Source organism: Homo sapiens, chromosome 6 (assembly GCF_000001405.40).
Source record: "Homo sapiens chromosome 6, GRCh38.p14 Primary Assembly".
Taxonomy (NCBI): Eukaryota; Metazoa; Chordata; class Mammalia; order Primates; family Hominidae; genus Homo; species Homo sapiens.
Window position 1 is genome coordinate 169,344,714 of NC_000006.12, and position 522,286 is coordinate 169,866,999.

Here is a 522,286-nt window from a genome sequence, read left to right on the forward strand (position 1 = left end):
GGCAGTAGATGCATGATGCGAGGTGTCCCCAGGTGGCAGGGCAGGGAGGTCCCTCAGAGACAACCCACTCCCTGACCCTGATCCCATTCCTGACACCCGGGCAGCGGCACCAGGCTGTGGCTGCAGCAGCACGATCTCACCAAGGGAGGATCTGTTTGTTTTCCAGGTCTGGACTTCATTCTTCGCTCAGCTGGTTGTTATTACGGCCTTTGCAGTAGCAGCGAGAGATTAACCACAGCCAAGTCTCTAAATTTTGACACAGATTCAACCCAAATTCAATCTTCCACGTTCATAAGGAGGTGAGAAGAATGGAAGGAGAAGATGCAATTTCCATATTGCTCATAATTTTATGACTTTATGCTATCATTTCGGGATAGGCAGCACTTTTTTAAAAGTCCACAGGGTAAAGCGTGCTTAATTAAAGTAATGTCAGTGAATCTTAGAGGTGACATTTGTTTTTCCTGTTCATTTTCATGATGCAAAAGAAATGAAAGGGAGTTGGTGCTTAGCAAGTTAACAAAGAATTACAGAAAGTAGAGCCCCCAGGGTGAAAATAACTGGAGGTTGTCTCAGACAGCTGTGTTAAAGCCAGTCCCAGGTCCAGTGTGGGAGTCACGACCGGGTCACTTCATACTTCAGGTTTAAAATATATGAGGCAGTGAAAAAGAAAGGCTGCACTTTTGTACCCACTGCAAGTCAGGAAGGCTTGGCAGTTTTCCAAAGGAACGTCGGGTAGTGGTTCCTGGAAACTGGAGTGACTTCTGCAAATGATGAACACTTAAATAACTGCTGGAAACATACAGGGAGGTGCAGGCTCCTTCTCAGAAGCTGCTGGTTATATCAATGTTTATGCCCCTTCCCTCTGCATGCTCTGTGTATCTATAACACTCAATAACATGAATGCACCACATCATATTTAACTGTTCCATTTTCTTAGCCACTGTAGGCTATGCCACTTTCTGTTGTCATAAGCAACTCTGTAATGATCAATACTGTATAAATGTTTGCCAACTTTACCATATGTCTCAAAAATAGCTTCCATTCCTGCCCTGGTAGCCGACTGTTTCATGAACCACCCTCTCACTGAAAATAGCTAAAATCGTGAGTGCAATTTGACAATTTTCTTTAAATGCATTGCTGAGCTAGCAAGTAAGTAAGAAGTCCTCGGTGGTAAAGAAATAGGGGGTACACAAGAATCTAGTGAGGCAAAAGGAACCTGAGACTGGGCTTGGCCTGGGGAACCTGATAAGCCCCAACCTCTTGTAACGGCCGCTCAGGTGAGGGGGTCTCTGAGGACAAGAGACCACTGCATAAGTTAGGAGCCTCAAGGACCACAATCTCCTCAAAGTGAGCCTCAGAACCCTGTAGGGAGCATTCATCAATGGCCTGACTTGCTGGTTGCTGAGTGGAGAAGAAAAAATCATCCCCCACAAAGAATCTATAATCATCAGCAAGCTCATCCACTGTGTATTGGGCCGGTCAGATCCTCTCGAGTCAGGAACTCATTTCCAGTGATATCAGGTTGTTGATCACTCTGTCCTTCTTGAGACACTTTTTGCTCATTTCCAGTGTGTAGGGGTGGGTTGCCCCTCCACACCTGTGGGTGTTTCTCATAAGGTGGAACGAGAGACTTAGGAAAGAAAAAGACACAGAGACAAAGTATAGAGAAAGAAATAAGGGGACCCGGGGAACCAGCGTTCGGCATATGGAGGACCCCACCAGCCTCTGAGTTCCCTTAGTATTTATTGATCATTCGTGGGTGTTTCTCGAAGAGGGGCATGTGTCAGGGTCACAAGACAATTGTGGGGAGAGGGTCAGCAGACAAACACGTGAACAAAGGTCTTTGCATCATAGACAAGATAAAGGATTAAGTGCTGTGCTTTTAGATATGCATACACATAAACATCTCAATGCTTTACAAAGCAGTATTGCTGCCCGCAGGTCCCACCTCCAGCCCTAAGGTGGTTTTTCCCTATCTCAGTAGATGGAACATACAATCGAGTTTTATACCGAGACATTCCATTGCCCAGGGACGGGCAGGAGACAGATGCCTTCCTCTTGTCTCAACTGCAAGAGGCATGCCTTCCTCTTATACTAATCCTCCTCAGCACAGACCCTTTACGGGTGTCGGGCTGGGGGACGGTCAGGTCTTTCCCTTCCCACGAGGCCATATTTCAGACTATCACATGGGGAGAAACCTTGGACAATACCTGGCTTTCCTAGGCAGAGGTCCCTGTGGCCTTCCGCAGTTTTTGTGTCCCTGGGTACTTGAGATTAGGGAGTGGTGATGACTCTCAAGGAGCATGCTGCCTTCAAGCATCTGTTTAACAAAGCACATCTTGCACTGCCCTTAATCCATTTAACCCTGAGTTTGACATAGCACATGTTTCAGAGAGCACGGGGTTGGGGGGTAAGGTCACAGAATCTCAAGGCAGAAGAATTTTTCTTAGTACATAACAAAATGGAGTCTCCCATGTCTACTTCTTTCTACACAGACACAGTGACAATCTGATCTCTCTTGCTTTTCCTCACACCAGTGATATCAGGTTGTTGATCACTCTGTCCTTCTTGAGACACTTTTTGCATATGTGCTCCATCAATTTCTGAGAGAAGAGTATTAAAATCTTTCTTTGATTATAAAATAGTCTATTTCTATTTTTTGTTCTGTCAGTTTTGCTTCGTGTTTTGAGGACTCTTTTATTAGGCACATGCACCTTTATAAATTATTCTAATTTCCTGATAAAGTGTCATTTACCATTATGCAAACTCCCTCTTTGTATCTGGTGATCCTCATTGTGTAGAAGTTTGTTTCATCTGATATTAATAGTTATTCCAATGATCTTCCTCTTACCATCTGCATGGCTCATCTTTTTGCATCCATTTATTATCAACCTATCTGTATATTCTTATTAAGGTTTATCTCTTGTTGGCAGCATATAGTTTGGTCTTGCTTTTTTACCCATCCTGATAATTTCTGCCCTTTGATTGGAGTGTGTATACCATTAATATTTAATTTAATTACTGATCAAGTTCAATTTACCTCTACCATTTTATCATTTGCTTCTGTTTTTCCTCCATGTTTGTTTTTGATTCTATATCTATCTTTTTTGATCTATGTATTAATACATATATGTATGTGTGTGTATATATATGTATATATACTTAGAGACAGATGTTAAAAAGACTCAATTTTTATAGTTTTTTAAAATTATACTTTAAGTTCTGGGCTACATGTGCAGAACGTGCAGATTTGTTACATAGGTATACACATGCCATGGTGGTTTGCTGCACCCATAACCTGTCATCTACATTAGGTATTTATCCTAATGCTACCCCTCCCCTAGCACCTCACCCCCATGACAGGCTCCGGTGTGTGATGTTCCCCTCCCTGTGTCCATGTGTTCTCATTGTCCAACTCCCACTTATGAGTGAGAACATGCAGTGTTTGGTTTTCTGTTCCTGTGTTAGTTTGCTGAGAATGATAGTTTTCACCTTCATCCATGTCCCTGCAAAGGACAAGAACTCATCCTTTGTTATGGGCTGCATAGTATCCCATGGTGTGTATATGCCACATTTTCTTAGTCCAGTCTATCATTTATGGGCACTTGGGTTGATTCCCTGTCTTTGCTATTGTGAATAGTGCTGCAATAAACATAAGTGTGCATGTGTCTTTATAGTAGAATGATTTATAATCCTTTGGGTATATACCCAGTAATGGGACTGCTGGGTCAAACAGTATTTCTGGTTTTAGATCCCTGAGGAATTGCCACACTGTATTCCACAATGATTGAACTAATTTACACTCCCACCAACAGGGAAAAGTGTTCCTATTTCTCCACATCCTCTCCAGCATCTGTTGTTCCCTGACTTTTTAATGATCGCCATTCTAACTGGCATAAGATAATATCTCATTATGGTTTTGATTTGCATTTCTCTAATGACCAGTGATGATGAGCTTTTGTTCATATGTTTGTTGGCCACATAAATGTCTTCTTTTGAGAATTGTCTGTTCATATCCTTTGCCCACTCTTTGATGGGGTTGTTTTTTTCTTAGATTCTGGATATTAGCTCTTTGTCAGATGGATAGATTGCAAAAATTTTCTCCCATCCTGTAGGTTGTCTGTTCACTCGGATGATAGTTTATTTTGCTGTGCAGAAGCTCTTTAGTTTAATTAGATTACATTTGTCAATTTTAGCTTTTGTTGCCATTGCTTTTTGTGTTTTAGTCATGAAGTCTTTGCCCATGCCTATGTCCTGAATGGTATTGCCTCAGTTTTCTTCTAGGTTTTTCTTTTAGGTCTTACATTTAAGTCTTTAATCCATCTTGAGTTAATTTTTGTATAAGGCATAAGAAAGGGGTCCAGTTTCAGTTTTCTGCATATGGCTAGCCAGTTTTCCCAACACCACTTATTACATAGGGAGTCGTTTCCCCATTGCTTGTTTTTATCAGGTTTATCAAAGATCAGATGGTTGTAGACAACTGGCGTTATTTCTGAGGCCTCTGTTCTGTTCCATTGGTCTATATATCTGTTTTGGTACCAGTACCATGCTGTTTTGGTTACTGTAGACTTGTAGTATAGTTTGAAGTCAGGTAGCATAATGCCTTCAGCTTTGTTCTTTTTGCATAGGATTGTCTTGGCTGTATAGGCTCTTTTTTGGTTCCATATGAAATTTAAAGTCGTTTTTTCTAATTCTGTGAAGAAAGTAAATGGTAGCTTGACAGGGATAGCATTAAATCCATAAATTACTTTGGGAAGTATGGCCATTTTCACGATATTGATTCTTCCTGTCCATGAGCATGGAATGTTTTTCCATTTGTTTGTGTCCTCTCTTATTTCCTTGAGCAGTGGTTTGTAGTTCTCCTTGAAGAGGTCCTTCGCATCCCTTGTAAGTTGTATTCCTAGATATTTTATTCTCTTTGTAGCAGTCGTGAATAGGAGTTCACTCATGATCTGGCTCTCTATTTGTCTATTATTGGTGTACAGGAATGCTTGTGATTTTGCATGTTGATTTTGTATCCTGAGACTTTACTGAAGTTGCTTATCAGCTTAAGGAGATTTGGGGCTGAGACGATGGTGTTTTCTATAGACAATCATGTCATCTGCAAACAGAGACAATTTGACTTCCTGTCTTCCTATTTGAGTGTGCTTTATTTCTGTCTCTTGCCTAATTGCCCTGGCCAGAACTTCCAATACTATGTTGAATAAGAGTGGTGAGAGAGGGCATCCTTGTCTTGTGCCAGTTTTCAAAGGGAAAGTTTCCAGCTTTTGTGCCTTCAGTATGATATTGGCTGTGGGTTTGTCATAAATAGCTCTTATTATTTTGAGATGTGTTCCATCAATACCTAGTTTATTAAGAGTTTTTAGCATGAAGGGATGTTGAATTTTATTGAAGCCCTTTTCTACATCTATTGAGATAATCATATGGTTTTTGTCGTTGGTTCAGTTTATATGATGGATTATGTTTATTGATTTGCGTATGTTGAACCAGCCTTGCATCCCAGGGATGAAGCCAACTTGATCATGGTGGATAAGCTTTTTGATGTGCTGCTGGATTTGGTTTGCCAGTATTTTATCAGGGATTTTTACGTCAATGTTCATCAGGGATATTGGCCTGAAATTTTCTTTTTTTGTTGTGTCTTTGCCAGGTTTTTGGTATCAGGATGATGCTGGCCTCATAAAATGCGTTAGCTATGGTTCCCTCTTTTTCTATTTTTTGGAATAGTTTTGGAAGGAATGGTACCAGCTCCTCTTTGTACCTCTGGTAGAATTCAGCTGTGAATCCATCTGGTCCTGGGCTTTTTTGGGTTGGTAGGCTATTAATTACTGCCTCAATTTCAGAACTTGTTATTCATCTATTCAGGGATTCGACTTCTTCCTGGTTTAGTCTTGGGAGGGTGTATGTATCCAGGAATTTATCCATTTCTTCTAGATTTTCCAGTTTATTTGCATAGAGGTGTTTATAGTATTCTCTGATGGTAGTTTGTATTTCTGTGGGATCAGTGGTGATCTCCCCTTTATCATTTTTTATTGTGTCAATTTGAGTCTTCTCTCCCTTCTTCCTTATTAGTCTGGCTAGCGTTCTATCTATTTTGTTAATCTTTTCAAAAAACCAGCTCCTCGATTCATTGATTTTTTTGAAGGGTTTTTCATGTCTCTATCTCCTTCAGTTCTGCTCTGATCTTAGTTATTTCTTGTCTTCTGCTAGCTTTTGAATTTGTTTGCTCTAACTTCTATAGTTGTTTTAATTGTGATGTTAGGGTGTCGATTTTATATCTTTCTCACTTTCCCTTGTGGGCATTTAGTGCTATAAATTTCCCTCTAAACACTGCTTTAACTGTGTCCCACAGATTCTGGTACATTGTGTCTTTGTTTCAAAGATCTTCTTTATTTCTGCCCTTATTTCGTTATTTACCCAGTAGTCATTCATGAGCAAGTTGTTTAGTTTCCATGTAGTTGTGTGGTTTTGAGTGAGTTTCTTAATCCTGAGTTCTAATTTGATTGCACTGTGGTCTGAGGCAATGTTTGTTATGATTTCCATTATTTTGCATTTGCTGAGGAGTGTTTTACTTCCAATTATGTGGTCAATTTTAGAATAAGTGAAATGTGGTGCTCAGAAGAATGTATATCTGTTGATTTGGGGTGGAGAGTTATGTAGATGTCTATTAGGTCCACTTGGTCCAGAGCTGAGTTCACTTCCTAAATATCTTTGTTAATTTTCTGTCTTGTTGATCTGTCTAATATTGACAGTAGGGTGTTAAAGTCTCCCAGTATTATTGTGTGGGAATCTAAGTCTCTTTGTAGGTCTCTAAGAACTTGCTTTATGAATCTGGGTGCTCATGTATTGGATGCATATATATTTATTATAGTTAGCTCTTCATGTTGCATTGATCCCTTTACCAATATATAATGCCCTTCTTTGTCTTTTTTGATCTTTGTTGGTTTAAAGTCTGTTTTATCAGAGACTAGGATTACAACCCCTGCTTTTTTTGCTTTCCATTTGCTTGGTAAATATTCCTCCACACCTTCATTTTGAGCCTATGTGTGTCTTTGCCCATGAGATGGGTCTCCTGAATCCAGCACACTGATGGGTCTTGACTCTTTATCCAATTTGCCAGTCTGTGTCTTTTAATTGGGGCATTCAGCCCATTTACATTTAAGGTTAATATTGTTATGTGTGAATTTGATCCTGTCATTATGATGCTAGCTGGTTATTTTGCCCATTAGTTGATGCAGTTTCTTCATAGTGTTGATGGTCTTTACAATTTGGTATATTTTTGCAGTGCCTGGTACTGTTTTTTCCTTTCCATATTTAGTGCTTTCTTCAGGAGCTCTTGTAAGGCAGGCCTGGTGGGGACAAAATCTCTCAGGAATTGCTTGTATATAAAGGATTTCATTTCTCCTTCACTTATGAAGCTTAGTTTGGCTGGATATGAAATTCTGGGTTGAAAATTCTTTTCTTTAAGAATGTTGAATATTGGCCCCCACTCTCTTCTGGATTGTAGGGTTTCTGCAGAGAGATCTGCTGTTAGTCTGATGGGCTTCCCTTTGTGGGTAACCTGATCTTTCTCTCTGGCTGCCCTTAACATTTTTCTCCTTCATTTCAACCTTGGTGAATCAGACGATTATGTGTCTTGGGGTTGCTCTTCTCAAGGAGTATCTTTGTGGTGTTCTCTGTATTTCCTGAACTTGAATGTGGGCCTGTCTTGCTAGGCTGGGGAAGTTCTCCTAGATAATATCCTGAAGAGTGTTTTCCAACTTGGTTCCATTCTCCCCATCACTTTCTGGTATACCAATCAAACGTAGGTTTGGTCTTTTCACATAGTCCCATATTTCTTAGAGGCTTTGTTCATTCCTTTTTATTCTTTTTTCTCTAATCTTGTCTTCACACCTTATTTCATTAAGTTGATCTTCAATCTCTGATATCCTTTCTTTTGCTAGATCGATTCAGCTATTGATACTTGTGTATGCTTCATGAAGTTCTTGGGCTGTGTTTTTCAGCTCCATCAGGTCATTTATGTTCTTCTCTAAACTGGTTATTCTAGTTAGCAATTCCTCTTTTTTCAAGGTTTTTGGCTTCCTTTCATTGGGTTAGAACATGCTCCTTTAGCTCAGAGGAGTTTGTTATTACCCACCTTCTGAAGCCTACTTCTATCAGTTTGTCAAACTCATTCTCTGTCCAGTTTTGTTCCTTTGCCGACAAGGAGGTGTGATCCTTTGGAGGAGAAGAGGTGTCCTGGTTTTTGGAATTTTCAGCCTTTTTGCACTGGCTTTTCCTCATCTTTGTGTATTTATCTACCTTTGGTCTTTGATGTTGGTTACCTTCAGATGGGGTTTTTGTGTGGACGCCCTTTTTGTTGATGTCAATGCAATTCTTTTCTGTTTATTAGTTTTCCTTCTCACAGTCAGGCCCCTCTACTGCAGGTCTGCTGGAGTTTGATGGAGGTCCACTCCAGACCCTGTTTTTTGCCTGGGTATCACCAGCGGAGGTTGCAGAAGAGCAAAGATTGCTGCCTGTTCCTTCCTCTGGAAGCTTTGTCCCAGCAGGACACCCACCAAATGCCAGCTGGAGCTCTCCTGTATGAGGTGTCTGTTGAGCCCTGCTGGGAGGTGTCTCCCAGTCAGGAGGCACAGGGGTCAGGGACTCACCTAAGGAGGCAGCCTGTCCCTTAGCAGAGCTCGAGCGCTGTGCTTAGAGATCCGCTGCTGTCTTCAGAGCTGGCAGACAGGAATGGTTAAGTCTGCTGAAGCTGTGCCCAGAGCTGCCCCTTCCCCCAGGTGCTCTGTCCCAGATAAGCCCCTGACTGGGGCTGCTGCCTTTCTTTCAGAGATGCCCTGCCCAGAGAGGAGGAATCTAGAGAGGCAGTCTGGCTACAGCGGCTTTCCTGAGCTGCAGTGGGCTCTGCCCAACTCAAACTTCTTAGCAGCGTTGTTTACACCATGAGGGAAAAACTGCCTCCTCAAGCCTCAGTAATGGCAGACGCCGCTCCCCCCAAGAAGCTCAAGAGTCCCAGGTCAACTTCAGACAGCTGTGTTGGCAGGGAGAATTTCAAGCTAGTAGATCTTAGCTTGCTGGGCTCTGTGGGGGTGGGATCTGCTGAGCTAGACCACTTGGCTCCGTGGCTTCAGCGCCCATTCCAGGGGAGCAAATGGTTCTGTCTTGCTGGCTTTCCAGGAGCCACTGGGGTATGAAAAAAAATTCTTGCAGCTAGCTCAGTGTCTCCCCAAACAGCCGCTCAGTTTTGTGCTTGAAACCCAGGACGTTGGTGGTGTAGACACATGAGGGAGTCTCCTAGTCTGCAGATTGTGAAGACCGTGGGAAAAGCATAGTATCTGGGCTGGAATGCACCATTCCTCATGGCACAGTCCCTTACCGCTTCCCTTGGCTAAGGGAGGGAGTTCCCCGACTCCTTGCATTTCCCGGGTGAAGCGACACCCCACCCTCCTTCAGCTCACCCTCCGTGGGCTGTACCCACTGTCTAACTAGCCCCAGTGAGATAAGCCAGGTACCTCAGTTGGAAATGCAGAAATTGCCTGCCTTCTGCATTGATGTTACTGGGAGCTGCAGACTGGAGCTCTTCCTATACAGCCATCTTGCCAGCCACCTCAATTTTTATAATTTTTAACAGAAGTGAGATCCCAGGTTTTGCGGGCTTAAATGTTGTACAACTTGGAGAACTCTCTATGAAAATTGCATGCATAAAATTATAAAGAGTTGAGAACATTTATTTAGAGTAAGAAAATAATTTATGATAAATTAAATATTTTAAATATGATAGTTACCACAGGCATCACAAAATTCAAGAAAATAGCATTTTTAAAAATTGTTAAAGTGCACAGCACACCTTTATAATACTTTAACTTCAGTTTTTGGCTACATTTTGTTTTCTTATTTCTTCATAAATGACCATAAGGTCATGCAACTTTGTACCATGATATTGGGGGAACCCAGCCCCCAATATTTCAACATAGGTTCTTTCTATTTTCCATAAGTGTTAGTGGGCTGAGAAATAAAGACAGACCGTACAAAGAGAGGAATTTTACAGCTGGGCTGCCGGGGGTGACATCACATATCGGTAGGACCATGATGCCCACCTGAGCCTCAAACCAGCAAGTTTTTATGAAGGGTTTCAAAAGGGGAGGGGTGTAAGAACAGGGAGTAGGTACAAAGATCACATGCTTCAAAGGGCAAAAAGCAGAACTACTAATAAGGGTCTAACGAAGATCACATGCTTCTGAGGGAACAGGACAAAGGGCAAAAGCAGAATTACTGATAAGGATCCAACAAAGATCGTAAGGCAAAGGGCAAAAGCAGAACTACTGATAAGGGTCCAACAAAGATCACAAGGGAAAGGGCAAAAGCAGAACCACTGATAAGGGTCTATGTTCAGCGGTGCACATATTGTCTTGATAAACATCTTAAACAACAGAAAACAGGTTTCGAGAGCAGAGAACCAGTCTGACCACAAATTTACTAGGGCTGAGTTTTTCCCCACCCTAGTAAGCCTGAGGGTTCTGCAGGAGACCAGGGCATATCTCAGTCCTTATCTCAACTGCACAAGACAGATATTTCCCAGAGCAGCCATTTATAGACCTCCCCACAGGAATGCATTCCTTTCCCAGGGTATTAATATTAATATTCCTTGTTAGGAAAAGAATTTAGCAATATCTCTCCTGCTTGCACATCCATTTATGGGCTCTCTGCAAGGAGAAAAATATGGCTATTTTTGCCCAACCCCGCAGGCAGTCAGACCTTATGGTTGTCTTCCTCTGTTCCCTAAAAATCGCTGTTATTCTGTTCTTTTTCAAGGTGCACTGATTTCATATTGTTCAAACACACATGTTTTATAATCAATTTGTACAGGTAACACAATTATCACAGTGGTCCTGAGGTGACCTACATCCTCAGCTTACAAAGATAACAGGATTAATAGACTGAAGTAAAGACAGGCATAAGAAATTATAAAAGTATTATTTGGGAACTGATAAATGTCCATATTAAAATGAAATCTTCACAATTTATGTTCCTCTGCCGCGGCTCCAGCCAGTCCCTCCATTCGGGGTCCCTGATTTCCTGCAACACCAAGATGCTGGGTAAGTCAGCAGAGTGGGTTATTGGAGTAGTTTTCAAAACCATTTCACTATCAGAACACAGAAGTGACTATGACCATATACACGTACTCCACTAACTCTGAACCAAATGCACCCATGGCTCTACTTCCCCTTAGACAGACTCAAAAGATGCTGTAGCAATTCTGACATCATTTGCCACTGTGGGAAATTTGACTGCTGGGAAGTTGGACTGAGAGAGACAATCGTTTTTGCTGATTGCAGTTAAAAATCTTTTGAAAATTTCACAAAAACCTATGCATCATGCTGCTGGAGGCCCAGCAGTTCTGGGGAAGGTCCTCAAGTTTCAGCATTGTTAGTTTTATGGTTAATCTACTCTGATAATCAATGATAAGAATAGAGAACTAACATTTCTTATGTGTCATGCTTCTTTTCCAACCCCCAGTCATCAGGATTTCTCCCAGGCTTGGGCATCCTGGAGGGTCTCCTTGGCTTCACATTTGCAGCAACATCAGATGCCAGAAAACGTGGGGGTAACATTTCCAGATGTAAAGAAGTGTTTTCATAAAAGTCCTCCCTTCATTTATTCACTCATTCATGCAACAGATATTTAATGAGCTCTTGTTATTCCTCAGGCTCCACTTGAGTTGTGAGAGAGACAACTGTGAATAAAATAGATGGAATTATTTCCCTGATAGAGTTTAAGATGTTATGGGGTGAGGCAGACAAGAGATGATTATTCAAATCTAAGTAATAGAAAGACATTCCTTATTATGCAGATGAGATTAATTTAACTCAGAAAGCCTTCTTTAAAATTTACCTCAAGCGATATGAAAGACAACTAAGATATCTACATGGCAACCCATGAAATAATTTGGAGGTACTATAGGAGAGTGTTAGAGAGCATGTGGTTTGGAGTGAAGCACCTCGGATTTCAATCCTGACTAATGCTGACTCTTAGATTTTAATCCTGATTTGCCATATCTCTACTACTTATACAGAAGTAAAATATAAAAATAGTCATATGCAGAACAGTGAGTAAATGGAATTAAAATATTTTAAGGTTATTACACATTACAAAAAGTATTACAATACTAACTTTAATTAGAATGGGATCAACTAAAGATCTACTTTGCAATCTGTAGGGTGACTGCTAAAATAATTAAATGCAATCAGGTAGATCCAAAAATCTCATGGGGAAACCAAACTGTATACCTAGAATATACAGTTAACTAAAAGACGGCAGAAAAAATGATCATATTAAAAGTAGCTGGGACACATAAAACATAAATAATATGATGGTAGACTCAAATTCAACCACATCAGCAGTTAAATATAAATATAATAAGCACTGCAATAAAAGACAGAGATTTTCAGACTTTTTAAAATCACAAGCCAACAAAAGATAAACGGTAGGAAAAGATGTGGCATACCCGGTAATATCAGACAAGCAGGATATTAAGCGGTGCTGCTCCAAGACAATAAAGATTATCAGGAATAAGAAGCAGAACTCCAAAATAACAAAATGATCAATTTATTAGGAAGATACAGAGCTTCAAAATGCATGAAGCAAAATAATGATTGAATTAAAGGGAGAATTAGACAATTTCACAAGAATAATTTAAGCTCTTAATAATAAAGCAAATAGAAAAAAAATAGTGAGAATATGAACAATTTGAACAGCAGTATAAATACATTTTACTTAATTAACATTATAGAAGACATCACTCAACAAATATGAAACACACATTCTTTTCAAGTATTTGTGAAAAAAACCTTGAAAAAAAATTAGACGAATGGCTAACTGGAATAACCATGCAGAGAAGTCCTTAAAGGACCTGATGGAGCTGAAAACCAAGGCACGAGAACTACGTGATGAATGCACAAGCCTCAGTAGCCGATTCGATCAACTGGAAGAAAGGGGATCAGTGATGGAAGATCAAATGAATGAAATGCAGTGAAAAGAGAAGTTTAGAGAAAAAAGAATAAAAAGAAATGAACAAAGCCTCCAAGAAATATGGGACTACATGAAAAGACCAAATCTACGTCTGATTGGTGTACCTGAAAGTGACAGGGAGAATGGAACCAAGCTGGAAAACACTCTTCAGGATATCATACAGGAGAACTTCCCCCATCTAGCAAGGCAGGCCAACATTCAAATTCAGGAAATACAGAGAATGCCACAAAGATACTCCTCGAGAAGAGCAACTCCAAGACACATAATTGTCAGATTCACCAAAGTTGAAATGAAGGAAAAAATGTTAAGGGCAGCCAGAGAGAAAGGTCGGGTTACCCACAAAGGGAAGCCCAACAGACTAACAGCTGATCTCTCGGCAGAAACTCTACAAGCCAGAAGAGAGCGGGGGCCAATATTCAACATTCTTAAAGAAAAGAATTTTCAACCCAGAATTTCATATCCAGCCAAACTAAGCTTCATAAGTGAAGGAGAAATAAAATCCTTTACAGACAAGCAAATGCTGAGAGATTTTGTCACCACCAGGCCTGCCCTAAAAGAGCTCCTGAAGGAAGCACTAAATATGGAAAGGAACAACTGATACCAGCCACTGCAAAAACATGCCAAATTGTAAAGACCATTGAGGCTAGGAAGAAACTGCATCAACTAATGAGCAGAATAACCAGCTAACATCATAATGACAGGATCAAATTCACACATAACAATATTAACCTTAAATGTAAATGGGCTAAATGCTCCAATTAAAAGACACAGACTGGCAAATTGGATAAAGAGTCAAGACCCATCAGTGTGCTGTATTCAGGAAACCCATCTCACGTGCACAGACACACATAGGCTCAAAATAAAGGGATGGAGGAAGATCTACCAAGCAAATGGAAAACAAAAAAAGGCAGGGGTTGCAATCCTAGTCTCTGATAAAACAGACTTTAAACCAACAAAGATCAAAAGAGACAAAGAAGGCCATTACATAATGGTAAAGGGATCAATTCAACAAGAAAAGCTAACTATCCTAAATATATATGCACCCAGTACATGAGCACCCAGATTCATAAAGCAAGTTCTTAGAGACCTACAAAGAGACTTAGACTCCCACACAATAATAATGGGAGACTTTAACACCCCACTGTAAACATTAGATAGATCAACGAGACAGAAAGTTAACAAGGATATCCAGGAATTGAACTCAGCTCTGCACCAAGCAGACCTAATAGACATCTACAGAACTCTCCACCCCAAATCAACAGAATGTACATTCTTCTCAGAACCACACCACACTTATTCCAAAATTGACCACATAGCTGGATGTAAAGCACTCCTCAGCAAATGTAAAAGAACAGAAATTAAAACAAACTGCCTCTCAGACCACAGTGCAATCAAACTAGAACTCAGGATTAAGAAACTCACTCAAAACCACTCAACTACATGGAAACTGAACAACTGCTCCTGAATGACTACTGACTACATAACGAAATGAAGGCAGAAATAAAGATGTTCTTTGAAACCAAAGAGAACAAAGACACAACATACCAGAATCTCTGGGACACATTCAAAGCAGTGTGTAGAGGGAAATTTATAGCACTAAATGCCCACAAGAGAAAGCAGGAAAGATCTAAAATTGACACCCTAACATCACAATTAAAAGAACTAGAGAAGCAAGAGCAAACACATTCAAAAGCTACCAGAAGGCAAGAAATAACTAAGATCAGAGCAGAACTGAAGGAAATAGAGACACCAAAAAACCCTTCAAAAAAATCAGTGAATCCAGGAGCTGGTTTTTTGAAAAGATCAACAAAATTGATAGACCACTAGCAAGACTAATAAAGAAGAAAAGAGAGAAGAATCAAATAGACGCAATAAAAAATGATAAAGGGGAGATCACCACTGATCCCACAGAAATACAAACTACCATCAGAGAATACTATAAACACCTCTATGCAAATAAACTGGAAAATCTAGAAGAAATGGATAAATTCCTAGACACATACACCCTCCCAAGACTAAACCAGGAAGAAGTTGAATCTCTGAATAGACCAATAACAGGCTCTGAAACTGAGGCAATAATTAATAGCTTACCAACCAAAAAAAGTCCAGGACCAGATGGATTCACAGCCAAATTCTACCAGAGGTACAAGGAGGAGCTGGTACCATTCCTTCTGAAACTACTCCAGTCAATAGAAAAAGAGGGAATCCTCCCTAACTCATTTTATGAGGCCAGCATCATCCTGATCCCAAAGCCTGGCAGAGACACAACCAAAAAAGAGAATTTTAGACCAATATCCCTGATGAACATCGATGCAAAAATCCTCAATAAAATACTGGCAAACTGAATCCAGCAGCACATCAAAAAGCTTATCCACCATGATCAAGTCGGCTTAATCCCTGGGATGCAAGGCTGGTTCAATATACGCAAATCAATAAATGTAATCCAGCATATAAACAGAACCAAAGACAAAAACCACATGATTATCTCAATAGATGCAGAAAAGGCCTTTGACAAAATTCAACAACCCTTCATGCTAAAAACTCTCAATAAATTAGGTATTGATGGGATGTATCTCAAAATAATAAGAGCTATCCATGACAAACCCACAGCCAATATCATACTGAATGGGCAAAAACTGGAAGCATTCCCTTTGAAAACTGGCACAAGACAGGGATGCCCTCTTTCACCACTCCTATTCAACATAGTGTTGGAAGTTCTGGCCAGGGCAATCAGGCAGGAGAAGGAAATAAAGGGTATTCAAGTAGGAAAAGAGGAAGTCAAATTGTCCCTGTTTGCAGATGACATGATTGTATATCTAGAAAACCCCATCGTCTCAGCACAAAATCTCCTTAAGCTGATAGGCAACTTCAGCAAAGTCTCAGGATACAAAATCAATGTGCAAAAATCACAAGCATTCTTATACACCAATAACAGAGAAACAGAGAGCCAAATCATGAGTGAACTCCCATTCACAATTGCTTCAAAGAGAATAAAATACCTAGGAATCCAACTTACAAGGGACGTGAAGGACCTCTTCAAGGAGAATTACAAACCACTGCTCAATGAAATAAAAGAGGATACAAACAAATGGAAGAACATTCCATGCTCATGGGTAGGAAGAATCAATATCATGAAAATGGCCATACTGCCCAATGTAATTTATAGATTCAATGCCATCCCCATCAAGCTACCAATGACTTTCTTCACAGAATTGGAAAAAACTACTTTAAAGTTCATATGGAACCAAAAAGGAGCCCACATTGCCAAGTCAATCCTAAGCCAAAAGAACAAAGCTGGAGGCATCATGCTACCTGACTTCAAAGTATACTACAAGGCTACAGTAACCAAAATAGCATGGTACTGGTACCAGAACAGAGGTATAGATCAAGGGAACAGAACAGAGCCCTCAGAAATAATGCCACATATCTACAACCATGTGATCTTTGACAAACCTGACAAAAACAAGCAATGGGGAAACGATTCCCTAGTTAATAAATGGTGCTGGGAAAACTGGCTAGCCATGTGTAGAAAGCTGAAACTGGATCCCTTCCTTACACCTTATACAAAAATTAATTCAAGATGGATTAAAGACTTACATGTTAGACCTAAAACCATAAAAACCCTAGAAGAAAACCTAGGCAATATCATTCAGGACATAGGCATGGGCAAGGACTTCATATCTAAAGCACCAAAAGCAACAGCAACAAAAGCCAATATTGACAAATGGGATCTAATTAAACTAAAGAGCTTCTGCACAGCAAAAGCAACTACCATCAGAGTGAACAGGCAACCTACAGAATGGGAGAAAATTTTTGCAATCTACTCATCTGACAAAGGGCTAATATCCAGAATCTACAATGAACTCAAACAAATTTACAAGAAAAAAACAAACAACCCCATCAAAAAGTGGGCAAAGGATATGAACAGACACTTCTCAAAAGAAGATATTTATGCAGCCAAAAGACACATGAAAAAATGCTCATCATCACTGGCCATCAGAGAAATGCAAATTGAAACCACAATGAGATACCATCTCACACCAGTTAGAATGGCGATCATTAAAAAGTCAGGAAACAACAGGTGCTGGAGAGGATGTGGAGAAATAGGAACACTTTTACACTGTTGGTGGGACTGTAAACTAGTTCAACCATTGTGGATGTCAGTGTGGCGATTCCTCAGGGATCTAGAATGGGAAATACCATTTGACCCAGCCATCCCGTTACTGGGTATATACCCAAAGGATTCTAAATCATGCTGCTCTAAAGACACATGCACACGTATGTTTATCGCGGCACTATTCACAATAGCAAAGACTTGGAACCAACCCAAATGTCCAACAATGATAGACTGGATTAAGAAAATGTGGCATATATACACCATGGAATACTATGCAGCCATAAAAAAGGATGAGTTCACGTCCTTTGTAGGGACATGGATGAAGCTGGAAACCATCATTCTCAGCAAACTATCGCAAGGACAAAAAACCAAACACCACATGTTCTCACTCATAGGTGGGAACTGAACAATCAGAACACATGGACACAGGAAGGGGAACATCACACACAGGAGCCTGTTGTGGGGTGGGGGGAGGGGGGAGGGATAGCATTAGGAGATATACCTAATGTTAAATGACGAGTTAATGGGTGCAGACACCAACATGGCACATGTATACATATGTAACAAACCTGCATGTTGTGCACACATACCCTAAAACTTAAAGTATAATTTAAAAAAAATAAAAAATAAAAAAAACAAAAAAAGTATACATGAAATATTTGCCAAGATATCCCATATGCTGGGCCATAAAATATGTCTCAATAAACTTAAAAATATGTCTCAATAAATTTTGTACTACCCAGTATGATCTCTGACCACGATGGAATTTATCTAGTAATCATAAATAGTAAATTATCCAAAAATGCCCTTGTATATTTCACAATAATTTATAAATAATCCATGACTCAAAAGGCTAACTGTGGTTTGAAGGTCTTAGGGTGTTGTCACCCTTAGTTACTTAGCTCTTATTTTGCTCCTTTTTCAGGTAACTATCAAACTAACTTTTTCTTACTTGTCAGCATTTGCCTTTGATTTTAACAGTCCCCCAGTGTAACTTCCCTAGACTTTACGAATCTCTCCATCTCATGAAGAGATTTCCCTTCCCTGCTATTTATGTCTTATTCGAATTGGATCAGTAAGTGGGGCAAAGGTAATGTTCAATGAAAAAGAACATTTAGGAGAGGCCTTGATTTTCCAAGTGATGAGTTTATTATTGAATGTTTTTGAGTTATTACTTTATTTGCTTCATTATGCAACCTTGTAACTTTGGAGATTTTTTATAAACACTCAGATAAATTCTAAGGACAATTGTGTCTATATTACACAACATGAATTGGAGGAAACCAGTTATAAAAGTTTAAGGGAACAGCTAACACAGATGTATCCCCCATACTGCAATTTTGTGTGTGTGTGTGTGTGTGTAATATATAATGGATGGAATATATAAAAAGAAAACAGTAGTTGGTTTTATCAAATATATTTTATAATTCTACATCTTTAGCTTGCGTCTTACTTTCTTATTTCTATCATAAATTTCCTGAGTCTTTTTATATAGCATTCTCAATCTGATTGACTGTTATGATAATGATTCCTGCTAATTTATTCTTGATGCAAAAACAACAGCAGTGCCATGTGCTGATGGTACCACGCTGAGCTCATGTGTGAGTGTACCTGTGGGCTTCACAACTGCCTTAGGAGTGTATTCCTATTACGTTTATTTTACAGATGAGGAGAGTGAGGCTAAGAAAGGTTAATGAGCTTGAAGCCTGCCCAATTCATAAGAGGCAAGCAAAAGATGTCGAATTTTGCCATTGGGTGTCACTCTCTCAATCACTGTTTCTGTGTAACATCTCCAAAAGTTACTGTCCCTAAGTTAACTTATACACTCAACTACAAAACCCTTTAAGTGAGGGCGACCGTGACCCAGTCGCCTCTAGAGCTCTGTCTCACGTGGGGCTTGGCCCGGGGCAGGCGTCCAAGTACCATTTGTGGGTGGAACCAGGGCCCAGAGGAGCCCACATGTGTCACTGTCTTGTGCAGGGTGCTCAGTAATGGCTTTGGTATTCGTGAACAGACTCTTTGTATCTCTTCTGTCTCTCTTCGCATTTGCAGAGAATAAACCTATTTCACAAATATTGTGTCAGAATTTGATAATTTGGTTATTGGCATGGAGTTTGGAATACTTAATTCACAGCAAGGATAGGAAATTGCACTACCTGTGAGAAGTTGGAGGCCTGTGTCCTTGGTCATGGTCAGGCTAAACCCCTGGAAAAGCTGGAGCTCCGACCCTGACCCACCTTCAAACCTGTTTTTGTCTCTCATATCTCCAGAGACTTCCAGAAGGAATCCCTGTGCTAATGTTCTGTTACACTAATGTAATAGATCACCTATTCAATATAAGGCATTATGAAGACATAGCATCTTTGAGACCCCTGAAGAATAAACTATTACTGTTGCTGGTACTGGTGTTAAATGATCGTTTATTTCATGTTACTTAAAAACAATTTCCCTACCTATCTACAATTTGATTGTAGCTAGAGTCAGGAGAAGAAATAAATAGATCAGGACCTTTCTCTGGTAAAGTACTTGGATTTCAAAGTATTTGTTTTCAATCAAATACAACTAGGGAACATCATAGCAAACAAAGACAATTCTGAGGAGTTATTAGAATGATATCAGGGATAATTGTTTAAAAAGTATTGTGAACCAGAGGCATAACACTTGAAAATTTAAAACACCACGATTACATGGCATGATACATTATAAAACACAAAATGAAATCTCAAAAATTGGTTATAAGGTTATAATAAGATAACTTTTTCCTTGTTGGTTATTACTTCCACAGCGAAAAGTAAAAATACAACTTGGCTAATGACATGCCTGCCATGTGTTATGCTCACAAGCGTCCGTCCCTCAAGCCAAGGGTGTAATGAGCTCTGGGACTCGGTTTATTAAAAGTAAACCATGGATGCGATTATTCAGTTCTCTGAGGAGAAAACTGGGGGCTGAAATATTACATCCCCAGTGACGGAATAACAATGGCTGTATTTGGGTGAGCAAATTTTAATTCTCAAGTCATTATGGTCTGTAAAAAATAAAATTTTGGACAAATAGGTAACTTTATGCACCAACTGGAATGAAATAAGAGGGCTGAGTAGCATAGGGACAAGAAAATTGGAGGCAATTTCTCCAGGATTGGCTAAAAAAGGCCTGGTTGGATGATGGATGATGCTAGCAATACAGTGTTTCACAACCATAAACACACTCAAGGATACATGTGATTGGCAAATACTAAGAAGTTTGACAACACAAAGGACGGAATCAATGGAGCAGTTGTGGAAGTCGGACTCAGCACCGCACAGCCACACCTGCATTGAAGATCACCTGTGAGCATTTTCCTTCAGGACATCTCTGGACGTGCGTGCATTTCCAACATCTCTGGACGTGTGTGCATTTCCAGCGGCTTGGCCAACGGCACCACAGGTTTCAGAAGCTCGATGGAGCAAGACCAAAAACACCAGCGAACGCCAGCATGAGTGTAAATGGATCCTTTCAAAAGAAAACTACATTTGCTGTAGGAAAATTGTCTTTGGTGGATTCCAAATCATTACACTTTCAATGGTGCATTTGCAGAGCTCTGACCTGGAAGTCAAACTCAGAGGCGCCAGAAAGGTCACGTTTTATTTAGCCCAAGCATCTTGTCCTCTCGCCTCTTGGTTGATTTCTTTACTGGGATTTGAAAATGTTGAGTTCATTTCACGATTTTACCTCCTAGGAAAATGAATCCAATAATCAGGAAGAAGAGGGGCAGGGAAGGAATTTCTGTGGGGGGTGGGGTAGTGGGGGAGTGGAAGTGCTGTGGCCAAGTCAACAAGAATTTTCCCCAGAACAAATGTCTTTTCAAGTTCATGCTGAATAGTCTCTATCCATCAGGCAGCTGCGAGGATGTCAACGCGTAGCTGCGAACACAGCCTGGAGGCCCAACATCCCAGCGGGTGGAAATGAACGCTGTCTGGAAACACAGGTGCATAAACAGCCACGCCCTGCCAAGCCCTTCACAACAGAAAAACACCACCACCCTACTCCACTTCTAGCAGGTTTCAGTCATTAGCAAGATGGATTTTCCTCAGTAAAACAGTGTGTTATTTTGCCTTTGAGGAAATATAACAAATGGGGAAATCTTTTGGGAAGTAACACACATACCCACAGTCATCACAGCCGTGGGTCTCGATCAGTCCCACAGGTGTGGGCATCGCCCCCGCCATGGGGTCAGGCACACCCAGCCTCCTGTTCAGGGAAGCTGCCTGCTGACCAGCTGGTGGTCATACAGTGACGGGGACAGGAGGTTTCCCAGGTCCCCACTCCAGCAGGCACCTTCCAGTTTGGAAACCTGGACATGTTACCAAACCTGCATGAGCCTCCATTTCCTGAAATGCAATGGAGGTAACGTGGATGGCTGTGGCACAGGGAGGCTGTGGGGGCTCAGCGGGACCAACACCAACGGGAACATCACCAGGAGGCCAGGCACAGGAGGCACATGTGGGAATATCCCCAGGACGCCAGGCACAGGAGGCACGCTCAGGAGCCTCAGCCATTGCTGGTGACGTCTGCACTGCCCTGTGCAGTCCTGGATCTCTTACATGTCGCTGGTTGGAGCCACTTAAACAAATTACAACGGAGCGAGACCACACAGAGCTTGGAAAGTGTGTGTCGGCGTGTGCATGTGAGAGACAGACAGAGAGAGAGAGAGACAGAGACAGAGAGAGAAAGAGGCTCCTTCCTTCCTTCAACAAGCATGTGCCAAGCACAAGATGGCCCAGGCCCTGCGGTGAAGCCCAGTCCCTTTGCTGTCTCCCATTGTCTTTCAGGAGGATAAACACATCAGCCTACAAACAGCCCAGCAGGGAGAATGTGGCAGCCTCTGACTGTTGGGATCTGCTCTTCTGTCAACTCCCATGGGCGGAGACCCCCTGGTGTTTTCAGTGTGGAGGCCAGTTCCCGGCAGGCAGTAGGTGCTCAGTAAAGTCTTCCTGGTGAGCTGGGAAAGGCCCTGAGGGAAGACACAGCTGTGGGCTTCACAGTGCAGGGAAGAGCAGCAGCCCCAGCCCGGGCGTCAGGAGCTGTGAAGGGCTGAACTGTGTCCCTGTAATTTTCATGCTCAAGTCCTGAACCCCCATCCCTCAGTGTGACTGAGTTTGGAGACGGGGTCTTTATTTTTTCTCTCTTTTTAATTTTAGATGCAGGGTGTGCAGGTGCAGGTTTGTGACCTGGGTATACTGCATCACCCTGAGGTTTCGGCTGCTATGGATCCCATCACCCAGGCACTGAGCACGGCACCCAGCAGGAAGTTTTTCAGCCATTGCCCCCTCCCACCCTCTCCTCTACAGCGGTCCCCAGTGTCTGCTGCTCCCACCTTTGTGCCTCTGCGTACCCAGCTATTAGCTCCCACTGATGCACGAGGACATGCTATATCTGGTTTTCTGTTCCTGCCTTACCTCTCTTAGAATAATGGCCTCCAGCTGCATCCATGTGACTGCAAAGAACACGAACTGATTCTTTTTTATGGCTGCGTAGTATTCCATGGTGTCTATGTACCACATTTTCTTTATGCAGTCCACTGTTGATGGGCACCTAGGTTGATTCCATGTCTTTGCTGTTGTGAATAGTGCCATGATAAACATGTGAGTGTATGTGTCTTTTTGATAGAAGTATTTATTTTCCTTTGAGTCATGGGATTCCTGAGTGAAATGGTATTTCCACTTTTAGCTCTTTGAAAAATTGGAGACAGGGTCGTTGCAGAGTTGATTAAGTTAAAACAAGGCCATGAGGGTGCCGAATCCATGTCAGGGGCGTCCTTAGAAGAAGAGGATATATTAGGACGCACAGAGACACCCTGTGTCCATGTGCACAGAGGGGCACCCACATGGACACCACGAGGAGGTACTGTCTGCAAGCCAAGGAGAGAGGCCCCAGAGAAGCCAACCTGCCCAAGCCTTGACCTTGGACCTCCAGCCTCCAGCACTGTGAGGAAAACACATGTGTGGTTAAACCTGGTCCACGGTGTTAGGAAGCCTAACTTCTGGGCCTGAGAGGACACCTCAGCACCCCGTGTCTCCTTATTCCTTACGCATCAAAAGGAGACCCCTGCACACCTGTGTCCACGTTTGAAGACACACTCTGCACCCCGTGGAACACTCCAGAAAGCTAAAGTTGCATGGAAGCATGAGGAGCCACTCTCAACACCATCATGACTCGCACCCCCAACGGACCATTCCGGAAAGCTAAAGGTGCATGGAAGCACGAGGAGCCACTCTCAACACCATCATGGCTCACACCCCATGTGGAACATTCCAGAAAGCTAAAGGTGCTCAAAAGCACGAGGAGCCACTCTCAACACCATCACAGCTCTCACCTCCAGTTTTGTTCTTGTTGTTGCTTGTGTTTCTTTGTCCTGGCAACATCCGCCCTGAGAATGTCTCTTCACTCCTGCAGGAATATCCAGACTGTGCTCCTACTCAGGATCCCATTCCAGGGCCTGGTTCCTTCCCCCAGCGGGCAGACACATCCAGTAGGCGACCAGCCAGCAGCGCATGTAGACAGCATCGACGCCGATACCAGGCTCAGAGGACAGAACCATATTCCAGAGGAGCTGGGGAGAGGCGTTGTCTCCAATCCAGTTGAGGTCACCACGTCTTGGTGGAAATGGTGGCTTTTGAACTGAGCCTTGAGAAATAAAAAGCAAAGCAGCAAACAGTGGGGGACCGGGAGAAGGGAACAGAATGAGCGAAGACACAGCAGGAGGGCGGCTTCTAAAGCGCTGGAGAGACAGACCCAGCTAGCACTGATCCAGCAAAGCGATTGTGCAGGGGAAGCAGGATGCCCGGGTGGGGTATGCAGAGCCTTAAACTCCAGGCCAATGTGCCAGGGACTTGTACTGGGGCACTGCACTATCAGGGCTGAGTTCAGGAAGAATAACCGTGATGTCCAACAGTCAAAATAAAAGCTCTTTAAAAAATGAAGTAGGTACAAAGCACAGTGTTTAACAAGTTGATTATCTTTTGAGACTTCAGGGTGATAAGCAGGACATGTGGCATATCAGAATCTAAGACACTACGGCACCAGGCCTTCCCATTCTTCACAGGCACCTTCGTCCTGGAGAAGTATCATCATTCAGTAGAGTCTTACCAAGCGTTTATTCTGTGCATGACTAAGTTAGAAACGGGGAAAATAAAGAAGGAAAAGTCTGTTTCATTCTGAAGAGTCCCACAGTCTGGTCAGGGAGTCAGACACCTCAGTGAGCTATACAACCATCTACCCTTCAGTAAGTGTTAAATGAAGGTCTGTGAAGATGGGAGGGGCTTCAGGGAGACGCAGCATTTGAGTGGAATCTTGGCAGGTGGAGAGAAGCCCCTGTCTGCACCCCACTCACTGAGGCCCCAGCCCACCCCACCACCCTGTGCAGGCTGCCGATGCTGACTCATCTCAGTGGTCTATCAAGAGGTTCCTATGCTCTGCTATTGCCGGAAAACACCTCTCTTCTGAGTCTCTCCCGAGTCTCTCCCTAAAGGAAGGATATGAAAGAGGACTCTGTAGCCACAGAACGTTTCAGACACCACCTATGTCTTCCCTCGTCAGCCCCTGCGGTGCAGCAGAGGGTGTTTAATCTAGTTCCTTGTTCTTTCAAACACATCCAAATTTCACCACTTCTCTTAATGAATTATGACATCTATGGAAAACTATGTTTGCAATCTTACAGAATGATAAATGCCACGACAGCTCATAAAACTTAAATTTGTTTTATTGCTAATTAATGATGTTTTAGCATCCCTAAGGAAAGTTTTCTGATTGTTATTCATCTATATGGACAACATTTTAAATTACTATTTTCGAGAAAAATTAAGTTACTTAGAAATAGATTAGGAATACTAACACAGTATGAATCGCTGAACCATGCAAGCCACAGAGGTGAGGTTGCCTTTCATATGTGCGTGCAGAGGCCCGGGGTAAGGAGAGCCGTATTGAGGCTGGCAGGGTGTGACAGGCTGCGTACAAGCTCCACAGTCCACATTAAGCGCGCGGCCCTGGGATATAACACACGATTTACACTTGAGTTTCTATGGCTTTTCCTAATTCATGAAGCAACCCCATAGAATTTGCCAGAAATTATTAGATCAGCTCAGGGCTTCATTTCCAAAGTCTCCAGGTGACAATGCCTGGCCTCTCTGGTCGCTTCTGGGCAGGAAAGAGATGCAAAAGTGCTTCTCAGCCCCAAATGATCTACCTCCCTCCCATGCCCTGAAACCTTCCAGTCACCTTAATTCAGCGGCGGCTCTCACACCTGCAGGTGCAGCGGGCCCCCTGCAGGGCTGGATCATCAGACAGTGAGGCCCTGCCTCTGTCCCCCTGAGGCAGCAGCAGAACTTGGCTGGGGCCCGGGTCAGCGTCCTGACAAGTCCCAGGAGGTGCTGATGGAGGTACAGCGACCACACTTGGAAGATCGCTGCCTTGACTCAGCACACCAGAGAATCCACGTGGTAGCCACAGATGACGCATCCTGGCCGGGCCTCCAGGGCTCCTTCTGTCCACCCACAGGAACCCCCAGAGCTGTGAGGAGGAAGAGAAGCCAGGTGTTTTTTCACACTAATGGATATACTGTGTATTTTTTTCAGTGCAGAACCATCCTGATGGCAGTCGTGAGCTCACAGGAAAGCACAGTGGCTCACGGAGGGCACATGGGGTGGTGTTTCAGGCCCATCCACTGGAGCTCACTCTTCCTCATGGGCCCCGACGGTGGGCAGCCCCAGCCTCTGCTTCCCACCCTGCATCCCACCCCCACCCACCGCCTTAATTCACCATTCTTTACTGCTGTTTTTGATGGCAAAGAAAGTGACTCAGAAACTTCAGCAAACACAAACAACAGAGGATGTTTTGGAAAGCCATGAGGTGATGGTTCACAGAATTGAAACGAAAGCCACGGCTCCCTGCAATGGACACGGCAGTTTATCCCTCCTGTCCAGCTAAACGTCATACCTTTTCACCAACCTCCCCTCCTGCCCCTCCACAGCCTCCCTTAGACATCACACATTGCATATTTCAGATTTCTTGAAAGAGTCGTTTTAAATGTTTTCACCACAAAAAAAGATAAGTGTGTGAGGGGATGGACAGACTCATTAGCTTGACTCAACCATTCCACAATGTATACATGTATCAAAACATCCTACTGAACCCCACAAATATATAATAATATACAATTTTTAACATTTATAAAGGAAAAAAAGAAAAAATTCAATACAGAAAGAAAAAAAAAGCAAAACAACCAGACCTCCAGAGGGCAGACGTGGGGGAGGCCCTGGGAACCAGTGACCATCCCTCTGGCCCTCCAAGGTGCTGCCTTGGGTACCTGCCCCACAAGGTGAGTGAAAAAGCTCCTGTGACTCATGAAGACTTGAAGTCCTGGGAGAGAGAGGCTGGTAGGATTTGATCAACGTCTTGCAGTGGGTGGTGGCAGGACGAGTGGCTGGCAGGTGAAGGTCCCAGGGTCTGATGTAACCACTCAGTTCACCCCATGTCCTGCCCCAAGGACTGTCCTGGAACCCTGTGGCCACTCTGGGCAGGTGCCCTGCTGGGCTGACCCTCGCCGTCCTTCTCCAGGACACTGAGTCTAGGCCACCTGTTGATATTTTTATTGACAACGATGTTCTCCACCCAAATAGAGTCCCTTGCTGGAATCTGCGTCACACATCTGGTTCCCAGGGATGCACCCGGTGCTCCAGCAGCGCATTCCAGTGACAGCCTGGTAATGGAAAAGGAGCAGAGCGAGCAGCACCAGGAAGGGCCCTGAGGGGGCTCTGTCAGTGAAGGAGAGAAAGAGCTAGGGAAGCAGACAAACAACGGCAGCTTCCGATGCTCAGGCTGAAGAGCTGGGCAAGGCTCTCCCTCTCTCTCAGACACACACATCACACACCACACACACCACACCACACACCACAAACACAAGACACCACACACCACACACACGACACTCACACCACACACACCACACAGCACACACACGCTACACACACCACACAAAACACACACCACACACACACCACACAACACACCACACACACCACACACACCACACACTACACACACCACACAAAACACATCACACACACACCAAACACCACACACACAACACTCACACCACACACACCACACAACACTCACACCACACACTACACACGCCACACCACACACACACCAAACACCACACAAACACCACACATGACACACACCACACCACACACACCACTCTTATACCACACACCACACACACACAACACACACACCATACACCACACACACCACACACACCACACACGGCACACACCACAAACCACACACCACAAACACAACACACCACACACCACACACACAAGCCACACACACATACCACACACACACACCACACACACACCAACCACACACACCACACCACAAACACAACACACCACACACCACACACACACAACACACACACCATACACCACACACACCACACACACCACACACGGCACACACCACAAACCACACACCACAAACACAACACACCACACACCACACACACCACAAACCACACACACTCCACACACATCACACACCACACACACACCACACACACCACACATACACACCACACACACCACAAACGCAACACACCACACACCACACACACCACAGCACACCACACACACAACATACACACCATACACCACACACACACACCACATACCACACACACACCACACACCACACAAAACACACCACACACACCAAACACAGCACACACACACCACACACCACGAACACACCACACACCACACACCACGAACACACCACACACACACCATACACACACAAAACACCCACAACACACACACCACACACCACAGATACCACACACACCACATACCACACACACACCACACACCACACACACACACACACCCCACACACCACATATCTCACACACACCACACACATCACACACCACACACCATACACACCACACATGCCACACAACACACACACCACATACCACACACAGCACACACACACACTGGCGTTACCATGCACTACTCAAATCCAGACTCTTCTACTACATACGCCACTCCCCAGGATTAAGATCTTAATTCAACGGAATTCAAGGAGCTCTAAATGAGCGTGGGTGCCCCAGGTCCCGTCTCACTCTGTGCTTTTGTGTTCAAAGGCTTCTTTCGCTTGAGGATGTATTTGGTGCACACCTCGAAGGTGACTGGTCCCGGTTCTTGCAGCCAGACACCTGCCGGGCATCTCTGACTGAAGAGTGCCATGCAGTCCACACAGCTCTGAGAACTGAGCATCTCAAAGCAGGAAACCCTGCTTTTGGGAATTGCCCAAGATCCTACAGGGAGTCTTTGCGAAAACAGGATTCAGGACTCACAACCCCAAAGCTAAACAATCTGGTTCAACCTAATAATGGATTAGCAGCAACCAGGATGGAACGAGCTGGAGGCCATTATTCTAAGTGAAGTAACTCACGAATGGAAAACCAAACCTCCTATGTTCTCACTGTTAAGTGTGAGCTAAGCTAGGAGGATGCAAAGGCATAAGAATGATACAATGGACTCTGGGGACCCAGGGGGAGCGTGGGAGCGGGGCAAGGGATAAAAGACTACATATTGGTTACAGTGAACACTGCTGGAGTGATGGGTGCACCAAAACCTCAGAGATCACCACTAAAGAACTTTTCCATGCAACCAAATACCACCTGTTCCCTCAAAACTAGTAAAATAAAAATAAAATAATAAAATATGCATGCAAGGTAAAATAAATAAATAAATAAATACACAATCTGGTTCAAAACTAATTATTTTATCTGATGAGGTTGAGTTTAGCTTAGTGAGCCACACCTCCCCGGCACTTTTAAATTACCACAATGCCAGGGAGAATGGTGTTCTTTGGTTGCAAAGTGAAAGTCAACGTAGAAAAACCAATGCAAATTTAATTAAATCTCATGCCATTGATCCTAATGCTCCTTTCTTGTTTCATGGAACTGCTTGCAAAGGTCTGCGATGGTATCCAGAAATGCAGCACACCCTTGTGTTTCAGGATCCAGTCTCTCCATGTGATCTCACAGGTGGAGCCAGTCTCTCCATGTGATCTCACAGGTGGAGCCAGTCTCTCCATGTGATCTCACAGGTGGAGCCAGTCTCTCCATGTGATCTCACAGGTGGAGCCAGTCTCTCCATGTGATCTCATAGGTGGGTTCAGAATAAACCCAGGGTTTTTGTATGAACTAAATAACATATGTGCGGCTCTCAGAATTTTATTACTTGATCTATTGTATGCACATGAAAATAATGTATTTATTCACTCTGTATCTACTCTGCCTCTTTGTGTGTGAAACCTTTGAGTGGGGTTCATATTCCCCTTATTTTCCCTTGGCCCCTTTTAAGTCTATACCTCCGTCTGGAGATCACCAGTCTTCTGATTTTTGTCATTATCAGTTAGTTGTGTCTGTTTTGGACTTTGTGGAAATGGAACCAGACAGTGGGAACTCTTCTGTGTCTGGCTTCTTTCACGCACATGTTTGTTGTGAAACAAACATCAATATTCTTGGTACACTCGTGGTTTATTGTTTTATCACACTATAGTTTTCCATTGCAAGGCTATAAAAATGTATTTATTTCTTCTCTTGTTCTGAGCATTTGGGTTGTGTCCAGTTTGGATTTACTGTGCATAAAGCTGCTATGGATGTTCTTGCACATGTCCTTTTGTGGACTGCGCCACTCATTTCCCATAGTTAGAGCTAGGAGCAGGATTTCGGGTCATAGGATAGGCATATCTTTAAATTTAGTAAATATTGCTGAAGAATTTTTCCAGAATGGTGGAACCACTTTATATTCCCAGAGCAATAGGTGAGTTCTCATCACCAAGTCCTCCCCAGAAGTTGGCATTTTCAGTCTCTTTAGCCTTACGCATCCTGGTGAGTGTGCAATTCTCCCTCACTGTGGATTTAATTTTCATTTTCTTGAAAACAAATGATCTTGATCACCTCCTCATAGCTCCCTGGCCATTGGGATATCCCGTTTTGTGAAGTGCCCACACAGGCTATTGCTCAGCTTTTAAATTGGATTGTGTTTTTCTGATTGATTTTCTAGGGCTTCCTCCTGTGTTGTGGGAACTAATGAAAGCACTTATCTTTTCACTTTCTTAAGGTTGTCATCTGATGAACAGAAGTTCTAAATTCTGCTGAAGTCCAATTGATCTTTTAATCAGTATTTTTAGTGCTTTGTACACCTTAAAATATATTAGCTTCCTGAAGGTCATGAAGATAATTTATAAGACAAATTTCTAGAAGGAGGTAGTTTGGTTTGACTTGGCAAAGATATGAGGAAGCGGTAGGAAGAAAATCGAGCTTACTGTATATGACTATTTTCTTTTCATTCTATTGACTTTATTTCTCAGTCTCTCAGTTGACTGATAACTGAGAGGAATGTTGGTCTGAATGATACGCAGAAACTGGTTAAAGCCAGAGTGTTTAAGGAGACACAGTGAGCTTACCCAAGGGCAGAAGGCAGAGGGAATTAAAGCAGAATCATTCTCATCTGAAGAGACTTTGCCCATAAGAATTCTTGCAAAAAGCAGACTGCCTCCATGCCCAGGATGCCATTTTTAAAGAAATGATTTATGCAGGTCTCATAAAAAATGTTCAGTCAAAGGACATGAGTTCAAGTGACTTCTTCAGCCTGGCATAAACACTCATGCCTCCAGCCAAGAGGACGTGGCCAGGCAAGGCCCGCGACGTTCCTGCTGCGCGGAGTCATCACTGTCATCCAGGCTTCAGAATTTCTACCAAGTTTTGCCTCTGAACTTTATTTTTCTTTTCTCTCCAAAAACTCAGGGAACGCACTCCACTGTTATTGTTTTGTTGCAAAAGGAATGATTTAGATTTCTGGTGAGGAAAATTTGAACAGACAGTTAATTTTACTAAAAAGTTTTGGTTCTGATCACAGCCCACATTCCAGAGCAAATAGAGCAAAGGGATTGTCTTTTTTGTAAAATCTGAAGTCAAATTGTCCCAGCTGTCAGATCCTTCTACACACAAAAACTAGAGATAAATATGTGATGAGATCTTAGAGCATTCCAATATCAAGTTTTTGGGAATTATGAAGGCACTTTACATGAAATTCATGTCCTATCATTTTTCTTATTTTTCACAATGACTTCTCACATTGACATTAAAATGAATTCTCACAATGACATTAAAACATCTTTTAAAATATTCAAAACATAAATGATCAATTTATTCCCATCTTTTTATTTCATGTAGATTTTTTCATAGCCTGTTAAAATTACAACAAAATATAAGATGTGTTAAATCCATCTCTCCCCTTCTACCACTTCTTACTGATGTTGCCATTTCTGAGGATTCTAATTTTCTTCTCCTTTTCTTCCATTGAATGAAAATGGTTTTAATTTTAACAGTTCTGTCAATATTGCCTGTCTTTTTTCAAAAACATTTGTTCTTGTAGCATGGACTGGAGACCCATGGTGCAGCACATCCCGAATATTTGCTCTCTGGGTCTGCACAAGATTCAATGCCCTTGACTATGACACCCGTGCACCAAGTCACTGGCCTTGTCATGAGCCCTTGTGTTACTCCTCTTCCAAAATAGTGTCCTCTTTTCCCCACCGATGCCCTCACTGCATGGCGGTAGAAATGAAGCCCCGTGGCTGCTGCCTCCTCACCGCCGCCTTCTGTCAACCTCCTGGTTTTACTCACGTTGCATCTGATTCCCTGGTTTCTAGCTCCATCTTCCTCTCCACTGTGGCCCCTGCCACCCTCCTATGTGACTTCAGTGTCCACACAGACAGCACCCCAACCCTGACCTCCGAGGTAACCTCAGTGTCCACACAGACAGCACCCCAACCCTGACCTCCGAGGTAACCTTGGTGTCCACAGACAGCACCCCAACCCTGACCTCCTAGGTAACTTCATTGTCCACATGGACTGCACCCCGACCCTGACGTCCTAGGTAACCTCAGTGTCCACATGGACTGCACCCCGACCCTGACCTCCTAGGTAACCTCAGTGTCCACATGGACTGCACCCTGACCCTGACCTCCTATGTGACTTCAGTGTCCACACAGACAGCACCCCGACCCTGACCTCTGAGGTAACCTCAGTGTCCACACAGACAGCACCCCGACCCTGACCTCTGAGGTAACCTCAGTGTCCACACAGACAGCACCCCGACCCTGACCTCCTATGTGACTTCAGTGTCCACACAGACAGCACCCCAACCCTGACCTCTGAGGTAACCTCGGTGTCCACAGACAGCACCCCAACCCTGACCTCCTAGGTAACTTCATTGTCCACATGGACTGCACCCCGACCCTGACCTCCTAGGTAACCTCAGTGTCCACATGGACTGCACCCTGACCCTGACCTCCTATGTGACTTCAGTGTCCACACAGACAGCACCCCGACCCTGACCTCTGAGGTAACCTCAGTGTCCACACAGACAGCACCCCGACCCTGACCTCTGAGGTAACCTCAGTGTCCACACAGACAGCACCCCGACCCTGACCTCCTATGTGACTTCAGTGTCCACACAGACAGCACCCCAACCCTGACCTCTGAGGTAACCTCGGTGTCCACAGACAGCACCCCAACCCTGACCTCCTAGGTAACTTCATTGTCCACATGGACTGCACCCCGACCCTGACCTCCTAGGTAACCTCAGTGTCCACATGGACTGCACCCTGACCCTGACCTCCTATGTGACTTCAGTGTCCACATGGACAGCACCCTGACCCTGACCTCCTAGGTAACCTCAGTGTCCACATGAACTGCACCCCAACCCTGACCTGAAGGCTCATGCTGCTCTACTGACCCCCAGCCACCCCCCAGCCGCCCACGGCCTTCCCCTCTCCTGGGAACACCCTGATCTACGGGAACACATGAGCGCGGCAGTGAGCTGAGGAACCCGGCACCTGGCCACGGCCTCCTCTCCTTCCTGCCAACCTGTCCAACAGCTCCTCCACCACCAAATCCCCGACATAATCATTATCAGGGCATCAGCCAGCAGTCTCCAGGCAAGCAGCACCAACCGGACACACATACACAGATTCATCGTAAGGAATTGGCTCATGCAATTGTGGGGCTGGCAAGCGTGGCATCCGCAGGGCAGGCTGGCACACCGGAGACCCAGGGGAGAGCGGATGGTGTAGCCTTGAGTCTGGAGACTCAGGCAGAATTTCTATGCTGCAGTCTGGAGCCAGAATTCCTTCTTCCTTAAGGGACCTCCGTTTTTTTCTCTTAATCTCTTTAACTGATTGGATGAGGTTCACCCAAATTATAAACGGTAACTGACTTTATTCAAAGTCTGCTAGTTTAGATGTTAATCACATCTACAAAATATCTTCACAGCAATATCCAGCTGGTGTTTGAGCAAACGAAGGGGGCCATGGCCCAGCCGTGTGCACTTAGAAAAGCCACTCTTGGCTCCATCACTCAGCCCTGGTTATGGTCTAACCAACCATCATCCAGCTTAAAATTAAAATTTTAATTTAATTTTCCAATGCCGTCGTCAGGTTTTTGCTAAATTTTCACCTCATCCATTTGGAAAAAACTCAACTCCACATGAACTCTAAACAAAGTGAACTACTCAGCCTGTCTCTGCCTGCCCACAGCAACTCACCACTTCTAGAGAAAAATCCCCACACTGAGAACAGGTCCTCTACGGATGGTGACCACTAACTCCAGTGAGCTCCGGAATCTTCCTGACAAGATATCACTCCCCCAGGCCCCATACAGTCCTCCCAGATGTGCCAAGAAACTATAGCAGCCTCCTCTCCTCTCCTGCTGGTGTAGGAGGGAGGCAGGGGCATCACGCTCCTCTCTCGTGTCTGTGCCGAGGCCCCATCCCTTCTGGCCTCCCAGGAACTGTACGAGCAAATGTTCCATCTCAGAATCCATCTGTACCAGCACATGTCCTGACCCGGAATCTGTCCTATTGACGTGTGTACATGTTCCAGCCTCTCCTGCCAACGACGTCCCTCCAAACCCTGAATTGCTTTCTGATGGCCAGCCTGGTTCTCTCTTCTGCACACAGACACTGTCAAAAATGTGACTTGCACCACTTTCCCTCTCTCTGCCTCTTACATACTCACCAGTCCCCTGTCTGCCTTCTCTCCATAACAACCTGATGAAAAAACTTTGGTTAATACCAACCGTGTTCCATATTTTCACACGCACAAGAGGCCCAGCAGGCCCAGGTCCCCGCGGGTTTCCACACGTGGCCTCTCCTGATGTGCGGGATTCTCCCAGCAGGCCCAGGTCCCCGTGGGCTTCCACGCGCGGCCTCTGCTGGTGTCCAGAACTCGCCGTCCCTTTGGCTTTGCCACGCCATCATGGCTTCCCTTCTCCTCCTTCTTCTTTGGCTTTTCCAAGACCTTCAAGTGTCTGCATTCCCTGGAGCAGGACCATGAGCCTCCACCCGTGTCTCTCTGCATCCCTGCAGGTGACCTTATTTGGTTCTATGAGTCCAACCCCCATCCACATGCTAATGAGTAAATATATTCCCTCCCAAATCTTCCCCCAGCACCAGAGCTGCCTGGATTTTCCTCTAAGTTAGGAGGAAGCATTGGCAAGAGCTCTGCTGAACAGATCAGTCTCTGGGCTGTCATGGAAAAAAGACTCAGGATTATACAATGATGTTTTCAGGGAGAAGCTCCCTTTCAGTGCAAAGCAGCGAGCAGCGCCCTCAATGCTGTGGAAAGGAGCCACGCCAGGGGACTGGCCATGGGGCTGCCAGGAAATCCAGCAGCATCCCGGGGACAGGACCTCGGGGAGCCCACATGGCCTCATCCCACAGGCAACAGCCCATGTGCTCCTGAGCCCAGCTGCCTCTCTCCATCACCGTAGGTTCTGGGATCTCACACACGGCCAAAGCCATCGGGCTTCACGCAGGTCTCACTGACTTGAACTTGAGGAAGCGCTGTTCACTCAGCGGTGCCCTGTCTGGAGGAAATTCCCGGGTCTTTCTGCACTTCTTACGATTGCAAATGACCAGGAAAAGAACTTGGAGGTCAGAAGAGTGGGGCTGCCCAGCCCTCAAAGCCCTGGCACTGTGCAGTTTCAAGCTGCAGTTACCTCGGAAAGAGGAGGCTGCATTTGCACTGCAGGTGCAGGAACGTTCACCCACACGGCTCAGAAACGTTCTCACACATGCGGAGCTGTGTCCAGTTGGCACCGGCCGCAAAGCTGCACCTACCACCTGTGGAAGTGCGAGGCAACACAAACATCCTGACTCATGTCCCCATCGTGACTTGGTGCATTTCATTGGGTGTGTGTGTGGGGGTGTGTATGTGTGTATGCGTATGTATGTAGGTGTATGTGTGCATGTGTATGTATGTGTGTATGGGTATGCATGTGTGTGTATGTGTGTGTGTGTACATATAGATTTTTTCCCAGCATGTGATTCCAGAACCTTGTACACCTAATGGTGACACATAGCCCCTAGGTCAGATCTAATGAGGACCCTGAGGCAGTGTGGTTTATGACTGTGAACCTGCCTGGCCTAAAAGCCTGGGGTCTGTGCAGCATCCTCACTGCAAAAAGCCAGGAACGCTTCATGATAAACATTTCATCAGCAAGGGAAGGGATGTCCCTAAATCACGTTGTAACTGAGCAGACATTCACAGGGAAAACTTTCTGCCAGAGACACTCTCTGAAGGAAGAGAAGAGTCAGGCCTTAGCCCAGCAGTGGGGCCCCAGGCCAGCCTGGCCCGAGAAGAGTGAGAGAAACCTGGAGCCTTCGTCTGCACTGTTTTAACAACCAAAAGTGGCCACAAAGCTTGGGACCTTCTTGAAATGACACAGAGGGGCTGAGAAGGGAGGCCCAGGAGCAGAGGCTGGGCAGCACGGAAACACCACGGCCGGGTCATGATGGACCCCAGCTGGTGGGGACGTCCCAGGACCACAGTCACATGGCCCACCCAAAGCCTCCTGCCCACGTGGAGAAATTGCACACAATGAGGGGAGCTCCAGGCTGGAAATGGGGTCTCCGGCCAGGCCACTGCCATAGTCTTGTACAACAACAGAGACGAGAATTTCAGGTACACAGATTCACATGGCAAGTGTGCAGACGGCAGCAGTGTGACTGCTTGTTTTTAGGCACTAAAGCCACTTACTCATTAAATCATGTTTAAAATCATCGTCAGTGCCTCCAATTTAAATTAACCACGCACATGGATGAAATTTTCCTTAAAATTTCCATGCTTTGAAAACTAAGCAGAAAAATGCCTGGCAATACTACTAAAATTATTTTTTTCAAATGATTTGTGTTTAATTAGAAAAGTTTACTGAATCCAAAAACATTGCTGCTCACCCGTCTCCACTAAAGAGAAATGGAAATTAGCCATATGCAAACCTGAGTGCTGGTTAGTGACCAGAATTCTACGGAGTTTAAGAATTTCACATGTGCCTTTGTCGATCTTTTTCCTTTTCCGTCACATTTTCTTTTGCAATTAACTCCAGAGACAACACCTGTCAGGGTGTAGGGGGTGAGGGGAGGACGAGCATTAGGATAAATACCTAACGCATGCGGGGCTTAAAACCTAGATGACGGGTTGATAGGTGCAACAAGCCACCATGGCACATGTATATGGAGCAAACCCGCATGGTCTGCGCAGGTATCCCAGAACTTAAAGTAATTTAAAAAAAAAAAAGAGTCAAAACTAGCTTTCTAATTTTTCCATCCAGTTAATTATATACTTATGGTCAGAATGATGATGAATAGTTATATGGCAGATATAACTATTAATACCACCAGCATTAATTCACCATAATGCAGAATTTTAACCCCTATGCAAGATCTCAGTGAGGGTTGGCTGCCAGTGCATTCACCTCACAGGCTACTCCTTTCTGGGAAATAAACTTGTATTTTAAATTTTGAGGACAGTCAGCTTATAACAAAGAAATCAGCCTTACTCCACAGTCATTTTATTTTTGATCAAACTAATGCCCAAATATGTGTGTGTGCATGTGTGTGTGAGCGTGTGTATGTGTATGTGTGCATGTGTGTATATGTGTGTGTGTGCATTGTGTGTGTATGTGTGTAGTGTGTATGTGTATGTGTGTGTTCGTGTGTGTGTAGTATGTGTATGTGTATGTATGTGTGTGTGCATGTGTGTATGTGTGTATATCTGTGTGTGCATGTGTATGTGTGGTGTGTGTGTGTGTGTGTACATCTTATTCGGCTCAGACTATTGTAACAAAACACCCCAGACTCACTGACTTTAACAGCAGGCAGTTAACTTCTCACAGTTCTGGAGGCTGCAAGTCCAAGGTTAGTTAAGGTGCCAGCCATTTTGGATCTTGGCAATGGCCGTTCTTTCTGGTCTGTAGACAGCGCCTCCTCCCTGTGTCCTCACTTAGTGGAAAGAGGAAGCTCCAGCGTGTCTTTTTATGCAGCCACTGATCCCATCGTAAGCTCCCAAGGCCCCACCTCCCAACATCAACACCGTGGGGTTCAGGGCCTCAGCATCAGAATGAGGGGAGGGAGGGACGCAAACGTTCACTCCGTATCAATGTGCTTTAGAAATGGACTTGAGAAAAACAGACCAGATGTGGTGGGAGTGAGGGGGGGTAGAGTAGGAATCTGTCATTGGGATTTATTTGCAGGGTTCTAATTTTTAAGGAGGATTTTCAAATATTATTTTATAATTAGTCATAAATTTAAAATTACTCAAATTGATAGGAAAAAGGTCTTCCTGAAATCAAACTTTCTACCTCATTCCCAGAGATCATTGCTATCTACTCACCTGTCTTAATCATTACTCTTCTTTATGAATTGACCAGTGTGTATGTATGTATGTATACATCTATATATTAGTATGCAATATGAAACAGGTGTGTATGTAACCTAAAATATACATACATATCCTAAAGTTTACATGCACACCTAAATTACATACATGTACTCAGGCACACAGTAGCTGTATGCTGCTGGGACCACAGAACCCCTCCCCAGGAAGGCTCCGGGAAAGACAAGGGTCTCTGGGCTGTGATGGCCTTGGCTTCCTGAGACAGACAGGGGCCTTCTGGAGGAAGAGGGTGTCCAAGGCCTCACAGCTGTGCAGCATGTGGAGGCTGATCTCAGGGAGTGGGCAGAAAAAATGGGCTGAGCTTCCCCCCACTCAAGGTCAAGGTCCTTCCTCCAGCCAGAGGTCAAGGCAGAGTCCTTTCCAGATGCACTGCTGTCCTGTTGGGGTGCATTGTCCACTGGCTTCCTGAGAAATGGTGCCTGGGCAGTAAAGCCTGTAAGAGCTTGTATATCAACAGACATCTTTATTCTCTCCTGACACTTGATTGACAGTTTTCCCAGGTGTAGAATTTCACGTCAGAAATTAATTTCCTTCAGAACCACAAAGGCATTTCTCCACGTCGTCCTACGTCCAAGTGTTTCTTTGAGAAGCACAAAGTCTTCCTGTGTGCCGGTCTTTTGCTTTGACAGCTTCAGGCCTCTTCCTGTTGCTCCCAAGAGTTCTGAATGCCACGGTGCACGCCTTCATGCTAGTGTTTCCATTCATGTGTGAGATCTTTTGATCTGGCAACTCATGTCTCACCAGCCTGGGGAATATTCTTGAATGACTGTACTTTGTTGATATGGTTTTGCTCTGTGTCTCCACCCAAATCTTATGTCCAGTTGTAATCCCTACATGTCAAGGGAGGGAAGTGATTGGATCTTGGAGGTGTTTTCCCCATGCTGTTCTCTTCATAGTGAGTGAGTTCTCAAGATCTGATGGTTTTGTAAATGACAGTTTTTCCTGCACTCTCACTTCTCTCTCCTGCTGCCATGTGAAGAAGGACGTGTTTGCTTCCCCTTCTGCCATGATTGTAAGTTTCCTGAGGCCTCTCCAGGCATGCATAACTGTGAGTGAATTAAACCTCATTCCTTTATAAATTTCCCAGTCTCGGACAGTCTTTACAGCAGTGTGAGAACAGACTAATACATTTTTTGTTAATTTTTCAATTTTCTTGATTTTCTTCTTCTACAAATCCTTTTATTTTGGTTATTAAAACTTCTGGACTGATCTTGCAATATTTTAATATTTTATTTCCCACATTCGATCTTTTTGTGATTTTTTTTAATCTTTCACAACTTCCAGTGAGTTTTTATATAATGATGGCAATAAAAAATATCTACTGTGTATATACACATTATTTTCTCTGATCGATTATTTCTTCCGAATGCTCCTTTGCTGTGCTGCCCTGTTCACAGCTCATGAGTGTGGCATCTTCTCATCTCTCCAGGGATGTCATGGCAGTTCTCCTTCTGTTCCACCAGCACAGCTTCTGCTCCTTCCAAGCTGTTTTTCTCTACTTGTGTTTTCAGTTTTTGTCTCGATTCTCCTAGGTGCTCATTCTGTCCTGGCTGTCTGGTCATGATTAACACCCAGGGACCAAAAAGCTGGTTGACGACTCCAAGGAGATGAACAGTGCTTGTACTATCTGAACGTGACCACAGGGGTCTGGTCGGGCACGTGCTGGGACACGGGTGCCTGTGTCTTCACCTCCCTAGAGTCTCTTCAGCAGAAGGCCTGATCCCTTCTGCTGACCCTGGGCAGCACCTTGGGAGGGAGGAAGAATCTGTGGCGAAAGATGCAATGTGCACATGAGCACACAAGGGACAGTGTGGGAGTAGCTGCTGCACCCTCAATAAAACCAGGTGCTGCTCAAATGCCCCAGGCTTCTGTCAAGAAGAGGGCAGGTGTGTGCCAGAGGCCTGGGCTGTAGAAACGGACCTAGAGATCTTTTTGAATGTCTTTTCAAACAGCCTTCCCCAAATTTCTCTTTCAGTTCCACCCTTCATCCCCAGTTCTAGAGACGGATGCTGGCAATGCCTGAGGTTTTTGAAGACTTTGTGGCACCGTTTCTGCTGGACTCAGCTTTTCCTGCTGCTGCCTCAGGACTCTGCTGCATCCACTAAATCAGTTACCACCAGTCCAGCTGCTCACCCTCTCCCAGAATTTCATTACCACACATACCCTCCAGGGCATACCATCCCTGTGGCTTTTTTCAAACAAAATGCCTTTATGTTAGATTAGGTGCGTTTTCAAAATAGAAAGATATGCGAGATATCTGTTTTCAGCCTATCATCTTTGATTTATAGTTGTCTTTCCAATTCAGTTTTACATATAATTCAATATATTTGAAATTACCTTGGCGTAGGGTAGAGATAATAGTCTAAATTTATTCAAACAAAACTTTTTTAAACACTATTTTTTGAATAATCCTTTGCTACACTAGAACACGATGCTGCTGTTATTATAAATTAAGTCCTTAAATCTGTTCACCTGTTTTAAGATCATCTGTGTCCTCCCATTGATCTGTAAGTCAGTTTCCATCCCAGTACTGCCCAGTGCACCTCACCCTCACTCATGTTCTGTCACACACTTTCTCACACACATGCACTCTCACACACACGGCAGGCACATACTCTCACATATACAACATGGACACACACATGCCATACACATGCACACATGCACTTGCACACGTGGCATGCACACACTCACACACTCACACACACAGCATACACATGCACACATGCACTCACACATGGCATGCACACACACTCTCACATACACATACAAATGGCATACACATGCACAAATGCACTCACACATGGTATGCACATGCACATGCTCTCACACAACATGCACACACAAGGCATATACATGCACATATGCACCCACACACATGGTGTGCACATGTATACACTCACATGCACAACATGCACACACACACGGCAACACGCGCACTCACACACGACATGCACACACTCACATACACACACTCACACAAAACATGCACATGTGCACATGCGCTTACACACAGCAGATGTACGCATTCTAACATTCACACATGCACACACATCGTCTGCCCATGCACACATTCTCACATGCACACTTGCACTCACACACACAGTGTGCACACACACACACTCTCATACACATCTCCTGGTTTCATCTTCCTGGCATAGCTGTCTCTGAGTGGATGACAGAAGACTCTCAAAAGCAGCACTGGCGTGTGCATGGCTGCCAGTCCATCCTCTGGAGGCTCCTCCAAGCCCCTGAGAGCAGGTTACTTCTTTCAGGTTGGTAAGTTGCTGCGTTTTTAGGAAGCGAAGTCTGAGTAGACCACCAAGCGGTTGTTCTCACATTTGGCTCATTTGGCTCCATTATTTGTGGAAATTCTCTCAGTCTTTTGGAGGTCGGAAACATTTGAAACAGCATGGCTTATTTGAACAAACACCTCAAGCCCAAATTTAGTACTTTCTCAATTGTCATAACAAGCACAAGCTTTGCCAAACAAAAACAAGCAAATGAATAATAAATCAATAATACAGATTAAGCAATTTCTTCTGATTGAACAAATTTGGGGACTCAGGTTGCTAACACAGCCATGTCCTGGCTTTGAGTCATGGTTAGACGTAACATCTTGTGTGTTTTTCTTTAAATCAGAGAGGAGAAAGAAAGGACACAAAAAATAGAGCAACTGTAATTATTTTCTACAGTCCAGAAGAAAGAAATGGCCTGTGGCTGAGTTAGAGAAAAACTTGCAGAAACTGCTGACTGACTTCCATCGCCAGAAAAGGCATGGATCCCCTGCTGTCCTAACGATGCCGAGCAGCTCGGGACAGACTCCAAGCAAAGGCTCAGGATGAGTGAGAAGCAGCATCCGTGAAGCCCAGGACAGGACGTACATTCCAAACGCGGCTGAAGATAGTGAAGACCGCGAAGGGCCCTGGGGCTAGGACTCAGGCAAACTGAGTTTTAGTCCCAGAATCTGTTCTTAATTAGTTCTGTAACTCAGGGAATTAACGTATCCTCTCAAAGCTTTGGTTTGCTCACCAAAAATGCAGAAGCCATAGAATTCTAGGACCTCTCGCAGCTCTAAACCCCCATAGCAAAGACACGTGGCTCATCCGGGTTAAGAGTCGCAGTGAGAGCTGGTGCAGAGGGTGCTGAGTGAGCTGAGCCCTGCTCCCTTCTAGAAACTCCCTGTGCGGCCTCTCCGCCCAAATCCTGTGGCGTTCTGAAGTGCAGAGAGAGATGATCCCAGCTTTTTAATCTCTGAGAGACAGAAAGTTAGACAAGGAGAGACAACAGGAACCTCAACACCCCAGAATGCGGGATCAAGCAGTTCGAGCCCCCTGTGTTAGCCTGCGAGGCTAGAAACCCGTTCAGCCCCAGCACAGAACAGAGACAGGCACAGGAAGGAGCCAGGGGCTGAGAACGGACCTGGAAAGAGGACTCCGGGTTTTCCAACCATGAGCCCAAATTCCAGTCCAAGGGAAATTACCTGTGAATTTCTAACATCTAATATTTATGATGTAGGCATATAAGGAAGTTTATTTGGTTGTAAGAAATAGAGTAAAGAAAAATAAAAAATCACAGGACCCCTGAACTCCTTATGAGAAACGGAAAGTTAAGCCTGGCGGCCGAGGCACACAACTCCGGCCTCCAAAGGAACAGCTGTCACCAGGCTCATGCAGCAGCCAGACCCCACGAATGGGGGAAAGGCCTCAGTTGTCTCCAAATCACTGCCCTCACAGGCCATCCCTGAGCAAATGCTCTGCTGGCCCCCCATGAACACGGACAGACCAATTGTGACTTCAGGACTGTAATCTCAGTCCAGTTCCTGAAACTCAAGTTTGTTCAATTCCACACCAGCCGTGTCAATTTTAAGCCCACCTACCCAGGTGCAGAACAAAGTCAAGGTGAGATCAGTCACTCCCCCACCTACCCAGACACATCTTCCTGGAGTCCTCCTTCCTCATCACCTTCTCTTATGTAAAACATGGATTTGCTGGGCATGAACTAAGGTCTCACAGGAATGCAACCCTTCCCCTCACCACCTACCTGCCTCTCTGCCTACAGGGCTCCTCTCATTAGGAAATAGATCGGCACTAACCCCCCGAAAACCCCTCAAAAAACGCACAGATGTGTGTGTGGCTCCTGTCCTGGAAGTGCCCTAAAGCTGGCATAACAAACCTCGGTGATGAGACCTGCCTCAGTCACGCATTTCAGTTTTTAATGTCAGCAACCCACTTACACTGGAATTAAAAAATGGGACATTTATTCTAAGGATGTGAGGGCAACTGATGCCACCCAAATGAGGAGCACACCTGGGCCCTTTCATCTCTATGTTGTCTTTGCCTCTCCACGCTGCGTGCTTTGCTGCTGCTGTTCCCTCCTCTTGTCCCTGTGGCACCCTGTAGCCGGTTCCCCACTCCCACGACAGCTTCTCAGTCCTTGGTCTCAGCTCCAAGTTCTCAGGGGGAATAACCTGACCACTTACCTGAGGTCAGGCAGATGTCACACCTCTCCTCGTACCATCAGCTGTGGCCCATGGAAGGTGCAGACTGGGTTGTGTCTGCCAGGTACCATTCCTGTGATCCTGATGGGAATTCCCTGAGAAGGCCTGGGAAGATCCTCCTGTAGCAGCCACCACATTGAGTGAGACACAGACAGCATTTTGCTCTTCAGGGGAAATTTAGAGTCACTGCTTTTAAAGAATGTTTTCCCTTTTTAAAATATTGTTTTTCTTTCTTCCAGCAAATCAGTATGGTAAATAGAAGAAATAATTCATCTAAAAATAGTCTCTGTGAATCTGTATCCACAATGTTTAAAGTAGCCATTCCAAAAATGTGTTATCTGCTCATAAAATGCATTTTCCATTTTAGCTCTGAGGCTCAGCCAGTGCTGAATGATCAGACATCAAACTTCTGTGAGGGGGATGGTGCCTGTGGTGAGGGCGGCTGAGGCATGTTCGATTCAGTTATCCAGGTGGGCTGTGGGCCAGTTTTGCAGCCCCAAACCACAGCAGCTTTGTTCACGGCCGTCTGGATTCTGGGATGCTTAAGTGGGCTTCCTGAGGGTCAGAGCACTGAAAACGAACAAAAATGGAAAAAGAGCAGACGCTGTCTCCCCTGTGTCACGGCATGGCCCGAGAGTCTCAGCGTGTTCCTCAGAAACCCACGTGTGCTGGGGGCCACCAGCCTCGGATCAGCAGTGGGCAGCCTATGGAGACCACAGTGTGTGGCAAGAGGAGGTCATCAAAGAGCGCCGAGGCCAGGCAGGAAGCAAAACATCGGGACGCTGGGCAAGGCCACACCTGAAAACCGCCGTGGAGCCTGCTTCTAAAAAGAAGTAGCTCCCACCTGGGGAAGACAGACGGCCCCCACCTGCAGAGTCTCGGAAGCCTCAGCCAGAGCCACGTGGGAGCAGCTTTTCCTCCCTTTCAACCATAACCAGCTTTGGGGACTGACCTTCAGCTGTGGTGTGTTTCAAAAACTAACATGGAGCTTCCTTTCTCTCCACCTTTGCTCTCCCTTCCACCAGGACAGGCTTTCTCACATTGTCCTCAGCGTCAGTGGCCCAACTGCTCAGACAGCCAGACACCCCACACTCTGGGTCCTCTTGTACTTATTTGCGGGAAGGTCTTGTAAAGGAAACTAAAAATCTCAGTACCCCCAAAACTTCTTATGCAAAAGGGAAAGTCATTGCACTCCCTCTTCCAAATGAATTGACTGTCACTAACATCATGTATCAGCCAGACCCAAAGAGAATGGGAAAGGCCTCAGGCATCTGGAAAAGCTGCCCACACAGATGATCCCTGCGTGAATTCTCTGCTGGCCTCTCATGAATGAGGACAGGCCAATTGAAACTTTAGGACTGCAGTCTAAGTCCAGCTCCTAAAACTAAAGTCTGTTCAGTTGCACACTGGTCGTGTCAATTACAAACCCACCTGCCCAGGTGCAGAATAAAGTCAAGGTGAGACCAGTCACTCCCCCACATACCCAGAGACATCTGCATGGTTGACTTTTCCTTTTGTCACCCTTTCTTATCAGATGTTCACCTTCTGTTACGTAAAACCAATGTAGGATTTTTATTCTCAGTCACGTTGCAGAGCAGGGAGCCCCAGCTGGCAGTGCTCCACCTGGGTCCCACTCGGCCATGCTGGCATGCCCCAACTGGCCTGTGTTATAGCTTGTATCATGTTTGGTGGTTCCTGAGTTCTTGTACCATGCCCAAGAAGAATGAGGATACTCTGCACATTGAAGGATGAGAAGGGCAGAAAAGAATATTATTGAGTGCTGAAAATAACTCTCAGTAGAGGGGGGATGTGGGGTTGGTCTTCCTACCCAAGGTGGGTAAGTTCCTCCATATGGCTGGGTCCGGGGCCTTTTATGGACTCAGAATGGGGAGTGAATGCTGATTGGTTTGTGAGAATCCAAAAAAGGTTAAAGGAAGACACCACTCAAAGGTGGGCATGACAGCATAGAAAAACCAATTAGGAAAGGGTAGGTAAATGTAAAATAGGTGAAGGGTGGGGACCAATCAGAGGAAAGCGTGCCAAACAGGAAGACAAGTTCTCAATCTGATCCAAAGATTTAACCTGTAGCTTGGCTTTCAGGCTTTAAACTGTCTTTTGCTTGGAGGTGGGGTTTCACTGGGGACCCACCCCATCTGCCTGGGCATTGGCTGCCTCCTGCTGCTGTCATGCCCAATTTCTAAAGAAGTACATCTAAGTGCCATTCGGATAAGGATGAGGATAAGGACAAAGACCAGTCTTCACTGCTTCCTGCTGACAGGAGGGTGCTGTTTTGGGAAACAGTAGTCAGAGCTTCCTCCGAGGCCTATCTAAGGGTCCCCGGAAGAAGGGACCATTGTCCGAGGTTCCGGTTATATGAGCATTTGGAGTTTGATGGCTTGAAGGTGAAAAGAGACAAACTGAGTTATTAGAGGACATGAATCAAAATGAAACAAGGGGTAAAGGACAGCTCAAAAATACCAAGGCTGCTGGCATGCATGGATAACTAGTGGTTATAGTTAAGCCTGCTAAGATATAAGTGCATGGGACTCAGCTTTGGTTAGCTCCCTTGGTCTTATCTTCCCAAAAAAGGAAACCTCTGGGTTATAGGCACCCTATTTACTCCCATCACCTGGCAGGATTTGCACAATAATTAGAACTAGAATATTGGTCCAGATTTTTGCATTACCCATCCCTTCTCTTTCTTCTGAACTGCAGCCAGAGATCACTGTTTGCTTCACAGGAATAAGCAGGGTTAGTCTAAAATGTAAGCAAAAACTTAAAAACAACTGATGACATTGGAATTTAATGACTACTATATGGTGAGTTTTGAAACATAATTTCTCTCTCTTTAGTCTTATTTTTGTCAAAAACAAATCATGATAGGACTGAGTTGTTTGCAAAATAAACTTTAGTCTTCCACTTGGACTGATCATTTGCATAAAGTGCAGCAAGAATAATTATTTTTCACATAAGCTTTTAAAATTGGCTTTGATGGAGCTCTGTTCCACAAAGAATCTCAGATAGGACTTTTTAAAGTCGAGCCCAGCCATGGGTTTTTACCCTCAAATACCTATGAGTTGGGTAACTTCCTCTTACGGAGGTTTCAAGATAACATGGGGCTCCTGGGCCTATTAGAAAGTGACATTCTTTACTCACCACAGGTTAAGAACCCTATACAGGACTGTGTTGACAAGGTATGAAGGCCAGTTTTCTCAAGGGGCTTTTATTGGGTCTGCATATCAAGCTTGATTCTTTAAAGGGAAGCACAACTTTCCAGTCAAAGCCTTGGTAAAACAACCAACCAGTTTCTACAATTGCATCCTGTTACAAAAGAAAATGGATTGTTATTGCACTGATGCAAAACAAGTATATTGCCATAAGTTAAGATTACTCACAAATAGTTTCCAAATTCTAGAGAAACCAGGCGAAGAGAAACAAACATGCTCCAAATTTTGTTCATAGGAGTATAACTTACTCAATTATTAAAGGCTGTAAATAGCTCAAAATAAGTTTCCTTGACTCTGAAAAACAAAACAAGAATCACCAACATTTTAAGCAAAAAGTTAGAAACATTACTTCAGTTTTCTATTAGTTCAGTCCATTCCATTAATTCTTGTTCTGCTTGATATTCATGAACATTTCAGCTCTTTACGAGTTATGTGTGTTTTCTTCTATTCCAATGTCACAATCTCCAATGTTATCAGAAACCTGCATTTGGGAGCACCTGTCAAAGTCCTATAACTGATTATAAACCATCTTTAGAAAAAATCTCTTGTTACCCAACTTTAGTCTTGCCAAGTGGCCAATATTTCTGGCTTTTGAACTTTACCAGAAGTAACCTCACAGGTGAAACCAACAAGCCTCAACTACGGTTATGAGTTAACCACAAGTGTATGAGGTATTTTCAAAGAGGTGGTAAGCAGTTTTCACAAAATCTAGCATCTTTGAAGGTAGCTCAGAGAAAGGAAGATTTAAGAGAGGAAGCTAGAAGTTGTTCATGGAGGGGAAGAGAATCAGCAAATGGTAAAAATCACACATATATTAACCAGAAAGTACTCATTCCCTAAGTCAGGATTGAACCTGGGCCACCATTGTAAAATGGCAGAGAGCAAAAGAAAGTACTGCCACGTGGTTATGAGGTCAAGCTCCCAAGGATGTAAAACAAGATGGAGAACTACAGCAAAGTTTGTTACTGACCAGTTTGCTGGGCTGGCCTGAACAGCAGGATTATATGGTTGTAGGCCCCCATTCTATCCTGAAGTACCCTTCTTTATGACAGAACCACACAGAAAGAGACACAAAGCACACCAGATTGGCTACAGCTTAAGACTAGCCTCACAAATCCTTTTTTCCATTTACAGAGAATATAAACAGTGATTTTTATCATTCATTTAACTGGTTTGCACAGGGAGAGAGAGTCCAGAAGTCTGACTAGTCAAAAAAAAACTTTTAACCCTTTGCTGGCATGTCAGGCTTCTGGGTTCCCTTCCCCCAACCTCTATTTTAAGCTAAGCAGTTTAAGGTTTGGGGATGGATCCGTGGGGAGTGTCCTATGGTACGGGAACAAAATCACCCACCCACAAAGGGAGGACAGAGGAGGAAAAAAGAAAAATAAGGCGTTTTTTCAAAGGAATCCCAGTGATTCAGGAGGCATTTGAGAGAAGTAAAGACTGAAGATGATTAGTGATCCAACCAGAAAGAGGGGAACAAGGTGTCCCTAGTTCTTTTCACTTCCCAGTGAATGCCCAGGGCACATGAGAGACAGAAAAAAGAGGCATCCCCCTTCCTTCTTCCATCCTTATATCCCTGAGTCCCAGCGACCTTGGCAGGATGCTGCCCATGGGTGCCAATGCAGCTTTCATCCATGTTAACAGGGGGCCTATGGGGTGGGAATTATCTATGCTCACCCACACACTGCCTGTCCCCGCTGCTGTAGGTAACCTTTGAGTTCCCCAGACCTCATATGTGCCATGGATACTAATATGACCTCTATCCATGAAATGGGGGGGCCTAATTGGCAGGAATTAGTCATGCTTACCTGTGCTGTGCCCCTTGGCTTCCTTTGTGATCTGCCTCTGGATTCCTTAGATCCAGTTTTCCTTACTAGGACTTCAACCAGAGGCATGGAATTGAGTTTGGGGCAAAAATGTGTCTTGGGAGGGCTCGTGGACTCACTAAGACCCAGGCGGTCCTCACCAGGCTGCAGCCAGCAGCCGGTGGGGTCGCTCCTCTGCTGCTGCCTCCCCACAAGTCGAAGCCTAAGGCGAAGCTGTGGAGCTGGGTGTCCTCCTCAAACAAGGGAGAGAAAAGGGGGTCCCATGAATTGGGGTCCTGGCCTAGTAGGACACCTTTCCAAAAACACCTCTCACATGGGAAATCTCCCTGTATTCGCAGGGTTGTGTTAACTCCTGACATGGTGGAGAAAAGAAAAAAGAGCTTAAATAAAGGGGCAGGAAGGTGCCTGGAGGAAAAAAAAAAAACCCTTGCTCTATGCAAATGGGTTCCTTCAACACAGTAAAACGTTAAGTTGTTGTTTGCTCCTTCTGGTTCAGACTAAGCTGGACCGCTCTGCCAGGCAAGGAAAAGACTCTGTGGGCACATGCTGGGAGGGTGTAGAGGGTGGGAAACACTGGCCAGTTGGCCCCACAGGGCTCCTAGCCCTTAAGATCACCCTCGGGCCTGGGCGGCAGCTGCGGCTCACTCCCATCCTGAGGCCATTGGACGCAGCATGTGCATGCGGTGGACATGGGCACGCACCGCAGCTGGGAAGGGAGGGAGGCAGGGAGCCACTGTGTACCTGTCCATCCATCATGCATGCCTGCGGCCATTAGGACGGGGGTGGAGAACGTGCCACTAAGAAGAGACAGAAATCACATTGTTCTGAATTGCGTATCTGATGGCTGGGCCAAACGCTCATTCTACCTGGTAATAACTCTGCAGTTTGCAGCAATACCCTTAACAGTTTAAACAAAGAGACAGGAGCCATTTCAAACCATGAAAGAAGGAAGGAAAAATACCATAGAAAAGTCTGGGGGTCTTGGCCAACACACTGATGGGCAGTCAGGGACAGAGGTACTCTAGGGGCCTTCCAGCAACACCAGGAGTGGCCTTGGCCAGATGCCTTCAGTTGCCCCAGGACCTTATTCCAATCCCCTGTGACAGCTAGAACTCTGTGAAGGGAAACAAAGCCAACACTCCTTTCACCCAAAAGGGAGAGAGAGGCGGGAGGGCTGCATCCTGTCCTCTCTAAGGCACCATTCCTTCCTAATTGACTCACCAGAGCTTCGGTGCCTCATCTGCCTTCAGAAAAAAGTTTGATGACAAGAGGTCTCAGAAAAAGGTGAAGAGTTTAAGTCTTCATTTACTTACCCTTCAGGGAGAGCCTCCAAAATGATGCAGGATTTTTGTTCTCAGTCACTTTGCAAGCCAGGAACCCCCAGGCAGCAACTCCACACACAGGCCTTGCTCAGCCACACTAGTGTGTCCCAGCTCACCTGTCTTACAGTTTATACCCACATTGGCAGTTCCCGAACTCTTGCATTGCACCCAGGAAGAATGGGAATATGCTGAACATTGAAGGATGATAAGGACAGAGAATAATTTTATTGAGCATTGAAAATTGTCTTCAGCAGAGAGGGAACATGGGGTTGGTCCCCTACCCGAAAACAGAAAGTACCCCCGTGTGGCTGGTCTGGGGTCTTTTATGGACTCAGAATGGGGAGTGTGTGCTGACTGGTTTGTGAGTATGCAGAAAAGTTTAAAGTGAAGACGCCACTCAATGGTGGGCACGATAGTGTAGAGAAACCAATTAGGAAAGGGTGGGTATGTATAAAATAGGTGAAGGGTGGGGACCAATCAGGGGAAAGCTGAACGGCAAGACAAGTCCTCAATCTGGTCCAAGGATTTAACTTGTAGCTTGGTTTCCAGGCTTTAAACTGTCTTTGGCTTGGATGTGGGATTTCACCAGGGACCTGCCCCACCTGCGTGGGCCTTTGGCTGCCTCCTGCTGCTCTCAAAACATAGATTTGCTAGGTACCAAGGTCTCAGGGAAGTGTAGTCATGCCCCTGCCACCTGCCTGCCCTTCTCTCTACAGGCCCCCTCATCATAAGGGAACATCAATACTAACCCTCCTGAAAACCTCTTCGGAACAGCAGTTGTAGATGTGTTGTGGGGGGGTCAGGTTTTTCCAGGACATGTCCAAAAGCTGGCATCACACCTCTCAGTGATTGAGACACCTGCCTCAGTCTCTCGCTTCTGTTGTCAGCCTTCACCAGCTTGTGTCTCAGCCACTGAACCACCGTTTCCACCAGCCCAAGGGCTTCTTGGTAGCAGGGCCTGGATGTTGTCACGATTTGCTCCTGCATTTCCTAGCATGCAGTGGCTACTTCATAAACAGCTGGGTAGGCATTTGAAGGGACAAATGAAACTAATGACTCAGTGTCCTGTAATCCAGGTGAAACCAGCCTCATCTAACCAAGCAAGACCAGCCTTCTCTGCATGAGGCATCTGCCCACTGCATTTAACTCTAGCAGAGGGTCCACCTTTTGTAAGCTTGGCCGATGAAAGAAAAAATTTAAAATATGACATTTTACTGTGGTCAAGTGTCCTGAGGAATAAACAATTTATTCAACAAACATGATGTGCAAAGATTTTGTTCTTCCGTGTTCTCTGACAGGGCTGCATTGAGGGCTTCACTATTTCCTCACAAAAGTCCAGTTTTGTGAGAGCTTGGGAGGCATGAGTGACAGGGAGTGAAGATAACCAGACCCTGTAGGTAAGTGACAGGGACCAAAAATGACCACACCCTGCAGACAACCAACGTCACAGGGACCGAAAATGACCTCACTCTGCAGACAACCAAAGCAACAGGGACCAAAAATGACCTCACTCTGCAGGTAACCAAAGTCACAGGGACCAAAAATGACCTCACTCTGAAGACAACCAAAGCCACAGGGAACGAAAATGACCTCACTCTGCAGGTAACCAAAGTCACAGGGACCGAAAATGACCTCACTCTGCAGACAACCAAAGCGACAGGGACCAAAAATGACCTCACTCTGAAGACAACCAAAGCCACAGGGAATGAAAATGACCTCACCCTGCAGGTAACCAAAGTCACAGGGACCGAAAATGACCTCACTCTGCAGGTAACCAAAGTCACAGGGACCAAAAATGACCTCACCCTGCAGACAACCAAAGTCACAGGGACCAAAAATGATCTCACACTGCAGACAACCAAAGTCACAGGGACTGAAAATGACCTCACTCTGCAGGTAACCAAAGTCACAGGGACCGAAAATGACCTCACCCTGCAGACAACCAAAGTCACAGGGAGTGAAGACTCCACAGGAGACTGGAGGAGGGGAGCCACAGCTCTTGCCACCCAGCGAGTCTAATGAACATGCACTTCATAAATCGAACCTCTCCCCAGGTTTCTTCTTCTGGGCCCTCTGGCTCATCCTCCTCTCCGCCCACACCCCCTCAGCTTCCCCTTTCGGCTGCCCAGCAGGCCAGCTGCCATGCCATGCTCTGCAGAACCCAGATTAGCCGCATGAGCAGCCCTGCTTTTCTCCAGCGAGCCCGCGGTTTGGATGCCATCCTGGTGCAGATGTGCATTGAGCACCTACAGAGAACCAGGCTCACTTCTGTGCTGGAAGAAAGAAGTCATCCCCCCACTCAGGGAGCTCTCGCGAAATAACACTGCTCCTCCACAGGACAGCACCTTCTTAAATATGCGGTTCCGAGAGTGCAAAATCAGCACTCACAGGAGGACGCTAAGGCTCAGAAGATGCAGGGCACTTGCCCGAGTATAACAGGTGGGTACTAATCCGAGGGACTCATGCCCAGCACCGTAGGAAACCCATGCGATACACCACAAACAGCCAATGCTCTGTCCATTGTTCTTCTCCCCGTCGGGTTCTGCCTTCTGATGGGAGAGACATGTTCATCCTAAAAACCTTTCCTAATTTCTCTACGACCCAGTGAAGTTCCTGAAAGTCTACATCAGACGCCCGGTCTGGATGCTGGATATTGTGAGTGTGTTACATGCTGCCTTTCTATGTGGCAAATAAATTTTGTTTAGATTATCATATCATACAATTATAAGCCCTACCTTGTCTCTGCAATTATATTGCTCACATAGTCCTGGAGATCAGACACCAAACTGCCTCAGACAATCTGACATGCCTCCATATTCTCCTTTTTTCCTGTCCCTTTTTCCAATGCCATTCCAAAAGACTGACAAAATCTTGTCGGCAAGGGTGTTTTTTCTCTTTGATAATGATTTTTTAAGTCACATTATCTTTTTCTTTTGTGGGGGTGGTGGGAGGAGGAATGGGGAAAGCCCCAATCTTTCCTTTGGGGAAAGGATGACTAACATTTAATGGAAAATCGTGACAGATTCCAGTTCAACTTTTGCCTGATGCCTAGACGTAGAAAATACCATCATGATAATTTATATAAGAAAATGCCATCATGATAATTTATATAGGCAAAGAGGTAGTGCCAGCATTTAAATAACGCCATTGCAAATCAGGTGGGTTCCCTTCCTTTAGTGTCTGATGAGCACATAAACGGGCGGCCAGATGAAAACAGCATCAATTGCTCACTGACTGCATGGCCGCTGGACCACATCTGCTGAGTCGTGCCTGAGGCCAGTGATCAGCAGAACCTGCAATGCAGAAAACAGAGCCTGCACTCAGGCAGACCGGCCATGGGCTGGGTGGGCACGCATTCTCCCTCAGCCTGTGACCCTGAGCACAACACGCGTGCCCTGGAACCTGAGTCTTCTTCCCGTACAAGGTTGTTACCGGGAATTCCATGAAACAGCCCCTTGAAACAATCTCGTAAAGGACATACCCTTGTGAGCCAGGGCTGTGGTAGAGCCTTGTTGAAGGTACTTTTCAGTGTGTGGTAGAGCCTCGTTGAAGGCACTTTCCAGTGTATTTTATTTTACCTTGGCTGGATGTCTTGTGAATTTTCTCTCCATGCTAAACACTACAGGATTAAAAACTTCCAGGTGAGTACGAGAGGAGAAAGAATCCTGTTTTATGTGGAGACACCGTCCCCTGCTTGGGGAGGGTTGTGTGTCTCTGTTTTGGTAATTAAATGGTGAATAACAGGCAGTAAATGAAAAGAGACAAGAGAATCACTCGATTTGGAGTGAAAGGCGCTGATTAAAGCATGCCATCCGGACAGGAGGAATGGTTCTGCAAGACAGAATGTGGGGAGACTCGCAGCCCAGGGACCCTGCAGGAGGCGGCCCAGGATGGCCACACTGACAGTGCACGTGGGGTCAGATGACACGCCTGCTTCTGTATCCAGGGACAGAGGCAAGCCTTGTCTTGGCCCAGAGTCTAAGCAAACCGCAAGGAAACTGGATGAGAAACAGATTTATCATGAGGTCAAGGAGAAAATGACCACACCCTGCAGGCAATCAAAGTTGGGCTCCTGAAGAAAACACTCCAGTAAGAAGCCAGGGTCATTTGTTTCCTGATCCAGAGACAGCCAGGCTCAGGACCCCATGAAGCTGGACCAGCCAATGGCTGCAGCTCTGACTCAAGGCAGGCACGCTACCCAGGCCACTTTGCTTCCAAATCCCAAACTCAGAACCTCAGCTTCTGTCTGGTTATAACAGTCCGGGTTCCCCACTCCCAAATCCTGAACTCAGAACCTCAGCTTGTCTCTGGTTATAACAGTCCACGTTCCCACTCACGTCACATGCCAGGTCTCATCTCCATGCTCTCTTGGAATCTCTCTTTCCTCTCCCAGAACCTCACTGCTTCCTGGCCTCACGTCTTCATTCCCGTCTTTTGAGCTCTTGACTCTCATCTTATTCTGATTCCTGCAACAACTTCTCTCTGGCTTCACCCCCTTTGAAACTTTCAATCTAGAAATAACTCAACTCTTTATTTCCTCGACTAAGACACTGCCCAGACCAGCCACTGCAAAATATCAGCCTTGAGGCAGTCAGGGTGGGCTTTCCACAAGTCAAAAGAGATTCACTGTAAATGACCTTTGTTCTCAGATTAAATGTTAGTGTTAAAATAAATGTTGCTATATGATGTCACGTTAATAGTCTGGGAGATTTCTAAAGATTTTTTTGCAGTGGTTGTTATTATTTCCCCAGAAAGTTTCTCTCTCACAAATGCAGATGTACAAAAAGGGCATCTCCTCATTTACAGAGGAAGTTTCAATGTTTTTATGTATCTGCACAGTGCTTACACTCCAAGTCAGCATTGTGATAATATACTTTCATGGAATGAAATCTGCAAAAAAAAAAAAAAATGCATAAAACAAATTGGAACTCTCTTGAAGTCTTTACACAACGTATACATCCAGGACTGGAAATGATGTGAAGACGAAATACATAGTGAATTCTAATAAGTAATGCTGACAACTTAAGATAGTGGGGGGGGAAAAAAACTAGAAAAAAAGCAGAAAAACTAAAAGTAAATTGACATATGAAGAAGCATATTACAGGAATGGGCAATGGGCAATTGCATGGAGACAGCCCATTCGATCTGCCTGACTTTCACAGTCATGAACTGTATTTTGAAGTCTTGCATTGTGATGAGCGGTGGCTTTTTGCTTTTAGGACATGGCTCTCCTTGGAGAATATGTTCACATTCACTTTCTATGTGGCACTGCTCTTTTTGAAATCCTATGATTTGACGTGTGCTGACATATACATTTCCTATTAAATTTTCCCATCTTCTGTCCCATATGCTTTTACGTTGCTTTGGATACCTGGACATCCATGATGCCTGCACTCTCATCTACAGGCCGCACATTTGCTGGAAACAATGCTGGTGACAGAACAGCAGCACCGTTGTGTAAGCATCTTCTTATCCTACCCTGAACATGATTATTTTTGAGCCAGTTGGTAACTTCACTGGCTTCTGCAGGTAAATGTGGCTTTAATTCATGAAGAGTTCTTGGAGTGTCGCTGGCTGGAAGGAACACCAATGCAGGCAAATGACGCATTTTTAAAGTGAAGCTTCATCGTTGCCGTATCACGTGGCCAATCTACTCAGCTGAATTTTCCACCAAATGCAAATTAAGACAATAACAAGGTAATAGCTCTTCCTAGCATGATGCAACTAACATCACGCAACTAACAGGACACAACTGTCCTGACTACAGCCAAAGCACACTAACCCCTTCCCCAGAATTCAGCTTTCAGGATTTCAGCATTTGGGATTTTGATCTTTCAGGATTTATTTTTGGGACTCTAGACTTTAGGAATTTTGATCTTTCAGGATTTCAACATTTGGGATTAGGGTGTTTATTTGTCTTTCAGGATTACAATCAGTACCACATTTGGGCTATGCATTGTTTTTAATGGTAAAGTTAAACCTGTTTTCATATGTTATTTCATATGCATTTATTCTATAGTAAATTACCTCATTCTGTGCCACGTTTTAAGTTTTTATCATGATGTCCATTGCTTTCTTCCTTCTTTGTTAGTTTCTCTTACAAATACTTTTACCAGGCTGCTCTTGATTTTTCACTTTTTTTCACATGAAAACTTTAGAATTGTACATATTCAAGCCTAAATCTTTCCCTTTGTCACGTAATTAGTTGAGTCAGACATAGAAAAAGCCTTTCCCACTTAAGATTATATAAAAATTAATCCATATTTTCTTCTACCACTTTTATATTTTATTTTCTAACATTTACATTTTTAGTCCCCATGGAATTTAGTTTGGATATAAGGTATGTAGCAGATTCTAATTTCATTTTATTAATTATTATTATTATTAACTATAGTCATTTTATGCAATACTGTTTATAAAATAAGACCTCCTTTTCACATTGGTGTGAGATACCATCTTAATTTCACACTGTTTCCATTTATTCTTGAATATATTTCTAGATATTTCTAGAAATAGGAATATTTCTATTGCTGTGGCTTTTAAAAATTTTTTAATTTTTATTTTACTTTACTTTTAGAGATGAGATCTCTCTGTGTCACCCAGGCTGGAGTACAGTGGAGCCATCATAGCTTACTGCAGCCTCAAACTACCGGGCTCAAGTGATCCTCCCACCTCATCCTCCTGAGTAGCTGGGACTATAGACATGAGCCATCTCACCCAGCCCTCTGTGGCATTCTTTAATGTATTAATTAGACACTTTAAAAATTGTTTGATAGTATGAATATTATTTTATTTTTCCAGAAGAACTGCAGATTATTTTTGTCATTATCTCCTAAAAATTTATTTGAATCATAAAAATGCTTACAGGTTAACTTAAAGAGAATGAAAATCCTTATGATATGTCTTCTACATTTATTTTAACATTTTTCACTCAATTTTTATATGTTCATGATAAAATATTTTTAACTTTCTTGTTATGGTTATTCCTAATACTTTTAAATTGTTATCGTGAATAGTTTTATTAGAGTTTATGCTTATTACAAGTATGTAAAGATTTTTATTTAGCTCACTTATTTGCGCTAATAACTTTTCATTTAGCTCTCTTCAGCTTTCCACGTAGCTTGCTGTACCATTTTCAAATGCCAAAAGCCTGTTTTCTTAGTTCTTGTGGTACATGCGACTTGCTTCTCTTCGCTTACTTATCGAATTCTGTAAAACACATCAAGCTGCTCTGGCCTTTGCTCTAAGTTTAGTGCCAGTGCCTCTAGAGTCTCAATGGTGACTATGATATTGTCTGATAGATTCAGATAATTATTGCCTATTAAGATGGAAAAGTACTCCGTAATATTCATGAAGTAAGATTTTGAATCTTTCTAAATGCTTTCTTGGAAACTGTCAAGATGATCATAAGTTGTGAGTTATATTAATATACTTCCTAATACTGGACACCTTTTGTTCCTGGAATAAAAACAGATTTGTCATAATATATGCATATTTTTTAAATGAGCTGATTTATTAATATTCCATTGCAAATATATTGTCTTTGTAGTCTTAAATGCAGTTGCTATTGCCAGGGTATTCAGTTGTTATATTTTTAAATTATTATTATTTTTAATTGACATAAAAATTATACATATTTATGTGGTAGAGAGTGATATTTTGATAGATGTATACAATGTATAATGACCAAATCGAGGTAATTCATCACGTCAAGCATTTATTGTTTTTGATATCCCTAAGGCTGTAGGTGTTTTCAAACAGAATGGATGTTTACCAGCTTCTAAAAGCATTATAGGCTCTACCACAAAGCCACCTACAAGACTAAGGTTGTTTTGTGGAGAACTTTATCATGATAATTGTGGGTTTTTTTCTTGCTGTTATTGTTTTGTTTTTGCCAACTCTTTCAAATTCTTCAAGGTTCTTGGTTTACCTATGTAGGATTTTTATATTCAATGTTAACTCACGCATTGATCTAGTTTTACCATTGTTTAAAACAGGAGGGTAAAACTGCTAGTTACCCCATCACGGCCATGAACAAAAATCTCTTATACATATTTTTAGGCGACCAAATGGATGGGTTGCTACTGAGTGAATGTTGGGAGTGCAACTGTTAGAAGGTAGGCATGTGTTCATCCTCTGTAGATTCTGTCAAATAATTTTCTAAAATTATTACTGGTTCAAATACCTTCACTTTCAGTTCTATCACTGACATTGTCAAATTATCTCTACAAGGAACTCTTACTCAAGGAGAGTATTTTATCAATTTGTTTTCTGAGTCAACATGACTTATGAGAACTTCCTCTCATCTTTGCACCTGAACATCTTGGCTAGTAGGCAGTTCTACAGAGTATTTTTCTCTCATTATCTGATCATCTTTCTCCTTATCTCCTGGAATTTATTGTTGCAGAGATGCCTGCTAGGTAATCTGTTATTATCTGTTTTTAATTATTTTGTTTTTTATCAGAATGTTGAATACAACTTCTGCTGGAATATGTTTTTCTGTAACTATTCTATTAATTTGGCCCATGAAGTTCTTTCTCTGTCCAGAAATGTGCACACGCGTACACACACACACACACACAGAACACATCTCCTACATGACACCTCTCGCCATGCCTGGCTCTGCGAGTCTTGGCCCCCACACATTTTCATTTGAGTTTCCTATCTCCTCAGGCACAACCCTCACTGCCGTGTCCTTCTTTTAGTCTGTCACAGTGACTGACGAGCTGGGCTTGCAGCATTGTTAATCATGCTCACACTGCCTCCAATAGATAATATCTTTCAGATAGCCAGTATCAGTTTTATTAGAGAGCTTCCTTTCTTTAATAATTTCCACTTTTATTTTAAATTCAAGGGGTGCATGTGCAGGTTTGTTACATGGGTATACTGAAAGACGCGGTTCAGGGTGTGAATGATCTCATCACCCAAGTAATGAGCATAGTACCCAGCAGAGGTTCTTTCAACCCTTGTCTCTCTCCCTCCTGCCAGTGGTCCCCAGCGTCTGTTGTTCCCATCCTCATATCCACATGTACTCAGTGTTCAGCTCCCACTTGAGGGTGAGCACATGCAGTATTTGGTTTTCTGTTCCTGCCTTAATTTGCTCAGGATCATGGCCTCCAGCTGTGTCTATGTTGTTGCAAAGGACATGATCTCCTTCTTCTTTATGGCTGCATAGTGTTCCATGGTGTCTATGTACCACATTTTCTTTATCCAGTTCATTGCTGACAGGCATCTCGGTTGATTCCATGTTTTTGCTATTGTGAATAGTGCAGCAGTGAACACATGGGTGCATATGTCTTCTTGGTAAAACAACTTATTTTCCTTTGGGTATAATACCAAATAATGAGATTGTTGAGTGGAATGGTAGCTCTGTCCAAAACTTCCTGTTGTCATTTCACTCCGTTTCCACTTCAGTAGGTTTCTATTTTTAGCTGACATGTCTTCTTATATTTTATTAGCAATTTTTTTTTTCCTGAGACAGAGTCTTGATCTGTCTTCCAGGCTGGGGTGCAATGGTGTGATCTCGGCTCACTGCAACCTCAGCCTTCTGAGTTCAAGCAATTCTCCTGCCTCAACCTACCAAGTAGCTGGGATTACAGGCATAAGCCACCACGCCTGGCTAATTTTTGTATTTTTAGTAGAAATGGGGTTTCACTATGTTGACCAGGCTGGTCTTGAACTCCTGATCTCAAGTGATCTGCCCACTTCAGCCTCCCAAAGTGCTAGGATTACATGCATTAGCCATCATGCCTGGCCAATGGTTTCTGGAAATAATTTTCTGCATTTTAGAGAATATCTAACACATTCTTTCCCTTTGCACCTAAATATTTTAGCTGTAAAAATTTTTACATTTCTACATTTTTATTTAGATATCTTTGTAACAGGCTCAAATAATACTGTTTTCCCTTTTTATTTATTCATAAACAAGGTCATTTTGTGTACACTTCATGTGGTTATAGCAAGAATAAGTGCATTTTCCTTAGTCTCATTCTCTGTCCATTAGTAAAATGGTTAAAATCTTTTCTCAAACATAACTGGAGAGAAAGTGAGGAAGGCAGGTTTAATGGTTGATTATAATTTTCAGCTTACCTTGTACATAGAAAATGATATTATCCAGATTAAATACTTAGATGTCTTCCAAAAATTCACTCCTATAACTTCACCACTTAGAATATACTGGGTCACAGTTGGTTTTCCTGTAATTCGCGTCAACACATTTTCTAATGTTTGCAGTACTGTGTGACCTTCAGAAAATTACAGGAAAAAGAGAAGTTGGAAAGTCATCTGTCCTTCAGAATTCTACCTCGCACAGTTTCAAAGGAGTTTCGAGTGTGCATTATTATGGATTGTTGCATGACGGAGTACCTGAAACTTTGTGGCTTAGAGCAACCAACAGGTGTCATCTCATAGTTCATGTAGGCCAAGAAACCATAAGGCTTCTCCACCAGTCTTCTCCGCTGGAACTGTGGTCAGGCCCCTCCTCAGATTGCAGCTGCTGCCAGCAAGGGCCCTGTTCTCTTTTGAGGATTGAGCAGGGAAAAGGTCTCGTGTAGAGTTCACAAAGAAGATGGCTGATGGGATGAACCTCAGCTCCTTCGTGGCTACTGGAAGGAGGCCTTCAGTCCTTGCCCACGCTGCAAGGAGGTCTTCAGAGTGCTGCTCACAACAGGTACATGTGCTTCCCCAGCATAAGATCTGAGAGCGCAAAAGAGAGCGGTAGCAATGGAAGGCCTCAGATGGTAGTCACATGCATTTTAAAATCTAATGTGCAAAGTTATGTCCCTGTTTTTCTTACTTTGGCCATACTCTCTTCATTAGAAGTAGTGGGTGAAACCATCGGTCAGGGGTGAATATTACCTAGAGTTGAGCACCCCTGAGATGGAGAGGGCCATCTTCAAAGCTGTCAAGCCTGGACAGTGATCTGCGCCTCTTTCTGGTTGCTTCTGTGCTCTGGCCAGGAACGTATCGGAGAAGAGCTATGAAGCTATGAAGCAACTTCCCAGTGCTTTTTTCAGGTACAACTGCCAAGAACTAAAACTGGGGCCTTCCATGAAGAAGACTGAAGCCTTGGTTGGCTCTTCTTAATTTATCTTCATCACCACTAGTATTTATAACTGCAAAGTTTTGGTATTAGATCGTCTGTTGGTCTGAATTTTTAATGTCAAGAATTTCTGTCTTTAATTATATTTGCTGTAATGTTGGATGTAAAGCATTGCATGGATCTTGCTAGCCAGACATTACTTTAAGCATCTTGCATTCTTATTTTTTTCTCTAGTTCACTTTTGAACTAAATGTGCTTTCTAATGAATAACTAGAATTAGGATTAGATATGTAAATCATGGTATGTGTATGGTCTAGGAAGGACTCAAAGCAATGCTAAAAAGTATGCACATAATTTTAGGGGTAAGTTTGACTTTTATTTGTTTGTATGTAATCACATAATGTGATCCCAAATCCCAAATAGGATAAAGTCATATTTGACTTAGGTATGAGGGCAAATGTGGCAACTTAAGTATCCCCAGATGTTTTGCTAAATTAAAAACATAAGGCACATATGTTTAGAGTCTTATTTAGCCAGAATATATGCTACAGTTGTTATGAATATCATAAAATTACACTAATATTATGAAACAGAGAGAGAAGAAAATTGTTTGACGCAGTGGTGACTCCACTGGATCTGACCCATTAGCACGTAGTTAGGGTGTAACTGCTGACAAAGGCACAAAAGGCAGCAACAAGTGTGGTTGTTGACAGGCAGAAATGTTTATCCCTGTGTTTCCTACCTAACAGTGCAGGAAACAACAAATTCACAACATGATCACCAGTAGCATTCTTTCCGCACAGATGAAGAGACGGAATGCTGGAGCTCAGATTTGAACCCGGAAGCCTGACCCTCCCGCTCGCTCTTAATCCACTCTGACCCCAGACTCTCGCTCCTAATCCGCTCTGACCCTGGACTCGCGCTCCTAATCCGCGCTGACGTGCCCCCTCCATCCAAAGCTGGGGAGAGGGGCCTGATCAGAATTTGCTGACTTCATTAACAGATCACGAATGTTTGAATGAGTGGATAAACCAGATATTGTTTTAAACAAAATCTGAATCAACTTAGAAATACTATCTTTTCTTTGGAAGATTCTTATCCACATAAATGTTGCCTGCAGAAAAAAACCTTCTTTGTATTATTTTTCACACACGCAAAATCATGGTAGTGCCATTTTAAGGGTAAAAGTTGAGAAAAGGCATCATCACTACTGCAAATGACTTTTATGTGTGCAGAGTATTTCTCTTTACCCTCATCCTTTATCCAAGTCCAAAACCTCAGCTGTGTGTAGTGTTCCCAGTCACCTCCTAAGACTTCTGGTGCTGGGAGCAAGGCCCGAGCTCCTGCTGAATTACGGCCGGAAAAATCCACTCTCCTCAAGTTTTTGCCATGTTGTGGGCTGAAGGCTTCTCTGCTCCAGCATCGAGAAGGCCAGCACATCTCCCCTGGCGGCTTTAAAGCTTTTATAAAGTGGAAAATATTTTGCTTCCTTGGACTGTGCAAGCTATAGAGAGTGAAAGATGTTGCTCTTACATTTGGGTGCAGCATATTTATTTTTCTGCAAATGGTAATCTCTTAAATCAGTGTGAATTTAAAGAGTTTCAGTTTCTCCATTTAACAATGTCATAATAAAAATGTGTGTGTTTTTTAATTAATATTTTGAGTAAAGGGTCGTTCAACTTTATTATAATCATACACATTTCTCTGCATTTCATTATCTTTCCCAAAATGTTACACGTTTTTAGTTTCAAATAAGAGGTAGAAAAAAATTAAGTTAATTTTTCTCCCTCCTGAGAAAGGAGAACTGAAAATAGCTAAGGAACTAAAACAAGGAATAGCTGCCACTTCCAGGTTTTCAGTTGCAGCCAGGGCTCACTTCTGCACACTCCCTTACAGCACACGAAAAAATAAAAAACCTCTTACAGCCAGGACTGTCTGAACGTTGATGCTTTTAATTGCTATCTCAAGTAGTTCCATAACACGCCCAAAAATTGTTAATAAGATGTTGGATTAGATGATTCTGACTAATGGCCTATTGAAATTCGGGCTTGAAAGGAGATTTTCATCATTTTTCATTGCTTTCCAAACAAAATAAAACTTGGTAGAATGGCTAAAACTGTCCTAAAAGTCTTTATTTCAGCATGTTAGGTTTTGTTTTCTTTAATTTTCCCTTTGGCCATTAAAAGAATCATTTTGTTTTTTCAGGGGCTACTCCCATATTGGCTGAGCCCATCCAACATGAACGTTTGCAATGATAAAACTGGAAATGAAAGAGAATAAAGGCTAGGCACAGTAATTCAGGTTTCGATTTTTTTTTTACTAATATTATTTTACTTTGAGGAGTACATTATTTTTTCAAGAGGTTTTATTTGATGAATGGTTCTTTGCAATTGCTTTGCCAGATGACAGCAAACTGATGTAGGGCTGGGATGGATTAAGGTGGGCGAGAAGGAAAATTCTGCTAAATATAGTTTTGCAAGAGACAAGCTTCAAAACCAGAATATATTTTCTAAGAAACTTTTGAACTAGGTTGAAATAATGAGTAGTAAAGAACTTAAAAATTTATATTTCCATCCAACCAATTTTATGACATTTTGCTCTAGGAGTATTTATTTTTATATCCCCAAATACTCTCTGGTAGGTGCATTAGGTCCAGGTCTATACATCCAAGGTGCACGAGCAATTTGCTAAGAAGAGCAGGCAGACAACATGGGTGATAACTCGGGCCCTAACGTGAGCGTTCTGACCTGAAGTAGCAAGTCTAGAGCCTCCTGCCGCTCACACCCCACACTGTTTAAGCTCCAGGTGACTCTGGCTTTCGCAAGGAGCTGGGATTTTATTCAAGGACTCTGAGCAGGGCTTGTCTTTCTTCTCCCACATGGAGAAATGGGCTTTTAATAATTCACCTCTAAGCGTAACAATGTAGTTGGTTTTTATTCTTCTATTCTTTTAATTTTTTTTTTAGATTTTGTAAATTGAGGTTAAATATACATAACTTAAAATTCACCACGATAATCATTTAAAGTACACAACTAAGCGCATTTAGGACACTCACAGTGTAGTGCGGCCTCAACACTCACTTGTTCTCAAACATTTCTGTCACCCTGAAGGAAACTCCACGGTCATTAAGTACTAACTCCTCCTTCCTCGCCTGTGGCAGACGCAAACCTGCTTCCTGTCTCTATGGATTTGCCTGTATGGGATATTTCATAGAAATGTGGTCAGATCAGATGTGTTTCTGTGTGTCTGGCTTCTTTCACTTCCCACATCGCTTCTGAGGTGCTTCCATGTTGTGTCATGTATCAGTACTTCACCTCTCTATTGTTTTCCAATTATTGATTATGGTAAAATACACATAAAGTAAAACCTACCATCTTAACCATTTTTGAGTGCCCAGTTCAGTGGCATTAAGTACATTCATACTGCTGTGCAACCATCACCACCATTTATATCCAGAACTCTTTTCATCTTGTAAAACTGATACCCTGTCCCCATTAAATGCTAACTCCCTAACCCCCAGACCCAGCCCCTGGCACCCACCATTACACTCTCTGTCTCTATCATTTTCACTACTCTAGGGACCTCATAAAAGTGGAATTACATAGTATTTGTCCTTTAATACAAACTAATAACCTGGTAAAATAATGGGCTGAAGACTTTAATAGCTGTTGTCTTCTACTCTTACTTTGCTAAGTGTTTGTATCAGAATGATTGCAGTTCACTGTATATCACTTTTATGTAAATAAAGTTGTTGAAAAAAATAATCGAAACTTGTGGGTTGTAGCTCAACAGTGCCAAGACAGAAATTTATATGTTTTTTACAATACCTATAGATGTATACACACACACACAGGAGGTAGAAAAAGTTGAAAAATAATTATCTACCCTTCTACATCAAGAAGCTAAAAAAGAAACAACAAATTAAACTGGGAAAAAAGAGACAATCATAAAATAAAGAGCAGAAGTCAATATGTTATCAGCAGCGAGCCCAGGTGGGGTCCATGGTCCTCGATTCTTGTCTTCTTGGAAGAAAGAATTCAGCCAAGAGACAGAAGTAGATTTAAGGCGGAAGTGAAGGTTTATGGAAGTAAAGGAAGTACACTCGGCAGAACCAAGCAGGCACTCGAAAGATTGAGGGTCCCACAGGACCTTTGGCTTGGGGCTCTCATAGATTTGCTATTTCCTGTTTTTTTCTGGTCTCTTCCCCTTGTCTTTTCCCTTGGGTGGGCTGTTGGCTAATCCCCACATGCGCAGTGACTTGCCAGCATTTGGGAGGGGCCACATGTGTCCTTTGGTGGTTGAAGTTATGTGCATGTTGTCTTAGGGAAATTTTCCCTTCCTGGTCTAGCTCCCCCAGAGGAAGGTCATATACTGTTCAGACTTCGCCATTTCACCCCTTTCTGCGCATGCCTGGACATATTTTAAGTTCTCAGTGGGAAGCTGTTGCCCACAAGCTCAAGATGTTTCCTGTTTGTTGGGAAATATTTCATTCCCTGGCACCAGCCATGACCACCTATCATTCCTGAAGAAGCTGCCTGACAATTGCTATGACAGTTGCCTGGCTAGACATTCCCTGGGGCCCTGGTCCTGCCCTTCCCTCTCTGCCTGTCCACCCTCTCTAGCAAATGCACTATGAAAGGTATTTAGTGTCTGCACTGGCCTGCTATCTATTAACTACATGAGGGTCTGTCTGACCTGAGAGGCCTCCTGGGCCTGCATGTCCCATGGATAGAGGCTGGCACTGCTTCTTTTCAGACTGAGGATGCTTTTACCACCCCAGCAAGGAACATTATCTGGACTCACAGACTTAGCCACTAGTTTCCGGATGTTTAAGCTGAAGTCCAATAAAGAAAATAAATGCAGGATTCTAGAGATTGGGCAAACTTATAATTAAATCAAATGTTTTAATGACCTGGTAAGTCATGGTACATCAAAGTCAGTAAACAGAATGTGGTAGCTCAAAATCAAGAAGAGGAAAGATTGGATTAGTAAACCCTGTCTTTAGAACAGGGTAAATGTATCTTAAGTAAAATCACAAATGTTGACCAAAAAAGTATGACTCTTTAAAAAAGGGAGGTTTTCTGCTTTTTCTGGAAGTGTCCGTAAATGTCTCAATTGCTCCGCTCATCTTCATTACATGCTGTGCCTCCCCAGTGCCCAGGATTCAGTCTCCCCAGTTATTCTCAAATTATCAAAAAGGGCCCCTTGAAAAGGGGCTGATTCTAAGTTTTGTGCAAGAGAATGCAAGATGATCATGAAAGCTCTGTTGTTGTTTTCTTTTTTTCAGTTAGGGTTGTGGGACACATTCAAAGAAGTCTGGAGATGCTGATGAAAGGATTATCTCGTAGAAGCCCCAAATGACTTGAGAGAAACAAATGATTACCCCTAATTAAAAGCAGTTTGTGAAAAGGCCTGAATTCCTGGGCTTAAGAGGGGCAAGCAGTAGAAAGTGTGCTGGAGAAATACTCCATGGTCAAATAAATCAAAGGATGAATGCTCAGTTACAGAAAACATAATAAATGACAAATTGCTGGATACATGACCAAGCTTCGGATGTGGATCTCCAAGAACGAGACTTGTTATTATGATCCTTGGACCTAACAGACCCAGATAAGAGAAGTCTGAAAAGTGCCTTTCTGAACTACTGGGAACCTGGAAGCAGATGTCTACTCAGCTGCCCTGTGGCTCTGGCTCTGATTCCTGGTCCCAGTGAAGACCCAGCTTTGCGAATGCTGGTTGGGCTCAGGAGCAGAAAAGCTGGTGCCAGCAATGTTCCCATGCATGGAAGCCCCTGAAGGCTGTGGCGGGTTCATCAGAGTGGGGAGGTGACCCTCACGGAACACAGAAATGCATTCTCCCGGGGCTTGAGGACCCCACCTCGTGTGGCCTGTCCATACCAGCGGTGCTGCCCTGCCAGCCATGGCAGAGCCGAGGGGAGCTTTGCTGATCCTCCCTGCCCCAGTCCCTGCCTTATGTGGTGATCCCACTTCCCAAGAGCCTCCGCATTGTTAGATACAACAGGGAAGTTAGTCTTATGTTGGAAGGTTGTTCTGGCGTGAGCTCTTCCCATAGATGAGGAGCTGCTTGAAGTCCCCACTGTGTGCTCTTCTATAGAGAAGGAACCACCTGAAGTCTCTAGCACGTGCCCTTCCCACAGAGGAGGAACCCCCAGGAGTCCCCAGTGTGAGCTCTTCCCACAGAGGAACCACCTGGAGTCCTTGACATATGTTCTTCCCATAGATGAGGAACTGCCTGGAGTCCCCAGTGTGAGCTCTTCCTATAGATGAGGAATCGCCTGGAGTCCCTGGTGTGAGCTCTTCCCAGAGATGAGGAACCCCCGGAGTCCCCGGTGTGAGCTCATGGCCAGTTGCCACACAGCATCCATGAGGACTGTTGTGCAGTCGGATGGGGAGTCTCAGAACCTAAAAGGACAGGGGAACCCTTACATGATTATATAAGACAGGCTTTCTACACAAGTTGGGAAAATAGAACTTTTTCTGTATGACAGGGTCTGAAACAACAGCCAGCCTTAGGATAAATGGGCACAGACTAGGTTGTCAAAGGCTTAACATTTGGATCAGAACCAGGGCTTAGGTAGGGGTAGCGACTGTCCAATCATGTTTCACGTAGGCTGGTTCTGAGTGTTATTAAGACATTCCATGAAAACAACTGACCCATGGCCAACATGTGCAGAAGATGCTGGTTCAGTAACCACCATAAAAATGTATGAGTCTGTTTGCTCTGAGATTTCTCAGTGTTTTACCATGATACTCTGCACTGAACATGCTCCTTCTATTGGCACCTCTTAAGGGACTGGTGTCCTGGGGCACACAGAGCCCCAGTCCCCCATACATTCGGTCTCCTCTTCCCCCCACCTGGGGCAAGAGGGCTTCTCTGCAATGGCCTTGTCTTGTCCCTTTGGGGTTGCCGGGTTACTCTCCATCAGGTGCACGGAGGCCGTGCTGTGGGAGAGGAGTGTCCACGATGCAGAACCCCTGATGATGAGATTTCTTCTCACTCGCTGTCAGATGTGGATCTCACCTCCAATCAGATCATAACCTAGGACTGATTTTATGAGACTCCCACAAAGATGTCTCTAGGAACACATTGGCCTAACCTAAAATGCAAAGCACACTGCCATTGCTGGGGCTCATCTCCTGTTACACAGATGACCAGGGAGAGCCTCTCAAAGGTGAGAGCCGACACATGCAGCACCCACCAGCCTATTCAGAAAGGTAAGTACAAAGTCTTTTGGCAAATGTTGAATGTCAATGTTCCTAAGGAGAGTAAAGCTGGGACCAGGCAAACAGCACAGGCTGCATGGTCCTGGGTCTGGGGGAGCAGAAGCTGTGAGATGGAGTCAAATGGGGCAAAGAGCCAGATGCAAAGGTGAGTGATGCAAGCAGGGTTAGCCATCACCCGAGTGTGGAATGCAGCCTGGGGGCAAATTTTCACAGGGTCTCTGCTGGCTCACATGATTTCCTGGGCTTGCATTTCTCACGCTGAGCAGCTGAGCAGGTGCACTGGCCGACCATGGAGAGAAGCACTGCAATCACACTTCAGACAAGGGAGAAAGTGGCAAAGCTCCACCCCACTAACAACCGTAAGAATCTTCCTTTTAGGAATTTTGAATTCTCCAAATGTGGGCCAGGCTGCTAACTAAACGTAAATGGTACTGGACAAGGTTAAATCATGAAGTCAAAAATAGACACACAACATTATGCACTTGAGTTCTACGTTTTAAGATGGGCTTTGGCGTTTCATAATCCAAGGTGATTTCCAGCCCCAGGTTATGTATTAAACATATGGCATATTGTGGTTTACAAAGCACTTTCCTATGATTATCTATTTAGAGCTTCACAACAACCATGTAAAGAAAGGAAATAAGTATTCCAGAGTCCTATAGGAGACCACTGTGCCAAATAAACCATGGCTCATGCCTTTAATTCCAACACTTTCAGAGGCCAAGGTGGGAGGATGGCTTGAGCCCAGGGGTTCATGACCAGCCTGGGCAACATAGTAAGAACCTGTTTCTACAAAAGAATTTTTTTTAATTAGCCAAACATGGTGGTGTGTAACTGTAGTCCCAGCTACTCAGGGTGGCTGAGATGGGAAGGCCACTTGAGCCTGGGAGGTAGAGGTTGCAGTGAGCCCTGATTGCACGAACACATTCCAGCCTGGGTAACAGAGCAAGACCCTGTATTTTCTACAGCATAATTAGAGCATGTTAACAAATGTCAATTAGGACACTTCTACTTTTGGCCACAAAGTAACAGCTTTTATCGAAACATCAGCTTAATTCTCCAACCCTACTGCCATGAACAACTCTAAAAGCCAAAGAGGATGCATACACAGAAACAATGACAACATAAAGCAAGCTTTTGAAGGCACCCAAGGGCAGCTGAGTTAGGTAGGAACTGAGGGACCAAAAGCCACAAAAGAAGAGAAGTAGACTCAGGTGAGCATCACTTTTGCTTTTGCTTTTTCCCTCAGGACGTTTATAAATTGAAACCTAGAGAAAAGAGGCCAAACAGAAAGTAGTGGCCAGACGCTTTGGTACTCTGGCTGGTTTGGGAGGATCCAAGTTAAAGTTTAAGGATAAAAAGGAGGTCAGGACTTGAGTGGGAAAAGAGAAATGCAGAGGTTTATGCTCAAAATTCTGGGTCTACCTTTTCCCTGGGGCATTTCTTGGGTTCTAAGCTGTGCATGAAAGACTTCTAGAAACCAGCATGGAACAGGAACTGGAAGGATAAAGTAGAAGCTGCTGTGCAGTGCTAGGGAAACAGAAGTTAGAGTTCAAGGCTTGACAAAGAGGAGAGGACTTGCCAAACACCTTGGGGTTTCAGTTGAGTTTCCAAAAGAACTATGCCCCAGAAATAAGGACAATTTGGAAATAGCCCAGTGTTTGCAAAACCTAAAACTGGATAAAACTGGATCAAAATGATTTGCCAATATTCTATCTATTTGCAAGAAGAAAATTAAATCTTTCATAGATAAAGATGAAAAATGCCAGGATGTCTATACTAGTCACACTAATGTCAAGCATTCAATTAAAAACTACCATCCATGCCAAAAAGCAGGACTGAAACAACTGAAAACCAAGAAGAAAAGCCAGATAATACAAATAGACCTACAAGTGACCTTAGCTGGGGACTTTAATAAAAGTTTAATTAGTATATCCAAGAAAATATAGAGAATTTGATTAAAGAACTGCAATCGATAATTATTCTAATTAAAAATTGAGTAGCTAAAATTTAACGTCAGTAGGGGGGTTTAATAGCAGTCAGACATAGTTAAAAAAGTGGAGTACTGGAAGATCAATCATTGGAAAATATTCTATCTAGCATCAAGAAAAAAATATAAAATTTTTAAAAGGCAAAAGGACATTTGCAGCAGTATGAAAAATTAAACATTTGTATAAATTGATTCCAGAAACAGAGGAGGAAGGGAGGGAGGGTGAAATAGGGGAGTGGGAAGAGAGAGAGAAAATATGAATATGAATGCATTAGAAGCAGAATTAGACAAGAGACACTGACTGAGATTTTCCCTAAAACAATAACAACAAAAGGCATGAAACCACAGATTAAGGCTCAAACGATCTCAAGCAGGGCAGGTAGGAAGAAAGCCTCACCAAGTTACATCATAGGAAAGCCACTGAAACCCAAAGATGAAGAGAAAATCTTAAAAGCAGGCAGCCAGAAAAAAAGATATATTCTCTTCAAAGCAACTATAATAAGACCGACAGCTGATGTTTCCGAGGGAAACCATGGCAGACAGAAGAAAATGGAAAGAATGTTGAAAGAGCGAAATGAAAACAACTGCCAATCTAGAATTCCATGTCCCATAAAAATGTCCTTAAAAAATGCTTTAGGAAAAATAAAAGCTGATAGAATTTATCACCAACAGATCTACATTAAGAGAAATACACAAAGGGATTTCCTAGCATGAAAGAAAATCATCTGAAAAGGAGGAAAAAAATTAAAGAGAAATAAAAAGCACTAGAAGAGTTAAACATGTTGGTAATTCTAAATTAATATTCAAAACAAAAATAATATTATTATTCAGAGTTTGAAATATATGTAGAATTAAAATATATGTAAACAATTGCACAAAAGATGGTGGGAGTAGTGAATGAAGTTAATTTGCTAAGATTTTGCATAGTCCTGGGCATGGTAACAGTACTTAAGGATGCATATTGCAATGTCTAGAGTAACTAACTAAAGAATAACAAAAATATATATAATCATCCAGTTAATACAGGGTAAGTTGAATAATTAAAGATACTTGATTAATTTGAAAGAAAGAGAGAAAGGAGGAATAATTAAAACAAATTGTTTTATATGCAATTAGAACTAGTCATCTGATTACAAGGTGAAAATTTTCAGATTTATAAGAAAGAAAAACTTAATATATGCTGTTTACAAAAGATGCAGCTTACAATCAGAACAAAGAATATTTGAAAATGAAGAGATGGATAAAAGATATTCCATGCAGATACTAGCTAAAAAAAAGCTTAGGCACCTATATTAACATTTGATAAAATAAACTTTAAGGCAAACGTATCATTAGAGATAAAGATGTTTCATAAATATTAAAAAGGTTCAATTCAGTACAAAGATATATCAATCCTAAATTTTTATGCACCCAATAACTCAAAGTACTTGAAGCAAGAATTATCAGAAACAAACAAAGTAAAAAACAATCCTTAAACCGCAGTAGATTTTAAGATACCTCTGTCAGTAACCATTTGAACAATTTGCATAACAAACTTGACCTACTTGGCATGTGTAGAGACCTATCCCTAAACACTTCAGAGCACACATTCCTTTCACATGCACATGGAGTACAGAATGTTCTCCGAACGCAGTGGAATTAAACTCAAAATTGAAAACAGAAAGAAAACTGAAAAATTATCAGATATTTTATAATAAAGTAATAATAGTAGATTCTTATAACCCAAATAAAAATTAGAATAGCTAAGGAAAACAGGACATCTCAACACAGGTGGTGCGCAGTTAGAACTGCACTTAGAGGAAAATTTCTAACCTTAAATGAATGCATTAAAAAAGTGGAAAGCTAAAAAATCAAGGATCTAAGCTTATATCTTAAGAAATTAAACCAAGACAAAATTAAACCAATATAAAATTAAACTAAAACAAAATAGAAGCAACAAAATCATCAATATATGTGCAGGTAATAGAGATGAATTAACAACACCAAAGTATACAAATCATGTATTTCGATATTCTAGGGCACAAAAGTGTATGTTTCTACATACTAGCAACAACCAATTAGGCCCCATAATGTGATGCTGCTGTAAACCAATTCCAGGTGGCTAAAATTTCTTTTAAAATACCTGAAAACTAACAATATCAGTTGTTCATAAGGATGTGAGACAGCTGAAACTTGCATACTCTACTCCTGGGAATGTAAGTTGATCCTAGGAAAATGTTTTGCAGTATCTACTAAAACTATACAGATCATAACCCATGACTTAGAAATTTCACTTCTAGATATGTGCCCCAAATAATATAAATACATGTTCATCAACACACATGCAAGCATGTTCATAGAAACTATTCATGACAGTCTATGACTGGAAACCACTCAAATATCCAACATACTTAGACAAATCAGTTCGATGTGTAAATAGAATGTATTGCACAATAAAAAAGAAGAAAGACCTGCTTCATGTAACAACATAGAAGACTCTCACAGACATAATGGTGAATAAAATAAGTCACAAGATACTAACTATGGTATTGTTACATTTATAATAAGCAAAAGTGGGCAAAACAAATCTATTATCATAAGGATCAGAATAATGGTTTCTCTCATAGGGAATAAGTAGATTATTACTAAGACAGGGCAGGAAGCAGGCTTCTGGGGAATTGGTAATGTTTTGTACCTTGAACCGCTGGATCTATGGTAACCATATTTGCAAAACTTTATCAAGCCACAGAATGTGCACTAAATATTAGTATATTTTACTATTTAATTAAAAAAGCAAAATGAAACAAATATCTGATCATTTCACTCCCCCATTTAAAACTATTTAACAGCTTCTGTTTTAAAAATTTACGGTAAAATTCAGATTGTTTGTGTCAGCTGACAAGGCCCTAGGTCGCCTGGTCCACGAGTCATTCTCCAAGCTCATCTCACACCACACTCCCTCTTCCCTCACCATACTCCCTCTTCCCTCACCACACCCCAGCCTGAGGTCTGCTCCACCACAAACCCTGGATTCCCACTTTTCCTTTTTTCTGAAATGTTCTTCTCAGCTTGTCTCACGTGCCCAACTCTGCTCTCTGGGTCTCAGCTCAAGTGGTATCTCACCACAAAGACCTTCCCTGGCCACTGTGTCTAAATGGCCTTCTGCTGTGTTCCTCACTGGTCAGGGCCCCAGGGCAGCAGGGCCTCTGGCACCTTCACTGTTGGGTGCCCAACATCTGCTAGTGCCTGCCACATGGAAGGAACACGTGGGTATTTGCTGAAGGCATGAACCATTCTGATTCACTCTCATATGTCCTTTAGTCCAATTTCCAGTGATCTTTGTTTGCAACAGAGACTTTCGTCTCTCTTCTCCCTCTAGGATGAAGGCTCTGTTGGTGCAGGAATCGTGTTTGTTTTCCCAATTTCTGTGTCTCGTTAGGGAGAGCAATGCACATTCTGCTGAATAAATATTTTGAATGAAAGAACGAATGCATGAGTGAATAATTTGGTGGCCATGGTAAGGAAGTAAAAATTAAATGTTTTAACCAAGACTATATTAATCTGAGTTTTCCCCCTAAACTTGAGACTTATAGCTGCCTCTCTGTGCTACGATAAATGCTAAGAGCATGCAAAGACCGAAGTCACAGGGCCTGCCCTGCACAAGCGTGAGGTTCAGAGACAGACAGAAGTGGGGAGGCCTGACTACAGTTTAGCTGCCTCACCAGACACCATGGGAACATGGCGTGGGGTGGAAAGGTTTCTTGAGAAAGTCTTGAGTCCTCAGAATATCCCATCATGAACAAAATGAGCCAAGATGCTTCACACAGGAATTTCCATGGTGGTGGGGACAAACCCAGTACTGACGTCCCAAGTCCCTAACTTTTACTTTCCGAATATAGTGTATAAGATAAAATCCAAGAGGACAAACTAGCCCAATTTATACAGAAAGGCTTTGTGAAGTGAAAGATGTAAGTAAAGCTAAGAGAATAAGTAAATAACCACCAGGTGTATTTTATGCCTTTGCTGATAATTAATAATTAGCTGACTTAAATGTGAACCTGATCTTCTTCAAACACTGAAAAACAACTTGAGTTATACCCCATGAAAAGGTTCTGAGTAGTATTTATTTAATTAAAAATTGTAAAATCAGCCTTTAGAAAGTTTGTATGTTTATTTTATTACATCCCTGAGGCACAGCTCTTGGGATAGAAAAAGGATGGGGAGTAGCTGTGGGTTTTGAAACACTCTATTTCATCCTGGGCCTTTTCATTTTAGTTTTTTTTTGAGAGAGGGTCTCACTCTTTTACCCAGGCAGGAATGCAGTGGCATATTCAAGACTGTTGGAAGAAAACATGGCACATACAATTTCCTATCAGTAGTTTGCTAGGAGAAAATGTCAGTTGTTTAGAAAATACAAAATAATTTAACATTGAACAAACGGCTGATGCTACCATCAGCTGTATAATTAGTAGGGTCCTCAAAAACAGCTACTGGACACAGTTTCATGCTTAGAATGCACATAAGACAGTGATAACACGAAATCACACAGTAATATCACAGACGTGTTAAACCTTCAAGGATTGTTGAAATAGCACCAAGAATGTTCACTGAACTGACCTTAGTTTCTAAGGTTTATGCAATCATTTGAATTTTACTAGCCCTATCAATAGTTAAGAAACAAATTCAAAAATGGATTCTACCACTTCACAAGCAAACTTGCAATTTATAAATCCTGGAAATACAAGAAACTAACCAGTTGTAAAACCAGAGGATAATTTGGGATGAAACGAGGTCATTGGCCCATAGGGATTGTTTCCTCCAATGGAGCCCCATAATTCGTAAATCTGAAGAGGATTTCACTTCCAGCAACATGGTTTTGCTTTAAAATTCCAAGTAGGGACCCCAGTGAGCTCCCCAAGGTTCGTCTTCACGGGGCCTTACTCTCACACCCGGTCAGTATCTGTCCCTGTGCGGGGAGGAGGAGGTGGGAGACGAATCAGCGAGCCAAGAGTCTTTTGTGCTCAGGTTATGGGATTTGAAGACCGTGTTTTCTTTTTCTTTCTCTTCTTTTTTTTTTTTTTTTTTTTTTTTTGAGACAGGATCTCACGCTGTTGCCCAGGCTGGAGTGCACAGGCACAACCTTGGCTCACTGCAACCTCTGCCTCCCGGGCTCAAGCGATTCTCCTGCCTCAGACTCCCGAGTAAGTGGGACCACAGGTGCCGCCAGGCCCAGCTAATTTTCATATTTTTTAGTAGAGACGGGGTTTCACCATGTTATCCAGGCTGGTCTCAAACTCCTGGCCTCAGGTGATCTGCCCACCTCGACCTCCCAAAGTGCCAGGACTACAGGCGTGAGCCACCGCACCCAGCTGAGATTGTGTTTTCTTACGAAAACAAGGATCTTTCCCAAGTCTCCCACCTGCTGTGGAATTCCATCCAGTGCGTGTCTAGTCATCTCTTGCATTTCATGTGCATAACATTTCACTTTAGTCAACAGTCATTTGTCTGGAGGCTGCTGGAGTCGTTCTCACAAGACCTCCACCTGTGGGATGGGTGCGGCAAGCCAGAATCCACCTACCATTTGCCACTTCACCATTCAACAACTAGTCAAAGTTGCATTCCAAACACAATAACCAAGGAAACCAGGCAGGAAAAGGCACCCGAGGGAGAGAAAGGAAAGGGCTGGGAAGAGGACATCCCACCGAGGGCCTCCGAAGGTGAGTGCAGGCTGCTTTTTAACGCCTGCTCCACATTCCTCCTTCTCTGGGGGAAGTATATTTTGTGAATTTCCTCAGCAGAAGTCAACACAGCACCTATGCACAACCTGTGGTGGCTCCTGGAGGCTGAACATGGCAGCGTCTCCTCCCTCTGAACCTCCCACTCCATCAGGGCCCCTTTGATCTTTCGCCATCCTCCAAACCCTCCCTCATTGTCTACCTGAACTCATTGACCAGTTATGAGTTCTCAGTGATTTTTCTACTTAGCTTTTTTTAATATGTGCCCACCGGGGACTCTCATAAACGCCTCCCCTCCTGCCATGGGTACCCATCTGATCTCGGATCTCTCTGTAAGCTTTGTTCACTCACAGTTGCTTCTCAGTAACAATGAGAAACGGCTTGTCCCACCTTTGTGTCCGGTCATACTCTCTGGTCACCTGGACTTTGGCAGTGTGTGAAGCCTGCTTGGCCTTTAGTGCCCCGATCGCCCCGGTGGCCTGCGGAGCGTCTGCTGACGGCTTCCCAGCGGTGTTCAGGACACACAGGGTGTGGAGACACGGCGGCAGTTTGTTCTCCTGACCACCAGGTGGCTGTCACTTATATCTCCCTAGGAACAAAGAAGTGACCAAGCATTAGAGAAAGCTTTTCTTTTCTAAAGATGATATTGCCAAGGTCTGAGCTAAAATCAATTATCCAGGACATGACCCGTGAATGTTTCGCTTAGTGTTTCTCTAACTAGAACAGGCAGCTCAGACACATCATCAATTCAGAGGAATTCATCCTCCTCCAAGAGAGGCTGAAATATTAGTTGTGTTTGCAGTTCCTTCCCTGGATAAGAAAATAAATTTAGATAGAAGATGACAGCATTTCCTGAGACTCAATGGTTTCTCATTCACACAGAAGCCAGGTGTGTAGTAAAAATCTACCCGTGCCCCCAAAATGTCTGCTTTTGTCCTCAGGTCCTGGGAGCGATCTTTATCCTTCTGGGTGCCTTGGGCTTGCTGGATGGTGATGGTGTGACTGAGTGGGGTCTCCAGGCCAGGCAGCAGCAGAAGCCCTGCGGGTTGTCACACACGGAGGCCAAGGAAGCAGCTCATCCTGGGCCGAGTGTGATGGAAGTGCTGCCTCAGGGCTTCTCCTGGATGCCGCCCCGTGTGCTCTGGCCCCAGCTTATTTTATCTGTACCCTTGCCCTGTGATAAACTGTCAGCATGTGCACAGCAGCTCTCAGGGAATTCCACAAGTCCATCCAGTGAATCATTGAAGCTGAGGGTTGTTTCGGAAGCCTGGAACCTGCATTTGGGGTAGACGTGAGTGTAATGTTGGCAATATGCCCCCCAACTTCGTTGTCTAAACTCTTTGCACCAGGGTCATGTTTTGGAAAAATGAAATCTAATCATTTTTCTGCTCAAAACCCTCCAGTGGCTTCCAGTGTCAAAGTCCTTCCAGCAGCCCACCATGGCCTCGTTACAAGCCTGTGCCACGCCCTACCTGACAGTTCACGTCTGAGCTTATCTCCTGCCGCCCCATTCCCTGACTCGGCCCCAGGGTCCTCCTGCCAATCCCTGGCCATGCTGAGCATGTGCCTCCCACAGGGCCTCCTACCTATTCCTCTGCATGGATGCCCTTCCCCTCGTCATCCAAACTGCCTGCCCCTCATATCCTTATATGTCCCCTAAAATGTCATCCTGTCCTTGACTCCATGTCCAATAATTCTACATAGATGCCCCCGGTGGGTGCTCCATACCTTTCCTGTTTGCTTTTCTCCAAACGCTCCTGACTCCACACTCTACGCTGTTGTGCCTGGTGTCCTCCCTTCGCTTGGAGGAGGCAGCTCCTTGAGCTTTGTTCACCACTCAGCCAGCAGGTGGAATGGGGCCCACAGCAAGCACTCGGGAGCTACGTTCTGAAGGCCTGAGTGCGTGAACGGACGGTGCCTCCACTCCACAACACATTGCAGATGGAGAGAAATAAAACATGAAGAAAAGGCACTGCCTTTAATGAACCTAAAGCCAACCTGGCCAAACACACATGTGCATGCAATAACTGGGAGACGAGAGCTGCCATGTGCGATCAGGCCCGCTTGTGATGGAACCCATGCGTTTGGAGATGAGGAGGCTGTGCCCTGGTACCAAGTGGTCTCAAAGTGCTCAGTAAACTCAGAGGGGGGTCTACTGAAACAGGAAAACAAAGTGGATGCATGACTTGAAACGTGAAGGCTGAGGTTGAAAGAGTCACCATGGAAAATGTGACTGGGGGCCAAGAGGCAGGAGAAAAGCGTCACCAGAATGTGGGGACTGGCCAACGAGGGCAAAGAGCCTGCCACTCAAACAGGCTGCAGCAAACAGAAGCAAAGGCGGCATCCACTGCCCTAAGACCTTTGAGATGGGAATAAACCAGAGTGTTTTGAGTCTAATTATTCAGAAAAATCAGAGTAATGCCGAATGGCAGAATTTTAAAATAATAGTTTTCTACGTCAAAGGAAGGGCACATTGGCTCCCTTTGGAGTAAAGTTTTTAAAAAGTTGCTGAGGTAAACTCAGTGAAAATCCAGACAATGCTTACTCCCTGCAAATATGCAAAAGAGCCAGTCTCATCACTCACTTCGTTAGGGAAAGAAAGGAAAAGAATTCCTCACTAGCAATTGAGATTTTCTGGCAAAGTGCAAGGAGGAGAAAACTTTGACTCAAAAGCCCCTCTGTCCAGCTCGGCTCACTCAGAGCAGAGTCTCCGTGGACTTTCCAGGCTGTACTTCCACTCAGAACACAGAGAACGCCTTTCAGCATCTCAAGGCGCCTTGGGTCTGTCCCCAGGGGGATGTGCACAGCTGCAGTTAGAGGAAGGGGCATTTCCACCATTTTTTTTTTTTTTTGAGACGGAGTCTCGCTCTGTCGTCCAGGCTGGAGTGCAGTGGCGCGATCTCAGCTCACTGCAAGCTCCGCCTCCCGGGCTCACGCCATTCTCCTGCCTCAGCCTCCAGAGTAGCTGGGACTATAGGCACCCGCCACCACGCCCGGCTAATTTTTTGTATGTTTAGTAGAGACGGGGTTTCACCGTGTTAGCCAGGATGGTCTCGATCTCCTGACCTCGTGATCCACCCGCCTCGGCCTCCCAAAGTGCTGGAATTACAGGCGTGAGCCACCGCGCCCGGCCACCTCCATTCTGTGGAGAAAGCGGCTCACGGGAGGTTTTGACGCAGTGATTAGCATCCAGGCGATTATGAGAAACACGCATTTCTGTGCTCTTCTCACGACCTCTGATGACCACATTACGCCGAGGCACGAGGGGTTCACCTCGTCATTTTTCATCAGAAGAAAAGGAACATTCCTCCAGGAGCTCAGAGCTTCTCTGGCAGGTAGAAGGCAATGTGAACTCAGTCCCGAGTGCAAGCACGATAACGACCTTCTATGAATGGAAAGGGGCATTGTTGCTGCAGAGCAGCTGGAGGGGTGACCAACATGAGAGACGCCAAGAGCCAATGTCTGTCCAGCCGTGAGCCAAGGGCAGACTCCGCAGGAGGCCACGGTCACATAGAGCACTCGAAGGGTGACTCCAGGAAAGACAGAATGGTGCAGACTTGGGTCAAAAAGGCCGTGCGGTGACGCCATTGATCAACAGGACTTGGGTCAGAACGTTTACGGATGTTGAATCCCACTGAATACCCATCAATCAAAAATAGCTATTGAAGGTCCACATGATGAAAACCATATGCAGAGGGGAATGGGAGTGCCTTCGGCGGGGTGCTGAGTCCATCCTGCATCAGGTCAAAGCAGGAGGAGGAGGCGGGGGGGCTGCCACTGACTCACTCACAACCCCATGCAACGCACATCCTGAGTCCTTTCCCTCCTAACAGGCGCGACACCTTCCTGGGCGGCATGGGGGTGTCACTCCTGCTGGAGGCGCTTCCTCCTACACCTGCTCCAGCATCTGTGAGACCCACCAGAGACCGGCAGCTACTGGCTTTCTCCTCTCAACTCTAGAAGCGATGCCACGGGAGGATCACTGGCTGCAGGTCCCTCCCATCGCGCCGGACGCTCCCCGCCAGGACCAGATTCACGCGTGGCCATCCCCACAGGCCCTGTCGTCTACACGAGGCTGAGACCCAGCAGCTCCTTGTTCTCCAATCTCTCCCATCCCTGGGTTCTCCTCCCCCATCCCGTCCTGTGTGAACTGCTGAGCTCACAGCTCATCTCTGCTCCACTCCCTCCACGTCTCCAGCTGGAGGAGAAAACCCCACGGCCGGGGATGCTTCTGCGGTTCCGCCCGGGGCTCCCACCCGCGCTGCAAGGCTGCGAGTTCCCCTCATCAAGCCAGGGCCTTTTCCCGCTGCTGGCGCCAGCGAACTTCCTTAGATTCTCCACGACACGTGGCTCTGCGTGTCTCCATCTCTGACGCAGCTGCATTCTCTGAAAGCTGATGCCTGACCTTGGCATCTCCTCAGCACTGCTCAGGCGCAGGCAGCCGCTGTGCCCTGAGAATATCCTCCAGGCGATCCGGCTTGAGTCCAGCTCAACAAGTGGAAGTCCAGGGACCTCCCGATCTGTGCGCAGGAGGAGGCTGGCAGCGCCTGGGAAGGTGTCTGGGAACGTGCAGGGAGGCGCCTGGGAATCTGTGGGGAGGTAGCTGGGACCATGGGGAGGTACCTGGGAGCGTGTGGGGAGGCGCCTGGGAGCGTGTGGGGAGGCGCCTGGGAGTCTGTGGGGAGGCGCCTGGCAGCGTGTGGGGAGGCGCCTGGGAGTCTGTGGGGAGGCGCCTGGCAGCGTGTGGGGAGGCGCCTGGGAGTCTGTGGGGAGGCGCCTGGCAGCGTGTGGGGAGGCGCCTGGGAGTCTGTGGGGAGGCGCCTGGCAGCGTGTGGGGAGGCGCCTGGGAGTCTGTGGGGAGGCGCCTGGGAGTCTGTGGGGAGGCGCCTGGCAGCGTGTGGGGAGGCGCCTGGGAGTCTGTGGGGAGGCGCCTGGGAGTCTGTGGGGAGGCGCCTGGGAGCGTGTGGGGAGGCGCCTGGGAGTCTGTGGGGAGGCGCCTGGGAGTCTGTGGGGAGGCGCCTGGCAGCGTGTGGGGAGGCGCCTGGCAGCGTGTGGGGAGGCGCCTGGGAGCGTGTGGGGAGGCGCCTGGGAGTCTGTGGGGAGGCGCCTGGGAGCGTGTGGGGAGGCGCCTGGGAGCGTGTGGGGAGGCGCCTGGGAGCGTGGGGGGAGGCGCCTGGGAGTCTGTGGGGAGGCGCCTGGCAGCGTGTGGGGAGGCGCCTGGCAGCGTGTGGGGAGGCGCCTGGCAGCGTGTGGGGAGGCGCCCGGAGTGCCTGGGGAAGTGTTTAGGAGTATGTCGGGAGGTGCCTGGAAGTGTTTGTCTGGGGTGGTGATTTGTTGTGCATTCTTGCAGAGCCCAGCCCAGGCATGGACACAGCCCTTTTTCTTTGGGCTCCATACTTGAGGATTCCTCTCGAAAGAGCTCAGAGTGAGGGGTTCATTTTCATAATATCTGGGACAGTGGATGTGTCCATTTCCACAGCTCAGCCACACTGCTCCTGAAGACCCAGTCCGTGCTCCCTGCGCCCCTCAGTTTTTCCAGAAACTTTGCTTCCTGCTCTCGGCTTAAAGACACCTCGTGCCTCCGCAGGCCCGCCAGCGTGCGCTGATGAGCAAGGGACACACACCCAGGTGCAGCTGATCTGAGCCATTAGAGGAATTAAAACGCCAGCCTCCCCATCACCTTCACCTGGCAGTTCTTCCAGGACGATGGAAAAACTACTTTTCCTGCCCATCCCCTCTCTTTCCTCACCTTTAAATGGCCAAAATAGCTGCAGTTTAGGTTAAAATCACTTCGTTGTTATTATGTAACGAGCAAGCAAAGTTCAGCTCAGGAGTTTTGACAAGCCCCTTATTAACTTTATTAAAGGTTAACCGTCTCAAATTTACAGTAAGATATAGACTTATTTTATAAATTATGTCCATCAGAGCTATAAAATTGATATCTGAGCTATTAAAAGAAAAAAGCTGGAAACTTCATTTGTCCCTTTACCGTGCCAATTGAGTTCTGCGAGAGCCACTGGAAGCTCGCCGTGACACAGCCACAGTCCACCAGCCTGTGCTTCCTGCAGGCCATGCTCTGCTCCAGGATCTGGGTGGGCCCCAGCAGCGAGGAAAATTGGAAACTGTCTTTTTACTGGGTTCCATTGGTGTCACTGTGCTGCACAGTATCTGCTGAGGCCTCGCCATGCCCAAGCACAGCGCTGAGCATAGGACACAGAGGTGTGAGGGGCCACACCTTCCACACCCACTCAGCACCTGCCTGCTGCCTGCTGCTTGCCTGCTACATGCTGGGCCTCCTGACGAGGGCAGGGGGCCGACAGAGGAAGTGCAGCCCCACATCATCCGTCCCAGACAAGGGTCGTGGCAGTGCTGTGGTGGTGGGGGCAGTGGGGGGGGGGTGGCGGTTGCATACCATCCTGACCTTGTTGGATCAGAGGAATAAACAGATGAGGAAGAAATCAGCAGGTGAATGGCAGGAGGTACAGCCGCCGGGAAGAGCCCCTGTGGTCTCAGGCCTGAGGCCCTGAGGCTGGAAAGCAGGTGTTGGGTCCCAAAGGCCTTGGAGCAGAGTCCAGGCTTTGCAGGACTGAGCAGGTGGGGAGGGGGGAAACCGATCATCACCGCTGCAGCACTCTCTGGGAGAGCAAGTGGCTACCTGCGCTCTGAAAGAAGGGAGCAAAGTAGGTGGATCTGAGAACTATTGGAAGGCAGAGTCAAGTCCCTGGGATTTAGAGTGTGATGACTGGGCTGAGAGACAGGGAGGACCCAGGAAGACTGAGAATCTCCCTCTGTCCTTAAACCTGTGCACTCTGGGGACATCTAAAAAGTTTCTGACTCAGCGCCTAGGACCGTGGGCCCCCCATCTTAGAAACTGAAAGGAATGTTCATCTACCTTTAAGCAAAGGCTTGTGTTTTTAAGTGAAATCATCTCAGATCCAGGAGAGAGGGCTGGGAAGACAGTGTGCAGAGGACTTGGGTGAACTCCTGGGTCTCTGGTGTCTTTCCCAGTAATGTCTGCTGTGTCTGCAGAGCAGGAGTTTCTGCTGCTTCTTCTGATCCCAACTCCTTGCGTCCCTCGAGTCATTTCTATTCTGAATCCCACCTGTGCCCTTCACCCCAGGGCCTGTGTGGAGAAACAAGGGTGTCAAAAATGAATGAGACAGGACAAGGGGCAGCCCCTGTCTTATTTTGCTTCTTTGGAACAAGTGAAGACAAACAACAACCAAAAAAAAAAAAAAAAACCATTTCCAGGCGAATTCCCTGGATTATTTTAGCAAACTCCACAGCTTTTGATAAACTTGGGCCGAGCATAAGGAAGCAAAGAGTCGTACATCTTTTTCACATCCTTGCTCCTTTCACAGCAGGCTTTCAGCGGGAGGGGAGGAGGCGAGGCCCCAGAGGGGTCCCGGAGAAAGCAGAAGAAAGCGGCGTCGACATTTTCTGAAATGCCAAAGGTCCCGTCTCCACTTTCAATCTCCGCAGTTACAAAACAGAGGGCTGAGTCATCACTCCCATGAAGTCAGGGGAGGGGAGCCATTCAGAAGGCAGTTGTAATTTTTACTTTATCTTTTACTAAATATTGAGGATGGAAACCCCCAGCCTTTCCCACATGCATTTTCTCCAGTGGAGAGCTAGAAGACTGGGCCGTCTCTCTTGCCCTGCTTTTTGTCTTCTCTGAGGTCTTTTGAACTTTCCCCTAAGTGGGCTCAAAAGGGATGATTCAGTCTCCAAGAAGCCCAGCAAGTACTTTCAGAAAAGTTAGGGAAACGTTTTCAGCCATTTCAGAAAGTTTAGAGTGGTTTTAGTTATGGAATCTTAACACAGTTCTAAATTTGTTATGTATTCATTATCTGTTCTTAAACAGATATATTTTCCAAAGTGAATGCCACAATTTTCTGTGAACATATTAACGAATGTTTCAGAAAACAAAATTAATTAGTGGTCTAAAGTATTTGGGAAACCACGGGTTAAATCAAACAGCTTTCTTAGCTGCTCTGTGGGGGTGGGACGGTGGCGGGGGGGAGGGGGGGGTTCTACTCCTTTGATAGCCGAATCTGCACCACAGAGCTCTACAAGGGAGGCACATTTCCCAAAGGCAGCAGAGCCTGCAGTGAAGTGCCTGCTGTGCGGGGAGGGCCCGCCCTCCTATTAAGAGGGGCAGGTGGCTGGCGTCAGGGTGAGGGTGAGCCCTTGCCTTCACAGAAGATGTCCACGTGGTGGTTCTGGACTAGCCTCTTCCTTTCTCTGAGCCGCTCCTCTTCCCGTGAAGGAAGTCTTCGTCCCACTTCTCAAGGCTGCCTTGAGCTCAGAGGAGGATGCCTGGCTTGTAAGGTGCTCTCGGCAGCCACGGTTGTCCTCACTGGAAATGGAGCTTGCACCACACAGTGAGTGGGGCAGACACAGGCGTCCCAGACAAAACTCCCAGGCAGAAAGCAGAGAGTAGGAAGCAGCATCATTGGTCCCAAGAAATGATGGATCTTGCCCTCAGCAGCCCCTCTCCTGCAGCCAGAGGGGAGCGTCCTTCACCCTTGTTTTCCAGCCCCAGGCTCCTCTCTCCCGAGGCTCGTGTTCTCTGTGGCCGCATCACACGGCGCTGGGCGGCTTTGGCTTTGTCCTGTCCACAGGCCTGAGGACCCAGGGGCACTTTTACACTTCACAGTCACAAGCAGTCTAGGCTTTACTTGCTGACACAAGCCCTTGACAGCTGCGTGGGCTCCTGGTTGGTTTGCTTCAGCCGCCCCCGTGCCAAGGAGCCCACCGGATGGCTTCTGTCCTTGACTCCCTTGCACAGGCATTTGTGAAAAGACCACACTCTTCATCTCATGTCTGCAACAAGACTGAGTCCTTTTTTTTTTTTTTTCCCAACTGAGAAGTCTTAGTTTGTCATTGAAAGACTTTTAAAATTTTATTTCTGATTGTCTGGAATCTAGAAGTGATGAATGAATTCTCCCAACACTTCAAGACCTCACATTACTGGACTCTTTCTATTTTCTGTCACTTCTAGTTGGAAACCAGCGAATTCCATCCTGGCCTCCTTTCTTTCTTATCCCGCTTTGCTAAAGCACAAACTAAACCCAGCACACATGGGAGCAGGCATTTCAACTTTGTCGGGCACCACAGTCATCTGAAGGGTTATTAAAACACAGATTTCTGCAACCCACAATTTCTGACCTGGGGTCTGAAGTGGGCCCAAAACTTTGCATTTTTAATTTTCCAGGTAACACCGATGCTGCTGGTCTGGGGACTACAGTTGAGGTGCCCTGGCCTACGAGCTGTGGGTTTAGGTGGTAGTGTCCTATTTCCAAGCAATTTCAGATGACAGTTTTACCAGGTATTTGCCACGGTGTGGTATGGGTCCAAACACGTTTTCCAGATGAGTGATTTCCCTTCGAGTTGTGTTTCCAGGCCAAGGCCCCTCATGTCTCCTGGTTCCACCATCTTCAAGGGCCTCAAGGTCACTGGGCTCATCTGCTCTGAGCTGCAGAAGGGCACAGGGCATGGGGCTGTGTCTTGGAGGCTTTAGAAGTTGGCCCTAAGAGTGGCACACGTCAAACCCACCATATGTCACGGCCCAAACTCCATCATGCAGCCACACCAGGTTGCAAGGGAAACTTTGGTTCAGACACAGAGCCTGTTACCTGAAGAAAGAAGGGAGAGCTTGGTGAGCACCCGCCTACCTGCTACAGGGCAAGGGAAGGCCAGGCAGCCTTTGAACAGGCCCCACAGTGTAGTAGGAGCTTGCAGCTAGGCTAGGGGTATGCTTTGACACAGGACCAGACGGTCTGGTAGAGAATCAGATGTGTGGTGTGAAAGAAAGGAAGGAGTCAGAAATGAATCCAGCATGTTGGGCTGAACAACAGGAAAGATGCAAGCTCTGCACAAGTGGCTTCTGTGGCTGTTTTGTCCCTCCTACATCTCCAGCCCCAAGTGCCGGAAACCTAGTAGGCCTCATTATATGTCCTGAATGAGGACGAGGGAAGTTCAAATGGAAAGCTGTAGCTTCCACAAGGATGAAGAAGGAAAACAGGAACATCATAACTTGGAAGAAACTTTACCGACACTTTCAAACGAGGCTCCACTTGTCAGGGCAGATCCCAGCTCATTCTCTGGCACAGAGCTGTCCTCATCTGTAATAGTAATTATAAAGAACCTTGTAAGCTGAAAGTCATTCAAAGAAACGTAAATGAATCTTTTCTTGTTAGAATTGTGAACCCCATGATTAGCTGGAACAGTTTTTCCCGGTGGGGAGGAAGTTGACTGGAGTTTCTTTAACCATGGCATCATACATAGGCGGCCCCTCTCAAGTGCCTACTATGAAGAAATGGATGATATGAATCAGAGTTATCTTGTCCTGCCCATATAAACTATAGTCAAGAGACCGGGGGTGGGAGCACTCAGGGCACACACTGCTTGCCCAGGGATTCTGTCTGCTGAATGACTTGCTGTCACCTAAGATCAGTTTTACCTGGTAGCTGCCCAAGTGAACTGCCATGGCTCTAAGGCCAGTGTTACCTGCAACTGTCACTCACCAGTTAGGGCTTGCCAGCTCCCAAAGCCTCACTAGCGCCAATAATTTGTTTTTCAAGATAATATATTTATCTTTCTAATAAAACCCTCAAACTTCTCTTTGTGCATTGGATATATCAAAGACTGCCCCAGTCTGTATGTGTGTCCTAAATTGCAATTCTGATTTTCCAAATAAAACATTTTATTTAGAGGGGTCTCTCTAAATTTTCATTTGACTTTGACATTCTTGGTGTCAGAAGTGGGATCCAAAGCACTCACTTGACACATCAACAGCTGCTGAAACTACAACACGCAGCCCCCACACTTAGGGCTCTTTAGCCCTCTGCTTTCCCAGGTCACCTTTCTCCTATGTGAGTCTTTCTTGGATGGAGCTCCCATTTTTATATTGATTATTTGGTTTTCTTTGGGATTTAAGATGTGTCTTTTCCCCTCCTGATTATAAGCCTCCTGTTTATGAGGGATTTTTTTCCCTGTTAAAGGTGGCTTGCCATCCTTCCTGATGAGTATGTACTTTATCTTTAGGTTCATTTGCCCACTTGGATTTTATTTCAGTTTTTGTGCATTTGATATTAAACTAAATCACCTATATAAATTTGCTTACAATATGGACTGTCAAAGTTTAAATACTTGCCAAGATAGTACCTCCGTCCTGGGACTCCAGCATGTTCAAACAGTATGAGGATCATTCAAACAATTTATTTTTCTTAGAATTAAAGTAAAAGATTGTGGCTTTATATAAAATATACAATCTAAATAGAACACATTTCTCAACTGGTATCTTAAGGTTCCAAAATGCTTTCAGAACCCAAAGATTGCCTCACTGCAAACTACGGTCTCCGAGTAAGCTCAGAGTCTTTTCTCTTCAGGGCATTTTCCTCCACTTCCTACACGTCCTCTTTTTTATCCTCCTGTAATCTAAACTTTCTTTTTTTCAAAATTCCTCAGCTATTCTGGCATATTGACTATTTAAGTGAAGACACTTGAAAAACAGCAGTCACACACACAAACATTTTTAGCATTGCAGTGTTTCTCAAAAGCAAAAGAGAAAATTGCCATGTAGAAGTAGCCTTCCCTACACTAGAAAGACAATCGTTTTATTTTCAAGGATGAGGAACTGAGACCAAAAACATACTGTAAAACTTTATTAGAATAACTCTTATCTTTTAAATCTCCTCACCTAATTCAGACACATTTTCACAGTTAACTATGCTTTGTCCAATCCAGTATACTGGTAACTGACTCAAACAGCTTTACCAAAAATTTTGTTCACAGCTGATAGGGTTTGGCTGTGTCCCCACCCAAATCTCATCTTGTAGCTCCCATAATTCCCATATGTTGTAGGTGGGACCTAGTGGGAGGTAATTAAATCATGGGGGCAGTTTTCTCCATACTGTTCTTGTGGTAATGAATAAGTCCTACAAGATCTGATGGTTTTACAAGGGGTTTCCCTTTTTGCTTGGCTTTCATTTCCTCATGACTACCACCATGTAAGACGTGCCTTTCACCTTTCACCATGAGCATGAGGCCTCCCCAGTCACGTGAAACTGTGAGTCAATTAAACCTCTTTTTCTTTATAAATTACCCTGTCTCAGGTATGCCTTTATCATCAGTGTGAAAATCGACTAATACAGTAAACTGGTACCAGGTAGTGGGGCACTGCTGTAAAGATACCGGAAAATGTGGAAGTGACTTTGGAACTGGGTAACAGGCAGAGGTTGGAACAGTTTGGAGGGCTCAGAAGAAGACAGGAAAATGTGGGAAAGTTTGGAACTTCCTAGAGACTTGGAGGGCTAGAAGACAGGAAAATGAGGGAAAATTTGGAACTTCCTAGAGGCTTGTAGAATCACTTTGAGTAAAATGCTGATAATGACATGGATAATAAAATCCAGGCTGAGGTAGTCTCAGATGGAGATGAGGAACTTGTTGAGAACTGGAGTAAAGGTGACTGTTGCTATGTTTTTTGTTTTTTTGTTGTTTGTCTGTTTTTTACTTTAAGTTCTGGGATACATGTGTAGAGCATGCAGGTTTGTTACATAGATATACATGTGCCATGGTGGTTTGCTGCACCTATCAATCCATCATCTAGGTTTTAAGCCCCACATGCATTAGCAGGGGTCTCCCTCCCCTTGCCTCCCACCCCAAAAGAGGCTCCAGTTTGTGATGTTCTCCTCCCTGTTTCCATGTGTTCTCATTGTCCAACTCCCACTTACAAGTGAGAACATGCGGTGTTTGGTTTTCTGTTCCTGTGTTAGTTTGCTGAGAATGATGGTTTCCAGCTTCATCCATGTCCCTGCAAAAGATCAGAAATCATTCTTTTTTATGGCTGCATAGTATTCCATGGTGTATATGTGCCACAGTTTCTTTATCCAGTCTATCATTGATGGGCATTTGGGTTAGTTCCATGTCTTTGCTATTGTGAATAGTGCTGCAATAAACATATGTGTGCATGTGTCTTTATAGTAGAATGATTTATAATCCTTTGGGTATATACCCAGTAATGGCATTGCTGGGTCAAATGGTATTCCTGGTTCTAGATCCTTGAGGAATTGTCACACTGTCTTCCACAATGGTTGAACTAATTTACACTCCCACCAACTGTGTAAAAGTGTTCCTGTTTCTCCACATCTTCTCCAGCATCTGTTGTTCCCCGACTTTTTAATGATCGCCATTCTAACTGGCATGAGATGGTATCTCATTGTGGTTTTGATTTGCATTTGTCTAATGACCAGTGATGATGAGCTTTTGTTCATATGTTTGTTGGCCACATAAATGTCTTCTTTTGAGAAGTGTCTGTTCATATCCTTCCCCCACTTTTGTATGGGGTTGTTTTTCTCTTGTAAATTTGCTTAAGTTCCTTGTAGATTCTGGATATTAGCCCTTTGTCAGATGGATAGATTGCAAAAATTTTCTCCTATCCTGTAGGTTGCCTATTTACTATGATGATAGTTTCTTTTGCTGTGCAGAAGCTCTTTAGTTTAATTAGATCCCATTTGTCAATTTCGGCTTTTGTTGCCATTGCTTTTGGTGTTTTAGTCATGAAGTCTTTGTCCATGCCTATGTCCTCGATGGTATTGCCTAGGTTTTCTTCTAGGGTTTTTTATGGTTTTAGGTTTTACATTTAAGTCCTTAATCCATCTTGAGTTAATTTTGTGTAAGGTGTAAGGAAGGGGTTCAGTTTCTGTTTTCTGCATATGGCTAGCCAGTTTTCCCAGCTTTTATTAAATAGGAAATCCTTTCCCCATCGCTTTTGTCAGGTTTGTTGAAGATTAGAGGGTTTAGATGTGTGGTTTTATTTCTGAGGTCTCTGTTCTGCTCCATTGGTCTATATATCTGTTTTAGTACCAGTACCATGCTGTTTTGGTTACTGTAGCCTTGTAGTATAGTTTGAAGTCAGGTAGCTTGATGCCTCCAGCTTTTTACAATTGTCTTGGTTCCATATGAAATTTAAAGTACTTTTTTTTTCTGACTCTTGCTATGTTTTAGCAAAGAGACCTGTGGCATTTTGCCCCTGCCCTAGAGATCTGTGGAACTTTGAAGTTGAGAGTCATGCCCTTAGGTTATCTGCTGGAAGAAATTTCTAAGCAGCAAAGCATTCAAGATGTGACTTGTGTGCTGTTAAAGGCATTCAGCTTTACAAGGGAAATGGAGCATAAAAGTTCAAAAAATTTGCAGACTGATGATGCAATAGGAAAAAAAGAAAACACACTTTCTGGGAGAAATTCAAGCCAGTTGCAGAAATTTGCATAAGTGACAAGGAGCCAAATGTTAATCACCAAGACAATGGGAAAAATGTCTCCAGGACATGTCAGAGGTCTTCACAGCAGCCCCTTCTATCACAAGCCCAGAGGTCTAGGAGTAAAAAATGGTTTCATGGGCTGGGCCCAGGGCACCCCTGCTGTGTGCAGCTTATGGACTTGGTGCCCTGTGTCCCAGCTGCTCTAGCCATGGCTAAAAGGGTCCAAGGCATAGCTTAGGCCATGACTTCAGAGGGTGCAAGCCCCAAGCCTTGGCAGTTTCCACATGGTGTTGAACCTGAGGGTGCACAGAAGTCAAGAATTGAGGTTTGGGAACCTCCACCTCAATTTCAGAGGATGTATGGAAACACCTGGATGTCTAGGCAGAAGTTTGCTGCAGGGGTGGGAGCCCCACGGAGAACCTCTGCTAGGGCAGTGCAGAAGGGAAATGTTGGGTGAGTCCCCACTGGGGCATTGCCTAGTGGAGCTGTGAGAAAAGGGACCATCCTCCAGACCCCGGAATGGTAGATCCACCAACACTACCAACAACTTGCACCGTGCTCCTGGAAAAGCCACAAACACTCAATGCCAGCCCATGAAAGCAGCTGGGAGGAAGCCTGTACCCTGCAAAGCCACAGGGGTGGAGCTGCTCAAGGCTGTGGGAGTCCACCTCCTGTATGAGTGTGACCTGGACGTGAGACATGGAGTCAAAGGAGATTATTTTGTAGCTTTAAGATTTGACTGCCCCACTGGATTTCAGACTTGCATGGGGCCTTTAGCCCCTTTGTTTTACCGGTTTCTTCCATTTGGAATGAATGTGTTTATCCAATGCCTGTACTCCTATTGTATCTTGGAAGTAACTAACTTGCTTTTGATTTTACAGGCTCATAGGCAGAAGGGACTTGCCTTGTCTCAGATGAGACTTTGGACTGTGGTCTTTTGAGTTAATACTGAAATGAGTTAAGATTTTGAGGGACTGTTGGGAAGGCATGATTGGTTTTGAAATGTGAGGACATGAGATTTGGGAGGGCCCAGGGGCAGAATGATATGGTTTGGCTGCGTCTATCTCATGTTGTCACAAATATAATTTGAATCCAACTGTTTTCTCATACACCAGTGAATTTATATTATTATGTTTTACTCATAATTAATTTTTAAATAAAAGCTGAAAGTTTCTTGTTTTTTGGTCATCTGTATTTTTTATGCTTTTTAAATCTCTGTATGTTATGTTATATGTATACATTTTTTCAACCAGAATATATAAAAGAGCTCTATCGGGTTAAGGAGAAAATAACCATTTAATTAATTCATCACAAATATAGAAATCAACCCAAATATCTCTTAGTTCTTATGACTTAAGTAAATCTTTGAAAAATAAGCTGATTTTAAATTTATTCATAAAGCAAAAATAGAGCTGTTTTCAGAATTGTCAGCATACATTTTTTCCTGAGTTTATTGGTCAGACAGGATTATATTTTTCTCTACCAGATGTTTTAAGGTCATAAAACTATAAATCCAGCTTAAAAGCAAAATAATTTTTGTTGATGTAACTTATTGACAAATAAGACTAGTTTAATATTATTGGTTTAATGAAAACAACTGTATCTTCTGAGTTATCAGCTAAGTATCCATATATTTAACTTTAAGAGTCTTACTTAGATGAACACCTGATATTCACATGCTGTTAAAAAAATGATTAGAAGATAATGTGAAATAATTACTAGCTCTGTCTAATGTCTCAGTTTTCATAAAGTATGTGTAATTGTTAAAAATAAATAAATTAGGTAAATGTAAATGAGATTTATAAACTTTTCATGTAATTTGAAATCTTACCATTATATTGAATTAAATCATAGACATTGATAAAACATGAGTCATTTCTAAATAAGCTAAAATACAGAAACATTAATTGCTAAATATAAATTAATGTTTCTTTATTTTTGCCTTCTTAAATTTTATAAAAAGACAAAAGGCATGTTGGTCAATTAATATCATGTCCTGTTCCACATTAAAAGTTGTTCCATAAAAATCATTTTTAGACATTATAAAATACATATTGGTCCCGAGATAAAAATACATTATAATTCAAAATTTCTTCCTGGGTATTTACTAAAAATTAAAGTTACTAAACATTAAGACTTCTAATTAATATATGTAGTTCCATATACAAAGAAAATGTATATGCAAAAGTAATGTGTATGAGTAAGAATTTTGTGTGGTCTCAAAGATAGGGGGAAGAAAAAGTAAAATTTTGTCCTAAGGTAAAATGAGTGATTGTTCCAATATTTTAAAAAGGGAAATTATAGAACAAAAACTGGCAGGTCTAAGCAAATCATGGAGAGTTTATGAAGGATGGATCTTATAAAGTGAGTTTTGTATGTGATTGAGTTGGCTAGGACTGGAAGGAAATTGTTTGTTTTTCTAATAATTAAGTATTGGTGTCAGGGGTGCACTGATTAAGGACCAAAGTCTGGTACTCTATGTTTGAAATAGCAAGGTTTTCTCAGAATGTTGATCTGCTGTGGGTTTTAAAAAAGTTGCAAGGGGTTTTTATCTTAATTCTGAAATCTGTTTTTTTACATTTTCAACCATTTTCTGAAGTAGAGCTTTTTCTTATTTTACAGTTTCTACCTATTTTCAAATTAGAAGTGTTATCTTCTTCATGTAGGAAAAAAATTCATTTCTCAAGGTAGAATTTTCCTTTTGAAGCTTTTCAGACCCATATCTCAGTGGCTAGGCTTTATATGCAACCCACTCCATGTGATTTACCTTCTGTTCTTTCTTCGTTCCTTAAAAAGGTACATATTGTTGCTTAACTATAGTTCCTCAACTATAGCTAACTATAATTATATAGAAATTTTGAATTGTAATGTATTTTTATGTCATTAATATAATCTCTAAAAACAATTTTTATAGAACAACACTCTCCAACTTTTTTGTTAGTTGTTGCAATTTTTTTTTAAGTTATACTACTATTGTGGCCCGATGCTGGCCAACGTTTGTCTTAAAGTTTTCTCTGGTAACATGAGACTGTATTCTTGGCTCTTCTTTTTTTTATAATTTAAACTTTTATGTTAGATTCAGCGGGTATATGTTCAGGTTTGTTATATGGGTATACTGTGTGATGATGAGGTTTGGGTTTGGATCCCATCACCTGGGTAGTGAGCATAGTACCCAATAGGTAGTTTTTCAACCCATGCCCTCCTTCTTCACCCCCAAGTAGTCTGCAGTGTCCATTGTTTCCAACTTCTTTTCCATTGTTCTCATTTTTATATCTATGTGTACTCAATGTTTAGCTCCCACTTATAAGTGAGATCGTGGCTTTTCTTGATGTGTCTAAGTTGTTCTACGCAACCAGGCAATTTCACGTGTTTTTACTTTTACTTTTTCTTTTTTTTTTTTTTTTTTTGAGACGGAGTCTGGCTCTGTCACCCAGGCTGGAGTGCAGTGGCGCGATCTCAGCTCACTGCAAGCTCCGCCTCCCAGGTTCATGCCATTCTCCTGCCTCAGCCTCCCAAGTAGCTGGGACTACAGGCACCCACCACCACACCCGGCTAATTTTTTGTATTTTTAGTAGAGATGGGGTTTCACCATATTAGCCAGGATGGTCTTGATCTCCTGACCTCGTGATCTGCCCACCTCGGCCTCCCAAAGTGCTGGGATTACAGGCGTGAGCCACCGCACCCAGCCATGCTTTTACTTTTTCTAAAAGCCATGCATTCCCCTGATCAAGGTACTGGTTTTCTTGTTTACTTTATTCCTTTTTAATAAAGTGTACACTCATAATCTTGGACACATACTCTCGCAGTATCTAATTGGATTCAAGTACCTTTCCATGAGGTTCAACTTCTAGGTTATCCAAATGGGCTTCCCATAGGAAAGGCAGTCATACTGTAGGAGGCTTTTCACTTACCTTTCAAGTAATCAGCCTAAGAAACAGATATTTTATATTTTAAGATAAGTTCTTGTGCTTGGTGCTGTCTTTATTAGTTTTTTACTACTTAGAAAAACTAGGTCATCTCTAGTACAGGTCTAAGTTTTTTCCCTCTGAACTATGTAACTTTTTATATTTGCTTTTGAAGTCTTTTAATAATCACTCTGATTAAATAATTATCTCACAATGACATCTGATTATATTTTAATTAAATGTTTTAAGTTTTTTTAACATCTTTAACAAACTTCCCCAAAATCAAATTCTAATTTAAGTACTTTTAAGCTTAAATTGACTTTGGGATTTTTCAGTTGGGCCCCAAAAAAACATCAAACGATGCATCTCCCATGATGCTTATTCGATGGGTTGTATAAAGGCACTGTCAAATAATAAAGTGACACTAGCTCTTACTAAAATTATATTTAGATGGATGCATTATTGATGTGAATGCTTTAACATTTATAAAATTTATAAAGGTCTGATGGTTCTTACTGTGATGCTATCAGTAATGATTTTGGTTGTTATCTTAAAATGCCATACACAATAGAAATAACTAAATTTCTTAATCAATTGCTGAACTTTTATCACATTATAACTGTGACTGTTCTAATTTTTTGGTCATCTACAGTGCTGATTCTTATCTAGTGGCATCTGCAACAAGATTCATAAAAAAGATTCTAGCAAGTACTCCTCAGTACAGATGTCTAGTAACTTTAAGATCAATGGACTAAATAAAAATTTCTAAAATGCTAACAGGTTCATAAAACTGCTAACCAAGATAATGAAGAACAAAATTTAATTGCCTGAGATTGAATAACTGATAAAAATTATGATTTTTATGACTTTTATTTGAAACATTATTGGTTATTCATTTAAATATTTTGTTTTCCATATTTAAGAAAACTTTCTTTCTTGAGCTGCCTATAGCTTACAGCAATTTGGTAAAGTGCACTTTAATAAACAAAGGTGAAAACATTTACTTTTCTACTTGATCCCTTCAAAACTTGAAAACTATTCATGAGTTTTTTATGTTATGACAGTATGGTTTTTAATAGGATGCAATTATAATCGTTAATTATATTACCAATATTATATTGGTAGTTATATTACCAATATTATTATATTGGTAGTTATATTACCAATATTATTATATTGGTAATATAATTATTTAATATATCACATTTAAAATTAATATATCATATTTTACATTGTTTATACTCATACATACTGAAGATAAAATCTGAAGCCTGCCTTGATTTGGCTTCCTAGCTTCAAAATATTTTTAACAAAGGTCCAATCTGAGATTCAATCATTATGCTTGCTATACTAATATAAACAATCAGGCCAAATCTAATAAATCTGAATTTATGTTACAAACAAATTAGTGTTACTCTAATGATCTTTTGTAAAAATTGGGCTGTCTATAGTATATTGTTTTTAGACTGTAACCCTATGCATTGTTTTTGAGTTTTTATTATCTACCTGTAGGCTGGACAGGATACTAAACTCTCCTAAGTTCCTGTAATTCAATTTTTCTCTCACAGAATTACTAAGAAGAGAAATAGTTATTTCCTAACGCCCTATAAACAAATTACAGTTTAAATTTAGTTTTTAGTTTTAGTTTAAATAAATTTCAGGGGACAAGCCTCACGCCTAGTGTGTGGGCTACACAGAGTTCACCAAACCACCCAGTGACATAATGGGAGACATTCAAACTGTGAAACTGCCAACTTCATGCTGTAGGCAACTTTTCCCAAGAGCACTAAACCAAGACTCCATGTTCTAATAAGACCGTTGCCCCTCTTAATGCCTATCTTTTTCACTTAAATAATAGATTACTTAAGTGAAAATCTATTTATTATTGTAATAATAATTACAATGAGCTCATAATTAAAAGTTTAGAATCATACCCGATATGAATAACATAACAAAACCTGACTTAAGCAATTCTTAAGTCCACCTGTTGGGTAATTTTGGCAATACCCCCAAGACAACTTTTTGTTCTAATTGTACTAATGGTCCTTTCTACAGAGCTGGCACTCTGCTTTAATTCATCTTAATCATGAAATGCTAGTCCATGGCTACAACAAGTCTTCCCACTTCCTCTATGGCTTTTTCATCTGCTGAGTTGGTTGCCCTTAGGCATGAGCTCTTGGTTAAAAACCTTTGTACAAATTAAATTTATTATATTGTTGCTGGGTTTTTTTTTCTTGTATTTTGCTCTTGATATTTAAGCTCTGTTCTTGTGTTTTGTCTAATCTTTGTAAAAATCAGTTATCTCAACAGGATGATGTTAGCCAAATACTTTGAGATTATTGACAATGCCTAAGAGACTAATAAGGTAGAACTTGATGCTAAACTCCAGGCAAACCTGCCCTAAGAAAGGTTTTGGTTGTTTCATTCTGTTTTTCTTTCTGGCACCTTTGTTACTCAAATGCGGTCTGGGTCCCTGATGTTGACTACCTTACTTCCCCCGATGGGGGACCAGAGACCACCAAGACAGGTCCACTAAGCACCAAAAGACAATTAAACCTAATTTCAAGACAGTTGATCAGTAACATTTTCAGAAAAAGATCTTGATCAAAAGGGGGAAATGTGAGAATTAATGATGTGAACTGAAGTTAACTTGTCCACCTAAGTAGATTAGAGTCAGACCAGCGGCAGGTGGGAAGCACCGAGGCACAGGTCACTTGCCCAGGGACAATCTCACCAGCCAGCTGCCAAGTCACTTGCCCAGGGACACTATCAACCAGCTGCCATGTCAGTTACCCAGCGACAATCTCACCAGCCAGCTGCCAGGTCACTTGCTGCAACCTTAAGGCCATTTTTACGCAGGAGATGCTGAAACAAACTCCTGTGACTCCAAGACTAGTGTTACCCACTCTTGTCACTCACCAATCCGAGCTTGCCAGCTCCCTAAAACCTTGCTAGTGCCAATGAATTTTCTTTCACAACAATGCATAACATTTTTCTTTCTAAGAAGACCCTTAATCTTCTTTCTTCTTTGGACATACTGAAGACCACCTAGTCTGTGTGTATGCTTCAAGCTGAAGTCTGTTCTCTAAAATAAAACACTTTATTTAGAGATTCATGTATATATTTTTATTTGACTTTGACAATACTCATATGCCACCTCAGAAGCAAAATGTTTTTAAAAAAGAGGACGGCTTTGGGAAAACCATCACATAGGTTCTATTTTTATGTTTATCTATATACATAACTGGGATATTCAGCCAAAAAAATAAAATATTTCCCCTGACTTGTGATGGCCATTGGCAATTATAAGAAAAGTCATCCCAGAATTGAAAAGTTCAGCCATGCCCTGCCCCATGGGCCAGGTTCGTCTGCTATAAACACTCAGACAGCAAGAATTAAATGGATCCTCATCTCTGTTTTCTCAGTGTTGTGTTTGGAACTGAAAGTCTTTTCCTCCCTTCTTAATGGTGTTAATCACATCTTTATCAATAGAATTCAAAAGGCTCCCTTTATTGCCCTCACAATATGCTCTCCTGAGGCAAATAATTTAGACTCAAGTAACTGCCAAGATTACTGGAAACAATAAACCATATTTACACATGCCTGTTAATGTTTTATGTCTGAAAGAATTCTTATAAAATAGACACCCAGCATCTAGAATCAGGAGAGATATGGAACCTCCCTTTTCATGTTTGTTTTGTATTTTCTTTTACAGGTGAAAGGTAAAAGGTAAAACTTTATATTTTTATCTCCTTATTTCCTTAAGATCTTCTAATTTTAGGAAAATATTGTATCATGTTTTCACCCTCCACAAACAATCATTCTTTTTTCCAGAAATATCTTGACTCCCCTTCAAGAATTTGTCTTCTCATGAGGTAGTAGTGGTGGCTCTGGCTGTGTCCCCTGTGGTCTCCTGCCTTTCCCTGGCCCAGGAGTGGGCACATAACCGAGTGGGACCACAGCTTGGAGTCTGGAGTGAGAATAGGTGGGAAGCTCAGTGGAGAGCATATCTGGCCACCTGGCCTTGGAGTTGTCCTGTCCTGACGGATGCAGGACGACTGAGCCTGTACCTGAGCCCACACCTCCTCCTGCTGCCTGGGGATTCTGCAGGCCACCACCACCCCCACACATTCCCAATGCTATTAAGCATGCCACAGTTATTTTCTGTGGCTTGCAACCAAAAAACTCTAATAACTGATACAATTCTGCAAAGCCAACAGTCACAGACTACCAATGGCAATGAGAGGAGACCACATTCCAAAAGACAATGTGATGAGCATTTAAAGAAAGAATTACCTATGTCTGAGTGAAGACCTATGACACAAAACATGCAAGGAAAGTGGGCTGAGGTTGGGAACACAGGACATATTTTCATGAGGTTTAAATGGTTCATGCAGATTGAAGCCAGATCTGGCCTCCATGTCCTCTGGTCTCCCCTGCCACGTCAGCCACAGAATGGATGCGTGGACAGCAACACGTGCCGTCACCCAAGCTCAGCAGGACCCTCGCCTCCCAGGCTGGGTACTTGGAACTAAGAGATTGTTTAACTCTCCTGTTATTCATTTGAAACACAAACTTTGATAGCCATGATTCATCTTAATATTTAAGAGAATGGTTCCATTCGCTTTGATAGGCATGTTTTCTAATCTATTTTAAAATACTACTTTACAGTAACATATGGAAATTTGCACCTGGGGTACACATTAGTGGTGCTGTGTGTACATTTTATTTTTGGATAACTGTAAGATGGAAAGATTTAGAGATGTCTGGAAGGCTGGGTGCTCTGGCCCTGCTGACCAACAGGAAGTCCATGCCAGAGGTCGTGTCCATAGCAGTAAGAATGGAAATACTAGAGCTAAGCCAGCAATCCTGCAAGGGACCTGGATGACACACATAGGCTGAGGAGGAGCCACAGAACTCAGGACAGACCCTTCAGAGGCAGGGAGCTCAGGCCTGATGTCATCGCTCAGCCACCAAGGACATGCACATGAAGGTGGTTCCTAGCAGCTCTTGGGTCCTCATAGCAGGGGCAGCTGCCTCCAATAGAAGACTTCATGTATACTAAGAACCTTGTCCTTCTTTGAGTCCACAAAGCCTCCCAAGAGGTCCAAAACAGAGTCATTCAGGCCTGGGTTTCCAACCTGGCATTGCCACCTCCAGCAAGGCACGTAGGGATGTCGATTTCATTATTTATAAAAGGAAGATGGCGGCATAGACATGAGCTCCTTGCCATAGCCCCTCCTTCAGCTGAGCAGGTTGCAGTCAACGTGCTCAGATGCTGGATGCCAACGCTGGCTCTATTCCCAGGGTCTGGGGCTGAAGTGCATGAGACTCCCAGTCACGTGTCCAGATGGCTTTGCAAATGGCCATGATTCCATCCCCACAAGCACAGGTGCTCTGCCAGATCCCTATTTGCCCATATCCTTTATCTAACTCCCGCAAAAACTTACGCGCTCCTGGCCTGGTAGTGAGTCTGCTACCCACTCCATCACCTGCCCACCCTCTACTTCCCAGGAGCCAAATAACTGCCCTATATATGCATCATCAAATGATGGTCTCCTCTAAAAAGAATGTGTTTGGCTCTAGACTGTGCAGTGTGTTTGTCCCTCATTAGCCTGTGTCTGCTGCCAAGGGCATTCATCATACAGCCCCGTGTCGGATGATTTCAGCAGCACTCAACTGTGAGATGGGTCTCTTTGGGATCCTTTGATGCAACTCAAGAAGCATTTCTGAGAGTCCCTGCTGTCCCAGCTCCACCAGGGCTGGCCAGAGCCGGCAGGGGCCACACGTCTGAGGCCAACCACCGCTGCCTCCTTTACAAGCAACATCTCCAGAGACCCAAGCCAGTGATTGGTGCCTTCACTTTAGAGGTTGACTTATGAGCCAGTCCTCAAGAGATGGTGGACTGTTTTTTTGTTTTTTTTTTTTTCGTCTTTTGTTGTTTTGCAACGGTTTAGATTTTGCAGCTTCAGAAACAACCAGATCCTGCTAGAGGCAAAATCCAAGTAAATCCAAGTGAAGAAAGTGTATATACAGGGGCCTCTGTCATTCCCAGGGTCTGAGGCAAACAGTGTCACTGTTCTTATGTCAAGTAGCCCAATCCTGGGCTGCCCTTTTGCCAGAGGCTGCACAGCCCTCTGTGCATGCAGGAATCAAGCATGTTCTCTTGTGTCCTCCTCTGCAGAATGAGGACAATACTATCCCTTACCTGTAAGCTCAGGGTGAGGATCAAGTGTGTTCAAACAGGTAAAGAGCTTAGAAGAGTGTCTGGCACACAGGATGGGATTCGTGTGTCCAGTCCTTATCAACTTCAAATACAAACAATAACGATGGCTGGCTTGCCGTGGTCCCAGCCCACTGAGCTAAGTAAAAATACCAAACTCACTGTAGGAAAAGCAAAAGCGTGATGCTATCATAAGAATTGTCACACGTGCAGATGATGGCTTGGGTTCTAGTTCTTAAGTCTTCTAATTTGCTGGTTTTGTGTTGATCCTGAATAAATTTAGAGCCCTGCCTACTTTCACTGAGACTACGGGGAGTCCTCTGTGCTGCTGGAAAATCCCTAATAAATACACAGAGGAGACTTCCTGGGGTCTCCACCGCAGGTCATGATCATGAGCCTGGACCGCGAAGGTGTAGGGTCTCCGGTGTAATTCCCACTTCCACCACTAGCAACCAGGCTGTAAATGCCACCCTCTGCCCCTGTTTCCCCAGCTGTAAAACAGAATTAATTGTAGGTCCTACATTATGGTGGTGTTGGGAGAACTGAATGAGTTAATGTGTAGATAGTGGCCGTCACCCAGCAAGCATTCTGTGAACATTAGCTATTATTACAAACGAAAATCTAAAAACAAGATTAGTTATTGCCATGGAGCTTTCCTGTCAGTCCCTTCTGAAAGTCCAGGGATGAAAGGAACTATGAAATGCACCTGAGAGCTCCTCTGGGCCCGCCCTGCTTCAGCCGCCAGCACTGCACCTGCGCTCTGCAGTCCCTCCCATCACAGCGGAGGTCTGGCAGCACATCCCTGCCTGCAGCTGCAGACCGAGGCGGTGCTCCCAGCTCTCGAAGCTTCTCAAGGAATCCGGCAATAGCCGGTGACGCCTGGACCCCCGAGCCCTGACTGAGTCTTTGCAGGCTGGGCTGGGTGGGGTGGGGGGAGGCAGGCCCCTGCAGGCCCCCCTCCCTCTGCAACAGAGCTGGCTGCCCCAGCCTGTGATTTGTGTTTACACAGGCTCCACAATGAGGTGTGGCACTTAATGAAAGGGCTCTGTCACTTACCCAGTGAAACAGGGAGTCTGAAGGCCAAAGAACTGGTTACTTCTTGTACGTGAGGCAGGACGATCTGAGCTCCGGCCCGGACGGAGGGCGAGCACTCGGCTCCCTTCAGTTCAGCACAGAGGAGCAGACCTGCTGCTGAGCTGCCGTGCAGCACGAGCTGGGGGAGCGGGAAATCATGACCCACAGGCTTGTCTTCAGAGAGCCTGTTGAGGGTGGCATGTGATGGGCACCTGAGCACCCAGGTCAGAGGCAGGGTGGGGGGACTTCTGGGAAGCCAGTCCTGAGTTAAAGGACTCTGGAAGCCCACGGCAGGACCAGGGTGCAGGGAAGGTGGGCAGGGGCCGGGCACAAGGCGGGACCAGGGTGCAGGGAAGGTGGGCAGGGGCCGGGCACAAGGCGAGGTCTGGCTTCTGTGGTGTGGTCCAGGACTTCTTAACATTTCCTTACCATGGCACACACAGAAACAGAAAAGTCTGTGGCACACCGGGGCAAACCACAGGATTTGGGAGCATCTGCAGGGGGCAGGAGGGAGAAAATGCCTTTTTTATGTTATGTAATCGTGAAAGAAAAGTAAAACACAAAGCAGGAGGAAAGATCTTAAAAGGTTGAGTTTGAACAATACTTCCAGCAAAGGTCTACTCAAACTTTAAATGAAAATTTTAGCTTGTTCTTACAAACATAACTCTTTTACACCAAGCTTTATGAGTAAATTGGCTACAAGAATTTCCTGACTCAGAATTTAAGGAGTCACTGTGATAACCACTTGGTTATTAACATTATTAATAGTACAACAAAATAGCATTCTTGTATTGAGAGACAACAGTCCTGCTCTCACGCTTAAGTGATTAAAAGCGGCCACTTCTCCTGGTTGACTGAATGTCCTGTCTGGCCATTACACAAAAATTGGAAAAGTTGGTCTTTCTAAAATGGGCTGAGAAGCATGTGATCATTCTATACATCTTTTTTTATTTTCTCTCATTGAAAAACGTAGTTGAAATTTCTTATGATAATGCAAAAAGATTTCCAATCTAATGGCACTTTTAAAAATCAAGTATTTCAAAGTCACAATAAAATTTTTCCATAAGAAGATGCAGGTATTTCTGTACTAATTTTTTTCTTTAGGATTCATATTATAGCACTAACTACACATGACTGGAAAACCAAATTTAACAACATTTTTCCAAAGTTGAATTTTTGCTTCACACTTATGAGCTGTGTTTTTATGTTAGTATATTTCAATTATACGCAATTTAAATATGTCAGGGAAGAAAGCCAGTTTTTGAAGAAAATACTATCCTCAACAAATCTTTTATAAAAAGTTTTTCTTCAATTTTTTTAAATGTTTGATAAAACTTCCTGGGGTCATCAGGCATTTTAGTGGGAAATCTCTGGGTGGTCTTCAGATTCCATTTCTTCTCTTGAAGCTAAAACTGGACAAAGCAATAACGACTTGGATTTCAACAACCCATCATTGAGCATGGAAGTCCAATTTACAAGTAATTCTGTGTTGTTTTGTTTTTACATAAGGAGACTCTGTGATTACTACTGTGCAATATTGGAGTCTAGGGATTTTCAGAACAAACTCTCAAGTGGAGGCCATCACACCTCCTCTGACTTCATCCACAGGGTGGGTGGACCGACACAGGTGGGGTTTCCATCAATCTCATTTGTCTCAAGTATTCAAGTACTACTTTGGATATTTACTTGTTTGTTTTGGTACTTCCTTCAGGACAAATTATTTTCTTCCAAGAATGTCTCTTCAGGGATTCTAACTGGGGCTATTAACAATCACTAATGTCTATATACAGAATAATTCATCTGCAATAAAAACTTTTTAAATCAATTTCTGGGTCAGAGTTGGGAAGTCAATGAGTTGGATTTTATACTTACTTCCCTCACCAAAAATGATACAACAGTAAGGGGTTCCTAACTAAAACTCTATTAGTACTTTAGAATTTATACTAAATCTACTCTTGAATATTTCCCTAGGTCAAACATCTCTCAATACAAGAATGCTATTTTGTTATACTATTAATAATGTTGAAGTGCATAAGATTTTATAATATACTAATATTTTACATGTATGTTTTCAAACTCCTGACCTCAGGTGATCTGCCTGCCTCAGCCTCCCGAAGTGCTGAGATTACAGGCGTGAGCCACCGTGCCTGGCCATATTTTACATGTGTTTTCTATCGGGCAATTGGTGGGATCATTTCTTTTATCATTCATAGTAGCGTTTAGGCCATTTTTTTCCTTTTTTCTTATCACCACCATTTGGGACAGGGAGTATGGTTGCTGTGCTGTTTTTGCTGTTGTTGATTTTCTCTCTCTCTCTCTCTCTCCCTCTGTCTCTGTCTCTATGTGTGTGTGTGTGTGTGTGTGTGTGTATGTATATATATATATTTTTTTACTATTGTGCAGATACAGTTGAGGTGCATAAAGAGAAGGAGTATGATGTGCAAGGCACACACCTGTACTCAGCTGAGTGCCACAATACACAGAAGCCCGAAATAGCTGTCGGAAGCCGGTGGCGGCTGCACTGCTGCTCCTAATATACACTTCCTTGCACCTGTGTCCTGAGCCCTTTGCCGAGTGACTTGGCTGTGCCCCTGGTGAGAAGAGGTGAACATTCCCCTTCATCCCATTCACCGACCTGCACGTGGCCGTGTGGCCTACTCTGGACTACAGCAGACACTGGGAGAGCCTACAGATGGGCTTGCAGTTTGCTGGCATCCTGCACTTTTGTCCTCTGCCATAAGCAGAACCGATCCAGGTGGGCACTTGTCCCACAGTGAGGAGACACCTGCAGGGCTCTAACCCATGTCCAGAGCAGAGCCCGGCCCACCCTTGTGCAAAGCCACCAACATTATCACGGCAAGAGTGCATGCAGCCTCTAACTCCCCCTCCAAAATCTCTTCCACCCTTTCTGTTTCCTTATCATATCACAGCCCACACCAAAAATTATCACTAGCTGGCATATAAGAACTAAAACATAGGTCATATTTTCTACGTTTAGTCAAAAAACTTGCCTACGACGTGTATTGTTTCAAAGGCTGACAGTTTCTCTCCAGTCATGGTTTTTTGGCAATATGAGCAATGGATGTCTGGGATGAAAACTCTGCCATATAGAATGTAGCCTACAGAGCACGTATTCAGATTTATGCCCTCTAAATGGATTACTACATTCTGAATGGCATTAACTTTCCAATGAGTAAGAGCCACTCATTCACCTCTCTCCTCTATTCCCAGTCCTTGAAATAGTTGATTTCAAATGTTTTCACCTAAGGTAAATGATAATATATGCAAAGATTTTGTACAAACTCCAGGGGAATTCCTGAGATATCTCACAAAGTTTGAATCTATGGAGACAAAGGAAAATTGTGCAACGAGTGGTGTTTTCTTTCACATAGTGCAGCAGACAGGATCACATGCCTCCAACGTGGGAAGGGGAACACGTCGACCCTAGGCAAGCAGAGGGCCTTAGCATGCTGACTCTGCAGGCTCATCCTGGGGCCTGCCTGAGCAGCCGTGTGGGCACCGGGACTGCAGTCCTTTCCCCTGCCTGCCCCAGCCCCACCATCTCTTGCCTGGAGGTCATTTGGCCACCCTCTTAGTGTCAAAGGCAGAAGCTATGAGAAAGAAGGATAGGAGAGGGATGCGGACCAGTTTTCAAATCCGGCAGGAGGAGCAAGGTCCTGGGGAGCATGTGGTGGAAGGTGAGCATCCCGACCTAGGAAGGCATTTCCGAATGCAGGGAACACAGTCACACCAAAGCGTATGTCCATAACCATCGTGGAAACTAACTAGGCCTTCTGACGAGAAATACAGAAGGGAGAGCCCATGCACACTAAACTACCACAATATTTGAGCAACAGAGCGAGAAAGAAGCCAGCACCATAATTTAAGAAGCTTAATATGGTGCTTGACTATTTGGGGTGAATAATTACTCAATATTTTAAAATTTTCTTTGTATATTTTAATTTATTACCTTTCTTCCAGAAGTCACACTCACCAAAATCTATTCTTTTGCAATTATACCAATGAAATTAGAGATATGGCCTCTGACCCTTTCCCACTTTTGAGTCTAGGACTTTAAGGAAACTACATCATCATTACGAAGACTGGGGAGCAACAGCGTCATGGGCACCGCTCTGCTCTGCATGAAGGAGTCCGACAGCTGCCAGCGGGGAGCTTTGGTGGTGCCAAATCCCCTGGAGAGAGGAGGCTGCAGCCCCAGGCAGCAGGGAGCCCTGGAGGAAGCTGCCTCTGCAGACTCGCGGGAATGCCAGCTCCGGGTTTCATTCCTTTGTTCACTGCTGCTTCCCAAGTGCCAGACGGAGCCTGGAACTCAGTGGCTGCTCTAAAGATACTGTTGAATGAGTAAATGAACGGAATTGCACAGGAGCGAGGCCACAGTTCTACAGCTGAGCTGCCTGTCACGGCCCTCACCCAACCACCACTGCTGGAAATGTGCAGACAGGGTGTGCCTCTCCCGTTTAAGGGAAATGTATTGAGATATCATTCACATACATGGCACGTGCTCAGGGAGCCCCCCAGGATGACAGAGCTCACCCATCACCCCACAGAACGTCTCTGCCCCATCCAGGCAGGCCCCAGAGTACACTGGGTCTGGCTTCTTTAGTCAGAGGTGGTTTGAGTGAGTCTAGAGACTTCATAGAATCTGGGTCACAGAGCAGGCACCCTTTTCCATCTGGTGTCTTCCACTCAGCGTAGCGGTCCCGAGATCCAGCGTGTCTCTGCTAGGATCAGCGGTTTGCTCCTTGGTGTTGCTGAGGAAAATTCTACTGCATGGAACACCACCATCTATCCACACTGGATAGACACCAGATGAGTGCTTCCGCCTGCTGTGAATGAAGCTCCTATGAACAGTCTCATATTAGGTATGAAAGGAAAATAAATCAATCACTAAACAAAGGGGAAAGTCAAGCTGGGAGCTGCCTCCCATCCTATTCCTAAATAAGATAGCTACAAAGATAAAAACGCTGTTCCTCCCTCACAATTTGCTCACAAGGAACTTCCTTGTGGAACAAGGACAGACAGAACTCAATCATCCCTCCGCTCACATGAGACAAACACAGATCGGAATGCTTCCTCCGCCCTGTTGTTTCACCCAGCCAGACTAAGGCATACGTAACTATTCCAGTAAATTGTGCATTCGGTGAAAGGCTAATCAGAAACTTAAAAGAATGCAGCCATTTGTCTCTTATCTACCTACAACCTGGAAGCCCCCTGCGCGCTTTGACTTGTCCTGTCTTTCCAGATAGAACCAATGTACATCATACATATAATGATTGATGTCTCATGTCTCCCTAAAATGTATAAAACCAAGCTGTTCCCCGACCACCATCACCAGGACCTCCTGAGGCTGTGTCACGGCACGTCCTCAACCTTGGCAAAATAACTTTCTAAATTTATTGAGACTTGTCTCAGATACTTTTTGGTTTACAAAGGTGTTTGTGGACATGTATATTCATTTCTCATAGATAAGTACCTAGAAGTTGAATTGCTTAGACATGAGTAAATGTATGTTTAACTTTTTCAGAAACTCCCGAACATATTTCCAAACTATACCGTTTTACACTCTGTCAGCAGAATTTAAAAGTTTCCACTGAACCACATCCTTGTCAACGTTTGGTATTGTCAATATGTTTAAGTTATTGATATTGTTCTAGTGAATGTGTAGAGACATCTCGTTTTGGTTTTAATTTGCATTTTCCTAATGAGGAATAATACTGAGAAATTTTTTCTTTCATATTGTCATATATGTGTCTTCTTTCTTAAAGTGCCTAGTCAAATATTTTGCTCATTTTTTATTGCTTTTTATTATAAACTGTGTTTTTTTAAATATTATCTTAACACACGTCTTTTGGCTGATATAATATTGTAAATATTTTCTCCCATTCTGTGGTCTACTTATTGTTTCCTAATGCTGTCTTTTGAAGAGCAAAATATTTTTCTCCATTTATGGAGACAAGATGGTCAACTTAGCTATTCCAAAATGTTTTTAAAATTCTAGTTTGTTTTAAAACAACCACAGCAAACTGCATGGATTTGTTCCACATCTTTGAAAGAAAAACATTATTTTATTTATTTCACAGTGGAAGATAAGTCAGTAAGGCCCCACTTCGGCAGGTTTTGTTTTCGTTTCCTCATGCCTCTGCAATGCTCGGAGTCACCCACGCCTTACTCACTGCGGCTGGAACGAACCCAGACTCCTCACTCCTCCCACAGCCTCTGGCGCAGGGCGCTCCTTGCTTGAAAGAAACGTTTGCGATTTTTAGTGGAAACGTCCGTGTTTTCTTGGTAACTGGTAAATGGCTGTAGATTACTGACACGCGGTCCTTTGTACGTAACAGAAGGCTTTGAGTGTTTCTGTGAGGATCACCCTGTGAAGAAACGGCTGCAGTGAGAGCAGCCGAGGCGGGACGCAGCCCCGGACGTGGGGTCAGAGAGGAGCCGTGCGTGGGGTCAGAGAGGAGCCGTGCGTGGGGTCAGAGAGGAGCCGTGCGTGGGGTCAGAGAGGAGCCGTGCGTGGGGTCAGAGAGGAGCTGAGTTCAGGACGGGCATGGCAGCCGCAGGAGGAGGGCAAGGCGGAGCCCAGGAGGGGCAAAGTGGACAAAGCCAGGGCTGGAGAGGGGAGACCCAGGATCAGCACCACGTTCCACGGGGATGGCACAGAAGCCTGAGAGGCCACGGCCAAATGTGGAAATTGGCTTTGCCAAATCTTGCATTTCAGAGAGAAAAGGCAATATGGCATTAATGCTTGCCTTGTTTAATTTTCGTAATTTTCCCTTTCTTCCTGCCAATAGCTTGCTTTGTTATCCGGAGGGTAGCCACGGTTTTAGCTCACAGTGATGTCAACTTGAAGCTTCTCTCCACAAGCAGCTGTGACCTCAGCTGCCGTGCAGTCAGCTTCCCCGGCCTCCCTCCCCAGCCTCCCTGGTCTCCCAGGCACAAGGCTGGGCACTGGCTTCAGAGTGGCTGCAAGGGCACGGCCCCCAGGCCTAGGGCTGATCAGCGTGAACAGTACCCAGCACACTTGCTTCAAAAAGTAAGAAGATATAGAACACAAGCTGCTTGTTCTCATGACTATAGCACAAACTATAAAACAAAACATCTTCCTCCAGAACACGGCAAGCTGGATGGACAGTGATCTGGACAAAAATTTGCTGTAGGTTTTGTAACTGGGGTTCAGTGAGGACCAGGCTCCCCAGAGCATACATGTGGAGACAATTAAGTTGATCCCATTTTCCAAGACTCAGAGGAGATGTATTTATATTAGGAATATAAACTTGCTATTAATGCAACTTCAGAATGTCCAGGTCATCCGTTGGGAAAAAAAAAAGAGTAAGTCTAGGGCTGGTTCGTGCTGTTGCTACATGGAGGGAATCCACATCCAAGCCTGCCGCTCACATGCTGGGACACATTGCCTCAGCCTCCATCTCTGGGAGTCCCACGCTTTCTCTCCTGGGTTGTCCCACTATTCCTTTTGAAGTCCTCATGTTAGTGACAGTTCAATTTTCTCTTCACCTTCAAAATTGCAGAGAACCTAATTTCTACTGACCAGTCAAGCTTGTTTCATTTATCTTCCATGTTAACTTCAATTAAAATGTTAACCATCTGGAATCTTTGGCCTCTTATGTGACAAAAATAGGCATTAAATTGTATCATTTCTTAAATTCTCTGTTGAAAAGTCCAAATACGTTACTGAATATGATACAGATTAGTAAGAATTTGGGCTCATTAAATGTAAGATAATTTCATAGCTTAAGGTAATTTCACACCCCAAGGGACTTATAACCTAAACACAAAGCAGATCACCAACATTAACTGTCAGCTGTCCACTGGAGAACTATCTCAGACAAAAAAATAAAATTTGGATTAGCTCTCCATGGTGCACAATACTTTCATGAACCATCTCTTTTGGGTTGGCAGCTGCAGTGTGTTCTGAGAGTATGTTAATGCTACAATAACAGTAAAAATAAAATTAAGTTGGGAACATACAGAAAAAAAGAAATTGATTACATTATTCCTAATGACGACCTGAATCAAAGTTGGCACTAAATAAATTTTTGTCAGAAAGGAGAAAAGAAATGAGAGAAATAAAAGAGAGGAGGCAGGATTTTATATTCTGCTCCCTTTTTGGAAAAACATATTTGTGTGAGCTATATGAAATTGCTATTCAAAACCATTTGCATGTTGGTCATTGGGTATGGCTCAGTCTAGTCTTATCACCACGGAGATATCTGCTAGGTATCTGAGAAAGATTTCTTGGTGGTCCTGTCAAACGGTGAGTTGGTGCTGCCACCTGGTTCCTCCAGGCTGCTTGACCTGCATGTGGGTACATGACTCACACAGGTTATCTTTTTCTCCATTAAGTAGCCAATCATTTGCCAAACAGTGATAACAGCACCTTTACTCTGAAAACACCCAGGCGTCCTCCTTCAATAAGTCTGAAATACACACAGTTTTCTTTAAGCTAAGGAAAAAGAATGAGCTCCCACATCTGCAAAGAATGCCTTAAACAGAATGTCAAAAACGAACAGATATTGTTTATTCCAGCATGTTCAGACCACCCCCCTTGGTGGCCAGACTTGGGACCACGATCACATTCTTGCTTTGTTGTCTAAAGAACATGGACTTGCCAAAGTTGTGCAAGCCCCATGACATGTGCCACATGATATGAATCATCTTATCACGCAAGCACCAGAAGGAATCTTCACAGCCTGTAATCACGGAGACAGCAGGCTAGACAGAGCCGGGGCTCATCCTTCCTCCCCTGCACATCCATGGCTGGGCTGCCAGGGCTGCAGGTGGACAGCACTTGTCCACAGGTGTGTGCCCAGCCGTGGGCTCCTCACCAGCCTGTGTCCACTCGGTTGGTGAAGCAGGACCACCACAGATCAAGAAAGCTGTCCTGGGGCATGGGTGAGCAAAGACTGCGGGCTCTGGTACCAGGCGACCCGGCCTAGTGTCTGAACCTGGACTTTCCTTGAGACCTGAGCGCCCTGGCCTGCAGCTGAGCCCTCCCGGACACCCTGGCTGCTCTGTCCTGCGTGAGGTGCAGCTGGAAAGCCTGGCTCAGTCCTCGTCACACAGACCTTGGAAAAGGCCAGGGCCTCTCAGCCTGATCAAGTCGACAGACTTTGCACGGGAGCAGTATGCCTTTAAATGGATTTTCCAAGACAGAATGTCATGGCTTCTCTCTGTGGCACAGCTCTTGATAAGTATTTGGAAAGTGAGGCTAAGAATAACAACAATGCCTATCAAACACACAGGTCTATTAGAACAATGAGACGATGAATTGGAATCAAGTGAAAACTAAAAAGCTCTACATAAACATGTTATTTTTATTACTACCTTTTGATGAAGGCAGAGCAACCAACCAGTTTTACGTTACAACACACTGTTCACTACTTCAGAACATTTCATTATGGATAGAATAGTACAGATAAAAAATAAACATGATACATCCCACCATTAGAAAGGCAGATCTCTAAGGCATCCACTCACAGCACCACCTACTCCTCCTCTGAGTGGTGTGGGGAGCACTGCTGATCGGAACCAGGCAGGGAAGCCTCTTGAGTCTACAGTGGCCAAGTCCTTCACCCCAGGCCAGAGGCCACACCAGAGCCCTGCCCTCCATGCCCCCTGGCTTTGTTCTCTGCTTTCCTGGCTGCTGTCTTCCTAGAAAGTCTTCATGGGCAGAGGACTTATACTGCTATTCTTATGCTGCAACCTGACACAGCTCTCTTCCTAGCAGTGGCTTTGCCAAGTTTGTTTTGTCCTAAGTCTTCCCCTGATAGAGGTCTCTAATAGATTTGGTATTTTACATATTAGAGTTTTCTTCTTTGACATTTATTCAGCAATTATTATTTAGATTAAATAATTTTATATTTCTTTTTCTTAAAGTCACATTTGACATTGGAAAAATTTATATAAAAACCATAGCAATATGTGTCAGAAACAGTATGTCAAAATTTTAAATGATTTACTGAAATTAAGAATATTAAATAAGACTCTGGGCTTTCTACATCTGCTTTATTTATCTATTTTTAGCTAGTTTTAAATAAATTTCATTTTAACCAAGGGGAAACAATATATTTTAAAATGTTTAGGTAACTCTAAGTATTGGAAAAATAAAAATGAGTTATTCTAAACTTTTGCTTCTCAAAAATATTACGAGAAAAATGCAGGCACATTTATGGTCGATGTGTGAAAGTTCCAGTAAGGATCCCAGGAAGTCAACCCTGTGACATTTCTTAGAAGGTGAGGTCACAGCACACTGCGTCTCTTGTGAAAATAGAGACAAGTGGTGGCTGGTGAAGCTCTGGGTGGGATGAAAGCCCCCAGCTCCCTGGTTTCACGGATAAAAGAGACCACTCTAGATCAGGGCATTCCGGCTGGTCCCAGGAGTCCTCACATGGGGCATCACAGGCTGCTGAGGTTATCTGGAATCTTGAATTGCCTTGGAAGCATCCTCATTCTTCTAGGATCTTATAACCGTGGGGTCCTGGGATCTTAGGAGTCTGATACATGCAGAGTCAATTCCCAGGACAGGCAGCCTCTGGAGCCCTGCCTCAGTTGTTCAATCATCAACTGTGGGAGGAGGGCCCAGAAGCCATGCTGTGCACAGAGACAAAGGTCCTGGGACAGAGGCCATGCTCACCATGCAGAACCCATGGGCAGAGGCCACGGTCACCACACAGAACCCACGGGCAGAGACCACGGTCACCACACAGAACCCATGTGCAGAGCCCATACTCACCACACAGAACCCACGGACACAGCCCATGCTCACGACACAGAACCCACAGGCAGAGGTCACGCTTACCACACAGAACTCATGGTCAGAGGCCACGCTCACCACGCAGAACCCACAGGCAGAGGCCACACTCACCAAGCAGAACCCACAGTCAGAGACCATGCTCGGCACGTGGAACCCATGGGCAGAGGCCTCACCATGCAGAACCCACGAGCAGAGGCCACACTAACCATGCAGAACCTAGGGAAGAGGCCAGGCTCACCACGCAGAACCCACGGGAAGAGGCCACACTCACCATGCAGAGCCATGTGCAGAGGCCACGCTCACCACACAGAACCCACGCTCACCATGCAGAGCCATGGGCCGACTAATCAGAAGACCAGAGCCAGTTAGGACTGTTAACTGCTTTATTTTCACTGCCCAAAAGAAATTCTCTCTTTTTTCTTCCAACTCTAATTATCAAACAAATACTATATTATGTTTTATTGAAAGATATTTTGTTTTAACTTTACCAAATTCTGTGCAGAAGTACTGGACGCCATTTCCATTTTCCCAATGAAGGGGATCCCTTTTGAGGAGCAGAAAGACATAAAACTCTGACATGGCACACACAGAGGGGAGGAGCTTGCAAACGGGGGAAATCTGAGGCAAGTCTCAAAATATGAAAAACAGTTGCTGCTTCTGGCCCCCTGATGGATGAACCACTACTTCTTACTTTTAAGTTGTTCCTCACAGCATTCCTGGACCCAGCTCACAGGTCAGTGGTTACTCAGCTAGAAAGAGCTGGAGTTTACCATCCAAGGTAGCTGTGGCAAGCTGTAATTGAAAATAAAATACCATGTAATTCCAATCGCCTTTTATTAATTGATAACTCTATAAGAAAATAAGCCCAAAGTGTGTTATTTTCCTTATTTTTAATGTTCTGGAACATCGAGTAAAATACATTAACATAGTAGAATCTATATATACAACAGATATTATGCTGATGATTAATTAATTCAAACTACATTTCACTGCTGTTTTAATAATTTTAGGTGCCCTGGTCAGAGCCGATCCCTCTATGGTGCACAAAAGGGCATGGAACATCCTGGTTAGCGCCTACACACCTCCTTCCAGGCAGAGCTGAGGAGCTGGCCGCAGGAGAGCACTCCTGACGGAGGAGGAGGAGGAGGAGGAGGAGGAGGAGGAGGTGGTGGTGGTGCCAGGAATCCACCCCACCCAGATAGCAACTGTACTGGCAAACTCTGATGTACGTACTTCCAGTACTTTCAATTTATGGAGTCTGTTGAAGGCTTGCAACTTCCAGAGGAAGACTTGAACTATAAACTGTGGTTAATTTTTGTCAACTTCAGATTCTGGCACATTAGCAGCTCCACCTCCCTGACCCCACCCTCATGCACACCTTTCAAAAGTGGTCTCCATAGGGCCTGCAGAACCCAGGATGGGCAGAAAGCACCCATCCTCCAAATGTCAGGGACCTGTTCTCTGATCAGCGATGGATGCTTCTTCTTACAGAGGGTGCAAATAGGCGAGCAGCCATTGTTACTGTTCCCACATGGCTACAAGCCCCTTTCCTCCAGGAGAAGCAACTTCCAGGGCATTGAAGGAGTCAGCGCCCTTGACCCTCCTTCAATTTTCTCTTCCCCCTATAGGAGCCAGACAGTAAAAAATGTATAGGAGCCAGACATTCAAAAACAACTATGTACTTGGGAAAAATTAGAAAGTGACTGTGGAGTCCAAGGTGGGTGGATCACTTGAGGTCAGGAGTTCAAGGCCAGCCTGACCAATGTGGTGAAACCCTATCTCTACTAAACACAAAAATGAGCTGTGTTGTGGCAGGCACCTGTAATCCCAGCTGCTCAGGAGGCTGAGGCATGAGACTTTCTTGAACCCAGGAGGGGGAGATTCCAGTGAGCCAAGATCATGCCACTGCCCTCCAGCCTGGGTGACAGAGCAAGACCCTGTCTCAAAAAAAAAAAAAAGAAACAAAGGAAAAGAAAACAAAAGAAAGTGACTGTGCATACCACAGGAAAGGCTCAAAAAAAGAACTAAGAAGATTTGAAGTTTATATCTGAGGCTGGTCCTTGGCACAGAGTCAAGCTACAACAATCAAAATAAACAAAAATAAACAAAACAATGACAAAAAAAATCAAACCCAGGAGAAGGGGGAGAACTTTACTTCAGAATTATCACAATACTAGATTCAACTGTCAAGTTTTCAATTAAAAGATCACAAGGCATTCAAAGAAATAGGAAAGTATGGCCTATTCAGAGGAAAAAGATAAACAAATTAATAGAAATTGCCTCTGAAAGCAATCTGATGGCACTTCTACAGCACAACGACTTTAAAACAATTGTTTTCAATTACTGAAACAATTAAGAGAGATGTGGATAAAGTGAGGAAAATTATGTATGAACAAAATGGAAATATCAATAAAAAGAGAACCTAAAACGAAACAAAAAAATTTTCAAGCTAAAAATATAAAATAATTGAAATAAAGTATTTACTAGAGGAATTCAAAGGCAGGTTTGAGCAGGTGAAGAAAAAATAGAAACTATCAAGTCTGAGGCACAGAAAGAAAAAAAGCACTGAAAAAAGTGAACAGAGCCTAAAGGGAATGTGGGACACCATCAAAGGGACCAACTTATGCATTGCAGGAGAAGAAATAACAGTTGAAAACTCCCAAATTTGATTTTATGAAATGGCTATAAATGTATATATATACATTTATATATGTATATAAATGTATACATATAAATGTATATCCAAGAAGTTCAATAAATTCCAACTAAGAGGAACTCAAAAAGTCCCACACTGAGACACATCATCATCAAACTTTCAAAGGCCAAAGGCAAAGAGAGAATTCTGGAAGGAACAAGAGAAAAGTCTTATCACACACAAAGGATTCTCTGAGATTATCAGCAGATTTCTCATAATAAACTTTGCAGACCACAAGGCAATGGTCTTTTTCCCTGGGCTAAAATAAAACTCAAACAAAAAAACCCCCAAAAAACTCTCAACCAAGAATCTTATACCAGCAAAGTTGCCCTTCAAAAGTAAGGGAAAAATTAAGACATTCCCAGATAAATGAAGCTGAGGAAGTTTGTTACCACTAGACCTGCCCTGCCAGAAATGTGTACGGGAGCCCCACAAGGTGAAATAAAAGGACCCTAGACAGGAATTTGAAGGTGTATGAAAAAATAAAGACCTTAATAAAGGTAAGTACATGGGCAGTTATAAAAGCTAGTATTATTATAGCAACACTGTATAACTCCACTTTTTGTTTTCCACATGATTTAAGAGACTAAAACATTAAAAAAACTATTAGTCTAAAAGCTAGTATTATCATAACTTTGGTTTGTAACCCCACATTTTATTTTCTAAATAATTGAAGACACTAATGCATTTAAAAGAATCACTACTTTATGTTTTGGAGAACAAAATATGTAAAAATGTAATTTTGTGATATCAACAACTGATGGGTGGGGACAGAGATGTAAAGAAACATAATTTTTTGTGTTACTGAAATTCACTGGTATAAATTCAAACTAGAGTGTTATAACTTTAGAATACTACATGTAATTCCCATGGTAGCCACAAAGAAAACAGCTATAAAATATACATAAAAGAAATTGAGAAAGAAACTGAAGCATTTACCTAAAAAATTTACTTAACAGAAGAGAAGGCAGTAATGCAGAAAATAAGGGACAAAAAACTATCAGGTATATTGAAAACAAACAGAAACATGACAGTAGTTAAGTCCCTCGTCATCAGTAATTAGTTTAAATGTAAATGGATTAAATTCTCCAATGAGAAGGCAGATTGACAGAATGGATTAAAAACACATAATTCAACTATAGTTGCCTCTCAATATACTTGGGGTATTAGTTCCAGGAACTCCCATATAAAATAAAATTTGCACATACTCAAGTCCCATAGTTGGCCCTGTAAAGCCTGCATATACAAAAACTTGGCCTTCCATATATGCGAGTTTTACATCCCATAAATACTGCAATTTTTATTTGCATTGGTTAAAGAAATCCACATACAAGCAGACCTGCACAGTTTGAACCCATGTTGTTCAAGTGTCAGTTGCATAAGCTGTCGTATGCATTCCTTTTGAATGGAATGGTGATCAAAAGAAAGCAGGGGTAGATACACCAATAACAGAAAAAAAAAAGCTTTAAGTCAAAAAGGCTAAAAGAAACAAAATAGGACATTACAGATTAATAAAAGCTATAATACAAAGAAATATAAATATTATAAACATTTACATACCTAATAACAGACCATCAAAATATATGAAGCAAAAACTAGTAGAATTTAAGGAAGAAATAAACAGTTTTACAATAATAGCTGGAGGTCTCAATACTCCTCTTCTAATAATGGATAGGACAACCAGACAGAACATAGGTAAGGACATAGAGAATTTACACAACATGATAAACCAAGTAGATCTGCTAAACACTTTACCAAACAAGAACAGCATACATCTTCTTCTCAAGTGCACATGGGACATTTTCCCAAAATAGATCATATGTTAAGCCACAAATTAAATCTCAATAGATTTAAAAAGATAAACATCATACACAGTATCTTCTCTGACCATATAGGATGAATTTAGAAATTGATAATATAAGTTAAACCTGAAAAGTCAAAAACTGTGGAAATTAAATGACACACTCAAACTACCAAGGGATCAAAGAAGAAATAATAAGAAAATCAGAAAATACTTAGAGATGAATAAAAATAACACACCATGCAAAAAATCTGTGACACAGCAAGAGCAATGTTAAGGGGGGAATTTATAGCTATAAATGCTTGTATTAAAAAAAAAACAAAACAAGAAGAGCCAAATCAGCAACCTAACTTTACAACTTTGCAAAGTAGAGAAAGAACAACAAGTGTTATCACAAAGCTAGCAGAGGAAGTAAATAAGAAAGATCAGAGCAAAAATAAACAAAATGGAGAAAAGAAAAACAGAGAAAAACAAGGAAACAAAAAAATGATTCAATGAAAAGAAAAACGAAATTAAGAAACCTCTAACTATATGGACTAAGAAAAATAAATAAGTGAGTCTTATTTATAAGTGAGTAATTTGAGTAATTACTCAAATCAGAAATGAAAGTTATGGACATTACTACTAATTCTTCAGAAATAAAATCATTGTAAGAAAGTACTATTAACAATTGTATGCCAACATATTGGATACCCTAGATAAAATGTACACATTCCCAGAATCACAAAACTTACCAAGACTGAATCACAAAATTTGAATAGACCTATAACTGGTGAGGAAATTGAATCAGTAACCAAAAAAAAAAAACTCCTGATAAAGAAAAATCTTAGGCTGGGCACGATGGCTCACACCTGTAATCTCAGCACTTTGGGAGGCCGAGGTGGTCACCTGAGGTCAGGAGTTTGAGACCAACCTGGCCAACATGGTGAACCCCCATCTTTACTAAAAATTAGCCAGGTGTAGTGGCACGTGCCTGTAATCCCAGCTACTCGAGAGGCTGAGGAAGGAGAATCGCTTGAACCTGGGAGGTGGAGGCTGCAGTAAGCTGAGATTGTGCCACTGCACTCCAGCCTGGGCAACAGAGAGAGACTGTCTCAAGGAAGGAAGGAAGGAGACAGAGAGAGGGAGGGAGGAGAGGGGGGAGAGAGAGAGAGAAAGAAAGAAAGAAAGAAAGAGTAGATCCTAGACTCGATGGCTTTGCCAGTGAATTCTACCAAATATCTGAAGAAGAATTAACACCATTTTTTCTGAAACTTTTACAAAAAACTGAGGAGAAAGAAACATTTCCTATCTCATTCCCCCAATACCAAGGCCAAATAAGATTCCACAAGAAAACAGACCCATATTCCTTATGAACACTGATGTATAAATCCTCAACAAAATACTAGCAAATGGAATTCAGCAGCATATTAAAATGATTATGCATCAAGACAAATTGGAATTTATTCCTGGAATCCAAAGATGGTTCAACAAAAATTGATCAATGCAATAAATGTCATTAATAAAATTAATGATACAAAACCCACATGATCATCTCAATTTATGCAGAAAAAGCATTTGACAAATTCAACACATTTTCATAATTTAAAAAACCCCCAACAAACTAAGAATAGAAGGAAGTTACATCAACACAATAAAAGCTGTATATATTACTTCATTTTGTGCTGCTATAAAAGACTACCAGACTGGGTAACTTATAAACAAGCAAACAACCAACAACAAAAAAAGTATGTCTCATCGTTCTGGAGATAGGAATTCCAAGATCAAGCTGTTAGCAAGTTGGTACCCACTAAGAGCCTGGTTTCCATTTCTAAGATGGCATCTTGAAAACTACAACTTCCAAAGGGGAGGAATACTATTCCTTACATGGAAGAAGAAGAGTGGAATAGCCAAAAGGGCAGAGGGGGGTGTCAAACTTGCCCTTTGATATCAGCCACCAATCTCACCCATACGGATGAAGCTCTCATAAGCTAGGCACTTCTTAAAGGTCCCACCTCTTAATACTGTCAAAATCACAATTATATTTTAATGTAAGTTTTGGAGGAGACAGACATTCAAACCATAGCATCACATATGAAAAACCAACCACAGGTCATTATACTCGATGGTGAAAGACTAAAAGCTTTTCCTTTAAGATCAGGCACAAGGCAAGGATGCCCGCTTTCATCATTTATATTTAGAATGGTATCAAAGTTCAAGCCAGAGCATTTGGGCATGCAAAATAAATTAAAAGTACCCAAATTGAAAAGGAAATAAAATTATTTCTGTTCACAGATTATATGATCTTACAGATAGAAAACCCTACACATTCCACTCACAAAAAGCCTGTTAGAATTAATAAAATCAGCAAAATAGCATGATATAAAGTCAACATGCAAAATCCAGTTGCATTTCTATAAACTAACAATGAGCAATCTGAAACTCTAAAAAGGAAATTATTAAAACAATTCCATTTAAAATAGCATCAAAATAATAAAATACTTAGGAATTAACCAAGGTGATGAAATTAAATTGTACAATGAAAACTACAAAACATTGCTGAAGGAAACGAAAGACATTCATTAAAACACTTCCCATGTTCATAAATTGGAATACTTAATATCACTAAAAAGTCTATATTACCCACAGTGATCTACAGATTCAATATGATCCCTATCAAAATCCCAATGACATTTTTTACAGAAGTAGAACAACCCATTTTGAAATTCATATGAAACTCTGAATAGTAAAAACAATCTTGAAAAGGAAGAACAAAACTGGAGGATTCACACTTTCTGATTTCAAAACTTACTATTAATACATATCTTCAATAATCAAAACAAGATGTCACTGGCATAAAGATCGACCTATAGACAAATGGGATAGAATAGAAGGCCCAAAGGTAAACTTTCACATATATGGGTCAAATTATTTTTGAGAAGGGCTCCAAGACCATTCAATGGAGAAAAGACAACCTTTACAACAAATGGTGCTTGGAAAAATAGACATCCACACGCAAAAGAATGAAGCTGGATCCTTTCCTTACAGCACAGAGAAAAACTACCTCAAAATGCATCAAAGACGTAAATGTGAGATCCAAAATAATAAAATTTTAGAATAAAATATAGACAAACAGCTTCCAGAATTAGGGTTGGCAATGATCTATTGGATATGACAACAAAGGCCCAGGCAATCAGAGAAAAAATAGACAAGTGGAAAAATTTTTTAAGTTTGTGCATAAAAAGGTACTATTAAAAGAGTGAAATAGCATCCACAGAATTTAAGAAAATATTTGCAAATCATCTACCTGACAAGAAGCAAATTTGGTGTCTGGTAACAGCCTACTCTCCACTTCTAACAAGGGATGTCTGACAAAGAATTAATATCCAGGATATATAGAGGAGCCCTAAAACTAAACAACATAATCAAACAGCCCAATTTAAACAATGGACAAGAGACTTGAATAGACATTCCTCCAAAGAAGATATACAAATGCGCAAGAAGCACATGAAAAGATGCTCGGCCAGGCACGGTGGCCCATGCCTGTAATCCCAGCACACTTTGGGAGGCCAAGGTGGGCAGATCACCTGAGGTCAGGAGTTCAAGACCAGCCTGACCAACATGGTGAAACCCCATCTCTACTAAAAATACAAAATTAGCTGGGTGTGGGGGCGCATGCCTGTAATCCCAGCACACTTTGGGAGGCCAAGGTGGGCAGATCACCTGAGGTCAGGAGTTCAAGAGCAGCCTGACCAACATGGTGAAACCCCATCTCTACTAAAAATACAAAATTAGCTGGGTGTGGGGGCGCATGCCTGTAATCCCAGCTACTTGGGAGGCTGAGGCAGGAGAATCACTTGAACCTGGGAGGTGGAGATTGTGGTGAGCCGAGATTGCACCATTGCACTCCAGCCTGGGCAACAAGAGCAAAACTCCATCTCAAAAAAAAAAAAAAAAAAAAAAAGAAATAAAGAAAAGATGCTCAACATCACTCATCATTTGTAAAATGCAAATCAAAACTACAAGGAGATGCCATCTCACACTCATTAGGACATGACTATTAAAAAAACAAAATAAAAAGTGTCAGTGAGGCTGTGGAGAAAGTTAAACTTTTGTTCATTGTTGGTGGGAATGTAAAATGGTGCAGCTGCTATGAAAACAGTATGAATTTTTTTCAAAAAATTAAAAACAAAATTATCATATTATCCAGCAATTTCACCTCTGGGTATATATGCAAAAGAACTGAACGTAGGGTCTCTAGGAGATATTTCTACACTTATGTTTATAGCAGCATTCTTAACAACAGCTAAAACATGGAGGCAATCCAAGCATCCATCAATGGATAAATGGATAAGCAAAGTGTGGACCACACAATGGCAAATTATTCAGTCTTAAAAATGAAGGAAAGTCTGGCACAGGCTAAAACATAAATGAACCTTGAGGACATTATGCAAAGTGAAATAAAGCAGTCACAAAAAGATAAATGTGAGGTACCTAAATAGTCAAAATCAGAGATACAGGAAGTAGAATGGTTGTTGCCAGGGACTGAGGAAGGGGATGGGGAATTATTACTTAATGGGCATGAAGTTTCAGGCTTACAAGATAGAATTGTGGAGAGGGATAGTGGTGGTGACTGTAGAATGTGATGAATATATTTAACACCACTCACTATAGACTTAAGAATGGTTAAGATGATGAATTTTATGTGTATTTTACCACAATAGAAAATTGGGAAAAGAAATACATTTCTATAACTTCTTACTATTATTTGTAATGGGGTTTCAGGTCGAGAGGAGCCCAGAACATGGGTCTCTTGCCCCGTTTCTGTCCAGAAAAGCAGAGACGGCTCACCCAATATATTGGTTAGGATAAAAAATGAGTCATGCCCATCCTCACACTTTTTTTGGAGGGAGTCAGCTTAATAAGGCCAGCTCTCTTATATGCCGTAGTATTAGTCTGTTTTCACACTGCTATAAAGAACTGCCTGAGACTGGGTAATTTATAAAGGAAAGAAGTTTAATTGACTCAGATTTCCACATGGCTGGGGAGACCACAGGAAACTTACAATCATGGTGGAAGGGGAAGCAAACACGTCCTTCTTCACATGTCAGCAAAAAGGAGAAGTACTGAGCAAAGGGGGAAAAACCCCTTATAAAACCATCAGATCTCATGAGAATTCACTCATCATCATGAGAACAAATGAGGGTAACTGCTCCCACAATTCAATTACCTCCCACTGGGTCTCTCCCACAACATGTGGGGATTATGGAAACTACAATTCAAGATGAGATTTGGGTGGGGACACAGCCAAACCAATCAAACAGCATGGGGGCAACCACCCCCATGATCCAATCACCTCCCACCAGGTCTCTCCCTAGACACATGGGGATTATGAGGATTACAATTTAAGATGAGATTTGGGTGGAGACATAGCCAAACCAAATTATTCTGCCCCGGCTCCTCCCAAATCTCATGTCTTCACATTTCAAAACACAATCATGCTTTTCCAACAGTCCCCCAAAGTCTTAACTCATTCCAGCATTAACCCAAAAGTTCAAGTCCAAAGTCTCATCTGAGACAAGCCAAGTCCCTTTGACCTATGAGACTGTAAAATCAAAAGCAAGTTAGTTACTTCCCAGACCCAATGGGAGTATAGACATTGGGTAAATACCCATTTCAAATGGAAGAAATTGGCCAAAACAAAGGGGCTACAGGTCCCAGAAGAGTCCAAAATCCAGTGGGGCAGCCAAATCTTAAAGCTCCAAAAATCATCTCCTTTGACTCCATGTCTCACATCCCAGTCATGCTCATTAGAGGCAGGTTCCCATGAACTTGCATAGCTCCACCCCTGTGGCTTTGCAGGGTACAGCCTCCCACCCAGCTGTTTTCACGGGCTAGAACAGAGTGTCTGCAGCTTTTCCAGAAGCATGGTGCAAGCTGTTGGTGGGTCTACCATTCTGGGGTCTGGAGGATGGTGGCCCTCTTCTCACAGCTCCACTAGGCAGTGCCCCAGTGGGGACTCTGTAGGGGCTCCAAACCCACATTTTCCTTCTGCACTGTCCTAGTAGGGGTTCTTCATGAGGGCCCCACTCCTGCAGCAAACTTCTGCCTGGACATTCAGGTGTTTCCATACATCCTTGAAATAAAGGTGGAGGCTCCCAAACCTCAATTCTTGACTTCTGTGCATCTGCAGGCCCAACACCATGTGTAAGCTGCCAAGGCTTGGGGTTTCCACCCTCTGAAGCAATGGCCTGAGCTGTATGTTGGCCCCTTTTAGCCACGGCTGTGATGCAGGGCACCAAGTCCTGAGACTGCACAAAGCAGCAAAGCCCTGGGACCAGCCCATAAAGCCATGTTTTCCTCCTAGGCCCTTGGGCCTGTGATGGGAGGCACTGCCATGAAGAGCTCTGACATGCCCTGAAGACATTTTCCCCATTGTCTTGGTGATTAACATTTAGCTCCTCATTACTTATGCAAATTTCTGCAGCCAGTTTGAATTTCTCCTCAGAAAATACGTTTTTGTTTTCTGTCACATTGTTAGGCTGCAAATTTTCTGAACTTTTATGCTCTGCTTTCCTTTTAAACGTAAGTTCCAATTCCAAACCATATCTTTGTGAATACATAAAACTTGATGCTTTTAAGAGCATCCAAGTCGCATCTTGAACACTTTGCAGCTTAGAAACTTCTTCCGCCAGATACCCTAAATCATCTGTCTCAAGTTTAAAGTTCCATAGATCTCTAGGGCATAGGCAAAATGCTGCCCATCTCTTTGCTACAGTGTAACAAGAGGGACCTTTACTCCAGTTCCCAAAAAGTTTCTCATCTCCATCTGAGACCACATCACCCTGAACTTCATTGTCCATCATTGTCCATATCACTATCAGCATTTTGGTCAAGGCCATTCAACAAGTCTTTAGGAAATTCCAAACGTTCTCACATCTTCCTGTCTTCTTCTGAGCCCTCCAAACTCTTTCAACCTCTGCCTGTTACACAGTTTCAAAGTTGCTGTAAAGATACCCAAAGAGGTTTACCTGACTCACAGTTCTGCAGTGCTGGGGAGGCCTCAGGAAACTTTCTGTCATGGCACAAGGGAAAGCAAACATGTCCTTCTTCACATGATGGTAGGAGGAGAATTGCTGAGAAAAAGGGGGAAATCCCCTTACAAAACCATCAGCTCTTGTGAAAACTTACTTGCTATCATGAGAATAGCATGGAGGTAACCACCACCATGATTCAATTACCTCCCACCAGGTCCCTCCCATGACACATGGGGATTGTGGGAACTACAGTTCAAGATGAGATTTGGGCAGGGACACAGCAAAATCATATCAGCTGTCCACCAAATATTAACTTGGCGGGGCAGGATCTGCATTTTGAGGGTAAATTCAGGAGAGTATTAACAAGCTCTTTTGCCAGATGTCTCAGTCTGCTTAGGCTGCCATAACAAAATAACATAGATGGGGGGCCTAAACACAGATATGTAATTCTCACAGTTCTGTAGGCTTGGAAATCCAAGACCAACTTGCCAACTTGGTTGAGTTCTGGTGATGGCTCTCTTCCTGGCTTGCGGAAGGATACCTTCTGACTTTGTGTTCACATGGCCTTCCCTTGGCACATGTGGAGAGAAACATCTCTCTTTCTTCTTCTTTTATAATGTCTCCAATCTTATAGAATTAGGACTCCACTCTTATGACCTCATGTAACCCTAATTTCCTCCTAAAAGGCCTATATCCAAACACAGTCATACTGGGGGTTGGGCCTTCCACATATAAATTTTGAGGAAATACAAGTGCTTCAGAATATTCTGCCCTTGGCCCCTGTACACTCATGTTCTTCTTACATGTAAAATATATTCATTCCATCCAAACAGACACAAAAGTCTTAACTCATTCCAGCATCAACTCTAAAGTCTAAAAGTCCAAAGTCTCATCTAAATCTCTATCTGTTAACCTTTGAAAACGAAAGTTATATTTTTCCAAATTACAATGGTAGGACAGGCATAACATAGACATTCCCATCCCAAAAGGGAGAAACAGGAAAGAAGGAAGGGGTGACAGGTCCCAAGGAAGCCCAAAGCCTAGCAAGGCAAACTCCATTTAATTTTAAGGTTTGAGAAAAACCCTCTCAGCTTCATGCCCTGCCCTCAGGCCCACTGGGGTGGCAGCAGCATCTCCATGACTTGGAGAGTGGTCCCTCCCAAGGCACTGAGCAGGGACATTCCTGACCCACTAAAGCCAGACAAGCTGTACCCTGTGAAACCAAATGGGAATTAGCGCTGCCTGATGGGGCCTGTGGTGGGAGTGGCAGCCCTGCTCACCACTGAATCATCTTCAGGATCATTCCCTTTTCTTGAGAAATAGTGCACATTTACAGCCAAAGAGCCCTACAGTTCTGTTTTATAGACTCCAAAGCACCTGACAGGCTTCCTTCATTCTGTTCCTCCTCTTTCTCTGTTCCCATTAGTTTACACTGGCAATGTTTCCACTGGTATAATCCCATCTCTATTCCCAGCATCTGCTGAGATAGCTGATTAAGTCCATGAGTTACACCCATAATCTCTTTAACAAATGTTTTTTAGCCACACCCTTAGTGGTCTTTTTAGAACAAGCTTTCCTATTTTTTGCCATACTGATAGGCTAATAATTTTCCAAATCTTCATTTTACTGTAAGCAATCAGGAGGAACCATGCCATTCCTTCAATTGTTTGCTCAGAAACCTCCTCAGCTAAATATCCAATTCCATTGCTCACAAGTTCTACTTTGCACAAAATACTAGAATACAATTCAGCCAATTTCTTTGTTCCTTTATAACACAGATGATCTTTCCTCCAATTTTCAGTAACGTGATTTTCACTTCCATTTGAGACCCCACCAGATGGCCTCTAACATTCCTGTTTTTACCCATATTCTGTTCATAATTATTTACATTCCCTCTCAGAAGATAGAAGCTTTCTCTCCAGCTCTCCTGTTTCCTTTCAGAACCCTCACCAGAGTCACCACTATTGTCTGCATCTGCAGCATGCACATCACAACTCCCCCAGACTCTATCCATCACCTTTCAATGGCACTTCCACATTCGTAAGTATTTGTTACAGCAGCAGCACTCTACTTCCTGCTACTAAAATCTGTCTTAGTTCAAGCTGCTGTAACAAAATACCATATACTACATGGCTTGAAAAATAGAAATTATCATTTGCAGTTCTGGAGCTAGAAGTCTGAGACCTAGATGCCAGGATGGTCACATTCTGGTGAGGACTTGCGCGGTTGCCTTCTCACTGTGTCCTCACGTGACATTCCATCAGTTTACACATGAGTGGGAAGAGAGGGAGACAGACAGAAGAGAGATCTTTCTTCCTCTTCTTACAAAGCCAACAATTCTATCAGATTAGGATCTCACCTCTATGAACTCTTTTAACCTTAATCACCTCCTAAAAGCCCTATCTCCAAGTATAGTGATGTCAGGGGCTAGAACTTCAACATAAAAATTTTGGGGTAAAGGAGCATGCAATTTGGTCCATAGCACAAGATGTGGCTTTATAAGCTTTTTAAATAACAAAAGTGGCATTCTGCTCTCATTCTGTCTGACTCCTATATCTAACCCTAATCAGCCTCTGAACTCAGACAAGGGCAATGAGTGCTATTTATACCTATGCCAGCACCCTCAGACCCACTAAGTGCAGCCACATGGGGCTTTCGCTCTTGCAGGTGGTTGATAGTAGCTTTTCCATTTACTATGTTTCTCAGCAACATCTAAATTTAGAGGCTAGCTAGTTGAGTCCTAGGCTGACTACAGAGTCTTGGTGCAGTTCTAGTCATATTAAGTTGGTGCAAAAGTAATTGCGGTTTTTGTCACTGCAGTGGCAAAACCTGCAATTACTTTTGCACCAAACTAAGAAATCAGCGTCAGGTCTAAGAATACAGAGCTAGAGCCATAGCTGCAAATCTCAGTCTTCATCCTGACCCATGAGTTTGCATGGTTGTTCACAGCCAATCATCATCTCCCACAAGGCCTCAGGTTGGTTCCAAACTTCTTAATTACAAAAGAATTGGGAAAGCTTCGTTTCAGAGATCCCAGGTGTCTTTCTGCCCTCAAAGAGTAGTAGATTTTATTTTTTTAAATTAAAATGAGGTAGGAGTCATTTTCATGAGTTTGATTTAAAAACCATCAAGAAAAAGGAAAAGCGAATAAAGTTATTTCCATTCTAAAGGCTAAGGAGGCAAGTTTTAAAATGTCCATGGCTTGAATACTATGTCATCTGAAAACAGGTGTCCATAGAAAAGAACCACAGTGGTATGACAAATGTTCTAGCCTCTTAACTTATTAGAGTAAGTATTCCCTGACCACCTTGGCTTTTCCAAAATTGTCACATTTCTTCTTTCGTAAGACATTGTTAGTTTTAAGGTGTCCCAATAATATCTTAGGTGATCTGTTAGTCCATCTGGGCTGCTATAAAAAATACCTTAGACTGGGTAATTTATAAACAACAGAAATGTATTGCTCAGCTCTGGAGGTTGGGAAGTCCAAGATCATGGTACCAGCAGATTTGGTGTCTGGTGAGGGCTGCTCGCTGCTTCCAAGATGGTGCATCTTGCTGCTTCCTCACATGGCGGGAGGGGCAGGAGCATGCCCTCCAACCTCACTTAGAAGGTGTTATTCCCACTCATGAGGGTGGAGCCCTCATGACTTAATCATCTTTTAATACTATCACATTGGGTATTAGGTTCTAACACATGAAATTTGAGGGGACACCATCATTCAGCCCATAGCAGGTCATGTGTTACCAATCCATCAGTAGCTTCCTAGGCTGATCATTTTTAGATTGACATTGATAGATGTTTGCTTTCATAATTGATTAAGGGAATCAAACATAAAAAAAGAGAAATAACAATAACAGGGCTTTTTTAGAGCTTATTTCACACAGGCAATGCCCTGAGTCTGCTAGATACATACATACATAAAATGTCCTGCATTAGAGAAGACTTGCAGAGCCATTAGAAGAAGCACAGAGAAGCATCTAAGACCTTTTATTACTTGGTTAACATTTTAAAATATTTTCTATAGTTTCTGTGCAGTGATTACAAACACAGGCTCTAGAGTCAAACTTTGGTTCTCCCATGCATTTGCTACATGATTTGAGGGAAGTTACTTAAATTCTCTTTACCTCAGTTTAGGACAATTATTGGGGTAATAATATTACTTATCTAAAAGTTGTAAGGATTGAATTAGTTAATATATATAAAGCATTTATCATAATACCAGACACACAGAAAGCATTACATAAATGTTATGAATTAAACAAATGATAGATATAGATAAGAAAGAAAAAATGTGAAAATTTCAGACTGAGTATATAACTTACTCTTATTCCTATAAGTAATAAACTAATATTTATAGAGCAGGTTTTGGCCTGTGTGAGCATTATTATTCTGGAGGGAGAAATTAATTATTTCAAGGCTAAAAAACATATCTGATTTCATGTTGGAGTGAAACTGCATTTATTTAAAAGTCCCAAAATAAATTTACCCTCATAGACATGTCAAATTTAAAATTTCTCCTTAACTGGATTATATCAGAGACAGCAATGTTAAGCCACACACATTCTAGATTTTTTTAAGTGAGGCTTATCTGTTTTAAATAACTCAGTCTGCAAAACACTGCTACAAATTTTATACTAATGACATATTGGAACATTAATAACTTGCCTAGGACAGCTCTTGAAACAACATAAAAATACTTTTCAGATAGCTGTTGGCACTTCTATTTCCAAACTCTTGAACCATTAAGAAAAAGAAAATGGCAACAAAGAAAAAGCAACAAAGTCCAGCAGATAAACATATTAGGACTTATTCACATGAATACACTTTGAATTTGGCTAGGAACCAGATCTCTTAATGTCCGGTCTCTGTCCATGTAAACAGAAGATGTGCCACTTGACCCAGCTCTCTGTCCACATCAGCTCATCCCCAGAGGCAAGTGCGCTTGGAGACTGAAGAGTGACAAAAGGGAAGGAGGCTCAGTTTCGGTTTCCTGTGGAACTCAATGAACTAGTGTTGAGCTTTATTTTATGGAAAATGGGGCAACAGAAAACAGGGAATGAGTTATTTTTAAAGAGATTTTTAAAGACACATAGGGATGTTAGGAGTCTCTTGGGCAAGGTGACAAAGTACAACCTAGAATGAGAAAAAAGGAAAACTCTCCCAATGTCTCTTCAGTGAGAAAGAAAAGGTGCTGTAATAATTTAAAATGAATGACTAACTCAATGGCAAGGGACAGAAACCCAACTTGCACTAGTTTAGCAGAAAGGCATTTTATTATATGGTTATTAGAATGTCTAAAGGAGCTAAAGAAAAAAAAAACAGATTTGGGGGTTTGGGGAAAACCAGAGCCATAGATGCAAGAATCACCAGTACTTCCTTTCAGTTTCATCACCTGGGTCTATTCACTGATAGGTGTTCTCCTTACACTTCTTTCTCTTTGGAAACCATGTGTCTCCAGTCCTGTAATCCACATGGGCAGAGAAAACAAAATGAGCAAGCAAAACAAACAGCAACAAAAAGCTGGGATCTCTTCAGCTATCAGGTTTCACCTTTGGCCTCTGCTTCTCTGTTTCAGTTTCAAAATTTGGCCCAACTGGGGCCAGGTGTCAGTGATAGCTGCCCCCATGGTTAACTGTGTGTGGCGAATGGAAGTTTCCCAGAAAAGCAGTAGGCTGAAAGGCAAGCTATGAAGGACAGGAACAAATCCTTTCCTAAAATAAATTAGGATGTCCCCCATAGAGTAAATCTGTAACCACAGGGCTTCCCTTATGCAAGTTTTCAGTTTTAATTTATGCTGTCTATGTGATTTAAATATAACCAACTAGAGAAACTAACAAAGAAATATGGTGTTGCCTAGTAATATTCCTGGAGCACCTACAGAAGCAAACCTAGAGCTCCTTGGATGGCCACATTCTCAGGTAAAGTCACATGCAATCCTTAAGGATAAATAAACTCTGCTGAAGATCATCTCTCCATGAATTAGAATTAGTTGACAATAAACAGCAGAAACAAAGTACTAAGAACTTTAGACAATATAACTGTAATATGCAGTCTTTAACTAAATTTTGTTTTATTATTAGAAACATGGTAAAAGAAAAAGACATTAGTTATAATAGAAATACAAGTGAAGTCATTGATGATAAACATTTAATTCATGGGTGAAGACCTGCTAAGAAATAGCTGAAGAGAGAATTAGTGAATTGGAAAACTGATATAAAGAAATCATCCAGAGTGTAACTCATAGAGTTGAGAGGATGGAAAATGTGCAAGAGAGTTCAGATGACAGACTAATCCCGATATTCATTTAGTAAGAGTTCTACAATTAAAAAAAAACAGTGAGAAAAGATAAAGGGGAATAATAATGAGAATTACCCATAATTAAGAAAAAATAAATCATTATTAAGGAAGAGCAAAATGAGTTCCAGGAATGATAAAAATAAATCCAGACCTAAATTATTAGCAAATCTCTCATATAGGACATGCAATAATCTTTCTAAATCAATGGGGCTTCATTCTGAATCTATACCACATGGCAGTCAGCTCTTGATAAAGTGCCCATCCCATTCACAGAAATTCGGTTTCAGTTAGTGTTCAGTGAGGTACAACAAGTGTAGAGAAGAGCCCCCAGTGACTCTGAGGTCTAGCAAGAATCAAGGCACACTTTTTAATATATTACTCCTTTCTCCACTTTAAACCTTACTGTCAGTTGTTGGCCATTAACTTTGTCATGGTGTCCTTCATTGAAAATAATTCTGTAACTACATTACATTTTTTTGTCACATTTTATGCTTTTCAAGTTTTATTTAAAAAGTTTTTCCCAAGCACAGGGTTTACAAAAATATTATCCTATATTTTCTTCTACTTATTTATTGATTGATTCATTTTGAAACGCAGTTTTGCTCTTTCACCCAGGTGGAGTGCAGTGGCGCAATCCTGGCTCACTGCAACCTCCACCCTCCCTGGATTCAAGCAATTCTCCTGCCTCAGCCTCCCAAGTAGTGGGGATTACAGGCACCTCCCACCATACCTGGCTAATTTTTGTATTTTTAGTAGAGACGGGTTTTTGCCATGTTGGCCAGGCTGATCTCAAACTCCTGACCTCAGGTGATCCACCCGCCTCAGCCTCCCAACGTGCCAGGATTATAGGTATGAGCCACTGCATCTGGCCTCTTCTACTTACTTATAGTTTTACCTTTCAATTGAGATATTTAAATCATATATTTAAATAGAAATCGTTTTATTTTTCACAATGGAGAGAGCCAGTTTTTCTCTAAACATTGTACCAAATAACCCATCTTTTCCCCATTATTTTGTGCTTCCATATTTAATATGTATCAAGCCTGAAAATATACATGGGTCTCCCTCTGAATTCTCTGGCTTAATTGCACTTCCCTCTCTACATTCTTCTGGCTTAATTGCAGTTCTTGAGCCACTGCTCCATTTTTTTTATTTCTGTGTCTTTGAAAGCATTTTTTTAATTCTCTAATAGGGAAAATATAAAGTTGACTTTATCTTTTATGGACCATTCTTCTCCTACATATTTTTTTGGAATAACTTTACTGAGTTCTACTGGAATTTTGATAGAGATTGCAGTGCATTTATACATTAATGGAGAATTGACATTTTTATAACATTAAGTTGTAACTTAAGCTATGGAATTATATGGAATGTTACTTAGATCTTCTATGCAGCTGTTGGGAGAAAAGCTGAGTGTTGGGAGAGAAGCTGAGGCAGGGCTTGCATGTCTGACATAATGTAAAAGAGTCTTGGAACATGTCCAGGGTCCAGGGTCTCAAACCCCTTGTGGCCTTTGGAACACCAAGCTCTGTGCTAAAGGGTGGAAGGCTACCCTGATGCACCATAATCTAAGCCCAGGGCATAAAACCCCTCGTGGCTTGGATAGAATCCAGGGCTTGTGGCTCTTGAATGTGTCTAGACTTGCTGGCTCCTTGCTCCTTGCTCTCCCAGGGTCGATTGTGTCTTGAGTTAAAAGAACCTGCTCTCCATTATCTCAAGTAGCAGAGCATATGCTAAACCATCACAGCTGTAAATCATGTGCTTAATGCAATGCTCCCTTTCAACCCCACATTCTCACCACCTGTTTCTTTGTTTGATCACCAATAAATAGTCTGGGCTTCCAGAGCTCAGGGCCTTTGCAGCCTTCATACTCGTGTTGGCCCCCTGGACCCACTTTCTCTCTTAAACTGTCTTTTCTCATTCCTTTGACTCCACCATGCTTCGTCACCCCCATGACCTGGTGTTGGGTCTGATCACCCCAACAGCAGTTTATTAGAGATTTAAAATTTTCCCCATGGCTATTTTTTTTTAGTTAAGTTCCTAGACACTTTCAAGTATGAGTTGCCATTATAAAGGAAATCTTATTTTTAAGTTTACTTAGTTATTGTTAGTGTAATTATTGTTGTAACTAGATACTGCATGCAGTGACCTTGTTGAATTATGTTAGTTATAATAGCATAATAATTCTGTTGGTCTTTCAAGCTAAATTAATCAAATCATCTGCAAATAATGAGAGTTTTATCTCTACCAGTCATCACTCTTGTTTGTCTTTGTTATACTGGATAGGATCTCCAGTATTGTGTCAAAAGGAGTTGTAAAAGTGACATTTGTGTCTTTAACTAAACAGATTCAGATCAAGAATCTCCTTTTTATTCCTACTTTGCTAGATTTCATTTTAAATCCTAAATAGTAACAAAACCAAATGCTTCTTCAGGATCTACTGAGATAAGAAAGTATCTTCTCCTTACTGTATCAAAGTAGTGAATCAAGTCATTAGATTTTCTGATGCTTAGCTGACCTTGAGTTTGGAGTAAACCCTACTTAGTCAAGATGCATTTTAAGAGCACAGTTGAATTCAGTTGGCTCTTCTTTTATTAGGATTTACATAATTTTGTTCATAACTGAAATGGGCCCATAATTGCCTTTTTGCATTATATTAGCTGGTGTTCAAATAAAACGTACCCCATTCTCACTGTTAAAACAAGTGTAATTCTTATATATCCCTCTGGCGGGAAGGTATAATTGCACAGCTGCTTGGAAAACAGTTTGGCAGTTTCTTAATTTTTTTTAATTTGTCTTTTCTTTGAGACAGAGTCTGGCTCTGTTGACCAGGCTGGAGTGCAGTGGTGCAATCTCAGCTCGCTGAAACCTCCGCCTCCCAGGTTCAAACAATTCTTGTGCCCCAGCCTCCCAAGTAGTTGGGACAACAGGCATGCACTACCATGACCAGCTAATTTCTGTATTTTTAGTACAGACATGGTTTCTCCATGTTAGCTAGGCTGGTCTTGAAGCCCAAGCCTCAAGTGATCCACCCACCTTGGCCTCACTATGGGATTAAAGGCGTGATCCACTGTGCCTGGACTTTTTGGCAGTTTCTTATAAAGTAAAACATACAAATAATACATGACCTAGAAATCCCATATGTATTTATTCAAGAAAAATAAAAATATGCATTCATTCAAAGAGCTGTTCATGAATGTTTCTAGCAGCTTCATTCATAATAGATAAAAATTAGAGCCAATCAAAACATCCACACACTGGCAAATACACAAAATGTGACATATCTATGCAATGGAACTTGACTTGGCAATAAAAAAAACTATTGATACATAAACAAATCTTAAAAGTACTATGTTCATGAAGGAACACACACACTAAATGCACACTGTACTTTCCAACTTACATGACTTCCTGAAAAAACAAGATTGGAGGGACAGAAGTCAAGCCAGGGTCAGCCAGTGACTGGGGGTTGGAGATGCCTACAAGGGGGGCCAAGAGATCTCTCTGGGTGGGGGCGTTCTTCATCCTGACTGTGGTGGAGGTCACATGATGATGCAACTATAAATTCTCATTTACTTGTGCAACACAAGAATGAATCTTGCCATATATAAATTATATATCAATAAGCCTTCATTTAAAACAAATAAATGCTACCACATGTTGGACAAAGTAATGCAGATAATGGAAGTTGGCAAAAGATTATTCAAAAGAAATTATGTCAAAAATTCTTATTGAGTAATAAAATACGATTTTTGCATTTTAAGCCATGTAAAAGATGGCACTAATAAAATAATGTTGCTTGTACCTCAGGTTAAGTCGGGTGTACATGTACAGTAATACTTTATTATGAAGAATTATAAGCCTATATCATAAACTAATTTTTAAAACTCTAGATGTTTAAATGCCCAAAGAAAAAAAAAAGATGGCTTTTCTTTATAACATCACACACCTTATGTGCCACAACAAAGCAATCTTAAAAAGCAATGATTAAAAATCAGATGGAGCTACAGTAACTAAAACAACATGGTACTGGTAAAATCAACAACAACAACAATAAAACAGACACATAGACCAATACAACTCAATGGAAAACTCAGAAAGAAAGCCACACATCAAAAACCATCTGATTTTCGACAAGGCTGACAAAAACAAGCAATGAGGAAAGGACTCCCTATTCAATAAATGGTGTTGGAATAACTGGCTAGCCATATGCAGAATATGGAAGCTGGACTCCTTTCACCATATATGTAAATTAATTCAAAATGGACTAAAGATTTAAACGTAAGACTGTAAACTATTAAAATCCTGAAAGACAACCTAGGAAATACTCTTCTTAACTTTGTCCTTGGCAAATAATTTTTGGCTAAGTCCCCTAAAGCAATTGCAACAAAAGCAAAAATTGACAAATGGGACCTAATGAAATGAAATAGCTTCTGTACAGCAAAAGAAACTCTCAACAAAGCAAAAAGACAATCTTTTGCCAGATGAAAACTATGCATCTGACAGAGCCTAATACCCAGAATCTATAGGAAACTTCAAGAAGCAAAAACAACCTCATTGAAAAATGGGCAAAGGGCATGAATAGACACATCTCAAAAGAAGACATACAAGTGGCCAACAAACAAATGAAAGAAATGTTCATTATCAGAAATCATCAGGGAAATGTAAATCAAAACTACAATGAGATACCATCTCATACCAATCAGAATGGCTATTAAAAAGCCAAAAAACAGAAAACTGACTTTAAACCAATAAAAATCACAAAAGACAAAGAAGGACATTAAATTATGGTAAAGGGTTCAATTTAACAAGAAAAACTTAACTGTCCTAAACATATATGCACTCCAGACAGGAGCATCCAGATTCTAATGATTTAGGCATCTAGATTTTATATGGTGACAGTCAAACAAAATGTGTTTATGATATAAAAATGAATGAAACAAACAAAATCCAATTTAATGAGTTATTATTTCTCATTTTGAACCATGTATCTAAAATGATATGTGCACATTAGCTGCTTTATAACTACTTATCAGCATTCTGTCAATCATGAAGTCATTTCTTTTAACTTTTATTTTAACTTCAGGTTACAAGTGCAGGTTTGTTACATAGGTTAACTTGTGTTATGGGAGTTTGTTGTAGAGATTATTTCATCACCCAGGTATTAACCCTAGTACCCATTAGTTATTTTTCCTGATTCTCTCCCTCCTTCTGAGAGGTGACAATGTGCTAGCAGCCCTCGCTTGCTCTCGGCACCTCCTCGGCTTCGGCATCCACTCTGGCCACACTTGAGGAGCCCTTCAGCCAGCCACTGCACTGTGGGAGCCCCTCTCTGGGCTGGCCAAGGCCAGAGCCGGCTCCCTCTGCTTGCGGGGAGGTGTGGAGGGAGAGGCGTGGGCAGGAACCAGGGCTGTGCATGGCGCTCGCGGGCCAGCGTGAGTTCCAGGTGGATGCGGGCTCAGCGGGTCCCACACTTGGAGCAGCCAGCCGGTGCCACCGGCCCCAGGCAGTGAGGGGCTTAGCACCTGGGCCAGCACCTGTGGAAGGTGCGCCAGGTCCCCTAGCACTGCCAGCCTGCCCGTGCCATGCTCGAATTCTCGCCAGGCTTCAGCCGCCTCCCCGCGGGGCAGGGCTCGGGACCTGCAGCCTGACATGCCCGAGCCCCACCCCTGCCACTCCCGTGAGCTCCCACGTGGCCCGAGCCTCCCTGACGGGCACCACCCCCTGCTCTGCAGCACCCGGTCCTGTCGACTGCCCAAGGGGTTAGGTATGCAGGCGTGCAGCGTGGGACTGGTGGTCAGCTCTGCCTAAGGCCCCAGAGCGGGATCCACTAGGCGAAGCCAGCTGGGCTCCTGAGTCGGGTGGGGTCTTGGAGAACTTTTATGTCTAGCTGGAGGATTTTATATGCACCAATCAGCACTCTGTGTCTAGCTTGGGTTTGTGGATGCACCAATCAGCACTCTGTGTCTAGCTGATCTGGTGGGGACTTGGAGAACTTTTATGTCTAGCTAGAGGATTGTAAATGCACCAATCAGCACCCTGTGTCTAACTCAAGGTTTGTAAACACACCAATCAGTGCTCTGTGTCTAGCTAATCTAATGGGGACTTGGAGAACTTTTGTGTCTAGCTAAAGGATTGTAAATGCACCAATCAGCACTTTGTGTCTAGCTCAAGGTTTGTAAATGCACCAATCAGCACTCTGTGTCTAGCTAAAAGTTTGTAAACGCACCAATCAGTGCTCTGTGTCTAGCTAATCTGGTGGGGACTTGGAGAACTTTTATGTCTAGCTAGAGGATTGTAAATGCACCAATCAGCACTCTGTGTCTAGCTCACAGATTGCAAATGCACCAATCAGCACTCTGTCTAGCTAAATGTTTATGGATGCATCAATCAGCACTCTGTATCTAGCTAATCTGGTAGTGACTTGGAGAACTTTTATGTCTAGCTAGAGGATTGTAAATGTACCAATCAGCACTCTGTGTCTAGCTAAAGGTTTGTAAACGCACCAATCAGTGCTCTGTGTCTAGCTAATCTAGTGGGGACTTGGAAAACTTTTATGTCTAGCCAGAGGATTGTAAATGCACCAATCAGCACTCTGTGTCTAGCTCAGGGATTGTAAATGCACCAATCAGCACCCTGTCAAAATGGACCAATCAGCTCTCTGTAAAACAGACCAATCAGCGCTCTGTAAAATGGACCAATCAGCTCTCTGTAAAATGGACCAATCGGCAGGATGTGGGTGGGGTCAGCTAAGAGAATAAAAGCAGGCTGCCCAAGCCAACAGCAGCAACCTGCTCGGGTTCCCTTCCACGCTGTGGAAACCTTGTTCTTTCACTCTTCGCAATAAATCTTGCTGCTGCTCACTCTTCGGGTTCGTGGCGCCTTTATGAGCTGTAGCACTCACCGCAAAAGTCTGCAGCTTCACTCCTGAGGCCAGTGAGACCATGAACCAACTAGAAGGAACGAACAACTCCAGACGCACTGCCTTTATGAGCTGTAACACTCACCGCAAAGGTCTGCAGCTTCACTTCTGAAGCCAGTGAAACCACGAACCCACTGGGAGAGATGAACAACTCCAGACGGGAGGAATGAACAACTCCAGACGTGCCTCCTTAAAGAACTGTAACACTCACCGCAAAGGTCTGCACCTTCACTCCTGAAGCCAGTGAGACCACGAACCCACCAGAAGGAAGAAACTCCAGACACACCATCTTTAAAAACTGTAACACTCACTGTGAGGGTCCGCGGCTTCATTCTTGAAGTCAGGCAGACCAAGAACACACCAATTCCGGACACATTTTCACCCCCTACTGTTGAGTACATCCCAGTGTCTGTTGTTTCCCTCTATGTGCCATGAGTTCTCATCATTTAGCTCCCACTAATAAGAATATGCAGTGTTCGGTTTTCTGTTCCTGCATCAGTTTGCTAAGGATAGTGGCCTCCAGCTTGACCCATGTCCCTGCAAAGGACATGATCTTATCTTTTTTTATGGTTACATAGTATTCTATGGTGTATATGTACCACATTTTCTTTACCCAGTCTATTGCCGGTATGCATTTATGTTGATTCCATGTCTTTGCTATTGTGAGTAGTGCTGCAATGAACATACATGTGCATGAGTCTCTATAATAGAATAATTTATATTCCTTTGGGTATATACCAAGTAATGGGATTGCTAGGTTGAATGGTAATTCCCTCTTTAGGTCTTTGAGGAATCACCACACTGTCTTCCACAATGGTTGAACTAATTTTATGCTCCACAACTTCAACAACATCTGTATTTTTTGACTTTTAATAATTGCCATTCTGACTGGTATGAGATGGTATCTCATTATGGCTTTGATTTGCATTTCTCTTATAATCAGTGATGCTGAGCACAAAGCAAGTTCTTAGAGACCTTCAAAGAGATTTAGTCTTTTGTGCAATAACAGTGGGAGACTTCAACACCCCCACTGACAGTATTAGACAGGTCATCAAGGCAGAAAATTAACAAAGATATTCAGGACTTGAACTCAACACTAGACCAAACGGACCTGATAAGATATCTACAGAACTCACCATCCTAAAAAGACAGAATATACATCCTTTTCATCACCACATGTCACATACTCTGAAATCAATCACACAATCAGACATAAAATAATTCTCAACAAATGCAAAATATTGAAATCATACCAACTACTCTCTCTGACCATGGCTCAATAAAAATAGGAATCAAGACTAAGAAAATTGCTCCAAACCATACAATTACATGGAAATTAATCAACCTGCTCCTGAATGACTTTTGGGTAAATAATAGAATGAAGGCAGATATCAAGGAGTTCTTCAAAACTAATGAGAACAAAGATACAACATACCAGAATCTCTGGGACAAGCTAAAGCAGTATTAAGAGGGAAATTTATAGCACTAAACACCCACATCAAAAAGGTAGAAATATCTCAAATTAACAAAGTAACATGACGACTAAAAGAACTAAAGAAGCAAGAGCAAACCAACCCTAAAGCTAGCAGAAGACAAGAAATAACCAAAATCAGAGCTGAACTGAAGGAGATTGAGACACAAAACAATTCAAAAGATTAACAAATCCAGAAGTTGGTTTTTTGAAAAAATTAGTAAGAGACTGCTAGCTAGACTAATAAGAACAGAGAAGATCCAAATAAACACAATTAGAAATGATAAGTTGGATGTTACCACTAACACCACAGACATACAACCATCAGAGACTACTATGAATACCTCTATGCATACGAACTAGAAAATCTAGAAGAAATGGATAAATTAAATCCCTGGGCACATACATCCTCCCAAGACTAAACCAGAAAGAATCTGAACCAATAACAAGTTCTGAAATTGAATTGGTAATAAATAGCCAGCCAACCAAAGCTCAGGATCAAATGTTTTCAAAGCTGAGTTGTACCAGACGTATAAAGAAGAGCTGGTACCATTCCTACTAAAACTATTCAAAAAATTTAGGAGAAGGGACTCCTCCCCAACTCATTCTATGATGCCAGCATCATCCAGATACCAAAACATGGCAAACACAAACACACACACACAGACACACACACACACACAGAAAACTTCAGGCCAATATCGTTGATGAGCATTGATGCAACAATCCTGAAGAAAATACTAGCAAACCAAACCCAACAGCACATCCAAAAGCTAATCCACCACAATCTAGTAGGCTTCATCCCCAGATGCAAAGTTGGTTCAACATACACAAATCAATAAATGTGATTCATCACATTAAGAGAACTAAAGACAAAAATGCATGATTATCTCAATAGATGCCAAAAAGACTTTAAATAAAATTCAACATCCTTTTATATTTAAAAATCTCAATAAACTAGGTACTGAAGGAACATACCTCAAAATAATGAGAGCCATCTATGACAAACCCACAGCCAATGTTGTACTGAATTGACAAAAGCTGGAAGCATTCCCCTTGAAAACTGACACAAGACAAGGATGCCCTCTCTCACCACTCCCATTCAACATAGTATTGGAAGTCCTGGCCAGAGCAATCAGGCAAGAGAAAGAAATAAAAGCCATCTAAATAGGAAGACAGGAAATAAAACTATCTTTGTTTGCAGATGACATGATTCTATATCTACAAAACCCTATCGTCTCAGCCCAAAAGCTCCTTGATCTGATAAACAACGTCAGCAAAGTTTCAGAATACAAAATCAACACACAAATATCACTAGCATTCTTACACACCAACAGCCAAACCAAGAGCCAAATCATGAGTGAACTCCCATTCACAATGGCCTCAAAAAGAATAAAATACCTAGAAATACAACTAACCAGGGAGGTGAAAGACATCTACAATGAGAATTACAACTACTGCTAAAAGAAACCAGAGAGGAAACAAACGAATGAAAAAACATTCCATGCTCATGGATAGGAAGAATCAATATCATTAAAATGGCCATACTGCCTAAAGCAATTTACAAATTCAATGCTATTCCTAACAAACTATCAATGACATTCTTCACACAACTGGAAAAAAACTATTTTAAAATTCATATGGAACCAAAAAAGAGCCTGAATAGCCAAGGCAATCCTAAGCAAAATGAACAAAGCTGGAGGCATCTTATTACCTAACTTCAAACTATACTACAGGGCTACAGTAGCCCTATACCTATACTGGTATAAAAAGAGGCACAGAGACCAATTGAACAGAATGGAGAGGCCAGAAATAAGGCCACACACCTATGACCATCTGATCTTTGACAAACCTGACAAAAGCAAGCAATGGGGGAAAGGACTCCCTATTCAATAAATGGTGCTGGGATAAGTGGCTAGCTATATGCAGAAGATTGAAGCCGGACCCCTTCCTTTAGCCATATACAAACATAAACTCAAGATGGATTAAAAACTTAAATGTAAAACCCAAAACTATAAAAACCCTGGAATATAACCTAGGCAACACTATTCTGGACATAAGAACAGGCAAAGATTTCATGACAAAGACACCAAAAGCAATTGCAAAAAAGGAAATGTTGGCAAATGGGACCTAATTAAACTAAGGAGCTTCTGCACAGCAAAACAAACAACAGAGTAAACAGATAACCTACAGGATAAGATAAAGTATTTGCAAACTATGCATCTGACGAAGGTCTAATAAAATCCAGCATCCGTAAGGAACTGAAACAACTTTACAGAAAAAACAACCCCATTAAAAAGTGGGCAAAGGACATGAACAGACACTTTTCAAAAGACATACATATGGCCAATGAGCATATGAGAAAAAGCTCAGCATCACTTATCATGAGAGAAATGCAAATCAAGATCACAATGAGATACCATCTCAAGCCAGTCAGAATGGCTATTAAGAAGTCGAAAAATAACAGATGCTGGTGAGATTGTAGAGAAAAGGGAACGCTTATACACTGTTGGTGGAAGTATAAGTTAGTTCAACCATTGTGGAAATCAGTGTGGTGATTGCTCAAAGATCTAAAGACAGAACTACCATTCAACCCAGTAATCCCATTGTTGGGTATATACCCAAAGGAATATAAATTATTCTATCCTAAAGACACATGTACGTGTACGTTCACTGCAGCACTATTCACAATAGCAAAGATATGGAATCAACTTAAATGCTTATCAATGGTAGAATGGAGAAAGAAAACGTGGGACATATACGCCACAGAACACTATGCAGCCATAAAAAAGAATGAGATCATGTCCTTTGCAGGGATGCAAGGGAAGCTAGAGGCCATTATCCTTAGCAAACTAACTCAGGAATAGAAAACCAAATACTGCACGTTTTCACAAGTGGGAGCCAGATGAACACATGGACACATGGAGGGAAACAAGAGACACTGGGGCGTATTGAGGGTGGAGGTGGAGAGCAAGGAGAGGATCAGAAAAAAGTAGCTATTGGGTGACAGGCCTAGTACCTGGATGACAAAATAACCTGCACAACAAATCCCCTTGATATGATATACCTATATAATAAATCTGCACATGTACCCCTGAACTTAAAAAGGTTTTTTTTTTTTGTAAGAAAAATACCAAAACACAACAGATACTGGTGAGGCTATGGAGAAAGGGAACACTCATACATTCTTGGTGGGAATATAAATTAGTTTAGCCACTGTGGAAAGCAGTCTGGAGATTTCTCAAAGGACTTAAAAGAGAGCTACCATTTGACCCAGCAAAGCCATTATTAAGTATATACCCAGTGTACTATCATGTGGGTCCCACCCTAACTGCAGCACAGGCTGTGAATGTCCCTGTCCACCACCCTCCTGTGGTTACCCAGCCTTGCAGGCTCCGGCAGCCTTTGTTTCCTCCACCAGGAGGCAGGGTTATTTATATTTCATTTCATTTCATTTCATTTTTTGAGACAGAGTCTCACTCTGTCACCCAGGCTGGAGTGCAGTGGCGCGATCTCGGCTCACTGCAACCTCCACCTCCCGGGTCCAAGCAATTCTCCTGCCTCAGCCTCCTGAGTAGCTGGGATTATGGGCAAATGCCACCACGCCCAGCTAATTTTCATATTTTTAGTAGAGACGGGATTTCGCCATGTTAGTTAGGCTGGTCTCGAACTCCTGACCTCATGATCCACCCGCCTCAGCCCCCCAAAGTGCTGGGATTACAGGCATAAGCCACTGCTCCTGGCCAGAAGGCAAGTTTTTAAAGCTGTCCTTTTCCTCGATGTTTTCACAGGCACTGAGACCAGTTTCTTTATTCATTGACAGCCATCTTCCAAGTTTGCAAAAGGAGGAGTAAATCACATCTAACTCTAAAAATAGTGACTTTTCTCTACAATCCAAATTCTTGAGAACCTTCATGCTTTCATTATTCCCTAAGCAAGTCCTGGTGCCCATGGGTACTGGAGGGCAGCACAGCAATTCTGAGCAGACCGGACTGGGTCCAGCAGCCTGGATTTGAATCCTGGCAGTGCCATTCACCAGCCATGTCATCTAAGGAAAGTTACGGAGTCTCACCCACCTCAGCTCCTTTATCTATGAAATGGGGCCAATAACAGCATCCTCTTCGGAGGGTTCATGTGAGGACTGAATCAGTTAATATAAATAATTGTAGCAATACTTGACATACAGCGAATACCATTATTTTTTATAATGTGAACATCGACCTCTTCTGTGACAACTAGGAACATGCCAGAAATATGTCTCCTCCACTTTGATCTGAATGTAGAACAATGTCATTAATAGCACCAGAATCTACCTGCTAGCTCCATGTGCCTCCTCAAAGAAGCTGGGGAGAAGGCCGTTTGCAAAGAGGAGGAGTGTCAGGAAACAGAAGGTGCGTGCTCACCCTGGCTTCACACGTGAGGGCTATTCAGACACTGTGGGCCTCGCTGCTCCCTGGATTACAGAGTCGAGGCGCTTGAAAGGGGTCGCAAACCTCATGCTTGAGGTTACAGTGGGGAAGATATTGGCATATAACCCAAAGTGAGCCATGAGCCTCCCTCTAATAAAAATCCAAAACTTTCCAATGTATTATTTTGCCTGCACGAATATGGCCAAGATAAGACTTTTTAAAAATATGGCACTGTAGTCATCTACAAGCCATCCTTTGACTTGTATTTTCTAAATGTAAATGAATCACCAAACTCAGAACATCCTTGCAGAAAATTAGCAAAATCATCACATTTACTCTGATCAATGAGTATGAGAAAATCTCTACTTCAGTCATGGTTAATAGTTTGGAGTTTTAAGGACAGTTGATGAAAAATGCCATAAAAGAAGCATGTTTAGTCTAATTTGCTTGAAACTCTGATTGAAAATTATCCTAACAGCTGAGCCCTTTTACTCCCACAGACACAGCACTCTCTCTATTCCCCTCTGAAAATTCCAGTCTCTGACTCCCCCAGCTGGGGGTCATGAGAAAATCACAGAAACCTGGCATATGAAATGATGGACAATGGGGAAGTGCACTTTCCATAATTCCTTAGAGATTTCCCCATTTATTAACATGGCATAAAGGCACAGAAACCAACATGTAGTTGCAATAAAGAGAGAAATCCACAGCATTTACTTGATGGGCCTGGAAGCCTGCCTAATTGAAACACTCATGCATTGGGGCTGCACCACCAGCTTAGAGCAGCGTCTCTAGCGTGGTTGCCGCTGTTGCTGGAGAGGCAGCCAGGATCTGCCTGTTTGTGTGCTTTGCAGATCTCCATGGTGGAAGAGGCAAAAGGTCTGAAATCGTCTCACAAAGGAAATTACTATTCAGCCTCATCCATCAAAAGCAGAAATCTAGAAATGAGAAGACTTTCAAATGTTGCCTCAAGTAGAATTTTAAGATCATGTCTTATCCAAGTTCTTCTAGCATGATAATGAGCAGCAAAGAAAGGAGAAAATGAGCAGTGTCAGAAGCACCTGGCTACAGCCAACTCCAGTTACGTGTCTTCATATGCACAGTGGATGCTGGTTTTGACCTTTGCAATCCATTACTGAAACCCCCTTGTCCTGTAATACTTCTGCATTCTGTTTGTTTTGCAGATAAAGGAGAACTCCCCAACCATTTTCCCTTTTCCTAACTTTGTGAAAAACAAACTTAAAGGCTAGCAGGGAGCAAATGTAACAAGGGGACACAGACAGCACTGTGACTGAGGTGGGAGCAACACAGACTCGCAAGCCAGAGCTCCCAGTCACGGAGCTCAAGTGAACTGCCTGCACCCTCTGTACCTCGGTGGGGATGGCAGCATAATCGTCTTTTGGAGTGTGAACTGATGCACACCACGTATAGGTCACATTAATGTAAACTCACTCCAGTGTGGGTGGGCGTCAAATGGCACATTTGATGCCCCCTTTTTTTTTTTTTTTTGCATTTCTCTTAATCAAATCCTTTGTAAATTCCAATGTTGATTTCTGTTGATACATAATCATTTAGTTAGGCCACATGATTTCAGAGATGAGGGTGATCTCAGAGACATCTAGTTTGGTGCTTTTACTTCCCGACCCTGGTGCAGATGCAGAGATGTTCCGTTCATTCGTGCAAAGTCAAGGAGCAGCCAGGAGCAGAGGCAGATGAGAACCCAGGTGCTCCAACTTCCCGCTGAGCACCTCCTGTGCATGGCACCTGCACAGATGCCTCAACGTGCACACAGGCTGTAAGACGAGACTCTTAACAGTGTCTCAAGCAAGTACTTTTCTTTGACAGAGGCAGTGATTGCCAAGATTTAGTGTGGATTAAAAGCCTAAGACAGTTTGTATTAGAAAATGCCAGCTCTGTGAGACTATGGCAGACAGCAGTGGAAGGGCACATGACCGTCTCCTACTTCTGCACTGGGCAGCCACGCCCATCGCCCGCTGTGATCTACAGATTTCGGAGAACGAAGGTCACACTTCTGCACTGGGCAGTCAAGGCCGTCGCCCGCTGTGATCTACAGATTTCGGAGAAAGAAAGTCCCATGACATAGCATTGCACGTCTCTGTGAAAAGGCACTTCTACCACCTGATCAGGACATTGCATGCCTCAGTTTAAGGAGTTGTCTTGATTTACTCAGACCTCGTGAGGAATGACTGGCTATTGGTCAGATCCCGCTCCAGATCAATTCACTCAGCGTTTCCAGGATGGGCCTGGGCACCGTATTTCTGAAATCCCTCCAGATGGTTGCAATGTGTGGCCAAGGCTCAGCTCTCCAAAGACTTCAATTCTATAATTTCATGATTTCTCAAATGTCTCTAATCCAGGATAAATATTTCCACTGTGTTTAAAGTTCCTGAGTCCCAACATGTGGAAGTGCTTTGTGGTAGTCTTTCTGGCTTCCTCCCTGTGAGCTGTTCCAGTAACTCAACTTCACAAACTACATTCTAAGCAACTTCTCTGCCCTGGGTGTGCAGGGCATTCACACTGGGTTGGAGACAAAGAAGTTGGCCTGGGGAAAGGCCCTCCCACAGGGGTCGCTCCTGAACAGGACATGGACCCGTAGGCTTTCAGGATGCCCTAAACAGGTCAGAAAACACTTGTCACCACTAAAGGGTCCACGGCATATTTCTTCAGCACAAAGGTTTAAGCCAGGTGTCCTGGCAAGAACTAGATTCAAGTAATCATGTTCTGCCCCCTGCACTTTTTACTAGAATAGGTTTAACCTCTGTGCTGAGCCTGTGTAGACAGCAAAGCCGTCACTGCAGTCAGCCAGCAGGACTTGGCTGCTTCTCACGTGTGGAGGAGACAGACCCCATGTGGAATTTGAACACTGTGCCAGTGTGTTTCTAAGAAGGTTTGGGATTGTACATGACAAACTATTCTTGTAACAATGCAAGTACAACATCAAATCATCAGGGAGCCAGGTGTGTGCGCAGAAGGAGTGCACGTGCTGCTTCTGTGGACTTTCCACTGCAGCTGGCTGCAGAGCCTGCATGTACTTATCTGTCTGAAAGGGAAGGACCCACAAACCTGCCAAGGTCCGATATCAGTTGCGGGTGGGGGCTAAATGCTTTGCCAGTGAAGCAAGGTTGCTGGACTCTACTACTCTCTCAATATCTGTTCTATCAGCACAAGAGAAATGAACAATTCACATTCTTTAAAGATGTGGGGCTGAAAACAAGACAAGCTACTGGCTGGGGTTTCCTTAGTATCTCAGCCTCCAGTTCAAACAGGCAGAGAATGAAAGACAGTGTACTTCACATAATTATAATTATCTGTGGTCTCTGTGTCTCAGCCTGCATCTCTGAAGAGTCATGGAGTGCTTTCATGGCCTAGAAATCTCCAGATTGCAGCATCGTAACTTTGAACTGCCCAAAACATCCCCTGCAGGATAACAGGCCCAAAGCTGGACTCCTGAACTTCCAAGTGACCCCCAATGCCACACCCTACTTTCAGCCATCCGTACACCACTCATCATCCACAAAAAACAAAGGCAATGCTGCACAGAAAAACGTGGACTTACGTACTTTCCAAGTAGCAAATCCACTCACTGAGACAGAACCCAATCATTTTCTTAAAAGGAGAGAAAAGATACTAAAGAGTTAGTGACTAAGGGTTACTAAAGAACACGGGCATTTAAGAGCTTCCTGGAAAATGAATGAGATCAGCTCCAGCCATTATCCAAGAAGGAGCTGACCAAAAAGAAAATATGGCTATTTCCTTAAAGATAATGCATCAAATTTCTCTCTAGGTTTTATTAGACTAAGTGAAATAAACTTTAGAGCAATAACTCTGGAGGTTATTGCCGGGAGTAGGGTGTAGGGTGGGGTTACTTAGTAATTATTTTTTGTTAACTATATCTGAAATGTGAAATTCCAAAATTTTAACCTCTTTTACAGTTATATTATTCAATATCTAAATGAAACTAGTCAAGATGAAGTTTTTAATTCATGCTCTGAAGCATCTCTTTATTTCATATATATAGAAATTATATATAAAATATAAGAGAAGAAATAAATTGACATAGCCAGGCTTAAAAGCAAAACAAAACAAAATTCTCCATAAACAGAAAAGGAGCAGAAACACAAACTTAAGTCTTGGACATCCTGGCTTTGGGTGCAGAATTAAGCAGGAAGGGCAGGGAGCTCACATTCCACGAAAGACCAGAACCCAGGGCTGGCAGGGCTCCACTGCTTCTAAAAGAGGCTAATGATGTGTGCTGGGACCTGGAATCACAGTTTAAGCTCAACAGCAGGTCCAAGGAGACACTGAGGTAGTTACATGGCTAGATGTCTAGAACTGGGTATCCTAACATCCTGAGATGAGAAATACTGCTGCAAATTCCTCACATGAGGTCCCAAAGACTTTGGAAAGAAGCAACTGCAAAATCAAGTAGGAAGAGATAAGCTGAGAAAGAGAAAAAAAATGAGAATATTCTTCAACTAAAAATAAATCTATAAATTAAAATTGTAAAACACATATTGATATTGAATGCTAAGAGGACAGACAACCAAATAACAATTAGAAGATAATTGCATTCCAGATGAATTTTAAATAAGAAAATAGTCTGAATAATACTTTAAAAGAAATATGCTTATAGTCTGCAAAGAGATGAATGGGCAAAGATCAAATAAAAATAAGAAATTACTTTACAAATTGTAATAAAATATAGGAAGGTGGGTATGTTAGAGAACACATTAGAAATAAGAATTTTGAAAAAAAAAAGCAGCAGATCATTGCTCGCCTAGACAAAACACATTTGAAGAAGTAACTCAATGAAATATAATATTAAAGAATTACCTCAAATTCAGCTTACAGAGACAAATTTGCTTAAAAATATAAAAAATCAGTTAAGAGCCACAGATAATACTTTGAGAGTTTCAAAAATGTGTCTCATCAAATCCAGAAAAACAAAGGCAATTTTGAAGAAACAATATTTGAAGAAGTAAAGGACAGCAAATTGCTTATCAGCAACATTAGACACCCGAAGGCAGGAGAAAAATGTTTTTAAAGTGTTTATAATAACTCTTAATATATATCAATCTTCAAGTTTATACCAAGCTAAATTATCATTTAGGTGTGAGGGCAAAATGAAGACATTTTCAGATATACAACAACTAAGAGAAATTACGACTTACTTTCCATACCTCACTGGAAAAAAAAAATTATGAAATGATGAATTTCAGTGAAAGAATGGAACCTAGAAGGAAGAAATGAGATACAAGAGAAAAACCAAAGAAATTGATAAAAATGTGCTAGTAACAAAACTCTAATTGACAACAGCAATAACAAACCTCTAGACAACAATAACAGTAATATCTACTACATAAGCCACTTAAGAACTTTTCCTTGTCTAGGAGAAAACTGATATCCAGGATAATTTAGACATTTTTCATTAAAATTTGTCATTAAGTATATAAATTAAAATATTAAAGGTAAAAATTAAGTCAACATGCAGAGACATAAAAGGAGATAAAAGAATCAAAGAACAAGGGAAATAGCAGAATTCATATGTAGAAATAAGTCGGAAATTCCTTGGTCCAAAAAAATGTGAATGTGCTAACTTTTCCAGTTAAAAGATAATCTTTTCTATTAAAAAGGTTATAAAATTGGATTAAAATTATAAAATTGGATTAATAAATTCAGCCAGAAAGATTGAAAGTAAAGGGTTGGAAAAAGTCTGCCACATAAACATTAACCAATAAAAAGTTAGCAATACCACTGTTAATATAAAAGAAATTAAGTCCAAAAACATAAGTAGGGAAGAAGATAAATGCAAAATAATAATAAAAATTAAAATCTCTGGGAAGATAAACAATCACAATCTTTATGCACCTAAAAATATAGCATCAAAATACCTAAAGCTAGGCCAGAAGGATATTTGCCAACGAAAAAAGTTTAAGAAATCCACTTCAGAAGCATATATACTACTGTCTCACTGACAGCTCAATCAACTGTCTAACAGAAGTATCAAACTTAAGATGTTCAAATTTTTTTTTATTTCTTCTTTGACCCCAGAACTACTTTTCTCCAAACCTGTTTTTCTCCATTTCCACTAATGTAACCACCAGTAACCAATTGCTTTTATTTTTGTCTTTGGTTTGTTATGAAATAGTAATTGAATATAAAGGAAAATATTACTTAAAATATCTTAAAGGTATTACATATTTGGCGATACTGAACCCACATTTTTCTGCACATCAAGAAGACATTTTATAAGAGCAATATTTTACATATATGATGCTATTAAATAAGTCATATTTTTGTATGATTTTCAGGTAGTATATGTAATATATATGACATACATATGTAAGTTTTGCATAGGCTTTTGAGAAATAATACCATATCTAACAACGTTGTTAAAGAAAGAAAAATAACTCAATCTCTTACCTCAGTTGATAATAAGAAGCATTTTTCCTATGAGATAAAAATATAATTCCAGCAAGATGAGGGCCAAATGCAAGTGTGAGTTTCTCTTTTCTGACTCTGATACTTTCGACTGTCAATTACAGTTAGATACAATATAGATTTATTTAATTGTTGTGTTTGTATATATGGCACAATGAGTAGTGGCATTATAATGGTTAATATTCTATGTCAACTTGACTGTGTGATGGGGTGCCCAAATATCTTCTCAAACACCATTGTGGATACGGCTATGAGGGTGTTTTTGATGAGATTATTTGGAACTGTGGATTGAGTAAAGCAGATGCCGTCCCTAATGGGGGTGGGCCTCATCCAATCAGCTGAAGGCCTGAATAGAACAAAAAGGCCGACTCTCCCTTAGGTAAAAGGAACCTCCTCCTGCTTGACTACCTTGAGCTAGGACATTGGTGTTTTTCTTCCTTTGTACTTAAAGTGAAACATCAGTTCTTCTTGGGTCTTGAACCTATTGCCTTCAGACTATAATCCACACCACTATAAGACTGGCAGTGCAATGGATTTGTTTACACCAGCATCACCACAATCACTTGAGCAATGCATTGCACTATGATGTTAAAATGGCTGTGACATTACTAGACAATAGAAATTTTCCAGCTCCATTATAATCTTAACAGGTCACCATTGTATATCCAGTCCATCATTGACTGAAATGTTGTTATGGGGTGCAAAACTGCATTTACAGCATTTCCTCTCTAAGCAGAAAGGTTTACCCACAAAGGTTGCAGCCTGCTGGCCACTGCAAAACTCTTCTATTTTGAGCACCACCAAGTCAGGCCCAAAGTAAGCTCAGCATCAGATTGGAAAACTGGCATTAATGAATTTTTTATTAGTATCTACCTATTAACCAGAGGTAAATTTTCCTGTGGAATATTTTGTCTCAAGCTCCAGTAATCAATATGCTTGCTCAAACACATGTGAAAGCATTTACTAAAGTGCTCCAGTCAACACTGTTTTTCAGGCAATTATTTACTCCTTTAAGTACTTACATGCTGTGATATAATGCTGAAAGAGAAATTGCACAAACATTAAAAACCACATACACATTACCGTAAGTCAATGTTTAAAATACATAATGTAATTTAATAAGTGAATCTTGTAAATTATAAGTTCATGAAAACATTAGAAAATAAATATAAACATACATAAATTAAAAGAGAAATAGATGGTAGGTGATAGATGGTAGACAGATGGTAAAGACAGATGATACATAGAAAGATAGCAACATAATACATGATAGATGGATACATAGATAAATGGATGGATGGGTAGATAGATAAATAAACAGATAAAGCTATAAGGTTAGTATTTCTTGTAGCGTTTCCTAATATATGAGACACAGTAAAAGCAGTGCTAAGGGGGAAATTTAGAGCTATACATGCTTACATTTATAAACAAGAAGATTCTTAGATCAACAACCTAACTTTACAACTTAAGGAACTAAAAAACTAAAAGTAAACTAAATCCAGGGCTAGCAGAGGAATGAAATAAGAAATATTAGAGGAAATATAAAATAAAGAAGATATAAACCATTGGAAAAATCAATGAAACAAAAAGTTGATTCTTTGAAAAGATAAAAAAAAACCTGACAAAGCTTTAGCCAGGTGGATTAAGGAAAGAAGATTCAAATTACTAAAATCAGAAATAACAACTGATGCTACAAAAATAAAAAGCATTATAAGAGAGCAGCACTATGAACAACTGTATACCAAACAATTTGATAACCTAGATGAACAAATTCCTATAAACATAAAATCTACCAAGACTAAATCACACTAAAATAGCACATCTGAATACACTTATCAGTAGTAAGAATAATGAATCAGTAACCAAAAATTTCCACAAAGAAAAGCCCTGAATCTGATGACTTCATTGGTGAGTTCTGCCAAAAATTTAAAATGGAATTATTCCAATTCTGCTCCAACTTTTCCAAAAACTGGGGGAAAAAAAAACACTTCTTACCTCATTCTGTGAGGACAGCATTACCCTGATATCAAAACCAAAGATTCCAAAAGAAAGGAAAACTACAGACCAATATCCCTTATGAACATTAATGCAAAAATTCTCAACAAAATACTAGCAAACAGAACTTAACAGCATATTAAAAGGATTACAAACCATGATCAACTGGGATTTACTCCTAAAATGCAAGGATGGTTCAAAATACAAAAATCAATTAACATAGTATACCACATTAACAGAATGAATGGAAAAAATGCATGATTATCTCAATTGGTGCAGGAAAAAACACACGATTATCTCAATTGATGCAGAAAAAAGCATTTCACAAAATTCAACACGCTTTTATGATAAAAACACTCAACAAAGCAGAAATAGAAGGAAACTACCTCAACACAAGAAAAGCCATATATGAAAAACACAGAGCAAACATCTTATTCAATGATGAAAGACTGAGAGCTTTTCCTCTAAAATCAAGAACAAGTCAAGAATGTTCAATTTTCCCACTTCTATTCAACACAGTCTAAAAGTTCTAGCCAGAAATTAATTAAGCAAGAAAAAGAAATAACAGTCATCTAAATAGGAAGGGGAAAAGTACAATTATCTTTGTTTGCAGATATGTTTTATATATAGGAAGCCCTACAGATTCCACAAAAGTGTGTTAGAACAAATGAATATAGCAAAGTAGCAGGATAAAAAATCAGCAGGCAAAACTCAATTGCGTTTGAATATACCAACCATCACCACTATGACAAGGAAGTTACAAAAACAATTCCATTCACAATAGCATCAAAAAGAATAAAATACTTGGCAACTAACTTAACCAAAGAAGTGAAGGACTTGTACAATGAAAACTACAAAACATTGCTGCAACAAAATTAAAGAAGACGTAAATTAATGGAAACATATTCCATGTTCATGGATTGGAACACAATATTGTTAAAATATCTATATTACCCAAAGTGCTCTACAGATGCAATGCAATCCCTGTACTGATCCCAATGATGTTTTCTGAAGATATGGAAAAATCCATCCTAAAATTCAAATGGAGTCTCAAGAGACTGTGAATAGCCAAAGCAATCTTGAAAAAGAACAAAACTGGAGGACCTACACTTTCTAATTTCACACATTAATACAGAGCTACAGTAATCAAAACAGAATAACACTGCCATAAAGACAGACATATAGACCAATAGAATTAAATAGAGAGCCCAGAAATAAACCCTCACATATATGGTCAAGGGTGCCAAGACCATTAAATGGGGAAAAAGTCTTTTCAACAAATGGTGCTGGCAAAGCTGTGTATTAATGTGCAAATGAATGAAGTTGGAACTTTACCTAAAACCATGTACAAAAACTAACAAAGTGCGCCAAAGGCCTGAATGGAAGACTGAAAACAATAAAACTCTTAGAAGAAAACACAGGAAAAAAGCTTTCCAGCATTGAATTTCTTGGGTATAACACTCAAAGGCAAAAAGCAACAAAAGAAAAAAATAGGCAAGTTGGACTTCGTGAAAATTTTTTAAATTTGTGCATAAGAAGACATTATCAACACAATAAAAAAGCAATCCATAGGATCAGAGAAAATATTTCCAAATCATGTATATAATAAGTGATATCCAGAATATCTAGGGAACTCCTAAAACTACAAAAAAAAAAAAATCCAGTTAAAACATGGATTAAGAACTTGAATAGACATTTCTCCAAAGAAGATACACAAATGTCCAAGAAGTGCATGAAAAGATGTTCAACATCACTAATCATTTGGGAAACGCAAAACAAAACTACAATGAGATTGTACCTCACACCCATTAGAATGCAACTATCAAAAGAATAAAAATAACAAATATTGATGAGGAGGTGGAGAAATTTGGACCCTGTACACTGTTGGTGGGAATGTAAAATGGTACAGCTGCTGTGGAAAACAGCATGGCATTTTTTTCCAAAAAATTAAAAATAGAATTATCCTATTATTCAGCAATTCCACTTCTGGATATATATATATGCAAAAAAACTGAAAGCAGGGTCTTGAAGAGATATTTGTTCAAACATGTTCATAACAGCATCATTCACAATAGCTAAAACATGGAAGCAACACAATTGTCCATGAATGGATGAGTATATAAGCAAAACATGGTATATCCATACACAAGAATATTATTCAGCTTTAAAAAGGGAAATTCTAATATATGCTTCAATACAGACAAACCTTGAAGACATTATGTTAAATGAAATAAGCCAGTTACAACAGGGCAAATGCTATATGATTCTATTTATATGAGGTACCTAGAGTGAAAATCACAGAGACAGATTCAAATCTCTCATCTATTCAGAAACAGATCTGTATTCTATTCTGGAGTGGTGGTTTACAGGGGCTGTGGGGAGCGAGGAATGGGGAGTTAGTGTTAATGGGTACAGAGATTCAATTTTACAAGATTAAAAGTTATGGAGATAGGTGGTGGTGATACACTAACATGATGAATGCACTCAATATTGCTAAACTATGCACTTAAAAATGGTTAGGTTGGCAAATTTTATGTTATGTGTATTTTACCATAATAAAAAAATGGAAGAAAAAATAGATCAGGGACTTAAATGTAAAACTATAGGAATTTTAGAAAGCAAAATAGGAGAAAATCTTCAGGATCTAGGGCTGACACCAAAAGGAGGTTGCATAAACGGGAAAATAAATAAATTGGTCTCCATCAGAATCAAAAGCTTTGCTTGATTTCTCATCAGCAGAACCAGGAGCACATTGTGATGGATGTGACTGTCTAAATGAAACTTCAGAGAAGACGTGAAGTGAAAATAGCCCATATTAAAAGGTTACATAGTGTATGATTCCATTTACATGACATTCTTAACAAAATTATAAAAATAGAGAACAGATAGCAGTTGCCAGGGGTTATGGATGCGGGTGGGGGAGCGTGCGTGGTTTAAAAGAACAACAGGAGGGACCTGTGTGAGGATTGTCTGTATCTTGACTGGTGGCAGACACACAAATCTAGACACATGTAATAATACTGCACGGAACTGCATACCTGCGCAGAACTGCAAACATGCACCCACACGAGTACGAGTCAAAAGGAAAATGTGAACAAGAGCATCAGATTATGTCAACAGCAATACCCCATTACTCAGAAATATGAGCAGTGTCTTAAGCTACAGCACTGACATGGAAACGTCCTCATGTTGCTAAGCGGAAACAGACGCTGTATTTACAGCTCAGCAGGCTGCACATCTCAAAAGCAAGAACTTCACTGGGACTCAGTAATTTAAACTTCAAATCCAGCCAAGCCTCCTTTGCAAGGTGAAGTATGTTCTCCCGGAGCCCAGCGTCAGCACCGAGGGTGCACAGCAGAAGGCTACACACGCGGAGCTGCGCTGTTCCCAATGCACACTGCAGGGATGTGTGAGGCAGGGCTCTGAATAGCTGGGACAAAGACAGTGTGATGACAGCATCTGGATGGCAGCTTCAGCACTCCATGCACTTGCCCCAGCAGCCTCACACAGTTCCAGGTGTTCATCTGACTGGCAGAATTAAACCTGCGCTAAATGTGAGGAGATGCCAGGAACATCCTGGAATACGATCAGAAAAGAAATCCAAAACGTCGTGATATTAGAGTGTGAAGTCACTATCACCTGCACCATCAAATAATGATGCCTCCCCACCTAAGACAGCCAGAAGACAGTCGCTTCCCGCAGTGTTGAGAAGGAAATACATTTGTGAGCACAGAACTGACATTTCTGATAAAGCCCTGGAGCTGCAAGCCTGCATAGGCCAGAACACAGGAGAAGGCACTGCCACAGACAGGCTCCTGTTTTCACTGCTGATGCTGGGACCCTGCCAAGTGGGCCACCTGAGCTCCTCTTCTAGATTAGAGAGATGGGCCCGTCACAGGCAGCAGGAGGGTCCTGGCCCAAAGCAGTGGCTGGGAGCAGCCCACTGACCATGGAAGCTGCAGAACCCATGCATGTTCAATCGTGCAGTCCCTGTGCACAGCCATAGGAGATTGGTAAAGGGCTGAAGTCTGTCCGGGGGACCTGAGGGCTCTGTGAATGCCCACGGTTCCTTCCCCCAGCTGCTGGGTGCATACTTAGATGGCCGTACTCAGCAACTGGCAGGCTCCCACACTGGCTCCCTGCTCTGCAAAATGCGGGCTATTGTCCTAGGAAAGGAAACGTGGAGCGCTACTCAGTATAAAACTTTAAGCCAAAAGCAATATCACATCCATGAGGGAATTGCAGAGATTAGCACCACAATCAAAGACTTGGAAAATATTGAGTTTTTATTTCCTTTTATCCTGATTTAGCTCACCAGTTTGGCCTATGTGGAATACAGGCCGCTTGGAAAATGATGGTGCGTTTTATAGCAACATGTTGACTAAAATTGAGCTTGCTATTCCAAATGAGGTCTGTACTAACAAGCCAGGGCAGCCCCTGGCCTCAGGTTATCCATTACTGTCTCACAAATGCTTAGCTGCTGCTGAACTAATGCTTAGTAGCTGCTGAAAATCCAGGAGCTATCTGTTTTCTCTTATCAAGGAGAGTCACCCATCTTCATCTTCTCACCTCAGGGCCACACTAACTTCTGAGCTGGGACCTAAGAAACCTCCCGCTGGTCTACGACCGAGAAGGCATCACGCAGAGAGGGCCTGCGGAGCAGAAGTGGCAGGTAGTGCGCGTGAGTGCTGCAGGGTGGAGGAGGGGCAATGAGTACCCAGGACCTGCCCTCCGGGAGGTATGGCTGCCCAGTGCTAGGGATCTCTCCTTCAAAGTGGAAGCAGTCGCTGCACATCACTGTTCTCACCTCAAGGAGAAGGCACACGACATGGTGGAGACCGCAGTGACACAGTTAGTGCTATTCTTCTACTCACTGAGGGGCTCGGAAATCTGCTGACTTTGACTGGAAACCTAAGCAGCCTCTGCACAGCTCCAAACAGCCACGCGAGCTGCGCTAGCCCAGGGCCCCGTGCAGGGCAGGACACTTGCACGACCAGGCATGCTTATGCTCCCTAGATGTGGACACCAGAAATGCCCCGTTGTCCTCTCTGCTCTCCCCCGTCACAGGTCAGAGGCCGGGATTCTCTACGTTTTCGAACTCCTTGCCACCAAGGCTCCAGTACAGGAACCAGCAGGAGAAGCCTCCGTGTGAGATCTGAAGGCAGTAGAGAGGGAGAAGACACTGTCACTCCTGCCATTTGGCAAACAGGTGTGTGGGATTTGGCGGCTGGGCATTCTTTTCACCCACTTTGATCCAGCAGGAGCTGAAATCACTGCAAGTTTCCCAAGTGGGCTGGAGATGAGACGAACCCGATCCACCTGCGGATTGAAGCAGAGTGGCCCGGCAGGGAGCCCAGACCAGCCAGTGTCCAGACGGCCTGCAGGTCCAGCAGGAGAAGCTGGGCCAGAGCCAGACACACTCACCCATGTGTCTGTGAGGACAGAGGGTGGCTGTTCTAAGCCACCGAGGGAGTCACGCGGCTTTAAGGCAGTAGCCCGCAGATGTGCCTGCTCCCAACCTCACAGAGAGAACTAGGCTCCTTCTATGTGCCTGGTGTTGTACGAAGATGAATAAAATAATTTATCCCACAAAGCCAGAAACAAAAGATATTTAACAAAAATGAATCTATCTAGCCCGCAGGAAAAGATGCAGTGAACTTTTGAACCAGCAGTAGCTAAAATGCATAAAGATGTATGAGGAAGCAGCACTTTCCCACGAACTGTAGGACTCGCCTGCATGTTCTCATTCGGTGAATCTGTTGTGACTGGGGTCTTGGTTGACTCCTTATCTTCCCGACCCTTTTCTTTAATACCGAGGATGCACATGGTCTGGTTAAAGCAGGAGTTTGCGGTTGTCTGCTCAGTAACCTAGCGAAGCCCGCGACTGCCCTGCCTGGTGGAGACGGGCGCGCCCCTCCCTCAAGCTGGTCGAGGAGGTGCTAACACAGGACTTCGTCAATGAAGCAAGACCTCCCTACATGCTTAGGTCTGAATCCAGCTATTCCAGATCTTTCCACTCACACTAAGTAGGCTGAACAGCTTCAGACTCTCCCCTAAGATCACAGCCAAGGACTGGGCCGGATCGCTCCAGTGTGACACGGAGCCGGTGGCCATGCCTGGGGCATCCAATGCCCTGAACGGAGCCGCACGCACCACCTCCCCCCAGGCTAGGGCAGCCGCCCCGGGGCTGCGGGATGCTGGGAAGCCATTAATGAGGGAGTAGATCTGGTGAGGAGATGAGGGAGGGCAGGAGAGCAGCAGGCCCCCATGCAGGGAGAGGAAGCCGCACGCCTGACGCTCTGGCGGGACGACCGCGGCCTCTGAAGAGCGCGGCCGCGGGAGACACCCAGGCACCTGGACAGGCCGGACTCACGTGCTGGGGATGTGCGTCCCTCTGAAAGATTCCCCCGGAAGCTGAAGGGCGATGTGGCGTTCCGTACACGGACGGTCCCTGTCGCAGGCCTCCTACTTGAGGGTCCAGGGCTTACACTGTAGTTTTTTTGTTGCTGCCATAAAAATTTCCTTAAACTTAGTGGCTTAAAACAACACCAGTTTATTCTTCCGGGTCTGTAGGTCGTAAGTCCCGAATGGGCCGCACTGGGCTAAGATCAAGTAGCAAAGGGCTGGTTCCCTCTGGAGGCTTCAGGAGAAAATCCATTTCCGTGTCTTTCCCAGCTTCCCGGCCGACCCCGATCCGGGGCTGTGGCCCCTTCTCATCCTTCGGAGGCGGAAGCGTCTCGTCTCACTCCCCGGCGCTCCCTCTGCCTCCCTCTTAAGCTCCCTCGTGATCGCACTGGGGCCCTGGGTCACCCGGGGTGCTCTCCTCATCTCCAGGTCAGCCGATCGCAGCCTCAGTGCCATCTTCAACCTTGCATTTCCCACGTTCCAGGGGTTAGGACTTGGCCATTTCCAGGACCACGGTTTTCCTCACCACAGACACTGACCCATTCTTGAGGGGAAGCCAAGATTCGAGTAGATGGATTTGCTGAGGAGGGTCTTGAACCACTTCTTCTATAGGCTTCCCCCAAACACTTTTGACAGGTCCATGAAAGTACTGGCAGCTAATTCCATGAAATGTCTACCTAGTCAAAATAGAGGAAGATGAGGTGACCATCACATTTCATGAGACTCTGCGGAGTACATGGACCACAAGACATCTGGGAGGTTTGTCTCTGGCTGTGTCCTCAAGCAAGACACCCTCTGCCATGCTGTGAGCAGAGTGACGAGAAAGAGGCAGGGCCTGGGGTGAAAACATCAGGAGGCCCAGCTGAGAATGCTCAGGCCTTCAGAGGACAAGCCTGAGTTCAAGCAACCTGTAACAGCTTCTGACGCTAATTAACATGACAGGGTCACAGACAACTGGGAGGAAAACTTTGGAGACTGTGCAGCCATGATGGAACTTCATACAACATAAGAGAATGTTGTATCAAGGGTATGTAATCGTAGGTCCAAAGTTGAAGACAATTATAAATGTATTGATACTCCAGTCAGTGAGATGGCCTTTGCTAATTTAACAACAGATGACCTATCCCTCACCCGTACAATGTGTAAACATTTCTGGGAAGAAATAAGAGTGAAGGAGTTCAGGGAACAGGATTCTCTTTCTAGGCTTCCAAGAGCCGTCCCCAGACACTACAGCCTGTCATCTACTGGTTCATTAGATGCTCCTTTTTTTGGAAAGAAGATGAGAGAGTTTGACAAAACATATAAAAACTTAAATGTGTTAGCTACATGTTTTGGGAACTTTTCAGTACATGTGGCTTCCTGGCATTTCTGATTTCTGCTGTAATTTCCTGGGCCTGCCCGGTATTCCCACAGCCACAGAAAGTAGAAGAATGCATTTTCAATTTCTAGTCATTAATACATCCTTTTCTCATTATTTTGAACCTATATCAATCTAGCATGCCACTTCCATAAGATTTCAGCCAAAAAACACAGGAGTAAAAGCTAAGCAGTCCATTCTTCATTATGTCCCTGGTGTGGTGTGCTGAACTTCCATCCCTGAAAAGGAAGTCATGCTAATAAGTGAGACAACATTCTGGTTTAAATTAGGAGCAAAAGGCCAAGCTAAAAGTATGCTACATATCAAAGTATGGGAGGAGTGTACTGATGTGTAAAATTTACTTTACAATTCATAAAAAATCGGACATTAATGAGTGGATAGATAAAAAGATAGATGAACAGTGTGTAGTTATGTGATAAAACAAATGTGGTAAAATATTATCAGTAGAATATACTAGTAGGAATTCAACTGTTCACTACAAACTGTTTCAATTTCTCTGTATATCAGAATATTTTCATAATAAAATGTTAAGATACATAGTAGACTTCTGTGTTAGATGAATGTATCATGTTACTCACTGATATGGTTTGGATCTGTGTCCCCACCCAAATCTCACCTTGAATTGTAAGAGTCCATGTGTCAAGGGTAGGACCAGGTGGAGATAACTGAATCATGGGGGCGGTTTCCTTCATACTTTTCTTGTGATAGTGATTAAGTCTCTCAAGATCTGATGGTTTTATAAATGGCTGCCACCATGTAAGATGTGACTTTGCCCTTCATTCACCTTCCACCATGATTGTGAGGCTCCCCAGCCATGTGGAACTGTGAGTCAATTAAACCTCTTTCCTTTATAAATTACCCAGTCTCAGGTATGTCTTTATTAGCAGCATGAGAACAGACTAATATACTCACTTTAAAAAAAGATTTTTTTTTGAGACAGGGTCTCACTCTGTTGCCCAGGCTGGAGTGCAGTGGCGTGAGCTTGGCTCACTGCAGCTTCAATCTCCCAGGCTCAAGCGATCCTGCCTCGCTTGGGAAAAAGCCTCCTGAGTAGCTGGGACAACAGGCATGCACCACCACATGTGGCTAATTTTTAGGTCTTGCTATGTTGCCCAGGCTGGTCTCGAACTCCTGGCCTCAAGCAATTCTGCCACCTCAGCCTCCCAAGGTGCTGTGATTACAGGTATGATCTACTACACCTGGCCTGTTACCTACTTTATATTCTTTGAAGACTTTTGTGGAAAATCTATTGTAGACAATAGGGCTTCTAAAAAACAAGTGAAAACTGTATGTTTTACTTCATCTTGCATACTTTGCCAGAGATCCTTACATGAAATCTAGCAAGAAAGACAATATTATTACTTGGCTACAATTATATCTGTGAATTAATAAGTGATATGCAGTATTCTATATGAAAAATGCTACACCTAAGTAAATTTTCCTTTGGAGATGAATGTAGATCATATAAAATCCTATCAACTTGAATACTGCTCATTAAGTTATTGTAAATATTCTTAAGAACTTAGTAAGCTCCAATCAGAAATCACTTGCTAATTATCAAGATCTAGTTCTATTCATGGGGCAGCAGGGGGAGTTAATGTTATGAGTGATTTTTCTAATGCATCAGTTAACACTTACATTAAGCCATCAATCTTAACCTATGAGGGCAATAATAATAAAAGCTCATATTCATTTATCTCTTATCACAGATAGGCACATGCACCATTTCATTTAAGCCTCAAAGCACCATCATAAGGTACATTTGTTATTCCTTCTCTATACTTAGGGAAACAGGGACTCATAATTTGAGAAATTTGTCCTAGGTTATCTAACTTACTGGTAGAATGGAGAACCAAGCCCAAGCAGACTGATAGCATTCCTATACTCCAAGAATAGTCCTCAGACCAGAAACAATTGCCATCACATGTGAGTCTCCAGCTCACCCCAGACCTAATGGATTAGAATCTGCAGCAGCAAACAATCCTCAACTGCGTAGAAGGCACACTGAAGTTTAAGAAGTGCTGGCAGATCCAGTTCCCTTCACCATCATGCCATGCCAGTGTCTCACAAATTTTGTGTGATCACAGTCATCTGGAAGGCTTATTAAAATGCTGAGTGCTGGACCCTCCCAGATTTTTGATTCATTAGGACTGGGCAGGGGACCTGAGAATCTGCTTGTCTAACACATCACAGTGATGCTGAAGCTGCTAGCCAGGGGGCCACACTTCGGACACACTGCACGCTGCCCACATGCACCACTTCAGTCAGTGTCATCATCAGAAACACATATACCACCTAAACCCCCTAAACTTTTAAACTCATAAACAAAGCTCCCAGAAGTTAACTCTACAGCAGACATTTGCTTTTGTACATTTTCCTTTGTTTTCAATGGAATTGTAATTTATTTACAATTGTGCAGTATTTCATCTGAGCTAAAAATTAAACACTGCAACTTTAGAAGCTCTGAAGAATTTCCAAGCACTAATTTTCCCTATTTTTCATTTTACTTTTGTTTTCCTTTTGATGGGAGAAAATTGGCATAAACATCACATTCATTTGAGATTTCCAGGGAGACACTGGTCAGGATACATTATAATCCGTATGCCATTAAGATACTCTGTCTTACCTAACAAATGTTGAGCAACTGTAAATTTTAATCTGTTACATGCTGACAGAACTTGAGGTAAGTGATTAAAAAAATCAAGGGTGTTGTTGGTGCTAATCTTAATGGAGTAACTTTCTCAAATGTCTGGATTTATAATTTCTAAATTTTGCCTCCTTAGTAATGACTGTCTGGAAGTCCAGTGAAACAAAAACATTGTGCCCAATTAAGAGCAAGTTTGATTGAGTAAGGAGAGAAACATGGTGATTCCAAGAATGAAAGAAAGCCATAGACGGCAACAAATTCACAGAAGCACATGAGTAGGGTAAAAACATGGTCATTACAGATTAGCTGTACACCTACATTTATATCCTCAAAAACTGTGTGTCCTTTGCAGTAAATATATAGTACTTTGGAAAAATAGATTGTACTGCAATCAAAGGTGAACAAGAATAACATGGACCAGAGATGTGTTAGTTATAACTTGGGACACATCAACAGAGAAACAGATATTTCCACATGTGGCTTGGTTGTTGGACAACTTCCATATGTGTTCTTCTGCTTTGATTAGGAATCCATTCATTAATTTGGTATAACTGAATGTGTACCTTTATTAAATGCTAAATGATATGGACTTTAAACTACCTTATTATGTAGCATATTAACTGCATTTAGATGCATCTATATAAGGATTAGAATTTAATCCAAACAACACTTGACATTCTAATGGCATAAAATGAAATCTGATTAAACATTACTTTCAATTGTGTAATGTTTTAGAAATAAAATATTTTGAGTCCTAAAAAACACTATTCTTTCCATTTCAGATTTGATTTTCCAAATTCTACTTTGTGTTTCCAACTTTGTTTCCTAACAAGTTTGGTTGAGAATAAGGTAAGCACAAATGTGGACATGTGGCATCTATAAGCTGCCTTTTTTCCCCCTTTCCTGTCCTTTTTGACCTGACTTATTGAAAGGAGTTTGAGGTGGGGAAAGAAAGAAGCAGCACGTGTGTAAGATTGTTTTGACTGGGGAAGGAACATCAATTCACTTGCAGGTACACACCCACAGTGGTTCTGGGCACACGGCTGGGCACGCTCTGCTTCATAGATGTTCTCAGTGTAACTACCCATGACACTACTCCATCTTGACGGGGCTCACTGAGAGCTTTCATCCTTTCAACTGAGTGAAGACATATTGTAACCTGGAGCATATCAGCCAGAAGCATGGTTGACAGGTTGGAGCTCCTAGATCCCTCACCCAGGACAGAAATTCTACGCTTCTTGTCTGCTAATAGCAAACCCCACCAGCCTTCCCTGTAACTTTCAGGAAAGTTTTCAGCAAACTATGGCTCATGAAACAGACCTGCTCATTGCCTGTTTCTGCATATCCAGTAGATAAGAATAATGTTTATATTTTGAAATGGTTGAAAACACTAAAGAATATTTTTCAATGTTCATAAATAAAGTTTTATTGGTACACAGACACATCCTCTTGAGTACATATTGTCTGTGGCTTTCTTGACACATGGTGAAGTGGAGTGGCTGTGATGGAGACCACATGTGGCACTCTCACAGCTTCACAACTGTGCTAGCCACTCTACAGGTCACAGCAATGCCCTTATAAACTGACCTTCCAACTGCTGCATGTACTTCTGTACTATGAATGGTTTATTTTAAATCTTCATAGTATACCCATCATGTCAAAACACGAAGAGAAAAGTGGACCTCAACTGCCATGCTTTTAGGGCACAGCAGAGTGTGGATTATTTTTATACAGATGAATGGCAGAGCATTGTGTTTCATATGCTGTGCACTCCAGTGGAGCTGAAAGGACTCCAGAAGCATCTATATGACCAGACCAGGCTCACATAAAATCGGCCCAACTCACAGGACAGCAGTGATCAGAAAAACAAAAAAACTTAAAACAGAACATCTCAACACAGAGAATTTATTCAAAAAATAAAAATACATTAAAATCAAGCTACAAGCAAAGTAACTTTCTGAATGGCTTGTTAGCCAAATGAGGAAAGCCATACACCAATTATTAGTTGATTAAATCATGGTTGATTGCAGCAGCCAGAGAAATGCATCAGAGCAAATAAGCTCATCTGAGACTGTTAGGTTTTTGGCTAGAAGAGATGTTCAAGAGTTGAGGGCAAATTATTTTTAATTTCTTTTTTTTTCACTCAATGACTCAACAAATGTTACTGTACTACTTAGTTGTTGTTTAAGAGTGAATAGTCTAAAGTGACTGAAAATTAGTCTCTATGAATTGTCTGCATGGAACAATTGCACACAAGAATATTCTGAAAGGATTTGGGAAGACAAAGATTCAGTACAATCTGAAGTGGAATCTGCTAAGATGTGTTACAACTGCAGGTGGTAAAACACATCAAGAAATATGAGGAGAAAAGGCTTAAACAACTTTACAACACTTGTGGAAATGTAAAGTGTTTAAAACTTATAATTATGTATTATATTATCAGTAGATACTTTGTAGAAAATATTTGAATCTATCACGTTATTAAACCAGTAGCATAAATGATGGACTTTATTCACTCTGGTATATTTAACTTTCATCCTTAAAGTTTTGTCAGAAACGGAAGCTACATGTCCTGAGCTGCCCTCCACACAGCAGCCACATGGCTCCATAGCAGTCAGGTTTTATCGTTGTTGTTGAGCTCAGGATGAAGACAAAATTTTCCAAATCATGAGTGAACTCCCATTCACAATTGCTTCAATGAGAATAAAATACCTAGGAATCCAACTTATAAGGGATGTGAAGGACTTCTTCAAGGAGAACTACAAACCACTGCTCAATGAAATAAAAGAGGATACAAACAAATGGAAGAACATTCCATGCTCACGGGTAGGAAGAACCAATATCGTGAAAATGGCCACACTGCCCAACGTAATTTATAGATTCAATGCCATCCCCATCAAGCTACCAATGACTTTCTTCACAGAATTGGAAAAAACTATTTTAAAGTTCATATGGAACCAAAAAAGAGCCCGCATTGCCAAGTCAATCCTAAGCCAAAAGAACAAAGCTGAAGGCATCACGCTACCTGACTTCAAACTATACTACAAGGCTACAGTAACCAAAACAGCATGGTACTGGTACGAAAACAGAGATATAGACCAATGGAACAGAACAGAGCCCTCAGAAATAATGCCGCATATCTACAACTATCTGATCTTTGACAAACCTGACAAAAACAAGCAATGGGGAAAGGATTCCCTATTTAATAAATGGTGCTGGGAAAACTGGCTAGCCATATGTAGAAAGCTGAAACTGGATCCCTTCCTTACACCTTATACAAAAATTAATTCAAGATGGATTAAAGACTTACATGTTAGACCTAAAACCATAAAAACCCTAGAAGAAAACCTAGGCAATACCATTCAGGACATAGGCATGGGCAAGGACTTCATGTCTAAAACACCAAAAGCAGTGGCAACAAAAGCCAAAATTGACAAATGGGATCTAATTAAACTAAAGAGCTTCTGCACAGCAAAAGAAACCACCATCACAGTGAACAGGCAACCTACAGAATGGGAGAAAATTTTTGCAACCTACTCATCTGACAAAGAGCTTATATCCAGAATCTACAATGAACTCAAACAAATTTACAAGAAAGAAACAAACAACCCCATCAAAAAGTGGGCAAAGGATATGAACAGATACTTTTCAAAAGAAGACATTTATGCAGCCAAAAAACACATGAAAAAATGCTCATCATCACTGGCCATCAGAGAAATGCAAATCGAAACCACAATGAGATACCACCTCACACCAGTTAGAATGGCGATCATTAAAAAGTCAGGAAACAACAGGTGCTGGAGAGGATGTGGAGAAATAGGAACACTTTTACACTGTTGGTGGGACTGTAAACTAGTTCAACCATTGTGGAAGTTGGCGTGGCAATTCCTCAGGGATCTAGAACTAGAAATACCATTTGACTCAGCCATCCCATTACTGGGTATATACCCAAAGGATTCTAAATCATGCTGCTCTAAAGACACATGCACACGTATGTTTATTGTGGCACTATTCACAATAGCAAAGACTTGGAACCAACCCAAATATCCAACAATGATAGACTGGATTAAGAAAATGTGGCACATATACACCATGGAATACTATGCAGCCATAAAAAATGATGAGTTCATGTCCTTTGTAGGGACATGGATGAAGCTGGGAACCATCATTCTCAGCAAACTATCGCAAGGACAAAAAACCAAACACCGCATGTTCTCACCCATAGGTGGGAATTGAACAATGAGAACACATGGACACAGGAAGGGGAATATCACACACTGGGGACTGTTGTGGGGTGGGGGGAGGGGGGAAGGATAGCATTAGGAGATATACCTAATGCTAAATGACGAGTTAATGGGTGCAGCACACCAACATGGCACATGTATACATATGTAACAAACCTGCACGTTGTGCACATGTATCCTAAAACTTAAAGTATAATAATAATAAAAAAAGACAAAAAAAAGACAAAGTTTTCTGAATGAGAACAATTTCTTCCTCCATTTTTATCAAACTCTAAATGACAATGGAATTGCTTGATACTATTTCTTAGTGAATTCAACCTAAGATTACAAGGCAAAAAAAATATATATGCAAAACTTTTCCTGAGGTAAACTAATTTTGGTGACAACTAACGTTTGAATCACAAGCAACATCAGCAGCTTTATACATTGCTCATCCTGTCAAAAGTTACAAGAAGCAGCAAGGTAGCCATTCCCACACACAATTAAAGCAGAAACATTTCTCAATCTCAAGCCACAGTTCCAGTTCCAGTAGTGTGTTTCAGACTTTGATACAAAAACAAAGGCAATTTCCACATTTCAAAATCCATTTAGCTGCCTTTGAGGAGCCTTTGTGTAACCTTCCATTGAAAGTGATTATTCTGCAATGTAATAAGATCTTAACAGGCAAATATCAAGTGTAAAATCTAATACCATTCTCTGAATGTTTATCAAACAATAAATATGTTCCATTAAAATCAAATACTTATGGATTTGTATGTTTGGCAGTACCTATTTGTGTGAAGAGACGTTTTCAAACATGAAATATGTGAAATTTCATTACAGATCAGCACTAACAGATTAATATTTGCAATTAATTTTGATGTTAGGGAATGCTAACTTTGAACCCCAAATAAAGTGTTGCCTTCCCCCCAAAATATAATTTCATTCTCTTAATCATAGATCTGTATTATAAGAAAATTACACTCAGTTTTTATTAGTATATTTTCAATGTTGCCTATGAAAAGACTGCATAAACTTGTGTTCTTTCTTATTCTCTAAGTACATACATAATATCCTCAGTTTTCCTTCCTGATCCACAAAGCCTAAAATATTTACTATTTGGCCTTTTACAAAAAAAAAATATTTGCCAACTCTTGCTCTAGATAATATCTGAGTACCCAAATTATACTTAATATCTTCAGCTACTATTCATATCTGCCATCATTTTATATGGTTTTATCATTCATAAAAAATTGATGGATAGATGGGTGAATGGATAATTTACTGTTTTATAATCTTTAAACAATAAAATCCATGGCCATTGGTTTACTGCTTTCCTAAAAGGAAAGTGGAGTCTTTATAAAATGTAATGATTGGGGAAGCAAGGGTCTCAGTAAGGACTTTCATCCAAATACAGGCTGTCACACTCATGTATCTGCAGATGGCAGTGTACATCTTTTTTCAAACAAAGGATTTTAGTTCAAATAATAGAACAAATAGCTATAACCAGTATACATAAATTATTATAAATTATTTCCTTTCAAATAGAAAAGAGAAGTCAAACTGACAAAATATATTTTTTAGATTGCCCTACAAATTGTAATAGCTTGTAATTTGCAAAATTATAATTTTATAGTGTTTTCTTACCAAGTCTAGAAATTTTATACCTAGATGTCTTGGAAATGTAATAAACTATTGTTAATATACCAAAGAAGAGCTTTTTTACTTTTCAAAAATCCAATACTTTGATTTGAAATAATGAAATGTCATTTCAACTTTATGTCTAAGTGTAATTTAAGTTGATTCCTAAATAAAATTTAACTTACAATTTTTAAAGGGTTCTTTATCCTAGAATGACCAAAAATTAAATTAAATTTTAAATCAAGCCTACAAAATAGAAATACAACGATAAGCCCAATGGGAACTTTAATTTGTAATGTTAATTCATTTAGCTACTTTACTCTAGAGGAGTCTAAGATTAGCAAAGCAAGAAAATGTTTAGTAAGAGCTACTGAGAGATCATAAGTCAATCCTACTGGCTTTCTAAACCACACATAAGCTAGATTTTAATGATGTTATTTAAAGGCTGTTTAAATGCTGCAAATGTGAACATTTTAACATTAGAATGCAATAGAAACTTTGTCTAGTTTTACCTCTTTAGATAGTAGAGGTAATGGCTTGAATCACCTTTGATTTTGTATTAAAAGAAAGTCATGTTTGACGTTTCAAGAAAGAATGTGAAAAAATAGTTCATGGCTAGTAGTTCTGAAGCAGTGTTTTCATGTTAAAAGAAAATCTGTGAAGATAGAAAACACATAGAAAACTAAGGCTAATAGAACAGTGATGCCAAAACATGTATGAGATCACCACCAACTCTAAAGGAGACGGACACTGCTTAAGAAAATATACTTTCACGAAATAAAGAATACATTAAAAAATTTTTTTCTAAACGTTCCAGTTACTTATTGTTGCACCATAAACTACTCTCAAACTTAGTGGTTTAAAATAATAACCATTTTCTGATATTTCACTGTTTTGTGGGTGAGTCTTCTGTTTCGTGTTGTGCTGACAGCAGTCACCCTGTGGTGCTTGGTTGGGGGCGGGCTCAGCAGGAATTTCTGGGGGCACCTAGACAGTCTCCAGCATGGTGGCCTCAGTGAGGTGGGCCCCTCACAGTGCAGCTCAGTTTCCAAGAGAGAATGTTCTGGCAAACAAAGTATTACTAGAAGCTGTATCTGTTTCTATGGCTTGGCCCTGGAAATTGTACAGCCTCCTTCCTGCCATGCACAATTGGTCAGAGTGGTCCCGGGACGCCCAGGCTTAAGGGGAGGGAACACAGATGCCCACCTCTCGAGGAAAGAAGTGTTGAAGGATTTGCAGCCATGTTTCAAAATTCTAGATTCAGAGCCCCAGTGTTCATTCCCTAATTCAAAATTTTGGGGAGTTGTATAAACTGAAGTAGGTCTCATTTATCCATGTTGACACATTTACATGGATTCAAAGGCAGTAACTTCCAGAAAACAACCAGGCACTAAGTAGGAGAGTCTCGGAACAGAACATTCTATGCAGTAATTACTTATAAACAATGTGTTTATTTATAAGTAATTACTTATAAACAATGTGTTTATTTATAAGTAATTACTTATAAACAATGTGTTTATTTATAAGTAATTACTTATAAACAGCAACATGTGCTGGAAACTGTGGTCAGTCATTCACTTGTTTAACATAGACTGTCTACCTCTGCCAATCCCTGTGCCAATAGACATGGGCACAGCCCTAAAGAGAAAATGTCTCTGCTGTCATTACTCACAGCATTAAAGCTCTAGACAGTACAGGAGGAAAAAGCAGCACTTCTGTAGAACAGAGCCACTGAAAGACATGGCATTGCACAGTGGGCTTTAGCTCTTATCTCAGAACTGCGGGACATACAATTAGAGCAAAAGGGAATAGCAGCTGGCAATCTACATTGATTGCTGACTGATTCCAAGTCTGGATAAGGTTCACGTTATTTCAGGATGGATGAAGAGAGGAAACAATAAAAACCACACCTCCACAACAAAAAACTAACAAGACTATTGTAAGAATATATATATTATTCTTATATACATACACATATACATATATAGATATGGTAGTTTACATCTTTTTTCAAACAAAGGATTTTAGTTCAAATAATAGAACAAATAGCTATAACCAGTATACATAAATTATTATAAATTATTTCCTTTCAAATAGAAAAGAGAAGTCAAACTGACAAAATATATTTTTTAGATTGCCCTTCAAATTATAATAGCTTATAATTTGCAAAATTATAGTGTTTTCTTATCAAATGTAGAAATTTTATACCCAGATGTCTTGGAAATGTAATAAACTATTGTTAATATACCAAAAAAATGTGTATATACACATACAAATATATATGTATATATATAATATGTATTTTTTCCCCAACTATATATATATTTATATATTTGGGGGAAAAATATATATATAAAATATAGATATTAAAATATATGTCTAGGTCAATAATAAACATTAATTTTTTAATAAAAAATGATCAAACAAATCCCTCAATATTTTAAAAGGTTAATACACTAAGAGCAAGTTGGATTTATTCTAGGAATAAAAGGTTGGCTTAACATTGTTAAAGACATCATTCTAATCGTTCTTACTATAACAGAAAAAAAGAGAATATATATATATATATATATGATCATTTCAATAGCTTCAGAAATAGCATGTGTTAAAATTTAGCATACATTCTTAGCAAACAAGGAATAAAAGGAAATTTTTTATTTGACAAATAGTAATTACAAAAATAATAATTACTTTTTATTTTATTTTAAAAATAAATCTACAGCAAACATCAAACTTAGTGGTGAAATGTTGAGAGCTTTCCCTACGAGATTGGAAACAAGATCTCACCACTTGCATTTAATACTAATATATGCACATAAGAAAGACTAAAATTAAATTTAAAAGACTGATAACACTAATTGTTGGTAAGTATGTGGAGAAACAAACTCTCATTCATGGGTCGTGGGTCTTTAAATTAGTACAACTTCTTTGGAAAACTCCCTTAATTTACTAAAGCTGAAAATACACATAGCTATGACCCACCGAGTCCTGTCCTAACTGTGTATCAACAGAAATGTGTGCGTGTGTGCAGCAAAAGAAATGGAGAAGGAGACCCGGGGCAGTCTTACAATGACCAAAGCATAAAACTCTACTGTGTGCTATTCGTAGCAAGTTCAAAACAGGAATACATAGGCTTTAGGAATGTGTGCCTTTAAAATTAAAAATAAAATGAAAGCGGTAATGATCATAAAAGCTAGAATAATGAATACTGAATAGCTTTTAGGGAAATGGATACAGATCTTATTGGGACAAAGCTCAATTATAAGTTATTGGGTTATGCATGTCTGTTTTGTATGAATTTCATAAATGTCAGAATTAGATGTCAAAGTTACCATTATTTACACATGAGTACTTATTTTAAAAACTTAAGAGTGGTATATGAATAAAAGTGTTCAGTAAAATCATAATTTGGTAATTGAAAGCCTTTCTTTGTGCCAACAAAATATTCTTAGAAAAGGTAATGGATAAAGGTAATGATTAAAATAGACTTTATGGATAACTTCAGCCAAATATAATAAATATAAATAAGCATATATTTTATTATATACTTAACTATTATAAACATTTAAAATATAAGTAAAGTAACAGTAAAATAAAAGGGATAAATTTAAAATTTGTGAAGGATATATATTATATATATTTAATAATTTTAAAAGATACATAAGAAAACACAAATAAGCAGAAAAGTGTATTATGCCCCCAGTTGACATATTCAAATTATAAAGATCTTAATTCACTGCAAATTGATCTATGAGTTGAATGTAATCAATCATTCAATAACTTCAATGTGAATAAGTAACTCCAGCATTCATCTGGAAATATAAATACAAAAATAGCTAAGAGGAGAACGGTAGAAAAATAAGAAATTCCAACTTTCACCATTCCATAAAAGCAATAAGAAAACTGTCAAAAACTGTCAGAATCAACTTTCTTCAGAACTCTGAAAATTCACCAAAGGGCTGCAACAACTGGAAGAGCCCTTACTCAACATAACAGCTGAATCCTGAATCTGCTGTAGTAAGAAATAAGGATCACAAGATTTGCTGCATTTTGACTTTCTCCAGCTCCATTTTCAACTCCCTAGCTCAACGGTAAGGAGCCATGAAAATAAGTACCTGCATTCCATGTACTGGATGGAGCAGAACAGATCTCATTCACAAAGACTTTAATAATTTACTGTGACCTATCTGATGCCTCCCTGGAAGACTGGCTTAAAAGGCTTGTCTTTCTCTCACCTGACTCAGAACTCCTCCAGAACTCCTCCAGGGGGGCTAATTCTGCTGCGGTGGGGAATGGGCGGTGGGGACATTTGTCTAAAACATTTACAGATGAATGTTTTAGTTGCTGCTTCCTGTTGGGGAAGACGATGTACAAACCAAAAACCTTGAGAGGGAAGACTGCTGACGGGAGATGTCCATAGGGCTTAAAAGTTCTATTACATCCTGGAAATCTAGAAGGTCATGTGTGTCCCCAAGAGCTGGGCATGCTAACAAAGAACCTGAGACGGCTCTGAAGGCTCTCTGAATAAATGATGGGTAAGACAGAACTGCAAACTGCCTGGCTGAGAGTTAAAGGCATGCTCCAACACACACACACACACACACACACACACACACACACACACACACACACCCCTCCCTTAGCAAAGACTGAAAGATGTGTTGGTTCCAGGCATTTAGGAAAACATCTGTCCTGAGTGAATGCTGAAATGAGGTAAGACTTTGGGGGACTATTGAGAAGTCATGACTGTATTTTGCAATGTGAGAAGGACCTGAGATTTGAGGCTGGGCAGAAGGAGGGGTAGAATGATGTAGTTTGGATTTCATGTTGAAATGTAATCTCCAATGTTGGAGATGGGGCCTGGTGGGAGGTGTTTGGGTCATGGGGGTGGATCCTTCATGGCTTGATGCTGTCTTTGCAATGGTGAGTGAGTGCTCTTGAGATCTGGTTAAGTGTGTGGCACTTCCCCACCACCAACTCTCTTTCTCTTGCTCCAACTCTGCCATGTGACACATCTGCTCCTACTTCACCTTCATCCCTGAGTTAAAGCTCCCTGAGGCCTCCCCAGAAGCTGAGCAGATACCAGCACCATGCTTCCTGTAAAGCCTGCGGAACCATGAGCCAATTAAACCTCTTTTCTTTATAAATTACCCAGCCTCAGGTATTTCTTTATAGCAACACAAGAACAGCCTACCACTGGGGGAACAGAGTGAAGCCAGCCTGCTTCCACATCATCATTTTGGAACTGAGAGTCTATAACTATTGTTTATAGTTATTGCTTTTTGCACCTGTATAATAAAAGATTAAAAAACTAAAAGAAGTTACAACAAAAATACATTTATGCTATCTTTTATATTTACCTATTTAGTTACCTTTCTTCATGTGGGTTTGAGTTATTTTCTATTCAACTCAAAAGACTCCCTATGGCATTGGTTATAGGGAAGTTCTGGCAACAATGGACCCTCTTAATTTTTGTTTATATTGGAATGCCTTAATTTCTTCTACATTTTTGAAGGATCATTTTGCTGGATATAGAATGATTGGTTGAACTTTTTATTTTTCAGTATTGGACCTCATTGCCTTTTAGACACCATGGTTTCTAATGAGAAATCAACTGATAATCTTGTTCAAGATTGCTTGCATGTGATAAACCACTTATGTCTTGCTGCTTTCAAAAATTGTCTCTCTGTCTTTTGGCACATTGCTTATGATGTGTCTAGGTACAGATAACAGAGTTTATCCTACTTGAAGTTTGTTGCAACTTTGAAACCCAGCAAGGCAGTCATTAAATCTTAAAGTTCCAAAATAATCATCTTTTCCTTTATGTCCCACATGCTGGGAACACTACTGCAAGAAGTGGGTGACCAAGGCCTTGGGAAGTTCTGCCCCTATGGGTTTGCAGGCTTCAGACCCAATGGCTGCTCTCACAGGTTAGAACTGAGTACCTGCAGCTTTTCTAGGCACAGGGTGCAAGCTGCCAGTGATCTACCATTCTGGGGTCTAGAGGGCAGCACCCCATTCCCACAGCTCCACTAAGCAGAGCCCTCTTGGGGACTCTGTGTGGGTCTAGCAACCCTGAATTTCCCCTCTGAACTGCCCTAGTAGAGGTTCTACATGGGGACTCTGCCCCTGCAGCAGGCTTCTGCCTGGCATCCAGCCTTTTTCATATATCTTCTGAAATCTAGGCCAAGCCTCCTTCACTCTTGCACTCTGCATTCCTACAGGCTTAATGCCACATGGAAGCCACCAAGGCTTATGGCTTGTGCCCTCTTAAGTGACAGCACAAACTGTACCTGGGGTCCTTTGAGCTGTGGCTGGAGCTAGAATGGCCTAGATGCAGGCAGCACTGTTCCAAGACTGCACAGGGCAGTGGGGCTCTGGGCCTAGCCCATGGAATCATTCTTCTCTCCTAGGCTTCTGGGGCTATGACAGGAGGGGCTGCCTCTTAGATCTCTGAAATGCCTTTGAGGCCTTTTTCCCATTGTCTTGGCTGTCTTTTAGTTATGCAAGTTTCTCTAGGAAGTGGTTGCTCAGCAACCTGCTTGAATTCCTCCCCTGAAAATGCTTTTTCTTTCTCTGCCACATGGCCAGGCTGCAAATTTTCCAAACTTATATGCTCTGTTTCTTGTTCCAATACAAATTCCAACTTTAAGTCATTTCTCTGCTCCCGCATCTGACCAAAGCCTGTTAGAAGCAGCCAGGCCACATCTTGAACACTTTGTTGCTTAGAAATTTCCTTTACCAGATACCCTAGGTTGTCACTCTGAAGTTCAAATTTCCACAAGTCCCTAGGGCACAAACAGAATGCAGCCAACTTCTTTGCTAGGGCATAACAAGGGTGACCTTTGCTCCAGTTCTCCATAAGTTCCTCATTTCCATCTGAGACTTCATCAGCCTTCACTGTCCATAGCACTATCAACATTTTGGTCATAACCATTTAACCAGTCTCTAAGAAGTTCCAGATTTTCCCTTATCTTTCTGTTTTCTTCTGAGCTCTCCAAACTCTTCCAAGCTCTGCCTGTTACCCAGTTCCAAAGTCCCTTCCACATTTTCAGATATCTTCACAGCAATATCCCACTCTTCAGTACCAATTTTCTGTGTTAGTTCATTCTTGTATTGCTAAAAAGAAATACATGAGACTTGGCAATTTATTAAGAAAAGAGGTTTAATTGGCTCACAATTCTGCAGGATATACAGGAAGCATGGCACTATCATTTTCTTGGCTCCTGAGGAGGACTCAGGGAGCTTTAATTCATGGCAGAAGGCAAAGCAGGAGCTGGCACATTATGTGGCAGAACAGGTACAAGAGAGAATGGGGGGTGGGAAGGTGCCATATACTTAAACAACCAGATCTCATAAGAACTCACCCACTATTGTAAGGAGAGCACCAAGCCATGAGAGATCTGCCCTCATGACCCACACACCTCCCACCAGGCCCTCCCTCCAATGTGGGGGATTACATTTCAACATGAGATTTGGGTGGTGGGAATATCCAAACTATATCACCCCCCAACCAACAAAAACAAAAATAAATATACACACCAATATTATCCCCATCAACATCTCAGAACTCAAATATGAAGATGAGATAGTTCTTGGGGCCACAGAGAAGTGAAAAAACTCTGAGACAACAGTGAGAGAACTGGACTTCCTCATCTGTGATGGTTTTCCCCCATCTTCTTGACATGAAGTACATGGAAAATCTCCCCCCAACTCATGGTTTCTACACACACAAAAAAGTGAGATTGAGGTGGACGACCAGCTTCCCCACCATCTTGAACTACTTGACAGGAGACCTCTCCCTCCCTAAACCCCTGGGAAGCATCAGGAGTGCCCGAAAAGAAAAATATCCCTATGAAGAGCCAGAGACAAAAGGGGGAAGTGGGACTACCATCCCACCCTAGAAATTTTTCTCTGTAGCTTGACAAAAAGAGATACCAAATCGGAGTGGCTGCTCAGCATCACCACACTGTAGGAGGTTTATTCCATTACTCCCCAGGGCATGAACCCATAGCCAGCTTCCCACACTGCTGGAATATCCCTTTGGCATTTCTCCTGTTCAGGATAAGTGGTACTCTGATTATTTACTAGAACTGAGGCAAACCTGAGCTTAAGGCACCATCTAGTGCCAAAAAGGAGGCAGCAACATAGCAGATTGTTTTTAACAAAAAGAAAATTGAAAAGTAAATTACAAAGAATTTTTTAGTAAACATATCTGATAAAAAATCAAAACAAACCAGATAGAGAATACTGGAATAAATAATACTTCAATACAAAGACACAGATGTACATGCACACGAAACAACAGCAAACAGGGAACCATGACTACCTCAAACATACAAAGCTGGGAACCAGTGACTGACTCTCACAAGATGATGATAATGTGAACTCTCTCACCAAGAATGCAAAGTAGCAGTTTTAAGGAAACTTGGTGATCTTCAAGGTAACACAGAAAAGCAATTCAGAAATTTATCAGAAAAAATTAACAAAGCGATTAAAGAGAAAATCTTGGAACTGAGAAATACATTTGCTGAACTGAAAAAAATCATGAGAGGCTCTCAACAGTAGAATGGATCAAGCAGAGGAAAGAATCAGTGAGTTCAAAGACAGGTTACCTGAAATACAGAAAGAGAAAAAAAGGAAAAAAATGAAAAGCAATGAAGAATGCCTATAAGACATGGAAAACTACCTCAAAAGATAAAATCTAAGAATTATTAGTGTTCAAGTTGAACAAGTTGAACAAGAACAAGGAGGTAGAAAGCTTATTCAAAGACATATTAACAGAAAACTTGCCAAACTTTGAGAAAGAGATAAATATCCAGGTAAGGGAAGGTCAGAGAACATCAAACCGATTTCACTCAAATAAAGCTACCAAAAGGCACATAATAATCAAACTCTTAAACCTCAAGGAAAGAGAGATAATCCTAAAAGCAGCAAGAGAAAAGTAAATAAAATGTAAAGGAGATCCGATTCATCTGGCAACAGACTTCTCAGTGGAAACTGTACATGCCAGGAGTGAGTAGGATGACATTTTCAAAGTGCTGAAAGAAAAAAAAAATAACTTATATCCAAGAATATTGTCTCCATAAAGCTATCTTTCGAATATGAAGAAGAGACAAGGTCTTTCCCAGATAAACAAAAGCTGAGATAATTCACCACCAGGAGACCTGTCTATAAGAAATGCTAAAGAAAGGTCTTCAATCTAAAGAAAAAAATAAAAAACACTTAACATGCAAGAAGAAAGCATTTCAAGGTATTAAACCCACTGATACAATTTAGTGCATTAGACAAACCCAAAATGCTCTACTACTATAATTGTGGTGTTCAGTCCACTCATAACAATAGTATGAAGCCCAAAAGACAAATATTTCAAAAACAATAATAGCTACAGCGGCCTTTTAAGAAACAGGTAACGTAAAAAATATGTAAATTGAGACTACTAAAAGTCAAAATAGATGGAGCTTAAAATGTAGAGTATTTTTTTCTTTGTTTCTATTTTTTCTTTGTGATCTAAGTTGTCATTTATTTAAAATAACTTATTATATCTATGTGTTTTGTAAGCCTCATAGTAACCACAATGCAAAAACCTATAAAAGAGTGACAAAAAATTAAAAGCAACAAATTAAAACATACTACCAGAGGAAATCACTTAAACACAAAGGAAGACAGAAAGAAAAAAAGAAGAGAGGGGTTACAAAACAACCAGAAAACAAGCAAAGAGAGGGGTTACAAAACAACCAGAAAACAAGCAAAAAATGGCCATTGTAAGTCTTCACTTATCAACAATAACACTGAATGTAAATGGACTAAATTCTCCAATTAAAAGGCATAGAGTGGCTGAATGAATAAAGAAACATGACCCAACTATATGCTGCCCACAGGAAATTCACTTCCTCTATAAAGACACACAGACTGAAAGTGAAGGGGTGGAAAAAGATATTCCATATAACTAGCAACCAAAAAAGGTCAAGAGTAGCTATACTTATATCAGATAATAGACTACAAATCAAAGACTGTAAAAAGAGACAAAAACACTATATAATGATAAAGGGGTCAATTCAGCAAGAAGATATAAAATCATAAATATCTACGCACCCAACACCATAGCTCCCAAGTATATAAACATTAATAAATCTAAAGGGAGAGATAGATTGTAATGTAATAATAACAGGGAACTTCAATACCCCATTTTCAGTAATGAACAGATCATCCATACAGAAAATCAACAAATATTGGAGTTAAGCTACACCCTTGACCAAATAGGCCTAAATGTCATTTACAGAACATTTCACGCAGTTGCTGCAGAATACATACTCCTTTCATCAGCACATGGAACATTCTACAGAACAGATCATATCATAGAACACAAAACAAGTATCAACAAATTCAAAAATTAGAAATCATATCAAGTATCTTTTTTGACCACAATGAAATAAAACTAGATATCAATAACAAGAGAAACCTTGGAAAATACACAAACACATGAAAATCAAACAACATGCCTCTAAATGACCAATGGATCAATGAATAAATTAAGAAGAAAATTTAAAAATATCTTAAAAAAATAAAATGTAATATACCAAAATCTATGGATATAGCAAAAATAGTACTAAGAGGGAAGTTTATAGGAATAAACTTTCTTCATAATTCAAAAAAGTAGAAAGGCTTCAAATAAACCACCTAACAATGTTCCTCAAAGAAAGAGGAAAGAAAGAATAAACCAAACCCAAAATTAGTAGAAGGAAAATAATAAAGATCAGAGGAAAAATAAATGAATGAGATTTAAAAAGCAATAAAGAAAATCAACAAAATGAAAAGTTGGTTTTACTGACAAACATTTGGCTAGACTAAGAAAAATAGAGAGAGAATCCAAATAAACAGTATCAGAAACACAAAAGAAAACATAACAACTGGGACCACAGAAATACAAAGACTCATTAGAGACTATTATGAACAATGATATGCCAACAAATTGAAAAATCTAGAAGAAACGGATAAATTTCTGGACACATGCAATTTATCAAGACTGAACCATGAAGAAATAGAAAACTTCAATAAACCAGTAATGAGTAATGAGATCAAAGCTGTAATAAAAAGTATTCCATTAAAGAAAAGCCCACAATCTGTTGACTTCACTGCTGAATTCTATCAAACACTAAATTAAGAACTTATACCAATTTCACTCAAACTTTTAAATAAAATTGAAGAGGAGATAATACTTCTAAACTCATCCTATGAGGCCAGCATTACTCTGATATCAAAACCAGACAAGGACACAACAAAAAAGAAAACTACAGGCTAATATCCACGATGAATATAGATGTGAAAATCCTCAGCAACACACTAGCAAACCAAATTCAACAACCCATTAAAAAGATCATTCACTGTGGTCAGGTGGGATTCATGGGATTCATCCTGGGGATGCCAACATATACAAATTAATAAACAGGATACATCACATCAACAGAATTAAGGATAAAAACTATGTCATCATTTCAATAGATGTTGGAAAATCATTTGATAATACTAAACATCCTTTTATGATTAAAAAAACCCTCAACAAACTAGGTATAGAAGGAACATACGTCAAAATAATAAAGGCTATATATGACAAAACCACAGCTAACACTGTACTGAATAAGTAAAAATTGAAACCCTTTCCTCTAAGATTTGGAACAAAACAAGAATCTCTACTTTTACCATGTTTTTTCCACATAGTCCTGGAAGCCCTGGCCAGAGCAATTAGGTAAGAGAAAGAATTAATAGACATAATAGGTAGGGAAGAAGTCTAATTAGCTTCATTCACAAATGACATGATCTTGTACTTAGAAAAACCTAAAAACTCAACCAAAAAACTCTTAGAACTGATAAAGTCAGTAAAGTTGCAGGATACACAATCAACTTTAAAAAATCAGTAGTATTTATATACACCAACAGCAAACAATCTTAAAAAGAAATCAAGAAAGCAATCCCATTACAATAGCTACAAAGAATATAAAATGCCTAGGAATCAATTTATCCAATGTGGTGAAAGATCTAATAAGGAAAAATATAAAACAATGATGAAAGAAACCGAAGAGGACATTTTAAAATGGAAAGATATTCCATGCTCATGGATTGGGAGAATTAATATTGTTAAAATAATTCTACCCAAAGTAACTTACAGATTCAATGCAATTCCTATTAAAATTCCAGTGAAATTCTTCACAGAAATAAGAAAAAATTTTCTAATATTTATATAGACCCACAAAAGACTCCAAATAGCCAATGTAATCCTGAGCAAAAAGAACAAAGCTGAAGGTGTCACACTCACCTGACTTCAAAATATCCTCCAAATTTATAGTAACCAAATCAGCATTGAACTGGCATAACAACAGGCACATAGAGCAATGAAACAGAATAGAGACCCAGATATAAATCCAAACATTCACAGCCAACTCATTTTTGACAAAGGCAGCAAAAAGTTGCAATGGAGAAAGGACAGTCTCTTCAATAAATGGTGCTGGGAAAACTGAATAACCATATGCAGAAGAATGAAACTGAACCCCTATCCCTCCTCATATACAAAAATCAAATAAAAATGGATTAAAGACTTAAATCCAAGACCTGAATCTATGAAACTACTGGAAGAAAATATTGGGCAAATGCTCAAGGATTGTGGTCTGGGCAAAGATTTTTTTGTGTAAAATCGCAAAAGCACAGGCAACCAAAGCAAAAATAGACAAATGGAAAGACATCAAGGTAGAAAGCTTTTGTACAGTAAGTGAAACATTAAGTGAAGAGACAACCCAGAGGATGGGAGAAAATACTTGCACATTATCTATCTGACAAGGAATTAATAACCAGAATATATAAGCAGCTGAAGCAGCATGATAGTAAAAATAAAAAATTAAATCCAATTAAAAAAAATCTGAATAGACGTTTCTCAAAAGAAGACATACAAGTAGCTAATAGGTATATGAAAAAATGCTCAATATCACTTATCATCAGATAAATGTACATTAAAACCACAATGAGATATCATTTCACCCCGGTTAAAATGCTTTTATCGGCCAGGCGTGGTGGTTTACGCCTGTAATCCCAGCACTTTGGGAGGCCAAGACAGGCGGATTGTGAGGTCAGGAGATCGAGACCATCCTGGCTAACACGGTGAAACCCCGTCTCTACTAAAAATACAAAAAATTAGCCGGGCGTGGTGGTGGGCGCCTGTAGTCCCAGCTACTCGGGAGGCTGAGGCAGGAGAATGGCATGAACCCGGGAGGTGGAGCTTGCAGTGAGCCGAGCTTGGGCCACTGTACTCCAGCCTGGGTGACAGAGCAAGACTCCATCTCAAAAAAAAAAAAAAGAAAAAAGAAAAAAAAAGCTTTTCTCAAAAAGACAGGGAATGACATATGCGGGCAAGGATGTAGAAAAAGAGGAACCCTAATACACTGTTGTTAAGAATATAAATTGGCACAGCCACTAAGGAAAACTGTATGGAGGCTCCTCAAAAAAATTATAAATAGAATTACCATATATATGATCCAGCCATCCACTACTGGGTATGTATCTAAATCAATATATCAAAGAGATACACGCACTCTCATGTTTATTACAGAACTATTCGCAACAGCCAAAATATAGAATCAATGTAAATGTCCATCAGTGGACAAATGGATAAAGAAAATGTGGTATATATACACAATGGAATATTGTTCAGCCATAAACAATGCAATCCTGTCACCTGCAGCAACATAGATGGAACTGGAAGTCACTCAGTGAAACAAGCCAGACACAAAAAGATAAATATTGCACATTCCCCCTCATATGTGGAGGACAGAAAAAAAGTGGATCTCATGAAGATAGATAGAGAATAGAGTGGTGGTTACCAGAGGCTGAGAAGGGCAGGGGAATGATGAGAAATCAATTAACGGGCACAAATGTACCACTGGATAGAAGAACTAAGACCTAGTGCTGGACAGGGCAGTAAGGTGGCTATAGTTTACAATAATACATTATGTGCAAATGGATCAGAGGCTTAAATGTCACAGCTAAAGCTATAAAACTCTTGGAACATAGGAGTAAATTTTCATGTTCTTGGCTTTAGCAGATGATTCTTTGATGTGACATCTAAAATAAGCATCCAAGGCCAGGCGCGGTGGCTCGCACCTGTAATCTCAGCAGTTTGGGAGGCCGAGGTAGGTGGATCATTTGAGGTCAGGAGTTCAAGACCAGCCTGGCCAACATGGTGAAACCCCACCTCTACTAAAAATACAAAAATCAGCCAGGCATGGTGGTGGGCGCCCATAGTCCCAGCTACTCGGGAGGCTGAGGCAGGAGAATCGCTTAAACCTGGGAGGCAGAGGTTGCAGTGAGCAGAGACTGCGCCACTGTACTCCAGCCTGGGTGACAGAGCAAGACTCTGTCTCAGAACAATAAATAAAAATAAAATAAGATAAAATAAGCATCCAAAAAAATAAATGAAATTAAAATTTTGCTTACTAAAAGATACTATAAGGAAAATGAAAAATCCACAGAATGAAAGAAAATAGTTGCCAGTTATATATTTGATATGAGTTGAATATATATTATTCAGAATAAATAAAGAATGATTAAAGCTCAAAAATAAATGTCAAATAACCCAATTTTAAAATGGGCAAATAATTTGAATAGACATTTCTCCAAAGAAGATATGCAGATAGCCAAGAAACACATGAAAAGATATTCAACATCATTAATTATTATGGAAATGCAAATCAAACCCTGAGGTACCACTCCGCATGAATAGTTATACTTTTTTAAAATGGAAAATAAGTGTTGGCAAAGATGTAGAGCAACTGGAATCCTTATACACGGCTAGTGGGAATGTAAAATAATGTAGCCACTGGTATAAAGGTTTAGCAATTCTTCCAACAGTTAAACGTAGAATTGCCATATGACCCAGAAATTCCACTCCTACATATACACAAATAATTGAAAAGATATGTTAACACAAAAAATTGTAAATAAATCTTCACAACAGCATTATTCACTATAGCCAAAAAGTGGAAACAACTCCAAAATACTACAACAGATAAATGGATAAACTGTGGTATATCCATACTTTGGAATTTTTTCAGCCACAAAAATTAAGTACTAATACATGATATAACACAAACCTTGAGAACATTAAGCTGCATAAAAGAGGTCAGACACAAAAGGCCACATATTGTAACATGTCACTTAATTGAAATATTTAGAAATCCATAGAAACAGAAATTAGACCAGTGGTTGCTAGATGATTCGGGAGTGGGGAATTGGGACTGACTGCTAATAGTTACAGGGTTTCTTTTCAGGGTGATTCAAGTGTCCCAGAATTAAACAGTGGTAATGGTTGCACAATATATGAATACACTCAAACCAAGTAAACTGCACAGTTAAAAATGATGAATTTTAAGTCATGTAAATTATATCTTAATAAAAATATCTAATAGAAATATACAATAAAATATTTACAGATGAAATGCTATTTGAGATTTACTTCAAAATAATTTTGTAATGGGGCTGGAGCAGATGAAAAGGGATTAGCTGGGTGTTACTGGTTTAAGCTGGTGATAGGAGCATATATTAAAATTTGTACAATAAATTTTGTAAAACGTCAGCTAAGTAAAAGATTTTTAAAAGGACATTGAGAAATATTTATTGTAAAGCTACATAATCAAAATTGATAGACTGGCTTTGAAATGAAAAACAACGTTAAGAAATAGACCAAATAATACCTAAAATTTGTCATATGACAAATTTGGCATTTCTAATTAATAAGGAAGAAATGATTCCTAACTGGGTACCTCACTAATCTTTAGAGAGAAAAATAAATGGGTAACAGCCTTACACAATACCATACATGCAAATATAATCCACAAGGATTAAGTTCCAAATAAAATTTAAAATATGTAAGAACAAATTACATAAATGTGCAATGTAAAGTTAGAAACATATTAATAAAGTTCTTCTACATCTAATAATAAAAATAGATCTAAGGACTTTTTACAATATCACGAACTGAAAAATTATTCTCATATGGAAAGGCATTACTGAAAAAAGAGTATTTCAATGAAAAAAGTTACTTAAACAGTGGATAAACAAAAACTGAAATACAAATGCCCAGTATACTAAATATGGTTCCATTTTTTGCGGTCTAACAACTGAAACCCTTTCTGATCCAGAGAAGTCCCTACTTTGGGTTTTTCAGGCAGGAAGTGAGTGGCTCCATCCATAAGAAGGGGAAGTATAAGTCACTTTCCCTCCTAGGCCCATCCAGCCTGGGCAAACAACTGTGATTTGTGTTAACAAACATCTTTAAAATAATATATACATTCTTTGAGACAGAGTTTTGCTCTGTCACCCAGGCTGGAGTGCAGTGGCACAATCTTGGCTCACTGCAACCTCTGCCTCTCAGGTTCAAGAGATTCTTGTGCCTTGACCTCCCAAATAGCTGGGATTACAGGCATGGGCCAACAGGCCTGGCTAATTTTTATATTTTTAGTAGAGACGGGGTTTCACCATGTTGGCCAGGCAGGTCTCGAACTCCCGGCCTCAAGTGATCCGCCCGCTTCAGCCTCCCAAAGTGTTAGGATTGCAGGTATGAGCCATCACACCTGGCCTAAAATAATTTTTATTGTTTGATGTAGACAAATAGTTTGCTCACAGTCTATTAGAAGATACACATGTTGGCCCAAACTTTTTGGAGAAAATTTGGCAATATGTATCAACAGCTATTAAACAGTGAAGACACTGACTCAGCAGTTACACTCCTAAAAAGTATTAAGAGAAAATACTCACCCTAGTATGAAAATGTGTTCACAGAGATGCTTATCATAGCGTTGTTTATATTTACAACACAAATTGGAAGCTACCTGAATGTACAATAGAACATGAATCAGATAAATTATGGTGCACCCACATAAAAGAATTATATGCAACCATCATAACTAAGGAGGTGAAAAATCAGGCTAAAAAACAGTATTTGCACTAGAATCTCATTTCACTATGTGCGTGTGCATATATGTGTGAATAGACGCATACACACCCACACATTCAGGGAGAGAATGAAGTTTACACGCTAGCACGTTAACGGTGGTGACCTCTGCGGGGGGGGGGGGCAGCTAATGCTAATAAGCTATTGTGTTTTTTCCCTTCGTTTGTTTCCTTTGTTTTGTCTATTTATAGTTTCTATTTTCCAAAATATGTTGTTTCTTTAAAAAGTAAGAAAACGTTTAGAAATAATATTTCTGAAGTTAAAAAATAATTACACCAACATACTATTTTTCTGTATCTGCATCTTACATTTCCCATAAAATAAATGCATATTCTACAAAGACTCTACTAAGAATAGAGGGTTTTTTAAATGGCCAAACTGCACTCATTAAATCAGAGTTATGCTTCACTTTTTAATTCAACTCTAGCTTGTCTTTCAGTAAATAACTGAAATAAACATATTTTGGACAGGCTCATTCAAATGGACCACCATTTAAAATATCTATTAGAATACTATAAGCACAAATCCTTCAAAATTTGCATAAGCTTTTAAATTGTGGGGTTTTATATGTAGAAAATTACATTGTATCTTTTCCCTTGGTATTATTTAGTTGTTTACTTTAAGGCTATTTATCCTTGAATGAAAAAAAAAATAGTTGCCATGTTTTTGTAATTCACAAACTTCAATAGCACTGTGCCATAACTAGAAATAATAGAATTAGATGTGTAATAGGAATCCTATGTGTTGAGTATAACTAAAATGCTGCAACCTATTTAAAGATTAATTTTTCAAGTTGGGTTTATAAATCATTTACAAAGAAATTGAGCAGAACTAAAATTACAGTCCAACTGTCACATTCCTGCGATGTGACCGCAGTGTGCTCGGGCTGGAAGCCACAGCAATGAGTGTTTGCAGAGCCGAAAGCTCTGCCAGACCATCAGGAACAAATATCTTCCACTGGCCAGATACTGGATCAACAACCATTAAATATAATACGAACCATCTTCCATGGCCATAGCTCAAAAGCTATGAACACAAACAGTTGCAAATATGTCACTGGAAACTCAGGCACCCTCACACTGATTGGTCCATGCACTGCACAAATTGCCTCCATTCTAGCTCAAGAGAAACCCCCATGACCTTTCAAAACAGAGATGAAAACAAGTCCTCAGTGACTAATTTTAGAGACCTGCCTTTTCTCTTGTCCCTCCTTTGATAAGTTTCTTGTTCTACGTATCAACATTTACAAATGCTGCTCTGTTTTCCACAAGCTGCACACACTAGGGCCTCCCCACCTCTGCTCCTCAGTATGCATGACTGTGTACATTTTAGGAGGGGATGTAAATGGCCTCAACTGTATGAAAGCATGACACAACCTTTGGGATGATTCTGTGGTTTCACTGGCTCACCCACGTTACATAGGAGACTGCAACGCATGGAGGTGGCCGATGTTTATGGCTGGTATAACGCAGCACCGCCCAGCAGCAGCTCAGCCTTCTTGAGGCCGGTGCCTCTCCACCCTCCCTCACTCACAGAACATCGAACCTCTCCATTCTGTAAACTCAATGAAAATAATGCATCCATAACAAAGGCTCAATTCTAAATTTACCAGGAGGCATAGGTCTAAATTCTGTGATTAGAGGTTACATTTCTAAGAATCACTGTAAACCTTCCTAACATTCATGCATGCACGTCTCATGTCTGAGATGCAGCCACATCCTTCCTCATGTTAAAAAGCTGATGTCTGGTCTGATCTCAGCCTCCCACACATAGCAGTGGCTTTGTATCAAATTCTACCCTTTCTGCCACAGCACCTAGCACTGCCTGACATGTTGTCTGTGTTTTTCACTAGATTAAGGTCCATGAAAACAGAATCTTGGCCAGCCCTGTTCACCTGTTTTCATGGCACTCATTAAATATGTGTTGAATGAATGGATATATGGATTACATTTTGTACATAAAAATGTACCTTCTTGACATTAGCATTTCAATAAGTGAATTGATGCTGGTTTTCTTTTCTTAGGTCCAGAGTTAGGAAGCAAGGAAGTTTTCTAGAATTAAGAATGACATTGAATCTTCATTTTTTTTCTACTGGAGTTCATTCGTGTTGATTCCTTCCTTAAACCAGTAAAGATTACTGCCTTTCAAAACCAAAGACAATTATATCTTAATCCCGTGGACATTGGGGAGCAAACACTGCTTCCAATCCATCTGAGGAACAGAAACATTTGGATAAGAGAAAGACAATTCAGTAGTAACTTGTCAAATACTTCCTGGCAGAGAGCAGATGGGCAGCAGACTCCTGCAGAATAGAGCTTGTTTCCCAGAAGCACCCCAGCATCCAGCTCGCTGAGTGTTACCTGCTCTACTCATGGTCTCATGGTCTGCAATCGACATGAAATCACAGCAGGTGCACAGGGCAGGTGAGGAGAATTCTGCAACATTAAACAGTTTGTTTTTTTTTTTTTTTTGAAATGGAGTGTCACTTTTTTGCCCAGGCTGGAGTGCAGTGGTGCGATCTCAGCTCACTGCAACCTCCACCTTCTGGTTTCAAGCGATTTTCCTGCCTCAGCCTCCCAAGTAGCTGGGATTACAGGCACCCACCACCATGCCTGGCTAATTTTTGTATTTTTAGTAGAGATGGGGTTTCACCATGTTGGCGACGATGGTCTCAAACTCCTCGTGATCCGCCTGTCTCGGCCTTTATTCTCCATGTAGCTTTGTCTTTGGATGTAACCAGTGTGATGTGTTAATTACTACTCTTTACAGTGGCAAAGGCAGATCTTGAAGGTTCTATTGTAATTTTCTTTTTTCCCAATAAAAGTATCTTTAAAGTCTTAAATAAACTAAAACATTTCAGCTGTATTTAAAGTTTAGATACAACAAATTATATACTTATCATTGTACATTTTTAATTTTAATACAAGTGAAAATTTTTGAATAATTATTTGAAGACATATAACCTTCAATTTTTTAAATTTCTTAACTTTTTCAAACTTATATTTTTTCAGGGAAAAACATTTAACATTTTTATACTTCACATAATTCCCTTATTTTTTAATACTTGGAGTCACTGAGAATGAGTACAAGATGAGACATTAATAGAAATAGAAAATACTAAAAATGGGAATCAAAAAGCAATCAAAATAGAAAATCTTCTCAAATAAGTTTACTTCATTTATTTCTAATTGCAAAAAAGAAAGCAGACATGGATTTTACCAAAGTCTATAACAAATTATTGAATAAAGATCTAATATTGAGTAGAAAATTTTTTTTTATCAAATCCATAACTTGAACAGAGCAGAGGGAACTGCCTCAACTTCCTATTTTTTATTATTAATAAATGAGAAATACATTGCCAGTCTTTTAGCAGAATACCCACAAATGCACAATGAAAATTACATTCAATTGTATTTGAAGTTTTGTTTACTTTAGTCATATAAATGAAATTTTATTTAGTTTCAATTTTTATGTGACATAGGTGTATTTGTCAATGGGTAGATGTGTATATTTGTTGTTGGGTAAAACATGTTCTTTTCATAGTTGGTTAACTGAAATAACAATTGCAACCTCTGGCTTCTGGCAGTCCCTTAATCTAGACCCCAAAAACAGGAAAACTTAAAATTAAAAAAAAAAAAAAGATGCTTCAGATGAAGTTACACCTAGAAGGGGAATTATCCCTGGGCCTGTATCACTGGGAGGTCTCCTGACTATTGATAGCAATCCAGCACCTATTTTTGAGCACCTACAGTTTATGGCAAAAACAAAAACAAAAACATATATATGTGTGTGTCAGACTCCCGAGATGTAGAGGTCTCAAGAGATCAAAGTCTGTAGGGGAAACAGAAAAGTGAATTACAGGTCTGTGAAAGAGCTGAGCAGAAAAGCCTGAGACCTGCTCAGAGGAAGACAGGCTCCCAGGGAAGAACACATGTGTTAGACAGAGCTTCAAGGGAAGATGAGGATTAGCAAGGGAGGTAGTGGAGCTCAGGGTTTCCAAAGAAAGCACAGGACACAGGCATGGCCATGTGAGACAGCGTGGCATGGAAGGAGGGAGACAGCCCACATGGGTTGGAGTAAATGGCTTTGCAGGAAAATTGGGGGGGGCGGGGGCGGTGGTGAGGTGAGAACGATTGGGTGCTAGACAGAAATGAGTCTTATATCCTATGCCCAGGAGTGACTGGGGACTCCTGAAACTTTTTTGCATGGAAATAACAAAAGTGACTAAATAGAAAACAATGGAGAATGTATTTCCTGAGAAAGATCCATCAGAAAGCAATGCCTAGTTGGAATCTCAGAAGTTCCCTAAAGACAGCAGGAGTAAGGTTTTAGTCACCCTCCTTTAATGGGTCATCTATTCCCTGTGCTCAGAAACAGAAAAGGCAGAGAGGCAAGAGGGAATGAGCAGAGATCCCACATTGGGCACCACCAGCAATGGAGCTGCAAACACAGGCAGAGCCCCCAAGGAAGGAGCTGTGTTCACAGAACCATGCAGGCACCGGCCTGTGATCCCATCTGCTGCAGTGATGAGCATGTGCTTCACCCCAAAACTCTCAAGGAAGGTGACAATCTCACAAGCAACCATGCATCACCAACTGGTAATGGTTCTCAAGAAGGTAAGCCTGTGTGTGTGTGTGTGTGTGTGTGTGCACATGTGCACGTGTATGCATACATGTGCCTGTGTGCATGTGTATTCTGCCTAACTGCCCTAACTAGAACATCCAATACAATGATGAACAGAAGTGGTGAGAATGAACATCCTTGTTTTTCCTCATCTTGGGGAAAGCACCCAGCCGAAAACCATTAAGACTGCTGCTAGTCACAGGGTTCACAGGTGGCTTTATTAGGTTAAGGAAGCCCCCTTCCATTTGCTGCTGTTGCTGTTGCTAAGTGTTTGTATCACGGATGGTTGTTACATTTTGTCAAATCATTTTCCTGTGTATGTGATATGATTGTGTGGTTTTGTTTTGCTGATGTGATGCATTACATGTGCTAATTTGCATTTGTTAAACCAACCTTGCATTCCGGGGACGAATCCCACTTGCTGATGGTGTGTAATCCTTTTCATAGATTGCTAGATTTTATTTGCTAGTAATTTGTTGGAGATTTTTGTATTTCTATTCACAGAAAACATTGGTCTTGGTTTTCTAATTTTTTTGATGTTTTTAATCTGGTTTTGGACTCAGGGTAATACTCATCTCACAGAGTGATGTATTCTCTCCTCTTCTATCTATTGGAAGAGTTTGTGAAGAATTCATATTAATTCCCTTTTAAGAGTCTGGTAGGAATAACCAGTGAAGCCATCTTATCCTTGGCTTTTCTTTGTGGGAAGTTTTTTTTATTATTATTACTAAGTTAATCTCTTTACTTGTTATAGATCTAGTTCAATGTTCTACTTATTCTTGAATCAATTTCAGTAACTCATGTCTTTCTAGGAATTTGTCCATTTAATCTAAATTATCTAATTTATTGTAATATAGTAGTTAAAATATTCATTTATAATTTTTAAAATCTCTATAAAGTTGGTGGTAATGGTCTCTCTTTTGTTCCTGATTTTAGTAATTTGAGTCTTCTCTTTTTTTTTCTTGGTCAGCTCTAGCTCTTATTCTTTGCTTCCCTGCTTTAGGAATTTCATATATTCAACATCTGGATATACTAATTTGTTAGCTAGGTAAAACATGAACTTATTTATACTTAAGAACATGTTAGTATGAAAAATACCTATGGATATCTATTAAATTCTTCTGTGAATTATTTAAGGTATAATTTTACAAAAAAAAAAACTTGTCTAGAAAATAAAATACCAAATCATTCAAAGGCAAACTTCTAATACTACAAGGCTACCATGGCATAGTGCAAAAACAGCACCAATCCAGGATTCAAGAAGACCTCTATGATGCTAGCTCTGCTATGAACAAGCACGTAATTTTCAATTAGTCACTTATTTTCTTTTGGCTAAAAATGGAATCAGGTGGTCTTTAGGGCCCATCTGGTATGAAGATCCTTTCATTGTTTGATACCTAACAGTAGAGTAAACAACTACATTTAGATCACCTAAGAAGCATCAGAGCACCTAAGGAACATCAGATAAAAATCTATTCAGATCCAAATAATAAATACAGCTTGCTTGACATGTCAGGGCCGATTTTCCCTTTCCACAGTTTTACGACTCAAAACTGTATTAGATTTTCTTGGATCTGACAATCAAAAGGTATTGGAGCCACACAGGAATACCATGAAGGATTTCAAACTCAAATTCAGCAACGAGGAAAAAATAGGTTAACCTATTATAAGTCCTTTTTTCTTTCTTTCTTTTATAATCTAACATAAATCATGAAAATCCAAAGGCAAAATTAAAAGGCAATAAAATATGTTCCAGTAGTTCACCTTATCCTGGGAAGGGCTTACTAACTGTTGCCCAGATGTACTTAATGCAGCTTAAAACGACCATGTCGTTTAACTTAACCATGTGCATCTGCCTGTCCAAGACCACCCCAGCTTAGGAAAGCTCCACTTTCATAAAGTATGTGGACCACAGAACTTGGTAAGTCAGACAAGAGCAACAAAGGAGGTTCAAGATGAAGGTTAGAGAGTACAGGTTTCTCACCAGATCTGTACACACTGTAAATGATAAACAAGAGCAATTATTGTTTAGCTCTGACACCCAGTGTATTCACTTCAGAGTAATGTTTCCAGCAGAAAATACCAGGGCCAATCCACTGTTCCAGACTTTGTCTCCATTAAATCCAATACTGTTCCCACATACTTTAATTTAAAGGAATTAAAACCAATAACTACACACAAGGCTGAGAGATCACTTTACAGAAGCAAATCCAGAAGTTGCCAGCATGCCTGTAAGATTTCATTTCTGGAAAGCATTAAATTATCCTCTGTGCCAACAGAAAAAAATAGGCTCAAAAGGAATAAAAATGAAGTACTGGGCTAATAGTTCAAAAAAGCATAAGGTTTTCTGCGGTTTATAACTTGAGGACTTTTTCCTTTTAAGATTCCCTTCAGGTAGAGCTTTCAAAAATACAATCATAAGCCTTATATAAGGACCACATCTGATATGAGCCTTGCATAACAGCAAGGACACCCCACTTTCCTCAAGTTCAGTCCATGTGCATCACCAGAGCTACACTTTCACTCCACCAGCTACAGTGAAGTCATTAAATATTTGCAAGGCCACATTTTCCAAATTAGGTCCATTATTTTTATGAACCTCAATTCTAACAAATGCTGTAATAATCCTAAGTTTATTTCTAGATGTCTGAATCTCCCACTTAAAGTGCAGAACTAATGAAACTGGTCTTATTCTGACACGGATTGCTTATAAATGAAACAAAAAAACTACAAAAGAAAACCATGGCTCTGCCAACCCTTGCACAAATGTGTGATCATGCTCACTCACACAACAAATATTCACCAAATGCTCTTTAAGCCAAGAAGTTTTCTAGGCTCTGGGATTAGGCAGCTGGGCTCACAAAAGTGATCAGATGTTAAGTCAGACACAAACCAGAAATCTCACCTAGGACCCAGCTTTTCCAATCATTAGAGGGATACAGCCACCAAGAGGCACAAGAAAAGCAGGAAGAGGTTAAGACATCGTGTGTGGGTCTCCAGGTCTTCCCTTCCCTCTTAGTCTCTGGGTAAGGTACGTGGTTTAGTTCACATAGGGACAGGGATGTAGGTTATGAAACATCTCCATTTAATACTTCAAATAGCTGTCTGGTTCTCTACAGAGCCATGACTCATGGATCCATAGACCACAAATTTATTTACCATGCAATCCTAACCCAGAGAAATCCTGCTAAAACCAGAACATAGATAAGGGCTCTTTTCATAGCAAACATCATGACTCTATTTACCAGGAGGCCTATTATCCTCATATAACAGAGACGCGTGTAGGTCACCTGTCTTCTTTCTTTTTCTTCAAGTGCCCCTTGGTATTCCTAGTGGTTGAGAGGGAGGAATCGCAGGCCAGCTGCCTCCCAGACATTATACAATACAGGCAAGATCTCTCTTCTTACGTAGCTTATGCTCTTCAGGGAGGAGCATCCAATAAGGAAATATATGAATAGACAAGACAATTTTAGAGATTTGTGTGCTGTGATGAACATAGAATAGGGTGATGTGATAGGGAATGAGTAAGAGGGCTGCTTTAAATTGGGTGGTCAGAGAAGGACTCTCTGAAGGTATGATTTAGGACCTGAGATCTGAAAGACAAGAAGTCATTCATAAGAAAATCTCTGCAAAACCATCCTAGTCAGGAAGAATAGCACATGCCAAACTCCCAAAGTGGAAGAGCTTGGTGTAAAATAGAAATGATTGAGAAGCAGAAAAATTGCCTACAATGTTGGAGAGTATCAGATGGGGGAGAGTGGATGGAGGGTGGAATGTGAGCAAGGACCAGATGATGGGAGGTCACTGATGTGATGGGCGTGGGCTTCGATCTTATTCTGGGTAGAATGAACCACCATGGGGGTAGTGCCAGAAGAATCACTTGATCTGACCTGTGTCTTAGGCCATCTGGCTGTGGGTGTAGAAGAGGCAGTAATGGACATGGGGGGAAGCCAGAGTATTCTGAAGCAGCCCAGCTGTTAAGAGACGGTGGTCTGGACAAAAGCCGGGGGAAATGGCAAGAAATAGAAGGGTTTGGGTTATGTATTAAAGTAATGACCAGGAGTGTGAAAATCATATCTCAATAAAGTTGTTTAAAAATATATGGCCAAGAGTCCCTGATTTTTGTAGATATCACTATATATTGAAGCATTTACAGACAAAATGATGGGATGCCAAAGATTTTCTTCAAAATAAATTGGGTGTGTATGTGTGGTGGGGGTGGGGAGAGATGGAGCAAGATAAGCCGTGAGCTGACAACTGGGGCAGCTAGGCTAGCCACAGTTGGGTGTGTGGAAATTATATTAACATTGAATATATGTTTAAAATTTCCATAATAAAGTGTTCAAATTTGAACATTAAGTCTGGCAGGATCCTGATGGTCACAGGGTGGTGAAACACCTTGTGTGTAGTTTAGTCAATCACTAACCTTACACACATTCTCTGTAACATCTCCAGATGATCCTTCAGTCTGCTTAGAGTAGCATGAAACTTCTTTTCAACAGCCTGTACTCTTATGTCATTTAATCTGAAGAAAGTGCTTTGTCACACTGAGCGAAAATCAATCTCTCTGAAACTTCCAACCGTGCGACATAGTTCAATAACATGGAAGCAAAGCAAATGGTTGGACTCCTCCCATAAGGTCACTCTTAAGAACGGATATCCCACCTTTCACAAGCTAAAATGAAATTCTTTAAGTCACTCCTGAAACCAGAAATAGATATTTTCCTTCGAAATAGTTATTTTCCTACTCTTCCTCTCCTTTTTTTCATTCCAGGAAAACTCATCTCCCTCTAGGACCTTGCAATTTCAGTTAAGGTCTCCCTTTTCACTGGTTTATTTATATAGGCCTGCAACATAGTCAAGCCTCCACATACTGGAATACACACACACACACACACACACACACACACACAAACACACTTATATATATATATGTGCATGTATATATACAAACACTAACCATATGCAGTAATATGAAGATTTTTTGTTCTTCAGTACACATAGTAAATGACATTTTGTAATCATGACATTACTCCTATGATACAATCCCATGAAATACACACATTACAGACTACCAAATAAATGTGTAGGCCATATAGTTTCTCGCACTTACCCTGTTCTATCTTAATTAAGGAAACATAGCTCAGCATAAGAAAGATTTTATTTTGAAGACAAATTTGAATCTCCTCTAATTTATTAGAATGAGTTGACATTCTAGTCCCTTATCATTAATAAGCAATAGCTTAGGGTGTAATTCACAACTGGGTGGATGCACACTGTCCTTTCATGGTTTACATGCCTTCCATTTTGTACTAACAGTGTACAAAGCTTTGGAGTTGTTTCCGTCGCACAGCCCCCTGGTCTTCTGACAGCCTCACCACAGTGTCCCAGTCCCTTCTGTCCACTGCCTATAAGAACTGGACCTCCACATCCTTCATTGAGGGATCTCCCCCATCGCCCCAACCCGCTGGGAAGCAACTTGGCCATCACTTGTCCACAGTTAATTGGACAAAGGATAAGCAACTGACCCAGCCAAAATATTCCATTTCATGTTGACAGGAAATAGTGATTCCAGATAAAGCTCTGGCAGTCAGCCGTCTCTGTCAGTGTTTCATTTTGCCTACTGCCCCAAATGCCTCACTTCCTTCTTGCTCCGTGTATCATGTTAGACATCCACCACCATCCCTTACTTAAAAAAAACAAAACAAAACTTATCAAATAACATGATTCACATCTGAATCTAAGCAGTTCAGAGAACTTATACCCCAAATCAACAGTCTTTCATCCCAGCCCTCCCCACTCACAAGCCTGTTCCAAGGAGGCAATGTCAGTGCTAAGACTGACGATGCTGGGTGCTGTTCCTGATCAAAACCAGTTTGTGTCCTGTCCACAGGTGGGGGTGAAGGAATTTAAAACCCCCAGCTTGTGTCTGCTGGCTCCCTCCTGTGAAAGAAGAGAGGTTACCTCAGCCACAGTAAGCCCTGGGAAACACAATAACCCCTGTGGACTTCACATTCCCAGGGCTATACAATGATATTATGATTCTTACTATTTTCTTCTGTTAACCTACATAGACTCCTCTCTCTGAAAAATGAGTCCATCAGCAATGCTACCTCCCGACATCAGGCCTACCCACCTTCACTTCTCACATTTTAACCAAATTTTAACCAAATTTTGAATGGCCATAGCCGTTAACATTTAGGTGGTTTTCTATAGCTACAACCAGGTTTTCTATCCTTTCCTATGGATGGTATAAAGAAATTCAAAATCATTAATCATAATTTTCTTTCTTTTGCTTGTGTAAAATTATTCATCATGCAGTCAAGAACATACTAGGATTGCTGTTCCTTCTCTATGGCCCCTAGAATGACTATTTAGGTAACAAAAGCAAAACATTCCTCACACCCAACTGAAATGCACTCTTGCCCCACACCACATAACTTGCTTATGATCACGATGCTTAAAATTATATTGACTTCTTTCACATTGAAATCATATATTCTTTTGTTTTCTTAAACTTATTTTTCTTTCATTTATTAATGAAAAATACTTCTGTCATATCTGGAAGATTTTCTATCTTCTCAGTATTGCTCTTATTGAATAGAATCTTTTTTTTTTTTTCTTTAGAGGGAGTCTGGCTCTGTCACCCAGGCTGGAGTGCAGTGGCGAGATCTCGGCTCACTGCAAACTCTGCCTCCCGAGTTCAAGCAATTCTCCTGCCTCAGCCTCCTGAGTAGCTGGGATTACAGGCAGACGCCACCATGCCCAGCTAATTTTTGTATTTTTAGTAGAGACAGGGTTTCACCATTTTTTGGTCAGGCTAGTCTCAAACTCCTGACCTCATGATCCTCCCACCTTGGCCTCCCAAAGTGCTGGTATTACAGGCATGAGACACCGCGCCTGGCCTGAATAGAATCTCTTTTTACCCCGAGATCTTCTCAAAATTTTCTGTCCACCTGCATGAACCTGGACCTGGTATTTTCTAACCCTGAGACATAGCTGAGGCCTGAGATTTCCCTCCATCACTCTCCTGGGTTAGATTAGTTATTTCCTGGATTCTGTGCCTTCTCTGTTCTCAGAACCCTCATTTTATTGGTGTATCTGCTCAAGTAAACTCTCCAGGGGGAGTGCCTTGGACATGAACACCATTTCTCTGCATCACTGAAGAAATCTTTATTCTAGCCTTCAATTTAATTGGTTGTTTTCTATCTGAAATAAGCCTCCCTCGGAATTTACAATAAATTGCAAGGTGAACAAGGAAAAGCAGACTCAAATAAAAATGTAATAAGGACCATTAAGGAAAGGCAAGAAAAAAAAAAACCCTAAAATAGAAATGAGGTTAAAAAGACATAAAAAGGACAAGGAAAACAGTAAAATGAATGACAGGCCAAGAAGAAATAACATACACAAAACCAGAGTCTCTGAAGAAAGTAAAAATAAACAGTAGAACAAACCAATATTTAAAACTATAAGAAAAACTTCCAGATTCATAAAAAAGGACACAAATCTATATCCTGACCCACAACGATCTACTCTGAGCTGTGTATCAGTGAAACAATCAGACTTCATTGATAATTCTCTATGGGGATCAATGAGCTGCAGAGGAATCTGACTGCATCAAGCACAGCACACAGCACAGGGCAGCACCGCTGTCAGACATGTCAATAAGAAAACGTGTGCTGAGAATTGCAGAACCAGCCAGCCTGGCCTTCAGGCACGAGGCCATAGAAAAGTAGCTTTAACCTGCAGGAACTTGGGTGTTCTCTAACCACGAACTCTTTTTGAGAGATCTAATAGAAGAAAAGCTTGGTCTAACTGACAGATGACTAGAAAATTTTCAGCAAAAGGACTGATGGTCCCGGTAACCCCTACAAGTTGCAACCATAAGCAAATCTGGTAAACGGAAAAGAAAAAAGTACTTAATGAATTTTATACTCTATCCAAGAAGTAGGCATAAGTTAAGCAAAATATCTTGAGACTTAAAAAATTCTAATGTAATAAATAATGATGATAAATCTTAACATGGTCACTTAATAAAGATTAATTATTTTCTTAATGAATGACTATTTCTAGGTGTTCTCCTCCTCTAGACAAATAGGGAACAAAATTTTATATTAAGGGAACAATTTCATGATTTCTGAAGACAAACTGTTGTTACATAGGTCCACTGCTCCTGCTTCAAACTCTTCATAGGAAAGGGGTATAGATTTTAGACATTTGCAGAAATCCTGAGGATGACACTTTCATACTATACTGTCTAGCTCATAATTTATTTTTAAAGGTGAGTTTAAGGAGGTAAAAATGTATATGCAAAAATGCCGAATTTTATCAACGAATCATCAGATTGGTAGTTAAAAGTTTAATGATAAATAGGATATTTATATCAAAGTATGTAGCCAAAAACCACTTATTAATTTTATAAAGAAAAATATTGACTTTATAATAGGGAAATCTGATAAGCAGTATCTTAGCCAGTTATTAAATTAAACAAAGTAATTGCAACAAACCAACATCATTTAACTACTGATAAAAGTACAACTTTGTTTCTGTGGCATTCCTGACCAAAAAAATATCTAATTATAAGAAAATATCAAAAAAGTCAAATGAGGAAATTTTACAAAGGAATTGACTTGTACTTTTTTAAAATGTCAAGGTCAAGAAAGACAGAAAGGCTTAGAATTTATTCCAAGAGACTAAGACAAAATAACTAAATGAAATGCATCATCCTGAAGAGGAAAATGGTGACAAAGCATTTTTAAATGTTAAAATTGGAAGTGAACTGTAGAGTAGATAAATAGATAATAGTCTTGTATTAATGTTACATTTCCTGACTTCGGTAATTGTCCTCTATTTATGTAAGGGGATGTCCCAGGTCTTAGGGAATGCATACTAAAGTGTTTAGGCATAAAGGGAATCATATTTCAACTAACTCTCAAGCAGTTTGGAAACTAAATTTATAATATATACACAATCTAATAAAAATATTATGCAAGCCATATGTATAATCTTAAATTTTCCAGTAGCCATATTTTAAATAAAGTAATTTAATTTTGATATTTGAGTTAATTCATTACATGAAAATATTTCAATACATAATCAAGATAAAAGTTATTATTGAGAAAACGTATCTTTTGTACTATGGCTTCAAAATCTCAAATGTATTTTAGACTTACAGAGCATCTCAGCATGGACTAACCAGAGTGAAGGTGCTAATCAGCTACATGTAAGAAGAATGAGAAGGAAGGAATATGAATAAATAATAAATCAATAAAGAAAATGGGAAATGTGTAAATAAAACAATTATTTAATCTGGGTAAAATATATAGTATTTTACATATTCGTTTTATATCTTTTCTATAAGTTTCAAATAATATCAAAAACTTTTAAAAAGTTAAGCAAAAAATAAGAAAATGCAATGAACAACTTTACACCAATAAATCTGAACACTCAGCACATAGGCAAAGTTCTAGAGAAATGTCATACCAAAGTGAGTACAAGGAACTATTTAAAGCCAGAATAATCCCATCATAGGACAACAGTTCTTAAACATTTTGGTCTTAATACCCCCTTCATACTCTTAAAAGTTATTGAGGATTCCAAAGGGCTTTTACTCATGTGGGTCTTTTCTACCAATATTTAGCAAATTAGAAATTGAAAATGAAAAGTTTTAAAAATATGTATTTATTTAAATTCATAATAATAAATCCATTACCTTTTAACATAACTTATTTTATAAGGTAATTATATTTTCCTAAACAAAAACAAATTTGGTGAGATGAATGGCATGATTTTATATTTTTTCAGCATTTAGTCTGTTGCAATCTGTTGTTTGGGTTGAAGATATGAGGTTGGGAAAGGAAGAAGTATTTTTAATAGTCATTTCAGATAATTTGAATATTCTTTTTTAATACTACTTCAAAACATGATGAGTATATATTTCCTAAAGGTTATGTGAGTTGTGAAACTTGAAACCTTGTCAATAAATTGCATTTTGAAGCATTAAAATCTACTGGTGTATCTTCCACTTTGAACAGATTTTTACCAATGCATGATTTTGTAACAACATGCATTAATCATATAGAAAACATCAGTTCACTGAGTCATGCAGATTTCAAATATTGACATATTACATTATACAATATCAAAACATCACAGTTGACCACATCAACAAGCTAAAGAAGAAAAATTATATATAACAATTGTTGCAGAAAAGTATTTGGAAAAGGCAACACATATTTATGATAAACTCAGCAATTCAGGAAGAGAGGAACATTGCCTTGATAAACAGCATCAAGAAAACACAACTAACATCACACTTAATGGTGATGATTGGATGCTCTCCCCCTAAGTCTGGGGATAATGAAAAGATGTCTACTCTCACACTCTCAGTCCACATAGTGCTCTAAGGTATAGCGACTGAGATAGGCAAGAGTAGGACAGATTTGGGGAAGGAAATAAACTGTCCCTATTTGCAGATGACATGCTTATTTACAGAGAAAATCCCAAGAAATTTATTAAAAAAAAACTCTTAGAACTAATAAGTAAATTCATCAAAGTTGCAAGATATAATATCATCACATAAAATCAGTCTCATTTCTTTTCCTTTTTTTTTTTTTTGTTTGTTTGTTTGTTTGAGATGGAGTCTCGCTCTGTCACCCAGGCTGGAGTGTAGTGGCGCCATCTTGGCTCACTGCAACCTCCACCTCCCAGGTTCAAGCAATCCTCTTACCTCAGCCTTCCAAGTAGCTGGGACCACAGGCACCACCACGCCCAGCTAATTTTTGTATTTTTATTAGAGTTGGGGTTTCCCCATGTTGGCCGAGCTGGTCTCAAACACCTGGCCTCAAGTGAGCCACCTGCTTTGGCCTCCCAAAGTGCTGGGATTACAGGTGTGAGCCACTGCACTCAGCCCAAATCAGTCTCATTTCTATATACTAAAAATGATCATGTGGAAACCAACTTTTAAAACACAGTATTATTTACATTCATTCTAAAGAAAATTATATACCTAGGTATAACTTTTTTGAAAAGTCTATAGTATATGCATGCTGACCATTACAAAATGTTGACAAAAGAAATCAAATATCAAAATAAATGGAAATACAAACCATGTTCCATGTACTGGAAGACTCAACATAGTAAAAATGTAAATTCTCCCCTAGATTTATCTATAGGGTTAATGCAATTTTTATCAAAATTCCAAAAAGAATTTTTGTAGACACAGACAAGCTTATTCTAATATTTATCTGGAATGGCATAAGCCCTACAATAGCTAAAACTTGACAAACAAGAATAAAATGAGAGGAATTACTCTATCTCACAGTATAGCTTACTTTACAGCCACACTAATCAAGACAGTATGGTATTGGTGAAGAGACAAAGACAGAGCAATGAAACAGGATAGAGAATGAAGAAACAGACCTACACAAATATGCCCAACCAATATTTGATAAAGGTGTAAAACAAATTATAAAACTTTTAGAAAAACACATAAGAAAACATCCATGGGATCAAGGGTTAGGCAGAGTTTTTATACTTTGCACCAAAGAAGAATCTATAAAAGGAAAAGTTGATAAATTATACCTCATCCAGCCAAGCCTGGTGGCTCACACCTGTAATCCTAGCACTTTGGGAGGCCAAAGCGGGTGGATCACTTGAGCCCAGGAGTTTGAGGTGGTGAGACCCCATCTCTACGTAAAAATACAAAAATTAGTGCAGCGTGGTGGTGCCTATAGTCCCAGCTACTCAGGAGGCTAAGGTCAGAGGATCACTTGAGTCTGGGAGGCAGAGACTGCAGTGAGCTGAGATTGTGCCACTGCGCTCCAGCCTTGGTGACAGAGTGAGACCCTGTCTCCAAAAAATAAAAAACTTCTGCTCTGTGAAAGACCCTGTCAAGAGGATAAAAAGGTGAAAAGGCAAGTTACAGAATTGGAGAAAATATTTTCAAGATAGATATCTGACAAAACACTAGTATCTAGACTACATACTTTCTATATATGCACACATACATATAAATTTTATGATACATAGTAATTATATATACATACATATAACGTGACTCTCAAAACTCAACAGGAAAACAACAAAGAGTACAATTAGAAAAAGAGAAGAAAAAAAGAAAAAGGGTAAGCGATATGAACAGATATTCTATAAGCCACCAAGAGGCTTACACAGATGACAAATAAGCACATTAAAGATGCTCAGCCTCGCCGGCCATTAAGGAAAACACAGATCAAAGCCGCAATGCAGTATCTATCAGACACACTTATCTCTGTGGCTCAAATAGAAAACAGTGACAACATCAAATGCTGGCAAGGACACGAAGAAATGAATCACTCACACACACTGCTGGTGGGAATGTAAGAGGGTATGGTCACTCTGAACACAACTCAGTGTTTCCAATAAAAGGAAACAAGCAACTGCCCAGCAACCCAGCAACTGCATACCTAATTTGCCCCAGAGGAAAGACAACTTCTTTTCACACAAAACCTGTGTACAGCAGCGTTCACGGCAGCTCTGTGACAGCCACTCTGCTGGGCTGCAGGGACCTGGGCTCCAGCTCCCACAGGAAGCTGGTACACTGTCAGCCTCCACGTGCACTCCCTTCTGCTTCCCTTTTGAGTCTTCCTGGGCCCTCAGGAGCTCAGGGAGAGCCGTGGGGACACTGAGGATAGGGCAGATGTGTATCCACAGTCTCCTCAGACTTGCCTGGCCGCAGATTCTAAACCACTGAAGCCACCCTCTTCGTGCCACTGAGCACACCTGAGGCCGTCTCTTCTCCAGTTTCCAGATGAGAAATAGGGCACAAATCCCTTCTATCCCCAGACCCTCAAACCCATCATGGAAGGGTTCCACAGCTCAAGCAAAGCTTAGCATGGATGCAATGGTCAAGGAGCTACCACAAAATGAGAATAATTTTATGAAAGAACTTTCTATGTAAAATCTCCAGCTGTCTGGCCATGTTTCTAATCAACAATAACTGTACTAGGGGCGCTGGCTTACGTAAAACTCAAACTACTGGCGAGATCTCACAGGGCCTCCTTAGTTTGTTAGAGACAGTTTTTACTTACAATCGAGCTCTTGACTATGTTCTCACAAGTGAAAGTGGGGAGATAGCCAAGAAAAAAAGGGACAGGACACAAATTACTAATATGAGAAATGAAAGAGGGGACACCACAAGTACAGATCTTATAATATAAAAAAGATAAAAAAAGAATTCTATAAACAACTTTATGCCCATAAATATGATAACCTAAACAAAATGGACCAATTCTTTGAAAGACACAATATGCCAAAACTCACACAAGAAGAAACAATCTAAATAAGACTATATCCAAAATTGAATCAATAATTAATAACTTCTCAAACCAGAAATCACTAGGCCCAGATGGGTTCACTGGTGAATTATACCAGATATTTAAATAAGAAATGAATCCAATTCTCTATAATCTCCTTTAAAGGATAGAAACAGAAAGAATGCTTCCAAACTCATTCTATGAGGCCAGCATTACTCTAACAAAAAAACCAAGGACAGTAAAAAACAACAAAAAAAAGACAACTAGAGACTAATATTTCTCATGTAGACAGATGCAAAAATCCTCAATAAAATATTAATAAGTTGAATCCAACAATGTACGAAAGAAATTATACACCTTGACCAGGTGGGATTTATCCCAGGTATGCAAGGCTGATTCAACATTTAAAAATCAATTAATGTAATCTATCCCATCAATAGGCTAAAAAATATCAATAGATACTGAAAATCATTTGACAAAATACCACATCCATTCATAATAAAAATTCTCAGTAAACTAAGAACAGAGAACTTCTTCAACTTCATAAAGAATATCTACCAAAAACCTACATCTAACATCACACTTAATGGTGAGAAATTTAAAGCTTTCCCACTAAGATCAGGAACAAAGCAAGGATATCCCCTTTCACTGCTGCTTTTCAACATTATACTGGAATTCCTAGCTAATGCAATAAGACAAGAAAAGGAAATAAAAGGTATACAGATTGGTAAAGAAGAAACAAAACTGACTTTGTAGATGACATGATTGTCTACATAGAACATTTGAAAGAATTTACCAAAAAAAAAAAACCTTCTGGAACAAACAGTGATTTTAGCAGGATTGCAGAATTCAAGGTCAATATACAAAAGTTAATCACTTTCAAGGTTAATACATAAAAGTTAATCACTTTCCTATATACCAACAATGAACAAGTGGAATTTGAAATTAAAAACACAATATCATTTACATTAGCAACCCAAAAATGAAACAGGTATAAATCTATCAAAATAAGTACAAGGTCTATATGAGGAAAATGACAAAACTCTAATGAAGGATATCAAAGAAGAACTAAATAAATGGAGAGCTATTCCATGTCCATGGATAGGAAGACAATACTGTCCAGGTGTCGGTTCTTCCCAATTCGATCTACACATTCAGTGCAACCCCAATCAAAAGTGCAGCTAATTATTTTGTGTATATCAACAAAATGATTCTGAAATTTACATAGAAAGGCAAAAAAACTATAATAAACAATAATTTATTGTATTTTTTAAACAGCTAGAAGAGAGGATTCTGAATTTTACCAACACCAAGAAATAATAAAGGTTTGAAGTGACTGATATGTGAATTACCCTGATTTGATCATTATAAAGTGTATACATGTATTGAAACATCACACTGTATGTATGAAAAGCAAAAGACCTTTCATATATACATAGAAATATTTCATATTTCATATACTGAGAAGAGCCAACTCAGTATTGAAAGAGAAGAACAAAGTTGAAGGGGTAACAGTTCCCTACTTCAAGACTTACTATGAATCTATAGTAATCAAGACAGTGCTGTGTTGGAAAAAGAAGAGACAAACAGAACAATGGAACAGAATAGAGAGCCCAGAAATAGACCCACATAAATACAGCCAACAGATCTTTGACAGAGGAGCAAAGACAATACAATGAAGAAAATAGTCTTTAACAAATGGTGCTATAGAACAACTGGACATTCACATGCAAAAAAACAAATGAATCTGGACATAGACCTTACACCCTTCACACAAAAGTTAACTCATAACTGATCACAAACCTAACTGCAAAATGCAAAGCTATATAATTCCTAGAAGATAACATAGAAGAAAACCTAGATGACCTTGGGTATGGCAATGAATTTTTAGATACAACAAAAAAAGCATGATCTATGAAAGAATAACTGAAAATCAGGACTTCACTGGAATTAAAAACTTCTCTGAAATGGATAATGTCAAGTGAATGAGAAGATAAGCCACAAACCGGGAGAAAATAAACGCAAAAGACAAATCCGATAAAGAACTGCTATCTAATATATACAAAAGAAAATAACCCGATAAAAAATTGGGCCAAAGATGTCAACAGATGCCTCACCAAAGAGGGACATACCGATGGCAAATAAGCATATAAAAATACTCCACATCACATCATCAGGAAAATGCACATTTAAACAACAATGAGATTATTTGCACACCTATGAGAATGGCTAAAGTCCAGAACATGGAAAACACCAAATGCTGGTGAGGATGTGGAGCAACAGGAACTCCCATTCATTGCTGGTGGGAGTGCAAAATGGTGCAGCCTTTTTGGAAGACAATTTGGCAGTTTCCCACAGAACTAAACATACACTTACCATATGATTCAGAAACTGTACTCCTTGGTATTTACCAAAATAAGCTGAAAATTGTTCATCACACAAAAATTGCACATGGATGTTTACAGCAGCTTTATTCATAATTGCAAAATATGAAAGCTACAAAGACGTGCTTCAGTAGGTGAACTGATAAATAAAACTGTGGTGCATCCAGATGACAGAGTGTGATCCAGCACTAAAAAGAAGTGAGCAAGCAAGCCATGAAAAGACACAGAGGAAGCTTAAACACATGCTATGCAGAGAAAGATGCCAATCTGAATAGGCTGCATGCTGTGTGATTCCAACTCTATGATCTCCTGGAAAAGGCAACACTATGGAGACAGTAAAGAAACCAGTGGTTGACAGGAGTTAGGAAGGAGAGAGGGATGAATAGGCAGATTCTTAAGGCAGTGGAACTACAGTATGTAGAGAACATACACTATGATGCTGTCATGGTGGATGATGCCATTATAGGCCTGTCAGAACCCATAGAAGGCACACCACCAAGAGTGAATGCTGATAAACTGTGGACTTTGGTGATGATGATGTGTCAATGTAGGTTCATCAACAATGGTAACAGTAACAAACGTACCACTCTGGTGGAAGATAGGGACAGGGGGCCAGGAGGCACAAGGGAAATCTCCATACTTTCCTCACAATTTTGCTGTGAACCTAAAACTGCTCTTTAAAAAGAATTTGTTTAAGTAAACTTTCAGAAAAGCTGCACATATCGTTATAAGAGTGTTCAGTTACTTTGTATGTTTCTAAAATAACACATCTAGCATCAACAAGAAGGTTAATGAGGCCAGGAACTGCTGTCCACTGAGTACATGAAATGGTAGTCTAGGCTACTGGGCCCACAGATCCAGTTAATGCTTGTGTGTCATTCTGAGTTATTTTTATTGTTATTGTATTTTATATTATTTATTTATTTATTTATTTTGAGATAGGGTATCACTCTGTCACCCAGGCTGGAGTGCAGTGGCACAATCTCGGCTCATTGCAACCTCCACCTCCTGGGTTCAAGCAATTCTCCTGCCTCAGCCACCTGAGTAGCTAGGACTACAGGCATGTGCCACCATACTCAGGCTAGTTTTTGTATTTTTAGTAGAGATGAGGTTTCACCATGATTTCCAGGCTGGTCTTGAACTGCTAACCTCAAGTGATCCACTCGCCTCAGCCTCCCAAAGTGCTGGGATTACAGGTGTGAGCCACCACACCTGGCCTTATTTTATTTTTGAGACAGGGTCTTTCTCTGTTGCCCAGGCTGGAGTGCAGTGACTCAATCACAGCTCACTGCAGCCTTGACCTCCTGGGCTCAAGCAATCCTCCCACCTCAGCATCCCAAGTAGCTGAGACCACAGGCATGCGCCACCACGCCTGGTTAACTTTTGTATGTTTTGTAGAGACGGGGTCTCACTATGTTGCCCAAGCTGGTCTTGAACTCCTGGACTGAAGCAATCTGCCTACCTCGGCCTCTCAAAGTGGAGGGTTTACAGGTGTCAGCCACCGCACCTGGACATTTTGAGTTATTTTTATGTGGGCATAGATTAAAATAAATAAAGAACATAAACTCTTCTAAGGAAAAATAAATGAGGAAAAATACTATAAAATTCCAAAGGCGTTTGAGCTGGCATGTCCATTCATGCTATTTTGGAAAGGTGAATGAGTCCCCACTTTATAAATACAAATCATACTTCAGTTGGATGAAACTACTACAGTAAACAAACTGATTTCTACCACCCCTACAGCTAATGAACTGGGACTCATAAGGCTCCAATCACTTCGCTAAGTAATTTAGACACAGAGAGACCCCACGCTCACCCTCACTGGGCCCCCTTATCTGGGTTACGTTTTTCACAGAACTTACCACTATCTCTCCTGATTTACTCCAGGCACCTCCTAGTTGGTCTCCTGTGTCCAACCTCTTCCTCTAGTTTTTTCTCAACATAACAACCTGAGTGACTCTGTTAAAACAAGAGGAGGATCCAGTACTTTAGGAGGCCAAGGTGGATGGATTACCTGAGGTCACGAGTTCGAGACCAGCCTGGCCAACATGGTGAAACCCTGTCTCTACTAAAAATACAAAAAAATTAGCTGGGCATGGTGGTGGGTGCCTGTAATCCCAGCTACTCAGGAGGCTGAGGCAGGAGAATCACTTGAACCCAGGAGGTGGAGGTTGGAGTGAGCTGAGATTGCGCCATTGCACTCCAGCCTGGGCAATAAGAGCGAGACTCCATCTCAAAAAAAAAAAAAAAAAAGAAAAAGAAAAGAAAAGAAAAAACGTGTCTTATTAGCAGCCAGAGAGTAAAGACGATTCTGGCTTTGAAGGCCAGGTCGCTTGCGTCATAACCACGCAACTCCGCTGCTGCTATTCTGAACGCAGTCACAGTCGACACTTACATGAATGCCTGCGTACTGATAAAACTTTATTTACAAAAACAGGGTCATCTGCAAACCCCTGTCTTAGAAGTCAGATTTTTCTCAGTGATCTACTCAATACCCTCCCGTGGGTTCCGTCCCACGCAGAGAAGCCGCATACAAAGAAAGGCAACAGGGGTCTGGGCCCCACTGCCCCCAGTCACTCAGGAGGTCTCCCTCTCACTTGCTGCTCCAGTGTCCGTCCTGCTGACCCAAGCATCCAGGCTCCATCCTGCTCGGGCCTGTGTTCTCATCGTCCCACCACCCGGCAGTCATGCAGCCCACCCCGACCACACATGCAGAGTCGCTGTCCCCACCTGCACAAGCTGCCCCCCACTTCCTTCCGTTTAGCCATAGAACCCGTGGCCTTTTAATAAGCACGTAGATGACCACTCATGTTATTATTGTTCGTCTCCCCCACTGCACAAACACAAACACGCTGAAACGCCAGCTCCACGAGGACTTTCAGCCTGTTCCCGCTGCAGCCCTCACTCCCAGAGCAACAGCTGAACGCAGAGGGCATGGAATACAGCTGTGTTGGACAAATGATATATATTTAACAGCCGTACACCCTGCAGTAGCTCCCTCATAAACTTTCTTGAATTAATTTAATAATATTTCACTGATGAAACTAGCAATAAAAGAGGTGAAATCACTTGTTCAAGGTCATATAGCCAGAAAGAGGTAAAGGCAAGATTCATGCCAGGTTCCACTGAAGAAAGTGCTTGCTCTAAATTGATCAACTGCCTCCCTGGAACCTAATTTATTGTGATGTAATTATCCCTCACTATCTTCTAATATCTAATGTTTAAACATTGTTAGTGGAATTTTGTATTACCATATATGTAAAAATGAATTGTATTTTCATGCATGTTGTCTGTAACTGAGGATTTTTAACTGTTTTAAAAGACTCTCTCTCAGTTGAGGCTAAAATAATCATCCTTCATGACGTCCTCATTGCATGAACTTGAGAGTTCCGCAGCAGCAGATGTCATTTTAAAAGGCAGCTAAGCGCGGCTCGCACGCGCTCTGTGTGCTGTTTGGGGAGGGCCTGCCCGGTGTGTGTGTGTGTGTGTGTGTGTGTGTGTGTGTGTGTGTGTGTGTGTGTGTGTATGCAGGGAGGTGGGGAGGGCCTGGAGGGCCTGTGTGTGTGTGTGTGTGTGTGTGTGTGTGTGTGTGTATGCAGGGAGGTGGGGAGGGCCTGGGCGGGGACGCCATCAGAGAGACCAGAGCACTGTGGGACAGCAGCATCCACAGGGACTGCGGGTGCTCAGGGAATGTTTTCAGGCAGCACCAGAGTCCTGGCTGTCCCGATGTGGCCCCTGCTCTAGGGAGCCGCCGACCTCTCACTCCCAGCCCGGCCCAGCAACGTCTCCCTGCCCATCCGCAAGCCATTCTTTCCGGTTTAGTACACAGGTCAGGAGGAAGACATGGTACCATTTTTATCTTTAGAAAAGAAGAGCAATATAAAATATTCTCTGCCAAATTTTCATTGAATCTTTATGACACATCTTAGAATATAAATTAGAAATGGAGTGCCACAAAAGTGTCATAAAATGGAAAGGCCAAAACACACAGATCAGCTGTTCTATAGTAGGAGGATTTCTGGTCTTGGATGCAGGATTTCTGCTTCAGAACCTTCTCTGTCATTTAGTAACTTAGTGGCCAGGGGTCAACCTCAAGCGCTTTAAATCTCAGGCTCCTTTCTATATAAGGGAATGATAACACCTTCTTTTAAGGCCTGCTTTGAAGGCTAAATTGATATTTTTATGTGAACATTACGACCTGCTAGAAGAGCATAACATGCTTAAGGAGATACTTAAGGTTCTCTTCTCCCAGAACAAACTGAAAATACTCCCACAAATGGGGACGTTACCGTTCACATGTTCATAATATATTGTGTTCCAAAGCCCTGGAACCCTCCAGATGTTCTGAAGAGGCAGAATGGAGTGAGAGAAAGAATGCTGGCTGAGAGCAGAAGACCTGATTTTACTCTAAAGTTTGCCACAAATTAGGTCTATGACATCTTACAATTCCTAAATTCTCTAAATGGCAGATTTTTGATCTTTAAAATGAAATTATTCTTTGTAATCTTTTAAGTCACTTTTTTTAGTGTGCTATTGTTCTAGTTCTGCTACAATTTCGCATGGACAGACAAGCTGACAAAGTCCTGATTACCTGAGGAAACGAAGTAATAACCAAGTGGAATAAGGCAACTCAAGAAACCCAACAGCAAAGGGCAGAGCTGAGGCTAGAAGCGGGTGGTCATGCCCGGGTTCTAGTTCATGCCCAGTTCATGCCCAGCCCATGCTCCCTTCAGCCTCAGGGGCTGGAAGGACTCAGCGGCTGGGTGGGACGGGGCTGCAGTCGGGCACAAGTGCCTACCACGCTCTAAGGGAAAGGTTGATGGTGAATGCAGGAAGACGGGACCCATCAGCAGAGGCAAGTCCTCTGACCAAGAAAATACGAGCAAAGCTGCCCCTGTCGGTGCTTTGCAAGCAAATCACAGATGTGCTACGATTCATGGCCCTGCTTGTCAACTCCAGTACTCTTTATATAAATCATTGCTGGCGAAATACAATTTTAGATATTAAAATAGCCTGAAGTATAACCAAATCAAAATATTGAAGTAGGGTGCATCCTTAAAAATATAAGCATTTCTGCATTCCAGATCCCAAACTTTCGGAGCTGCAAAGCAAACACTGTTCCCGTGTGGCTTCTGTGCCACCCGGTTCTTCTGCGTTTCAGCTCAAGCAATGACTGCACCACCACCCTCTGTGCTGGTCAACCACCACCATGTGCAACCGTAAAAGGGGATTCGCTGTACTTTCCCCACGAGTGCATTAGTAACCTCCTAGGTTACATTACAGCCTACTTTTATGCATAAAACTCGCTTGGCTTCTGGTGATTTATCATTTTAAATGTTTTAAAAGTAAATTGACTACATACATTTTGTTTTCTAGAATTCTGTGTGGTAGATGTATATTTTTGCCTCCACGATGACATAAATACTCTTGGATGAAAAATACTGTACTTTCTAGGCAATATTAACATAAGTAAAGTTGTTAGAAATAACTAGTTATAACATAAGAACATGGATTGATTTATTTCACCAGCATTCACTGAGCATCTGATCTATACTGATGATTAGGCTGACTAACAAGAATAAAAATGAAAAACTATTCTTCCCTTGAATAACTAAAATTCCAGTGGCACACAGGATATATAAGTTGACGGTTTACAATGTGATGCCCGGGTCCTCTTCACATCAGCATCTAAAGCCTGCGATGGAGACACCAAGGTCTGACGTTAACTTCATTTCAGGGGATGTCTCAGAGAGGACAACATTTGAAGGAGGACGAAGGGCTAAGGAGGAGTCTGAAAAGAGCAAGTGGGAAAAACACATTCCAAGCAAAGAAGAGCAGACTGCTCCAGGCTGAGCTCATCCCCAGAGGAGGAGAGGGCTCTGGGGACCAGTGCACCAGAGAAGGATGGAAGGGAGACCAGGCGGAAAGGTAGACTTGGCAGCACGAGCTCAGCCTTGTTAGGACTCAATCCTACAGGCAGTGAAGAGGATGAAAAAACAATCATCATTTATATTTCTCACAAAAATTCTTAGGGGAAAAATAAAAATTGTAAATTAACACACCAAAACTATGGCCATATGACACATGAGGTCAATTACAATATAATTAACCAATCTTAAGTGAGTAATTTTCCAGAATAATATTAGTGAGCCTTCACTTTTGTAATGGAGCCCGTAAGATTACCAAACATTAGGAGAGACAATAATTTTCTTCACTAGGCAACTATATAACTAATAACAACCATACCACTGGAAGAATAAACCAAATTCACTTGAAATATCTTCTGAAATTACAATAAGATTATTAAGCAAGAGATTTAACTTGCAGAGATAATGAAGTTCCACCAAGAACACCAGTGAAATTTAGCGGGAAAAGGAAATTGTTTTTAACACGTGTTGCTGGAGCAAACCGATACTCATATAGGGAAAAATGACTCTTTACCTTACCTTTCTCCCCACCCAAAATCAGTTTGTGATGGAGGTAGAGGAGGGACCCATGCCCTCATGTGACCCCTGTCTGTGAGCATGGGAGGCGCCTGTGGCATATAACACAGCATGTGTGATGAACCAAGGCATGCCTGTGCACACAGTTGCATCCTGCTGGAGTCTCTCTCGCTTGCTGGCTGTGAGGAGGCATGTGGTTGTGCTGGGCTCCTACCTGTGAGGTAGGAGCCTTGGGGGCCTCAGGGAGCTGATGATGGCTTCCACCCTGTAGCCAGCAAGGAACTGAAGCCCTCAGTCCTGCAGTCACAAGGAATTAAAATCTGCCAAGTCCTTGGTGAGCTTGCAAGCAGATCTGTCCCCAGGGAAGCCTCAGAAGGTAACCAAGGCCCTGCCAACAGCTTGGTCTCAGCCTAGTGAGACCCTGGGCAGAGGACCCAGCTCCCCCGAACCCTGACTCGTGACCCACAGGAGCTGTGAGATAAAGAGGGTGTGGTTTCAAGCCACAGCAGTTTTGCTAATACTGTCATGTAGCAACGGGTTATAGATCCAAATGGAATAAAAAACCACAAACATCCTAGAAGGAAACACAGAAGAATATCTTCTCAGTCTCTGGGTTAGCAAAGGTTTCTTAGGCCACAGAAAGCATTAAGCAAATCTAATTTTAATTAAAAACTAGATTTCATAAAAATGTAAAATTTCTGTTCATTAAAGGATGCCATGATGACACCAATAAGCAACCCATAGATTAGGGGAAATACTGCAATACCTGTCTAGAGCTGAGAATACATTAAAAAAGAAAAGTTCTATAATTCAATAATTTAGAAAAGAACCCAATTAAAAATGGGCATATAAGTATATGGTAAAGTGCTCAACATCATTCATTACAAAAGAAATGCAAATTAAAACCACAATGAAAATACTACTCCGCAACCACCTCAAGGCTAAAATTAAAAAGACTAAAGAAACCACATGTAACTGAGATGATGGCACTGAGACTCTCATACCTTGCTGGGGAGTGTCAAGATGTACAACCCCATGCAAAACTGAGAGGCAGTTACGTTGCGGTTAAGCACACATCGCCCTCAGCAACTGCACTCGTGTCTCTCGCAAGAGAAACGAGAACATGTGTTCACACAAACAGCTGTACAAGAATTTTTATGGCAGCATTATTTGTAATCACCAAAAACTGGAAACATCAAAAGATCCCCAACTGAGGGCTGGGTAAACTGTGTTTCTCCCACACAGGGGAAAATGCCTCGGTGATATAAAGGAAGGAACCAGAATGCGTGCAACATTGTGGAGGATTTTCAAAATCATTACACAGAGGCCAAGCAGAGAAGAAAACTTGCCAAATGGCATTCATGTGACAACCCGGAACAGACAAAGCCAGTCTGTGATGGACACAAGAGCAGTTTCCACCTTGGAGAGTGGAAATGAGGACTGACTGGGGACGTGGGGAAGACCCTGAGGTGGGGGGTGCGGTGCAGGTGCACCTGTGATGCGGGACTGGGGCCTCTGGCTGTTCATTTGTTCATTGTAACCCCAGACAAAGAAAGGAGCCCTCACCCTACATGATTTAGAACATGTGCTTATTCAGTGCCTCTGCAGATGAACTGCCAATACTTTTATTTCTTTATCTTCAATCTTTCCTTTTCAATTCTTCTTCCAAAATTCTTTTATTTTGATTAAAAACATCAAAGTATAAGCTGGGCATGGTGGCCCACACCTGTGGTCCCAGACACTCAGGAGGCTGGGGTGGGAAGATTGCAGGAGCCCAAGAGTTGAGCTTGGGCAAGAGGGAGATGCTGTCTCTAACATTTTTTTCAATAAAAATAAAAACATCAAAGTATTTTTTAAAAACTTGCATTCCCCTCCACTTAATAAGTTATCAGGACAGAAGATTATCACTAAAATAAGAGACTGTCTTCATTGCCCTTTTCTATACTGTACACTGTTTTAGACTTGAAAAAACATATTGACTTGAATATAAAAATGGGATAATTTTTTATAGCAGCCTAAGTGTCTATAAAGCCCTCTTAACTTTATAGTGTTTCTATGATGGCTAAGAACTATGAGAGCATAAATCAGGTCACTATATTTCCCAACACTATCCACAAATTTCTGGGTTCAAACAAAAAGGTGTGCCCTGCATTTCATCAGAAATTGGTCTAAGTCCAATACTCCCTTTGACATTTCTATTTCCCACAAGCAGCGATGGCTTCTGCACATAAAAACTCCTCACTGAAGTGATCTTGTGTCAGAGTATGTTAATTACTGATTTTGATCATATTTGAATTTAGCCTCTTCTGATTGCTATTCTAACAGATCAGTTGATATTCTGGCCTCAGGAAGCATCAATTGAACAGGGCATGCTCAAGATATTACATTTAATTTTTAATAATTAGTAATATGTAATAATTCATGCTTAGAATATCATTGGCCAGGCTGGAAACAGAGCCAGGTGCACTGCTGGATTGCTGAGTTCGAGAATAAGCACCAGGCTCCCATCCCGGTGGAGTCCTTGCTGCTGGATGTGGGTCTTGCTGGTCAAATGAATGGAGACCCGGAGCACAGGCAGCCGAGGATTGGGCAGTCATCGGGATGGCGGCTCATCTGCAAATAGCCAGTGCACACCTCCAGGCAACAGGATGACGAGTCTCTGCAGTGTGCCCTGAGACCCTGCAGCTAAGTCCTGAGATGGAAAAGCCAAGCTTGCAGGCTCTTCCATGGACCACTGAAATAGAAAGTCTGGGATAAGGGCCCAGAGGTCTTCATTTTTTCGGAAACACTCCAGCAGATTTTTATGCAGTTCCATTCTGGATGCCATGATTTTCCAATTCAATTATTCGTCACTCCACGAAGATAAATGCAGAACTCATCCAGAGTCCATGAGCCATAAATCCACAGCATAGCAGGCTTCTCATTTTGACTACTGTTGGTGAGAGTAAGTTACTTACATTTGAATCCTGGAATAAACCAGCTATTACTGACTCAAATTCAGAATCTTTTGTTTTACACTGTAGATCATAATACATTGCACTTGGAAGTTACAGGCCTGACAGGCTTGGATCGTTTACAGTAAAAATAATAATATCCTACCAGTTCCGTAGTTCAGTTTCCTTCTCTTTCTGCTGAAGAAATTCCGTCGGCAACCACAAATCTTGAAGCCAATCCCTTATGTTCTCATTGTCTTAATTTATCATCTGGACAGCTCATCCCTGCATGGCAGTGAAAGATCAATACTATGTGGAGCACATTTTTTTGGCTCTTATATAAATCACTTGAATGTAAAGTAGGTAGCGTGGCAATGGCAAGCTGCCTACTTCTGTAGTCTGTACGGCAGCCTTTACATTCACGGTTTGGCTGTTGACTTTGCTAGAATCTGCAGAACATTTTCCAAATGGAAGGTAGTGTAGATTCCTTAGGCATGAAATTAACTTTAATGATGTGGGCATTGATGAGACAGTCAGGAAATATCTGGAAATGACACACTCTTCAGAACTATAAATTGTACATGAAAACACACATTTGAAACCACTCAGGGACTAAAAAAGAAAAAAACAAGCATTAATGCCACATTAGTAGAAATATAATATATGTTGCCTCTCACAGAAATAAGAAACTTTTTTGAAATGTTGATTTGGAACTGAGTTCTAGTCAATAAATTTGAGAAGGAAACCTTTCTCCAGTTCCCGAGTGTCCATAGTAAGAAAGACACGGCTTTCTGCTCTTGAATCTGCCCCGAAAGGCTCCGTACAGCTCACCCCGCTTTTCTTCAAGATGATTCCCAGTGCTTGCTGGTGGCAGCAGAACACACTCCTCTCTTCTGCCCTTATACAGCTCTGTGGTGCGTAGGTGGGCACCATGCCAAGAAGATGGAATCTGAAGTCAGATCAATGAGGTGCGAAGCCTTGCGTGTCCACTTACCCACTGTGTGCTTTTGTTCAGGCATTTTAACTTCTTTATGCCTCAGTTTCCTTACCTGCGATAGGAAGGTAATGAGGTATCCGCTTGTTAAGGCTGTGATGATTACATAAAGCACTTAAGGATGGTGACTGTGACACAGTAAGCACCTAATCAGTGCAAGTAAATGTTTAAATTGACCTCTGATATGGTTTGGCTGTGTCCCCACCCAAATCTCCACTTGAATCGTATCTCCCAGAATTCCCACAAGTTGTGGGAGGGACCCAGGGGAAGGTAACTGAATCACGGGAGCCTGTCTTTCCCGTGCTGTTCTCGTGATAGTGACTAAGTCTCACGAGATCTGATGGTTTTAGCAGGGATTTCTGCTTTTGCTTCTCTCTCATTCTCTCTTCCCTGCCACCATGTAAAAAGTGCCTTTTACCCTCCGCCATGTCTGGGAGGCCTCCCCAGCCATATGGAACCGCAAGTCAAATTAAACCTACTTTTCTCCCCAGTCTCAGGTATGTCTTTATCAGCAGCATAAAATGGACCAATACAACCTCAAACCATTTTGTCTTTGGCTACAAATAAGAAGTAAGGTGTGTGCACATGGCCCAGACAAGAAACTCCAAGTGAGAGCCAGGCAAGGCCAGTGTGCAGGGAGGCTGCCCAAGCCTGACGGGAAGGCACCAAGGTGTCGGGCACAGCCAGGTCCAAGGGCCAGGGCCTTGTGGCTCTGAATTTGAAGATGGGCTTGATGCTGGCCCTCTTGTTGATGGGACACTAACTTTGGTCACTTTACCCCATCATCCTCAGCTACATATCCAGTACATACAATCATTATCAGATTGCTTTATTATTAATGTTTTTATATATTACATATTTATAAAACATAAACTATTGTAAAAATGTAAACTACACATTTTATACTACCCCATGCAGATACACACACGCCCCTCACAGAGTGTCACACCATATCAATCCACTCTGTGGAGGCGAGACCTACTTAAGGGACAGAAAGATCGTATAATCCAACACCTAATTTTAGAGATAAGAAAATCAAAGTTCAAAAGGTTTGCTGAGGAACTACATAGACAAATATATAGAATTTTTGTTCTTATTATTTAAATATTTTTAAGAGGTAACTGTTTAAACAAAATTGATAATGATCTAGTGTGGAATTTAGAACAAATGTGGTCTTAGTCCATTCAGGCTGCTGTCACAAAAATGCCATAAACTGGGTGGTTTGTAAACAACAGACAGTTATCTCTCACCGTCCTGGAGGCTGGAGGTCCAGGATGAAGGTGCTGGCAGTGCCTGGTGAGGGGCCTCCTCCTCATAGACAGTGCCTTCTCACTGCCCCTCACATGGTAGAAAGCGCCAACAAAGTGCCCTCAAGCCTCTTTTATGGGGGCATTAATTCCTGTCAGGAGGCTCTTCCCTCATGACCTCATCACCTCCTGATGGTCCCACCTCTGAACACCATCATCTTAAGAGAGAGGCTTTCAACATATGAATTTGGGGGGCAGAAAACAAACATTTAGATCATAACATTGTAAAAGTAAAATGCATGACAATAATAGCACCCAGCCTGGAGAGGAGAAATGGAAGTTTGCTATTGTGAGATGAAGTGGTTTCATATCACTTAACAATAGAATACCACAGCTAAAGATTTATACTTTAAATTAAAGAAACCTCAAATTAACTAAACAAAGAGTTACACCTAAGAAGCCAAAAAAAAAGATGATAAATGGAAATACAAAAAATATCTAATGGGGCCAAAAGAAAGCACAAAAATAAAAAAACAAAGATCAGAAGGAGCAAATAGAAAATGAATAAGCAAGACAGAGTTTGAAACATAATCACATTAATAATCACATTAAATATGAATGGTCTAAACCCACACATTAAAAGGCAGAAATAGTCAAATTGCATAAAAGATCAAGATGTAATTAAATACAGCCTATAAGAAATGCACTTCAAACAAAGAGACCCAAATAGGTTTAAACAAATAATTTTAAAAGATATACCATCCTAACACTAACAAAAGAAAGCTAGAGTGGCTATATTAATATCGGACAAAGTATATTTCAAAGCAAAAAATATTCCCAGGAATAAAGACCACCATGTCATCACAATGAAGGTGTCTACTCATTAAGAGGACATAATAACCCAAACCTAATAAAGTAGCTTTGAAATAAACAAAACAAAAAACTGATAGAATTACAAGGAAAAGAGAAAACCTAGAGGTATAGTCAGAGATTTCAGTGCCGCTGTCAATCCTGGAAAGGACAAACACATACCACATAAGGACGCGGAAGACTTGAGGAACACACCTAACCAACACGACACGTTTCTCGGGTACTGCGCCGCCAACAGCAGAGTCTACATTCTTTCCAGGTGTACACAGAACACAAAGCAAAAGCAATCCATTCAAGCCATGCAAAGTATTTCCTCTATCCATGTGGTATTAAATTGGAAATCAATAAGAGTTGAAGAAAGACCTCAAACATTTGAAAACAAAACAGCACACTAATTTTAGATAACCCATGAATCAATGACAAAAATCAAAAGAGAATTTCAAAAGTATTTTGAACTAAATGAGTACATAAACATTTTCACAATTTGGGGGATCCCCTAAGGCAGCATATGGGGGAGTGTAGAGCACCTACAGCTGTGTCAGGGGCTTCTGAGAACAGAAGGGGGGCCCAAGGGAGGCACAGAGGTGACTCCAACTCTGCAGGATGACAAGCTCCAGCCTCTCCACTCTGTGCCAGGCTGCGTGAGTGCCCCGGGCACAGGATAGGGGAGATTGGAGGGGACATGGGGAGGGCACATGGGCATCACAGTGAGACCAGTGGGAGCTGGACGGAAGGTTAGGCTCAGGGACATTTGAGACATAGAAACTGGTTAAAAAAGAAAAAATCTGTACAATCTGCAGAAGTGAAATAAGGAACAGCGAGGGGTGAGGAGGCCGATGAGATAGAGGATGAGCTTGCAGGAGGGCTCCACGGCTCCTGCTCAGGCTCTGGGAGTTGCAGGTGACAAGTCAGGAGGAGAGGAGGCCACAGCCCGGGAAGGAAATGCCTGGCCTGGCTCAGAGTCCGGACTGTGAGCACAGCAGCGCTGCCGGGGGAATGCCCGGAGCAAATGGGTCTAAAGGAGACACGCTGGGGCTTTTGGAAAATAATCAGAGATCACAGTTTAAGATGAGGAAAAGTATGATAAAGTCAGAGGCAGCATCGAGTGAGGAGACAATAAAGCTGACAGCGGACCCCAGAGAAACCCGCACATGGAGAAAGGTTTCCTGCTCAGTCCGCCCTGGACGCCTCCCTGCACTGTGGCCTCCGAGGCTGCTCTGCCAGCCGCAGTTGAACCCAGCCTCCTCCACCTCTTTCCTGCAACTCCGCTGCAGCCAGGGTCGGGGACAGAAGAAATGGAGTCGGTGAAAAAGACAAAACAAAGCCAAAAAAGTAGCAGCTGAACCACGCGTGAGTCCTGACGGGAGCCCACAACCCCAACAGGGTCTCTACCAAGCCAGACCCTGAACACTGAAGTGTTCAGCTCACACCAGTCAGACCCAACTTGGCTTCAACTCCAAACATGTGCCTGAACTAACATCCGTGAGTCTCTAACAAACCAAAGGTTATTTTCAGTTTAAAATTCAAGTGTACCTTAAAAGAAAAGCTGTATTCGAGAGCAGAGGGGATGTCTGTGAAGGAGGCTGCGTGGAACTGTGCTCACGAGAGACAAGAGGAAGGCCCTGGCCACAGGGATGCAGCCACAGCCGTCTCTTCTGCTTCAACATCATTAAGATATAAGTTTAATCAAAACAGATTTTCTTTCTTATTTTACAATTTAAAAATCTAACCCATGAGGATAAGAAAGTTTACTTTCCAAATTCAGAGTCTGCCTTAATTTTGTGATTTCTGAGCCCACACCTGAAGGGGGACACGGGTGGGTGGAGGTTTAAAAGGAAGAGTCTGCAATTCTCGAGCAGCTCAGAGGCGCTAAAAACATCACATCCGTGACATGATCCAGCCTTCACAAGACAGTGGCTGTATCAGTCAGGGATCCCTAAAGGGACAGGACTCATAGGATAGATGATGAGTATATGGAGGGGAGTTTATTAGGAGAATTCACTCACACCATCACCAGGCGAAGTCCCACAATGCTCTGTCTACAAGCTGAGGAGCAAGGAAGCCAGACCAAGTCCCAAAACCTCAAAAGTAGGGAAGCAAACAATGTAGCCTTCAGTCTGTGGCCGAAGGCCCAAGAGCCCCTGGCAAACCACTAGTGTAAGTCCAAGGTCCAAGAGTCCAAAAGCTGAAGAACCTGGAGTCTGATGTTCGAGGGCAGGAAGCATCCAGCATGGGAGAAAGATGGAGGCCAGGAGACTCAGCAAGTCTAGTCCTTCCACGTTCCTCTGCCTGCTTTTATCCTAGCCAAGCCGGCAGCTGATTAGATGGTGGCCACCCACATTGAGGGTGGGCCTGCCTTTCCCAGCTCACAGACTCCAATGGTAATCTCCTCTGGCAACACCCTCACAGACACAGCCAGGACAATACTTTGCGTCCTTCAATCCAGTCAAGTTGGCACGTGGTATTCACCATCACGGTGGCACAGGGCAGCGGCAGGCAACACGAGGCTGTGAGAGCCTGCACTGCTTTGTGGTTCCTGGATCCGTGTCCCTCCCTCACCACCTCCTGACCTCTCCGTGGCTGACCACCCTCCACATTTGGGGAGAGTGTGCTGGGCTGCGAGTAAGGTGTGAGGCTCCCTGGAGGACAGCGCCAGCTGGAGGCAGCTCTACCACTCAGCACCTGGACAGAGCCCGGTGCTCACACTGGCTCCCACGAGACTCTCAGGCTCACCCATCTGCCCTGGGAGTGGCCCTGACTTCTCTTCTAGCACTGGAACGCTCCATGGCTCCCATCTCCCAGCCCAGTTTTCTGGCCCTGCCCCCATTCCGTCAGCTAGCCCTTGATGTGCCTCAGGTAACCAAACGCGTGAGTGAGTGAAGTAATGAACGCCCGCGTCCTCATGCCAACACCCATGTGGACCCCACACGCAACCACAGGTGCAGAACGGGTCGGGAGTTAAGTGACCATGCCAGGGACCAGCACACGAGAGCCGGGGAGACCCCCACCAGGTACGCTGTCAGCGAGCACTCCCTTCCACCAGCCTGAAGCCTCGCCGAGCTGAGCCCAGTCTAGCCAAGCCTCAGAAGCCTCCCGGCCTGGGAGTGCAGTCCCGCCACCTTGCTTACACGGCGGGAGATGTGTTCTGACCAGCACGGGATAGAAACTGCGAATCAAGAGATACCTAGTACTCCCTTCCCAGTGAACAAACTGCTAACGTTGTTGTGTGTGCTTCTGCCGAGACTGAAGGCCAGTTTCCAAATGCAAAGCCTAATTTTTGGGGGGCAAAATTTTATACCAAGATTAAACTTTAGTCACTCACCAGAAGACTAAATTTTAATATGCAGTTCTACATAATATTCTAAATTAGAAACATCTAAGGAAATCCAGACTGTATTTCAGATAAGGCGGAACACTGCCCCGCATCTGGGATCCATTTAATATTTCAAAGGGACCCTGAAGTCTCATCCCCTAAAAACACCCCCACCAGGTATTGGAAATCTGTATTTCCCCGCTTGTCTTACGCAGTGGAGAAACTGAGTGTCCCGTTCACAATGTGTGTTCATAATCACACAGATGCTGGAAGGGTTCGAGCATGCACACAAGCCACTTCATTTCCTTTACTTAATCTGTTCCTAAAGAGTCAATGTTAAAGAACAAGTTTTGTAAACCAAGTAACATTTTTAAAATTATTCTGTTTTTAGGGATAGGGTCTCGCTCTGTTGCCCAGGCTGGAGTGCAGTGGTCCAATCCTGGCTCACTTGCAGCATCGACCTCCCAGGCTCCCGCGTAGCTGGGACTACAGGCATGAGCCACCACACGCAGCTGATTTTTCATTTTTGTAGAAATCAGGTCTCACGATGTTGCCCAGACTGCTCTCCTGGGCTCAAACGATCCTCCTGCCTCAGCTTCCCAAAGTGTTGGGATTACAGGCGTGAGCCACTGCACCTATAGCCCCATTTTTTAATTAACTGATAATTATGAGCTCAGCTTTGACTTTTATGATCAATGTGTCTTCAATAGCTCAGTTTTGTCTGTTGTTATTCATTAGAAGAAACCAGATCAATTATGTAAGAAATAAAACATTTTGTAATGTATTGTTACTCGTTAGAAGGAACCAGATCAATTATGTAAGAAATAAAACATTTTGTAATGTATTGTTACTCGTTAGAAGAAACCAGATCAATTATGTAAGAAATAAAACATTTTGTAGCGTAAACAATAGCACCACTAGACAAAGCTCTGATTCTGATTTCTAAAATTCCTCAAGTCAATTCTGAGAGTGACAGCAGGGAAGAAAGCTTGTGGCTAGACAGCAGCCCTGCTCACCTGGGCAGTGGTGAGGGCAAGGTGGTCTGACAGCCCTTGCTCCTGGCAGGGAGCCCCCAACCCACAGAGGGGCCGGCCCTCCAGCACCTGCCACAGACCCTGAGAGTGGCCACTGTCCCGGGGGCCTCGAAGAGACTCTCAAACCACGTCACGGGATGAGAAACAAAATGACAACTCAAACTATGTCACGTGATGAGAAATGACATAAATATTTTGACGATGACCATTAATTGGTTCTCACTGTTCTGTCATTTATTAAGATGGGCATGTACTGAGTATTTTTGTATTGTTTAAAACAAATAGCCAAGGAACCTGAATTTCGGGGCCTGTTGGAGTTGAGGCAACGTTAGAGACTACTGGAGCACTCACTCTCACCCTGGGTGTTGCGAGGCTGCCACGCATACATCCTGTAGAAACGCTTTCTAAAAAGGATAATCAGATTCCAGTGTGGGGGATTCGGACAGTATCAGGACTGAATTTGGTAACAAAATCAGCCATAGTCTGTGCTTGACTAAGAACATGCACAGATGTGCATTTGAGACAGTGGATAACAAGTGTGGACACTGAAACTGGGAACTCAACTGTAAAAACAAAATTAATATTTACTCTACTTGGCTCCATTTATTAAAAATGCATAATAGGCCAGGGCAGAGGGGAGGCATCCCACATAGAGACACCTCAAGTGCTGGGCAATGCCTGAGAGCCTCAGGCACCAAGCAGGCCAACAACGATGTCTGCGTGCCCCAGAGTCTGATAGGCAGCAGCCCGAGCCAGGTGGGGCTGTCTGGGGGACCTTTGGAAATGAGTCAGGCACTTTGGGCTGTGACAGTGACACCTGGGGTGATCGGTGCTGCTGGGGAGGACCCGGGATGCCACACATCTGGCATCATGTAGGTCAGTCACGCACACTTTGGCTTTGTCCGTGATAAACACCATTTGAACGGGGCCCTTCCCTGCAGGTGTGAGGAGTCCAGGTTGGCGCAGTTACAGAGAAGGGCACCCTCACAGACGGTCTGCGTGGCAGAACAGTGCATGTGCCTGTTGTGGAACTGACTAGTTTAGGAGTATCACTTTCTGGCCAGTGTGAAATTCCCAGTAAGATGTCCTCAAGTTCTAAGTAGCTTGGCTTCTTATAGAGACTTCCTGGCTAAATGAAGCCAGGGCAGGAACTCCTGGGGGGCTCCCTGACGCTCCCCAACAGCAAAAGATGAGAACTTCACACACAGCACCAGGCGCAGACGCTCTAGTGCAAGAGCCTAGGAGGTGCTTCCAATAACCACAAGCAAGACTGAAGGCGGCGTGCTGAGAAACACAGTGTGGCCCACACCTGTGCCACGCTCTGAAACAATAAAACTGTACTGCCGGGAAGAAATTTTGGAAGCTCTCTCCAACCCCTTCAGCCCCACAGCGGATTCCTGTCTTAGAAGAGGCAAAACCCAGGGCTGCGAGTCCTGCTTTTTAGGATGCTCCCAGGACCTGCACCTCTCTTTCCACACCAACTTGGAAGCTGCAACTCTGAGAATAAAGTCGGAATCCCACAGAAGAGGAGTGAGAGCGGCGGTCCACTGTGTTCCTAGAGAGGCTGGCCCTTGTACCCCAGCCACTCTGCAGACGTAAAGCTGGGAGGAAGGGCCGCCAGCTCCAGTGCTGAGAACACAGCGCAGAAAAGCAGCATCTGTGTTCCAGGATGAGTAAACAGAGACCCAAGGGAGCTGCCGAAACCGCACTGTAAAGGAGAGGGAGCGTCAGCTCCACCAGGAAGAGCGTCTCCCTCAGCAGGGCTTGGGGAGACCAGTGGTTCTCAAACAGGTCCGTGGAAGCCTGAGTCTGACAGCAATCACTCAGGAACCACACTCAGGAACCACAGACTGAAGGAGAAAGAGGCAGAAGGTGAGTCCCAGGCTCTGCCACCACCCAGCCAGAAAGCCCCCATGATTGTGCAAGGTTCCATTTGGACAAAGGGTTTCAAAGTAAAAAAACACTGAAAACCACTTCTGAAGGAAAAAAAACATTTCTTATAACATACTTGCTCCACATCTAGTACATGTCTTCCATGAAAAATAAGCAAGAATCTGTAGGAGCCAACAGGAAAGGCACAGCTGAAATGAGACAGCCATGCCCAGGGAGTAAGGACACAAGCTCACTCTTCAAGTCACTGCACTCACTACTTCAAGTCACTAAGCTCAGTAGGGACCTGCAGCTGTGGGAAATAAAGTGGATGATGTAGAAGACCCAGTTGAAAACAAATTCTCAAAATGCTGAAGAAGAGAACATAAACCCTAAAATGCTCACTTTCTCTTTTCAAAGAAAATAAAATTAAGCTAATTGGTTGACAAACAGGGAAGACCCAACTTTCCAATCCTACATATTCTTGAAGGACAGATGGAAACGGATGGATTGATGACCTCACAGTCTCATGGATTAAGGGGCCATGCAACACCTGATAGAGGCTCCACTGTTTTCCAGTATGCTTAGCTGTTTTATTTAAAGATTTCAAATCTTAGAAGAAAACAGAACTGAGAGGAAATGGGTTGTTCTTTCATTTCATGCCCCTCACCCCTGTGCAACTTCTCTGTGGGATGTGGTACCGTGTCTCAGTATCAATCGTAGGGCTGTGGTGCCATATGGTTTTAGAAGGAAGCCGCATGCCCCTGGTTTGCTGTCCCTGCTCGCTCCCAAGAGGAAGAGACGCCGCCCACCCAAAAGCTTTGAAGCCCCTCTTCCATCAACAGAGAACGCAGCAAACAATTCCACAAAGACAGCAGGAATGCACAGAGGTTGGAGTGGCAAGCAAACAGCCAACACACAACCGTGGGACCGTGATGCTACTGCAGCATGAGTTTCTGATGCACCAAGATGGTTTTGTACACAGGAAAATTATTTATGGTTTATTTTGATGTTTATAAATTTAAAATTCAATTCATTAAACACTTAACGTTTTAAAACCCTAGTCTCTAAGCCTTTAATCCTATTTAATATTTTTTATTACATTTAGAAATCTAGTATATTTTAACAATCACATGCAAAGTAGCCTTTGATTCATGTTCAGTTAACTCACAATGAACAGATTAAATCCCTCAGGCAATGAGTTAAAGTTACAACTTTGTTAAAGTATTTTAAAATTGTTAAGCTTCATTTTAAATGTACTATATAAGATTTTCTTGAATACTTAAATGACAAAAATAAAATGTAAGATGGTCCTGAGTTCTTAATCAATTATTAAAAATCTAACAAAGCAAACATAAATATGGTGAATTTTAAGTTCTCTTAAAAATTTAAATACTTATAAACTTAGTAATATTTTCCTTTTTTTCTCAACTAAGAAGTCACAAGTCCAAGGTCAATACAGATGTCAAATTAGAATCAGATCTTTTAAAATATCAACATCCTTAAAGCATTGCAAATGCCTTAAATATTAATTATTCCAGGTTATTCCTAAATTCATGCAAGTCTATTAATGCTGTGGCTTTGGTGTATTTTGCCATCTCTACATTTAATTCTAGCCACTAAAATCTTTTCCAGTCTGAAGTGACTTGGGGTTACCATTCTAGGGCAGCTAGAATTGTTTAACGACCAAAGATTTCACCCTCTCACAAAACCCAGAGCCATCTACACTCAGAATGAGTCTTCCTGCCCAACTATCTCCTGTTGGTTGGGTTTTACTGGACTTAGCCCTCTTGAGGGCAGGAGTGTCTTCCATGCTGCTAGGAAGAACCCTGATGCCATCACATTGGGCACCACGGAATGCCATTACCTCCTCATCTACCTTCATGGTCTGCGGGGTCATAGTGTATCCACGTGGACTCGGCAGATCTCTTGCGCTTGATGCTGGTCCCACCACAACACTCATGGCCACAAGGAAACCACAGGTGCTCTTCATGGAGCATGGGGTTGGGGGGTGGTTTAGTCAACGAGAAAGACCTGGGTAGCTGACAACTTAACTTTCAACAAGGACAAACACAAGGACTAAAACAGAAATGAAAAACAAATTTCAACACAGATGAAAATGCTAGACCAGGTGGGACCCAGAGGGAAGACAGGAGAGAAAAAGAACCTTCTCCAACCACTGTGAAGTGTGAGGGGCTATCTTCAGGAGGACACGAGACCAGCAGTGTGTACGTGATGCTTCACTCCCAGGAATACTTGCAGTAAATCATGCAATTCTCTTTACGGACATAGGTTTACTCATTCTCAGCAGTCCTTTCTGTTATCTTTAAAAAGCTCAACTGGCCAGGTGCAGTGGCTCACGCCTGTAATCCCAACACTTTGGGAGGCCTAGGCGGGCGGATCACCTGAGGTCAGGAGTTGGAGACTATCCTGGCCAACATAGTGAAACCTCGTCTCTACTAAAAATACAAAAATTAGCCAGGCGTGGTGGCGGGCACCTGTAATCCCAACTACTCGGGAGGCTGCGGCAGGAGAATTGCTTAAACCTGGGAGGCGGAGGTCACAGTGAGCTGCGATTGTGCCATTGCACTCCAGCCTGGGCCACAAGAGCGAAATTCCGTTTCAAAAAAAAAGAAAAAAGCTCTATTTAGGAAATCTCTCCTCATAAGACAGGACGCAGGCCAGGAGTCTCCCGTGGCGGCCAGGAAGGAGGGGACAGCAGGAGCTGCACCTCAGCCTTGCCCTCTCGGCCAGGCCCACTCCCTGCCCGGTATTCTCTGTATACAAGCATCACCACAGAGCAGACTGTTTCAATTATGAGTTCTTAGAAAGAAATAGTGCAATCTTGCTCCTGAATTTATAAATTAGCGGATACAGTGATCACAAATATCACAGGTTTTTATCCCATGTAAAAACCAAGGAATGTAACCTTTCCTCCAGGTATATGCTTATGTCATTTTTCCCTGGCAAAGCTAAACCACAACTCTCAAAGTAATACAGCCTAAATAAAACAGATTTAAATTTCACACCCACATACCTTAGTCAGAAAAAAATTAAAAAAAAAATAAATAAAAAGATGACTCAATGAAGAATACTGGAGATTTAAAGTTTCCCAGAAGTTAACAATGCTGTCTTTGCATTTCTATTTGTACAATGACTCACACAGATTACTTCTGATAACCCCACTCTCATCAAAGTCTTAATAAAGTGAACGACATGCAGCTGAATTCCCAACTTTTCGGACTCAAACCAGCAATTAGCAGGAAAAGAGCCATGCTATCCTGGCATAAACATTTACGTTCCACATTCAACACCCAGCAACCACTCAAAAACTGCATTGGGCCACGTGCGGCAGCTCGCACCTGCAATCCCAGCACTTTGGGAAGCCGAGGCAGGAGGATCGCTTGAGCCCAGGAGTTCAAGGCCAGCCTAGGCAAACTGGTGAGACTCCATCTTAATACAAACAATAAATAAATAAATAATTAGTCGGGGGTGGTGGCTTGAGACTGCCAGTCCGAGCAACTCAGGAAGCTGAGGTGGGAGCATCACTGGAGCCAGGGGGTTTGAGGCTGTAGTCAGCCGTGATCACACCACTGGACTCCAGCCTGGGTGACAGAGCAAGACCCTGTCTAAAACAAACAAACAAAAAACTACAACACACACCAAAGAGCAGGGGAGGTTTGGAGGGAGATCAACTGTCTCTCGACAGAGCAATTAACAGAACTATATTCAGAAATAACCCAGATATTGGCACTGTCAGTCAGGAATTAAAAATTATTATAATATGTTAAAAGTTCTGTAATTTCAGCAGAGACACAGATCTCTGGAGGAAAAATTTTCTAGGCCTAAGGTAATCAGAATAAATCAAACTGGAAAAAGAAAACAAAACACAAAAAGCCAAACCAAATCTAGAGGAAACATATAGTGTAAATACAAAGATGAAAATTTTAGTTTTAAATTAAAAGCTACAGCAATCATTAGGTAAAACATTGAGTCTGAAGTATAAAGAGATGAAGGATATAAACATGCAATTTAAAAATTAAAAGAATTCTGGGCCGGGCGTGGTGGCTCACGCCGGTAATCCCAGCATTTTGGGAGGCCGAGGTGGGCAGATCACGAGATCAAGAGATCGAGACCATCCCATCCTGGCCAACATGGTGAAACCCCGTCTCTACTAAAAATACAAAAATTAGCTGGGTGTGGTGGTGGGTACCTGTAATCCCAGCTACTCGGGAGGCTGAGGCAGAAGAATTGCTTGAACCTGGAAGGCGGAGGTTGCAGTGAACCGAGATCGTGCCACTGCACTCCAGCGTGGGCGACAGAGCGAGACTCCATCTCAAAAAAAAAAAAAAAAAAAAAAAAAATTAGAAGAATTCCAATACCTAGTAGCCTGTGGGACAATGTGCAATCTCATTAGTATTCAAAGAGCAGTAAATTAAAATCGGGAGTTACTGTTTCTTGATAATTAACAAACGTAATGCAAGTGTGAACAACCAAAGCTGGTGAGGAAGCAAACAAGAGGAAACACTTTGAGAAGCATTTGTCTATAGCAGAACCCTTTAAAAGTTTATTTTTCTCAGTAATACTACTTGTTGAGAAAGTAATCTATCTTGAGAAAATAAACCCAGATACAAAAAACATTTTATGCCCAAAGACATACATCAAAACACTACTTATAGTACCAAAATATTGAAAACCATGTCAATGTCCACTCTACATGATATAACTACTTATAGATAAATCAGTTTGCAAATGTCTGTTTCTGCCTTTCCTGCATGTGTCAATGCGCCGCATACCAGCCCCCAAAACAGAGCCGTCCCCACGCCACCCTGCAGACCTTCCCTCCGCACTCCTGCTTTCTTCCCTTCCCAGGAGGTTGTGTTGCAGCCCGAGCCTCCCGGGGTGCACCTGGGCTCTGCACGCAGACCTCCGCCTTCGTCTGTGTCTTGTCTTTCACTGAAACTCTCCGAGAACCCCCCAAGTTTCTACATTGTGTTCTAGGGTAACAGTACTGACATGGTTTAGATGTAACTCAGTATAGCTGGAAAGACCAAAGCAAGTCTTATGATAAATCCTGCACAACTGAGAAATGCAAAATTGAAAATAAAGCCCAACTACCCAATACAATATGAAAAGTTTTTATATCATCTTACATTAATCCTCTTTTATTTCATTACAGTTGACCCCTGAACAAGGGTTTGAACTGTGCAAGTCCACTTATAGATGGATTATTTTTCAACCAAACTCGGATCAAAAATACAGCCCCCCAGGATGTGAAACCCAGGCAAATGGAGGGCAGACTATGTGGGTTCTGTAGGACTTGAGTGTGTGAGGATTTGGGAGCACACGGGGGACCTGGAACCAATCCCCCATGTAGACCGAGGGATGACTGTAACTATTTTACAACTGACAATAGAAAATTGATGATTGCGATAGTAATATAAAATCAATTTGATAATATAAGGTAATGTGATATTTGTGACTCTGCTATCCATTCCAATAAATTATATCTCTGTGTATCCGCGTGTGAAGCAGCTTTCTCCATACTTAACCTGCACGCTTCCTGTTCTTCCTGAACTCCCTGTGTGAACAGTAGGCTCCCTCTGCAGCCCACACTTTCACACTCAGGGACCCATCAGTTACATCACAGCTTTCTTTCGTCTTTTGCATCTGTGGTTTGAGATACTTCTGCCTTGCTAGTTTTTTGCTGGAAATAAGTCTTGCTTGGCTACCATCTCAGCCAGGATAATTTAACTATGGAGCTTCTTGAATTTGTGTTCCCATCCTAAGCAGTTAAACAGCTACACTGATATCTTATGGCAAATATACCACTGTCCTCAGATGTCCAACAAACTGAAGCTGACAACGCATCCCTAAGTCACATCTGACAGGGCGCATGTGGCGCGCAGCTGCAGTTCCTGGCAGGACACCCAGGTGTGCTTCAGAGTCTTGGATTCCGAAGCCACTCTGCAGAGCCTGTGGTCCCTTGTGAGCTGTTACAGTTCCTTACTCATTTTGAGGGTCCTCTTAGCCACAGGCATTGTTAGAATAATTTTGTAAGTACAAGTATAATCCTCTTCTTCCCAAAGACTCACAAGTCTTATTTTGACAACTGAGCAGTAACAGTGATGAAAAACATTACTTTTTTTTAAGCGTATCTAGAAATTTACTCTGAGAGGCTCAAAACTTTAGTTTTGGAAAGGGGATAATCGTTCTCACAATTAAAATGTATTAAAACAAAACAAAAACAAGTCATGGAATCTGTCTCCCGCTTTTCAAAAGTGATGTGAGTTCCCTGAAACAAGATCGGTGAGTGCCACATCCGCCCCAGGTGACACACTCGAAAGCAGGGTTCCCAGAACGTGCCAGCCTCGGTCCCAGCGAGAGGTGGGAAGCTCATCCTGCAGTGCCAGATCTTTCACGAAGTGCGTTCATGAGCCTGAAGTCATGGAGAGGGTGCCAGCTTCCAGGACTCGGTGAGTGTGTGGTGGGGGCCGGCGCCCTGTCCCCAACCCTTTCTCACAGCCCAGTGCTCTCACCCTCAGTCCCGACACCACAGAAGCCACTGTGGAGGGGCCAGGCCAGCCACACATCCAGGAAAGGAGAGCTAGAAGGCCAATAGCTTATCTCTGCAGGCACGTATTCAGATCAGGGAAGTCACTCAAAGGCATGAGATGAAAGGGAGGAAGCAGGGAGCATGGGTGGGCATCATGCAATCCATCGAATCCTGCCTGAACAGGACAGAAAGGCAGAGGAGGGGACTTCACCCTGGTATTTGTCTATCTGCCTCTTTGAGCTGGGACACTAGTGTTCTCCTGCCCTTGGGCTGGGACTTAAACCAGTACCCCCCAATTCTTCCCCCATTCTCAGGCCTTTGGACTCAGGCGGGAACACCACCACCAGCTATCCTGGGGCTCCAGCTTGCAGACAGCAGATCTTGGGACTTCTCGGCCTCCACAACTGCATGAGCCAATTCACATAAAAAATTTCATCCATCCATCCACCCATCCATCCATCCATCTCTCTCCCTCTCTATCCATCCATCCATCCCTCCTTCCCTCTCTCTCCATCCATCCCTCCCTCCCTCCCTCTCTCCATCCATCCATCCCTCCCTCCCTCTCTCTCTCTCCATCCATCCATCCCTCCCTCCCTCTCTCTCTCTCCATCCATCCATCCCTCCCTCTCTCCATCCATCCATCCATCCATCCATCCATCCATCCACCCACCATCACCTACTGATTCCGTTTCTCTGCAAACGTGTTTCTGTAACATGTGTTTTATCCTCCTACTGGGAGGTTGGTCTTATCGCTCCCAACACTGATCCTGAGCTGTTGAAGGCAGGCAGCCTGAGTTTCCTGTCTGGTGGGAGGGGCTGCCCTGTGTGAGCTAACATCCTACTCTCCTCAATAACGCAGCCCGCTCTCTAGGCCAACACATGCACTTTACATGTTAATATGCCTGGGCTGGAACTTAGAAGGGTCTTTTCCTAAAATAAAAATTTCAAATCATTATTTTGATGCACCATCTAATAGATTTTCTTAAAACAAAAGCTTGAGTCACATGTTTCATTTTATGGGCATGATTTTAAACAACATTATGTGTAGGGTGCACCAGAGATTTAACAGAACAGAGAAAGAACATGCTACTTTAAAAAGGAAGGATGAATATTTTAAGGTTCAACAATTTCACAAATGTTAGTGAAGGGATAACGTGTATCTTAAAATCAAATAAATGTTTTCCTGCAAAATGAAGGCTTCTAAGCCCATCTGCCATGCGTTCCTGAAGAAGCGTTGCTATTTCAGAGACGTGTCTGATAACCATGACTGGAAAAACTGCATACTGCAAAGCTTTTGGAGTAACGGGCCTGCTTTAGATACTTCTATAGACAGAGACAGCACCAGATGAACACCACTCCTAAAATTCAATAACATTACAACATGAAATGTGGTAGAGTGTGTTCATGTTTGGAAATATTCCTTCTCTGTGTCCACCCACCCTCAGGGGACTCACTATCCACTCTGCTGGGCTGGGCTGGGCCTCATGGTGGGCATGACCATGGGGTATGGGATGGTGGCCAGCCTCCACCTTGCCCCATGGCAGCCAGCAGGTCTGGTGGGACTTCACCAGTCGGCCATGCTCCGAGATGAAGGGGATGCCAGACAGAATTGGATGACCTTCCATGAGTGTCAGGGAAAGCCTCTGGTATTCGGGAAATTCTGTCATATAACAAAACTCAAAGATGAAGATTACCATAAAATAAATTATTTTTCAGACCAGGCATGGTGGCATATAGACCTGTAGTCCCAGCACTTTGGGAGGCTGAGGTGGGAGGATTGCTTGAGGGCAGGAGTTTGAGACCAGCCTGGGCAAAATAGTGAGACCCCATCTCTATTAAAAATAAAAATTAAAACATGAGCCAGGTGGGGTGGTGCATGCCTGTAGTATCAGCTACTTAGGAGGTTGAGGCAGGAGGATTGCTTGAACCCAGGAGTTCGAGGCTGCACTGAGCTGTGATTGCATCACTGTACTCTAGCCTGGGCAAGAGTGAGACCCTTTCTCACAAAAAAAAAAAAGACAAGAAAAGAAAAAAAAGGAAAAGGAAAAGGAAAGAAATTATTTTTCAAGACTGGAACTCACGGATCTTTCAAAATGTACCAAGTACTTTACAGGGTACTTTCTTAATAGAGGAAACGAAGAAAGAAAGATGGTAACTTTCCTCAAGAGTGTGTTTATAATTAGCACAGACAGAATTATGAAAATCACAGTTAAGTAATTATACATTCGTGAATCATACAGCGATTATGTATTTTATGTGAATGTAAACTGGCTTAATTGGTAGCAAGGAAGAAGGATCCTCTCAAATATGCTCAAAAAGAAAAGGAAAAAAAAAAAAGAGTTACGTGGGCCACAAGAGGGACGCCAGCGGTGATGGGGAGACGAGACCCCTGCGCCCACGGAAAGACGCACCAACTCGCCGGCTCAGTCCACAGGTGATTTTCTGCCGGGTGGGTGCTGCGAGGGCACCAGGGGCAACCTGGGAAAGTGGGAATGGGACGCGGAGGTGGTGGCTGAGGGCGGGGTCCGGGCAGGCCCGCGCCGAGGAGGGGGCGTCCGCGCCGAGCCAGGAATGGCGCCCCCCGATGTCCACACCACGGTCCGGGCATCTGCGAACGGGCGGCCACAGATTCGCCCACAGGGAAAGGGGACTTGGCGGGTATGGCTGCGTCGGGGGCCTGGAGACGGGGAGATGGTTCTGGATGTCCCAGGTGTAACCACAGCGGGCAGGATAAGGACAAAGGGTCCACACGTGGAGGACGGGCGGGGAGATGGTCGGAGTGAGCAACGGGAGACGAACTCGGCCCCGAAGCAGGACGACGGCGCCTCCGGAAGCCAGAAAAGGCCAAGAACCGGCCCTGCGTGGGGAGCTTAGCCCGTGAGCCCCGCAGCCTCCCCACCACGGAACTGCAGTCGGGAAACCGGCCTTTTCCTCCGCGGCCCATGGGAGTGGTTCGTTACAGCGGCGACGGGAAGCGTCCAAGCGTCCCTCCAAGACATTCGCCGCAGCAGCTTTTAAACCATTTGCGTTTCTGCCGGTTTGCGCTGGGACACTGGTCTCCTCCCCTTGGGCTAGGACTTAGACCTGTACCCTCCAACTCTTACCCCATTCTCAGGCCTTTGGACTCAGGCTGGCACAAGCCACCAGCTTTCCTGGGCTCCAGCTTGCAGACAGCAGATCTTGAGACTTCTCAGCCTCCACAACTGAGTGAGCCAATTCACATAAAAAAATTCCATCCGTCTCTCTCTCTCCCCAACCATCTTCACCCATTGATTCCCCTATTCTGGAAACGCGTTTCTCTAATGTGTGTTTTATCCTCCTACTGGGAGGTTGGTGTCATCGCTCCGCAGTGCTGACCCTGGAGCATGCTTAGTGGGGAAACGCAGGTCCTTCTGAGATTTCAAGCTGTAAGGCGCTCTCCAACTGTGAAAGTGTGACATGGTCCTGGAATAACGGCGCCCACACGGTGCGTTAGGTGAGAGGTCAGCATAAAGTTTACTTTCTTATCCATAGCGACCATGTGGGCTGCCGTTTGGGATATAAAAACAATGGCACGGGCTTATCTTCCAGAAAGTCCTCTTATGAATGTGAGAGGCCAGAAAGTTGTTTCAGCGTGGAAGCACTTGCAAACACGGCCTAGGTTTTGGATGAATGGCAAGTCTATCTAGATTGGGTTTTTTTTCCAATTTCAAAAAGAACTTTAAAATAAATATTTAAATACGAATGGCAGGAACAAGGTATTTTATCTTATTACAATTGTGTGCAGCACTTAATAGATTTCCTACATAGAAGCTCCCAGGGGGGCGAAAGTGCATGGGCTTGGAAGCCGTGGGGATGCTGGTGCAAACTCTGAACTGCATATAAATTGATCTGTCTGGATCACTCATCTGAGACACAGCTGCACTAACATCTGCAAACAAAGCTGCGGACAAGAACTCGATAACGAGGAAAGACCCTCAAACAGCTCCTCGCTCTTGGGGGACGCTCAACAGTAGCTTTGGTTATTATTTTATACGGCATCATTTGTTCCCAAGCAACCTTGTAAAATACACAGGACTAATGCTATTAATGACCATTCTGTATCTGAGAGACTCAGGGAGATCAAGATGTCTACAGCCTGATAGACACCTGTGTTATGAAGGAGTAAGAAGTGTGGGAGCTGCCGTAGACGTCATCACACTCCAGGTTCCTTATGTAAGGTCTCTCACCAGCACCCTAGGTACACGGCAGCAGCCAGAGTCTGCCTCCTGGCTGAGCCGATTTCCATGAGTTTCTCCTCCTGATTGCAAAGACCGTCGCAGGCTTGGTGTCAGTGGCACCAGACATGCTTCTGTGACATTTCTCCACCAGGTTAACAACAGTCAATAGTGAACTGGCCATTCCCAAAACCCGCTTACTCCTGGTGTCATCCTGCAATGACCAGCTTTGCATTTTATCAAGAAAAACTTGCTTAAGTCATAGATGAAAGGTCTGATCATTTGATGAGGCTGTAATGTGGAGGTAGAAGAGAGAGCCTTAAGCCATTTGTCAAAACAGCCCACTTCAAAGTAGCAGTAATGACTGTGGAGCTAAAAATGTATTTATCATAAGATATATGTTTTAAGTTAAATTTATAGAGAGTGAGAAAGAACTACCAAGTACCCATCAGAAATGAGAAATTAGGGGGTCTGAGGCAGGGGTCAGCAAGGCTTGTTTCCAGAGCCTGGGTCATGACCCTGCTGATCAAAACAGGATGTAGCACAGGAACTGGCCCAAACCAGCTGGGGCCAAGATGGTGCTGAAGCCATCTCTGGTTGCCCTCATTACTCATTATGCACTAATTATAATTCATCTGCATAAGACACTCCCACTGGTACCATGACAGATTACAAATGCATGGAAACAACCCAGAAGTGACCTTATGTGGTTCCGGAACTCCCACCCCTTTTCCAGAAAGCTCATGAATAGCCCACCCCTTATGTAGCATATAATTAAGAGTGGGTATAACTATGCTCACCAGCAACCAATGCGTGCTGTTCGGGGCCACTCTGCCTGTGCAGCTACCGTTCTGCTACACACTTTGCTCGAAAAAACCTGCTCTTTCACTGCCACCTCACTCTTGAATTCTTTCCTGAGCAAAGCCAAGAACCCTGCTGGGCTAAGCCCCAATTTTGGGATTTCCTGCATCAGGTCTGGACTTGTCCTGTAAAATTCTGAACAGTTGATCATAGTCAATAAAGAAAGTAGCAATCCCCCAAGTGTGAGCTATGCTCTCACCGTTTCACTCCCCGATTTTCACAGCTCCAGCATTCTCTCATTACCAGATCCAGTCATTAGGGGAAATGCTGTTGGTGTTTGTGGCACAGACTTCCAATATTTGACCACACTTGTTCCCATGTTTTCCTTGTGTGTATGTTTTTATATCATAAACAAAATAAACCATGCTTAGGAGCATACTATCTTTCCTTCAAAACAGCAGCACCCTCATATACCGCTAAATGGAATCACGTATTAAATAAACACCACCTCCAAGTTTACCTGTGCTTCACACAAGAACTTCATTTGCTAACCAAGGGTATTCATTTTAAAGTGAAGCTCTCCTTTCTTATTAAATTATGCAGGATAGCCTTCAAAGGTTGCTGTCTTACTGAGACTTGGCCATTTTTCTTGCATACATGCTCTTTGGATTGTTGCAAGCCTCTGGTTAATTTTCAGAGTTCTAAGAAAGCTGGTTTTGACAATTTCTGTGACTGTTTTCATTGCCTTTGTGAAGGAGAAGATTTTCGGTGTCCTGTCCCACCATCCCACGTGCTTCTTTATCATGTTTACTTTTAACAAAAACTTGTCCTGCCTGTGGTTATTTCCAAATCTTAATTTTACACAGTTTTATGTGGTTAACTGTCTCTTCAATAATTACCAACATTGTCCAATCCTGAGAAAATTTAAGTGATCAGAAAACATATTTTAAGAGTTACTGTAGTCATGGTAAGTAATTATTTTAATACTATGTATGAAAATAAAAACTACTTCCAGTTGTTTGATTTATAATGCTGGGAAACAGAACGGTAGTGAGGTGATATATGTGGAAGAAAGTGGACTAATATCAGTAAAGAAAGGAAATTTTTAAAAATAAGGAACCAGCCAAATTTTTAAAAATAAGGAAATTTTTAAAAATAAGGAACTTAGTGAATTTTATATATATATATATATATACATATATATATATATAAATTCGGTATATGATATCATTATCCTTAATGAATCAGTGTGATGTATACGTATACATAACTGGTTTCTCGCTGCCTGTTCTTTAGCGGCCCTTCGTCAGGAAGCAAGGTTCATGACAACTACAACTTGTTGCTTTTTCCTCTTTATTTTGTATAACTATATTTACGCCATATTTGCTTCTTTTATTCATTAATCTCAAGGGCAAGAGAGACCTACCCAACCTTTTTCTCACTGAAAAGTTTCAAGTATTCAAAAACATTCTGTCAGTCAGGCTGAAAGACATTTTGATGCCAAATACTGAAGTGTCAGGACAGCTAACATCTGACTCCCCCCATAAATCACTACACCTCTCCCCACCGCCCACCCTGCTGGGTCTAGCTTTGCACTTTTCATTTTTCTTTCTTTCTGACCACCCCTCCATCTCACTGCCCAAATGCTATTCAAAGGATTATAAAAGATTACAACAACTCAAAACAATACGTTTTACAAATGTGGAATAGGTGATGGCACAAATATTATCAAGAAAAGCAGGTCCGTTACAGTGTATATGGCAGTCTCATCATGGAAAGAGTGAAGCATCATCAGGACGTATGTCGCAGTATTATTTATAATAGGGAAGGAAAACATAAATTCAAATTCCCATCTGGAGCAGACTGAAAAGATGAATTAGGGCCAAGGATGGAATTCAGCGGTGATGCTGATGGAAGCTCTGGTCCATGACAGCACAAGATGCACTTACTCATTTCCAATATTCAATATTATTCAATATACAGCGGTAGTACCGCGTGTGCCAGGCACGGCAACATGCCCTGAACCACGGCGATACGTCCTATAGCAGAGAAGAGCGGGTCACAAGACACGTGTGGAGTGCCGTTCCACCTGGTCACACGCGCTAGGCCAGAGCACACAGTCACACAGTGACGCTATTCTCTGAATCAAAGTCTCAATCTTAAAGAGACAAAATGAAATTATTCCCAAACACTGGAGATAACTAATACCTGATATTTATTTTTTATTTTTTTTGAGACAGAGTCTCATTTTGTTGCCCAGGCTGGAGTGTAGTGGCATGGTCTCGACTCACTGCAACCGCCGCCTCCCAGGTTCAAGCGATTCTCCTGCCTCAGCCTCCCAAGTAGCTGGGATTATACGCGCCCACCACCATGGTCGGCTCATTTTTGTATTTTTTAGTAGAGATGGCGTTTCGCCATGTTGGCCAGGCTGGTCTTGGACTCCTGACCTCAGGTGATTCACCCGCCTCGGCCTCCCAAAGTGCTGGGATTACAGGTGTGAGCCACTGCGCCTGGCCAATACCTAATATTTTTAATCCTTTGCAAAAAATCTCCCTCTACATTTTAATAGAAGACCATTCATTTTTATATACAATTGATTTGCAACGGTTATTTTCATGTTTTCTTCTAATTAAGAAAGTTTCTGGAAATGCTGCAGACTTTTTTCCATAAGAATTTTCAAAATCCCGTTCTTACTTGCTCTGCTGCTTGCTTTCTTGCTGGCACTGGTGTTCATGTTAGTGCCCCATGTAACCGTATTTGTCTACATGTAACCGTATTTGTCCACAGGTCTTCCCATACGTTCCTGTTTCATTCAATCAAACATGCATGACTGCTGAGTGGCAAACACCTTCATTATAAAAGAAACTTTTCCAGATTCATTTCTCCACAATAAAGGTTTATTTCTCTCTCTCTCGCCAATAAAAATATATTTCCTAAGTTCTCCTTGCACTCAGTGAACACTGGCATGTAACCTTAAGTATTATAAGATTTCACCAAAATAAAGTCATAAAGATACAAAAATATAATGTAAGACTTGTATGCAGCAGAGGCGCCCCACCCACTCAGCAAGACTGTACCTGGGGCGCTGATGGGTTGAAGGCCACTCCAGTGACAGTGTCTGTGTGCCCAGCCAGCCGGTGAGAAAACGTGCTTGAGCCCATTTCATACACGTAAGCCTACAAGACAAGATGAGCAGGTGTGCCATGTTAACTCAGAGTCAGGAATCACCTGTAAGCTAGGCAGAGCAGAGGGACCATCTATAGATTAGTGTAGTTGATCAGATACAACAGCAACAACCAAGATGCCTGACAAAACATCATCCAAGCTGGGGAACTAACTTTATAAAATAGGCATCTTTTCCCCTTCTCTCTTGTAGATTTTTAACATCTTAGTGAACTTATGTCATACTTTCTATTTACTATCAAAAACCTCTATAGTACCCTGTGAACAGTTTTAAATATGTGCTCATGATTGATGACTAATTTTAAGGAAGGAGTATAGATTCTGTAATTCAACCTTACCTTGAAGTTCCAAATTGAATGGAAAAAAAAAAAAAAAAAAGATGCTCTATTGTCCTCCCCCATAAACTTGAGGTAGGAGATAGGTACATACACTATGCTTTGCTTCCTACTCATCAGCTTAGAATTTGAGCAATTCAAATACTTAGATTTTTTATAGCTGTTGATAAATAAGTTCCTCTTTAATTGTGTGTGTGTGTGTGTATATATACATATATATATATATATGTATATATACACACACACACACACACACACACACACATAAAATTCTGGATATATATCCAGAATTGCCATCAAATAGTTTATTTTGGAGACAAAATCTGTTATCAGATACCATTCTGATGGAATTGAGAGATGAGATAATCATTAAGTAACAAAGTGTATCAACAAATATTTTCTGAAAGCCTACTAGTAATAAAGAGCAACGTCACATTGCAGCAGGAGGAAGGTGTCAAAGACAATTCCTTTTTCCCGCAAAAACCTACTATTTTTAAAAAATGAAGCGTATTGTGTATATTTGAAGTTTGCAATATGATTTTATGGGATCCATGCCTACAGATATGAAGATAATAGTACTAGTTACTGTGGAGAGGTGGACTCTCATATCTATCATCTCACATCGCTACTTGTATTTGTGACAAGAACAGCTAAAATCTATGTAGTTCAGGAAAATCCCTAATACACCATGGTTTTACTAACTTGAGCACTCATGTTGCACGTTAGATACCTGGACTTCTCCATCCTCGCAGCTGCTGTTTCGTATCCTTTGACCCACATCTCCCCCTCCCCGCCTATGTCTACCCTGTTAACCACACTTCCTTCCATCATCTATCTTGTGTCTTTGAGCTCTTGTTAAGATACAGATTTCACACAGAAGTGAGATCCTGCAGTCTTTTTCTTTTTGTGTCTGGTTTATTTCACTTAACATAATGTCCTCCAGGTCCATCCACACTGTGGCAAATGGCAGGCTATACCGTTGTGTGTACATGTGTGTACAGACATAGGCACACACACTCCTATATCATATTTTTTATTAATTTGTTCATTGATGAGCTTTTAGGTTGTTTCTATAGCTTGGCTGTTGTGACTAATGCTAATGAACATGGGAGGGCAGGTGACTTTAAGTGGTGCTGATTGCCTCTCCTTTGAGCATATACCAGAAGGACTGCTGGGTCATACTATAGTTCTACTGTCACTGTTCTCTATACTGTTTTCCAGATGGCTGCACCAACCTACATTCCCACCAACAGTGCACAGGGTTCCCTTGTTTCACACCCTCACAACATTTGCTATCTCTTGTCTTTTTGATAACAGCCATCCTTACAGGTATGAGGTGCTAGCTCAGTGGTTTCAATTTGCATTTCCCTTATGATTAGTGATGTGGAGCACCTTTTCGTATAGCTTTTTGGCCATTTTTATATTGTCTTTGGAGAAATGTCTATCCAGGTCCTTTACTCATTTTTTAATCAGGTCATTTGTTTTTCTGCTATTGAGTTGCAAGAGTTCTTTATAAATTTTGGATATTAAACCCTTATCAGGTATGTGGTTTGCAAATAATTTTTCCCAGTCCATAGGTTGCTTTTTCACTTAAGAAAAATAAAGTTGGAGGCATCACACTTGATTTAAGATTATATTACAAAGCTATAATAACTAAAACAATGTGGTACTGCCAAAAAACACAAACACAGACCAATTAGACAGAGTATAGAGCTCAGAAATAAATCTAAATGTATATGGACAACTAATTTTCAATAAGGCCATCAAGAGGACACAATGAGGAAAGGATAATCTCTTTAATAAATGGTGTTAGGAAAACTGGATTTCTGCACACAAAAGAATGAAATTGGACCTTTATTTTACCATACATAAAAATCAACTCAAAATGGATGAAAGGCCTAAAATCATAAAACTCCTAGAAGAGAACATAGTGGAAAAGCACCTCAATATTGACCTTGGCAATAATATTTTGAACGTCAGAAGAAAAGCTCAGGCTACAAAAGTAAATAAATGGGACTGCATCAAACTAAAGAGCTTCGGCTCAGCAAATAAAATAATCACCTAAAAGAACTATTTTAATGTAAGAATGAGTCCTTCAGATGTAGGCCTTCCCAATGATTCTGTCAATGACTAAGCAGGTTTTGAAGTAAAGTCTACAAATAAATGTCTGATATACAGTCGACCCTTGAGCAACATGGTGGCTAGAGGTGCTGGCCCTCCAAGCAGTCAAAAATCCACATGAAGCTTTTGACTCTCCAAAAACTTTACTCATAACCTACTGTTGACCAGAATCCTTACCAATAACATAAACAATCAATTACCATATATTTCATATGCTATATGTATTAATACTTTATTCTTACAATACAGTAAGCTAAAGAAAAGAAAATGATATTTAAAAAATTATAAGGAAGAGAAAATATATTCACTATTCACTGAGTGGCATCATAGAGGACTTCATCCTCATTGACTTCATGTTGAGTGGGCTGGGGAGGAGGAGTAGCAGGGGTTGGTTTTGCCGTCTCAGCGGTGGCCGAGGCAGAAGAGGTGGAGGAGGTGGAAGGGGAGGCAGCAGAGGCAGGCTCACTCGGTGTAACTTTACAGAAATACGTCGTATTTTCTGCCTGACATTTTTGCTTTTTCATTTCTCTAAACATTTTTCCATATGGTACCAATCCTTCTCCTACCATTTGCTTTCGTTTCAGTGCCTATATCATAGAAGGATCCGTGTCGTGAAAGACATCAAAAGCATTGAGTCATCAGAACCCTTCTTCCAGATTGTTTAATGTCAATTTGTTTCCTGGCACTGCTTCTTCCATGTCTTCTTCCTCACTGTCTGGCATTGGTTTGAAGCACTCCTCTGGTGTGGTGTCTGTTAGCTCTTGAATTTCTCCAAGATCCATAGCTTGAAACCATTTTTGCCATATCCACGATCTCTTTCATGATTTCCTTGATTGGCCCTGTCATAAATCCCGTGAGGTCATGCACAACTCTGGACAGTTCTCTCCAGTGGGAATTGTTTCAGGGTTGATGGCCCGCATGGCTTTTCCTATAACAGTAATGGCCTCTTCAATGGTGCAATCTTTCCAGATTTTCATGATGCTCTCTCTATCAAAGTTATCTTCCATAGCATTGACAACCCTTTCCATAGGGTTCCATGTGTAATGACCCTCTGATCTAGAGGCTGGATGACAGATGTTTGGGGGCAAGACCACTTTGACGCCTTTGGTGTTAAACTCATTGGGTTCTGGGTGGCCAGGGGCATTGTCCAATATCAAAAGAACTTTAAAAGGCAGTCATGGCCGGGCACGGTGGCTCACGCCTGTAATCCCAGCACTTTGGGAGGCCAAGGTGGGCGGATCATGAGATCGAGGCCATCCTTGCCAACATGGTGAAACCCCGTCTCTACTAAAAATTCAAAAATTAGCTGGGCGTGGTGGCACGTGCCTGTAATCACAGCTACTCAGGAGGCTGAGGCAGGAGAATTGCTTGAACCCAGGAGGCAGTGGTTGCAGTGGGCTGAGATTGCACTACTGCACTCCAGCCTGGCGACACAGCTAGACTCTGTCTCAAAAAAAAAAAAAAAAAAAAAAAAAAAGGCAGTCGCTTCCTGACTTCAGGGACAAAGTATCAATGGAACCAATCCAGGAAAACGTTCTCACTGTCCTGCTTTCTTGGTGAACAATGAAAAGATTGGCAGGTGGTGTTTTTTTCCCTCCAAGGCTCAGTTTTATGGATAAGGACAGCCCCGATCACAAGCTCAGCTGCATTTGCACAAACCAGTAGAGTTGACCTATCCCTTCCTGCCTTAAGTCTGGTGTTCCTTCTCTTCCTTACCAATAAATGTCCTTTGTGGCATGTTTTTCCCTAAGAATTGGGCACTTACATCTGCACTAAAAACCTGTTCAGGAAGATATCCTTTCTCCTCAAGGATTTTCTTTTTTTTTTTTTTTTTTTTTAAAGACAGCATCTTGCTCTGTCGCCCAGGCTGGAGTGCAGTGGTGCAATCTCAGCTCACTACAACCTCCACCTCCTGGGCTCAAGCGATTCTCCTGCCTCAGTCTCTCAAGTAGTTTGGATTACAGGTGCCTAGCACCACACGCGGCTAGTTTTTGTATTTTTAATAGAGACGGGGTTTCACCATGTTAGCCAGGCTGGTCTCGAACTCTTGACCTCAGGTGATCCACCCGCCTTGGCCTCCCAAAGTGCTGGGATTACAGGTGTGAGCCACTGCGCCCGGCCCTCAATGATTTCCTTAATGATGTCTGGGAACTCAGCTGCTGCCTCTTGGTCAGCAGAAGCTGCTTCTCCTGTTATCTTGAACTTTTTAAGCCAAACCTCTTCTAAAATTATCAAGCCATCCTTCACCTTCCCTTTGCTTTGTCAGATAATGACTTCACTTTTTCTTGAATCATATTAGAATCTACAGTATGCCTTTCTCATAACAATCCTGTACCCACATAAAAGCTGCATTTGCAATGAGATTAAAAAGGATTTAACAAAACGTGCAAGGTTTTCGTGCCTGCTGGCATAGCTGCAGCCATGTCTCCATGAGTTTCCTTTTCTTTTTTTACACTATTTCTTACACTGGATTCATTTATCCTGAAATGGCAGCGACTGCCAGTCTATGGTACATACCAAGCAATTCAGCTTTTTCTGTAAAGCCGTGGCTTTCCCTGCTTCTTGGGAGAAGGTTCAGCATCTCCAGGGGCACTTCCTATGGGCCCCATGGTGTAATTCAAGGTTTACAGTATTGCATTAAACACAATGAAAAATACACGAGAGCTATAAGAGACCGCCTTTTACGGTAACACACAATTTACTGGAGAGACGAACAGCTCATGCAGAGGCGATGAGCATCACACAGCATTTTAAGGGATACTTGTAACTCCTGAGCTCACCACAACAGCAAGAGCAGGGGTGATGAAATGAGGACAGGAGTGCTGGAGGGACTACAGTTGAGTTTATGAAGTGATGATTTCATACAGCATTTCTGCATTTGTTTATATTTCTCTTGACTGAGAATGTGCATACATTCTAATAAATTTTAACTTTTTAAAAAGATGTGTGTATATTTTATGATAGTCAAGGATAAAACAGACTAGTATCTACATATAGTTTATGCATTCATGACATATGTTTTTAATTTTCTTATACTTTTAGGCTATGTGGTTCATCTGTGAGTTTTTTCAAGTTGTTGAAAATCTCCAAAAATGTTAATATATTTGTTGAAAAAAAATCATGTATAAGTGGACCCGTGCATTTCAAACCCATGTTGTTCAAGGGTCAGCTGAATTTTTAAGGAAAGTGGAGAAATCAAATGTCTACATTTTATTTTCTTCTGCCACAAGCACATGCTTATTTGAAAAGTATTCCCGTGCAGTTGCTGCTGTAAGGGGTGGCGTGGGGCCTGGGAATGTGCACTCCTAACAGGTTCCCAGGTCAGGCTGCTGCTGCTGGTCCAGGGCACCCCACTTTGGGAACCACTGGGTGAGGGTAACCCTAACATTTACACAGTGTGTCACTATTTACAAAACACAACTGTTACATAAACCATTTACAATAACGGACCAAGGTGCATCCATATTTTATTGAAATCTCCATTTTTTTATTGAGGAAACCATGACAGGTAGAGAGCACTTTGCCAGGACAGCCACGGAGCCTCAGTGCTGAGATTCCAAACTGATTTTTCTGACTAAGGTTTTGCTATTTATTTCACTAGGCTGCCAAAGACAACTCCCATTCACACATGGTTTAGGGCATCCTCAAATTCCCTCTAATCTCACAGGTGTTTCCAAAACCATCTTTGCTTATTTTGCTATTTTTAATTCAGGACTGATTTAATATCAAAGGGTTTCTGAGGATCCACTCTTCAGAACTCCTGTCTGCCTGCTGTTTAGATTAAATGGATAAGGGAAATTATAATGACTGAGTCTCTTTTCCATCCATTATTTCCAATGATAAAATACAGAGGTTAACAGCAGCAAGTACTTTCTGGACACTGACCTTTTGCCAGGCACTGATAAGAATTTTACATAAATTTTCTCGTGTAACCCTCTCAACAGCACTATGAAGAAAACACTTATTGCCCCAATTCTATAGACAAGGAAGCCAGGCTGAGGGCAGGCAGCCTTCCAAGGCCACTCACCTCTTGAAAAGCGCTTCCTGAGATCAGCTGGCTCCCATTTGCATGAAACCTCAAAACACACACTGAATGACATAATACAGTGGCAGGAGGTGAGGTAAAACGTATCCAGGAAAGGCCTTTTGTTTCCTCAGTGAGAATGAAATTAAATGAAACATCTTTTGGTCCAGGGGATTCTTGGGGTACATGAATTTTCTGATCATGACAACTTTACATGTGACACAGCAATTGGAAGCCCAAATATCAATATTTTAGTAGATAGGCAGGTTTCTTATGCTGTGATCCTACACAGTGTCATAAATACAGAAGGACAATAAGCCTCTTGTATGACACAGAGCGATGGTAATGAACAGCTCTGCAAATGATTCAATGTAACCACAATCCATGTGTGAAAGAAACATTTTAATTAGAGGTACTCACTGGATTCATGAAGCACTTCACCCACCACAGAGAAACGAGCTGTGGCTAAGACATACTCAGAAAACAAACAGAGTTGGAAATAAAACCTATGCGGGTAAATCTTATGCCAGAACCAAATCAAGGGAAGCAATATTTTTCAGGCAAAAGATGAGGATGTGGCATAAATCTGTGGGTGCTGGAATAACGCTTGACTGCTCAAAAATGTTTTTACAAAAATTGTAAGGGACTGAATGTACTACTGAAGAAGAGAAGTGTTTTGGAAACAGGACTACACCGATTCATTACAACTATTTTGTAACTCTGTTGAGCCACATCTGTGAGAATGAAGTTTCTTTCATTTTTCCTTTCACAGAGTACCTAACGTGACCTTCATTTCCCTTTACCCAAATTAACCCCACAGCAGAAAGGAGACAAAGAATTACAAACAGAAGTGAGTGTTGCACTCCTGAAACTTGACAATGGTAGTGATATTTTCCACAGGGGAATCAACTATCATATTATGCTCACTTATTTTGCTTTTGAAAATAATTCCAGAAATGATATTTTCTGAATATTCTGCACATTTCTTCAGATACTGAATTTTTAGTTTATAAAAAAGTAAACTATTCTCAGAAGACCAAAACGTGCAAGATTTAAAACAAAGTCACACTAAGACAGAAGCCTTGCCTCCTTACAGCAAGAGGCAGAGGCTCTGTTAGAGAATTCCTGATGGTGGCACGCAGGGCCACCTGGCCGCCCGCCACACCAGCCATGGGAGGCGAATGGCACCATCTCATCAGGCTGCAAGGCTGACGCACAATCTCCAACTCTTGTCAACCTCCATCAAGGTCTGGCAAAATAAATATGGCACACACAGTAATAAACCCCACCCTTTTCTCTGGCACTTCCTCTTGTAAAGACGTAGCAGAACAGGGCACTGGTGTGGTACCACCCACCGGTCTAACCAGTGGACAGTGGTAAATACCTGAGGCAGCAGTAACTTTTTAAGGCCTGGGATAATATGCCATTCTGTGTCTACGCTCCATGTTCCTTATCCATTCCCCTGAGACGGACATTTAGGGTACTTCCACACTGTGGATACTGTGAAGAGTGCTGCAATGGCCATGGAAGCGCAGGTATCTCTTCCATATACGGATTTCAATTCTTTTGGACAAATACCCAGGAGTGAGATTGCTGGATCATGTGGATTCTACTTTTTGCTCTTTGAGGAAACAACACACATTTTCCGCAGTGGCTACCTCATTTTGCATTCCCACCGACTGTGCGGGAGCTCCCCTTTCTCCACATCCTCATCATCACCTGTCTTTCTGATATTCTAACAGGTGTGAGGTGGTGTCTCAATATGGTTTTGACTTGCATTTCCCTGATGATTGGTGATGTGAGCCCTTTTTTCCTGTACCCATTGGCCATCTGTATGTGTTCTTAAGCAAAATGTCTATTATTCAAGCTTCCTTTGGGCCATGATCTTCATCTGATAATTTCACCTACTGATGACATTTGCCTAAGTCAATTACTCCATCTGAGATTGAAGAGGGTGATTTTCTAATTCTGCCATTCATCCATTCTACTTGTCTGCAATTCTCTAAGAAATAACTTTCCCTTACCAAGTAGGGTATTTGGTTTACTTAAAATACAGTCCGAACAGGAAAGGCAGACAAATGTTTAATTATTTTCCTTTATAAGACACACTTCTGACTAAGGGACAGGTGCCCTAGTTACCTCCAAATGGGGACCAATGACATTTTATGTTTTTGTTTTTAGCTATAGCTTTTTGGGGGGAGCATTATCAAAAATGATGAGGGTTTAGATATACAATGTTGAAGTCAATCACAGTCATTACTCTTTGGATGGTCAGCTAGCCCTCCGCTGGCCAACAGAATACGGCACAGGTGTGGTGCTGCCCGCTGGTCTAACCAGCAGACAGTAGTGCATGCCTAAGGCAGCAGCAGCTTTAAGGCCTTGGGAATTGGCTGTTGCCTGTGGCCTTGTTATATGACTCCATTACCCTTTGATTTCTTTTCTCTTTGGCACAAGATGTCCCTGGCTCATCTTGTAAGTCTTCTGCCACAGACCTGGAACCAGCTCTCCACCCAGGGAGTTCTGGCTTCTATTAGTGGGGAACGGCATTTAGAGGTTGCAAAGAGGGTACTAAGGGTGATGGCTGGAATGTCACTGCTTCCAAGCACCTTCCGTGGCAGGAGCTAAGAAATACTGGTATTCGTGCACCAGTTGCACATGGTTTTAATTCGAAAGGCTTTCCAACAGAGGTTAACGGCTGACAGGGCAAGTTCTCCTCATCATCATGTTCTTTTTTCCGGGGGTATTTGGACCATTGTTACTTGTTTATTCTCCCAAGTAACTTTCAGTCTAACAGTACAGCTACAGAAAAACCTACTGGCATTTTGTTGTTGTTGTTGTTGGGGGAGTGTTAAATCTACACATTACCTACAGAGAACTGCCTTCTTTAGGAAACTAAATCTTCCTATCCAAGAACAAGTTAGGATTTTGCGTTTGTCCAGGTCTACACTTCTGGGGGAAAAAAATGTTCTTAATGCAGGTTTTGCAGAAATCTTGTTAATACCGGAATGGTTTATCCTTTTTGAGGCTATTCTCAATGAGTTCTCCTCTTCCACTATAACTTTTCAGAGGTTATTTTTTATATCTATAAAGACCATTGAATTCCATATATTAGTTTAAATACTACTACTAATCTTTCACTTAATTATTTTATTGTTCATATTGGCCACTAATTATCTTGGGTTTTCCAGATATGCAATCTTGTCACCTATGAATAATTTTAGCTGTTCTTTTCAGTGGTAATATCTGTTAAGTTGTCCTGTCTAATTTCAAGAGAAATACCTCCAATACCCTGTAAAATAGTCATGGAATTAATGAACATTCTGGCTCTGTTCCCAACCACAGAATGCCTCTAAAGTTTTCTCAGTAAGATGTCAGCTTTTGGGCTGAGATAAGCATTTTATCATTTGAAAGAGGCATTCATGGATTCCTCTTTTACCGGGTGTTTTAGCAGAAATGAATCCAGAATTTTATTGAAGCATCCAGGAACATGGTTATAAGAGTCCTCTTTTTGTATCAGTTAATATTATGAGGGAATTATTAGTGGATTTATTGATAGTGAATCATGCTTGCATTCTACGCATAAACCCCACTTGGACATGATAAATTATTGTTAATGCACTAATTCTATGTTCCTATTTAAGCTTTTCAATTGATATTCATAAATGAAATATAACTCCTTTCTGAAATTTCATCAAGTTTTCTATCAGTTATGGTTACTTCAAAAAGCAGTCTGATGTCTTCCTTATTTCTCTATGCTTTAAAACAGTTAAGTATCTTTGGGACTATTTGATGTTTAAGAGGTTGGTAAAATCCCCTGAGAAAGCACATGGGCCTGGTACTATTTCACAAGGAGTTCTTAGGAAACGTTCTCTATTTCTTCTACGAAAAGTGGCCTGTTAAATTTGTTTCTACTTTGGGGGCCAGTTTGATAAACTAAATTTCTGTGACTCAACCATTTGTATAGAGGCTTTCATATTAATTTGCACAAATTATGAGAAGCAGTCTCATGATTTTCAAAATCCTTCTGCTCCATGCTTCTGCCTCCTCCTCATTTCTTATTATAGATTAAGCTTTCTCTCTTTATAAAAAAAATTGCACTATTAAGTTTATTTTGTTGCTTGTGTTTTTAAAAAGCTAGTGTTTTGGCCAGGTATGGTGGCTCATGCCTGTAATCCCTGCACTTTGGGAGGCCAAGGTAGGTGGATCACTTGAGGTCAGGAGTTTGAGACCAGCCTGGCCAACATAGTGAAACCCCATCTCTACCAAAAATACAAAAACATAGCTGGGCGTGGTGGCGGGCGCCTGTAATCCCAGCTACTCAGGAGGCTGAGGCAGGAGAACCTCTTGAACCCGGGAGGCGGAGGTTACAGTGAGCTGAGATCGCGGCACTGAACTCCAACCTGGGCAACAGAGCAAGACTCTGTCTCAAAAAAACAAACAAACAAACAAACAAACAAAAAACAAAAAACACAACTAGTGTTTTAATTTATTTATTAATTCTACTGATTCTCTGTTTTCTAACTTATCACCTGCTTTTATCTCTATCCATTTATTTCTTCTGATTTACTTTGTTGTTCCCTGTCTGGCTTTTTAGGTAGATATTCATTTATTTTTTCCCTTTTAAAAACGTCTGTGATATAGGTATTTGGTGCTATAAATTTCCCTTCAAAAACTGGTTTATGGGTATTCCAGAGACACTGATATATCATGTTAGAAACAACATTATTTTCAAGAAATTCTACAATTTCCTATTTTGTTTGACACCTTTAAACCAAGAGTTGCTTAACAGATGGAATTTTAATATTTAGAAGCAAGAAATTTTTTGGTTTTTAAATTTGTACTTTGATTGCATTATAGTGAGAAAATGTTGATTTTTTGTTCTTATTTTAATGTATTGAGCTTTTCTCTGGATTCATTTATGGTCATTGTTCATAGATGTTTGATGTGCACTTGAAAATAAGACACTTTCCTTGCTGGCAGACAAACATTACTATGAATATCTACAAGATAATGCATTATCAATTATGATATAGAGGTTTCCTATAACCTTATAATTTCTGTGCACTTGACCTGCCAAGGACTGAGACAGATACGTTAGTCTCCATTATTAATGTGTGGCTACTTATTATTTGGTTCTTATTGTTTCCACCTTGTGAAATTTGTTTATTTTCTTCAAAATTAGATACTAACATATACTGTATTTTCATTGTGAATTTTAGTCTTTGGCATTATAAGTATCTTTGCCTCATAATTTTTTGGTTGAATTGTGTTTTGTGCGATACTAAAATCATATAATCTGCTTTATTTTTATTTTCATTTGCCTGGTATACATTTCACATCTCTTCTCTTTATCCTTTCTGGATCACTTCGGATTAAAGCATCTCCTGTATTCAGCATGGACTCAGATTTTTTTCCTCATCTGTAAAATCCAATCTGAAAGTTTTTTTCTTTTTTTCCTTAAACATTGATATGAGCCAGGCATGGTGGCTCAGGCCTATAATCCCAGCACTTTGGGAGGCTGAGGCTGCAGGCCTGAAGCCAATTGTTTGAGAGCAGCCTGGACCACATAGTGAAACCTCATCTCTAAAAAACTAATGAGCCAGGCTGGGTGGCATGTGCCTGTAGTTCCAGCTATGTGGAAGGCTGGGGCAAGAGGATGGATTGAGACCAGAAGTTCAAGCTCATAGTAAGCCATGATCGTGCCACTGCACTTCAGCCTGGGCTAACAGAGCAAGACTCAAAAATAAACAAAAACAACAACCACAAAGACATCAATATGACTGACATTTTCATCTCAGTTTCATCATAGTATTTTATTTTTAATTCTATTTAATGTATGGCAGTTTACGGTTTATTTTATTTGTCCTATCTAGATAGTTCTTTGGGCACTTAAAAATGGTAGAATTCTTCTTCCAGCAGTTATCTTTTATTAAAAGCTTTATGCAAAACTCTTGGTCCACTCCTCTCTAAGACAATGCATGTTAGTTCCCTACTATGCCCAATAGTGAGGTTGTCTAGCAACCATTTTTCCATCTCTCTTCCTCTACATCCAATTTTAATCATAATTATCTTAATATTTATACTCTTAATTACATTTAAGAGTTTACAATTCTATTGTCAGCTTCAACTGATCTCTTCTTATTCAATTAACATCTACAAGGAGAATCAAGAGAGGTATTCTACTTTCTAGTTATATTCTCACATCTCCCAGTTTTGTACTATTAAACTATAACAGATAGAATATTTACAAAGTATTCTGGTACCTTCATTCCCATTTTTTATCTTACATAGTTAAACATATTCAGTGCTCACCTTGAGGCTTTTGCTGAAACTTCTTCAATCTTACCTTGGTTTTATACAGCTTTATTTTTTTTTTTTTCAATATAACTCAAGGGAACACCATTCAGTTCTGGCATATTCATAACTGTGTGTCTGGTTTTATACTCAAAAAAAAATTTAGCTGGATATTAAAATTCTTGACTCAGATTCTCTTTTTGAGTAAGTAAAATACATTCTTCCCAATGTTTTTTTAACAAAAAAAGATGATTTACAAAAATCCAATCCAAGCTGATACTCTTTCCCTTATAAGCATTTGAACATTTTACATGGATCCACAAAGGTGTTTTTTTGTTAATGTTTATAGTCAAATAGATTTGTTAAGCTATATTTCTGTGCAAACTAGTCTGAGTCAATTTTCCCAGGTATTCGTTCAATATCTAGATTTAACTAAATTTTTTTAATTTTAGAAAATATATTTTTGAACTATCATAGTATTTGTTCTGTTTAATTGACTTTTTAAAAAAATGTCCAGGGACTCCTTTTACATGTAGGTTGAATCTCTTTTACCGAACTTCTATATTTACCTTTCATCTTGAATGTCTTTTATCATTTTCTTTATTTACTTCTCTCATTTGTATCCTTTTTCCCTATTGTGCTCTCTGTATTTGCTTTCTATTATATTCCTTTGTATTTGGTCTTTATTTCTGAATTTTTTTCTAATGCTTTCCTAATTTTCATCAGTTCTCATTTCATATATTCCTGTTGTCTAGCAATTTCTGATGTTTTATGTGTTTTCTTAACTTTCTTAAGCTAATTTGCAAATATATCATTAGTTTTCACCTGTTTAGCAGACACATTTTTATGGTGTACTCTTGTTGTCTGTGAGAATATTTTTTGGTTCATCCTTATTTTTTTTTGTATTATTAAAAAAAACTGTGATATCTAGAAGTTGTATGACACAGAAATCAGGAGATATAGAAAAAAATAGAGAGAGAAGATAGGTAATTTGGAGGCATGTTGTGAAAGTCCTTTTAAGACACACATAAGATCTTGGTTCTACATAGAGAGCTTGCAGAATATTTTAAACACATAGTATTTACAAAGAAAAGTGTAATCATATTTACATTAAAAAGTGTCATGATCATCAATAATCTGTTTTCTAGTCATTTCTAGTCATTAAGAGAAGTTTGTTAAAGTCTTCCATTATGATTGAAGATACTTCTTTTTCTTCTTAGAGTTATATCATTTTTGATTTATATATTTTGAAACTACGTTATTGGGTGCATACAGGTTTATGACATTTTCTACATAAATTGGCATCTTTGTCATATTAAATGTTGTTCATTATTTTTAGTAATGCATTAAGACCCAAAGTCTACTTTACACTAAAGTATTATCATATCAGCTTCATTTCCCATCCTGCTACTTTCAACACTTCTGTCTCTACACTCTTAATTTCCAATGATATATCTTTCAGTTCTAGGAAAGTCCAACAATGCAGTAAAATTCTCCATCCTTATATCTGTGGTCTCTGACTTGTACTCTATTTCCCTGAATATATTAATCATGGTTATTTTTAAAACCTTGTCTGCTAAGTCCAATACCTGGGTCACCCATAGTATTGTTTCTATTATGTTTTTTTTTCTTGATTTTTTGCCTCTTGACATACTTGTAATTTTTGACTGAAAGCTAAATGCTATGTATATTACAAAAAAAACTCCCAAGGCTCAAAATTACATTATTGTACTCCAGAAAGGTGGGCAGATGAAGCAAGAAAAGACTTCCTTACTATAAACAGAGTTGAGCAGACTCAAGGCTGGATTGCAGCTTGGGTGAGATTCCATCAACTCCTGGTTTATCCAGGGGTAAGCTAAGGTGTCCATTGGGAATTCCCACCCTACTAGCAGGTACTGACCTCTAATATTCATAGCCTCAGCCCTGAAATATTGTTAAAAACCCTACTCTGCTTCTAAAGGTCTTCTGCTGAGCCTACCTGTTTCTTGCCCTCCTTAGCTCCAGAATTGAATAAAATATGTTGACAGGAATACTGGTAGTGTCAGGCATGGCACTTGACCCTCCATGGCCCTAAAGTTTTCAAGTTTTTATCTCTACATCCCTGCAATATCAAAAAAAAGTTCTGCCAATTTTTATGCACAACTTCACCTCTTACCATTCATACACACACACACACACACACACACACACACACACACACACAGATGCATCCCTCTGTATGGCCTTTGCCTGAAACATAGGTCTCTTTTTTTTTTTGTTTAGAAATGGCAAACTCCTTCAGAGAAAAAGTACCTACAGAATGTGAGCTGCCCCTTTGCATCTCATAACCTAGTTAAACCAGGGTTTGTGTAGTAGTTCTGATAGGCACCCTAGTTAGTTTCACGCTATTCCATCATAGCTAGTGCTGAACCTGAATATGAAGAATGTGATCTTATTTGGAAAAAGGATTTTCTGCAGAAGAAATTAACTGAAGGGTATTGAGATCAGCTTGGATTTAGGGTGGGCTGTAAATCCATTATCAGTGTTGTCTTAGTCTGTTTTGTGATGCTATAACACAATACCTGAAACTGCGTAATATACAAAGAATGGAAATGTATATTCTTACAGTCCTGGAGGCTGGAAAGCCCAAGGTCAAAGAGCCAGAATCTGGCAAGGCTTCCCTTCTGCATAATCACACAGCACAAGGTGAAAGGGCCTAGAGGCAAGAGAGGGACAAACTCACCCTTTGTAAGGACCCCACTCCCATGGTAATGGCATTAATCCTTGCAGGAGGGCCAGCTCTCATGGCCTAATCCACCTCTTAAAGTTCCCACCTCTGAATACTGCTAGAATGGCAAGTAAATTTCAACATGAGTTCTGGAGGAGACATTCAAACCTAGCTAGTGTCCCCAAGAGAAAGAACGGGGAAACGAGAGATGTGCAGAGGAGGAAAGGCCACTTGGAGATGGACGCAGAGGCCAGCATGACGCAGCCACACACCAAGGAACCCCAGGGACTGTAGCAGCCACAGAGGCCAGGGAAGCGTGAGGGGTTCCTCCCTTGGACCCTGCAGAAGGGGCCAGCCCTGCTGATGCTTTCATCTCAGACTTCTGGCCTCCAGAGCCGACAGAAAATAAGTGTCTATTTTTTTAACCCTTTTCCTGTTTAGAATTTAAAAATGCAGGTTACTGCCAGCGCTCATTTAACTTTACATAAACGTGCTATTTGAGGCTGAAGCAAATTTGAATGATTTTCAACGTGAAAATAAAATATAAAAACTGTTCTTGAAGTTATTTCTTTTTTTTTATTATACTTTAAGTTTTAGGGTACATGTGCACAACGTGCAGGTTTGTTACATATGTATACATGTGCCATGTTGGTGTGCTGCACCCATTAACTCGTCATTTAACATTAGGTATATCTCCTAATGCTATCCCTCCCCCCTCCCCCCACACCACAACAGGCCCTGGTGTGTGATGTTCCCCTTCCTGTGTCCATGTGTTCTCAAAAACAATAAAGCTTTTCAAAAGAGCACAGAGGACAATACCATCATGATTTGGAAGTGAACAAAGATTATTTAAACAGGACAGGAGAAGCACTAGACAAAAAGAAGAGATTGGTATTTGACATAGAGCTATTCAGTAACATCTATAATTTAGCTGAATTGTTCACATTAGTTATGGTTTATTTATTTATGGACTTTTTTTGGTTGGTAAGCTATTAATTATTGCCTCAATTTCAGAGCCTGTTATTGGTCTATTCAGAGATTCAACTTCTTCCTGGTTTAGTCTTGGGAGAGTGTACGTGTCGAGGAATTTATCCATTTCTTCTAGATTTTCTAGTTTATTTGCGTAGAGGTGTTTATAGTATTCTCTGATGGTAGTTTGTATTTCTGTGGGATTGGTGGTGATATCCCCTTTATTGTTTTTTATTGCATCTATTTGATTCTTCTCTCTTTTCTTCTTTATTAGTCCTGCTAGCGGTCTATCAATTTTGTTGATCTTTTCAAAAAACCGGCTCCTGGATTCACTGATTTTTTGAAGGGTTTTTTGTGTCTCTATTTCCTTCAGTTCTGCTCTGATCTTAGTTATTTCTTGCCCTCTGTTAGCTTTTGAATGTGTTTGCTCTTGCTTCTCTAGTTCTTTTAATTGTGATGTTAGGGTGTCAATTTTTAGATCTTTCCTGCTTTCTCTTGTGGGCATTTAGTGCTATAAATTTCCCTCTACACACTGCTTTGAATGTGTCCCAGAGATTCTGGTATGTTGTGTCTTTGTTCTCGTTGGTTTCAAAGAACATCTTTATTTCTGCCTTCATTTCGTTATGTACCCAGTAGTCATTCCGGAGCAGGTTGTTCAGTTTCCATGTAGTTGAGCGGTTTTGAGTGCGTTTCTTAATCCTGAGTTCCAGTTTGTTCGCACTGTGGTCTGAGAGACAGTTTGTTATAATTTCTGCTCTTTTACATTTGCTGAGGAGTGCTTTACTTCCAACTATGTGGTCAATTTTGGAATAGGCATGGTGTGGACCTCCAGCAAACTCCAACAGACCTGCAGCTGAGGGTCCTGACTGTTAGAAGGAAAACTAACAAACAGATATGACATCCACACCAAAACCCCATCTATACATCACCATCATCAAAGACCAAAGGTAGATAAAACCACAAAGATGGGGAAAAAACAGAGCAGAAAACCTGGAAACTCTAAAAATCAGAGCACCACTCCTCCTCCAAAGGAATGCAGCTCCTCACCAGCAACAGAACAAAGCTGGACGGAGAATGACTTTGACAAGTTGAGAGAAGAAGGCTTCGGACGATCAAACTACTCCGAGCTAAAGGAGGAAGTTCGAACCCATGGCAAAGAAGTTAAAAACCTTGAAAAAAAATTAGACGAATGGCTAACTAGAATTACCAATGCAGAGAAGTCCTTAAAGGACCTAATGGAGCTGAAAACCACGGCACGAGAACTACGTGACGAATGCACAAGCCTCAGTAGCTGATTCGATCAACTGGAAGAAAGGGTATCAGTGATGGAAGATCAAATGAATGAAATGCAGTGAAAAGAGAAGTTTAGAGAAAAAAGAATAAAAAGAAACAAACAAAGCCTCCAAGAAATATGGGACTATGTGAAAAGAACAATTCTACGTCTGATTGGTGTACCTGAAAGTGACAGGGAGAATGGAACCAAGTTGGAAAATACTTTGCCCGATGTTATCCAGGAGAACTTCCCCCATCTAGCAAGGCAGGCCAACATTCAAATTCAGGAAATACAGAGAACGCCAAAAAGATACTCCTTGAGAAGAGCAACTCCAAGACACATTATTGTCAGATTCACCAAAGTTGAAATGAAGGAAAAAATGTTAAGGGCAGCCAGAGAAAGGTCGGGTTACCCACAAAGGGAAGCCCATCAGACTAACAGCTGATCTCTCGGGAGAAACTCTACAAGCCAGAAGAGAGTGGGGGCCAATATTCAACATTCTTAAAGAAAAGAATTTTCAACCCAGAATTTCATATCCAGCCAAACTAAGCTTCGTAAGTGAAGGAGAAATAAAATCCTTTACAGACAAGCAAATGCTGAGAGATTCTGTCACCACCAGGTCTTGAAGTTATTTCTAAACAGAACATCAGAATCATCTGAATCAGCAGAATCATTTATTTCAGAAAAATCAGATTCATCAAATGAATCTTCAGCCAATAACTATTCAGGAATGATGTTATCATCATGACTAGAAATGCAACATTTTCTAGAATTTGGCATTTTCAGCAATCAATAATTACTACATTTTGTAAATGAAAATACCACTACTAAAAACAGAATGCTACAGATAGAATGATGTTTTTTGTTTCCAAAGTCAGGATACTAGAGCGATGAGAAAATAATAATCAAAGCAGGATATTCTGAGGCAACATGACCATGAGGTGAACGCTGCAGCTGCAAGGCCACCCATGAGTATTCTTGGGGCGAATGGGAAAAGGGTTAAGCCTCCAAGTTTGTGGTAGTTTGTGGCATCCCTAGGAAATTAATACAAGCCTTTTAAAATAGATTATGGACAAGTGGATGTGTATTAGTACCTGCCCCAAATCCACCATGAGGCGCATGCGCATAATGTGGAGGGGGCAGTTCCATTAATATAAGCACATTGTTTCCTAAGGATCTAACTTAGGAAAGGATCACACCATTAAACACATTAAATACACAGGATCTGGTGTTTCACTAATTAATATTATCATCTTGTAATAAACAAGAAAATATAACGTGTAGCACAGTGTCTTTCAAATAGTAGGCACTCAACAAGTATCTGTGAAATGATTAATAATTAATTCATGAGTGATTAGTTTATCATGCTTCAGTAAAAACATCTTTCATACCTCACACATTATTAAAATGCTATTACTGTGTAAGAGTCTTAAAATATTGACCAACAGTCAAGCTGAAAGTAGGTTTCTATCCTAATATGCAACAATATTAAACAGTCTACACATTACCAAAGTCTAGACTCTCTACATTTATAGACAGTCAAACAGTACATACGTGTCTGTCCTCGGCCCCACAAGCCGCGAATCGTCCACAAGGACTGAAAGCGATTCCACATGGATAGCCGCGGGTTGGATGCCCTTCAAAGTGGCGCTCACACCTACAGGGAGGAAAGAAACACCAGGAGAAAAATCATTTTAAAATTTGAATGCAAATTAGAGGAAAGAAAACAACTTGTTGCTTTTCTTCACAAAAAGGAACAAAAGAATAATGAAAGAATATTTTATATGTGAGAATTATTAAATGGTTAATGGGTCTCTCTAGAGATATTTAAAAATAATTCAAACACTATTCAAAATCTTAAATTCCCAAAGATGACAAAACTAATAGTAAATAAGCTTTTATATGTGATAAATATTAAATGTAAACATATTCTGGAAATTTTTTAAATATCAAAACAAACTTAACAAATCTTCTAAAATAATAAATTATTTAGTTAAATTATTCAGAGACTTTTTGGAGGCAAAACATTCTATCGAGGGTGGTTAAGTTTCACAACTATTTAAAAAGTGCCATATAAAATTTGTTTATTGTAAAAAAATGCCAAGAAATTCTTGTTATTTCTTGTTAATCATGTCCTATGTAGTATAAATTCTACAAAGATAATTCTTTTTTTTTTTTCTTTTTTTTTTTTGAGATTGAATCTCACTCTGTCTGTCACCCAGGCTGGAGTGCAGTGGCATGATCTAGGCTCACTGCAACCTCTGCCTCCCGGGTTCAAGCAATTCTCCAGCCTCAGCCTCCCAAGTAGCTGGGATTACAGGCATTCACCACCACACCCAGCTAATTTTTGTATTTTTAGGAGAGACGTGGTTTCACCATGTTGGCCAAGCTGGTCTCGAACTCCTGACCTCAGGTAATCCACCTGCCTTGGCCTCCCAAAGTGCTGGGATTACAGGTTTGAGCCACCACACCTAGCCAAGATAATTCTTTTTTTTTTTTTTTTGAGACAGAGTCTCGCTCTGTCACCCAGGCTAGAGTGCACTGTTGCAATGGCCAAGATAATTCTGTCTAGAAAAATTCTGTAGATGGTAATATAGGCTGTAGAAAATAACCTGAACTGTAGTGTACTACTGAGAAAAGATTAAATCTTTATAAAAATGTCATAAACATTTGTCACAATATTTGTCATAAATTTAATTCCTTTTTTCTTTTACATTGATTTTTAAATTTTTACATTCTTTACTATTAAAAAAAAAGAAACACAAAGAGAAAAATCATCAAAGTACTCATAATCCTTCCATTAAATGACAACTCCAGAAAGTACTGTGGCACATATACTGCACATTTTCTCTGCATATGCAAAGGTCTTTGTTTTCCTTTAACAAAGTAGAGATGCATATTATGCAGCTTTATATCCTGCTATGTCTACCCCAGAATACACCATGAACATTTCCCTCACGATCATGTGTTTCTTGTCTAATGAGCTCAGTGAAGAGGCCATAGAGAGCAGTGGCCAAGAGCAGGTGATCCAGGGCCAGGCTCAACCCTGACCCCAGCTAAGCCCCTTCTCATCAAATGAGCAACTTTGGTGAGTTGCTCACCTCTGTGCTGCATTTTCCCCATTCATGAAATGGGCTTAAATGAGTTCATAAAGAAATTTCTTCTTACAGCACGTGGCACATTAATAAGTGCTCTAGAAGTGTAATTGGACTGGGTTCAGGAGAAATTTTAAAATTTTTGAAATGAATGAAGGTGATAACACAACGTAGTAAAGCCTGTATGATACAGTAAAAGTAGTGTCAAGAGGAAAGTTTATACCATCAAATGCCTATACCAAAAAAACTAGAAAGATCAAATTAACAACCTAATGTTGCACCTCAAGGAACAAGAAAAGCATGACCAAACCAAATCCACAGTTAGCAACAGAAAAGAAATTTAAAAGACCAGAGCAGAATTAAATGAAATAGAGACCAACAAAACAATTTAAAAGATCAACAAAATGAAAAGTCAGTTATTTGAGAAGATAAACAAAATTGATAAACCACTTGTAGACTAACCAAGAAAAAATGAAATCTAAGTAAACAAAATTAGAAATGAAAAACAGACATTACAACCAATACCACAGGAATGCAAAATATCATCAGAGACTATAATGAAAAACTACACACTCACAAAATAGAAAACCTAGAGGAAATGGATACGTTCCTGGAAATACACAACTTCCCAAGCTTGAAGCAGGAAGAAATAGAAAACCTGAACAGATCAATAATGAATAGAAAGACTGAATCAAGAAAAAAAGTCTCCCAACAAAGAAAAGCCCAGGACCAGAAGAATTCATAGGCAAATTCCACCAAACATATAAAGAAGAACTACTATCAATCCTGAAACTGTTCCAAAATGTCAAGAAGAAGGGAATGCTCCCTAATTCATTCTATGTGGCCAGTATCACTCTGATACCAAAACCAGACAAGGACAAAACAAAGAAAGAAAACTGCAGTCCAAGATCCCTGATGAACATAAAAACAATTTTCAACAAAATACTACCAAACAGAATCCAATAGCACATCAAGAAGATAATACACCATGACCAAGTGGGTTTTATACCAGGGATGCCAGGATGGTTCAACATACAATAATCAATAAATGTGATACATAACATAAACAGAATCATGGACAAAAAAATATATGATCATCTCAATAAATGCAAAAAAAAGCACTTAATAAAATTCAGCATCTCTTCATAAAAATCCTCAATGAAAACTAAGCATTGAAGGAACATACATAAAAATAATAAAGGCCATATACAACAGTCCAATAGCCAAGGTCATACTGAATGGGGGAAAATTGAAAGTCTTTCCTCTAAGAACTGGAACAAGACAAGGATGCCCACTACCACCATTTCTGTTCAATATAGTCCTAGAAGTCCTAGCCAGAGCAATTAGGCAAAAAAAAAAAAAAAAGTTTTTTTTTTTTAAAGAAGCATCCAAATTGGTAAAGAGGACATCAAATTATCCCTGCTCACTGATAATATAATCTTACATCTAGAAAAACCTAAAGACTCCATCAAAAACACTCTTAGATTTGATAAATAAATTCAGTAAAATTTCAGGATACAAAATCAATGTGTAAAAATCAGTAGCATTTCTATACATCAATAATGATTTAGCTGAGAACCAGACATCAGTCCTATTTACAATAGCTATAAAAACAATGAAATACCTAGGAATATAATTAACCAAGGAGGTAAAAGGTCTCAATACGGAAAACTATAAAACATCAATGAAAGAAACTACAGATAATACAAACAAATAGGAAAACGTCCTATGCTCATGGATCAGAAGAATTAATATCATTAAAATTAACATACTGCCCAAAGCAATCCATAGGTACAATGCAATGCCTTTCAAAATACCAATGTCATTTTTTACATTAAAAAAAAAAACACCCTAAACTTCATAAGGAACCAAAAAAGAGCCCAAATGGCCAAAGTAATCCTAAATAAAAAGAACAAAGCTGGAGGCATCACCTTCCCTGACTTCAAATTATACTACAAGGTTATAGTAACCAAAACAACATGGTACTGGTATAAAAATAGACATATAGACCAATGGAACAGAATCTAGAACTCAGAAATAAAACTACATATTTACAGTCAACTGATCTTTGAAAGCTGACAAAATCAACAATGGGGAAAGGACACCCTTTGTAATAAATAGTGCTTGAAAAATTGGATAGCTATAGGCAAAAGAATGAAATTGGACCCTTATCTCTCCCCATACACAAAAATAAACTCAAGATGGATTAAAGACTTAAGTGTAAAACCTGAAACTATAAAAATACTAGAAGAAATTCTAGAAAAAACACTTCCAGACATTGGTCTAGGCAAAGAATTCATGACTAAGAACTCAAAACCAGAGGTAACAAAAATAAAAATAGACAAATATGACTTAATTAAACAAAAATACTCTGCACAGCAAAAGAAATAATCAACAGAGTGAATGGAAAACCTGCAGAATGGGGGAAAACTTGCAAACTATGCATTTTACAGGGGACTAACATCCAAAATTTACAAGGAACTCAAACGACTCAACAAAAAATACCACAAATAAATCCATTAAAAAGTGGGCAAAGGACATGAATAGACATTTTTACTTTATTTAAAGTTCCAGGATACATATGCAGGATGTGCAGGTTTGTTAACATAGGTAACATGTGCTATGGTGGTTTGCTGCACAGATCAACCCATCACCTAGGTATTAAGCGTCACAAGCATCAGGTATTTATCCTGATCCTCTTCCTCTCCTTACTCCGCTGACAGGCCCCAGTGTGTGTTGTTCCATTCCTTGTGTCCATGTGTTCTCATTGTTCAGCTCCCACTTATAAGTGAGAACATGCAGTGTTTGGTTTTATGTTCCTGTGTTAGTTTGCTGAGGATAATGGCTTCCAGCTCCATCCATGTCCCTGCAAAAAACATGATCTTATTCCTTTTTATGGTTGCCTAGTATTCCATGGTGTATATGTACCACGTTTTCTTTATCCAGTCTATCACTGATGGGCATCTGGGTTGATTCCATGTGTTTGCTATTGTGAATAGTGCTGCAATGAACATATGCATGCATGTATCTTTATAATAGAATGATTTATATTCCTTTGGGTATATACCCAGTAATGGGATTGCTGGGTCAAATGATATTTCTGGTTCTAGGCCTTTGAGTAAATGCCACATTGTCTTCCACAATGGTTGAACTAATGTACGTTCCCACCAACAGTATAAAAGCCTTTTAAAAGAGGATATACAAATGGCCAGCAAGCATATGAAAAATGCTCAACATCACTAATCATCAGAGAAATGCAAATTAAAACCACAATGAGATTTCATCTTACACCAGTCAGAATGGCTATTACTAAAAAAGCAAAAAGTAACAGATACTGTCAAGGATGCAGGGAAAAGGGAAAGTTTATACAATGCTGATGGGAATGTAAATTAGTACAACCTCTACGCAAAACAATGTGAAGATCTCTCAAAGAACTAAAAATATAACTACCGTTCATTTCAGAAACCCCACTGCTGGGTATCTACCAAAAGAAAAAGAAGTCATGATTTCAAAAAGACACATGCACTCATATGTTTATTGCAACACTGTTTATAATACCAAAGACATGGAATCAATCTAAGTGCCCATTAACAGGCGACTGAATAAAGAAAATGTAGTATACTTGTGTGTGTATACACACACACACACACACACACACACACACATATAATATAATATTATTCAGCCATGAAAAAAATGAAATCATGTCTTTTGCAGCACATGGATGGAAGTAGAGGGCATTATCTTAAGTGAAACAACTCAGAAACAGAACGACAAATACCACATGTTCCCACCTATGTGTGGCAGATAAATAATGTGTACACATGGACATAGAGTATGAAACCATAGACACTGGAGACTCAGAAGGGTAGAGGGTGGGAAGGGGATGCAGGAAGAAAAATTATTTAATGGGCAGAATGCACATTATTTGAGTGATGGATACCTTAAAAGCCCGGACTTCACCACTACAAATCTAACCATGTAACAAAATTACACTTGCACCTCCTAAATATATACAAATAAAAAATAAATAAGCAATAATCACTAGAAAATGGATGTTGTTGGCTGTTTGCTGAGTACTAAGAAGATGCCAGGAGTTAACTACACAGTCATGCATCACTTAATGCCGGGGATACATTCCAAGAAATATGTCGTTAAGCAATTTTGTCCCTGTGTGAATGTCACAGAGTGTACTTACACATACCTAGATGGTGTAGCCTACTACACACCTAAGCTGTGTGGTGTAGCCTATTGCTCCTAGGCTACAAACATGTATAGCATGCAACTGTACTAAGCAACTGTAACACAATGGTAATTATTAATATACCTAAACAAAGAAAAGGCACAGTAAATATATGGTATAAAAGGAAAATGAAATCTCCATACTGTTTTCCATGGAACTAAAAGTAGATTTCTTACAGCACTAAAAGCAGATCTGGCATACAATCCAGCAGTCTCACTACTTGGTATCTACCCAAAGGAAAATAAGTCATTATATCACGAAGACACTGTGTGTGTATGTTTATTGCAGTACAATTCACAATTGTAAAGATATGGAACCAATCTAAGTGCCCATCGACCAATGTATTAGTCCATTTTAATGCTGCTGATAAAGACATACCCTAGACTGGGCAATTTACAAAAGAAAGAGGTTTAATTAAACTTACAGTTGCACATGCCTGGGAAAGCCTCACAATCATGGTGGAAGGCAAGGAGGGGCAAGTCCCATCTTACATGAATGGCAACAAGCAAAGACAGAATGAGGAAGAAACCTCTGATAAAACCATCGGATCTCATGAGACTTATTCACTACCACAAGAACAGTATGGGGGAAACTGCCCACATGATTCAATTATTTCCAACCAGGTCCCTCCCACAACACATGGGAATTATGGGAGTACAATTCAAGATGAGATTTGGGTGGGGACACAGAGCCAAACCATATCATTCCACCCCGGCCTTCCAAATCTCATGTCCTCACATTTCAAAACCAACCATGCCTTCCCAACAGTCCTTCAAAGTCTTAACTCATTTCAGCATTAACCCAAAAGTCCACAGTCCAAAGTCTCATCTGGGACAAGCCAAGTCCCTTCTGCCTATGAGCCTGTAATATCAAAAGCAAGCTAGTTACTTCCTAGATACAATGGGGGTACAGGCATTGGGTAAATACAGTCATTCCAAATGGGAGAAACTGGCCAAAACAAAGGGGCTAGAGGCCCCATTCAAGTATGAAATCCAGTGCGGCAGTCAAATCTTAAAGCTCCAAAATGATCTCCTTTGACATCAAGTCTCACATCCAGGTCACACTGATGCAAGAGGTGGGTTCCCATGGTCGTGGGCAGCTCTGTCCCTGTGGCTTTGCGGAGCATAACCTCCCTCCCAGCTGCTTTCACAGCCTGGTGTTGAGTGTCTGCAGCTTTTCCGTGCTCATGGTGCAAGCTGTAGATGGATCTATCATTCTGGGGTCTGGAGGATGGTGGCCCTCTTCTCACAGCTCCACTAGGCAGTGCCCCATTAGGGACTCTGTGTGGAGGCTCTGACCCCACAATTCCCCTTTGCACTGCCCTAGCAGAGGTTCTCCAAGGGAGCCCCACCCCTACAGAAAACATCTGCGTGGGCATCCAGGTGCTTCCATACATCTCCTGAAATCTAGGCAGAGGATCCCAAACTTCAGTGCTTGACTTCTGTGCACCCGTAGGCCCAACATGATGTAGAAGCTGCCAAGGACTGGGGCTTGCACCCTCTGAAGCCATGGCATGAGCTCTATGTTGGCCCCTTTCAGCCATGGCTGGAGCGGCTGGGACACAGGGCACCAAGTCCCAGGCTGCACACAGCTCAGGGACCCTGGGCCAACCCATGAAACCACTTTTTCCTCCCAGACCTCTGGGTCTGTGATGGGAGGGGCTGCCATGAGGACCTCTGACGTGTCCTGAAGACATTTTCCCATTGTCTTGGGGATTAACATTTGGCTCCTCAGTATGTATGCAAATTTCTGCAGCCAGCTTGAATTTCTCCTCAGAAAATGGGATTTTTCTTTTCTATTGCATTGTCAGGCTGCAAATTTTTCAAACTTTTATGCCGTTTCCCTTTTAAAACTGAATGTCTTTCACAGCACCCAAGTTACCTCTTAAACACTTTGCTGCTTAGAAATTTCTTCCACCAGATACCCTAAAACATCTCTCTCAAGTTCAAAGTCCACAAATCTCTAGGGCAGGGGCAAAATGCCATCAGTCTCTTTGCTAAAACATAACAAAAGTCACCTTTGCTCCAGTTCTTAACAAGTCCCTCATCTCCATCTGAGACCACCTCAGCCTGAACCTTATTGTCCCCATATCACTATCAGCATTTTGGGCAAAGCCATTCAACAAGTCTCTAAGAACTTGCAAACTTTCCCACATTTTCCTATCCTCTGAGCCCTCCAAACTGTTCCAACCTCTGCCTGTTACCCAGTTCCAAAGTCGCTTCCACATTTTTGGATATCTTCTCAGCAGCACCCCACTCTACTGGTACCGATTTACTGTATTAGTCTGTTTTTGCACTGCTGATAAAGACATACCCGAGACTGGGCAATTTACAGAAGAAAGTGGTTTAATTGGACTTACAGTTCCATAAGGCTGGGGCAGCCTCACAATCATGGTGGAAGGCAAGGAGGAGCAAGCCCCGTCTTACATGGTTGGCAGCAGGGTAAAGACAAAATGAGGAAGACACAAAAGCAGAAACCCCTGACAAAACCATCAGATCTCATGAGACTTATTCACTACCACAAGAACAGTATGGGGGAAAATGCCCCCATTATTTAATCATCTCCCACTGGGTCCCTCCCACAACACATGGGAATTACGGGAGTACAAGTCAAGATGAGATTTGGGTGGGGACACAGCCAAACCATATCAACTAATGAGTGAAAAAAGAAAATGTGGTATATAGACACCATGAAATACTACTACTCAGCCATAAAAAAGAACAAAAGAATGTCTTTTGCAGCAGCTTGGGTGGAGCTGGAGGCCATTATTTTAAGTGAAGTAACTCAGAAATGAAAAACCTAATACCTTATATTCTTACTTGTAAGTGGGAGCTAAGCTGTGAGTACACAAAGGCATACAGAGTGGTATGATTGAATTTGGAGACTCACAAGGGGGCAGGTGGCAGGTGGGTGAGGAATAAAAAATGACATATTGGGTACAATGTATAGACTCAGGTGGCAGGTGCACTAAAACCTTAGACTTCACTACTATACAATTCATTCATGTAACCAAAAGCCACTTGTACCCCAAAAACTATTGAAATAAAAACAATTAAATAAAATAAAAGATTAAAAAGGGTGCACCTGTATAGGGTCCTTGCCATGAATGGAGCTTGCAGGACTGGCAGTTGCTCTGAGTAAGTCACTGAGCAAGAAGTGAGTGAATGTGAAGGTCAAGGGCATGACCACAACTGCTATAGGTGTTATAAACACTGGACACTTAGGCTACACTAAATTTATTTTAAAATATTTTTATTTCCTCAGTAATAAATTAATATTAGTTTACTGTAACTTTTTTACTTACTTTTTTTTTTTTTTTTTGAGACAGAGTCTCACTCTGTCACCCAGGCTGGAGTGCAGTGGTGTGATTTTGGCTCACTGCAAACTCTGCCTCCTGAGTTCAAGTGATTCTCCTGACTCATCCTCCCAAGTAGGTGGGATTACAGGTGCCCACCACCACACCTGGATAATTATCGTATTTTTAGTAGAGATGCGGTTTCACCATGTTGGCCAGGCTGGTCTCAAACTCCTGACCTCAGGTGATCCGCCCACCTCGGCCTCCCAAAGCTAATATCACTTAGCTTAAAACACAAATGCATAGTGCAGCTGTACAAAAATATTTTATTTCTTTATATTCTTACTCTACATGCTTTTTTCTATTTTGAGCTTTTTCTTACTTTTAAAACATTTTTGTTAAAAACTAAGGCATAAACACAAACATTAGCCTAGGCCTGCATGGAGTCGGGATCATCAATATCACTGTCTTCCCCTCCACATCTGGTCCCACTGGAAGGTCTTCAGGGGCAGTGAAATGCATGGAGCTGTCATCTCCCTCTGATAACAATGTCTTGGCCAGGTACAGTGGCTCACACCTGTAATCCCAGCAATTTGGGAGGCTGAGGCGGGTGGATCACTTGAGGTCAGGAGTTCGAGACCAACCTAGCCAACATGGTGAAAATGCGTTCTCTACTAAAAATACAAAAATTAGCTGGGCGTGGTGGCGCATGCCTACAGTCCCAGCTACTTAGGAGGCTGAGGCAGGAGAATGGCTTGAACCTGGGAGGCAGAGGTTGCAGTGAGCTGAGATTACACCATTGCACTCCAGCCTCGGTGACAGAGCAAGACTCCATCTCAAAAAAACCAAACAGGCTGGGCACGGTGGCTCATGCTTGTAATCCCAGCACTTTGGGAGGCCAAGGCGGGCAGATCATGAGGTCAGGAGATCGAGACCACGGTGAGACCCCATCTCTACTAAAAATATAAAAAATTAGCTGGGCGTGGTGGCGGGCACCTGTAATCCCAGCTACTCGGAGAGGCTGAGGCAGGAGAATGGCGTGAAGCCAGGAGGCGGAGCTTGCAGTGAGCTGAGATCGCGCCACTGCACTCCAGCACTCCAGCCTGGGTGACAGAGCGAGACTCCGTCTCAAAACAAACAAACGAACAAACAAACAAACAAAAAATTAGGTGGGCATGGTGGCACTTGCCTGTAAACCCAGCTGCTCACGAGGCTGAGGCAAGACAATCCCTTGAGCTCAGGGGTGGGGTGGTGGGGCAGGGAGGTTGCAGTGAGCTGAGATCATGTAACACTGCACTCCAGCCTGGGTGACAGAGCGAGACTCTGTCTAACATAAAAAAAAAAAAAAAAAAAAAAGCAATGTCTTCTTCTGGACACTTCCTGCAGGACCTGCCTGAGGCTGCTTTATAGTTAATTTTTTTTATAAGTAGAAGGAATGCACTCTAAAATCATGATAAAAAGTAGTAAAGGAAATAATAAACAAAAAGAATTTTTCAGCTCCATCATAATCTTATGCCACCAGCAATGTGATATGGTCAGTCACTGGTTAAGACATCCTCATGTGCAACATGATTGCTCATACAGATTCTCATCACTAATTTGAAATAATAATAGTAAACAAACCTGCCTGTAAGTTTTATTATTGCATTCAACAGTAAACAACAATTATTGTTATATCAAGAATTCCTGTCCTAAAAGATCTGTAAATATTTTGCTGATAAAACTAAGGTGCTTTCTAACTTTTATAAAATGTATTTTCAAAGTCTACAAAGCATCTAAAATATACTTGATGTGAAATGAGAAGTAATTTACTTAATGATAGTATATCTAAGGAAATGCCCTCCCAACTGTGACCTGAGGAGGTAGGAAAAGGAGAGTCAGGCGCCGCTGGCCCTGCGTTACGGGGGTGCTCGGTGCCTAGTGGATGGCACCCAGTGGAGATGGGAACACACTTGGGAGAGAGAGCAGTAATCACACCATAGGGTAACTGTGGTTTAGGAGATTCCAAAGTCTCCCTCAACATCGCTGACCCACAGGAAGGGCCTGGGGTTACTCTCCTAAGCCACATATAGCAGAGAGACCAGTACCTAGTGCTTCACCCTTCCAAAGTTAGAGCTAACTTTTCTGTGCATAAATCAGTCTTAGATTAGTCAGTGTGCACAGATTAACCACAACCTCATCACATTCGGAAAAGAGATCAGATTGAGCTTATATCTCTTGAGCTCCCCACCCCTGCAGTGCAGGGCGCAGGACAGCCTTACCTCAGGGTTCTCAGGTCCCACAGTCTCATCCCATCGCCAATGGCCGTGGTCAGGAAAAGGTTATAAGCCTGAGGCTGTTGGGTTGTAAATGATGAACCCTATAATTTTAAGGGGGAAATCAAGATGTACTTTCAAAGGTTGAGTTAATAAGCGTTATGCTAATGATATCTCATAATAGCTGATTCTCAAGTAAGATATTAACACAAAGTTTTTTTCTTACTTGTAACAATTTCAGAATTGGACTCCAAAAACTTCTACATAAAGTAGTTAATGAGGGTATATTTTGACCTAGAGAAGTATTGATGTATGTTCTCTTTATGTGTAATGCCACTGAGAGTTACAGAAGTACAAAATGGTCAAAAAAGACCAAGATAGTAATACACCAAAATTCATGTTTACAGTATAGACCATAAGCCACATTCAATAAATCATCTGAAAGATGCCCCTCAACAAGGCACTTAAAGTTAAGGTGAGTTATTAATCTGCCAATTATCAACCCCTAAATGACACTCAGCAGGCTCCTGCGATGACTATGTGGGTGAACTCCCACGGGGCCTCGAGTCCCGGCCCTGACTCTGACTTGCTCCCCTTTCCCTGTGCTGCTATCAGAAGCAATTCTCACTAAGTGGAACTGAACTCAGCTCCATCTACAGAACCATTTGACACAAAACATCACCTAAACATTTGTGATAAATAATGATTTCCATCCTCCTTCTAGGTCAAGAATATTAAAAATATTAAGACAAATTTCATGAAGGATAGATGTGCCTACAAGTCATCCTTCATTTGCAAACAGAAAATAAAGGCTTACTAAGTTCAATAATAACAAACTAATAATAATTCAAGGCCAGGTACAGTGGCTTACACCTGTAATCCCAGCACTTTGGGAGGCCAAGGCGGGCAGATCACCTGAGGTCAGGAAAATGTGAGACCAACCTGGCCAACATGGTGAAATCCCGTCTCTATAAAAATACAAAAAATTAGCCAGGTGTGGTGGTGTGTGCCTGTAATCCCAGCTACTGGGGAGACTGAGGCAGGAGAATCGCTTCAACCCAGGAGGTGAAAGTTGCAGTGAGCCAAGATCACACCACTGCACTCCAGCCTGGGCAACAGAGTGAGACTCCATCTCAAAAAAAAAAAAGAAAAGAAAAAGAAAAGAAAAGAAACAAAGCTGTAATACATGTTTTAAAATAATAATAATTCACACTAATAATTGAGCAGGTATTCAACAAATATTTACAGATCATCTACTGAATGCTGGTGTTACATGAGGTACTCAGCATAAAAAGAAGAAAATGTAGGCTTAGTTTAACAAAAAGACAGAGAAGATAATGGCACTAACAACACCTGACAGACAGCAATTGCTAGTATATGTAGGCTAAAGAGTAAAAAACTGAACAGAACAGAAATACTATGTAATGACCAAACCTTTCAAGAGAAAAGGTAAACTTTTAAAAAATGTGTTCAATCCAATAGAGGGTGAGGAAGAAGAAATAAAAAAACAAAGAAAATTCAGGATAAGTAGAAAGCGAAGAAATAAAAAATGTGGAAGAGAAAGCACAAAATGATATCAAATATATGAATAATCATAATTGCAAACAGACTAAACTCAACAAGGAAAAGAGAGATAATATTAGGCTGGATTTCATTATTATCATTATTGTCATTATTTCACTTTTGTTTTAGGTTCAGGGGTACACGTGTGGGTTTGTTATATAAGTAAACTTGTGGCACAGGGGTTTGTTGTACAGATTATGTCATCACCCCGATACTTAGCCTGCTACCAATAGCTGTGTTTTCTGCTCCTCTCCCTCCTCCCACCCTCCACCCTCAAGCAGACCCCAGTGTCTGTGGTTCTCTTCTTTGTGTTCATGAGTTCTCATCATGTAGCTCAAAATAGCACAGTATTGATAATAAAGCCACATACCTACGACCGACTGATATTCAACAAAGCCGACAAAAACAAGCAATGGGGAAAGGGCTCCCTATTCAATAAATGGTGCTGGGATAACTGGCTAAATGTGCAGAAGGTTGAAACTGGACCCCTTCCTTACACCATACACAAAAATCAACTCAAGATGGATTAGACTTAAATGCAAAACCCAAAACTATAAAAACCGTGGAAGATAACCTAGGCAATACCGTCCTAGACACAAGAACTGGCAAAGATTTCATGACAAAGACACCAAAAGCAATTGCAACAAAAGCAAAAATTGACAAGTGGGATCTAATTAAACTTTAGAGCTTCTGCACAGCAAAATAAAGTATCAACAGAGTAAACAGACAACCTACAGAATGGGAGAAAATATTTGCAAACTATGCATCTAACAAAGGTCTAATATCCAGCATCTATAAGGAACTTACGCTGGATTTTAAGAAAAGTTCTGAAAACCTAATAAAAAAAAAAAAGTCAAAACTGAAAGCTGAGGCGCAAACAGCACACGCGAACTCTGAGGAGGCAAGATTATATAAGCACTAGAAAAAAAAACAGATATAAGGTAAAGAAAGCCTCATTAGAAACAGTTTCTTCAAAAAAATGATAAAAGAAATAACTGCACGTGAAAATATAAGAAGACTGAACTTAAATATCCCTAATAACATGCCCTTCAAATACATAAAGCAAAACTCAATAGAATTACAAGAAGAAACTAGCTGGGTGCAGTGGCTCACACCTGTAATCCCAAGTGTTGGGAGGCCAAGGCGGGCGGATCACGAGGTCAAGAGATCGAGACCAGCCTGGCCAACATGGTGAAACCCTGTCTCTACTAAAAATACAAAAATTAGCTGGGTGTGGTGGCGGGCACCTGTAGTCCCAGCTACTCAGGAGGCTGAGGCAGGAGAATCGCTTGAACCCAGGAGGTGGAGGTTGCAGTGAGCCAAGACTGCGCCACTGCCCTCCAGCCTGGCGATAGAGCAAGACTCCGTCTCCAAAAAAATAAGAAGAAGAAGAAGAAGAAACTGACAAGATTACAATCATAATGGTAGATTTTTAACACATCTCTCAGTAATTAAAAAAATCAAGCAACAAGAAATTAGGAAGACCTGAACAATTTAAACACAATTAACAAGGGTGAGTCAATGAATATCTGGGCAAACATGTACCAAATAGTCAGCAAAACCACATTTTTCTCACACACCTATGTAATATTAAAAACAAACCATAGTGTCCAGTTTTCAATAGATAAAAAATCTCAAAGATACCAAGAAAATCAATACTATATATGGAGAGTGCATGCTCTGAACACAATGCCATAAAATTAGAAACCAACAACAAAAAAGATGACCAAAAATTAACTCATGTGGAAATCTAAAAGCATACATCTGAAGCTTGGGTTGAAAAACATCATAATAAACATGAGAAAATATTTAGTGCTGGAAGATAATAAAAATAGTGCATGCCCAAACTGGTAAAGTGCAATTTCAGCATGAAAAATCAAGCAACAGGGAGATATGGGGTTTGACACCATGTGTAAGAGGCTAACGCTAGGCTCAACAATGCACAATGTTGCTGAAGCAGCATCCTTGTGGGGGATCAATACCTAGGGTTCGTTGCCTAGCACCAAGATTAAAGACACAGTCACAAATGAGCAGCAAGTTTAGGAGCGAAGATTTCATAGGCAAAATAAAAAGAAAGGAGAGCAGCCCTCTCTCTCTTTCAAGAGAGAGGGGTGTCCCAAAGGGAAAAGCCGGCATGTGGTGGACTGTGCCAGATTTTATAGGCAAGCTTGAGGAGGCGGTGCCTGATGTATGTAGAGCCCACAGATTGGTTCAATCAAGTGTGACTTTTACATGGTAGGCAGGGAAGGCTGGTTGCCCCACCCTAATCTTTTTTTTGAGACCGAGTTTCACTCTTGTTGTTCAGGGTGGAGTGCAATGGCACGATCTCAGCTCACTGCAACCTTCTCCTCCCTGGTTCAAGTGACTCTCCTGCCTCAGCCTCCCAAGTGGTTAGGATTACAAGGTCATGCCACCACACCCGGCTAATTTTTGTATTTTTAGTAAAGACCGGGTTTCACCATGTTGGCCAGTCTGGTTTTGAACTCCTGACCTCAGGTGATCCACCCACCTCTGCCTCCCAAAGTGCTGGGATTACAGGCCTGAGCCACTGTGCCCAGCCGCCCAACCCTAATCTTATTATGCAAATGGACTTTCTACTTGGCCAGCGCCATCTTGCCTGCTCCTTACTGTACACATGGCTGGCAGAAAAGAAAAGATGGAGCCACCATTTTGAACATGCCTATTCCCAGGTAGCCTTTCCTATTGGCACAACTGCCAGTATTCGCGTTTACAAGCTTCCAACTTGTTTGTCTAACTCTGCAGCTCGATTTTACAGCCTGCTCTTCGTTAGAAAAGAAAATGATTTGGGGGCTGTTCTTCATTAAAAGGAAAACCTTAGGGAGGATTCCCATACCTTCATTATCTGCCTAAGTAATTTCTTCTTAACTCCTGTATCATTGCTTCTGAATGGGTACTAGGGAAAGACCCATACCAAATTCAGCAGTGGTTATCAGAGAAGAAGAAAAGGGAGGGATGTGGGTAGGGTTTTCTCTGCATCAATAATCATTTCATTTCCTTTTTAAAAATACAGCAAGATCTAAAACTAATAAAGCAAAATAACATAAGTGACTATTCCTGAAATCTAGAATCATATGTAATAAAATTATTTCATTAAAAAAGCTGTTTAAACTTTTACACATTGTTTTTAATTAAAATTAGCTGTCTAGTATTATGTATTTATATCACAAAATAGTACATATTTTATTCAGAGGCAGGCAAAGAGTAGTATCCTATCAAGTTTTAAAAATATATAAAGTATCTACACCTGCTAGGACTTTAAGGATATCAATAAATCATAAAACACGTATGCATTTTCATTTTTTAAATGAGCCATTTAATAATATAACACATAAAATAGGAAAATATGACCATCACTTTTTGATGCATCTGGCACTCTTGTTAATACAATACTAAAATGAATTTAAAATTCCATTTGTCCAACAGAATTAAGATAACTATAGGAGTAATTCTCAGAAGAGATCATGTTAATGGTGGTGCACTTGGATGACTGCAAAAAAAAAAAAAAAAAAAAAACATTATTGATGCATGACTAATGTGGCTGAGGTGGTTACTAAGCTTAGAAGAAATTAGAAATGCCCTGTTTTATATGTTACTGGAAATACAGCATTTGGGCCAATGATAATTTCTGCTTCTCCTGTATTTGGACTTGTAGGATGACAGTTTGTGAGTAGCAGCCCCCACATGGCTATGGTTAGTTTGATGTACATTGTGCAACTGAACAAAAATGTAAGATAAGTTTTTTTAAAAAAGCTATTAAAAAATAGTGTAAACCTCTGTAACCTTACACTCTTTCCCTTTCATTCCATCAAATACCATTCAGATGTTTATTTTCAGGAAGTAAAACCCGTAATTTTCCCATAAAAAACCTCAGAACTATTTTTCTTAATATAACACCTCTCATCCAAGAGTACACCACAATGATTCACAAAATATTACAATCCCTACTGAAAGACCACATAGATTTGACAGGATTCAGGCTACTGTATAGTCATTGCTCAAGCTGTTGAAAAATGTAGACATTTTAAGCAGTTTCCTAAAGCAAAGACACTAAACCTCTTAACAAAAAGCTAAGATTTTAAAAGAGAGGAACTCTCCTTGAATTGGGAAATTAGACGGTCACCATGTCATTCCAGGAACAAAGCGAGGCACATCTACACAACAATGGCTCTTCACAAGGCCAACTTGTAAAAACAGTCTTCACCACAGCACTTGGAATGAAATATCCTATGCGCCTCTTGTCGACAGAAAGAGTAAAACTCTGTAAAATATTGGAAGAAATTTATTCTGGGCCAAATATGAGTGACCACGGCCCGTGACACAGCCCTCAGGAGGTCCTCAGAACATGTGCCCAAAGTGGTCAGGTGCAGCTTGGTTTTATACATTTTAGGGACGCATGAGACATCAATCAAAGACATTTCAGAAATACACTGGTTTCCCACCTGGGAAAGGCAGGAAAACTCAAAGTGGGGGCTTCCAGGCTCTAGGTAAAAGTAAACATTTTCTGGTTGACAATTGGTTGAGTTTCTCTGAAGACCTGGGATCAATAGAAAGGAAATGTTCAGTTTAAGATAAAAGACTGTGGAGACCAAGGTTCTTTTGAAGCCTCATTAGTGGCTGCCCTTGGAGACAACAGGTGACAAATGTTTCCTGTTCAGATCTTTAAAAGGTGCTAGACTCTTAATCTGTTTAGGATTGGGAGGGCCTGGAAGAAAGAGATCTAGCCATGTTAATAGAGATTCTTCACAGATGCATGACTAATGTGACTGAACTGGTTTTCCCACACAAAGGACAGCTTTGCAGGGCCATTTCGACATATGGCAAAGACACATGTTTTGGAGTGAAATATTTTTATTTTCTTCCTTGTCTTGTAATGTTATGCCAGAGCCAGGTTGGAAAATAAGTCATGATACATAAGGTTAAATAAAACCCATCTGACGAGAATTGATGGTTTTTAAAGCATGACTCCTCAGACCCCTTAATCAGAGCCTAGTCCTCACCCCTTTAGGACACACCTTACCTGCAGGGATGCTGTCTCAGGGAGCCAGCTTGTCCAGATGTCCATCAGGAATGTGACAAGAAAATGAATCTTGGGACCCCCAAATCACTAAGCCAAGGGTAAAGTCAAGCTGGGAACTGCCTCAGGCAAAACCTGCCTCCCATTCTATTCCTAAGTAAGATAGCTACAAAGATAAGAAGCTACAGACCTCCCTCACAATTTGCCCACAAGGAAATTCCTTGTGGACAAAGGACAGTCAGAACTCAAAGACATCCCTCCGAGGCTTCCCTGAAACAAATGCGTATCTCATTGCTTCCTCTCCCCTATTGTTTATGTAAAAATGATGATTCACTGAGCTAGACTAAATTGTGTATTCAGTGGAAAGCTGATCAAGGACTCAAAAGAATGTAACCTTTTGCCTCTTATCTACTCATGACCTGGAAGCCCTCGCCTCAAATCCCACTTTACCTGACTGAACCAAAGTACATGGTACACATATTGATTGATATCTCATGTCTCCCTAAAATGTATAAAACCAAGCGGTGCCCCGACCACCATCGTCAGGAACTCCTGATGCTATGTCATGGGTGCATCCTTAACCTTGGTGAAATAAACTTTCTAAACTGACCGAGACCTGTCTTAGATATTTTGATTTAACAAGGGGCTCGAGGTCCACCCCTCCACCGGCTTCACCACACAGTCCACCTCCTGTACTCTGCTCCTCCAGACATAGACATAGACCTGCTCCTCCTGCACTCTGCTCCTCCAGACATAGACCTGGCACCCTTCCCTGTGTCATGAACCTGCTGCTCTAGTTACCTGGTCAGCACAGAGCACCTGACCTTGTGTAATACACGTGTTCCTATGTAAGAAAATACAATTCTTGAGCACAAGGACTTTGCCCTCACTTCATCTAACTCTTCATTCACAGAACACTGCCAAGTGCACAGCAGCAGCTAATAGATATTTTAAATGAATTAATTAATAGGCACTTTAATGAATACTATAATTAAAAGCACATATACATATGCATACACATGCATGCACATATACATACATACACCCATGCACGCTCGCATATGCATATACACACACATGCACACAGGCATATACATACCCACACATACATTCATGCATACACACACACACACACATGCACGCACGCATATACATACCCACACACGCATTCACACATATACATACGCACACACATGCATGTAGACATACGCACACATGCATGCATGTAGACATACGCACACACATGCACACATGCCTATACATACACACACGCGCATTCACACATATACATATGCACACATGCACACACACATATACATATGCACATGTGCATGCACACATATACATACCCACACATGCATTCACACATATACATACACACACACGCACGCATATACATACACACACGCATTCATGCATATACATACACATGCACGCACGCATATACATACCCACACATGCATTCACGCATATACATACCCACACATGCATATACATACCCACACATTCATTCACGCATATACATACCCACACATGCATATACATACCCACACATGCATTCACGCATATACACATTCACACATATACATACACACACACACGCACACATATATACAGACGCACACACATGCATGCATGCATATACATACCCACACATGCATTCATACATATACACACGTATTCACGCATATACACACATATTCACGCATATACATATGAACACACTCAGGCATTCACACACAGGCACATATACTTGCACACATATACACACTGTGAAAGGAAAATAAATCTCTGGGCCCCCAAATCACCAAGCTAAAGGGAAAAAGTCAAGCTAGGAACTGCTTAGGGCCAACCTGCCTCCCATTCTATTCAAAGTCACCCCTCTGCTCACTGAGATAAATGCAGATCTGACTGCCCCCTTTGGAAAGACTCATCAGAAACTCAAAAGAATGCAACCATTTGTCCCTTATGTACCCAGGACCTGAAGGTCCCCTCCCTGATTTGTGTCTTCCTGCCTTTGCTTCGAGTTGTCCCACCTTTCCAGACCGAAGCAATGTTCATCTTATGTATGTTGACTGATGTCTCATGTCTCCCTAGAACGTGTGAAATCAAACTGTGTTCTGACCACCTCGGGCAAATGTCGTCAGGACCTCCTGAGGCTGTGTCACGGCACCCATCCCCAACCTGGGCAAAATAAACTTTCCAGTTTCACTGAAACCTGCCTCAGATGTTCAGGGTTCACACACACGCACATACAAACCAAATTTAAGGTGGGAGGAAATGAGCAGTGGTATATTTAACTGCTATTAGGAACAGGTATTGAATTAAGAGTTCAGCCCAAAGTCAGACTGTTAACACTTTACTCTCCATGGCCATTTCACTGAATGTTTATAGAAAAAAACAGAACCACTTGGAAAACAATATGAATAAAACAATCTCCACAAAGAGATGAAGAAATGACTGAAAACGAAGTTTAACATAAAATCTATTATTCATTATTTTTACCAGAGCTATAAAAACAGGAAACTTTTCAAAGAAGTGATATTTTTACTGTGTCCCTCCTCAGGAGAGCACTGCAGTGTTTCGACACGGGAGAAGCGTCCCGGTGAAACAGCCATTGCAAAATTACAACTGAGACAGTGAAAGAAACCTGACCTAACCAGCTCTATCTTGCTTCTAACCTCCAAGCCGTCCTTTTCATTCCTGGGCTGAGGCCAAACTAACTTGGGGAGGAACTTATAGTTTAGCTTTGAAACAAAGATGGTAACAACCCTTTCCCAAAACAAATCCCCTTCTTGCCTGGGGACCAGACTGCCTTTGTAGGACCTACAAATTAGCTCAAAGATTAGAAATTATGGTTTAGGAGTAATGTAGCTGGAGGCTACAAGATTCTGACCACCTCCCCCACCCCTACCCAAAATTGCTCCTGGGGATAACATCACTATTGTAAAACCTAAGATCAGTGCTTGAGATATTTTGCATACCCTGCACTGAATGGATCAGCTGGTACCCCACCCGATCAATAAACTGGTTCAGCTGGTCGTGCGGCCCCCACCCAGGAACTCACTCAGCACAAGAGGACAGCTTTGACTCCTGATGATTTCACCTCTGACCTGACCAATCAGAACTCGTGATTCACTGACTCCACCCACCCACCAAATTATCCTTAAAAACTCCCACCCCCAGATTCCTGGGGAGACTGATTGGAGTCATAATAAAACTCCAGTCTCCCATACAGCCGTCTCTGTGTGAATTACCCTTTCTCTATTGCAATTCCCCTGTCTTGATCAACTGGCTCTATCTAGGCAGCAGACAAGGTGAACCATTGGGCGGTTACCCCAGTGGCTCAGCTGTGGCCCTCAGCCAGTGACGGCACCACTCACCGGGCCCGCAGGCTTCACACAGAAGTCACAGCCTGCGTACCCACTCACATGCAGAGACAGTGAGGGTCCAGCCAGGGTGCCCAAGAGAGCCATGGTGGGGGAGCATCAACAACCCACATTTGGGATGAATTATTCTGAACCGTTTAGAAGAAAAACTGGTCATTTACTTATTTATTTTGTTTTTAATTGACCCATAAGAACTGCACATATTTTGGGGTACAGCATGGTGTTTTGACACACACGTGAGGCCCCAATCATGGGATTTAGCACATTGAAAACTCCTCCCAACGGCTACTCAGTGCCAGCCTGGGCCTGTTTTCCTCACACTGGCTGAGGGCACACTTCTCTAGGTCCTAGTAAATGAGCCTAGGAGTGACACAGCCTGAGCAAAAAGAAGGTAGACACAAACACAAACAGCAAAACCAGCTAACAGGCAGCCACCCACGAGGCGAGGTGAACACCAGACACAGGATTGGGGACATGGGGCCCTGGAGACACCACATGCCGCGTGTGGGGTCAGGTGTGCCGTGTGTGGGGTCAGGTGTGCCGTGTGCAGCATGTGGCATCAGGTGTGCCGTGTGTGGGGTCAGGTGTGTGGTGTCAGGTGTGCCGTGTGGGGCGTCAGGTGTGTGGCGTCAGGTGTGCAGCGTGTGGCATCAGGTGTGCGGCATGTGGCAGGTGTTCCGTGTGCGCATCAGGTGTGCCATGTGGGGCGTCAGGTGCGCAGTGTGTGGCGTGTGGTGTCAGGTGTGTGGCGTCAGGTGTGTGGCATCAGGTGTGCGGCGTGTGGCATCAGATACACTCTGGATCCGAGGACAAAGAACACCCACGAGAACCTTCCAGGTGTGCAAAAGGAGATTCGAAGCTCACCAGAGTGCAGCCCCTCATGCGTCTCTCTCAAGCTCGAGTGACTTAGTGAATGAAACGCTCGTGTCCACTCGGAACTGCTTAGGGAGCCGGAGGGAGGCTGGGCTGTGCCCTGGTGCCATCCCCGATCCCCCTCAGCCCAGCCAGGGACATGCAGGACCTAAATCGAAAACAGCCATCGACCGTTTCCAGGGAGTCAGGTGACCTCCCAAGTTCTCTAATAACTAAAGAAAACTTCATTAATTTTCATAAATAAAAAGGATAAAGTAACCAATTTAATTAAATAATTTTCCCATGAGAGTTTGACAACCACTGAGAAGAGAGCTCACCTGACCGTCAACTAGAGCCCTTGCTGTGGCCTGTGACTGATGCCTGGCCCATGAGACACGTGAGCCGCAGCCATGCAACCCCATGGGATGAAAAATTCGAGATGTGTGTTCACTGCAGCTCCAGGTAGATGGCACGAGACCAGGAACACAGGTTCCCTTGAGTCAGAGCATGGAGAGTACAAGAGCAGCCGTCCCACAGCCTGGCTGGGCAGTCAACTGTGGCAGCCCTCACCCTCGGGGCCCGGCCCATCCACTGAGGGGACCTGCAAGATGCAACTCCTGTTCTAGGCTTCACTTGGCATCTGGAATAAACACACACGTAGCTGCTTCTCTTATGTCACCACTATGGAAAGCCAAAGGCTGAGTCCTGGAGTGTCCGCGCCAGCAGCAGGTCATGGAGTTCTTCTGGGTCCACGATGGCCCTGCTGAAATACTGAAAAAGGAAGGCAGATCCAACGGTTGTAACTCAAACAGGCCCCTTAAAACTGCCAGGACTGGGCTTGGACTAAGCAAGCAATTTTTGAGCACCGACTGTATGCTAGTAACGGATGGCTCTGTCCTCAAGATGAGACTCTCACAGGAGAGAGGATTAATTCCACGTCATTCCGACTGCACTGATGAGCCCTGGAACAGCAGTGTAGACACAAGACCAAGTAAGGGGCCGAGTCCAACTACTGAGAGGCCAGGGAGGCCTCCTGGGGTGGTGGTGGAGACTGAGCCTGGACAGTCGGAAGGGTCTGCCCGTGACCCGGGCCACAGAGCAAGAGCACAGACAGAGTGCAGCTGGCGGACGCTCAGCTCCATCTTCTGAGAGCCCTGGGCTGAAGTGCCGGGGACCAGGCCCGACGGGGTCAGTCCTGTGTCTCAGAGTCAGCCCCGTTCACTGGGCTCACTGTCAGGTGGGTGCAGTCAGGAAACCGGCAGGCAGGTGCAGTCGGGAAACCAGTGTGGAGCCTTAGCTGCTCCATGGGGTCAGAGCTTAGGTGCCAGTGGTGCCTGCTCAGATCTCACGCCGGCACCCCTACTCCGTCTGGGGCTCTGGGGGGGATGAGGATGCCCCGTGCTCCACGTTCATGATGCTGTGACTCTGAGACCAGAGCCCGCCTCTTCTCAGCAGATAGAGCATGTGTGTCACATGGGAGCTGGCCCTGATGCCCTCCTGTGACTGTCCAGGCCACCACAGAAGCCAACCAGGGTGTGAGAGAATGGCCCAGCCCAGCAGCCCGGGCTTCATGTGGGCGCCAAGCTTGAGACTGGGTCTGAGGCGTCACCAAGGACACTGACAGGGTAAGAACGAGAAAGTGGTACAGGGTCTGCATGCAGCCTCGGGCTTTTATCCTAAAAGCTGCTGGGGCCTCTGAAGAATTGACAGTGAAGATTAAAATAACCCGAATGGGGTTCTGAAGGCACAGGTCCACAGTGGGTGATGATAGGCGGAGACAAGCCCGCGGGGACAGCTGCTGGGGAGCAACTGCAGGCCATAGGTGGGACAGAAGACGGCAGCGCTAGGCCTCCCACACCTGCACCTATGCGGGTGTGGGTGTCGCCTTCCTGAGGCTTTGCACACCCACAGAGGGTGACAGAGGGGGGCTGTGCTGTAGTGAGCAGGGTGGCTGCAGAGGCACCAGCCAAGGGGGGTTGCATTGCCTGTGGGGCTAGGTGCAGAACACAGCAGGCTGTGCCAGGCTCCTGCTGCCTTCTCTGGGCCACACAGTGGGCGGTGGGGGGTCAGGTCCAGGCCCCTCCTGCTGGTGCAGCTGTCCCCTCCTCCTTCAAGGCTCAGCCCCAGGACCACCTCCTGGGGAACACCTTCCCTGACCCCGCCTTGTTCAGAGGCCCCACAGACTACTTCATAAACTGAATACACCTCCTGCCTCTGACCTGGAAGGTGATCCTGAGGATGACATCACGCCGCTTTCCACATGAGTCCGCACCGTGCAGCTCAGAATACACTCACACCACGTCCGTGAGTAAGTAGATGAGGCCATTGTTCCACAACAGAGCACTTCCTTGCCGAAATGGTCACCCTTCACAGCAGTGGTTTTTAGACACACAGAACCAGCCCTTCGAGAGGCCATGCGTTCATCCAGTGTGTAAAACAGATAAAGGCAGAAGTCTCCCGGCGGACTGGGCATGAGGATGCCCCGCTGTGGACGCCAACAGCACCACTGGGCAGTGCCTGTGTCTCCGAGGAGCTGAAAACCTGGACTCTAAAGAGTCCTCACTGTAACAGATCAGCAGCTGCCCTTCTCCTGACAGCACATTTCTCATTTCCTGGTAAGGAGAGCAGAGTTCTGATGTGAAAGGCCACAGCGGCTGTAACTCAGGACTGGTCCTCCAGCGCCGCTGTAATTTGTCAGGGTCCTCCTCCATGATTTCCTCGATAACTCCTCACCACCATCATCTAATTGCTGATTTCTAACATATATTTAGAAACAATGTTCATTACAGTAAATTAAATGGGACAAGAATGAAATTTGATGCTTTAAGTCTTGAAAATAAATGTATTACAATCAAACTAACAAAATATAAACATCTTTTTAAAAACAAATCTTAATTATGCTACAAATTCACTTCCTATATCTTCGTTCTCCAAGTCAATGCCTTTTTACGGCTTGAAGTGTTCTAAAAAATCTATGATGATGCTTCCAACACAACATATTTTAAAAGCCAGAATAAAGCTAAATGTAAACACAGCTCATCTGGCTCAAGTCTCCTCAATTATTGAAATAAAAGATAAAAGAAGCCAAAATGACATCAGCACTAGAGGAAGAGAGGAAAAACACGTATCAGAATGTGGAGATCGTCTACGTACTGGAGCGCCATTCACCATGCCTGCTGTCCTGAGGCTCCCGAGGCGAGCCAGGCCCAGCGTCTCCATCCTCCTCCCTTGGTGCTGTGCACGGGGAGCCTCCACATTGCTCAGGCAGGTGCAGCCACAGCATGGGGTGTGATGTGAAGTGTCAGGAGCTGGTTGACCTGGTCAAGATACTGGGTTCAGTTGAGATAACCTGACATTTAGATGGTAAGGAGGGAAGAAAAACAGCATCCAGGCAGAGGAACTAGGCAGGCCTGGAGTCCAACTCCCAGCTCACAGCCCATGCAGAGGGAGGAGGGAGGCCCTGCACTCTGAGTCCTCATCCATCGAATGTCCTCGCTGAGCCTGTGAGAACACACAGGGAAAGGCCACGGCGTTCCAGAGACTTGGTGAACATTAGTTCCTAGCTGTGACACTCAAAAAATTCCACACACAGACTCTGGCAAGCACCTAGGGGTGACTCGGCGCCATGGTCTGGAAGTTGCTCTCCCCCCAGAATTCATCAGTTGAAACCCCCACTGCAATGGTATTAAGAGGTGGGGCCCTTGAGAAGTGATTAGGTCATGAGAGTGGAGTCTGCATGAATGGGCTGAATGCCCTTATGAGGGAGGTTTCAAGGAGTTTGTATTTCCATCCACCACTTGAGGATACAGCAGGAAGGCCCCGCCACTCAAGCAGAAAGCCCTCATGAGACGCTGATCTGCCAGTGCCTTGATCTCACACTTGCCAGCCTCCAGAACTGTGAGCAAATACATTTCTGTTGCTTGTAAATATCCCAGTCTAGGGCATTTTGTTAAAGCAGCCCCAACAGACTGAGACTCCACATTTGGAGCCTCATGCGCATCAGCCCGCCTGCAGGATTTAAAATATGAGTCGCTCTACCAGCAGGAACACAGCGTGTCACAGGGAGACCAGGACACCACACGGCTTTCAGTGCAAACTTGCTGACCACACAGGAGGTAAAACAAGTTTATTCAATCTTTCTATTTCTCCATTTTATGTGCCTTTAAACTCCTCGTAAAACCAAAAGTTTTATCTAACAGTATGTGAGAATGGGTAATGCCAGTTCAGATGCAGCCTTCTCTCATCCTCCCAGGACAGGATGGCTGTTCCCATCCCTACTCTCTGGCAGCGATTCCACATCATTTTATAGTGCTTAGAACAGTCAGCCTTGTGCGAATGTTATTCCACCCGTGACTACCACCTTCTGCCTTGTATTTCTTTGAACACTGAAACCATATCTAACTCAGCTTCTGATCTGCTGCTGCAGGTGGAGAAATTCTTGTGCATTTATCCCTAAAACTCACAGGAACAAAAGAACTGTGTGAGAGTAGTTGCATGTGGAACGTAAGAGTTTTCTAAAGCAGTACCCATCTGCCTCCACAAATTCATATTTTAAAAATTAGAAAAATAGCTTTCACTTAATGGACTTAGCACATACTAAGAGATTTACATACATTTAACCCTTTAACAGAGAAAAGCTTTATATATGCAAAAGGTTAGAAACTCTTCTATTATGAAGTGGGAACAGAGAGGAAAGGAAATAAAATTACAAAATCACACCAAATAGCATCATATCATTTTCCAAAATAATTCTCTTGAAAATATTAGAAAATTGGTTAGCTAAAGTTAAAAGAATTATCTTTACCATTATCTTAAACCTTGCATGTTATTTTTTAAGTTATAAATTAGAAAGCATTAAAAACTCCGAAATTATATTTTGCATTTGCAACCTAAACATCTGAAACAATTTTTAAAAATTTGGGAACTAAATTGAAAAAAAATCTCAGCCTAAGCTCTAACAGGCCAAGTTTTAATCTAGACCAAGTTTTATGGCTCTGTCATAAACCCCAGAAAGAAAAGAACAAAAAGAGAAAGAAAATAGGGATTTATAATGGAAATGCTGACAGACCATTTTCCAAACACCAAAAATAAATTATAATTGGCTTTGCAATGACCACCTTTAATAAGAGTCATGCACAACCAATACAAAATTAAATGAACTAAGAAATATTTTTCTAATAATTGACAATGTTTGAGACAAGCAGCAGCAAGTGTCAGAAAGCATGGTAAGCAATATGTTTTAAATGTAAAATTGGCCGGGCGCGGTGGCTCAGGCTTGTAATCCCAGCACTTTGGGAGGCCGAGACAGGCAGATCACCTGAGGTGAGGAGTTTGAGACCAGCCTGGCCAACATGGTGAAATCCCCTCTCTACTAAAAACACAAAAATTAGCCAGGCGTGGTGGCCCACGACTCTAATCCCAGCTACTCGGGAGGCTGAGGCAGGAGTATCGCTTGAACCCAGGAGGCGGAGCTTGCAGTGAGCCGAGATCACGCAACTGCACTCCAGCCTGGGCGACAAGAGCGAAACTTCATCTCAAAAAAAAAAAAAAAAAAAAAAGTAAAATTTACAACATGAAAGAAACTTCACGTATAAGATTCATTTATCTTCACGACTGAAATTTTTAAACTCAAGAATGACAATGTTTAAGAAATTTGGTCAATTCTCACTTAACTGTATTATCTAAAGACTCACAGACTTTTAGAAAAACTGACCAGATAGACAACTACATAACATCTCAGGAGAGACTTTTCTTGTTAGCAATCTTTATCTTTAGATACATTTTTAGACATTGCATTTTGAGAATAATATATCAACAAATTTTAAATACTACTTGTCAAACTTTAACCTCTGAAATCTACATGCTGACGAGTCTTTTTAAGAAACCATTTTTTTCTCTAGATTTACATCTACTTTCTTATACAAAGAATCGAATCCTTTGCTTTCTGTTGGTAACAGCGAGTCACAGTTCAAATCGGCGCATGTCAAGTGAACAGATTCCAGGTTCCAGGTACGACCAAGATCAGACACAAAGATGGTGCAAACCCTAGTCTGCACTCAGGTATCTTAAAGTCAAATGTCTTTGCGTGGAAGTTTCACTAAATAAATTTAGTAGGTCAGATTTATACTTTAACATTCTACATCCAAATATTAGCTATCAATATCTCATTAAGCTGCACTTGAATTTAAAAGGAATCATAACACCTAAAAAATAAGACAGGTTGGTCGGGCGCAGTGGCTCACGCCTGTAATCCCAGCACTTTGGGAGGCCGAGGCGGGCGGATCACAAGGTCAGGAGTTCGAGACTAGCCCGGCCAACATGGTGAAACTCCATCTCTACTAAAAATACAAAAATTAGCCAGGCGTGGTGGCACGCGCCTGTAATCCCAGCTACTCGGGAGCCTGAGGCAGGAGAGTCATTGGAACCTAGGAGGTGGAGGTTGCAGTGAGCCGAGATCATGGCACTGCACTCCAACCTGGGAGACAGAGGAAGATTCCATCTCAAATCAATCAATCAATCAATAAGGTGGGTATTAGGCTAACAATCATTTTAAAAGTTAGTAACTCAATTATTAAATTCATTTAAAAGATCTTACTGCGAAATTAGTAGTATCAGATCATGGCTCTCAAATACCAACAGTGCTGCCTAGTCTCATCATAAATCACCAAACTGACTTCTTTTTCCTTCACAGCTTTCCCAGAAAACACAGAAACATGGAGTATTACACACAGCACTGATTCAACTAATTCACACTTCGTTTGTGAAGTATGCCGTTTTCATAGCCTTGTAAAGAAGTTACAGGATTCTTCAAAGGGATCCCTTCACTCATCTGAGACACCCACTGCACAGTGTTTAAAAACATGTTTGCTCTGGTTTATACGCAGGAAGAGTCTAAACAAAAAGAAAAAATGCAGAAAAATAATCTTTTCTCCAACAACTCTCCCCAAGCTGATATTTCCATGGTGTTATTCAAACCAGAAAAGCCTTCTCCTATTGAAACTTGAAATGTCCTATTAATGAACTGGGTGGTGGGGTGGGGGGGTGGAAGATTAAAAGGAAGGCAAGATAAAGACGCCTGTCGGAGCCTTTAAACCCTCCCTTCTCCGACCAAGGCTGCCCACAGGGAGGGCACGGAGGTGGAATTCGCTTCCGCAGGCAGTCTCCCCAGGCGTCCTCCTGGACTCCGAAGCTCTGACTACCCCACACTGCCAAGTCCCTGGATCTGCCTCTCTGAAGAGCCATCCAGACCGACATGCAGGGAGACCATCTTCCTGGACACGGAGCCTCTGAATCCCGGGGTCTCTCATGCTGCACCCGTTAAAGTCTTCCTGTGGCCCTGACACCTCCATCTCCCCTTTATCCAGAAAAGATGCAGGAACAAATCTGCTTCAATGTAATTTAACTTAGCAGCCCAGAATCTTTGCTCTTTCTGATTTGAACTGATTAAAAAACTTTATAGATAATCAGACCATACCTGTCCTATTAAACAGAAATTTAAAAGACTCAAAATGTGGGCCAGGCACGGTGGCTCACACCTGTAATCTCTGCACTTTGGGAGGCCGAGGCAGGCTGATCACAAGGTCAGGAGTTCGAGACCAGCCTGACCAACATGGTGAAACTCCATCTCTACTAAAAATACAAAACAAATTAGCCAGGTGTGGTGGCTCATGCCTGTAATCCCAGCTACTCAGGAGGCTGAGGCAGGAGAATCGCTTGAACCCAGGAAGCAGAGGTTGCAGTGAGCCGAGATAGTGCCACTGCACTCCCGCCTGGGTGACAGAGCGAGAGACTCTGTCTCAAAAAAAAAAAAAAAAAAAAGAAGACGCAAAATGTGTTAACCTGTGGATAACAAAGTCTGTTTAACCAACATTGCAATACTTCACTTGGCAAAATGATACCCTGAATCATGATATAAATGCCAGATGCATCGTAAGTTAAATCCTCAACTTGGAAAACCTTTCCAGGCATATCAACAACCAAAATTGCAGTTTTAGTCCTAAGAAATACAGTTTTGTTCCCAAGACTTAGAGGCCCTCTTGGGTACCAAGTGTCTTTTGAACCGTGCAGCTATCAGACAATGAACTCATCAAATGTTTCTCCTGTAATGCCACCCTTTAACCTACCGCTGTGGATATTTGTAAACTTTGTCTCTGTCAAAACAGACTGGCTGTATCCAACAGCCTCCACCTTCAAAAAAAAGCTACTGATTTAGCAAGGCTGCCCCAGTTCATAGAACCTATGTGTCTACCATGCAATCCATTATTGCTTAACATATACAACCTTATCAAGTTTTATGTAAGAATGTTTTACTAGTAAAATCTTAATATGGGCCCATAAAATAATCAAACACAAACGTAGAAAACTTAACATTCAACATGATATTAAAATATCTCCTAGGGTCAAACATCAAGGCTTCGAATAATTTAATGATCAATAAAAATTAACATTGAATTTGGTAGCAAACACTTATAAAATGGCATCATACATTTGTATCTGTTAAATGCTTTAAGCACATAGTTTTACAGATGATACATGTTATCCAAAAACTTACTCACTTTATTTTGGCAGATTTGATGGACAGGCCGTGAGTGGGCTTCCGCTATCACCGCTGCACTGCAGCCGGCGTTGAGGTCAAACACTTCCACGGTCCTGTTCCGGCCAGCTGCGAGTACGATGTCTGCGATAATCCAGTTAGGGAGCTCTTCTCAACACTCTTACCCATGGGGAAGGGACAGTTCCCTCTCTTTTACTAATAAAAACTTTGGAATATTAGAAGACTCATGAATGGATGACTAGTTAAGAATTTCTGAAATGCCGCAGGAAAAGTCCTGAGTCCAGTCCAGCCCCACCCCATCTGACTCCAGGTGTTGGCAAGAGCAGGTGGACGGGGGTGGGGGAGGGCTGCTTAGGAAAAGTGAGACCACCACAGTAGCTATTTTGAGGTGTGAGTTCCAGCTTTAGATACGTGGTGTTTGAGATGTCCATGAAACACCCAAATCAGATGTCAAATAATTGAATATGTAGATACTGCACTCAGCAGAAAGGGCTGGACTAAGATTAGACAGATCCACAGAATGGGTGACAGCACCTGGGGCAGGCTTCACGATGGGAGACACAACCCAGACAGTGCCATGTCGGCAGGTGACCGTGACGTGCTTCATAAACTTGACCTATGAGGAGCAATGTGTACATTTAGGGCGCGTGTGACCACCAGCACTCCCCAAGCCTCAATGCTCAGCCCTGAATGCTGTAGTAATGTGTATAGGTGGTGGGAACCCAGGTGCACTGGAGTCAAGAGACCCGTAATGCTGGTGTTAGCGTTGGATTACTCTTGACTCTAGTACTCTCGTATTCCAGAAACCATCATTTAAGCTAGAATAATCCTAATGACATATTTCTTATTTCTGCTAGGTATTTTAACACCTATTCTAGCATGAAATTACCACGTTTCTAAAGAAAACATACTGCAACCTCCTAACACTTTTAGTTCAACTACAAAACCCTCCAATAGAGTTCAACGTAGATTGAACTTTGAGTAAATTAAAACTTTATACAATGAATTCCTAAAGATCTGGAGCTTTTCCCCTAAATAAATTAAAATCAACTTTGAAAATTAAAAGCAATGGTGTTAGCCATAAAAATCTCAAAAATTAAAGTTCTGGGATTCCATTTCATATTATTTTGAACAGCAACCGCTATGATTTTTGCCAGCTATGCAGATGAGATACAATGACTAAATTAGTAGACATTAGTCAACAAAGTCCAGAGCAGAAGGGCCAGGTCAGCCCACCCACCTGCTGGATGGCATGAGCTGTACGGCACTCAGGTTTCTTCTTCCTCTGAGGCCCTTTCTCAATGTTGAGATGAATTATTACACGTACAATTAACACAAGGATGGCGAGCTCCATGAGAAGGGTCCCTGCATTCCCGGAGCCCCACACAATGCCTGACACTCACGAGATGCTCAGCACATGCCTCTGCCAGAGGAACAACACTCAGGGCGTAAAACCCTACCAGGATCCGGGAGAAAGGATACGGGAATAAAAGTCGTTGACTGCCGATAAACTGGTCATGTCTACTGCACCCGTCGTGGAGAGCCTGCAAATCAGCTTGGACTTGCTCTTCTGTTTATATCTGGAAGAGAAAATCAAGATGATCAATATTTTTGCTTTCCTTCTGCTACAACTAAACACCTTATCTTTAAAAACATTAAACATGAAAAGAAAGTTTTCATATCACTTTAAAAATCATATTTTATGATACTGAGGGGAAAAGTGAATTAGCTACCTTAATTTTTCTTTAGGAAAAAAAACCTGTTTTTCTATTAACATCTAATTATTTGTGGTGATTTTTGACATACAAAAGATCCCCCACGCCGTCCTCCTTCTTCAGCCTGTAATCAAATGCACCAGCCTTTTTCTATAGGGTATTTCCATGTATGCTTAGAAAATCCTGCCCATCTCCCGCTACATATAACTGAAGACATGCCTCAGCTTCACTGCCTCCCGAAACCCAACTGAAGTGCCTGCAAAGTGATCTCTAAGAGAAAGTCCCACAAGATCAGAAAGAGGAGGCAGGAACAAGAAGAGGATCCACCAACTCTCAGGGGCAAAGGGCTGTGCCAGCCGAGATGGGAACGCTGTGACATGAGCTGACTTGTGAAGCTCCCTCCCAGTAAGTAAAAATAAACTTTAGGCCAGGTGTGGTGGCTCATGCCTGTAATCCCAGCACTTTGGGAGGCCGAGGCGGGCAGATCACGAGGTCAGGAGTTCGAGACCAGCCTGGCCAACATAGTGCAACCCCGTCTCTACTAAAAATACAAAAATTAGCCAGGTGTGGTTGGGGGGCAGGTGGGGGAAGGGGGGCGCCTGTAATCCCAGCCACTTGGGAGGCTGATGCAGGAGAATCCCATGAACTCGGGAGGCGGAGGTTGCGGTGAGCCAAGATCTCATCACTGCACTCCAGCCTAGCGACAGAGTGAGACTCCGTCTCAAAAACAAACTTTAGGACTGAAAGTCCCAGGCACCTCTGAAGACAAGGCTGAGGGAGGGGCCGCAGGAGGGGGCCGCTGGGTCCTGGAGCCCTTCCTCTGCATGCAACCCGCCCCAGCACAGGCCAGAAGTCACTCCTGGGATGCTGTGCCACAGGATAGATGAGAGTGGGGATGCTCTCATTGAGATCGGGGTGAGATCGGGGATTCCTTGCAAGCCCATCTATCAGATGCGATCGGATGGAAGCCCAACCCTTGGCAGGTCCCAACCCGATGTCCCTCCATGAGAGAAGCAGGCAGATGCAGTGCCCATTCCGAGCGCAGGGCACCTGCCCCAATTAACAAACTGAAGGCACACATCTCAGAAACGTAACTTTGATTAAGAAAGGTGTGCTCATGTTACACTCAAAAAAATAAAATGACATGAATACACAGAGATACAGCAAAAATACAAAACTATGACCAAGAAGCAAATATATCAATCTCAAAAGGAGGAAAAAGGGAAGAGGACAGGACTGGGAGATAGGTTCCTAATTCCCTCTGTAATATTTTATTTCTTTAAAAATTCTGGAAAACAAAGATAGTGAAATGTTAATACTTGTCCAAGCTAGGTGTAGCTAAGAAGATATTTATTATTCCCCATATATATGTATATATTTGAAACAGTTCATAATTTAACTTTATGTTATCAATAGTATTTGTCCCACATAACATCACTTCAATATGCTGCAGAGCCGAGATGATAATTGAGGATTCTCAAATCCCCCAAATTCTCTGATTCCGTCATGCCAAAGGCCCCGCGCATAGTAATACAAAGGAAGGTTTAAAATGAGTAGGATCTGGATAATTCCCTCTCATCAAGAGTTTGGTGATATGAGGTCATTATTAAATTTGGGGCAACATTTTAAAATGTAAATACCTTTCAACATCACATTATTGAAACAGCTTCCTGTGATCTAAAAATAATGCACAGGGCGGGGGGTGCCTACCTCTTAATCTCATCTTTGCAAGTGTCAATGTGATACCTCAGTAGCTGAAATTCAGGGCCAGAAGATAACAATATAAAGGCATCTATATAATAGAACTGTGCAGACTGTATAGGTTTAGAAAACATGTCTTTGCCCTGTAATGCAAATCAGTAATTACTGTCAATATAATAAATGTTAACAAAAACACTATTGCTCTAAACATAAAATTATTTCTTCTTAAAACCCAACATCTATTTGTTCTAAATGTGTACATAAACTTTGTTAGACCCAATCTACAATTTTTGTTTCTGCCTACTACTTCTGAAAGGTATTATATGATTAAAATGTTACTGTAATGAATGCTTTGAATTCCAGCCATTTAACAACTTTAAAAGAAAATCGAAACTTAGCAGTAAACATACTAAGTACCAAAGATTTTATTAAAGCTGAAATTCAAAATGTTTTAAAATACAGTTCTGAGGTGTCTGCTCTCAAATTTAGACCTCACAACCAAACGTTATGACACAGAGCAAGCTGACGGCATCCACAGCTCTCAGCAAACTCCTTCCTGAAGCTGCTGCCAAACGCTTCACCTTTAGAGGCCCTAGGTCTTCTTTAATTGACACTTCCTTTCTTGTCTTTCTCGTATTCAATCCCCTTTCTATAAAAGACGCAAAGAAAATAAATCCCAACATCTTTGAAAATTGGACTGCTTTTTATGTTATGTTCTTTGCAAGTCGCCTGCTCATAATTTCATGATTTGAAGGTGAGTTTCCTACCATTGCCTTTTCTTTCCCTGTCCTAGTCATAAGGTTATCTATCATCTTCCTGTCTCTCCTTTCCTGTTCTGCTCCCAAATGATCTCCCGTAAGTTCATCAAAACAAGTCACTCCTCTCCCTAAAATATACTTCCCCCACGTAATAGCCCCTTGGCCATTACTGCTATCTGGACTATGAAATCACACTGAATCAATATTTAAAATTCTTCAAATGTTTCAGTATTAATCATGTGGCATTCGCAGACCATAACAAACATAAGGATAGATTTAACCATATGAATGTATGCATGCATGTGGCAAGTGTGTAAGTGTGCGCATGTGTATGCATCTATCTGCGTGTGTGCCTATTGCATGTGTATTAATACGTGGCAAATATGTAAGTGTATGTGTATGCATCTACATGTGTGTGTGCCTATTGCATGTGTGTGAATATGTGGCAAGTATGTAAGCGTGCATATGTGTATGCATCTATATGCGTGTGAATATGTGGCAAGTATGTAAGCATGCGTATGTGTATGCATCTCCATGTGTGTGAATATGTGGCAAGTATGTAAGTGTGTGTATGCGTATGCATCCATATGCGTGTGTGCCTATTGCATGTGTGTGAATACGTGGTAAGTATAAGTGTGCGTATGTGTATGCATCTATATGCGTGTGCCTACTGCGTGTGTCTGAGTATGTGGCAAGTATGTAAGTGTGCGTATGTGTATGCATCTACACGTGTGTGAATATGTGGCAAGTATGTAAGTGTGCGTATGTGTATGCATCTATATGCGTGTGCCTCTTACATGCATGTGAATATGTGGCAAGTATGTAAGTGTGCGTATGTGTATGCATGTATATGCGTCTGTGCCTATTGCATGTGTGTGAACATATACATGTAGACACACATTTAAGAAACTAATTGGCCGGGCGCGGTGGCTCACGCCTGTAATCCCAGCACTTTGGGAGGCCGAGGCGGGTGGATCATGAGGTCAGGAGATCGAGACCATCCTGGCTAACAAGGTGAAACCCCGTCTCTACTAAAAATACAAAAAATTAGCCGGGCGCGGTGGCGGGCGCCTGTAGTCCCAGCTACTCGGGAGGCTGAGGCAGGAGAATGGCGTGAACCCGGGAAGCGGAGCTTGCAGTGAGCCGAGATTGCGCCACTGCAGTCCGCAGTCCGACCTGGGCGACAGAGCGAGACTCCGTCTCAAAAAAAAAAAAAAAAAAAAAAAAAAAAAGAAACTAATCAATAACTGTTATTGCATTGAAGCAATAACTTTTAATCAGTAACTTTTATTGCATTAAAGCAAACTCTTGGCTTACGTCCCTTTCCTCATCTCCTGTTAAGGTAAAAGAATGAGACTTTTGAGAAGCTCTCAGCTCCTTTGGAAATGACTGCCCATGGCAGAGATGACTGTCCATTACCAGAAGCAGTGCGAGCTCTGCCCCACGAGCCGACCACATTCGCAGGGTCCCGTCCCGGGCCGCAGAGAGCAGCCACCTCCGGTCCTGGCTCCAGCACACGGCATTCACTGCCCCGTCGTGACCTAACAGGAATGACCACAGAAGGTTACTATTTCTACTATTAATATCAGTTTTGACTGAGTGCTACTTATCTGGTACTTTCATACAACACAACTGGAACAGCATTTTTCAAGTAATTAGGGGCGCGCCAGGAGGCTTCTCCTCGCCACAGTGAGGCTGCAGAGCCTGAGGCAGGGTGCACCATCTCCCTTCAGTAGAGACTCAGTGTGGCTTCTGAAGGCAGTTGCTCTAAAGCCTCACGTTCCATTTTTTCAACTTTTATTTTAGATTCAGGAGGTGCAGGTGTGGGTTTGTTAGGAGCGTGTACTGCATGGTGCTGGGTACTGTGCAGTGCTGGGTACTGCGTGGTGCTGGATACTGCGTGGTGCTGGGTACTGCGTGGTGCTGGGTACTGTGTGGTGCTAGGGTTTGGGGTGTGAGTGAACGCCTCGGCCAGGCAGTGTGGAGCGTGTACCATGTGGTGCTCGGTACTGTGTGGTGCTGGGTACTGTGTGGGGCGTGTACTGCGTGGTGCTGGGTACTGTGTGGAGCGTGTACTGCGTGGTGCTGGGTACTGCGTGGTGCCGGGTACTGCGTGGTGCTGGGTACTGTGTGGTGCTGGGGTTTGGGGTGTGAGTGAACGCCTCGGCCCGGCAGTGTAAAACCTCGCATTTCTTAAACTAAGAAGTTCAACATTATGTGTGCATCTGTGAGTGTATGTTTTCAGAAAAGAACATGATAACATTTAGTATTATGAACTACAGTATAGAAATCTGTGGACTCCATGATAATGTATCAGTATTTTAAAGAACTGCTGTCAACGTTGAAGAAAAAAGTGAAAAAAAAAAATCCCTGAGCACACACATATAAGTTGATCATTTGTTGTGACAGATTTGAAAAGTTTTGTCTAAACTCACAATGGCTGCTTGGATGCTGATTTCTGAGAGCGCCAATGCTGGTCTTCAGGTGTCTGAATATCAGCAGTGTGTGCTGCTCTGATATTAAACTAAGGTAGGCGATGAGGCACAGTGTTTATTTCGTACACCTGTAGGAGCTTTTCTGTCCACTCCCCACCTCATCCTACTCCCAGCCTAACCCTGGGGCCCAGACCCTGAGCACGTGCTGGTTTCTGGACCTGTCTTGCCTCATAACCCCTAGAACGGCTGTCAGGGCAGGAGGCATCTTCAAACAGTCTCTCAGCTGCCACCACCTGACGGTTCTAAGAAGCGGCGGACACAAAGGAAAGGAGAAAGCAAAGACGACCAGGGATGCGCTTCTTCTCAGAGGTCGGCCCTGGAGCCAAAGCCAGCTGTGTGGCATGGTGAGGAGGGCGAGAGGGGACGAGCTGGGGAGGTGAGGGCAAGGAGAGGCCGCACCCAGCCCTGCAGCCTCTGACCCCTGAGCACCCGGGCTGGGATGGCAAGAAGAAGACTGACGGGCAGCCTCACTCATGCTTCCTGACGACAAATGACCCTAGACCTGCTCGACGACCCCATTTTGCCTCCATAGCTCACAGGGAATGGGTAACCACAACTCCCGAGAAAATTCCTGCCATAGCCGGGATCTCCCCACGGAGCAGAAGACCCCTTCCTGTGGGCCTCAGCATGTGAATCACACATCACAATTTATAGACTAGACAATGAACTGCAATCTCACTACATCACATCTGTCAGGGTATCAACATAAAAAAGGCAAAACCAGGAAAGATATAAGAATATGAACATAACTCAGTTCTGCAACAGGACGCCAGGAAACGCAGAGCTGAAATTCACAGCGCAGAAAAACGTGAAATAGCTTTGCTGCCCTCACGTGTAGAGTTCTGGCAGTTTTAGCAAAAGTACAGAGGCTGGTTAAGGAAAGCTCCAAACATTCCTCACTGCTGCCCAGCTAACAGCAGCTGCAAGACTCAAAGGAAAGTCACGTTTGTGACTGCCATTAATAGACACCACCCATGCCGCTTGTACCGAACACCAGCGGTGTCCGCAGCTCTGCACCATCCAAGAATATCGCAGGTTCACAGACACCTGCTGCAGGGCCTGGTCCAGGCAGCCTGGGCCATAAGGGCGTCCTCCCAGTGGGAAGGGCCTGACGTATCTGCCCGGTGACTGACCTCAGAAGTCACTCCATTACCAGCCATGTGGCGCACTGTCTTCCAATATCAAGCTCAGACCAGCCTCCACTGCCTGGCTGCAAGAGGCCGCGAGAGGTCGCACAGGAGGGAGGGTGAAGTCACTGCTACCCATGCTCTTCCTTCTTAGTGAGACTGAGGATGTGTTTTCTACGTGAGGCCACACAGGAGGGAGGGTCAAGTCACTGCTACTCATGCCCTTCCTTCTTAGTGAGACTGAGAAATGTGTTTTTCTCGTCCTTCCCACCTCCTCCTACCAGCACAGCGTTTGCTGCACGTCCAGTGGCCACTAAGCCACCAAGGCCAGCAGAGGCACCGGCAATGCAGGGGTTGCGAAGTGCCACCTTCTGCTCAGCCCCGACAAGTCAGCTTGGTCCTTCATCTCAAGTGTCAGGGACGGACCTCCCACTCCCAGGATGAAAACAATGGAGATTCCTTAGAACTTGCCAAAGGTGGGATCCCCCTCCTCTCCCGAGCTCCAGCCCCAAACACATGCGTGAAGCGCTGCGGGCCGCAGGGTGCATCGAAGACGAATCACCGCAGGCAAGGCCGGGCCCTCGGGAGCCAATCCCCACGAAGCAAGGTGCCCATGGGGGACCACATGGGTGCCTCTTCCTCTCTCTCCCCACGATCTCCTCACGGTACGGAAGGCCTCCCTCCTCTTTTCAGTTGGCCAGTTTCCCCTGTGGTGAGTGTGATGAGATGAGAAGCTTCAGAAACAGAGTGAAAAGGATTCTAAAACCCTACCTAGGTCAGGGTTTTAGACCTCTGGACCTAGACTTCCCCTGGACATGGACCCCGCGCTGGGGAAGCAGTCAAGGGTGTGGGGACATAAGCAGCATGGAGGCCGGCGTGGGCAGTCCCCGCTCCGAGAAGGAGCAGAGCAGAAGCCACTCGGCGCAGCTCGAGCCAACCAAGAGCTCGGGACCAGGAGAGATGCGCATCTTCACTTCATACTTGGACAAAGATTTCTCGTTTTTATACAGTTCCACTATCTGTAATGGAATTTTAGATTTAATCTTCCGAAATGCCTGACCCCAGAACTTCACAACGATCACCGCTAGCTCCAGGGCGCGTCACAGATGACGCAGCTCTCCCGCGCAGCGCGCTCAGAAGCCGCCATCCCGTATCGCTGAGAATCTACTCTGTGCCAGGCACATGCTCGGCGGAAGGCCTGGGACTCAAGTACCTGTCTTTGGACTAGACACAATTTTTGATAGGAAAAATTCTGAAATCTAAAGCAGAAACACATAACTCCTTTATTAAATTAAATACGGTTGCTCTCAGTGGTTTTCAAGCTGGGATGTGCTACCTGACTGTATGCTCAGAGGCCCCTGAACTCTCCAGGAGAGAATTTGAATTTATACTTATTTGTCACAGATCATAATGGAAATAAAGACACTCATTTTTCTGTGTTCTGGGCAGGTGCTGAGAGACCAGTCATATTTTCAACGTTGAGCGATGCCACTATTAAACGTTACACACCCAAAGTGAAACGATGTGGCTTGTGCAGTTGAGATGGTTAAATGTGGCCCTTCCCCCCCGCCCACAGAAACAGAGCAAGTTTTTGTAAAGATGAATTTGAAAACCCACTACATTTTTTCAGTTTAGTGAGAAGCCCTTTTTCCAACAATAAAATACACAGGGAAACACCCACAGTCAACAGAACAACCACTCATATCAACTATTCAGCCACGAAAGAGGCCGGCTCAGGGCTCCCAGGTGCACTGTGAAGATTCTGAGGCTGCAGGATAGATATGAGGTGGGACCAGGAGCAAGGCGCTCGAAGGGCAAGGGTGGCATCCAGGCCAAGCCCGGAGAACCGTTCTCCACCCAGACCATGCAGGGGGCGGCAGCTTTGCTCATGCAGGAGCCGAGCCCGGCTCTGCCTGCCCTTGGGGGCCTGCTAGACCTGGCCCTGGGTGTTAGCAAGCAGAGGGTGTGAGGCGGGAGTCACTGGGGGCGCTCATCTGCTCCCAGGTGTGGCCTTGCCTAGGCCTGCTTCCCACTGTCTCTGTCCCCAACTCAGCCCCACCAGGCCCCACCTCCGCGTTTCCTAATGACTGCCCTTGGGGTGGTCACGCGACAGGCTGTGTGTCCCATATTCGCAATGCTTGGGATTAGAGGTGTTTTGGAGTTCCCATTTTTTCAGATTTTGGAGTATTTGCATTATGGCAGGTAAGCAACCCTAATCCAAAAATCTGAAATCTGAGATGCTTCAACGAGCATCTCCTTGATGTTATGTCAGCACTCAAAGTGTTCTGGATTTGGGGGTATTTGGATTTCAGAATTTTGGATTACGGATGCTCAACCTGTATAAAAACAGAAGGACTAGTGAGATATTTTGTGTTGTTTCTGTGCTTCTGTTAAAATATCTACCAAGTGTAAGTTCTAAAGCAAGCCATATCAGGATCCTAATGAAGAGCTGGCAGGTTTTATGGGATTAGAATTAGGAATCAAATATATGTCCCAGTTATGAGTTGAAATGGTCATAATTTTAACACTGTTGCTCTCAGATCTACTTTTTTTAAAAAAAAATTGTTTGCTTTGTTACATTTATAAAAATGTCTATGTACAAACCCCACTAAATTTCAAAATATATTTCAACTGTATGCCTTTTGATTACATTAATTAAATATATTTCAATTATTTAGGATTTGACTTCATTCACTCCCCTAAAACTCTACAAATGAATGGCTCTTGGCCTCCAGGGCAACAGCCACGAAAGTGCTGCCACGCTGTTCTCATGAGTTATGTTTGCCCTGTTTGGTTGAAGATCTCAGTAAATCTAGTTTAGACTCCAATTCAAGCCATGGCTTTGGTTTGCTGATGTCCTGAAGGAAACAAAAGTGTCCTTTAGCAACTGATAACCAGGACCTAAGTGAGACCCATCCTTAAGTTCATACTGACTGAAATTAAGACATGTTTTACCTGAAAACACAGCAGGTGTCCCAGTCAGGCTGGCATCAAAAACGAGTAACAGATGGTTGGCCAACCCACAGGCCAGCCACTGCCCATCTCCTGTTAAAAGAATTTTAAAAAAAGACTTCTTAGAAAAGCCTAATTCATAGGAGTCACACTGTAGAAAAGCCTAGTTCACAGGAGTCACACTGTAGAAAATCCCAGTTCATACAAGTCACACTGTAGAAAAGCCTAGTTCACAAGAGTCACACTGTAGAAAAGCCTAGTTCACAGGAGTCACACTGTAGAAAACCCTAGTTCACAGGAGTCACACTGTTGAAAAGCCTAGTTCACAGGAGTCACACTGTAGAAAAGCCTAGTTCATACGAGTCACACTGTCGAAAATCCTAGTTCACAGGAGTCACACTGTCGAAAAGCCTAGTTCACAGGAGTCACACTGTTGAAAAGCCTAGTTCACAGGAGTCACACTGTAGAAAAGCCTAGTTCACAGGAGTCACACTGTAGAAAAGCCTAGTTCACAGGAGTCACACTGTTGAAAACCCTAGTTCACAGGAGTCACACTGTAGAAAAGCCTAGTTCACAGGAGTCACACTGTAGAAAAGCCTAGTTCACAGGAGTCACACTGTAGAAAAGCCTAGTTCACACGAGTCACACTGTAGAAAAGCCTAGTTCATACGAGTCACACTGTAGAAAATCCTAGTTCACAGGAGTCACACTGTCGAAAATCCTAGTTCACAGGAGTCACACTGTAGAAAAGCCTAGTTCACAGGAGTCACACTGTAGAAAAGCCTAGTTCACAGGAGTCACACTGTAGAAAAGCCTAGTTCACAGGAGTCACACTGTGGAAAACCCTAGTTCACAGGAGTCACACTGTCGAAAAGCCTAGTTCACAGGAGTCACACTGTGGAAAACCCTAGTTCACAGGAGTCACACTGTCGAAAAGCCTAGTTCACAGGAGTCACACTGTGGAAAAGCCTAGTTCATATGAGTCACACTGTAGAAAATCCTAGTTCATACGAGTCACACTGTAGAAAATCCTAGGCCGGGCGCGGTGGCTCACGCCTGTAATCCCAGCACTTTGGGAGGCCGAGGCGGGCGGATCACGAGGTCAGGAGATCGAGACCATCCCGGCTAAAACGGTGAAACCCCGTCTCTACTAAAAATACAAAAAATTAGCCGGGCGTAGTGGCGGGCGCCTGTAGTCCCAGCTACTTGGGAGGCTGAGGCAGGAGAATGGCGTGAACCCGGGAGGCGGAGCTTGCAGTGAGCCGAGATCCCGCCACTGCACTCCAGCCTGAGTGACAGAGCGAGACTCCGTCTCAAAAAAAAAAAAAATAAAAAAAAAAAATAAAAAAAAAAAAAAAAAAAAAAGAAAATCCTAGTTCACACGAGTCACGCTGTAGAAAAGCCTAGTTCGCAGGAGTCCCACTGTAGGAAATCCTAGTTCATAGGACTCACACTGTAGAAAAGCCTAATTCGTAGGAGTCACACTGTAGAAAAGCCTAGTTCACAGGAGTCACACTATAGAAAAGCCTAGTTCACAGGAGTCACACTGTAGAAAATCCTAGTTCGTATGAGTCTCACTGTAGAAAAGCCTAGTTCACCGGGTCATACTGTAGAAAATCCTAGTTCATACGAGTCACACTGTAGAAATTCCTAGTTCACACGAGTTACGCTGTAGAAAAGCCTAGTTCGCAGGAGTCCCACTGTAGAAAAGCCTAGTTCACAGGAGTCACACTACAGAAAAGCCTAGTTCACAGGAGTCACGCTGTAGAAAATCCTAGTTCGTATGAGTCTCACTGTAGAAAAGCCTAGTTCACAGGGTCACACTGTAGAAAATCCTAGTTCATACGAGTCACACTGTAGAAATTCCTAGTTCACACGAGTCACGCTGTAGAAGACCCTAGTTCGCAGGAGTCCCACTGTAGAAAAGCCTAGTTCACAGGGTCACACTGTAGAAAAGCCTAGTTCATATGAGTCACACTGTAGAAAATCCTAGTTCACAGGGTCACACTGTAGAAAATCCTAGTTCATATGAGTCACACTGTAGAAAAGCCTAGTTCACAGGGTCACACTGTAGAAAAGCCTAGTTCACAGAAGTCACACTGTAGAAAAGCCTAGTTCACAGGAGTCACACTGTAGAAAAGCCTAGTTCACAGGGTCACACTGTAGAAAAGCCTAGTTCACAGAAGTCACACTGTAGAAAAGCCTAGTTCACAGGGTCACACTGTAGAAAATCCTAGTTCACAGGAGTCACACTGTAGGAAATCCTAGTTCATACGACTCACACTGTAGAAAAGCCTAGTTCACAGGAGTCACAGTATAGAAAAGCCTAGTTCACAGGGTCACACTGTAGAAAAGCCTAGTTCACAGAAGTCACATTGACCACAGGCAAGAGTAGAACTTCTAGTTAACCTGGTTCTAAAACACAAACACTAACATCGGCATGGGGGTCTGCAGGTGCCAGACCGTGTTAATCCTTTCTCACATCCTCTACCCAACACCTTGTAAGGCGCTGCCTTTGTCATCCTCGCCATCCTCCCTTAACAGAAGAGGAACAGCAGGATGAGCAGCAGGATGAGAGAGTGAGGCTGCTGTTCAAGGTTGTGAACAGGAAAAGCTGCACCCAAAAGGCCCCTGCACCCAGGACAGGATGCCAATGGCCCCTGAAACAAGGTCCTGGAGCCTGCCTCAAATCAGCAGATTGCCCAGAGGCATATTTGGCTAAGCAGTTATGTTGAAACATTTTCCAAAAACAGGGTAGAAATAAATGATAGAGCTGGGCGCAGCGGCTCACACCTGTAATCCCAGCACTTTGGGAGGCTGAGGCAGGTGGATCACCGGACGTCAGGAGTTTTGAGGCCAGCGTGGCCAACATGGTGAAACCCCATCTCTACTAAAAATACAAAAATTAGCCAGGCATGGTGGTGCACACCTGTAATCCTAGCTACGCGTGACGCTGAGGCAGGAGAATCACTTGAACCCAGGAGGCGGAGATTGCAGTGAGCCGAGATTGTGCCACTGCACTCCAGCCTGGGCAACAGAGTGAGTCTCTGTCTCAAAAAAAAAAAAAAAAGAAAAGAAAGAAATGATAGATGTCACCCACAATATTCAAACTTGAGGGCAGATAACACTGAAGGAATGTTCAGTCTATCAAAGATCAGAAGGACATTTACTGATAATACTACACATCTAATTTCCGAAAATGACTTTAAAACTTCTTTGGCTACAATTATATAATAAAATAAAGGGAATTTAGCGGAGTGGTACATGGTAACCCTTAGGCGACTCAACCCTCTGGACAGATGGCATGAGGGTAGGGCAGGGTACCGGCCCAGATAGGACTTTGTGTCCAGCCCCAGGCAGGGGCACAGCTTGCCTGCAAGGAAATCTCACTTCTGAGAGGCGTTCAGGTGGTGGAACTACCCAGCTGAGGTCAAGAGGTCAAGAGCACTCTCACAAGCTGCTCCTCCCTTCTTTCAAGCACTATTTAGAAAAAAGTGCTGAGGTCCCAGAGAAGCCTGGTGAAGGCATTATCAGGACACACGTGAGAATCGGGCGACTGTCACGGAAGCCGAGACACACTCAGCCCTGCAGGAAAAGGTCCCGGCTGAGGGTCCGGTAAGGAAGGAATCCTGTGCGCAGCCTGCATGATGCCATCCCCAGCCTGGCGCCTCCAGCCCATCCATGAGCAGAGGCCGCGTCTCCAGAGGGAAGCAGTGACTGTTCCATTAGCTTCTTTGCCTGCCGAAGCCCTCCCACCTTAACATGTCTGTAGGAGGGGTCAGACAAACAGAGCAAACCCCGGAGGAGCTGGACACAGAACAGCAAATTCGCTGCTAGTGAGTGAGTGCCAGTGTCTGTGCCCACGCAGGGGTGAGATGCCTGGAGATCACCCTCACTACAGTCGAGTGAAACGCAGTCTCGGTTTTCATCCAGACACAAACCATGCCATGCAACTTCAAGTAACCAAGGTTTTTAAAAATATATTTACAATTATGATACAATAGAAAAATGTTTACAGTGGGCAGAATCAAAGACTCTTACAATGAAATGCTACCCAGCTCCCGCAGGACGTGGCGCACCTGAGTACTGGATGCAGCATACACGTGTGCAGGTGGGGGCGGCAGCGACCTGGGGGCCGGGCTTGGTGGGCACAGCGCACTCCACGGGGTATGCCTCCCTGAGGGAAGGCCACAGGTAACGGTGATCGGGAGACATTCACAGTGAGATTAGAAGTAAAACATAAGCAAGAAACGAAGTGGGCTTCCCCCCATCTACATGTATAATCGTATTCCAGTAAACTTGAATATTTATCTATATGTCTATATTTAGACTCTTATATTCAAAATCAGGAAATAACTCTTTTAAATAGACTTACATTCCACATTGCCAAAAAAGACACATATTTTACATATAAAACAGCAAGGATTTGCTGTGTTTCATATAAACTCATGTGAGTACTGTGACGATTTGGGGGTGAGGGTTCTCACTAAGAGAAAATGAATTTCACTTTCCAGTCTCATGCCGCTGTGGGTGGCGTTGTAATGCTAATCACTCAAATCATCTACAGATGCCTTCCGTGCACATGCCAATGCCTTCCGTGCACACGCCCGAGCCCTGGGTGGCATTTGGGGCCTCGCCACCACTGCTACCCAGCAGCTCCCAGCAGAAGGCCCAAGAGAGCCAAATGCAGAAGAGCCAGCGTGCTCTGTCTGGACAGTGGGGCCCTCACAGAAAAAATTACCAAAAAAATCAGAGCTGAACGGAACTCTGATGCCACATTTCACCTGCATAAGGCCTGAATGCATTTTGCTGCAAGCACGTGCGTAATATCAGGCAGAACGTGGCAGGACAGCAGCAAGGCTGCAGAAAAATGCAGTGAATGCGGGCAAAATCAATATTGGCGCTCTGTAATGCAGTGATTGCAAAGTAGACCCATGTACGTTAAAATGAGTTTTAAGTGCAGTAGCCCATATCTCTCCTCGGACAATGTAATCTTAAATCTAGGACTGGGAGGGACCCTAGATGTCCCCCAAGCTCTTCCCTGTCCAGTCACAAGGGGCCCAGGTGTATGCAGGACATGCCCACAGTCAGAGCCGCAGCCAGTGTGGAGCCAGTCCCGTGGACAGGTGCCCTCCCCAATGGCGTGGGCCACGCCCACTCAGAATGAGCACCTGGCACTACAACGGCCCCAACATTTTCACCCAATCCACCTGCATGACAGGGAGGAGCATCGGCTACGGCATTTTCTAAACTAAATTTTAACAAAAATTTATTATTTCAAAATTGTTAAGGTGGTAAGAACAGACCATGTCTGAAAAATTAACAGGAAAGAAATTTGGCTAAAAAGATATATAAATAATATAGATATACATATCTGTGTACATATGTGTGTAAACACATGTACACATATAAGGTTTTATATCTGTTTGGAAAAGAACCAGTTAAAGTGTTGGAAAGGTCTAGGTTATTTCAAATGTACTTGGAATGCACGCTACATCACACACCGTGCGCAGCTGCTCCTGCTCCTTGAAGATCCTTTCCCCTCACTCTTGATGTTGGTCTTTGGTGAAAACATAGTTACACTGTGGAAAGAAAACTCTAATATCACTCTCAAATATTAAGAGGTCTAAGTTTCTTAAGAGATTTATATTTTACAGTGAAAAAAATTATATACATAGATATAGACGTCTGCATAAATGCTTTCGGGCCCCTCCCACCTGTCCTCCAGCCCTTAAGTCACCTCCTCCCCTCCTGTGTCTCTCATGCTACCTCAGAGATGTCGCCCTGCTACACATTGTCCTGTGACTCCTTTAAAATCCTGGAATAGGACCCTGATGCTTGGCTTTTCCTTTAAGTCCAAAGCCCCAGGTTGGCACTCAGGGCCACCAATGTCTATCAACCCCTCATCCCCCGGGGCTCCCACACAAAGCCTGACACTGATGACATGCCTTAATATGGCAGAACTGGGGAATCCATACAAAGCTGCAGATGCCATTGGAGCAGAATTCATCCATCCAACCATCACCCATCCATTCACTCATCCCTCCACCCCTCCCTCCATTCCTCCATCCCCTCCATCCATCCACGCACACATCCATCTCTCATCTCTCGCCATCCATCCCTCACACATCCATCTCTCATCTCTCTCCATCCATCCCCCCCATCAATTGAGCCACTCATCCATATCTCATCTCTCCATCCCTCCATCCCCTTCATCCAGCCACCCATGCAGCCATCCCTCACCTCCGCATCCCTCCATCCCCCACCATCCATGCACCCATGCATTCATCTCTCATCCCTCCATCCCTCTATTCCCCCTCCATCCATCCACCCACACATCCATCCCTCATCTCCCCATCCCTCCATCACCTCCATCTACTCATCCATCTCTCATCTCTGCATCCCTCCTTCCCCTCCATCCATCCACTCACTCATCCATCTCTCAACTCCGCCCCTCTCCATCCCTCCATCCATCCCTCTACTTATCCATCTCTCATCTCTCCATCCCTCCATCTCCCACCATCCATGCACCTACTCATCCATCCCTCATCTCTGCATCCCCCCATCCCCTCCATCTACCCACCCACTCATCCATCCCTCATCTCTGCATCCCTCCATCCCCTCCATCCACCCACCCACTCATCCATCCCTCATCTCTGCATCCCTCCATCCCCTCCATCTGTCCACCCACTCATCCGTCATCCCTCCATCCCCTCATCTATCCACCCACTCATCCACCTCTCATCTCTCCATCCCTCTTTCCCCTCATCTATCCACCCACTCATCCATCCGTCTCTCCATCCCTCCATCCCCCTCCATCTACCTACTCATCCATCTCTCATCCCTCCATTCCTTCATCCCCTCCATCCATGCACCCATTCATCCATTGCTCATCTCCCCATCCCTCCATCCCCTCCATCCATGCTCCCACTCATCCATCTCTTATCCCTCCATCCCCACCATCCATCCACCAACTCATCCATCTCTCATCTCTGCACTGCTCCATCCCCTCCATCCACCCACCCACTCATCCATCTCTCATCCCTCCATCCCTCCATCCCCACCATCTATCCACTTATTCATCTCTCATCTCTCCATCCCTCCACCCCACCATCCATGCACACACGCATCCATCTCTCATCCCTCCATCCCCTTCTGTCCATCTCTCCATCCATCCATCCCTCCAAAAGTGCCTTATGAGAGGGTCCAGGGTGCTGAGTGCTGTCCCAGGCACAGGGGTTTAAAGAACAGATAATAAGACACAGTCACCATTGTTCAAGCCAGAGAACAAGCAGAGCAGGGAAGGGCTTAGAGGGTTGGAAGATGTGTTTACACAGAGTGGCCTGGGATTTCTGCCTGGAGCACAGCAGTACCACTGGGAGGGGTGGGAGTTGGGGAGTGGCCAGGGGCACAGAAGAGCTTGGAGGGTTGGAGGCTGTCTTTACACAGAGTGGCCTGGGATTTCTGCCTGGAGCACAGCAGTGCGGGGCGGGGGGGGGGAGTGGGGGAGTGGGGGAGTGGCCAGGGGCACATGAAGACGGGAGCTTGGTAGAGGTGAGTGCCAACCAGGGAGACAAGCGTGTGCGCTGCGGTCAGGGACTCCAGGTAACAGAGCCATTTTGGCCGCTATGTTAAGAGACATAAAAAGTCAAGAGGTGAGGTAGGAGGCGGGGGATATGTCTGCATTTTCTTCAGAAAAGTCACATTTGCCTTTGAGGAGTGGGCTCCTGAAGGTTTAGGGAATCTCAAGGCCTCCTCATGGTTTCTCAGCTGCTTTGTATCTCCTTGCCTTTGAGCAGTCTTGCTAACTCAGGGACTCAGGGCCTAAATGCACTCTGTTATCGTGCTCTGATGTTACGGCAGAGCTGTGTTCTAAGAAGAGCACCGTGTCCGGCCTTGATGGGCCACGTTTGTTTACAGCATCGTCATGCTCTCCCAGCCCCACACCCCACCAGCTTCCCCTCACCTCCCGGGACCACCACGTTATCAGAAAAGGACTCGGAGGACTGCTCTGAGGCCCAGCACATGGTGAATGCTCAGGAAACGTTTGCTGCTGCAGCTGCTGCTAACTGGCATGCTGGGGTCCAACCCACCACATTTTAACTTCTGTTTCTATTGCTATGTCCTCTCTCCATACTGTGGCCCTCGGGGATGTATGTGTGTCCCTATTTGTGTTAAAATCCTGCATCTGTGACGCAGGTGCATTTCTGTCTCTCATTGACATGAGTTCACTCACTGTGGTGCTGACGCATAACCAGATGACCTAACTTTACTATGGAAAACCAGGCGTTGGTCCTTCATGACGTTCCGTGCAGCTGTGGAAAGGCAATTTTAAAGAAGAAACAAACACTTAAAATTAGCATCTCATGATGGACATGAGAAGAACAGAGTCTCTTCAAAACAGAAACATTCACACAAACAGAATGAATTCCTGACCATAAATTTAAGAGGTTTCATATCTGAAGTCACACCAACCATCATCAGCAAAAGATTAAATCAAGGGATTAAAAGGATAAGAAAATAGCCCAAGTTGGTTGTTTTGTTGTTGTTGTTTTGTTGTTGTTGTTGTTGTTGAGACGGAGTCTCGCTCTATCGCTAAGGCTGGACTGCAGTGGTGCAAGCTCGGCTCACTGCAACCTCCACCTCCCATGTTCAAGTAATTCTCCTGCCTCAGCCTCCTAAGTAGCTGGGATTACAGGCACACGCCACCACGCCTGGCTAATTTTTGTATTTTTAATAGAGAGGGGGTTTCACCATGTTGGTCAGGATGGTCTTGAACGCCTGACCTCGTGATCCACCTGCCGCAGCCTCCCAAAATGCTGGGATTACAGGCGTGAGCCACTATGCCCGGCCTAGCCTATTTTACATTTTGCATAGCACTACCAGTTGACAAAAACTCTGACATCACGTGAACTTACCACAAGGGTAAGTGTTGTAAGTAGAGGGAGGCAAATTTGGGGATTATAGCATTACTGTAAATGAAACATATCCATTAATTTTCCATGGGAATATTTTCTAAACTACACCCAAAACATCAACATGTTAAAATTTAATCACTTTCTTGCTACAGAAAAGTTATCTCTGTATTAAAACTATTTATATAATTGTTCTTACTGAAGGTTTTGTTCTAAACTCTAAATGCTATCGTTAGTTGCGAACCACAGTACATCACATATGCTAGTCTGAAACGAGATGACCCTTGTTGACAAAAAGTTTAAAAATTCCACTTTTAAGGAGTGATCTAAATGAAGCGTATGTAAGAAGAAAAGCTAAAGAAACAAACATGTTAAGTTTTAAAGGTGAAATCAGGAGACTCGTGTCTCCTTCACGACAGGTTGTGTGCACAGATCTCACTTCCCAAATGCGCAGCCGTCCATGGCGGCAGACAAGACGAGCGGACCCCGTGGGTTGGACACGCAGGAGGCACTGCTCGCCACTCAGCATGGAGCCCACTCTCACAGGGGAGTTTCTTTCCATGGAAACAGTCAGAACCTTGGAAAACCATCTGAACAGTCTAGTATGATTCCAACTATTAGCCATTTTAATTAATATTGGTTAGTCAAGGTTTCCAAAAATTTTTTACTAGAAATGTATATATACATATAAATTCCTTTGTTATTAATTAAGCAAATGGTTCAAAAAGGCTTTTTTACATTGCACAACAATGTGAGGGTATGGAATCCCACTGAACCATACACCTAAAAATGGTTAAAATGGCAAGTTTTATTTTATACATATCTTATAATGAAAAAAGTAAATGAACAGAAAATGTCTTTTACAAGACTACAAAAATCAGTCTTTACCACATAAACAATGTGCAAGACCATATTATTTACCTAATAAACACTTTCAATTCTTCATTAGCATCATTACTACATAGGACTTTTTCAATTTTTTGAGGGTACTGCTATTTAAAAAGTGAATGCTAACTTTCATTATCTGGGTAACACACTGGTTAGGTATTCAGATGGCCTCTCCCACAGAGAAACGCCACAAAAGCCAGAAGAAATATGTGCTTCATTTTGTAAAAAGGGAAAAGAAAATGAGGACAAGATATTGAAACTGAGGTGAGCTGTGGATGGCGGCACCTCCAGCCACACAGGCTGAGGATTTGTGTGGCCTCAGGGAGGTGAGGGCAGAAAGGCCAAGTCCCTGGCCACTATGCGAGCTTCACCTTCTCCGACTAGCCCAGGAAGCCTGTGCCGTGATGGTCTGTACTGGTCCCAGGCTGCTGGCCCTGCAGTCAGAGTGACCTTGACAAGTGGCTTAAAAGGCCGGAAGCTGTGGATTTGTGCACCCAAACCCCTAGAAAGCAACGCAAATCTCCTTTGAGAGAACACAGTGCACTTCATTCAGTTCCAAAAAACAAATACAAAAACAAACAAAACAGAAACAAACAAAAAACTAAAGGCCCACTTCTCTAATGAAAATTGATGCAAAACTCCTCAATAAAATATTAGCAAACCAAATTCAACAACACAACAAAAAGAGTATACATCATGGGATTTATCCCTGACATACAAGGCTGGTTTTATACTCAAAATCAATCATATACCTAATTTAAAATATTACACCAAGCATTCAGGTATAGAAACAGAGAAAGCTCTCCCTAGCTCATTCTGTGGAGCTGGCACACCAAAACCAAACTCAGAAAGTTCCTGAGAAATCAATCACGCAAGAACATGAATCCAAAAGATCCTGTACAAAATAATAGCGAAGAGATAATAAATGCAAATTAGGCTTATGACAGTAAAGCGTATCTGATTAAACACAAGCAATAACCACCTCATGTTTAACCAGGAAAACGCAAACGAAATCATAAGACACCTCTGTATCGTCACTGGTTGCCAGACGGCTCAGGAGGGTCTCCAAAGGCTGGTGAGACCCCACTCCCAGCCGGTTTCCAGGTTCTTGGCACCTTCAGAGCAAGAATTTAGATGCGAAAAGCAGCAGCTTTTGCTGCAAAGCGAAAGCACACGCCTAAGTGAGAAGCCAGGCGAGCTGAGGAGGAGGCGCGCACAGGAGAAGGAGGCGCGCACAGGAGGAGGCGCGCACAGGGTTAGGCGGCGCGCACAGCAGAAGGAGGCGCGTTCAGGAGACGGAGGCGCGCTCAGGAGGAGGAGGGGCGCTCAGAAGGAGGCGGCTCGCTCAGGAGGAGGAGCCCCGTTCAGAAGGAAGCGCGCACAGAGGAGTTTGTGTTCTTTTGCGGGTGTTTCTTTAGTGACAGTGCGGGATCATCATCAGGTATTCTGGGAAAGGAGGGGATTTTTAGGTAACCCCCAACACAGCCTCGTTGTCTCTTACTCGGGTTTTCCCGGGAGAACAGAGGACACATCACGCTGGTGGGTTCGCCTTCTCTCTCCCTCGCTTTGGGTTTTCTGCCGCCCTGTGGTTACTTTGCCACGTTCCTGTCTTCGCTGTTGCCTGGGTTTTCCGTCCTCCTGTGACCACCCAGTGCTATTCTTGTCTCACACTGGGTAAGCAGAAATTCCAGCGTCCAGCGACATGCAGCCATGGCAAGAGCTCCGGGCAGGAGAGGCGGCGTGTGCTGCTGGAGTAACCTCTGGCCAGCCACCTGGGAAGACCCTTGCCATCGTCTGCCATCGACCTGCCATGTGGGGAACCCCGAGCCCAGCAGCTGCCCGCACAGAAGATCAGGGCAGCCCTCCCGGCTCCAGGGTACAGCAGGGTGCTGCAAAGACTGCTCACAACAGCAGCCTGGGACAAGCCAAACGTCTGTTAATACTGAATAAATCGTGGGTACATAAACCGCAGTATATCCAGACAACAGAACGCTGTATAGCAACTGAAGCAAATCTCACAGACACGAAGTGAAAAAGACAAATCAGAAAAGAACGCACTTAAGAAAGAATATTACTCTACATATAAACAGCCCCCAGATTAGACATATGAGAAGATTCATTGTGATGAAAGACTTCTCGGTGCCTCTTTGCCAGCTGGAGACCCCCGAGGCTGGCGATGCCCCTGCCTGGCCTGACAACTGAAGGGTGAGCAGGGCAGAGTTTTTTTTGTTTTTATTTTTTGAGACGGAGTCTCGCCCTGTTGCCCAGGCTAGAGTGCAATGGCACGATCTCAGCTCACTGCAACCTCCACCTCCTGGGTTCAAGCGATTCTCCTGCCTCAGCCTCCTGAGTAGCTGGGACTACAGGCGCCCGCCAACCACGCCCAGCTAATTTTTCTTGTATTTTTAGTAGAGACGGGGTTTCAGCGTGTTAGCCATGATGGTCTCAATCTCCTGACCTCGTGATCCGCCTGCCTCGGCCTCCCAAAGTGCTGCGATTACAGGCGTGAGCCACTGCACCCAGCTGGAGAGTTTTATTGAGTGACAGCTCTCAGCAGAGAGGGGACCCGGAGAGGGCAGCCCCCTACCCTCAGTCAGGTGGTCCCCCAGTGTGGCTGAGTTTGGGGCTTTTATGGACTCAGAATGGGGGAGTGCATGTTGATTGGTTTGTGACTATGCAAAAAAGGTTAAAAAAAAAAGGTACAACTCAAAGATGGGCACAGCAGTGTCAAAAACCAATTAGGGAGGAGTGGGAATATGTAAAATAGGTGAAGGGTGGGGGCCAATCAGAGGAAAGCATGCCAAACAGGAAAAGAGGTTCTCAATCCCGTCTGTGGATTCATCCGAGACATGTGGTTTGGCTTTCAGACGTGAAGCTGTCTTTGGTTTGGAGGTTGGGTTTCCCTGGGGACCTGCCTGTGTCCACCTGGAGGTTTATCTGACTTCTGCTGCTGTCAATTGTTAAGGATGAATGGTAGGAGGTGAGACTGACAGGGCCAAGAGAGACCAGGCGGGGTGGGGGGAAAGCATGTGAGGCGGCTTGTGGGGTCCAGGAAGACGAAGAGGTTCGGGGGGCTGAGAACGAGGAGGCCGGGAGGGATCACGTGAGGAGGCCTGGAGGGCCCAGGAGGAAGGAGCCAAGAAGGCCCAGGAGGGCCCAGGAGGAGGAGGCTGGGATGGCCCAGGAGGAGGCGACAGCTCCCAGCTCCGACAGCTCCCAGCTCCGCATTAGGCCGCAGCAGCCCAGGGGCATTCTCTTCTCAGCCATCTTCACACCCACTTGCTGTTGTCTTCTCTGCTATAGTGTCTTTTGCAATTTAAGATGCCTTTTCAATGGTGAATAATTAGCACCTCCTTACAAGGCAGAAGTTCCATGACTTAATGAGGAGGAAGGAGGTCAGAGGCCACTCCCAGCCGAGGAGTCAGCTTGGCCCAGAGGCTGCAATGCTGGCTGAGCCTGGCCGCCTCCCCCCGGCCTTCATTCTCACAATTTCTCAGAACTGTCCCCATGGTGATGGGACGGCAGCAGAGCATAAACCGGCAGGAGACGGGCAGTTCACACCGACAGTGGGTCTTTCATGGAAACAGGGCGGAGGAATGGGGGACCTGCTGGAAACCCCCAGCAGCAGGGACCGCCATGGCAGGACGAACAAGCAAACAGCTCCAGCCCCAGGCTCAGCTCTGAGTCCCCGCCTTCCACCTGAAAGCTCTCCCCGATCTGCAAGGCGGGTCAGAACCACACAGTCAGTGAGACCCAGGAATGGCACAGAAGGTGTTCGAGGCCTGATTTCAAAAAGTCTGGTAGGGAAGGGAGAGGCCAGAAGTCCCCGAAGTCAAGCTCAAGGGCTGCGTGGGAGCATGAAGGACACAGCCCATGTCTGAGGACGGACTGACGCAGGAACCCTAGCCCAGCCTAGCCGAGCCCGGCCCGGGGAGAGGCCCAAGGGTGGGGTCGCCAGGTCGCTGGCCGGGGAGATGGCCCTTCTGGGAGGTGAGGCCCAGCAGTCAGGCAGCTACCAGGCAGAAGGTGAAAGGCGGCTGCGGAAATGCCTCCGTTTTTCAAATGAGGTCCAGTAGGTTTCACAAGACCAATTAAAGGGTTAGACTGGTCACTGAAGGGAAAAAAGAATTATCAGTGAGCCTTGAAAGAAAGGGAACATAATGACGTTTACCATCTTAAAGTGAAAGTTAATTTATACATATTTGAAAGATGCAACATGTGGATTTGTTTGGCTGCTGCTCAGAACAAACCAATAGGAAATATTGTCAAGGCAATCAAGAATAATTTATTATGGCCTTGCTAATACAAGGTTCCAAAAAATGACTGGTTTTGATATAACGTCATGGTGGCTAGGTAAAAACATACATGTTCCAGAAATGCACACTCAAGTGTGCAGGAGTACAATCACACGCTCGGGATCTGCTTTCAAATTCCTCAGCAGAGAAAAAAGGGGAAAAAAATGTTCTCACAATCAGTAATTGCTGAAGGTCCACTCTGCACCCCCACTGCAACAGGCACCAGAGGAACAGCGGTCAGTCTTGGGCACGTTGCTGAATCCCATGAGTGATGGCCAATTCAGGAGGCGAAGCACCCAGCAAGTTCCCCACCACAGCGGACATGGAACACGCACGAGAGGCAGAGACATGAAGGACAGAAGGATGGAAGGAAGTACGGAATGCATATTTTAACATAAGAATTCGCAAAGCAATGCAGCAGCCCTAACCACAATGAGAACGCATCAGCCTTGTATTCTTAGATCTCACAGCACCCTGTACTGACCACGTCGCTGTTCACTAGCAGCCTTGGTACTCTTCTCCTTGGCAATTCCCAGATACAGTGGAGAGGTCGGTAGGACACAGGAGCTGAAACAGAAACAAGCCCCATGAAACTAGGAGCGCAAACGACGATACGATGGAAATGCCTCAGTGACACACACTTTAAAGACAGTTCCAAATGACTGATTCCTGCAGCTGTGGACATAACAGTATCTGAAAATGAAAACTGTCAAGTGTATTCTTATCCTTGTAGGAAAAAAATATTCTTAATAAAAGCGCTGTTTTATAATGTACATTCTATTATGAAATAGTGTTTCAATTAAAATAAACTATCAACTATTTCGTTTTCAACAAGATAGAAGCAACAGCACGAAAAACCTTCTTCCAAATAGCATTGGCAGAGCTCCGAGTTTTCTTTTTTTTTTTTTTTGAGATGGAGTCTCGCTCTGTCACCCAGGCTGCAGTGCAGTGGCGCGATCTCAGCTCACTGCAAGCTCCGCCTCCCGGGTTCCCACCATTCTTCTGCCTCAGCCTCCCGACTAGCTGGGACTACAGGCGCCTGCCACCATGCCTGGCTAATTGTTTTTTGTATTTTTTAGTAGAGATGGGGTTTCACCATGTTAGCCAGGATGGTCTCGATCTCCTGACCTCGTGATCCACCCGCCTCGGCCTCCCAAAGTGCTGGGATTATAGGCGTGAGCCACCGCGCCCGGCCAGAGCTCAGAGTTTTCTAATCTTTATTTCTGAACATAGAAATCCAGATGGCACTTATTGGTGAACACACACACACACTCCACACTTGAAGACACTCTACCTGGCTGGCACCGAGAGGCTCTGCCCCATGCTGGGGCACTGCTGAGCCCTGACTAGCGCGGCCGGGTTGATCTCCAACACGGCAATCTTCCCGCCAAAGAGGGAGGCCAGCAAGCACAGCACCTGCAGGGACGCGGTTTCAACATCGTTAGCGACACCACCCAGTAAAAGCAGACGAAACGTGCATCCGCACACGTATCCTAACAGCTGCTTCATTCTCATAGCAGCGACATCGCCCTGTCACTCCTAAAACGTTTTTACACACAAAATCCCGTTTACTCAGCCAGTCGTTACAGGATCACTCTGAAGAAAGAAGAAATCAGAGGCACGTCTCATAGACAGGGAGGGCCGCGTCTCAGGACTGACCTTTTGATCCGCAGTGCGGTTCCTCAGGGCACACGATCCGGCCAGCAGGATGCTGAGGCTCTGGAAATCTTCAGTTGAGCGAAGACCAGGAAGAACATGATGGGGAGGGAGGTAGCACATACACACGGAGTCACTGCCCAGAGCCCACCACACACAGCCCAGAGCCCACCACACACAGTCCAGGCCCCACCACACACTTTGCAGGCTGTGCACCACATCCTCACACATACAAGGCCCCAGGCCACACACACACCAGCGCACACACCACACACACACCAGGCCCTGAGCGTCACACATGCCAGGCTCCGCTCTGAGGCTGGGATGTGACTCGGACTGAGACCTGCAGCTCAGCCTCCTGGAGAAGCCACATGTCCAGCACCAGATCAGAAAGGAAATGTGTAATTAGAGCTGTGACCATTTGGGGGAAGGAAAGGCTGAGTTTTCAAGGAGAAGCTGCGCCTGGCTGAGCTGGGGAGGGGCAGGGATGGGCGGCTGAAGGGAAGGGCGTGTGTGAAGACACAGATGCATCCCACAGCCCCACAGAGGTCTGAGCGTTCAGGGCTAGAAAGGAGGCACCGAGAGGAGCAGTGCCCGGGAGGCCGCCGAGGAGGCCCTGCTGCAGTGGAGGAGAGGGACGGAATCCAGCCTGCTTTTCAGAAGTCGCCTGGGCTCCTGGGCAGAAAGAGTGCGGCTGGTGGCATCCATGGAGTTAGGAGGGGTGGGGGGATGAGATGGGGGTCTTGGGGGAGGGGGTGGGGGTGGAGGTGACTATTCCTACATTTCTGGAGCTGGCAGAAACTGGGGAAGGGAGCCAGGGTTGGAGAGGAGTGCGCCTCGGCCGGGTTTACGCTGTGCGAGCCTGGGGCTCTGGGAGGCTCTCTAAGGATGGTGGAGAATCCAGGGGCTTCCCAAGGGTGTTCCTGCAGGTGTTCCACGCTGCTGGGGCCCGGGCGGCCTGGAGTGCCAGGCGAGGGCCTGGCAGATGTAGGCAAGGAGTGGCTCCAGGGCTGAGTGCCCGAGGGTCCGGGAAGGGCCCTCGTCCTTCGGATCCAGCAGCACAGAGGTGCTCACGTGCTCAATGCTGAGTTGTGACTGAAGCATCTCATCCTCAGATTCACACGGCAAGGCCTTCTCCACAAACACTTACACTACCCCACATACCAGTCAAAGGAAAACATTACAGTTACATGGCGTTGAAATCAAAGATCTTACCCTTGTAATACAAAGCAGCTTCCACTTCCAGGTTTGCCAGGTTAAATACGAATAAGCCCACTGAGCTTCCGATCCACACACATCGGGTGTTCTCAGAAGAAAGACTGATTTAAGGAAAAAAAGAAAAGAATACACAATAATCTTATTCCTGAAGGTTGGGCCCCACGTGCGCCCCCTGGCCTGGCTGTGAGCTCTCCGCAGGAGTGGGGAGTGTGGGCGTTGGGCCCCACGTGCGCCCCCTGGCCTGGCTGTGAGCTCTCCGCAGGAGTGGGGAGCGTGGGCGTTGGGCCCCACGTGCGCCCCTTGGCCTGGCTGTGAGCTCTCCGCAGGAGTGGGGAGCGTGGGCGTTGGGCCCCACGTGCGCCCCCTGGCCTGGCTGTGAGCTCTCCGCAGGAGTGGAGAGCGTGGGCCGGGGCAGGTTCTTGCCAGTGAGAACCACATCTGTGCCAGGCTGGCCACATCTGTGCCACCAACGCATTTGTGGTGATCCCCTGGGCACCTGCTAATGTCTGTGAAGACGCTCGCTCTGACCTCTGTGGTTTCTATTTTCTTCTAAGGTTACAGAAAAGGTCAGTGCCAGTGCCTGGGCCAAGGCCACTGCTCAGGTAGCCTCCGAGTGACTAGACTTGAAGGCCACACAAGCTGCCCACCTCTGTGAATAAGGAACCAACTCCAGGAGGAAAGTAGCTGGCCCGAGGCGGCAGAGTTAATACCAATGCCAACGGGGTCTGTTAATACACTGAGAAGCCATCTCCAGGGAGGCTGGACATGGACTTGGCAGAGGCCCCCAGCTGGAACCTGCTTTCCAGACCTCCCCTCTCCAGCTCCGCCCCAGGCAGCACCCTGGGCTCCTCCTGGGCATCCACCAGCACCAGTCCACGGTTCACCCAACGACCATCGTCAACAGAATGGGTCATGTGGCTCTGGCTTAGCTCTGAGGGCTCCCTCTGCTCGAGGTAAGCCAGGGAAGCCTCAAAATGCCTCAGGTCCATGCACCCACCGGGAGCACCGTGTCCAGCCTCCATGCCCACCCTGCTTACTCTCTGTGGTTTGGACCAAGCAGGGAATATTCTGCTCCAGGGGCAGCTCTGCACAGAGACAAAGACAAGCAACGGCCAAGGCCATTCAAAGCAAGGTTGCCCCCTAATCTCAAGCATTTTGGGGAGGAGAAGTAAACATAATTGTAATATATTCTTGAATCACAGTTAAACAGTACTTCCTTATGTTGCCAAATATGTAATAATATTTCTACTGAGCACAGAAATAAATAAAATTAGTCTGGGGTTAACTTTAAATGTGTAATGTATAGCACAGCGGTAGATGGGAAAGTCTAGGCCATTCCAATCACCATTTCCTCTTTCTAAAGAAAAAGTTGTATCACAGAGGCAAAGATCTGCCTAGACTTTGGTAATAAACTTAAAAATCATCCAATTCCTTTTATTAAAGACACTTACGTATCATTGCCCAAGTTTACCAACTTTAAGATTTAAAACATGCAATCCCAAGAATGAAGTTACTAATAATCAGAGACCAAAATAATTTGGTTTTATCTCAGTCATTCTTAGAAAATGAACCTAATGTTCATCTAAGGAATTTAAGAGGTTTCCTTTATGTGGCATAGGCAAAGTTTTTGATACTTACCATCCACATGCAGAATTTGGGATGAGTGAGAGATCACAGGGTGCAAGTCTCAGTACAGGAAATGTTACTTCAACCTGCTCTCCTTTTCCCAGAGCACTTGTAGAGGGAAGCTGGCTTTCTTCTAGGGACAGAATTATTGAGAATCTAAGAAGTGAACTTAAATGCATCCGTCAAGTTTAAAGGCTGAGGACTGCCACACAGAGATGCTGCAGTGAATGTGCACCGTGGAGTCACTCGGATCACGCGTCGAGGAAAGCACTAAGGTAACACCCAGCATGACGCGTGTGCACCACGGAGTCACTCGGATCACGCGTCGAGGAAAGCACTAAGGTAACACCCAGCATGACGCGCATGCACCGCGGAGCATTCGGATCACGTGTCGAGGAAAGCACTAGGGTAACACCCAGCATGACGCGTGTGCACCGCGGAGTACTCAGATCACGTGTCAAGGAAAGCACTAAGGTAACACCCAGCATGACGCGCGTGCACCGCGGAGCATTCGGATCACGTGTCGAGGAAAGCACTAGGGTAACACCCAGCATGACGCGTGTGCACCGCGGAGTACTCAGATCACGTGTCAAGGAAAGCACTAAGGTAACACCCAGCATGATGCGTGTGCACCGCGGAGCATTCAGATCACGCGTCAAGGAAAGCACTAAGGTAACACCCAGCATGACGCGTGTGCACCACGGAGTCACTCGGATCACGCGTCGAGGAAAGCACAAAGGTAACACCCAGGATGATGTGTATGCACCATGGAGTCACTCAGATCACGCATCGAGGAAAGCACTAAGGTAACACCCAGCATGACGCTACCTGGGAGCAATGCAACTTCAAGTGCAGAACCAGAGCAAGGGAGTGGGAAAGAGGAGATAATCAATTGAAAGAACTTAACTTCATATTTCCTAAAACTAAGTTTAAGATTTCCTTCAGCAGTAGATATTATCAAATAAATAACAAAAACCAAGGTTTAAAACATCAGGAAAAAATTGGTATACTGGATAAAAGTAATTTCAGACCTAATATGAAAAGAAATAGTTTAAAGTCATCTACAAAAAAACACAACCTAAAAGAAAGAATGAGTAACCAGAATGAGGAAGAGAGTGTAGGCTGTGAGCCCAGAGATGATTTCTGTAATATGAAACGTCAGCTGCACACACCAATGAAAGAGGTGGCCCCTGGATTGAAAAGTAAAATCAACATTTTCTTCCAGGAGAGGGTCAGCTCCTTTGTGACAGTACAGGAGATAAAAAGCGCACCTGAGGAGAGCTGTCGTCAACAGGAAGCAACTCTGGACAGCCAGAGACCAGGTGAGGACAAGGTTGCTGGGTGGGTGCATGTGGCATCTGCAATGCGCAGGAGACCAGGTGAGTACGAGGGTGCTGGGCGGGTGCAGGTGGCATCTGTGATGCGCAGGAGACCAGGTGAGGATGTGAGGGTGCTGGGCAGGTGTAGGTGGCGTCTAAGATTCACAGGCCAGGTGGGGACGTGGAGGGTGCTGGGTAGGTGCAGGTGGCATCTGAGTCATGCAGTGTACCTTTCTGATCAGCATGACCTGCCCTCCTTGGTCACCCACTGCAGGAAAGCAACCCATAGCTGCAAAGCTGCTGCCTTGGTGCCTCTGCTCTTCTGTTCACCAAAGCCTCTCACCCCCGTCCCCACCCACACCAGGTGCCTCCATCTGCTGATGGCCCACCCCTCACATGACCTGCAGGGCCTCAGTGGTTTTCTGAGGTTGCAGCCCTTGGCTTCTCCTACATTGGGATCTCTCTCTCCCCTGTGTGACCTAGGGCCCTTGACATGGCGCCTGGTGAAAGATCTGGGCCAAGTGGGAGGCCTGAGGGAGGGTCTGAGCAACCCACCTGGCTGGCTGCACAGCCCAGACTTAACCCTTCTTGTGGAGAAAGTCTCTGTCTTCTTCCTTAGGTCAACCCGTGCCACACGACGATAATGGTGTCCATCCATCAAACTGAAGATCCAAAGCTACAAAAGCAAAGAAGATGCAGACATGGCGCTGCAGCAAGGGTCCTGACGCAGAAGCAGCAACACCAGAGGTGGAGCAGGGAGGGCAGACACGTCACAGGACGGGCCCTCCACGGCCTGCAGAGGCTCCCGGCACAGCTGTCTCCTGCCTTCAACATCCCCTCTGGAGGCCCTCCGTACGGCCCACGGTGTCAGAGCACTTTCACACGGCTGGCACATCAGCTCAGGGCACATGGGCAGGATCCTACTGTGCAGGCCTCCCCAAGATGCTCCTCTGGGAACCCCAGGCCCCAGGCTCTCTGCACACACCCCACAGCTTCACAGCCAAGAGCACGTCCCACATGCCCTGGGTGAGAAGACAAGGCAACAGCGGTCAACTTTGTCAAAAGGAAAAAAAAAATCTAAGTTTTCAAAATTATCTTTTTCAAATTATAAAAACAGCAACTTTATCCAGGCTTTGTGAAATGAACTTAAAAGGCTCACCTAAAAAATGTTTTGAAAAAGGCCAACATCTTCAGGTTTTTCAACAGTGTGTAAAGATGACAGGAAAGGGGAGCACAAGAAGCACGGGGGATGCCACACAGGAGCCGTCCAGGGCGCCTCTCCGGGGCGCGGGCAGCGTGCGGGCACGGGGGATGCCACACAGGAGCCGTCCAGGGCGCCTCTCCGGGGCGCGGGCAGCGTGCGGGCACGGGGGATGCCACACAGGAGCCGTCCAGGGCGCCTCTCCGGGGCGCGGGCAGCGTGCGGGCACGGGGGATGCCACACAGGAGCCGTCCAGGGCGCCTCTCCGGGGCGCGGGCAGCGTGCGGGCACGGGGGATGCCACACAGGAGCCGTCCAGGGCGCCTCTCCGGGGCGCGGGCAGCACCCGTGGGAGCGGGGGACGTCTGCTCACAGCCCTCTTCTCAGCAGGTTTTCAGGGTCACGTGAGTGGCCCTCACTTTTGCTGCACTCCAGAACCACGCATGGAGCTCTGGGACATGCAGACCCAGCTCCTCCGCAGACCAGGGGGCCCAGGACCATATTGAACCCACAGTGACGCTGAGACCCACAGAAGGTCACGTTCTCAGCACTGAGGTGGACAGGTTTTTTCAAATCGCAGGAAAATACAAAGTAGCATGAAGACAAAGACCTTTGTGTACAAGCTCACGTTCAGGCATGTCTGGGAACTGGAACTTAACTCTGTGGCTGTCTCACCTGGCCGTCAGCACACCCGGTGACCAGCTGCCTGCTTTCTGCATCAATGAATAAACTGAGAAGAGGATATGCTGGTGAAAGGAACATCGGAAAATTTAGCTTTGTAAGTGCCTGGTACCAATTAACCCGAGAACTGTCAGTTTTACTTATCTCTTTACACGTAATATTTACTTACAGTATTTCTGTTAGTCAAGTTTGAACTATTCCAAAATAATTTCTTCACCAAAAAGTAAAACTTGCACATGAATACAAATGTTGAAAACCCCATAAACACAATGAAGGCTGGGGACATCACCCCAAAAGGCTGCCCGGTGAGTCCACCACAGATGGGTCCCGAGGAATCCCATCCCACCTCCCGACAGAAGGCCTGGTGGGCTTAAACCACGGCCCAGCTCCGGCTGCTTTATAGCCTAGAGGGAGGGCAGCACTGCCGTTTAATCGACGTTGCACTTGGAGCAGAAGGATTCCTGAGTCAGCCAGAAATAATAAAATTATGGACTTAGTGATGAAAACAGCAAGTAAATGGATGTCTTGTTTCCTTAAAAAAAAATTGTTGCCTAGGATGTCATTTCATTTAAAACTTACTCTAAACTGTCAGTAATTTAGGAGCATTAGATAAATGAATATTGAAAAATACTACATATCCTAATTAAACTATAAATGAAATCAAAGATCAAGTGTATCATTGTTCTTGGCAACCGAACAGTAATTCCATATAATTAATTTCAGAAAAAAGATTCCAACGTACTTCCAAGAAATGTGCTTCACCCTGATAGAAAGCAATGTTTTTAAGTCATTACAGCACCATAGTCCACACATGGATACATTAACCTCAGAAAGAATGTTAAATCTTTGAGAAGATATAACAATAACTCTACCAGGTCACCAAAGTATCTGTATATGCTTTAAGTGGCATTTTCATGTCACTTACCGCATGGAAGAACGCTCTCCTTTTAATTCCCTAACTCTCTTCTTCTGGGAAGACAGAACGTGCACAAGGGGAGCAAAGCGAATGCAGGAAACCAGTGCCCTAAGATGCCAGGAGGACAAGCACAGGGGCTGCACGGGAGAGGTGCTGGGGCGTCACAGACCGCTCCTTATGCCGTGCTCCGCGGACGGACGCCTGCACCATCAATGCTGTAGCTGTGTGGCCGTGTGCCAGCTTCATTTACCAACAGAAAGCCATCTGAGGGAAGAACGCAAGGACCCTGGCATTCACGAGCTGCACACGTGCTCAGGACCTGACCATGAGGCCAGGTGTGGCGCACGCCCAAGCTCACGCTGGATGGACAGGGCAGTCCTGGCCCTACCAACACCGCTGGTTCTGGGATGTGTTTCTACAGAGAGCAGAAGGCTCAACTTCCCTGGGTACTCAGGCATTTTATCTGACAGCAAACGTGCTTTACTCCTCCAAAACAGAAAGGCCCAGACTCCAAGCATCCATTTAATTTTAAGTGAAAAACATCAAGGACATTCACTGTTAAGTGAATCCTCTCCCTGTGTGGACGGGAGTGAAGGGCTGTAAGTCTGAGATTGCCTCATTCAGATCCACTCGAATGTCCCAGCTCCATCTTATGCCCTGTAATATGCTCTAGAAAAAGTGGGTTACACACAACCTATTTACAGAAAACATGAAAGTTTTAAATTTACCTGATAACACAGATGAACTGTATATTAATGATCCTGTACAATGGTCCCAGACCTTTGGATAAACACAGGATTCTTTAGAAGAGGTAACAACGTTGCCATTATTGCAACAGGTGAAGCTAACAGTACTATTCACTATCAGATTAGTCAACACAAATGGTTATCTAAAACAGAAAACAATAAAATGAGCACAAAAATAATAAAAATGTAGTAACACCATAAAATATGTCAGAATCAAAAAGAAAAAAATAACATCACTTCCATAAATAAAACCCTGGTGGATTTGAAGAATTGGAAACAAAAATGAAACAAGGTGAAAAACAGTTCCCAGGCACTTGGTCAACGCTGCCAAGATAGAGGCACCAAGCGGAAACTGTAGCAGTCTACACCCTGTCAGGTCAGGTGCACACTCGCTGGTCAGGTCTACACTGTCAGGCGCACACTGATGTCAGCTGGATAAAAACTGAATTCGCATTCCATTTTCTTCTAGAGCCTCATTTTGTGCCGACTGAACCCTCCACACCCTGGGACTGGCTCTTCTGCTCTGGGCCTGGGAATGCCGTGGAGAAGAATTCGTGCCTGGGCGCTCCCAGGCCCTGAATGCAGTTGTGGGAAATCCGGGGCCGCAGAACCGTCCTGTCAGGAATCCAAGCCCAGCCAGCGGCCCCGGCAAAACATCCGGGCTTGGCGTTTCTGTGGAAATCAGGATAGCGGGCGCCTTGCAGAAGTGAGGTAGAAACAACATCACTCAGGCGGCCGTGGCCGTGAAGCAACCGCACAGCTCCCGTCACCACAGTTCTTTCCACAGCACGTGCCACGCGGGAACGCCATCCAGCGTCCATCCCTCACCTTAAAGCCTCTGTCCTCAGACGCCGAGATGAGGGTGCCTGCTCGCCAGGGACAGAACTCCACCGCAGTCACCGGGCCCAGGTGGCCCTGCAGCTCGGCCCGAACAGCCTGAGTCTGAGAGAATGTGTGCAGGAAGGTCGGTGGTGGGACTTTGTGGCGGTTATTAACATCAGGACGTTCTATGTATGTCACAGAAAATCGCTGCTATTAAAATAAAGCCCAAATTATTCCTCTGTTCAAGCTGGAATTCTCTGTATATAAACCAAGGGTGAAAAGTCAGGTGTCTGAGCTAAGAGGAAAGCTCAGGCGACAGGCACAGTCTCAGCAGTGTTAAAAGCCGACACTGACTGGAGCTAACCCTGAGCGAATTAGGAAGCTGGCGTCTCCTCAGGAATCCTGTCTCCCCACCGGCTGCCCCATGCATCTGCCCTGAGGCTCCCCGCCTGTAACTCAGAATGTACTGCTCTGCCTTCCCAATCCCTCAGCATCTGTTCTCCACCTAGGGCTTCCTACAAGACAAGACGGTGCGGCAATAGGCGCTCATGAGTTACCCTTTCCTCCTCAAGTCCCTAAAACCTCCGACAGCCAAGACAGCACCCCAGAAGTCAGCGTCACAAGCTGGAGACACACAGGGCTTCCCGTTTATATGGAAATCAGGCTTGAACAGCATGACTGAGGAATGGAGTAGTGAGAGCATCGGGGGTTCCTAATGGTCAGTCATCGCCCTGAGAATATCCCCAGGGAACTCCAGGCACGAAGTGCTGGGCACTGTTCTTGAATTTTACAGCACTCCATCTAAATAAGACAAATATCCCTTAATATACATGCAGAAAAAATAAACATGTATATATATGGTGACTTAACTTACAAACAGACATTTAACTCTGGAAGACTTTCTTTAGTAATACGACATATCGCCATCAACAAATACAACTTAGAATACTGAGTACATTATGCCAGTTACCATCAGATTGTTAAAAATAAAAGGCAAGACTATAACCTGTGTAGGAATAGGGAGAGTTATGACACTGAGTGTTATGAAATATACATTTCCATTTTCTCCAGTTTCTATAAAATAAAGCTAGTCCATTGTCTATGATATGAATAACATCATATCCTGAAAAATATTTAAGTTATTTCCTTTTGACATTTTATGTTGATTAAAAAGTGCCTTTTACCAGGAAATGCTCAGTATTCATTTGAAATCTTTAAAATCAAATGGTATAAACTGTTGACTTGTTGAGTATGCTGTTAAAAGAATGTGAGCACTTCACGGACTCACGTGACAACCATTCCTCATGTCTGAAAGTCATTCTCCCCGAGTGAAGTGTCTTTCAGTTGACACGCCTGCTGCTAAGGAAGCGTGGGGAGGATCTCACGGGCTGCACACACATCTGCAGCAGGCACCTGCTTACTCACCTGCTATGTGCCTGACTCAGGGGTGTGGCTCCAACCTGACCCCAGGCTGATGGTTCTCTCCATCTGGGACCCAGTATCTTCCTTCAAACACTAACAGTTTTCTGCTTCTTCCTAATTCACTTTGGTTTTCCTTTTCCTGACACAACAATGTTAATTCTTTGCACATTAATGGTAGTTTTGTTATAAATGGTGGGGTGGCCTAATGTTAATCTATCACAGGATGTTTACAACAAAACATGAAATACAGCTCAAACACCAACATATCCAGAAAGCTTTCACAGACAGACTAGAAATAGTGTGAAGCCCTTTACCTAACTCCTAGATACTTCCCATCATCTCTCTGTGGCTTAACTCATGATGTGAACTTTTTAAATTTATGAGCCTTAATTTCATAATTAGTCCAAAAATAGTCTGAAGACATAAATGTCTTCTCTCCCAAAACGCCTATTACACATGAGGCCCATGAGAACCAATTCACATTCCATGCCGAACATCCTTCCTCGCCTACGTTTATTAAGTGGCTATCAAAAGAAAAGCTATTCAGGCCAACAGCTTTGTGAGCCATGTTGACAAAACGACCCCAGGCCTGGGGTCACCTACAAAATCAGGCTTGGGCAGAGCAACAATTCAGAGGAAACAAAAGTCCTCCTTCGTGTTCCCTTAGATTCCCACTTCCTGATTTCTAACACTGCTTTCTAACATTGCAATGGGGCAGCTGACTGTTCTAGTCACACACGAGGTCGAAATCACACAGGCAGGAAGAGGTGACACATTTCCTTTAACTAACCCTGGTGGGAAAAGTCTGATTCTTGATGAAAAGAACATTTTGATAAAAGATATAAACAAAAGCGCTATGCTAGGAAGGATGCCTACAATCAGGGAATATCTGAGAAATAATAGTTTTGCAGAACATGTTTCTCTAAAGTCATACCTGACACCCAGATTCCATAAAGAGTTTTAATATTTATATAAATATTGCTATCTGATACCAGTGGTTTTCCAATTGCAAGATAAAGATATGATTTTATAAAAGTAAACTAAATTGAAGATATAGCTTAAAAAAAAAGGAGTACAGGAAAAAAGAAAAGACCGCTGGGCAAGGTCCCAGAACCTGGGAGGCCCCATCAGCTAAACCCTTCCGTGAAATCCACGTGAATTTCAATCTTACCTCAATATCCAGCATGAATATTTTGTTTCCAGCACACACGGCAACAACATGATCATCCAGGCTCAACTGTAAACACAGCACCTTTCCCAAAAGCGAGCCCATGACAGTCCCTCGAGGGACCAGCCCTAGAGTGAGTTTCACCATTAGTGCCAGTTTACCAAATGCATTCAGCATTACATTAATCTGAGAAAAGTACTGAGAATGTAACCCTCTATTCTAAAATTACTGAGAGAATGACAATGAGCTTTGATGTGATTTTGATTCTTTAAGAATATCAAAAATACTGGATATACAGAAGTCTTCTGAAAACCTGGGGAATGCAGCACTTCCCTGCAGAGACTCTCTCAGCATCGAAACACGAAGATGCCTTTCTCTGGAGGCTGCAGTACCTGTGCAGTGAGAATCATGCACATCAAACTGCATGTTTCGATGCTTCTCACCCACATCCAACCCCATGTCCACCCTCATGTATAGGTTCAGCTAACATTGATTGGAAGGAAAGGAGTAGGAGCCTATCCAACCCAGGCCTCCAGGGACTAAGCAATGACAGGACACCCACAAGCAGCCAGGAGGTTCCCAAGACCCGGACATGTGCAGCAGCTGCAGCCTGATGCAGAGCCCGTCATGCAAATCCACACAGGTGAAAGAAAAAATGGCAGGCAAGGTCATCTGGTCCTAGTGTGTACCATGGACCTATCACCAGCAAAATGCAGATATACTCCACCCAGAGCCTGTGAGAGACACATGTGCTCATGTCCCACAGCCACCAAGTCTAGACAGAGACACGTGCTCATGTCCCACAGGCACCCGGAGCCTAGAGAGACACACATGTTCATGTCCCACAGCCACCCAGTCTAGAGAGGGACACGTACTCATGTCCCTACATAGAATACATAGATTTATAGTCTCTTTGCATTTATGTTTTAATGTAATCCTCTAACTTCTCTATATAATTGCACAAAACTCAAATTCCTTAACGTGGTCCCCACCTAACTTTTCGACTTCCTCAGATGAGACTCTCCTAACATCAGCATGCTCCAAGCACACAGGCAGGTTCTCACTCTTCCCAGGGCCTTGGCACCTTCATCCCTTCTCACCCTCACCCTCAGCGCACATGCCCCTCCGAGATCCTGCTTCTCAAAGGCTCCCATGCATGTGCACGCTGCCCTGGCCTCATCTGCCTTCTCCTCTGCACACTCACAATTCACAGCCACTCAGTCGCTGGCTTACACAGTGTCTCTCTCAAACTCTGAGCTGTGACTTCCACAGGATTTGGGACCAAGCCCTTCCTATTCACCACTGTGTCTCCAGCCTGAAATATTACAGGTGCTCAAGACCCCTTGCTGTGCAAGGAAAGAATATTTCAACTTTCCTACATGTTTTCAGGTTGATACAAAATGGACAGTTCTTAAAATAAAAAGGGACATAAGATCAAAACCAATGAGCCTATAAGATCAGCATAACAGACAGCAAAGGTCCGTAAGTCTGAATGGCCTGGGGCCCTTCCCATATAAAGCGCCTGCTTGCATGCCTGGGTTCAAGGTAAAGAGAGTACAAAATTATCCCAAACCCCCCGAGGGACTGCTGTTACCCAAGGGAAACACCCCTTGGGTGGTACCAAGTATACTGAAGGATGAGTTATTCCTTTTGCAGGTTTTTAAAAACATGTTTTAGATTTTCATTTACCTTGAAGTACTTTCTCTCTACATTCATCCAGGTTCCACATTATAACATAATCCAGTGATGCTGAGCAGATTAGAAGTGGGTTCACTTTATTTCCAAAAGCCATAGCAGTAATTGGCTGATGGTGTCCTCGTAGGATTAGAAGCTGGGAAAATTAACAAAAATAAAACACAGATCACAGACATTTAAAAATAAGAGTATAACAACATAACTTCAAACCTAAGAAATTAAAAGATTGAGTTTTTCAAATACATTTATCTTACATATTCATTGTTAATTCATTTGTTAAAATCCCTGCTATGTACTACTAAATTATTCTCTCAAGTTAACCATTTCACTGCTATTCACTGTCACACACACTAATAAAAAGATACAGGCTACCTCGTTCTTCCATTTATCACTTATTAGTTAATCAAATATAGAACATGTCTCCACCACATGCCAGAAGAGGTAACAGCTGAGCTGAAAACTGAAGAATAAGGAGAGGAATGAGGGGAGCAATGAGGTCCCTGGGAAAACAAGGCATGGGTAAGAAACGGCTGGGACAAGCAAAGGAGTGAGAGGAGGCTGGAGAAAGGTGAGGCCCAGGTGTGGCGACCTTGGCAACTACACAAGGAATGTTGATAGCACTCTAGGAAATTAAAATCCAACAAAAAATGCACAGTCAGAATAATACAGTGACTAGATTTGTTTTCCAGGAACAAAACATTGCTACAAGTATGGAGCAGACGAGTGTTGGGGGTATACTGGGCTGGAGAGACAGAAGGGAATGCATGAAACACTCAAGGGAAATCCAATAAAGACCTGGACTAAGAAAGACAGTGATGATGGAGATGGAGAGGAGATGGTGACTGAAGATTCCGTGACCAATGGATATGGAGGGATGGAGGGAAAAACAAAAGCAAAGGGATAGGGTTTGAGGTTAAAAACCTAGGCGAACAATGTCTCAAGAACAAAATACAGAGGGAAAATGGGATGGGACTGGGGGTCCATAGTAAGCTGAGATGCTTATAAGGCGATGTTAAATAGACAACAGGCAGTTTAATATGAGAGATATCACTGGAGAATTCCACTTCTAGTAAAGGCAGGATACGTCACCTCATTAGTACCAATCCTACTGATGAGAATTACAAGAAAAACTGGACAAAATTAAATATATATATACACACACACACACTATATATATATACAAACACACACACATATACATATACACACAGAGAGACACACATTTTGAAGGCATCAGAAAGCAACTAGGTCGTTGAAGAATTATGGTAACAAGATTATATATAGGGCAGAAAAAAACTGAGGGAAGTGACCCCAGATGCTGGGGTCACTTGTCCCATAAAGATATCTACTATAAAGACAATTTTCTGACAATTCCACTAAAGGCAGCTGAGGAGCTGAGATTCAAGGGGCTACGGGCACAAAAATGGTGTAATTAAATGAGTCATCCTCAGGGACACAAACAGAACTATCATATTGGGAGAAGGGAAAAGATTTCTGTCATATTACAAAGTAATTTTGTGATACAGCTGATTGCCTTAATGTTGATAACTCTACAATTTTTTTCCGTAAAGAAATATGAATGGATTTTAAGTAAATGTCTGCCTAGAATACAATCTACTAAGGTGAGAGGGATGAGCATGCTGCTAAACCCCCTAGGCTTAGAATGGGAACCCCAAAAAAGACAAAACCCAAGGAGTAAAGATGAACTGGAAATAAAACAACCCTCATAAGAACTGACACCCAGTTATGAATTGACTTAACACCTGACTGGCTTAGGGTAATCTAGGACTGCCAGTGCCCTGAGCATGACTGGCTACCAGAAGCTAACATAAATCTGATTTGGAAGAATGTAAGAATCCAGAGTATCAAATCAGCTATACTTTTTTTTCATATACAAAATCCAGCAATCTAAAAAACAACCAGGTATTCAAGGAGACAAGACCATTTAGTCAAAAACAAAGAAAAATAAAGAATAGAGAAATGCGATGCCTACAAGTCATCCAGATAAGACTTGAAACCAAACTAAAACTGATCCAAATGTTAGAATTACTAGACAAGAACATTCAAACCATTATTAAAACATTTTCCATATGTTCAAAAGTTAAGTAGAGGCATAGAAGATATTTAAAAGTCCCAAACCTAACTTCTGGAGATGAAAACTAGAATAAGATAAAATTTTAAAAAACACTTAGTGGGATTAACTGCATATTAGATGTTGCTGAGGAAAAGATTGGTAAATTTAAAGACAAAGCAATAGAAGCTATATAAAAATGAAAGAGAGAAAAAATACATTCATAACCATGAAAGAGTATCAGTGAGCTGTGGGAAACTTCACGTGACCTGACATACATGTAAGCAGGGTCCACAACGTTTGGGAGGAGGGGAATATTTGAAGAAATAATGGCTGAAAATTTTCCAAATTTTGATGAAAACCATAAACCCGTAGAACCCCAATGATAAAGTTTGGATGTCCCCTCTTTCATGCGCGTCCATGTGAAGAGACCACCAAACAGGCTTTGTGTGAGCAATAAAGCTTTTAATCACCTGGGTGCAGGCGGGCTGAGTCCGAAAAGAGAGTTAGCAAAGGGCAATGGGGTGGGGTTTTATAGGATTTGGGTAGGTAAAGGAAAAAGGGGAGTTGTTCTCTGGCGGGCAGGAGTAGGGGTCACAAAGTACTCAGTGGGGGAGCTTTTGAGCCAGGATGAGCCAGGAGAAGGAATTTCACAAGACAATGTCATCAGTTAAGGCGGGAACAGGCCATTTTCACTTCTTTTGTGGTGGAATGTCATCAGTTAAGGCAGGAACCAGCCATCTGGATGTGTACATGCAGGTCACAGGGGATATGATGGCCGAGCTTGGGCTCAGAGGCCTGACACCCTCCAAATCCCACGTTGAGATGTAATCCCCAGTGTTGGCGGTAGGGCCTGCTGGGAGGTGTATGGGTCATGGGGGCAGATCCCTCATGGCATGGTGCCATCCTCACCATGGTGAGTTCTCATGAGATCTGATCATTTAAAAGTGTGTGGTACCTCCCCCCATGCCTTGCTCCTGTTTTTGCCATATGACATGCCTGTTTTCCCTTTGCCTTCCACCATGATTGTAAGGTTCCTGAGGCCCTCACCAGAAGCCAAGCATTTGTTGGTGCCATGCTTGTGTCGACAAAAGAGTCGAACTTTGTAAAATATTTTAAGAGATTTATTCTGAACCAAATATGAGTGACCATGGTCCATGACACAGCCCTCAGGAGGTCCTGAGAACATGTACCCAAGGTGGTTGGGGTACAGCTTGGTTTTATGTACTTTAGGGAGGCATGAGACATCAATCAAATACACTTAAGAAATACATTGGTTTCGTTCAGAAAGGCGGGACAACTCAAAGCGGGGGCTTCCAGGCTATAGGTAAATTTAAACATTTTCTGGTTGACAATTGGTTGTTTATCTAAAGATCTGAGATCGATAGGAATATTCAGGTTAAGATAAAGGATTGTGGATACCATGTTTTATTGTGCAGAGGAAGCTCTCAGATAGACTTCAGAGACTGCAGGCTGTAAAATTTTTCTTATCGGACTTAAAAGGGTACTTGGCTCTTACTCAATTATCTCCTGGATCTGGGAAGGAATGAAGGAAAACAAAGGGAAAAGGGGATTCTCTATAGAATATGGATTTTTCCACAAGAGACTTTGCAAGGCAATTTCAAGGTATGGCAAGGAAATATATTTTGGGGTTGAATATTTTTTCCTTATCTCATAATGTTATGCCAGAGTCAGACTGAAAAGTAAGTCATGATATACGGGGTCAAATAAAACCCATCTAATCAGAATTTATGGTTTGTAGGGCATGACTCCCTAGGCCCCTTAGGTAGGAATTTGGGCAAGATAAAAAATCAGAGTTTAGTCCTCACTTGTGCAGCCTGCAGAACCATGAGCCAATTAAATCTCTTTTCTTTATAAATTACCCAGTCTCAGGTATTTTGTTATACTCAGGACTAAACTCTGACCTTTTTCTTCTCCTGTCCAAATTCCTATCTAAGGGGCTTAAGGATTCACACACTAAAAACCATAAAGTCTCATCAGAGGATTTTATTTAACCCTATATAACGTGGCTTACTTTCCAACCTAACTCTGGCATAACATCACATGACAGATAAAGAAGGGAATTAAAATATGTTAACTCCAATTATGTTTCTTTACCATATCTTGACATAGGCCTGCGAAGCTGTCTCTTGTGGGGAAAATCTACATTCTGCAGAAGATCCCCTTTCCTTTGTAGGCCTTTTTCCTGATCCAGAAGAGTAACCACTAAGACTCTGGCACTTTTTAAGTCTAATAAATATTTACAATCTATTCTCTCTGAAGCCTGCCACCTGGAGGCTTCTTATGTATATTGGGGACCTTGGTCTCCACGATCCGTTATCTTAACCCAGACATTCCTTCTATTGAGTCTAGGTCTTTAGACAATAACTTAACACTTTCAACCAATTGCAATTTAGAAAATTATCGAATCCACCTATGACCTGGAAGCCCCCACTTTGAACTGTCCCACCTTTCTGGACCTAAGCAATGTACATATTACATGTATTGATTGATGTCTTATGTCTCCCTAAATTGTATAAATCCAAGCTGTAGCCTGACCATCACGCACATGTTCTCAGGACCTCAAGACTGTGCCTTGGGCCTCTGGTCGCTCGTAGTTGACTCAGAATAAATCTCTTCAAATATTTTACAGACTTTGATGCTTTCATTGACATAGCAATTCATGAAAGGCCTAATACAGAAAATTGGTACCAAGAAGTGGGGCACTGCTATAAAGATACCTAAAAACGTGGAAGTGGCTTTGGACCTGAGTAACCAGCAGAAGTTGGAAGAGTTTGGAGGGCTCAGAGGAAGACGAGATGCTGAGGGAAACTTTGGAACTTCTTAGATACCAGTTAAATGACTGTGACCAAAACACTGATAGTGGTAAAGACAGTGAAGTCTAGGCTGAGGAAGTCTCAGATGGAAATGAACTTGCTGGGAACTGGAGCAAAGGTCACTCTTGTTATGCCACAGCAAAGAGCTTGGCTACATTCTGTTCATGCCCTAGGGCTCTGTGGAAGCTTAAACTTGAGTGATGGCCTAGTGTACCTGAAGGAAGAAATTTCTAATCAGCAAAGCATGTAAGATGTCTCCTGGATGCTTCTAACAACATACAATCATAAATGGGAGCAAAGAAATGCCATACAGTTGGAATTTATATTTAAAAGGAAAGCAGAGCATAAAAGTTCAGAAAATTTGCAGCCCAGCCATGTGGCAAAAAGTAACTGTTTTTGGTGAGAGGAATTCAAGCAGGCTGTGGAGCAACCATTTACTTAAGATATTTGTGTAACTAAAAAAAGAACCAAAGGCTGATAACCAAGGCAATGGGAAAGGCCTCCAAGACATTCCAGATATCTCCAAGGCAGTCCCTCCCATTACAGGCCCTGAAGTCTAGGAGGAAAGAATGGTTTTGACGGCCAGGGCCTGCTGCCCCACACAGCCTCAGGACACTGCTCCCGTCTCCAGCTCTGGCCTCAGCTCAGAGGACCCCAGATACAGCTTGGGCTGCTGTTTCAGAGGGTGCAAGCCACAGGCCTTGGTGGTTTCCATGTGGTATTAAGCCTGCGGGTGCACAGAGTACAAGAGTAAAGGAGGCTTAGCAGCCTCCAGCTAGGTTTCAGAGGATTTGTGAGAATGCCTGGGTGCCAAGGCAGAAGCCTGCTGCAGGAGTGGAGCCTTCACAGAGAGCTTCTACTAGGGCAGTGCCAATGCCAAGGGGAAATGTGGAGTTGGAGCCCCCACACAGAGTCCCCACTGAGGCACTGCCTACTAGAGCTGTGAGAAGAGGGGCACCATCATCCAGACCCCAGGATGGCAGATATTCCAGCAGCTTACACCCTGCTCCTAGAAAAGCCGTAGGCACTCAGCAACCAGTGAAAGCAGCCACAAGGGCTGAACCTTGCAAAGCCACAGGGACAGAGCTGCCCCAGGCCTTGGGAGTCCACCCCTTGTACCAGTGTGCTCTGGATGTGGGACACAGAGTCAATAGAGATAATTTTGGAGCTTTATGATTTAATGACTGTCCTGCTGGGTTTCAGACTTGCATGGGGCCTATAGCTCCTCTCTTTTGGCCAATTTCTCCCTTTGGAAATGGGAATGTTTATCCAATGCCTATAATCCCTTTGTATATTGGGAGTAAATAACTTGTTTTTTATTTTACAGGCTCATAGGTGGAAGGAACTTGCCTTGTCTCAGATGAAACTTTGGACTTAGGACTTGGGACTTTTGATTGAGTTGATGCTGGAACAAGTTAAGGCTGAGGATTAAGCTCTGATTTTTTTTTATCTTGCCCAAATTCCTTTCTAAGGGGTCTGGGGAGTCATGCCCTACCAACCATAAATTCTCAGCAGATGAGTTTTATTTGACCCTTTCTATCGTGGCTGACTTTCCAATCTGACTCTGGCATAACAAGGAAGAAAATCAAAATGTTTTACCTCAAAATATATTTCCTTGCCATACCTTGAAATTGTCCTGCAAAGTCTCTTGTGGTAAAAATCCACATTCTATAGAGAAACCCCTTTTCCCTTTGTTTTCCTTCCTTCCTTTCCAGATCCAGGAGATAATCAACTAAGAGCCAGGCACCCTTTTTAAGTCCAAAAAGAAACAATTTACAACCTGCTCTCTCTGAAGTCTGCTATCTGAGAGCTTACTCTGCAGAGTAAAACATGGTCTCCACAATCCTTTAGCTTAACCTGAACATTCCTTTCTATCGATCTCAGATCTTTAGATAAACTCAACCAACTGTCAACCAGAAAATGTTTAAATTTACCTATAGCCTGGAAGCCCCCGCTTTGAGTGGTCTCGCCTTTCTGAATGAAATCAATGTATTTCTTAAGTGTATTTGATTGATGTCTCATGCCTCCCTGAAATATATAAAATGAAGCTGTGCCCTGACCACCTTGGGCACACGTTCTCAGGACCTCCTGAGGGCTATGTCACAGGCCATGGTCACTCATACTTGGCTCAAAATAAATCTCTTAAAATATTTTACAAAGTTTGACTCTTTTCGTCGACAAGACTTTGGGGGACTGTTGGAAAGACATGATTATATTTTGCAATGTGAGAAGGACATAAAATGTAGGGGACCAGGAGTAGAATGATATAGTCTGCATGTCCCCTGCAAATCTCATGTGGAGATGTAATCCCCAGTGTTGGAGGTGGGGTCTGGTGGGAGGTGTTTGGGTCATGCCGGCTGATCCCTCATGGCTTAATGCTGTCCTCACCACAGTGAGTGAGTTCTCATGAAATCTGGTCATTTAAAAGTGTATGGCACCTCCTCCTGACCACTTGTTCCTGTTTTCACCCTGTGAAGTACCTGCTCCCTCTTCACCTTCTGCCATGACTGTAAGGTTCCTGCAGTCCTAATTAAAAGCAAAGCAGACGTTGGTGTCATGCTTGTACAGTCTGCAGAACCATGAGCCAATTAAATCTCTTTTCTTTATAAATTATCCAGTCTCAGGTATTTCTTTATAGCAATACAGAAATGGCCTAATACATGCAAGAATGAGAAATATGAAGAAAAATACACCAAAACATAGCATGATCAAATTGTTCAAAATTGGTAACATAGGAAGTTTTAAAGGCAGCCAGACAAATATAACCCATTGTATACATGAGAACAAAGATAAAGATAATAACAGAATTCTCATTGAAATGATAGAAGAGCAACATATTAAAAACCTGAAGAAAAATCTGTCAAACTAGAATTCTCTACTCAATATAAATGCCTTTCAAAAACAAGGCAAAATAAAAACTTTTTTAAACACACAAAGGCTGAAATAATTTATCACCATATTTGCACTGAAACATATGTTAAATAAAATACTTCAGGCAGAAGGAAAATGCTACCAGACGGAAACATGCATGTACACAAAGGAATGAAGAGCACCAAAAATATAATTACGTGGGTAGATGTGTAAGATATTTTTCCTTCTTAAATTTAAGAGCCTTAAAATTAAAAAAGAAAAGGCCAGGCGCAGTGGCTCACGCCTGTAATCCAAGTACTTTGGGAGGCCGAGGCAGGTGTATCACGAGGTCAGGAGATCGAGACCATCCTGGCTAACACGGTGAAACCCTGTCTCTACTAAAAATACAAAAAATTAGCGGGGCTTGGTGATGGCCGCCTGTAGTCCCAGCTACTCGGGAGGCTGAGGCAGGAGAATGACGTGAACCCGGGAGGCGGAGCTTGCAGTGAGCCAAGATTGCGCCACTGCACTCCAGCCTGGGTGACAGAGCAAGACTCCATCTCAAAAGAAAAAAGAAGATATTTTTCTTATTGTTTAAATATCTTTAAAAGATCCCTGAATGTTTAACAAAAGTAATAATGGATTGTCAGGTTTGTAGCATATGCAAAAGTAAAATGCATGACAACAAAAACATAAAAGTTGTGAGAGAGGAAATGAAAGAGATACAATGCTAACATTAACGAAAATAGAAAGTAGCCAAAGAAGATTTCAGAGCAAGAATATTACCAGGGATCAAAAAACAGTATCACTTTATAATAAATGAAGTCAGTTCAACAGGACATAAAATATACTAAACACATATGTGCTTAATAACAGAGTTTCAAAATACATAAAGTAAAAACTAATGGAAGACAGATAAGTTCACAGAGTCACAGATTTCAATATGCCTCTTTCAATAACTGACTGAACAACTGGACATGAAATCCTCAAGAATATAGAAGACTTGAAGAACACTATTAGCCACCTCAACCTAACTGACATTTATAAAACAAAAGACACAAACACAATTATTCCTAATAGTGTTACTTGCAATAGTCAAAAACTAAAAATAACCTAAATTCCCACCAATAGGAGAATGCATAAAGTATAGTATATCCATACAATGAATATTACTCAATAATAAAGAAGAATGAACTACTGAATGCAGGAACATGGATCTCAATTATCCTGAGTGAAGAAAGCCAGACAAAATGAGTAAGTATCGGACATCACCAAGCTGGTGAAATAGAAGCTAACCCACTCATATCTCCCGACAATAACAAAAATTCTGCACCCATCCATGGTCCAAAGTCTCTCTACAAGAGCCTCAGAATTCAGGTGGAAGTTGTGAAACCCCAGCAGAGCCAAGATCTTAGAAGGTCATTTTGAGAGTTGAGACCCACACCTAGGTGGCTGATTCACTAAGCGTGCTCGTAGCTTCAAGCCCAGAAATGGCCCAGTCCTCCAAGGGGCTTGGTTACCACCTCATTTGGCCTTGAGCCTGAAAACAAAACCAACAGCCAAAGGGTCTGGCAGGAATCACACACTCTACTAACTGATGGAAGGGCTCATCTGCCTGTTGACAATGGTCTAGGCAATGAACCTGAAAGCTGCCCTGTGGCTTCGCTCCAATTCCCTCATCTGAGGTCCCAGGTAAGAGCTGCTTACACAAAGACCCACAGGGAGACTTGCCCGTATCTTGCAACCTGGGAGTCTCAGCCCTCCCTGGCAGGCTCGCCACACTTCCTCCCATGACAGATCCTGAGGGTACCCAATCTCAGCTCTGGGCTCTTCTGCTGCACTCAGGGAACTATCCCATCTGTGCTGAGACCTGCTAGGAGATGCATGCTCCTCTGTGCCAACTAGACCTCTCTAGTCTCCCACCCACAGCAGATCATAAGGGGGCCCAGTCCCAGCTCCAACTCCTCCTGTTGAAATCGGGGAACTATCTCATCTCTGCAGGGACTTCCTCAGAGACATGCAACCCTCTGAATCAATGTGACCAGGCTCTCCAACCTCTGTCCCACAGCAGATCCCAGACGGGCCCAATCTCAGCTCCAGCCCATCCTGCTGCAGTTGGGAAACTATCTTATTGGCGCAGGGTCTCCCTGGGAGACAAATGACTCTCTGAGCCAACAAAATCAGCTCTCCAACCTCCATCCCACAGCAGATCCTGAAGGGACCCAGTCTCAGTTCTGGCCCCTCTCACTGCTGTTAGAAAACTATCCACGGACTCCCAATCTCAACTCCCATTCCTCACCTGTGCAGAGACCTGCTGGGTGACACACCTGTCTGGGCCACTAGGACAGCATTCTGGACTCAGGTGCCTGGTCAGCATTCCCACAGAGCCCCAGTACCCACGCTGAGTCCTACCCAGGTCCATCTGGGCCAGAAAGCTGTGTCAACCTCAGAGTTCTTGCAAGACTCGCAGCAATCCTGTGCTTAAAGCATCCTCTAATGCTGAGATGGCTGCAGTGGTCATGGGCTCAGGGAACTCAACAGTCAGTCTATGTAGAATCCCTGGAAGGCCCTCTGAAGAAGGACAGGCACAAACAAAGCCAGACTTACGAAGACTTAAATAAATACCTAATCCCTCAGTGCACAGACGTAACCACATGTCCACAAGCATCAGCAATGCTCAGGAAAATATGACCCCATCAAACAGACAAAATAAGTTGCGACAGACTGACCATAAAATAATGAATATGAGTGGTCCCTCAGACAAATCATTCAAAATAGCTGTTTTAAGGAATCTCAAGAAAATTTAGAAAAACAGAGAATCAACTCAGAAATCACCAAAGAAACTTAACAGAGATTAATTTTAAAAAAAATCAAAAATTTTGGAGCTAAATACAAATAATTAAATGAAAAATGCAATAGATAGCATCAACCACAGAATTCAGCAAACAGAAGAAAGAATCAGTGAGCTCAAAGACAGACTATTTGCAAATACACAGTCAGAGGAGAAAAAAGAAAATGAAAAGGAATGAAGAAGCTTATGGGAGCTATGAGACAACAAAAGAGCAAATATTCAGGTTATTAGAGTTAAAGAAGGAATTGAGGAAGACGAAGTGGTAGAAGGTTATTCAAAGAAATAACAGAAAACTTTCCAAACCTGGAGATATAAATATCTACGTACTGGAAGGTCAAAAGTTACCAATAAGATTCAACCCAAATAAAAATACCCAAAGATATATTATAATCAAACTTTCAAAGGTCAAAGACAAAGAGAGGATCTTGAAAGCAGTGAGATAAAATAAGTAAATAACATACAAGGGAGACCCAACATGCCTGGCAGCAGACTGTTCAGCAAAAACCTTACAGGCAAGAAGTGAGGGGAGGCAGTGATATATTCAGGGAAAGAAAAAAAATGCCAATCAAGCATACTGTACCTGGAGAAACTGACAACTAGACTAAGTGATATCAGCAAGACGGCTGACTAGAGACACCTGGCACTTGAGCCCCTCCAAAAGAAAAAAAAAAACAAGGCAATAAATAAAAAGCTAAGATTTGACTAGAGTGTGGAAGGAAGAGCACTGCAACACAGCAGGGGAAGTGATGATGCACCTGTGGTGACTGGAAGTCCAGGAGAGCAGCATAGAGGTACCTAGCCTCTGTAGCCCCAACTCCCCTGCCTGGGTCAAATCTGCCCAGCGTCAGATGGGACTTCCCCCTGCAAGGAAAAGGTAAGCAAAAGATCCCCAACCACCCACATCACCACCACAAACACCTGAAGTCTTTACAACAGGAGAATCCCACAGTCCCTGCAAGCCCTGAGCCTAGTTTGGGAGCTGCTGGAAATTCATGCTGTTGCATTACCCCAGATTAGGAGCACGAAGTGTGCACTCCTCACTCCCCACCCACCCTGTGAGCCAAAGCTGCTGTAGCACAGCACCATCTTGAGACCAGAGCTGCCTCTCCAACATGCCCTGCTCTGGGGGCCAGAAGTCACTGCCATTCTCCAGCCCTGGGGCTCCATCTTTACTATACCAAGCCCACATGAGTGGCTGAATGTCACAACCCCAGTTGCATGGAGCCTGGGACCAGGATCGGCTGTTGAGACTGGCCCTGCACAACAGAGAAACCAACCCTCGCCACTGCACTTCCAGCCAGAGAAACAACCCAGCACTCCTGCCAAGGACAAACCTGCCCTTGATTTAGCCAAACCATTGCACACCCTCCTCAAAGCAGGAGAGGCTCCTGAGACTCCTAACAGATGATTCACCCCTGGGCCAGCAGAGTTGCTAAACACCTGTGCTCAGGACCTGGGAAACACCCCTATGGCACCCCTGCCCCAAGAAGAAATACTTCTGGGCTGCCCAATGTCCCCGAGTCTCCAATAAAGGCCTGAGAAACAGTCTCACAGGCTGACTATGGCAAGCATGCTCCCAGGCCCAACAAACAGCTATGTGCCCATGTCTCAGACTCAAGAAAAAGACCCATGGGTTGCCTTTGGAGGCACATCACCAAGCGGGCTGAGCAGCCCTGTTCCCATGTCCTGGGCCTATAGTAGCCCTGTGCCCACACCCAGGAGACATACCCCCAGGTCAGCCAAGCAGCCATAAGCTGTGTGACTATGTCCTGGGACTGAGAAGCAGTCCTGTGGGTTTCCCCCAGCAGATATGCTCTCAGACAAATCCAGCAGCTGTGTGCCCACTTACAAAGCCTGAGAAACAGCTCTATGGGCCACCCCTAATGGGCATGCCCGCAGCCAGCTGAGCAGCCTTGTGCCTACGTCCAATGCTGGAGAAACAGCCCCAGGAGCTGCCCCAGCAGATATGTCCCCACGCTGGCCAAGCAACCATGTGCCCATGCTCCTGGCCACAATAACATCCCTGTGGCCCCAACCCCAGCAAGCCAGACCCCAAGTTGGCTGACCCTATGTGTACATGTGTACCCCCAACCTGAGAAATACCAGGTGAACCCATCCTTGGCAAAGCTACACAACCATCACCACAAATTCTCTTAGTCAAGGCCATTGAGAAACTCATAAATGCCACTAGTGTGGATTACAACAGAAGAAACCACACAGATACTACGCTACTACATCCACCTAGAATCAAGACCAAAAGACCCCACTAAACTGACACCCCAGGACCCATTCATACAAATAAATCCCTATGAAACGTGCTCCATATAATTGGAAGGTGCAACTTTCCCATCAGATGCTCTTAAATCAATGTCAGGACATATCAACCATGAAAATCAAAGAAAAAAAAAAGCCAAAAACAAACAACAACAACAAAAAGTCACCTCCAAAGGAAAACAACAATTTTCCAGTAACAGACACCAATCATAAGAAAATATATGAAATGTCAGAAAAAGAATTCAAAATAATAATTTTAAGGAAACTCACTGAGATTCAAGAGAATACAGATAGACAATTCAACAAAATCAGGAAAACAACTCATGATATGAATGAGAAATTCAACAAAGAAATAGGTATTATTTTAAAAAGAACCAAAGAGAAATCATAGAGTTAAAGAATTCAATGAATAAAATTTAAAAACATAATTGAGAGCTTTAACAACTAGATTAAGCAACTAGGCTTCATCACGCTGAAGAAAGAATTTCTGAACTTGAAGACAGGACTTTTGAAATAATACCAGCAGACAAAAAAAGAATAAAAAAGAATAAAGCCTATGTGATTTATGAGACTAAGCAAATAAATATTCATAATATGGGCATTCTAGCAGAAGAAGATAAGGGAGAAGGTGAGGAAGACATATTTAATAAATCATAGCAGAGAACGTCTCAAGTCTTGGGAAAGAGATGGAAATCCAGGTTCAGGAAGCTCGAATAACCAAATAGTTTCAAACCAAATAGGTCCTTTTAGAGGTACATTATAGTCAAATTGTCAAAATCGAAAGACAAAGAAAAAATTAAAGCAGCAAAAGCATCAAGTCACATATAAGGGAATCTCTATTTGACTAACAGCATATTTTTCAGCAGAAACCTTACAGTTCAGGAGAGAACTGGTTGCTATATTCAAAGTACTGAAAGAAAATAAACTTCCAGCCAAGAATATTATACCCAGCAAAGCTATTTTTAAGAAATGAAGGACAAATTAAATCTTCAGAGACAAAATTCAAGGAATTCATCACCACTAGACTGGTCTTACAAGAAATGCTCAAGGGAGTCTTTTATCCGGAAGGAGAAGGATGATATCCACCATCATGAAAACATGGAAAACTACAAAAGTCCCTTGTAGACCCAATACACAAAGGAGAAAGACAAAGGAATCAAACCTATAGAAAACCACCCAACTGAAAAAATAAACAGTAAGAGAAGAAGTAACGAACAAAAGATATACAACTAGAAAACAATCAATAAAATGACAGGAATGAGTACTTACCTATCAATAACCCTGAATGTAAATAAATAACATTCCCTATTAAAAGATATAGACTGGCTGAATAAAAAGAAAAATATGACCCAACTATATGTGGACTACGAGAAACTCATCTCACCAATAAAGACACACATAGTCTTAAAGTGAAGGGATGGAAAAATATATTCATGCAAATGGAAACCAAAAGCAAGCAGGAGTAGCTATACTTACATCAGATAAAACAGACATCAAGTTAAAAGCTGTACAAAGAGACAAGCAATACATTATATAATAATGCACTCCCATATTTATTGCAGCACTATCACAACAGCCAAAATATGGAATCAACCTAAGCATCCATCCACAGATAAATGGATAAAGAAATTTGGTACATATACACAATGGAATACTATTCTGCCATAAAAAAGACTGAAATCCTGTCATTTGCAGCAACATGGATGGAACTGGAGGTCATTATGTTAAATGAAATAAGCCAGGCACAGAAAGACAAATATCACATGTTCTTACTCATATGTGGAAACTTAAAAAGTGGATCTTGTGGAAGTGGGGAGTAGAATGGTGGTTACTAGAGGCTGGGAAGGGAATTGGGGAGAGTGAAAAGAAGTGAGAGAAGGGATAAAAAATACAGTTAGATAGTAAGAATAAGTTCTGGTATTCAAGAGTACAGTAGGAAAATTACAGTTAATAATAACTTATTATATAATTCAAAATAGCCAGAAGAAAAAAACTATAATGTTACCAACACAATAAAAAGATAAATGTTTGAGGTGATGGCCATCCCAATTATCCTGATTTGATCATAACACATTGTATACTTGTATCAAAATATTACATATACCCCCAAAATATGTACAACTATTACATGTCAATAAAAATTAAATTGCCATATGATTCTATTTACATAAAACTCTAGAAAATGCAAACTAAAGGGACAGAAAGCCTATATTTATAATATAAAGAACTCCTTCAAATCAATAGAAAAAAGACAGATAATCCAATAGAAAAAAATGGCAAGAGATTTGAAAACATATATCACAAAAAACAATATCTAAATGGCCAATAAATGTGCTAAACCTCTTTAATAATCACAGAATTACTAATTATAATTAGGTACCACTATGCCCTTTTCGAAAGGCTAAAATAAAAATAAACAAGTGTAGGTGAAGATATGGTTCAACTGAAAGTCACACACCATTAGAAGAAATACAGATTGGTACAACCAATTTGGAAATCTGCTTAGCATTATCTACTGAATATAGACATCCCTCACTATCATGAGGAATTGATTCCAGGAACCCCACATAAACCAAAATCTGTGTACACCCACATCCCACAGTTGGCTGTGTGGACTCCACATATATGAAAAGGTACCCCTCCAAATATGCAGTTTTCATATCCTGAAAATTCTATAGTTTTGACCCACATTGCGTTGAAAAAAATTCATGTATAAGTGAACCAGCACAGTTCAAACCCATGCTGTTCAAGAGTCAACTGCTTATGTATCCTTTACAACTCAGCAATTATGTGTGTGTGCACCAAAAGACATAGGAAAGAATCTAGCAGCCAAAAAACTGAAATACAACAAATGTCTACCAACAGAAGCATGGATAAAGTGTGGTCTACTTACATAAGTAGAATGTAATTCTATTTATCATTCTATAATAAAAAAGGATAAAGTGTCTATTTACATAAGTAGAATGTAATTCTACTTATTACTCTATAATAAAAATGTATTTTTATTTTAGCCTTTCAAAAACGGCACAGTGGTACCTAATAAATCCTAATACTGTGTAGCAATGAAAATGAACAACATGGATGAACCTCATAAACATGCTGATTAATCAAAGAAACCAGCACAAAAAAGTACGTAATGTATAATCACATTTATATAAAGTTCATCACAAGCAAAATTAACCTGTGGTATTAGAAGTCAAGATAGTGTTGCCTTTTGGGGAGGAGAGAAGTGGGCATTGACGGAGAAAAGGCATGATCTAGGGGTGGTTACCTGAACATATTCATTTAGTTATAGTCATTACAACATGCACTTATTATGTGGAACTTTTTTTTTCTAAGTAGTTTATACTTCACCGAAAAAGTGAGAAACGTCAATCTAAACATTCGAATGTAGGAGACTTGATTATGTTAAGATGAACCTTTTCAATCAGTTTCTTACTGAAGAAACTTATTAAATTAATTCCAAATCACTTGTGTTCTAAATATAAAAATATTATAAAATACATGAAAGTAAATTTAAAAATAAAAAAATATATATAATGTTTTTATCAATATTTTTCTCCTATAGTTGGTAGCTGAATCCACAGAGGGTAATGCTGTCCGAACAGCATCAAAGACATGGAGAGACAAGGGCAAGGCCTTCATGACACTGGACATGTAACTCGTTCAATACCTGATGAGAAGGATCCTTAGTGTTCCATATACAAAGTTCAGTTCCATCCAAAGGGAAAGCACAGTCCTGCATGCTGCAAGCAAGCTGAACATGAGACACAGACTCCTTGGATTCAACCAGGTATTTTTCTATAACTATATCACTTAGACAGCCACCATTACTTGAGAAAATGTCTTGGGGATTTTCCATCTTCAATCTGAAAACAAAAAGTACATATAAGATGACTATAGGTATCATATTTAATACAGAAAAAAAGTCTATTACCTACTGATAGTTACTAGTTTGACCACACACATATACCACATCATACCTATTTATTCACCTCTCCTCATCCCAAGAAAAAAGAAGAGAAATTGCCGAAAACTCTGGAGCTTCCACATTCTCAACTGCTCCATTCTTCTCACGGGCTTTCCAGTTAAGCAAACCTTGACTCAAATACCACTATTCCCACTTCACAGAGCCTGCTTAGGCTTCCTCGATCAGCTTCCACAACTGTCAAATGAGAACAGTTACTGAGAGGCAAAGACTAAACAATGATCCATGTGGCATGGGTGCAGCGCTGTGGCACTTAGCGTTCTAAACGTTGGTTACTGAAATGACTAAGACACAAAGTTATTTTCTGAATTGACCACAGCAAATCAGTTGTTAGGAAACTGCAATTGGAACCCGCATCTCCCATAACTAACCTGGGCTTGATTCAACAATTTCACAACACTGTATGTAATTACAGTTAAGCTACCACAGGTTCTATAATCAGTGATTCACTGGCTATGTTTCGTAAAGCATAAACTAATGAAACACTGACAAAGATAAAATGTTTCAGATCTTCATCCAACTTTACACTTAACTTCACAGCATAATCACTTCAGAAACATGTGGGAATGGCACTGGGGTCATCCTTGATTCTGTTGTACCCCACACCCCACTGCAGGCCGGCAATAGATGCACCTGAAGGCACAGACAACAGACCTGCTTAGAAAGTGATGGGCAAGCACCCAAATATCCAGTGGGGTCATGCACGCTGTAGGTATTCAAAGGCCCACCCATGAGGCCCTCACACTGGTCACGTGGATTCAGAGGATCCACCCATGTGGCGCTCATGCTGGTCATGTGGATTCAGAGGATCCACCCATGCGGCCCTCATGCTGGTCATGTGGATTCACAGGATCCACCCGTGAGGCCCTCATGCTGGTCATGTGAATTCAGAGGATCCACCCATGAGGCCCTCATGCTGGTCATGTGGATTCAAAGGATCCACCCATTAGGCCCTCATGCTGGTCATATGGATTCAGAGGATCCAACCATGAGGCCCTCATGCTGGTCATGTGGATTCAAAGGATCCACCCATTAGGCCCTCATGCTGGTCATATGGATTCAGAGGATCCACCCATGAGGCCCTCATGCTGGTCATGTGGATTCAAAGGATACACCCATGCAGCCATCACACTGGTCACGTGGATTCGAAAAATCCACCCGTGTGCTCCTCATGCTGGCCCTGAGAGATTCTGCTAACCCAGCCTCTGCCTTTCTCTTCCTCTTCTCCAGCTCCTCCCTCCACTGCTACTCTATTTACTCTTTCTTCCAGCTCTTACAACACAGCAGGGCTTTTACTGCCTCAGCACGCACACTTTATCTTCATGTTCCATTCCTCCTCATCTCTGCACCTTGGGAGCTCTTCCCATTCTCCAGGTCTCAGCAGAGGCCCCTGAGAGCTGGCTCCCATCCCTGCCCCCCTACCCCATCCACCTCCTTCCCAGCACTTCACACAATCTAAACTATTTTGCCCTTAGGAGGCAGCAGGACATGGATCCATGGCCAGACTGATAGGATGGAATCCTTTGTCTGAAGGACCCTTGATCAGACAGGAATTGCATAGAAAGAAAGAGCACTGTAGGGTGCTACTCATCAGCAGGACCTTCCGCTGCCTGCCTCCCAGCCCCTTGACTGAGAAGTCTGACATTCCAGTGCAAGGTGTGACCGTTCAGTACCACCTCTGTGCTGCGGGCGGGGCAGCAGTAACAATTTCCTGTGTGCAGGGGGGAGCAGAATTTCACAAGAGAAGTGAAGCAAAGGAGAATGGACCACTCGAGATCATCTTCTGAAAATACTTCAAAAGAGGCCGGGCACGGTCGCTCACGCCTGTAATCCCAGCACTTTGGGAGGCCGAGGCGGGCGGATCACGAGGTCAGGAGATCGAGACCATCCTGGCTAACACGGTGAAACCCTGTCTCTACTAAAAATACAAAAAATTAGCAGGGTGTGGTGGCGGGCACCTGTGGTCCCAGCTACTCAAGAGGCTGAGGCAGGAGAATGGCGTGAACCTGGGAGGCAGAGCTTGCAGTGAGCCGAGATCGCGCCACTGCATTCCAGCCTGGGCAACAGAGCGAGACTCTGTCTCAAAAAAATTAAATTAAATTAAATTTTAAAAAAACGTAATTTTTAAAGGCTTGAAAATTCTCAATATTTGGAGAAAAACAAAATAAAAGCATGTGTACATTATTTTAAAGCAAATTTGTCTCCAATTCACAATTTTTATCTCACTTTTTTTTTAATATTTGCAAAGATACTTTGAGTGTCATATGAAAATAGCTACACCTTCCAAAGCTACCACAGTTACTCAGTAGACTCTGTAACTTGAGCATGGCAGTAGGTGCTGGGCAGATGTGTCCTAAGGGAACAATACGAACCTGCTGTCACCAGATCCACTGCTTCCCAAAACATAAAACATCTTCGGAGACAGATGAAGAATACATAAAAAATTATAGTTGTTTCAAAAATGCTAATAATACACTCATCAAATTGTGATTGAGTTCCATCTTTTTCTTCAACATAAACTTTTGTTGTAGTATAATTATCTTATTCTCTTCTGTAATTCCTATAGAATTCAGCAGCATTTTACAAATAATAGTACTTGTATGCCAATTTGCAGTTTACAAACCACTTCTGTAGACATTAATAAGCAGGTTTCTATATATGAGTACATAGATTATCATTATTACAGTGACCCTTTAAAGTGGTTAGGCAAGAAGACGGCAGCTAGGAGACAGGACTAATGTGCATCTCCCACTAGGATGGACTGAAAGGCATGTGGATACTCATACTGTGAAGTTTTGTTCCAAGAACCACTGCAGGAATGTACCAAAAAAAATGAAAGAATTCACAGATCCTTTTAAAGAAGCAGCAGGCCACTGCAAATTCCATGAGACAGGCAAAAAACTGTGAGTTCCCAAAATGTGAGAGGGGGGAAAACTGCCTCCAAACACCCCCACTGGGGAATCTAAAAATCAATATCACAGGAGAAGGATGTAACCTTACCTAGAGCTGAAGCATATTTAGGCAGCCAAGCGAAATATAAAAGTAGAAGCAGCAGTGAGAAGAGCCTTGTAGGCACTCCTAGTCTCCAGCTCCAGTCCAGGGAAGCCATCCCTGACTGTATCTCATAGGGGTCCTCCCTCAGAAAAGACAGCCAGAGGAATTAGGGAGAGGTCATAGGGTGAAAGAAGCTTCCAACTGAATTATGTGATAATTTAGACTGGGCATGAACTTCCTTGAGCAGAATCAGGAGTGGGTAAAAGGGAAGTGCTACAGATATGAGCACAGGAGCTGCCAACACTGTGGACAGATGGGGAGGGGCAAGACCTGAAAGCCAGCCATGCTCGTTTTCTCAGTGCAGAACTTATGGCCATGCTCGTTTTCTCAGTGCAGAACTTATGGCCTGGGGCAGGGCTGAGTCCCACACACAGGCTGTCTGCATCTAAACCTGGTGCTGTTAGCTGGGCACTGTGGGAGCAAGACCAGCTTCACAAACTGCATGGGAGCTGGGTGAGGCCTTTCACTACCGGCTTTCCCCCACTTCCCTGGCAACCTATGTGATGCGTCAGACACAGCCACAATCCCCTCTGGAACATAACTCCATTGGCCCAAGAACCACTCCCACGTCTCCCACAGCAGCTGCAGCAAGCCCTGCCCAGGGAGACTCTGAGCCCAGATCCACCTAACCCTGCCCCCATCTGATGGTTTGTCTCTACCCACCCTGGTAGCCAAACACAAAAGACATAAACTCTTGGGAACCCTAAGGCCCTGCTCATCACCTGAGAAACCAGAATGCCTCCCCTCGCCAACTTAGGGAAAGCTTATATACCCCTTCTAACACAGCAGCTGATATTCTCTCGAAGAACTCCTGAGAAATTCATCACAAAATGATTATGACCTGGGTACAGTCATCTGGTTATCTAAAGTCAGGAAGAATGAAAGAATCTTTAGAGCTGTGAGACAAAAGCATCAGGTAATCTATAAAGGAAAACCTATCAGATTAACAGCTGACTTCTCAGCAGAAAATTTACAAGCCAGTAGGGATTGGGGTCATATCTTTACCCTCCTTAAACAAAATGATTGTCAGCTAAGAATTTTGTATCCAGCAAAATTAAGCTTCACAAATGAAGGAAAGATAAAGTCTTTTTAGACAAATGCTGAGAGAATTTGCCACTACCAAGCTAGCACTACAAGAAATGGTAAAAGGAGTTCTAAATCTTGAAACAAAACCTTGAAATACACCAAAAAAGAACCTCCTTAAAACGTAAATCTCACAGGCCCTTAAACAATAACACAATGAAAAAAGGGTATTTAGGCAGGAACTAACATAATGAATAGAGCAGTACCCCACAGCTCAATACTAACGCTGAATGTAAATGGTCTAAGTGCTCCACTGGAAAGATACAAAATGGCAGAATGGATAAAAATACACCAATCAAGTATCTGGTGTCTTCAAGAGACTCATGTAACACATAAGAACTCACATAAACTTAAGGTAAAGGAGAGGAAAAAGATATTCCACACAAATGGAAACAAAAAGCAAGCAGGAAAAGCTATTCTTACATAGGACAAAACAAATAGACTTGAAAGCAACAAGTTTAAAAAAAAAAAGACAAAGAGGGACATTATACAATGATAAAAGGATTAGTCCAATAGGAAAATATCACAATCCTAAATATATACACACCTAACACAGAAGCTCCCAACTTCATAAAACAATTATGACTAGACCTAAGAAATGACATAGCAACACAATAATACTGGGGAATTTCAATACTCCACTGACAGCACTAGAAAGGTCATCAGAACAGAAAGTTAACAAAGAAAGAATGGACTTAAACTACACCGTAGAACAAATAAAATTAACATGTATTTGTGCCTTGTTAAATGTAACAGTCATGCCGGGCGCAGTGGCTCACATCTGTAATCCCAGCACTTTGGGAGGCCGAGGTGGGCAGATCACAAGGTCAGGAGTTTGAGACCATCCTGACCAACATGGTGAAACCCCCTCTCTACTAAAAATACAAAAATTAGCCGGGCGTGGTGGCAGACGCCTGTAAGCCCAGCTACTCAGGAGGCTGAGGCAGGAGTATCATCATTTTAACCTGGGAGGCTGAGTATGCAGTGAGCCGAGATTGCGCTGTTGCATTCCAGCCTGGGTGACAAAAGCGAAACTTTGTCTCAAAAAAATAAATAAATAAATAAGTCATCAACGCACGCACACAGAAACATTTCCACATACACTGCTGGTAAAAGAATAAACTGACATAAACTTAACTATCTGGCAATCAAAAATTCTACTTTTATAAATTTATAACAAGTAAATCATTCTACCTTTCCCAAATGTATTTCTTCAAGGCTGTCCATCATAACATTGATTATAATATGAAATGTAGCAACGGTTCTTACATTGAGTGGAATACAATGCAGATGTTTTAAAAAATAACATTGAAAAATAAGTTTACTTCATGTCTCAGAAGAGAAAGCAAGCTCAACCTAATCCAATGGAGAGAAAAGGAGTTTAATATGTAATTAAACAGTTATAGCACATGACTGGCTACAGCAGCTTCACCGACACCGTCAGGACGGCCCCCTGGTCTCCCCAACCCTCAGCTCCACCTGTCTAGGTGCTGCTCATTGTCTGTTCCTATGCAGTGGCAAAAAGATGGGCGGCAGCACCTGAGTGTGGCCTCCCACCGTTGCAGGGCGCTGCGGAAGAAAGCATCTCTTTCCATTGATCCTTGAACATTTCTCATGAGTCTGGGCCAGTCTGAGACACTTTCCATGTTTGAATTAATCACGTAATCAGAAGGATGAAATGATGCCAAGAAGTCAGGCCTGGGACAGAGACCTCTCCACTGAGTCCCGGCCAGCAGAGGGAGAAGGGTGGTAGCCCAGAGGAAATCCAGGTGCTTTTGCCCAAACAGGATGTGGATGCTAAGACAACAAAAATAGTAATGCTTAGAAGTATAAAAATATCAAGAAGGGTAAACAAAAACTTTAATGGAATAAATATTTACAAATTTAAAACTTCTATTTTTCAAAAGATCATTGGTGCTGGAGCCTAAGAGCAGGGTTTAAACAAATGGACACCACATGTTATTTCTGAGCTAGGACCGATGGAAGCCAGTACGGGTTGGTTGCTGAAGAGGAATTTGAGGAATCAGGAGTGGCTCCTAGCTTTCTGGCCTGAACAACAAGAGACCCCACTTACTGAGCTGGGGAAGAACAGGTTTGGCAGGGGAGAAGCATAGATTCCGTTTTGGATACGTTATGTCAAATGCTGAAACATCAACTGTGGCTTCCTCTAGGCATTGCACCAAAATTTCTTTCAAGTAACTGTGGAAGAAACAGACATCGCTTCTCTAATCCACAGTGTGTCCATTTTAGAGGGTAACACTCAGAAAGCCATCTTGTTTCTCTCATTTCTAAATGATTACAGAGCACCCAGTGTTGCCCTTTTGCACCAATTACATAAAATAGTACCTATGAGCTGAATGGTGAGGAGTCTAAATACCCCGGGGCACGGTGGTGACAGAGTAACACTCTCCCTAAGATGTCTGCATGCTAATCCCCAGAACCTCTGCAAACATTAGGCTACACAGCCAAGGGAATTGAGGTTACTAATCAGATGGGCTTCAGAAGAGAGATTATCCTGGATTCTCTGGGTATATTCAATTTAAATACTTTCCTTAACTAAGCTAGAGAGAGAAGAGTTGGGATGATGATGCACTGTGAGAAGGACTCAACCTGCTGTGGTTACCGGCTCTCAAGACAGAAAAAGGACCCAGGAGCTGAGGCCTGTGGTGGCCCTAGAAGCTGGAAAAGGCACAGAAAGGAGTTTTCACCCAAAGACTCTGGAAGGAGCCAGCCCCAATGCCACCCTGATTTTAGCAGTTTGAGACCCATTTTGGATTTGTGACCTCCAGAACCGTAAGATAATCCATTTGCGCTGTTTTAAACCACCAAATCTGCATTAGTTTGTCACAGCAGAATTAACAAACGAATACAAGTGCCTACAAAATGAAAACTGTAGAAACGAAATGACAATTCCCTGCATACGTCTACACAGTGATCTGTGTCCTATCGGGACTGAACCCTGAAGTAAGACTAGAACAAGCAATCAACAGCAAGAGTCCAGGGTGACCCAAGGGTTGAGATGGTGCTAGGAGATCTTGGGAAGAATGGCGCAGTGAAGCTTACGAGGAAGAAGTTAAGGTATGGGCAGTTGTGAAGCAAGAGATCACATACACACATGCATGCACACACACAAAATCTCACACCTGTATACACACATGCACACAAAGAATCCCACACATGCACCCAAACGTGCACACACATGTATGCCTGCACACATATAAAAAGCTGTCCGATCAAAACGGGTTTGGTGAAAGGTTTGGGGTCAGAGAGCCCACGGTCATAGGAGAAAGACAATCCGAAGACCTGAAGACCTCTTCCATGCCTGAAGCACAGGACCCCTTCATGTCTTAAAAACAAAAGCAGACGCCGGGCACAGTGGCTCACGCCTGTATTCCCAGCACTTTGGGAGGCTGAGGCGGGTGGATCACGAGGTCAGGAGTTCAAGAACCAGCCTGGCCAACATAGTGAAGCCCCATCTCTACTAAAAATACAAAAATTAGCTGGGCATGGTGGCACGTGCCTGTAGTCCCAGCTACTTGGAAGGCTGAGGCGGGAGAATCACTTGAACCCGGGAGGCGGAGGTTGTTGTGAGCCAAGATTGTGCCACTGCACTCCAGCCTGCACGACAGAGCGAGACCCTGTCTCAAAAACAAACAAAAGCAAAAACAACAAAAACCTATCTCCTGACACCCAACGTCTGATATCACTGGAATTATTTCCAAAATAAAGACAGTGTGGGCGGCAAGCCACCCAGGTGCCGAGGCAAGAGACCGAGGACACGAGCTGTTCCAGTATAATAAAATATAAAATCAGAACGGTTATACCAGATATAGATCTTAGATATGATTACATATGAATATCATTAATCATTAGTTTGTAGCAATTACTCTTTATTCCAATATTATAATAATACTCGCTCTATAATCATAACCTAGGAAAAACCAGGCCACACAGAGATAGGAGCTGAGGGGACATAGTGAGGAGTGACCAGAAGACCAGAGTGCGAGCCTTCTGTTATGCCCAGACAGGACCACCAGAGGGCTCCTTGGTCTAGCGGTAACGCCAGCATCTGGGAAGATGCTCTTTGCCAGGTGGACCGAGGTCTAGCGGTAGCCTCAGTGTCAAGGAAAAACACCTGCTACTTAGCAGACCGGGAAAGGGAATCTCCCTTTCTCCCGGAGAGTTTAGAGAAGACTCTACTCCTCTACCTCTTGTGGAGGGCCCGACATCAGTCAGGCTCGCCCACTGTAATCCGGAGGCCTAACCATCTCCGTGATGCTGTGCTTCAGTGGTCACGCTCCTAGTCCGCCTTCAGGTTCCATCCGGTACACCTGGCTCTGCCTTCTAGATAGCAGTAGCAAAATTAGTGAAAGTACTAAAAGTCTCTAATAAGCAGAAATAACGGTGTAAGTTGTTTCTCTCTGTCTCCTCTCTCTGCCTTGGCTGCCAGGCAGGGAAGGGCCCCCTGTCCAGTGGACACGTGACCCACATGGCCTTACCTATGGCCACTCTCCTTATCCTGCCCCTTTGTCTTGTATCCAATAAATATCAGTGCAGCCTGGCATTTGGGGCCACTACCGGTCTCCGTGACTTGGTGGTAGTGGTCCCCCGGGCCCAGCTGTCTTTTATCTCTTTGTCTTGTGTCTTTATTTCTACACTCGTCCCCGCGCACGGGGAGAGACCCACTGACCCTGCGGGCTGGTCCCTACAGGCAGAATATGAATGTGCTTGCATTTCCTGATGAGTGCATAGTAAAGAAATAACACCATGACTCACTAGTATGAAGAGTTCACAGAAACAATGGTGTGAAGCCAAGGAGGGAAGGAAGCCTTGTCAGGACACATAAGCCACCTTGACGAGGAAGCACCAGCCTGCACTCAGAATTTCTGGGTCAGTCTGGCCCCAGTGTGCACGAGCTGATGTCCCACCTCTCCAGCTGCCCAACACCTCTGTTCCTCAGTGTTCTCAGCTTCAATGCCTACCTCTGCCTCAGTGTATTCGGCTTCAATGCCTACCTCTGCCTCAGTGTACTCGGCTTTAATGCCTACCTCTCCTGCCTCTCCTGCTCCATGGCAGGGTGGTACAGACAGGGATGAGGGAGGGTCTGGTGCAGGCAGAAACATCGTCAGGGACACACCGACACACACACACACATACACACACGTGTCCACGTCGAGAACATGAGTCCAGGGCAGCTAACTGAAGTGCAACCTATCCTCCCATTGAACAGAGGTCAGATGGCCCCTAAAATCATTTGTGTAAAAAGTTATTTTTCTATATGTTAAAATATTCATTTTTCTATTTCTGTGGTCTGGCAGTTTTCCCCAAGCTCTTTCTGCTTCTTCCCTGGAGCCACTAAGAACATGGCTGGACCACATTTCCAGCCTCTGAAGTCGAGGGCAGCCGTGCACCAATTTCTGGTCTGGAAAGCACACCATGCATGCACAGGCTTGGTCCTGTCACAGCCCGTGCACAGCCCTTCATGCTGGAGGCGGAGGGCTCCAAAGGCTGAGGAGAGGGGCCACGGTGGTGGCACCTGGCAGCCTGTGCTGCTCCCACTAAAGGGTGATCAGGACACCAGGCTGGACTGTTGTGTAAGCAAGAGAGAAACATTTAGTGCATGAAGCTGAGGTCACTTCTGTCAGCCTACCTTGACTGATGTGGGTACCTTGAAGCAGGATGCTTCAGTGACACTGTAGGATGTTGCTGAGTGACTGAGTGATGGGGCACAGAAACAAATTCAGGAGGGGAAAAGCTCAAGACTCACGTTAGGCAGTGACAAACAGGTTCAACTGCAACAACCTGTAATAACGCAGAAAACTTACCACAGGCTTACTCTCCTGCAGCCCTACAGGAAATTATTGCAAAGAATACGCATTAGCAGCCAACACACGGAATTGGACTAGAGAACTGGCTGGTGTGCAAGCGGAATGGACACGAAAAGAAAGTACGAAGAGCAGGGGCTGCAGCACTGGGAAACCTGAGTGCCCTGAGAGGCTGCAGGGAGGGACAAAGGACCATCAGGTCTTGGCCCTTCAGCAAAGATCTGACCTAGGATGGCTACCTTCCCACTCAAGCCTTTGTTCCACATAACCTCAGGGTATCAGCTGCCCAGGAGACCAAAAGAAAATAAAGTCAGGCTTGAACAGTAGACACAGGAAGAACGACAATGGCATCACCAGCACACAGAGCTGACGAGATACACACAGACCAGAAGCTGCTGTGCTCGTGAGGACACGATGAAGCCTAAGAAGTATCAAGCAAAGAACAGAGTAAGGGCACACGGTGGGCTCAGGGCTGACTGCCTGGTCCCCACTGCCATGCTCCAGGAGTGAGCTATGGCAGCCTTCCAAGACAGCATCCTCATAGCCACATCAGATGAGACCGTGGAGGAAAAGGACTAAGGGTAGAATCAAGGGCCTCAGCAAACAAGCCAGGCACAGTGGCTCACATCTGCAATCCCAGCACTTTGTGGGGCCGAGGCAGAAGGATCACTTGAGCCCAGGAGTTCAAGACCAGCCTGGGCAACATAGTGAGACCCTGTCTCTACTTTAAAAAAAAAAAGTAGTCAGGTGTGGCAGTGCATGCTTGTAGCCCCAGCTGCTGGGGAGGCTGAGGTGGGAGGATCGTTTGAGCCACGGAGGTTGAAGCTATAGTGAGCTGTGATTGTGCCACTCTACTTCAACCTGGACAACAGTGACATCCTGTCTCAAAGGAAAGAAAAAGAACAATGGACAAGGGAATTCCTCCCAGATAGCAGAATCAGGGTCTAGTTGGGAAATTCCTCCCACCTCCACCCCAGCATCACTTCAAAACTGCTATAGACCAGTGTCTGCCATGTGTCTCCCTTTTCCAAAAGGGAGATGGTTACAAAAACCATGGTCATATTTAACCACTGCATTTTAGTGGGGAGAGCAACTAGTTTGTCTTCTTAGTCCATAGGGCTCTGGACCACGAGGAACCACAGCCAGGCCTGATGGAGAGAACTGTGCAATCCTGAGAAATGTTCTGTGTTGCACTAGGCACCTTGACAAAGTGTCCCCCTTGGGGTGGGGAGAGTGTGTTCTCCATGTGGGATCAAGAGTGGAGCAGAGATCTGGTCACCAGAAGAGAGACTACGGTAAGTGCTGTTCCTTTTCCACTAAGCCACTTCCCTTTCCTTCTAGACACAGAACTAAACTACACTCCCTAGCTTCCCTTGCAATTAAGTGCAGCCATGTAGTCGTTGAGTGCCTGGCCCATAAATTCCTCCTGCACTGCCTCTCTTCTTTCCCCACCCACTGGCTAAATGCGGAGAATTCAGAGGGCCTAAGGAAAAAAACCACAACATGGAAGAATTTTAGGCTGCAGCTTGCAGAGAGCTGCCCAAAGGAATCGTCTGACTAGAAACCGCTACACAGGACTGTGTGAGCAAGAAACATGCAACTGTTCTATTGGGGTGAATTGCTACAGCACTTAACCTACCTCCACTAATATAAATTGTTTAACATTTTTTTGAATTACAAAAGCAATACAATACAAAACATTTAAACAATGCAGAAATAATAAAGTTTTTTATCCCTACCTCCTCTCCCTGCTGTGCCAACCCTAGGGGATAATCAATGTCACAGGATATCCCCAGGAATATCCATGTACATACATGCACAGAACAAGTCAGGGAAAATAAACTAAATTTATTATTTTAGTGAGATTCTAGTGCACCTAACACTAGGTAAGCACTTCAGGAAAAGGCAGTGACAAGTGATTGCTAAAGATACCATAGTCTTAAAGTTAAGTCAGTAAACACAAGATAGTAATCCCAGATAAACTGGAAGCTGTAGAGTTAATACTCCTTTACTGGTACAGAGCAGTGTGTGTAAATTGTAGAAAATTTAGAAATACATAAAAAGATGAAAACTCTACTACTCGAGGAGTACCACTGATAAAATCCTGTGCATTTCCGTTTTTTTAATGTACATACGAATATTTTTAAAAAGAGAAAATTACTCCCTTCTGATTAGAAAAGATCGAAATTTTTCTCTTTTAGTGATAATCAAGTCAGAAACTTGCTGTTTGGCTCGAGTTAGGAAAACCTAGCCTGGTAGTTACCACGCAGGTTGAAAGGCCAGTGGGGCATAATTAACGAGCCCTCAGGGTCCACGCTCCCGCCCTCGGAGCTCAGAACCGACGGGAGGTGCAGGAGGCCGGGCATTTCTACAGCCCTGGTTCGTTCCTAAACTACTGAATCTTTTAAAGAGATCTGAGTGCTCCTTATACACAGCTGCTTTAATTAAAATAACCACCTGAGCCCTTTTCCTCCGAACTCCACATGCGCTCAGTTCTCAAAGCGCCGATCTCAAGCGGCCGCCCGGATGCTCCGGCCCGACTTGTGCCCCGAATTCCCCTGGAGACCCTCGCACTAGCACGGCGTCAGGAGGAGGCTTCGGGTGACGAGACAGCGGGCAACGGCTCTGGTCCAGAGCGCGCGTGTCCGCCGTTGGAAGCGGTCACGGCGGAACCCTCAAATCGCCCCCTTTCCTAGAGACCTCAGCGGAGCCGCGAGCAACCGCGCAGCCCCCGCGCTCCAGCCCTGCGCCCTAGGCACACGCCCCAGAGCAGCAGCTCGGGTTCGGCGCCGACTCCGCGCCGAGACCAGCCCGCTAGGGGAGGACTCACAGCACCCAGCTCCCAGGAGGGCACGCAGAGGACTACCGAGCCACACTCCGCCCCACGCTCGCCGCTATGGTTACTTGCCAGCCGACCCACGCGAGCCGCTATGGTTACTAGCCCGCCGCCCCTCGCGCCCACGCCCCTTTCGCTATCTCGCGACAGCTGGAGAAGCCTCGCTTCCGGCCGGCTCACTTACGGACCTAGCGTCACTTCCGCCTCCGGCGAGGCTCCGGCCTCGGGTCCGGATGTATAAAGCGCGGCCCCCTGCGGGGAGTGGTGGTGAGTCCGAGGGTGCCACAGCGGCCCTGCCCCTGCCCCTGCCCCTGCCCTGAGTGGGCGCCGCGCTACGGGGGAGGGGTTAACCCACCCCTCCTCCCCGGGGCCTCACGCGGGTGGGAAGGGACAGTCCCAGCGACAGACCAGGCGCCTGGACGCGCCGTGGACCCGCGTGCGGACGGCGGGGACAGGCTCCGGTGCTGAGCGCCTCCGGTGTCCCCAGCAGCACTGACCCACTTGCAGGCCCCGGAGCTGAGCCGCCAGCCATGGCCGCTCCCCGCGGGAGGGCCGCGCCCTGGACGACGGCCCTGCTGCTGCTCCTAGCCTCGCAGGTCCTGTCTCCGGGAAGCTGCGCGGACGAGGAGGAGGTCCCCGAGGAGTGGGTGCTCCTGCACGTCGTCCAGGGCCAGATAGGCGCCGGGAACTACAGCTACCTGCGGCTGAACCACGAGGGCAAGATAGTCCTCAGGATGCGCAGCCTCAAGGGAGATGCGGATCTGTACGTCTCCGCCAGCAGCCTGCACCCCAGCTTCGACGACTACGAGCTGCAATCGGCCACCTGCGGCCCGGACGCCGTGTCCATCCCCGCGCACTTCCGGCGCCCAGTGGGCATCGGCGTCTATGGACACCCCTCCCACCTGGAGAGCGAGTTCGAGATGAAGGTGTACTACGACGGCACGGTCGAGCAGCACCCGTTCGGCGAGGCCGCCTACCCCGCCGACGGCGCAGATGCCGGCCAGAAGCACGCTGGTGCCCCGGAAGACGCCTCGCAAGAGGAGGAATCTGTTCTCTGGACGATATTAATTAGCATTTTGAAACTGGTACTTGAAATTCTCTTTTGAGTCGTTGACCACACTCTGGGATATAAAACCCTCCATCTGTGAAGCTGATTGCAGTTTGCTGTGAACCTTGCTACTTGTACTTGGTTGAAGTTCTAGGTACCTTTAGTCAAGGGATGGAAAAATAAAGCCATACGCAGTTTTGTTACCTCAGTTACCCCAAAAATAGGAAAAGCAGCAAGCACAGTATTTTAAAGATCATAATTCCTATAAAAGGACTGTGCACAAAGTGTTTAGACTCCATTTTCATTAGGCAGGTTGACTAAAAATGATTGCAGTAACAGGTTTATATAAAATAGAGCAACCTTTCATGCTGTGACACAAATCAAAAGGTTGATAACTTTGTAATTTTACTCTGGAGATTCTAACCGAAGTTGGTGTAAGTTTTCAAGAGTTACTAAAATCAAGTTGGAAATGATTTACGTACACTTCCCTGAGCCTGGACTAAAGCCTCATGCCTGTACCCCAAGTAGGTGATGGTACTTTTCTATACAAAAAGGATTTCCTGGCAGGCAGGTATTTACAAAGTTTGTTCCTGTACCAGTCCAATAATGACAACTCTAAATCCAGCTGCACCAAATCTTAGTGGGCCATTTGTCATACCTATGAAAATTCTTCAGTTATTAAATAACTTTGTCAGTGCTACCTATGGTAGGCCGGAAACAATGTAGATTAGGAAGTTTCATGAAAATTAACTTTTGGGGCTATGGAGAAACAGTTAAGTATCTTAAGTTACTAAACATTTCCACTGAATTTTTGGAGTGAGCCAAGGTTACTATAAAATACTTTGGAAGATGAATTCTCTACCTGGAGTTAGTTTCGAGAGTAAGCGTAGCTTTTAACAGAAATAACTGCAGATTTTAAGCTCATAATTTGCAAAAAAAATCTTTTATTGGCATGAAAATAATGTTGTAAATGGCACCAAATATTCCACTTAAATGCATATACAGTATTAGAGTCAAAAACTATTTTATCCCTCTTTGCTGTTTTTCCCCCTTCTGCCCACTTTCCTGGGTGTTGGGGGGGCCCGCTGACAACAGTCACAAATCCAGCGACCTAGGAAAAAAATTGTTAATATAGAATGAAAAATTATCTTTACAGGACTGAATTTTAAGCCCATCTAAACTCTTCTGCCTTAGCTATCACTAATGATATTCCTCTCTGGATTTTGTGGTGAGAAGGGCACTATGAGTTCCTTAATTTAAGGAAAAAATGTAAACTTAATCAATGTAATCAATGCCATGCAAAATTCATTGCAAGTCAAGGGGGATGGGAGAGATGCAATGCCATACGGTGATACGGACCTTTAAGAAAGTACAATCTTTCCTGAAATTCAAACACTATCATACTTCAAAAGGTCAAAACCCATTCCGGAATTTGGCTTTTTTAAGACTTTTTCTCTCCTGCTCACTGGCAGCTGTGTGTCTTAACAGCATTCTTTCAAGTCCTGGTGTACTCTGCTGACAGCACTTTAAAACTTTAACAGCACAATGATAACTTGTACTACATACTTGATCTGAATTACTACAGAAAAATAATTATGTTGCTTGCTTAATGATTCCCAGGAAACTTCGTTGTAGGCATATATTTTATAAGAGTATTATACAGTGTTAACTATGCAAGTAAGTTCTAAAATTACACAATTATCTGTGTAATGTTTTAGTCCAATTACTGTGATTTATTCAACTCTGTTCTAAAGTTATCTGGAATTGTCATGCTGCCTCAATTTACAGAAATCTATAATAGATTTCTATAGAAATGTATAAAGACGTAGCAGTCATTTTGTTGTTTCTAAATAGATAACATATAAAAATAAAGGCTTTGTTACTTTAGTATTTCAGTAGAAAAACACCAGCTCATTCTATAGAACTATACTTCCAAAACTTAGCAGGGGCATTCTGGCCTTTCACTTATCCTTTAGTTGGAATTGTCTAGGGATGAAAAGCTGGTGGACATGACCTGTATAATCACAGCTTTGGTCATATTTGCACATAAGAGTCCACAAGCTCTTCATGTCATGATAGCGTTTATGCAGCCTTTTGGAGTGCTGGGAGAGTCTCATCACCCAAAGATAATGTTTGCTCTTTTTTTAATCTTTACCTGATGGAATAGCACCAAGGCCCACACAAAAAGTATGATAACCTCTGTCACACATATCACAGAACATCATTTCTTCTTCATGGTGGGGTTGTCCACATATAATGCATGTTTTACATTCCATACACTGCCATGGGTAGGTCTTAATCATAGAAACAAGCTCCATTGTCATATCCAGGCAAGAAGGATGGCCTAAATCAAAACCAGTATTAGTGGTATCTCACATAAGAAATTTTAACTTAATATGGCACATAAAATACTAGTTTGCTTTAGGACTTCCAGAGAATGGCTATAATGTCAAATCGCCAAAGAGAAATGAATATACAATGTAGAGGAAAACACATGGGCTGTGTCTATGCCTCACAAGCTACCCTGTGTATTTAATTTGGTGACTCTTTGGTTGAAATCTGCCTGAAACTATAAATTCTAGTTTTTGAACCAATAAATACGGTGGTTAAAATTTTAAAAAGACATTTCAATACTTACCACTATTCTCACATTGGGAGCAGTGTATAAGTGATTCAGCCTTTCCTTTCTTGTTGGACTCCTTACCCTTCAGACAAATTCCACATATAGCATTTGGAATGACCTTTGGCTGGAAGGGTAGAAGAGGGCTATAAATTCATGCCAGAAGAGCTTACTATGGGTTTAAAAGGAATTCTGTTACTTTATTGCCCTATTTTTACTTTTGGTAACTTGCTAATGAGGACCATTTTGAAAGACAAAACTTGACAGGAGTCTGCCTACAATGTAAGACTGCCTACTGAAGAAAGCATTAATTTCATCATAAAATTTGGTAAACAGCATGATCTCGTAAGATTAAATGTAGCATTCTATACTCCCTACATGCACAGTAAGATTTGTTTAATGAATGGAAGGAAAGACTAAATACAATGTCAAATGTCACTATTAATTGGACAAGAAAATCCAAGTAGCAAATGACCATTATGTGTAAGACTTACTCTAAAAAGACCATTTTAAATAGCTCATATATTAATTTTGTTTAAAACCTGCTATTTTCCAAAACTGCAAAACTAGAGCTATAAAATCTAAGTTAAAAAATCAGCTTATCCTCATTGGTATAGTGGTATTTAAAAAAAAATCAGTTTAAACATTTTTAATTGAAAGATGTCTCATGCATACATTGGCGTGTACATAAACGTTTGTGGAAAACTTAGTTGTGTGATTATTCTCTTTGCATGTCTAATAAAAGAATCTATACTTAGAAAGATTCACTATAAAATGTAAAATTATAAAAGGGAAAAATAAGTTTTCAGACAAGCAAAAAAAAATTGCAGTCACTTAAAAAATACACGAACACTCTGAGTACTACTGATCTTTCAGATTAAAAACATGCATGGTCCAGTGAAGGTGTCTGAATTTTAGACATATTTGGTTACACATGGAAATGACAAAGGAAAAAGGGTTCACTGCACTTAAAATTACCAGGGGAGGGAGGGCATCCGAACGTCACGGTCTTGACTGTTACAAAATGACGTTCACTCATGCTATAGAAATAAGTAAATAACAGTGGTAAAAAAGGAAGAGCAAGCATGGGCCAAGAATGAAATGGGGTAAGGGGACATACATACATACATACACACACACACACACACACACACACACACACACACACACACACACACACACGTAGATGAACTGGGAAAATAATTATTTTAAGTAGAATTGTTTCATTTCTGCTTTATTCCCACCCTGCCAAATGCATCCCTTTCCTAATTTACTGAACCAAAGAGGAACCTAAACAAAACTCAAACGTTGTATATATTCCAGCTTTGAAATGTCTCACTGCCACCTTCATAACCTGTTAGACCTAAACAATTTGTTCTTAAGTTTTGTACTTTTTAAATTATCTTTCTTTGCAAAAGATGACAGAGGCATTCAAAAAGAATTTTTGGCTTATTTATTTAAAAAAAGTCAACCTTATACATAAATAGAATAAAAACAAGAACTCTAAACAATCACAAATGTCTCTACAAAATAATAAATATCATGGAAGTTAAACATACATATAAAACTTTACTATTAAACTAATCTCCTGTATGTATATTTTTATACCCTGCTCCCCCCAACAAAAGGATAGTGTCACATGCTCAAACCATTTAAGTCTTGCAGTGTAGTTACCCTCTGTTGTTACTGCTACATTCTAAACATAAGGTTCTCATTGTGTGTTCCTATACCTAAATAAAAAACAGCTAGGAAGTGCACTTCTATAATCCAAATTCTGGTTCAGTTATGATCATATCTGTACCTGCCATAATATACAGCAGAATGCTCTCTCTTAATCCATCAAAACTAAGAAATCTCTTGGTTATGGTACCTGTACTAAATGTAAAAGATATACTTATTTAATACTAATAGTTTAAGTTAGATACTGGCATAGTAAATACTCTAATATCTTTCACTAAAGTCAGGGAAGTAACCAAACAATATTAAATTCTAAAAACAGAACTCCTCACAGGAGATTCTTTACAAAACAAAAGCCAAAAGGAGTAAAACACAAGGGTAGTCATTCACATTCTAGAGCAATTCAAGTTCTACAATCATTAAAATATACATTAAACACCTATGATAAAAGGGACACCAAAAAATTCTAGGTTTATTTCTAAGTTTAAATCATAATGATTTGTTAAATCACTTAGTTTTTCTTACCCAACAGCCTTCATCTTGATGAAAAGAGGGAAACATGAGAGAAGGGGAAGAGAGACAGCTTTGTAGCATTTTCTACGATGAATGCTGCAGCTCGATATACAAAGCATCTGCCCTCTCTAAGAAGCCACAGTGCTGGCATCCAGGACTTTACACAGCAGATAACAACTGTGGCTTAGAGAAGCCAGTCTCAAGTGGATTGCACAGTTGAGGGAGGGGTTAATGTGCAGCACTCTCCACAAGACCAATGGAGCACACTCCTATGTGTGTCTGGTTTAGACAATCAGTTCTACTTCAAATAACTGCAACATCATCAGAGTATCACTATTGACAAGAAAACTGAAATACTCATCCTAATAGCTCTCAGCATCTCAAATAAAAGGCTCACAGTACACTTACTTTTCTACTTGAAAAACAGCCAAAGATAAGACTTTCATGGTAGCAATAATATAGTATAGATTTTAATTATTGTATTTATAGGCCGGAATCCTAATAATTATGCTTTAAATTTCAGGTTAATGTAACCTAAACAATACTGTTCTATGAATTAAGGGCAAGCACTAGTGAATCTTATTAAGCAAAGCATCAGATACATTACTTCCTTGAATCTCGTACTTTTTATATATAAACTATGACCTTTAGCTTGAAGTACCCTAATATTTAGGCACATCTTGGTTTATTAATACTTTTTATAAAGAGGTTAACTTTTAATAAGCATGTTCACATTAATGTATGATGACTAGATACTGGTTGTTCCCATCTTTGAAATACCTGAAACATTTTTAGGTACTAAAAATGTTCACAGATTATGTAAAATATAAATTTTGCATATCCTACTTGAGTACTATTAAGTTCAGTTAATCCATATGATTTCTTGTATACTAAATCAATGATAGTGTTGAATAGCTGATTTCCAGCCTGTATTAAAACATCTATTTCAATATTCTCTCTTTTTAACCCATGATCAATCAAGCTTACTGTTGCAAAGATCTACTTAGCACTCAAGAGTTAACAGGACACTGTGCTTTGAGCGGCCACTTCCATTTAAAGCTCTTAGCAGACCAGTAGAACACACTCATTCATGTATACTGCTTCTGAAATTTCATCTTTGGAGCTCACTTGCTTTCAGTTATTAAGCATTAATTTATATAAAGAAATTACATAAGCTATATATGTAAAAACAAGTACAAAAATCACATAGCTGCAGCCTATTGCAGCCACCCTTGGAAGCCAACCCTTGCTGAATTAAGCTTAAAATTTGCTTGCTATAGGCTACAAAAAAAAAAAAGAATTTTTAAGTTAATTACATAAAAGCATTTCCTAATAAAATATGAAATACACTAACTTAATGTCGCTTTTTTTACTTGAAGAAAGGTAAATGAACATGTTAGAACGTGTTCTAGTTAGTTTGAGGGAAAGGTGACTTACTTCAGCCTGTTCTTGTGAATTATTTACCACAATCACAGTTCTGACATACAAGGTGTTTAACAATTTCACTTGGCAAAACTTTCTCATCAGCTTACTCTAAAATTTTCCTTCAATACACCTTCATAAGTGCAATAAAAGCATGTTCTAATACATTTCAGACCAAAAGAATCAAAAGGTAGTCTATTTTACTACCACCATCCCAAATATGAAACTGTACAGCTAATTCTTCCTTTTATGATATTCTTAAATCCCTATATGCAAATAAGGCTACTCATCTCTCACCTCACCTTTTCTTCAGAAGAAAAGGGAGGGGCAGACAGAGGGAGGAAAAGTTCAAAATATAATAATAGTTGCTGACAACCTACTCCTTTACTCTGAGGATAATCAGATCAACAAGTTAACAAGTATGTTTTAATTCTTGCCATAGAATCATATAGGCTCTTTACCAAGGTTATGCTAAAAATCACTACAATGTAAGTAACAGGTTTTATTATTTTCTATCCCAGAGTTAGCTAAATTTAGCATATGGATCAAATAATCCTTAGATTAAACCCAGATCTTTCTTAATGAAAGGCACTAAAAAAAATGCAACTTAGTCTAACAGTATATCCACTCATACTTTATAGCTCAGCAGCTTTAGCTACACTAAATGCTGGGGCATTTAAAATGCCAAATAATTATGATCTTTACTCCAAGGAAAGAAAATATAAACTTCTGCCTATGAAATAATGTTTTAAAAACCCATACTTGCCTGGTTATTCTTTCAAAGAAAAAAAAAGACTTATAAATTGTACATATACAGAAAACAGAAGGTAAACCATAGCCAAAAGTGACAGAAAAGCCACCAAGGAAATAAAGCAAAAAAGAAAGCAGCGGACAAAGGGCACACCATAGAAGAACAGCTAGTGAGGTACAGCAGGCAGAAGCTCCACAATCGTGAAAGTCAAGTTAAAATATTTCAGGGAGAGGCTGGTCAGTAAAGAAGCTGAGTCAGGGGCTTTTTTCTTCTACCTTGTACCCAGGAACTGACTTGGACAGTACAGAACGTTTGGGACCATCTTTTCTTGGAGTGGCAGCTTTGTCTTTTGATTTCTGTCTTCCCTGGAAAGAGTCCTCCTGGCTGTCAGGAGGGCTTTCCCCTTCAGATACATTGCCAGAGGAGCTGTCCTGGAGTTTAAAAGGCAAAAACAAAGATTCTTTGGAATTAAGACAAATTTGAGTCTGGATTTTGAAAACTATGGAAAATATTCAAAGAAAGTTTTAAAGCTTTATCATTTTAAAAATAAAAAGATCATTCTAAATGTAAGAAAGCTTTTTCCAGTGGAGACTAAAGTAAGTTATGTTAAAAATCATTCCTCCTTCTTCTAAGTATATTATATAAAACTGATTCCATATCAGTGCCTTCATCAACTTTGTTTTCTGACATAAGTCACAAAAACACAATTATCCGCTTCAGCTACTATTACGGCACACAGCTTCAACATCATTTTCCGTCACAAGGGAACATATTTGTTTCATACAAAAATATATTGTTACAAATAAGTGTGGGTATTTTCACTGAGTACTAAAAGTCATTAAGAAGGTCCTTCAGGAAAAATGAAGCGCTGCAGTTAGGAAAAAAAAAAAAAAGTCCTTCAAGTACACATTTGTGTTTTCACAATGTTAAACTATGCAGAGCCAATCCCTCAACTATCTACAACAGGATCTGAAATATTTTATATATTCAAGGTTTAAGACCTCAGTATCTGATCATTTAATTCTTCATTTTATAATTTAAAATGTTCTAATTAGAACTTTCATATAAATTACAAAAATTATAAATTAAAAAATTAGGTTATCTAGAGCCTCCCTGATAAACACACACTGACTAGAAACATGAATGTATCTACTTTATCTTTTTTCTGGGTGTCCACTTATATACATAAAGATACCGAGACTCACACATTACCCCCTACCTCATTGTGCCCTCATTTTTTAAAATACAAAACTGGATTACACTGTGTGTGTATGCATATGTGTATTTTGGTATTTTTTAAAAGCATTATGTGCATTTTCTCACAATCATTAAATATTCTTTGAACTGCATTTCTATCCTATAAATGTAATATAATATTACCCACTGTGGGCATTAAAATTTATTTGTAACTTCCAGCATAAAAAATACTGTCAACACTCAAATGGACCTTTTTTTCTAATTAAAATTTTTCAGCATCTGATTAAATCCTTAGGATAAATTCTACTAGTGGATTTGCTAGGTCAAATACTATGGAACTTAAATTGGTAAGACTGTCAAAATGCTTTCCCATAATGTTGGATTAGTTTACACTTTTCCTAGCAGTATGAAAGGAAGTCAGCTTCATCACCCTTTGCATGCCATAGCTCCCCTTTTAGCAACATGACAGGAGAAAAGTTGTGTCACCACTTTAATACTTGAACAGTATCTTATTTTGCATAATATGTATTATTAAAGATGTTTTAGAAGCTGTTGGTGACAAGGAAATAATGTCCATTCAATGGTAGCACAATCTCACATTTACATTGGCTTCAATGAAAAGTTTGAAATAGCCAGTTACTTAAAACACAATGCTAAAGAAATTCAAAGCCCTATGTCATCACTGGGATCAAAGCCCCAAACCATCATTGGGATTTTATTCTCCTTCAGGTGCACAGAATACACCAACTGCCCACTGTCTTGCAGGTGCATTTTGCTACAAAAAAAAAAGTCATACAGGAAAACCCAACAAATTGTACAACATATTACTAAACATAATATTTTCCTATAGGAAGCATAAGATTAAGCAAATGCACTCCCCTCAACTAAGAAAACTACATTTCTGTGTCAAGAGATCAAATTCTGTTTTGTTCAATATTTTAAGCTAAAGAGACAGCAAGTTGAATAAATGATTGTAAGCTAATTTTCCATACCCTTGCCTAAACTGCTCATGGTAACTACAAAGGGGCGATTTTAAGCATAAAGCTTACCAAAGGCCATTCACTGCTTGTTTTTATCAAAACATACTATAAGTAACTTTTATTGATGAATACTTTCTGGAAATTACATGCAACCATCCTTTTTCAAGGAGAGGGTGATGACAGAAATTCAATGTAACAAAAATTCAAAGAGAAAGGAAATGCTTCCTACTAGAGAGAAATGTTCTCACCGAAGTGCCTTTATTTTTCCGTTTCTCATCACCTCGACCATCTTCGCCATCATCTGAATCACCATCACTGTCTAGAGCAGGGAGCTCAGGATCCAGAGGGGGCTCATACAGGGCTGTGTTTAATGGCAGATACCGCAGCTCATCTGGTGAGTACCTGAAGTTCAGAGAGTTTATTTTTGGTTTCCCTTTATTATTAAATATAAACAGACTCATCTTTGACCTATGAAGATAGCCTTAAACTTCTTGAGTAACCCCGAAGACTTTTGAAAACTAGAGTACTAATTTTTCATTTTTGTCATCAAGTAGGGTTAATAAAAAGCCTGAACATCTTTTCACTAGACTTATGTAAAATATGCATTTGATTCTTACTAAGAGATAATGTGCCTCCCCTCTTTGCCCTCAACCCAAAAAAAGAAAAAAGTAAATAAAATGTCAGCAGCCCCAAGTCTGGCTGCCAGCTCACATCCACCTCGACCACTGTCCCAGGTCTTTGCTACTTCTCTGTGCTGTCACTCCATTTGTAAAACAGACCTAATAATAGCATCTACCGCATACAGTTGATATATATGCATTAACTTATTTAATGCATACATATCACACCAGTGCATGGTACATGATATTACTTAAAATAATAACATAGAAAGCAAAATTTTTAGTAACCAATTATTGTAAACAAATTTGGGAAGCATGTATTCTAACAAATTTAATCATCTATTTTGTCTGAAACTATATTGGCAATCTCTTCCCCTAGGTCAGACAGCACTGCTTCGTGCCACCTCCATTCTCACCCTCAGTAGCCCCCATTCAGGAGGCAACCCTAGATGAAGACTTCTCCAACTAAGACAACACACCAAAAAGCAAAGGGGTTAATATACTTGCATATGACTTTTAATAATTTGCTGATGCCAAAATAAAATTTTTAAAAATTAAAGGCCGGGTGCAGTGGCTCACGCCTATAATCCCAGCATTTCGGGAGGCCAAGGTGGGCAGATCACCTGAGGTCAGGAGTTCGAGACCAGCCTGGCCAACATGGTGAAACCCCGTCTCTACTAAATATACAGAAAATTAGCTGGGCAAGGTGGCGGGCACCTGTAATCCCAGCTACTCGGGAAGCTGAAGCAGGAGAATCACTTGAACCAGGAGGCAGAGGTTGCAGTGAGCCGAGATCGCGCCACTGCACTCCAGCCTGGGCGACAGCGTGAGACTCCATCTCAAAAAAAAAAAAAAAAAATTTGAAGAAAAACTTTTAAAAAATTGCTGCTCATGATTTAAATTTGAATTTAAAAAATCTTTTTTTATTTAAAAAATTTCTGCCCAAGATTTGACTTTCAAATGGTGTGAGTTATGATACTATATTTTAAATTCTATTCTCTAAAAAATAGTATATTATGAAAAACATACGGTTCCAGAGTAAGGCTTAAGGTTGAAGTAAAAGCTGAGACTTTAAAACAAAATGGGCTGGGCACAGTGGCTCACACCTTTAATCCGAGTACTTTGGGAGGCCAAGGTGGGCGGATCACTAGGTCAAGAGATCAAGAGCATCCTGGCCAACATGGTAAAACCCACCTCTACCAAAAATACAAATAATTAGCTGGGCGTGGTGGCATGTGCCTGCAGTCCCGCTATTTGGGAGGCTGAGGCAGGAGAATCACTTGAACACAGGAGGCAGAGGTTGCAGTGAGCCGAAATCACACTACCACACTCCATCCTGGGTACAGAGCAAGACTGTCTCAAAAAAAAAAAAAAGAATCTGTTAGCCCTGTTTTTTTCAGTTACATTTAATTTGGGAATAGGAGATAAGTAACATTTAGGGTCCATATTGGAGCAGCAGCCAGGCCAGGTCAGCAATGTGGCTGGGGCACCCAGTTGCCCATGCCTGCCCCTCTCCGCTCCTTCTCTCATCTTCTCTGCAGTAAAAGTCAGTGTTTCTCAAACTCTAACCTGCACATGAATCACACAGACATCTGTTAAAATGCAGACTCTGAGTCATAGGTCTAGAGTTGGGCCTGAGATTCTGCATTTCCAACAAGCTTCTGAGCAATAACAGTGCTTTGGACCACGGAACATACCCTGAGCAGTGAGGTGCTACAGAACCCCCAGCATCTGTCTCTAACAAACCCAAACAGAATGGGCAGAGACAGAGGCATCTAGACTTCACCAGCATATATTCAAATTCTGACTACAGGGTATTGTTTACCACAGAACCAGAGAAGAATAGCAACACAAATCCTATACGATATCTTACGGTGATATCTATAGACCCCAAAATTGTTAGGAGGCAAGTACAAAAGGCTCTGAAACCCCTTACCAATAGCCGATACCAACTGTAACTAAAACTACTAAATACCTCTTATAATATTCCTGGAACTGTCCGGGGATGAGAGCCACTGGGTAAGAACTGACCTTTGTTCGCTCTGTTGGCAAAACTTTGTACTTCCCTTGAGGTACCTGGATAACCTACGTTAACATAAAGAGAAACACAAAACTGATTCCATGCTAAGAATCAAGGCTTTAGGAAGAGTCCCCACGTGCTCACCACTGCACGCCCACTTCCCCCTCGAAAAGCTAAAATTTTAGGAGATATCAGGAGCTATAACCTAAGAGGACAGTTGGTGCTTTCAGTTCTATATATTATTGTTTTAAAGGCCTATTCTCCTGAGGAATGGCAGTGGATCTCTTGCTCACTACTTAACAGCAGAGTGATCTGGGTAGCTTATACGACCTCTCTGTAGCTCAATTTCTTTATGAAATGGAAGTAATCCTAGTTCCAACCTCACATGGTTACTATGAGAATTAACATGCAAATCTCTTAAAAACTCTTGGGACGCACAGCAAGTATGATATGTAGCTATTATTAGTCTCATTTAGAATTATTAACCGTAAAGCAAAAGACATCTCACAAAAAAATGTAAATTGAGTATTATTAAGCACACCATTAAAAATAACATCTCAACTTCTGAGGAAAAAAAGAACACGCAGGTGTCAGCATGGCCAACATGGTAAAACACCATCTCTACTAAAAATACAAAAAATTAGCTGGGTGTGGTGGCAGGCGCCTGTAATCCCAGCTAATGGGGAGGCTGAGGCAGAAGCATCGCCTGAACCCGGGAGGCGGAGGTTGCAGTGAGCCGAGATCATGCCACTGCACTCCATCCTGGGCTACACAGACTCTGCCACAAAAAACAAAACAAAACAAACAAACAAACAAAAAAAACACACACACATAGGTGGTACAAAAAATAACGATAAAGGGGGTGATGGGCACTCTGCAATAACAAGTAATAAACTAAGTTCAGGGGGTACTAAATTTAAGTTATCCTACATGTGTCTGCAAGTCAAAATAAGCTCTTCTTTCTTCCATGCGTTCCCGGTTTAAGTTGCTATTAAATTCTGCTGCTTTTTTGGCAGCTTTCTTAATATACTCAGGCACTTTACTGGCTTCAACTTTCTGAGTATTCTGTTGTTGCATTTGCTGGAAAAAAAAAATACAGTTGGAAGTCACATATAACTTTCTAAAATGTCATTTTCCCCAACCCAAATAAAAAATGCCAGTCACCTCAATTACTTACGGAATACTCTTTATAATGGTCTGTAATTCGTTGACGTTCTTTTTCTTGTAGAATAACAGAATACTCAGCATGTTTGGCTGGATATTCTTTTATCATTAAATCAATCACTTCATCACTGCGCAATGCTGTTAAGCCTATTTTAGACCAAAAAATAAAAAAATAAAGAAGCTCTTTTAAGGATAAGTGAACAAAAGCACTCTTCAAAATTTAATTCTTCAAACCGCTCCACGTTGTAATGGTTTTCCAATAGCCAAAGCAAAATATCTTAGTACATTTGAAAATAATTAAACTTAATATTCACAATATAAACTCGAGCAATCAAAAGATTATCTTGCAAAAGGCAAATATATCAATTTTTCAACCAAACAAGTTTATTTTTAAGATTCTATGTGCTTTGAACATATATCCCTTTAGTTGGAAACAACTGTTAAATAATGAAATGCACTAACTACTAACAAGTACTACAGAATACTAGATGAATAAAAAAAAATTCAACATATTATAGTTCCCAGTCTTCAAATTCCATACACAAGAAATATTACAATCAATTAAAATTTCACCAAAAACATCAGCACACACACACACACCATGGAGACAATTTTCAAAACTCACAGTATCAGATTTCACCAATTGCTAAAATGCATTCCCAAGAATTTATATAAAAAGTAGCCATGTTGCATTAAAATGTTTGTGAAAAAAAGATTACAAATAAAGCACGGACATAATTATACAGAACTAAAAATTGAAGAAAATTTGCCTTTTTGCATTTTAGAGATGTGGTCTCGCCATCTTGCCCAGGCTGGAGTGCAGTGGCTATTCACAGACATGATCACAGCACACTACAACCCCAAAGTCCTGTGTTCCAGTGATCCTCCTCCCTCAGCCTCCCAAGTAGCTGGGACCACACGCACACACCATGCACTTAGCAAAGAACCTGCAACTTAAAAAAATATATTGTACAAGCTTTGTACAAAAAATACAAACACTCTGAAAACTCTGTAAAAATTATTAGACAAGGGCTGGGCATGGTGGCTCATGCCTGTAATCCCAGCACTTTGGGAGACCAAGGTGGGTGGATCACAAGGTCAGAAGTTGGAGACCAGCCTGGCCAACATGGTAAAACCCCGTCTCTAATAAAAATACAAAAATTAGATGGCTGTGATGACATGCGCCTGTAGTACCAGCTACTCGGTAGGCTGAGGGAGAATTCCTTGAACCCGGGAGATGGAGGTTGCAGTGAGCTAAGATCGCGCCACTGCATGCCAGCCTGGACAACAGAGAGAGACTCTGTGTTAAAAAAAAGAGAAAAATTAGACAATTATACTCTGTTATAGAATAGAGGTTGATCCTTGACTTGCAATGGGGTTACATATGATAAACCCATCCTAAGTTGAAACTATCCTAAAAAGTAAAAGCATTTAATACATCTAGCCTACCAAACATCTTTGCTTACCCTAGCCTAACTTAAACATGCTCAGAAAACTTACATTAGCCTACAGCTGGGCAAAATCAGCTAACACAAATTTTAATATAAAGTGTTGAATATGTCATGTGACTTGTTACATATTATACTGCAAGTGAAAAGAATAATGGTTGTATAGACACTTGAAGTATGGTTTCTACTGAATATGCATTGCTTTCACACCATCATGAAGCTGAACCATCATAAGTCAGGAACCACATGTGTGTTCAAGCTTCATTCTCCTGTGTATTTTAACAATAATCAAAAATGAAGTAAATAATGTAGCATTTAAATAGTTCAATTTATTTTATTAATTTTGTAAAATATTTTAGGAAATAAGATACTTATCTAGTATTATCTCATAAATGTTCAGCTTGAAAAATTCACATTAAAAAGCTATTCTTACCTAGAGTGCACTGAGTTTCAGTAATGACATTTAGCTCTCTCAGGTAGAGTTTCTCCTTGTGAGACAAATCTCGTCGCTCTAAATCTCCAAAAAAAAGATCAAAAGACTATTAAAAACAGCAAAACCTTATGCACTTGTAAAACTTTTAAAAGCTTAAAAACCTTGACTTTTTAAAGTATTCATATTACATATTCCAAATATTATTAAAGGGGCTACAAAAAAATTTATAAATTCAAGAAATAAAACTCAGCAAGATACAAAAGTTAGAATAAAATAGGAAATAGAATAATCCAAAGCAAGAAGGTCATATAAATAACTATACTAAACTAGTTCATGAGGAATAGCCTTTCTCAAATTCAGATACGGCTCATATAGCTAACTCTATTCCTTAGATCAAGAAACAATGGTAAAAATCCCAAACTTGACTATAAAATGATTTTTTCTAAAATTTTCCTCAGGAAATTCACCTTTCCCATTTTGCTTTTAAATCAGTTTATGAGCCATAGAAAATATCAATAATGAAGAGTGATGCTGAATGATAGCAGTAAATGAAACACAGCCAGGCGTGGTGGCTCACACCTGTAATCCTAGCAATTCAGGAGGCTGAGGCAGCAGGATAGCTTGAAGCCATGAGTTTGAGACCACGCTGGGCAACATAGCAAGACTTCACATCTCTAAAAAAATAAAAATTAAAAAAATCTGCCACGCGTCGTGGTGCACACCTGTAGTCCCAGATACTTAGAAGGCTGAGGCAGGGAGACAGCTAGCCCAGGAGTGCAAGGCTGCAGTGAGCTATAATCGCACCAGTGCGCTCTAGCCTGGGTTACAGAATGAGACCCTTAGTCTTAAAAAAAAACAGCAAGCACAAGAATATAAAATATAATCTACAGAAAAATTCAGAAGTTGACAGTGTATCATAAAGAATTACTATCAATTATAAATTAATCTATTATATAAACTAGTACCTGGATATTTCCTTTTAAAGGAGGTCACACCCAAATATTCACTGACTTGTTCTTGAAGCATATAGTATTCTCCTGTTTCATCAGGTGGCCATTTGTACTCTATCAAGTTTTCTGCTGGATAGTAACTAAAACTAAGTACAGAAATACATATTATGCATTAAATGTAGCTTTCATTAATTTTTAATCACTTTTATTGAGGATATTTTGAAAACTATTTTAAGTATTTAAATTATTTGCCTCCTATGACTTGACTTCCTGTGTATCAAAGAAAATTACAAAACAGGTACAAGGAATAGAAATAATTATCTGGTCTACCAAGTCAAAAAGGTATGTGAAAATAACATCTTTTATACACTGGGAAGAACGTAGAATCACAATTGCTAAGAACGAAGGCATTTTTAGTTTAAAGGACCTATGAGGGCAAAGCAAGGTGATGATGGTATCAGCTCTGACTTCTTTCTCTTGGGCTTAAAATGCATAGCCAGTATTTCATCCACCCAAAGAATAATCAACTTCTGTCTCTTGTCTACTGTTCAGTGAGTCATAAATAGCTGAGAAAACAGAACTCTTAAAAACCTATTATCTCAGTGCATCATATCATAAACCGTAACTGTTTGTTCTCAGATACTCCACAAACCCAGAAGCAAAGAATGGACCTAGTTTGAAGGTGCCAGGGTATCACAGTCGATCTCCATCCTGAGTAACAGAGTACAGATTTCAGGATATGGGCCAATTCAACCTCTATATTGGACATGGGAAAGTGACACTATGTTATGCATCCATCTATTTAAAAAGTAACCTTCAAAAAGAACAGTGTTCTCAAAAATGGTGCTGGGAAACTGGGTATCCACATGCAAAAGTATAAAATTGGACCTTTACCTCATATCACAACTCAAAATGGATCAACAACCTAAATATAAGAGCTAACTAGAAAACTCTTAGAAGAAAACATAGAAATCTTTCACAACCTTGGATTTGAAGGTAGATTCTTACATATGACACCAAAAGCACAAGCAACAAAAGAAAAAATAGATGAAAAATTTGGGCTTCATCAAAATTAAAAATTTTGTACAGGGACACTATCAAGACAGTGAAAAGACAACCCACAGAACAGGAGAAAATATGTGTAAATCATATTTTTGATGAAGTATTAATATATAAAATATATTTAAAAAGCTCCTACAACAAAAAAAACCCCAAATAAAAAATGGACAAAGAACTTGAATAGACATGTCTCCAAAGAAGCTATACAAATGGCCAAGCAGATGAAAAGATGTTCAATATCAGTAGGCATTATGAAAATGCAAATCAAAATCACAATAAAATATCACTCCACACCTTTTAGGGTAACTATTATTTTAAAAAATGAAAAATAACAAATTGGTGAGAAATATGAAGAAACTGGAAACTGTGAATTGCTGGTAGGAATGTAAATTGGTGTGCAGCCCCTATGGAAAACAGTTTGGCAGCTTCTCAAAAAATTAAACATAGGATTACCATATAATCCAGCTACTCCACTCCTAGATAAACATCCAAAAAAACTGAAAACACAAACTCTGAACACCAATGCTCACTGCAGCATTATTCACCTTGGCCAGAAGGTGGAAACCCAAATGCCCATCAACATCTGAATGGATAAACAAAATCAGTATATACATAAAATGGAGTATTATTCAGCCTTAAAAACAGAAAAAAAGTCTGACATATGCTACAAAGATGAACCTTGAAGATATTCAAAGTTCTAAGAGAAATAAGCCAGCCACAAAAGGACAAATATTTTATGGTTCCACTTATATGAAGTAACTAAGTAGTCGTATTCACGGAAATAGAAAGTAGAATGATGGTTGCAAGGCGCTAAATAGAGGGAGAAAGGGAGGTTATTGCTTAATGGTTATAAAGTTTGGGGTAGTGAAAGTTTTGGAAATGGATGGTGGTAATGGCTGCACAACACTGTGAATGTAACTGATGCCAATGAATTTCACACTTAAAAATTGTTAAAATGATTAATTTTATGTATGTATGTATTTTACTATCATAAAATTGCTTTTTAATTACACTCAGTAGCAAGACCAACTTTGATGGCACATTATAGAACAGGAAGAAAATATTCTACAATTTTTAATAATTGCCTTTGCCAGAGCTGGGGGAAAGGGAAGAGGATGTTAAGGCAAAGAGGAACATCACAAAAAATATTAATAACCGATAAAATGACAGTACCCAAGATCTTGACTTGAAGTTTCACAACTCCTAGAACTATCTCCTGAGCCCATTCGCCTCCTTTTGGATGGCTGGGTCCCATCATTTGAATTATCTTCATTATCATCCTATACATTTAAAAGATTCAAAAATAATAATTAGAGAAAGAATAAAAGAACAGTAAGTCTCAATAAATGAAAGACTGTCTAAGGACAACTAGTCATACAAGTATTAACTTCATATTATAATTAAAAGGGTCCAAGAGTTTGGCATGAGCAAGACCTGGAATAAAATTTAAAACTGATCTTCAATCCAATCCAAATAAGAACATTTTCAATGAACCCGTAAATGCAAATCTGCTTTGGTTTCTGCTCTTCATAAACATATCAAACTGCTGCATCACTCTAGGATTAAAGCAAACTCTCCTACCCAAGCTCAGGGGGAAAAAAATGTATGGATCATTTACAGTTCTCAATTCAACTTGAAGCCGGTTCATAGGACTATTTTAATTGACTACTTTAGGCATTTATGTCCCTGTGAAAAGGGGACATATGAGACCGAAAACAATTCTAACTATTCACTCTTCCTCTTACACTGCTAAAATTTAGCAAAAATATACCCTAATAAGGGTCATCAATCTATAATATAGCAGCACACACACCAAAAAAAGAAGCTTGAGAGGGGGAGGGGAATTTTTTTTTTAAAGAAGATTATATATTTTTAATGTAATCCATTATGTGGCAAGAACATCAAGGTTATAAATTCAACCATTTCATTCAGAAAAAGTATCAGATGTTAGGAAATTGATTTATTTACTTATTAGCCAAGGCTTAAAGTCTAAAAATCATAATTTTTTAATGTAATATAGCTTTCAACGCTAATCCAATTTTGCTAAATACTATAGTCCTCTTGCTACATATTAAAATGAAAGCAATCCTGCAAAAGAATATAAAGAGGCAATATGGTATAGTGGCCAGGCATGCCAGAGCTGGACGGCCTGGGTTCTCACTGGGCACTGTCCCTCACTAGCTGAGTAGGTTATTCTCTGTGAGCATCTCCTTATCCGAAAATTTGAGACTATAATAGTGCCCCATTACATGGCTAATTCAATGATTAAACGAGCTACTATATTAAAAGTACTTAGAACAAGGACTGGCGAGTTATCTGATAAATATTAGTTAAAATGATGATTATGATGATAATAAAGTCTCAAATGTCTCTAGCTCCTAGGAATTAACTGGTTCTTTTCCAAATAGTAAAATATATATTCTTTTTCAGTCCTTATAAAATAAGCATTTCATTAAAGAGCTTTGCATAGTCTAAATCTACTCTCTGAAAATTTGCATAAGTATCTGCATACAACTGCAACACTGCATATTCAATACTTTCAACATAACTCATTTTAAACATTCCAGTATTTTTTCTATTTTACTGGTGAGCATTTTAAGGATTTTTATATCCTTAAACTTAAAAACATTTTCCTTTAGCTAAAAAGTTGAGACACTCAAAAATATACAAAAATAAAGTTAAAAATGCAAAGTGCTCAAAAAAGCTGAGACTACAATTTCATCAAGTGTTTTAAATTACTACTACAAATTCTAGGCAAAGGCATTATTATATAAAGTGAGCATCTGGGCAGCGGGCCTTTTTCTTGAGGGAGGTAGTAACAGCAATATTGTTCCCAATACATGACGGAATAAGGTAAGAATTTCCGTGTAACCGCAATACTGATACAGAGGCCCATGTTTTCAAAGACTCCCAAACATACTAAATCAGAGATGTGCCTTCCAGAGTTACAGGTGGTTTCCAACTACAGATCAGATGAATTTCTATGCATCACATCCTTCCTAGGGCTCAGGGGTCAAGAATGCACTCAGGGGGCACTGGCTCAGTGCCCTCCAGGTGCCGGGCCAGACGTCAAATGCTGGAAGTGCAAGGATGTGCATTCAGAGTCTTACAATCTAGTTACTTCCATTGACGACAGCCTTTGAGGAACCTTCAAAATGAGTCTCACAGCACGGTGGACGTGCGCAACGGGAAAAGCTCCCAAGCAGGCGCAGCCCGGCTAGGCTGCTACAGGACGGCTTCCCCTGCCAACGCGCACACGGCACACCGCGCACCGCACGAAGGCTGGCTGGCTCTGCAGCATTCCAGTTCCCACCGCCTTCTAATTTCAATCCAATTTCAAGCTTCCAGGCTTTTAAAACATCATTCCTCCCTTCCAACTTTCTGTCACAAACTGCTAGCCTAACTTTAGAACCAAAACGTTTTGATGCGTGACACTACTGCTCATCTCCATTTTCTCCACAAGCACCAATTTCTTTTCACCTCCTCAAGCAGTAAAAAGTTTTAACAGACTTCCGCTGAAAACATCCGGACGCTTGCGTATTAACTTAGTTATTACAGTAAGTTCACTGAGTGTGTTGATTTTCCATATCGTTCGCCACTCGGTTTTTGCAGTAAGCGTTCAAACACTTCGGCAAACTATGCGCGGAATGAACGCTGAGCGAACGCGCGCTTCTGCAGGCCCCTCCGAGGCCAACTCTCTCGGCCCCGGGCGCGTTCCGTCCCACGGCTGGCCTAGGAGGAGGCGTTTTGGGGACAAGCTTGTCAAGCAGGGCCGGCTGCCAACTTCGGGGAAGCCGCGCCGCGTCCCCCGCCCGCCCGCACTTGTTGCTCGCTAGAGGCCGCGGGCTCACCTCGGGGCCCCGCCTCGCCGACCACCCCCGGTCTCAGGCGCGGCGCCCGGCCTGGGCCCACGCCCCCGAGACGCTGGGCGGCCGCCGGTGGGACTGGGCCCACGCCCCGGCACCCAGGCCCGGGACGGGGTCAGGGTCGGGTCGCACCGGCCGCTTCCTCACCTTCGGGGACTGCGCTCCGGGGGTGGCTGGGTCGCTGTCGCACGGCCGCGGGGACAGCGCAGCCCCGGGCCCGGCCGCCGCCGCCATCAGCCCGAGCGCCCCGCGCCGCCGCCGCCGCCGTCGCCTCCGCCTTGTCCCGGCCGCCGCCGCCGCTGCCGCCGCCGCCGCCGCCGCCGCCGCGCGGGCCCCCCGCCGCCCCGGCCCCGCCCCCTCCGCCCGCCCGCCCGGGGGCCGGCCCCTGCCGCCGCGCGCCCCGCGGCCCGCCAGCGCCGCCGCCACCGCCATGGCCGTCGCCAGCGCGCCGCCCGCGCGGGAGGGCGCCAAAGGCTGGGAGGGCGCGGGGCTGCGGGCCGGAATGGAGGAGGCCCAGCGGCGGCGGCGCTTCTCACGTCAGCCCAACCCGCCCGGCCGCGGCCACCGCCTCAGCACCGTTGCCCCCCACAGCTCCGCCGCTGGCCTCAGCGCCGCCGCGACTCCCTTCAGCCCCGCCACTCGCTCGCCTCAGCCCCGCCGCTCGCTCGCCTCAGCCCCGCGGCCGCCTCAGCCCCGCCGCTCGCCTCAGCCCCGCCGCTCGCCTCAGCCCCGCCGCTCCCCTCAGCCCCGCGGCCGCCTCAGCCCCGCCGCCGCCTGGCTCCCCACGGCCCGGCGTTGTACTCGGCCGCGGCTCCCCCCAGCCCCCGGCGCGCCCCACCTCCCGCCCGCCCTCCGGCCCGCCCCGGCCCGGCACGTCGCCACTTGGCGCGCTCGCAGCCGCCCCCTCCCCGCGGCCCCCGGCCCGGCCCCTCCGCGCGTCACCCTCGTTCCCTCCCTCTCTCCGCGCCCCCGCCGCGCCCCTCCCCGCCCCTCCCGGGGGTCCCCGCCCCGCCCCCTCTCTGCCGGGGGTCGCCCTGCCCGGAGCAGTCGCGCGGAGACTGCGCGGCCTCCGCCTCTACGCGCTCGCGGTCGCCGCTCCTCTCCCGCCTTTGTTCTCGGGTCGCCCCTCTCGCTGGTGGCGCTCCGAGAGAGCAGCGGAGCCACCTGCCCAGGCCACGCTTCCCCGAGCATCCGCAGCTGCACCCGGGGGCTGTCGGCGCCCGCCCCGGAGCGTGCGGGAGGCACAGCGGGAAGAAGTCGCTGAGATTCGGCCCTCGTGGCTTTGCGTGCCCGCGTGGTTGATGCCTCCGCCGAGAACGCGGTCGGCCGGGAGCCGGGGAGGAGCGTGGACGCCGGCCTGGCAGGTACCCCCGCGAGAACGTGGGAGCCGGTGTATTTCAGCTGCATTTATTACTGATCTCGGGCTGCACCAGGGCACTTGTAGGACCGCACTAAAAACAGCGGAAAGTGAGGAGCCAAGCCTGGGTCCGGGGCGGCCCGCCGTACAGCTGGCCTCACGGATTCCACTGCCTGCGCCTGCAGATGACTTGTTCTGGAGAGTAGAGAATGTTCTCGGATTTAAAGTACAATCCGGTTTCCTTTCCATTCATTATAGTTGCCTACACTCAACAAACAAAAGTTGGGAAAGATAAAGGGATTATTCTAGCGCGTCACATTGACAAACACCGACGTTAACACGCTCAGTCCAGCCTGACTCACTTGCCTCAGGTCAGAGAGGTCACCACTGACGACGCCGGGCCCTCAAGCCGATCCTAATCCAGCTTGGTTCTCTCAGCCTCAGCCAGACCATCCGTTCTTGCCTCTGTCCCACCACGTGCAGGTGTAAGCTTCCGCCGCACTTCTTGTCTGAATCTGCCAAGAAGAAACTGCATCTTTCAGCTAAATTCTTTTCACTGATCAGGGTAGAGTTTAGCGGTTTTTTTTTTAAGAAAAAAAACAAAAACAAAAAAAAACTCTTAAGCTATTTGGTACTCCTCTCCCTCCGGGATTCTGTCTCTAGATTGTGAAAGCTGTCAGAGAATGGAGTCAGGGAAAGCCGTGATGGGAAAGTTCTCACTAATAATTGCCTGATATAAAGAATTAGCACAAAAGACTGCCAAAACCACAACCTTGCACAAAGGCCACAAAACTACACAAAAAAATGCTTCAAGGACATTTGCGCAGCAACTGCCTGTCCAACCTTGGACTGGCCATCCCCTTTGTTACTGATCTTTGTAGCCAAGGATAATTGTTTCAAAACAACTTACGTAATCCTCCTCGTTTTTCCTTTTAAACCCCTTATCTTCCTTTACCTCCCTGAATACACCTATAGTTTACTATGACACCATATTCTACATTGCAATGCCCACTTTCAAATAAATTTGTCATGTTTGGCAAACCTGTCTGTTATTTAGGTTGACAAGATCAAATGCAAATTTATTCTGGAGTCAACAAATAACTGATTCAGTCTTCCAATGTGCAAGGCAAAGAAGAATATTAAGGAGACACTGTATAGATTAGATCCCTGCCTATAGGCAGCTTCAACACTAATACAATATGGTACGAATATATAATTGTACTTTAAGGCAGCTTAGGTGGGAAAACAACTAGCAACTAAAAAAAAAAATGGAGTTTACTACCAACTAAAAAAAATGGAGGTTTCAAGGTTGACCTAGAATTTGAAAACTGCTTTAAAGACAGGTAAGAAAGACACAGGTAGATGTGCAATGGAAGTAGAAATTGGGTTTCAAGCCCCAAACAGGCTGAGGGGTGGGAAAATAGACATATTCAGGTACATCAATCGTTCCAGTTTGGCATAAGAATGAGATAAATGAAGATGGATTCTAGGAGTTAAGGATGAAATATGTAGGGAGGTACTATGATGTAATGGAGAGAACAAAGATTTCAAGTTAAGACTTTGGTTTAAATCCCAGCTGTGCCTCTTATTAGCTGTGTGATCAAAGGTAAATTAGTTAATCTCTCTGACCCTCCATTTCCTCATTTGTATGATAACAATAATGTCCAATTATTCCACAAATATTTTATGGCAAGCCAAGTATTAACTAAGAACTATGTTAAATGATGAAGATATAAAAAAACCATTTATTCATTCATTCATCAAATGAATGCCTTACTGTTTACTAAGTTACACCCTGAGTTAGGCCCTGGAAATACTGATAAGGGGGAAAAAAGCATGAAACCGTATGAGACCACTTAGATTATGCAGATATACGTGAAAATAAGGCCCAAGACCAAGAAGTCCAAAGGTACTCAACTTGTGGAAGTAAGATAGAGAAGGAAAAAAAAGAAAACTAAGTGTAAAGTACTGTAAACTGAAAGGAGAGAGTGTTTTAAAAGAGGGACTGGTCAGCTCTCCTAATGGAGAAGTTAGTAAGGTGGCAGAGAAGAATACATTGTATTTATCAACCTGGAGGTAATTAACTGTCTTGACTGTTTCAAGCTATTTCAGCAAAGTGGTGGTTTCAGAAACTAAATTAAAGCAGATTAAGGGAGGAATGGAAGCCTAGGAATTGGAGCCAGAGTATAGACAACTCTTCTGTGTAGTTTTATTATAAAAAGTAATGGAGAAAGAGAGTATCTGGAGAGGTGGTAGGGATGTTTTTAAGATGGAAGACATTAGCACATGTTGGTATACTGAAAAGAATGACTGAGTAGGAAGGCAGAAAACCATGATTGAGCAGAGAGAGGAAATGCTACTGGAAGGCAGCTTGTGAGAAGGCAAGGAAAAATGGGCTCCAGAGCACAGGTATTAGACAGGAAGCAGAATCCACCCAATTTAACAGGAAAGACAGAAGGTGGTCGCAGCTGCAAGCAGGTGAGTGGAAAACTTGAAGGTTTGTTTTTTTGTTTTTTTGTTTTTTTTTGAGACAGAGACTCACTCTGTTGCCCAGGTTGGAGTGCAGTGGCCTGATCTCGGCTCACTGCAAGCTCCACCTCCTGGGTTCACGCCATTCTCCTGCCTCAGCCTCCCAAGTAGCTGGGACTACAGGTGCCCGCTACCACACCTGGCTAATTTTTTGTATTTTTAGTAGAGACGGAGTTTCACCATGTTAGCCAGGATGGTCTCGATCTCCTGACCTCATGATCTGCCTGCCTCGGCCTCCCAAAGTGCTGGGATTACAGGCGTGAGCCACTGCACCCAGCCAACTTGAAGGATTTTTATTTCTGATATATTTTCTTTCCTTCATGAAATATAAAGGGAAAATCAGCTGACAGTTGTGTAGGGGAGAGAGATACAGAAGATCTGAGGAAGAAGGAGGTGTGTCAGCAGGAAAGCAAAGTTTCCAGGATGCCAAGTGTTTTGCCTTCTTGAGAGTTATGGTCATGAATTTAAAGTGAAACTACTCGGTCTGGCTTTGTCAGGTTCTCAGTCAAGTTTACCTACTTGGATTCAGGCTTGGACAAAGTGGATAATGGGGTTCATTCAGGAAGGGGTTTTCCAGGTGAGGAAGAGGGACAAAGAAATTGAAGTCTGTTTGTAAAGGAGTGATTATAATGATGAGCCATGATATCTAAGCTGGACAAGGTAGGAAATTTGAGGGCTATAAATGGTGAAAAAAGCCAATGAACTGGAGATTTCAATAAGATTAGAGAATGGCTGTCTTCGGGGTACTAGAGGTGGTGAGCTGGAAGGACAGGAAATGATTGCATGAGAATAACTTGCTTGAAATAAAGATTTCAGAAGTCATACTAATATTGGCGACAGCAAAGTCTAGAGGGGTAAAAGGCAACTGAATGTGAGTTGGTTAAGGAATTAGAAAGCATACAGCCAGTCCTAGCTTGGCATGGTAGAACATGACTAGAAAAATGACCATGGAAGTTGAAATTGTGCAAAGTGATCTTAATAATCAAAGAGAAAAATTAAAATTGTTCTGTGACACTTAAGAACTTTTGTTGAAACATCAAAAACTCTGTTACTGCTACGTAGACATATCAGGAATTTTTTAAATTGTAAAACTAATTTATTTAGTATGCCATAATTTAAAACATGAGAAACATGGAGAATCAGTCTTTATTCTTTGTGAAAAACAAAAGAAAACAAAACAACTTACCAATAGTAGTGTGAACTGTTTGCCTCTTCTCATACTATTAATCTTCTGTCTTGAAAAATTGTTATTCTGCATTCTAAGTTTAGATTAGCTTCCAACATTTTATCTTTGCATTTTCAATCTTGTGAACTATTCTCAGGAATTCTTTAATACAAAGTGTATCAGCAACACTTCCTGTGGACCTCTTCACCCTTTTGTCACAGCCACTTTAATCTCTTAACATTAATCAATTCATAAAATGATGAAACCAGAATTTACTGGCTGAATAAGGTTTTTATTTAGTCTCTTTGTAATTATCATTTTCTTTCAACAAGACAACCAACTTCAACACTTCACCCGAATGCTAGCCAGACTGATTGGGAAAAAATTTAAATTTATTACAGTCTTCAGTCAAAAGCAGGAAAAAGTCTTTATATCGGCCATAATTTGCATTCTCTTTCTAGTGCAATTTAAACCAAAAGATCCTGAAGCAACTTACCTTGTTTTTTCTACTTACTGAACTTTTTCTCTATGGCTTCTATGGTGCCTTTTGTGTAGGCCGAGGTCTCATCCTATCTTTGCTTTGCTTTTGTCATTTTCAAATTCCCTAATCACATCTAATTTCATTTCTGCATTATTATTTTTTTATTTGCTGTACTTTCATCTTTCTTGGCCAATTCCCTTTTAATGATCCATTTTTGTAAAATATCATGTTAGTTTATCACTGGGAATCAAGGAAGCTATACAACTACATGCTTTGCTGCTTGTAAACTGAAAAACTGAGTAACAGTTGTGCAGTGACCAATAACTGACAGACTCTGAAAGAAGGATTGTGATATCTGCTATGGACTGAATGTTTGTGCCTTACCTGCAAATTCATAAATTGAAGCCCTAATCCCCAGTGTGATGGTATTTGGAAGTGAGAACTTTGGGAGGTGATTAGATTTACATGAGGTCACGAGAGCAGAGTCCCCATGATGGGGATTAATATCCTTTCAAAAAGAAGAAGAGATACAAGATTCATATTCCTTCTCTTTCTCTCTCCCCTGCCCCCACCCCCACCAAGGAAAGACCAGGTAAGGACATAACCAGGAAGAGGGCCCTCACCAAGAACCACCATGTTGGCACCCTGATCTCAGACTTTCAGCCTCTAGAACCTCAATAAAAAATATTTGTTTAAGCAACCCAGTCTAAGGCATTTAATTATATTAGCCCAAGCTAAGACAGTGCCCATCTGTTATTTACATAGTGATCTGTGAACTGAAGAGCTAGCTGTGAATTTTCTTCTTTATGCAATTCCTCACATAAAGTTAATATGCAATCATAATTGAAATGTGAACCACCTTGTTGGGGAACTGGTATTATTTAACTAAACCACAGTAAATGAAATTTGCTTGAATATTCTGAAAGTGAAAATTGCACAGTGCATACTAGAACTGTGCAAAGTGAGGACTGCCTTGTTTTGGATGGCTCATCTATGTGGATGTTGAAGTCCCAAGGAAAGATGACAGGAGTTGGGTGGGGATGAAGATTATATAATCCAGTAGCTCAAGTCTTCAAGTGATGGGGAGGAATAAGCCAGGAACTACAGGCAGCAGAAATCAACAGGTAAAAGATTATATATTCAGATAGCATACATTTTCAGGAGCCAGAATTTTTTTTAAGGTCAAAGGGGTTACCTACGCTAACTCCTGGCTGTAAGTCATCAAAGATTGAGAGGAAAAAAACAGCCTTCATTTGAGAGGGCTGCAGTGGCACTCCTCTTCAGGGAAAAGTCAGATTGCTTTTAAGGAAAGGAACTCAAAATGCATGTGGAAGAGAGGTTGGGAATATAGAGGAGCCTGATGAACCATATAAAGAAAGTTCCGGCCGGGCGCGGTGGCTCACGCCTGTAATCCCAGCACTTTGGGAGGCCGAGGCGGGCGGATGGATCACGAAGTCAGGAGATCGAGACCATCCTGGCTAACACAGTGAAACCCCATCTCTACTAAAAATACAAAAAATTAGCCGGGCATGGTGGCAGGCGCCTGTAGTCCCAGCTACTCAGGAGGCTGAGGCATGAGAATGGTGTGAACCTGGGAGGTGGAGCTTGCAGTGAGCCGATGGACTGAAGGAAATGTTTATGTGATATTTTATGTGAGTGATCTTCACAGTGGGCAAGTGGTTCAAAAGTTATGTATCTGAATACTTAGCATGATAGTCTAGTGGGGTCAGGTGATACTACCCTTTTATAGGATCGTGGTGAAGTACAGCCTAGGTGGAGGAGCCTAGGGGAAAGAGGCTGATGATAGCAGGGCAGAGGTTTTCTTGGTACAGGTCTCAACATAGCTTATTGGGGAAGAAAAGGAGGAAAGGAGTTTTATGTTAGAGGAAAGGCAATAATAGAAGATATTATGGAGGACAAAGGGGGATATCTCACCCAATCTGGAGAAGCAGTGAGAGAGACGTTGGATTGACAGTGAGAAGTGTTGCTAGGATCTGAGATCTTTATAATGCACCTGGAATCCACTTAACCTCAGAAAATAGCAGAGTATTACATTATGGACAATCTAGAACCTTAAGAGTAGGCAGAAGAATTGGTATTCACTCATAAGGCAATCAAGAGCCACTGAGGGGTTTTGAGGCAAAGACTGATACAAAGTTATGCTTCCAAGATGAAAACTCCATCAGTTTTATGTGTAAGGTATGGAGATGAGACGTAAGGCAAAGAAAATAGGCCCATTGGGTTTTCTCCCTGCCTCATTCTTGGAAGCATTTACTAGAGGTGCAGTTGCTGAATACCAGCCCCCCAATACAAAAGAAGTTCAGTGAAGTCAGGGGACTTGTCTGTTTTTTTCACCACAATACAATCTGCATCTCCAACAGTGCCTAGAACATAGTAGATGCATGATTCTGTTGAACAAAAAAATAATAAATGAATCAATGAAATAAAGGGGCTATTGAAACAGATTTGAGAGAAGTGAGTACCTAGGCTACAGATATAACAAATGGAAAATTGAAGCTATTTTGAGCCACTTCAAAAAATTAAAATCTATAGAATTTAACAACTAAGTATATATGGGGTTTTACAGAAGGGAAAGAGAAAGAACAGAACTAAAGGTAATTTGGATGTGTCAGACCTAATAAGAATAAGTGTGCATAAGTGCTTGATTACATATTATTTACTTTAATTCACATGCAAACCTTAGGAAAAAGGTATAATTCTCATTTTACAAACAAGTCTATCTATGAGGCAGTCAACTCAATTACCAGGTAGTATATTTTGCAATTAATTCATCCTGACAAGTTCATCAGGAAGGCAAATTGCATGATATGACATATTTCATAGGTTATTACTAATTTTTTCTGTGGTCAAGATTAGCATCAATAGCTCCTTTTAAAGAGGTTTTTGGCTACAACTATCATGTATATTCTCTGTATAATGGTGGAGTGATTTTTTTTTCACCAAGCATATTTTTCTTTTATTATGAAAGAACAGTTGTTCTGATATATAGTTGCCAGAAGGAAACTCTCAGGGAATTTTAGTTTACTAATAGAATTGGTAGAAATTGTAAGAAAATGATCAAAATATCTTTTTATTTCTTCTTAAAAAAATGGGATACATGTGCAGAATGTCCAGATTTGTTACATAGGTATACATGTGCCGTGGTGGTTTGCTGCATCTGTTGACCCATCCTCTAAGTTCCCTCCCCTCCACTCTCACCCCCAACAGGCCCTGGTGTGTGTTGTTCCCCTCTCTTGTGTCCATGTGTTCTCAATGTTCAACTCCCACTTATGAGTGAGAACATGTGATGTTTTTTTCTCCTGTGTTAGTTTGCTGAGGATGATAGCTTCCAGCTTCATCCATGTCCCTGCAAAGGACATGATCTCATTCCTTTTTATGGCTGCATAGTATACCATGGTGTATATGTACCACATTTTCTTTATCCAGTCTATCATTGATGGGCATTTAGGTTAGTTCCATGTCTTTGCTATTGTGAATAGTGCTGAAATAAACATACATGTGCATGTGTCTTCATAGTAGAATGATTTATATTCCTTTGGGTATATACCCAGTAATGGAATTGCTGGGTCAAATGGTATTTCTGGTTCTAGATCCTTGAGGAATTGCCATACTGTCTTCCACAATGGTTGAACTAATTTACATTCTCACCAACAGTGTAAAAGTGTTCCTATTTCTCTACAGCCTCGCCAGCATCCATTGTTTTCGGACTTTTTAATAATCACCATTCTGACTGGTGTGAGATGGTATCTCATTGTGGTTTTGATTTGCATTTCTTTGATGATCAGTGATGTTGAGCTTTTTTTCCATATGTTTGTTGGCCACATAAATGTCTTCTTTTGAGAAATGTCTGTTCATATCCTTTGCCCACTTTTTGATGGGGTTGTTTTTTTTTTCTTGTAAATATGTTTAAGTACCTTGCAAATTATGGATATTAGACTTTTGTCAGATGGGTAGATCGCAAAAATTTTCTCCCATTCTGTAGGTTGCCAGTTCACTCTGATGATAGTTTCTTTTGCTGTACAGAAGCTCTTTAGTTTAATTACATTCCATTTGTCAATTTTGGCTTTTGTTGCAATTGCTTTTGGCATTTTTGTCATGAAGTCTTTGCCCATGCCTGTGTCCTGAATGGTATTGCCTAGGTTTTCTTCTAGAGTTTTTATGGTTTTGGGTTTTACATTTAAGTCTTTAATCCATCTTAAGTTACTTCTTGTATAAGGTGTAAGGAAGGGGTCCAGTTTCAGTTTTCTGCATATGGCTAGCCAGTTTTCCCAGCACCATTTACTGAATAGGAGATCCTTTTCCCATTGCTTATTTTTGTCAGGTTTGTCGAAGGTCAGATGGCTGTAGATGTGTGGTGTTATTTCTGAGGTCTCTGTTCTGCTCCATTGGTCTATATGTCTGTTTTGGTACCAGTACCATGCTGTTTTGGTTACTGTAGCCTTGTAGTATAGTTTGAAGTCATGTAGCATGATGCCTCCAGCTTTGTTCTTTTTGCTTAGGATTGTCTTGGCTATATAGGGTCTTCTTTGATTCTATATGAAATTTAAAATAGTTTTTTCTAATTCTGTGAAAAATATCAATGGTAGTTTCATGGGAATAACATTGAATCTATAAATTACTTTGGGCAGTGTGGCCATTTTCACAATGGTGATTCTTCCTATCCCTGAGGATGGAATGTTTTCCCCTTTGTTTATGTCCTCTCTTATTTCCTTGAGCAGTGGTTTGTAGTTCTTGAAGAGGTGCTTCACATCCCTTGTTATCTCTATTCCTAGGTATTTTATTCTCTTTGTAGTGAGTGTGAATGGGAGTTTATTCATGATTTGGCTCTCTGCTTACCTATTGTTGGTGTAAAGGAAAGCTTGTGATTTTTGCACATTGATTTTGTATCCTGAGACTTTGCTGTAGTTGCTTATCAGTTCCAGAAGTTTTGGGGCTGAGATGATGTGGTTTTCTAAATATAAAATCATGTCATCTGCAAACAGAGACAACTTGACTTCCTCTGCCCCTATTTGAATACCCTTTATTTCTTTCTCTTGCCTGATTGCCCTGGCCAGAACTTCCAATATTATGTTGAATAGAAGTGGTGAGAGAGGGCATCCTTGTCTTGTACTGGTTTTCCAAGGGAATGCTTCCAGCTTTTGCCCATTCAATATGATATTGGCTGTGGTTTTGTCATAAATAGCTCTTATTATTTTGAGATCTGTTCCATCAATACCTAGTTTATTGAGAGTTTTTTAACATGAAGGGATGTTGAAGTTTGTCAGCCCTATCAATCTGCATCTATTGAGATAATCATGTGGTTTTTGTCTTTGGTTCTGTTTATGAGATGGATTACATTTATTGATTTGCATATGTTGAACCAGCCTTGCATCCCAGGGATGAAGCCGACTTGATCGTGGTAGATAAGTTTTTTGATGTGCTGCTGGATTCGGTTGGCCAGTATTTTATTGAGAATTTTCACATTGATGTTCATCAGGGATATTGGCCTGAAGTTTTCTTTTTTTTTGTTGTGTCTCTTCCAGGTTTTGGTATCAGGGCGATGCTGGCTTCATAAAATGAGTTAGGGAGGATTCCCTCCTTTTCAATTGTTTGGAATAGTTTCAGAAGGAATGGTACTAGCTCCTCTTTGTATTTCTGGTAGAATTCAGCTGTGAATCCTTCTTGCCCTGGGCTTTTTTTGGTTGGTAGGCTATTAATTACTGCCTCAGTTTCAGAGCTTCTTATTGGTCTATTCAGGGATTCAACTTCTTCCTGGTTTGGTCTTGGTAGGGTGTATGCATCCAGGAATTTATCCATTTCTTCTAGATTTTCTAGTTTATTTGCATAGAGGTGTTTGTAGTATTCTCTAATGGTAATTTGTATTTCTGTGGGGTCAGTGGTGATATCCCCTTTATCATTTTTTATTGTGTCTATTTGATTCTTCTCTCTTCTTATTAATCTAGCTAGTGGTCTTTCTATTTAGTTAATTTTTTTTCAAAAAACCAGCTCCTGGATTCATGGATTTTTTGGAGGGTTTATTGTGTCTCTGTCTCCTTCAATTCTTCTCTGATGTTAGTTATTTTTTGTCTTCTGCTAGCTTTTGGATTAGTTTGCTCTTGCCTCTGTAGCTCTTTTAATTGTGATGTTAGGGTGTTGATTTGAGATCTTTCTAGCTTTCTGATGCAGGCATTTAGTGCTGTAAATTTCCCTCTTAACACTGCTTTAGCTGTGTCCCAGAGATTCTGGTATATTACCTTTGTTCTCATTGGTTTCAAATAACTTCTTGATTTTTGCCTTAGTTTCATTATTTACCCAGGAGTCATTCAGGAGCAGGTTGTTCAACTTCCATGAAATTGTGTGGTACTGAGTGAGCTTCTTAATCCTGAGTTCTAATTTGATTGCACTGTCGTCTGAAAGACTGTTTGTTATGATTTCAGTTCTTTTGCATTTGCTGAGGAGTGCTTTACTTCCAATTATATGGTTGATTTTAGCATAAGTGCCATATGGCACTGGAAAGAATGTATATTCTGTTGATTTGGAGTAGAAAGGTCTGTAGACGTCTACTAGGTCCACTTGATCCAGAGCTGAGTTCCAAGTCCTGAATATCCTTGTTAATTTTCTGTCTCATTGATCTGTCTAATACTGACAGTGGGGTGTTAAGGTCTCTCACTATCACTGTGTGGGAGTCTAAGTCTCTTTGTAGGTCTCTAAGCATATGTTTTATGAATTTGAGTGCTCCAGTATTGGGTACATATATATTCAGAATAGTTAGCTCTTCTTGTTGAATTGTTCCCTTTACCATTACATAGTGCCCTTCTTTTTTGATCTTTGTTGGTTTAAAGTCTGTTTTGACAGAGACTAGGATTGCAACCCCTGTTTTGTTGTTGTTGTTGTTGTTTCGTTTTTTTGTTTGTTTTTTTTTTTGCTTTCCATTTGCTTGGTAAATTTTCCTCCTTCCCTTTATTTTGAGCCTGTGTGTCTTTGCATGTAAGATGGGTCTCCTGAATACAGTACACTGACAGGTGTTGACTCGTTATCCAATTTGCCTGTCTGTGTCTTTTAATTGGTGGCATTCAGCCCATTTACATTTAAGGTTAGTATTGTTATATGTGAATTTGATCCTGTCATAATGCTATTTGATTATTTTGCACACTAGTTGATCCAGTTTCTTCATAGTGTCATTGGTCTTTATATTTTGGTGTGTTTTTGCAGTGGCTGCTACCAGTTTTTCCTTTCCATATTTAGTGCTTCTTTCAGGAGCTGTTGCAGAGCAGGCCTGGTGGTAACAAAATCCCTCAGCATTTGCTTGTCTGGAAAGGATTTTATTTCTCCTTCGCTTATGAAGCTTAGTTTGGCTGGATATGAAATTCTGGGTTGAAAATTATTTTCTTTAAGAATGTTGAATATTGACCCTCAATCTCTTCTGGCTTATAGAGTTTCTGTGAGATGTCGGCTGTTAGTCTGATGGGCTTCCCTTTGTATGTGACCTGGCCTTTCTCTCTGGCTGCCCTTAACAGGTTTTCCTTCATTTTAACTTCAGAGAATCTGGCAATTATGTGTCTTGGGGTTGATCTTCTCATGGAGTATCTTAATGGTGTTGTCTGTATTTTCTGAATTTACATGTTGGCCTGTCTTCCTAGGTTGGGGAAGTTTTCCTAGATAATATCCTGAAGTGTGTTTTCTAGCTTGTTTCCATTCTCCCCATCTCCTTCTGCTACTCCAATCAATCGTAGGTTTGGCCTTTTTATGAAGTCCCATATTTCTTGGAGGCTTTGTTCATTCCTTTTCATTCTTTTTTCTCTATTCTTGTCTGTATATCTTATTTCAGTAAGGTGGTCTTCAAACTCTGATATCCTTTCTTCCACTTGGTCGATTCTGCTGTTGATACTTGTGTATGCTTCACGAAGTTCTCATGCTGTGTTTTTCAGCTCCATCAGGTTGGTTATGTTCTTCTCTAAGCTGGTTATTCTAGTTAGCAATTGCTCTAACTTTTTATGAAGGTTCTTAGCTTCTTTCCATTGGGTTAGAACATGCTCCATTAGTTGATCATAATTTTTTTATTACACATCTTCTGAAGTCTACTTCTGTCAATTCATCCCTCTGATCCTCCGTCCAGTTCTGTGCCCTTGATGGAGAGACACTGTGATCATGTGGAGGAAAAGAGGCACTCTGGCCTTTTGGGTTTTCAGCATTTTTTTCATTGATTCTTTCTTATCTTCATGAGTTTGTCTAGTTTTGGTCTTTGAGGCTGCTGACCCTTAGATGGGGTTTTTGTGGGGGCCTTTTTTGTTGTTGTTGTTGTCATTTTCTGCTTCTTTGTTTTTCTTTAAATAGGCCCCTTTTCTGTAGGGCTGCTGCAGTTTGCTGGGGTGAATGGCCCTACTCATCTGATTTGCTCTTATACCTGGAGATGTCACTCAAGGAAGCTGGAAAGCAGCAAAGATGGGTGCCTGCTCCTTTTTCTGGGACCTCTGACCTTGAGGGGCACCAGCCTGATGCCAGTAGGATCACTCCTGTATAGGGTATCTGACAACCCCTGTTGGAGGGTCTCACCCAGTTGGGTGACACAGGGAGCAGGACCCATCTAATGAAGCAATTTGTCCCTTAGTAGAGAGGGTATGTTTCACTGGGGGAAACCCACTTGTCTGGGCTGCCTGGATTACTCAGAACTACCAGGAGGAGAGGCTAAGCCTGCTGGTCCACAGAGACTGCAGCCACCCCTCCCACTAGGGTCTCAGGCCCAGGGAGATCCAAATTCTGTCCCTGAGCCTCTGGCTGGAGTTATTGGAGATCCTGCAGGAAAGCCACTGAGGAAGGATGGGTCAGAGTTAGACCTGAAGAGGCACTCTGGCCGCAGACTGCCACAGCTGGTGTGTTGGGCTGTGGGGACAAGTCATGGGACCAAGCTGTCCAGCCTGCCTGGCTCCAGCAGGGGAAAAGCGCAGCCTGGAACTATAGAAATGGGTGCTGCCCTTCCCCTACCCAGGGGGCTTAGCATGTTAGGCAGTTGCAAGTCCCAGTGCTGGCTGCTGCCCCTCCCACAAGGAGTTCAAATGGCTTAGACATCAGGCAGCTGCAGCCAGTGCTGGCCACCCTTCCTCATGGGAATTGGGTAAGCTTAAGCAGATTCCAGCTGAGAGGCTGTACGAATCTGCGCGTTCCAGGGTTGTGATGCTAGCCCCAGTGGCGTGGGTTTGCAAGTGGAATCTTCTGATCTGTGGGTTGCACAGTTCCATGGAAAAACAACAGTTTCCCTGGCTGGGTAGCACTCTTACTCACCACCTCCCCTGGCTTGGGGGAAGGGGGTTCCCCTTCCCCATGTGGCTCTCAGGTGGGCTGCCACACCACACTGCTCTTCCTTCTCTGTGTGGGTAATGCCAGCCTTCTAGTCAATTTTGATGAGAGAACCTGGATACCTTGGTTGCTGGTGAAGGATTCACATGCTTATGCTTTTTTTCCCATAGGAGCCTCCTACATGGTGCTGCTTCTAGTCGGCCGTCTTGGCCCCACCCCTAGTTTTGCATGGCTGGGAGGCCTCAGGAAACTTAAAATCATGGCGCAAGGCAAAGGGAAAGCAACGCACCTTCTTCACAAGGCAGCAGGAGGGAGCTGGAGTGATTTTCTAAGAATAATTCTGGCCAAACTTTCATGCACTCCCGCAGCCAAACTCCATTTGGATCTATTCAGGCAGGAATCATATTTCAGCTCCTTAACTCTCATAAGTGGAAACTGACACCAACTCATTATAAAACCTAAGTGGAAAAAAAAACCCTTCTCTGCCATTTTTATCTCCTTGTTTATAGATAATTCAACTAATAGGTATTTTTACTTGTCAATATTGACATGGTTGTTTTCAGTTCTGGTTGTAATGATGAAAATCATACTGATTATCACAGGTATTGCTTGCCTCCCACAAGTGCACACCCTGCCTCCCTGCTAGAAGAGTCCCAATTTGTACACTGGATCCACAATTTTCTCCTTTTTTTTTTTTTTTTTTTTAAGAGATGGAGTCTTGCCATGTTGCTCAGGCTGGTCTCAAATTCCTGGGCTAGAGCAATCCTCCCACCCTGGCCTTCCCATGTGCTGGGATTATAGGAGTGAGCCACTGTGGCTGGCAAATAGCCACACTTTTCACATGATCTCACGCTTCAGAAAAGGTAGGCTCCAGCCCCAATCTTAAGGAGGGAATTACAACTGGTCTAGTCATAGGAACATGATTAAATTCTGTCAAGCAAAATGAATGTACGTGGAAGTCTGTGGGGAGAATGGGAAGTTGGAGAGAACCTGGATCCTTGATCAAATCCCTGGGAAATAAAATTTTCCTCATTTCTTTAAACAATTAATATGAATTTTCAGTTCTTGCATCTGAAAAAAAGATCCTAGAAGGCTCACAGAGCCTAACAGAGCCTAATAGATTAGTAAATTGACTACACACTTGTAAGCAGTTTGGCTGGAGCGGGAGGATATTAGGGAATTATGAAATATAATAACATCTTTCTTTCAAACTTGGTAATTCCTTTCAAAACAATGAATACAAAGTATTAAAATATCATTAGAAATTTCCAAAATCTATCTTAACATCTACTGAATTTGATACTTTACAAGGTTGCATTTTAATTTCCTGTAGCAAATTATCATTTTCTTAAATCTTACAAAAATGATATTTTCCCTATACTCTACTATAAGAATTTGTATATACATACATATATACACACACAGACACACATGCATACACCTTTTATACTACTTTGGCATAATATTATGTTAGTTAATATAACAGTAAGTATAAATATAAAAATCTGGCTTCTACTTTGTTGTTAAAATAATACAATTGAAAGGCCTCAAATGAGAATAAGAATATAGCAAATCAGAAATATTATGAGGTTTACAAATATGTAAATTTCATTTATTTTTGAAAAGTTCGGAAGTAAACAATCCTTAGTACCTGTAATGAGCTATTCATAATAAAGGGCAAACACCAAGACCAGTGCCACGTAGGATTCTGCTTCGTGTTTAGCTGCGACCCAGCTGTCCCATGCAATGTCCCAGATCCATCTGCTGGCAATCTGTGAGAGAAATTTTGTAAAGACCAACTTTAGATTGAACATATTAAGAAGTAATTTTCAAATCTACACTAGTTTTTTAAAAATGAATGCATCAGTATCTCAGAAATTATTTTTAAGATGTAATTTGTCTGGTTTTCCCTTTCATAAAGAGCCTGGAGAATGACGCTGCCCCAGCCCATCCTTCTTCTTTACCGGAGGCTGGCCTTTCTCTAAACAGAGAGAGGCTCCCTTAGCTGTGTTTCCAGGGCCAGGAGCAGAAGGCCCCTGGGAATGGGGATGTAGTGGCTCTGCATACAGTATGACTCTGCCATGTAGTCCATGATAAGGAAGTCTTCCCACCCTTTAAAGATTTTCAGCCAAAGAGGTTTGTCAGGGCCTTGCCTTGAAATGAAGAAATGGCAGTAACTATACAAGTAGGCTGTTACGGACAATTCTAACTCCTTTTCTCTGTGTACAAACCCATATGTGATCTGATTCCAGCCCACTTCTTTGTGGAGGATCTAAAATGGCCCCAATTTTTTTTTTTTTTTGAGACATAGTTTCACTCTTATTTCCCAGGCTAGAGTGTAATGGCGTGATCTCGGTTCACTGCAACCTCCACCTCCTGAGTTCAAGTGATTCTCCTGCCTCAGCCTCCTGAGTAGCTGGGATTACAGGTGCCTGCCACCACATCCAGCTAATTTTTGTATTTTTAGTAGAGATGGGGTTTCACCATGTTGACCAAGCTGCTTGAACTCCTGACCTCAGCTGATCCACCCGCATCAGCCTCCCAAAGTGCTGGGATTACAGACATGAGCTACCACGTCTGGCCGAAAAAGGCCCAAATTCTTTATGGCTTCTCCTATTAGGAAGTTGACTTTATGTCCCCACCCTGTGAATAAGTCTTGGCCTTGTGACTTGCTATGAGTTGTAAAATATGACACTGTGAAACTTCCAAGCAAGGCCTTCAGAGGTCTTGTAGCTTCTGCTCTCACACTCGTGGAACACTATGCTGAGACCCCCATGTTATGAAAGCCCACTCAACCTATTGGAGGATGCTGGCTCACATGCAGGAGAACCCAGGTGCCCAGGCCACAGCTAGCCCACCAGTCAGACAAGTGACAGAAGCCATCTTGGACCTGCAGGCCCAGGTAAGTCATTAGAGGGCTACAAGTGCATCAGTGAGACCAGCAGAAAAGCCAAGTAGCTGACCCAGGCTGAGCTGACTCACAGAAAGTAAGCAAATACATGGCTGTTGTTATAAGATACTCAGTTCTGGGGTGGTTTGTTATACAATAATATAAGCTGAAACATTCCCCCACTGCACATCATGCCACTATCTACTAGCTACTAGTCCAGCTACACTTGTTACATATCAAGCACTCCAAGTCATCCCTGCCTCAGGATCTTTGCACTTGAAGTTTTCTCTGCTTGGAACATTCTCCCTTCTCTTTGGTACAGCTGGTTCCTTCTTATCTGAACATCAGAGGGTTCTCCCTTCTCTAAACAATCCCAAGTAGCCACTCTGCTACTCTGTCATATCCCTACCTTAATGTTCTCTTTGTAGCACTTATCATCTACAACGTCCCTATTTCTTAAGTCTGTATGTCATATGTGGTGCAGCTTCTCTTCTCCATGGGAGCCAGGACGGTTCTTTCTTGCTGACTGGCGGTTCTCTCGCCAGTACCCCTCTGCCAGTCCAGGTCCCCCTCCCCATGCTTCATCATGCAGTCCACTCCTCTATGGAACCTCTACAGATTCTTCCAAACACAGCTTTTTCTCTCTTTTCTCTCCAACTCCCACATATTCCTTACCAACTCCTTACATAATTACACAGCCTAGTGATATTATCTCTTTATTAATAAATAATGTTTATAATTACCTTGCTGTTTATTGAGGGCTCTGTGCTGGTGATTATGTTAAGGATTTTAATACAGATAATTTCATTTAATCTTCACAACAGCTCTAGGAAGCCAGTTTTATCATCACCATTTTATAGATGAAGAAACTGTGCCAAGGCCACAGCCAGCAAGTGTGGCAGAGGCAATCTGACTCCAAAACCCAGGCTGTTTACATTATCCCTATCATTTTATTTCCCTGAATTCTAAATTGTGCTGCTTTATCTCCTTAAGTAGAGTAAAATCTCCTTGAGAATCATGGTCCGTGTTTTATCATTCCTTGATTTTCCTTAGTACCTAACACCTATTAGTGCCCAAAATAAATTTACTGGTTAACTTAAATGACATTAAACTGTCAAAATTGATATGATCAAGGAACAGAATAGCAGTGCAATTTAATAAATTAGTAGTACCAAATTGCTACTTCTAGGTTTGTACTTTTCTTTCTTTTTTTTTGAGTCTGTTGCCCAGGCTGGAGTGCAGTGGAGCGAACTCGGGCCACTGCAACCTCTGCTTCCCAGTCTCAAGTGAGTCTCCTGCCTTAGCCTCCCGAGTAGCTGGGAATACAGGCACCCACCACCATGCCCAGCTAATTTTTGTATTTTTAGTAGAGACGGGGTTTCACCATGTTAGCCAGGCTGGTCTCAAACTCCTGACCTCAGGTGATCCACCTGCCTCAGCCTCCCAAACTACTGGGATTACAGGCATGAGCCAACGAACCCAGCTGGTTTGTACTTTTCAAATAATTTACAGTGAAATAAATATACTTAACAACATGATACTTTCCTTCAAAAAGTACCTCAGAATCTATGGCATGCCCTTGAGTCATCACAATAAAAATCAAATCACTAGGGAGGAGATGCCTTATAGTTCTAATTGCTAGATCCTGTATCAATGGGGTACTTACATTTATTGCTTGGCCAGTCTTTTGAATAAATAATACTTTTATAATGAACTTATAACGGTGGTACCCAAATTCTTTGACTGCTAACAGTATGCGGTCTGCCAATTCAAGTGACAAGTGAGAGAATACTTTATCATCATATTTGACATCTTTAAGACTTTCCTTTAAGAAAATTTAAGAAAAATACTTTTATTTTCAAACCAAATATTTTCTATATAAAAATTCAAGTAGAAAACATGTCTAAATAATATATATATAACTGTTTTAAAATAAATATATTCCTAACTAAATAATATTAAATAAATTTTATGCTTACCTATTTCAGTAACAATTTTGAGGAATATTTATTGGGGTTTTCAAATTATATTCAATTACTTTTCATTAGCGATACAAGCTGTAAGTTGTAATTTACTAGACTACTCTGCCAAACAGTTAATAGACACAAGGAGATTTTCTAAAGAAGACTTCTAGAAGGTAAAGGAAATTCTTAGGTAAAGGAAAGAAACCTTTTTAAATTTATACATTTATTAAAATTCAGATTTTGGTTTTCTTATACTGAAGATTACTTGGACTCAGAACCTGTACCAAGTCACTGCCCTGCTCAGTGGGCTCATATTAAAACTACTTCTTTCCAGCCCTCCCCTCTAGTCTCTCACTCCACTAATTTTTCTCTGGCCTCCAGGAAAATGAAATCAAAGATTTCTAACCATGTTTATTAATAAATTAATGTATAGCTTGAAGGAAATGGACATGGCTTGTGGACTATAAAGCATTACTCTTACAAACCAGGAGCAGAACTGGACACCTAGCAGACAGACTACACATCTCTGATTAACTAACTTGTTGTGCCTGCACCAATGACACAATACCTTCTGGTTCTAGTGACAATTGTATGAGCCAATTCCTGGAATAAATTTCTTCGTATATATAATTTCTGTTTCTCTGTAGAACCCTCATACAATACTGCTATCATATATATTTATCAACCTACTGTTAGTATCTGCTGGACTTTAGTTTCTACTGAATGAGCTTGGAATTTCTTCAATGGCTCCATTCTATATGAATTAGCAAACTTTAATTTTGCCAGGGCACTCTTCCATTCTTTACCTATATCAGCAATTGAGTCATCAAAAGGAGGCTCCACATACTGAACATTGTGAATTGACTCTCTCAGTCTTTCTCTTAAAATCTGTGTATACTGGAGGAGAAAGAGAGAGGGGAAGAGAGAAAGGCAGAAAGATTACTTTTTAAACTGTAAATGAGTTTTCAGATTAAATAAGCCTGTACAGTGGGACAGGGCTCACACAAAGCTTGGAAATTTGTTAAACAGATTTCTACAATAATGTGGTTGCTAAATCCTAGATTCACTCCTGGCTATCAATTTGGCAAAAAAAAATAGGAATACTATTTATTCTTTTATCTATACTCACAAACATATACATACAAATTGCATGCATATATTTAGAATATCCATGGATGATCCAAAGGAACTAGAAACAAGAGTGGCCTCCAGGGAGGGCAACTGAGTGGCTATGGGATGGAGATATAGGGAAAACCTTTCTTCCTCCCTACCCTGAGATTATGAAAATATTATCCTTCATTGTCTTAAAATTTTATTTTACTTCATTTACTTATTTTTAAATAATACAATTATTTAGATAGCACATTCGTAAGTCTTAAGGTGAAAAGACACCAAAAGAGCATTGATTTGATATATATATCAGTTCATGCTTTTGACATGAAACATCCATTCTGTGACATCCAATATGCATTAATGAAATATTTGCTTAGTGCCCAATATGTCCCAGATAAATGCTCTAACCTCTTAAGTTAAAGCAGTAAGCTTCATTTTATTAATAGCCAGGAATTTCTTTTTCTTGCCTAATTGCTTGGCTAGAACTTCCAGCTCTATGTTGAAAAGAAGTGGCAAAAGTGGACATCCTTGCTTTGTTACTAATATTACAGGAAAAGCTTTCAGTGTTTCCCCATCGAGTATGATGTTTGCTGTGAAGTTTTTTTTGTTTGTTTTTTTTTTTGAGACAGTCTTGCTCAGTCGCCCAGGCTGGAGTGCAGTGGCGCGATCTTGGCTCACTGCAACCTCTGCCTCCTAGGTTGAAGTTATTCTTCTGCCTCAGCCTCCTGAGTAGCTGGGACTACAGGTGCATGCCACCACTCCCAACTAATTTTTTTGTTGTTGTTGTATTTTTAGTAGAGACGGGGTTTCACCATGTTAGCCAGTATGGTCTTGATCTCCTGACCTCGTGATCCACCTGCCTTGGCCTCCCAAAATGCTAGGATTACAGACATGAGCCACTGCACCCAGCATTTGCTGTGCAGTTTTCATATAGAGCTTTTATTAGGTTGAAGTAGTTTCCTCCTATTTCTAGTTTTTGGGGTGTTTTTATAATAAAAGAGTGTTGAATTTGACATATAGTTTTCTTCATCAATTGAGATTTATCATGTGGTTTATTTCATTTAGTTAATGTGGTGTATTACCTTGATCGATTTTCATATGTTGGACCATCCTTGCATTCCAGGAACAAATTTCACTTGGCCTCGGTGTCAAATCCTTTAAATAAAATGCTGAATTCAGTTTGCTAGTATTTCGTTTAGAATTTTTGCATCAGTGTTAATACATGATACAGGTCTGTAATTTGCTTTTTTTGTAGCATCTTTGTCTGCCTTTGGTATTAGGGTAATGCTGACTTCACAGAATGAGTTAGACAGTATTCTCTCTGCTTTTATCTTCTGAAAGAGATTGTAATAATTGATATAACTTTTTCCTTAAATGCTTGGTAGAATTCACCAAGGAAATCACCTGAACCTGGTGATTTCTGCTTTGGAAGGCTGTTATTGATTCAAGTTTTAAAAACAGATATATGCTTATTCAGATTATCTATTTCTTTTTGTATGACTTTTGGGAAATTGCATCTTTCAAGGAACTGGTCCATTTCATCTAGGTTATCAAATTTCTGGGCACAGAATTGTTCATAATATTCTTTCATTATATTTATAGTGTTCATGTAATTTCTAGCAATATCCTGACTTGCATTTCTGCTATTAGTAATGTGTGTCCTCTCTTTCTTAGCCTGCATAGAGGCTTATAGATTTTATTGATCTTTTCAAAGAAAAAGCTTTTGGTTTTGTTGGTACCTGATTTCAATTTCATCAATTTCTGCTATAATTTTTATTATTTCTTTTCTTCTTGGATTTAATTTGTTCTTCTTTTTCTAGTTTCTTTGAGGCTTATTTTAGCTCTTTCTTCTTTTCTAATATATGCACACATTCAATACTATACATTTCCTTCCAACCCATTTTTGCTGCACTCTACAAATTTTGGTATGTTTTCATTTTTATTTAGCTCAAAATATTTTTTAAATTTGAGATTTCTTCTTTTGTAACAGTGTTTTTTGATGTGTAGCATTTCTAGTTCTTTCTTAGGATTTCCATTTCTATGCTTACATTGCTCATCCGTTCTTGCATGCTATTTTGTCAACTACAGCCCTTTAACATATTAATCATAGTTACTTAAATTGTGATAATTCCAACATCCCTGCCATGTCTGGTTCTGCTGCTCACTCTGTGTGTTTGTTGTTGTTTTTAGTATGCCTAATTTTTTTCCTGATAGCCAGACATGATTCACCAGGTAAAGAAACTGCTGTTAACAAGGCCTCTGGCAATGTGCTGGTAATGTATTAACGGAGAGGAAGCATTCTGTAGTTGTATGACTAGGTATTTTAGTGAACCTGTGCTTCTGGACTGTGAACTTCACATATGTTTCTGAGTTTTTTGTTTTTTTCCCTACTTGCTTAAGTCACACAGGATGGCTAAGGAGGGCTGGAGTGAGGTCACAGAGCAAACTGCTGCTTGTTAATCTACTTTTGGGGGCAGCAGTTTGTCCTGTGACCTCACTTTTTTCAGTTTGTTCAGCTTTTTACTTGTTAGGACATAGTAGGGACTTTAAGGAAGCTGGAAGTCTTACCTTTGCTTTTTGAACGATATTTTAGCTGAGTATAGAATTCTAGGTTGTTAGTCATTTTCTTTCAATCCTTAAAGATGATGCTTCGATGTCTTCTGTCTTGCATTGTTTCTGAGAAGTATGCTGTCATTTTGTCTGTTTCTATGTGTGTAACGTTCCTTTGTTCTAGTTGCCTTTAAATTTTTAAGTCACTGGTTTCAAGCAATTTTATTATTCTATGTCTTGGCATAATTTTCTTCATGTGTCTTGTGCTTGGAGTTCACTGAGCCTCTTAGATTTGTGGGTTTATAGTTTTCAACAGATTTGAAAATTTCTCATTCCTTATTTCTTCCAGTACTTTTTGTCTGTCCTCTCTCACCTCTTTGGGGACTCAAATTATAAGAACGTTAGGCAACTTTAAGTTCTGTCAAAGCTCATTGACATCGTGTAATATTTTTTCAGCATCCCCCCCAATTTCCACATCTCTAAATGTCCTTTCTTCTGCACTGTTGAATCTGCTGTTAATACCATTTAGTGTATTTTCATCCCTGACATAGTATTTTTCATCTACAGAAGTTCAATTTGAATTTAACATGCTCAGTCTTTCTCTACACTCTTAAATATATGGAATGTAATTATAATAACTTCATATGATTAAATTTGACGAAAACTAATAACTCTCTTAACTACTTTAATGTCTGTTTATACTAATTCTATTTTTGTGTAATTTCTGGGCTGTTTTTACTGCTTCTTCAATTTTGAACTTTATTTTCGTGCTTTTCTGTAGGTCTATTAATATTTAAAGACCAGACAGTGTGAATTTTACCTTCTTATAGGCTGGATATTTTTGTATTCCTAAGACTCTTGAGCTTTCTTCTAGAACAAAGACATTTGGAAACAGTTTAATCCTCTTTAGCCTTGCTTCTCAACCTTGATAAGCCAGATCAGAGAACTTGTTCTCTATTTTTTCCCACTACTGAGGCAATACACGTCTTAGCACGCTAACCAAAGCCCTGTATTTTTCATGATTTTCCACTTTTTCTGGTGGGAACATGTCCAAGGATTTTTTTTCTGTTCCTTTTGGGTGATTCTTTCTCCACCTCCACTCTCCACCTTTGGTGAGAAGCTTCCTCACCAGATGCACTGCTGCACTCAGCTGAATATTCTGGGAAACCCTCTGTAGGTCTTTGGGGCGGTTTGTGCATCCCTGTCTTAATACTCTGCTCTCCAGTCTCATGCTACCTTGGCTTCCCAGGCTCCTAACTCCTTTTGAAATAAAGGAGGCCTTTCCTTGTGTTGTAGCCTGGAAACTCTCACCAGGCAATTAAGGTGGGGGCAATATTGGGGTTCACCTTACCTATTTCTCATCTCTTGGAAATCACTCTCGTCCTGCCTGACACCTAAATCAATGGAAACAATTGTTCCATACATTTTTGTGTGTTACTTTAAGTAGTTTCTGATAAGAATTACTCCATATTGGCTGCGAGTAGAAGTCCCTCACATAAATAAATCTCTTCTTGTGATCATCTGTCAGGCTTCTGTGTCTCTTAACTGCAAAAGCAGCATTATTAGCTCCCTAAACCTCTTAAAAACAAAATCATTTTGTTCTTGTTTATTAAGAGAATGCTTCTCTAAGGCAGTGATTGGGACCTTCCTTTCCTCCACAATATACTCAAGGGATGCAACTACATAGTATCATTAACAGCGGCTTTCAACTGCAATGATTCTTAAGGAAATGGGGCATTCGTGTGTGGCCTGAAAATAACCATTAATGCTTCTAATATGCTGAAAATTTACATCTGTACCATTTCTCCTTTGTGTATAATATTGGCTGACTTGCTATACTTATTAAGAGTATTTTATTCCTTTTATTAAGAATCTTTATAATCTTTTTTAAATTGGGAATAGGCTTTAAATATGATCAACTTTTTGGCATCTAATAATACCTGAGTTTCTACTGATATAGCATTTCCTTATATTGAGCCTACATATAGCCCTAAAATAAAATGAGCTTGGGCAGGAGATATTACTTTTATTTCTAAATGCCACATGCTAGTGTTTAAGATTTTTTTTTTCTTTTCTGAGACAAGAGTCTCACTCTGTTGCCCAGGCTGGAGTGCAGTGGCATGATCTCGGCTCACTGCAACTTCCTCCTCCCGGGTTCAAGCAATTCTCGTGCCTCAGCCTCCCTGAGTAGCTGGGATTACAGGTGCCTACCACCAAGCCCGGCTAATTTTTGTATTTTTAGTAGAGACGGGGTTTTGGCATGTTGGCCAGGCTGGTTTTGAACTCCTGACCTCAGGTGATCCATCCGCCTTGGCCTCCCAAAGTGGGGATTACATGCATGGGCCACTGCACCCGGCTGTATTTAAGAATTTCAATGCATGTGCACAAGTGAGAACAATCACGTTTTCCAATTTTAGTAATCTACTTCGCATTTTGTTACCTTTGATCGCAACAACAGGAACTCATTCGTGTTAAGCCAAAGTATAATTTATTGGAAAGATACAGTTTACATAACAGCAGAGAAGGCTGATGAACCAGATTCAGAAAGACACAGGGAACACTTTAGCTTCTCATCTTCAATGTGAATAAACCTCAATCATTTTCTTTGCATTATTTCAAAGAATTCATCTAATTAGCTTAGTTTGGGTCTCATCCTTATTAAAAAGTTAAGGGAAGTAGCTGACAATCTCACCAAAGCTCTATACAATTGCAGATGAGTTAATTCTCTAAAAGTTAACTGAGGTGCTACCACTAGAAAAAAAGAAATGGAGGCAAGACAGATAAAATCAAGAGATGGTCATATTGATGAAACAGTATGTCTTAAATTTTCCTATGCTCCAAAATAGGGAAATTAACAGCTACCTTAAATTAGAAATAACTAAGTGAACAGTTTCCTCAGGTACATTTAGTGAGCATTTGTAGAGTCCTTTCTCAATTTCTTCCCAATTATTGTTCTATTCAAATTTCTCACCTCTAAAAGAATCAACTTTAAAGATAGCTATAATTGATCACATCCATATCAAATACTAATAATTACTTTGGTCCATGTCCCCTCACTCCCAGATTTTAACCTATATACCAGGTGCACCTATGTGTCTCCTCATTTTGAGTTCAGGCTCATTGAATTTTAAAGACCACTTCAGACCTCAGATAGGCAGTAAGTTTATAAAAGCCACCCTTGTCTGCCTCAATATATAGAAATTTTTCTTTACTGTTGGTGACCTGTTACTCAGACTCATTGCCAAGAAATACAGCATAGTGTTTGGGAGTGTGAAGTTTTAAGTCCAACTGATTTAGGTTTCTAGCCCTGCTCTGCTCTTTTTCTTAGCTGTGTAAACTTGGCCTGTTTGCTTTTCCTCCTTTATTTAGTTCGTTCTTTCCTCTGTAAAATGTAGACACCAGGGAAACAAGAACCTGAAATTTCGCCATTATTTTGAGAATTCTCTTTTTAAGAGTAATCTTAAAATGTTTTAGGGTCTTCAAAAAATTGTTTTGCCTGTCATCTCTATCTTCATCCTATTATAGGTCCACGAAGTAAGTACGAAGAGAAACCAGTATAGGCCAATTGGACCGAGTACTAGCATACAGGTTCTGGTCCCAGCTCTATCATTACAGCTTTGTATCCTTGGGCAAACTAATTTTCTGTTAAAGTATCAATAAAATATAGAGTCTTTAATACATTAACGGTTTTCAAAGCCTAATCATATAGAAATACCTGTTATACCACCAATAAAACTGAATAATGACCCTTTCCATCAATATCAGTAAGTTTTGGACAGGGTATTTTCAACTTAAGTTTTTTTCTCCTGTACATTCTTCAAATATCCAGACTGCTGATGTTTTAAAAACCCAAAACATGGCACTATTCTGCCTGGTTTATCAAATTATTTTTTTAATACAACACACTCATTTTTCGCTAGCAAAACTGCTTATAATGGCACTAAATACACTAACATACTGTGTTTTAGTACAAAGCAATAATACTCAGAGTACTCTCAGGAAATCCGCAAGCTGAGTAAATTTGAAAAGAAGATCTTGTAACCACCCTTCCAATCGACTTATGTAGGGTTCTATGGCCCTAATTAAAAAACAAGAAAACTTTAGCACTCAAGTCCAAAGGGGACTGCCCAACTCAGTCTCAGGCTTCAATTTCGCATCTGGGGAAAAAAGAAACACAAAAGGGAGATGCTGCCTCCTTGGCTCTGGGGGTGGTGACGGGAGCGGGGCCCACTGGGGAGCGATTTCACTTAAACGGTCGGACATAGCCGTCTCGGGCCCCTAGCAGTCTCCGCACTCACTGCCTCCTTCTCGAACATGCTAGGCCTCCTTTCTTTCCTAGGCGTCACCGGAGCCTGCTGAGGGGTCTGGTTCGGGGTCTGGATGGGGCTCGACTTCACGCCTCGGCCTCGCTTCTCCATCTCGCTCTGTTCTCCAAGACGCCCACCGCCTCCCCTTCACCGCCGGCGGTCAAACGCCCTAGCCAGTCCCGCGAGGGCGGAAGTCTCCCACCTGCGCCTCGTACGGTAGGAAGTGCCCGCCAGGGCTCCAAAGCGCCTGGAGGAGGGGCGCGCAGGCGCCTGCGTCATTCACGCGCGCCGCAGCGGGGCACCGGAAGTTATGGAGGTAGGGCGGGTGTAGGGCCCGGTTCGATCCCGAGCTAGGCAGGGAGTCGGCGCCAGGCTGGGTGGTGCTCGGCTACGCGGAGTGGGCGAGCGAGCACGCGCCTGCGGTGGCCGGCGGTCCCGCGCTGGAGGGCGCTGGCGACGTCGCGGCCCTGGCCTCTGTGGCGGTATCGGACGCTCGGCCCTGCAAGACGCCTGGCGGGCCCTGCCGGCCTCCCTGGGCCAGGCTCGGTTTCTCCGTCGCCTCCTGGCCCTGAGCTGGAACGCGGCGGACGGTCAGGGAGGGCTGTGCGCGGTGGCGCGGGGGCGGAAAGCCGCAGGTCGGGCTCTCACCTGACCGTGGCTCGTTCCTAGAAGCGCAGTTTCCTAGTCGCTGCCTGTAGGGTCCACACTCGGACAGTAAATTTGTGTTCATCGCCGGGCGTGGTGGGGCCTGTGGTCCCATCTACTCCGTAGGCTGAGGTGGAAGGATCGCTTTAGCCCAGGAGGTGGAGGCTGCAGTGAGCCGAGATCGCGCCACTGCACCCCTGTCTGGGCGACGGCGAGACCCCGTCTCCAAAATGATGATAACGATAACTACCATTTTTGAGTACTATGTGCTAGATGCTTTTCATGTGTTATCTGATTACTGTAGCCCTACCAGGTGCAGCCTGGCACCGTTTTATTTCACTTAGAACTGAGATTCCGATAAAGTAACTTTTCCAAGGCAAGAGGTAGTCAGAGGCTGAGGAATGATTCAAATTTAAGTCCAGCTCCAAAGCACCGGCCCAGTGTAGTCTGCAGAGTTCCAGCCCCATAGAGCCACATGGAGGATGCGAGTGACAATCGCCAATCAACAAATAGTTGATGTAGATTTCTTTAGTGATGACTTAATTGTTAGGGCCTGCTGGGATTGTTCGAAAACCAGGGCTGAGAGTGGAAAGTGCAACTTCTGGGTGCAGGAGGAGCAAACAGGGCAACTGATAGCAGTTTCCACATTAGGAAGCTGCCCAGAGCTAATTATGACTGTCACAACACAGCCCCCCCTTAACTCAACACACCAAAATAAAGAGCTTCGGTTCCGCTTTAGATCCTGAATTTGACTTCTTTGCAGGTTTATACGATGGTCTTAGTGTCATGTGGGGTAATTGTGAGGATTTCGATTGTATTTAATTCTCCATGGAAAACCAGTACGGTTTGCTACTTTTTACATGGCAGGGAAGGCTAAACTTTACCTCTGCCCATCTTAGTTCGGAGTGACCCCTTTAACAAATGAAAGGATAACAAGAAAAAAGTTTATTCTTGGACAGAGTACACATCACAAGGGATAAACCTTAATGAGAAGTAACTTGAAATGGTGGCTTAGAACTACATTTGTATACCATCTTCAACAAAGAACTGTAGATTTGCAGAGAAGTGACAGGACACAGGAGAGCAGTTTTAGGCTTCAAAGGGCAGGAAATTGGGAAGGTAGATACATATTCGGAAACTAATGGAGTAAGAATTGTTTGCAGATTCCCCTGGTACCTTAACTGGTCTGGTAAGTCTAAAGTTATCCCCAGTAAAGAATTTATATCCTGTCTTTGGGCGGAAGAGGGGGAGGATAGAGAGAGCTTTTCCTTCATTTGCTGCCTCTTGTCTTCAGCTCAAATTTGTTGTTGTTTTTATATCGAAGAGGCATGTTTTGGGATGACATTGTGGTTTTCTTCAACACCGTTTAGGTAGTCAGAGGTACGTGGGGTTCTTTTTCCTTCTTGTTCGTTATACTTGGTTTCTGCTCTCCCATTCCCCATTTAAAAAAATTGCTTATTTTGATAACTCTGGGATAGTGAAGGAATGCTGAGAGCAATAATGCTCTGGTCGTAAAACACATTCAGCTTCCGTGAACTTGTATTTTTTCTTTTTTTTTTTTAAGTGAAAGGCAAGTTTATTAAGAAAGTAAAGGAATAAACAATGGCTACCCCATAGACAGAGCAGTTTGCAAATATTATGATTGATAATTTTAGGTCTTTAAGCCTTTATCATATTTGAGAACATTTATGTAAATTATCTTTAATATTTAATCACTATGTTTTAATCATACAGCTCTCACGATATCCAGAAAGCATGTTAACAGCAACTATACCTGAGTGCATTCAGTTCTTAAGAGATGTGTCTGAAATATATAATACTCTATTTTTCTTTCTGTTAAGCAGTGCCTTTTATTTTATTTTATTTTTTAGGTATTAATAGGGGACCCTATTACCACATGTCTTTCTCCCTCAGTGTATGATATAATTTGTAATCTTGGGTTTCAACTCAGAGAAAATTGTGATATCAATAGCATTGTAACTCAGAATGGTGAAGTATGCTGGAAAACAATCACAGACTGTGTGAGCTACACAGAGTCAGGTTTGTGCTGTCTTTGTACTCCAAACTTTCATAACTGTCCCATTGAAAATGTCTTGACCTGTAAAATTCCCCTTTCTGACCATTGGTTCCTTTTGTTAGATAATGTTATAATACAGGCCTAACTCCAAGGAGAACAGGAATCAATGTGAAAAGAGAGGGAATGAGGCCAGAGAAGCATGGAAAAGTTAATGGAAAGCTGGGCTAAGAAAACCACCTCTACAGAGGAGGTGTCAGGAGGCACAGAGGGGCTGGTGGGCTGTTGATGATGTAGATCTCAGGGCCTTGAGATGATTCTCTGTAGGAGTCATGTGAATTAAGGGTAGAAAATGACCAGTAATAGATTATACAGTTATTTTAAGTGTCTTCTAGACATTCTTGCACACTTTGGAGCAGAGATATAGGTGGGGAAATTTAATAATAGTTATAAAAATTACAGATGAACATACTCTGGCCTAGCAGTCCGTTTTCAGGAATCCTTAAGACAGATACAGATATGAAAATGTGTGTGTGCAAGGTTATTCCTTGCAGCATTGTTTATAATAGCTAAATAAATAAACAGCCAAACATCAAGCAGTAGGGGATTGGTTCAGTAAATTATGATAAATTCATATAATGGAATATTATGCAGTGGTAGAAAAGAATGAGGAGGCTCATCTTATACAGAAGTCTCTGAGCTAAGTTGGAAAAAGAATAGGAGGGGCATGTATTTGTAATTACCCTTTGGTATTCATTGATCAGGAACCAAGTAGATGGTTAATCCCAAACTTATCAAAAAAAATTAAAACAACAAAAACTTCATATTATAAATATGTTTAAAACAATTCATTGCCATTAGAAATCTCAGCCTAATAACGTTAACGTAAAAAAATCAGGTTACAAAATTGTATATACAGTGTGAGCCTGGTTTAATTAAAAAAAAAATCAGGTTACGAAATTACATATACAATGTGAGCCTGGTTTTCTGTATTCTTATGTACAGGTAAAGACATTGACAAAATAGTTTTCTCTTGTTTGAAACTTTTTGTATTTTCTAAATTCTCTGCTGATAGTATATTTTTCTTTCATAACCTGATAAGCATTATGTGATTTATTTCCAACAATATAAAAGTATATCATATGTTCAATGGTAAGCTAATTGTTGATTTTGTGGAAATTTTATAATTAAAGCATTTTTTTCTTTGATGATGTAGATATTTTATATCATGTGATATGGAGCTATGGTGCTGAAATTTGTTTTCTTATCCTTTAAGAGCAGGGTCTGGATTACTGGGGAAGCGTGAGGCTGCTGGGCCCTGTGTGTGAGGCTGTCCATTCACATTTCTTATCTCTGACCAAGGGGCAATTTGAAATTCGATATGCACCGTGGTTCCAGTGGACAAGTTTTCCAGAGGTTTGGCTTTTGAACAACCTTTAGAAATAAAAGACTGTGCGAATACTACTTAGAGGACGTACTATTTGCCAATTTTAAAGGGGCCTCCTTCATCCCCAGGCCCTCCAGCGGTGAAGTGTTGAGGGTTGTAAGAGAACCCTGGGCTATTATGCAGGGTCTCCAAAGCCTGAGCTGAGAAACATGCCCCTTGGAACACAGGAAGGTTTTGAATTCATTATCACAGGATTAGGGGTTGGAGAGCTAACATTTGTCACACGGTGCCCATCCAAGGATAGAGGAAAAATTTACTACTCCAGAATAAGGCGTTGTGGAGAGGTATTGAGGTGTTCTAAGACAGTGGGGCCTGGAGACCAGAGCTGGGATACTTGGTTTGTTAATGGGGAACTGAAGGGAGTATGGGTAATTTGGGGCCTAACCCAAAATCTTGTTTTCATTTGTTTTTTTGGTCAGTTTTTCTTCATTTTATTTGGCACACTAAATGACCCCAGTAAAGCAGTAACTATAACAAATCTAATTCTGCTTTGAATTTGGAGTGAAGGAATCATCATGTCCCCCTTGTACTAGCACTTTTAAATGGCAGGATGAGTGCCTTGTGTGTATCTGTTTGAGGGCTCAGCCAAATCAAAAGGAGAAACATGATGGAGGTCAAAATGCTTGACTTTTCCACTTAAATTGTGCCAGATTTGTTGCTTTCAATAAACGTTTAAATAAAGAACCTTCAAGGAATTCTTTAGCTATTAAAATATTTTTATTGATTCTTTAGGCAATATAATTATACAGAAAATGTTTACTTATTCACTGAAAATAAAATATGGCAGTTGAAATCTCTCGAGGTTTGAATTTCAATAAATAATATTGTTGCTTTGAGAAGTAGTTTCAGAGTGTACATCCTAATATGTGTTTTATTGTAAATAGTTATTTCCTGAAATATTTGATGCCTTGGAAAGTCTACAATCTCCTGCTATTTCTCTTAGCTTAATGAAACTGACATCGTGTCTAGAACGAGCCTTGGGTGATGTAAGTGTGAGAACTCTTTCATTATTGGCCCATTAAATTATCTGAATGAACATGAAACTATTTTACAGTTGTCCTCAGTTTTCTTGATTATTTTCCTATAAGATAAAATCATTTAGTATGAATTTTTAATATTTCCCTTTTGAATGATTATGAAATCAAAGGATTGGTGTCTAAGTACTTTTCACCCTTCATTTGTACAAACAGTTGCTTCATGGATAATGTTTTTAATGTTTATTGGCTCATAATACAACTGTTACACAATTTTTGTTTGAATTTTAGGTATTTTTACTGATTGGGAAGGAATGCCCCTTTCTTTTAAGAGATCTGCTTTCATCTGAGGAGCTTGCTCAAGTCTTCAGTCAGTCTGTGGTAAGCTTGTTCATCTAAACTCATGGAGTATATTAGTCCGTTTTCATGCTGCTGTTAAAGACATACCCAAGACTAGGAAGAGAAAGAGGTTTAATTGGACTTACGGTTTCACATGGCTGAGGAGGCCTCAGAATCATGGCAGGAGGAGAAAGACATTTCTAACAGGGCGGCAGCAAGGGAAAAATGAGGAAGAAGCAAAAGTGGAGACCCCTGATAAACCCATCAGATCTCATGAGACTTATTCACTATCATGAGAATAGCACGGGAAAGACCGGTCCCCATGATTCAGCTGTCTCCCCCTGCGTCCCTCCCACAACATGGGAGAATTCTGGAAGATACAATTCAAGTTGAGATTTGGGTGGGGACACAGCCAAACCATATCACGGAGTAAGTGCAAAACAACAATTCACATATGCTGAGCTTTTGTTCTTCCCAAACTGATGATGCTTTAGGGAAAAATTGTATCAGTGATTCAAGCATATTCTCCCTTCCCACCTTCCCTTTCAAAATTGCCCCTCCTCCAGCACATAGAAAGCTTTCCTATCCCGAGTGTGAATAACTCTGGGGCACCACAGGGCCAATGTGAAGCATGTTGCCTCGATCAATTACATATTAATAACTATAATACTAAATCCAGAATACAACTTTAACCCTTTAAATGAGTGATAATACAGTTTTATTTGAAAATTTTAACGTGAAATTATCTTTTGAAACCATTTAAACTTACAGTGGAAAAAAATTCAGATGTTAAAAAAATCATGCAGTTACTATACTATATTAAAATCTCATAAAGGGCACATGATCAAGAGACTTAGGACTAATGAATAACCTTAGGCAGCTGATTGAGGCAGGGTCAAGATGGAGAAACCCAGAAGAGCCTTGTGTGGAAGCTGTGCTTGCCAAGCCAGGGTGCTAGATGATTTTTGGAGTAAAGAAATCTGTCTTCAGTGGAGCTTTTCCATTCTTTTCTGTGGATCTTTACTCCTTGTCCGCTTAAAGATCATTTTCTTTTGTGGAGTGCATGGAATGAAGATAAAAAGTACAAACCTCTTGTTACACTGAATTCTCAAACACATTTTGTTTCTTCGATCTGTTCTTTGGTACTTGCTTATATGTGATGGGCCTTCTGCCCACTTGTGGCCCCTTCAGCTGCCAGGTCACTGGCATTTATACATCTGATTGACCAGATAGTGTGAACCATGAGTATTTCACAAATTATTGGTAGAGCAAAAAGATCTCCTGAAGTTGCATAGAAGAACTGCTTGTTAAATGTTCCAACATTCAGTAGAACTGCTCTTGATCATTTCCACCTCCTGGTTTTGGGTCTTCCCCTTGAGGGAAGTTCAGAATGCGTCCATATTCCCTTCTCAACAGCCATCTTTCACATGCATGAAGACAGTGTTCACTTCCTTCTCGAGTCTTCTGGAGGCTCAACCATACTTTCTCCTATGACATGAATTCTTTTAGTCTTTGAACATCTTCCATTATGTTCTGAGTTTCTTCTAAGTATGGCGCCTCAAACCCAAAGCAGTTCTCTGGGCATGACATGACTGCAGTCCATTTATTAGGACGCCTGGTTGGGTGTTTTCTTCACTCTGTAGATAGATGGTGGGGTGGATAAGTGATGGGCTTCACGTCAGACAGCTAGGAAGTGGAGGCTCAAGCCTGGAGCCATGCTGCTCGGGCATCTGCCCTGCTGCCTCTGTTTAACCACACAATTGCGTGCTGCTTAATACAGTGATATGTTTCTGCTTATCATATCATTGTCTTTTTACATTTTATTTAGATATTATGCACATTTGAAGCAACTTTATTAAAGCAGGATAACCTGGGTCAGATCTTATCCCCCATATTGATTTTGTAGCCTTTGAGACCTTGGTTTCACCTTTCCATGCTTGTATTTTTTTCACCTAGATGCTGGGGATAATCATAGTACCTTCCTCATAGGTTGTTCTTAGGATGAATGAGTTGATGTACATGTACAAAATGTGTCTAGCACATATTAAACACTCAGTAAATGTTGGTTTTATTATTACTGCTATATACTAGCCAAAACTGTTGACTCTCAGTTAAAAAGAGGAACACAAATGTTATCTTCATACTATATTGGTTTATTCAGTAATTCAGTATAATTAACTATGTAATGATTTGCGGATTAGATGAATGTGCTAAAAGTCTTCGTTGGCTCTCCGTGTGGTCTCAACCTGCGTAACGTCTTATGGCATGGGTTTGCGTCACCTGAAGAAATTCCTCCAAAGTAAGTTGCAAGTGAAGACATTTTCTTCCTTTTTTGGATCTACCAAAGAGTTTTTTAAATTTTGAATTTCATGAGAAGGAAATAGATTTTGTGAAAGATAAGTGAGTTTTGAGATAGGATTTTGAAGCTAAAATTGAATATTACTAGTGTAGTCACCAGAGTGATGACTGGGTTATAATTTCAGTGACTTACACCCCAAAGGCAATTCAGGGGTGACACCAGAAGGATGTTATGCCATTCACGTCCTGGGTGGGTGGGAGACCCTGAGTTTCATTAGGGTCTTCATCAGAGTGTCTGTGGTGCTGTTGTGCTGCCCAACTACTGCACAGTCTAATTCCTACATCGAGAGAATTTTGTGCAATTTTTTTTTTTGAGATAGAGTGTCACTCTGTCACCCACGCTGGAGTGCCATGATACATTCTCAGCTCATTACAACCTCCTCCTCCCAGGCTTAAGTGATCCTCCCGACTCAGCCTCCTGAGTAGCTGGGACTACAGGCACACGCCACTATGCCCACCTAACTTTTTTGTATGTTTTGTAGAGATAGGATTTCACCTTGTTGCCCACACTGGTCTCAGACTCCTGAGCTCAACTGATCTGCACGCCTCGGCCTCCCAGAGTTCTGGGATTACAGGCATGAGCCACCGTGATCGGACAGTTTCATGCAATTTAACTTTGCTTTCTTAATTTTAAATTTGTATTTTTCACAGTGAAGCTTTTTATAGGCATGATTGAGTACATTTTTGTAACAGATCTCTATGGTATTTCCTAGATACTGTTCAATGATGATACTGTTGACGGCAGGATTGGGTCAGTTACTGAAGAGTTACCTTCAAAACACTAAACTTACATTGGCACATCGCTCTTTCATATCTCTTACAAACCTCGAGGATTTGATTGTTTTTCCTGGTAAGTACTATGTTTCACATTTTTCCTTATAGCTTTGCGTAGATATTTGCAAAGTCAGTAAACAGCATTAAGAGGTGCACTCTTGAGGTGGGGTGAAGTAGTTGTTCTTCAGTAGTCGGATGGCTTTCAGAGTTGCTTGAAGAACCTCCTACATTTTACCACCCAAAGCCCTGCCTCCTCCCACCATGCCCTGGGGTTGTTGTGGGGGTCACAGGAGTTGCAGCTGTGTGAGCTGAGCTCTTTCTTCCTCAGATGCACTATGAGCAACAGTGGCCTCAGGCTGTTGTATGATGTACATTTTCTCCTCCTTTTACCTCTTGTGTCTTTGTACTCATGATCATTATGCCAGAAATACTTGTAGTAATATCAAGGGTCTTTTACACCTTCTGAAAATGTGTTTTACTTCTCTTGGTCATTGTGCTCAGTTGGTCCATCCTGAACTGTTGCCTAAGTCACTGAAGAGATGTCCATGCCCCACTTTCCAAGGGTCACCTGCACCTCGGGCCCTTGGTCAGGGCAATCCTACTCTCTAACAAGTCCCCTGCTGCAGGGGTCACGGTTCAGCCACCTAAAGGGGTTGGCTCATTGGCATCACTCCCCCAGCATGTTTCCATCTTTTTTCAGTTGATCAGTATGATTGTGTTTAAAACCGTGTGTTATTTTACAGATGTTACTTATGAGGTGCTTTCAGTATTAGAAGAAGTGATGATGAAATCTGCTTTTATATTAAAAATCATGTTACCATATTGGGAAGTTGCACTGGTCAAGTTCAAGTCACACAGGTAACTAAAGGGTACATGGCAGAGTGGTTTGCAGTGGTTGGAGGCCATTCTTTCTTGATGCCCTTCACTTTCGATGCTTTTTGCTGTTGGAGTAGAAGTGAAGAGAACCTGGACTGACTTGAGCAGACCTGAAAATAAAACACCTTCATAGAGTCGCTTCAAGGACCGCCTGTGATTATATTGGAAACATTGCCTTTTGGTGCAGGTGATAGAATTATTTTTCAGGATCCACTTTTTAATATTTTCTGGAAGTCTTAGAATGAGTGAAACATGTTCAGAATCATGAAACATAGATAAGCCAGCTTCGTCCTTACATTCTGTTTCTGTTTCCTGAGGAGCAAACACATGTATGGTCGCCACCAGAAGGTCTGGTGAGCTGATCTTTAGTTCCTTAAAGGATATTACCCTAATTCATTCATTTTTATGCCTTGAGAACCCACTGAAATCCTGGGATGTGCATTTTTGTTTTTTTCTTTTTGAGACTGGGTCTCACCCTGTCCTCCAGGCTGAAGTGCATTGGAGCCACCTCGGCTCACTGCAGCCTTGAACTCCTGGGCTCAAGCAGTCCTCCCACCTCAGCCTCCTGAGTAGATAGGACTGTAAGTGTGCACTACTGTGCCTGGCTAATTTTTGTACTTTTTCTAGAGATGAGGTCTCAGTCCATTCCCCAGGCTGGTCTTGAGCTCCTGGGCTCAAGTGATCGTCCTCCTGACTCAGCCTCCCGAAGTGCTGGAATTATAGGAGTGAGCCACTGCACCCAGCCTCAGTATTTTCTAGAAGCAATGAAATGAGTTAGACAGTCCTTTGATGACATTTTATTCTGTAGAAGCTACTAAAAATGGTTCATCAAACATTAAAACACTGGAAAATGTTTTTAAAATCACTAGTTAGTGAAACTTTTGTTCTATGTGTAAGTGGTTTTGTTTTGTTTTGTTTTGTTTTTTGAGACAGAGTCTCACTGTGTCACCCTGGCTGGAGTGCAGTGGTGTGATCTCAGCTCACTGTATCCTCTGCCTCCTAGGTTCAAGTGATTCTTGTGCCTCAGCCTCCCAAATATCAGGGACTATAGGCATGCACCACCACGCCTGGCTGATTTTTGTATTTTTAGTAGAGACGGGGTTTCGTCACATTGGTCAGGCTGGTCTCAAAGTCTTAGCCTCATGTGATCTGCCCGCCTCAGCCTCCCAAAGTGCTGGGATTACAGGCTTGAGCCACTGCGCCCAGCTGGTTCTGTTTTGCTTCTCGTATTAGCAAGTATTATCATTTCTCTTTGCTTTTGATATCTAGACTGCAGCAGTTATTGTGATGTTGGTGTCAATATTATTTTTGTTTTTTGCTTGTTTTTTACTTAGAGAGTCTTAGTCTGTCACTCAAGCTAGAGTGTAGTAGCACAGTCATAGCTCACTGCAGCCTTGAACTCCTGGGTTCAAGCAATCCTCCCGCCTCAGCCTCCTGTGTAGCTAGGACTACAGGCAGTGCCACTGCACTCTGCTAATTTCTAAATTTTTTGTAGAGATGGGGTTTCCCAGGCTGGTCTTGAACTCCTAGCCTCAAGCGATCCTCCCACCTTGGCTTCCCAAAATGCTGGGATTACAGGCATGAGCCACTGCACCTGGCCTAATATTTATTTTTGAAATGTGGAGTTTTACCTCTTTTCCCTTCAATTTCATAGGTTTGCTGACTGCGCCATATTGTTGCTGACACAACTGGAGACTGGACTTAGGAATGTTTTTGCCACACTTAACAGATGTCCAAAAAGACTCCTGACTGCTGAGGTAAGCTTGTTTTTATTATTGATTGTGATCATTGTTGCTGTATTAACAGTTTTCTGTTACCAATTAAAAGTTTTTAAAAATGTTATTCTGTTTCACATTAAAATGATTTTAATTTAGCTAAGAACTGTGGAAGGCCTATCATTTCTATAGGATTTATATTTATGTTATTTATGATTGTTTTTGATATTTCTGTAATATTTCTAAACAGTCTTTAAAACTCAATGATACCGTGAACGTAGTAGGCACTGGTTCTCTCTCTAGCTGTGTTGATGGTGTGTCACTGTAACCGCGTGAGATGGCTGCGGTCTAGCCGGGAGACTGAGGTGACCAGTGGTTGAACCTGACCTTGGGAAACTAATCAAAACCTTCTGAACTTGAGTTTCTCCATCTTACAAATGGAAGACGTAGGATTTGGAGGTGACTTGGTGTGGTGCCAGCCCTGCAGCAGGTCATGAAAGCCTTTGTCTCAGTTTCTTGAGCCCCTCCATGTGTGTACACACACGCGTACACACAGCTGTCTCAGAGTTCCACATTGACCCCCGGTCGCCCTGTCTGAGGCAAGCGTCTCTGAGTTTCCAGCCTACCTCCTCTGGCTCCTAGAATTTCTCATTTCTGCTCCTTTTTAGTAGTTATGATAAGATCCTGCTGCTTAGTGACAGAGATCTCGAAATAATATGGCTGCAGTGACTGAAATAGGATAGAAGTGCATTTCTGCCTTTCCCAGATGTGAGTAGCTCCCACTGAGATGGCAGCACCCCCATCATCAGCACTCAGACCCCTCTGTGTCGTCTTCCAGTGATGAGGGCCAGGCCTTCCTTATGGAGACTACTACTTCCTGGCTCCAGCCGGCTGTGTCAGCCATCACATCTGCTTTCCAGCCAGCAGGAAGAGCAAAGATTGGTGCATGCCCCTCTCTAAGGACACTTCCTGGAGGTAGCACAGGCCTTGGGCCAGGGCTTAGTCGCACTTGCTGCCAGGGAGGCATGGAAGCGTTCCTGGATGGCCAAGTGCCCAGCTTCCCACGGGACGATCTGTTGTGGAGGGAGGGCAGGTGCAGCCGCTCCACACCTCGGATTCTCGTCTCTTTCTCTAGCTTGGCTTTTGCTTTTTGCCCCTCTTTGTAGGCATTCCTCAATGCTCTGCCGTCAACCCCATCCTCTGTTTCCTCTCCCTGGGAGATCTCATACAATTCTCTGCCTTACATTTTCATCTCTGGGGGAACAACAATTAGAAAATACTTTGAACCCAGTGAAAATGAAACCCAACACATGGAAGTTTTGGACCCAGCAAAAGCAGTGCTGCGAGGGCAGCTTACGGCCCCGGAGCCGGGCTCCCCAGTGTTGCTTCTCACTGACCCCCATCTGATCTCTGCAGTTAGACCTGCTTATGTTCACTAAATATCTTCATGTGAGTTTTCCTCAGCACCTCACATTTATCTTCTTTCAGAAAGGCGTTGTTTCCCACAGATTTGTCCTCTGACGCTCCCTCTGTCATCTCAGCCTCACCAGCTGCAGACTCCAGCAGCGTCTCGTGTTTCCCCAACACCTCCCGTGTCCACTCAGTGGCCAGCACAGCCGGTGGTTTCCACCCAGCTGACCTTGTGCTCTTCCTGTCCAAACTGAGAAGCCCCCCGCCTGGCTCCTCGGCCCACCCGAGCTCATCTCACGATTCTTCCTCCTTCTCAAATTTCATTCTCACAGTCCTGCTGATTCTTTTTTTTAGTTAGTTTTTTTTTTTTGGTTTTTTTTTTTGAGGCAGGGTCTTGCTTTGTCACCCAGGCTGAAGTGCGGTGGTGCAGTCATAGCTCACTGCAGCCTCAATCCCCGGGCTCAAGCGATCCTCCCACCTCCGCCCCCCGAGTAACTGGGACCATAGATGTGTGCTACTACACCTGGCTCATTTTTACATTTTTTTTTTCCTTGTAGAGACAGAGTCTTGCCATGTTGACCAGGCTGATCTTGAACTCCTGGGCATAAGTCATCCTTCTGCCTCAGCCTTCCAAAGTTTTGGGATTGCAGGTGTGAGCCACCATACGTGGCCCCACTGATTATTTTCTAAGCTGATATTCTTACGTTATTTATGGTTTTTTTTCATTTGTTTAACCTCCTCGATGATGTCCTGCTGCCTGCCAGATGGAGTTCATCCTCTTCACGTGGCAGCAAGGCCTCGGGTTCTAACCCTGCCCTCCTCTTTGGTGTGTTCCCTGTTTGGATACCTCAGTGAAATTTAGGCTTCTTGTCAGCTCCAGAACTTGCTTGTCTTTCCTCTTACTTTGTTCCTCACCCCCAGATTTTCCGCTCCAGGTCAGGGGCTGTGGCCACAAAAGCGACCTTCCAGAGGCTCATCTACTCAAAGGTGGAGGCTGCTTTTCTCTGTGTTCTGTTTCTGTCTCATCTTGGAGGCAGTCCTGCTTTGCCTTACTCGTGTGCATTTCTGCAGAGGTCTCTGCGGGTTCTCTGAGGCAGGCCTACACGTTGCTGTCGCCTGCTGCCCATGCCCAGTGCCTTCCATGTAGGCCACTCAGCGCGGTGTGGAGCGAAGCTTCAGGAAAGAGCTGGGCCCCACCCATTAGAGCCCTTGCTTCATGATACCTGCATGGGGATTGGCTGCACGGTGGCACGCACCATCACTGTAGGGCCATGCGGTGCAAATAAATTTGGATATTTACTTGTCATTTGACTTCATAAATAAATAACATGGCTGTTTCCACAGAGGATATAATCTATCAAAGAATATATTATTAGCACAGGCTTTCACCCAGAATAAACAGGATCAGTTTTTAAGGCAGTACATATATGAAGATATTTTATAAAACTTAATAAGACACTGCAGATGCTGTTATTATTTACTGATTACTTTTGTGTCATGAGGTTTCTTCAGGACCAGTGGAAGATATGAATATGAGTGAGATTTTCTGACTTCAGAAGCTTATTTATCATGGGAGAGTGAGAAGGCATTTATACTAACTCTGTAAAACAAAGTAGAAGCTAATGTGTGTAGTTGATGTAGGTAAATGAAAAATTCTGCTTTTTGGAGAAAGTGGGAATATGTGGTAGACGTTGGATATTTAGAACTCAGAGGGAATTTTAGGGCTAGCAATACAGATTTCAGAGCTAAAGATAACAGATTTTAGAGTCATCTGTGTAGTAATGTTGAAGAATATTGGCAATATGAAATTTAAAATAGATTATTAAACATTTATTATTAAACATTAATAAATCAAAAAACATTTCTTGAGAGCTAGCTTACACAAAATCCTGATTTCATCACATCACACCGCATGGCCCTACAGTGATGGAGCGTGCCACCGTGCAGCCAATCCTCATGCTGTCAAATCTCACTGAAGTGATTTCATCAGGCTGTCTGTCAAATCTCACTGAAGTGATTTCGTCACGCTGTCTGTCAAATCTCACTGAAGTGATTTCGTCACGCTGTCTGTCAAATCTCACTGAAGTGATTTCGTCATGCTGTCTGTCAAATCTCACTGAAGTGATTTCGTCATGCTGTCTGTCAAATCTCACTGAAGTCCCCAAAAGCCTTTTGAGATAGGCATTCTTAACTTCTCCTTTTGCAGAGAAAACCTGCATCTGTGGAGTTCAATCGGTTGCCTGTAGGTTTCATGTCTAGAAAATGTTGCAGTTGGGATCAGAACTCAGGACAGCACATGTCTGTAGGCCGTGCCGATGATGCTGAGAAGCAGCGTGCATGAAATAAAATAAAAACAGACAAGGCTATTCATTGGAGAAAATAGGAAGCTGTGCTCCCTTGTGCACAAATACCAGTCGTCAGGAGAAGTATTCTGTTGTATGAGCAGCGATTTGTGAGGGCCTGGGATTGTACATTTTAGAGATAACTGGGCTAAAGCTCTGTTGAGAGCAGTGTCCTAATGCGGCTTCATGGCCAGCTGCACTGTGTTTTTGCGTCTTTTGTAATGTGTTTATTTTGTCAGTGACATTCCTCTCATAGTGTTTCTAGATGAATGTTTGTTTTAACAAAAAACTTTGGGATGTGTGGCCATGTACCAGAATTTTTTCTTATTTTGCATAGTGTTAGTGTATTTGTATTTTGCTTTAATTGTTTATTTTCATTTCTTTCCTTTTCTGAAGTCAACAGCTCTTTATACCACCTTTGATCAAGTAAGTAAGTAAACTTGTAAGGTAACTTGAAACAAACAGAACGCTGTCTTCTTTTAAAATACAAATTAAAATGCAAAATTAAAGATCAGCCATAAATCATATACTTACAGGAAAATGTCCATAGTAATATAAACCAAAAAAAGCTGATAATTGATATTTCCGGTTAATTTTGGGGCCCAGTGTTACCAATCTAGCTCCCAAAGCTATCCAAAGCTCAAAGTTGGAAAATACCAAGGGATCTAACATGATTAGCTATAATTATTTAGAGGCTTGCATTTTAGATTTAGGGGTGACATCTTTTTTGTACAGGAAATATTCCCCGCTACTGTTACAAGTGTGTGGGATACATTGATTCATTTAATCTGCATGTTGGCGGTGTGAATAGTAGAAAACTCACAGTTGAAAATGCCTCTTGTCAGCCACGGAGCGCACAGGCATTTGTGTGCGTAACCCCGGGTAGCGTTCATGTGCACCTAAAGTGTGACGACAGCCTATGGGAAACCAAGGGAAGGGTCACCTGTAGAGGTCCGGACATTCGGTTTTGCCTTTAAGACAACTATTAGATCCTAAGCGACTGTGTTGTGGCTGAGTTAAAAATGTGCCTGTTTACTTGCAGAGCTTCTTCCATTAGGTGAACAATCTGTTGTGATTTTAATGTGTAAGACCTTTGGTAATGTGAGGAATTGATTAGATAGTGCAGCCCAGTCTCTAGAGGATCAGATCTGTGGGATTGGTTGGGGTGGTTGGGCAAAGTCCATGGTGAGTTAAGAAATGACTTTGGAAGTGACTCTAATGTGTACACAAACAACACACATGCACACACCACACATACATACACACACGAACACATACCTCCATGCTGCATATACACACACAGGCATACACACACTCTAATGTGTACACAAACACACATGCACATACCACACATACACACACACACATGAACACATACCTCCATGCCACACAGACACACACAGGCATACACATACTCTAATGTGTACACAACACACATGCACACACCACACACGAACTCACACATCCATGCCACATATACACACACAGGCATACACACATGCAGGCACATACACTACACACACACACACACACACACACAGGCACAGTTGCATATAAACACACAAATGTACACACCCCCACACCACATATGCACATACACATATACACACCACACATATTCATAGTCACATACACAAACACACATGTGTATACAATTATTAATATAGTCTTAAAGTCATTCTGTTGGTTAAGAAAATATTTCCTGAACACCTGTTTGCTGAATTTTAAAGACTGTCCATTTAATTTGCTTAGACCTTAGATAACAAGTTAGGCTAAAAGTACTATATCCATCAACTCTGAAAGTTCTGTATGTTTATGTATGGGGACCAGTTAACCAATGTATTTATTTTTGATGTTTTAGATATTGGCAAAACACTTGAATGATGGTAAAATCAATCAGCTTCCTCTTTTCCTTGGAGAGCCTGCTATGGTAAGTATTAGGTATTTTCCAGGCTAATATTCTTGTATTTATGGATGTCGTCAGCACTTCTCTAAAATTAAATTAATTTTGGCTTGTGGTTTGCTCAAGAAAAATACTTCTGAAACATTGCTGTGCTGTCTCAGCTTCAGCCACCAATCAGCTGATGTTTGCCAAGCTGTCACTCCTTAAATGTGTTTTTTAAAGGCCTGATGATTTAGCTGCCCTGTCCCTAAGCAAAATTTGTATTTGTTTTTTACATGTATTTGTGCTGTAGAACGGACATATATTTGTGCCTTGTTAAATGCAACAGTTAGGCCGGGTGCGGTGGCTCATGCCTATAATCCTAGCACTTTGGGAGGCCAAGGCGGGCAGATCACAAGGTCAAGAGTTCAATACCAGTCTGGTCAATATGTTGAAACCCCGTCTCTACTAAAAATGCAAAAATTAGCTGGGTGCGGTGGCGGGCACCCACCTACTCCTGAGTCCCAGCTACTCAGGAGGCTGAGGCGAGGAAAATGGCTTGAACCCAGGAGGCAGAGGTTGCAGTGAGCTGAGATCCTGCCACTGCACTCCAGCCTGGGCAACAGAGCAAGACTCCGTCTGAAAATAAAAGCAACAGTCAAATGTGAGTAATAAGATTGAGTATTGGATGAAAAGAGGATCATTAATTGTTTAAGGCCATCTATCCATTTTTTTATATTTTATGAAGATATTTCGGTGACTAATTTGGACTACAATAGGTATTTGACATTTATTCCTTCTAACAGTCAGGCGACCTAGAATCATGCTCATGTTCTGTGACTTTAGACTCCGTGCTCTGTGGACATCCATTTTTACCATCAAAAAATAAGATGATTGAACTAGTTTAATGTTCTTTCCACCTTGAGTCTCTGTGATGCTTCTGACCATTGGCGGTTTGCCAAGGGCAGCAGTTTTCTGACCTCTTTTCCCTAAAACCTGTGGGAGAGGCCTTGGATTTGTGTCGTAAGAAGCAACAGACTTTTGAAGGTGAAAGAGCAGATGAGAAAGTGCAGGGGCTGTGCTCACACAAGAAAGAGCCGTGATTTCTTTTATTGCCTTGGAAAAGCTCATTTGCAAATGTTCACACTCAGTTCCCTTCCTTGGAGGAAGGTGAAAACAAGAAAGACTGGAATTTGATGAGGCTCCAGTACCACCTGGGCAGCTCTGCTTTCCCCACAGCCTCTCTGGCTCCCTGGTCTGTCCTGTGGGTGTAGGAGAAGAGCTCTCCCCAGCAGAGTCCCACCCAGGGCTTCAGAGGACTTGATGGATGCACTCTTTCCTTCTATTCAGCAACACCAGGCACGTCTCTCTGCTGCGGATACTAACAAAATATTTTCTCTGTTTAATTTCTGAAAGGAATTTCTCTGGGATTTCCTGAACCATCAGGAGGGTCCCCGCATAAGAGATCATTTAAGCCACGGGGAGATCAACTTACATGAATTTTCAAAAGAAACAACTAATCAGTTGCTTGCATTTTCTCTTGTACTGCTACTCAGATTCGTTGATGACTGTCTGCTATCAGTTTTTAAGGTAATTTATAGGGAAGAAAATCATTAATTAGATTAACTCATTCAGCTATGAAAATATAGTTTATTTTTCAAATGTAATTAACTGTTAATCATCTTTTAATATATCTGAGTTACAGTATCCTCCATCAGAAAAAAAAGTGAATGGATTACATGTATGTTTATATTCTCTATCACAGATCAATCAATATTAATCTCAGCTAAAATAATTTAACTCGTTTCTTAAAAACACATTTGCTTTTGTATGTAACAGCAGCTAAGTATTGAAAAGGAAAGAACAAATTATAAAACAGGATTAACCAAATATTAGGAAATTTTTACAGATATTTGCTAAATCGATGGGGTAGGATATTTGCATCATCAATAAACTCTTTTATTTCAAAGTAAATAATTTAGGATAGAACATTTGTTATTTATATTTTAATCTTTTTTTCAGATTATACATGTGACAGTTATTTTAAAAATTGTTTAAATGTTCAAACAAAAATTACTAGAAATAGAAAAATTAATGTGAAAAGTAAGAGCCCTCAGGAATTCCATCTCTCAGAAATAACTACTGTTAATAATTCGGTGTTGTTGCTACCACATTTTTGCTATGAGTATACTAAAGTGAGTTCATAGGAAGGTATGTTATGTTTTATAGCTAGCATTTTTCATCAACTGTGTTTTTGGCATTTTTGTTCTGCCTTATTCTTTTTGTCAGCTGTTTGATATTCCATTTTATCAATATGTTATTATTTACCTAAGCAGTCCATCATTGATGAATGAGTTGTAATGTTCCCTGATGTAGAAAATTCCTAATTATTATGCTGAAATGAACATCTTTGTTCATTTGGGCACTTACGTAAATACTCTTAAAAAGTAAAGTTCTAAGACAAAATATATCAATAAGGTTTTTTTAAATTTTTTTATTATTATTATTTTTTATGAGACAGGGTCTTGCTCTGTCACCCAGGCTGGAGTGCAGTGGTGCAGTCATGGCTCATGGCAGCCTCAACCTCCTGGGCTCAAGCCATCCTCTTACCTCAGCCTCTTGAGTAGCTGGGACCACAGGCACAAGCCACCATATCCAGCCAAGATTATGTTTTTATTTTCATTTCTTTTTTTATGTTTACTAGATGTTTATAATTCCTTTGTTAATTGCCTATTAATGTATTTTCTCCATTTATTTCAGTTTTATTTTTCCCATTGGATCATTAGCCTTGTTTGTGTACATATTGCTTTGTTATTTGTTTATAGATTTTGATTTTTTTTTCTCTTTGGCTTCACATTTGGAGTCATTCTGAAAAGAATCTTTGCTTTTCAAAATTAAAAATATATGTATACATTTTCTCTGATACTTCTATTTTTTCTTTTTTCTTTTCTTTCTTTTTTTTTTGTTTTTTTTTTATTGAGACGGAGTCTTGCTCTGTCGCCCAGGCTGGAGTGCAGTGGCGTGATCTCAGCTCACTGCAACCTCTGCCTCCCGAGTTCAAGCAGTTCTCTGCCTCAGCCTCCTGAGTAGCTGGGATTACAGGCGCCCGCCACCACGCCCAGCTAATTTTTTTCTATTTTTAGTAGAGACGGGGTTTCATCATGTTGGCCAGACTGGTCTTGAACTCCTGACCTTGTGATCCACCCGCCTCGGCCTCCCAAAGTGCTGGGATTACAGGCATGAGCCGCCGTGCCCTGCCTATTTTTTCTTCATTTTCCATTTACGTCTTTTGATCCAACTGGAATTTATTTCATCTTGGGAGTAAGGTACAGAATCTAGCTTTACTTTTAAAAAAATTAATAGTTATTATTCTGTGTAAACTTGGACAAACATACAACCCAAAAAACAAATAAGAATGAGGCCCTCGTGGATTGAGTTAGGGATAATTGACATTTTTCACAATATTGAAGCTTATTCAGGGACACAGGTTCTCCCCATCTTCATTCCTCAAGTCCTCCCGTGTACGCGGCACCTCCAGCCTCCTAGGTGGCTGCTCAGGCGGGAAGCCTTAGATTCCTCTCTTCGCTTCATACTCAGTCCTTGGAACAGGTCTTAGAAATATGTTCCACAGTCCAGGCGCGGTGGCTCACACCTGTAATCCCAGCACTTTGGGAGGCCGAGGCGGGCGGATCACCTGAGGTCAGAAGTTCGAGACCAGCCTGGTCAACATGGTGAAACCCTGTCTCTAATAAAAATACAAAAATTAACCGGGCGTGGTGGCGGGTGCCTGTAGTCCTGAGAATAGCTTGAACACGGAAGGCACATGTTGCAGTGAGCCGAGATTGTGCCACTGCACTCCAGCCTGAATGACAGAGCAACACTCCGTCTCAGAAAAATAAAGAGAACAAAAAAAGAAATATGTTCCACATCTGCTACTCCCTGTCCCTCCTGTGCCACCACCTGGCCATGCCGCCTTGGCCCCTCCCTGGAGTGTTGCTGGCACTGACTGGTCTGCCCACCGACTTCTGCGAGCCCTTCACCTTGTCGTAACACAGCAGCCAGACTGATCCTTTTACCAACATGTCTTCCTTCTCCTCGGAAGCCCTCGGATGGGTTCACATCTTGGAACAGAAGCCAGGTGCTCTTCAGTGGCACACATATGCTGCGTGTGTGTCTGCCCTGCGGGGACGTCACCCATGCAGGCACATGAGTGTACCTCCCGTTTTCTGCCCAGCACACTCCCTGGTGCACTCCAGGCTCTTACACACCTGAGTGACGGGAAGGCCAGCACATTTCTTCTGTAGTTAACATCTAGCTACTTGAGTTGTTTGTTTTGTGCTTTTAAGAATTGTAGGTAGTGGGCCAGGCACAGTGGCTCACGCCTGTAATCCCAGCACTTTGGGAGGCCGAGGCAGATGGGTCACCTGAGGTCAGGAGTTCGAGACCAGCATGGCCAAACATGGTGAAACCCCGTCTCTACTAAAAAATAAAAAAAAATTAGCCAGGCGTGGTGGTGGGTGCCTGTAATCCCAGCTACTCAGGAGGCTGAGGCAGGAGAATCGCTTGAACCTGGGAGGCAGAGGTTGCAGTGAGCCGAGATCGCGCCAGTGCACTCCAGCCTGGGCAAAAACAGTGAGACTCTGTCTCAAAAAAAAAAAAAAAAAAAAAAATTGTAGGTAGTTACAGATTTTTTAATTTGTCAGCTATCAATTCACTGACTTTGTTTCTCATAGGTTTTAGTTGGCTGACTTGGATTTTTAAGTTATGTGGTTATATCAGCTGCAAATAATGTAATTTTTATGCTTTTTAAAATATGTATATGCTTGGCAATTAAATGTTTATGCGATCCTTTTTTTAGTTGTATTCATTTTTAGTGTTTAAGTAACTATTTCCTAGTTACATTTCCAATTGTTTGGAATCTTTTTTTTCTTATTCATCTCCAGTTTTGTGCACAGAGGGTGGGTGTGGCATTTGTGATCTATTATTGTTAATGGCCTCCATTTAAAATCATTTTATTGGCTGTCATTTGCCTGCCATGTCAAGCCTATTTTAATGAAGCACTTGCTTTTCTAGCTGCATAGAATTATTTGAAGAAAGATAATGAGAAATGGGGACTCTAAGTGGCCTACAGTTCAATAGAAGAAAGCTAAAAGCCCACCCAAACATGATAGTAACCACTGTTTTCTCTGCACTAGGAAAAATCAGCCGTAGAATTGTTGATTAGTCTTGCAGAAGGCTATAGTTCTCGCTGTCATCCGGTTTTTCAGCTTAAAAAACAGGTATGCCAAATGCAGGGTCCCGGGAGGGGCGTGTATGTCTCTGAAACCACCTGTCTTCTGCAGAGATGCTGGAAGGGTGCAGTTTGCTTGCTGAGTCAGACTTTGAGTTGGGCAGATCCAGCTTTTTAACCAGTGCGGGGCCTGCTGTGGCGCTGGCCTGGTTGCTCAGTCTTCTGAGTCTCAAGTTCCGTGTCTAGCAGTTGAAAGTAATGCGGTGCTGACGGCACTGAGGTTTTTAGTGTTAAATGGATGAGCACTGGGAAGTGTTTTTGCTGAGTCCCCTGGCAGGCTGTTATTGCTGTCAGCAGTAACGCAGAGCTAGGAGCAGTTTTTATTTGTCAGTGGTGAGTAACGTCAGTTTTTCTTCTACACGGACTAGCTTTTGTTAACTTACTGAGACAAACAATTTTTTAAGTGTTTCTGCCAGGAGGCTCCAATTTGGAAATCAGCTAAGGTGCTTTATTCTACATACGGGAGGATACAAGGGTAGTGCAAGGGGATGAAAGAGACAGTCCCCAAGAATATAAGCATCATGACAGTTGTGCAGGTGAAAATTTATAAATGAGATTACCTCTAAAAGGAAGCTGTAAAATCAACACACGGCGGGTCAGGAGAGATTTGCAAAGGCATTTTAAAGAAACGGTGCCTAGAGGCTGGGCGCAGTGTCTCACGCCTGTAATCCCAGCACTTTGGGAGGCCGAGGCGGGCGGATCACAACGTCAGGAGATCGAGACCATCCTGGCTAACACAGTGAAACCCCATCTCTACTAAAAATACAAAAATTAGCCGGGCGTGATGGCAGGTGCCTTGAGAAGTCTGAGGCCTCCTTGAGAATGCCTTAAGGAAAATACGGTCAGAAGGGGGTTGTCAACAGTGAAGTTGGGAAAACAGCCTTCTGGAGGTGTGGCTCGGAGGCAGAGCATCGGGCTGTGCTGGTCAGATGCCATTCCCCGTTGGCGCTGTGGACCAGCTTTACCAGTGGGGATGCCGTGCTTTCCAAGAGCAAGCCCTTACGAAGGTGGAGGTGGGCAGGTAGGGAGGAGGGAAGATTTAGGAAGGAAGAGGAGCTTCAAGAAGGCAGCCTTTGTCTTCTAACCAGAGCCACTGAGACTCCAGGCCATCCTCTGCTGTGCCCCATGGTGGCTATTTTGGGTACTTACCACTTCCTGTCCCCCTCCTGGCATCTCACAGGTATTCAGGCAGCTTTGCATCCTGGGCTTCCGTTATTCCTGCTGTTGATACCACCCACGCTCACTGGTGTCAGCAGCCACCGTTGTACTTGCTCATACGCTAGTGGGTTAGAAATGGGGAGCATCTGCCGAGGGATCTGTCTTGTGGCCTGACCTGGGCGTTGATGGCTGTGGTCCCCCAGGGCTTCGTGGGTGTCCCATCTGAGAAGGCTGGAAGTTGGCCAGGGGCTTCATGGGGGTCCTGCAGGGACAGTCCCAAGGTGACAGCTGCTGCACCTCGAGTGCGGCCTGAACTGGAGAGGCACCTGCACCTCTGACATGGCTTTGGATGCTGCACAGCATCGTCACACCTGCTGTGTTCTGTTGGTTCCAGGCCAGTCGCCAGAGCTCGTGCAGATTTGGTGGGGGCCTCCCTCTCAATGGCAGGTGTCCAAAGAACCTGTGGACATGGTCATAGCCACCCCAGACGTTCACTCCCTTCCAATCCACTGGTAGTTTCCGCAGCCTTCCCCCATCTGAATGTACTGAAGAACTGACACCCACCATCTGGTTTTAAAATGTTTAGAATTTGTAATAATTTACGTATTTTCTAGAGAGTGATGTAACATCCATAAAAACACAGATTTTCTAGGAAGTTACTGTGAAATCTACAAAAGCAATAAAACATTTCCTCCCAGGTGCTGAGCTGTGAGGAGAGCATCAGGGTTTGGGCTCTGCTGCCTTTCCCCGAAGAACTCACTCGGCAAGCCGTCAGGTGCGTGGCATCCTGGGGCCTGGCTGACCTCAAGCTTGTCTGGTACTATTAGTTTCAGCAGCATTTCTTCTTTAACGAGGCTGTGGGAAGATAAAAGGGGAAGGAGGAATTTCTGGGCCTTGGTGGCTGATGCAGGCTGTGGGGAGCTGGAAGTGTCGCTGAATGCGATCTTCCAACTGGCATGGGGCCCTGGTGGAGACTGAACATGGAACGAGAGGCAGGTTTTGTGGGTAGACAGTGGCGTCCATGAGAAGTACCCTGAGTAGATAGGAAGAAAGATGGGTCTGAAGCTCAGGAGAGAAGTAGGGATGGAGACATAAATTCTGGAATCGTAAACAACAGCAGACATCCTTGTTCAGCAGGAAGAATACGCAGGTGGTTCATCGTCTCGTCGTCACTGGACTTTGCTCTTGGCATATGGCATCGTTTGTTTCTCCACTGTATTGTCATGGTGGCTTTTTCCATTTTATATTTGAGGAAAGTGAGATTCACAGTCAGGTCGCTGCTCAGTGAACCATTGAACATTCTTGTGCACAGGCACTGATGTGAGCACTTTAATTGTCACGTATCTTTAAATATTTTCTGTTTTTCAGATTAGAAGATAATTCTGAAACAAATGCCTGCCACTCTTTGATTACAAAAATGACGGATGAGCTGTATCACCATATGCCTGAGAATCGTTGTGTGTTAAAGGACTTGGATCGTCTTCCTACTGAGACGTAAGTTCCAGGACATCCTGACAACTGTTGAAACATTGATTCAGCAGATTAGCATAGCAAACTTAGCATTTTCTATGTTTTAGATTTTATAAACTTGGTAGTAGTCTTAGAATCCCACTGTTACTGCTCCAGGAGGAATTATGAGATAAGTTTTGACAATCTCTGTGCAAGCTTGGCACATCTGATGAGGCTGTGAATGCCACATTCTGTTTGCCACAATTCAGTGTGTTTAGTTAACACTTGCCGCGTGTCACGGTTGTCCCTGCAGACCAACCAGCGATACGCCGCTAGCCCTGGCTCCCAGAAAGCCGCAGCCTTGCAGGTGCAGAAGGAGAGTGAGGCCCAGGTGAGGATCATGATGCCTGCTCCAAGTCTGGCTCTGTTTGCAGGTGGCCCCAGCTTCTCCGTGAGCTCTGCAGCACACCTGTTCCCACCCTGTTCTGCCCCAGGATTGTGCTGGAAGTGCTGGTTGTGCTCCGAAGCATCAGCGAACAGTGCCGCCGTGTGTCCAGCCAGGTCACCGTTGCCTCAGAGCTGAGACACAGGCAGTGGGTGGAAAGGACGCTGCGGTCTCGCCAGCGGCAGAACTACCTGCGTATGTGGAGTAGGTGCGCGCTCACTTTCCTGTTTTGGAGGGGCACTGTGGGGCAGGAAGTTGTCACAGATGCAGTTCTAGTCCTCACTTCCAGACACACACAGTAGCCCCTCACTGAACCCCATCGACAGGTGTTGATATACTTGGAGTCCACAACTGAGTGTGAACCCAAAGTATCTGAGACAGGTCTCAATCCAGTTAGAAAGTTTACTTTCCCAGGGTTAAGGACATGCTGTGACAGCCTCAGGAGGCCCTGACGGCATGTACCCCAGGTACTTGGGGCGAAGTTTGCTTTTACACATTTTAGGGAGACATAAGACATCAGTCCGCAGGTGTAAGGTGTACATTGGTTCCATCTGGAAAGGCGGGAAAATACAAAGGTGGGGGCCTTCCAGGTTATAGGTAGACAGGAGACAAAGGATTGCATTGTTTTGAGTCTTTGATGAGCCTTTCGGTGAATACACAATTTACTTGTGAGTGGGGGTAGAGGAATAGTCACTTAGACCTTAGTGTGGCTCAGTGAAGCTGCATTTTACATAGGGCAGAGGAAGCAATCATATAGGCATTTGTCTCAGGTGAGCTGGGGGATGACTTCCTGTCCCACACCTGGGAAGATCAGCTAGCAACTACATTGCCAGGGAGAAATTCAGCAGAACTCTTTCAGGGTAAAGATCTTGAGGCCCATGAGGAATTTCCTTGTGGACAAATTATGAGGGAGGTCTGTATGTAGCTTTTTTCTCTTTGTAGCCACCTTATTTAGGAATAAAATGGGAGGCAGGTTTGCCTGAGGCAGTTCCCAGCTTGGCTTTTCCCTTTGGCTTAGTGAGTTTGGGGTCCTGAGATTTATTTTCCTTTCATGATAGAAACAAAAGTTAAGTTCCCACAGCATGTTTCTGGTCATACAAATATTACCAAGCTTCTAAATGAAGACCCAAAACACTTACAATGTTAAACATTGAGGTATATATGAACTCTATGGACATTTAATAAAGATGAATTAAAAACAAGTGAGATAACCACTCAGTGTTTGGTGAGGCAGTGAGTGATGGCAGTCCAGGTGGTGGTTAAATGAGGCAATAATGTTTGCAGAGCAAGACCTCCCCAGGCCCGCCCCCCTTCCCCCCACCCACAGCTCCAGCGCCAACAGGAACAAATGTGTGGGTCACTGAGCACTTTTGTATCTGTCACTTACTGTCGAGCACTTGTATGATTATGGTAGACTTTACAAGTTCTTATAATTTGTATTCATTCATTCATTCATTTTCCAACCTGCTTATTCCAGTTCAGGGTCAGGGTTGTGGGTGGCTGGAGCCTATCCCGGCTGCTCTGGGTACAAGGCAGGACCCACCCTGGACAGGACGCGTTTCCGTCGCAGGACGAGTCACACACCCACACTCACTCTGGGACCATGGAGATGCGCCAGTTCACCTAACGTGCACAGCTCTGGGATGTGGAGGGGACTGGGGGACAGGAGAAAACCCATGCCGAACCCATAACGAATGTGCTTCTCCACACGGGCAGTGGCCCTCCTGGGGCATCCATTTCTTTTCTCACTGATGTTGTGACGAAACAATGTTGAATGAAATGATGTTATTTGAGGACTTCCTGTGCTGATTTTCATAGAAAGTTGTAGTACATACTATTTTAAATATTGTTTGTAATTTGGGCATGTGGAAATGTGGGTTCTATCTATCTAAATGAATATTTGGATTTAAAATATAACAGCAGATTAACGTGATTAACAGCAGATTATATTTGGATTTAAAATATAACAGCAGATTAACTTGATTAACAGCAGATTAACAGCATTATGGTTTCTTCACTTATAGAGTATATTTTAGAATGTGCTACATCCTTAAGAAATGGCCATTTTGGATACATTTCTAGAATTTTTGGGTTGAGTGGTATCTGTTTTTAAAGCTTTACATAGATATCGCTGGATTCCCCTCCAGAAAGGTGCTGCTCAATTTACACTCTTACCAGCAGTTTATAAGACAAGGTCATTCTCTTACTACCACTCTCCAAAACCACAATATTTTTACATGTCTCAACTAGTTTCATGGGAAAAGTAAGATCTTAACTTTAATTGGGATTTCTTCAATCTGGTGGCATTGAGCCTGCTTTCCTATCGAGGCCATTTGTTTTTCTCTGGTGAGAGTTCCTCCCTAGATGTCAGAGGGCAGCGAGCAGGGGGGCTGCTGGGCGCAGACTGTACCTGCCTGGTGCCCTGTGAGCGTGCATGGCCCCTGGCAGCCCTGATGTAGACCGGGCGCCTCAGATGGTGACTCAGAGCAAGAAATGCGGACGTGCAGGATGGGCCGGGAGCAAGGGCTATGCTGGGCACTCCTGCCGGCCACGGGCCTCGGGGCTGGAAGCAGGCATTGGGCTCTAAGGATTAGGAAAATTATTTTTTGAGAAGTTGGGACTTAAGGATGTTGATTAGGTGAAACATCTTTTTCCTGATGAAGGTGGAAAATACCAACATATCCTCACATTTTAATTTACTTTTATCTGTTTTTAGTATCAGACTACTGTCCCCTGTGCTCAGCCTGATACTGTTACTCATTGCGCTGGAGTTGGTCAACATTCATGCTGTTTGTGGGAAGAATGCGCATGAGTATCAGCAGTACCTAAAGTAAGTGTGTCACAGTATGTCTGCAGTCACATTGCATCGTGGGGCAGATTGCGGGTGAGCCTGTAGGAGTGAGATTGGGGCAGTGTGAGTGACACTATCCCCTTGGTGGCCCCACCGCCATCTCAGGCAAGGGTCTGACATCTGGCCTGCAAGAACTCCCACATCCAAATGTCTCAAAACCATGTTTTTTTTGTTTTGTTTTGTTTTGTTTTTTTTGGAGACAGAGTCTTGTTCTGTTGCCCATGCTGGAGTGCAGTGGCATAATCACAGCTCACTGCAGCATCGACCTCCCAGGCTCAGGTGATCTGCCACCTCAGCCTCCTGAGTAGCTGGGACCACAGCCATGCCACCATACCTGGCTAATTTTTAAATGTTTTTGTAGAGATGAGGTCTCACTATGTTGCCCTTCAGTGATCATCCCACCTTGGCCTCCCAAAGTGCTGGGATTACAGGTGTAAAAGCCACTGTGCCTGGCCAAAAACCCAATTCGTGTATGTAACAAATTGTTTCCAATTCGGGAAGTCCACTTTTAGGACCATCCCGATCTAGGAGTCTGAAGTAGTGTGACACTTGTGTGACCCACTTTACATCCAGAGATTCCAAACCAAGGAGGCTTCCGGGCAGAGGTCAAACAAGCTGTCAATCTGGGCTTGAGTGTAGCTCCAGCTCCAGTCTCCCTCGGCTGCTAGGAAGTTCTGGATATCTTGTTGGTTTTAAGCCAGTGCTTTGCAGGTGCCAGGCACCTCAGTACATGTTTAAATGAACGTGAAAATACAACTGGGGTGTCTTATGGAAAGATGCATAGACTCCTGCTGAGAGTGAGGGAGCAAACATGCAGACTGTTAGCAGCTGAGGACTCCAGCTCAGTGTGCCCCATGCTTGGCACTGCTGGCATTGTGGGCTGGTGCAAGACTGCCCTGCTCATTGTAGGACGCTCAGTAGCAGCCCTGCCTCTACCCACAAAATACCAATGGCACCCCTACCCTCCGTTTGACAGTCAAAAGTGCCCTAGACATTGCCAGATATCCCCTGGGGGATAAAATCACCCCAGTAGAGAGCCCTCCTCTAGACAAAGTGTCTGTGGCTTTTCATTATATTATCCTTTTAGCTTCTCTTTAAGTTTGAATATTTTCAAGATAAAATGCTGGTGAAAACTACCTGGCAAATGTGGAAAAAGTAAAGATGACATTTATTGTCATCAGTCAGAGTGACCCCGCTGTTAACATTTTGAGAAATAACTTAAGTAAAATCTCTTTAACAGCAACAGCTGTCTCAGTGGCACACATCTTCTCTGAGCCGGCCCCTCCATCACGGGGGATGGAAATTGGATGTGTGAGGAGGGGGAGGGCACGCTGCCCACCAGGCTCCTGACGGGGCTAAAAGGACTGGCCTGCTTGTCATTGCAGCCGAACCTTGAACGATGCAGGTTTGCACTGCACAGGTCCACTTGTCCAGGGAGCTTTTTCAGTAAATATAGTTGGTCCTCTGTATCAGCAGGCTCTGCGTCTCTTGCAAACACAGATTGAAATTACAGTGCTCTTGGTTGCAGACATCAATGTGGGAAAAAAAAACAAAACACAAAAATCTCATTGCGAAACCCACATGTTCAGGGGGCCAATTTTTCACGCTTGACTTGAGTATGCTTGGATTTTGGTATCCACTAGATGACTGTATATTGTGTGTTTATTTTGTGCTGTGTGTTTATTATATTATGTGTCAGTTTGATGCAGATGACCCCTAAGTTCCTTCCTGGAATGACGGCCGTCATGTCTGGGCTGGAGAAGAATGCTTGAAAAGGTGCTTGCGTTGGAGCCTGTCCAAGTGTCCAGTAGCATTTACATTTCAGCATTTTTGTCTTTCTTCTAATTTGTATTCTCTTATTTTTTATTTATACGGATTTATTTTTCTTGAATCCTCAGACATAAATTAACTGCAGTTTACTTTAGGAATAATTCCAAGAATGAAGTGAAGACATTTAATTCATTGTTTCATTTTATAATGGAATGGATAAAGAAATTAATTTTTTTTTTACAGGTTTGTAAAGTCGATCTTGCAGTACACGGAGAACCTGGTGGCTTACACCAGTTACGAAAAGAACAAGTGGAATGAAACTATCAATCTTACACATACAGCTTTGTTGAAAATGTGGACTTTTAGTGAGAAGAAACAAATGTTAATACATTTAGCCAAGAAATCCACAAGTAAAGTACTCTTATGAAAACTTGTAAGTCAGGATGCTTTTAATTTTAACAGATTTTAACAGCGTGTAAATTAAAAACCCAAAGACAGGGTGGAGTTGAGGGTCTGCTTGGCCAGGGTCCAGGTTCTGTTTCTCTGCAGTCATCTGATGTACCCTTTCCGAGTGGTTGGTGTGAGTCTCACTCTGCAGTCTTCTGATTTGCCCTTTCCGAGTGGTCGATGTAAGGCTCAGTCTGCAGTCTTCTGATTTGCCCTTTCCAAGTGGTCGGTGTGAGTCTCAGTCTGCAGTCTTCTGATGTACCCTTTCCGAGTGGTCGGTGTGAGTCTCACTCTGCAGTCTTCTGATTTGCCCTTTCCGAGTGGTCGGTGTGAGTCTCAGTCTGCAGTCTTCTGATGTACCCTTTCCGAGTGGTCGGTGTGAGTCTCACTCTGCAGTCTTCTGATTTGCCCTTTCCGAGTGGTCGGTGTGAGTCTCAGTCTGCAGTCTTCTGATGTACCCTTTCCGAGTGGTCGGTGTGAGTCTCACTCTGCAGTCTTCTGATGTACCCTTTCCGAGTGGTCGGTGTGAGTCTCAGTCTGCAGTCTTCTGATGTACCCTCTCCGAGTGGTCGGTGTGAGTCTCAGTCTGCAGTCTTCTGATGTACCCTTTCCGAGTGGTCGGTGTGAGTCTCAGTCTGCAGTCTTCTGATGTACCCTCTCCGAGTGGTCGGTCTGAGTCTCAGTCTGCAGTCTTCTGATGTACCCTTTCCGAGTGGTCGGTGTGAGTCTCAGTCTGCAGTCTTCTGATGTACCCTTTCCGAGTGGTCGGTGTGAGTCTCACTCTGCAGTCTTCTGATTTGCCCTTTCCGAGTGGTCGGTGTGAGTCTCAGTCTGCAGTCTTCTGATGTACCCTCTCCGAGTGGTCGGTGTGAGTCTCAGTCTGCAGTCTTCTGATGTACCCTTTCCGAGTGGTCGGTGTGAGTCTCAGTCTGCAGTCTTCTGATGTACCCTCTCCGAGTGGTCGGTGTGAGTCTCAGTCTGCAGTCTTCGGATGGACCCTTTCCGAGTGGTCGGTGTGAGTCTCAGTCTGCAGTCTTCTGATGTACCCTTTCCGAGTGGTCGGTGTGAGTCTCACTCTGCAGTCTTCTGATTTGCCCTTTCCGAGTGGTCGGTGTGAGTCTCAGTCTGCAGTCTTCTGATGTACCCTTTCCGAGTGGTCGGTGTGAGTCTCACCCTGCAGTCTTCTGGTTTACCCTTTCCGAGTGGTCGGTGTGAGTCTCAGTCTGCAGTCTTCTGATGTACCCTTTCCGAGTGGTCGGTGTGAGTCTCAGTCTGCAGTCTTCTGATGTACCCTTGCTGAGTGGTCAGTGTGAGTCTCACTCTGCAGTCTTCTGGTTTGCCCTTTCCGAGTGGTCGGTGTGAGTCTCACTCTGCAGTCTTCTGATGTACCCTTTCCGAGTGGTCGGTGTGAGTCTCAGTCTGGCTTCCTTTGTGGTGACCAAGTGCTGTTGTAGTTTTTGGTTCCATCTCCCCGTAACACACCGTCCAGAGGAAGAAGGGAGAGCTGCTGTCACTCAGAAACGCGTGGCTCCTTGGTTACTGGCCACATGCCTACCCTTGAGAACGATTGCTGTGGCCGGGACCCTACCCTGCATTCACCGGCCTTGGGAGATGTTGACTCCTGGACCAGCCATCAGGGCAGGGAGGGTGAGGCCCTGAGGCTGAGGAGAGGACTGATGCAATTTAAGCTTCCTGGGTCAGTGCTGGAGACCAGCTCCTGAAAGGGGAGGTGGGCAGGCACGGGTGCTGGGCAGCAGCCTCCTGGTCAGCATTTGGCAAAAAAAGAAGCCCTTCCCTGTTTTTAGATGTGGGGGTTTCAGTGCAGGGTCTGGGAGAGCTGGGGGAAAGGAGATTAGGGAAGCTGCCATTCATAGGCCCTGCTTGAAGAAGCAAGTGTGTGACTCGAGGGTTCCTGCAGCCGCTGCAGCTCTCGAGGGTGCCTGGGACCCCCACTGTCAGAGTTGGCAGCTGCAAAGCTGGGGCTTTCCGGAAGCCTCTGGGCGGCCGCCCTGACCTCATGTCTGCTTGGGCATGGGCCACCTCACCCCACCCTCTGTGAATCACTGCTTCTCTTTTTCCACCTTCCAAACCTTGACAGGGTGCAGCTGGCAGTCATCTAAGGACTGGCATTCTGTGGCTGCTTCCGCTCAGGAGACCTGGGGGCCGTGGGTGGCAGCAGAGCTGAGCATGTGCTGTTTGTGCTCTGCCAGCTCAGCTCTGGCCCCTCTTAAACACCACCTCTGGGTAAGCGTGACACTTCTGGCTAATGTGATGCAACTTTCTCTTGTACAATTGAAGATGGTTCCTCCTCTTCCCAAAAGTGGAGACACAAAGCACAAATCCCATGTGTCAGTATTCCCACTCTGGGACTGTTCTTTTATAGCGCGGTCACACCTCTCTCTGATACACTTGCATTTAGATGGTGACGTAGGGTTGACCATCCTGCTAGTGGTGGTGCTGGGATGGGAAGAGGGAAAGAAAGAACTGACTGGTAGAGTTATCGCGTAGATACTGGTGTGTCTTACCATTGCAATGAGGAGACCGCACAGAGCTGCTGCATGCACTGTTTTTGCAACCTGATGATCTGGCAGAAGTTTGTGTTTGAAAATTCCCTTTTTGCCACTGTTCCATGTTCCTTTCCTCTGCCTGTCTGGGTTGTGGTTTTTCACCCGGTGAGTTAACCCAGACCTCATTCCTGACAGGTCTTTTCCATTACAAATCTTTCTCGTTTTGGGTAACTGTAGGTTTCCACTAACTTATCACTGGACTTGGGAATACTAAGAGGTTCCCTAGAGAATCCCCTAAATTTCAGACCCTCCTCCTGGCCCCCCATTCTGTGGTAGGAGCTGTGTTTCCCCAAGACAGTTGAGAACAGTCATCTGGCCATAGCAGCAAACTCTTCTGGCTCATTGGCACAAGGCATCCAGTGCGGCTGGGTGGCAGCCTCCGCCTGCAGGACAGTGAGCACCTCGTGTCTCTCTGTGGAAGCATCCAAGGAATGAAGACACCCAAACCAGCAGAGTCCAGAATTGTGAGCGGAGAATCCAAACCTTGCTAGTGGTGCGGGGGCGTAATTAGAGGAGCCATTCCCGCTCCACATGCGCCTCCACCTGTGTTTTCCGGCCATGGGAGAACCCACACCACATGCTGACCGATGGCTCGGAGTGCAGGGCACGTCTTGGGCAACCCAGCAGCCCCCGGGGCGCCTTGTCACAGCCAGCACTGCCCGGTGCTTGGGAGGCTCCCCGAGGTAATGTGTGTGCTGGGATCACGATTACCACGAGCCTCACTGCTGAGCTCTGCTTGAAATGGGTCTCCTGGAAGCAGTTCTGTAAGCAACCTTGCAGCAGATGAGGCTTCTGTGAGCCAGGTGCGGTGGCCAAGAGGCGTCTGTCCCTCTGAACACATGGCCCGATGTGCTTGGGGGCTGGCTCTTCTTTCCAGGTGAGTTTTTCATGCTAGGAATTGTGTTGGTCTCTCCCATTAGCAGATTTATACATTTAGCAGTGGACCTTAGCCAGACTAGCCTTGGAATGAGGATGCCCACGCGGTCGGAGCCATTGACAACGTCCTTCACTGCCTCTACGGCCACTTTGTTGATGAGAACGTTGAGCAAGCAAGGCTGGGTGGCTGGAGAGAAAGGCTAACATGCATGAGGCAGCCATCGTGCCACCTGCCTACTGAGAGCATGGGCCCCCTCCCCCGCTGTTCTTTAGGGCCACTCAAATGGGTTAGAACTTTGCCAATTTTCACCTTCAAGTGGTGTCAGCTGTCAGCATCTTTTACAGCAATCGAGTCTAACTTTTAATTCAGGTGAGTGATCCTAGGGAAGTCCCCATGAGGCCAGTAGGTGCGTGGTGAGGGGTGCTGTCCCTGCAGCAGTGTGGGCCTGAAGAGCGTCGGAACCACTTGCTTGTATCTTGTGCTCCAGAACATGCCAAAGCCTAATCTGTGTGTGCGTGTGCATGTGCATGCATGCTCGTGTGTGTGTGTACACCTATATGCCTATTAAATATATACATCTTGCCTGAATGTAATGATGACATGCTCCCGCTGTTGCCTCCCCTGGTGACGTGACAGGTCAGAAAACGCAGTCTTTGGTGGTCCGCTTAAGCTCCAGCTAGCTGTCACTAGCTGTGCGATGGTGAAGTGTAGATGTTCGGTATCCATCAGGGCCTAGAGGACAAGCTGAGAGCTGGTTCTCAGATTAATAATTATCTGCAGAAGAGGGTGTGGTTTTGTCCCAGAACCCTAGGGGTCTGTGCTCTGGGCCTGTCTGTGGCTCTGCCATGCATCATGGGATCTAATTGCCACCGTGGCCCGACAGGGAGACCAGCTTTTACATCAACCTGCTCTGGAGGCTTTGGTCTTTCTAGGCCTCATGCAGAACTGGCAGTTTGTAGGTTAATTGGAAAGTGAGCAGAGTAGCGTGTGTGAGTCTGGTGGATGTTGGTTGCAGAGCTCCAGAGAGACTCAGAGTGCCTGCCCCTCTCTAGTGCCAGTGAATGCGAGCACAGCAACCTGTCCTCCCCCTCGCGGAGTGCATCCACACCTTCCTAGATCACAGGCCCTGGAAACTTCAGAGCAGCAGCCCTGTGCATTCTTATGAGAGTTACGTCCCACCCCAGGTGGTCATAATGTCACCAAAACAGTGGGGTGTCTTGTTTCCTGTCCACATCATTAATGTGATGCTCCATGGTGGCATCCTGTGGAATGGCAAGATAGCCGGCAGCCCTGAGCTCTAGGTTGTGTGGAGGAACTGGAGAGGTAGCACAGCCCTGATGCATGCCCACCAAGGCTGCTGCTGTCCCTGCCAGATGAGAACAAGACAGCTTCTGGACGTGAGTTTGCAGGATACAAAACCCCAACCCATATCCGTAGGTATAGAGAAAAATCATCTGCCAGATCAGTGGCTGCAGACCAGAGATCCGGGACTATATCTATTTGTTCCAATAAAGAGACCACATCTGAAGTAGCAGATGCTCAGGCTCCTGGGCCAGGGCCTTGTGTCCCAGGGAGGCTCTGCTGTCTTGAGTGGCGGCTCTGTTCCCTGCAGGTGCGTGGGCAGCCATGCTGCTGGGCTGCCTGACCTTCCCTTGGTATTCTTTCCCCTGTTGCCCATCCTGCTTCTGATGAACACTTCCTTGGTCAACTGCAGTATATGTCCATCCCAGTTACAGTCACATCATAAATGGCTACAATTGGTTGTTTTTCCTTAAACAGTGTTACATATCTCTGTTCACAATTGAATTAACTTAGAGTTTAACCCTTAAGAGGCAAATGTCTTCTGTTCTCACCTTCCGGAGGGATCCGGCCACATTGACCATCTTGCTAGCAGGGGTCACAGGTGTAACAAGAACGGATTTCTGCTGGCTGGTGGTCCACGGTGTAGCATGGCTCGGGGGACCCAAGAACTCGATGGCAAAGCTGCTTCAAATTCTCCTGCATGCTTGCTCTTTTCTTTTTGCCCTTTTTCTTCTTTCTTCCCCTTCCTTCCTCTCCTTCTTCCTCTCCTTCTTTCTCTCCTTCTTCCTCTCCTTCTTTCTCTCCTTCTTCCTCTCTTCCTCTCCTTCCTCTCTTTCTCTTTCTCTCTCTCTTTTCCTTTCTCTTCCCCTCCCCTCCCCTCCCCTTCATCACCTAGGCTGAGGTGCAGTGACACAATCATATCTCACTCCAGTCTCTAACTCCTGTGCTCCCATGCTTTTTCTTTTCTTCCTTTCTTTCTCTCCGTTTTTGTTTTTGTTTGTTTGTTTGGTTTTTGAGACGGAGTTTTGCTCTTGTTGCCCAGGCTAGAGTGCAGTGGTGCGATCTCGACTCACTGCAACCTCTGCCTCCCAGGTTCAAGCGATTCTCCTGCCTCAGCCTCCCAAGTAGCTGGGATTACAGGCATGTGCCACCATGCCCAGCTAATTTTGTATTTTTAGTAGAGATGGGGTTTCACCATGTTGGTCAGGTTGGTCTTGAACTTCTGCCTCAAGTGATCCACCCACCTTGGCCTCCCAAAGTGCTGGGATTACAGGCATGAGCCACTGTGCCTGGCCTTTATTTTCTGTCTCTGCTGGCTGGCTGAATACCGTGAGCAGACCAGAATTACTGGAGGCAAGGGAGAAATGGAAAATTAGCTAAATTTGTGTTCCTTCAAAAGCAATGATGAAAACAATTATTTTCAAAGAGCAACAGCAAATGTTGGTCCAAATTCACAAGTGTTCATCTGACAGGCCATATTGGAGAGTAAAGGTAATTGTGCGTGGGCCTTCTGAATGCATGGACGTGGAATTTAGCTACAGGATGAATGTTCTCCTGCTTCCGTAAGTTGTTTTGATGAGACATGAAGACATGTTCTGAACAATATTAGAAGAAAGCATCACCTTGGTACATCTGGCACCTGCCCTGCCCCCGACCTTTTCCTGAGTGAACAGAAGCCACGTCCCTTTTTAAATTAAGTGATGGAACAGCCTGGCCTGTTCCATGTCCTTGCTGCTGTCTCCCGTGCTCGCTCCTCTGGGGCTCCAAGCATGTGGCTGAGAATCCATTTGGGACATCCGTTCCCCATCCCTGCCTGTCTCTATCATTAAACAAAGTGAAGATAGTCTGATGTGACTGGCTTTCCAAACTCTTACTTGGATTCACTGTAATGTAGACTAAACAAATGGCTTAAAATTCACTGTTTGCAGAGACCTTATCCTCTGCTCCACTCAGTAGAGACATGACCTGCCCCTCGAATCTCTGCTCATTCCACTGCCTTCCTGACAGGCATGTGCGCAGCTTCAGGAAGCTCTCTGAGGTCAGAAACCCTGTCCTTTTACCTGTTTGCACCCCCTCTTTGTGTGTCCTGAATATTTTTACTACCTTAAATGTGGGTTCTTTTCCCCACAACATTTGTTTTAAATAATTTTAAAGCTACAGAAATGTTTCTAGAATAGTCCAATGGATTCCCACATGACAGTTCAACTATCGTTGGCATTTTGCCACACTTATTTTCCCCTTTTAAGTACACATATATCATTCTTTTGACTGAACCATTTTGAAAGTTAGTCATTGTGATGTGATGTTTTGCCCCCAAATACTTGAGCATTCATCTATTGAGAACAAAATCATTCCCCTTCAGTTATCAAATGGAGGAAATTTAACAATAACACAGCACCATTATCTAATACATGGTCCATATAAAATTTTTCCCAGTGTGTATAATAATATCGTTTATACCTTCATTTATACCTGTTGTTTGTTTTTATCCAAGCACCACAACTGCTTTTAGTTACTATATCTTTTATTTTTAAAATCTGGAATAGCTCCCTTTTTGTTTTTTTTCTTTCTGTGTCAGAGACATTTTTGAAGTATTTATGTCACCTTTACAGAATGTTCATCAATTGGCTTTTGTTAGATTGTTTCCTCAAATTTGACAGTTTTAAAGAAACACTGCATCCATGATACTGTCTGAACCAGTGCATCACATCAAGACACATGATTGACACAATAATGCTGTGTGCCACTCGCTGCATCACAGCAGGACACATGAGGCACATATGTGCTGCTGTGCATTCCTCAGTGAATATTGCAGGACGTGTGGGTGGGGCCAGGTGTTGTCAAGGTCCCGGCAGGTCGCTCTGCCCTCTAAACACAATGGCTGGATGGGCGGTGGACACCTGCTCTGCGGAGCCTGGGCAGCAGCTGAAGATGATGTGGGGAGGGGCTGCTCAGCTGGGGCTGGAAGGTGAGGACAGGGCTGGGCTGGCCGCCTTGTGGAGATAGCAGGACTTGTTGAGGGAAAGTCAGGCCAGGGATGCAAACCAAAGCCTGAGGAGAAACTGCAGGGCCGTGCATGGCCTCAGCTCCCTTTCTGAGGCTCCGTTGATGTGAGTGCTTTCAACAAGCCCTCCAGGGAATCTCTGCTGCTTGCAACCAAAAAGTAGTGACCACTGGAAGAGCCAGCCCCTGCGAGAGGACAGAGGCATGGCCGCCATCAAGAGGCAGGCAAACCCCAGAGAAGGAGGCCACGGACTTGGCAGTGGACGACCGGTGTGCGATCTCAGTGCCACAGGTTACTGGTTTTGTGGCAAGATGTGTACCTGCTGACAGCATGGCTTCCTCGTCTGCAGAGTGTGACAGTGACATTCCCTGCCTCATTAGACGTTAGGATACAGTGAGGCGCCGTGCTCAGCCCCATTCTGGCACGTAGCATCGATAAACACCAGCTCTTACCGGACCGTTCCCTTATGCTGGGAGGAAAGAAACGATTTGGATTTCCTCTGTCTAGAAGTCCAGCTATCTGCATGTGTGTTCAGAGGACGTTCTCGTATCTCAGGAGTGAAACCAAAGCATCCTGTACATCTTTCCCCCACCCCCACTCATAGCCTCGGATTCTCTGCACAGCTTTAGTAAAGGAGCTGATGGGGAATCGGATGCCTGACCCCGAGTCCTCACTCTGGGGCTCGAGCTTAGGATAACTTCAGGTTCAGCTGAGGCCTCTGAACTGTGACTCCGCCCCGTGGCCGCATGCGTCGGAACTCCTACCTGCCCTTTGCCCTTCTCGAGGCCGGTGCTTGACTGGAGGAGGGCTGGCAGCAGAAGTGCAGCTGACCGGGTTGCGTTTTCGTACGGCTGACTAAAGCGGATACCGGTGGCGACTCATTTCTCGTTTTATTTTTCAACGATTTGGCGGAGAAGCTCCTCTTGTGAATGGACTTTGGATTTCTTGGAGCTGCGCTGCGGGTCCCACAGTGTGGCTTTCGGCCCGTGCTGTGCTGGCGCCTGCACTTCCTCTGGCGGGGCACGGGGTGGCGCTCCCTGGTAAAGCAGCGGCCAGGGGGAGCCGTGAGTGAGGCGCTGCCTCTCCCGCTGAAGCGGGTTCCAAGGCCACCGTGAGGGGGACCATCCATCCAGGTAAAACGTGTTCTTTCCTTGTTCCTTTGCGAATCGATGGGGATCAGGCTTCCCCAGGTGGTGAAGTGAGGAACAGGGACCGCGGGGCTCGCCTGACCAGTGGGGTCTCCATCCTTGTCCGTGCTGACAAAAGACAAGAACAGACAGCGCCTGAAATCTTCCCGCCTCCGTGAGGGAAGCCTGCGTCTGGGAACGCGCCGCAGGGAAGTGATCCCTGAGTGAGGGAGGAGGTGCCGGGGCATCATTAATCAGACCTCAATGCCGGGAAGGTTCTTTGTTTAAAGAAACACTCATGTTTAAAGAGCACTTGGTGCGGACTTGCTGTGGCCATCGCCCTCAACAGCTCATCTTTAGGAGGTGCAGGCTGAATTCACGCCTCGGTGTCGTCCATGTCTGCCTGCCGCGCAGAGGAGACAGCGAGAGGCCTTCCCACCGCACGGCTTTTACGGGAAGCTCTTCGCATTGGCTACAGGGGTGTGGTTTGGTTTATAGCCACACCAAGTAATTTTAATAGAACTCAATAACTGTGTTGCCTTGCAGGCTCCGAGTGCTACAGGCAGACCCGAGTCCGAGTCTTCCTACGGTTCATTGTCCCCCCCTGGATTTCCTAGGGACTCCAGATACGATGGCATCGATGTCAGTTAACTTGGCACTTCTTAAAATAGATCTATGATCAAATCTTAAGTTTTTCCGAATAAGACTCTGGAGGAATGCAGGAAGGTCATTTGATTACTTTAAAATAAGAGGATTTTATGTTAAAATATTGAAAAAGCCAGTCATAAAACTAAGCTCTGTACCAATGAATATAGTTCGCGAAGCCAGCAGCACAGGCTTATTATTATAAATATCAAACACCACCATTATGAGTAAGCTCATTTATTTTCAAAGCACTTTGCGATCATTAATTGTTCACGTCTGTGAATACCCCCTGAGAGACAGTATTATTAACTGCATTTGAAAGGAAGAAAACTAAGGCACAGAAAACCCGTAATTCATTGTCCTGAGGGGAAAAGGAGACACCAGGAACACGGCTGTCCTTTCGCTGCATCTTCTCTTTGGTAGAGATCCAGGGACATCTGGAACATCCACCCTCTTTCTCCCACTCACGGCCATGCCACCACCTAGTGCCTCACTGACATTTCCTCTCAATCTCAGGATAATCACATCGATGTAACACTTGGCAGGTTTGTTATCTCAGTGTCTATTATCTCAAAAATTAATCCTAATAGCAACCTTAGAAAGAGGCAATATTAGCCCCATTTCATAGGAAAATGAAGGATCAGTGAGAAAGTGACAGGTCTGTCACTGGCAGTGCAGGGCAGGGCCATTGTGGTGAGTCAGGCCTCGGCTGCAGGTCTGAGTTTATGCCATTGCCCCCATCTGTGGGGTCTAGGAGGCTGTTGTCTAAGCAGAAGGCATGACCCATCAGGGGCCATGGGTGGTGGGCACAGAATTGAGTCATCTGACTGCCTTCCCACCCACCTGTATGTGTTCTTTGTTTTATTTAAGTCCTGTGAGGGTAGTTTAGGACCTTGTCCCTTCCCACAGCATAGCACAGAAAATTGGGCAAGTCCAGACCATGACTAAATCCACTTTAAAAAACCCACCCCCGCTGAGACCGGCGGATTCTCTCCCTCCCCACTTGAGATATGATGTTGCCTTAAATGGTCCAGCAGTCGCGGAGCCTCAGGGGGCCTCTCTGCCTTAGTTGGTGCATTCCAGTGCTGCTCGGTCTGTATTTCCAGATCTTGCTTTTATCCTTTTATTTTCTAGAGTAATTGATAATTCCAATCTATCTGGCCTGCATGAGATTTATAAAATAAATGGACAAAATAGAAAATAAATATTTTATGGAGCCACCACTGTGTGCAAGACATTCTGCTAGGGAGGCTGAAGGGTCCCACAGCTTCTAAGGACCGGTCCCTGGCCTAATGGAGCTCACAACAGATTGAGAAGGGAGGAGGGACACCGCTGACACAGCCCACGCTGCCCAGTGCCGGGTGCAGGAGAGGCAGTGGATGCAGGGGATTGTGGGCAGGGTGTGCTGGGCCTGGGCCCTGGCTCCCTTTGGGAGCCTCATGGCCGCTCTGCTGTCTTCCTCCGTGCATGGCCTGGGCCGCATTGTGTGCTGTGGAGTTATTGGATCAGACCTGGATGCTGCAACCCAAGGAGAGAGAGGAGGACAGAGCCCAGGAGAAGAACAGCACTCGGCAGCCTGACCCCTAAAAACCAAACACAACAGAAACCAAGCCAATGGCGATGGTTGAGAAGAACCAAGCCAGCGTGTAGGGGAGGCTAGGGTGGCACCCTGGGCATCCAGGGTGGAGGGACTCGAGGAAAGGAATGACCGGAAACACAGCTGGGGAGGCCCGGAAGGCCGGGGGCTCAGGCTGAACTCTCTTGGGGTTCCCAAGGGGCTGACGGGGAGTGAATTGTCAGAGGTGGTCAGAGCCACAGATTCCTGGGGGACATGTACTGTGGCTCAGGATGGAGAAAAGGTGGGCTGAGGTCGGGACGGTCGGTGCAGGTGGGTGCACGAAGGCGTCTGGAGGAGGAGAAAGCTTTACAGCCAATGTCCTGGAGGGGCCGCAGACAGGAGGCACCAGGTGCTGGAAACCCCAAGCTGTTCCTTTTCATCGACGAAGAGGGGAGTGGGAAACATAGGGCGAATTTCAGAGTCTACTGTAAAGAGGAAGGATTTACCTGCCATGGTGTTGCTGGGTGATCTGGGCAAAGCTAGGGGAGCTGGTTTATGAGAAGTGAAGAGATAGGGTGGGGAGGAGGAGATCTGGACCTGGGCTTGGGAAATGTGAGGGGATCCAACTGCGAGAGACCAGAGGCACCCTCAGGACAGTGGAGCCCAGTTCTTTTCTCTGCAAATAAATCTCAGTTTTCCACATCTCAACATGTGAGGCAGCTCACCCTAGTTTCTTGTTCTTTCTCTAAGAGAGTTTGGCCTTCCATTGCCTACAAATGGGAGAAAAGCTAATGGGGCTCACGTACATGGAGGGGAGTTCAGGATGAGGCTGGTGGTTCAGGCATCCTGTGAGCCCAAGGGGATGCCACCGGCCTTGTGGTGCTTACAGAGACATGCGGCAGCTGTGATCCACATTGAGGGTGAGAAACAAGTGTGAGACTACAGACACCTGAGAGGCACTGTGGGGGCAGCACCCCGCAGGCAGAGGCAAACGGTGGGCCTGCGGTTTCCCTTCCCATCTGGTGTCTGCTGGTGGCTGGCAACCCCATGCCAAGACCTTTGGTGCCTGCGCTGTCCCCACCCCCTTTTACCCAGGGCCCCTGATGTGCTCGGCTCTGCCTGGCATGAATCCCAACAACTCACCCTGCCTCCTGCTTGTGCGAAATGTGCAAACGTGAACTTGCCCAGTATTGAAGAGCTCAGGACCTTGAGTTCCGAGAGCCAGGGAGGAATACTTTGTTGTTCTTTAGACCCAACAAGCCAGATCTGTTAACGCCAAACCTTCATTCCCAAGACAACCCTCCCTTTTGATGGCCCTAAGGTGCTGCCCCCTAATTTCATGACTTCTGCCACTGCAAAAGCTTCCCAAATTCGTACTGAGGCCACGCCTTTCAGAGTGGATGCACGAAGGAGGGCGGTTCATCGGAAGTGAATCTGAGATTAAACCCATGTATCTTAGCTCCCCAGTGCTCCCCTTCATCATTTCTAGAACATACGTAATAGCATGTCCTGGTCTTCTTGGTGGTCTCCTTAGGGATATAGGGGAAGGGCAGTTTTCATATCAACTTTCTTTATGTTACCATGAATTAGCTGCTTGCTGAATAAACTTCTCAGACAAAAATCCCACACTTCCCGAGTATTCGCCCTTCCACACCACAGTCACTTGCTCTAGTGTTTGCACACAGTTACATTATTATCAAAACTGCAGTTCAACTAAATGCTCCAAGTGCAGGTGAAGGTCTGTCCTCAAGGTGCTGCTTGAAGCAGGTGACTGGAACAGTTCCAGGTCCCTGCTGTTCTGGGGTGTCAGCATCAGCTCCGTTCAGGGGTGACAGACAGCAAGGCCCCAGCCGGGAGAGGCCAAGGGGACGGGAGTGAGAGGGAGAGCTCAGAGGCAGGGCAGGAGCCTCAGGATGGGAGATGCCAGGGCCTTGGCAGGCGGCCACCCCAGGACCAGGCAGGCTCCCCAAGCCAGGGGTTCTTTCCCTTCCAAGAGCAGGACTGAAAGGAGGCTCAGGAGTAAGGGGCAAGGGCGGATGGTGGCAGGTGCAGGGGGTGAAGGGGCCCCGCCTGGGAAAAGATGGCAATGGAGCTCAAGGAAATAGAAGCAGCTACGTTGCCACGGTGGCCACAGTGCAGGAGCAGGTGCTGCTGGGGAGCTGGGCCCCAGGCTTTATCTACACTGTCTCACCGTAAGTCCGCTCCCGACTTGGCACCATTGTCTGACTCCACACATTGCCATAGCCCTGTCAGGCAGGTGCTTGCAAAGGCCACAGAGCTGTTGAGTGGGTGCAGGAGGGAAGCACACCAGGAATTTGGCCCTGGTCTGAGGCTGCAGGGGACAGCTGGCTGTGGTCAGCAGGGCCCGAACCCCGGCTCTGGAGCCTGCAAGCCACCCTGAGGGTGCAGAAATCTGAATGTCTGGGGCCATGTGCAGAGTGTGGCCAAGTCGTAGCTGTGGCTTCAGCATTCAGAGCCTCTGCCTCTACTGGGGATTAATGCAGGTTTCCAACATCTCTGTGTTTGGTCAGTGCTGATCTTTTTCCTAACTGGCGACTTATTGGTTCCAGGAGAGTACTGGGCAGGCTGCAAATGTCTGTGTTAAAACAGCTCTGCTGGGCTAAGACAGGACAGAAGCAGACAGCAGGTGGATGAGACACAATTTCCTATCCAGCAGAACCTGCAGCAAGCTCCACAGCACCCTCCATGGGCTCAGTCTTGCTCCCGGGAAGATGGTTAATTCCATCAGGTCAGTATTTCCACACCTCCCGAGCCTCCACTTTCCTCTATGTGTTCTCTGAAACCCACCCCCCTGGGCTTGCCACTTAGATGATTCCAGAATTGCCTCACCACCCTTTACTTGCAGAACCTGGCCTTCATGTTATGGGGATGATTAGGAAAGAAAGTTGCTTCAGGAAATGGCCAGAAAGGGGTTCCACAGAACTGGCTTATGAAATAGTTTTGCAGAATCTGTAATTAGTAAGCTGGAAACAAAGGCAAAAGAAAAAACAGAAAATCTTATTGTAGAAAACATGCTTTGCAGTGTTTGAAAAGGCTGTTCTTGTTAAATTAACCCATTAATAAATACAAACCACATAATATTTGCTTTTAAATTATTGTCTGTAGTGTCAAAATAACTGGTCTATGAAGCCAGTGGGAGTCTGTCTAGTTGGAAAATAGTAGTATTTATTCTTTGAGGCCCCAAACATAAAAGAAAGTGTTGTTTAAATAAAAACATGGTGTGTGAGCATGAGAGGTGAGTGGACAATGGGAAATTACTTAATGAGTACAATACTCATCTTTTGGGTGAACACTAACAGCTCAGACTTTAGCACTGTGCAACATATCCATGTAACAGAATTACACCCGTACCCCATACATGTATAGAAATAAAAAAGATGCATCATAAACTGAACAAAACAGCCTATGATATATCTTGAAGAAATCATGCTTTAAAAATGATAATTTCATTATTGTATGGGAGAAAACTCACATGGCTCATAAATGAAAAACATGAAAAGCATTCAGTATAGTCTGTTCTCCATCCACATCCTCCTCTGCCTGGTTTCATTACACTCCTGTGTGTAACAAAGTCTTTCTTATTGATTTCTAGGAACTCTTTATATGTGGCACTAAGGGCATGAGTTATGATTAGGTTTTTGTGCGTCCTTAGAGCTTCCTGATGCAGATGCAAACACACAGGAATATGAGTGCTCACCTTCATCTTCTCTGTGTTTTACACAAATGGTGGCAGATTACATGCACTTTACCACACCTTGCTCTTATAAATTGGATAATCCCCCCTATGAGTACATGTAGCATTCCATTTTCTTACAGCTGTGGAGTATTTCAGTACCACACTGTATGGGTGGTTGGTGTTGATAGACACAGATTCTTTCAAATCTTTTGTTATAACAGATAATGCTGTTATCTTGCTAATATACCATTTTGCAGCCATCTTTGGAATCAGTCCCTAGGAGTGACATTGCTGGGTCAGAGGACACACATCTTTGTAATTCTGTAGGTGTTGTCAAATTATCCTGCATGCGGTCATGTGATTCGCTCTTCCCAGGCATGAAGGCCACTACTTCTCCACGGCTCCCTACCTGCACATCAGGAATGTCTTCTGACATTTGCTGATTGAATAGGTTTCCTATTATATTATTAGTAAGGCTGAGCATCTATTTAGTTTCTTTTCACTGGACCATTCCATCAAAGTTTTTTGCCTATTGATCTATTGAGTTTTTTTAATCTTTTTCTTATTGATTTTTTGGAGCTTTTAATATATTAAGGATGTAAGTTGTGATAAGAGGTGAAAATACATTCTTTTCCTCAGTGTCTGTCTTGATTTCTTAATTTGCTGATGGTAGTTTTTCATGCAGAAATTCCTATTTTGAGGTAGTTTAACTTATAAATTATTTTACTGCATTTGGATTTTTCAGTTTTAATTTAAAAAATCATGGAATTTGTCCATGATTTCTGTTAGTATTTTTATGGCTTTACTGATAACATTTAAATATTTTATCTATTTGAAATTTATTTTTATATACATGGTGGGACATGGGTGCAACTTTCATCTTTTATTATTTATTTTGCTGAATGCTACTCAGTTGTCCTAATGCCATTTATCACATAGTTTTTTTCACTAACAACTTTAGATGTCACTTTTATGACTTACTAATTTCCCTCCTATTTTTGTGTCTATCTGTATTTCCTGTGCTTTTCTGTTGTTCTGTGTGTTTATTCATGACCCAGTACAACAATGTTTTAGTTATTAAAACTATTATATGATCTAAGAACTGGTAAGGCTAATTTTCTCTTTACTCTTTTTTTTTCTGGATTTTCCTATTTTTGTTTGCTTCTTTTTCTATTTGAATGTTAGAATCAGATTGTCTAGTTCTCACCTCACAGTAAAATAAATTAACAAATAAATAAAATACAAAGATCCAGAAAAACCTCAGTCTATTTTTATTTAGGTGCATTCATTTACATAATAAGTCAGGGAAAGTTGGCATTTTATGATGTTGAGTCTTCCTAGTCGAGAACATCATAAGTCTTTCTATTTGTCCAAGTTTTCTTTTATAAACTTTCGAGGGTGGATAAAAATGTATCTCATATAGATGTTAACTTTCTTGTTAAGTTTATTCCTGGGAACTTTTTCTTGCTAATTAAATGGGAGTAATTTCTTTTGTTATATCTTCTAAAGCTATTGGTTTCTGTATATCAATTTTATCCCTACATCTTACTAATTTTCTTATTATTTGTTGAAGAAATTAACTTGATATTGTCTTTTGGTTTGAGATAGGTGTATCTTACCATGTTATGAAAATACTTATCAAATCCTATTTTATTAAGTTTTTTAACGCTAAATTTCATCAGATACGAAATGCAGCTTTTATACAGATTATCTTATTTTTTTTAAATCTTGGATCTGTTCAGAGGAATTACCCATAATCAGCTTTTGCAAATATTTTCTAAAGTTTTTGAATTTGATTTTCACATACAAATGTGTTTGGTTGTTGTTTACAGCATGTGTCATTCAAAACCCAATTTTTCATAAGGATGCCATGTTTTCCTAAGCATTTGGAGTTCCACAGCATCTTGAATTCGTTTAACAAAATGTTATAGAAGAAAAAACTTAGAATTAGTACAGTTGTGTCATTATTTAAAAGCTAACATTTTTCTCTGAGCTTGAAAAATAATAGATACCTTTTCTAGTGAAGAAAGCACCTTAAATTCTTTCTTGAACAAAGTATGTGTGTGTGGATGGAGGAGTAGGTTCGTAGGCAGATAGATTAGATAAACATTGTCAGTAAATTTAAATGGACATGATGCACACTTTAAACTCTCTCTGAAATAAAATAATGAGAAGTAAGAAATCCGAGCCCACAGATACTGGCCTGTTCAGGTGGTCCTGCTGAAGCACTGTCTCCATGGAAAGAGGAGTGCCAGAAGGAAGGACTGAGGAGACACAGCAGTGAGTCCACGTTCTTCCCCGAAACAACATCATTTCCTAAGCTTATTTATCACCTTTTAATTCTACAGAATCACATTGTGATTTTATAGTGACTAAGGACCAAGAGTAGAAATGTCTTATCTCCAAGGCATGGAGCAGGCACTTACCATTTAAAGGAAGCAATCTTCAGGCTTTTACAGGATATTGATCTCTTGGGAATGTCAGCAGGGGCACAAGGAGAGCAGTCGATGCGTCTGGACTCATAAATTGCTCACGTTACATCCAATATGCAGTGTATGATATGACGTGTCATGGAGGTGTCTGCAAAGGCACCACAAACACCAACATCTGGGTTACTTATTTGTCTCCTCTGCAGTGAAGCTGGCAATAAACACATCTCCCAGAGGCTGGGGAAGGTGGGAAAGAATGATCAAATGAAAGCTGCCAAAATGAGGGCATTTTTTCTGTCTTCATGAATCATCAGCCATAAAACAACAGCAGGACAGGGGTTGCATCCTTCTCTCTGCCGCTACAACCAGCAGGTGATGGATTGGACGTGGTGGCTACAAAACGCAGATGAAGGTCAGCACTGTGTTCTGGCTGAGACTTCTCAAATTCTCACTTCACAGTTAATTTTTGTTTCAGACAATGAATGTTGTTGTTATTTTAATGATAGCATAAGTTTAAAACTTTGATGCTTCCATTTTTCAAAAAGGGCAAACCACCACTGACAATAACAAAATCCTTTAACACAACAGCACTGGGGAACAGAGCCCAGGGCTTCTCCATTTGCTGATTCTCGGCACCTCCGTCTCTGTTACTCTCTGATGTTTCTTAAAGGCTGTCATATATGCATGGGATAAATGCGGCACAGCAGAAAACCAGAAATAAAGACAATGAGAATGAAGACGAGGCGGTTCTGGACAAGGTGCTGCTCAACCAGGAGGTGGCAACAGCAGGAGAGTGGACCTCCTTCCACTGAAGCTGCGGATAAACAGGACCTTGGAGGCCAGTGAGCTCCCTGCCCCAGTAGGGACGTGGCCTGCTCTAGGCAGAGGGCAGTTGAGCAAAGGAGAGAGGCATCAAAGTAGAATGACTTCAACTTTTTTAAAGGTTGAAAAACGCTGAATAAAGGATTACTGTAAAGAGTATGGGATTGTTTATATTTGCTGAGTAATCAATACCACATATTGCTTTCACGTTGTTTGCTCAGCTCTGTTCCAGGGCACATCCAAGAAGCATGGGCATGTTTCTGTGCTCTTACAAAGCCTCCTTTCTATTAGGAAGCCTGCAGCACACACAAAACAGCCATCAGCAAGAGTGTCTGTGGCCCCAGTGCTGCCCTAGGCAGCACACGAGAGTGATGGACTTTGAGTCCCTTTATTTTCTGCTCTCTGGAAGGAGGGGTTTTAATAGAATTTATCTTTTTATATATTCTGCCTAGCATTAGAGAAGCAGACAATTTTAGTCAATCATTCAAGACCATCCTGCGACCTCAGCTTTTGTGCTTTACAACCTTGTAAAGAAACACAGCAACATAATTAATTACAATTACAGCACTGTGATGTGAAATTTCAGCCAAAAATCTAAGTCAGCCAAAAATCTAAGTCATTGCCTTTGGCCTGAATTCCTTTAGCATAATCTTAAGACAGAACACGCATGCCTGATCCAAGGGCCTGTGCACATCAGGTGCACCTCCCAGCAGGAAAGGCTCGGAGGCGTGGGCCAGGGGATCATGCAGAGTTGGGCTTTCATTCAGCATCCCCGGGAATCAGGACATTGCACTCACACACACGCTTGCCACACAGCCTGGCAGGAGCCAAGACAAGGTTGCAACACTTTCATCTTTAAGAAAGGAGTTTGAAAATATTCGCTGCAAATTAACACAACTTTTCTGGCTGGTATGTACCCACAAATGGATGCAGCTGCACCCCGGACCGACCTGGGCTCCCTGAAAGATCAGAGGGAAATGTGAGGGACAAACCCATTCAGTGCAGAGCTCTCTTTCTTCAAGCAAGGGAAAAAAGATTTCCAAATTTGAAAATGACCTTCGCACCTCCCCTCCTTTCTGTTCCCCTCTTCAGTGGAATGTTTGAACAAGCACTGATGACTCGCTCCCAAATAGCCCAGATAAGGTTTTACAAGAACAGGTGGGCCTGCTTGAAAGATAAACTTTTTCTGAAGCAACAAGAAGACAAATGATCCGAAACTTGCAATTTGGTTAATGTTTCTCTCTCTCTCTCTGCCTTGTGTGTACACAGCTCCTTCTGGCCGGCAGCAGGAAGAGTGGCCCTGTGTGTGCCAGGCCCTGCAGTCTCTCCTCTCAGCTGGTGTCTCCAGTGAGGGACCTGAGTCATCGCACACATGAGCCTGTGCTCAGCCTGCACATCTCCCGCCTCCCACCAGCTGCTCCTCAACTGCCAGGGCCAGACTGTGGCAAAATCTCACTCCTCTGCCGATGCTGGGGTTTCCCTCGTGTCTGGGAGGTGGTGTGCTTGGTGGCCTGAGCACTGCAGTGAATCCATGTTTCCCTCCCAGCACCCTGTTCTGTCCTCCAACTTGGCCGACAGCTCTGGCCAGGGACGCAGCCCAGCTGGTGCCCACCCCGCACTCTGTCCATTTCATAAGAGCCCTTGGTTTCCTCACTTCCCTCAGATTTTGCCAAGAGAATGGTCCTGGTGTGGCCCAGAAAGGCCAGCGGGGTGCAGCCTGGGACTGAAAGCAGAGGCGGCTCTGGTGGGGAAAAAGTAGCTCTCCCAGCCTAGCCCTACTGGTGGGCGGCACCTCCTGGCTCCAGGCCATCTTTTGTCCCAGTCCTAGGTAAGAAAAACACAAACAAAAGCCAGTCCCATGGCACTCGAGAAGCAGGAGGCCGTTCCCTGACAGCAACATGCTGTGTGCACAGACACACGGGTGGACAGGAGGCAGAGCTCGGGGTTGCTGCGGAGCGGGCAGGACACTGGAGCGGCAGGCAGTGCGGACCCGCCGGGCAGCCGTGCACGGTTGTCGTCCTCAGCGGCAGGAGCCAGTTTGTTGCTCAGGGCCTTGTCTTTTTACAAAGAGCCCCAGGCCCCGGGGGCTTCTCTGGGTGCCTCTTTGCTGCCATGTCTGCACGCGGGCGGAGAGCAGACCAGGCTACCGACCCTCTCGCTTTGCTGTCTTCACGTGGAAAAGCCAGTGTCGTAGCCCCAAAGGAGGGGAAACTGTATTGATTTGGGGAGCCTCTATGTTGATTTCAAAACAGATTGTCTCCTGTGTTCTCAAAGACTGGAAGCGAACCCCACAACCGCCTTAGGCCACAAAAGCTTTATCCTTTCTAATTAGCATCCCTGTGACCTGCTCTGCGCCCTGCAGATATTTTGCTCAGCCAGCCAGAAGGAGGGAGGCCAGACACCAGCCCCCACAGACCTGCGGCTGCGACCCCCTGCCTGGGGACGATGGGGTCGGGGTCCAGTAGCTGCCCCAGAAACAAGTGGGGCTGCAGGAGGCTGATGGTGAGCTTGGAGGTTGGCAGAATTCTAAATCTGGGCACTGCAGGGTCCCCACAGGTCACGACCCTACTCTGCTCCACCCAGGCTCCGGAGGACCTGAGCAGGAACCTCTGCAGGGGGGGCCCGGGGCTCCCTGTCCTCTCAGCAGCCGGCAGTGCTCCCTGACAGCCCGGGCCTCTCCCTCCAGTAGTTCGGTAGTTTGCTGTCACCAACATGGCTGGGCCTGGGACAGGCTCCTCCTCTCCCTCCAGAAGCCAGGCAGTCCCTCCTGCCTCAGTTTCTCAGACTAGGCCGCCTCTCCCATCGCGAGACACTGAAGACCCTCAGCTGTTTCCATCTGCCCAGTCTGACTGCTGGATCGCCCTCTGTGTGCGTTGGTTTGCTGTGTTCTTGCTACTCGCCCTTGGATAAGATTTCTTCTCTACTCATGAAGCTGCGTGTCCTGGAGGGCAGGGCCGCACCTCACATGCATGTTGCCCACATAGCTCAGCAACAGATGCTCTCACGCTTGTTAAAAGTAAAACCGGGCCAGGCGCAGTGGCTCACGCCTGTAATCCCAGCACTTTGGGAGGCCGAGGTGGGTGGATCACCTGAAGTCAGGAGTTTGAGACTAGCCTGACCAACATGGAGAAATCCCGTCTCTACTAAAAATACAAAAAATTAGCTGGGCGTGGTGGCACATGCCTGTAATCCCAGCTACTCGGAGGCAGGAGAATTGCTTGAACCCAGGAGGCGGAGGTTGCGGTGAGCCAAGATCACGCCATAGCAATTGCACTCCGGCCTGGGCAACAAGAGCAAAACTCTGTCAAAAAGAAAAAAAAAAAAAAAAAAAAGTAAAACCAATTAGCCAATGTAAAGGAGTTTAACTGAGCAAAGAGTGATTCACAAATCAGGCAGCCTCCCGACCCAGAGTGGACTCAGAGACTCCAGCACAGCCATGTGGTGGAAGAAAATTTAAGACCGAAAAAGGAAAGAGATGTACAGAAAATGGAAATGAGGTACGGAAACAGCCAGATTTGTTAAGCTTGGGGTTTGCAGTAGTTGAACATGGTTGAAGAGCTGGCCACCTTAGATTGGCCAAAACTCAGCGATTGGCACAAGAGTAGGCTACGGTCTGTTTACAATTCCATTTAGGTTACTGTTCGTGATGTACAGAGAAAGCTTTAGGTCGAAATTAAAATACACAAGGAGGCAGCTTTAGGCCACACTTGATTTGAAAGCTAGAGAGGTCTGGTGGAGGCTGCATTCTCCTCTCCAGGAAGTACATTTGTGGGCTGCTAAGCCACAAGATAAGGAAGAACACAAGACAGCTAGAGAAGGCCACGAGCTGGACCCAATACCCACATATTCAGGAGTAAACACTGGTGCTGTGAAAGGGTCAGTGCCTCCATAAACGTCTCCACAGACATAGAGCTCTGAGCGGACACGGACCACTACACACAACAGAGCTACACACAACAGAGCTTGACAAGCCACAGAGCTCCACAAACCGCAGAGCTCTCTACAGACACAGACATCTCCTCACCACAGAGCTTTCCAAACCAAAGAGCTCTCCACATACACAGAGCTCTCCACACCACAGATCTCTCCACAGACACTGAGCTCTCCTCAACACAGAGCTCTCTACTGACACAGACATATTTATAGACACAGATCTCCACACAAGACTCTCCACACCACGGAGCACTCTACACTACAGAGCTCACCAGACCACAGAATTCTCCACAGACACAGAGCTCTCCACGCTACAGAGCTCTCCAAAGACACAGAACTCTCCACACCAGAGAGCTCTCCACAGACAGAGTTCTCCACACAACGTAGCTCTTTACAGACACAGAGCTCTCCACACCACTTAACTCTCAACAGTCACAGAAATCTCCACACCACAGAACTCTCCTCAGTCACAGAGCTACCCACACCACATAGCTCTCTGCACTACAGAGCTTGCCACATTCACAGACCTCTCCACCAACACAGAGCTCTCCAGACACACAACTCTCCATACAACAGAGATCTCCACAGACACAGAGCTTGCCACACCACAGAACTCTCCACAGAAACAGAGATCCCCACAGCGCAGAGTTCACAGACACAGGGCTCTCCACACCACTGGGTTCTCCACAGACATAGAACTCTCCACAGATACAAAACTCCCCACAGACACAGGACTCTCCACAGACACAGAGCTCTTCATAGACGCAGAGCTCTCCCCACCACAGAGCTCTTCAGACCACACACCTCTCCATAGACACAGAACTTTCCACAGACTTAGAATTCTCCACAGACACAGAGATCCCCACACCACATAGTTATCCACACTACAGAGCTCTCCACAGACGCAGAGCTCTCCACAGACACAGGACTGTCCACACCACAGAGCTCTTCAAACCATGGAGCTCTTCACACTGCAGAGCTCTCCACACCACAGGGCTCTCCACAGACACTGAGATCTCCTCAATACAGAGCTCTCCACTAACACAGATCTATTTACAGACACAGATCTCCACACCACAGAGCTGTCCACACCACAGAACTCTTCACAGACACAGAGCTCTCCACATACATGGAGCTCTCCATAGACACAAACCTCACCACATACACAGAGCTCTTGACACCACAGAGCTCTCTGCAGACAAAGAGCTCAACACACCACAGAGCTCTCCACACCACATAGTTCTCCACATACAGAGAGCCCTCCACATACACAGAATTCTTCACATACAGAGCTCTTCACACCACAGAGCTCTCCAGATAGAGAGTTCTTCACACCACAGAGCTCTTCACACCATAGAGCTCTCTACAACACAGAACTCTTCACACCGTGGAACACTCCACAGACACAGAGATCACCACACCACAGAGCTCTCCACAGACACAGAGATCCCCACACCACATAGTTATCCACACTACAGAACTCTCCACACCGCAGAGCTCTTCACAGACATACAGCTCTCCACAGACACAGGGCTCTCCATACCACTGAGCTCTCCACAGAAAGAACTCTTCACAGACATAGAGTCTCCACATCACTGAGCTCTTCACAGACACAGAACTTTCCACAGACACGAGACTCTCCACAGACACAGAGGTCTCCACACCATAGACCTCTCCACACCACAGAGCTCTTCACACCACAGAGTTCCTCATACCACAGAGCTCTCCACAGACACAGAGCTCTCCACAGACACAGGGCTCTCCACACCACAGGGCTCTCCACAGACACTGAGATCTCCTCAACACAGAGGTCTTCACTGACACAGATCTATTTACAGACACAGATCTCCACACCACACAGTTCTCCACACCACAAAGCTCTCCAAAGACACACAGTTCTTCACACCACAGAGCTCTCCGCAGACACACAGCTCTCTCTACAGACACACGTCTCTCTACAGACACAAACCTCTTCACATACATGGAGCTCTTCACACCACAGAGCTCTTCACACCACAGAGTTCCCCACATTAAGAGAGCTCCCCACATCACATCACAGAGTTCTTCACACCACAGAGCTCTCCACGTAGGAAGTTCTTCATGCCTCAGAGCTCTTCACAGCACAGACCTCTCAACATACACCGAGCTCTCCAGACCACAGAACTCCCCACATCACGGAACTCCCCACATACCCAGAGCTGTCCACATCACAGCGCTCTGTACACCACTTAGCTCTCCACAGACACAGAGCTCGCTACAATACAGAGCTCTCCAGACCACAGAATTCTCCAAATACACAGAGCTTTCCACACCACAGAACTCTCCACACCACAGAGCTCTTCACACCACAGCGCTCTCCTCACCATAGGGCTCTCCACAGACACAGGGGTGTCCACTCCACAGATCTCTTCACACCACAGAGCTCTCCACATACACAGAGGTCTCCACACCACAGAGCTCTTTACTGACACAGAACTCTCCACACCACAGCAATCTCCACAGACACAGAGCTCTTCATACCACAGAGCTCTTCACATACACAGAGCTCTTCACATACGCAGAGCTCTCCACACCACAGAATTCTCCATAGACACAGAACTCGCTCTCCACACAACAGAGCTCTTCACACCACACAGCTCTCAGTGTACACAAAGTTCTTCACACCACAGAACTCTACTTGCCACAGAGTGCTCCATAGACACAGGGCTCTCCACACCACAGAGCTCTACACACTAAAGAATTCTCCACAGACAGAGCGCTCTACACTCCACAGAGCTCTCCAGAGACACAGAGCTCTCCACACCACAGAGACTTCCATATCACAGAGCTCTCCACAGACATAGAGCTCTCCACAGAGATGTCCGCACAGCAGAGCACTCCACATACACACAGCTGTTCACACCACAGAGATCTCCAGACCACAGAATTCTCCATAGACACAGAAGGCTCTGCACACACAGAACTCTCCACACCACAGAGCTCTTCACATATGCAGAGCTTTCCACAGATAGAGCTCTCCACAGAGATGTCCACACAACAGAGCTCTACAGAGCTGTTCATGCCACAGAGATCTCCAAACCACAGTTCTCCATAGACACAGAACTCTTGACATACGTGGAGCTCTCCACATTACAGAGCTCTTCACATATGCAGAACACTTCACACCACAGAGCTCTCCAAACCACAGAGCTCTCCCCAACAAAGCTCTCCACAACACAGAGCACTCCACAGACACAGAGCTCCCCACACCACAGAGCTCTCCACACCACAGAGCTCTCCACATACACAGAACTCACCACAGACACAGAGCTCTCCACACAACAGAGCTCTCCACAGTCACAGAGATCTCCACCACAGAGCTCTCCACATGCCCAGGGATCTCCACACCACAGAGCTCTCCACATCACAGAGCTCTCCACATACAGAGTCTAGCTCTCCACACCACAGAGCTCTTCACACCACAGAGTTCTTCACATACACAGAACTCTCCACAACACAAAGCCCTCAACAGACAGCGCTCTCCACACCACAGAGCTCTCCACATACACAGAGCTCTCCACATACACAGAGCTCACCACAGACACAGAGCTCACCACAGACACAGAGCTCTCCACATACACAGAGCTCACCACAGACACAGAGCTCACCACAGACACAGAGCTCTCCACATACACAGAGCTCACCACAGACACAGAGCTCACCACAGACACAGAGCTCTCCACATACACAGAGCTCACCACAGACACAGAGCTCACCACAGACACAGAGCTCTCCACATACACAGAGCTCACCACAGACACAGAGCTCACCACAGACACAGAGCTCTCCACATTCACAGAGCTCTCCACACCACAGAGCTCTCTACATACACAGAGCTCTCCACATCACAGAACTCTCCACATACAGAGAGCTCTCCACAAACACAGAGCTCGCCACACCACAGAGATCTCTAAACCACAGAGCTGTCCACATACAAAGAGCTCTTTACACCACAGAGATCTCCACACAGCAGAGGTCTCCACAAACACAGAGCTCTCCACACCACAGAGCTCTTGACACCACAGAGCTCAACACACCAAAGAGCTTTCCACAGACACAGAGCTCTCCACAGACACAGAGCTCTCCACAGACACAGAGCTTCCAGACCACAGAGCTCTCCACAACACGGTTTTTCACACCACAGAACTCTTTATACCACAGAGCTCTCCACAGACACAGAGCTCTCAAGGCCACAGAGCTGTCCACACCACAGAGCTCTCCACAGACACAGAGCTCTCCACATACACAACTTTCCACGCCACAGAGGTCTCCACATACAGAGCTCTCCACAGACACAGAGCTTTCCACACCACAGACACCCATGTACTTACCCCTAGGTCTGACTCCCCTTAGCATAGACCCCCAACACTTAAATTTTCTGCACTCACACTGGCAGCTGTGACTTCAGCGGCACTGATGCCCTCTACACTGACCCCCTCATCAATGACATTTGCAGCACTGACCTTCCCAGCACTGACCCCTCTAGCACTGACCCCCTGCACTGACCCTTTTTGCACTGACCACTGCCTGCAATGAGCACCCCTCCCCTGATACCACAGCACTGACACCCATACGACCGACCTCCCCAGCAGGTACATCTCCTGCACTGACCTCCACAGCACTGACACCCCCAGCACTGACTCCCCCAGCACTGACACCCTCGGCACTGACACCCCCGGCACTGGCACCCCCGGCACTGACACCCCCAACACTGACACCCCAGCACTGACACCCCCAGCACTGACCCCCCAGCACTGCTCCCTCAGCACTGATCCCCCCAGCACTGACACCCCAGCACTGACCCCCCAGCACTGCTCCCTCAGCACTCATCCCCCCAGCACTGACATCCCCAGCACTGACCCCCCAGCACAGCTCCCTCAGCACTGATCCCCCCAGCACCGACGTCCAAGCACTGACTTCCCCAGCACTGACCTCCCAGGTACTGACAACCCAGGTACTGAGCCCCCATCACTGACACTCCAGCACTGACCCCCCACCAGAATTGCTCCCTCAGCACTAATCCCCCCACCACTGATGCCCCCAGCACTGATGCCCCCAGGTATGGGTATGACACCCATACAACTAACACCCCAACACTGACACTGCCAGCACTAATGTCCCCAGCACTAACAGCCCTGCACTGACACTCCCAGCACGAACACCCCAACACTGAGACCCCCAGCACTCATACCTCCAGCACTGACAGCCCTGCACTGACACTCCCAGCACTGACACCCTCAACACTGAGACCCCCAGCACTCATACCTCCAGCACTGACACCCTCAACACTGAGAACCCCAGCACTCATACCTCCAGCACTGACACCCCCACCACTGAGACCCCCAGCACTCATACCTCCAGCACTAACAGCCGGGCACTGACACTCCCAGCACTGACACCCCCACCACTGAGACCGCCAGCACTCATACCTCCAGCACTGACAGCCCCAACACTGAGACCCCCAGCACTGAGACCCCCAACACTGACACCCCCAGCACTGACACCCCTAACACTGAGACCCCCAGCACTGACACCCCCAGCACTCATACCTCCAGCACTGACAGCCCCAACAGTGAGACCCCCAGCACTTATACCTCCAGCACTGACACCCCCAACACTGAGACCCCCAGCACTGACACCCCCAGCACTGACACCCCCAGCATTCATACTTCCAGCACTGACAGCCCCAACACTGAGACCCCCAGCACTGACACCCCCAACACTGAGACCCCCAGCACTCATACCTCCAGCACTGACACCCCCAACACTGAGACCCCCAACACTGAGACTCCCAGCACTCATACCTCCAGCACTGACAGCCCTGCACTGACACTCCCAGCACTGATACCCCCAACACTGAGACCCCCAGCACTCATACCTCCAGCACTGACACCCCCAACACTGAGACCCCCAACACTGAGACCCCCAGCACTCATACCTCCAGCACTGACAGCCCTGCACTGACACTCCCAGCACTGACACCCCCAACACTGAGTCCCCCAGCACTCATACCTCCGGCACTGGCATCCCCAACACTGAGACCCCCAGCACTAACACCCCAACACTGACGTCCCCAGCACTGACACCCCAACATTGACGTCCGCAGCACTGACACCCCTGGCACTGAGACCCCAGCAGTGACAGCCCCTGCTGTCAATACATAACAGTAATTTGTTATTTATTTATTCTTGGTTAGAACTCACAGAATAGTACAGAGAACAACATAGAACCTCTAGGTACTCACCACCTAAATCCCAAACACAGTATTTTTCCACACTTCTTTATTTTCTGAAATACACAAGGCTGTTCACCCTGGCCTGGGGAGGGTTGTGGAGCCTGTGTTGTTGGAGCAAAGGTTGTTAACTATTCTGAGTGTTATCTCTTTTTTCTATCTATCACATATACATTGAAACGCTTCCATCCTTTTCCTCAAGCCAATGCCCCCACTCTCCGAGGAGACTCTGCTCTGAGTTCGGTGTGTGGAGTTGGGTGACGTTTGGAAAGACAGCATGCTACACATAATGTAAATGTAACTACTTATGTTTCCAGAAATAAACTTCAGTATTTTATGCCCTAGTTGAATCTTGAAATAATACAATTGAAGTTCAAGCTTGAAATGCTCTAAAAAGTTTGAAAAGCTAAGTTCAACTGTACAATTTGAAGACTTCTCCAGTGCTGAGGCTTAGCTGTTCACCCTGACCTGGGGAGGGTTGTGGAGCCTGTGTTGTTGGAGCAAACGTTGTTAACTATTCTGAGTGTTATCTCTTTTTTCTATCTCTGCTGGCCTGTGTTACTCTCCGGCTCTGCCTAGGGAAGCTGAGCTTAGGATGGGTTAAGGGAACAACTGGACGGAAAGCCCAGGTAGGAAGCAGCAGGAAGTTACTGAGCCCATGATGCAGGGCTCAGGGGAGTGGCCTCGGTGGGCAGGGCTTGGGGGAGCAGCCTCGTTGACACAGGGCTCAGGGGAGTGGCCTCGGTGGGCAGGCTGCACACCTGTACTTCTGGGGGCTGTTAGAGGCCGCTGGGCAGTTGCTGCAGCTGAACCAGACATGAGAGAGGCTTTCACTGGTCAAAGGCTTGGGAGGACACCGGGGTTTCCCCAGGCCTTGCACGTGCAGATCAGCTGGCGTGAGCCCTGTGGATAATGAGACTCTCTGATGCTGATCTTCCCGCGGGTGGAGCACCAGACACAGATTCTAGGCGTGGTTTCCCCCAGTTTGTGTTCAGCCAAGGAGAGGCCCTGGCCTCTGGGATCCCGGGAAAGCATATCCTGCAGGGAATTAATCCCAGGGTCTCAGGTCGCGTTATGATTCACTCGCTGGATAGTTAAACGACCCAGATTCAAAAGGGGCAGCTCAAACCTTTGCCCCCTGGGAACAAAAGCAGGAGATTAGCTCTGTGTTATCAATCAGCATTGTCAGGACAGAATGAAAAAGGCTAACTTTAAAGGCTTCACCTGTTGAGGCCTTAGTCAGAGCCTGGATGGGAATCAAAGGTCATTCCTGCCCAAGGTTTTGTCTCAAGTCCTCAAATGGGTAGCACTGAATTACCTTTAAAAATGGCCTCAAAGGACCGGAGATGAAGCATGGATTAGTGTCTTAATCTTAATAGCACGAGGCCTGTAGTTAGGGTCCAGGGAACTTGGGGGAAGAGGTGGCATTGTCCTGGGCCGTCCCTGGCATGCGGTGCTATTAGAGGTGGGCTGGGGTGAGGGTGGGCTTTGTGCCTCTGGACAGGACCCTTTCACCGGCTTTGGGGGCGTTCTCACAGAGCTTTGCCAGCTGACTTAGCGTTGGCCCTCTGACAATGGGATTTGTCAAGACCAGATGAATGAAATCTTAGGCTCAGACGGGGAAAGGCAGGTATCCTGCTCTGGTATTTATGTGAGGAGCAATGTTGGGCCAGCCTGAGCTGTGGGGCTGGAGAAGACCCCAAATGCCAAAATATGATCTGGTTTCTCTGCCACCCCTCATCCCCCTTTAGTGCCACCGGGGACAACCAAATCTGATCAGAGGCCGCCTGTTTCTGCCTGTGGGTCCTCTACCCAGCTGCAAGAGTGGTTTCTATACTGATGTGGACCCCAGCCTGCCTGCTGTGAAGCTGCCTTCAGCACAGAAGGGGAGGTTGGGGCTGGCCTCTGAGGAGTGACCTGGCCGAGCCCACTGTCCACCAAGGCCTCAATGCCTTCCCTGCCACGTAGGGTCCCCGTTTCTGCCTGGCGGCATGAGGCTGTGCCGGGCCTGTCATCGCAGATCGTGGGCAAGAGCTGCCTCAGGGTGGAAGAGACTGCACAGAGCTGTCCCTGAGTGGCCTCTGGCTAGGACAGGACCTGCAAGGGGAACAGCCTCACTTCCTTCTCCCTGACCATTCCGTCCATACTCAAAGCCGACTCCCTTCCTCCCTCTCCAACCCACTATGTGCTGTGGATGGGCTGTGGCTTCACTGGGCACCCCCATCTGCTGCCTCTATTGTTCCCCATCCCCAGCCAAGTGGGTCTTGTTTTCCTTCACTGCAGGCAGAACTCGAGCCTGTGCTGTGCCCTGATGAGTGGCTCCCCTTCTTCCTGGGCCGTTCCATGGGTGTGCCTTTGCCACGCTCAACCTTCCCACCCCGACGCAACATTGATCCCCAAGTCAGGGTGGGCTCGGGACCCCTCAACTTTCCCCTGTGCCCCTGTGCATTTCATGGGCAAATCAAACCTTTTCAAACTCTCGCCTCCACAGGTCCCCAGGGGTGGACACTCCAAGGTCCCCGTTGCTCCTGTCCTCTGCCAGCCGCCTCACCGCCTAAATCAGTGGCCCAGCCCAGGCCATTACCACAAGGCTAGCTGGCCTCGATGTCAGCACCTACCTTTCTGAGGGCGACTTTCTGAGGCTCCAGGCCCCAGCAGGTGGGATTTCTCTTTCCATCCGCACCCCGACGGCATCGTGCTGGCTGTTCAGTGTGGCGGCCGCAGCTGGTGTCCAGCTACAGCCCACGGAGCCAGGGACAAACCTGGGTTTAGTCAGGATGCCGGTGGGGTTGCCTCGCCTCTGTGCGTGGAGAAGTTACTGCCAGTGTCCCGATGCGGGAATCCTTCCAGGAATGCTCTCACCTGTAAAAATGTAGAAGTTCAATAACAAAATATGAAACTGCAGGAAATGGGTTTGAGATACCTATACGATAAAAACAGATTTATGTAAAACTTATTAGAGGAAAAGCTGAATTAGCTTTCTCTTCTCTTAATAGAAAATGATATATCAGCAGGGTGCATTGGCTCACGCCTGTAATCCCAGCACTTTGGGAGGCTGAGGCGGGCGGATCACTTGAGGTCAGGAGTTTGAGACCAGCCTGGCCAACATGGTGAAATCCCGTCTCCACTAAAAATACAAAAATTAGCTGGGCATGGTGGCTTTTGCCTGTAATTCCAGCTACTCGGGAGGCTGAGGCAGGAGACTCACTTGAACCTGGGAGGCGGAAGTTGCAGTGAGACGAGATTGTGCCACTGCACTCCAGCCTGGGCGAGAGAGCAAGAATCCATCTGAAAAAAAAAAAGAAATGATATATCAAAATTGTCACACATAAAAGCAGTCAAAGGTGTGAGAAAGTGTAGAAAAAGAGCTGGAGAAATGAGGCAGTGTCAGGCAGGTGACTGAAAACACTGATTTTGGATTCTGTGATGTCTGTGGCTTTGCCCGATTTTTCAAGTATGTAATTTGCTTCCATCTCCCTTCTCCTTTCGAATGTGCGTGGAGGGACTCCTTTTCTTGAATAACTCCCCCCCACCAACCAATCCCATTATAAAACCACCAGGCTTCGCAAGGCCTAGTTCTGCCCCCATCTTTATCTCACTTTAGAAGACTTCCCCTGCTCTTGGCTTGAACAATGACGTCTTTTTCTGGGCTCACAAATCTATTTCTGGAATAAACTTCTCCCTGGTGATTTGTCCTTTATTTCCCACTTTCTAGGTTCTCATTCTAATAATTTAATAGGGTTATGTTGATGGTTAATGGTGACATTTGGCCACGGAGGAATACTGATATTTTAAACAGAGATTCAGCAACATTCATAGAATATTTTACCCAACAAATTTGGAAGCATCTTCACAAACATTAGCTTTGAGAAATGTTTTCTAAATTTGATTCTTAGCCAAGTGGTGGAAGGTAGAGGTAGCTTCGGGTGATCCTTAGAAAAAGGTATTTCTGGAGGCTGAGGACAGAAGGGCCTTATTCAAATGATTGTTCTGATCTAAAGCCAGATACAAAAGCCAGTGTAGGAAAGAAAGGGAACTGCCAAGAATGTGTCTGATACTTTCAGACAATCTCTATGCATTTGGGGTCTGGAGAAAAGGAAAGAAAGACACCTTTACAAGAGTCAAACCTAAAAGGGGGACACTAATCCCACAGTTGCCAGCTCCCCCTGGCAGCACCTGTAGCCTCTTTAGTGTCTGGGACAACAGGCCGGCACTGGCCTTGGGTCGGCTGAGGATGGCTGAGAACAAAGGCTCCCACCTCTGCTTGGAGCCCTTGGTGGCTCGTGAAGCTCTTCACGTGGTGCCTGGTGACCAACCCTGGGACCCCAGGCAACTTCATGCCAACCACAGGCCACAGTGATACATGGAAGGACGCTCTAGCACCTTTAGGCCACGCCAATGGAAGGAGGGGTCCTCCCGCACCTGCAGACCACGCTGATGGATGAAGGGGTTCTCCCATACCTGCAGACCACCCTGATGGATGGAGGGGTCCTCCCGCACCTGCAGACCACCCTGATGGATGGAGGGGTTCTCCCGCACCTGCAGACCACCCTGATGGATGGAGGGGTCCTCCCGCACCTGCAGACCACACTGATGGATGGAGGGGTTCTCCGGCACCTGCAGACCACGCTGATGCATGGAGGCGTTCTCCCGCACCTGCAGACCACGCTGATGGATGGAGGGGTTCTCCCGCACCTGCAGACCACGCTGATGGATGGAGGGGTTCTCCTGCACCTGCAGACCATGCTGATGGATGGAGGGGTTCTCCCCCACCTGCAGACCACGCTGATGGATGGAGAGGTTCTCCCGCACCTGCAGACCACCCTGATGGATGGAGGGGTCCTCCTCCACCTGCAGGCCATGCTGATGGATGGAGGGGTCCTCCTGCACCTGCAGGCCATGCTCTGTGTGTGTGTGTGTGTTTTAACTTTGTTGTTTTTGTAAATGGACAATGTGTAATTGTCTATATTTACGGAGTACAAAACAATGATACAATTAATACAATGTGGAATAATTCAATGAAGCTAATTAGCACATCCCTCACCTCAAATACTTAACACTTTTTTGTGGTGAGAACATCTGAAGTTTATTCTCTTTCTCTTTTTTTCTTGATTTTTTAAAAAAGTTTTTATTTCAATAGGTTTCTGGGAAACAGGTGGTGTTTGGTTACATGGATAAGTTCTTTGGTGGTGATTTCTGAGATTTCGATGCACCCATCACCCGAGCAGTGTACACTGTATCCAATGTGTAGTCTTTTATCCCTCATCCCCCTCCCACGCTTCCCCCCTTGTCCCCAAAGTCCATTGTATCATTCTTATACTTTTGCGTCTTCATAGCTTAGATCCCACTTATGAGTGAGAACATACGATGTTTGGTTTTCCATTCCTGAGTTACACTTAGAATAATGGTGTCCAGTTTCATCCAGGTTGCTGCAAATGCCGTTATTTCATTCCTTTTTATGGCTTAGTAGTATCCTATGGTATACATGTACCACAGTTTCTTTATCCATAATGGGCATCTGGGCTGGTTGCATATTTTTGCAATTGTGAATTGTGCTGCTATAAACATGCATGTGCAAGTATCTTTTTGGTATAATGACTTCTTTTCCTCTGGGTAGATAACCAGTAATGGGATTGCTGGATCAAATGGTAGATCTACTTTTAGTTCTTTAAGGAATCTCTACACTGTTTTCCATAGTGGTTGTACTTGTTTACATTCCCACCAACAGTTTAAAAGTGTTCCCTTTACACGACATCCATGCCAACCTCTTCTTCTCTATTTTTTTTTATTTTTTTGATTTTTTGATTATGGCCACTCTTGCAGGAGTAAGGTGGTATGGCATTGTGGTTTTGATTTGCGTTTCCCTGATAATTAGTGACATTGAGCATTTTTTCATGTTTGTTGGCCATTTGTATATCCTCTTTTGAGAATTGTACGTTCATGCTCTTAGCCTACTTTTTGATGGGATTTAATTTTTTTCTTGCTGATTTGTTTGAGTTCCCTGTAGATTCTAGATATTAGTCCTTTGTCAGATGTATAGTTTGTGAATATTTTCTCCCACTCTGTGGGTTGTCTGTTTACTCTGCTGATTAAAAAGCTTCTGCAGAAGGTTTTTAGTTTAATTAAGTCCCATCTATTTATCCTTATTTTTGTTGCATTTGCTTTTGGGTTCTTGGTCATGAAGTCTTTGCCTAAGCCAACGTCTAGAAGGGGTTTTCCGATGTTATCTTCTAACATTTTTACGGTTTCAGTCTTAGATTTAAGTCTTTGATCCATTTTGAGTTTGTTTTCATATAAGGTGAGAAATGAGGATCCAGCTTCATTCTTCTATATAAGGCTTGCCAATTATCTCAGCACCATTTCTTGAATAGGGTATCCTTTCCCCACTTTGTGTTTTTGTTTGTTTTGTCAAAGATCACTTGACTGTAAGTATTTGGCTTTATTTCTGGGTTCTCTATTCTGCTCCTTTGGTCTAAGTGCCTCTTTATACCAGTACCATACTGTTTCGGTGACTATAGCTTTACAATATAGTTTGAAGTCAAGTAATGTAATGCATTCAGATTTGTTTTGTTTGTTTGTTTGTTTGTTTTTGCTTAGTCTTTCTTTGGCTATGCTGGATCTTTTTTGGCTCCATATGAATTTCAGGATTGTTTTTTCTAGTTCTATGAAGAATGATGGCGGTATTTTGATAGGAATTGCATGAATTTGTAGGATTGCTTTTAGCAGTTTGGTCATTTTCACAATACTGATTATACTCATCCATGAGTATGGGATGTGATTCCATTTATTTGTGTCACGTATAATTTCTTTCAGCAATGTTTTGTAGTTTTCCCTGTAGAGGTCTTTCACCTCCTTGATTATGAATATTCCTAAGTATTTTATTTTATTTTATTTTGCAGCTATTGTAAAAGGGACTGAGTTCTTGATTTGAATCTCAACTTAGTTGCTGTTGGTGTAGAGCAGTGCTACTGATTTGTGTACATTAATTTTGTATTCTGAAACACTACTGAATTCATTTATTAGTTCTAGAAGCTGTTTGGATGAGTCTTTAGGTTTTTCTAGGTATATGATTATATCATTGATGAACAGTGACAGTTTGACTTCCTCTTTACCAATTTGGATGCACTTTATTTCTTTCTCTTCTCTGATTGCTCTGGCTAGGACTTCCAGTACTATGTTGAATAAAAGTGGTGAAAGTGGGCATGCTTGTTTTTCCCAGTTCTTGGGGGAATGCTTTCAACTTTTCCCCATTCAGTATAATACTGGCTGTGGGTTTGTCATAGATGGCTTTTATTTCTTTAAGGTAGGCCTTTTCTATGCTGACTTTGCTGAGGGTTTTAATCATAAAGCGATGCTGGATTTTGTCAAATGCTTTTTCTGCATCTATTGAAATGATCACGTGATTTTCTTTTTAATTCTGTTTATGTGATGTATCACATTTATTGACTTGCGGGTGTTAAACCATCCCTGCATCCCTGTATGAAACCAACTTAATCATGGTGGATTATCTTTTTGATATGCTGTTGGATTTAGTTAGCTAATATTGTGTTGAAGAGTTTTGCATCTGTGTTCATCAGGGATATTGGTGGGTGTTTTTGTTGTTGTTGTTATGTCCTTTCCTGGTTTTGGTATTAGGGTGCTACTGGCTTCATAGGATGATTTAAGAAGGATTTCCTCTTCTCTACATTTTGAAACAGTGTCAATAGGATATGTACCAATTCTTCTTTGAATATCTGATAGAATTCAGCTGTGAATCCATCTGGTCCTAAACTTTTTTTGGTCGGCAATTTTTAAATTATCATTTCAATCTTGTTGCTTTTGGTCAGAGTTCAGAGTTTCTATTTCTTCCCAGTTTAATCTAGGAGAGTTGTATATTTCCAGAAATTTATCCATCTCCTCTAGGTTTTCTAGTTTGTGTGCATAAAGGTGTTCATAGTAGCCTTGAATGATCTTTTGTATTTCTGTGGTATCAGTTGTAATATCTGCTGTTTCATTTCTCATTGAGTTCATTTGGATCTTTTCTCTTTTATTGGTTAATCTCATTAGTGACCTATCAATTTTATCTTTTCAAAGAACCAGCTTTTTGTTTCACTTGTATTTTGTATTTTTTTGTTTCAATTTCCTTTAGTTTTGCTCTGATTTTTGTTATGTTTTTTCTTCTGCTGGGTTTGGGTTCATTTGTTCTTTTATTTCTAGTTTCTTGAGGTGTGACCTTAGATTGTCTATTTGTGCTTTTACCAACTTTTTGATGTAGGCATTTAATTCTATGAACTTTCCTCTTAGGACCACTTTTGCTGTATCTCAGAGGTTTTGACAGGTTGTATAACTATTATCATTTGGTTCAAATAATTTTTAAATTTCCATCTTGATTTCATTGTTGACCCAATGATCATTCAGGAGCAGGTTGTTTAATTTCCTTGTATTTGGACTGCTTTGAGGGTTTACTTTGGAGTTGATTTCTGATTTTATTCCACTGTGGTCTGAGGGTGTACTTGATATAATTTCAATTTCCTTAAATTTATTGAGATTTGTTTTGTAGTCTATCATATGGTCTATCATGGAGAATGTTCCATGTGCTGATGAGTAGCGTGTATATTCTGCAGTTGCTGGGCAGGATGTTCTGTAAATATCTGTTAATCCATTTGTTGTAGGGTATAGTTTAAGTCCATTGTTTCTTTGTTGACTTTCTGTCTTGATGACCTGTCTATTGCTGTCAGTAGAGTATTGAAGTCCGCCATTATTATTGAGTTGCCATCTATCTCATTTCTTAGGACTAGTAGTAATTGTTTTGTAAATTTGGGAGCTCTAGTGGTAGGTGCATATATATTTAGGATTGTGATGTTTTCCTGTTGGACTAGTCCTTTTATCAGTATACAATATTCCTCTGTCTTTTTAAACTGTTGTTGCTTTAAAGTCCATTTTGTCTGATATAAGAATAGCTGCTGCTGCTTGCTCTGGTGTCCTTTTGCATGGAATGTCTTTTTCCACCCATTTACCTTAAGTTTATGTGAGTGCTTACGTGTTAGGTGAGTCTCTCGAAGACAGCAGATACTTGATTGGTGAATTCTTATCCATTCTGCCATTCTGTATCTTTTAAGTGGAGCATTTAGGCCATTTGCATTCAACGTTAGTATCGAGATTTGAGGTACTAGTCTATTCGTTGTGCTAGTTGTTGCCTGAATACCTTACTTATGTTTTTCATTGTGTTATTGTTTTAAATGTCCTGTGAAATTTATGCTTTAAGGAGGTTCTAGTTTGGTGTACTTTTAGGATTTGTTTCAAGATTTAGAGCTCCTTTTAGCAGTGCTTGTAGTGCTGGCTTGGTAGTGGTGAATTCTCTCAGCATTTGTTTGTTTGAAAAAGACTTTCTCTTTGCTTCATTTATGAAGCTTAGTTTTGCTGAGTGAAAGGAAAATATCTTGGGTCCCTGAAATCAATGTGCTAAAAGGAAATGTCAAGTTGGGAACCCCTTAGGGCAAACCTGCCCCACTTTTTATTCAAAGTCACCCCTCTGCTCACTGAGATAAATGCATATCTGATTGCCTCTTTTGGGGAGGCTAATCAGAAACTTAAAAGAATGCAAGCATTTTTCTCTTATCTACCTACAATTTGGAAGCCCCCTCCCCACTTTGAGTTGTCCCACCTTTCCAGACAGAACCAATGTTCACCTTACATATGTTGATTGATGTCTTGTGTCTCCCTAAAATGTTAAATACCAAACTGTGTTCTGACTGCCTTGGGCACATGTCGTTAGGACTCCCTGAGGCTGTCATGGGTGTGCATCCTCAACCTTGGCAAAATAAACTTTCTAAATTAACTGAGACCTGTCTCAGATTTTTGAGGTTCACATTTTTGTACCCATGGAGGGATTCTGAGTGGAGAAGCCCGTGACCTTTGACAAATCTCCTATTGGTGCTTGGTACCAGCATGAGCTAACTTTATAGCTCAAACCAATAGAACAATTTGCTGAGGTCTGGGAGCACCTGCTCAAGAGAATCCCTGATCTCTCGAAATTTGGTCAAGATCTAAAGTTTATTTTGCTGTACAGCTCCTTTTTTTTTTGGAGTTTTACTTGCTTCCAACACAGGAAGGCAAGTTTTTCCTGCTTCCATGATGATGGAAGGCAGGTAACTCCTTTTTGGAGTTTGAGCTTGCTTCCAACACAGGAAGGCAAGTTTTTCCTGCTTCCATGATGATGGAAGGCAGGTAACTCCTTTCTGGAGTTTGAGCTTGCTTCCAACAGGGAAGATGAGGTTTTCTTTCCTGCTTCTAGGATGGCAGAGAGCTGTCTTCAGCCTGAGACCCATCCCTAGGTAAATAACTGAATTGGGGTTTGTCTTGGCTAAAGTTAAAATTAACAACCAGCTGGTCTTAATTTCTTGTTACCATTAGAGCACTCAGTAATCATATAAGTTGTATAATCATTTATTTTGCTTAACCGATTTGTTGTTGTTGTTGTTTGCTGCTTTTGTTGTTGTTAGTTTGTTGTTGTTGTTGTTTGTTTCTGTTTTTGTTTCAGTCTTTTTCTCATTGAGTTTGACCAACTCTATCCAATTTGATCAAATCCAAAGGAAAGTTCCAAATTATGGATAAGCGAGGCCTCTAAGTGGCTAAATTCCCACCAAAACAAACAAACAAACAAACAACAAAAAAGTGGTATGGAGAGGGTAGAAAAATGGCTAGTGAAAGGAAGAAAAGGAAAGATTTTTGATTTTGACTACTTAAGGGGCTTTATTTACATAACAAGGCCACCCTTTTGCTAGCCAGGTGAAACCTAAAGAACAATGGCTGTGCTTCTGAAACAGCAGCCATGAATGCAACAGGACACAATTGAAGAAACTGGTTATCTTACGAAGGGTTTGACTGGAATGGTGTGCTTTCCTTTAAGGAATCAAACTTGACTTATGGAGCCAATAAAAGCCCCTAGGGAAAATTGACCTCATACTTTCACTGTACAGGGTTCCTGACCTGTGGTAAGTAAAGAATGTCACTTTCTGACAGGCCCAGGAGCCCCAAGTTTATCTTGGAACCCCAAGAGGAGAGGATCACCCAACTCATAGGTATTTAATGGCACAAATCCATGGCTGGGCTTGGCTTTAAAAAGAGTCTTATTTGAGATTCCTTCTATGGAACAATGTTCCATCAAAACCCATTTAAAAGTCTACGTAAAAAATAATTATTCTTGCTGCACTGTCTACAAATAATTAGGCCAAGTATAATAAAGCAATCAATTCTATCGTGATTTGTTTTTAGTAAAAATGGGAAACTGGAGAGAGAAAAATTGTTTCAAAAACTATAACACTAACTATAATCAAACACTTGTTAGATTCTAGTTTTGCCTAATGTTTTTCAATTTTTAGTATTTTTCCACCATTTGGACTGAATTCTAATTTTTCTTGGCTACAAGTCTTCAAAATAAGTCTTCAATTTTTTCCTTCTTCTTTTTTATTTTTTCCTAATTTGGAGTCACTGAAAACTAAGCTGTGCTTTTTTAAAGCCCTTTGAACTGATGCCAGAGAACTTAAACTTCAGAAGAAAATAACAGCAACCTATTTACATACACGAGCTACTTTCATACCTGCCTACTGATGTATGAACTCCAGAGTAATGAGGCCTATATCAGTTTTCCAGGATTGTTCTTTTGTTTGTTATTGTTTTTCTCTCTTCCTCCCCCTATTTTTCTCTTCATAGGACATGAGACTTCACAACCTTCTAAAAATGAACTTTCCTAATAACTTGGGACCTACCTGTCTAGGAATAAGCCATCCTAGCCATGAGAGATCAGATGAAACCTGGAACCAGAGACTCATTTTCTCTAAAACGCTTTCTCCAAAAGGTTTTTAAAAAGAAAAGGGGTTGGGGAATGTGAAAGAAAAATATCTTGGGCCCCCAAAATCACTAAGCTAAAGGGAAATGTCAAGCTAGGATCTCCTTAGGGCAAACCTGCCTCCCATTCTATTCAGTCACCCCTCTGCTCACTGAGATAAATACATATCTGATTGCCTCCTTTGGGGAGGCTAATCAGAAACCCAAAAGAATGCAACCATTTGTCTCTTATCTTCCTACAGTTTGGAAGCCCCCTCCCCACTTTGAGTTGTCCCACCTTTCCAAACAGAACCAATGTTCACCTTACATATGTTGATTGATGTCTCGTGTCTCCCTAAAATATATAAAACCAAATTGTGCTCTGACTACCTTAGGCATATGTCATCAGGACCTCCTGAGGCCGTGTCATGGGTGTGCATCCTCAACCTTGGCAAAATAAACTTTCTAAATTAATTGAGACCTATCTCAAATGTTCAGGGTTCACAGCTGGATACAAAATTCTTGGCTGGTAATTGTTTTGTTTAAGGAGGCTGAAAATAGGACCCCAATCCCTTCTAGCTTGTAGGGTTTCTGCTGAGAAATCTGCTGTTAATCTGATAGGTTTTCTTGTATAGGTTACCTGATGTTTTTGCTTCACAGCTCTTAAGATTCTTTCCTTTGTCTTGACTTTAGATAAACTGATGACTATGTCCGTAGGCAATGACCTTTTTGTGATGAATTTCCCAGGTATTCTCTGAGCTTCTTGCATTTGGATGTCTAGATCTCTAGCAAGCCCAGATAAATTTTCCCCTATTATTCCTTCAAATATGTTTTTCAATATTTAGATTTTTCTTCTTCCTCAGGAACACCAATTATTCTTAGGTTTGGTTGTTTAACGTAATCCCACACTTCTTGGAAGCTTTGTTTATTTTTTAAAATAATTTTTTCTTTGTCTTTGTTGCGTGACGTTAACTCGAAAGCTTTGTCTTCAAGTTCTGAAGTTCTTTCTTCTACTTGTTCAGTTCTATTGCTGAGATTTTCCAGTGCCTTTTGCATTTCTCTAAGTGTGTCCTTCATTTCCAGAAGTTGTGATTGTTTTTTTTATTTATGCTCTCTATTTCACAGGATATTTTTCCATTCATATTTTGTACCATTGATAGGGTTTGGCTCTGCGTCCCCACCCAAATCTCATCTTGAATTGTACTCCTATAATTCCCACGTGTTGTGGGAGGGACCTTGTGGGAGATGGCTGGATCGTGGGGGGCGATTTTCCCCATGCTGTTCTTGTGATAGTGAATAAGTCTCACCAGATCTGATGGTTTGATAAGGGGAAACCCATTTTACCTGGCTCTCATTCTTTCTTTCCCTGCTGCCATCCACTTAAGATGTGACTTGCTCCTCCTTGCCTTCTGCCATGATTGTGAGGCTTCCCCAGTCACATGGAACTGTACGTCCAATTAAACCTCTTTCTTTTGTAAATTGCCCAGTCTTGGGTATGTCTTTATCAGCAGCATGAAAATAGACGAATACAACCATATTTAAAAAAAAATTTCTTTAAGTTAGTCTTCACCTTTCTCTGGTGCCACTTTGATTAGCTTAATAATCAACCTTCTGAATTCTTTTTCTGGCAATTCAGAGGTTTTTTCTTGTTTTGGGTCCATTGCTGATGAGCTAATGTGACCTTTTGGGGGGTTAAGAACCTTGTTTTGTTGTGTTACCAGAATTGTTTTTCTGGTTCCTTCTCACTTGGGTAGACTGTCAGAAGGAGGATCTGGGGCTCAAGGGCTTGTCAGAAGGAGGATCTGAGGCTCAGTGCTGCTGTTCAGATTCTTTGGTCCCACGAGGTGCTCCCTTGATGTGGTGCTCTCCCCCTTCCCCTAGGGATGGGGCTTCCTGAGAGCCAAATTGCGGTGATTGTGATTTCTCTTCTGGGTGTGGCCACCCAGTGGAGCTACTGGACTCTGGAATGGTACTGGGAAATGTCTGCAAAAAGTTCTGTGATGTGATCCGTCTTCAGGTTTCTCAGCTGTGGATACCAGTACCTGTTCTGGTGGAGGTAGCAGGAGGGTGAAGTGAACTCTGTGAGGGTCCTTGGTTGTAGTTTTGTTTAGTGCAGTTGTTTTATGTTGGTTGTAGTTTTGTTTAGTGCAGTGGTTTTATGTTGGTTGTAGTTTTGTTTAGTGCAGTGGTTTTATGTCGGTTGGCCTCCAGCCAGGAGATGGTGCTTTCAAGACTGCATCAGCTGTGGTAGTATAGGGGGTACCAGCTTGCCTCAGGGTCACCTGGATAAGTATTTGGGTTTCTCAGATGATGGGCAGGGACACAGAGCTCCTCAGAGATTATATCCTTTGCCTTCAGCTCCCTGGATGGGTAGAGAAAGACCACCAGGTGGGAGCAAGGATAGGCATATCTGAGCTCAGCTTCTCCTTGGATGGGGCTTGCTGTGGCTGCTGTGGAGGATGGGGGTGTGGTTCCCAGGCCAATGGAATTATATTCCCGGGGGATTATGGCTGCCTCTGCTGTGTCATGCAGGTCACCAAGAAAGTGGGGGAAAGCCAGCAGCCACAGGCTTCACCCAGTTCCCACACACCCAGCAAGGCCAGTCTCCCTCCTGCTGTGCCCCCACAACAGCACTGAGTTTATTTCTAGGCAGCCGGTGAGCAGGGCTACAAGCCTGCCCCAGGCTACGAGCCTCCCCACTGGGAAAGCAAGCAGGGTTTCCAGGTTTCACGCATCCCCACCTGCCATGGCTTCTGTGCTATGTCTGCACTCCTGGTTCACGTGCTCCCCCGGGATTCTGCCCGGGAAGCTTCGCGTTCAGTTGAAATTGTTACAAAATTCAGCTGGAAGTTTCCTTCTCCCAGTGGCCTTTCCCCAGTTCCACTGGCAGCCCTTCCTAAGGACCCCTGTGAGACAAAGTCAGAAATGGCTTCCCTGGAAACTGAGAGTGCCCCCAGGGCTCTTGCTGCTGCTTCCTCTACCCCTACATTTTGCTCAGCTCTCTAAATTTGTCTCAGCTCCAGGTAAGTTCTAATCCTTCTCCTGCGATCTGGACCTTCAGGTTCCCCAGGAAGGTTGTGTTCAGGAATGCACATTCCCCTCTCACACTTCGGGCACTCATGGTGTTGGCTGTCTTATGGGGCCTGCAGAGGCAATCCACTTTTTCAAAGGGTCTATGGATTCTCTTGGCTTTCCTGGTATGTTCCTGCAGTATTTCTTGGAGCAAAAGTTCACGACACGAGTCTCCACATGCTGCTCTGTTTGTCCCAATGGGAGCTGCCCGTTAGTCCTGCCTCCTATCTGCCATTTTTTTGTTTTAATGACCTGAAGTTTATTCTCTTGACTTTGAAATGCACAGTACCCTCTCATTACTGCATCCCGAGCTGGGCAGCAGATGTCAAGGAAACCCACACTCCTGCCTGAAACTCTGCACCTGGCATGGTCCCCACCCCACCCTAACCACCTCCTGCCCTGCCCTGGGTCCTGTTGTTCCAGCTCCCCCATGCACAGGTGGGACGGTGTTGGTCTCTCTGGACCTGGCTGGTCTTGCTGATTCTCCTGTCCCAACTTCTGATCTCCAGAGGACAATGCTTCACGTTCCTGGGCCCTGATGTCTAGAGGAACCCCATCCAAACACCCTGTGAGCCCACTCCCTGGTGGGGGCAGCCTTCTGTGCTCTGGCGCCTTCCTAAAGCACGGGGAGGTCTGCATTCTGGAATGTTCAAGATCGCGTCAGTCACAGCAATGATACAGACAGCAGATGAGGCTCCCGGGGGGCTGAAAGGGTTCGGGTCAGATGACTGAAGAAACAGACAGGCCTGCATCCATCCTGACAGGGTCCAGCGAGACCCCATGCTGGAAGGAGTGGTTCCATCAGCACCTGCGTCTCTCCAGGGCTGTGCTCGGGAGGCCACCTGCAAACCATCGGGTCCGGACACCCACAGGGTCCTGACACCCACAGGGTCCTGACACCCACAGGGAAGGCTGCATCCCCAGCCAAGAGGGGATGCGTTCTGAGCTGAGTCCTCCCTCCCACGTGAGGGGTGTTTTCTCTGAGATCTTTAGTTTTCTGCACCAGGGATCTGTGTGCTGTATGTGAAACCTGCCTCAGCATAGCCCATCCTCCCAGCACCTCCTACCCCACCTGCTGACCAGGGTCGCCTGCCCCTCCTTGCCCTGAACCAGAATTATTTCTCTGGTTCCTTCCATTGGGGTAGACGATGTCAGAGGGAAGACCTGGGGCTCAAGGGCTGCTGTTCAGATTCTTTTGTTCCATGGGGTGCTCCCTTGACATGGCGTCCCCCACTTCAAGCACTGCAGACAGCTGTGAAAGGGAAGAGAGGAGAGACCAAAAGCCCAGCTTATCTCCCTGCACTCAGAATGTCCCAGGGTCTCTCTTGTGGGTTCAGACAGGAGCCCTGGAGCAGACTCTGGGAGCCCCCATGGGGAAGCCGGGGGCCGACCCTCTCGAGGAGCTGCCTTCATCATCCCTCAGGTTTGGTGATTACCAGATGTAATCAGATGGAGTCACTCTGATAGAGCGGATCCTTGTTTTCAATGCTCGTGGGCAGCCTGTGTCCACCTGTGTCAGATGGAAGGGGCTGAGGGGGTACGAGGGACGGTGTCTGCTCCCCCACCATGGTCCTGACAAGCCACACAGGGGGCTGAGGCGGAAACTGCTGAATTCACGAAACTTTCAAAATCCAGTCTCACTCCCTTGGCTCCAGTTCATGAGAGAAAATATCTACAAACCATCCATCCAACCAGGGACAGTTATCCAGAATTTACAAGAAACTCAAACAACTCAATGGCAAAAAACAAGTAATCAGATTTAAAAATGGGCAAACAATCTGAATAGACATTTCTCAGAAGACATATGAATGGGCAACAGGCCTGAAAAAATGCTCAACACTAATCATCAGGGAAATGCAAATCAAAATCACAATGAGATACCAACACCCGCCCCCCGCCACCACCACCGACCAGGAGGATGGTTGTTATCAAAAAGACAAAGAGTAACAAATGCTGGTGAGGAAGTGGAGAAAAGGGAACTCTTACACACTGTTGGGGGGAATGTAGATTAGTACAGCCTCTATGGAGAACAATGTGGAGATTTTTCAAAAAACTAAAAATAGAGTTACCATATGATCCAGCAATCCCACTGCTGGGATTTATCCAAAAAAAAAAAAAGGAGGAAATCAGTACACTAAGGAGACACTTTATCTCCATGTTTATTGCAGCATGATTCACAATAGCCAAGATATGGAATCAACCCAGGTGTCCATCCACAGACTATTGGATAAAGAAAATGTGGTACAGATAGAAATTAGAATACTACTCAGCCATGAAAAATGTTCAAATCCTGTCATTCATGGCAGCATACATGGAACTGGGGGACATTATGTTAAATGAAATATGCCAAGAACAGAAAGACAAATATTGCATGTTTCATTCATATGTGGAAACTAAAAGAAAGTTGATCTCATAGAAGCAGAGTAAAATGGTGGCTACCAGGCTTGGGAAGGGTTGGGGAGAGTGAGAGGGTGGTTAGCTGATACAAAATCACAGCTAGATAGGAAGAATAATTTTTAGCATCCATAGCACTGCAGGGGTCTACAGTTAACAATACTTTGAAGCAACCAGAAGAAAGGATTTTGAATGTTCTCAACATGAACTCATCAATGCTTGAGGTGGTGGGTATGCTAATTACCCTGATTTCATCACAATACACTCTAAGTGTCAGAACATCACAATTACTGTGTGCCATTTAAATAAAAAGAGCCACAGTGCTGGACACTAGGGGAGGAGTGATGTCCCAGTGTGAGATGGGAATGAAGCATGGAAGTAGGAAAACAGAATGGGCCACTCTAAACAGTGTCGACGCCAGGGCGCTTTCCACACCGGCAAAGAGCTGGGGAAGGGAGGTGGCAATGGGAAGGGCCCCAGACTACACGCCTGGGAGGGGTGGACACCAAGGCTGGCCTGCTCTTCCTGATCACTGCGCTGCAGCCTCCAGTGTCTTTCCTGAGGCGAAGAGAGGGTGGGAGGGGGCTCTCAGATTCAGATGGGGAGGATTTGGAGCAAGCAGCGAGGGACTGCGGGCCCAATACAGACGCAGCTCAGCCCCCGGCCCGCCCACTCCCCATCTGCAGCGTCCCTGCTGGTCCTTAGCAGCCTTCAGTCTCTGCTTACTCTGATTCCTCCTCCTGTCTCTCCCTCCATCCTTCTCTTTATTCTCTCCTCCACTGCCTGCTCTCTTCTTTAGCTTTGGGAGATGTTTTTAAAACTCACCCTGATCCTTATATTGAAGCCCAGGGATTTTTAGTCCTGGCTGCTCATTGGAATCCCCCAGAAAGTTCTATGACCCCCTAAATCCAGACCCCACTTTCAGAAACTGATTTAATTGATCTGATCCCAGCTAAGACCCTGACGCAGGTACTTTTTGTTTTGATTCACCAGTGACCCTAATTTGAAGCCAGTGTTACGAATCACTGATGGAGTGAGACATTTGGGGTCTGTTCTTGGGACCGTGGGTGAGTTTGCTTCAAAAGTGCATTAGCTGTTCCCGCATAGGAGGGTTCTGAAGAAGGCCTCATGGTGTCTCCCTGCCTGGAGCGCCAGAACTCAGCCCGGTTCCCAGCTAAGAAGTAGGAGCTCCATGCACCTCCTTTCCTGCCTGGGCCTCTGTGGGGGATTCTTCTGAGCCCCCTCGTCGCTGGCCTGGATTTGCCTTGGATTCTCCGGGGGCGGGTCTGCCTCCTCCCTGCCTGTGTCTTTGGGCGGTGTGACTTCCAGGGCTGTGTGACCTTCTGGGCCTTGCTCCCAGATGGACGATGTTTCCTCGGACACCTCAGCCTCAAGGAAGGGCTGTGCCTCACCAGTCTCCTGCCATTACCCCGTTCCTCTCTGCTCTCATATTCCACACAAGCCAATCCCACATCTGGGATGCCAGGCGGGGATGTGAGTAGATGGCAGGTACAGCGGGCAGCGGGCCAGCACATCTGGGTTCCAACATGAAAACAACTCCCTTTTAACATAAACTTTTTTTAAAGGCCCCAAACACATCTGCAGTCCAGTTAAGGGTTGCTGGCCACAAGTATGCAGCTTGCCTTACCCCTTCCCTCCCTTAGCCTTATGAGTTCAACCCATTTATCCAGCACCGACTGTAAACCAGGCATGTTGTGGGCTCTGGGGGTAAAGCTGGGACTCAGCAAAGGCTCTGCTCTCCTGGACCCTACAGAGGACAAACAAACAGCAACAGGAACGCACGTCAATGTTGTGCACAGGGAGGGTGCTCACCCTGATGGGGGCGACACAGGGAGGGTGCTCACCCTGATGGGGGCGACACAGGGAGGGTGCTCACCCTGGTGGGGGCGACACAGGGAGGGTGCTCACCCTGGTGGGGGCGACACAGGGAGGGTGCTCACCCTGGTGGGGGCGACACAGGGAGGGTGCTCACCCTGGTGGGGGCGACACAGGGAGGGTGCTCACCCTGGTGGGGGCGACACAGGGAGGGTGCTCACCCTGGTGGGGGCGACACAGGGAGGGTGCTCACCCTGGTGGGGGCGACACAGGGAGGGTGCTCACCCTGGTGGGGGCGACACAGGGAGGGTGCTCACCCTGGTGGGGGCGACACAGGGAGGGTGCTCACCCTGGTGGGGGCGACACAGGGAGGGTGCTCACCCTGGTGGGGGCGACACAGGGAGGGTGCTCACCCTGGTGGGGGCGACACAGGGAGGGTGCTCACCCTGGTGGGGGCGACACAGGGAGGGTGCTCACCCTGATGGGGGTGAGGGTGGGGCTTAGGGGAAGGCACCTCTGAGCTGTCTTTGGGTTGAAATTGAAATTAAAGGAGGGAGGAAATGGGGGAATAAAAAGTGCAAAGGCCCTGGGGCCACCTGAGCGCCCCTTGGAGAATTGTGGCCAGGCCCTAGCCAAGGAGCCCTGAGCCCAGGTGAGGTCTCAGACTTCAGGGTGGCAAGGAGACCTGGGGGCTACCCCTGCAGACCACACATGCCTGGAAAAGCTTTTGGAGTTTATTTCTGGGGCAAAGTGAAGCCAGTGAAGGGCCCGGGTAGAGGAACAAACCCCTGACTGTGTTTTAAAGGCTCACAGCCAAAGACCACAGGGACAGACCAGCCTGGTGGTCCAGGCAGGGCCGAGGTGGCTTGGGCTGGAACAGCTGCGTGGGGGAAAGGATGGCACAGAGGGTACTTGGAGGTGGGGGATGAGGAGAACCAAGGGACAGAGGATGACTCCGTGTTCGGGCCTGAAACATTGGGTAGACTGACAGTGAGGCCATTTGCTTGGCAAAACAAGGGGGCAGTGGGGTACGGACAGGAGGGCGTTGGCTGCTTTCAGCTGAGTGTCTTGTCATGTCCCATGCAGGTGCAGGAAGCACAGGGGAGGGGCCAGGGCCAAGCAAGGGCTGGTGAGTGAGCCTCAGCTGCAGGGCTGGACAGAGTCATCTGGGGGAGAGGTGGGGCAGGAGGATGCCTGGAAGCCAAGAGGAGACACTGTTCCAGAGGTGAATGCTCCATCACCACTGAGGCCAGCAGAGAAGTGAGCATGGGGGTCCTGGCCTGCTGGCTTGGACTTCCTAACTGTGGGGTACTGCCCACAGGGCCAGAGGGAAACACTTAGGGGCCCTAACCACACACAAGACCTTACAATTCTCTCCCACATGTAACTCAAATATGTATATCTGTATTTTGCAACAAGACAAATTTTAAACTATGGTTTAAAAAAAATCCCCCTGAATTTGCTGATTGCAAACTTCTTGGCAAATCTGTCCAGGCTGAACTTTTCTCCATCTTCCTCTGCTGCTGCTGTTTTGCCTGCTTTTCAAGTGCTTAGGACACTTACTTGGCCATTAGTCAGATTAGACTGGCTGCTTCTAAATTAGTCCCTTGGCCAGGATCACCTCTCTCTATAATAGAGAAATTGTTTCAGGTGCCTTCGATGGCATCCTCAGCCCAGAGCATTAAGTCCTGGTGGCATCACAGGCCTTGGCCACCCACCTAGGTCACAGCTCCCTTGACTGATCCTTCTCCACCCCCTAGGCACCTGGACTCAGGCCCCCAGAGGGCCACTCACCATCACCTGGCTATGCCTGGCATTTTCCACATCCCTGCTCCAGTGTCTGGGTGTCTGGGCAGACTTCCTGGTTCACAGATGGAGCCTTCTGGCTGTGCCCCCACGGGGCGGAAGGAACAAGGCAGCTCCCTGGGGCCTCTTTTGTAGGGGCACTAATCCCACCATGAGGCTCCACCCTCCGAACCTCATCACCTCCCAAAGGCCCCACCTCCTAACACTGTCACCTTGTGGGTGAGGTTTCAGCCTAGGAATTTGGGACGCTTGCGCATTCTGCCTGGAGCATTAACCACGTATCTTCCCTGTGTTTGCCAAGGATGTGTCCGGAGACTTTAGTCAGTCCTAAAATTCTCCCTCCCGCTAGTGAGTGACCTGAGCAGTGCATCCTGCAGCAGCCCAGCCCTCAGGTGTTCATCCTCCAGCAGCGCAGCCCTGCCCACCCTCGGGAGGAGGAGGGGCCCGGCGCTGACACCTGCGGCCTTCTCAGTGCCACAGCCGGGCTCTGCATCCCTGCAATGCTCCACAGCTGCAAGGCTGCTCACTCACTTTGCACAGTGGCTCCCAAACCCCATTTGCAATTTTCCCTCCGAGACCCTCACAGCAGCTGGGGCCTCCTCTTCAGGCCATGTGTCCCTTCTTCAAGAGTCAAAATGAGAACAAGTCCGTCTCTTCCTTTTCTTCCTCCAAGCTTGGGGAGGCAGCAGCTTCCTCTCTGGCCCCCAGTTAAGGACCTTCTACCTACGGATTCCCTACATCAAGTCCCTCATGGGAATTATCTGTTCTGGTAGCTTCCGTGGCTTCTTTCTCTTCCCAGACCCTGACAGATGACCACGCGTGGCTTGCTGAAGCCATAGCTGTATGAGGACACTGGCAGAAACGGCTGCTGTTCTTCTTGCTTCCCAAAGGGCAGAGATACCTCGAGTCACAGAAGGATGAGGAAGCGTCTTCTCACACCCCTGACTTCATCTGCTGGGAGCTGGTGGCTGAGGGCGGCTGGTTTGCTCTAACCCTTCAACACCGATGAGTGGAAAGGGCCAAGGAAGCAACCCCCGCAAACTGCCTGGTTGCCAAGAGGTCTCCCAGGTAGGGGACAGACTCGGGTCCTGCCGGCAGCTGCGCAGGGAGGGTCTCCATGACGCAATATCTCCACACCACGGCAGGGGGCGCTGTTCACGTGCGCGAGAACGCTCCTTAGTGACCAGAGCCTTTGCTCCAGGGACAGGAGCTGCCTCAGAGCACAATTTGCTGCTTTGAAAAGGGATTTAGAACAGGAATTCCCTCAGACTTGGTAACAGTAGATGCCGTGTGAGCGGAAGAGCATCTTCAGGGAAAACGTGTGAGAAATGGGGGAGAGGAAACCTGACTCCAAATAAACCAAGAACACGGCAGAAATTAAGGAGCTCGCAAAAGCTGTGAGAGGGCAGCGAGTTGCCAGTTCATATAAATGAAGAGATCAGCAGAGTCCACCGCCGACTGGTTGCGAAGAAGTCTAAAAACAGACCCAAGGATTCGGAAATTCGGGGCCGTCGTAGAGCCACTCATTTCAGTAGAACAGTAAGTGCAGAAACCAGATTTATACACACAGGTATATACATGGATACACACATCTATACACACACTAGTTTTCTATTTGTGTTTTAAAATTTAACTTTTTATTTTGATGTTTAAAGAGTACATACAAATGTAGAAAGGACTGTGTAATGAACTCCCATGTACCAAGTACCACCTGATTAATAATTAAGTGGCTTATGACTAATAATTATTGACTCACGACTCAACTTGTTTAATCAGTTTCTGCCTGTCCCCACTCTCTATCTCTCTTTCTCTTTGGATTGGAGTATTTTCTGGCCATCCCAAAAGATATAATTTTATGTAACTACTGTGTCTCTAATGGATAAGGGCTTTTTAAGAGCAGCAGAGGGAGAGAATTGGGACAGAACCCAGAGCCACAGGGAGAGCTGTGTCCTTGAGCAGCACAGATCCGAGGCAGCGCCTCTGGTTGCCCAGCTAGTTTAGAAGCATGATCAAACATGTGACATGAGAAGCAATATTTACCCTTCTAAAATGTGGCTTCAAGGATAGATTGGTTTAAGCCAAGCCTCCTTTACTTTTCCAAATAAGAACAGACACACACTGATAGGAAATGAAACAGGAAATGGCCCCCCTGGCTAATGTGTGGGTAGGGTGAGATGATTCCTTTAACTTGCTCAGCATGAGTGCCTTCTCAGGATGTGACAGGAGTTCATGTCGGGATTTAAGAACATGGACTTCTTGGATCTGTTGGTTGTATGTTCTTGGGAAAGTTACTTATGCCTCAATTTCACCTGCAAATTGGGGTTAATAATGTTTAAGGTCACAAGGTTGTTCCAAGGATAACACGAGAGGGTGCATGTAAAGAGGTGGGTGTAGCACCTGCCGTGTAAGAACTGCTCAGCCTACATTAGCTGTAATGACGATTGGTGAAGACACCCGCTTGTTAACTGTTGTGTTCTGTGAGCCCCCCAGAAGCACCTTGTCCGTAATTATCACACAGAAGGCCTTTTCCTCCACTTTCACCGTACACAGAAATAATATGTAAGGCCCAGACTTAAAATGTAGGCTGTCATTTTTTTCCTACTCGAAAATAATAGAGAGAAACATTTCTTTTTTTCTTTTTATTTCTAGTGCACCTATATATGTGTAAGAATGGTTTATTACTCTCGATCTTCTAAGTTAATTTTGGGGGAAAATAGTAACTCCTTCAAGACTCTAGAGTTTCCTTTAGCCAATTAGACATTGTGATGACTCATCTGAGAGAGTATGAGTAGGCTGCTTATGAAATTTATTCTGCCACCCAAAGATGATAAACTTAAAGAAGTCCCTCACCCAGACACAGCATAATAAAACAGCTGAAAACCAAACACGAAGAAATCTTAAAGTCAGCCAGAGGAATCAGCACGTGACGCACAGGGAGCAAAAATCCAAAGGAGCGTGGATTCACCTTCAGGAGGAGCCCTGGAGTCCTCAAAGTGGCACAGCAGGCCCAGAGCATGGAGGAAAAGAGCTACGCACCTTGAACCTTATATCCAGCAAAAGTGTCTTTCAGCAATGAATGTGAAATACAGACAGTCTCAGATGAAGACAAACTAAGAATTTATTTCCAATTTACCTGTGATAAAAGAAGCGCCACAGAAACTTCAAGCAGAGAGAAACAGTAAGGATAATCTGGAACTTCAGGAATGAAGGGAAAGTGACAGAAATGATAAATGTCTGGGTGAATAAAATAGGCCTTTTTCTCGGTGTGTATGAGGAATGAAGGCAGCATCCATAACACTGGTCTTTTCAGCTAACGCAGAGGTCCACACAGAGGGGAGGGCACGGGGCCAGCGGAGGGCATGGAGGCCGCTGTGGAAGTGGCTTCTGTAGTCCACATGAAACAGCAAAATGTTATCCTCAGTAGACTGTGAAAAGTTAATTGTGTAAATTGTAATTCGTACGTGAACCACACACCCACACAGCTGTGCAAAGAGATATAAACCAGACCCCAATAGACCCTTAACATGGAATATTAAAACTATTCTAAGAATCCAAATGGAGATATAAAAGGGGAAATTGATTAAAAAAATGTAAGACACAATCAGAAAACAAATCATGAAATGACATACTTAAATCCAAACACCCCAGTAACTAAATTAAATATAAGTAGCTTAAGCATATCAATCAAAAACCAGATGATCAGATTGGATATTTTAAAAAGACCAAACTGTGCTGTCTCCAGGAAGCCTACTTTAAATATAATGATGTAGGGGGATGAAAAGATGCACCACATAAACATTAATGATAATAAAAAAGCTTCGGTGGCTGCAGAGACGAGATAGACATCAGAGCCAGGAAGATTGTGGTTGATGAGGAAGGGCACTGCATGATGGTGAGAGGTCAGGTCCACAAGCAGACGTTGCCGTCCTGAGTATGCACGTGACAGAAGAACTTCAAAATATACGAAACATAAACTGGTGGGACCGAGAGGAGAAATGATGGATTAATAACTGTAGTTGGTAGTTGGAGTCTTCAACACTCCTTTATCAGTCATGGTTAGAATAGAACAGAAAATCTTCTAGAAGGAGGATAAAGAACTGAACAGCATCACCAACCACCTGGACTCACTTGACATGTGCAGAACACGCTGCCGAGCAATAGCAGCACACACGTTCTCAGGGGCACGTGAAATGTTCACTAGGGTAAATCATGCCATGGGTCATTGAAAGCTCTAACAATTTTATAAGATCTGAAATCATGCAAAGCATGCTTTTGACCACAATAAAGCTAAGCTAGAAATTAATAACAAAAAGATATTGGGGAAACTTCCAGCTACTTGAAGGCTAAATGACACACTTAGATAATGCATAGGTCAATTTTACATTTCAAAGAAATTAGAAAAAAATTTGAACTGTATGAAAATTGGAAACAGAAAAACAAGAAAGAAAATCAATGAATTCAAAACAGTTCTTAAAAATATCAACAAACTGGTAAATGACAGAGAGAAAAGAGAGAAAACAAATGATCAATATTAAGACTGAAAGAGATGATAGCATTATAGACACAACCGACATAAAAATGACAGTAATGGACCACTATGAACAACTCTACGCACCTAAATTTGAGAAGTTAAATGAAACGGCCAAGTTCCTTAAAAGCCACACACTATTAAAACACACTTAACAAGAAATAGATAAACTAAATAGTTCTGTATCAAAGAAATTGATTTTTTAGTTAAAAATCTTCCAAAAATAAAACTCCAGGTCCAGATGATCTCACTGGAAAATTCTACTAAACATTCAAAGAAGAAATATCAGAAACTGTATACAGTCTTTCAGAAAATAGAAGAGGAAGGAGCACTAACTTATTTTATGAAACCAGTATTATCTTGATGCCCAAACCAGGGAAAGAAGAGAAACTATGGACCAGCAGCCCTCATCATCATCAATTCTCAACAGAATATCAGCCAATCAAATCGAACACTATATGAAATAAATAATCCATCACAATGAAATGGGCTTATTCCAGGAATGCAAGGCTGGTTCTACTTTTGACAATCAATCAATGCAATTCACTATATTAACAGACTAAAAAAAAAAACTATGTGATTTTGTCCACGGATGAAGAAAAAGCATTTGACAAAATTCAGCATCTAGTCATGACAAAAACTCTCAGCAAACTAGGAAGAGAAGGGAATTTCCTTAACCTGATAAGGCGTATTTATTAAAAAAAAATTCACTATGGCTGATATCAAGATAGTGACAGAGCAAAGGGTTTTCTCCTAAGATTTGGAACAAGGCAAGGGTGTCCATTCTCACCACTCTTATTCACCATCACACTGTAAACCCTAGCCAGCAAATGGAGCAAGAAAAGGAAATTAAAAGGCATGCAGTTGAAACAAAAAAAAAACTGTCCCTGTTCATAGGTGATGTGATTATTTATGTAGAAAATTCCAAGAAATGTACAAAAAAGGCTGCTAGAACTAATAGGTATGTTTAGCAAGGTTGCTGGATAGAATGTCAACATTCAAAATTAATCATATTTCTATATACTGGCAATGAACAGCTGAAAACTTAAACACACAACTACACATACACACATTTGTACACACATACACACCATTTACGATAGGGACAAAAAATGATTAGGTATAAACCCAGCAAAACATAGAGGCTTTATAAGCCAAGAACTACAAAACACTGATGGAAGAAATCAAAGAATATCTAAATAAATTGAGAGACACATTGTGTTCATGAACTGGAAGACAGAACTTAGTTATTTGTCAATATTGTCTACATTGATCTATTGATGTAACACAATTTCAATACAAATTCCAACAGGATTTAAAAAATAGATATAGGCAAGCTCATTCTGCTATTCACATGAAAGGCAAAGAAACTAAAATAGCTAAAATAATTTTGAAAAAGAAAAAAAAAGTTGGAGGACTCACATTGCCTGCCATTAATACTTAACATAAGGCTACATTAGTCAAGACAGTGTTATTGGCGGGGACAGAAACACGTATCAGACGAACAGAATAGAGAACCCAGAAATCTACATACACAAATATTGTCCAGTGGCCTTTGAAAAGGGTGGAAAGGCAATTCGATGGGGAAAGGATAGACTTTTCCACAAATGGTGTGAAAAACTGGGCATCCATATGCCAGTACAAGCAAACCAACCATCTTGCTCTAAACCTCAAACCTTCTACAAAAGTTAACTGAGATTGAACTACAGAGCTAAATGTAAAACATAAAACTAAAACTTTAGGAGACTTTATAGGAGAAAATCTTTGTTGCCTGGGGTTAAGCAAAGGATTTCCAGATTCAGCACCAAAATCACGATGCAGAAGAGGAAAAATCGATACATTTAACTGTATTAAAATTAAAAACCATTGCTCATGAAAGACATATTTAAGAGAAGGCTGGAAGAAACCAGTTTCCAATCATGATATCTGACAGTATAAAAAGAGCTCTCAAAACTCCACAATAAGAAAATAAACAACCCAACTTAGAAAATGAGCAGAACGTTGGAAGAAACTTCCCCATAGATATTATAAGGACAGCACATGAAAAGAATGAAAAAATTGGGAAGAACATTCTTTATTTGAGCTAAAAACATGTCCTGATTTATTATTAGTCATATATTAGCCTAAGAAATGTTTGTCCTCATTGTAGACTGTCGTAATTTTTCCCAACAATAAATCTTTATGATGCACCTACTGTGTGCAAAGCACAGACTTCTTGGGCCAATCCCACAGAGAAATCGGGTCATTCTCGCCAGCTACTGGCATCATTTTCCTCTGCAGTTTTGGATGCTTTCACCTTAAAATCCTCTTAGGATGTGTAGTGGGAAGAATAATGGCCCCCAAAATGTTTGTGTTTTAATCCTCAGATCCTGGGAATGTGTCTTGCACATGGCAAAGAGGGATTCAGGCAGCTGGAATTAATGTAGCCAAGCGCCCGCCCTGAAGTAGGGAGCTGATCCTGGGTTGTCAGGCTGGCCGCTGTGATCCCAGGGCCCTTCACCTCGGAAGACACCCACATCAGAAGGGCTGTACTGACCATTGCTGGTCTGAAGAGGGAGGACAGGCCATGAGCCCAGAACGCAGCGGCTCCTAGAAGCTGGAAAACAGGAGTCACCCCTGAAGCTTCCAGGAGACAGCCCTGCCGACACCTTGATTTCAGCCTGTGAGACCATTTCCGACTTCTGGCCCACAGAATGCTAGGACAGGCCTGAGTCTGTGTCACCCGCCACAGCAGCCATCAGCAGCTGACACAGGTGTCCTGTGTTCTGCCCACCGGCTCTGGGGTCCCTTGGGTGCTGATGAGAAGTGCAGCTTCCTGGACTTCACATGCAGGGGCTGAGGGACCCCAGAGCCTGTGCTGGCCACCTCCCAGCCTGCCCACGTGGCTGGGGCGCTGCCCCAAACACCCTTCGTGCCAGCCCCCCGCGGGGCTTTCCAGGCAGCAGGCCCCCAGGGAGCAGAAACCAAGGAGCAGGGGCAGTTCCTGTTTCTTCCGTCCTAATTAGAAATCCAGCCTTCTTCTGGGGCCAGGTGCCATGGCCGAAGTCATCTTGACTTCTCATCAGCTTGTGTGCTTGAATGAGATTTCCACAGCACCGGCCGTTAGAAGGCCGTGGATGGAACACGGGTGAAGACTCTCCATTGCCTCCTGACAGCTTTGTCCTGGGTGGGTCTGTCTGTGACCGCTCTCGGGTGACTGTCACGCTCATCACGTTAAAAACGATCTCCATCTCCCTCTGTCACCCTCTGCACCCCCGGCTGCAGGACGCGAGGTGGGGACACAGCACGGGCTGACAGATGGTGACGCTTGGCTGTGGTGCTGACAGACCAGCCGGGGACCTCGTGTGGGAGGACCAATTACCACCGCATCCCCTCAGGGAAGAGCCTCTCAGCTGCATGTGGGGGCTCATGATAAATGAATTGGAAGGAAAAGATTGCACTCTGAAGGCCATATTCCAAGGATTTGTGTCAGCAGGTTGTAATTAGTTAATTAAATGCCCGGCTGGCGCGATGGCCCCATGGGGCTGCTCCCGAAACAAGGGCAGGAACGTCCTGGAATCTGCATGCAGGGCCACAGCCCGCACCTCCCAGCACATGAGCCCCTTTTCCAGGGAAGGTCACTGGGAGATTTGGGAAGAGTCTTTGGGGGTATTCAGTGTCTGAAGTCACTGAAATGAAAAGGAGATGGAGACATCCGTGATCACAGAGCTCTGGGCGGAGCAGGCAGGGATGAAGAGGGTGAAACGATGGATGCCGGAGCGCAGGGACTGGCGAGGGAGAGGGTGACGCAGGCTAAGGAGAGGGCGAGAAGCTTCCCAGATGTTAAAGCGCCCAGACTCCGTTTTCAAAGTAGCTTTGAGCGTGAGGGCCGTGGCGCAGGCTGTTTGATGCATGTAATAACGATGCGTCCAGAGCTCCGGACAATGCGTGAGTTGATGCTGAACACGCGCTAGGCCCAATGACATGAGCCGAAACCCAAACCCCGCCCCACACCGTGCAGCTGCCCTGAGCCCAAGCCTCCCGGAGTCCCAGAGCCCGCCTGTAGGTGTTGCGCTTACACCTTGGGTCTCCCTGACTCATAAAGGCGCTTGGGAAAGGCCTCCCGTATGGACGCCCCTGTCTCCCTCACACCCCTGCTGCCCCCATCGAATCCCCTGCAACGCCCACCTAGGAGCACCCTGAGGCATAACGCAGTTCCAAGTCCTGCTCCTCAAGCCTCAGTCCGGCCACGGAATTCCCAGTGGAGACAGCAGTCGCGGAGCATTGGTCTCCACACCACCTGCTCTCCTCATCTCAGTGACTTAGAAATTAATTCAGGGCAGTGCCCCAGCCATGCGGGCAGGCCAGGAGGTGGCCAGCATGGGCTCTGGGGTCCCTTGGCCCTTGCACAGTGAGGTCCAGGAAGCTGCGCTTCTCATCAGCACCCAAGGGACCCCAGAGCAGGTGTGCAGAGGACCACACTGAAAACCCTCCCAGGAGCGCCAGATGCCCGTGCCAGCTGCCAATGGTTGCTGTGGCAAGTGACACAGACTTAGCCACAAGTGACACGGGTGCACTAGCCACAAGGATCTTTGAAATACGCAGATCAACTCACGCTACTCTCCTGCCCCAAACCATCAGTAAGTCCCCGTTGGTCCTGAGTAAAGCTGCCCTCTTCGCCTGGCTGCCGAGCCTCTGTGCTGCTGGCTGCCCTTCTCTCCCAGGGCCTCGCCATGCCCACTCCACGCCATGCCCACATCATGCCCACACTACAGCATGCCCACTCCACCCCATGCCCACATCATGCCCACTCCACGCCATGCCCACATCATGCCCACACTACAGCATGCCCACTCCACGCCCACCCACACCCAGTCCACACCACACCACACCCACTCACCACGCCCACACCACACCCCGCCCATGCCATGCCCACTCCACAGCACGCCCACTCCACACCACGCCCACCCACGCCCACTCCAGACCACACCACGCCCACACACCACGCCCACAACACGCCCACCCACGCCCACTCCACACCACGCCCACCCACACCCACTCCACACCACTCCCACTCCACACCAGAACCCACTCCACGCTACACCCACACCACGCCCACTCCACACCATGCCCACTCCACACCATGCCCACTCCACACCACACCCACCCACGCCCACTCCAGACCACACCACGCCCACACACCACACCCACAACACGCCCACTCCACGCCATGCCCACCCACACCCACTCCACACCAGAACCCACTCCACACTACACCCACACCACGCCCACTCCACATCATGCCCACTCCACACTATGCCCACCCATGCCATACCACACCCACACCATGCTCACAACACACCCACTCCATGCCGCGCCCATGCCACGCCCACACCACACCATGCCCACAACACACCACGCCCACTCCACACTACACCCACTCCATGCCGCAGCCACTTCACTCTTTTTGCAGGCCCTCTGGTGTCCCAGGACAATGGCCGTCTCAGGGCCTGGCACTGCAGCTGTCCTGCTGATCTTCACCTGCCAATCCTGTTTACTAAAGAATATGGCACTCCTCTCCTGTATTCTCCAATTGTTAGTTTCTCCATTGATTCTCCAGGGTTTTCCAGAACAATCATGATGACATCTGCAAATAATAATCATCTTTTTATTATCAGATAATAATATTTTATTAGCAAAATAAATGCTGAATAGCAGAGAGTGGCCAGGCACGTGTCACACGCCGGCGAGGATGCTGTGTCCCCACCCCCACCCCTCTTTGCTGACCACTGGTGACCTTCACGCGGAGAGCACACTATTGGAACTAGTTCCCTTTCTGTGGCCAATGAAGAAACTGAAGAAGCAAAATCAGAACTTAGCAACGACCTTCCTCGCTGGGAAGACCTGGTCCCCAGGACGATGATTCCTCTCATGACAAAGAAAACACCCAGGTGGCTTGAGAGGAAGGAGAAAGGCCACATTCTCCAGGGACCCAGGGAGTTCCAGAGAGGACGGCTGGGCCTTGCAGGCCCCAGGCCTGCCCGGAACCCAGATCAGAATTTACTGCAGTCCTCCTTTGGCAGGGCCATCTTTATCTCATGTATTCTGTAATCTTTTGGAAATTTGGAAGAAAGATGTTCTCAGGGAGTGCTGATGGAATAGTGTGAACCCAAAATATCTGAGGCAGGTCTCAGTCAATTTAGAAAGTTTATTTTGCCAAGGTTGAGGGCGCGCCGTGACACAGCCTCAGGACGTCTGGTGATGGTGGCCGGGGCCCAGCTTGGTTTTATACATTTTAGGGAGACATGAGACATCAATCAATGTATGTAAGATGTACATTGGTTCTGTCCAGAAAGATGGGACAACTCAAAGCAGGGAGGGGGCTTCCGGTTATAGGTAGATCAGAGACAAATGGCTGCATTCTTTTGAGTTTTTGATTAGCCTTTCACTGAATGCACAATTTACTGGAATAGTTACGTATGCCTTAGTCTGGCTGAGTGAAACAACAGGGCGGAGGAAGCATTCCGATCTGTGTTTGTCTCATGTGAACAGAGGGATGACTGAGTTCTGTCTGTCCTTCGTCCACGAGGAATTTCCTTGTGGTCAAATTGTGAGGGTGGTCTGTAGCTTGTTAAAAATCTTCTCAGCCATCTTATTTAGGAATAGAATGGGAGACAGGTTTGCCCAACACAGTTTCCAGCTTGACTTCCCTTAGGTTTAGTGATTTTGGGATCCTGAGATTTATTTTCCTTTCACAAGAGACTGCAGGTGTTGCTGCAGTGTCTAAAACACAACTGTATATTTTGAGTGGACTCAATCCATCAGTTGAATTTACTAGGTCTTCAAAAGCGAGTGGCAGTTTGTCGCTGGCGGCAGCCCTTCTGGTCCCCGGGGAGGATCGGTGTCTTTTAGGACAAGAATTTTATCCTACACCCCGTGGCTGTCTTCCTAAGCCAGTACTTTTTTGGAGCTGCAGCGGTCAGGCTCAGAAAACCAAGACAGTTCCCACCCTATTTATTTTGTTTTACTAGAGATTAATCTGTCCAATGGGAAGCAATTGTCAACTGATACTCAATAGATGTTCATTTATTTAATTGTACTGAATCAAACCTGAGGATGACTCTTCTGAACTCTGGAAGATGAGATACACATTTTCGGGGGAAGAGAGCTCTGCTGCCCCCTCCTTCCGGCTGCTTCCCACTTCCATGGTCCGCCCTGGTCTGGCGAGTCCCTGTGCTCCTTCCCCGTTAGACCTGGACACCTTCCCAGCGGCCCCTTGAATTCACTAGTTCTGTTCTTTCTGTGGACTCTTTGCCAATCCCAATGCTGCACTGAGTTCCCTTCTAAGTCTCATCTCCTTGAGAAGTTATTTCTGACCAGGTGAGTCTGTAATTCTTTCCCCCTCTTTTGAATGGTTATACCAGTTATTGTTTAAACCACTCCTTTGGAACTTAAATACTAACACTAAATCATAAAATATATATTTTATATCTGCATCTGCCTTTCACTTATCCCCAGTAATACTTTCTGAGAACAGGGACTGTCATATATTTTGTTGAATGATACATTGCTTTTCTCATGTCAGAATCTCAACAGACATTTGAAAATTAATCATGGATTAGCTTCAGGTTATTTTCGTGGCCTCGCTGCTCCTATGTTCTCCTCTATTCTCAGTTAGCTCATTTTTAACCTTTAAATTTATCTATTTGTGAGACTTTGTGATCCTTCCTAATGAGATCTTGAGCCACTAAGATGGAATTATGAGGGCTAGTCCAAGGAGAGGAGTACAGCTGTCTTAGGTTGTAGAGTTATTTAATCACCACTAAGTCTGACTGGACCCCCAAACTCAGACTAACCTTGTGCTGGCCATGTGGCAGACCAGTCTCATCATCACCTTTCCCAAGCAAAGAGGTGTGAGCTGCAGTCACACCTACATCCGGTCTAAGCTGCACCCAAGGTGTGCTCAATCTGGACCTTCGGAGCCCCTCTGGGAAGGAAGGGGTCCCTGCCCGGGCAGGCCCAATGAAGCCATCTGGAAGCTTCACAGCTAAACTGCCTCTTGAGGAAGCATCCAGGTAGCCATCCTTCTCCTCATTAGCCACTCTGCAGCTTCGAGTCATGTTGCTCAAGGATTACTTACAGGCAGTTGCCTGGGCTGCATCCCCATCACTGTTCCAGCAAACAGGAAATGACAGGGATCCTGGGTCTCCCCATCTCCTGCCTGGAGAATGAGAATTCTCCAGCTAAGGTACCATTTTGGCCTGGGTTGCATGAGATTGGGCTGTCGGTTTAGGGGATGCAGAGCTGACATTACTAGGTTATTGTCTGTCAAGACGAGTGGCATAGGTGTTCAGGCTCTTTATATAATTTATAACCTTAAAGTGATTATTTCAATAGCTGTAACTTCACAGATGACTACCTAGCTTCTGACTTTTGAGGCCATTTTTTCCAAGTCTGGGCAAGACTGGATGTGAAGGAGGCTAGCTTGTAGCCAGTGAATTGCCTTTACACAGAGCGGACCATCCATCCATGTGACATAGAAACTATGTCCCAAATCATGCTGTATTTGATCCCACTTTCTGGGTAGAGAGCCGACATTGTTTAGTGAAAGGTTTAATTCCAGCCGAATTGTCATGGGACTGTAGTGATGGTTTTGTGCCACTGACACCATCTTGACTCAGTATGTTAATGAAAGGGTTGGCGTGACAAGGACATATGAACGTGATGAGCCTTTCTCATCAATAGTTACTATTTCAGATGCTCCTCATTTTACTTAGTGAGTATACAGTTCTCAAAAAGTTGAGTGTAACAAGATCACTGTAAATGGAGCCATTTCATGTGCACAGGGCAGCTCCGTCTTCTAAGAGAGTTTTGATGATGAGAGAAATGTTGACCTGGAACATGGTCTCAGTCCCTCCTTCCACGTTTTCAGGTCTCTTTTCCTCCATCCCCAGTGCAGGACTGTACTGATCCAGAGCAACATTCAGCTGCCACCCCAGCAAGAAATGCCCACGGCTGTGAAAAAGGAAACATCCCGGGGTGTGGCTCACTCTGGGTGGGGGTTTCCCACCAAAAGGAACGGCAGTGTCACTCTTTAAAGACGACATCCAGCTTCATCCATGTCCTTGCAAAGGACATGAACTCACCCTTTTTATGGCTGCTAAACTGCACATTCTGCACATGTATCCCAGAACTTAAAGTTAAAAAAAAAAAAGACGACGTCCAGCAGGATTAGAATGATGTCTGTACCTGCTACCACGAGGCCAGCCAAAACAAAACCCACAACAAAACCCGAGGCCAGCCAAAACAAAACCCACAACAAAACCCGAGGCCAGCCAAAACAAAACCTACAATAAAAGCGAGAGAAAAAGGTGTGCAAGATTGCATACTTTACGATAGAAACCAGGTGGAGGCAACCATGCTTTACGATAGAAACCAGGTGGAGGCAATCGCATGTACATAGCTAGAATAAAATAGGCAAATGCCATATTATGCAAATATATTTTGGAACTCATTGAAGACAAAGCACAAAGCAGAATTTTAATATGCAAATAAAAACTAGTTTTATAGAAAATATTTGCATGTGTGCTGAAAAGCCTACAGATTTATGGTGTGGTAACGGAAGAAAGCAGACCCAATCAACTTGCTTGTGCCTCACGGAATCCCTGGGACTGACGGATTTCTGGCAGCTGGGTAACTGAACTACGCAGCTCGTAAGTGTGGACGTGTTTCCTGTGGATGTCCCACTTGCCGTATCACTCCTCCTTTTTGCAAAGTCAATGAAGGCATCTTGGCAGACGTGAGCCTGTGAGGGAGGCCCCCGCTGACAGGCTGTGGGCTGCTCTGAGGTAGTGGACTTCCACGAGTGGGTCCTGAAGGCTTGGCACAGCTCCCATCTTGCCTTGATTAGATGCTCTCACCTGGCTGGTGCCACGGCCAGGCCGTACCTCCTCATCGGCCTGGACACCTGCCCTCCTGGAGCTTGGCTCCCAGTGCTGCTCCTTGGAGACAAGCTCTGGTGCCCTCTTGCTGCCTCTTCCCTCTTCTGCCCCCAAAGCAGCCAGTATTTAAGGACCCCGGCCCGAGATGCTGCCCATCCTTTTCCTTCCATGGCAGGTAGGGCACTGGAACTGTACGCCCTGGAATGGAGCTCAGAGCTCTTCAGCTGGTACCAGCATGGTTACTTCAGGGACACAGGTGCGTGTCTGAGCCTCCTGCAGGGCCGAGGTGCTCAGCTGCCTGCTTGAAATGCTTTGTTTACTCCTGTCTTTCCTCTTCTCTCACTCTTCTCCAGCCTTCCTGTGAACATAAAGTTACACCCGCTGCTTCACCAAGTTGGTGGACAGAGTGATCAGGGTGGATATTTTCGGGAGAAAATGAGCACGGTGGCCCTGTTCATCAGGGACCAAAACTGGGGATGATGCCTCCGAGACCGGTGTACAGACAGGAAACAGGTGTTACAGGTGGGGAGCCACCTACTTAGGCTCACAGGTCCTTGTAGGAACTGTGGCAAGCTGGACCGACAGCCCCTTAGGAGTAGATTCGGCCTGTGTGCTCCACATTCAGATGCACCTGGACCTGAATCCCCACCGCACCACTGTGAGTGAGCTTGAGCCACCGAACTCAGCTTCTCACCTGCAACCGGGGCTCCCATCTCCAGATCCCATGAGGTTATAGTAGAGATCATGTAAGACAGTAACATGCAAAGGTTAGTGTCTGCCAGAGCCCAGGAAACGTGATCCACTGTCATTCCCCTCCAGAAGTTCTATGGAAGCCACTGATGACAAGCACACATTTATTAATGCGTGTGCGTGATCTCTTCCCCAGGGCTGCGTTTCTCCTGAGGAGCCTTGGCTGTCAGAAGCAGCGTGGCGCCTGCAGCAGTGCCGTGTTCTGGCGCCGGTCATGGAATTTATTATAAGGGGGGTACTGGGGAGAGACCACGAAGTGGTTAGGAGGGAAGGGCCGGGTTCCACCTCTTTCGGGGCTGGCAGGACCCTGATCCTTTCGGGGTGAGCTCTCATTGGCTGAGGAGGGTGTGGGGCCCTGCAGAGGTCGCCCCAGGGAACAGCACCTTGCACCCTCTCCTGCTCCCTGTGCCTGGGGAAACCACACATTCTTGAATGGTTGCCTCCAGGGCTTATGATTTTGGGGAATCAACATGCAGCCCTCCCTGCTCCATCACCTCCCAGCAAGTCCCCAGGGGTACGGCATCCCCAGCCCCTTTTATCTGTGGTCCCCACACTCAGCTGTCACTGCTGGGGGTCTTGAGTTGCAGCCCCATTTGGCGTTCATTACCAAAGGAGGGTGGGACACCAGGCATGTTTCGAGGGAATCAGCCTAGCGTTGGCAGCCGGATGGGATGAGGCTTTTCCAGGTGCAGGAGCACACGGGCCACAGGTGTCAGAGGAAGGGAGCAAGGCACACCTCTATCCTCCCCAGGAAATGGGATTTGCTGGCTGCAGAGGAGCCTGTGGGAGCTCCCTGATGCCCCGGAGAGGACATGATGTGCTCTCAGAGGCTCAGCACCTGTCAGTCAAAGCTGAGGTTCGCCAATGTGTTTGGGAGGTTGTGTGTCCTGCCTGGTGGATGCGTGTGAGGCTGTCAGTCACTCGGGCTGGCTCTCCAGTGCCTTGAGGAGCCTCCTGAAGAGGTCAAGCTCAGCCAAGCACTCATGACCTTCACGGAGCTTCCAGGCCGAAGCTAGGAGCACCTTGTTTCATCAAGAGGCCGCAGCAGCCTGGCCCCACCTGAGCTCACGCCCGGCCTTCACACGCCTCCCTTCAGCAGCACCTCAGTTGACCCTCAGTCATTGCAGATTCGCCACTTGTGAAACTACCCACTTGCTGAATTCATTTTCCCCAAATCAGTACTTGGTGCTTTTATGGTGTTTTGATGACATCGGAAGAATGATGAAAAGTCTGTGTCTCCAAGGCCCAGGTTCCCAGCAGAGTGGCCACTGCCCTCTGGTTTCAGCTCATGCTGTAAACAAGTGCTCTCCACACCGTAGTTAGTCTCACATTTTCATGCTTTTTGTTAGAAATTTTGCTGTTAAACACAGCCTCAAGCGCCGTGAGGAAGTGCCGTTGCTAGTCTTCCTGGGTGAGGGGAGGCGGTGCTGTGCCTCACGTTGAGAAGCTGCCCTAGGCAGTGACTTGGGTGTTGACATGGTTTGGCTCTGCGTCCTGCACAAATCTCAGGAGAAACTGTAATTCCCAGTGTTGGAGGAGGGGCCTGGCGGGAGGCAACTGGGTCACGGGGGCAGATTTCCCCCTTGCTGTTCTCGTGATCATGAGTGAGTTCTCATGAGATCTGGCTGTTTGAAAGTGTGTAGCACCTCCCCCTTCTCTCTCTCTCTTCCTCCTCCCGCCATGTGAGACGTGTCTGCTTTCCCTTTGCCTTCTGCCATGATTGTAAGTTTCCTGAGGCCTCCCCAACCATGTGGAACTGTGAGTCAGTTAAACCTCTTTTCTTTATAAATTACCCAGTCTCAGGTATGTCTTTATAGCACTGAGAGAACGGACTAGTACAAGTGTTAACAACCCATATTAAATCAGGTGTCTTTTAACAGAAACACACATAAAACAAGCTTATGTATTGATTGGCTGATGAGAATGGGACCAGAGGCTTTCAGGAGATTCACCAGAGGAGTGATGGTTCGGGACTCACTGACTCAATGTTGGCAGTGACTTGATGGAACATAATGACAGTGAGGAGCTGCCGTCACTTTAGGATATCTCTTTCCTCATCCTTTCCGTCTGCCTCATTGAGCTGCCAACTCACTGCTGAGTCAGCACCACCCAGCAAAGATATTCCCAGATCCTGGACTTTCAGAAATGGTGTGAGATCATCAATATTTGTTGACTAGGCTGCTAAGTGTTTGGTGACTTTGTTTCGGAGCCATAGATGGCTGACACGCAGGCTTCATCCACAGAAGCAGGAGGCTGCACTAAAGACCATGCTGGATCCCTCGGCTGCTGGTCCTGGGGTCCTGTTGCACTCACCCTGTTGGCGTGGTCTCCCCTCTGGAGCCTGACCCTCTGCCCATCACCTGTAGTGTCTGCAACGCAGGGAAACAGCTGGGCAGGGTTTGTTAGAGACAGCTGCTTGCGGGAGGGATGGGACTTCCTCTGCAGGCACAACACTCATTGGCACTGCTCGGGGACTCCCAACTTTCAGAATTCTGAAGGCAACCCACAAATAGGTTGAGAATGTTAGTATTTCCCCCAATTTAACAAAAGTAGAAATACCAAGTGGATACAATACAAAAGCTTACAACTTATTATTTTTTTTTTTTTGAGACAGAGTTTCGCTCTTGTGGCCCAGGCTGGAGTGCAATGGCACGATCTCAGCTCATGGCAACCTCCGCCTCCCGGGTTCAAGCAATTCTCCTGCCTTAGCCTCTCTAGTAGCTGGGAATACAGGCATGTGCCACCACACCCGGCTAATTTTGTATTTTTAGTAGAGACGGGGTTTCTCCATGTTGGTAAAGCTGGTCTGGAACTCCTGACCTCAGGCGATCTGCCTGCCTCAGCCTCCCAAAGTACTGGGAAAACAGGCGTGAGCCACTGTGCCCGGCCATTTTGTCTTCTTCATTATTCTCTTCCAGATAAGGTTTCTGGCTGCATGAATACCATTGCCCCCCTTTCACCTCGAAACTCAATCGCATAAACACTTTTGATTCATGTTTAGCCGGTGGTTATTAAGGGATCTAAGTCTTCTTGCCTCACCTTTCATGGAGAATCCCTTCTTGGGCAGAATGAGGCTGGCCTGAGTGCCCATCTTCACAGAACTATTTTGGCCTCTCCTTCCACCACTATCTGGGTGTAGTGAGAACGAAGCTCCGGCTTCTCAGCAATGGTGGTTGGTGTTTAAAAACCTTCAGTTGGTTTCAGGACAGGCACTGCCGGAGCTCCACACGAAGCTCTGCAGCCACGCCCAAGGGCAGCCTGTTCTGTTGGCCACACAGGGCCCTGCGTGTCACTTGTCATGTGTAACAAATCTCCCAAACAGCAGCCGGCAGCACCCCAAACCCACAGGCCCGCTTGGCCACCACATTCAGCAGCTGTTACCTTTGCTCATCAATGGCCGTTCAAACGGCTGCCTATTGATCGTGGGCCTAGAAAGGCACAGCTGAGCTCGTTCAAAGACGTTTGTCACGGAGCCACAGGTTTCCATCTTGACCTTCTTGCCCTGGTTTTCATTCCTCCTTCTCTTCTCCCACATTCCTCCGACTCTCACTTTTGTTTGCAAACCTCTGGCAAAATGCAGCGTCATTCTTTTTAGGTCGTAACAGTCATGGTGGCCGTTGTGCTCCAGCTCTCAGGACACGGGGTCAAGGGCATGGAGGTCCCTTCAGGAGTTGGGGGAGGCTGGCTCTCCGCCTGTCCACGTGGGCAGGTCAAGGGAGTGGAGGTTCCGTCAGGAGTGGCGGGAGGCTGGCTCTCCACCTGTCCACCTGGGCAGATGAAGGGTGCAGAGGCGCCTTAAGGAGCGGTGAGAGGCTGGCTCTCCGCCTGTCCACTTGGGCCGATGCTATCTCCGAGCTGCAGCCTCAAATTGGCTTTGTGCATCTCAAGGCTGGGGAGGAGCCTGCATGGAGGTGCCAGTGTCTGTGCAGGGGCCACGGGATGCTGAGCTCAGGGCTGCTGTCTGCACCCCTTAAATGGAAGAATGGAGTGCTGGGGAAACAGGATGGGCTGTCTTCCTGGAGAAGAAGAACTGGAGACCACAAATCCTGTTAGAAACCACGGACTGTGGACTTTAGAGGCCACACAGCCTCAGTTGCAGGGGTGACAGTAAATCTGCTCTTTTAAAATCCTTTATCTTAAAAATTCTCACGCACATCTAAATGTAAAGAGAGAAGGAGAGCGAATCCATCGTCCAGGCTGAAAAATCAGCCACATCCTGCTACCCTGCCTCCAGCTGTGTCCCCACATGCTTTAAAATAAATCACAGACAACATGTCATCTCTTCCACCTATTTCGTGTCTCTAGCAAATGGGTTCTCTTCTTCACATCACCGCAGTGTAGTCATTTCACCTGACAGTTAGTGATGATTCCCTAATGTCATCCAATACCCAGTCCGTGTTCACTTTCTCTGGTGGCCTCTGAAGGTTTTTTGACCAAGGATGTGCAGCGTGCTTGCGTTGGACTCTGAGCACACCCAGCTGGCCTCCGGACGGCACATCTCTGAAAGTCCTCAGTCTTCAGCCGTTTCCTACCCCTGTGAAGTGCATTTTAACTGAAGACACTGGGTCATTCTTCCTGTAGAATTTTCACTCTGTTTACCTGACGCTTTTCTTGGGCCTTAATGTTGGCATTTCCCCAAATCCCATCCTTGACCGCCTTGTCCCCTGCCTACACTTTCGTCCTGGTTATCACATTTATTCCTAGGACTCTAATTGAGAACTCAATGCTAATGGCTCCCAAGTCTATATATTTTCCCCAGCTCTCTGTCTTGAGATCCAATGGTATCTAAGAGTGCGGGATTTCTCTGCTTAGATAACACATAATAACTCAAACTTAAAATGTCCAATTCTGAGCTCATCCTCCTCTCCTTCAAGCCTGTTCCTTCCCCTGCCCCATACTCCTTGAATGAGGATCTGCTGGTGTTTCAGACACAGCAAGCCCTGCAACCACTGGAGAATGTGCCCATTATGGAACCGACCATTGGTGGGAACCTGGCTAGGGGCTCGTTCCTCTAGGGCGTGTGCCTGTGGGAATGCGAGGAGGGTCACTAGTGCACGTGAGGCCCTGGCAATGGGGAGGAGGCCGGAGAGCCGCCGGGCTGTGTGCAGGAGCTCCAGCTCCACCCATGCCCAGAGCATAGGGCAGGACACAGATGTCGGAGGGAATAGCCCACAGTGGACCCAAGTCCTTTCCAAAGTGCAAGAGAGAAAATACTGTCCGCCGAGACAAGGGTTGCGCACACACCTCTCCAGCGGCTTTGGGACTAAGTTTGCTGTATGCAGATGTGAGTAACTCCAGCCCAGGCTGTTTTGCCTTCTCCCTGGAAGCCTGGAATAACGATACCACCAGAGGTTTGTTTTGCCAGTAGTTCTCCATTTTTATGGTGAAGGACGGGGACCCTGTGCGCATGGAGACTTATCTCTGGGAAGGATGAGGAAGGAGCTCAGTCTTTCTGAATTTTATGGCATAGGTTTCTAAAAACTTTTGCAATAGAAAAATGTGTAGTTATAAAGAATAAAATCTTAAAAAGTAACACTAGGTGACTAAGGTGGAATGTGGACTGACAAATTCATTTGAGGCTTTTTAACTATTCAGTAAAATAAAGCGATGAGGACTCTGTATCAGTTACCTGTTGGTGCTGTAAAAAGTTACCGCACATGCAGTGGCTTAAAACAACACAAACATATTATCTTACGGTTCTGGAGAGCACAAGTCCAGCCTCAGTTTCACTGGGCAAAGTCAAGGTGCTGGTGGGCTGGTTCCTGCTGGAGGCCCCACAGCAGTGTGCGTTTCCTTGTTTTCCAGCTTCCAGGGGCCTGGCCCATTTGTCTTCAAAGCCCGTGGCTCCAGCCTCCGCTTCCGCCACCGTGGGGCCTTCCCTCTGACGCCTCCCTCTTACAGGGACCCTGGTGATTACCCAGTGTAAACTGGGCCCAGGGTAATCCGGGATAATTTCCTGTCTCAAGGTTCTTAACTTAATCTCATTTGCAAAGTCCCTTTTGCCTCACAGGTCACAGAATCCTAGGTTCTGGGGATTAGGATGTGGCCATATCCCGGGGGAGGTTATGACTCAGCTACCACAAACATCACATCAAATTGGCTTGTACGACTGCGTAGATCTTAAATAACAATGGGTCCTTCCTGAGGCTGATTTCCGCTCACTCTCGCTTCTTGTTAGAAACATTTTTGTGTTTCCTTTGCAGCAGCTTTTCCTCCTCATAGCTGTCCTGCGTCTGACATCAGGTTTCCTTGTTTGCAGGCCTGCCCTGCTCCAGGTACTGACCCAGAAAGAGCTTTGGGAGCTCCTTTTGGGGGCTCAGTGCCCTATGACTCAGGAGGTAGCTTCTGGGGCCCTTGCCACCACCCGAAGTCTGTAGGCCCTGCTCCCCGGCTGCCTCCCGCCGGCTCTCGCATGGCCCAGCCCTCCCCTTCCGGGCATCCGCCTCGCCTTGCAGTAGTGAGGCCAGGACAGCCTTGCCCATCTCCCCCTCGCTGCTCAGCAGAGCCTCTGGCTCTTCCTCTGCTGGCCTCAGCTCCCACTTTTCCTCCTGATATTCCTCAAAAGTCACAGAGCTCTAGGACCTCCACAAGCTCTTGCAGGTGGGAAGGAGAGGGACTGGAGTAAATCTGTTCCCACATTCCCAAGGCTGACACATGTGGCAAGGAGGTCACATTCCCTGTGATCCCTGAGTATCTCTGCCATCAGAGCAGGGCCGCTGCCATGAGCCTCTGTGTCTGAGCCACACCCCTGCCTGGGGACTTAGCTACTCTGTAGGCCCTGCTGCTCTGGGCCTAGTTCCCCCGGAGGTGTGAGCCCTCCTAGCATATTCTGCTGACTGATGTTCTTACTCTGCACAGTACCGGCCCTTGTCCATCTCTTCCAAAATGAAGAGAGGCTCCCAGGGAGGAGGACCCCATGGGGGGCTGCTCGGGCTTCTTGAACTCCAAGGTTTAGATGTTATAAAAATATTTCTTGCAGTACACACACAGCCATGTGTGTATATGTGCATGTGCACGTGTGTGGGTGTGTGCATGTGTGTAGATATGTGCACATGCTTGGTTTGTGCATTTGTATATGTGGTGTGTGCATGTGTACCCATGTGTGCATGTATGTCTATCTGCATGTGTGTGGTTTGTGCATATGCATGTGTGTGAAGGTGTGTGCATGTGTGTGTGCATCTGTATGCAGGTGTGTGCATATGTTAGCATGTGTATATACATGTGTGGATTTGTGTGTAGGTGTGTTGGCATGTGTGCACACATGTGTGGATTTGTGTGTAGGTGTGTTGGCATATGTGTACACATGTGTGGATTTGTGTGTAGGTGTGTTGGCATGTGTATACATGTGTGGATTTGTGTGTAGGTGTGTTGGCATGTGTGTATACGTGTGTCCATTTGCGTGTAGGTGTGTTGGCATGCGTGTATACGTGTGTCCATTTGTGTGTAGGTGTGTTGGCATGTGTGTATACGTGTGTCCATTTGTGGCATGCGTGTATATGTGTGTCCATTTGTGTGGTGTGTTGGCATGCATGTATACATGTGTGGATTTGTGTGTAGGTGTGTTGGCATGTGTGTATACATGTGTCCATTTGTGTGTAGGTGTGTTGGCATGTGTGTTGTGCACATGTGTATACATGTGTGCATATGTTGCTTGTGTATGTGTGCATGTGTGTGCACACACGTGCCCTGGAGCATGCACACTTTGTAGGGCAGCTCTGGGACAGCTCCCACACCCCCTGAGCTCGGGCGCGGCTGCTCTTTGCTGGATCTGGGCTCATTGCCCTGTCTGATGGGGCTCTCCAGGATCCCTCCTGCTCCAGGGTTCCTTCTCCCCTTTTTGCATTCTGTCTCTATCCTTCTCTTGGGTCGTGTGTCTGAATGCTAACTACAGAAAGGCCGGCAGTTTCCCTGAGGGAGCCCTCAGTTCCCATGGGAATCAGGCCCTGTGAAGGGATAATTGGAGGAGTGTGTGGGGGAGAGAAGGTTTCAGCACCTCCTCATGGGAAATCCACTCACGTCTCAGCTGCAGTGAGCATGCGCCCCGGCAGCGCTGGGCCCCGTCGGTGTGCTTGGTGTTGGGGTACAACCCCACACATGGATTTGGGCCGTTTTAAGGACCAGCCAGGTCTGCTTTGAACCTGCTCTGATGGGTTGAAAGCAAATGAATAACACGTTGGGCTAAAATCATGTGATTCAGTTTTATGCTTTTAGAATTCGCTTTGTCTACTCTCTATTCTGACCATAGGAATAGGAGATAATGTTGAAAATATTTATGAAATGTAAAGCCCAGGGCGCCATGGATTCGGGCAGTCTGGGTAGCTGCCTGCCCCAGTGACCACAGGGCTGCCCTGGGCCCATGTTGGCTTTGGAAGCAGGTAGTTGTTCAAAGATAAGTAATGGCAATAGGTCAGCTTGTTTAGCTGCCCAGGGGTATGTATTGCTGGGAACTCTTTCTGGGTGATGATGTGGGAAAATGTCATTCACGGCCACGATGAACCTATTCTGAAAGTCATCCAGGTGAGGGTGGCATCGGTGGGGTCCGGTTCTCATCCTGGTGCTGGGACCAGCCCACAGCTGCCTCCCTGGAGCATCCTGACTGCATCCCAGGGCTTTGGGTTCTTGCTGGTCATTCCCTGAGGGTGGAGAGTGGGGCCGTGGCCACTCACCCGCTTTTTACTTGCATGATCTCATGGCTTCTGGTCACTGAGAGGTGCAGGTGTGTAGCCTGATTAGAACCCCTGCCCCTCAAAGCTTGCCTGTTCTGTGGCTTGTGCTTAAGGCCTGGCCGCGGGGAAAGGTGCTCAGCAAGGGTGGCTTGTGCTGACGGAGGTGCCTTCCAGCACACCCCAGGCATCCTGTGCTGAGGCCTTGGGTTTGGTCTTTTGGAAGCTGAATCTCTGAACAACCAGCCTATCAGTCAGGGTTCTCCAGAGAAACAGAACCAACCGGATACACAGTTCAAAGAATTTGTTTTTAAAAATTGGCTCATGTGGTTGTGGGGGCTGGCATATCTGAAATCTGCAGGGAGGCTGGAGTCAGGCGGGCTTCTGTATTATGGTCTTGAGGCAGAGCTCCTCTGGGAAACCTAAGTTTTACTTTTACTCAGGTTTTACTCCTTCAACTGATTGGACACGGCCCACCTGCATATGGAGGGGAATCTGCTTTACTCAAAGTCAATTGATTGTAGTTGTCAATCACATCTGCAAATGCATCCACAGCAGCAACTGGACTGGTGTTTGACCAAACAACAACTTGGTGGCATAATGGCCCACCAAGGTGACACAAAATTCACGATCACACCCAGTCTGGAATTTCTTTCAATGGTTGTACTTGAGTATTATTTCCTGAACTTTAACAGCAGTTTTCTTCAAACACAGCCATGTAAGTTCAAGTTTTTAATTTACTTTAAAATGGTTGTTGAGAAAATTGTGCTTTAGTGAAGCACCTAATGCCCCTATATTTGTACCATGTGAGAGATTTCTCTTGAAAATTAGTGTTAAGAATATATTTTCTTTTCCTGAGAAATAGAAACTAAATGTTTTGTGATAAACCATGTTTACATTTTTGCCTTGGCTGCTAGGGAGCTCAAAGCCAAATTTGATTTATGATTATAAGGATTATGTTGATTTTCTATTTTTTAAAAAGCCAATTTCTCCCATATTTCCCTTACCCATTTCCTTCTGAATTCCCATTTGCATTGTCTATTTTTTTGTCAACTACATCAAAACTTTTTCAAAGGCAAACAATACAAATACATTTCCATAAATAAATTATTTCAATGCTCTCAAATAAATGGGTCTGAACTTAACATTTTGATAGCACAAATGTGTTTAAAGTCAGCCTTCAGTAACCATCATAAAAAGTAATGTGTTCAATTCTCTTTAAATTGTCATTATGTTCTGGTTGGCAATAATTGTAAGTAGCTACTTCTTTCTGTATATCAAAAATTTTAGTAGCATTTACACAAATTATATTTATATATTAAAATTTTTGGTACACAGAAAGGATAGAACTACTAAATCTTGTATATATATATTATGTATGAGGTCTCCTTTTTTCTTTTTTTAAGTATTTATTGATCATTCTTGGGTGTTTCTCAGAGAGGGGGATGTGGCAGGGTCATAGGATAATAGTGGAGAGAAGGTCAGCAGATAAACACGTGAACAAAGGTCTCTGGTTTTCCTAGGCAGAGGACCCTGCGGCCTTCCGCAGTGTTTGTGTCCCTGGGTACTTGAGATTAGGGAGTGGTGATGACTCTTAACGAGCATGCTGCCTTCAAGCATCTGTTTAACAAAGCACATCTTGCACCGCCCTTAATCCATTTAACCCTGAGTTGACACAGCACATGTTTCAGAGAGCACAGGGTTGAGGGTAAGGTCATAGATCAACAGGATCCCAAGGCAGAAGAATTTTTCTTAGTACAGAACAAAATGGAGTCTCCTATGTCTACTTCTTTCTACACAGACACAGGAACAATCTGATCTCTCTTTCTTTTCCCCTCATTTCCCTCTTTTCTTTTCGACAAAACCGCCATCGTCATCATGGCCCGTTCTCAATGGTCGCTGTCTCTTTGGAGCTGTTGGGTACACTTCCCAGATGGGGTGGCCTGGCAGAGGCGCTCCTCACTTCCTAGACGGGGTGGCGGCCAGACAGAGGCACTCCTCACCTCCCAAACGGGGTGGCGGCCGGGCAGAGACGCTCCTCACATCCCAGACGATGGGCGGCCGGGCAGAGGTGCTCCTCACCTCCCAGATGATGGGCGGCCGGGCAGAGGCACTTCCCACCTCCCAGATGGGGCGGCCGGGCAGAGGCACTCCTCAACTCCCAGATGAAGAGCGGCCGGGCAGAGACGCCCCTCACCTCCCAGATGGGGCGGCTGGGCAGTGGCACTCCTCACTTCCCATTTGGGGCAGCCAGGAAGAGACCCTCCTCACTTCCTCCCAGACAGGGCGGCCGGGCAGAGGCACTCCTCACTTCCCATTCGGGGCAGCCGGGCAGAGGCGCTCCTCACTTCCTCCCAGACGGGGTGGCCGGGCAGAGGCGCTCCTCACTTCCCATTCGGGGCAGCCGGGCAGAGGCGCTCCTCACTTCCTCCCAGATGGGGTGGCTGGGCAGAGGCGCTCCTCACTTCCCATTCGGGGCAGCCGGGCAGAGGCGCTCCTCACTTCCTCCCTGATGGGGCGGCCAGGCAGAGGTGCTCCTCACATCCCAGACGATGGGCGGCCAGGCAGAGACGCTCCTCACATCCCAGATGGGGTGGCGACCGGGAAGAGGCGCTCCTCACATCTCAGACGATGGGCGGCCAGGCAGAGACGCTCCTCACATCCCAGACGGCGTGGCGGCCGAGCAGAGGTGCTCCTCACATCCCAGACAATGGGCAGCCAGGCAGAGACACTGCTCACTTCCTAGATGGGGTGGCGGGCGGGCATAGGCTGTAATTTTAGCACTTTGGGAGGCCAAGGCAGGCGGCTGGGAGGTGGAGGTTGTAGCGAGCCAAGATCACACCACTGCACTCCAGCCTGGGCAACATTGAGCACTGAGTGAGCGAGACTCTGTCTGCAATTCCAGCACCTCGGGAGGCCGAGGCGGGCAGATCACCCAAGGCCAGGAGCTGGAGACCAGCCCGGTCAACACGGTGAAACCCTGTCTCCACCAAAAATACAAAAACCAGTCAGGAGTGGCGGCACATGCCTGGAATCCCAGGCACTCAGCAGGCCGAGGCAGGAGAATCACCGGAGCCCGAGGGATGGAGGTTGCAGCGAGCCAAGATCATGGCAGTACAGTCCAGGCTCCGCAAGAGAGGGAGACTGAGAGGGAGAGGGAGAGGGAGAGGATGTATGAAGTCTCCTAAGTTGAATTCTGTATGTCTTCATTATTTCAAAATTTGCTCATAAAAGAAGTAATCAACCATTTGTAATTCAGCAGACCCGGGATATGACACCTTTCTAGGGCACTGGAAAACTAACTCACTGTGGTTCCATTTTTAAAGCTGGATTTTGATGTTTAGTTTTCACTCATGGAGCAGCTGTCCTGCCTGATAGTGTGCTTGGTACTTTACATGCTCACTCACAATTCTCAGACTGTCAGGCACATGGCTGGGGGCAGCACACCTGCACAAGGTCACAGTACTTGTGAGAGGCATCACGGAGACTTGGCAGTTGCCTGCAGAGCTTGTGCATGCTCCTCAGGCCGCTGTGCCTCCTGCCAGAGTGCTGAGCTTCTTCAGGCCACTGTGCCTCCTGCCAGAGTACTGAGCTTGCAGAGCTTGTGCATGCTCTTGAGGCCGTTGAGCCTCCTGCCAGAGTGCTGAACTTCCTCAGGCTGCTGTACCTCCTGCCAGAGTGCTGAGCTCACAGAGCTTGTGAATGCTCCTCAGGCTGCTGCACCTCCTGCCAGAGTGCTGAGCTTGCTCTCGGACAGCAAGTGAGAATTTGCTGGGGATCAATGATGAGATTCTCTTTCATAGAAGGAAGGAAGGGATCACTGGCATGATGCTCAGCCGGCGGCCTGGCTTTGGGAAGTGGATTCATGCATCACCTGTTTCAAGGTGGTGACTGAAGCCCTGGTGTTAGACACAACATGATCTGAGGACAGACGGGCCCTGGGTTGTGGAGGGAGCCTGGCGTGCTGAGGCTGACCTGGCCGCAGAGCTTCAGGAGGGAGAGCTCCTGAGGGTGGAGCTGCCACAACAGGAGCCCCCACCACCACCTACACACAAAGCCACATCCTAGGAGCCTCAGCCGGGTGCCTGGTGCTCTGTGGATTCCCCGTTTAAACCCTGCCCGCATGCTGGGGCATAGCAGTAAAGGTCGCCATTCTCACTTCCCAGGTGAGGAGGCCGAAGGGCAAGGAGGCCAAGCGTGTCTTCCTCATGTGTGACAACACGCCTCCCACAGCTGTCAGGGTCTGTGTGTGGAGCTGTGCCAGGGCCTGCTGGGGCTGGCCGGCTCGGGGAATGGGTCCACCCAGCTTTCTTAGTCCAGGACCAGAGGAAGGGCCAGACCTGGAGAATCTCTGCATGGGTGGGGGCGTGCCGGGGCGGGCAACAGGAGGCCAAAGGCTGCCCCAGCTTTCAGGGCCCCTCGCCAACCCTCGGCATCCTCCAGGCCCAGGTGGCCCAGGGTGTCTTCAGGCACAGTGGCCGGGAAGCTGGAAGGGGGCAGCTGTGGAAGGGCCGAGTTCCTCTCCTCCGCAGTTTTCTTCCTCCTGCTTTGCAAGGCAGAGCCTGCTTGATGGAATGTTTTTCAAGCATTGCTTTCTGCAGGCCCTGAGCCTCCTCCTGACTCATATAGACCTGTGTACACATGTTCCCTGGGGCGGCGTGCCTATGTGCCTATGGGAAGGGTCTTGTCAGTCACACACTGCACAGCACAGAGAGTGTGCCCCGGACTGGGTGGGCCGCTGGCTGCTGTCCTGGGCAGGGGCAGCATCTTTGCCCAGAGGTGAATCAGCGTTTTCCTCCCTGTGCAGCTGTTGAAAGAGGGGAGTTAAGGACGGGGCAAGGAATGAAGGACCCCAGCCGCCCCCATCTGCTGCGGCCCTGAGCCCGCGAGCCCCAGTGCTGGTGTCTACATGGCCCTTCCTCTTGGGCTCCAGAGCCTCATGATCCCCTGAAGCTACAGGCTCCCCAGAGCATAGCCCCAGCATCAGAGACCCAGGTTGGAGCAGCTGCCAGGAGGGTCCCCAGCTGTCCACACCCAGACTTCCAGCCCTCCTGCTCTGCTGGCCCCAGGCTCATCTGACACCCCACATTTCTGGGGTGGGCTGTGGCTCCTGGAGTTCTCACCACTGCCTCCCTGTCTCTCCCCTTCTCCTCTGTGCTGCCTCCCTGTCTCTCCCCTTCTCCTCTGTGACTCCCGGAGTTCTCACTGCTGCCTCCCTGTCTCTCCCTGCTCCTCTGTGGCTGCCGGCCCCATCTTTCCAGGCTGTGGCTTCCATCTTCCCCTGCTCTGGAGGGGCTTCTGGTGCTTGTGCAGAGGGCTCTGGCCCTTCCTTGCATTTAAGACCTGGGCAGGTCCTGTCTTACAAGTCCCAGTTCAGGTTCTTTGCAGCCCAGTGCTGAGCAGCTTCTTTGCCCATCCGAGCCGCCTCTTCCTCATCCATGTAGACGGAAAGAGTAACCGTGTTTGTGAGCTGTGTGTGGAAGGGCACAGCACGGGGCCTGGTGGGGCTGACAGGTGCTGGGTGCATACCCCCACCATCGCTGTCATCATCTGTGGGGCTGGGCAGCCGTGACTGCATCTTCTCCTGGTCACAGCATCCTGGGCAGCCAGGTGGGGCTCCGGGGGTCCAGCTGATGAGACGTCCAGTCAGGGCCTGGGGAGCCTGTTGGCCCCATCCGCCTTCCCTGTCGGCTGTGACCTCAGAAGTCTCGTGTTGGAGATGCGGGAGCTACCGTGTGGATCCCTGAGCCAGAGCCTAGAGGGACCTTCTGGAAACAGGAAATGCTCCTTCCGTGTCATGTGGGCAGGAAGTGCTGCTGTTACAGCACCCGCCTCACCTCACTGTGCAGCAGCTGAAACTCAGTGTGAGGCCTGAGTTTCCCATCTGTGAGGACCCTCCAGGTGCTCCTCAGTGTGCAGAGCCCTGCCCGTCACGAGATCCCCACAGGAATGAGGCAGGCAAGGCCTGTGCATCCCCCATGAGCCTCAGCCATGCCCGGTTCAGGTAGCTGGAGATGGGGCTTTTCCCACACTGTCTCTCACTTTGCTCCTCTCCCCTGAATAAAGGCAGAATGAGATGGGATCCCTCAGGAGCCCCTGATATGGTTTGGCTCTGTGTCCCCACCCAAATCTCATCTAGAATTGTGATCCCCAGTGTCGAGGGAGGGACCTGATGGGAGGTGATTGGATCATGGGGGCGGTTCCCCCAGGCTGTTCTCATGATGGTGAGGGAGTTCTCACGATATCTGATGGTTTAAAGGTGGCAGTTTCCCCTGCTGTCTCTCTCCTGCCACTTTGTGAAGAAGATGCCTGTTTCTCTTTAGCCTTCCACATGATTGTAAGTTTCCTGAGGCCTCCCCAGCCATGAGCAACTAAGTCAATTAAACCTCTTTCCTTTCTAAATTAACCAGTCTCAGGTAGTATCTTTATAGCAGTGTGAGAATGGACTATTACTTTTCTGGATGACTTGAGGAATAATTCTAGAGTTTAGGTTTAAAGATCTACCCTATGACAGTAAACATTCAAATTTTGAGCTTGGTTTTCCTTAGACTGGGGCTCCAAATGTCATTTCTATGGGACACCCAAAATAGCAAGTGAGACACGGTACTATATATTAAGATATAATTACGTAGTTAATGATAATTGGTATAGTTTAAAATATAAATTAGTATAAAATATAAAATAGTTTAAAATATAAATTATATAAATTGGTATAGTTTAAAATATAAATTCCTTTGTAAAGGAATAATTCTGAGGATGGTTTGTAGCTTTCACCAGTGTTTCAGGAAGACGTGTAATGTTAAATGTTTAACAGTCTTGATTTGGTGCCTATCTCTTACATTTGAGACTTCCCTAGGCCAGTGGTTACTAAACTTCACTGTGCATTCAGATCACACATGTTTGCCGAATGCAGATTCCTGGGCTCTGCCATGCCACAGATCTGGAATTAAGCAGGGCTTCTGATTTTAAGCAGGTGACAATAATGCCGACGTCTTTGGTTTGGCATCTGGTCGACCCTTTTCCTGGGATGTGCCTGGGGGAATAGCAGGATCTGTGCCCATCATGCCTGCCTGCATGGCTCTGTGTCTCTGTGATGTCCACGGAAGATGACAGCAGTTTCTGAGCATTGAGAATCAATGACATCCTGTTCAAAGAGCACGTGGGTTCCAGGAAGATGTGAGCATTTAGACAACCCGTCCTGGAGCCCCAAGTCATGACGGGCCAGTTGCGAAACAAAACACACGAGGAGCCCCTGTGCTTCTTGCCCGCCATTTGTGGGCAGCAATTCCCCAAGCAGGGAGCATGCGTCCACTTGCTGTGACTGTGCTGTGCTCACCACTGGGGACAAAAGACTCCCTGAATGGGGACACAGAGCTGGTGCTGGCCCCGAGGTGGGGACGGTCAGCGAAGAGCAGAGTCAGCCAGGGAGGGAGAGCGGGAGAAATCCTGAAGGAGTTAACTCTTCTCGCAGTCATGGTGCCCCATTCTATGGGCAGCATTGGCTGGAAGTGCCAGGAAAGGTTAGTGTCTGCCTTCACTGGAGTCACCCACTTCTTTTAGCTGAGAGGATGCTGGGTTTTGACGCGCTGCGTTGTATAATCAGTAATGGGTTGTTAATGTTCTGTAGGCTGTTTCGTTTATCCTTGGATAAACATTAACCGAGTGTAGTTACATACATTAATACATGACTGTACCATCACACACATGTTCTCATGGGTGTGGACACCTCACTCCATCTGTCTCATGTCTACGTTTTAAATATTTAACAAGGAGAACGCAATGTTATGGGAAAGCAGCTCCAGATCTCGACACTTTGGCCTGAGGAAATCGTTTTGCCTTCTTATGTTTAGCTTCCTGCTTTTATTTTTAGCAACAATAAACACACACAGAAACTCAGCTCTGAAAACCCTTTCTGCTCTGCTCTGTCTGTGTGACCCCCATCCTGGGTGTACCCGGGGTTTTGTGTCTCCGCAGTCTGGTTTCCCAGCAATGGGGAGAAATCCAGCCATTCATTTGCATTTTTTTCTACCCTGTCATCAAACCAGGGGCCATGCTGGCCTTGGCCAGTCTCTAAGGACAAATGCTGTGGGCGCTCTGGAGAGCTGGGAGCAGCCCCAGGTCCTGGCTCCTGGCTGCACCCTCAGCACCACTGGCTTCACTCCTGTAGTGCGCAGACTTGGGAGATGGCCCCATGCCCTTGTTCCAAACAGCATAGCTGCGAACAGAATTCACGGGTGTCTTTACCCTTCACCTGCACACTCGGCGTGCCCTCAGTCTCTGTGGTGTCTGTGTGTGAGTGTGTGGGGTGGGTAGGTGTTTGGGGGAAGGTCAGAGTGCCACACAAATGCTTTCTCAGGTTGAGAAGAGGAAATGGGCCTATCTGGAAGCAGCAGGGAGGTTGGCCTTGAGTGAAGCGTCAGCACACAGAGAATGTTCCCTGGCATGTTCACACCTGCACAACCGTGCACACGCTCTCGGATGAGCACCTCCCTGTGTGTGCCTGGGCTGCCTGGAGGTGAGGGGTGGGCCAGTGACGGTCCTTTGTAGCGATATACTGCAAACAAGCTGAGCTGGGTGGGGCGCTGAGGGTCCCTTCCCTCCGTCCCTGCCACCCTTTCTGGAGCCTCCTTCATGGCCAGGTGCAAACCTGCCTTTGCCTGGAGCTGCTCTGGCACCGCTCCGGCTTCCAGCTGAGTTCTCCTCCCTCCCACCCCCACCCCACAGCCTCCCGCTCAGGCAGGGACGATGCCTCTCCGCAGGTCAGGCAGCAGCACAGGTTGCTGGCCGGGGCAGCCGTCACTCACCCCAAGGCCCAAGGACACATCCCTGGGGCTGAGACACCAAGGTCGCTGTGGTACCTGGGTCTTCAATTAGTGGCCCAGCAGGCTGTGGCCCCACTTACCCGGCCGGCCTTCCTTCCTATCTTCCGGATCGGCTTCAGGACAACACTGTGTTTCCACTGATATAGGCTCCCTTGGCACCAGTAACACACATGCACACACACTCACACCCACACACACGCTCACACTCACCACACACAAACACACATGCACACACATGCTCACACTCACCACACAAACACATACGCACACACATGCTCACACTCACCACACACAAACACGTATGCACACACATGCTCACACTCACCACACAAACACATATGCACACACACGCACACACAAACACATATGCACACACATGCTCACACTCACCACACACAAACACATATGCACACAGATGCTCACACTCACCACACACAAACACGTATGTACACAGATGCTCACACTCACCACACACAAAAACACATGCACTCACACACTCACACTCACCACACACAAACATACATACACTCACCACACATATAAACACAGATGCACATACACTCTCACCCACACACCACACACATGCACACATACACCACACATATAAACACACATGCACACACACAAGCACACACACCACACACAAACACATATGGACATACATGCACACATACACTCACACCCACACACAGGCACACACACAGGCATATACATGCACACGCTCACACATGTATGTGCACACACTCAAGCATTGACACACACAAGGCACATCTGCACACGCACATTTTCAAGCACACTCACACTTGCACTCCTGCACACCTGCACAAACACATGCACAGGCAGCCGAGGCTGGGCTGTGTCCAGTGCACATGGCATCCTGGTGCTCACAGCTTCTCAAGGAACCCACAGAGTCCATGTCTCACCAGCAACCCCCACCCCTCACGCCCCCTCCCTGGTGCTCCTTCCCCCTGCAGCCGGGAGAGACAGGTCCACAGAGAGAACCTGTGGGGGACATGCCTGAGGCCGCTCACCACAGCCAGACTGAGCTTCTGTCAGTGGCGAGGGTTGGGGGCTGGTACAGAGGAGCCCCTGGGATAGGAGGGGCCAAACAGGAATTGGATCCCAGCAACCCAGGCCCATGGCCACGGGCAGGTCATCCCTTTGCAGGTCGCGTTGGCCTCACCTGCAGATGGGTGATGAATCAAACACGGGGCATGGGAAGTACCTGTTGAGGAAGGATGTCAGTGTTGGGCACACTGTGTGGACAGTGGTCAATGACAAGGCTCCGGCGAGTTGTGCGGCAGGACTCAGATGCCTGCTGGGTCTGAGCACAGATGCATTTGTGCTCACCTGGTTTGCCACTGTGGTGATGGCACGTGCACGGGCCAGTTGCTTCTTGACGTCTTGATCTCGCCGGTGGAGTCACAGCTGGGTGGGCGGCTTGGGAGCCCCGCCTCGCATCCCTGCACCTGTGTCTTCCAGCAGGGTTTGCTGGAGCTGCGGCAGCAGGGCAGAGCCTCTGGACGTGCAGTTAGGGTTGGCTGTCTGCCAAAAGGTGCACCTGCTGGCAGCAGAGCCGGAAGCAGCAGTTCTTTTGAGAAGCAGACATTTATTAAGTGCTTGCTGTGTGCAGGTGGACAAAAAAGCATTTGCTAATGAGACAGTTACTCATCCAAACAAATGTGCCTCTCGACCGCACACTTGTATTCGTCCGGGTTCTCCAGAGAAACAGTCCAATGGGATAGACAGAGGGACAGATAGATAATAGGTAAATAGACAGGGTCAGTGGGTGAATAAATGGATGGATGGTTGGATAGACAGGCAGATAATGAGAGATAAATAAACAGACAGATAGAAAGAGATTATTATAAGGAATTGGCTCCTGAGATTGTGGAGGCTGAAAAGTCCCAAGATCTGCAGTTAGCAAGCTCGAGGTCCCAGGAAGGCCAATTCAGTTCAAATCCGAAGGCCAAAAAGACCAAGGTCCCAGCTCCAGCAGTCAGGCAGGAGTGCCCTCTTCCTTGGGGCAGGGTTGGCCTCTTTGGTCTCTTCAGGCCTTCAGCTGATCGGCTGAGGCCCACTCACATTGGAGAGGGTGGTCTGTTGTACTGAGTCTACTGATTCAAACATCCATCTCATCCAAATGCACCCATGCAGACTGAATATCTCGACACTGTGTGGCCCGGTCAGGTTGACACACAAAATTCACCCTCACCTGCTCGGCCTCAGAACCGCACCACGGGGGCAGGGTTCACTCTGACTCCCCCAGCTCCCTCCTCTGCCCCTGGAGCTGGCAGCTGCTGCCATCATGGATGTCCTGTGGGGGCTCAGGCTGTGTGCTTTCCCCAGAGAGCTGAGTTTCAGGAAAATCCACGTGGAGCCTTTCTTTTCTGTTGTCAAGGAGAGAAGCCTGGTGTCATCCATGGGAAGAGGCGGCCATTGGCAGAATCCTGGGAGGGTCTGGCAGCTTCCCTGAGTGCCATGGAGGCCAGGATTTGTCCCATAGCCCTGGCTCTCAGCCACCCCACCTTGCGTGTCCACAGGGTCAGTCTCTGCGTGCAGCTGGTGTTGGACTGAGGGGACAAGGCAGAAGCCCCCCTGGGCCATGCCACAGCACACAGTGCCAGCGCGTTTGCCTCTGAGGCCCCAGGCCAGGGCCTGTCTGAAGTGCCCCAGGACTGGGAGAGATTTGACTCCAGGAGCACAGGGAAGTGCCTGGGAAGACTCGGTTAAACTAAAGCAAACCACAGGGTGTCTTCAATTCAAAATGGAATTTTTCAAAACATTTTAACGTTTCTGAAATCAGAAACTTGACATGGCAAGATTGATGTCCTGATACGTAAAATCGTGGAGGCCGGGTCAGATGAGGGGCAGCAGGTGCCAACTGAGGCCCGGCTGTGCCACCGTGGCAGGAGGGGCCCCTCTGCAGCTGCACGCAGCCTTGTGATGGGTGGGAGGGGGGCAGTGGACGCTTGCTGAGGGGCAGCAGGGATGTCTCCTTCCTCGTCCAGGCCTCACGGCCACACAGGGCTGGGCACTGACCACCCTGGCTATCATCCTCACCCAGGCAGACCCTGGAGTCTGGCCACACTGAATCCTGACATTCATTTCCTTAGATGAATGCTTCTGATAGGAGTTTTGTGATCTTCTAGGATGGATGGAGGGATTTGCTTGTCATATGCTAGTTAGTTACGTGTAAATGGTATATTTGATGTGCCAGGCATCCTGCCCGGTAAGTGCATGGTGTATTCCTTGTTCTAAGTACTGGACTGCACAAATGAAGGCACCTTTTTTGTCTTCTGCATTGTGATAGGTAAATGGATGGTGCTTCTTTTGCTAGGTGCTGTGCTGTACATGAAGGTCCCTTCCATGTGGCTGGTGTTCTGCTGGGTAAGTAAAGGCACCTTCCTGTGCTGGGTGCTGTGCTGGGTACACGAAGCTACCTTCTTCCGGTGCTAGGTGCTGTGCTGGGTACATGAAGCTACCTTCTTCCTGAGCTAGGTGCTGTGCTGGGTACACGAAGCTACCTTCTTCCTGAGCTAGGTGCTGTGCTGGGTACATGAAGCTGCCTTCTTCCGGTGCTAGGTGGTTTGCTGAGTAAATGTAGGTACCCTTTGTGTGACAGGTGTTGTGCTTAG

At 43.5% G+C, this 522,286-nt stretch overlaps 5 protein-coding genes and 6 long non-coding RNA genes across 59 annotated transcripts, besides 44 other annotated features; 5 read left to right on the top strand and 6 right to left on the bottom strand.

Moving 5' to 3' along the window:
• Positions 1-19,546: 19,546 nt before the first annotated feature.
• Positions 19,547-22,702, bottom strand: LOC124901472 (uncharacterized). Its single transcript, XR_007059893.1, has 2 exons — positions 22,579-22,702; positions 19,547-22,133 (listed from the first exon to the last, which is right to left on the bottom strand). It is a non-coding gene; the product is annotated as an uncharacterized LOC124901472 (long non-coding RNA).
• A 2,161-nt stretch (positions 22,703-24,863) lies between these two features.
• LINC02519 (long intergenic non-protein coding RNA 2519) lies at positions 24,864-43,693 on the bottom strand. The gene is made up of 2 exons (NR_187217.1): positions 43,488-43,693; positions 24,864-25,687 (listed from the first exon to the last, which is right to left on the bottom strand). It is a non-coding gene; the product is annotated as a long intergenic non-protein coding RNA 2519 (long non-coding RNA).
• Positions 36,087-36,587: an enhancer, noted in NCBI's record as "H3K4me1 hESC enhancer chr6:169780895-169781395 (GRCh37/hg19 assembly coordinates)". NCBI's record gives its function as "activates a minimal SCP1, AML or CMV promoter by ChIP-STARR-seq in primed H9 embryonic stem cells {active_cell/tissue: H9 hESC(primed)}" and the evidence as "EXISTENCE:reporter gene assay evidence [ECO:0000049][PMID:30033119]".
• Positions 50,599-51,798: an enhancer, noted in NCBI's record as "BRD4-independent group 4 enhancer chr6:169795407-169796606 (GRCh37/hg19 assembly coordinates)". NCBI's record gives its function as "activates an origin of replication core promoter dependent on BRD2, P300/CBP, MED14 and CDK7 cofactors, and independent of BRD4, by STARR-seq in HCT116 cells {active_cell/tissue: HCT116}" and the evidence as "EXISTENCE:reporter gene assay evidence [ECO:0000049][PMID:35650434]".
• Positions 67,051-67,244: a silencer, noted in NCBI's record as "fragment chr6:169811859-169812052 (GRCh37/hg19 assembly coordinates)". NCBI's record gives its function as "represses an EF-1alpha promoter that drives an FKBP-Casp9 reporter gene in an ReSE screen in phorbol 12-myristate 13-acetate-treated (for megakaryocytic differentiation) K562 erythroleukemia cells {active_cell/tissue: K562(+PMA)}" and the evidence as "EXISTENCE:reporter gene assay evidence [ECO:0000049][PMID:32094911]".
• On the top strand, positions 80,302-83,145 carry LOC124901473 (uncharacterized). Its single transcript, XR_007059894.1, has 2 exons — positions 80,302-80,427; positions 81,460-83,145. It is a non-coding gene; the product is annotated as an uncharacterized LOC124901473 (long non-coding RNA).
• WDR27 (WD repeat domain 27) lies at positions 81,707-357,316 on the bottom strand. Of its 29 annotated transcripts, XR_007059231.1 has the most exons (28): positions 356,838-357,316; positions 344,414-344,595; positions 344,104-344,299; positions 327,542-327,683; positions 325,856-325,980; positions 323,269-323,472; positions 322,423-322,474; positions 320,773-320,843; positions 319,453-319,573; positions 317,591-317,711; positions 315,950-316,053; positions 314,738-314,805; positions 314,373-314,494; positions 313,563-313,645; positions 307,217-307,295; positions 304,485-304,562; positions 303,060-303,157; positions 298,984-299,073; positions 293,826-293,947; positions 291,658-291,791; positions 289,715-289,812; positions 288,234-288,355; positions 268,846-268,943; positions 257,506-257,608; positions 238,123-238,221; positions 85,928-85,999; positions 82,765-85,510; positions 81,707-82,534 (listed from the first exon to the last, which is right to left on the bottom strand). XR_007059231.1 is itself a non-coding variant. In XM_011535688.4 (27 exons), the coding sequence occupies exons 3-26, from the start codon at positions 344,290-344,292 to the stop codon at positions 85,955-85,957; spliced, it is 2,568 nt and encodes an 855-aa protein (XP_011533990.1). In that variant the 5' UTR covers positions 344,293-344,299; positions 344,414-344,595; positions 356,838-357,316; the 3' UTR covers positions 81,707-85,510; positions 85,932-85,954. The 29 variants fall into 29 exon arrangements, 24 of the variants coding, with proteins under 24 accessions (XP_011533990.1, XP_011533989.1, XP_011533993.1 ...); XM_011535688.4 differs by having other exon boundaries at positions 81,707-85,510; positions 85,932-85,999; XM_011535687.4 differs by having other exon boundaries at positions 81,707-85,510.
• Positions 84,394-84,961: an enhancer, noted in NCBI's record as "H3K4me1 hESC enhancer chr6:169829202-169829769 (GRCh37/hg19 assembly coordinates)". NCBI's record gives its function as "activates a minimal SCP1, AML or CMV promoter by ChIP-STARR-seq in naive H9 embryonic stem cells {active_cell/tissue: H9 hESC(naive)}" and the evidence as "EXISTENCE:reporter gene assay evidence [ECO:0000049][PMID:30033119]".
• Positions 104,333-105,207: an enhancer, noted in NCBI's record as "H3K4me1 hESC enhancer chr6:169849141-169850015 (GRCh37/hg19 assembly coordinates)". NCBI's record gives its function as "activates a minimal SCP1, AML or CMV promoter by ChIP-STARR-seq in naive H9 embryonic stem cells {active_cell/tissue: H9 hESC(naive)}" and the evidence as "EXISTENCE:reporter gene assay evidence [ECO:0000049][PMID:30033119]".
• Positions 105,208-106,081: an enhancer, noted in NCBI's record as "H3K4me1 hESC enhancer chr6:169850016-169850889 (GRCh37/hg19 assembly coordinates)". NCBI's record gives its function as "activates a minimal SCP1, AML or CMV promoter by ChIP-STARR-seq in primed H9 embryonic stem cells {active_cell/tissue: H9 hESC(primed)}" and the evidence as "EXISTENCE:reporter gene assay evidence [ECO:0000049][PMID:30033119]".
• Positions 129,066-129,165: an enhancer, noted in NCBI's record as "active region_25462". NCBI's record gives its function as "activates an Ori minimal core promoter by ATAC-STARR-seq in GM12878 lymphoblastoid cells {active_cell/tissue: GM12878}" and the evidence as "EXISTENCE:reporter gene assay evidence [ECO:0000049][PMID:35858748]".
• Positions 207,943-208,911: an enhancer, noted in NCBI's record as "H3K4me1 hESC enhancer chr6:169952752-169953720 (GRCh37/hg19 assembly coordinates)". NCBI's record gives its function as "activates a minimal SCP1, AML or CMV promoter by ChIP-STARR-seq in naive H9 embryonic stem cells {active_cell/tissue: H9 hESC(naive)}" and the evidence as "EXISTENCE:reporter gene assay evidence [ECO:0000049][PMID:30033119]".
• Positions 211,569-211,729: a silencer, noted in NCBI's record as "fragment chr6:169956378-169956538 (GRCh37/hg19 assembly coordinates)". NCBI's record gives its function as "represses an EF-1alpha promoter that drives an FKBP-Casp9 reporter gene in an ReSE screen in HepG2 liver carcinoma cells {active_cell/tissue: HepG2}" and the evidence as "EXISTENCE:reporter gene assay evidence [ECO:0000049][PMID:32094911]".
• Positions 212,225-212,384: a silencer, noted in NCBI's record as "silent region_17795". NCBI's record gives its function as "represses an Ori minimal core promoter by ATAC-STARR-seq in GM12878 lymphoblastoid cells {active_cell/tissue: GM12878}" and the evidence as "EXISTENCE:reporter gene assay evidence [ECO:0000049][PMID:35858748]".
• Positions 219,265-219,765: an enhancer, noted in NCBI's record as "H3K4me1 hESC enhancer chr6:169964074-169964574 (GRCh37/hg19 assembly coordinates)". NCBI's record gives its function as "activates a minimal SCP1, AML or CMV promoter by ChIP-STARR-seq in naive H9 embryonic stem cells {active_cell/tissue: H9 hESC(naive)}" and the evidence as "EXISTENCE:reporter gene assay evidence [ECO:0000049][PMID:30033119]".
• Positions 245,007-245,176: a silencer, noted in NCBI's record as "silent region_17796". NCBI's record gives its function as "represses an Ori minimal core promoter by ATAC-STARR-seq in GM12878 lymphoblastoid cells {active_cell/tissue: GM12878}" and the evidence as "EXISTENCE:reporter gene assay evidence [ECO:0000049][PMID:35858748]".
• Positions 272,303-272,841: an enhancer, noted in NCBI's record as "H3K27ac hESC enhancer chr6:170017112-170017650 (GRCh37/hg19 assembly coordinates)". NCBI's record gives its function as "activates a minimal SCP1, AML or CMV promoter by ChIP-STARR-seq in primed H9 embryonic stem cells {active_cell/tissue: H9 hESC(primed)}" and the evidence as "EXISTENCE:reporter gene assay evidence [ECO:0000049][PMID:30033119]".
• Positions 274,221-274,865: an enhancer, noted in NCBI's record as "OCT4-NANOG-H3K27ac hESC enhancer chr6:170019030-170019674 (GRCh37/hg19 assembly coordinates)". NCBI's record gives its function as "activates a minimal SCP1, AML or CMV promoter by ChIP-STARR-seq in naive and primed H9 embryonic stem cells {active_cell/tissue: H9 hESC(naive and primed)}" and the evidence as "EXISTENCE:reporter gene assay evidence [ECO:0000049][PMID:30033119]".
• Positions 274,866-275,510: an enhancer, noted in NCBI's record as "OCT4-NANOG-H3K27ac hESC enhancer chr6:170019675-170020319 (GRCh37/hg19 assembly coordinates)". NCBI's record gives its function as "activates a minimal SCP1, AML or CMV promoter by ChIP-STARR-seq in naive H9 embryonic stem cells {active_cell/tissue: H9 hESC(naive)}" and the evidence as "EXISTENCE:reporter gene assay evidence [ECO:0000049][PMID:30033119]".
• Positions 279,446-279,945: an enhancer, noted in NCBI's record as "H3K4me1 hESC enhancer chr6:170024255-170024754 (GRCh37/hg19 assembly coordinates)". NCBI's record gives its function as "activates a minimal SCP1, AML or CMV promoter by ChIP-STARR-seq in naive H9 embryonic stem cells {active_cell/tissue: H9 hESC(naive)}" and the evidence as "EXISTENCE:reporter gene assay evidence [ECO:0000049][PMID:30033119]".
• Positions 283,706-286,793, top strand: LOC124901471 (uncharacterized). Its single transcript, XR_007059892.1, has 3 exons — positions 283,706-283,793; positions 285,579-285,687; positions 286,370-286,793. It is a non-coding gene; the product is annotated as an uncharacterized LOC124901471 (long non-coding RNA).
• Positions 295,858-296,473: an enhancer, noted in NCBI's record as "H3K4me1 hESC enhancer chr6:170040667-170041282 (GRCh37/hg19 assembly coordinates)". NCBI's record gives its function as "activates a minimal SCP1, AML or CMV promoter by ChIP-STARR-seq in primed H9 embryonic stem cells {active_cell/tissue: H9 hESC(primed)}" and the evidence as "EXISTENCE:reporter gene assay evidence [ECO:0000049][PMID:30033119]".
• Positions 302,322-303,315: an enhancer, noted in NCBI's record as "H3K4me1 hESC enhancer chr6:170047131-170048124 (GRCh37/hg19 assembly coordinates)". NCBI's record gives its function as "activates a minimal SCP1, AML or CMV promoter by ChIP-STARR-seq in primed H9 embryonic stem cells {active_cell/tissue: H9 hESC(primed)}" and the evidence as "EXISTENCE:reporter gene assay evidence [ECO:0000049][PMID:30033119]".
• Positions 310,165-310,214: an enhancer, noted in NCBI's record as "active region_25463". NCBI's record gives its function as "activates an Ori minimal core promoter by ATAC-STARR-seq in GM12878 lymphoblastoid cells {active_cell/tissue: GM12878}" and the evidence as "EXISTENCE:reporter gene assay evidence [ECO:0000049][PMID:35858748]".
• Positions 311,420-312,215: an enhancer, noted in NCBI's record as "NANOG-H3K4me1 hESC enhancer chr6:170056229-170057024 (GRCh37/hg19 assembly coordinates)". NCBI's record gives its function as "activates a minimal SCP1, AML or CMV promoter by ChIP-STARR-seq in naive and primed H9 embryonic stem cells {active_cell/tissue: H9 hESC(naive and primed)}" and the evidence as "EXISTENCE:reporter gene assay evidence [ECO:0000049][PMID:30033119]".
• Positions 312,216-313,011: an enhancer, noted in NCBI's record as "NANOG-H3K4me1 hESC enhancer chr6:170057025-170057820 (GRCh37/hg19 assembly coordinates)". NCBI's record gives its function as "activates a minimal SCP1, AML or CMV promoter by ChIP-STARR-seq in naive H9 embryonic stem cells {active_cell/tissue: H9 hESC(naive)}" and the evidence as "EXISTENCE:reporter gene assay evidence [ECO:0000049][PMID:30033119]".
• Positions 312,388-312,557: an enhancer, noted in NCBI's record as "experimental_91362 CRE fragment used in MPRA reporter constructs". NCBI's record gives its function as "activates a minimal promoter by MPRAs in K562 erythroleukemia cells, with activity observed for the non-introgressed 6:170057282 variant allele {active_cell/tissue: K562}" and the evidence as "EXISTENCE:reporter gene assay evidence [ECO:0000049][PMID:34662402]".
• Positions 316,206-316,705: an enhancer, noted in NCBI's record as "H3K4me1 hESC enhancer chr6:170061015-170061514 (GRCh37/hg19 assembly coordinates)". NCBI's record gives its function as "activates a minimal SCP1, AML or CMV promoter by ChIP-STARR-seq in primed H9 embryonic stem cells {active_cell/tissue: H9 hESC(primed)}" and the evidence as "EXISTENCE:reporter gene assay evidence [ECO:0000049][PMID:30033119]".
• Positions 318,104-319,303: an enhancer, noted in NCBI's record as "BRD4-independent group 4 enhancer chr6:170062913-170064112 (GRCh37/hg19 assembly coordinates)". NCBI's record gives its function as "activates an origin of replication core promoter dependent on BRD2, P300/CBP, MED14 and CDK7 cofactors, and independent of BRD4, by STARR-seq in HCT116 cells {active_cell/tissue: HCT116}" and the evidence as "EXISTENCE:reporter gene assay evidence [ECO:0000049][PMID:35650434]".
• Positions 322,249-322,437: a silencer, noted in NCBI's record as "fragment chr6:170067058-170067246 (GRCh37/hg19 assembly coordinates)". NCBI's record gives its function as "represses an EF-1alpha promoter that drives an FKBP-Casp9 reporter gene in an ReSE screen in phorbol 12-myristate 13-acetate-treated (for megakaryocytic differentiation) K562 erythroleukemia cells {active_cell/tissue: K562(+PMA)}" and the evidence as "EXISTENCE:reporter gene assay evidence [ECO:0000049][PMID:32094911]".
• Positions 322,781-323,281: an enhancer, noted in NCBI's record as "H3K4me1 hESC enhancer chr6:170067590-170068090 (GRCh37/hg19 assembly coordinates)". NCBI's record gives its function as "activates a minimal SCP1, AML or CMV promoter by ChIP-STARR-seq in primed H9 embryonic stem cells {active_cell/tissue: H9 hESC(primed)}" and the evidence as "EXISTENCE:reporter gene assay evidence [ECO:0000049][PMID:30033119]".
• Positions 323,282-323,782: an enhancer, noted in NCBI's record as "H3K4me1 hESC enhancer chr6:170068091-170068591 (GRCh37/hg19 assembly coordinates)". NCBI's record gives its function as "activates a minimal SCP1, AML or CMV promoter by ChIP-STARR-seq in primed H9 embryonic stem cells {active_cell/tissue: H9 hESC(primed)}" and the evidence as "EXISTENCE:reporter gene assay evidence [ECO:0000049][PMID:30033119]".
• Positions 347,914-348,414: an enhancer, noted in NCBI's record as "H3K4me1 hESC enhancer chr6:170092723-170093223 (GRCh37/hg19 assembly coordinates)". NCBI's record gives its function as "activates a minimal SCP1, AML or CMV promoter by ChIP-STARR-seq in naive H9 embryonic stem cells {active_cell/tissue: H9 hESC(naive)}" and the evidence as "EXISTENCE:reporter gene assay evidence [ECO:0000049][PMID:30033119]".
• Positions 356,870-356,949: an enhancer, noted in NCBI's record as "active region_25464". NCBI's record gives its function as "activates an Ori minimal core promoter by ATAC-STARR-seq in GM12878 lymphoblastoid cells {active_cell/tissue: GM12878}" and the evidence as "EXISTENCE:reporter gene assay evidence [ECO:0000049][PMID:35858748]".
• Positions 357,270-357,359: an enhancer, noted in NCBI's record as "active region_25465". NCBI's record gives its function as "activates an Ori minimal core promoter by ATAC-STARR-seq in GM12878 lymphoblastoid cells {active_cell/tissue: GM12878}" and the evidence as "EXISTENCE:reporter gene assay evidence [ECO:0000049][PMID:35858748]".
• Positions 357,410-357,779: a silencer, noted in NCBI's record as "silent region_17797". NCBI's record gives its function as "represses an Ori minimal core promoter by ATAC-STARR-seq in GM12878 lymphoblastoid cells {active_cell/tissue: GM12878}" and the evidence as "EXISTENCE:reporter gene assay evidence [ECO:0000049][PMID:35858748]".
• Positions 357,413-361,647, top strand: C6orf120 (chromosome 6 open reading frame 120). Of its 2 annotated transcripts, NM_001317342.2 has the most exons (2): positions 357,413-357,483; positions 357,724-361,647. In NM_001317342.2, exons 1-2 carry the CDS (start codon positions 357,450-357,452, stop codon positions 358,320-358,322), a joined length of 633 nt encoding a protein of 210 aa, NP_001304271.1. In that variant the 5' UTR covers positions 357,413-357,449; the 3' UTR covers positions 358,323-361,647. The 2 variants fall into 2 exon arrangements, with proteins under 2 accessions (NP_001304271.1, NP_001025034.1); NM_001029863.3 differs by having other exon boundaries at positions 357,413-361,647.
• On the bottom strand, positions 359,189-379,787 carry PHF10 (PHD finger protein 10). 2 transcript variants are annotated; one of them, NM_133325.3, is made up of 12 exons: positions 379,132-379,787; positions 376,292-376,398; positions 374,075-374,205; positions 373,110-373,187; positions 371,242-371,375; positions 370,995-371,144; positions 370,020-370,129; positions 367,673-367,826; positions 365,523-365,678; positions 360,903-361,011; positions 360,420-360,608; positions 359,189-359,375 (listed from the first exon to the last, which is right to left on the bottom strand). In NM_133325.3, exons 1-12 carry the CDS (start codon positions 379,216-379,218, stop codon positions 359,290-359,292), a joined length of 1,491 nt encoding a protein of 496 aa, NP_579866.2. In that variant the 5' UTR covers positions 379,219-379,787; the 3' UTR covers positions 359,189-359,289. The 2 variants fall into 2 exon arrangements, with proteins under 2 accessions (NP_579866.2, NP_060758.2); NM_018288.4 differs by having other exon boundaries at positions 373,110-373,193.
• Positions 378,889-379,268: a silencer, noted in NCBI's record as "silent region_17798". NCBI's record gives its function as "represses an Ori minimal core promoter by ATAC-STARR-seq in GM12878 lymphoblastoid cells {active_cell/tissue: GM12878}" and the evidence as "EXISTENCE:reporter gene assay evidence [ECO:0000049][PMID:35858748]".
• Positions 379,369-379,608: a silencer, noted in NCBI's record as "silent region_17799". NCBI's record gives its function as "represses an Ori minimal core promoter by ATAC-STARR-seq in GM12878 lymphoblastoid cells {active_cell/tissue: GM12878}" and the evidence as "EXISTENCE:reporter gene assay evidence [ECO:0000049][PMID:35858748]".
• Positions 379,679-379,978: a silencer, noted in NCBI's record as "silent region_17800". NCBI's record gives its function as "represses an Ori minimal core promoter by ATAC-STARR-seq in GM12878 lymphoblastoid cells {active_cell/tissue: GM12878}" and the evidence as "EXISTENCE:reporter gene assay evidence [ECO:0000049][PMID:35858748]".
• Positions 379,679-380,452: a biological region, named in NCBI's record as "H3K27ac hESC enhancer GRCh37_chr6:170124719-170125261".
• Positions 379,910-380,452: an enhancer, noted in NCBI's record as "H3K27ac hESC enhancer chr6:170124719-170125261 (GRCh37/hg19 assembly coordinates)". NCBI's record gives its function as "activates a minimal SCP1, AML or CMV promoter by ChIP-STARR-seq in naive H9 embryonic stem cells {active_cell/tissue: H9 hESC(naive)}" and the evidence as "EXISTENCE:reporter gene assay evidence [ECO:0000049][PMID:30033119]".
• DYNLT2 (dynein light chain Tctex-type 2) lies at positions 380,378-406,859 on the bottom strand. Of its 4 annotated transcripts, none has more exons than XM_006715554.4 (5): positions 406,626-406,859; positions 399,471-399,561; positions 398,367-398,461; positions 395,462-395,582; positions 380,378-380,856 (listed from the first exon to the last, which is right to left on the bottom strand). In XM_006715554.4, the coding sequence occupies exons 1-4, from the start codon at positions 406,743-406,745 to the stop codon at positions 395,472-395,474; spliced, it is 417 nt and encodes a 138-aa protein (XP_006715617.1). In that variant the 5' UTR covers positions 406,746-406,859; the 3' UTR covers positions 380,378-380,856; positions 395,462-395,471. The 4 variants fall into 4 exon arrangements, 3 of the variants coding, with proteins under 3 accessions (XP_006715617.1, XP_011534395.1, NP_777570.1); XM_011536093.4 differs by having other exon boundaries at positions 398,367-398,525; positions 399,355-399,561; NM_174910.3 differs by lacking the exon at positions 380,378-380,856 and having other exon boundaries at positions 395,396-395,582; positions 398,367-398,525; positions 399,355-399,561.
• Positions 403,846-404,046: a silencer, noted in NCBI's record as "peak6328 fragment used in MPRA reporter construct". NCBI's record gives its function as "represses an SCP1 promoter by STARR-seq MPRAs in K562 erythroleukemia cells {active_cell/tissue: K562}" and the evidence as "EXISTENCE:reporter gene assay evidence [ECO:0000049][PMID:32103011]".
• On the top strand, positions 406,593-436,887 carry ERMARD (ER membrane associated RNA degradation). Of its 16 annotated transcripts, none has more exons than XM_047419020.1 (18): positions 406,593-406,850; positions 409,151-409,319; positions 410,570-410,709; positions 411,625-411,726; positions 412,006-412,095; positions 414,255-414,352; positions 415,125-415,261; positions 415,929-416,043; positions 417,716-417,818; positions 421,925-421,954; positions 423,390-423,458; positions 424,827-425,000; positions 428,606-428,689; positions 430,557-430,633; positions 431,227-431,352; positions 431,742-431,960; positions 434,469-434,582; positions 436,617-436,887. In XM_047419020.1, the coding sequence occupies exons 4-18, from the start codon at positions 411,688-411,690 to the stop codon at positions 436,798-436,800; spliced, it is 1,659 nt and encodes a 552-aa protein (XP_047274976.1). In that variant the 5' UTR covers positions 406,593-406,850; positions 409,151-409,319; positions 410,570-410,709; positions 411,625-411,687; the 3' UTR covers positions 436,801-436,887. The 16 variants fall into 16 exon arrangements, with proteins under 16 accessions (XP_047274976.1, XP_047274977.1, NP_001265460.1 ...); XM_047419021.1 differs by lacking the exon at positions 406,593-406,850 and adding an exon at positions 406,909-407,224; NM_001278531.2 differs by lacking the exons at positions 406,593-406,850; positions 431,742-431,960 and adding exons at positions 406,909-406,950; positions 431,621-431,698.
• Positions 427,015-427,515: an enhancer, noted in NCBI's record as "H3K4me1 hESC enhancer chr6:170171824-170172324 (GRCh37/hg19 assembly coordinates)". NCBI's record gives its function as "activates a minimal SCP1, AML or CMV promoter by ChIP-STARR-seq in naive H9 embryonic stem cells {active_cell/tissue: H9 hESC(naive)}" and the evidence as "EXISTENCE:reporter gene assay evidence [ECO:0000049][PMID:30033119]".
• Positions 427,516-428,016: an enhancer, noted in NCBI's record as "H3K4me1 hESC enhancer chr6:170172325-170172825 (GRCh37/hg19 assembly coordinates)". NCBI's record gives its function as "activates a minimal SCP1, AML or CMV promoter by ChIP-STARR-seq in naive H9 embryonic stem cells {active_cell/tissue: H9 hESC(naive)}" and the evidence as "EXISTENCE:reporter gene assay evidence [ECO:0000049][PMID:30033119]".
• Positions 438,237-438,737: an enhancer, noted in NCBI's record as "H3K27ac hESC enhancer chr6:170183046-170183546 (GRCh37/hg19 assembly coordinates)". NCBI's record gives its function as "activates a minimal SCP1, AML or CMV promoter by ChIP-STARR-seq in primed H9 embryonic stem cells {active_cell/tissue: H9 hESC(primed)}" and the evidence as "EXISTENCE:reporter gene assay evidence [ECO:0000049][PMID:30033119]".
• Positions 444,077-454,112, bottom strand: LINC00242 (long intergenic non-protein coding RNA 242). Its single transcript, NR_026781.1, has 2 exons — positions 454,024-454,112; positions 444,077-446,405 (listed from the first exon to the last, which is right to left on the bottom strand). It is a non-coding gene; the product is annotated as a long intergenic non-protein coding RNA 242 (long non-coding RNA).
• Positions 445,360-458,160, top strand: LINC00574 (long intergenic non-protein coding RNA 574). The gene is made up of 3 exons (NR_026780.1): positions 445,360-445,703; positions 450,471-450,649; positions 456,118-458,160. It is a non-coding gene; the product is annotated as a long intergenic non-protein coding RNA 574 (long non-coding RNA).
• Positions 455,790-456,482: an enhancer, noted in NCBI's record as "H3K4me1 hESC enhancer chr6:170200599-170201291 (GRCh37/hg19 assembly coordinates)". NCBI's record gives its function as "activates a minimal SCP1, AML or CMV promoter by ChIP-STARR-seq in naive H9 embryonic stem cells {active_cell/tissue: H9 hESC(naive)}" and the evidence as "EXISTENCE:reporter gene assay evidence [ECO:0000049][PMID:30033119]".
• Positions 456,483-457,176: an enhancer, noted in NCBI's record as "H3K4me1 hESC enhancer chr6:170201292-170201985 (GRCh37/hg19 assembly coordinates)". NCBI's record gives its function as "activates a minimal SCP1, AML or CMV promoter by ChIP-STARR-seq in primed H9 embryonic stem cells {active_cell/tissue: H9 hESC(primed)}" and the evidence as "EXISTENCE:reporter gene assay evidence [ECO:0000049][PMID:30033119]".
• Positions 457,177-457,869: an enhancer, noted in NCBI's record as "H3K4me1 hESC enhancer chr6:170201986-170202678 (GRCh37/hg19 assembly coordinates)". NCBI's record gives its function as "activates a minimal SCP1, AML or CMV promoter by ChIP-STARR-seq in naive H9 embryonic stem cells {active_cell/tissue: H9 hESC(naive)}" and the evidence as "EXISTENCE:reporter gene assay evidence [ECO:0000049][PMID:30033119]".
• Positions 482,251-482,926: an enhancer, noted in NCBI's record as "OCT4-NANOG-H3K4me1 hESC enhancer chr6:170227060-170227735 (GRCh37/hg19 assembly coordinates)". NCBI's record gives its function as "activates a minimal SCP1, AML or CMV promoter by ChIP-STARR-seq in naive H9 embryonic stem cells {active_cell/tissue: H9 hESC(naive)}" and the evidence as "EXISTENCE:reporter gene assay evidence [ECO:0000049][PMID:30033119]".

Bases quoted from the DNA above. Each gene is read 5' to 3' on its own strand.
- WDR27 (NM_182552.5), bottom strand. From the start codon at position 344,292: ATGGAAAATCCCCAAGACATTTTCTCAAGTAATGGTGGCTGTCTAAGT. The intron at 323,473-325,855 runs GTAAGATTGAAA...TTATTTTAATAG, and splicing joins TATTCATGCTGGATATTGAG to CAGCGATTTTCTGTGACATA. The intron at 314,495-314,737 runs GTCAGTCCTGAG...GCGTCCCTGCAG, and splicing joins ACCGCACTGCGGATCAAAAG to GTGCTGTGCTTGCTGGCCTC.
- C6orf120 (NM_001317342.2), top strand. From the start codon at position 357,450: ATGTATAAAGCGCGGCCCCCTGCGGGGAGTGGTG. The intron at 357,484-357,723 runs GTGAGTCCGAGG...ACCCACTTGCAG, and splicing joins GCCCCCTGCGGGGAGTGGTG to GCCCCGGAGCTGAGCCGCCA.
- PHF10 (NM_018288.4), bottom strand. From the start codon at position 379,218: ATGGCGGCGGCGGCCGGGCCCGGGGCTGCGCTGTCCCCGCGGCCGTGC. The intron at 367,827-370,019 runs GTATTTAGTAGT...TCTGAACTTCAG, and splicing joins TTCCAGGAATATTATAAGAG to GTACTCACCAGATGAGCTGC. The intron at 361,012-365,522 runs GTAGAAGAAAAA...CTACCCTTCCAG, and splicing joins AGTCAGTTCCTGGGTACAAG to CCAAAGGTCATTCCAAATGC.
- DYNLT2 (XM_011536093.4), bottom strand. From the start codon at position 406,745: ATGGAGAAGCGAGGCCGAGGCGTGAAGTCGAGCCCCATCCAGACCCCG. The intron at 399,562-406,625 runs GTGAGTGCGGAG...TTTCTCCTCCAG, and splicing joins GCATGTTCGAGAAGGAGGCA to TATACACAGATTTTAAGAGA. The intron at 395,583-398,366 runs GTAAGTACCCCA...TTTCTCTCACAG, and splicing joins AGACTGGCCAAGCAATAAAT to ATTGCCAGCAGATGGATCTG.
- ERMARD (NM_018341.3), top strand. The intron at 421,955-423,389 runs GTAAGTAAGTAA...TTGATGTTTTAG, and splicing joins TTTATACCACCTTTGATCAA to ATATTGGCAAAACACTTGAA. The intron at 425,001-428,605 runs GTAATTTATAGG...TCTCTGCACTAG, and splicing joins GTCTGCTATCAGTTTTTAAG to GAAAAATCAGCCGTAGAATT.